Source organism: Cetorhinus maximus, chromosome 5, assembly GCF_964194155.1.
Source record: "Cetorhinus maximus chromosome 5, sCetMax3.hap1.1, whole genome shotgun sequence".
NCBI lineage: Eukaryota > Metazoa > Chordata > Chondrichthyes > Lamniformes > Cetorhinidae > Cetorhinus > Cetorhinus maximus.
In genome coordinates, this window is record NC_135883.1 from 140,612,673 (window position 1) to 141,189,388 (window position 576,716).

General features: G+C 44.2%; 6 protein-coding genes and 1 non-coding gene across 19 annotated transcripts; 4 read left to right on the top strand and 3 right to left on the bottom strand.

Annotated features, from left to right (window-relative positions):
* Positions 1-79,157: 79,157 nt before the first annotated feature.
* On the top strand, positions 79,158-143,526 carry cep57l1 (centrosomal protein 57, like 1). 5 transcript variants are annotated; one of them, XM_078542560.1, is made up of 11 exons: positions 79,158-79,740; positions 84,272-84,446; positions 91,074-91,244; positions 98,132-98,253; positions 100,630-100,746; positions 106,621-106,698; positions 120,780-120,872; positions 128,998-129,075; positions 131,811-132,076; positions 138,382-138,526; positions 142,918-143,526. In XM_078542560.1, the coding sequence occupies exons 2-11, from the start codon at positions 84,275-84,277 to the stop codon at positions 143,152-143,154; spliced, it is 1,479 nt and encodes a 492-aa protein (XP_078398686.1). In that variant the 5' UTR covers positions 79,158-79,740; positions 84,272-84,274; the 3' UTR covers positions 143,155-143,526. The 5 variants fall into 5 exon arrangements, with proteins under 5 accessions (XP_078398686.1, XP_078398685.1, XP_078398688.1 ...); XM_078542559.1 differs by having other exon boundaries at positions 79,444-79,853; positions 84,253-84,446; XM_078542558.1 differs by having other exon boundaries at positions 79,445-79,853.
* Positions 143,527-147,360: 3,834 nt separating this feature from the next.
* On the top strand, positions 147,361-419,062 carry ccdc162 (coiled-coil domain containing 162). Its single transcript, XM_078542866.1, has 49 exons — positions 147,361-147,480; positions 151,596-151,742; positions 152,613-152,685; positions 160,845-160,955; positions 170,143-170,256; positions 175,174-175,368; positions 179,185-179,350; positions 186,990-187,073; positions 187,615-187,772; positions 191,460-191,612; positions 198,930-199,031; positions 211,576-211,734; positions 222,990-223,108; positions 225,282-225,417; positions 225,873-226,076; positions 235,953-236,159; positions 237,038-237,145; positions 243,232-243,432; positions 246,251-246,375; positions 246,777-247,005; positions 250,101-250,303; positions 265,197-265,352; positions 268,777-268,870; positions 279,802-279,939; positions 280,883-281,034; positions 289,915-290,026; positions 295,648-295,712; positions 297,199-297,375; positions 304,100-304,217; positions 310,965-311,124; positions 313,686-313,824; positions 316,113-316,266; positions 321,413-321,508; positions 321,907-322,071; positions 327,801-328,021; positions 329,261-329,399; positions 332,808-332,928; positions 349,484-349,593; positions 350,723-350,872; positions 354,298-354,351; positions 359,638-359,805; positions 366,951-367,103; positions 377,241-377,375; positions 379,349-379,501; positions 380,528-380,737; positions 391,644-391,764; positions 407,072-407,131; positions 414,620-414,768; positions 418,793-419,062. Exons 1-49 carry the CDS (start codon positions 147,461-147,463, stop codon positions 418,904-418,906), a joined length of 6,798 nt encoding a protein of 2,265 aa, XP_078398992.1. The 5' UTR covers positions 147,361-147,460; the 3' UTR covers positions 418,907-419,062.
* LOC144681210 (5S ribosomal RNA) lies at positions 262,055-262,173 on the top strand. The gene has a single exon (XR_013576739.1). It is a non-coding gene; the product is annotated as a 5S ribosomal RNA (ribosomal RNA).
* Positions 396,816-397,112, top strand: LOC144680369 (large ribosomal subunit protein eL29-like). The gene is given in 2 exon segments (XM_078541337.1): positions 396,816-396,867; positions 396,870-397,112. Coding segments are annotated over 2 exon segments (183 nt in total). The 3' UTR covers positions 397,001-397,112.
* Positions 419,063-419,789: 727 nt separating the features above from the next.
* cd164 (CD164 molecule, sialomucin) lies at positions 419,790-443,412 on the bottom strand. Of its 3 annotated transcripts, XM_078542577.1 has the most exons (7): positions 443,228-443,412; positions 440,232-440,315; positions 430,832-430,906; positions 427,990-428,049; positions 427,737-427,805; positions 426,629-426,694; positions 419,790-422,326 (listed from the first exon to the last, which is right to left on the bottom strand). In XM_078542577.1, the coding sequence occupies exons 1-7, from the start codon at positions 443,307-443,309 to the stop codon at positions 422,160-422,162; spliced, it is 603 nt and encodes a 200-aa protein (XP_078398703.1). In that variant the 5' UTR covers positions 443,310-443,412; the 3' UTR covers positions 419,790-422,159. The 3 variants fall into 3 exon arrangements, with proteins under 3 accessions (XP_078398703.1, XP_078398705.1, XP_078398704.1); XM_078542579.1 differs by lacking the exon at positions 427,737-427,805; XM_078542578.1 differs by lacking the exon at positions 426,629-426,694.
* A 51,991-nt stretch (positions 443,413-495,403) lies between these two features.
* On the bottom strand, positions 495,404-527,957 carry ppil6 (peptidylprolyl isomerase (cyclophilin)-like 6). Of its 3 annotated transcripts, none has more exons than XM_078542569.1 (8): positions 527,780-527,957; positions 509,993-510,088; positions 506,450-506,638; positions 503,870-503,932; positions 502,804-502,951; positions 501,901-501,957; positions 500,073-500,208; positions 495,404-495,604 (listed from the first exon to the last, which is right to left on the bottom strand). In XM_078542569.1, exons 1-8 carry the CDS (start codon positions 527,900-527,902, stop codon positions 495,493-495,495), a joined length of 924 nt encoding a protein of 307 aa, XP_078398695.1. In that variant the 5' UTR covers positions 527,903-527,957; the 3' UTR covers positions 495,404-495,492. The 3 variants fall into 3 exon arrangements, with proteins under 3 accessions (XP_078398695.1, XP_078398697.1, XP_078398696.1); XM_078542571.1 differs by lacking the exon at positions 527,780-527,957 and adding an exon at positions 515,490-515,657; XM_078542570.1 differs by lacking the exon at positions 501,901-501,957.
* Positions 527,958-530,420: 2,463 nt separating this feature from the next.
* zbtb24 (zinc finger and BTB domain containing 24) lies at positions 530,421-564,122 on the bottom strand. 5 transcript variants are annotated; one of them, XM_078542566.1, is made up of 7 exons: positions 563,982-564,122; positions 551,890-552,884; positions 544,639-544,806; positions 541,608-541,691; positions 537,956-538,039; positions 536,574-536,655; positions 530,421-533,164 (listed from the first exon to the last, which is right to left on the bottom strand). In XM_078542566.1, the coding sequence occupies exons 2-7, from the start codon at positions 552,845-552,847 to the stop codon at positions 532,315-532,317; spliced, it is 2,226 nt and encodes a 741-aa protein (XP_078398692.1). In that variant the 5' UTR covers positions 552,848-552,884; positions 563,982-564,122; the 3' UTR covers positions 530,421-532,314. The 5 variants fall into 5 exon arrangements, with proteins under 5 accessions (XP_078398692.1, XP_078398689.1, XP_078398690.1 ...); XM_078542563.1 differs by having other exon boundaries at positions 551,890-552,887; positions 563,982-564,119; XM_078542564.1 differs by lacking the exon at positions 563,982-564,122 and adding an exon at positions 562,997-563,049.
* Between the last annotated feature and the right edge of the window lie 12,594 nt (positions 564,123-576,716).

The window sequence follows — 576,716 nt, forward strand, 5'->3', positions numbered from 1 at the left end:
AGTACTCCAGCCTGGCTGGATGGATGACTGCTGGGTGACAAGGGCTATCCCCTCAGAAGGTGGCTCATGATGCCTCTCCGCCGTCCAAGAACAGAAGCTGAGCAGCGGTACAATAGGAGCCAGGGCACCACAAGGGCTGTGATGGAGAGAACCATCGGTCTTCTCAAAATGCACTTCAGATGCCTGGACCATTCCGGCGACGCACTCCAGTACCCCCCAGATCATGTGTCGGTGATAGTGGTCGCATGCTGCGCTCTCCACAATCTTGCGCTGGAAAGTGGGGACGCTGAGGACGAAGAAGATGTAGACACAGTGGCTGCGGCTGAACACGATGAGTCCAGCAGTGAGTCCGAGGATGAGAATGCACAGGGAAATGATGAGGAGGCACACGCTGACCCGGGCATACTCCAGGGAGGCAGAGGCACCTGGGATGCTCTAATCCAAGCACAGCACAGATGGATCTCCAACAGAAGCCTGGCCTGTAGCCTCCATACTGGAGACATTAGTGCAAAATCTGTCTGGATAGGAGCATTGACAAATGGGCCCAGTCAATAATGTAAATGACACACAAATCACTCATCAAATCTCAGGAATCCATGCACCTGCCCAAGAAAAGAGGTACCCCCAGCCATTTTAGACAACATAAATTTAATGTTGTAACAAGTCTCTTGACATAATAGAAATAAAATGGTGTTGCACTTCATAAACAGTCAGAAGGAACTCATGACGGGGCCAACAAAAAACCACCAGTGATGAGCCCGGGGTGTGCCTAAGATGCCTTCATTTTAAAAAGTTTTCGGGTGCTACGTCTTTGTGGTGCCCCCTCGCTAGCACTGGCATCTGAGGCAGCCTGCTCTCTCTGATGTCCTGTTGGCCTCGATGACCTTGGCGGATGTCCTCTGGCCCGTCGAGCCTTTGCTGGCCCCGCCTGGCAGAGGGGCGGAGGAGCTGCTGCCCTCATCCGGAGCACCCTGAGAGGAGCCCGCAGAGAAGACAGGCAGCTGCTCTGCTGCGTGAGGTCCGTTTGGCCCTCCCTGCTCACCGTGGATGGATGGGCACCGAGGTGAGATACCTGGTGCCCAAACCACCACCCACACAGGCACTGATCACATGAGGTTAATGCCCCTGTGAGGGGTTGCAGGTCCGAGCGCAACCCAATGAACCCCTGATCCTATCCCTGGAGCTGCCTCTCCATGAGAGTCGCCACTCTCTCCATGGAGGAAGCTTGGCGCTCAGACATGAGACTCAATGCATTGGCTACGGTCCGCGTAGACGCCTTCACCACTAACACCAAGCCAAGCAGAGCCTCGTGTATCTCCACCAGATGGTCCTGCGCACCCGGCTGCATCGCCAATGACCCCAGAGGCTCATCCTCCGACTACGGGCTCCAATGGCACTCTCTGTCTCCACCAGCTCCTCCAGTGACTGTGAAGTGCCCTCACCGCTGTGAGCCGGGACACTAGCCGAAGATATTATGCCCACCAAGGTGCCAGTATCTGCGCTGGTGCCCGCCTGGCAGAGATGGTATGATGCTTCTGATGGTGCAACTTCATGCACCTCAGGTGTCAGTGGTCTCGGGTCCCAGCCCTGTACCGCTGATGCTGAAAGGAAGAGTAAGGAATTCGATCAGTTAGCCTGTGGGCAATGTCAATGTACATGCCTGTCCCCCAGATCATCATGCACTCGTCATTCCATACGCAATGGGCAAGCCATGTTGGTAACGTCACTCACTCAACAATCAGCACTGCCATGGATGTTGGGAGACTACTGGTGACGTGAGTGCTGGCCATAGATACCTGCCCATGGAACCCCAGCCTCTCCAGCCCAGTTGCCCATTGCGTGGATGCAGTGCATCCTTCCCCTGCTGCTGGCCAGCACTCACATAAATATGCTAGGTGTGTCCTTCCCCCCCACAGCCCCTTGGCCTCATCTGCCTTTATCACAGTTGGGAGCACACAGTTGTACCTGCCGTTGGAAGGAAGCACAGTGACATGGAGCGCAGAGGGCAGCAGATCCATCTGTACCACGCCACCTTGAACATCCTCTCCCACCATGTCATCACCCTGACTTCGACATGTCCTGGAGTACGAGCAGTGTGCCTGGGTGCAGATCCTCTAGGTTGCCCCCACCACAGTCATGTGGGTGTAAGTCCACCACATACTGTGGGTGCAGAACCCATCTCATCACAACCCTCTCAGGCTGACGAAAGTGTGGGGAATATCTGCTGGGCCGCCCAGTTAAGGGCACATGCTGTCAATGACTCATTGCACTCAGGCCAGTCAGACATGGGTGGGACGCTAGCGGGGGAGAAGCTTACATGATGGGTGAACTGAACGATGCCAACGTGCTACTCACCATTCCCGTGCACAGCAGGTTGTTGAAGCGCTTGCGGCACTGGGTCCATGAGCGCCACACCACGTCGTGGGAGCTCACGACCTCCGCTACCTCCTCCCATGCACGTTTGGTCAAGTGGGGTGGCCTCCTCCTCCTCCTGTCCTGGGGGACGAGCACCTCCCGCCATGCTGCCACCTCCTCGAGGAGGGCAGCGAGGCACTCGTCTGAAAAGCTGGGCGCACAGTGTCCACCCGCCCTACCCTCCTGCTTGGCTATAGCCTCGATGTGCCTTGGCCCCGACCTCTGTGCAGCAGTCTTGGAGCGGCTGCAGCTTGGCCTTTAAACAGGCCACCGGGTCGCCATTCGACCTGGGGGTGATTGCTGAACTGCCTCTGCCCGCCCGCTCCCGCCATCCCTGGGAGTCGCCAAACACACTGGGCGGGCCTTAATTGGCCCGCCCGCGTAAAATGGCGGCACGGTCCCGATCGCTGGCGGCGATCAGGTCCGCGACTGCCTGCGCCTGCTCCCGCACGCCCCGCCTGACATGGGGAAAATTCTCCCCTATGAATGCATTAGAAGCACCCCTTTCCCAAGATGCAATACTAAAGGCAATTAAATCCATGCAAAGTAATAAGGCACCAGGGCCTGATGGATTTCCAAAAGAATTTTATAAAAAATTCTCATCACAACTTTCTCCATTATTATTGTCTCTGTTTTCGGAATGCTTTTTCTCTAAAATGCTCCCTCCCACGCTGCACAAGGCATCTTTGTCTATTCTTTTCAAGAGGGTTAAGAATCCTCTGCATTGCAGTTCATACTGGCCTATTTCCCTTCCAAGTGCGAATGTTAAGATACTCGCTAAAGTCTTAGCCCACCGTCTTGAACCTGTCCTTCCATCTATTATCTCTCCTGACCAAACAGGTTTTATACAGGGCAGGCAAACCTTCTCTAATTTAAGGCACCTTTTCAATATTATTTATAATGCATTCAGCTACTCCTCTCTCTGAGGTTCTTATAACTATGGATGCAGAAATGGCTTTTGATAGAGTGAGATGGGACTACCTTTCCTTCATGCTTCAAAAATGTGGATTTGGATCCATTTTTATAAAATGGATAAAACTATTTTATTCCCCACTGGTTACTTCAGCACGTACAAATAATGTCCACTCTAAACTCTTTGATCTCCATCGAGGTACCAGACAGAGCTGCCCCCTTTCCCTCCCCCCAACTTTTCGCTATTGCTATTGAGCCCCTGGCAATTTCACTGTGGACCTGTGGAGATATGCAGGGTGTTATACAGGGTGGAGTCGAACAGAACCTCTCTCTAACCTCCTTCTTTACATCTCTGATCCAGCCTCATCTCTCCCACATATTTTCTCTATTCTTAAGCAATTTGGTCATATTTCAGGTTTTAAAATTAATTTGCAAAAGAGTGAATTTTTTCTATTAACTCTATTGCGAAGAGTTACCCTCTTTCTCCCCTCCCCTTCAAGGTCTCAGTAAACAGTTTTAAATATTTAGGAATTTTAATTACTCAGTCCCTTGGAGACCTTTTTGAGTTCAATTTTGACCCTTTGTTGGAACGTACGAAGAAGGACTTAGCACGTTGGTATTGCTTACCCCTTTCTTTAATTGGTCCTATAAATTCTGTAAAGACTAATATTTTGCCAAAACTTCTAAACTTATTTCAGTGCATTCCATTATTTATCCCTAAGTGTTTTTTTCTGTTGCAATAGACCAGTTAATCCCCTCCATTCGTAAAGTTTTTCAACAAAGACCCAAGCATTTAGGTGCTTTGGCACTGCCAAATTTTCAGTCTCATTATTGGCCTGCTAATACACGTAATATTTCTTGTTGGCTTCATTTGGACTCGGCTAGTTTAGAGTGGGTGCAATTGGATGCAGCCTCCTGTCAATCCACACCTCTGCCTGTTCTGTTTTGCTCCTCCATTCCTTTCTCAAACAGTCACTTTTCTTCAAACCTTATTGCTAGACAGTCACTTAAGGTTTAGACCCAGTTCAGAACACACTTTGGGTGACAATCTCTCTCTTTATGCAGACCTATTGATGCAAAACCCTTGCTAACTTATACATTGATAATATTTTTGCTTCTTTTGGCTCTCTCTCTCTCGGAAATATGGGGCAGAATTTAGCCCATGTCAGGTGGGCTCAGCGGGGGTGGGGAAGCCAACCACCACCCACAATCGAGGTCCAATTAAGGCCCGCCCAGTGTGAAATGCGAGTGGCAGTGACCAGCGCCTCAGGGAGCTTTTCCAGCGCGCATTCGCGTCCATGCACGAACTTGCTCTCTTGCCCTCCTCCCCCCTCCCCACACAGGCAGCGCTGAGCACTGCCATGCATGTTTCACGCTGTGCGGCCCTAATTGGGCCGCCAGCATGAGATCGCGGTCTGGCCCTGATCCGGCTTCCTGACCACTCCCACCTGCCCCCCCCCCCCCCCCCCCACCCCGAGCCCACCCAACGAGGAAAAATCTTGCCTTAAACTTGAGAAAATATATAAGAGGCTCCACTGATGGATCTTATGTAGCTTGGCAACCTTTCTTAGATTATTTTGAGGAACTACATCTCCCTGCTTTCATATAACTGACCCTAATTAGGATGCATGTATTATATCATGTAAAACTATATCTGACCTATGAAAGTTGTTGATTTTCTTCTTATTTATTTTTGGGGGGGGCTGGGGCGGGTTTTTTCATTTTCTTTTCTTTCCTTTTTCTTCTGCTTCTTCCTATTTCTCTTTTCCTTTCCCTTCCAACTATAAGTGTATTAAATTATTGCTGTACTGTAAGCTTTTTTTGTACTGTTACTCATTATGATTGTTGTTAAAACTTAATAAACAGAAATAAAACATTTACTTAACTAACTTTTCCCCGAGAAACAATCCAACATTGCCCCTTTGTCTTGAAAAAATTGGAAATAATAATTGGTGGATATTTTCATTAAATTGAGAAATCACACAGCAAGCTATTCCACTCAGAGAGCTGCAAATATTTTGTGTTCATCAACAAACCACAAAGGCATCATTGCACCAGACAGGAAATAGGCTCACAAAGCTGAGATGATCAAAGGGATAATTTTCTGCCATTTCAACCTCACTTTTCAAGTGAACAGAAAGAAAACGCCAAGTTTTTGCAAGCTCATGATCCATAAGTTATGGGTTATTCATATTAAATAAAATTGTCTGACAATCTTGTTTTACACTGTTGTAAAATGGTAGAATAAACAATGCTCTGGCTGAAGCCAGTAACTGCTCACTGACCACCTCAACCCACCCAGCCCCAACTAATGTAGGCAGTGTATTAAAGTTGGCCCAATACCTATAGCAAATCTAGCAGTGAAACTTGAAGTTTCTCATCTTTATAAGAACATAAGAAATAGGAACAGGAGTAGATCATATAGCCCCTCGAGTCTGCTATGCCATTCAATATGATTGCAGCTGATCTTCTGGCTCAACTCCACTTACCCATCCCCTCCCCATATTCCTTTATTCCCTGAGAGATCAAAAATCTGTCTACTTCAGCCTTGGATAAACTCAACAATAGAGCATCCATAATCTTCTGGGTAGAGAATTCCAAAGATTCACAACCTTGTGAATGAAGAAATTTCTGCTCATCAGCTCAGACTTAAATTATCAGCCCCTTATCTTGAGCTTGTGCCCCCGTATAGATTCCCCAGTTTCTCTCTCTGCAGCTCCCCTCTTTGCTGCCCTCATTTCTATTGGTCCTCTTTTTGCTGCCCCCTCTCTGATGTACAGCTACAGATCTGGCAGCAGCAGGCTGCTGTTGCTGCTGTTGGTCATGTTACTCCTTAACTGATGTCCAATTTGAAGCAACATAAACCATCCTGATATGATAGAATGTTTTAAAATCTAAAATGTAGAAAGTCAATTTTAAGCAAAAGCACAGCAAGCACACTTTCCCACTAACAAGTAAGAAATCAGCTGTGAGTATTGCGTATTTGTTGTCATATTTTCATGAGAATGATTGAACACCTCAATTGCTGCTGTTTCAGGAACCTCAGGAAACCCATGGAGCCGACGTTAAACTCAAAAGTGAATCGAAATATTGGCCTAATTGAGGGATTAACATATGTAAATTGACAACCCACCTCTCAACAATGGGATTGCACACATGCAGCCTAATCCACTCAATTTAAATGTGAAAATTTTAGGGTTGGAGCCAGCTTTATGACGTTCTGTCAATTTTCTCAGCTTCCATCTAATTCATCTATTTGTTGCTGCCCTTTCCCCTCATTGTCTTCTATTTGTCTCCTCCCCTCAGTCCTACTCCATTATAAATTCAGTTGTTAATGGATCAGGTCAGCATCCCACTTACTTCAATTCTTGGTACTAATGACAGTGATTCCAGTCTCTGTGTATGCTGTAGGCAGGTATTTGTGACAATTCTTGCCCACAGCATAATGAAGGCAGAATCCATTCCATTAGTACAAGGAATGGTAGAGTGGGTCTGAAAGGAATGGGAAACAAAAACAGAATTACCTGGAAAAACTCAGCAGGTCTGGCAGCATCGGCGGAGAAGAAAAGAGTTGATGTTTCACTTGTTTAGCTAAACAGGTGCAATGGACAATGCCTTTGAAGATGCAGCGTTACCTCATTCTGAAGCCAGTTGTTGTAGTAGGAAACCAGACACCAATCTTTTACTTAATACTAGATTTATCACAGAATGCAACATTACAAATTTCTGTCTCCTTCCAAACCAGCACTCAGTGACCTAGAAGTCTCTCTTCATATGTGCTCAAGGTACTTTAATCAATTACTGCCCTTCACCTGGATAACCTTAACATTAATAAGACAATTAGCAAATCATTAACAGATTCCCATGTTTTCTTTAAATCAAAACTTTGCACCACACAAACAATATTTCAAAACAAATCAAAGGAAAGAGAAAGAGAAAAAATGATTTTCCATATTCTGTACATCAAACCATAATACAAAATGTCTTCTCAGACCTCCAATATTCTCTTTGCGCAAGCATTTCCTTTTGTGAAGCAATTAGACTAAATTGATGACTTTCATCAAACCATTTGATCTTGGCGATTTCTTTTCTTTCTAGCATCTGTTTTACATTAGCAAGGTCAATCCTTAACACTTTCTCATCAACCATTTTGTTGAATAAACATTATCCTGCAGGGAACAATTACCTATGAAATATTCAATAGCCAAGCTATTAGCAGAATGCCCCTTGTATAGAATTTCCCCTAAAATATTTGACAAGTAAAGCCCTCATACCCAATGCTTTTACAAGAGCAACTATTTCTGCAGCTGAAATACATTTAACCACCTTTTTTATTTTCTCAGCTTCCCAGTCGAAGGGACAACATTTTCCATTTTCACCCACCAAGAATATTATAAAACTAGCTGCGTTCGAAGACCCATCTGGAAGATGGTATAAAGGCTGAAAACTTGAGTACGCATTTCTCCATATTTCATTTTTAAAATGTTTTATTTGCCCTTAAAACATCCTTGACTGTACCATGTTTCATCATAGTACTTAAGTTCAATACATCAAAACTAGCATCTGGTCTTGCTTGAGTGCATAATCAATTTAACTGTACAATCAAGCTCTTAACTGCTCTGTTCCTTCTTTCGATGTGAATCGGGCCGTAACTTGTGACTGCCGTCAGAAAGACGGCCCACCGCAAGTACAACAAAAAAATAGATACTTACCTGCCCTGCAAATTAACGCCTGCCTCTCCAAACCCGGAAAGTGCTTGTGGCCTGCATTGAAGGCCTCAGGCCCCTTGCAGGCCCCAGCGAAATGCAACTCTATCAAAGCCATGACCTCAATGACACAACCTGGCCAGGGAACACCCCGTGAGAGCAGCTTTTGACAGGAGAGTTTTAGAGAAACAAACTGAAGACCCAAGGATTCCCCATAATTTTAAAGGAGTTTTCCAGCATTTTAAAAAATGTCTTTTGTTATTTCTTTTAAACGCTGTTGTTATTGACTCATTCTAAGTGTAATTATTTAATTTCTGTTAATGATTGAACATAATTTTTAAATTTATAAGCGAACTTAGTTTTTCTTATTTATTTTAAATCTGTAATGTTATTAAATGACTTCAAGTGTGGCGTGCTTAAAAGTATTCATATTTTTGCATTTAGAAGATGGCAACTCATGATAATGTGGTGAAGAAGAGGAGTCAAACCTTCACAGATGAGGAATTGAATATTCTTTTAAACGAGGTGGAAGAAAGGCCCGTGTACATCCTACGGCGTGGAAAATCTAAACCTCCAAAGAAACTTCAGAGCATGGCTTGGAAGCAGGTTGCAGCAGTTCTTAATGCCAACAGTATTGTGCCGAGGACAGTGGATCAGTGCCATAAGAAACTGAATGATTTAATGCATTCAGCCAGAGTATGTTTATATCTGAATACAGGAAATAATTCCTGAAACTTAAAATCCTAGTTCATGACTTTTAAAATTAAGAAAGGTCAGAAATATTTGTTCTGTCTTATATGTTTCAGAGGCGTCAAAGATACAGTTGCCTTAGAGATACTATGAAGTAGTTATTATCCAATCTTTATAAAACAATACAGTTTCTTTGTTAACTTTGTAAGCTGTAAAGAATGTAGTTGCCTCGGAGATGGCCCTGAATTAGTTTAAGCAAATATCCTGATTAGACGATGAAGAAAATGACAATGTTAAGTTTCCCAGGTGTCGTAAAATGCAATTGCCTTGGAGGTGGCTCTGACTTTGTCATAAGTGTTATAATGGAACAAGAAGTCACCCAGGGTACAAGCTTTCAGCTGTCTCCAGAAGTCAGAAAATGTGTCACAGGACAGGACAGCCAGATTTTTTTTATAAATTCCATTTCTTTCTTTAGACGAAGCTGGCCCATAATGTCGGAGCACTCACTGACTGGAGGGGGGTGGGAGTGGGGTACATTAAAGACCTAACTGAACAGGAGGAGCACATATGGAGGCTGATGGGTCTCTCCAACCCCATGATAAACAGTGGTGTATCAAATGTGGGGATAAGCGAAGATGAAAAAAGCTGAGTGATCACACCATCAAATGATAGCTAATTTGTTACAAAAAACAATTGTGCTTTTTTTTCCCCCTCACAGATGCCACGGTCACATCAGATGCCAATGTAGGTGAGTTTGCTGCAGCAGCAGAGAAACTTTGAAGGGCTCAGGATGTAACAGAGGCAAGTACATTGCGCGGCAGTGCAGCATTGTAGCCGCAGCGGAGGAGGAAGAGGCCTTGCAGGAGGGTGAAATCTCAGACTTTGAAATTGATGCTGAGGAAAATCTTTATGAGAACACTAAATTTAATTGTGGTTGGGGAGGTGGAGGCCTGTGATGATGTCACCGCTGTGTTGGGGGAGGGCATTCAGAACCTTCAGGAGGTGAGCAGCCTGTGGTATTGGCAGCAGAAGCTCCCCCACCTCCACAACCACACAGGCAACTTGCGGCCTGTGCAGTTGATGATGGGTTTATCCTTGACTGCCTGAAGCAGGATCTGTCACAGAGGAGTGAAAGTTGTGAGGCCAATTCACAACTGCAGTACAGGTCTTAACAGATGTTTGCCAACATCTGCACAGATTAACTGAGGTCAATACCCAGCATGTGCAGATTTCTCAGGAGCAGAATAAGCTTATGAGACAGCACAATGAGTCTCTGTGAGATTCTAACCAAAATTGTAACACCTGCAGCTGCACCCTCTGGCCAGGTGCCTCGCAGTTCACAGACAGTTGCTGCTGGTCATGTAGCAGCGCCTGCACCTTCTGTCCAGCAGCCACTCAGTTTAGATCAACCTCCTGCTGGGCAGGCATCTGGGACACAGGAGGTTACTTCACAGGGATGAAACGGATGACATTAGGGCCCCTCCCCTCTCCCTCCATCACTGGCTCCTCTACCTCATCCGCCCCCATCTTTTCATGATGGATATTTTCTTTATTTTTTCATTGCTTTGTGTTCCTTATTTATTGCACTTTTGACACTGATTTGACTGTAAACTGTGTTTTGTTACATTTGACCTATTTTTGGTTTGTGTTGTTTATTTGTATATTTATGCCTTCATTTAAAATGTTCCAGTTCAGATTTGCTGTTTATTTGAATTATGTTATTCAGTTTTAGTTATCTTCTATTTAAGAGTTCAGTGTTTTTGATGTTGTAATTACACATTTGTAGCAATCTGGAAAGTGTTATGAAAAGCATTTATTCACAAATATAATGAAACAGATACAAAATCTTACATTTTTGACAATACAGTAACCTTTAACTTAAGCAGCTGCACTATGACATTTTGAACAATAACTACCTCATGTTTTTACATTTGTACAAATAAAATGAAACTTTTTCTTAACTTTACAACAGTTCTCTTGTCTTATTTTGGAATGGAGGGAGGGAGGGAAGGAGGAAGGGAGGGAGGGACACATGGTGAATTTTCAAAATTCAATGTCCAAAAGGAGAAGTGACCAGGCGATCTCGAGCTGCCCTGGCTGCAGCTGGAGCCTGGGCCTTCTCACGTGTTCCAGGAGGCATGTGTGCATCAGGCTCCACATTGCCCTCCTCCAACTCATCCACTTCTGGTGCCAAGTCAACTTCAGGGTGAAGGTTCAGTCCTTGCTGGAGGGCAAAATTATGCAATGCACAATATACTGTAACATACTACATCTTTGAGACTATTGCAGGTGCATACTGGAACCTGCTCCCTGACCTGTTCAGACATCGAAAATGTGGCTTTAAAAGTCCAATTGTCCTCTCCACCACCTGACACGTTGCTACATGTGCACGGTCATATCGCTCCTGTGCTTCATTGGTGATCCTCCGAAATGGTGTCATAAGCCACGTTCTCAGTGGATATCCCTTATCACCCAGTAGCCATCCCGTAATTCCTGGTGATGTTGTCGTGGTCTGGTGCAACATTGAGTTTGCCAGGATGAATGCTTCATGGGCACTTCCCCAGTTGATTGCATTCACATTGAGGATCCTCATTTGGTCATCACACATGATCATCACATTCAGTGAATGGAACTCCTTCCTGTTGATGAATGAAACAACCTCATCTATTGGCACCTTCAATGGAATATGCGTTCCATCGACAGCCCCAATCACTTTCGGGAAACTAGCAATTTTGTGGAATACAAGGGATCTCTCCTTCATCCTCATAGTGGATATGTCAAAAATAATAAACTCTGAAGCCCTACAAAAAATTGCCTCATATACTCGGTAAATACCATGTTGAAAAGACCCAGACACAAAAAAGTTAAATACTGTCGTGAGTTTCATCTCCACTGTTAAGGCAGTGCGGCATTTTGAGTTTGGCTTCAGGTCTTCCTTCAGCATTTCACAGGGGCATCCCATCGCTTCCTTGCTGAAGCATAGTCTCCTGACACACATCTCCTCTGACATCATTTCATATGACGTCCTTTGCCTGTACACTCTCTGGGGTGGGTAATTTATGTTGCCAGACTCTACTCTCATAGTCCCTGTGCCTACGTCAAGGCCTCAGCATAAGTAGACTGGTTCCAATAGGCAGAGCGAAAATTGTGATGTGCCAGATCAAGTTTGCAATCTGCACTGGATTCTGGAATACCTGTCAGAGAGATAGTTCACATTAGCCTACAGAAGGCTTGCATATGTCCTTTTAAGCATTACACTTTTCTAAAGCATTTGAAATAGCCAAATTACATACTTATAACAGTGAAAGCTGAACTCCTTTTCACATATGTCAACTATTTAAGAGGTTTCAAAGGATCAGCATTGCATTAAAGGGACTCTTAAAACTGAAATACACCACACTGCAATAAAATGCATCGTAAACACATATTTTACAAAATAACTTCAGTTGAAAATTATTATAGACACTTCTATGAGTCAAACCCATTTTGTTTTGTTATTCATTCTTGGGATGTGGGTGTTGCTGGCTAGACCAGCTTTTATTGCTCATCCCTAGTTGCCCTTGAGAAGGTGGTGGTGAGTTGTCTTCTTGAACCGCTGCAGTCCACGTGGTGTAGGCACACCCACAGTGCTGTTAGGAAGGGAGTTCCAGGAATTTGACCCACTGACAGTGAAAGAACAGCGATACATTTCCAAGTCACAATGATGAGTGACTTGGAGAGGAACTCCCAGGTGGTGGTGTTCCCATGTGTCTGCTGCCCTTGCCCTTCTAGATGGTAGTGGTTGTGGATTTGGAAGGTGCTGTCGAAGGAACCTTGGTGAGTTCCTGCAGTGCATCTTGTAGATGGTACTCACTGTTGCCACTGTGCATCGGTGGTGGAGGGAGTGAATGTTTGTGGATGGGATGCCAATCAAGCGGGCTGCTTTGTCCTGGATGGTGTCAAGCTTCTTGAATGTTGTTGGAGCTGCACCCATCTAGGCAAGGGGAGAGTATTCTGTCACACTCCTGACCTGTGCCTTGTAGATGGTGGACAGACACTTTTTAATGGACTAAACAGTAGAATTGCCTGACAAAGTTGTAAAAAGATTACACTTTCTGCACATTTCATACACTTTCAACATCTTTTAAACTTATATTAAAAAAACTCACCCACCTGAAGAATCCCTCCAAAATGTCTGCTGCCTCTCTTCACTGCAGTAAGACCAAGAATAAATGTGTGTCAAGAAATCCATGTAAATATTTGCCTACCATCGGGCCATCTAGGTGAAGCTGGTGCTGTCACATCAATTTAAATAGAAGCTCTTCAGTGTAGCACGCTCAGCTGTGCAGTTAAAGATCCCGAGTTGGAAGTTTGAATGGAGCAGAAGTCCTGACACGTAACTCTCAGGCTATGCTGCCAGAGTGCCATTAAATGATGAAGAAGTTAAAGCCCATCATCTTTCTGTGATGACTGAGCACGATTTATCAGGATATGAGTAACACTTTCTGGGTAAAATTGTTGATTCAAGGTTACTCTAGACCTATTCTGCTTAATCTCTAAGCCTGTATACTTAAAGGCATCTGAGGCCTGACTTCCAATCTTAAAGTTCCCCATTAACCTTATTTATAACAAATTGCTCAAATTCCACTGAGCCTTCCCATAGAAAATCATCGACATGCATCATAAAGATGCCTGAAAGTTTTCCTTTGTGGTACCAGTTGAACATTTCTGGATTTTCTTTCAGTTGTGTCATAACCATATAAAAGACATTTCCTCAAAAAGGTCTGTGAACTAAGAATTTATGTGCATGAGTATGTAGCCTCCTTTTTAATTTGAATGATTCAATTTAAAAAATAACCTTCGGCAAAGCTTTAGTCTTAAAAAAGATAAAGGTCAGTTTATTACAAAAAAAACACTGCTGTAAGTTACTTAAGTAAAAGTGATGAAGTTAAAAACAAAACAAAAACAGAATTACCTGGAAAAACTCAGCAGGTCTGGCAGCATCGGCGCAGAAGAAAAGAGTTGATGTTTCGAGTCCTCATGACCCTTCAACAGAACTGAGTAAAGTTAGGAGAGGGGTGAAATATAAGCTGGTTTAAGGTGGGGGGGCTGGTGGGGGGAGAGAAGTTGGGCGGGGGTGGAGGGGGGGTGGTTGTAGGGACAAGTAAGCAGTGATAGGAGCAGATAATCAAAAGATGTCACAGACAAAGGAACAAAGACGTGTTAAACGTGGTGATATTATCTAAGAGAATGTGCTAATTAAGAATGGATGGCAGGACACTCAAGGTACAGCTCTAGTGGGGGTGGGGTGGAAAGACTGACAGGGCATTACAGGTATAGATTTAAAATAATGGAAATAGGTGGGAAAAGAAAAATCTATATAAATTATTGGAAAAAACAAAAGGGAGGGGGAAGAAACGGAAAGGGGGTGAGGTCGGAGGAGGGAGTTCAAGATCTAAAGTTGTTGAATTCAATATTCAGTCCGGAAGGCTGTAAAGTGCCTAGTCGGAAGATGAGGTGCTGTTCCTCCAGTTTGCGTTGGGCTTCACTGGAACAATGCAGCAAGCCAAGGACAGACATGTGGGCAAGAGAGCAGGGTGGAGTGTTAAAATGGCAAGCGACAGGGAGGTTTGGGTCTTTCTTGCGGACAGACCGCAGGTGTTCTGCAAAGCGGTCGCCCAGTTTACGTTTGGTCTCTCCAATGTAAAGGAGACCGCGATGAAGTTATTGACTAAAATACAGATACATAGACTAAAATGCAGATAAAGGGAAAAATGCTTAAAGGTAAGATTTCAAATCAGTCTCTGTGAGATATTATTGCAGGCCCATTGCTTGAATTCCTTCTTTCCAAAGTGAAGGGCTGAAACTTGAGGTTCAGTCTAGCAGCTATGATGGCTCCTGTACTTGATTGTGCAGAGATTTGCCTTTTCAGGTGGACTCAGCTGGTCAGCAAGCTTTTGGGAAAGAGGGAACGTTTCCTATTCCTCACTAATTCTATGGTTATGGCACTTGCAGATTGCCTGGACTATTTCGACAGAACAGCAGTTGATTTCTTAATACCTTCCTCTGTGCCCTCCCTTGGCCAAGAACCCTCTCAGATGTTGTCTCTCGGAGTCCTTCCCAAGTTCTGCACCCTGTGTCCCAAGATGGCTTCTTATGGCCTCCTTTATACAGTTCAAGAAACACAAAAATGGCTGCTATATTAATTTTCTAGTAGTCATTGTTTCACCAGGCAAAGGAGCTAATTACATTGAGGTCCTTTGAAGCCCCATCCTGTCTCCTGTTCCTTCAGAAGTAAAAGGGTTTTTCACACCTTTTAGAAGATTCAATGGACAACCCTGGAGGAATCTTCACATGTTAATAACTCTTTGTAGCCAGCTGTAGAGGCATGAGTCTGACAAGGTTTGAACAAACACAGAAAGGTGCCATGTTGTCTGTCCATACTTCCATGTTGAAAAAAGGCTTCTAAACTCAATGTAAAAGTGTACCTTTAAAACTGTTGTCTGTAAAATCTGTAATATCATCATTTTTAAAAATTCATTCACGGGATGTGGGCTTCGCTGGCTGGGCCAGCATTTATTGCTCATCCCTAGTTGCCCTTGAGAAGGTGGTGTTGAGCTGCCTTCTTGAACCTCTGCAGTCCATGTGGTGTAGGTACACCTGCTGTTAGGGAGGGAGTTCCAGGTTTTTGACCCAGTGACAGTGAAGGAACAATGATATATTTCCAAGTCAGGATGGTGAGTGACTTGGAAGGGAACTTCCAGGTGGTGGTGTTCCCATCTATCTGCTGCCCTTGTCCTTCTAGATGGTAGTGGTTGTGGGTTTGGAAGATGCTGTCGGAGGAGCCTTGGTGAATTCCTGCAGTGCATCTTGTAAATGGTACACACTGCTGCTACTGTGCGTCAGTGGTGGAGGGAGTGAATGTTTGTGGATGTGGTGCCAATCAAGCAGGCTGCTTTGTCCTGGACGGCGTCCAGCTTCTTGAGTGTTGTGGGAGCTGCACTCATCCAGGCAAGTGGGGAATATTCCATCACACTCCTGACTTGTGCCTTGTAGATGGTGGACAGGCTTTGGGGAGTCAGGAGGTGAGTTACTCTTTGCAATATTCCTAGCCTCTGGACTGCTCTTTCAGCCACAGTATTTATATGGCTAGTTCAGTTCAGTTTCTGGTCAGTGGTAACCCTAAGGATGTTGATAGTGGGGGGGCGGGGTTCAGTGATGGTAATGCCATTGAAAATCAAGGGTCGATGATTGGATTCTCTCCTTTTGGAGATGGTCTTTGTCTGGCACTTGTGTGGCGCGAATGTTACTTGCCACTTCTCAGCCCAAGCCTGGATGTTGTCCAGGTCTTGCTGCATTTGGACATGGACTGCTTCAGTATCTGAGGAGTTGCAAATGGTGCTGAACATTGTGCAATCATCTTGGAACATCCCCCTTCTGACCTTATGATGGAAGGAAGATCATTGATGAAGCAGATGAAGATCGTTGGGCCGAGGACACTACCCTGAGGAACTCCTGCAGTGATGTCCTCAAGCTGAGATGACTAACCTCCAACAACCACAACCATCTTCCTTTGTGCTAGGTATGACTCCAACCAGTGGAGAGTTTTCCCCCTGATTCCCATTGATTCCAGTTTTGTTAGGGCTCCTTGATTTCACAATCAGTCAAATGCTGCCTTGATGTCAAGGGCAGTCACTCTCACTCGGGAGTTCAGCTCTTTTGTCCATGTCTGAACCAAAGCTGTAATGAGGTCAAGAGCTGAGTCGCCCTGGCGGAACCCAAACTGGGCATCAATAAGCAGGTTATTGGTAAGCAAATACTGCTTGATAGCACTGTTGATGACCCCTTCCATTATTCTACTGATGATCAAGAATAGACTGGTGGGGCAATAATTGGCCGGGTTGGATTTGTCCTGCTTTTTGTCCAGGACACACCCAGGACATACCTGGGCAATTTTCCACACAGCTGGTTAGGTGTCAGTGTTGTAGCTGTACTGGAACAGCTTGGCTAGGGGTGCAGCAAGTTCTGGAGCACAAGTCTTCAGTATTATTGCCGAAATATTGTCAGGGCCCATAGTCTTTGCAGTATTCAGTGCCTTCAACCGTTTCTTGATATCACGTGGAGTGAATCGAAATAGCTGAGGACTGTGATTCTGGGGACTTCTGGAGGAGACCAAGATGGATCATCCACTCGGCACTTCTGGCTGAAGGTTGTAGCAAATGCTTCAGCCTTATCTTTTGCACTGATGTGCTGGGCTCCTCCATCATTGAGGATGGGGATATTTGTGGAGCCTCCTCCTCCAGTGAGTTGTTTAATTGTCCACCACCATTCACGACTGGATGTGGCAGGACTGCAGAGCTTAGATCTGATCCGTTGGTTGTGGGATCGCTTAGCCCTGTCTATCACTTGCTGCTAATGCTGTTTGGCACGCAAGTTGTCCTGTGTTATAGCTTCACTAGGTTGACACCTCATTTTTAGGTATTCCTGGTGCTGCTTCTGGCATGCCCTCCTGCACCCTTCATTGAACCAGGGTTGATCCCCTGGCTTGATGGTAATGGTAGAGTGGGTGATATGCCAGGCCATGAGGTTACAGATTGTGTTCGAGTACAATTCTGCTGCTGCTGATGGCCCACAGTGCCTCATGGATGCCCAGACTTGAGTTGCTAGATCTATTAGAAATCTATCCGATTTAGCACAGTGGTGTGCCACACAACACAATGGAGGTTTTCCTCAATGTGAAGGTGGGACTTCGTCTCCACAATGACTGTGCGGTGGTCACTGCTACCAATACTGTCCTGGACAGATGCATCTGTGGCAGGCAGGTTGGTGAGGATAAGGTAAAGTATCTTTTGCCCTCTTGTTGGTTCCCTCACCACTCGCCGCAGACCCAGTCTAACAGCTATGTCCTTTAAGACTCATCTAGTTCGGTCAGTAATGGTGCTACCAAGCCATTCTTAGTGATGGACATTGAAGATCCCCCACCCAGAGTACATTCTGCACCCTTGCCACCCTCAGTGCTTCCTCCAAGTAGTGTTCAAGAGGAGCACTGATTCATCAGTTGAGGGAGGAATTTATATGGTAATCAGCAGGTGATTTCCTTACCCATGTTTGAACTGATGCCATGAGACTTCATGGGGTCTGGAGTCGATGTTGAGGACTCCCAGAGCAACTCCCTCCCGACTGTATACCACTGTACTGCCACCTCTGCTGGGCCTTTCCTGCCGGTGGGACAGGGCATACCCAGGGTTGGTGATGGGGTGGAGTCTGGGATATGATGTGTAAGGTATGATTTCGTGAGGATGAGTTGAGCTGTACTCAACTGTCACCTTCACGACAGTTGAATACAGCTTACTTTCAGCAAGGCAGATCTAACTGAGAAATACTGTACCCTCCATGTATCATTCAATCTGTGAAGCATTTGTTCAATTTCCACAGCTTCCCTTCTACATCACTTGCATCTTTAGACAGTTTCAAAAACACTCCTCTCTCAAATTTTTCTCCCTGCAAAAATGCAACTTTTATATCGATCAACACACATTTGCAAGAATTTTCAGGATTACTTTTCCCATTGTGGGCATGTCCACTCTAACATCTTGATCTCCCCAGTCTCTCATTGAAATTCCGAGCCACTAGTCTCACTTTAGCCTTATAAGACCCATCTAGGAGGATTTTCTCCTGTGAGGGACTAGGACCTCACCCTGTATCTTTTTTTTAATAAAATATACAGAGGTATGCTCATTGCTATCTCTAAAAATTTCAAACTGGACAAGGATCTAAAATGGCCGAATCTATGTCTGTCTGTAACCCCGAACAAAAGAAGCTACCTGGCAGTACTGGGGAAACTGGCACGTCGTTATCCCTGAAGAGCCACTAATGACCCCCTGTGGGCTGCACAGACCAAATTCATAGAGAGCTACACAAAAGCCATCTGTATTTCATAACCCAGACTGGCCAACAGGAGTCTGCACGTCCGCTAAGACAAAAGGACCCACAACATTCCTTTCAATTCTTAATGGTTGAGACAGTGTGGGGAGGTGGGAGTCATGTGACATGGGTCTCTGGCTTGTGGACCCAGTACTATTGCCTTGCTGAACTGCAAAGTCTCAGTTTGCCTTTTTATCATCTGACTAGCAGCTTCACAGACAAGGAATTCTGGCCCAGGTTGGACACCTGGCCTCATCTACACTACTTCTGCTGGAAATTCTGCACCATTGCCTGATTCATCTCTGTCTGTCTATCTCATTGTGTGAAGTCAACACCACCAGAAAAGTGAATTATCTAACATCAGTTTTCAGCTTACCAACTTCCAAGAAGGAATACCTCATTGGACTTTGATTCTGGACTTTGAACCCAATGTGAAACAATATTTATTTTCTCTGTGGTCTCTGCGCAGTGAATCTATCTTTTATCTATCCCTCTTTTAATGTATGAATGCAAAGGGTCGGCGTTGCAAACCCTCTTCCCATGTTTTGAGTGTGTGCAAGTAAACTAACCCTTTGAGTTCATCCTATCTCAAGTTTGCTGTGGGGTTATTAATAGAAAATTGGATTGCACCAAAACCGAAAGGTTGGGGAATAAACCACCGCTTATCTAGAAGAAAAAAAGTCAAGAAACTTTTCTGTTTACAGATGGGTGGTGAGAGGAGAAATTAGTGCTGTTTTAATTAACCTCCCCTCCTGTCCGTAACACTCCATACTTATCTATCTGGCACTTCAGAGTAGACACCAAATTCCTTCCAACTATCCAACACTTGTTGTTTTGTCAGTCATTAATTTATCTTCTAATTTGTTGACAGCCACCAAAATCTCCTGATTATAAGGTCTTCTACTTTTCATAACCTTCCTAAGTTGTTCTGTAGTCTTTATTATATTGTGTAATCTAGTCAAGCTACAGCCTCTACATGCACTTCTACAGACTACTGTTATAGGATCTCTCCCTCCCACAATCAGCGATTCTATTGCCAGTACATTTCTAGGCGCAAGATTCATTCCCAGATCCACTATGAGGATTTGCACTGCATTTTCTTGCTTCGCTCCATTCTGCCAATCCATAGTTCTTACTTCTTGTCCATCATCTTGGACATTTAGCCAATATTTGAACTTGCAGGTAGCTTTCCCCATTCCCTACAATAGTCACATCCCTCCTTTCCTGGACCCTTCTGATATGTACGTCACCTGAGTACCCACAGGCAGTTGTCCTTTGGTTACGATAGCCCTGTCCTGCGCATCAGTATCATTCTGCCAACCACTATCCGGTCCCTAATCTACCATATTCTGTTCTTCATAACCATCACATATGTGAGTATGTGAGATACAGGATTCCTCATCACCTTCTATTAACTGCTCAGATTCTGAAAGTTTGTAATCAATCCCAATTAACTGTGATGAACTGCCTTAATAGTTTGACTATCATGCTGAATAACCACTGTCTTACAATAACACTCGATTACCTTAACCAGACCTTTCCATTCTTTCTTACCCTCCCTTTTATATTAAAATAAATCCCCAGGATTAAAGTTTACACGATGCCTTTGAGTCCTCCATATTTTCTCCAAAACTTCATCCTTGATGAATGCCCTTCTCCCTGCATATAAAGCATTCAAGTGTACACAAAAATAAAGTGAATCTAATCCCACCTAGGGCAAGGCGACTATCACACAGCACAGAAGGTAATTTGGGATTCCTCCCATAGACTAATTGATAAGGATTATACCACCCCACAACCATGTGAAGCAAATTCTTTGCATGGAATGCTCATGCCAGGGCAGTTTGGTTGATCAGCTAAGATTTTATGGAACACTTTGTTGATCACCGCACGATTCCTTTCACAGGACCCATTTTCTGGCGTTTATGACCACAAAGCTCATATTTTTACACATGTCTATAAACTCGTCATTAGCAAATTCCCCTCTATTGTCAGTCAGAAATTTAGCAGGTGCTCCAAGTCTGGTCCCTACCCATTTCTCCATTTATTTATAATCACCTTTTTGTCCTTACCATATATTATGTAGAAATACTAAATCTGGTTGCCATGTCTATAAAGTGTAAAATGAATATGTTTCTTTCTTTGTCCCACACCTTTAAATCCATTACTACTTCATTAAAGTCTCATGCCAATGGAATATTTACAGTGGAAAGTGGCAGTACCCTCAGGTACTTTTTACATATGTGACATAAATTTCACTAATCTCTTTGTTGAGCTTTGTATATTCGTCATTAACCACATCTGCATCCTTGAGTAGGAGTTTTAATCTGTGACAATAAGGGTGAGCGAATTGTCTGCATAATTTTGAGACAATTTGCTTTTATTCCTCTCCGATTCTTATCACCTGATGCCATTAACACTTCTCTAATGTTCTGATTGGAAATGTCATGTTTTGTCAAGTGTCTTACTCCAGCAATTTTGCATGGAATCACCTCTCTTTTCAGTGACCTTAATGTGTTGTCTTCCCTGAACCTGAAACAAGTAGAACTTTTATGCTCCCTGACCTTACTTCGATCCTTACTACTGTGTGAATCTAACTAACATTTTAACCAATCTGTTCCACACACTGTTGGGGCGCAACCACTATTGTACATGTCACAATTACATGAATCCATGACTAATACACTCATTACCGGACGAAAGCTTCTTGTGACTAGTACAATTCCCTCAGACTAATCGTTATCATCATCTTTTAAGTTCTCTGTGCCATGAGTCACTTCAAAAATCCTGCTGCGCTGCTTGGTACAGTTCAATACATAATGAGATTTTGTGTCAGATCTGAAGCATTGTTTTTCAAGCATTCCTGGGGTTCATTCGTTTATATTTGGCTACTTTAATCTTGCTGTCTGCTCTCATATCCAGATCTGCTAAAAGTGCCTTCATTCTCATCCCTTCTGTCTATAACTCTGCCTACACCTCGTATCTAAACGATCTCAAAAGGCTGCAATCAATGAGTCCTCCATCCCTTGCAACATTGCAGAATGTCCCATTTGTGCCATCATGCCTGCTGGAAAGGGTTGCTTCCCCTGGAATTTTTTTAACAGCATCAGACATTTGACCCAAAAGGGTGTCTCTTCCTGAAAATCTAATGCCAGTTAAGGCCCAGGAGTCTATCCAAATGCGACACCTTAGTGCAATCCAGCAATTTTCATTTGAATTTCTGCAATCTTTTATATAGTCTGTTAAAGTCCATAATATATTCCTCTATGGAATGACCATCTGTCTTTCAAAATGATCAAAGCCTGACCATGCCTTGAATAATTTAATAGATGATCCTTCTTATAATTTTTATCCATGAATATCCCAACTAATGGGAATCCAGCTCACATAATATGTTGCTGCTGATTTTACTTCTGTCAGGAAGCAGCAATGCCAACGCCATACCTTGTGTTCTCTTTGGTAATGCCGTGACCTGTGTTTACATATCCACTCTATTAACAGCCCCTTAAAGGGGCAAGTCTTTCTTTATAAAATATTTATACTCTCTTTTAAAAGAACAAATGATCAAATAATAATAATCAAAGGGGGTGACAGCCCCTGGTGGGGCACTGTAACTAAAACAAAAATGTAAAAGGAAACTTAACTAACTAAATCAAAATATCATTCTTGGGGGTGATAATGCACCCCAGCCCCTGCAGTGCCCACCGATCGTGAAAGGCCTCTAACATATTGGTGGGCACCGTGTGCTCCCTCTCCAGGGCCACGGTAGAGGGGCAGAGAGTCGGGTCAGATGACCCCCTCAACTGCCCGCTGCCTGGGCCTGTTGATGGCCATCTTGGCCAGGCCCAGCAGCAGACTTATGAGGGGGTCCTCCTCCCTCCCCGCTTCCCCCCCCCCCCCCCCCCCCCCACCCACATAGGGCGACCAAAGATCAGGAGCGTGGGGCTGAATTGCAACCAAAAATTGAGGAGCAGCCCCTTCAAATAATGAAAAAGGGGCTGCAACCTCAGGAAATTTATGTAAGTCTTTCTTTGTGCTCTTTTTAGAAACAAAATCAATAAATTAAACTAAAAATCAATAAATCAGAGGGGTTAACACCCCCTAGTGGGGCACTGTAACTAAAACAAAAACATGAAAGGAAGTTTGCAAAATTAAATCAAAATGTCATTTCCGGGGGTGATGATGCACCCCAGTCCCAACCGATCGAGGAAGGCCCCTAGTGTATCAGTGGACATAGGGACATACAAATAAGGAGCAGGAGTAGGCTATTCAGCCCCTCAAGACTGCTCCGTCATTTAATAAGATCATGGCTGATCTGATAGTAAGCTGAAATCTGCATCCCACCTATCGCCAAAAGCCTATCACCCCCTTGCTTACCAAGAATCTATCCACCTCTGCCTTAAAAAAATTCAAAGGCTCTGCTTCCACCACCTTTTCAGGAAGAGAGTTCTAAAGACTCACGACGCTCTGAGTGAAAAAATTTCTCCTCATCTCTGTTTTAAATGGGTGACCCCTTATTTTTAAACAGTGACCCCTAGTTCTAGATTCTCCCACAAGAGGAAAAATCCTCTCCCCATCCACCCTGTCAAGACCCTTCAGGATCTTATATGTTTCAATCAAGTCACTTCTTACTCTTCTAGACTCCAGCAGATACAAGCCTAGCCTGTCCAACCTTTCCTCATAAGACAACCCACCCATTCCAGATATTAATCTGGTAAAACTTCTCTGAACTGCTTCCAATGCATTTACATCTTTCCTTAAAAAAGATGACCAATACTGTACACAGTACTTCAAATGTGGTCTCACTAGTGCTCTGTATAACTGAAGCATAACCTCCCTACTTTTGTAATCAATTTCCTTCGCAATAAATGATAACATTCTATTAGCTTTCCTAATTACTTCCTGTATCTGCATTATAGCCTTTAGTGATTCATGCACTAGGACATCCAGATCTCTCTGCACCGCAGAGCTCTGCAATCTCTCAGCATTTAGATAATAAACTTCTCTTTTATTCTTCCTGCCAAAATGGACAATTTCACATTTCCCACATTATACTCCATCTACCAGATCTTTGCCCACCCACTTAACCTATCTATATCTTTTTGTAGCCTCCTTATGTCCTCTTCACAACTTACTTTCCTACCTATCTTTGTGTCATCAGTAAATTTGGCAACAATCCCTTCAATCCCTTCATCCAAGTCATTTATATAAATTGCAAATGGTTGAGGTCCCAGCACTGATCCTTGTGGCACACCACTCGTTACATCTTGTGAACCTGAAAAAGACCCCTTTATGTCTGCTCTCTGCTTCCTGTTAGCCAGCCAACCTTCTATCCATGCCAATATGTTACCCTCATAGATAGAAACATAGAAACTAGGAGCAGAAGCAGACCATTTGGCCCTTTGAGCCTGCTCTGCCATTCAACATGATCATGGCTGATCCTCTATCATAATGCCATATTCCTGCTTTCTCTCTATACCCCTTGACGCCCCTAATATCCAAAAAATTATCAATTTCTTTCTCGAATATATTAACTGACCCAGCCTCCACAGCCTCCTGCGGTAGAGAATTGCACAGGTTGACCGCCCTCTGAGTGAAGAAATTTTTCCTCACCTCAGTCCTAAATGGTCTGCCCCATATCCTGAGACTGTGGCCCCTGGTTCTAGACTCCCCAACCAGGGGAAACATCCTCTTTGCATCCAGTCTGTCTAGCCCTGTTAGAATTTTATACATTTCAAACAGATCCCCTCTCATTCTTCTAAACTCTAGTGAATACAGGCCCAATCAAACCAATCTCTCCTCATACGACTGTCCTGCCATCCCCGGTATCAGCCTAGTGAACCTCCGTTGCACTCCCTCTATGGCAAGTATATCCTTTCTTAGGTAGCAAGACCAAAACTGCATGCAATACTCCAGGTGTGGTCTCACCAAGGCCTTGTATAACTGCAGTAAGACATCCTTACTCCTAAACTCAAATCCTCTTGCAATGAAGGGCAACATACCATTTGCCTTCCTAATTGCTTGCTGACCGGCCTGTTTAGTTTCATTGACTGATGTACAAGAACTCCCAGATCCCTTTGCACATCTACATTTCCCAATATATCACCATTTAAATAACACTCTGCCTTTCTGTTTTTCACACCGAAGTGCATAACCTCACATTTATCCACGTTATACTGCATCTGCTGTGTGTTTGCCCACACACACAACTTGTTTAAATCGCCCTGAAGCCTCCTTGCATCCACCTCACAAATCACAACCCCGCTCAGTTGTGTGTCGTCAGCAAACTTGGAAATATTGCATTTGGTTTCTTCATCCAAGTCATTTATATATATTGTGAATAGCTGGGGCCCAAGCACTGATCCCTGCAATACACCACTAGTCACTGCCTGTCATCCTGAAAAAGACCCATTTATTCCTGCTCTCTGTTTCCAGTCTGTCAACTAATTCTCAATCCATGCCAGTGTATTACCCCTGGTCCCATATGCTTTAATATTGCCCACTACCCTCTTATGTGGGACCTTATCAAAAGGCCTCTTGATATCCAAATACACCACATCCACTGGTTCTCCCTTATCTATTCTACTAGTTACATCCTCAAAAAACTCCAGTAGACTAGTTAAGCAACATTTCCCTTTCATAAGGCTTTCATAAGCATGAGCTTTTATTTTTCACGTGCTTACTCTCCAGGACCACACAGCTGCGAACATAGCCGCAGTAGAGGGGCAGACAGTTGGGTCAACCTCCCGCCTACCAAGACCCCCCTTGACTGCCCGCTGCCTGGGCCTGTTGTTGGCCACCTTGGCCAGGCCCAGCGCAGGCTTATGAGGAGGTCCCCCTTCCCCTCACCCCGCAACCCCCCAGCAGCACCCCCCCTCCACACCGGGTTACCAAAGATCAGGAGCGTGGGGCTGAAGTGCAACCAAAAATTGAGGAACAGCCCCTTGAAAAAAATGAAAGAGGGTCTGCAACCTTTGGTAATTTACGTAAGTCTTTCTTTATAGACTCTTGTTGAAAAACAAAATCAATAAATTAAACTAAAAACCAAAAGGATGTGGAGGGGGTTGGCGGGCGGTGGTGGTGACAGCCCCTGGTGGGCACTGTAACTAAAAAGTCTTTCTTTATAAAAATAGCATCTAATCCAGAAATGAAAGTGCTTCAGACTTAATAGTGTCAGCTAAATTAATATCACGGTGCTATTAGTAGGTTTTAGTGCAATCCTGCATATACTAGCTATCATTCTAGTTTTACAAAACCAAATATCTACACTGAAACTAATTTTCACTTCCAACACCCATCTTTCTCCCCTTAGTTTTATTTTTTTGAAGGCATTGACTTATGCTGGGATAATCCTATGGGCAAAAGCAGTAATCTACAATTTACCCTCGAGCCATTTTAAATTTGTGAGCCTGAATAATGGAGCATTAGTGAACTATTCAACCACAGGTACCATCATAGCCAAGCTTGATCTTGTTGTCAAATGACATCCGAACACATGGATTGGTAAATAGCAATCATAAGCAAAGGCCCCCAGTAACTTTTCTCCCCCTCAAAATCCAATGCCATGGCGGTCAAAATGTTTTAATGTCAATAAAAATCCTGTTAGATGAGTTAAGCAGTTGCTAAGTGTTAATCGCTTTTGAATGGGAAGCATCCCATGGGGCTCATTAAGAATCATACAATGTAAGCTAATTGCATGTGAATATAATTGTTTATGTGGCACTGATGTATTTGTGCACATGATTAAATACCGCAGAGTTCCTCTCCCCCAGGCTATATAAATCATTGTTTAATCACCTTAGGATAAGTTGGTACCAATTAAAGTTATTGAAATCTTAAGGCTACGTGTGATGAACTTTGGCACAGAAACAGTACAGTATGGAGGGGATAGCACTAATAATACCAAAACACACTTTAACAAGAAATCAATGATTTGAAGTTGCAGCTCCTCCACCCTTAAAAAATGTTCCAAGGGCCAGTTGGGGTGTTGAAATGACTATGTTCAAAGGTTGAAAGTCACAAAGCTAAAAATTCTGAAGTGGGACTAATTGAGCCAACAGGCGAGAAGGGTTTACAGGTAATTAGCAGTCAAAGTTATTTTCTCTTCTCCATTTTACTTTACAAAGTAATACAAAGTATTTACAGCACAGAAGCAGGCCATTCGGTCCAACAGCTCATACCAGTGTTTGTGCTCCACACAGGTCTCCTTCAATTTCTTTTCATTTGGTCAGCCCCAGCTGGAGTATTGTGTCCAATTCTGGGCACCACATTTTAGGAAGCAACGTGAAGGTTTTGGGAAGGGTACAGAAGAGATTTACTAGAATGGTTCCAGGACTGAGGGATTACAGTTACACTGGATAGGCTGGAGAAGCTGGTGTTGTTCATCTTGGCAGAGATGAGATTTGAAAAAGATGTTTCAAATCAATTAGGTAAATAAAGAGAAACAGTTTACAATGGCCGAAGGGCTGATAATCAGAGGGTACAGATTTAAGGTGATTGGCGAAAGAATCAGTGACATGAAAAAAAAATAGGGATTAACTGGTTTGCTCTTTGAAAGAGTTCCTTTTGTGCTGTACTATTCTATGAGTCTATGACTTCCAGGAGTTCTGATTTTTGGGACAATGTAACAATCATAACAGATTCAAAAAAGCAACATTTATGACACCATTGCCTTACCTATAAGCATTGCCTGACTATTGCATCATAAATTTAACAAAATACATCACAATGGCGCTTTAATGATCCAACACAAAATTGTTAAATAACAACATTTGTATTTAAGTGTATGACAGTTACTTAAGAGCATATGATATATGTGGCCTTTAGTTTAGCTTCTTCTCCCGAATAGGTTATGCCTCCCACGAGCGATCACCTGGAGTCTCTTTCTTGTGATACAACAATGCACACGGCACCAAAACGTATCAGAAACATTGGCGCGGATGTCAATCATGTAGGTACCATCGTGTATATATATATATATCACTGCATACCAAAGCAGTAAGTGCTGCTAAAAATGATAGGCTAACAAAAGAAAAATCTGAGATACTTATCTAATAAACACTGTATAAATAGAATCCATGTCAGAGACTGGTGGTTACAGAAGTGGGATTAGGGAGTGGAGGAAGAGGAAGAAAGGGCAAGGTTTGAAACTGCCTTTGTGGGGATTTTGAAACTGCCAATGTAGGGAAGAGTGGGAAACTACCTCACTGCGTGGGGGTTTGGGGTGGGGTGTGGGGGTGGCAGTCAGCAAATTACCCCAATAGGGTTATCATAAAATGACCTTAGCAGGGATAGGAGGCAATGGGAAGGGGAAGACTGGGAAAAGCACCTTATTGTAGGGCTGGAAGGGGTTGCAGTGGCCTGAAATTTTTTATACCTTTTGATGGTCTCTAAAATGTGCACTTTTTTAATGTCGCAATTTTTGGTTTCAAAACTTTATTGGCTCAATTATTTTCTAATTTTATTAGTACTAATTTCTTAACATGAATAATGCTCTCAATCATTTGGGGTCCTTGCTTCTCCTGAAAGGAATAAATATATGCTCTGGACAATTATAAGCAGGTTTGTTGTCACATAACATTAGCTGAATGCTTAAACAGCACAGCATCATATAAAGGCACAGCAGGTGTTACATTTAAATATGGACACATATAATTAAAAATACTTACTAACAGAAATCGACATAAGGGTTTTCAATGCATTTTGAAATAGAATGTGGTGACTCAGTGATTGACGCTGCTGGACAATAATATAATGACTGTGAATGCTTTAGAGGAGATTTTAAATTCCTCCAGAAATTAAAATGAAGTATCTCTTTTCCCACGCCGATGCCAAGTCATAATTATTTTAAAATTGGGAGTTGAGGCTTCTACCTGAGTCATTTGGATATGTGATTATTATATGCTAATTGGGTTCCTATAGCTCAGATAGGATCCAAAGGCAATTATAACAGCCTATTGGTGAACCCTGCTGAAAATTCTGGAGAGTGGTAGAGATAAGAACTTTACATTCTATTTACAGTCCAGTTAGATGATGTAATGACTAGGGGACCTGTCCATATTTTTCCCTTGATGGATGAGCTAAAATAGCCTCCCATAACTTAGTTACCTTGAACAGAAAGTTGTAAAATATTGTATTTTTCTCCCTGTAGTGATATAGCAGAGTCCAAAATATATGTCTGATCCAGGGATACAATCACAGTACAGTATATTTATTACTGTTATACTTCTTGCATGTTTTGTTATGCTACTCAGGATTCAGCTGAAAAAAACGTCACTGATATAACTGTTAGGATTAAAAGGAAACAGCCTTGAGATCATTTTTTATTGACCAGAGATTTATTTTTTAAATTTTAAATTAGGTTTAATTTTAATAGTTTTCCTCAGTACTCCTTGGGATTTTACTCTACTGGAATAATGAGCATAATGAGCGTAATGAAACATTCAAATTTATGTAATAAAAACAGAAAGTGCTGGAAGGACTCAACAGGTCTGGCAGCATCTGTGGAGAGAGAAAAACAGAGTTAATGTTTTGAGTCTCTCTTCTTCAGAACTTCATTCAAGTTTATGCATTAGAAAGAACAGTCTTTACTTAATTTTTGACTATAGATATAAGGGAGAACTAGCTCTCCTGAAGGAAATACCTTAATCTGTGGAAGCCTTTTGGGATTATATGTTTAAGGATTTCAGTGCCGTTCCTACAGAGATTCTGAATAGTTGGGTTAGATATGTTTAATCTTGTATGGTTTGCAACTAGCTATAATGCTAGAGGTCTCTGTTGCTTGCCCTTCCAAGGCATTTGTTTTAGATTACTTCTCCTCCACGCTACCCATCACCCCCCATCTCTTTTTCCAAACTTCTTTTGTGCACATTCTATTCTCTCACTTCATCCACCACTAATAATCATTCAGCTTGATGTGTTCACTCTACGATTCATACCTATCATACTTATGTTTTGATATATTTGTTTAGAGTAACCGCTTTATTACTATTAACTTGTGTATCCATTTGTAATGTATGAAATGCCATGCATCTTGCATCATGTGCAGACACACTTGTCACACTTACCTCGCGCTTAACAATTTTGTCAAGTTTGTTAATTTAGGGTGAAACCAGGGTATTTTTTAAAAATTCGTTCACAGGATATGGGGGCCGCTGGCTAGGTCAGCATTTATTGCTCATCCCTAATTGCACTTGAGAAGGGCAATTCTATGGGAGAGATCATAAGGAATTGCTTGGAAGCCGGAGTGGAATCTGAGACACCTGAGTGAGTGCCAGAGGACGATGCACAGGCCTGAATTTCATGCTTGGCATGTGCACCAAGCTGGTGGGACTGGAAACAGATGTGGAATCCGCTCCCAGCCACATTCATGTTTAGATCCCACCACAGCATCTGTGGAGAGAAAAACAGAGTTAATGTTTTGAGTCTCCCTTCTTCAGAACTTTATGCAAGTTTATGCATTAGAAAGAACAAATTTGAATTCAATAAAAATCTGGAACTGAAAGAGTAATGATGACCATGAAACCATTGTCAAACTTTGAAACTATTGCTGATTATTGTAAAAACCCATCTGGTTCACTAATGTCCTTCAGGGAAGGAAATCTTACCTGGTCCGGCCTACATGCGACTTCAGACCCACAGCAATATGCTCGTCAACAAACTGAATTTGAAATTCTACCATGTTGTGATCGATACCCCCTACAGGTTCCTTAACTACAATATCTCTTATTAATCCCACCTCATTACACATTACTAGATCTAAAATAGCCTGTTTCCGGGTAGGTTCTGCAAAGTATTGCTCTAAGAAACAATCCCTGACACACTCTAAAAATTCGTCTTCCATCTTACCCCTGCCAATCCGGTTTTTCTAGTCAATATGCAGATTAAAATCACCCATGACAATTGTAGCACCCTTCTTACATGCCTCCATTATTTCCTGATTTATACTTTGTCCTACAGTGGGGCAACTCTTCAGGGGCCGATAGACCACTCGTGACTTCTTCCCCTTGCTATTCCTTATTTCCACCCAAGCTGATTCCACATCACTATCGTTTGCACCTATATTGCTACTCACCACCACACTGATACCTTCCTTTATTAACAAAGCTACCCCACCTCCTTTTGCTTTTTGCCTATTTTTCCAGAATGTCGAATACCCTTGAGTATTGAGTTCCCAGCCTTGATCACCCTGCAACCACATCTCTGTAATTGCTATCAAGTCATATTTATTTATTCCTATTTGTGCTGTCAACTCATCTATCTTGTTACAAATGCTGCATGCATTCAGATAAAGAGCCTTAAGCTTTGACTTTTTACCATTATTACTCATTCTAGTTCTAATTTCTGCTGCACTCTTCTGCTTATATTTTCTGCCCCTTCCTATCACACTTTGATTATCGTTTGCCTCTTCACTACCCTGTACCTCTGCTTTCTCATTTCCTTTTGAATTTTTAAATTTCCCTTCAATTGAACCCTCCCCCCCACTAATTAGTTTAAAATCTATCTACAACCCTAGTTATACGATTTGCCAGGACTCTGGTCCCAGCATGGTTCAAATGAAGCCCGTCCCAATGGAACAGTTCTCTCCTTCCCCAGTACTGGTGCCAGTGCCCCATGAATCAGAACCCATTTCTTCTACAGCAATCTTTGAGCCACACATTTACTGCTCTAATCTTATTTACCCTATGCCAATTTGCATGTGGCTCAGATACTAATCCGGAGATTATTACCTTTGTGGTTCTGCTTTTTAATTTAGCCCCGAGCTGCTCGTAGTCCCTCAGCAGAACCTCTTTCCTAGTCCTACCTATGTCGTTGGTACCTGCGTGCACCACGACAACTGAATCCTTCCCCTTCCACTCCAATTCCCTCTCCAGATCAGAAGAGATGTCCTTAACCTTGGCACCAAGTAGGCAACACAGCCTTCGGGACTCTGTCTTTGCTGCAGAGATCAGTATCTACTCCCTTAATTATACTATCTCCTATTACTATTACATTTCTATTTTCTCCCCTCAATTGAATGCCACTCTGTACCAAGGTGCTTTGGTCAGTTTGCTCATCCTCCCTGCAGTCTGTGCCCTCGTCCACACCACGAGCAAGAACCTCGTACCTACTGGACAAGGGCACTGGCTGAGGCTCCTCCAAAACTAAATTCTGGATCTCCATACCTGCCTCACTCGCAGTCACACCCTCCTGTCCCTGACCATGATCCAGATTTGATGTAGTTAATTTAAAGAGTGTGACTGTCTCCTGAAAAACAGTGGGCAGAATTTTACATTTGGCGTGCGGGAGTGTGCCCGGAACATACAATGACACACGAAGACATCGGGTGTGCGTCCCGATGTCATTGTGAATTCACGCGATATTTCGTTCGGCGGCATGCCTTCCAATAATTGAAAGGCCTATTAAGGCCATTAACAAGCTACTTAAAATCAAATTTATGCCGGGCAGGCAAAAAGGCCAAGCTGCCTTTATGAATTTTAGGAAGCCTCAACCATGAACATGATAAAGGTTGCTAAAGATAATACTGATTAAATAAAAACTTCATTCTGAAAATAAAAACATGTCCCATCTCATGTGACACAGTCACATGTGAGGGGACATGTTTCATTAAATTTTTAATGTCCTTATCTATTTTTTTAAAAAGCGCTCCAATCTCAGAGATTGAAGTGCTCTTTCGCGCACATGCACAAACTGCGCACTAGGCCCTCCTCCCCCCACCTGCACAGGTAGCGCTCTACCGCTTGCGATCCACGCAGGGTGGGCCTTAATTGGCCCATTGCCTGAAGTCGTGGTGCCGAGCCGATCACGGTCGGCAGTCAGGTCTGCGACCGCCCCCGCCCACTCCCGCCGAGCCCACTCGACAACTGGAAAATCCTAGCCAGTGTCCAGGCAACTCTCCCCCTCCCTGATGTGTCACAGTGTCCACAGCTCAGGCTCCAGCTCACCAACTCTGAGCCGAAGCTCCTCTAGCAGCCAACACTTGTTGCAGATGTGGTCAATGTGGACTGCACCGGTGCCCACCAGCTCCCACATACTCCAGCTGCAACACATCGCCTGCCCAACCATTTCTGTTCTATTTAATTAATTAATATATGTGCTAAATATTTTAAAAGTGAATTTCTTAACTGTACTCTTTAGCTGTAACAACGTCTCCTGATTTAAACCACTTGGCCAATCAAAAAAGACACAGAAGAGATACCCATCAATAACCTACCTGTTTTCCTTTGACGTCACACTTCAACTCTGACAGGTAGAAACAGGTAGAAGGGGCTCTCTGCCGCCAGGTTTTATCTCCTGCCGCTGCTGAATTTCTCACGCAGGTCTGCTCTCCTTATGGGCTCTCTCTCTCCAATCTCCCGCTGCTTTATGGGCTCTCCTTCTCTGAACTCCGCCCTGCTTTATGGGCTCGCTCTCTCCCACCAAACTCCGCACTGATGACTCTCATGGAGGGGCAACTCCAGGGACAGAATCAGTGGTTCCTGGATTGCGCTCAGACCTGCAGCCCTCACACAGGCAATGACCTCAGGAGGGTAGTGCTAGTGTGGGAGATGGATAAGGCACCCAGTATCCCAGCTAGGTGCCCGTCCATCAATGGAGAGCATGGAGGTCCAGGGCTGCCTCATGTTGGTATGCGAGCTGCTTGTTGTCTCTGTGGGCTCCTCTCTTGGCACTGTGAATGATGGCAGCAGCTCCTCCACCCCTCTGCCAGTGACTGTGGTATCTGATGAGGCTGTGATGACTGGGGAGATGCCAGCCATGGCATTGGCCACTCCTTCCCATGCGGGGCCAGCACGGGCTCCACTGGCCAGAGGACGACCGCCAAGTCATCAAGGCCAACGAGACAGCAAAGTAAGCAGGCTGTCTCCAGCGCCGCTGCCAGTGAGGGGGCGGGGAGGGAGGGGGATGGGGGTGGTGTTGAGGGGGCAACAAGACACAGCATTTGCAAATGTAAGTTTACGGCACCATGAGCACTGAGCACAAGAGGGACTGTTCATGGGTGATCTTCTATTCGGTCATGTTTAGTTAATCTGTTTACTGGTGTGACCATTAGCACCATATATAGTTATGTTAATTTGATGTGAGTGCCAACATGATATAAATTTTGCTTTTGTCTTAATAGCCTGAGTATGCTTCACTTGTTTTGTAGGCACAGGGCACACCAGTATCTCATGCTGGACGTGAGTGGCTCTAAACTTTATTGCACAGGCACTGAGTGGACTTTGGGCTCAAAGGAAAGGGTCATTTCAAACATCCGGGATGGAGGCGGCACCACTGGCACGAGGTGGAAGCAGATATTTGGCAGCCTAGCCGAAGGAGCGTTGGATCACGGCATCCCTGATGTCCCTGCCTCGCTGAAGGATCCAGAGGTCCGCCTCCACATCCTCATCGTGCTTCTCACCGGGCTTCTCTTCTGACTCACCTTTGGATTCACACTCTGTGGCCTGTGGAGCTGCCTTAAGATCCTCTTCCTCCAGTGGGTTCCCCCTTTGCCAGAGCCAGATTCTGGAGAGCGCAGCATGTAACCACTATCAGTGACACCTGCTCTGGAGGGTATTGTAGTGCTCCCCCTGAAATGTCCAGGCATCGGAAGCGCATCTTCGGAAAATCTATGATCCTCTCTACCGCCGCCCTTGCGGAGGCTTGACTCCTATTATAACGCTGCTCAGCCTCTGTTCTTGGGTAGCGGAGAGGGGTCATAAGCCACCTTTTCAATGGATAGCCCTTGTCACCCAGCAGCCATCCATCCAGTTGGGCTGGAGCACTGAACAGACTTGGCACCTGTGAGTGTCTGAAGATATAAGCACCATGGGAGCTGCCTTCTGGTCACAAGCTATCTGGGCATTCGTTGAGTGAAATCCCTTCCTGTTGACGAAGGCGCCTGGCTGACCCCCTGGCACCTTGATGGTCACGTGTGTGCAGTCGATGGTACCCTGGATGCAGGGGAACCCAGCAATTGCTGCAAACCCTTTAGCCTGCTCAGCCTGGCTGACCTCGTCCATATGGAAATGAAGAAATGTCATTGCCCACCTGAACAGAGCATCAATCACCAGCTTGACGCAATTGTGGACAGCGGATTGGGATACTCCACAAAGATCCCTCACTGAGCCCTGGAAAGAGCCGGAGGCATAGAAGTTGAGGGCCGCTGTGAACTTCAGAGCCACTGGCATGGGGTGTCCACCCGCACAATTGGAGCTGATCTCAGACCCAATCATCTGACAAATGGAGGTCACAGTCTCCCTGGAGAGGTGGAGCCTCCTTCGGCATTGCACCTCAGGCATGTAGAGGTAGTGGCATTGCTGCCTGTAAACCCTGGCAGCAGGATAGTGGTGTCTTCTGCAGCCCCTTCTAACTTGGACTGCCTGCTGGCCTTGCACCTGCGCCTCTCCTCCCACAGGTTCCTCCCCTGGAAGCTGCAACGGGACACCTGGCCTCCTCTCCCTTCTACCCCTCTCTTCCTCCTCAGAGGAGGTGTCACCAGCGGAGAGCACAATCCCCATTACCAGGGTAAGAGAAGATTGTCTGGTGCCTGGAAGGGTGCACACGGTCAAAATCCTCCGAGGGCCTTGGAGACACCAACAAGTCCTGAAATGAAGCCTAGAAATGCTAAGAATGAAGCTCAGAACAGAGATGAAGCTGTCAAGTTCAAATAAGGAACCAGCAGCAAACTATCTCCTAAACTCCTCACTATTCACAATGACAATGCTGCAGACCCTTTTTGGATGAGGTTTCGTTAAAAGTGGGCTGCCCGCTTGCTTGTTTTGCCCATGCGTGAGCACGAAATCATAGGGGCAATGTAAAATCGGGATCAATTGCCTTTTTAATGGCCTTAAGTGGCCCTTTAATTGTTGGCGGGCATGACCTGAAGATTGCTTGCGTGCGGGATGATGTTGGGACGCCCGACATCATCTTGTGCTATTTCACATCGTTAGGGTCGGGCGGGCGTCCAACCGCGGGACGCAAAATTCTAGCCACAGATTCGACAGACGGGTCTGGGTTATGGATTGTCAATGGGAGCAATGTGGCAGTAGTAAGTAGAGTTGGTAGTGGAGGGGAGGGGAGGAAGGGCTTCGAGATGCAACAACAGTTAAGGGATAAGAGGGAGCAAGAGCACTGGGGAAAGGGAATGAGAAGGAAATCACCAAAACTTAGAGGCCGTATTTTCCCTCTTACTGCTGCTGAAAAATGATGCTTGCAGCCTTTGCTGTTTCTCCTTCCCTCCCCACCACATCACACCTCATTTAAAGCTGAAAAGAAGAGATAAGGATAAAGTCAATCAAAAGAGGAACGATAAGAGAGAAGCAAAAAGTGATGTGCATAGAAGCAGGAGCAAGCGAAAGAAGTGGAAGTAAAGAAAAGCAAACAGCAACAACATGAAGAAGAGAGACAAAGGTTAAGAGACACACCATATCCTCTGACCTACTCTGTTCAACCCCACAGGAAATCCAATGGTTCAATGTATAAATAACTATGCTTGCACATTTCATTTTGCATTCTCCTGTACATTCTTTTGTTAATTTGATGTATTTACTGTAAAAACAAATTGAAGTAGTAAAATTAAGACAAAAGATATGCACAGAACTGCTCTGTTCACATTGCAATGCATTTTGTTTTTAGGATTGTATAACTTATCATATTTTTCCCTTTTCCCCACTTTGATCTTCCTGCGGGTCACAACTGAGACAGCAAGAATGTGATCTACTCCCAGCTTTCCTCTGAATCAACTTCGGCCAGGAGTTTAGAAACAAAATGAATTTGCTTTCAGGGTGTGGATGAAGCCAAGTTTATTGATCATCTCTAGTCACTCTGAGGAATGGTCAGCGCTTGAGAGCATAGTGGCGTTCCTCAGGATATTTTTGTCCCTTTTCTTGACAGAAATAAGTTGTCAAACAAATTTCTAAAACATAAAATACAATTTTTGAACGAAATTTATCCTATATGATTCAAAATACAATGTATAGATTTTTAAAAAATCCTCTCAATACAAAATTATTCAGTGGTTGTGTGATTTGGGCTAATAATCCAGAGAATGTGAGCTTAACTCACACAGCAGTTAGAGAATTAAAGTCAGTTTATAAAAAAAATCTGGAAATAAAAATCTGGGGCAGAATTTTTCACTGAGCGGATGGGCGCACGCCCGACCTGCTCAAGTGTAAAATAGCGTTTAATGGAGTCGGGCGAGCGTCCCGACATCATCGTGCACTCATGCGATATTTCGGTCGGCGGACGCGCACTAAACTCGGCAGCATGCCCACCGACAATTAATAGGGCAATTAAGCCCATTAATGATGCAATTAACAGAGACTTTTCATTGCCTGTCCACCATTACAGTTGGCGGGTGGGCAAATCGGCCAGTGGCCTTTGCATTTTTCAGGAAATCTCATCCACGGTTTCCATGGCAAAGTAAAATAAAAATAAATTTCTATGGACAGTATTTTCATTACCTACATTTTCAGGTGACTGATTATGAACCTTTGACACTTTTTTCCGGTTTCTGTGACCTTTACTTTAGGTTGTTCAGGTCTTCAGCAACCTGAGGCAGCTCTCTGCCTGCAGGAGCTTTCTGTGAGCGCTTGCCCGCGCTGATTTCAGTGCTTGCCCTCCTCCTGACCCCACCCCGGCAGGGCTGAGCCTTTCAGCGTGCACTTCATGTTGGCTGGTTGTTAATTGGCCAGCAGCATGAATTCACAGTCGGCGGTCCGTTCTCCGGCCGAACCTGGACCTGCCGATTGCGCCCGCCCACTGACCTAATAATCCTGCCCCTGGTGTTAATAAACGTTGTTGCATTCCTTGTTAAAAAAAGATCCAGCTGGTTCACTAATGTCCTTTAGAGAAAGAAACCTGCCTTCCGCACCTACTCTGGCCTACTTGTGATTCCATCTCCCCACCAGTGTGGCTGACTCTGAAGTGATCCAACAAGTCACTCTACTACAACTGCAGCAGTATATCACCACTTTCTCAAGGGCACTTAGGGTTGGGCATAAACATTAAGGGACTGTAAATCCTAGAGCTATGCTGGGATTATGCCTGCTGATACCTTCAGTGCTGATGCTGCCAGAATATACAGGGGGCAGTGTCTTCCTCTGGAGTGTAGGTTTGATGGTGGGAGCGGAAAGAGGATTGATTTCTACTGTTGGGGAGGGTGCAGGACGACTGGCCACATGTAATCTCGCGCTGTTCAGCTCATTATATATGCATGCGTGAGGAGCATGGCGAATCTCATAGCGGGCGGGCAGGAAGCCACCGTCTCCGCCATTACAACATTGGGACGAAGATCCTGGCACCATATGTTAAGGGTACCCAGACAGCCAATCACTCACTGCAAGCATCAGTCTGGCTGTCGTGCAAGATTCTGCATCAACCAGAATGTTCCACAGATGACAACGTGTGGGCCACCCCCCTACAGTTCAGCGAAGACTCCCTACAGGTTATCCACCAGGCCGTCCAGGAAAGGCAGGAGGTGCTGTTTCCCAGGGATGGCAGCAGGAGGCGCTCCTGCCTGAGCACGGTGGCCTGGACGGAGGTCGCAGTGGAGGTTAGCGTCTGTGGGGTCCACACGAGAACAGCCCAGCCGTGTCAGAGAAGATGAATGGTCGGCTGTGCTTCACCAGGGTAAGTGGCACAGTCCACTCACTGCAAAGTGAGAGTCATAAGGGCATCAGGCAGTGTAAGTATGCAAGCGAACAGTGATGTCAGACAGGAGTTTGGGTTGCGGGACTCAGCAGCAGATGCGACATGTGCACACAATGTGTGGCAGCCACTTCATGCTCCCAATGTTCTAGCAGTTGCAGGATATTGTGCTTGTTAATCACTTGCTGGGCAGGGCTCAGGAGCTGGCATAGGCATGCATGCTCCTAAACTGTTCATGCAACCATATTGGGATGACAGTCAATCCTTCTGTCTGTCTGCAGGACAAGAACACACACAATAAGAGGGAGTGGACAAAGACGGCAAGGCCTGCCGGATATTCCATTCCTTACCCCATTTGAGGGGGAGGCCGCAGAACCAGCCAGGGAGGAGCAGGACTCTCCCAGGAAGCCAGTGAGGATGCCTCCAGTCTGCAGTTGTCAGAAGCACCCACAGAGTGAGACCTTGTTTTAGTAAGGGAAACTGCTTCGACATCCACTAAATCTTTCTTTTCTCCATTCCACGTACCAGCAAGAAAAGGGGGAGGCCCACACGGGAGACCACCCACACACCCAGCTCCAACTCCACCTCTAAGGATGATGCCTCAGAATATTCAGAGGATGTACCATCACAGCGATCACCTGTACCCTCCACCAACACAAAGACATTCACCTTGGTAGGTATACTATCTAGAGTAGCCTCAGGATCACAGTCTGGTAAGTGTATCACAGATACAGTTGGCGAAGGAAGTGACAGCTGAAGTCTCTGACACTCGGAGGACTGCTAGAGACCAGGCTCCTGCTGAGCCTTATGCAGATGATGAGCATTTGGACTCGGCCATAGGGACCTGACGGAGATGCAGAAACATTTTTTAAATTCATTCACGGGAGGTGGGTGTCGCTGGGTAACATTTATTTCCTATCCCTAATTGCCCTTGAGAAGATGGTGGTGAGCTGCCTTCTTGAACCGCTGCAGTCCCCGTTATGTAGGTACATCCACAGTGCTGTTAAGGAGGGAATTCCAGGATTTTGACCCAGCGACAGTGAAGGAACGGCAATATATTTCCAAGTCAGGATGGTGAGTGACTTGGAGGGGAACTTTCAGGTGGTGATGTTCCCATGTGTCTGCTGCCCTTGTCCTTCTAGATGGTAGTGGTCATAGGTTTGGAATGTGCTGTCTAAGGAACCTTGGTGAATTCCTGCAGTGTATCTTGTAGATGGTACACACTGCTGCTACTGTTCATCGTGATGGAGGGAGTGAATGTTTATGGATGTGGTGCCAATCAAGTGGGCTGCTTTGACCTGGATGGTGTCAAACTTCTCGAGTGTTGTTGGAGCTACACTCACCCAGGCAAGTGGGGAGTATTCCATCACACTCCTGACTTGTGCCTTGTAGATGGTGGACAGGCCTTGGGGAGTCAGGAGGTGAGTTACTTGCCAAAGAATTCCTAGCCCCTGACCTGCTCTTGTGGCTGGTCCAGTTCCGTTTCTGGTCACTGGTAATCCCAGGATGTTGATAGTGGGGGATTCAGTGATGCTAATGCCATTGAATGTCAAGGGGCGATGGTTAGATCATCAGGCAGAGGTGCCAGGAGCCATATGCAGACTAGACCTAAAGGTGGAGGAGTCTGTTCACATTTATCTGTTGTTGAAGTTCTGGCATGTGAACACATGGCTACCTCTACAGGAAGGATGACGGCCACCTTGGAAACCCAGGTCCAGCAGTACACACAGTGGCTGCCGGATATGCGCTCAGACATGTACTCTGTCGCTCTAGGCATGGGTTCAGTGCAGCTGTGACTAGACAAGAGGGAGATGAGGCATCTCAACCTCCCTCCAGGTGCCCTTTCTCTTCAAGGAGTCAGTGAGGTGCCATTGCGCACCCACATGGAGAAGGAGCGCCAGCAAGGCACCCCGGGGGCTTCATCCCAGGACACTTTAAGGGTGCCCTGCCAGTCAAACTCCCCTCTGCCAGTGACCCCATCACCTCCAGCAGGTCAGGCTGAGGAGGGTGCATGTGCACCTATGCAGGAGACTCTTAGCAGGCCAGGCTGTCTAGACTTTGGGTCACCAGAGGATACCCACCAAAGTCATCACGGTAAACAGGGCATAGCACTGAGCAGGCTGCCTCCACCTCAGCTGTGAATGTCGGGGCTGCACCCAAATGTTGTAATAGGAAAAGAAAGATTACAAAGTTTTGAAAGCACGTAGGTGGCATGGGTGTACAAGCATACTATTTAGTTTTGGCACTCATAAATATATGTTCGCTTGCACTGTTTGGAAGTGTCATGGATTCTCATCTTCTTGTTAGTTGCTTCAATGGTGGTGGGCATTTAAGAGTGTGGGATTTTGTTCCCATCAGGCCCTGATAATGAACCCCTATAGAGCCGCTTCTCTCACATTATCAACATTGTGATTACTTAGTAATCCCACATATGCGTCCTTAAGCACTGGCCATCATTTGTGAGTGTGCAGCCTGGGCACACTTCATGCTTCATTACTTGCAGCTCACCATGTTCGGAGCTCTGAAAGCAATGTCTGTGTGGAATATTCAGTGAGATCATTGCATCTCCTGTTACTGTTGCCCTGATGTGAGATGTGGATAGATGTAAAGAGTACTCAAGACTGTGAGGCTTTTGATGTGAAGCACCAAGAGCTCTTTCAGGGCTCTGCAGGGCCCATGTAAAAGAGATATTTAACTTTGCTGGGGTGTCCAGAATGACAGATCACAGTGTAACAGGGCTAAGACCTCGCACTATATTTGGGGCAGTATCACAGAGACTTGCACCTTATTATCTCTGAAGAGATGCTAATAACCCCTGTGGACTGCAGAGACCAAATTCAAAGGGAGTTATACAAAGGCCATCTCCATTTCATAAGCCAAGTCTGGCCAACTGGAGCCGAGTCATCTGTTAGGATAAAGAGCCCTGCAGCCTCCCTTTCAAATTCCAAATGGTTGGAACATTAACCATCTCAGGAACCCAGACAAAGGAATATATACCCTCCTAGCTGGGAGAACCAGTTGTGCTGTCTTGCTATATTGCAAATCAGTCTGCCACTTTCCATCTATCAAGCAGAAGCATAGAAAAAGGGCTCTGTCTAAGTTTGAATACCTGGCCTCCATCAACACTATTTCTACCGGAGCTTCTGAACTTGTTTATGTATGAATGCACAGGGGTCTACGTCGCGATGCCCCCTCCCGTGTTTTGAGTGTGTGCAAATAAACTCACCCTCTGAGTTCACCCTATCTTGAGTTTGCTGTGGGATTATTAGTAGAAATTGGATTACACCAAAACCGAGGGGTTGGGAATAGGCTACCGCTTATAAAGGGGGAAATCAAAATCAAACTACCTTTCTGTTTATGGCTGAGTGGAGAGAAATCAGGGCTGTTTAAATTAAACCCTCCTCTTGTCCATAACAACAGTCTCACAGTAATATTAAGGCCATCTAGGATTGGGATTTGTAGATGTCTCCGCAATTGGAGGGTCCGGAATGGCTGCTACTTAACAAGCCATAGTGCAGGTGAGGCATTGTCATCAAATGGACTCCAAAGTAACTTCGAAATTTTTTGGAATGATGAAAGCTGTCAAGGGATATGGGGTTACTGTGGGTGAGTGGCAATCAGGGACCAGTAACACGAATTTCCCTAATCAATCTGTATGGAGGAGCGAACTTGAGATGTTCTCATGATGTCCTTCCCTGTGCACCCATATACCTGGTTCTGCCTGAAAGAGTTCTTCGTAAGGTCTGCTCCCCATTGGGAGCAGGTGTGAGGGTGACATGAGTGCACCCCTGCCAAGGTCAGATTTCAAGTTGCTGTCAATGTGCCAAGCATGCAGGCCTTGTGAGGGCATGGGGAAAATCTAATTTCTGCTAACAGTTGCCCGAGGTTGCGGGAGAATGGAGTGCTATGCAGGTTCTAATGCATGCATTTAGCATCAGGGCTCGGTATGTTAGCACAGTTTGGCGCATGCAAAGGGTCAATCCACCAGCAGGGCAGACATTAAGCAGTGCAATATAATTCAGCTATCATAAATCAAGGTACATGAGAGTAAAGTATACTGTGTGTTACCAAAAAAGAGCTGCGGCCTGCCAACCAGCAGAGGATAGAAAACCAAGTAGTAAAGAAAGTGTCTCAGCAGCTTACTCTGCCTAGAACCTGTTGGCTATCAGATTGTCACGCACCTGTCGTACCATTGCAATGGCCTCTGCATGTGCCTCTGTGACAGCCTGGCCCAAATCAGCACCATCTCCTTCACCATCCTTATCATTGGAGGAGACATCTCGGCCCTCCATGTCGCTCTCAGCCAAGACACCCTCCCTTTGTAGCATGAGGTTGTGCAGGGCACAGCAGATAACAATGATCTGGGATACTCTCTGTGGGGAGTATTGGAGTGCCCTGCCTGAGCAGTCCAAACACCTAAACCTCACCTTTAGGAGGTCTATCGTCTGCTCAATTGTGGCCTTGTGGAGGCATGTGTGGCATTATAGCTCACCTCAGCAGCACTATGGGTGCCGAACTGATGCCATCAGCCAGGTCTTCTGGGGGTATCCCCTGTTCCCAAGGAGCCAGCTCTGCAATTACTGAGGTACTTTGAAAACTGGTGGCACCTAGGAGTGGTTCAGAGTGTAGACATCATGAGATCTCCCTGGGAACCGAGTACAAACATACAGGACTTGCCTTCTGTAATCACATATCAGCCACACGTTCAATGTTGAATGTTATTGGCTGATACCAGGGTGCTCTCAAGGTCATGTACGTGCAGTCAATAGCCCCTTGTGCTTGCGGGAAGCCTGTGATTGCTGCAAAACCCAACGTTCTGGCAGACTGGCTTTTGGAATCCATGTGGAATTTGACAAATTGACAACTCTCCTGGAAAGGCACTTGTCATCTCATGGATGCACTTGAGTGTCATTGACTGGAATTGTGCACTGCAGGACTGTAGAGGCAAATTTTGAAGCGCTGGAGCTTTAGGAAAATGTGTTGGCCATATCATTTCTAAATCTAATACTACATTGTTTTCCTATGTATTAAGCATAATTTTACTGACTTTTGGGGACTCAAATGATTAATGCATGATGAGATACATAATACATGATCAAAATAAAATGCCTACCTCCTACCGGCACTAATATTTTTTACTTTAAAAGCATAGTTTTACTGACTTTTGGGGATTGAAATGATTTTTAAGTGAAAGTAAGGAGGTAGGCATTTTATTTTGAACCATGTGGCATTTTGAATCATTAGTCTTTAGGATAGCTAGAATTTCATTATACAACAGTTTAATTATTTAATTCAAGCCTCTTAGAAACATGAATTACAGAAAACTTTACTTAGCAAAATGACACTTACCTAGAAAACCTTTGACTATACCATTGACCTGCTGGTTACTGGCAGTGAAAAGATGCTCTGCAAGTGAGGAGGTCAGCATATAGAATGCAAACCAAAGGAGAGAGGGACTCTCATATTAATGTGGTCTTAGATACAATGGCAGTGACATATGTGCTCATGGGGGCTCTTCCACTGCAAAGTGGCTTAGCTCCCAAGTCATAACATTGGAGAACTGGTCCACAACAAGCAATGACTTAAAATATGGCAGCTCTGTTCCTGCGTACGCTCGGCCATTTACTTATAACATCTGCATTCAAAGCCAGGAAGGCCGAAGGATCAATGTCAGGTCTGTTAGTCAACCTCAGCCAGGTGGAGAAGAGAGGCGTCACAACTAGCCTCACAGCCCTGGTTTCGGAGGGAGGAATTGACCTCTCTTGAAGGTCTTTGGTGGCTTGAATGTCCTAGCCAGATTAAGTTGGAGCAACCTCAACCCTGGGATCAGGAATCCATCCGCAGCGCTCAACCACTTCTAATATGGGATTAAATTTAGTAACCCCACTGGGAGAGGCCAAAAGAGTTTAGAACGGGGGGAAGGGCCCTACAACTGCAATTTAAAGGCAACCTTCTGTAATTGGGGTTGAACTGAAGCACATTGTTAAAGATGCTGTGTCTATGGCGGAGTGGGTGCTTGATTCTGAAATTGGCTTCCTTTTTTGGTCTCCAGTGCAGCTTTATCCCAAGTAAAACCCCCACTAAAGCAAAAATTATTTAGGAGATGTCCTCCCATTCTTTAATCCAGAAATCTTCCAAGCATTCCAGAGAAGCCTGCAATAGTGTCATGAGGAAATGGTCATTTATTTCTTCAGTGTCTGGCCTGCCTTGTGTCATGGCATAGCTCCTGATTAAGTGAGCAGGAAGATTATGGTGCTTCAGTCATTGTCACAGTCGAGGTTACTGATTTTGTCATTCTCATGAGAAAAATCACAGAATATCATGTCCATAACAATGGGAGCATTCCTGGAATCCCTTGTAATAGTAGCCTAGTTTGATGAAATCACTGTAAACCCAGGGGATAGTCAGGGTTAAAGCAACTTAAACAGGAGGTGCTGCAGCAGCGCTCTAGTGTGCTCTGGTAGCACTATACCCCTGCCACACAGGTCCCCAGTGGAGCCTGGAAGGAGCCACTGGCAAAGAAATTTTGGGCAGCAGTGACCTTTAATGCCATTGGCATGGGATTGACTCTAAGTCCTTTCAGCCGCAGGTCCTCATGGAGAAGCTGGCGGATGCGAGCAACCACATTCCAAGACATCCTAAGGTTCCTCTGGCATTGCCTTTCACTCATCTGCAGGTAGCTGCACCACCTGCAGTATACCTGAGTTCGGGCCAATGGTCGCCATCACACTGATTCCTGGTCACCAGTAGCCTGACCTTCTTGAGGCCCCGCTGCATCTTGCTGCTCAGTCCATTGCTCCTCCTGGCTCTGGGCTAACCTGTGCTTGTTCCTCCTCATATGAACAAGAGCCAGTAGAAAGGCAAGGTTCCCTGGAAATTGCATCATCTAGGCCTCAGTGGACCTGTGAACGAATTGCAGTAATCCATCTTTCGAGCATATTCTTTGTAGATTAGCCTCCATCTCTGAGCCACAAAGCTTGGCTTCTGTCTAGACATGGCATTCCCATCCCACTCTTTCCATGTGAAGGACACCATGGAGGACCTCCTGTTCATATATGACTGTGCATGGACACATTGCATATTGACCAGGATGATGGCAGCCATGTGTGAAAGCCTTCCATCAGACACTATTCAGCTTGCCTCCATTACCCTCGAGACTCTGTAGAGAGACCATTGCCTTTGCATCATAAAAAGTCTTATGATAAGACAATTGAGCCCTTGTTAGCCACGGTCATTTACCAGGGAGGATGGAGGTTTGGAGTTGGAAATTTGTAGCCATCTATCACGTGTGCCCCTTGGAGGCTTCCACCATCATCCTTCCCTTCATCCCTGCCTCTGACAACAGCAGATATCAAATCGCACAAATGAAGTTTCATGATGTGTGCTCGCTGGAATGCAACTCATGAGTCATGGAGCAATACTGGTTTATTGGGCATTGGAACATTGAGAGATGAACGCAGCTGAGCCTGGTCCTCCATGAAGTGAACTTCGGCCCAAACATAGAGGCATTAATTCCTCCCAACCAAAAAGAGACCCCTCCTATATCGAATTCTTGAGAAGTTTTACGAACTGCACAACTATCTTGACAGCTTCAGCATGGTGCATGTGAGGTATTCCAGCATATCAAGCATCTTCTATCCTCCCCCTGTTACCCACCAAGATCCCCCCATCCTCCTACATTTTCACAGCCTTGTCATTCCTCTCCTTCCTGCAACCATTCAGCCTCCTCCCGTTACCCTGGAACCAATTATGATTTTTGTGGACTTTCCGGTCCCCCTCTCCATTCCCATCACTATCAATGTGCCCATGTCCCTCCTGACCCTGACCACTCCTGCTCTTGAGGCAAGATATACTCTGACTTCCCATGACCCCCACCTTGAGACCATCCACTATACCCCACCCATGAGCCTAGCACTTCCACCCTTCCAGATCCAACTCCCTCCTCTGACTGTGACTGTACCCTCTGTCTCCAGTACATTCATTCAAACCCCTAGGACTAAATTATTGAACTCACGGACCATGCCCTTTAGATAACATATGTCTACGATTCTCACTGCCCAGAGAGGGCTCCCACTGTTCTACAGTGGGACCAAGTAATGCATGACATGCTTACCCTTCCAAACAGGTCCTGGACAGTCTGGCTTCCTTCCCAAAACAGTCTCCTAACAAGCCCTGGACAGTCTGTCCTGCTTCCCTGGACAGACTGCCTTCCTTCCTGATGCTCCTCCCTCCCCTGTCCAGCCATCTACTCCACCCTTCTTTGCTGGTCCAGCTTGCCTTACCGGCGCCTAATCTTAGTTAAGAGGCAGACATTTTTGAACAATCCCAGGAAGGCCAAAGAAGCGGCTACTCAATTCAAAGTCCTGGAAGAAGTCAACCTTGCCGGGTGCACACCACTTATAAGCAGTTATAAATGTGAACGTGCTAATTTCTGCCTGGTGAGGAACTTAATTTGGAGGGGGGAGCTTAATTCTGATGAGCTGGCCTTTAAATGAGCATGCATGACATGCTAATGCATGCAAAAGGGCTTCTCAACATTATTTGTTGGGAAGCCTGACCAATCTTTAAAATCCCGAGAACTTAATTGCATAATGTCATCTCACTGTCAAGAAACCGATTTTTTGGCTTCCTGCCAAATTAAGTTTCCATGCCCACCAAGCTTCCTGCTGTAGGCGGGACCAGAAGATTCCAACCAGGATCTCAGCCACTGAGATGCACCTTTTAAAAATTCTTCCATGGGATGTGGGTGTTGCTGGCTAGGCCAGCATTTATTTATTGCCCTTCCCTAATTGCCCTTGAGAAGGTGGTGCTGAGATGCCTTCTTGAACTGCAGCAGTCCACGTGGTATCCATGTACACCCACGGTGCTGTTATGAAGGGAGTTCCAGAATTTTGATCCAGCGACAGTGAAAGAATGGTTCCAGGGCAGGTTGGTATGTGGCTTGGAGGAGAATTTGCAGGAGGTGCTGTTCCCATGCATCTGCTACCTTTGTCCTTCTAGATGGCAGAGATCACAGGTTTGGAAGGTGCTGTTGAAGGAGCCTTGGTGAATTGCTGCAGTGCATCTTGTATATAATGCACACTGTTGCCTCTGTGCATCAGTGGTGGAGGGAGTAAATGTTTGAGTTGGTGGATGGGGTGCTGACCAAATGGACTGCTTTGTTCTGGATTGTGTCAAGCTCCTTGACTGTTGTTGGAGCTCATTCATCCAGGCAAGTGAAGAGTATTCCATCACAATCCGGACTTGTGCCTTGTAGATGGTCGACAGTCTTTGGAGACTCAGGAGGTGAGTTAACCACCTCAGGATCCCCAGTTTCTGACCTATTGGAGCCATGCTATTTATATGGCTGGTTCAGTTCAGTTTCTGGTCAATGGATTCCATAGGATGTTAATAGCGATTGTAATGCCATTGAATTTCAAGGAGGGATGCTTAGATTCTTTCTTGTTGGAGATGGTCATTGCCAGACACTCATGTTGCCTGAATGTTACTTACCATATTTCAACTCAAACCTGAATATTGTCCAGGTCTTGCTGCATTTGGATACGGGCTGCTTCAGTATCTGAGAAGTTGCAAATGGCACTGAACAATAAACAATAGCAAACATCCCCACTGCTGATGTTATGATGGAGGGAAGGTCATTGAAGAGGCAGCTGAAATGGTTGGGCCTAGGGCACTACCCTGAGGAACTCCCACTGCGACGTCCTGGGACCTCAGGTCACTTTTACAGGTGTACAGTACAATTGGGGCATAGAAGATAGGGCTAACAGGAATCCTGGGGCTGACACTATCCCGCCCATCCTGTCACTATTTTTGATGAAAGGCTGCATCAATCACCAGCCCCTGCTTCACATAGGAAAGCCGAGCCCAATATCAAACCGCAAAACCAGGTCGTGCCCCAGTTTCCACCGTCTGCCCTGAATGTTCCTCGAATCCATTGAAAACTTTAACCTGTAGAGGAATAACTTCATGTTGGAATGTGACTAATATTATTTTTCCTCTGGAAGACTTAGATGTTTGACTAATGCAAATACATAATGGTATTCTATTACTGTTAGACCATTTATTTCACATGTATCAGCTGTGGCTCAATTGGTAGCACACTCACCTCTGACAAGGTTCTGGGTTCAAGTCTCACTCCAGGGCCTGAGGACAAAAAAGCAAGGCTGACACACCAGTGCAGTACTAAGAAAGCATTGTAGTATTGGAGATGCTGTCTTTCATGTGAGACAATAAACCAGGACCCCATCTGCCTGCTTTGTTGGATGCAAAGGATCCTATGGTGCTATTTTGTGCACGTGGTTTAGAGCCACTATTTATCCTTCAATCAACATCACAAAAAACAGATTATCTGGTCATTATCATGTTGCTGTTTGTGGGAATTTGCTGACTGTATATTAGCTGCTGTGCTTCCTACATTACAACACTGAAGTATGTCAAAAAGAAGCACTTAATACGCTGTGGGGTGCTTTGAGACGTTTGGTGGTCGTGAAAAAGTGCAAAATGAATGCAAGTCTATTTTCTTTCTTGTTTGTTTAATTAAATTGGTTAATATTTGAACGAGGTCTGATGAGAACATGATCAACCACATTTGGGCTGGAGAGAGACCTTGTGGAGGTACAGAATAAATTCTAGTTGTTCAAAATCAAATACCAGAGAAGGTTTATTGTTTGTGATTCTGAGCATGTTATTGAGAGTTCACTTACACTTCAAGGCTATATACTCTTAAAGGTATAGGGAGCTGGACCATCCCCAAGAGGTTGGTGTAAGATATAAGAGCTAAAAGTGTTGAGTATGCTCTCAAAATGTAACACTCGCATGCCTCAGAAATCAATACAGCTTTGATCTGAAGTCTCATGGGTGACATGAATGAATTTAAGTAATTTATACAAAATGTCATTACAAATTACGGCTCATAATGGCTGGGTAATTTTAAATACCTTCATTTTATCTCTTTAGCGAGTGGACACTTCAAAACATGTCTCCTCAGGAGATTTCTATCAGCGTACAAATTTGGAGAAAGTTTCAATACCGACAGATCGTGTTGTGCAAAGATCAGCCTCTCGTCATGTGTATTTCGCTGACTCCACACCCGTTGTGATGGATCCAATTGGCAACAATAAAGGTATTTTAGCCATTCTCCTTAGAACAGAGAAGGCTATGAGGTGTTTAAAATCATGAATGGTTTAGATACAATAAATAAAGAGAAACCAGTCCCAATGGCTGTATGATCAATAACCAGAGAGCACAGGTTTGAGATGATGAGAAATGATAAAGGCAAAAAGTCACCTGTGGCAGTGGTGTACAGGCCCTCTAATTGCATAAAAGAAGAGATAATTGGAGCTTGCCAGAAAGATACAGCGATAATCGTGGGAGGTTTTAATCTACAGATAGATGGAAAAATCAGATGGGCAAAGGTACCCTAGATGAATAGTTCATAGAATATTTTTGGGAAAATTTCTTAGAACAGCACCTCCTGGAACCAACCACAGAGCAGGCTATTCTAGACCTGGTACTGTGCAACAAGATGGGATTAATTGATAACCTCCTAGTGAAGGCATCCCTAGTTAGCAGCGATCATAATATGATTGAATTTTACATTCAGTTTGAGGGAGGGACGAGTGGGTCCAAGATTAGTATTTTAAACGTATATAAGTGCAATTATGAGGGCATGAAAGCAGAGCTAGCTAGAGTGAACTGTCAAAGGAGGTTAAGGAAATGTCCGTAGAGATGCAGTGGCAGACTTTGAAGGGGTATTTCAGAATACACAGAATATATACATTCCAGTGAAAAAGAAAAATTCCAAGGGGAGAACATACTATCCTTGGTTAACTAAAAAAGTTAAAGACAGTGCCAAACTTTAAGAAAAAGCATATAATTGCACAAAGATGGGTGGCAGGTCAGAAGATTGGACAGAATATAAAGAACAGCAAATAATGAATAAAAGGTTAATAAGGAGGGAAAAATTAGAGTATGAGAGAAATTTAGATGGTAATATAAAGATTGATAGTAAGAATTCCTATAAATATTTTAAAATGAAAAGAGTTAACGAAGTAAGCATTGGTGCGATAGAAAGTGAGTCTGGAGAATTAATAGTGTAAAGTAAGGAGATGGCAGATGAATTAAACATGTACTTTGCATTGGTTTCCACTATAGAGGATACAAGTAACACCCAGAAAAATACTGTAAATCAGGAAAATTATAATCACCAGAGAAGTGGTATTGAGCAAATTGTTGGAGCTGCAGGCTGACAAACCCCTGGGTCCTGATGGACTTCATCCTAGGGTGTTGAAAGAAGTTGCTAGTGAAATAGTTGATGCGGTGGTTTTAATTTTCCTGGACGAGTATTCCAGAGACCCAGGGTAATGCTCTGGGGACTGGGGTTTGAATCCCACCATGGCAGATGGTGAAATTTAAATTCAATAAAAATCTGATGACCACGAAACCTTTTCCGATTGTTGTAAAAACCCATCTGGTTCACTAATGCCCTTTAGGGAAGGAAATCTGCCTTCCTCACCTGGTCTGGCCTACATGTGACTCCAGACCCACAGCAAAGTGGTTGACTCTTAAATGCCCTCTGAACAAGGGCAATTAGGGACGGGCAAAAAGTGCTGACCTAGCCAGCAACACCCACATCCCATGAAAAAGAAACAAGTGACCCCAAACAAATGCTATGAGTCAACCCACCACTGCCCCCCCACCCCAGATGCCTGTCACACCGTGAGCCAACTGGTCTCACTGAACTCTATCTTTCACACAAGGGTTTTCAATCTCCATTATCAAAGAACCCACTTTGGAATCTTCTCCCGAACGACATTTTCCATCGGACACATTCCACAAGGGTTTTGAACTCTTCTTCAGATGTTCCTATCCCCTGGGTCACATTCAAACTTTGCCTTCCATGTTCTCTCTCTCAGATACTTAGCCATGCCAACAGAACACCACTGCTTCGCATGGCCATAGTAAAGAGTTGCAGACTTTCGGCTGTCTCCTTGAATCTTCTGGCTTCCCGCAACCCTATTTTGCTTTAGGTTCGCATCCTGCAGCATTTTCCCTTTGAGCTTGGAGCCTTCCTCTCTGCTTTTTACTTTCACTTTCACTGAGAAGGACCACCAGACTCCTGTTCTTCCTCTGACTAGAAGGTCTTCTTGGACCCCTCCTTTTTGTCTCACTCATTGGTTTTGGACCTTTTGGTTCTTTTGGGAAATCTGGTCTCTCTGCAGTTCGTTCTGCTGTGTCCAGCCTCTTCTAGCTCCTGGCTTCAACTGAACTAAAACACTGCTGTTCTGTTTCTCCCTGTCTCTCTGCATAGGTCTCCTGTTCCTAAGCAACAGCTAAGTTTTCTACCTTGTATTTGTTTTTTAACTTCCCTTCAAGAGTCATAAAACCTCACTAAAATGCAGGTGTCTTTTAAAGTGAAACCAAAACTCAAGTTAGAGTCATAGAGTCATAGAGTTTTACAGGACAGAAACAGGCCCTTTGGCCCATCGTGTCCATGCCGGTCAAGTACCTATCAAGTACCAGCACTTGGCTTGTAGCCCCATATGCTATGGTGTTTCAAGTGTTCATCGAAATATTTCTTAAATATTGTGAGGGTTCCTGCCACTATCACCCCTCAGACAGTGCGTTCCAGATTCCAACCACCCTCTGGATTTCCTCAAATCCCCATTAAACCTCCTACCTCTTACTTTAAATTTATGCCCCCTGGTTATTCACACCTCCGCTAAGGGGAAAAGTTTCTTCCTATCTACCCTATATATGCCCCTCATAATTTTGTAAACCTCTATCAGGTCCCCCCTCAGCCTTCTCTGCTCTAGGGAAAACAAACCTTGCCTATCCAGTCTCTCTTCATAGCTGAAACCATCCAGCCCAGGCAACATCCTGGTGAATCTCCTCTGCACCCTCCCGAGTGCAATCACATCCTTCCTATTTTACGGCAACCAAAACTGCACATAGTACTCCAGCTGTGGCCTAACTAGCATTTTATACAGCTCCAACATAACCTCCCTGCTCTTATATTCTGTGCCTTGACTAATAAAAGCAAGTATCCCATATGCCTTCTTAACCACCTTATCTACCTGTGCTGCTGCCTTCAGGGATCTATGGACATGTACACCAAGGTCTCTCTGATCCTCTATACTTCCTAGGATCCTACCATTCATTGTGTATTCCCTTGCCGTGTTAGTCCTCCCAAAATGCATCACCTTACACTTCTCAGGATTAAATTCCATTTGCCATTGTTCTGTCCATTTTACCAGCCCATCTATATCGTCCTGTAATCTAAGGCTTTCCTCCACACTATTTACGACCAATTTCCATGTCATCTGCGAACTTACTGATCATACCTCCTATATTCACGTCTAAATCATTAATATACACTACAAACAGCAAGGGTCCCAGCACCGATCCCTGCGGTACACCACTCATGACAGGCTTCCAATTGCAAAAACAACCTTCGACCATCACCCTCTGCCTCCTGCCACTAAGCCAATTTTGGATCCAATTTGCCAAATTGCCCTGGATCCCATGGGCTCTTACCTTCCTGACCATTCTCCCATGTGGGACCTTGTCAAAAGCCTTACTGAAGTCCATGCAGACTACATCAACTGCACTACCCTCATCTACACAACTAGTCACCTCCTCGAAAAAGTCAATCAAATTTGTTACACATGATCTCCCCCTGACAAAGACATGCTGGCTATCCTTGATTAATCCCTGTCTCTCCAAGAGGAGATTAATCCTGTCCCTCGGAATTTTTTCCAATAGTTTCCCTACCACTGATGTTAGACTCACTGGCCTGTAATTATCTGGTTTGTCATTACTATCCTTCTTGAATAACAGTACCATATTCGCTGTCCTCCAGTCCTCTGGCACCTCTCCTGCGGCCAGAGAAGATTTGAAAATTTGTGTCAGAGCCCCTGCAATCTCCTCCTTTGCCTCACATAGCAGCCTGGGACACATCTCATCTGGGCCTGGGGATTTATCCACTTTTAATCCTGCTAAAATTGCTATTACCTTTCTCTTTCAATGCTAATTTGTTCAAGTATATCGTAGACCCCTCCCTGATTCCTACACCTACATCGTCCTTCTCCACAGTGAACACAGATGAAAAGTAATCATTTAAAACCTCACTTACGTCCTCTGGCTCCATGCACAGATTGCCACTTTTGGTCCCTAATGGGCCCTACTCTTTCCCTGGTTATCCTCTTGCCCTTAATATATTTATAAAATGCTTTGAGATTTTCCTTTATCTTGCCCGTCAGTGTATTTTCATGCCCCTCTTCTCCCTCCTAATTACTTTTTTAATTACCCCCCTACACTTTCTATACTCCTCCAGGGCTTCCGCTGTTTTCAGCCCTCTGTATCTGCCATAAGCCTCTTTTTTTTCCTTATCCAATCCTCTGTAACCCTTGACATCCAAGGCTCCCTGGACTTATTGGTCCTACCCTTCACCTTTACGGGAACATGTTGGCCCTGAACCCTCACTATTTCCTTTTTAAATGACTCCCAGTGGTCTGATGTAGACTTTCCTACAAGTAGCTGCTCCAAGTCCACTTTGGCCAAATCCTGGCTTGTCATTTGAAATTGGCCTTCCCCCAATTCAGGACCTTTATTTCTGGTCCATCTTTGTCCTTTTCCATAACTATCTTAAATCTTACAGAGTTAAGGCCATTATCCCCGAAATGCTCCCCCACTGACACTTCTACCACTTGCCTGGCTTCATTCCCTAAGATTAGGTCCAGTACCGCCCCTTATCTTGCAGGGCTTTCTACGTGCTGACTCAAAAAGTTCTCCTGGATGTACTTTAAGAATTCTGCCCCCTCTAAGCCTTTCACACTAAGACTACCCTAGTTAATATTGGGGAAGTTGAAATCCCCTACTATTATTACTCTATTATTTTTATATTTCTCTCAGATTTGCCTACATATCTGCTCCTCTATCTCCCCCTGACTGTTCAGACGCCTACAGTACACTCCCAGCAAAGTGATTGCCCCCTTTTAATTTTTAAGTTCTATCCATAAGGCCTCAATTTGAGCAATCTTCTAAGGTACCATCCCTCCTTACTGCAGTAATTGACTCCATGATCAATAGTGCAATGCCACCTCCTCTTTTACACTCTCCCACCCCCTGAAGATTCTATACCCTGGAATATTGAGCTGCCAGTCCTGCCCTTCCCTCAACCATGTCTCTGTGGTAGCAACAAAATCATATTCCCATGTGTTAATCAACACCCTCAACTCATCTGCCTTACTTGTAAGACTCCTTGCGTTAAAATAGATGCAATCCAGCCTTGCATTATTCTCTTGTGCCTTAACAGGTCTATATTTGCTTTGCCTTCCAAACTGACTTAGTTTCTCTTCTATATTTGGCTGTGCATCACCCCTACTGTATCTCCACCCTGTATCCCATTCCCCTGCCAAATTAGTTTAACCCACCCAACAACTTTAACAAACCTCCCTGCAAGGATGTTGGTCCCGTTCTGGTTCAGGTGCAACCTGTCCGACTTGTATAGGCCTCACCTTCGCTAGAAACAGACTCAATGATCCAAGAAACTAAAGCTCTCCCTCCTGCACCATCTCTTCAGCCATGCAATCATCCTCTCTATCCTCCTACTCTTATAATCATGAGCATGTGGTACAGGGAGCAATCCAGAGATTACAAACTTTGAGGTTCTGCTTTTTAATCTGCTACCTAGTTCCCCTTTTCTTAACGCACAAATACAAAGGAAGGTGGCTGTGGGTGTTGGAGGTCAATCATCTCAGGTCCAGGGCAACACTACAGGAGTTCCTCAGGATAGTGTTCTAGGCCCAAGCATCTTCAGTTGCTTCATCAATGACCTTTCTTCCATCATAAGGTCAGACATGGGGATGTTCGCTGATGATTGCACAATGTTCAGCACCATTTACGACTCCTCAGATACTGAAGCAGTCCATGTCCAAATGCAGCAAGACCTGAACAAAATCCAGGCTTGGGCTGACAAGTGGCAGTAACATTCACGCTACTCAAGTGCCGGGCCATGACCAACAAGAGAGAATCTAACCATTGCCCCATGACATTCAATGGCATTACCATCACTGAATCGCCACTATCAACATCCTGGGGTGTTATCATTGACCAGAAACTGAACTGGGTTAGCCATATAAATGCTGTGGCTACAAGAGCAAGTCAGGGGCTAGGAATCCTGTGATGAGTAACTCACCTCCTGGCTTCCCAAAGCCTGTCCACCATCTGCAAGACACGAGTCATGAGTGTGATGGAATACACTCCACATGCCTGGATGAGTGCAGCTCCAATAACACTCAAGAAGCTTGATACCATCCAGGCCAAAACAGTCTGCTTGATTGGCACCCCATCCACCAACATTCACTCCCTCCACCACCGACACACAATGGTAGCAATGTGTACCATCTACAAGATGCACTGCAGCAACTCACCAAGGCTCCTTAGACAGCACCTTCCAAACCCACGACTGCTACCATCTAGAAGGACAAGGGCAGCAGATAGATGGGAACACCACCACCTGGAAGTTCCCCTCCAAGCCATTCACCATCCTGAGTTGGAAATATATCACTTTTCCTTCACTGTTGCTGAGTCAAAATCCTGGATCTCTCTTCCTAACAGCATTATGGGTGTACCTACACCAGATGGACTGCAGCGGTTCAAGCAGGCAGCTCATCACCACCTTCTCAAGGGCAATTAGGGATGGGCAATAAATGCAGGTGTAGCCAGCATTGCCCACATCCCATGAATGAATGAAAATATATAAAGGGCACTCTGATTACTTAATTTTAGTTCTTATTGTAATTGCTATGCTAAAAATAAACATTAAAAAAAACGTAGAATTGTTCTGACCTTACTGAGCGTGTATAAATCCAACATTTTCCTTTCCACATGTGGGATTTTCAGCGTGGATCCCTGCAGTTTCCAGAATTTTGCTATGTGATTTAGAAAATTCAACTTCACTCGCGTTTGTGCCTTGGGCGGGCATATATATGTTTTGATGTTTTATATGTGAGCATTTGTGTGTCATATTTCTAAACATCGTCCAGCTTTCGTCTATGTTATTTTCCCTGTGAATTTGCTGTCCAATGCAGATCTCAAAATTTCATGGTCCCATTCTCTCCTCTTGACTTGGTGATGTGAAAGGAGAAGCCCCTTCCCAAATGTGTCATCTCTCCTCAGGGTTTCCAATCCATTTGCACCTATCTCATATAAAAGTCTAGATCCTCTCCGTTTGTCTTTTTAATCTTTATGTTTACTCAACCTATGCCAGTGTTGAACCAGGTCTCTATGATGCCTATGATCCAGCTTTTAGAACCATAGAACCATAGAAAAGTTACAGCGCAGAAGGAGGCCATTCGGTCCATCTTGTCCATGCTAGCCCGAGGACACCCAGGTGCCCTTTCTAATTCCACCTTCCTGCACCTGGCCCATAGCCCTGCAGCTTACAGCACTTAAGGTGCAGATCCAGGTACTTTTTAAAAGAGTTTAGAGTTTCTGCCTCTACCACCAACTCTGCGTAAAAAAGTTCTTCCTCTTGACCCCCATACACCTTCTGCCACCTATCTTGAATCTATGTCCCCTGGTTCTAGAATTCTCCACCAAGGGAAACAATTTTATCCTGTCCACTCTATCTATTCCTCATATAATTTTGTGTACCTCAATCAAGTCACCTCTCAGCCTTCTTTGTTCTAAGGAAAATAACCCCAACCTATCCAGTCTCTCCTCGTAGCTACACTTTTCTAACTCTGGCAACATTCTTGTAAACCTCCTCTGCACTCTCTCCAGAGCTATTACATCCTTCCTGTAATGTGGTGACCAGAACTGCACACAATACTCCAGTTGTGGCCACACCAGTGTTTTATACAATTCCAACATTATATCCTTACTTTTATATTCTATACCACTGCCAGTGAAGGAGAGCATTCCATTTGCCTTCTTTACAACCTTGTCTACTTGAACTGCTGCCTTCAGAGATCTGTGTACTTGTACGCCAAGATCTCTCACTTCATCTACCCCTCTTAGTATATTCCCATTTATTGTGTAACCCCTGTAACTGGTTGACCTTCCTAAATGTATGACCTCACACTTCTCTACGTTAAAATCCATCTGCCACTTTACTGCCCACTCCAGCAACCCATCTATATAGTTTTGGAGATTATGGCTATCCTTTACATTATCCACTACTCGGCCAATCTTTGTATCATCTGCAAGTTTCCCAATTGTGCCCCCCACGTTCACGTCCAAATCGTTAATAAATAACACAAACAGGAAGGATATATAACACAAACAGCAATAATTTGCAGATCTCCAATTTTATTCTTAACATTCTTAGCATTCATTTATAGAACTTTAAAATATCCACTCACTTACTTCTTGGGCTGCTGTGTTTATTTATTTGTTATTATTTCCTCATGCAGTTATATCCTTTACTTCACATACTTTCTTGCCATGTCAGTACTCTGCACCATAACACCCAGGGGGACAGCCGAGATTCTCCAGAATGATACAAGGGCTGAAAATGTAAAATTAGGAGGAAAGGCTGCATATACTTTTCTTGCCTGTAGAATATTGAAGTTAGATTTAATCAAAGTGTTTAAAATGATAAAAGGATTTGATAAGGTAGATAGGGGAAAAACTATTTGCTCTTGTAAGGTACTGCAGAATTCTCTCTCTCTTCAAGTGCCATATCCTGTGAGGGTGTTGGTAACCATGAACTTCCATGTGTTGGTCGATGGTTATGCTTGGCAAGGCACTGCAGTGGTTTGCCTTCACTGCAGAACTGGAGGAAATAATTTTAATATTTGAACTAGGCCATTTAGGTGTGCAACCAGGAGAGAGGGAGGTGATGGCATAGTGATATTGCTGCTGGATTAGTAATCCAGAGAGCTAGGATAATGCTCCAGCTATATGGGCTTGAATCCTGCCATGGCAGATGGCAGGATTTGAATTCATTAAAAAAAAATATGGAATTCAAAGTCTAATAATGACCATGAAACTATTGCTAATTGTCATAAAAACCCATCTGTCCTTTAGGGAAGGAAATCTGCTGTCCTTACCTGGTCTGGCCTAAAGGTGACTCCAGACCCACAGCAATGTGGTTGACTCTTGAATGCCCTCTGAACAAGGGCAATAGATGCTGGCCTAGCCAGTGCTGCCCACACCCCACAAAAAAAAAATTACCTTTTCATACAAAGGGTAGTGGAAATCTGGAACTTGCTCTCCTAAAACCCTATGAATGCCGGGATGGTTGAAATTTTCAAGACTGGGTTTGATAGATATTTTTGTGTAGGGTTACCAAAGGGTATAGAATAAAGGTGGGTAAATTGAGTTGAGGTATTTATCAGCAATGAACAAGCTCACAGGCTGCATGGCCTACTCCTGTTCCTATATTCCCACGGTTCATCTGTTCACTTGGTCTCCCTTTATCTGTGTGGGGATGACTTTCTAATCTAAGATGTGTCTGCCAATAGTCTTTCCTTCCTAAATATGCTGTGAAGTTAGTCCTAGCGATCAATCTGCATCGCTCTTCTCAAGCAACACAACTCCCTCGCGCTTTGTTTGTTTATGTACTCTGCAAAGTCACAAAAAAGGAATGAAACCAATGGACCATCCGACCGACTTAGGCACTGGAAACGACAATGGCAATCGCAGCCCTGTCGACCCTGCGAAGTCCTCCTTACTAACATCTGGGGGCTAGTGCCAACATTGGGAGAGCTGTCTCACAGACTAGTCAAGCAACAGCCTGACAGTCATCCTCACAGAATCATACCTTACCGGTACTGTCCCAGACACCACCATCACCATCCCTGAGTATGTTCTGTCCCACTGGCAGGACAGACCCAGCAGAGGTGGCGGGACAGTGGTATACAGTTGGGAGGGAGTTGCCCTGGGAGTCCTCAACATCGACTCCGGACCCCATGAAGTCTCATGGCATCAGGTCAAACATGGGCAAGGAAACCTCCTGCTGATTGCCACCATGTACTGCCCTCCCTCAGCTGATGAATCAATGCTCCTCCATATTGAACACCACTTGGAGGAAGCACTGAGAATGGCAAGGGCGCAGAATGTACCCTGGGTGGGGGACTTCAATATCCAAGGGTGGCTTGATAGCACCACTATAGACCGAGCTGGCCGAGACCTAAATGACATAGCTGCTAGCCTGGGTCTGCGGCAGGTGGTGAGGGAACCAACAAGAGGGAGAGCCGTACTTGACCTCATCCTCACCAACCTGCCTGCCGCAGATGCATCTGCCTACAACAGTATCAGTAGGAGTGATCACCGCACAATGCTTGTGGAAACGAAGTCCCGCATTCACATTGAGGATACCCTCCATCGTGTTGAGTAGCACTACCACCGTGCTAAATGGGATAGATTTAGAACAGATCTAGCAACTCAAGGTTGGGCATCCATGAGGCACTGTGGGCCATCAGCAGTAGCAGAACTGTACTCGAACACAATCTGTAATCTCATGGCCCGGCATATCCCCACTCTACCATTACCATCAAGCCAGGGGATCAACCCTGGTTCAATGAAGAGCGCAGGAGGGCATGCTAGGAGCAGCACCAGGCCTACCTAAAAATGAGGTGACAACTTGGTGAAGCTATAACACAGGACTACATGTGTGCCTAACAGCATAAGCAGTAAGTGATAGACAGAGCTAAGCAATCCCACAACCAAAGGATCAAATCTAAGCTCTGCAGTCCTGCCACATCCAGTCATGAATGGTGGTGGACAATTAAACAGCTCACTGGAGGAGAAGGCTCCACAAATATCCCCACCTTCAATGGTGGAGGAGCCCAGCATAGCAGTGCAAAAGATAAGACTGAAGCATTTTCAAAAATCTTCAGTTAGAAGTGCCAAGTGGATGATCCATCGTGGCTTTCTCCAGAGATCCCCAGCATCACAGATGCCAGTCTTCAGCCAATTCGATTCACTCCATGTGATATCAAGAAATGGCTGAAGGCACTGGATACTGCAAAGGCTATGGGCCCTGACAATATTTTGGCAATAGTACTGAAGACTTGTGCTCCAGAACTTGCTGCGCCCTCTTCCAAGCAAAAAGCAGAACAAATCCAACAGCCAATTACTGTTCCATCAGTCTACTCTCGATCATCAGTAAAGTAATGGAAGGGGCCATCAACAGTGCTATCTAGCGGCACTTGCTTAGCAATAACCTGCTCACTGATGCCCAGTTTGGGTTCCGCCAGGGCCACTCAGCTCCTGACCTCCCAAGGTGAGGTGAGAGTGACTGTCCTTGATATCAAAGCAGCATTTGACCGAGTATGAAATCAAGGAGCCCTAGCAAAACTGAAGTCAATGGGAATCAGGGGAAAACTCTCCACTGGTTGGATTCATACCTAGCACAAAGGAAAATGGTTGTGGTTGTTGGAGGTCAGTCATCTCAGCTCCAGGACGTCACTGCAGGAGTTCCTGAGGTTAGTGTCATCGGCCCAACCATCTTCAGCTGCTTCACCAATGACCTTCCTTCCATCATGAGGTCAGAAGTTGGGATGTTCGCTGATGATTGCACAATGTTCAGCACCAATCATGACTCCTCAAATACTGAAGCAGCCCATGTCCAAATGCAGCAAGGCCTGGACAATATCCAGGCTTGTGCTGATAAGTGGCAAGTAACATTCACGCCACTTGATCATCCCTTGATGTTCAATGGCATTACCATCACTGAATCACCCACTATCAACATCCTGGGGTTATCATTGACCAGAAACGGAACTGGACTGGATAAATACTGTGGCTACAAGAGCAGGTCAGAGGTTAGGAATCGTGCGATGAGTAACTCACCTCCTGATTCCCCAAAGCCTGTCCACCATCTACAAGGCTCAAGTCAGGAGTGTGATGGAATACTCCCCACTTGCCTGGATGAGTGCAGCTCCAACACCACTGAAGAAGCTGGACACTGTCCAGGACAAAGCAGCCCGCTTGATTGGCACCACATCCACAAACATTCGCTCCCTCCACCACCGTCGCACAGTAGCAGCAGTGTGTACCATCTACAAGATGCACTGCAGGAATTCATCAAGCCTCCTTAGACAGCACCTTCCAAACTCACAACCACTACCACCTAGAAGGACAAGGGCAGCAGATAGATGGGAACACCACCACCTGGAAGTTCCCCTCCAAGTCACTCACCATCCTGACTTGGAAATATATCACCGTTCCTTTACTGTCGCTGAGCCAAAATCCTGGAACTCCCTTCCTAACAGCAGTGTGGGTGTACCTACACCACATGGACTGCAGCGGTTCAAGAAGGCAGCTCACCACCACCTTTTCAAGGGCAACCAGGGATGGGCAATAAATACTGGCCCAGCCAGCGAAGTCTATATCCCGTGGATGAATTTTTAAAAAGATCCAGAATACCTGCTTCATAAGTGCCAAATACACCACATGCTTAGCTCCTGATCCCATCTTTTGGTGCTATTGGGGCTTAATTAGATCTTATTTTAAGATAATATCTTTTTCCGATCATATTTCTTTCCCACCCTCTGCTCATTAAAACCATAAGCTGCCATGCCTTACTCTGTCTTGCCTGCACTGGTTAAAGAAGACTATTTTTAGAACCACAGAACCATAGAAAGGAGGCCATTCAACCCATCTTGTCCATGCCAGCCCGAGGACACCCAGGTGCCCTTTCTAATCCCACTTTCCTGCACCCGGCCCATAGCCCTGCAGCTTACAACACTTAAGGTGCAGATCCAGGTATTTTTTAAAAGAGTTTCAAGTTTCTGCCTCTACCACCAACTTGGGGAGCGAATTCCAGACACCCACTACCCCCTGTGTAAAAAAGTTCTTCCTCATGTACTCCCTACACCTTCTGCCACTTATCATGAATCTATGTCCCCTGGTTCTAGAATTCTCCATCAAGGGAAACAAATTTATCCTGTCCACTCTATCTATTCCCCTCATAATTTTATACACCTCAATCAAGTCACCTCTCAGTCTTCTTTGTTCTAAGGAAAATAACCCCAACCTATCCAATCTCTCCTTGTAGCTACTCTTTTCTAACCCTGGCTCAATTGAAGATTGCACTTTAAAAATATATAATTTTGTCCAAAAGCATGTTGTAGCTTTGAAAGATTAATGGCCCATAACTTTGCAAAGGAGGATTCAAATCCCCATGTTCAGAATTGTTTTTGCTTAAAAAGTACATTATTGGTAATATTGTCCTTGCTAACATAAAAAGTAAGTCAAGTTTTTTGAAAAAAGACATCACGCTTCTCAGGCCTTTCGCTTAGCCAAAGAACACCTTTGATTCTAAGCATGGAAGAAGCTATGATCTGTGGTTAAAGTAAATAGAAAGATAGCCCAGGGGTTATGGTGGGAGGAGAAGGCGGTAAAAGAGTAGCTGGTTCTGTTTTATCAGTCCTGCCTGAAGATTAAACTTTTGAAGCATTATGTAACATTCCTTTGGCACAAACAGATTTTACAACAAATTATTGGGTGAGAGCCAGTCAAGCTGCCATGTGGAATTCATCTATCCTTTGCTTATATCCAGCAGCTTGGCAAAGTCTTCAAGAGAAGATTCAACAACTGGAGGTGGATCGAAAGCAAGCTGAGCAGCACATAAAACATCTGTACAATGAATGTGTTCAATACATTAAGTTTTCGGAGCAAGAAACTGGTAAGGAAGATACTGGCAGCATCGATAATGAAGGTGTTAACGGTGAGTATATCTGAATCTATGGGCAGGATTTTTAGGTCAGTGTGCGGGCGTGATCGGCGGACCCGGGAGTGGCCGGGGAACGGACTGCCGCCTGCAATCGGCCCCCAACTGTGGTTTCACACTGGCTGGCCAATTAGCGACTAGCCAGTGTGAAATGAGCGCTGAAACGCTCAGCGCTGCCGGGGTAGGGGCAGGAGGAGGGCAGGCACTGACATAAGCGCGGGCACAGGGGGAGCACGGACTGAAAGCTCCCTTAAGGCAGAGAGCTGCCTCAGGGAGCTGAAGAATTTAAAACCAATAAACAGAGATTTTAAAATCTGAAAAATGTCCACGCATCAGAATCAGTCACATGAACACATACATGATGATAATTCTGTCCATACATTTTTATTTTTTTACATTTAAGAACGGAAACTTCATCTCGCCTTGGATGAGGTTAAATCAAAAATGCAACGTCCGCCTGGCAGATTCACCCTTCCGCCAACTATAAGGTTGGATGGACCATGAAAAATCGGGGACAATTGGAACTTTAATGGGCTTAATTGCCCTCTTAATTGTTGGCGGGCACGCTTCCAACACTTGTGCGCCATCGCTGACCAAAATATCGTGCGAGCGCAGGATGACATCAGGACACTCGCCCGATGTCATCACGCGCTATTTTATGCTCGAGTGGGTCGGGCGGGTCCCGCATGCCAAGCTAAAAATTCTGCCCAAGTTACTGGATATGTTTTGTTCTTATATTTTACTTTACTTCAAAATGCAAGCTTACTGCTGTTCTATTTTAACTACTTTATTAAAGTAAAATATGTCTATCTAATGCTCTGATTTATATGGGTGAACTTTAAGCACGCCTACCTGCAGGAATAGGGTTGTAGAGAAGTTAAAATTATATTCTAGACTTACTGCCCTGATCTTGCTCATTTCTTGCCCATTGCCATAACTGTGCATGTTTCTTTTTAGGCATCTGAGGTCCCTGTTGGAAGGAGGCAGGCAGCGCATGAATATATGCAGACTGGGATCCTATGAAATCATTACAACCCTGATACTGTTTTAACACCTAGAATAAAGTCCCGCTCAGTGTTACATCCACTAAGTAAAACTTAGTGGCATTGGTGTCCAATGAAAGCAGTATTTAAAGGGACACTCACCTGCAAAACTCAGGTCAATGTGTATTTTTGGATTTCCACATGGCGATTTTTTTTTTCTTCGGCCTACAAAGCCTCAATGAAAACACAACTTAGGATAGGGGGCCATTCTTGCTACTTTAATCTGGTTGCAGGAACAGCAGGCTGCCCTGCCACAAGGAGCTGAACTTTTAGGAGACAACAGGTGAGAGGGGCGGCTGGACAAAGGTTTTAACTGGCCCATTGGATTTACAGATCCAGAGTGAGTTTCTGGGCTCTAGAGTTTATGAAGAGGCTGCACTTCTTGAGGCAAACTCTCATAGACTTCAGATCTCTGCAACTTTCAGCAACAAGACCTGCTGCCTGCTGGACCAGATGGCTATATTTGGCCAGTGGCAGCTAAAGTAACCTTAGGCCAGAATTTTGCAGCCCCATTGGTGTTGAGTGTCAGAGCACGTGGTGGTGGATGGGGGGTGTGGGGAACCCTATGGCAAGAAGGCCAAAAATTGGTTTTACACCATCGTCAAACCAGTTGGTGATTGTCCACTCCAACCATCAACTGCGGGCCGCGTTTCCTGCCGCCAGACATTGGGAATGTCTTTTTAATATATTTGCATATAATTATAAGCCCCGCTCGCTGGAATCATTCCCTCAAGTCAAATTTGCTGCCCAAATCATGACTGCCTTTAAAAGGCGTGCACCTGGCGACCTGAACTTCAAGAGGAACTCTTGAAGCTGCCACCAATTGATCAAGTGGAGTGGGGCAGAGGTGAGTGAGGTTTCGGACAGCCAATGAGCGCACTACACACTGGCCATCCAAGGTGGCCAGCGCTCTCTGGGATGCGCGAAGGGGCCTTGAGACTTAACCAAGAGAGGTTCTTAGGACACACATGCTAACCCACGCGTGTCTCTCTTTGTTCCTGCAGGAGAAGAATATCAGGATCATGGAGCCTGGTGATTCATGTTTTACCGGGACCAGAGAAGAAAAAGAGAGTGGTGCAGGCACCTAGCTTGGCAAAAGGAGAAGTACCTCCCTCAAGATGAAGGGGCGGCAGGTCTTGCTGTGCACGCAGCTGAAGATCCACAGCAAGCTGCCAAATGTAGGTGCCTCGCTAGACCGAGGGTCTATAGACGATGCCTATCATTCCTGCAGATGGCTGAGAACAAGTGTCGCCGTAGACTGCGCATGTCTAGGGAACTGGTTGGTCACATATGCCACCTACTGCAGGATTTGGCACCACAGGGACGTGGAGGGCATTCACTACCAATGACCATGAAAGTGAGCAAGGTGCTCAATTTTTATGCCAGTGGCTCCTTACAGGGCTCCACAGGTGACCTGTTTGGGATTTCGCAAGCCTCCACCCACACCTGTATTCAGGAGGTCATAGAGACTATCTTCGCAAAGGCACAGAACTTTGTGCATTTCGACCGGGATCAGGAAAGCCGGAAAGTAAGAGCTCTGGGGTTTGTGCAGATCTCAGGTTTCCCACAGGTGCAGGGCACCATCGACTGCACTCATGTGGTGCTTAAATCCCCGTGGCAACAAGCAGTCAACTACGTCAAGGGCTTCCACTCGCTGAATGTTCAGCTGATGTGCAACCACCACAAACGCAGCCTGCAGGTCTGCGCATGATTCCCAGGGAGCATCCCAGGTCTCAGATCCCTAACATCTTTCAGAGTCCAGAGAGGCTGAAGAGTTGGCTGTTCGGGGTCAAGGGCTACCCACAGTGGGCATGGCTGATGATGCCCGTGCGGTGGCCTCCGACTGCAGTAGAGTGACGGTATAACGAGGCTCATGCCACAACCCAGATTCTGGTGGAGCAAACTATAGGCATTTTGAAAATGATGCTCCCATGCCTCAACAGGTCTGGTGGAGCACTGCAATACAATCCCCAGAGGGTGTCACACATCATTGTTGCTTGCTGCATGCTCCACAACCTGGGGCTGCAAAGTGGGGAGGACCTGGCCAAGGAGGAGATGGAAGAGCTGCATTTATTCTCCAATGAAGAGGACATCGAAGGGGATGACAGTGGGAAGGTCCTCGAAGGCGAGAATGCCAGCGATGAGGCCATTGCACCGGGAGGCCCTCACAGCTGCTAGTTTCATGGAGATTAATGATGAGATGAGTGAGGACAGTCCTGACATCTTCATCTTGCATCTGTGAACATTTGACTCCTGTGTGGCTGATGGCAGCACATATATTCTCAGTGCTTATATCATGGAAGCGTAGCGGAGGCCCTAATAGTTCCACGATTTCAGGAGGATGATGATGACATGCAGTGAGGACACTCTATAGATCTTCACATAGCCTCTGTGAAAGCTGAGGGAAGCTTGCTTGCGCTCTGTGATCAGTGTCATATCATGGTAAGAGAGAATGACAGAACTCTGTGACGCCTGCCCATGACATTCTGGCAGCAATGACAAGCACCATTGAGGTGCAGGCATCACTAATGTGTATTAAGCTGGACCATCACTTTGGTCTGAAGGCTACACACGGAACAGGGAAGGGGCCCTGGACTGAGACATCTGCCTTTGCCTTGTGCAGGAACCAAGGTTTCACATCTGAGTGACAGGAACACTGCTCATCAGAACAAGGAGCCATAGGCAAGGAAACATTCTTGGGAGTTTATTTACAATAGTGAACATTAAGAACAAGTGATTAGCACCCGTGCCCAGGCTGTGCAATTACATCTTCTTAATCTTCCTAACTCTGCCGCTATGTCTTGGTGCTCCCCCAACATCCACAGCAGAGGTGGAGGCAGCCTACTGACTGCTACGCCTTGTCCGTGATGATCTTGATGGGCGTCCTCTGGGGGGACAAGACCTGGAGGACATTGGCCTGCTTTCAGTGTCCTGCTGTGTGGCAGTGACACCCTCCTTAGCCTGTGGAGCTGGAGATTCTGGGGTCACAGGAAGAGGGCATTCAGATGGTTTGGACACTCCAGGATGGCCCCAGGTGTGCACCTGCTGATCCTCCTCCCTATGGGTGCCCGAGGGCCCCTGACTGACTCCTTTAGGAGAAGGGGAAGCTGGAATGAGATCAAGCTGCCCCACACCCCTCTCATGTTGACACTGTCGGAGGGTAACTATGGCGTGAGGGATGGATTTCAGCCCATGCAACAATGCAGGACCGATGTCCTGGATCAAGGTCTCTGTGGTGGCTGCCATCCTACCAGTGTTGACCTCGGTGCGTTAGCATGCTGGTGCTATCACCTCAAACTGAAGGCAGATGGACTCCTCCATCGTGCCTTTCAATCTGAGGAGTGCACCAGGCAGCCCTTCCTGATGTTCCCAAGTTTGCCTTTGCAGTTCCAGCTACTGTGACATGACCGAGTCCAGGGGCTCTCCATCTGACCCAGCCTCAGCAGATTTCTGGCCTCCAGCAGTCCTCTGAGTGCCGGAAACCTGGGAAGTCCCTGCTGCCACCTGCTGTGGATCAGACAGTGTGATGTGCTCATAGATTGTGACCCCGAGGCTACTCTAGAACTAGGTCCCACTAGGTGTGTCTCTGCGCTGGTGGAGGTTGTGGGTGAGCACTGTGACGGGTCTTCAATTAGGGTGTCATCAGATTGTCCTTCCGAGGTGCCTTCAGGGTTTGAGTTAAGGACTAGGGTCATGAACCCCCTTGGCTGCTTCCCAGATATGCCTGCGAAAGCAAGGAGAGAAAAAGCGTACATGGCAAGGGACTGCGGAAAGTGGGAGCTGACTCACAGCATAGTTGACTGATGGATGTTGCACTGCTGGATCCTCACTTGGTTGAGCACCGCTGGCCTCGCCGTCAGCAGAGGAATAGTCCAGATCCTCACTGGCCAGCTGGATGACTCTATTTTCAAAGTCTGTGAGGACCTTAATGTCAGGCATTCCTCCATCTATCTGTGACCTTTGCCTGCTGTTTTGTGCCAGCTTATCCTGCATGAAGACAGATGGAGAAGCAAGACGCCTGCCAGGCCAGGTGATAAGGATGCATGACATGTGTGGGTGGTGAGTGGTGCCATGGACGGGATGAGGACACGATCTGCAGGGCAGACAAAAGTGTGTGTGAGGGAGTGAATGATGATATCCCTTGAACTGGCGGTGAGTGAGATCCCTGTGGATGTGTGAAGGGTTTGTGAGTGTGTCAGTTGAGAGTGATGAGATGAATGACTTACCCTGGCAGAACGGTAGAGATCATTCATCCTCTTTCGGCACTGGGTGGCTGTCCTCTTTTGCAGGGCATTGGTGCTGACACCGCCCCCCATGCTGGATTGGTGGCCTCGCTTGCTGGTCTTCACCCAGAGTGGGGGTAGAGGACTTCACATTGGGCCTTCACTGCATCTACTAGGCGCCTGTATTAAATTTGGAGTACCAGGCAGGTTTCTTGTAAGAAACAGTAAACTTTATTTACAGAGCTCCTGATGAAGCTACATGCTTGTACCGAGACCAAGGCTAGGAATCTTTGCCCCTATGATTACCCACACTTACAGCTGGGTCGTCTATACAGTCACATGATCTCCATAACAGTATGAAAGGTTTAACTTACAATTACTATATTCCTCCCTCTTTAATTTTGTTTTACCACTCCTATTAACATAAATATCTTAACCCAAATCATATACAATTATATACATTTCATGCAATTATATATTTAGTCTTTGAGGTGGTTTTCTGATTCGGGTAGAATGATGCAACTCTACAATATGAGACTCTTCCACTGGATCGACTTGACCAGGAACTGCAGCATTAGGGACATCCTTAGACAATGGCAGTACAGAGACATCAGGTTCTTTGTCGATCTGGCACTTCAGGGATCAAAGTTTCGACTTCAATTTCAGGTGGAGTAACTGGTTGTTGAAGTGTATCTCAACTTATGAGATGATCCATGTGTTTCCTAACAACCCTGGTTTCCACTTCCGCTTGATATGATAAAGGTCCTGTTTCAGAGACGATTGTGCCAAGAACCAATCTCGGTCCAGTTGGAAAATTTCACACAAAAACTGTCGCTCCCACAGTAAATTTCCGATCATTACTGTGAACATCATGATTCACTTTCTGACTACCCGGTTCTTCTCCACCTTCCCCTCTAGGTTAGGGGATACTGAACTCAAACATGTACAAAGTTGGCGCTTCTTTAGCAATTCAGATGGTGTTGAACCCATGGTTGCAGGAGGAGTCGTGCGATAATTGAAAAGAAATCTTGAAATTCATGTTTCTAACGTTCCCTGGGATAATTTCTTCATGCCCGTTTTAAAGGTTTGTACTGCTCTTTCTGCTAACCCACTGGATGGTGGATGATAGGGTGCTGTTCTGACATGTTTAATCACGCTTAGGTTCATGAATCTCTGGAATTCAGTACTAGCGAAAGCAGCACCATTATCCAACATAATGACTTCTGGTAGGCCATATACACTAAAACATTGGCACAGCTTTTCAACAGTTGTACACAATGCAGGTGATCTCACTTCATACACATCCGTCCACTTTGAATGTGCGTCGATGATCACGAGAAACATGGTATCTAAAAATGGACCCACATAGTCTATATGTAGTTTAACCCAGGGTCAACCAGGCCACTTCAATGGATGCAGTGGAGCTGAAACAGGCAATTTCTGCTGTTGCTGACATTGGAGACAATGTTTAATCTTTTTTTTATATCACTGTCTATACCTGGCCACCAGACATAGCTTCGCACAAGCATCTTCACTTTCGAAATACCGGGAAGCACACTATGAAGCTCTGTCAATAGTTGGTTCTCATCCTTGTAAAGGGATGACAAGTCATAACAAGATACTATCTTGACAACTCAATTCAGATTTACAGGCATAGAATGGTTTTAATTCTTCAGAGACTTGTGCTTTTGACTATCCTTGTAATACATGTTCTTGGATTTTTGATAAAACTGGATCCCAGCTTGTCCAATTCTTTCTCTGTTTCACACAGACTGGTGACGAGTCCAGGAAATTCAACACAAGTACAACTTCTTGAGGTACTGGAGCATGTGTGATGCTATCTGGCAGAGGAAGTCGATTGAGGGCATCTGCATTTGTTATATGAACACCGGGATGGTGCATAAAAATGTGTTTGCATGCCGACAAAATTAAAGCCCATCTCTGAATTCTAGCAGAGGCTATCGGTGGGATTGCTTTATCTTCACTAAACGAACCAAACAGTGGCTTGTGACCTGACACTATAGTGAAATGTCGACCATGCAAATATTGATGGAACTTCTTTACTCCAAATATGATGGATAAGCCTTTTTTTTTCAATTTGTGAGTAACCTTTCTCAACTGCAGAAAGGGTTCTGGATACATATCCAATTGGTCATACAGATCCATCCTCCACCTTGTGTGAAAATACTGCTCCCACTCCACAGGGACATGCATTACAAGTGAGTATTAACTCCTTAGATGGGTCATAATGTAGTAGCAGACATAACGTGTCTAAAAGCTTCTTGACTTTTATGAAGGCTTCTTCTTGCTGTGGCTTCCAGGAACACCCGTGGTTCTTCTTCAGTAATAAGTGTAAAGGGACTAACACTGTAGATAGATTAGGCAAGAAGTGACTGTAATAATTCACCTTGCCAAAGAAGACTTGAGTTCAGTGTCATCGGTAGGAGAGGGCGCTGCCTTGATTGCCCTGACTTTCTCCTGTAGTGGATGCAACCCTTGGGCATCCAATCGATGACCCAAATACATGACTTCAGTTGCTTGGAAAGTGCACTTCTCTCTTTTCAAAAGTACGCCAGCCTCCAAAAATCTCTTCAGAACCTCTTCTAGGTTGGCCAAATGTTCTGCTTCTGTATAGGTGATCAGGACATCATCCAGGTGCACTATAACTCGGGGAAGTCTTGTGGTAGGCTTTCCATGGTTCTTTGGAAAATTGCACGGGCAGATGACACACCAAAGAGCAGGCATGTATATTGGTACAGGCCCTTGTGCATGTTAACGGTGTCATGCCCTCTTGATGTGGTGCCCAGTTTTAGCTGTTGATATGTATGGCTCATGTCCAGTTTAATTTCACAGCCTTGCTCACAGTTAATTTGTAATCTTCGCAGATGCAAATGGTTTGGTCTGGTTTCATCCCAGGGACTATGGGTACTGCCCATTCTGAAAATTTGACTGGCTGGATTATTCCTAACTTTCTCCAAATGGTACAATTCTGCATCCACCTTCTCCTTTGGGGCGTGAGGCACAGGTCTTGCCTTAAAAAGTTGGGTGTTCCTTCAGAATCCACATATATTTTAGTTTGTAGACCTTTTATTTTTCCCAAACTTATCTCAGAATACTCTGTCATGCTTTTTTAACAACTCAGGAATTCCTCCTGTTCTGACTTGAAAAATTTCTGACCAGTTGAGTTTAATTTCTTTTAACCAATCATGGCCCAGAAGGCTAGGTTCTTCACCTGTGCCGAGTGGATGATCCATCTCGGCCTCCTCCTGAGGTCCCCAGCATCACAAATGCAAGTCTTCAGCCAATTAAATTCACTCCACATGATATCAAGAAATGGCTGAAGGCACTGGATGTTGCAAAGGCTATGGACCCTGACAACATTCTGGCAATAGTACTGAGACTTGTGCTCCAGAACTTGCCAAGCCCATAGCGAAGCTGTTCCAGTACAGTTATAGCATTGGCATCTACACGGTAATGTGGAAAATTGCTCAGGTATGTCCTGTACACAAAAAACAGGACAAATCCAACCCAGCCAATTATCACCCCATCAGTCTACTCTTGATCATCAGTAAAGTGATGGAAGGGAGTCATCAACAGTGCTATCAAGTGGCACTTATTCAGCAATAATCTGTTCATTGGTGCTCAGTTTGGGTTCCACTACGGCCGCTCAGCTCCTGACATCATTATAGCCTTGGTCCAAACATGAACAAAAGAGCTGAACTCAAGAGGTGAGGTCAGAGTGACTGCCCTTGGCATTAGGTCAGTATTTGACTGAGTGTGGCATCAAGGAGCCCTAGCAAAACTGGAATCAGGGGGATGTTCGCTGAGGATTGCACAATGTTCAGTACCAGCCGCAATTCCTCAGATACTGAAGCAGTCCATGTCAATAAACAGCAAGACCTGGACAACATTCAGGCTTGGGTTGATAAGTGGCAAGTAACTTTCATGCCATACAAGTGCCAGACAATGATCATCTCCAACAAGAGAGAGAATCTAACCATCTCCCCTTGACATGCAGTGGCATTACCATCGTTGAATCCCCCACTATCAAGATCCTGGGGGTCACCATTGATTAGCAACTGAACTGGACTAGCCATATAAATATTGTGGCTATAATAACTGGTCAGAGGCTGGGAATTCTGCAGAGAGTAACTCACCTCCTGTCTCCCCAAAGTCTGTCCACCACTTACCAGGCACAAGTCAGGAGTGTGATGGAATATTCTGCACTTGTCTGGATGAGTGAAACGCTAACAACACTCAAGGAGCTCAATACCATCCAGGACAAAGCAGCCCACTTGATCGGCACCCCATCCACTACCTTAAACACTCTTCAAGCACCATCGCACAGCAGCAGTGTGTACCACCTAAAAAATGCACTTCGGCAACTCACCAAGTCTCCTTTGACAGCACTTCCAAACCCGTGACCTCTACGACCTAGAAGGACAAGGGCAGCAGACGCATGCTAACACCACCATAGGGTCATAATAAACAGGAGCTGGAGTAGGCCATTCAGCCCCTTGAAACTACTCCACCACCCAATGTTCATGGCTGATCTAATTGTGACCTTAGCTTCACTTTCTTGTCTGCTCCCACAACTCATAAGACCAAAAGAAATAGGACACCTTGGAGCAAATTTCCCTCTAAGCCACACATCATCCTGACTTGGAATTATATCGCCTGTTCCTTCACTGTTGTTGGATCAAATGCCTGGAACTCCCTTCCTAACAGCACTGTGGATGTGCCTGCACCAGATGGACTGCAATGGTTCAAAAAGATGGCTCACCACCTTTTCAGGGGCTAATAGGGGTGGGCAACAAATGCTCGGTGTCTGCTCAGCAGTAGTTGGAGTCTAGTTTGCACTCAAACAAGCATCTTCCGGGCTCCCTTTTCCACAATCCCTGCTAATGCTCACGCGCTGGGTCTTTCACCAAGTGTTGACCCTTCTAACTAACTCCCTACTAACTCAGGTGGTCTGAGGTGTCAATCACTGTGCTGGTGCTTGGAAGGGTTGGAGTGCACAATGAATGGTGCATCCTCCAGAGTGCATTCCTCCTCTGAATTCTTCTCACCAAAGTCCAGGTGCTGAGAAGGGCCTAAAGAAAGGAGAAAGGCCCTGCAGTTAAAATCGATGTGGTGTGACAGTTATGATGTATGGTAGGCTTGCCGCTCCCTGCTACCTCTTCAATTACTTGCATAAACCCTATGCCAGTTAAAATTCCCCCTATAATGTTTAATGCTTGGATTTTGGAATTGTGACATGGAGAGTAAAAATATGCACTTTAGAAATAATTTTAATTTGTAATAATATTAGCCTAAATATTATAATCGCTGACTTTTTTTATTCGTTCATGGGATATAAGCATTGCTGGCAAGACTGGCATTTGTTTCCCCTCCCTCATTGTCCTTGAGATAATAATGGATAATAAAGCAGTTAATGATGGATAACTGCTTATCATATTCATATGACATATGGTTGCTATTTTAATGCAGCCATTAACCTATTTTGCTTTAAATGGGTTACATTTTACTTAAAATTGTCAAACGCATCGGGAATGTGGTAGAAATGCCAGACCTCCATTTCAATCACTAAGCCGCCCCTAAAGGGATATCGGGTGAAATCAACAATGCAGCCACTTAAAGCTAATTATCACAAAAGGGGACAAAATGCCATCTCTTTGCTCTATTATTTCTCTAAAAAATATAAAAGGTGGATTCCCGTCAGCAAACTATTGCGTTAATATTGTCAACATATCAAATCACTGGGCTGCCCAAAACCTTTATCTTCTGTGCAACAAAGCGTTCACAGAGAACAAGAAGAAAGAAAACAAAATGCTGAGAAAACAAAATTGAAGCAGAATCTGTTTATAGCCCATTAAATTTTCCAGTTTGAATTTCAAACAATCATATGACATAATTTCATAAATTGGGGTATCTGTCTAATCAGGGTTGATAACAATAAAGTTAAGATAGTTATTCAGTCTCAGCACTCAGATGATGAATGATAAGAGAAAAATTAAAAATAGAATCCTCTGGTAGGCCATGGTACAAATCAAATAATGAGGATTAATAGAGTATTTCTGAAGCCTTAATTCTCATGGTTTCTTTAGGTCTATCTGTTCATGTGTCAACTACTGTAAACAACTGTTCAATCCTGCAAATACAGTTAGAATATATAATGGATGCATTGAGGAATGAAGAAACTGAAACAAACATGTTAGAGAAAGAGGTGAGGAGTATGAAATTTATATGAAATTTCCTTATTTGGAAAGATTTAATAACTTTATGAACAGCAATAATTTTTTTTTCGGTAATTCAGATGGTGTTGAACCCATAGTTGCATGGTAGTTAAGAAGAAAACGTGAAATTCTAGTTTCTAACAACTGAGAGCGTTTGCATTTGCTATATGCACACCCGGATGGTGCATAAAGGTGCACTCATTGGCCGACAATTAAAGCTCATTTAATTTTTTTAAATTTAAAGTTACTTAATTGTTATCTGCTGACAAAATTTCCACAACTCATGATTAAATCTTGCACTCATTCATAATATGCAATTGTTTACAGTCTATATGTAATAAACTTGGTGTACCGAACAGGTTTCTTACTTGAAACAGATAACTTTATTTACAGAGCTCTTGAAAAAGCTATATACTTGAACCAGGTCCACGACTAGAAAGCTCCGCCCCTAAGATTACCTGCGCTGATTCGTCAGTACAATCATTTGACACCTAAAACAGTAGGAAAGGTTTTACACACATTCCTCTCCCTTTAATTCTTTTTACATTTCTTAATTACAAGAATATCTTAATCCACAACACATGCGTATATACTCAAGTCATGCAATTATGGATTAAGTCTCCGAGGTGGTTTTCTGATTCGGTTAGAGCAACATAGTTCTATGACTTGAGATTATTCTACTGGATTGACATGATCAGGAATTGTAGCATCAGGGACATCCTTAGACAATGGCAGTTCAGAATTATTTATTTCAACAGAGACATCAGGTATGTCTATTCTAGGTCAATCTGTCGCCTTGCGTATTAAAGGTTCGACATCAATTACAGGTGGAATAACTGGTTGTTGGAATGGCTCACTACTCCTTAGATGATCCACATGTTTTCGAACAATCTAGTCGTCCACTTCCACTTGGTATGGCAAAGGTCCAGTTTCAGAAACAATTTTTCCAGGAACGCAGTTAGGAGCATTTCCAAAAGCTTACACGAAAACTGTCTCTCCTACAGTAAATTTTTGGGCTTTGCTATGAATGTCATGATTCACTTTCTGACTGGTTCTTCTCCATCTTCCCCTCCAAGTTTGGAAACACCAGACTTTACCTTGTACGAAGGAGGGTTTTTTTCGGTAATTCAGATGGTGTTGAACCCATAGTTGCATGGTAGTTGAGAAGAAAACGTGAAATTCTAGTTTCTAACAACTGAGAGCGTTTGCATTTGCTATATGCACACCCGGATGGTGCATAAAGGTGCACTCATTGGCTGACCGTCGGCGGACCATAAAGCCCATCGTTGGATTCTGGCAGAGGCTATCGGCAGAATTGCTTTATCTTCACTAAATAAACCCAGGAGTGGCTTACAATCTGACACTACTGTGAAATGTTGACCATGCTGATATTGATGGAATTTCTTTACTCCAAATATTACTGATAAACCTTCTTTTTCAAGTTGTGAATAATCCTTCTTGGCTGCAGAGAGGGTTCTGAAGACATAGCCTATTGTCCTTTCAAAACCATCTTCCATCCTGTGTGACAACACCACTCCCACACCGTAGGGTGATGCATCACATGTTAATATTAATTCTTTTGATGGGTCATAATGCACTAATAAACATGATGAGTGTAAAAGCTTCTTGACTTTTACGAAGGCTTCTTCTTGTTGCACCTTCCATTACCATTGATGGTTCTTTTTCAATAATAAGTGCAAAGGGGCTAACACTGTTGACAAGTTTGGCAAGAAGTGACTGTAATAATTTAACATGCCCAAAAAAGACATAAGTTCAGTGACACTGGTACGAAAGGGTGCTTCCTTGATCACCCCGATTTCTCCTCTACTGGATGCAACCCTCAGGCATCCACTCGATGACCCAAATAAATGACTTCAGTTGCTTGGAAAGTACACGTCTCTTTCTTCAACTGGACACCAGCTTCCAAAAATCTCCTTAAAACCCCTTCTAAGTTGGTCAAATGTTCGGCTTCCGTTGATCCTGTGATCAGGACATCATTCAGGTACACTATTACTTGCGGAAGTCCTTGCAATAGTCCTTCCATGGTCCTTTGGAAGATTGCACAGGCAGATGATACACCAAAGGGTAGGCGTGTATATTGGTACAGGCCCCTGTGCGTGTTGATTGTTACATACCCTCTAGATGTGCTGTCTAGCTCTAGCTGTTTGTATGCATGGCTCATGTCCAGTTTGGCATAGGATTTTCCTCCAGCTAGTTTAGTGTACAAATCTTCAGTCCTCAGGATAGGATATTTATCTAATTTAGCAGCCTTGTTCAGTTAATTTGTAGACTCTGCAAATACAAGTAGTTTGATCTGTTTTCATCACAGGGACAATGGGCACTGCCCATTCTGAAAATTGGACTGGCTGGATTATGCCTAGCATCTCTAAGCGGCACAGTTCTGCATCCACCTTCTCCTCTCGGGTGTAAGGCACAGGTCTGGCCTTAAAGAACCAGTCGCCTCCAAGCCTATATATATTTTTGTCTGTAGGCCTTTAATATTTCCCAATTCATCACAAAATATGCTGTCGGACTTCCTTAACAGTTCAGGAATTCCTCCTGTTTTAACTTGAAACATTTATGTCCAGTTGAGCTTAATTTTTTATAACCAATCGTGGCCCAGAACAGGTCCTGCACCAGTTAGAATGATCACTGGAAGCTGGGCTGTCCGTTGCCTACAGTGCACAGGTACAGTGGCAATGCCTTTTACTTGTATTGCCTCTCCAGTGTACCTCTTCAGCTGAGCCGTGCTTTGCTCCAGATTCAGTGGCTGGGAACCTTCACTTAGGTATTTAAATGTGTGTTCTCACACCACTGTGGACGATGTTCTTGTGTCTATCTCCATGACTAGAGGCTTCCCATTCACTTGAAAGGCGACGGTAATTGGTTCAGTTTTTACTGCTTTGACATTGTATAGGGAATAGATATCAATATCAGCAGCTTCCGGTTCAGTTATATTGTGCAGTTCAATCATCTTGGTCTGCCGTTTTATTGGCTGTCTGGGTTTCACCCTGCATTGTTTTATTACGTGCTCTTTTTTGTGACAGTAGTGGCATTCTGCCTCTTTAAATCTGCAGGTTTCCGGTATACGGTTACCCCCACATCGGTAACAAATTAATTTCTGAATCGCTGGTGAGATGCTTCCAGTATGCCTTTTCATTTTTCGAGCAGTCCAGACTGTCTCCTGCTTCATGGCTGCCTCTCTGGTTTTCGTGCCACGCCCGATGGTAAGTTTCCGCCCTAACTTAAGAATGGCGCCATGTTGCATTCTCTGCAAAGCCTGCGAGTCTCTCAGCACTCTCCATTGCTAGTGCTATTTCCATGGCGCGCTTCAGGTCAATATTATCTCCTGCAAATAAACGGTGCTGAATTGCGTCGTCATGTATGCCATAAACCAAACGATCTCACGTGTCATCGAGTGTATCTCTGAAGACACAGTGGTCAGTCAACTGTTTTAATTTTGTGATACAAGTTGCGATTGACTCACCTGGGGCCCTTATTCTGGAGTTGAACTTAAATCTCTGCATAATTACCGATGGCTTCTGATGAAAATGTGTCTCCATGAGGCCTACCAGCAGGTTTAGAATTGGGCGTGTTCTGGACCGTCAGACTACGGATGAAGTTATATGTCTTGGTCCCACAGATACTTAATGGTGCCTCCTTATGCAGAAAAATGTCCTTAAGTGGCTTCCTCACAGAACTTTAAAAATTGATGTTGCGACAGAGGAACCTATGTTAGGAGAGATGACAACATTGGGGGGAGGGAACTCAATAGTTATGCTGCTTTCTGCTTCTCCTCCGCTGTTATTTTATTCGCCGTGAAATAAAAATCTAGACGCTCTATCTACTGGCTCCAGTCTTCCGTGGACGAGTCATAAATGATTCTGCTGAAGAGAGGCATGACTGGTGAGTATACTTTTCTTTCTTTCCTTAAGAATTGATGTACTCACATTCACGAGGTGAGATGCAACTTCGGAGCTAAATATCCTCGTCCCCAATTGTAATAAACTTAGCACACAGATAACCTTATTTACAGAGCGCTTGAAAAAGCTACATGCTTGGGCCAGGCCCATGACTAGAAAGCTCCGCCCCTAAGATTACCCACGCTTAGGGCTGATTGGTCAGTACAATCATGTGACCCCTAAAACAGTAGGGAAGATTTTTTATCCACAATCACTACACCATAGCACAGTCTGAAATACACTACACAGCGGCATAAATTATGGCATGGAACTTAAACCCATGACTTCTGGCAGCACAACGACTGAGTGCCCCAACCCCGATGATGTCATCCCTCCTAACATAGGCTCCTCTGTCACAACATCAATTGTTAAAGTTCTGTGAGGAGGCCACTTAGGACATTTTTCCGCGCAAGAAGGAACCATGATAAATGTGGGTTGCAATCGCAAAACCACCTCTAAATTCTTCACACCAGAATCTTTAAATACATGTGATTAATAATTAAACACAGCATCGAACCATTCGCTAAATTAAACGATGTCAAAAGAGTTAACGAAAAGTAAAAGGAAAACGAGTTCAGAGTGCAGCAAAAATATTCCGGCATCAGCAGCAAGAATTGCTGTGAGTCTGCAAGTAGCGGCCAGCAGTGGCGCTGTGCTCGGAGAAGTGGGGGCATTTGAAATGTCCGGCAGGGAGCGGACCATCTTGTGCTTTCTCGGCTGCTCTTTGTTAAACGCTGCACAGTTCGGTGCGGTAGTGGGGGCGGGGCGGGTAGGAGATGGCGGTTGCTAGGACACCAGCCGGGGGGGAGGAGATGGCGGTTGCTAGGACACCAGCTGGGGGGGAGGAGATGGCGGTTGCTAAGACACCAGCTTTTGGGGGGGGGGGGGAGGAGATGGCGGTTGCTAAGACACCAGCTGGGGGGGGAGGAGAAGGCGGTTGCTAGGACACCAGCTGGGGGGGGGTCGGAGATGGCAGTTGCTAGGACACCTGCTGGGGGCGGAGATGGCGGTTGCTAGGACACCTGCTGGGGGGGTCGGAGATGGCGGTTGCTGGGACACGGGGGGCGGGGGCAGCTGGAGCCTAAAGTTGGCTTTTAGAGATTTGCACCATCTGCTTCTGTCTCTGTAAGAGGAGAAATACTTCATGGCGAAAATATTTACAAAGCCTCCCCCTGCACTTTGACTGTGGCGATGAACCGTCGTTTCAGCGAATGCTGAAGCTGGGAGGAGGAGGAGGAGGAGCAACAACAACCGGAGGGACTTTTGAAACCCTCAACAGCCCTTCATCCCAGTGCGTCCGTGGAAACCAAACACAGGAGCAGCAGCCAAGGCAGTCGGGGTTGCTGTGACATTTTATTTGATTCAAGATTACATATGTTTTTCTGTCTAATTATTTGTTTCCCTACGGGTCTTGTGTTTTTTTTTAAAGCAGAAATTTAATTCCGAAACCAGGTTTGTGTAGGTATATATTGTTCACTTGGTGAATGTATAAACTGAAGTTGAATTACAACCAGTTCTGCTGGTTTTGGTTATTTCTCTCTCTCTCTCTAGTTTGGTTGTGATTTCCAGGCCCCAGTTTAAAAATTTAAAGGGTTTTCATTTGTAGATGTCACCAAATAGGTCGCGGAAGCTGTTGTGTGAGCATTTGCTGAAATTGGGATGATTTTGATTTTTTTTAATGTTCTTGTTGACATGTCATTGCTTGACTCCAGTATTTGACAACAGTTATGATACAGGATGGCGAGCCTAGTAGCTGAACTCTGCACAAATTTAGGTTTTTCACCGGTATACTGTACTAAAATAAGATTGAAGTTACCCTAGTAAAGTACCAAGCCCTGAACCTTTTACACTCATTAACTTGATGCGATGGAGGATAATTGTAACACTGTGTAAAATAATTATTTTAAGACCGCATTCCTTTTGCAGAAATATCATGGGAATACTCTGCTATCCCAGCATAATGAAATAGCCCAGGTCAAGAAGTTTGAAATGTATTTAAAGATTACATGACCATGTTTCTACCATGATGGCCAAACTGTTGAATTGGTGGACTAACAGGCCAGACACCCTGTTGGGGGGCGGGGGGGGGGGGGATGGAAGTAATATTTTTAACTTTAATGGCTAGAGAAATTCAGAAAATGCTGAAAACTGCAGCAGGTTTGGTAGCATCTGTGGAGCGAGAAACAAAGTTAATGTTTCGAATCGGTATGCCTCTTCTTCAGAGCAATTGTTGAGTACTGATTTTTCTCCCACTCCACCTGCAGCCTGTTCCATTCTCCCAGGTAATGTATGGTGCTGTCACTGCAATGGATCAGATCCAAGTCAGTAGAAGTGAGACTGCCAAATGTTGCTAAAAATGATTGCATTTGGATTAGGACTGTATCAGCACCTTCTTCCTTTGGTCACTGTTTTTTCCCTTTACTGCTTCATAGCAGCATGGTCTCTTTTTTTCAATTGATGCTGATTTCAACTGTACACAATTTGACCCTTTCACATGTGGATATTTCTTAAACCCAGCACTTTCTGTCTGTATTTAAATATCACAATTGCTTCAACCTTATTCAAAGGACCATTGTTCACATGTGAGCAGAAGCAATAAGTATTGGCAGGTCATTGTAATTTGGGTGCATATCACAAACATATCTCATTCTGCCCAGATTTGCACAATTTCCATCTGACACATTTGGATTGTGATCAGCAGTAGGAATTGTAACCGTGCTAAATATTTGTTTCAGTTCTCTAACCAAATTGCAGTGCTATCTGCAACAGCTCACTTAGTAGAAGCCAGGGACCAAACCTGGGACCTTACTGGCCTATATGTCTCAGTGCCATATTTAATTGAGTTTAGTGTGTTTAGCAGTCACCTATGTAGACACTGGAACCCTAACAAGCATCACAGATGATAAAAGCAAAATACTGTGGATGCTGGAAAAATGAAACAAAAACAGAAAATGCTGGAAAAACTCAGCAAGTCTAACAGCATCTGTGGAGAGAAAGACAGAGTTAACGTTTCGACTCCATATGACTCTTCTTCATCACAGATGATGAATTTGGTCACCATCACCTTGAAGGATGAACAAGAGATGTGAGTTTAGAATGGTATGTAAATGTGAGTGTGCACATGTACGCACACATACATGTGGACCCATGCATTGCTTCGGAATCTGGTGTAGGTGGATGGGAATTATATGTTTGTTACTACTGTCTAAATTGCTGTTCTTAATCATCTTGCTGGTCTCATTCCCTAGGGATTAACTTCCCTAACACCCCTCTTGCTTCCCATTCTTACTTTCTCCAAGTTCCTCTTTTCTGTGAGACTCGTTCCTTACCCCTTGGTCCCCTCCTTTTTTAACTCCTGCCCTTTCAGCTATCTTTGGCCCCAGTGTTTGTTGATTTTAATAATGGCTCAGACGCAGTCCCTCTTTTCAAAATTGTCATTGTCACCCCATCCTCAAATCTCTGACCCATTTGTTTGCTTCAACTAACATCCAGTGACCAATCTCCCTTTACCTAACTTTACTTTCCAGCTACATGCTTGAATCTTCCTCAATTCAGTGAATCCCTATAATCCTGTTTCCAAACTGCCTAAAACACCAAAACAGTTGGTCTCTACTGATATTCTCTGTGACTCCTTCAACATTTGCTTGCCAAACTCCATATGCTCCAAATCACCAAACTCTGCTGTACAAATCCAAACGAACTAAGCCCTGCACAACAATTGCTTGCTGACCTATGCTGACTCCTAGTTCTCTTTTCCCTGCCCTTAGCCTCCCAGTTATTTATTTGATTTGTGCATTAATCGACCGTTACACTCACCATAGGCAGTTAGAGCTGGAACCTAACAGCGCAAGTTTTTACTAATGTCATTATTGACAAATTCAATCAACCTCTAGTTCAGAAAGGAACAATTTAAACTGTTCAATCTCATTCTTGCAAATGGTAAATTGTTGTTAGAGATTTTAAAAATGTCAAATTTCACATTTTGCATTCTTACTTTTCCTTTTTGTTTTTTTTTAAATCCAGTCTTTGTTTCTCCTTTTATACCTGATTTTACTCTAACTCGCCCACAGCAATGCATCCATCCTCCTTTTAAGTAGGAACAAAAATAGGCTATTCAACCTCTGTTGCATGTTCTGTCATTCAATGAGATCATGATTGATCTGCGCTCTAACTCCATTTACCTGCCTTACTCCATATTCTTTCGGCTGGCAAAAATCTATCTAGCTCAGATTTGCACTTAATTGAGCTAGCATCTATTGCTTTTTGTGGGCGAGAATTCCACACCAGTGGAATTCCACACTGTACTTAGATTTCCAGAAGGCATTTTGTGAGGTGTCACATCAAAGGTTATTGCAGAAAATAAAAGCTCATGGTGTATGGGGTAACATATTGGCATGGATAGAAGATTGGCAAGCTAACAGGAAACAGAGGGTAGGCATAAATGGATCATTTTCTGGTTGGCAAGATGTAATGAGTGGTGTGCCACAGGGATCAGTGCTGGGGCCTCAACTTTTTACAATTTATATAAATGACTTGGATGAAGGGACCAAAGGTATAGTTGCTAAATTTGCTGATGACACAAAGATAGGTAGGAAAGTAAGATATGAAGAGGACATAAGGAGCCTAAAAAAGAATGTAGATAGGTTGAGTGACAAAGATCTAGCAAATGGTGTATAATGTGGGAAAATGTGAAATTGTCCATTTGGTAGGAAGAATGGAAAAGAAGCATATTATCTAAATGGTGAGAGATTGCAAAGGGATCTGGCTGTCCTAGTGCATGAATCGCAAATGGTTAGCATGCAGGTTTAGCAAGTGATAATAGAATGTTAGCTTTTATTGTGAGGGGAATTGAATATAAAAGTAAAGAGGCTAAGCTTCAGTTATACAGGGCATTGGTGAGACCACATCTGGAGTACTGGGTACAGTATTGGTCTCCTTATTTAAGGAAGGATGTAAATGTGTTAGAAGTAGTTCAGAGAAATTTACCAGACTGATACCTGTAATGGGTGGGTTGTCTTATGAGGAAAGGTTAGACAGGCTAGGCTTGTATCTTCTGGAGTTTAGAAGATTAAGAAGTGACTTGATTGAAACCTTTAAGACCCTGTGGGTTTTTGACAAGGTGGATGTGGAAAGGATGTTTCCTTTTGTGGGAGAATCTAGAACTAAGGGTCACAGTTTAAAAATAAGGGATTACCCATTTAAGACCGATGAGAATCTTTTTTTTCTCTCTGGGCCGTGAGTCTTTGGAACTCTCTTCCTCAAAGGCAGTGGAAGTAGAGTCTTTGAATGTTTTTCTTGGGTTTTTTTCTACATTCAAGGTACAATAAAATGCAATTTGCTGAAGGTTTAAAAGCCACTCCAAAAATCAGAGCAATACACAGACCTACAAGAAGAATATTATTCGGTTCTGAGGAGTTGATCCGCATCAGATGTACTTTTATCATTCACTCTGGGGGAAAAATACACAACTTTGTGGATTTTGATTGGAATTGAAATAGTTATTAAGTGTCTCACTTAACATATTCCTCTGGATAAGATTAGTGAGTTGTGAAAGAGAACATTCTCTCTCTTCCCTCATCTGCCCATTTACCACTACAATTAAGTATTTATTTTTAAAAGGATGGCAAACTTGGTTCTTCTGTTCGAGTCCGTATGAGAGAGAGTCATATGGACTCGAAACATTAACTCTGTTTCTCTCTTCACAGATGCTGCCAGGCCTGCTGAGTTTTTCCAGCATTTTCTGTTTTTATTTAAGATTTCCAGTGTCCACAATATTTTGCGTTTAACTTTTCTATTAGCATTTAACAACAAAATTATTGACAAATGTTTTGTTTATGACTTGATTTTAAAGAGATTTTTCATATCTATAGAGTATGGAATCTATATCCAAACATGTCCATGTAGGAAGTCCGCTGCTGAGCTTGGAGAACATTGAACGTCATGAGAAGTCAGTTCAACAAAAGCGAGTCCCTCACCATGTGACTATCACTGGATTAAGAAACCGCAATGAAGCTGATGTGATTAGCCAGGCTGCCAACAGCAAAGGTATAATTGTATTTGGGCAAAATAATTTTTTATTTTTTTGATATTGGTCAAACAACAATATGTCGAAGACTGTGTTTTATGAGTGTTTATTATATTGCTTCAATAGTGTCAAGTAATGGGACAATGCTGTGTGGTTCTAGTTTTTTTTTTGGACCTGTGTTGTCATCTGTGGGTATCGGCAGGGTTGATTTGATGTGCAGTATAATGTTAAATTAATTGACACTTTGGGTTAGTCTTTCAGCAAATGGAATGTATCCCTTCAGGGCTATGCATTCTATTCATCTTAAGAATATGCAGAGATTCTTCTTTATGCTCTCTTCAATTTTGGAGTCATGAAGGAGGAATTCTTGTATTAGGGAATGGAACATTTATCTCTTTTAGGTAATGCATTCCAGCATCAAGCATAGAACCATACAGAACAGAAAGATAAAAACAAAAAGCTAAAAGCTACTGCGGATGCTGGAAATCCAAAACAAAATAAAAACAGAATTACCTGGAAAAACTCAGCAAGTCTGGCAGCATCGGCGGAGAAGAAATCAGTCAACGTTTCGAGCCCTCATGGCCCTTCAGCAGAACTGAAGCATAGTTTCAACAAGGGAGAAATATAAATTGGTTTAAGGTGGGTGGGGGGGAAGAGACACATTGAGGGTGTGGTGTGAGCAGATAATCAAAAGATGTCAGAGACAAAAGGGTCAAAGAGGTGTTGAAGGTGGTGGTCTTTGTCTGAGAAAAGTGCTAATTAAGAATGCAAGACAGGATATTCAAAGTACAGCTCTAGTGGGGGTGGGGTGGAAAGACTAAAGGTTTTAGTTTTAGATTTAAAAATAATGGAAATAGGTGGGGAAAGAAGAATCTATATAAATTATTGAAAAAAAAGGCGGGTGGGGGGGGAAAAGAAACGGGGTGGGGATGGGGGGAGGGGGGTTTAAGATCTAAAGTTGTTGAATTCAATATTCAGCCCAGAAGGCTGTAAAGTGCCTAGTCGGAAGATGAGGTGCTGTTCCTCCAGTTTGCGTTGGGCTTCACTGGAACAATGCAGCAAGCCAAGGACAGACATGTGAGCAAGAGAACAGGGTGGAGTGTTAAAATGGCAAGCGACAGGGAGGTTTGGGTCTTTCTTGCGGACAGACCGCAGGTGTTCTGCAAAACGGTCGCCCAGTTTGCGTTTGGTCTCTCCAATGTAGAGGAGACCGCATTGGGAGCAACGAATGCAGTAGACTAAGTTAGGGGAAATGCAAGTGAAATGCTGCTTCACTTGAAAGGAGTGTTTGGGCCCTTGGACGGTGAGGAGAGAGGAAGTGAAGGGGCAGGTGTTGCATCTTCTGCGTGGGCATGGGGAGGTGCCATAAGTGGGGGTTGAGGAGTAGGGGGTGATGGAGGAGTGGACCAGGGTGTCCCGGAGGGAACGATCCCTACGGAATGCCGTCAAGGGGGGTGAAGGGAAGATGTGTTTGGTGGTGGCATCATGCTGGAGTTGGCGGAAATGGCGGAGGATGATCCTTTGAATGCGGAGGCTGGTGGGGTGATAAGTGAGGACAAGGGGGACCCTATCATGTTTCTGGGAAGGAGGAGAAGGCGTGAGGGAGGATGCGCGGGATATGGGCCGGACACGGTTGAGGGCCCTGTCAACGACCGTGGATGGAAAACCTCGGTTAAGGAAGAAGGAGGACATGTCAGAGGAGCTGTTTTTGAAGGTAGCGTCATCAGAACAGATGCGACGGAGGCGAAGGAACTGAGAGAATGGGATGGAGTCTTTACAGGAAGCGGGGTGTGAGGAGCTGTAGTCGAGGTAGCTGTGGGAGTCGGTAGGCTTGTAATGGATATTGGTGGACAGTCTATCATCAGAAATTGAGACAGAGAGGTCAAGGAAGGGAAGAGAAGTGTCAGAGATGGACCATGTGAAGATGATGGAGGGGTGGAGATTGGAAGCAAAATTAATAAATTTTTCCAGGTCCCGACGAGACTCGACTTAACACTCCATCCTGTTCTCTTGCTCACATGTCTGTCCTTGGCTTGCTGCATTGTTCCAGTGAAGCCCAACGCAAACTGGAGGAACAGCACCTCATCTTCCGACTAGGCACTTTACAGCCTTCTGGGCTGAATATTGAATTCAACAACTTTAGATCTTAAACCCCCCTCCCCCCATCCCCACCCCGTTTCTTTTCCCCCCCCACCCGCCTTTTTTTTCAATAATTTATATAGATTCTTCTTTCCCCACCTATTTCCATTATTTTTAAATCTAAAACTAAAACCTTTAGTCTTTCCACCCCACCCCCACTAGAGCTGTACTTTGAATATCCTGTCTTGCATTCTTAATTAGCACTTTTCTCAGACAAAGACCACCACCTTCAACACCTCTTTGACCCTTTTGTCTCTGACATCTTTTGATTATCTGCTCACACCACACCCTCAATGTGTCTCTTCCCCCCCACCCACCTTAAACCAATTTATATTTCTCCCTTGTTGAAACTATGCTTCAGTTCTGCTGAAGGGCCATGAGGGCTCGAAACGTTGACTGATTTCTTCTCCGCCGATGCTGCCAGACTTGCTGAGTTTTTCCAGAACAGAAAGAGGCCAGTCAGCCCAACATGCCTGTGCTGGCTCTTGGTAAAAGCTATCCAATTACTCCCACTCCCTTGCACTTGCCCCATAGTCGCATAAGTATATAATAGAATCATTACGGCACAGAAGGAGGCAAGTCAGCCCACGGAGTTTCTGCTCGCTTTCTGTAAAGCAAACAATCGGTCTCATTTTCATGCTCTATCCCCAATGCCCTGCAAGTTTATTTCCCTCAAATGCCCATCCAGTTTTCTTCTGAAATCATTCATTGTCTCCACTTCCACCACCTTCATAGGCAACATGTTCCAGGCCGCTACCACTGAGTGCGATTTTTAAAAAGTAATTCTTCCTCACATCACTCCTCTTTGTTTTTGTCCAAATTCTAACATTTTTAAAGTTATTATTAAATCTTCCACCACCCTTTCAGGCCTGCATTCTAGATCATCACAATGCACTGCCTGAAAAAATTCCCATGTTCCTCTGATTCATTTTGAAAAAAATTAATCACGGGATGTGGGCTTCGCTGGCTGGGCCAGCATTTATTGCCCATCCCTAGTTGCCCTTGAGAAGGTGGTGGTGAGCTTCCTTCTTGAATCGCTGCAGTCCATGTGGTGTAAGTACACCCACAGTGCTGTTAGGTAGGGAGACCAGGATTTTGACCCAGCGACAGTGAAGGAATGGTGTTATATTTTCAAGTCAGGATGGTGAGTGACTTGGAGGGGAACTTTCAGGTAATGATGTTCCCATCTATCTGCTGCCCTTGTCCTTCTAGATGGTAGTGGTTGTGGGTTTGGAAGGTGCTGTCTAAGGAGCCTTGGTGAATTCCTGCAGTGCATCTTGTAGATGGTACACACTGCTGCTACTGTGTGTCGGTGGTGGAGGGAGTGAATGTTTGTGAATGTGGTGCCAGTCAAGTGGGCTGCTTGTCCTGGACATTGTCAAGCTTCTTGAGTGTTGCTGGAGCTGTACTCATCCAGGCAAGTGGGGAGTGTTCCATCACACTCCTGACCTGCGCCTTGTAGATGGTGGACAGGCTTTGGGGAGTCACAAGGCGAGTTACTCGTCACAGGATTCCTAGCCTCTGACCTGCTCTTGTAGCCACAGTATTTATATGGCTAGTCCAGTTCCGTTTCTGGTCAATGGTAACCCCAGGATGTTGATAGTGGGGGATTCAGTGATTGTAATGCCATTGAATGTCAAGGGACCATGGTTAGATTCACTCTTGTTGGAGATGGTCATTGCCTGATACTTGTGTGGTGCGAATGTTACTTGTCACGTGTGAGCCCAAGCTTGGATATTGTCCAGGCCTTGCTGCATATGGACATGGACTGCTTCAGCGTCTGAGGAGTGGCGAATGACGCTGAACATTGTGCAATCATCAGCGAACATCCCCACTTCTGACCTCATGATGGAAGGAAGGCCATTGATGAAGCAACTGAAGATGGTTGGACCTAGGACACTACCCTCAGGAACTCCTGCACAGATGTCCTGGAGCTGAGGTGATTGACCTCCAACAACCACAACCATCTTCCTTTGTGCTAAGTATGACTCCAACCAGTGGAGAGCTTTCCCCCTGATTCCCATTGACTCCAGTTTTGCTAGGGCTCTTTGATGCCACACTCAGTCAAATGCGGCCTTGATGTCAAGGGCAGTCACTCTCACCTAACCTCAGGAGTTCAGCTCTTTTGTCCACGTTTGAACCAAGGCTGTAATGAGGTCAAGAGCTGAGTGGCCCTGGCAGAATCCAAACTGGGCATCAGTGAGCAGGTTATTGCTAAGCAAGTGCCACTTGATAGCACTGTTGATGACCCCTTCCATTACTCTACTGATGATGGAGAGTAGACTGATGAGATGGTAATTGACCGGGTTGGATTTGTCCTGATTTTTGTGTACAGGGCATATCTGGGAAATTTTCCACAAAGCTGGGTGGATGACAGTGTTGTAGCTGTACTGGAATAACTGGGCTAGGGACGTGGCAAGTGCTGGAGCACAAGAACTCAGTACTATTGCCAGAATATTGTCAGGGCCCATAGCCTTTGCACTATCCAGTGCCTTTTGCTGTTTCTTGATATCATGTGGTGTGAATCGAATTGGCTAAAGGCTGACATTTGTGTTGCTGGGGACCTCCGGAGGTGGAAGAGATGGATCATCCACTTGGTACTTCTGACTGAAGATTGTCGCAAATGCTTCAGCCTTACCTTTTGCACTGATGAGCTGGGCTCCCCCATCATTGAGAATGGGATATTTGTGGAGCCGCCGTCTCCAGTGAGTTGTTTAATTGTCCACCACCATTCACGACTGGATGTGGCAGGACTGCAGAGCTTAGATCTGATCCGTTGGTTGTGGGATCGCTTAGCACTGTCCATCACTTGCTGCTTATGCTGTTTGGTACGCAAGTAGTCCTGTGTTATAGCTTCACCAGGTTGACACCTCATTTTTAGGTAGGCCTGGTGTTGCTCCTGGCATACCCTCCTGCGCTCTTCATTGAACCTGGATTGATCCCCTGGCTTGATGGTAATGGTAGAGTGGTGGATACGCCGGGGCATGAGGTTACACATTGTGTTCGAGTACAATTCTGCTGCTGCTGATGGTCCATAGTGCCTCATGGGTGCCAAGTCTTGAGTTGCTAGATCTGTGCAACACCTATCCAATTTAGCACAGTGGTAGTGCCACACAACACAATGGAGGGTATCCTTAGTGTGAAGGCGGGACTTCGACTCCACAACTGTTTGGTGGTCACTCCTACCGATACTGTCATGGAGCAGATGCATCTGTGGCAGGCAGGTTGGTGAGGATGAGGTCAAGTATATTTTTCCCTCTTGTTGGTTCCCTCACCACCTGCCGCAGACCAGTCTAGCAGCTATGTCATTTAGGACTCGGCCAGCTCGGTCTGTAGTGGTGCTGCCGAGCCACTCTTGGTGATAGACATTGAAGTCCCCCACCCAGAGTATATTCTGAACCTGCACCCTCAGTGCTTCCTCTGAATGGTGTTCAACATGGAAAAGCACTGACTCATCAGCTGAAGGAGGGCGGTATGTTGTAATCAACAGGAGGCTTCCTTGCTCATGATTGACCTGATGCTATGAGACTTCTGCAGTCGATGTTGAAGACTCCCAGGGCAACTCCCTCCCGACTGTATACCACTGTGCTACCACCTCTGCTGGTGGGACAGGACATACCCGAGGATGGTGGCGGGATTCGAACCCAGGTCTGGGACGTTGGACTATGTCAGACTGTTGCTTGACCAGCCTGTGAGACAGCTCTCCCAATTTTGACACTGTTAGTAAGGAGGACTTTGTAGGTTGAGATCAGTGCCTAGATGGTCCATCCGGTTTCATTCCTTTTTTGTGATTCAACTGAGTGGGCATTTAACAGTCAAACACATTGTTGTGTGTCTGGAGCTGGAGTCACATGTCGGACAACAGATTTCCTTCCCTAAAGGGCATTAGTGAACCAAATGAGTTTTATAACAATCGACAATGGTTTCACAGGCATCATTAGACTTTTAGTCCCAGGTTTTTATTGAATTCAAATTCCACCATCTACCGATTCAAACCCAGGTCCCCTGCATTTACCCTGGGTCTCAGGATTACTTGTCCAGCGAAAATACCACTACGCCATCGCCTCTCCCCAATTGTCTTAAACTTGTAGTCTCTGGTTACTGATCTTAATGCCACAGTTTCTCAATATAAACAGTTTCTCTTTATTTACTCTAAAAATCTCTCATAATTTTGAGCAGCTCCATTAAATCTCCGCTTACTGATCTTACTGGTCTGATCTAAGGTGATTTATTGTGGCTGTTCTCGTCTATGTTCTCAGCTAATACAGGACATCAGATCCCTCTACTCTACCCCAACTTCAGAAGGTCACCCTTATTTTACCAACCATCCTGTGACTTCTGTAAGTGAAATTAATTCTAAATTAGGACTAGTGTGAAACTTTCCGCGTTGGGAATTTAGTTGAGAACTAAAGTAATTTCTTCCCCTAAAGCCTAGCCTAGATTCAAATTCCAGACACACTGACACCTTTGTTTTTATCACCATTAATTATATTTTTTTCTCTGTTCAGCTATAGTTTCCGCTTTGAAAAGTCTTCAGGAAAAGATTCGGTGTTTAGAGGTGGAGCGGGCAGAAGCTGAAAAGAAAATGCAAAGACTAAGCTATGAATCAGTTCACTACAAAAATATTGTGGAGCAAGAAAAGAAAAAGAACACCAACGTTAAGACAGAAGTACCTAATGGTGAATGTGATTAGATTTGCTTCATGCAATTGTTTTGGACTATAAAATGTTGTCACCAGCTTTCGCATTAACCCAAGCAGCTCCTTTCTCAGGAATGCAACCAATTTTTAAAAAAATTATTCATTCAAGAAATTTGGTTGTCACTAGCAAGATCAGCACTTATTGTTTATCCCTAATTGCCTTTGAGAAGGTGCTAATGAGCCACCTTTTTGATCTCCTGCAGTCATGTGGTGAAGATGCTTCCACGATGCAGTTAGATACGACAGAATGGAGGTGGGTCCGTGCCTGTAGTTCTCCACATGATGAGCGCTGATTTCAACTTTAAAGGTGTGGACGTTTGCTGAATGGAGCTCAGGAAAGAAGGGTGAAAAGAAAAACTGTGACAGTCAGTTTTTATACACTACTGGTACTATGGTTTTAATAGATCCCTTTCCCTAGCCCTGTGAATGCTGGGATAGTCCCTCTCTTTAGCATTCCCCTTCTTTCTCTCACTGAAGCAGGATGGGGAGATGGAACAGCTCTGAAGCTCCCTTATCTTTTGTCCTTGTTCAGAAGGCAGACAAGATGATCTGCTCCTCAGCCCCTACCAATTCTACCCTTCAGATGAGGTGTCAGGTGCTGACAGTGCTAATTACTTTCCTTTTCTCCATTTGTGTGATTTGTCAGTTCCCTTTATGCACTTATGTAGTGTTTTGTGGGTAAATAGTGACTGATTTCTAAGGTGATTGAAGCGGAGAGATATTGAAGAACAGGAGTATTATTCATTGTTACATTTTGTAAATGCTACTTTTCAGCCAGCTGCTTTTTATTTATTTTGGTTATTTTTATGAATACCATTTTCTGTGCTGAAGAAGCATGCAGGCAAACTACTGCTGGTTCCCTGTTGCTGGCAATCGGTAACCAGCGACTACTAGTAAATATTTGACAGCAGCCATGGTAATATTGTAAGATCATAAGAAATAGGATGATCCATCTCGGCCTCCTCCAGAGGCCCCAACAAATATCCCCATTCTCAATGATGGAAGAAGCAGCACATCAGTGTAAAAAATAAGGCTGAAGCATTCACAACAATCTTCAGCCAGAAGTGCCGAGTGGATGATCCATCTCGGCCTCCTTCGGAGGTTCCCAGATGCCAGTCTTCAGCTAATTCAATTCACTCAACGTGATATCTAGAAATGGCTGAAGGCACCGGATACTGCAAAGGCTATGTGCCCTGACAATGTTCCGGCAATAGTACTGAAAACTTGTGCTCCAGAACTAGTCGTGCCCCTAGCCAAGCTGTTCCAGTACAGCTACAGTACTGACATCTACCCGGCTATGTTGAAAATTGCCCAGGTATGTCCTGTACACAAAAAGCAAGGCAAATCCGACCTAGCCAATCACTGCCCCATCAGTCTACTCTACAGTAAAGTAATGGAAGGGGTCATCAACGGTGCTATCAAGCGGCACTTGCTTAGCAATAACCTGCTCACTGATGTCCAGTTTGGGTTCCGTCAGGCCCACTCAGCTCCTGACCTCATTACAGCCTTGGTTCAAACATGGACAAAAGAGCTGAACTCCCAAGGTGAGGTGAGAGTGACTGCCCTTGACATCAAGGCAGCGTTTGACAGAGTGTGGCATCAAGGAGTCCGAACAAAACTGAAGTCAATGGGAATCGTGGAAACCTCTCTGCTGGTTGGAGTCATACCTATCACAAAGGAAGATGGTTGCGGTTGTTGGAGGTCAGTCATCTCAGCTCCAGGACACCACTGCTGGAGTTCCTGAGGGTAGTGTCCTAGGTCCAAACATCTTCAGCTGCTCCATCAATGATCTTCCTTCCATCATGAGGTCAGAAATGGGGATGTTCGCTGATTGCACAATGTTCAGCACCATTCGCGACTCCTCAGATATTATCATCAATCCATGTCCAAATGCAGCAAGACCTAGACAACATCCAGGCTTGGGCTGACAAATGGCAAGTAACATTCATGCCACACAAGTGTCAGGCAATGACCATCTCCAACAAGAGTGAATCTAACCATCACCCCGCAGATGTTCAATGGCATTACCAGCACTGAATCACCCACTATCAACATCCTGGGGGGTTACCATTGACCAGAAACTGAACTGAACTAGCCATATAAATACTGTGGCTACAAAAGCAGGTCAGAGGCTAGGAATCCTGCGACGAGTAACTCACCTCCTGACTCCCCAAAGCCTGTCCACCATCTACAAGGCGCAAGTCAGGAGTGTGATGGAATACTTCCCACTTGCCTGGATGAGTGCAGCTCCAACAACACTGAAGAAGCTGGACACCATCTAGGACAAAGCAGTCTGCTTGATTGGCACCAGATCCACAAACATTCACTCCCTCCACCACCGACGCACAGTAGCAGCAGTGTGTACCATCTACAAGATTCAGTGCAGGAATTCACCAAGGCTCCTTAGACAGCACCTTTCAAATCCACGACCACTGCCACCTAGAAGGACAAGGGCAGCAGATAGATGGGAACACCACCACCTGGAAGTTCCCTTCCAAGTCACTCACCATCCTGACTTGGAAATATATCTCTGTTCGTTCACTGTCGCTGGGTTAAAATCCTGGAACTCCCTTCCTAACAGCACTGTGGGTGTACCTACACCACATGGACTGCAGCGGTTCAAGAAGGCAGCTCAACACCACCTTCTCAAGGGCAACTAGGGATTGGCAATAAATGCTGGCCCAGCCAGTGAAGCCCATTTCCCATGAATGAATAAAAAAAAATGGTGTAGGACATTTGTCCCATTGGACCTGTTCTGCCATTCAACAAGATCATGGCTGATCTGATTGTGGCCTTAACAGCACTTTCCTGCCTGTCTCCCATAACCCTTGACTCCCTTGTCAATCAAAAACCTGTCCATTTCAGCCTTGAATATATTAAATGATGCAGTCTCAGTTGCTCTCGCTTTGCTGAGGGAAGAAATTCTTCCTCATCTCCATCTTAAATGGGAGACCCCTTACTTTGAAACTGTAGCCCCTTGTTCTAGATTTATCCCATGTTGGACTACATGCACTCAGCATCTGCCCTATCAATCCGTCTCAGAATCTTATGTTTCAATAAGACCATCTCTCATTCTACTAAACCCCAATGACTTTTGGCTCAACCTTTCCTCATAAGGCGACCCCTTCATCCCAGGAATCAGCCTCGTGTGCCTTCTCTGAACTGCTTCCAGTGCAAGTATATCCCTCCGTAATTAAGGAGACAAAACTGTACACTGTACTCTAGGTGCAGTCTCACCAATGCTATAGTAAGATTTCCATTCTTTATACTGCATCCCCCTTGCAATAAATTACTTGCTCTACCTGAGTGCTAATTTTATGTGATCCATGTGGCAAGTGGCAAGTAACATTCGCACCGCACAGGTATCAGGCAATGACCATCTCCAACAAGAAGAATCTAACCATCGTCCCTTGATGTTCAATGGCATTACCATCACTGAATCCCCCACTATCAACATCCTGGGGGTTACCATTGACCAGAAACTGAACTGGACTAGCCATATAAATACTGTGGCTACAAAAGCAGGTCAGAGGCTAGGAATCGTGCGACGTGTAACCCAGCTTTTGACTTCCTAAAGCCTGTCCACCATCCACAAGGCACAAGTCAGGAGTGTGATGGAATACTCCCCACTTGCCTGGATGAGTGCAGCTCCCATAACACTCAAGATGCTTGACATTGTCCAGAACAAAGCAGCCCATTTGTTTGGCACCAGATCCACAAACATTCACTCTCTCCACCACTGACGCACAGTAGCAACAGTGTGTACCATCTACAAGCTGCACTGCAGGAATCCACCAAGGCTCTTTAGACAGCACCTTCCAAACCCACAACCACTACCATCTAGAAGGACAAGGGCAGCAGATGGATAGGAACACCACCACATGGAAGTTCCCCTCCAAATCACCCACCATCCTGACTTGGAAATATATCACCATTCCTTCACTGTCGCCTGGTCAAAATCCTGGAACTCCCTTCCTAACAGCACTGTGGGTGTACCTACACCACATGGACTGCAGCGGTTCAAGAAGACAGCTCACCACCACCTTCTCAAGGGCAACTAGGGATAGGCAATAAATACTGGCCCAGCCAGCGAATCCCACATCCTGTGAATGAATTTTTAAAAATGTACAGACACCCAGATTCCTCTGTATCACAGCATTCTGCAGCCTCTCTTCTTCATTTATTATTTCATGGGATGTGGGCATTGCAGGCTAGGCCAGTATTTATTTCCTATCCCTAATTGCCCTTGAGAAGGTGGTGGTGAGCTGCCTTCTTGAACTGCTACAGTCCATGTGGTGTAGGAACACCCACAGTGCTGTTAGGGAGGGAGTTCTGGATTTTGACCCAGCGACAGTGAAGGAACGGCAATATAGTTCCAAGTCAGAATGTTGTGCGTCTTCGAGGGGAACTTTCAGGTGGTGGTGTTCCCATGCATCTGCTGCCTTTGTCCTCCCAGTGGTAGAGGTCATGGGTTTGGAAGGTGTTGTCAAAGGAGCCTTGCCGAGTTGCTACAATGCATCTTGTAGATGGTACACACTGCTGCACTGTGCACAGTCGGTGGAGGGAATGGATGTTGAAGGTGGTGGATGGGTGCTAATCAAGTGGGCTGCTTTGTCCTGGATGGTGTTGAGCTTCTTGAGTGTTATTGGAGCTACACTCATCCAGACATGTGGAGAGTATTCTATCTCTGCAGAATTCCCAGCCTCTGACCTGCTCTGGTAGCCACAGGATTTATATGGCTGGTCCAGTTCATTTTCTGGTCAATGATAACCCTCAGGATGTTGATGGTGGCAGATTCAGTGATAGTAATACCATTGAACGTTAAGGGGGGGTGGTTGAATTCTCTCTTGTTGGAGATGGTCATTGCCTGGCACTTGTGTGGCTCGAAATGTTGCTTTACACTTATCAGCCCAAGCCTGAATGTTGTTAAGATCTTGCTGCATATGGGCACAGACTGCTTCAGTATCTGAGTAGTCATAAATGGTGTTGAACATTGTGCAATCATCAGTGAACATCCCCACTGCTGACCTTATGGTGGAAGGAAGGTCATTGATGAAGCAGCTGAAAATGGTTGGGCTGAGGACACTATGCTGAAGAATTCCTGCAGTGATGTTCTTGAACTGAGATGGCTGACCTCCAACAACCACAACCATCTTCCATTGTGCTAGGTATAATTCCAACCACTGGAGAGTTTTCCCCTCATTCCCATTGACTCCAGTTTTGCTAGGGCTCCTTGATGCCACACTCTGTCAAATGCTGCCTTGGTGTCAAGGTCAGTCACTCTCACCTCATCTCTGGAGTTCAGCTCTTTTGTCCATGTTTGCACTAAGGCTATTGTTATGCTCTTTGGCTAGCCCCCCAAGTTGTTGGTGAGATCCGGTTAGAGAACATTAACGTTTTGTTTAAAGTTGACAAACTTTGAGTATTAAGATACCTGCTAATAGAATAAAGCCACAAGATTCCACAGGTTCTGAACAAACAAAAGTAAACTTCACTGTACAAGGTCAGAAAGGTAAAACAATTTACAATATTTATCATATAATCTAGCATTTGGGATAAGGAAGAGGTACATGCGAATTAACGGGCAAACTGTGGTCCAACACACCACATTACACTATAAATGATGGATGTGACTAAAACAGATTCCATGGATTTCTCAACAACCCACCCAAACATTAGTAACACTGTGAGTCAACCAATCTCACGAGGGTTTGTAATCTTCACCTTGAAAGATCTCACTTTGGAATTCTCTCCAAAAGTCACTTCAACTTGGATGGGTTCAATGATGACCTACCTCACAGGGTTTCAGTCTTACCCTCCGAGATTCCATTCCCGTGGGTTCCTAAGTACGCTTGGGCATCAACTTACAAGCACAATTTCAGATCTTCGGCCATGCCAAGCAGAACAATACTGCTCCAAAGGGGTGTCTTTACCCTAGTGGCCTGCAGCACGGAGTCAAAGCTGCTGATCACCATAAATCAATGATTTTGATCCAAGGCTATTGGAGATGATACTAAAATCAAAGGTATAGTAAATAATTGAGGATCAAAGGAAGCTGCAAGTGATATTGATAACATAACACAGTGGATTGAGGGACTATGACATGTCAGTAACTAGGAGCACGTTTGGTTTTTTTAAAGAAAAACAGTAGTAATTGCATTTTTGTGGGAGGTTAAATGATGTGGAAAGACAGAGCGGTTTGGGTTCTCAAGGTCTTTGAAAGCAGCACCTCGTGAATAAGGACATGATAAAAGTTAATGGAATACTGGGTTTTTGACAAGTGGCATAGAATATGAAAATCAAAATTTATTAACATTATGGAGGGATTGAACAGAGGAAACAGAAGCAGACTGTTTTCAGCGGTTGAAGGGTCTAGACCAACACGGAGAAGATTGAAAGATTTCGAGCAGAGGCCAGGAGCAACATTTTCTACAGGAGGTTGTGAGGCTGTGCAATGTATTACTGGAGTTGGTCATTGAAGCAGAGACCATGTCAACTTTTAAGAATTGGTTAGATATGTGGTTGAATGATGGGGGAAATAAAGTGATATGGGATCAGTACCACTGCTCATATGGAGGATAAACCTCAAACCTACTGGTTATGTTGGGTGACCTGATTCTGTGTTGTAATTCTATGTTCCATAAAAGCATACCTCCTGCTTGATAACTGTGGTGACATAATATCCCTGCTGAGATTTTGATGAGACTCGGTCACCCACCAGGCATAAGGAAGGTAGAGTTGAAATGTTGAAGACTTAAAGGAGGAATTTGGGAAGCTCAGTAGCATATTAAAACAGCAGGAAGGAAACAAATAACTTAATTATTGAACTAAGTTCTAGACAAGGCCTGATTGTTGTTCTTTATACAGAACTTGCTGTTCAGTTGGCAGCTGTTGAAGGCCGCTGTTCACTTTTGGAGAAACAGTTAGAATATATGAGGACGATGGTGGACCATACAGTAACGGAGAAGAACATTTTATTGGAGAAACAGGTGAATATGTCAAATTACTATTCTCCCTTGTGTTTAGGTTATGCAATGGATCTGTTCTGGTTCACAGTTGGTAAAAATAAAAAATAGCTAATGATGAGACCGTCTAGGTGAGTCCACTACCTATACCAGAAGCATGTGAATTCACTTCTGCAACTAATTGCACCCAACTTAATAGATGCTGAGTGGCTTCCAGGCTCTCTACCGGGAATAATGTGCACCTCTTAGCACTTGGTCATTGATCATCAACAGCCAGGATGCATATTGCCTGCTCAAATGTTTGCAGAGATTTACTTGGGGAGGGAAGGAATATCAAAGAAGTAACTTTAATTGCATTTATATAGCACCTTCAATATGGTAAAATGCCCCAAAGCATTTCAAAAGCATTATCAAACAAAATTTGACATCGAGCCACATGAGGAGATATTGGGACAGGTGACCAAAAGCTTGGTCGATTTACTGCATATCTTGTAGAAAGCTCAACTAAGCGTACTCTGATGGGTTAGAAGACTTTGCATTAATTGAAAAAAGTTTTCTGAAGAGGTCTGTTGACAATTCCAAATTCTCAATGTAAGGAGCTAGCTGAATCCAAGGTGCAAAAAGTGCATTTAAAGTTAAATATTCAAGTGGACGGGTTTCCAAAGTTAGGGGTCACAGAGTAAAATGAGATGAATTTTCACCTTGGGTTCTCATTGCTTTAACTGAACAGAGAAGTGTTTAAGTTTCTACCTTGTTCTTTAGTAAATAAGCTCCATTTATAGGATATAGCATCTTAGGCTTTATTAATAAGGGCATTGAGTACAAGATTAAGGAGATCATGTTGAACTTGTATAAGACACTAGTTAGGCGTCATCTGGAGTACTGTGTCTAGTTCTGGGTGCCATACTTGAGGAAGCATGTGAAGGCATTGGAGAGAGTACAGAGGAGATTCACAAGAATGATTCCAGGGATAAAGAACTGTAGCTATGACGATAGATTGGAGAGGTTGGGACTGTTTTTCTTGGAGAAAAGAATGCTGAGAGGAGATTTAATAGAGGTATTCAAGATCCTGAGGGTTTAAACAGGGTAAATAGTGAAAAACCGTTCCCACTCGAGAGCATCAAGAACTAGAGGCCACAGATTCAAAATAATTGGCGTAAGGAGTAAAAGTGAGGTGAGGAAAATTTTTTTTCACCAGAGGGTGGCTGGAATCTGGAATGAGCTTCCTGAGAGGTTCAATCGAAGTATACAAAAGGGAACTGCATTGCTAAATGAAAAGAGAATGTGCAAGGTTATGGGGATAAGGCAGGGGAGTGGGAGTAGGTAGAATGCTCTTTCAGGGAGGCAGTGCAGACTCGATGAGCTGAATAGCCTCCTTCTGTACTGTACAGATTCTGGATTCTGTGGTACTTGCCCCCTTTCATATTAGAATTACCCTAATAATACTGAACTAACACTTTGAATGCTGCCTTTGAATACATATTGATACCTAGTCAGCATTGAATTTTCCAGTGTGCTGTATGGCTCTGAGAAGGATTTTGATTATTGTCGGTCTTTTTTTTGAGTTCTCTAATCTTTGGCATGTATTGGAGGGATGGTGGTGCTTCCCGACAGGGAGTGAAAATTAAAGACTGTATTATCCCAGGTTGTTCTGCAGTGTCCAATTACCGAAATACCTTGCTGGTTCCCTAGGGAAAAGAAAATGAGAGATCATACCAACATTTGGGCATTTTCATGGTATGGAAATTCGTTCTTGCTTGTCTTGCTTTGGGTGGATTCCTGCAGCACAAAATAAGGCCATTATGCCCATCATATCTATGGCAGCTCTTTGCTAGAGCAATCTAAACCTAATTCAGCTCTCTGCTCTCAGCTATAGCCTTATTTCTCCCTACATCAGATAATTATACGCAATTTACTTAAGACATGAAATGGTCTTTGCCTTAACCAGTTGTGCCAAAGTATTCCATGATCTAACAACTCCCTGCATGAAAACATTTCTCCTGACATCTTTCCTGGCCTTTGGTGACTCATCTAAATTGATGAAGCTTTATTACTGACTCTAACCAGAGGAAAGTCTTTTTCTGTTCACTCCATCGAAACACTTCATAATTTTTGAGACTTCTGTTGAATCTCATACAATTCTTTTAGAATAACTTACATTTGCCTTTCATCAGGGCAATCTTTGACTGAGATTGGCCTCCAATTTGGCTTACATTAAGTTACTATATACTGCAAAATGGGTTACTGCATCTCAAGCTGATTTTACTTGTCTCCTCTTACAGGTATCTGTTAAAAATTATCTCCCCATCAGTATGAGGTGGAAGAACAATATTTGAACATAATCTTTTTATTACCTAGTCTTCCATAAATATTTATCTTGTAGTATATTTTGATCTGTAGGCCTCGCTGCAGATAGATAGGCAGTGGAACCATGCAGAGCTGCAATCAAAGCTTGAAAAGCTGGAAATCCTAGAACAAGAGTGTCTAAAAGTCAATGCAACACAGACCAGAGCTGAAGTAAGTAAGGCTTTTTATTTGAAGTGCAATAGGAACAAAATTGATAAACTTGTTTGTATTTCTTTTCATCTTTCATCCCCCAACCAAAAAATGATCCACTTGTGCCTACTCTCTGTTTCCTGTTCGCTAGCCAATCTCCTATCTAATAAGTTACCACCTAAACCATGAGCTCTTATTTTGCATAATAACCTTTGCTGTAGTACTTTGTCAAACGCCTTCTGGAAATCTAAGTACAGCACATCCACAGGTTCCCCTTTATCCATGTTGCTTGTTACTTTCTTAAAGAACTCCGATAAATTAGTCAAACATGACTTCCCTTTCACAAAACCTTTTTGACTCTGCCTGATTGCATTGAGATTTTCTAAGTGTCCCACTATAACTTTCTTAATAATAGATTCTAGAAATTTCCCTAAGACAGATGTTAAGCTAACTGGCCTGTAGTTTCCTGCTTTCTGTCTCCCTCCCATCTTAAATAGAATTTGCTATTTTCCAATCTGATGGGACCTTTACAGAATATAGGGAATTTTGGAAAATTAAAATTAATGCATCTTCCATTTTAGCAACCACTTTTAAGACTCACAGATTAAGTCCATCAGGACCTGAGGACTTGTCAATTTTTAGTTCTAATAATTTTTAAAGTACATTTTCCCTGGTGATTGTAATTGTTTTAAGTTCCTCCTGCCCTGATTCACAATTATTTCTGGGATGTTCATTATATCCTCTACAGGTGAAGACTTGCAAATTATCTGTTCAATTCATCCATGATTTCCATCATTAATCCCTTATTCTCACTCTAGAGGACCAATGCTCACTTGGCTTTCTCTTTTCCTTTTTAGACACCTGTAGAAATTCTTACTGTTTTTATATTTCTAGTTAGCTTTCTCTTGTACTCTAATTTCTCCTTTCTTTTAGTCAATTTTTTGCTTTATTTATATTCTGTCCAATCTTCTAACCTGCTACTCATCTTTGTGGAATTATACATTATTTCTTTCAATTTTATACTATCTTTAATTTTCTTAGTTAGCCACAGATAATGTTTCCTTCCCCTAGAGTTTGTCTTTCTCATGGAAAGTATCTTTTCTGAAATATCTCCTTAAATATCCGCCACTGCATCTCCACTGATTTACCCCTTAATCTAATTTCTCAGATCACTTTAGCCAGTTCTGTCTTCATGCCCTCATAATTGCCTTGATTTAAATTTAAAACACTGGTCTTTGATCCATTCCTCTATTCCTCAAGCTGAATGTGAAGTTTAATCATATTATGATCACTACTACCTAGGATGCCTTCATTATGAGGTCAGTAATTAATCCTGTCTCATTGCATATACCAGACCAAGTATAGCTTGCTCCCTGGTTGGTGCTAGAAATTGCTGCTCTAAGAAACTGCCCCAAAACACACTATGAACTCATCACCCAGACTACCTTTGCCAATCTGATTTGCCCAATCTATATGTAGATTAAAATCACCCATGATTATCGCTGTACCTTTCTCACAAGCCCCCATCCTGTATACCCTATCCTACAGTGGTTACTATTCGGGGACCAATAATCCACTACCACTGTGATTTTGTTTTTTGGCCTTTACTATTTCACATCTCTACCCAAACTCATTCTACATCTTGATCTCCAGAACTAAAGTCATCTCTCTCTATTGTACCAATGTCATCCTTAATTAACAGAGCTACCCCTCCACCTATTCCTAGCTTCCTCTCCTTCCTAAATGTCATGTACCCTTGAATATTCAGGCCCCAGTCTTTATCATCCTGCAGCAATGTCTCTGTGATGGCTATCAGATCATATATATTTATTTCTATTTGTATTGTCAATTCATCAGTTTTGTCACGAATGCTACATGCATTGAGATACAGGGCCTTTAGTTCTGCCTTTTTACTATTTTTGTGAACTCTAACCTTATTTGCTGGTGCACTGCTAGGTTTGTACACTGTCCCTTCCTGCCATGTTCTGATCATTATTTCTCTCATTCCTACCTCTTTCTTCCTCCCTTCCTCCCCCCCCTTCCCTTCCCTTTTCCCTTTTCCCTTCCCTTCCCTTTTCCCTTTTCCCTTCCCTTTTCCTTTCCTGGTTTCTAAAATTCTTAGTTAACTATGGATGGTGCATTCTTCTTATATCGTCTTTCTTTCTCTATATTTTGTTGAGAGTTATGAAATATCTCCTTACATGTCTACCACTGCTCTACTATCTTGCCTTTTAACCTATTTTCTCCGTCCACTTTAGCCTACTCGGTCTTCATACTCTTGCCTTCATTTAAGCTTAAGACACTATATTTCAGACCCAAATTTCCTCACCCTCAAATGAATGTGTAATTCAGCATGTCATGATCACTCTTCCCTAGAGAATTCTTTACGGTGAGATCACTTATTAATCCTGTCTCATTCCACATTACCAGGTCTAAAATAGTCTGTTCTCTGGTTAGCTCCAGAATGTATTGTTCTAAAAAACTCTACTAATTACACTGTCTGAACACATCCTGCAGACTAGTTTTGCCAATTTGACTTGTCATTCTTTATGACATTTTAAAATCTCCCACGTTTATTGCAGTATATTTCTTACAAGTTTTCCAATATTTCTTGATTTTAAACTCTGATATACAACGTAGACATTGTCAGGGGGCCTATAAATCATATCCACCCATGACTTCTTTCCTTTGTTATTTTTTTTATCTCTACCCAAACTGTTTCTACATTTTGATCCACTGGACTGAGACCATTTCTTGTTATTGTAGTGATCTCATCCTTTATTAGCAGAGCCAATACACCTCCTTTTCCTTTCTTCCTCTTGTTCCAAAATGTCAAAGCCCTTGAATCTTCAGGTTACAGCTTTGGTCACTTTGCAACCGTGTCTCTGTAACAGCTACAATATCATAATCATTTATTTCTATTTGTGCTATCAATTCATCCATTTGTTATGAATGCTGTGTGCATTCGGATTAAGAGCCTTTAATTCTGTCTTCTTAATATTTTTCCCAACTCTGATTTTATTTGCTGGTGCGCTCTTATGTTTGTATGCTTTCTCCCTTCTATCTCACACTGACTTATCATTACCTGCACTATTATAAGGTACTATTGCCTGTCCTCTCCCTTTAACTTTCCAAATCTTTCCCCTCCCCTACCACCCCACCATTTAGTTTAAAGAGCTCTCTATAGCCCTAATTCTACAATCCACCAGTACTCTGGTCCCAGTGCAGTTCAGGTGAAGGCCATCCCATGAGTACATCTCCCCTTTCTCCATCACCATTTGTTCATCCTCCCTGCAGTCCCTGCTGTCATCCACACAAGTTGCAAGAACCTCCAACCTGTTGGACAATTGCAAGTATTTAAAAAAGGAGGGAGGGAGAAAACAGGCAATTACAGACTGGTTAGCCTAACATCAGTAGTAGGGAAAATGCTAGAGTCTATTATAAAGGATGTGATAACAGGACACTTAGAAAATATCAATTGGATTAGACAAAGTCAACATGGGTTTTATGAAAGGCAAATAATGTTTGACAAACCTACTGGAGTTTTTTGAGGACGCAGCTAGCAGAATAGATAAGGGAGAACCAGTGGATGTGGTGTATTTGGATTTTCAGAGTGCTTTTGGTAAAGCCCCAAATAAGAGGTTAGTGTGTAAAATTAAAGCACATGGGATTGGGGGTAATATATTGGCTGGATTGAGAATTGCTTAGCAGACAGGAAACAGAGAGTAGGAATAATTGGGTCTTTTTTCATAGTGGCAGGCAATGATTATGGGGTACCACAGGGTTCAGTGCTTGGGTTCCAGCTATTCACAATATATATCAATGATTTGGATAAGGGAACCAAATGTAATATTTTCAAGTTTGCTGACGACACAAAACTTGGTGGGAATGTGAGAGGTGAGGAGGACGTAAAGAGGTTTGAAGGTGATTTAGACAAGTTGAGTGAGTGGGCAAATACACAGCAGATACAGTATAACATGGATAAGTGTGAAGTTATCCACTTTGGTAGGATAAACAGAATGGCAGAGTATTATTTAAATGGTGATAGATTGGGAAATGTTGGTGTACAAAGGGACCTGGGTATCCTTGTACACCAATCACTGAAAGCAAGTGTGCAGATGCAGCAAGCAATTAGGAAGGCAAATGGTATGCTGGCCATCATTGCGAGAGGACTTGAGTACAGGTGCAAGGATATCTTAGTACAGCTGTACAGGGCCATGGTGAGGTCACACCTGCAGTAGTGTGCAGTTTTGGTCTACTTACCTAAGAGAGGATATACTTGCCATAGAGGAAGTGCAGCAAAGGATCACCAGACTGATTCCTGGGATAGCAGGATTGTCATATGAGGAAAGATCGGATTAACTAGGCCTGTATTCACTGGAGTTTAGAAGAATGAGAGGGGGTCTCATTGAAACGTATAAAATTCTGACAGGGCTAAACAGACTGAATGCAGGGATGATGTTTCCCCGGCTGGGTGGTCTCGAACAAGGGGTCACAGTCTCAGGATACAGGGTAGGCCATTTAGGACTGAGATGAAGAGAAATTTCTTCAAGCAGAGGGTGGTGAACCTGTGGAATTCTCACCACAGAAGGCTGTGGAGGCCAAGTCACTGAATATATGTAAGAAGGAAATAGATTTCTAGACTCTAAAGGTGTCAAGGGGTATGGGGAGAGAGCGGGCATATGGCGTCAAGATAGAGGATCAAATAGTTATACCAAATAGTTTAACTAGTTAAGCTATAAATTTAATGCAATACATATTATCAGTAAGGGGAGGCGATCGTGTACTGGTATTGTGGCTAGATTAATAATCCAGAGACCCAGGGTAATGCTCTGGGGACCTGGGTTAGAATCCTGCCACGGCAGATGGTGGAATTTGAATCTAATATAAATCTGGAAATAAAAGTCTAATGATGTCCAAGAAACCATTGTCGATTGTTGTAAAAACCCATCTGGTTCACTAATGTCCTTTAGAGAAGGAAATCTGTCATCCTTACCTGGTCTGGCCTACATGTGACTCCAGACTCACAGCAATGTAGTTGATTCTTAACTGTCCTCTGAACAAGCAATTAGGGATGGACGATAAATGCTGGTCTAGCCAAATGGATGAATTTTTTAAAAACCCTATAAACCATGCGTTTACAGGGATAGAGTCTTGAAAACTCACCAAACAGACACCTACCTGCTCACCTAATAAAAGCCTTGAGCACTCACTAGCTTCTGGAGGCTGAAAATATAAAAAGCTGCATCTTCTTCTCCTTCTGCAGCAAATTCCGAGTTAGCACTTGTACCTCATCATACTCAGGCCTCCCACACTAACATTGTGCCTGAAGATTTGAAAAAGGTCCGGAATATTTGATGCATATTCAACAAAGCACTTGTTTGGTAGTAATAGAAGTTATTATAACATTTAAGAAACTGATAAGCATTTACTGATCTACTACTAGTGCTCACCTGATGTGATGTTGGCAGCATCCAACTGAAGGAGGCGATCTCCCTTTTCAGCAATAATTTTGATGCTAAGAGATGTCATCAAAGATCATGCAAAATCTCCATCTTTGGTTTTCCAACAGGCCTCATGATTTTCTGCATTTGCCAGGCCCCATTTGAGCCCTGTTCTCCTAGCATCCCAACTGCCAACATAGAAATAACAATGGCAATGTGGGACTTGAGTTTGTTGTTGAGACTTGAGTACTATACTACGTGAACCAACAGGCTGCCAAAATATATAGCTTTTTGTTTGTTTGGTTCTGTTCACTGCCAAAGAAGCATGATACATGAAGATAACTACATTTTAGAAGGACTTTTTCTTTTCCCCAATGTAATTTTCTGAAGTGATGTGCTCGGTTTTAAATGCTATTGCTTTATGATTAATGTAAATATCTTTTGATTCTAGAGTAAAATTTATGAACTAGAACAGAAGCTTCAGGAAGAAGAACATCAGCGTAAACTGATCCAAGATAAAGCAGCTCAGGTGAGTGGAACAGCCCGATGCTTCGTACTAGTTTTGAAGGGCAGTGTAACCCCATCAATGGGGAATGTTGTACTAGGCTCACTGTCCCATTTGTGATGTCACTGTAGTGGAATGTTACAACGTTGTGTTTGGGAGCAAGAAAGTGGAAAGTCTGTACAAAATGTTTGCTCCCAGACCACACGTAGCTGCAAACTATTTCTATCTATTAATAAATTCTTTGAAGAGGGAGAACTAGGACATACCAAAGACAATAAAGATAATTCCATTTAACATTTATGGAAATCCAGTAGAATATAATTCTTATTTCAGTAATTAAGATGAGTTGGAGCAGAAGTGTGTTATTTTTTCAAAAGAAAGTCTGAACTATGAATGACACCAGCAGTATTCCAGTGTTGATAAACTGGCTAATATATTTATTTTAAAAATAAAATGCCTGTATTTCAGAACAGCAGTTGGCTTGGAATGCGGTATAGAACTGTAATGTGAGTGAGTGGAGCAGATTGAAATGTTCAAATTTTACTCTTGTGGGTTAAGACTTTGAACATCATCTTAATCAAGAACAGCTGTTACTAGATATTACAATATGTATGATCTAGAGAGTCTAGTGCATTTTGTCTATCATAGTTTGGGCATGACACTTGCCTAAATGTGAATGACTATCATTTGATTTGTTGCAGTGCATACCTGGTATTTGCCAATTGGAAGCAGACAAACTGGTTCAATGAAAACTAAGACTGTATTAAAACAACTAAATGATGATTAGTGGCCACCAAACTTTAGCAATAAAAGGAAAAAAAAAGGAATGAAATTGCTTCTCATTTTCTGAAAATTCTTTCAGCTGCCATTTTTTTCTTCCTCCACTAAATTGAGAAGTCACTACTGGGAATAAGTTTGCATCATCATAAAGTTATGAATTATTACAAAATTTACAAAGAAATTAAACTTACTTGTACAATAGTAATTTTGGTGTTAGCAATGCCCTACTCAATGTTTTGCAAAAAAGAATGTGTCTTTATTTCCTGTGTCAAAACCACTAAGTGAAGGATGGCCTGAGTAGGATGTAGGCAGGACTTGCAATGCAGTGGGCAAGTTTCCAAGCTAACATTCTTGTGTATGAGAACTTGCTTATTGGCTACCACAGCCAACATCACCTTCTGTTTTGCAAGCTGCTCCTATTTTACTTACTGATTGTTTCACTGTGCCGAGGAGCCTTCTTCCTCTATGATGGTGACTGTTAGTATGCATCAGATGATGAACCTTGAAACTTGTATTGCAGGTCATCGTTTGATGCATTCAGGCACCTGAAACTGCTTAAATGTGCAGTGTGGTTGATGAATACTTGGTAGATGCACCTTGCTATGTGTTCATCTGGTATCCTTCAATGCAACAGAGGTGGCGTGGGACATATCTGTAGAGGACAGCCTTGAGACTAGTAGTCTCCTTGAGGGTTTTATGCATAAAATATTACTGGCACAGTAATATAGTGAAGCATGCATTGATATTCAGAGAGTGCTATTATTAGGCTAGTATTTCAGAAGCCCAGGTTAATGCTCTGATAGTTGGGGGGGATAGAGGTTGGAAAAAGAGAGGCAGGTTCACATCTCGCCATGGCAGCTGGTGCAATTTAAGTTCAATTAATAAATCTGAAAATCTGAAATTAAAAGCTAGTTTTAATAATGGTGACCACAAAACTATCAGATTGCTGTAAAACCCCATCTGGATCACTAATGTTCTTTTGGGTCTGGCTCCAAATCCACACAATGTGGTTGCTTCTTCACTGCCCTCTGAAATGGCCTATCAAGCCAAGTTGTATCAAACCACTACAGAAAAGTTGAAAAGGTAATAACTGGATGGACCACCTGGCATTGACCAGGTACATTGGCACTGTAAATGACAACAGCACTTCCTGTCCAGTCAATCCTGCAGAGACCTACTTGTTAATATCTGGGTGCTTGTGCCTAAATTGGGAAAGCTGTCCCGCAAACTAGTCAAGCAACAGCTTGATGTAGTTGTACTTACAAACTCTCACCTGAGACCTCCATCACTATTCCTGGGTTAGCCCTTCCCCACTGGCAGAGGTGGTGGCACAGTGATATACAGTCAGGAGGGAGTTGCCCTGAATGTTGAAGACTCTGGATCCCATGAAACCTCATGGCATCAGGTCAAACATGGGCAAGGAAACCTCCTGTTCACCAGCACCTACTGCCCTCCCTCAACTGATCAATCAGTATTCCTCCAATTTGAACACCACTTGGAAGAAGCACTTGAGGACAACAAGGTCACAGAATGTACTCCATTTGCAGGGATGGCTCAGTATCATCACTAGAGTCCTGAAGGACATGTATACCAGACTGGGCAGGTGGTGAGTGATGAGAGAGCCAACGAAAAGGAAAAACCTATTTGACCTTGTGCTCACCAATCTACCAGTCACCAATGGGTCTGCCATGATAGTATTGGTAGGAATGACCACTGCACAGTCCTCGTGGAGATGAAGTCCCGTCTTCACACTGAGTACACCCTCCATTATGTTGTGTGGCACTATCACTGTTCTAAATGGGATAGATTCAGAACAAACCTAGCAGCTCAAAACTTGGCATCCAGGAAGCACTCTGAGCTATCAGAATTGTATTCAACCACAATCTGTAACCTCATGATCCAGCGTATCCCTCACTCTAGCCTTACTATCAAGCCGGGGATCACCTCTGGCTCAATGAAGAGTGCAGGCAGGCATGCCAGGAGCTTCACCAGGCATACATGAAAATGAGGTGCCAACCTGGTGAAGCTACAACACAGGATTACATGCATTCCAAACAGTGGAAGCAGCATGCAATAGACAGAGCTAAATGATCCCACAAGTAACGGACCAGATTAAAGCTCTGCAGTTCTGCCATATCCAGTCGAGAATGGTGGTGGACAATTAAACAACTACAGTAAGTCCCTGTTTTAAGTTGCCTCATTCAGCGTCATTCCACTTTAGTATCTTGAATATAATGGGGCTGGTATGTGCACTAGGATTCTGGATTTCTGCTTTTAGTGTTCACGCTAGGACTGCTGTTGGGCTGTCTGGCCTTATTATGCCATTTTGGTGTGGCCTCTTCTGCTCACCCACCCTCTTCCACTCGCTGCTTCCCTCTCCAACTCTCCTGCTCACAGCTCCCCCTGTTCCAATGCTCCCTCTCACTGCCCCTCTCCCGAGGCCTCGTTCATTGTGGTAGAAAGTCAGGGAGCGGGAGAGTTGGGGAAGGAAATGTCGAGTAGTAGAGTTAGCAAGTGGGAGGTAAGTAGAAAGAATTAGCATACTTCTTTTAATTTTGTGACGGTCATGTCATGTCTGCGAGGATTTCATATTCCCAACTTTCAAGATATAGACTTCAGTCAATGCAGACTTTTGAAATTTGACTTTAAAAAGTGGTCAAAATGCTGCCTAGATGGCTGCCAAGGGTCAGGTGACCTTCTATGATTTCTGCACAAAGGATTAACTCGTGTCTCAACATGTTTCTGGGAAGGTCTTAAAGTGTAAATGACCAAGGGTGGAATACCCTTCCTTGAATAGACATTCACAATGTGAAACTACTTGTGAATTTACACCTCATATTGACTGAATATTTACTGAAACTCTTAGCCTTCCCATACATAGTGTCTGTGAGCTTAAACCTTGACAAAGAAAGGTGTAGAGAAACAAGGTGGTGGGGTGGGGAGTCACATGATCAAAACTGACTTCAGATCACAAATTTTTTTACTCCAAGAGCCAGGAGGGACAGGTCAGTCTGCAAGCCAACAGGACAAGAAGGACCATCCTCCAGTGAGAAGGACGTAACCCTATCTAATAGCCAGTCAATCCAGGCAGTGAGAGAAGGACTAGTTCATTTTCACCTACAATGCTTTGCAAAACCTTACAAAACTTGGCCACAATTTTGTCTGGAGACCCAGAGGCTTCCAACTTCCATTCATCCAAAGAACCATGAGACAGAACCAATCCAGGCCTGCTACATTTGCATTTTTAAAGGACTGATATTTGGACTCATGATTTACTTTTTGTATTTTCCTTTGCTAATAACCTAAATGTAAATCCATCTTTACTTGTGTATATGACTGTGTGCATGTGGAAGTGAGTGTGTTTCTCTGCTTTTTCGTTTGAGTGTGTGAATAAACATTATCCTTTCTTTTGATTTAAACTTACCCAAAAGCTTGCTTTGTGTTTGTTATTGAAAATCACAATGCAAAAAGATTTAAAATGCTCCCTCTAAAACACATCTTGTTGCGGATAACCAAGACGTTGAGAAGGGGAAATGTAATCCCACCACCTCTCCTTGTCCATAACAACTTTTAAAATAAATGAAATATTTTTAAAATTTATTTTATGGATATAGTATTTCATATCAGGGTATAATGTTTTAATGTTTTTTTTTCTTATGGGAAAGGTTTTACAGCACCTAATGCAGGTTTTATATTGCTTATAATGGAAAAATCTGATCTGCTTAAAGTTGTTGCATTTAAAGTTTCACTTTTCATTGAATGCAACTACAACGTTAAACAAAGAATTGCTGTAATTGGAGGAGGAGGCTCCGCAAATCTCCTCATCCTCAATGATAGGGGAGCCCAGCACATCATTGCAGAAGACGAGGCTGAAGCATTTGCAACTATTTTCAGCCAGAAGTGCTGAGGAGATGATCTTGGCCTCCTGAGGCCCCCAGCATCTCAGATGCTTGTCTTCAGCCAATTTGATTCACTCCACATGATAACAAGAAATGGCTGAAGGCACTTTGAGCCCTGACAACATTCTGGCAACAATACTGAAGACTTGTGCTCCAGAACTAGCCACGCCCCTAGCAAAGCTGGTCCAGTACAGCTACAACATTGGCATCTACCCAGCAATGTGGAAAATTGCCCAGCTATGCCCTGTCCACAAAAAGCAGGACAAATCCAATCCAGCCAATGACCTCTCCATCAGTCTACTCTTGATCATCAGCAAAATGATGGAATTTGTTGTCACCAGCGCTATTAAGTGGCGCTTACACAGCAATAACCTGCTCACTGACACTCAATTTTGGTTCTGCCAGGCTGTGTTCCTGTCCTCATTACAGCCTTGGTCCAAACATGGACAAAATAGCTGAGGTGAGAGTGATTGTCCCTGACATCAAGGCAACATTTGAGTGGGTGGGGCATCTACAAGTGCTGTCAAAACAGAAGTTATTGGGAATCAGGGAAAAGTCTCCATTGGTTAGAATCATAAAAGAAAATGGCTGGTTTTGGAGCCAATCATCTCAGCCCTAGGACATCGCTGCAGGTGTTCCTCAGAATAGTGTCCTAGGACCAACTATGAGAATGATCACCTCCAACAAGAGAGAATCTAGCCATATCCCTTTGATATTCAACAGCATTACCATCAGTGAATCCCCCTCAACATCAACATCCTGGGAGTTACCATTGACCAACCATATAAATACTGTGGCTACAAGATGAAGGCAGAGGCTGGGAATTTGGTGCTGAGTAACTCACCTCCTGACTCCCCAAGGCCTGTCCACCAATTAGAAGGCTCAAGTCAAAAGTGTCATGAGTACGACCCCAGTAACACTCGAGAAACTCGACACCATCCAGGATGATCACTAGGTCGGTCCCCAACACCACCTTAAAAATTCAATCACTTCACCACCTACACAGTGGCAGCAGTGTGTACCATATTCAAGATGCACTGCAGCAACTTGCTAAACTTGGTACTCTCCAAACCCACAACCTCTGCCACCTAAAAGGGCAAAGGCAGCAAACGCTTGGGAAAACTACCCCTTTTAAGTTCCCCTCCAAACCACATCCTGATTTGGAACTATACTGTCGTTCCTTCAGTGTTTGCTGGCTCAAAATCCTGGAACCCCCTCCCTAATAGCACTGTGCGTATACCTAAACCAGGTGAATGCGGCAGTTCAAGATGGTGGCTCATCACCTTTTGGAGGTCAATTAGGGCTGTGCAACAAATGTTGGCCTTGCCAGTGACGTTCATATCCCATGAAAGAATTTTTTTAAGAAACTTGACAATTGTGTTTGTTTTTTCAACAGGACAATGCAGATCAAAGAATGATAAGGAATGTTCAAAAAGATTAAAGATAGGACTATTTCCAGCAATTGGGTGTCTGGAATACACTCGGGGCCATAAATGAGATTTAGAACAGGAGCAAGAGAAATGTCTCTATATGGAATTGTGACGTTGGCCAATTGATTTCCAGTGCTTGAGGCAGAAATGGTCAACATTTATGATTAGATTGGATGAAGGGATAGGGGAACTGATTGATAATTGTAATTAAAACTATTTGTTCACCTGAAGAATAAATGCTAATGTGGATTAAATTACCTGTTCCCTATTGTAACTTCTATATTTCTATGGTCAGTGAAGTGTCATCATTGTTAAGTAGAACAATGCAGTGACCATAAGACATACAATATGCCAACGACTGCACAGTTGTGGCCCACACTACAAACGACATTCAGACTACCTTCAGCCCCTTCAACTCTGCATACAAAAGGGTTGGTCTCTCACTGAACATCAGCAAGACCAAAATGCCCCCCCAGCCATCCTACAGTCAAGCACCTCCAGTTATTGTCATTGATGGGGATACTTTATGTAATTGAGCACTTCTCATATCTTGCCAGCTGGAAGGAGAGAAGGGGAGCGGAACCTTGGCTTGAGAACCTCCCACCCCCTTCCTTAGGGCAACTCTTATCCTCCGTGTGGCTCCAGGATTGGCCTGCTGGGTCACCTGAGGACATATAAATCATGAAGCCTGACAGACGTCATCCTCCTTGCGAAGGACTGACTATGAGAAATGTGTGCATAGCAAGATTCTATGAACTGCAAAGAATAATGACAAATTTATCTGTTAATACTGATAATACTCGAGGGAAAAGTGTTGGCCAGGATACCAATGAACTTCACGCAGCACCCTTGGATCTATAACATACACCTGAATAGATGATCATGGATTCAGTTTAATAGAAGCCGATAATATCATATAAGGCAACTCTCTTTCCTGGAACTGTCATGTTTTTTTATTGTGCTCTACTCTGAGAATGACTAGTTTATTTTATGTTCTGTGACCTTCCTTTGTGGGGTGAAAGTTATGTTTTGCATTAGTCCACTCTGTATTTTCTGATGAAAGGATTCTCAAGCTGATCATGCTTAAGATCCATAAAATAATGAAGCAATTGTTCCGTGGCATTTAAGGGCCACAAGACTGATAAATACAATATGCACAAGCTCAGTCAAATGTTTAAGAAGCATTCATGACCTTTTTCTAGGCATACAGCAGTACTCCCTCTGAGGAAAACTCAATTCCATTGGTTTGGACAACAAAATGACTGCTTTTCATATTTGATTTAATAATAGGCCTAATAAAAACAAAGCATTACATTACATATGAGTGATTTAAAACATATGGATTTTTAATGAAACAACTTCAGTATCTAGGCAAACAGGCCTTTGAAGGTTCTGAAGGACATCCGTTTTTACCAAGGAAGATGTTGCACAAGTCTTTGTGAAAGAGTTAGTTCAGACACTTGATGCAATTAAAAATTGATGAAGAGGAGGTATTAGATAAGCTAGCCTTGCTTAAAGTTGTTAAATGCTGGCCTAGCCAGCAACACCCACATCCCGTAAATGAATTCAAAAAACAAAGTCACAAGGACCGGATGAGAGGCATCCAAGGATACTTGAGGGAAGTACAGGTAGAAATTGCAGAGGCACTGATCATAATTTTCCAATCCTCTTTAAATACAGGGAAAATTGTAATTGTTACACCCTTGTTCAAAAAAGGTGAAATGATACCAGGTAATTACAAGCCAGTCAGTTTTACTTTGATGGTGGGGCAGCTTTTAGATACGATAATCCGGGACAAAATTAACAATCACTTGTGCAAATGCAGATTAACTAAGGAAAGCCAGCATGAATTTGTTAAGGGCAAAGGGAAAACTTGAGCAGCTTGAGAGGTGATTTGATAGAGGTGTTCAAAATAAAGAGGGGCCTGAACAGAGTAGATAGGGAGAAACTGTTCTCATTGATTGAAGGGTCAAGAATTGGAGGATACCGGTTTTAAAGTTTTTTTTTCTTTTATTCTTTTTGACGGGATCTGGACATCACTGACAAATTTGTTGCCCATCCTTAATTGCCCTTTGAGGGCAGTTTTGTATCAACCTCATTGCTGTGGATCTATGGAGTCAGACAGCAGATTTCCTACCCTAACAAACATTAGTGAACCAGATGGGTTTTATAATAGTTAATGATGGTTTCATGGTCATTACCGAAACTAGCTATCATTTCAGATTTTTTTGATTAATTCACTGTATTTAAAGTTCACCAGCTGCATGTTGGGATTTGAACCTATGTCCCCAAAGCATTAGCCCTAGGCCTCTGGATTACTAGTTCAGTGACATTGCCACCACATCACCATTTCCTCTTGGTAAAAGAAGCAACAACAGCATGAGGAGAAAAGCCTTTGTACACAGCGAGTGGTTAGGATTTGGAATGCATTTCCTCCACCATATTCTCAGGCGGATCAGTGACAGCTTTCAGAAGAGAATTGGATAATTATCTGAAGAAAAGAAAATTGCAGGAGAAAACATGGGCTAATGGGACTAGATGAGTTGCTCTCGCAAAGAGCTGGCACAGACACAACGGGCTCAATGGCCGCCTTCTGTGCTCTATCTATGATTCTATCTCTTCCCTCAACCATTACCACCAAAAACATATTGATAATTTTTCATTGCTGTTTTTGAAATCAACTTGTGCACAAAATGTTTGCTACGTTTCTAGATGCGTCGGCAGTACTTAAAAATAACGCGTGAAAGGTCTATAAATACTTCTTTCAAAAATTTTTCAAAAGTTTTCCCTTTCAGTCACAAGATTTGGATGATTTTTTTTTGTAAGTTTATAATGCTGCATTCTGTGGTAGAATTACTGAAACACGAAGAATGAGAAAGTACTTGATAATGACAGGACAAGGGAAATCGTAATCCAATTGTGTGTTTTTACTTCAGCTGAGTACAAAAATGTTTCTGGAATCTAAAAGAAAGAAGCTTACACTTATATACACCTTTTTCACATTAATGAATTATTCAGTAAGGGGTTAACTTGGGTTTTCTGCATTCAACTAGTTAGTGGCATATATCTTGCTGGGTTAACGTACAAAGTTTGTCTGGCAGACTGAGTTTTGAGAACCAAAGCTGTGGCAACGTAAGCTGTCTTCTATCAGAGCAGTCCTTTCCTCATATTGCAGGGTGGAGACCCATACATTTTCTTGTTTCAGAATGACTTTTTTTAATGTTTGATTTTTAAATCTAATTTTATTATTGCTGATACTGGGTGTTTCTCAATCATGTCTGTCTTCGCCATTTGGGGATTGTTCATGTGTTATTTTTTCATTCTAGTTTGCATGGCTTATACTCTATTTTGATTTTGTTACAAAAATCCTTTTTTAAAGAAGAGAATTCACCATTATTAAGCAATAAATTAAATTATTTTACAAATCATTAAATAACCCCATGCTCTAAATAAAACTGGCTTTGCATGGGATGTTTTGTGGTTACATATGCTTAGTTATATATTTTTTAAAAATATGAGTTCTCTATTGAGAACACTGTATCATGCTTAGGCTTGCCAACTGTGATTAAATGTATTTCCGGAGGTTTCATCACATGACTTGCCCCACACTCCAGCCATTAGTTGGCCAACACATCTATCCTTGTGACACAATGCCTTCCTTTGCCAACTGGGAAGCAAAAAGACTCATTACTCGAGTGGACGATGCTTGACTGTCAGCCAAACAGCCTTTTTCCCCCCCAACATTTTCAATATTCTTATACCAGGTAAAGAGAAATGTTCAAAGAAAATGACAAAAAAATATGATTTTTCTTCAGGGTTGTACACAGCAGTGTCCTGGAGATTGATCATCCAATTCCTGGAGACTCCAGACCAGTTCTGGAGAGTTGGCAACCCTATGCTACAGATCCATTTTTGACGTGCTATTTAGTGTGTGATGGGTAAAACCATTTACAAAATATATAATGAAAACTTCTGCATACAATTCCATTGTGTTTATTTAACAGTTAAGTTAAATAAAAGCAAAATACTGCGATGCTGGAGATCTGAAATAAAACTGTTCCGAAGAAGAGTCATATTGGACTCGACATGTTAACTCTGTTTCTCTCTCCACAGATGCTGCCAGACCTGCTGAGTATTTCCAGCAATTTCTATTTTTATGATAGTTAAGTTATGATAGCTAGTGCCAACCTAGAACTAAACAGCATTGTTTAGCAATATCGCAAAATCTGTAGGGATTGTGCAATGTTTCAATATTTAAGGATATCTCAACTGGGCTGCAGAGGAACTTGGAGTGGGAGGGGAGAGATCCAGTTGTCGTGGTCCACGTAGGTACCTACCATATAGGTAGAATGAGGAAAGAGTTTCTGCTGAGGGAATACGAGCAGCTAGGGGCTAAATTAAAAAGCAGAACCAAAAAGGTAATAATCTCCGGATTACTACCTGAGCCACAAGCTAATTGGCACAGGGTCAATAAGATTGAAGAGGTAAATGCATGGCTCAAAGATTGGTGTGGGAGAAATGGGTTTGAATTCATGGGACATTGGCACCTGTACTGGGGAAAGAGGGAGCTATTCCATTCGGATGGGCTCCACTTGAATCAGGCTGGGACAAGTGTCCTGGCGAATTGCATAACTAGGGTTGTAGGTAGGGCTTTAAACTAAATAGTCGGGGGGAGGGTTCAGTTGCATGGAAATATAAAAAATCAAAGTTTAAGGAGAGGGTAAGAGTGCAGGTTATTGATGAGGCTGATTGTTACCATAAAGTGAAAGGAAGGGACAGAGTGTGTGAATGCCATATTGCACCAAAGAATCATATAAGAGTAGGGAAAATTGACAATAGGGCAAACTTAAACACTTTGTATCTGAATGCTCGTAGCATTCGGAATAAAGCTGAGTTAACAGCGCAAATAGAGATAAATAGATATGATTTGGTGGCGATTACAGAGACGTGGTTACAGGGGGAACAGGTTTGGGAGTTGAGTATCCAAGGGTACTCAGTGTTCCAGAAGGATAGGCAGGAAGGAAAAGGAGGTGGTGTAGGTTTGTTAGTAAAGGAAGAGATCAGTGCTATGGTGAGGAATGATATAGGCACTGGAGAGCAAGACGTAGAGTCAGTCTGCGTAGAAATAAGAAATAGCAAGGGAAAGAAGTCCCTGGTGGGAGTAATCTATAGTTCCTCAAACAGTAGTTCAGCAGTAGGGCACAGCAAAAACCAGGAAATACTAGGAGCATGTAAGAAAGGTACGGCAATAATCACGGGTGATTTTAATATGCATATAGACTGGACTAATCAAATTGGCAAGGGTAGCCTCGAGGGAGAGTTCATAGAGTATATTGGAGATTGTTTCTTGGAGCAATATGTTGTGGAACCAACCAGGGCCTGGTCCCTATTCTGGATTTGGTTTTGTGTAATGAGATGGGATTAATTAATGATCTCATAGTAAAGGATCCTCTAGGGAAGAGTGATCATAGCATGCTAGAATTTCAAGTTCAGTTTAAGAGCGAGAAACTTTGAGTCCCACACTACTGTACTGGAGTTATACAAAGGTAACTACATAGGCATGAGGGCAGATTTGGCCCTAGTGGACTGGGCAGGAAGACTACAAGGTAGGACAGTTGATGAACAGTGACAGATATTTAAGGAGACATTCAATTCCTCCCAAGTAAAATATATTCCAAAGAGGAAGAAAGATGGTAAGAGGGGGGAAAAGCATCTATGGCTAAGCAAGGAAGTTAAAGATAACATAAAGGCAAAAACTAAGGCATACCAAATTGCAAAGGTCAGTGGCAGGCTGGAAGATTGGGAAACTTTTAAAGATCAACAAAGGGTTACTAAAAATATAATAAAAAGAGCAAAGGTAAGTTATGAAAGAAAACTAGCGCAAAATGTAAAAACTGATAGCAAAAGCTTCTACAAGTGTATAAAAGGAAAGAGAGTAGCTAAAGTGAATGTTGGTCCCTTGGAGGATGAGACTGGGGAATTAATAGTGGGGAATGCAGAAATGGCAGAGACGCTTAATCAACATTTTGCCTCAGTTTTCACGGTGGAGGACACTAGTGCCACCCCGATAGTAACAGGTAGTGCAGAGGGTATAGAGAAGGAGGAACTTAGAACAATCACCATCACAAGAGAAAAAGTACTGAGCAAACTATTGGGATTAAAGGGTGACAAGTCCCCAGGACCTGATGGCCTACATCCCAGGGTCTTAAAGGAAGTGGCAGCGGAGATAGTGGACGCATTGGCTATAAATTCCAAAATTCCCTGGATTCTGGAAAGGTTCCAGTGGATTGGAAAAAATGCTAATATTCAAAATGGGAGGGAAGGCAGAAAGTAGGAAACTATAGACCAGTTAGTTTAACGTCTGTCGTTGGGAAATTGTTGGAATCCTTTATTAAGGAAGTAGTAATGGGGCATTTGGAAAGTCAAAATGCAATCCATCAGAGTCAGCATGGTTTTATGAAGAGTAAATAGTGTTTGACTAATTTGCTAGAGTTCTTTGAAGATGTGACAAGCAAAATGGATAATGGGGATCCTTTGATGTAGCATATCTGGACTTCCAGAAGGCCTTTGATAAGGTGCCGCACAAAAGATTAATACACAAGATAAGATCACATGGAGTTAGGGATAATATATTAGCTTGGATAGAGGTTTGGCTAACCAACAGAAAGCAGAGAGTCAGGATAAATGGGCCTTTTTCTGGATGGCAAACTGTAACTAGTGGGGTGCCACAGGGTTCAGTCCTTGGGCCCCAAATATTTACAATCTATATTAATGAATTGGATTCAGGGGTAGAAGGTACTTTAGCTAAATTTGGAGATGACACCAAAATAGGTGGGAAAGTAAATTGCAATGAAGAAATAAGAAATTTACAAATGGATATGGGCAGGTTAGGTGAATGGGCCAAAATTTGACAGATGGAGTTTAACATGGGTAAGTGTAAGGTTATCCATTTTGGTTGGAAAAATAAAAAGGTGACTTATTATTTAAATGGAGAGAAACTTCAGAATGCTTCAATGCAGAGGGATCTGGGTGTCCTCGTGCATGAATCGCTGAACTGGGTGTCCTCATGCATGAATCGCTGAAATTTAGTATGTAGGTACAGCAGGTAATAAGGAAGGCAAATGGAATTTTGGCATTTATTGCTAAAGGAATAGTGTATAAAAATAGGGAAGTGTTATTGCGACTGTACAAGGCATTGGTGAGACCGCACCTGGAGTACTGTGCGCAGTTTTGGTCCCCTTACTTGAGGAAGGATGTAGTTGCATTGGAGGAGGTTCAGAGGAGGTTCAATAGATTGATTCCAGAGACGCGGGGCTTGTCTTATGAGGAAAGATTTAGCAGTTTAGGCCTATACTCGCTGGAGTTTAGAAGGATGAGAGGAGATCTAATTGAGATATATAAGATGCTAAAGGGGATAGACAAAGTAAACATGGAGCGGATGTTTCCCCTTGTGGGGCATTCTAGAATGAGGGGCCATTGTTTTAGGCTAAGGGGTGGTAAATTTAAATCAGAGATTAGGAGGAATTACTTTTCTCTAAGGGTCGTGAATCTGGAATTCACTACCTCAGAGTGCAGTGGATGCCGGGATGCTGAATAAATTTAAGGAGGAGATAGACAGATTTTTAATTAGTAACGGGTTGAAAGGTTATGGGGAGAGTGTGGGAAATTGGAGTTGAGGCCGAAATGAGATCAGCCATGATCGTATTGAATGGTGGGGCCGGCTCGAGGGGCTGAATTGCCTATTCCTGTTCCTAGTTCTTACGTTCTATTGTTTAGGTAGAAAACACACTGTGAATCATATTGTTCTTACCTTTGCAAAAACGTAATATCGCTGCAGGTAATTTCTGGAAATTCCCCATGGGACAAACATGTCTCTCTGCAATGTCCGAGTAATAATACCTACCTTAAATCTTGGCAGCCAAGAGTATTGTGTAAGATTTGAGCATTTTAGGAATGTTTGTGTTTTTTTTAATGAACTTTTTCTGTTTCTTTCCAGCTTCAGACTGGACTTGAAATGAACAGAATACTTATAGGATCCTGTTCTACAAAAAAGAAAAAGAAAACCAAGAAAAAGAAAGACATTGTGAAGGTGCGGGGGGAAAATGACTGAAATTATTTGTAAATTGTTATAATGGCAACTGTTACTGCATTTTCATGAATTTAATTTCAACAAAGCTCTTCTAAATTCTGTTCATCTTTTTAGATGTTCTCTAAAAGTCCTATACAAGGACAGGTTACACAGTTCCTTGTTTTATTTCTGGCTGTAAAGCTCATTAGTGTTTTTAGTATGACTTTCTCAAGCTGAGGTAGAATTATGCCCCAGTATTGGGGCAGGAACAGAGGTGTGCAGGCACATAATTCGGTACTGCCAACCAGTTTGCTGCTGCCATTTTGACTGTCTGTGATTTTGCTGAGGAGGGGGAAGGCGGGACCCAGCAACCTCCACCAATTCGGTTCGGTGCCCAATTAACCTTTTTAATTAGCTTGAAAGCTCATTAAGGGATAGTTTGTTATTTTTGTGGCGAGGTGCAGGTTTCATAATGGATCTGAAACAGTCCAAGTAGAAGGAGGTGGCAACACAGTGGGGAGCCAGTCATGGCCACACCATTTAATTAGGTCGGCTCATAAATAGGTTGCATGGCTCAGTGGGGCATAACCATTGGCATACTGCTGCCATTGGGTGAGCAGAGTTAGCGGAGCAAGTGGTCTGTACACGCTAGTCAGTGGCGGGATTGTGACCCTCCAGGGATTGTGAGGCCATGGTGGGGGGTTGGGGTTCATTAATCATTTGTGAGTGCAACTGACCACAAGCAAGGCAACAGCTGGACGTGGGATTAAAAAGCAATGAGTATCATCATCCTCAGGAGCAGATGCAGAGACCAGGCATGAGAAAGGAGAGGAACAAGGGGCTGGAAGGCAACGAAGACCATACGCTCAGCAGACAGTGTGCCGAAAAAGATGCTACCTGGACATGTCCGAGAATCGGTGCTGGAAGAGACTGTGCCTATCTTGCAAGTGACAGCACAACATTGCATCTTGAAGATCACTGTTGCTCTATTTGCAATTTCAAACAAATGGTGCTTCGCAGGCACAAAGGTCATGGATTCGTCTCCATCTGTAGATCCCCATCGGAAGAGAGCATCATCAATTGCAACCATGTGGCCATCAAGGTATTGAGTGAGTAGCAGGTGAGATTCATCAACAGGGAGACCTTCCGCTCTCTAAATGTTCAACTGGTATGTGACCACAACAAGACCTTTATACCTGTGTGTGCTCATTATCCTGGAAATTTGGTAGTAGCTCTTCATGCCATCACTTAAACTCTCTGGATGGATTCCAGAGGACAAGACATATCCCTTGAAGAGATTGCCCCTTTTCATGACCCTGAGACAGAGCCGCAGACATGCTATAACCGAAGCCACCTGCTCACAAGGACCAACATCAAGCAGGTCATCAGGCTTCTGAAGATATGGTTCCGGTGCCTGGACCTGTCGGATCCTGCCCTTCAATACCCTTCTGCAAGGGTCTTGTCCATTGTGGTGGATTGCTGTGCTGCCCATAACACCATCCTCCAAAGCAGTGTGGACTTTGAAGAGGGTGAAGTGCCAGATCGGCACAGTTCATTGGAGGTGGAAGAGAAGGGAGTTGCAGAACTCATGCTATGCATGGGAAGTAGCTGGGGTAGGACTGAATCTGGAGTGAAAGCTCACACCAGGATGGCCTGAACCACAGGGTACATCTGATCCAGGCATGTTTCACCTGAGTACTCCTCATCCAGCAGCACTATGCTCTGGCACTTGCTCTGATCTGCTTGTGAGAACACAGCCATCAAACACACAACCTTGAATAGATCAATTCTTACGGGCAATACATAGTACACTTCTCTACAGCGATCCTGGTGTCTCCATTCAAAGATCACTGCTTCCCTTCACTGCTTCCCTATTTTCTAGTCTTGACATTAAATAAAGTAAGTTCACACATCTGGGATCATGGGTCAATATTTCCATTGTGCACATTGTAATTTATTACTAACAATCTCAAACAAAATTAACCCAGTGAACCACTTAGTCCGACCACTTCTACATGGTTCTGCTCTTGTGGCCTCTGACGAGGTGGAGGCATCCTGCTAGCATATGCCTGCTTGCAGCTGAGATGCATGTGGTGGTTGTCCTTGTCATGGTGTCAGTGGCATCTCCAGAGGCAGCTGCATCACCGTCGATGCAGGGTTAGTCTCCATAACAAGAGCCCTGCTGCGTAGTTCAGAGGAGCCAAAGAGGAGGATGATGATAGCATCCCATGAACGGTGGCACCCTCATCCTCTGTTGTGACTGCCTCAGCTCTTTGGCACTCTGAATCACCAGAGGTGACCGCCAACTGGGGCACAACTGGCATCTACTCCATGTATCTTTGCGCCATCTGGTCCACTGACATGTCAATGCTACACAGCATTGCATGCATTCTGTGCATGTCACTGTGCTGTTCTTGCATCCATTCAGAGTGCTGTGCATTGGTTCTCCATGAGGTTGGCCATTCTCTCAGTGGAGGAGCTAAAGGCACTGAACCATGATGGTACATATGTGTTGAATGGACTCATCCATTCTCAGCCCAAGACTCTGTACTGCCTCCGGGAACTTCAATATGTGGGCACACATCTTGGGCTGCTGGTCAAAATACAGCAGCCTTGCTAGTGATTTCTGAAGCTCTGCATCTACACCCAGCTGAGCATGACTGTGTCAGTCTTCCATCCTCCAAGGGTGACTGCAACAGCTGCCTCCACCTCTGCCTCTGTCACCCCTGCCTGCTCATTCGTGACCTGCTCCTCACCCAGTGCCATCCTTTCTAATCATGCACAAGGACCCACCAACATGGGTGCATCTGCACTGATGGAAGATGTGCTTAAGTGATGTGACAGTGCCTTGTGTTTGTTCTGTCTTGTCCGAGATCCCTGGTGCTGCTGCAACAGTATGGGCATGCTCACACAATCCACCACCTTGTGAGAAACATGGAAAGACTGAGTATTTACCTGTGATAGTAGATGCCTCTGCAGAACTGAGGCTTCCAATGCAGCTGAAGCTTTGAACTGCAGTCAGGTGGGGAGGACTGCACTCCATCCCTTTCATCTCAGTATCTATTCACCCTCTTCTCCAGGTGTTCCTATCTCTCCACCACTCATTTCTACATGTGGCGACAGTCTCGCAATGTCCATTGCTGCTGCCTCCTGTGCGCACCCTGTCCTTTGCATTTTGCATTTTCTCCTGCAAGGACAAAAACGAGGGAGCTAAGGCAGTACTGGCCTCTTTCACCAATATCAGTGGCTCATTTATATGAGAAGTTTCATCTAACAGTGCTGCCAGGTCCTCAGCAGGGATAGGGCTATGAGCTACGGTGACAGGTTAGTAATTACCCAGTGCACACATCTCTTCCATGTCCAGGTGTATCATGAACCCACAAGCTACTCAGCTGGTATTTCTGCTAGTGGCTATATAGCTGGAGCATGCCATATTTGGGTGTTACTTTGCATTCCCCTTGACAGTACAATGAAGGTCATTAAACCTTTTGTGGCACTGGACCCAGGTCCTCAGGATGACATTGCGGCTGCTGACATGTTCTGCCACTTCTAGTTAGGCCTGCTTAGTTTGGATGGGTGGCCACCCTCCAGGAACAAGACTTCTAACCTCTCACGTACTGTGTCTAACATCACCTCAGGAGCTGCATCAGTAAACCATGGGGCAGCCCTGTCATAGGTGCCAAGAATCTGCCACTCCTGCTGATTTCTGCCTTCCATTTGATGTGCAAGATGGCTGTCATCACGTCTTTAAATTAGGCCCACACTTTAAGTCTTGCTTCTGTTCCATGTCCGCCACTGCTATTTGACTGCCATGCCCACTTCAGCCAATTAGTTGCTGACTCCGGGGAAAATTTTGGCTGTGACTACATTCCCCACCCCCCCACCTCCAGAAATGGTTCCAATGACTGCCTCCTGGGGAGAGAACTCAGAATGAGTGTGCTAGGATGGAATGGTGAATGTGAGAGGGACAAAGGGACCAGGTAGGGTGGGAGGGTGAGTGTATGTCGGTACTGGTAGAAGGGGCAGAGAGTGGTTGGCGGGGACACAGAGGCAAACACAGACCTGAGGGTGGGAAGGAGGAGGTCGGTAGGTCAGTATGGATGGGGGTGGGATTTTCAGGAAATTAGGGAACGTGCAGGTTCACCTGGACATTCGTGACATTCGGGCTGTAGGGTAACGAGGTGGAGGTTGAAGGTGATGCCGGGGGGGTCGACTGTGATGGGGGAAAGGACATGGATGACTGGGGCAGGGGAAAGGGTAGAGGAGCTTACAAGAAACTTGACTACGACCATGTGTTTTGAATCGAAAGTGAGCAGAATCTTGTGTTGGACAGGCATAGGTGCTGCATGGGAGTACGATGAGTGGGTGGGCAGAGATGCAGGTCAGCTCAGATGGACAACTGAAAGAGAATCCCAGCAGGCAGCACTGAAATGCTCAGGACAGTGAGATGACTGTGATGAATGAAGGCTCCTCGTGTATGGGAGAGTGCTTGCACGAGGCCCTGCCACACACACGCTTCTCCCTCCAGAATCACTCGTGGTCCGGTTTCTTGCAGCTGAAATGCTAGTGAGGGGTGGGGGGCTGCTGCAGGGGGAGGACTCGCAAAGCCTGTAAATGAAGCTGGAAGACAACATTACAGTTATTCAGTGAAAGTGAATATATTTTCAGATCATGAAGTGACTCGTGTTTACCCATGCAACCGCTTGTGATCAGAATTTCTTAACTTTTCTAGGTATATCACTTCTTCTAGGTGCTGCCCTGACATCCGCAGAAGGGGTGGAGACAGCCTGTGCAATTGGCCCTGTTGCCTTTGATGACTTCTGCATGTGTCTTCTGGAGAGCCGAGGTCTTGAGGGCCCAAGCTTACTTTGGCTGTCCTCTGTAGGCCAGTTGCTCCCTTTGCAGTGATAAAGGCCAAGGCTGAGGGGGGTAACAGGCAAAAGGGGACTTGAGAGCGGACAGCCTCTGAGATTTCTGACTGGATGACCCAGGAGTGCCCAGCTGCTGTTGCTCCTCCCTTCGGGTGCCCGAGGGCTCCAGCCTGACTCCTTGGGGGATGGAGCACCTGAGAGACGTCGAGATGCCCTGTTCCCCCCTCGCTTTGCCACTACAGGAACTCACCCAGGCCTATTGCAATGGAATGCAGGTCTGCGCACATCTCCGCGATCTGCTGGACCAGGGTCTCCATGACATCCGCCATCCTTCCCTTGGAGACCTCCATGCGCGCTCATGTTGGGCACCACTTCATCGGAGAGCAGGTGAACGCACTCCTCCGATTTGCGTGCCACTCTGATCGGGGCTCCCTACAGCTCTGTGTGATGCTCCCCCTGCCTTCCGCTGACTCTTGACGATGACTTGGAAGGCTGAATCCAGAGGCTCATCATCTGACTCGGATCTCACAGATGCCTTTTCCCCAGCAGCACTCCAAGTGCCGGGGAGCTTGGCTGAACCCGTCTCCTCCTGCTGTGGACACGTGTCCATGCGGTGACCACCAGATTGTGAACCCGAGCCTGCTCTAGATCTAGGTCCCACTGCAGTGTGTGTCTCTGAGCCGGTGGAGGGTGTGGGGAAGCACTGTGATGGGTCTCCCAGGCTGCTTATTTCAATGGAGGAAGTGTCCTCTTCGCTGGAGATGAGGACCTGGATGGAGCTGAGGGACTTGCTGGCCGAGGGCATTGGTTGCTTGGCAGAGCTCCCTGTGAACCAAAGTAGAGATAATTAGTGCATGGCAGCAGAGTCAAAAACAGGAGAGAGAACACTAACAGTTGCGTTGAGAGAGTGATGATCTGGTGCAGGACCCTCAGGTGGGTGTTCACCACCGATCTCGCCGTTGCTGCAGGTGCTGTCCATGTCCTCACCAGTCAGCGCGATGGCACGCTCCTCGAAGTGAATGAGGGGCCTAATGTTGGTCACTGCACCCCGGTCTGGGACCTCTCCCTCCTGTTGTGAGCCAGCTTCTCCTGAACATGGACAGGGAGCGTGAGCAGGGTGCATGCCACTGCATGGAATGTTTATGCGGTGAGCGGAGTCATGGACAGGATGAGGACACGAGCTCCAGAGGATACGAGCCTGATGGAGATGTGAAGGTGTGTGTGAGAGTTAGTGGTGTTGTCCCTTGAGGTCTGAGATACACGTGTGATAGATTTGGGAGTGTGTGTTGAGAACGATGAGGTTGTTGACTTATCTTGGTGGAACGGGTAAGAGCATTCATCCTCTTCCTGCACTGGATGACTGACCTCCTCTGTGTTCCGTTGGCACTGACTACTGTTGCCACTGCCTTCCAGGCCTGATTGGTGACTTTGGACCTCCTGCAGCCAGAGTGGGGGTAGAGGAGTTTGCATCAGCCTTCTATTACGTCCAGCAGGCGCCCCAAAGAGAGGGCTGCCATCATCTTTGCTTTTGGGGCCATCTGGCCTGGAGTAGTCCTGACGTGTAGACATGAAGTAGGCTGCGCTCTAGTGCACTTTAAATATGACGCCTAGAGTGAGGGAGCACTGAGGTCACGGTGTGGCGGACAAATCCGAGGCCACACGCCAACAATCTGGTGTGTTTCCTGTGAATGCATTATTAATGAGATGGAAGAGGACGATATGGCCCGAAAATCCACTATTACGGCTGGCGGGTAAAACGTTGTTTTTCACGCCTGCTACCGCACTTAGTGCAAATCTGGGTGATTCCGCCCTATATGCCAGTTAGCCTAACTTTACCATTGAGAAAATGCAGGAAATTGTCGCTAAGGAAGTAATAGCAGGAAATTTAGAGAATCATAATACAATCAAGCAGAGTCAACATGGTTTTGTGAAAGGGAAATTGTTTGACACATTTATTAAAAGTTCTTTGAAGATGCAACAAACAGGGTGAATAAAGGGGAAACAATAGATGTAGTGTAGTTGGATTTGCAAAAGGCATTCGATAAAATGGGACATAAAAGGTTACTGCACAAGATTAGAGTTCATGGTGTTGGGGGTAATATATTAGCATGGATAGAGGATTAGCTAACCAACAGGAAACAAAGTTGGGATAAATGTGTCATTTTCAGATTGGCAAATGTAATTAGTCAGATGCCACAGGGATCTGTGCAGGGGTGTCAACTATTTATGATCTGTATTAATGATTTGGATGAAGGGACAGAATAGCCAAATTTGATGATAACATATATAGGTAGGAAAGCAAGTTGTGAGGACACAAACAGTCTACAAAGGGATATAGATGGATTAAGTGAGTGCTCAAAAATTTTGCAGATAGAGTATAATGTGGGAAAATGTGAGGTTGTCCACTTTGGCGGGAAGAATAGAAAAGCCGATCATTATTTAAATGGGGAGAGAATGCTGCGGTACAGAGGTTCTAAGTGTTCTTGTACATGACTCGCAAAAAGTTAGCATGCAGATACAGCATGTAATTAGGAAGGCAAATAGAATGTTGGCCTTCATTCCCCTTGCGATAGAGTATAAAAGTCTTGTTGCAACTATACAGGCATTGGTGAGACCACCCTGGTGTACTGTGTAGTTTTCGTCTCTTTTTAAAAATTATTCGTTCATGGGATGTGGGTGTTGCTGGCTGGGCCAGCAATTAATACCCATCCCTAATTGCCCTTGTTCAGAGAGCATTTAAGAGTCAACCACATTATTGTGGGTCTGGAGTCACATGTAGGCCAAACCAAGTAAGGACAGCAGATTTCCTTCCCTAAAGGGCATTAGTGAACCAAGTGGGTTTTTACGACAATCGACATGGTCATCATTAGACTTTTAATTCCAGATTTTTAAAAAAAATTTAATTCAAATTCCACCATCTGGGAGTCAAACCTGGGTTCCCAGAGATTTACTCTGGTTTACCAGTCCAGTGACAATACCACTACGTCACCACCGCCCTCTGTTAAAGGAGGGATATAGTTGGGTTGGAGGCAGTTCAGAGAAGGTTCACTAGATTGATTCCTAGGGATAGGAGTAGTAATAGAAATGGTACATACATCTGCTTCCCACTTACTGTTTCTTATTTTTATTTATTTGAATGATTAAAACTGATAATGTCAAACTGAATAGGTTTCCAGCATCCTCAGTATTTTGCTCTTATATGTTTTAAAGAAGTTCTTCAAAATTTAGCCTTTAGCTCTCCTAATTGTTTTTAAACAAGGAATCTCTTTTTACAGAATGAGGTGAGAGGAAAAAACTCTTGTTCACTTCGTGTTTGGCCAGGCCTTGCTGAATTTCCGTTTGTCGCTGGCACAGTAAGTTTAGAAAGTGAAGTTTTAGGTCAGTCTATTCTTGCGCAAAGAGAAGACAGATGAAAGTCATCATAATTTCAAGCACCACTGGTGTTCTTGGGAGGGTGATGATGTTAAGAGAGATATGATACTGCACCAAGTTGTGCAAAATTATTTTTCAGCCTATTATTTCCAAATAAAAGGGTATGACGATAGAGCTGGCTAAAGTTAACTGGGAAATTAGATTAAGGGATAGTTCAGTTGGGATGCAGTGGTAGACATTTAAGGAGTTACTTTATAACACTTGGCAAATGTAAATTTCAGTGAGAAATAAGACTGTAGGAGAAGGATGCATCACTTGTGGCTAACTAAGGAAGTTAAAGATGGTATCAAATTGAAAGAAAAAGTGTACAATTCTGTGAAGATTAGTGGCAGGTCAGAAGATTGGACTGAATTTAAAAAATCAGCAAAGAATGAGTAAAAATGTAATGAGGAAGAAATTGGAGTACGAGAGAAAGCTAGCTAGAAATATAAAACTGCTAGTAGGAGTTTCTACAGGTATTTAAAAAGGAAAAGAGTAACTAAAGTGAGAATTGGTTCTCTAAAGTGAGACTGGGAAATTAATAATGGGAAATAAGGAAATGGCGGAAGTGTTGGACAGATATTTTGAGTCTGTCTTCACTGTAGAAGATACAAATAACACCCCAGAAATACTTGAAAATCAGAAGGTGAAAGGGAGGGAGGAATTTAAAACAATTACAGTCACCAGGAAAAAGGATATTGAGAAAATTATTAGAACTAAAAGCTGACAAGTCCCCAGGTCCTGATGGACTGCATCCTAGGCTCTTAAAAGAAGTAGTTGCAGATATAGTAGATGCATTGATGCACTAGATTCTAGAAAGGTCCCATCGGATTGGAATATAGCAAATGTGACCCCTCTACTCAAGAAAGGAGAGAGACAGAAAGCAGGAAACTACAGGCCAGTTAGCCTAACATCTGTCATGGGGAAATTACTAGAATCTATTATTAAGGGCACTTAGAAATTCTCAGTGCAGTCAGGCAGAGTCAACATGATTTTGTGAAAAGGATATCCTGTTTGACTCATTTATCGAGTTCTTTGAGGAAGTAACAAGTAATGAGGATAAAAGGGAACCTGTAGGTGTGGTGTACTTGGATTTCCAAAAGGCGCTTGATAAGGCACCACATCAAAGGTTACTACACAAAGTAAGAGCTCGCGGTGTAGGGAGTAACATATTATCATATAGAGAGGGTTGGCTAGCTAATGGGAAGCAGAGAGTAGGATAAATAGGTCATTCTCAGGTTGGCAAGCTCTAACTAGTGGAGTGTTACAGGGATCAGTGCTGGGGCCTCAACTATTTATAGCCTATATAACTGACTAGGATGAAGGGACTGATTGTATGGTTGCTAAATTTGCTGATGACACAAAGATAGATAGGAAAGTAAGTTGTGAAGAGTCTGGAATCTGCAAAGGGATATAGACAGGTTAAGTGAATGAGCAAATATTTGGCAGATGGAGTATTCTGTGGGAAAGAAGAATTGAAAAGCAGAATATTATTTAAATGAAGAGAGATTGCAGAACACTGAGGTACAGAGGGACCTGGGTGTCTTGTACATGAATCATAGAAAAGTAGTATGCAGGTACAGCAAGTAATTAGGAAAGCAAATGGAATGATGTTGTTTATTGCAAGAGGAATGGAATATAAAAGTAGGGAAGTTTTGCTACAGTTGTAGGGCATTTCTGAGACCATCTCTGGAAATCTGAAAAAAAATCAGAAAATGCTGGAAAAACTCAGCAGGTCTGGCAGCATTTGTGGAGAGAGAAACAGATGCTGCCAGTCCTGCATTTCGAGTCTGTATGAACCTTCTTCAGAGCTCTGTTAGTCTGTGGAATTCTCTTCTACAGAGAGCAGTGGAGGCAGGGTCATTAAATATTTTTAAGGCCGAGTTAGATTTTTGACTGACAAGGGAGTCAAAGGGTCTAGGATGTAGACAGGAAAGTGGAGTTGAGGCCCCAATCTGATCAGCCATGATCTTATCAAATGGCCGAGCAGGCCCGAGGGGCAGAATGGCCTACTCCTGCTCCTAATTCATCAGTTTTTATGTACTGGAATGGATTTTCTATTTATGCATGTCAAATGCAGATGTAATGGTAATTGCTTACCCACAAGGAAGCACATAACCACAATTGGATTTTGTACATTCCCTAGCAGGCAATTAATAGAGTGATCATGGAGGAGCCTTAGGGGCTGGTGCGCAGGTTCTTTCCTCTTGTAAAAATATGTGAAGGAGGAAAGTAAGAAACTTTAAGATTCTGTGCTCCGTCATTAGGAGATTTGGTTAGTGGTCAACGACTGTCTTCCACAGTGGATGCTCGGGGATGCAGTGATCAACCCTATGTTCCCTCATTATTGCACATTACATTGGTGCTGCTGTATTCCACTGGTATCCTTTTGTTTTCCTTCTATTAAGATTATGTAATCAAATAATTTTGCCAATGTTTATTTGATAACTAAATTGATCATATTCTGCTATCTAAAACTACAGCATGCAGCAGGAGTGTCCCATGTGAACATTAAAGCCGTTCTGCATTTGGAGTCTTTAATTGAATATCCTCAATATTTTGAGCAGCTTATTAAAACATATTCAGTTCCATGAAAGCTAAATTTATTGAGTTCTTGGTGTGAAGGAATGTGCTATTTTTTTAATCCATCCTTAAATTGTGCTGTTTTGTGTTCAAGTCCATTAGTTCCAGTCATTCTGTCACAGCAAATGTACAGAATGTTTTCCATCTGATGAAGCATTATAACACAATGATGTCTGATGGAAGACAAAAGCTCCCTGTGCAAAGGACTCTTAAGAATTCACGAAAAACAACTTATGACAATGGCAAAGTGAAGAATGAGGATCTACGTCTTGTATCGTGCTATTCCTCCTCCTCTTCACCAACTGAGGGGCTCTCGGAGATCCTCTTAGCATTGCAGGATGAGCTGGGCCAAATGAGCTTGTAAGTATGGAAATCTAATTCTAGTCCATTGGTTGGTTCAGCAAGTTACCGAGCAAAGTACACAACTGAGGGAATAAAACTATCCATTTCTACCTTAAATTGTTTCAACACTATTTGTCTTCATTGCCTCCTGGACAATCTGTTCCCTACGTTCATTATCTTCTCCATACAGTAATTGAATTTAAACTGTCTGTATCTTCTCTCTTCTAATGTTGAAACAAGGAGCAGGAGTAGGCCATTCAGCCCCTCGAGCCTGCTGATCTGATAGTAACCTGAAATCTGCATCCCACCTAACGCTGATAACCTTTCACCGCCTTGCTTACCAAGAATCTAATAGTGTGTTCATGTTTTAGCGGGGCTTGTAAATAATGGAATTTGACTGAATAGGGATGCTTCACTTTTTTAGCGCGGTTACGGCTTGGTCTTTTTTTTAAACAAACACCACTCTGAGTCGTTTGGCAGTACGGAACTTGAGTATTGCAGAAAAAAAGATTTTTTGTCGAAGCTTTTTGTCTTGCAAATCGCAAGAATATACCAATGTCAGGGGAAGCAACATATTTATACCGTATGAGAGAGAGTGCTGATTGGTTGGCAAGCGGACTCTGATTGGTAGAGGCGTTGCCATGGAGAATGCACCAGTGATGGTGACTGACAGTTAACTGGTAAGCATTGTTTGAAATTTAGAGCAGGCAACTTGACTCTGGTTAAGACATTGCCTGGGGAATGAACCAGTGAATAGATGTCACTTATTTTGCTTAACTGAAACCGGTGGAATGTGCGTACATGAAAAGGCCCTGTGTATTAATATATGTAGCTTCCAGCACATAGAAATAAATATTTACCATTTGATAGCCATTAAGGAGACATTGCTGCAGGAGGACTTGGATTGGGACCTGAATATTGAAGGGTACAGGATATTTAGGAAGGACAGGAAGTGAGGAAAAGGCAGAGGGGTGGCTCTGTTAGTTAGTTAGTTAATGATAGTATTAGCACATTAGAGAGGGATGACCTAAGTTTAGGAAACCAGGATGTGGAAATGGTTTGGGCACAGCACTGCAAGCCCAACTGATAATCTTAAATTGGTTGTCAGTGTAATTCTTAGCACACTGAGGATTATTTAGCAAATGTTGTCCAGTCATGGAATCACATCTAACATTGGACACTGTGTTTTGAGTTTTGCAAGCATGGGCTTGGTTGGGTACAGTCCATACCTTGCCTGTTGCGAACAGCGAAAGAGTCATTCTGTTTGATATGATCTGCCAGTCTGCATCACACTGGCACTGAATTCATACACCACAATATTCATTTGTGTTATAGGCAGAATGTCTTTTTGGCTTGTCGGCAGTATCCTATTAGTGGCAAATACCATGTTGCTTCTGCACTCATGTTGCTACTGGATAGTCGCTGCATGAAACAGCTAGCTTTACCTGTTGCTCAAACTTTTGAGATACCTTGCCCTTCCAGGGTAATCTGAGGTAGACTGGGCACTTTTTAGGGTTGAAAGTGATGGCATTGGGCCCGTTCATGAGTTTGTGCGATATACAGTGTGAAGTGATGTGATCAGGGTAGCAGGATGGCTTTGATGCACCCTGTTTCAGCATCAAGCTTGCATGGTGAGCAAATAGCTTGGGCCCTATTTACAAGGATGCCAATAAGGCCAATTTTATATCATGTGGAACTGTAAAAGTCTGCCATTGGGTTCTCTACCACGGTCTATCGCAAGCCAACCTTCACTGGTCAATGCGCACGTTGGATCCCTTATAGTGAGTAGTGTCCCAAACAAAATGGGACAGATTGGGAACCAACTCCTCCCCAAGGTAACAAGTCAGGGAAAGACAGTAACCACAAGGGGAGTTCAAGTGCAGTTAGAACCAAATTGAACCCAGAGCCCAGTCGGCCGATGAGTGTCTGCCAGAGGGTGGACACATCCGAGGCTTAGCCAGGAGGGGTCAAGTGAGAAGGAGGGACAGCAAGCTTCCCCAGTTGAACCCCCGTTTGCCAGGCTGGCAGACCTCAAAATCTCAAATGCCCAATCAGCACCCCTGACCCAAGAGCAGTGGGAGGATATGGCCACCCTGCTCGGGAAACTTAAAGGAATTCACAAAGATTCGCTGGAGGGGTATCCCGTTGGCAATCCATGACGTGAATGTGGGAGAATCCCCAGCAATAAATCAAAAGCCCCACCAGCTGAGTCCCAACCAGCTAGCCCAGGTCAGGCAGGAAAGCAGCACATGCTGGACTCCAAAGTAGCTGGAGATGCCCCATGCCCTACAGTTGGATCTTGCAGCCTTTTAACTGACAAAAGCAATTACTCACATTGGCTGACACCCTGTTCTGTGTGTAAACCCTGAGAATGCAGCAGGGAACTGACATTTCTCCCTGATAGATGTGTGTTTTTTTTTTCTGGAGTGATTGAGAGAATGAATGTATACCTCCTTACCTTTTTCTCTTCTCCTTGAACATGTTTTTTAAAAAAAGATGAAATAGAATTCAGTTTTTCTCCCAAAGGTGCAGGTGTGTCATGTCGAGAAGGCGTGAAGAAAAAATCTTAAAAATTTGTTTCCTTCCATATTTTCTTGGTTAAATTCTGTTTGTAAAAATGGCCAAAGGCTAACTCATCAAACTCCTGGAATGTAACACCCCTTGCATTGTATGAACATTCCAGTCAAGCCAACACAAAGGACTAGTAGTCTGCATCAGACAGCTCTGGACAAAGGCAGGGCTATTGTGACTCCTCATCTCCGACATTGTGCTAATGGTTCCACGGTTATCTGCTCAAAATACAATGGATAGAGTACATCATTAGCTGAATGGCTCGACCGGAAATCACCCTGTCACGTGAGCAAGACTTGGGCTGTTTGAATTGCTTAAATTATACAGCTTTTGGATTTTGTCATCAGTTGTGGTTTAACCTCAAGAGAAAACCGGACTCCAAGCTAGCAGCCTGCCTCTGACCCTCATCTCCCTCAAAGTCTTGATCTCCAGAAGGAACACTGTATTTCGCCTACAAAGTGAACCAATTCCCAGAAGACAATACATTGCTGCATCTTCAATTGCCTCAACCTGCAACCGAGTTCCTCGGACAAAGACCATGAATTCTGCCAGACAAAGCCACCTGAAAGAACCTTCACTGGACATGGACTTACTGGAGTCTATTCACATGAATTAATACCTTTTGATTTCTTTAAAAATAACTCACGATTTGTAACTTCTTTCCCTTTCTTTATTTGCCTTTCTACCTCGTATGCTTGAGTGTGAATGTGTGCCATGATCTATTCCTCAGGTTTTGAATGTGTTAATAAATCATAGTTTTGTTTCACCCTAAAGAATTTGCTGTGGGGTTATTTTTAACACTGGACTTCATAAACCGGGGCTTAGGAAACACATCATGACCCATTTCAACATAGGAAAGGATACGAATTTGATATAGTGCCACATGACAGACTTGTGAAACAAGTTGTTGCTCATGGAATAAACAATAGCAACGTGGATATAAAATTGGCTGAAAAGTAAAATGCAGAGAGTAATTGTCAATGGATATTTTTCAGGCTGGAGGAAGGTTTTAGTGAGGTTCCCCAGGGGTCAGTATTGGGACCCTTGCTTTTCCTGATATATATTAATGATCTAGATCTTGGTGTGCAGGGGATAATTTCAAAGTTTGCAGATGATACAAAGCTTGAGGAGTGTTGTAAATTTCAAAAGGGCATAGCCAAGATGGTGGAGTGGGCAAATAGGTGGCAGATGAAGTACAATGCGGAGAAGTGTGTGGTGATGCATTTTAGTAGGAAGAACAATATAAAATAAGGGGATGCAGGAGCAGAAAGTCCTGGGTGTATGTGTGCATAGACCATTGAAGGTGGCAGGGCATGTGGAGAGAGCAGTTAATAAAGCATATAGCATCCTGGGCTTTATTAATAGGGGCATAGAGTACCAGAGCAAGGAGGTTATGCTGAATTTATATAAGACACTCATTAGACCACAGCTGGAGTGTTGTTTACACTTCTGCATGCCGCATTATAGGAAGGATGTGAACACACTAGAGAGAGTGCAGAAGAGGTTTACAAGAATGGTTCCAGGGATGAGAAACTTCAGCCATGAGGATAGATTGGAGAGGTTGGGACTGTTCTCCTTGGAGAGAAGAAAGCTAGGAGGACATTTGATAGAGATGTTCAAAATCATGAGGGGGCTGGACAGAGTAGATAGGGAGAAGCTGTTCCCGCTCGTAAAAGGATCAGGAACGAGAGGGCACAGATTTTAAATGATTTGCAAAAGAAGCAAATGTGACGTGAGAAAAAACTTTTTCACACAACGAGTGGTTCGGGTCTGGAATGCACTGCCTGGAAGTGTGGTGGAGGCAGGTTCAATTGAGGCATTCAAGAGGGCATTAGATGATTATTTGAATAGACAATATGCAGGGGTATGGGGAAAATGCAGGGCAATAGCGCTAGGTCATAACGCTGATTTGGAGAGCCGGTGCAGACGTGATGGGCTGAATTACCTCCTCTTATGCTGTTAAAATTCTGTGATTCTATGAAATCAAATTAGAAATTAAAACTACTGCTATCACAGGCAGAAGAGGGGAGCATTAATAATAATTCAGTTCACCTCGCCCTCGTGTCCATAGCAATCTTGTGACATCAACGCCACCTGAAAAGCAAACCTTACTACACTGGTCTCCAACCAACCATCGATTACGTACGTGAAGGAATTCCTCATTGGACATTGACTTTGGGACTCTGGAACTCACATGAACCGATATTTAGTTTTTCTGTGGTCTTTGTACTGTGAACCTCCTTTTCTCTACCCCTCCCTTTACTGTGTGAATCCTAAGTGGGAAGTTGCGAACACTCCTTTCCATGGGTTTTGAATGTGTAAAACAAGCTAACCTTCTGTGTTAAATCTAACTCAAGTTTGCTGTGGGATTAGTAGTAAAATTGTATCTCTCAAAAACAGAGGGATAGGGAAAATACACCACCACTTAGTCAAAAAGCAACCTAATTCAAAATGCTTTCTGTTTATGGACGGGTGGTAAGAGGAAAACAGTGCTGTTTGAACTGACTGCACTCCTGTCTGTAACACAAGGTACAAGTCAGGATTGTGATGGAATACTTTCCACTTGCTTGGATGAGTGTAGCTTCAACAACACTCAAGAAGCTGGACACATCCAGGACAAAGCAGCCCACTTCATTGGCACTCCTTCCACAAACATTCACTCGCTCCACCAGTGTGTACCGTCTACAAGATGCACTGCAGCAACTCACCAAGGCTCCTTTGACTGCACCTTCCAAACCCGTGCCCTCTACCACCTAGAAGGACAAGGGCAGCAGATGTATGGGAACACCACCACCTTCAAGTTCCCCTCCAAGCCACACACCATCCTGAATTGGAAACGTATCACTGTTTCAGCACTGTCACGGTCAAAATCCTGGATCTTCCTTCCCAACAGCACCGTGGGTGTACCTATACTTATACTGCAGCAGTTCAAACGGCGGCTCACCATCATCTTTTCAAGGGCAATTATGGATGGGCAATAAATGCTGGTCTAAGCAGCGACGCTTGCATTCCATGAATGAATAAAAAAGTGTAAACAACATCCATTTGAAGGATGGAATGAATTTATTGTCTGTGGGCAAGCAATAATAGACACCCAGGTCCCTTCTATAAAGGGTTATGTTATGGCCATAAATATCAATCATTCTCTATTGCTCCCCAGCAAAAAGTGAACTACAACCTGCTTACCAAGAACAATTTAAGACCTTTGCTTCTAAGTGTAAGAGCTTCTATTCTCATCTACATGCAGCAACTCAGCAAGACCATTGAAAAACATGTCAGATTCCATGTGAATGTTTTTAACATCCAATCCTACCTCAGCAACACCTCTTGATTCTGCCACTGCTCTGATTTGGCACAATGTTTATTTGACATCCAGTACTGGATGAGCAGAACTTTCCTCCACTTATATATTGAGAAGACAGAAGCTATTGTCTTCAATCCCTGCCACAAACTCTGTTCTCCAAAGCAATTGACACCTGTCCTAATATCTCCTTATTTGGTTCAGTGTCAAATTTTGTTTGATAATGCTCCTGTGAAGCATCTTGGGATGTTTCACTAGATTATAGGTGCTATATAAATGCATTTTCATAATATTCTTTCTTAACTAGGGAAAGTGGGAAGACAAGTTTTGGAAGCTTGGAAAAGGGGAGATGAAGATAGGTGATGTGGTGGTGGAGATTTAAGTCGTGTAGATGATTGTTTTTTGCAAGTAACTTCAGTTATGTAAATGTTGCCAAATTCTAATTTCCCAGTGAGCATCAAGACCTGCTAAAACAAATACAAGGTACTAAAAATACTGATGTCCGTGAAGATTTAGAACGTGAACTTGACTGTCTCGTAAAACGGATGGAGAAAAAAGGGGATCAGATTTCTAAACTCAAGAAACACCAGGACAATGTAAGTGTCTGATTAATAAAAAAGAATTCTCCATATTCTCGATTGACATGCAGACAATGATCTCATTGAGTAGCTCGGAACCCTGTTACGTTACAACCACCTGGGCTTTAGGATGTTATTTGAAACCCTCAGATTACAATGTTGAAATCATGCCAATATAGCTATTTAATTTGTAAAAATTACCAAGGGTAACTTCTGTGGAGCTTTTTTTCAGTTCTTCCCCCTCCAGCAGCAGCTGAGACCAGCAATAATGGTCCATTTTAATGAATGCATGATGTGTATAATTACAGAAATTTAACCTGAACAAGAGATTCCTGATATACATGTCACTAATATATATTTAGAAATTTTGCATTTCATACGCAACAATAAAGTGGGGGAAATTGCCCTTCCCTCCACAAACATTTGTCTGAATTGGTTTAGTGCCCATGACGGTAGTATGTTCTGATGGGCTAAAATGTGCTATTGATTTTCAAAAACTGGATCACACCATATCTCAAAGCGAATCATGCTGATTTGGTTCAAATGTCCCATCAATCAACAATTGAAAAGCCTTTTCATTTGTTAATTAACTTTGGGAAATGAAACAAAAATGACCCCCCACACCTCCAACTAATAAAAAAAAATTCAATCTCCTTGGCTTGCCTTGATTTCATATCCTTATAACCTTGGCAAGCAAAAATTGATCTCAAATTAAAAATTATTAATTGAACCGGCATCTACTACTTTTGGTGGGTTAGAGTTGCACACTTCTACCACCCTTTACATGAATAAGTGTTTTCTAACTTCTCTCCTGAAAGACCTGGTTCTGATTTTAAGGTATAGCCCCCTTGTTCTAAACTCTCCCAACAATGGGAAAAGTTTGGCTCTACCTTAAAAAAATCCTTTCTAAATCCCAACATATATTAAGGAATGTCTGTAGCTGTTTTCTGCAGCTGAAAATACAGAATCCAATAATTGTTGGACCAGAGATTACCACTTCCGGTGCTCTTTCACAGACTAACATTGGTCTACTTGAACTATTCAGTTAGTTCACAGTTACTTTGCAAGTATCATCCTCATATTTAGCCTGAAGCTGCTGACAGCATTCAGTACTTACCATTTTGAAAAGTATTATACTTTTGGTTCCACTTGAGCTTTATGTTTTCTATTGGAGCCAGCCCAAATTTATGTAAATACGAATAAAATTTCTGTTTATGATGGAACTTTAATAAAAACCACTTGCATTTATATAGCACCTTTAATGTAGTAATATGTCCCAAAGCGCTTTTACTTTTTTTTAAAAAAGTAAAAACTTGCTTTGGTAGAAGTAGCTTTGAGTAATCCATTGTAACCATGATGATAGTGTGACACCTAGAGGGCAAATGAAGAGCATTGATTTAATCAAAACTTCAAAAGCAAAATACCATTATGGTTTAGTTTCCATTTATTCACTTTTTCTGTGGTAAGGAGGTTGATGTTAAAATATCATATCCATCAAATTTGTTGCAGGGCAAGGAGGTAGTCAGATTTTTAGAAACCTGTAAGGTAGGGTAACACTGTAATCGACATTAGAACCTGATTTTGTTCATGCTTCTGGAAAAGAGGTTAGAGAAATATCCCTAGTAAATGATGTAAGCGAATAAAGAGAGATTGCATTTATATTACATTTTTCACATTTAACATTCCAAAGGGCCTCATAGCCAGTGAAGAATGTAGTCACACCTGCAGCCTATTGGTGTACAGCAAGGGTCCCAGAAAGTACAATGAGACAAACAAATAGATAATCTTTGTTAATGTTATTGGTTAAGAAATAAATGTAGGCCAGGACAGCATTCAAATCGTGCCACTGGATCTTATGCCCATCTCTGCAGGCAGTTGGAGCCTTGTCTTAAAATCTCAACTGAAAGGCTAAGAATCCTGGGGCAAGTAATCCTGACTCCCCGAAGCCTGTCCACCATCTACAAGGCATAAGTCAGGAGTGTAATGGAATGCTCTCCACTTGCCTGGATGAGTGCAGCTCCAACAACACTCGAGAAGCTTGGCACCATCCAGGACAAAACAGCCCGCTTGATTGGCACAAAATCTACAAACATTCACTCCCTCCACCACCGACGTACAGTGGCAGCAGTGTGTACCATCTACAAAATGCACTGCAAGGCTCCTTAGACAGCACCTTTCAAACCCACGACTACTACCATCTAGAAGGACAAGGGCAGCAGACACATGGGAACATCGCCACCTGTAAGTTCCTCTCCAAGCCACTCATCATCCTGATTTGGAAATATATTGCCGTTCCTTCACTGTCGCTGTGTCAAAATCCTGGAACTCCCTTCCTAACAGCACTGCGGGTGTACCTACACCACAGGGACTGCAGTGGTTCAAGATGGCAGCTCACCACCACCTTCTCAAGGGCAATTAGGGGTGACACCAACATTCCATGAATGAATAAAAAAAAACTGTACAGCACCCCCTCTATTCTGCATTGAAACATCAACCTACTTTATGTGCTGAAGTCCCTGCAATGGAGCTTGAACCTGCAATCTTCTGACTTAGGCTAATGTACTACCTCTGAGCAAATATTATTACAGAAGTAGAAAGTTGTTAAGACTTGCCTTATTTTCTACTCGTAAAGCATAAGACATAATGAAAACCAGCCATATGACCCATTTGGGTTCTTTGGAAATGCCTTGACTATTTTGGTTTCCCTACCCCTCAAAAGACAAATGGAGGAGAAACAATGATGGATGTTGAGATGGACTGACTGGTGTGGTAGCTGGAAACCTTCACTGAAAAAGTAAAAATAATCTTACCTGAGAAATTGTTTGGTCTTGTGATTTGTAAGAGTGGTAAATCTTGCTTAATTCTTGCTCGTTGAAATGTAGGCACGAGAAAAGTTATATTTTTAAAATCTGGAGAGCCCCAGTTCAAATCCCACCATGGTGGTCTGAGAACTTGATTTCAGTTTTAAAAATCTGAAAATAAAAAGCTGTAATCAAAATGACCTTAAATTTTTTTGCATTGTTATAAAAATGCAATTGATTCACTAATGATCTTTCTTTGGGAAGGAAACCTGCCCTCCTTATCCTGTCCAGACTATGCGACTCCAGTCCCACACCAAAAGGGTTGACTCCTAACTGCGCTTTGAAGCGATGGTGCAAGTCACTCCATTTTATCAAAACTGCAGTGGTTCCAAAAGATGGTTGGCCATCAACTTCTCAGTGACTAGGGATGGACAATAATTGTCAGCCTTGCCAGCGATGCCCACATCCTGAAAAAGAAAGTTACATTGGTTGCAGCATAGAACCATAGAACACGACAGCACAGAAAACAGGCCATTCGGCCCTTCTAGTCTGTGCCAAAATATTATTCCGCTAGTCCCATTGACCTGCACCTAGTCCATAACCCTCCAGACCTCTCCCATCCATGTATCTATCTAATTTATTCTTAAAACTTAAGAGTGAGCCCGTATTTAGCACGTCAGATGGTAGCTCGTTCCACACTCTCACCACTCTCTGAGTGAAGAAGTTCCCCCTAATGTTCCCACTAAACCTTTCCCCTTTCACCCTAAAGCCATGTCCTCTCGTATTTATTTCTCCTAATCTAAGTGGAAAGAGCCTACTCGCATTTACTCTGTCTATGCCCCTCACAATTTTGTAAACTTCTATCAAATCTCCCCTCATTCTTCTACGCTCCAAGGAATAAAGTCCTAACCTGTTTAATCTTTCCCTGTAACTCAACTCCTTAAGACCTGGCAACATCTTAGTAAATCTTCTCTGCACTCTCTCAATCTTACTGATATCCTTCCTGTAGTTAGGCGACCAGAACTGCACACAATACTCCAAAGTTGGCCTCACCAATGTCTTATACAACCTCACCATAACATCCCAACTCCTATACTCAATACTTTGATTTATGAAGGCCAGTATGCCAAAAGCTTTCTTTACAACCTTGTCTACCTGTGACGCCACTTTCAGGGAATTATGTATCTGAACTCCCAGATCCCTTTGTTCCTCCACATTCCTCAGTGCCCTACCATTTACTGTGTATGTCGTGCCCTACCATTTGGTTAGCAGATTTGGCAGCAGATGTGAAGTTAGTTCTGAGACTATCCAACATGGAAACCAGAACTGGGCCTAATTTGGCTTCAGTAACATTGCACATTTTAAATCACTACAAGGCCAAATCCAATTTGCAGCAATTAAAAGTATGCTGCATAAGTGTGCTTTCCTTTGTATTTAAACTCTGTGAAATGCAGTCTTCAAGATGTTTGTCACTAATCTTGTGTCAATTTTTAAATTAGTATTAATCAGACTTCCACACTGGTAGTAAATGTCTCTGATAAAATGTCTACGCGTGTAAAAAGGAAAATTAAAGTGAAATTACTTTGGCAATGATTTTTATTGTTTTAGGTTGAGAAATTGAAGGTGAAAGCAAAAAAACTGACGAGGGAGATGGCTGACACTAAGAAGCGAGCAAAAGCTTTAGATGAAATGAAGGAAGTGCCAGTTACCCCCAGGGGAACAGAATTTTCAGTCAAAACAACTTCTGCTCCTGGCCAGAAAGGAAAGGAGAGCCTTCAGCTGCTCAGGAATGCACAGAAACTGCAGCTGACCCTCAGGCAAAATGACATCACATGGGAGCAGTGATTACTGTGGTTCAGAAGACAATGTCTGTAAATTCGATTCTGATATATGTAATTAATAGATTACCACAGAGTAGCTTTATGAATCTGTACACTTTTTACTGTGTTTTTTGACCTGATTCTTGTTGCTTTGAAATGGACTTGAAATATTGCAGATAATCATATGGGGGTAATGTACTTGAAATGTAAGTGTTTTTTACATTCTCAAATGTTTACTCTATTAAAATGATTTACAGTATGCATTTGGTGCAACCTATCTGTAGCAATATTCTTGTTGGAAATAGGTTGCTGACCATCTTCAATGCTTTGTCCATGTATAACTTGTGTATATAAATTAATAAAAACTCTTGAGGATCTGCTGTGTCCCTTATCTGCCTATTTTCTATTTTTCATTTTGTTACCATGAGCTACTGCAAATAATTTTTTCGATAGGCACAGCCTTGAAGAAAAAGCGTGTGGTCTATGATGCTGTTAAATTTGCTACTAATAAGATTGAACTCAAAGAACAGTGGACTATAGAATGCTGCTTATAACCGGTTATCTAAGTCTTCAGGCCATATTTACAGATATATGTATATGTTTACTGTCAGTATATTTAATTAGCTAATCTAGAGAGGGGAAAGGGATACACATCTATGCTAGATTCCCTGCTCTCTCATATTAAGTGGGTGGAACATTTAGCACAACTCAGAGGCTTAATGACAGCGCTGTTGTATCAGAAGGTCCCGGGTTCAGTTTCCACTTAATGTCTAAGATGCTGTCTTTTGGATGAAATGTTAAACCAAGGCTCCATCTACTTGCCAGTTCCAAAGAAGAGTAATATTGGAAGAGTAGTATCGAAACATTGACTCTGTTTATCTCTCCACAAATGGTGTCAGACCTGCTGAGTTTTTTCAGCATTTTCTGTTTTTATTACCCATCTACTTATTCAGGTGGATATAACAAATCCATGGCATTATTTGAAAAACAAAGTGCATTGACTGACATTCATTCCTCAATCAACACCAAAACAGATGTACCGATTATTTATTTAGTTTTTTTGTGGGACTTGGCTGAACTCAAATTAACAGTTGCTACAAAACAACAGTAATGATATTTCGAAGTTAATTAATCTGCAATGAAGTGCTTAGAGATGTCCCGAGGACCTGAAAAGCACTCCAAACGAGGTTGAAAAAGATTAGCTCTTTTATTTTATATCCTACATTTATCATAGTTATTGCTTTCAGACTGCTTTTCTCCTTCCCACCAAACACACTCAATTTATCCTGGGGGAAAGTCCATACTTTAGCTTGCTCATCACTCACTGGCTCCATCTACTAAATTTCACGCACCCTCGATGCTTAAAATAGGATGCTGCTGCTCTCAGATGAAACTAGTTCAAAAGCTCTGCTTAAAATTACACTTTGGATTGCCAGTGGAGAATGGAGTAAGTTCTCAGATGCCTTCTTGTTTTCATCTAATCAGTTGATGTGCTAAAGTGTGGCAAGAAAAATCTCAGTTGAAGTAGTGGAATCCAGGTTCAGTTCTCTTCATTGACCTCACCCTCCTTCAATTGGGTTCTTGAGCTGTCCAATAGGGAAGAGAGAAAATAGTTTACTGCAAGGCTTCAGTTGCCTCAAGAACAGCATTATTGAAAGCTTGGATATGGTTGCCTCTCTAATCTCCTAATCACAGGAAGTACCTAGAGGAAAATAGATTTCATACCCTAGTCAGTAATTTAATGTGCTGCAGATCATGGTAATACTTTGATGAAAATGTGTTGATATTTAAAGAACCAGACACACGAAAATGTTGAAACACCAAATCAGTCATCACTTTTATGCATCAGACTTAACAGGTCTGAGTGAGACCACATCCTCTCCAAAACACAATGTAAGACATTGCTGTCAATAAAACCACACAACATGTAATTGGATCAAAAGTGTAAATATTTTAGAAGCTAGTCAAGCAGTTATTTAAATACAAGATTTTCCCTATGTGTTATTACTTTGCATAAACTTTGGTGCAAAGCCCATTATTTGCATGCAATCTGAAGGTATGCAAATCTCAGTTGTGTGCAGATGATTTGTTCTTTAACTCAGATAAAAATGAAATTCTTTGAGAAATATCCTTATTACAAAGCAGAATTCAATATTATACACATTATACTATGCCCACACATACTTCATGAAGAACTGCTGCAGGGGCAACAAAAAATACACTGCTGTAGGTGTTCTGGTCGGACTTCCACGTTTAAGCATTTTGGACACCACGTTGAGTGACTGCAAAGATAACGGTTACCTTGGACCCTGCTGTGCTCACATATCAAGCGGAGAGTCCTTCTTTCCCCTACGGACTGCCACACAAGCTAGCACAGCTCTCACTTCAACATAGTAACATAACTCTGACTCTTGACTACAAGTAACCATCTCCCTATTTACATAATAAACATGCAGGTAAAACACCTAGAAGGCAGGTATTCGGAAGGTGTTCATCCTCTGGACCTTGGATAACATTACAGAGTCTTGGGGCCCCTTCCAGCAGGCTTCTATGACCTGTCTACCATAAACATCCATACCATTTCATGACCGTCCAAATTTCTGAAAGTTGATGACCTCGCTTTATAATTAGATAGAATGTCATTTTGGATCCTTGCCCTACTGAAATCCAGGAACCATGACAAAATTATCTCAGCCACTAAAAATATACTGACAACAGCAGATTCAGAGCCAAGATATTCTCTCAAAACAACTAATTGATAGTTAAATATCTGTAATTGTAGTGATAGATGTAATTAATTTTCAGGGTAAAATAACTTAAGCTTCCTCACAAAAACCTGCACTCTTAAAATTCACCAAAACTGGAAGTTTTTCAAGAAATTAGAGAACACACCAGGGGATTTGGTGGGTGTGTTATGGTTTGTCAGAAGACGATTAATAAGATGCTGCATAAGAGACCTGTTATTAAAATTAAGGCAGGTGGTAACTAGAGGAAGGTTACAGGGAAAGTGGAACGAGGCCATGGAAGGATTTGAAAATAAAGGTAATTTTAAAATCAAGGTGTTACTCGTCAATGTAAGTCAGCAAGCACAGGGTTGATGGGTGAAAGGGACTTGGTGCATATTAAGATACTGACCCCAGAGCTTTAGATGAGCTCAAGTTTATGCAGGGTGGTAGATGGACAATCACCCAGGAGAGCAGTGGAATGGTCAAGAGTGGAAGTAGCAAAAATTGGAAAAGGGTTTCACGCAGGCAATGTTACAGAGGTGAAAGTAAGTGGTCTTGGCGATGGTGAGGAGATGGAATCAGTAGCTCAGCTCAGTGTTAAATAGGAGTGGATTGATAAAAGAATTATTTCGAAGAAGTCACATTGGACTCGAAACTTTAACCCCGTTTCTCTCCCCACAGATGCTGCCAGACCTGCTGAGTATTCCAGCATTTTCTGTTTTTATTTCAGATTTCCAGCATCCATGCTTTTGATATATATTAAAAGGAGTGGAGTGTGTCAACAGTCTGGTTGGGCCTCAGACCGTGAACAGGAAAAGGGATAGAGTTGGTAGCTATGGAGCAGAGTTTGTGGCCGAACGGTGGACAACGGCTTCCAATTTCCCAAAATTTCTAGTCATCTAGTACTGGTGTTGAACAAGCGGTTAAACACAGCACGGACTGAGGTCTCGGATCTTCCAGCATCCGCGGTTTTTTGCTTTTGATCTCCTGTCTGCCTGGAACAGGGTTACAGTGCTAGGAAGTTTCGTGAAGGAAAAAGGGAGATGGATCACGTAAATTATTACATTTTCACCCAACCAATGTAGCAGTGCTCCCAGTAAAGCAAAGGCATTGAGGATGCTGGAAATCTGAAATAGCAGCGCTTCTATTTTCTTTTTGTTGCACGGTTGATTTTCATCTGAACTTTTGGAATCTAAAACCAGCCATTGTTAATACCTAATTAATAAAAAAAATAATAATTTGAATGGAGGCTACTTATGTCTCTGATGGATCCATCTGCAGTTAACAGTAGCCACGAACCCACGCCGGAAATCGCCTTCCCTGGCTTGTGTAGCGTATCTATAGTTACAAATGGGCGAGTTTGAGCACTGAGCAGGGGGCGGGGGGTGAAGTCCATAATAAACATATAGGCGTTGCAAGGGCGTTAAAAGATAATTAGATATTGCAAAGAAATGGTTTAGAAATGAATGTTCCGAACGCGTAAAGTGAGAGGGAAGATTATGAATGTTGACATTGTTGTCCCTGGTGATTCCGCGCTCACCCTGTCCCTCTGCGGGTGACTGACACTCTCTGGCCAGATTTTGCTGCTTGAATTTTCACACCGGGATGATTCAGCGTTCGTCCAGGTTTGAGAAATGTTTTAGAAACGCTTGTGGATATCTCCTGATAAAGTAAAACAAATGAAAATGCTGCTTTGCAGCCGCGTTATTGGTGTGGAAAAAAGCCAATCCCACGTTACTGTTCAGTAAAGGCTTTTTCATCTTAAACTTCAATATTAAGTTTTGGTTTTTGAAACTGTTTTGCTTCATTTGTTTTGCAGGAACTCGGACCCACTCTTGTTCTACAGGTAGACTGTGGGGCTTAAAAAACAAACAAAAAATTGGAGGTTGCTGACTTCGCCTGGTCATTTGAACCACCGATTTTAACTGTTTACATGCATGAAGCCGTCTAATTGCTTTTTAAAACAATTAGAATAAAAAGGTTTTGAGGATTTCAGTGTTTCAAGTTCCATTACGGAAGTACCTGGTTTACCCTTTTCCCTCTCGTTGCTGTGCAGCGCTTAATCGGTTATATTTTGGATAGGGAGGTACAGAAATGTTCCCATCCCGTTCAAGATGACACCCTTGACTCAGTGGCAACACTTGCCTCTGAACCTCTGGATTCTGGGTTCAAATCCCACTCCAGTGCTTTGAGCAGCTAGTTTAGGCTTACATTAGAACTTTATGTACCTATTTGCAAAATATTGTTGAGCTTTTTATGAATGATTTAAGGACATGTGCCCAACTCTTTATACCTTCCTGCCAGCCTTGGCTCAGTGCCAGCTCTCTTGCCTCTGAATCCATATGCTGTGTAAAATGGTTACTGCCTTAAAGCCTTTAATTACATATCATGACAACAGAGCTCACATGAACATGGCAAGCCGCAGTGTAGAAAGGTAAAAGCAAAATACTGCAGATGCTGGAAATCTGAAATAAAAACAGAAAACGCTGGAAAAACTCAGCAGGTCTGACAGCGTCTGTGGAGAGAGAAACAGAGTTAACGTTTTGAGTCTGATTCGTCCGAGTACCGCGACCCACTGCTGGGCCTACAAGTAGTTCCTGATGCTGACGAGACTGAACGGATAGGTTGGTTGGAGGTTGCAGTGAGTGGGGATGAGGGAGTGAGTGGTGGGGTTGGGGGATAAGTGGGGAGCTGTGTTCTAGTGCCAGGGGCAAGGTTAAAGGGGGTGATGTCCTGGGGGTTGGGGTGGGGGCACCTGGCCTGACTCCAGTCCGCAGAGCTAAAGCTGCTGGGCTTTCCACATGGCATTGGGCCTCAACCCCGCCACAGAGGAAATTCCAGCAGGGGTGGGATGAAGCCTCAAGTGGCCATTAATTGACTACTTAAGGGGCCCAATAGTTTCAGGGGTGGACGGGCCATCAGTTGCCTCCCCCGCCTCCTGTAAACTTTCAAACATGCCAGCAGGGGAGCACAAAATCCAGCACTTTAGTGCAGTACCAAGGGAGTGCTGCACTTTCAGAGGTGCCATTTTTAGGATGAGATTACTGCTCTCCCTCAGCAGGTGAATCAATGCTCCTCCATGCTGAACATCACTTGGAAGAAGCACTGAGGGTAGCACGATCACCAAGAGTAGCTCAGTACCACCACTGACTAAGCTGGCCACCTGAAGGATGTATCTGCAAGACTGGGCCTGTGGCAGGTGGTGAAAGAACCAGCAAGTGGGAAAGACCTACCTGACCTGCCCTCATCTATCTACTTATCTGCCCATTAGGAGAAGTGACCACTGCACAGACCTTGTCTTCACACTGAGGATACTGTTCATTGTGCTGTTTGGCACCACCACTGTACTAAATGGGATAGATTCAGAGCAGATATAGCAGTTCAAAACTAGGCATCCATGATGAACAATGGGCCATCAGCTGCAGCAGAATAATATTCCATCATAATCTGGAATCTGATTGCCCTGCATATCCCTTCGACAGCACCTTCCAAATCCACGACCACTACCATCTAGAAGGACAAGGGCAGCAGATACATGGGAACATCACCACCTGGAAGTTCCCCTCCAAGCTGCTCGCCATCCTGATTTGGAAATATATCGCCGTTCTTTCATTGCCACTGGGTCAAAATCCTGGAACTCACTCCTTAACAGGACTGTGGGTGTACCTACAATGGTTCAAGCTCACCACCACCTTCTCAAGGCAATTAGGGATGGGCAATAAATGCTGGCCTAGCCAGCGAATCCCACATCCCATGAATGAATAAAAAAAAACTATTCCATTACCATTAAGCCAAGGGACCAATGCTGGTTCAATGAAGAGAGCAGGAGGGCATGCTAGGAGTAGTACCAGGCATTCATGTGAGGCGCCAACCTGATGAAGCCACAACACAGGACTACATGCATGCAAAACCATGGAAGCAGCATGCTAAGCACTGAGCAAAGTGAGTCAACAAACAACGGATCAAATTAAAATGCTACCGCCCTGCCACATCCAGTCATGAATGGTGGTGGACAATTACACAACTAACTGGAGGAGAAGGTTCCATAAATATCCCCATCCTCAATGGCGGAGGAAGTCCAGCACATCAGTGCAAAAGACAAAGATGAAGCATCTTCAACCAGAAGTGCCAAGTGGATGATCGATCTTGGCCTCCTCCTGATGACCTCCAGCTTTACAGATGCCAGTCTTTAGTCACTTTGATTCACGTCATGTGATATCAAGAAACAGCTGGGTGCACTGATACTGCAAAGGCTATGAGACCTGAAAACATTCATTACCAAAGGCTTGTGCTCTAGAACTAGCTGATCATAAGATCATAAGAAATAGGGGCAAGAGTAGGCCATTTGGCCCATCGAGCTGCTCCACCATTCAATAAGATCATGGAAGATCCGATTGCAACCTTAACTCCACTCTCCTGCCTGTCCATCATTAACTCTTGACTCCCTTGTAGATCAAAAATCTGTCTAATTCAGCCTTGAATATATTCAATGATCCAATCTCCACAGCTCTCTGAGAAGAAAATTCCAAAGCCTAAGAAGAAAGAAGAAGAAATCCCTCCTCATCTCCATCTTAAATGGGAGACTCCTTATTTTTAAACTGTGTCCCCTAGTTCTAGATTCCTCCATGAGAGGAAACATCCTCTCAACATCTACCCTTTAAAGCCCATCAGAATCCTGCACCCCCAGCCAGTACAGCAACAACACTGCCGTCTACCTGACAATGTGGAAAATTGTCTATGTATGCCCTGTTCATAAATAGCAGGACAAATTCAATCTTGCCAAGCACCGACACCCACCCTCCCGCCCCATTAGTCTACTTTCAATCATCAGCAAAGTGATAGTGCCATCAAGTGGCACTGACTCAACAATAACCTGTTCACTAATGTTCATTTAAGTTCCTGCAGGGCTACTTGGCTCCAAACAGGCTTAGTCAAAACATGAGCAGGAGAGCTGAATTCCAGATATGAAGTGAGAGTGGCTGCCCTTGTCGTCAAGGCAGCATTTGACCGAGTGTGCCAACAAGGAGCCCCACCAAGTCAATGGGTATCCGGGGGAAAATCTCTTCTTGAGTTGGAATCATAACTAGCACAAAGGAAGATGGTTGTGCTTATTGGAAGCAAATCATCTCAGCCCCTGGACATTGTTGCAGGAGCTCTTCAGCGTAGTGCCCTAGGCCCAACCATCTTCAGCTGTTTCATCAATAATCTTTCCACTAACATAGTTGCGCATAAATAACAGGGAGTGCCATCAACCGCACCACTATTTAAACAGCAAATTATGACCCATTTTATTTCAACAGTTTGAGATGGGGGCCTCCTTATTTCTTTGGAGCCTGATGGTCCTCCATCATTGAGTCTGGAGTTCCAGCTGATCCATGAATGGCTTGGGGGTATAGTGGTGTTGGATCACTCAGTGCCTGTTGGTTTAGGACAACCTTCTACCAGTTTATGGAAGGACACGTTAACTTTGATTCACATCATCAGATTTCTGGACCAGATCCTAATCAATATTCAAAAACAAAACTTATTGGCATGTTTATCTCTAATGAATATGCTATGGTTTTGCATCACATTTAGTGCATATTTTGAGTTCTTGATAAATGCCTGATATTTCAGGTTAAACACGTGAATGATGAGTGAAGCAATTGGTGCTTAGTAATGAAAAGAAAATATTAGTAACTCAATCAAAATATATTCTAACACTTATTTGACGGCACATTTGTCTTCTGCTGATAAATAGCTGTGGAGCAATGGGTGAAACGTACAAAGTTTCTGCTACTGCAAGAATCCAGGCAATGGAAAATGAGCTGGCTGGAGAGCTGGCGGAACTGAAGCAAGAGATTGAAGAAAATGGAATATTACAGGGTGCGCCTACACAATCTTTCAGGTAACATTTAGCAATAAACATTGGCCCAGTGTTCTTTTGTTATATTTAAAGATATGTAATACATCTATTTTTTAAGAAATGTACAATAAAACACTACTTGTATGCTATTGTAAAGGAAGCAAAAAGCCATGTTGAAGTTGTAAATGCCTGGAAGCATTACACCGTGAAGTGATAGGATGTGGCGTAGATATCTAGTCATTTGTGCAATGCTAAGGGCACATTTACACCACAAGTTTAGCATCATTGCAAAATGATTTCAACTTTTGACCAATGGTAAATTGGAAGCATAAATCTCAAGTTAGAGTTAAACTTGACTCTGAAGCAAAGTGGAATGATAGTGATAGTGTCATATTATTTTGGTTAATTTGACACTGCATGGAATGTAAATGCATTGTCAAGCCTAGTATGGTTGTAAATGTAACTGGCCATTACCTTTTCTTACATCTAAATATTTAATGTTCTAACTTTTGGTGGTCAGAACTCAGCATGTATCAAGCAACTGCAGGATGCTCCCCTGAACAAACTAGTTAAAGTTCTAGCCAGGCAGGAGACAGGCAACTTAAACAGACCTCTTCCTGGGTGGAACCTGAACTACAGCTATTGCATGGTCTGAAACTGGTAGCTTCAGTGAAAATACATTCTAATGTTGAAACTGTACAATATTCTGCAGGAGTTAACAGACTTCTGGGCTATTATTAGATGGAACTCACTGTAAATCTGAAGGAAGGAACTGAACAATAGTTATATATTTTTAAATACAGTAAACAGCAAAGATAACCAATTGATATTAAACACTTACTAATGTCCTTTGCATCTCATAATGTGATATCATTTCTACTTTTACTTTAATGTGCTTCCATTATTTTTCAGCTCTGTTTGCATACCGAAGGACATTTCCTATTTCAAAAAGGAACGTGAACTGCTCTTGAAGAAAGGTTTACAGGTAAAATATCAGAAATGTTAAAAAAGTGAATATAGCACGACATTATTGGATGTTGCTGGGATTGGAGGAAGCAGCGTGTAGCAGCCTTTTGTGGGAAGCAGGCCCAAGAAAATGGTGCCCAAACTGTCACTGGCCATTTTCAAAGTGCCTGGCTGCAACCTTGCATGTATTTCTGCCCACAAACCCCCTCTTCTGGACTCAGCCCTTTTGCACATGCAGGTGCCCTGACTCCCAGTATCCCCATTACCATTCAGTTCCAGTCTTCATGTTCCTTAAAGCATTCTGGAATAACTTTTCTATCTCTTAAAATTAACAGACCTCACTAGCTGAGGGTAAACAATGCTGTGATGTGTACCCGAAACACGTGCCAGGATCACGGGGCAAGACATTTCGGGAATAATTGAATGCTTGGCCAACTTCCACTGTGTCCATAAATAAGCAAAGGTTACCAATGGCAAGGACACACAGCAGGGATATTTAAATTTGGTCTCCCCTGATTTCCCTCCTGACCCCATCCCATGATAGAAGTTCCTGCCGCACAGATCCCAACACCAGAACCCAACACCCAGTTCCTTCACTGTCACTGGGTCAACATCCTGGAATTCCCTCCCTAACAGCACTGCGGGTGTATCTACACCACATGGACTGCAGCAGTTCAAGAAGGCAGCTCACCACCACCTTCTCAAGGGCAACTAGGGATGGGCAATAAATGCTGGCCCAGCCAGTGAAGCCCACATCCTGTGAATGAATAAAAAAAAAGGATCACAGCCATGCGCATTTTCAGCACCAGATTTTTTTAACTGAATGCATAGTCATTGAATCATTTACGGTACAGATAGAAGCCATTCGGCCCATCGAGTCTATGCTGACTCTCTATGGAGCAATCCAGTCAGTGCCCATCTAATTTCCTTTTGAAATCATTAATCTCCCTGCCTCCTCCATCCTTGTGGGCAGCGAGTTCCATAGGTCATTACCACTCACTGCATAAAAAAAGTTTTCCCTCTCATTCCCCCCCTGCATCTTTTGCTCGAAACCTTAAATCTGTGTCCGCTTAGCCCTTGTACCATGAGCTAATGGGAACAGCTTTTCCTTGTCTATCTTATCCCAACCTATTATAATCTTGTACACCTCTATCAAATCTCCTCTCAATCTCCTTTGCTTCAAGCAGAACAACCACAGCCTCTTCAGCCTAACCTTGTAGTTAAAATTTCCCATCCCCATCCTGGTAAATCTCCTCTGCGCCCTCTCATGGACCCTCATATCCTTCCAGAAGTGTGGTGGCCAGAAGTGGATGCAATACTCTAGTTGAGGCCCAGCCAGAGCTTTATAAAGGTTCAATATAACTTCCCTGCTTTAGTATGCAATGATTCTCTATATGGAGACCAAGATCCCATTTGTTTTATAAACCATCCTCTCAATATGTCTTGCCACCTTCAAAGATCTATGCACATCTATGCATCTGTTAGGAAATAGAAAGTTTAAGTAAGTTGCATCTGTATGTGGCTGTGTTAGGAATAAGGTATAGCTTTAAGTTAAGTTTGATTTGTGTTTCTGTATTTTTATATTAAGAAAAGGGGAAGGTGAGTTTTAGTTTCACTTTAAAAGATGCCTGCATTTTAATAAAGGTTTTACATTGCTTGGAGGGAAGGTAAAACAAACACAATGTCGAAAAAAATTGTGCTGTTGCCTAGCAACAGGAGGCCCCACAGAGACAGAAAAGTAGTTTCAGTTCAGTTTGAGTGCAGTTGGTCAGTGGGCTCCATGGTTGAAAGGATTTGCCAGCAGAAGCAGCATAAGAGAGACTGATAGCAAGTCCCAAACTAAAGTTGGAAACAGTAGCCAGCAGAAGCAGGACAGGAGAGAGGACTGCACAGGAAGCAGGTTTCCCCAAAGAACAGAAGAAAGAGGAAAGTTCCCAAAACCAGGGATTGGAACAGGGAAGGACCCAAGATGACAGTCTAGTCAAAGGACAAGGACAGGAATCTGGAAAAGGTCCTGTTAAGTGAAGTTAAGAGTGAGGAGCAGAAAAAGACACCAAGCTTAAAGGGAGAAAGCTGCAGGAAGCAGACTTAAAGCAAAAATAGGCTTGCGAGAAGCCAGATGAAGGTCTCTAACTCTTTACTATGGGCATGTGAAGCAGTGGAGTTCTGTTGACATGGCTGAGTCAGTGAGAGAGAGTGTGAGTGGAAGAAAGCTTGAATGAACATGGCTCATGGTGTGACAAGTGCCTAGGGTGAGTTGATGAGGGATCCATAGCATGTGTTTGGGTGGCATCTGTCACTTGGTCTCAGAATGTGGTGTGTCTGACCCCAGGGTGCCTATTGGTTTACATGGACTGTGCTTACTGTGGACATTAGAGTATAAAATAGCTTTTGTAACTTGTGTTATTCTTAGAAATTGGTATATATCTGTAAAGGTATAGTTGTGGGTGAAGGAGTATTGTAATGTAGTTCATCTTTTCTTGTTTAATAAATGTTTTATTCTTTTGTTAAAAGTTCATCAGCTGACCCCTGGACTCTGTTCAGTAGCCACTCTCCACGTGTCTAAACAAAAAATAAAAGTTAGGATCTATCAAGCCGGGTTCCACCCTGGGATCTGGATTGTCCAGTGGTAACATCAGCTGGGATCATAACAACCCCCAGGTCCCTCTGTCCCTGCACACTCTTCAGAACTAAGTCATAAAATCTGTATTGTCTCTCCCTATCCCTTATGCCAAAGTGCATCACCTCACATTTCTCTGTATTAAATTCCATTTGCCCCAGTCTCCCACATGGGCATAGGGATGGGCAATAAATGGTGGCCTAGCCAGTGACACCCACATCCCATGAACAATTAAAACCAAAATGACAGGCTGGGATGTTAACTACTACACAGCCAATATTCAACCAGTAGAGGTGATTGGCTCCATAAAAAAAAAACTAATGCTTGATAATCAATCTCTTTGTAGCAGATTAGAAAAGGAAACAGTAAAAGAATGATACTGCCTCTCGGAGCTATTATTTTTCTGTGAGGAGATAATAACATAAAAGTTTGGTTGTAATATGTCATTATAGAAATCCATAATTGGCCTGAAATAAAAGCTTTGAGAATTCAATCTCCAGTTGTTCTCCAGTTTTTTTGAAAGAAAAAGTGAAGGAACCCTCAAATCCTCACAAACTGAGGGTCATACCCTTCGACCCTTACTGTTCCACAGATTGCACACGGGGAAATTCTGCAAGCTGAACATCCTCAGGATGCATAGGTGGGAAATACTGCAGACTGATTGGGATGCAGAAGTGTGATTTGAAGCTTCTTCTAACTTTTGTGAGATAAAAATATTCTGTCTATACCTAGGCTTTTGAGACAGGCTGAGACCTTGAAAGAGAAACTCTAATGAGGTGTTATGATCCCTGTAGAGACTGTTAACATTTAAAGAGAAATTCGAACTCCCAGGCCAGGATTATTGGAATGGCGAGGTTTATCCAGCCTGCCACCCAAAGAGTCGGCGGTGAACATATCCCTGAAGGCTCCACAGCCATTTAACGCTCCAGCGAGTGTTAATTCCCTGCAGACAGGACTTCCACCGCTCACTCGGGAGGATGTCCCGCCTCAGAGAGCTGCTGCCCAGTCTGATGGGCTGACAACAACCTAGTCCCAGCAGCGACAGAAGCTGCAGTGTACAGGACTGGGACTATAAGCAGCCCCTAGAGTCTAAGTCCTGCGAGTCCAGGGCCAGGTAACTGTGGGGGTCTCGGGGTGGGGAGGTGAGACGAGACCTGGGAGGGGGAATGGGCAGAGAGGGGGTAGAGGTGGGCGTGTTGGTGCAGAGGCCAGGGGAGTGGGGAGCACTCGCAGGGGCCAGGCCATCTAGGTGGGGCACCCAATGTTGAAAGGAGGCCGTTGATGGAGGGCCTTCATGCCCGAGGCCTGAGCATGGCCACTTTCCAGACTTCCCCTTGCCCTTGAACTTCTCCCACTGGCCTGAAAAGTCAGGTGGTCGGGGGTGGGGGGGGTGGGGGGGGGGGGTGAGGGGGTAGAAAACAGCCTTTGAGTGGTCATTAATTGGTTACTTAAGGGCTTCAATTGGGGCAAGGGTGGGCCTAGGCCTCGTCTGTTCCGCCCTCAAATTGCAGAGAGGTCAGGGTGGGTGGGAGCCCCAAGCGGGAGCCATCCAAGAAATTTTATGGCCCGCCCTCCGCCTGAAAATCTGCCAGTGGAGGAATTCTGTCCCCAGTGATGTACTGAAATAATTAAACCACAAGATTCCACGGTTTAAAACAAATAAATTTTACTGTGTAAGAATGAAGTAAAGCAAACGCTACTAAATAAACACTGTCTTAGGTAGCTACTTATACTTTACATCGAAAAGCACGATAAAATGCAACTCCTCCTGATACCATGCCCTAAGAAGGTGTTGGCAATGATGGACTTCCATTGGATTAGTCCATGATTTTGCTTGGCCAAGAACTGCAGTAGTTTGCTGTTTGCCATGGCCTTCTGCAGTGTGGCTGACCAGGAAACTCTCCTGCTCTTACTGCCTGTCATCACGCATATAGGAAGGATTTATGTGCTGATAATCAGCCTGTTTGGCCATATTACGAATACGCCTTCCTTGGCCATCAGGTCATGAGTTCGACTTGAACCCTGAGTTTCTGGCCCAGAGGCAGGGATGCACCACAAGACCTCCACCAAAACCCACTGACAGATACTTTAGACTAAATCCCCAACTCAACCTTCTCTTTTCTACTATGACTCCTCTGCACTACACTTGTAATTCCTGCACAGTGACTTCAACTGAAAATTAGAAACACCCGAGGTTTCCAATGGCTCTAATCTCCCGGTCCACAGCTGTTCCATGGCTCCTGGCAGATTTCTTTCTCTCTGCCTGATTCCAAGCTGAACTGTGTGTTTTCAGTATGAGGGTTACTATAGATTTCTTCCTGTAGCTCCAAGCTTGGCAAATCTTCCAGCCTCTTTTTCCATCACGAGCTGTGTCTCCAAACTAAACCTGAGCTCCAACCCACATTCTGCACAGCGAAGAATAAAGTTAGTATTTTCTCTGCTTAAGGTGCAGGCCTGGATAATATTTATTTCTTTTGCTCCCTGGACTCAAGTAAGCTGCAACTGTCTCTGTCGGTTCCTAAACCGAACCGCTGATTGTTAAATAGGTGGGATGTCCATTTACCAAATCAGGCAGCAGAAGACATTCTGTGAATCACAACTGTTTTATTGTTAAACTATACTTCAGTACAAATACCAGTTTCCACTCTTCCCCTCTGGATCCTCTCCCTGTCCAGAAGCAAAATACCCCGACTGGTGAAAAACCCAGCTCTTAAGTACAGGCTTCAAAGAGCATCATCTGCTCTCAATTCACTCTCAAGCTAATCTTGGTTTACTCTTAAAAGGACTTGCATTTCTAACATTGTCACTGACTGCCTGCTTCTGCAAGCAAAAAGATACACACATGGATAATTAAGAAAGAAACCTACCTGACCCCCACAGCCCATCTCCATGACGACGTGGCATACATGGGATTTCCAAACAGATATGTAGATGAATTGTCCTTTACCTTCAAAACAACCCCTTTGATTCTGTGACCCAAATGACTAATTTATATTTTTAATGGAATTGATGGCCCTTTTCTCCAAACTTGCTGGTCCCACCAAGAAACTCCCTTGTTTCCAAAGCTGCTTTTAGCTTCGTTGATCTGGGAACTGCATGAATAATTCAAAACCCTTATCGATGTAACTGTATACCTCCTGTCCTAACCAAAAACTCAAAGATGGATCATCCATTGTTTAAGTTTCCTCACCACCAAACATAACCTCATTATACAAACATTGAACTGCAATCGGCCCAGAAGACATTTCAACGATCACGCTCAAATTGTTTAATCCTTATATTGGACAGCAGAAATATCTGTTACTAATCAAAATATATTGAAAAAGCATTTGCACTATTCAATTGTTATATCAAAAAAAGGAACTAAAATGAAGAAAGTTGCCAGGGCATGATTGAATGGGAAATGTGATAGTTACAATGAAAAGGGACACAAATGTGATGATAAGAGCTTTTTAAATGTATTCTTTCACAGGATGTGTGCGTTGCTGACTGGGCCAGCATTTATCGCCCATCCGTAATTGCTCTCGAGAAGGTGGTGGTGAGCTGCCTTCTTGAATCGCTACAGTCCATATGGTGTAGGTACACCCACAGTGCTGTTAGGGAGGGAGTTCAAGGATTTTAATCCAGTGACAGTGAAGGAACAGTGAGATATTTCCAAGTCAGGATGGTGTGTGGGTTGGGGGGGAACCTGCAGGTGGTGGTGTCCCCATGTATCTGCTGCCCTTGTCCTTCTAGGTGGCAGAGGTTGCTGGTTTGGAACATTCTGTCGAAGGAGACTTGGTGAGTTGCTGAGGTTTGCAAATAGGATAGATGCATCCTGCATAAGATATTTAATAAGGTACAGATGTCTCCAAATCCTCTGACCTGGTGACAGGACAGATTGGAGAGTGGGACATGGAGGTCTGTGAACCTTAGTCACGATGCTCCTGATTTTCTGTCCACTAAAATCGATTCAGTTTTCTGCTGTGATTATATATAGACTTGGGTTCTTTTGTTTTGGCAGTGCAGTACCTGTAATGGATGGTGACAGGCAGCATTCAGTACCATGGATTCAATCAGGCTGATACCCCTACTGAAGGATTAGTGATGCCAATGCAAATTTGCTGAGTGATAATGAACAGTTGATTATCAGGGAAATGTAAAATCATCTTACATATTATGCAGAAATGTACTGTTGAAATGCTATTTTGCATTTTAAAAATTGACAAAAACATAAATCTCACAAGGGATGGCTTGAATCAATTTTAGACACCTGTTGGGAATGAGCACGATACAATCCACCATTTCCTTGCAAATGTGTATTAGCCTTTGAAATGCAAATAGTTCTTTGCGCCTAATGTTTTCTGCTTCAAAACAAAAAACAAAGAAAATAAGAAATAATTAACTGAGACAGGTGGCACAACATGTTGGTGGTTCAACAGGCTGCGCCAATGAATGGTGGGATGTGGGCTTGTGCCAGTAGTTTCTCACACAGCAAGTCCTCAACCTCCACTGAGCTGTCAGGGGGAGGGAGGGGGTTGAAACAGAAGGCAAACACTTTTCCACAAGGCACGGGAAAACAGAAAGCTTTATTAAGACTTCAAAAATGTAAAACATATCTACAAGGAGCTGGTGTGTTGTGTATAATGGGTCTGCCAGCCATCAGGAAGCAATTGTCCCATCTTTCTACTCAGGTAGGCCTGCATGAACCTAAAGAAGAAAAAAAAAGGCAGAAATAAAACAAAGTCTACTTAATACTAATTGCAATATAAGTGTAGATAGTTCTTTAAATAAGGCCTTAGATCTTTAAAGAGGCAAAGGATTTCCTTTCAGTGCCTGTCAGAACATTGATTGATAAGTTCGGTCCATTGCAATACAGAACTGATTAATGTTAGTTGCAGACTCTGGTTGTAGTACCAACACTTCAGTGATTCTATCACTGGGTCAAAATCCTGGAATTCCCTTCCTAACAGCACTGTGGGTGTACCGACACCACAAGGACTGCAGCGGTTCAAGAAGGCAGCTCACCACCACTGTCTGAAGGGCAACTAGGGACGGGCAATAAATGCTGGCCTAGCCAGCGACGCCCTCATCTCATGAATGAATAAAAAATAATACAGCACAGATACCTCCGTGGATAAATTTAATATGTTAATGTGAAATATGTAACTTTTTGTTTAACTCTTTTTTTGGATATTAGAGATAACCAGATTATGTAATTACAGGGTGATGAGTTTAAATGGTCAAAACTTGCTATAAGGTTGGATGTAGGAATTTATAATCAGGGAAAATGTTGACAAAAAAGCTGAGAAACAGAAAGTCATGTGGTGCAGACAGGAAGTTGTGTGTTGATATCAGATTTTTATGATACAGATAGATAGTTAAATTGTTAAATAATCCTGACAGCACTGGGATTGACGGGAACCAACATGATCTGATCTGACTCAGCAATAAAGATTAAATATGTGCGTTGCAGTGAACAATTATAAAAGTTCTCTACACTCTTCAACAGTCTTGAAGTGACCTTTCTAATTGACGGTTTCTGATTTAAACTACAATTATTTTGTTTCCTTTTGTAGGTGGCTGAAGCAAAACCACTTTTGATTCAAGCAGACGTAATGCAGAGAGAGTTGGAGAGCTGCCTAACACAGGAGTACACGGCTGAAAGTTTACCTCTTCTCCTCCACCAGGTTACATGGCATTTTCAATATGTAAATGATGCAAAGTGCTTCCCCCGCCCAATCCTCACCCTTTGTCTGCTGAAGGCACTGATTGTGTCTGTGTTGCAATCAGTGGGCACCAGTAACCCTCCAACATTTTGCTCAACTAGCCATGCTTTGTATATGGAGATAATGGCATAGTGGTATTGTCATTGGACTAGTTATCCAGAGACCCAGGGTACTGCTCCGGGGACTTGGATTTGAATCCCACCACGGCAGATGGTGGAATTTGAATTCAATAAAAATCTGGAATTAAAAGTCTAATGATGACCATAAAACCATTGCCGATTGTCATAAAAACCCATCTGGTTCACTGATGTCCTTTAGGGAAGGAAATCTGTCATCCTTACCTGGTCTGGCCTACATGTGACTCCAGAACAAGGATGGGTAATGAATGCTGGTGAGCAGTAGTATCTAAACTGCTGCTTCATCTGGGACAAGCTAACTTGGCTGATGTCACATCACAACACACATTCTATTTGCCTATTGGAGGAAACAAACAGCATAGTCAAAACTGCATAGCTTATTTTTGACTGTTTCTGTTAGTATGAGCGAAACTTAATGCCCCCACCCCTGAGAAGCGGGCTGGGAGACGGGGGCCTGCTGTATAATGAGAGGGAAAGGCTTGGGTTGCAGAGTTGGTTGCCTCCCTGACTGCCCCCAGTTAAGCTGGGGCTGGAGGTGTCATAGGAGCTTTTTCTTTATTCATTCATGCCCTTGAGAAGGTGTTAGTGAGCTGCCTTCTTGAACCACTGGAGTCCATGTGGTGTAGGTACACCCACAGTGCTGTTAGGAAGGGAGTTCCAGGATATTGACCCAGCGACAGTGAAGGAACAGCAATATATTTCCAAATCAGGATGGTGTGTGGCTTGGAGAGGAAATTGCAGGTGGTGGTGTTCCCATGTGTTTGCTGCCCTTGTTCTTCTAAATGGTAGTGGTTGTGGGTTTGGAAGGTGTTGTCTAAGGAGCCTTGGTGAGATCCTGTGGTGCATCTTGTAGGTGGTACACACTGCTGCCACTGTGCGTCGGTGGTGGAGGGAGTGAATGTTTGTGGAAGGGGTGCCAATCAAGTGGGCTGCTTTGTCCTGGATGGTGTTGAACTTCTTGAGTTTTGTTGGAAAGTGGAGAGTATTCTATCACAATCCTGACTTGTGCCTTGTAGATGGCGGACAGGAGGTCAGTTACTCGCTGCAGGATTCCTAGTGTCTGACCTGCTCTTGTAGCCACAGTATTTATAAGGCTGGTCCAGTTCAGTTTCTGGTCAATGGTAACCCCCAGGATGTTGATAGTGGTGGATTCAGTGACGGTAATGCCTTTGAATGTCAAGGGGCGATGATTGGATTCTCTCTTGTTGGAGATGATCATTAACTGGCACTTGGCAGCCCAAGCCTGGATATTGTCCAGGTCTTGCTGCATTTGGACATGGACTGCTTCAGTATCTGAGGAGTCGCGAATGGTGCTGAACATTGTGCAATCATCAGTGAACATCTCCACTTCTGACCTTATGATGGAAGAAAGGTCACTGATGAAGCAGATGGTTGGGCATAAGAGCATACATATTAGGAGCTGGAGTAGGCCATTCAGCCCCTCGAGCCTGCTGCGCCATTCAATAATATCATGGCTGATCTGATTGAGGCATCAACTCTACATTTCTGGCTATCCCCCATAACCTTTGACTCCCATGTTAGTCAAAAATCTCTCTACCTCTGTGTTAAAGATATTCATTGACCCTGCCTCCACTGCTCTATGGTGAAGAGAGTTCCAAAGACATGCAACCCCCTGAGAGAAAACATTTCCCCTCAGCTCCGCCTTAAATGGGAGACCCCGTATTTTTAAACTGTGTCCCCCAGTTCTAGTCTCTGCCTCAAGGGGGAAACATCCTTTCAGCATCCACCCTGTCAAGTCTCTTCAGGATCTTGTGTTTCAATAAGATCACCTCTCAATCGTCTAAACTGCAATGGACACAGACCCAGTCTGTCCAACCGTTCCTCATAAGATAATCCCCACATCTCAGGTATCAGTCAAGTGAACCTTCTCTGAACTGCTTCTAAAGCATTTATATCCTTTCTTAAATAAGAAGACCAAAACTGTACACTGTACTCTGGATGTGGCCTCACCAACTCACTGTACAACTATAGTAAAACTCCTCTACTTCTATATTCCATTCTCCTTGCAATAAATGACAACATTCCATTTGCCTTCCTAATCACTTGCTGTACCTGCACACTAACATTTTGTGATTCATGTACTCGGACAGCCAGGTCCCTCTGCAATCTCCCTCCATTTAAATAATATGCTGCCTTTCTATGCTTCTTGCCAAAGTGGACGAGTTCACATTTCCCTTCTTGCCCAATGACCAATTGAAGCCCTTAAGTGGCCACTTAAGGACCTCAGCCCACCACTGCTGGTATTCAACCAGCAACATGTCAGGGGCCAGGTGAGCCCTGGCGGGCATGCCTGCTTAGTGGAGAGGTGGGGGCTCTTACTTGAGCACCCTATCCCCTTTGGAAGGATCCATTAGCAGCAAGGGCTGCCTTCACAGGAAGACGCATCCCTGCCCTTTACACAGATCCCCCTCCCCACACCCTCAAGCGTCTGCCTGACTCCCGCGGCGATCCCACTCCACTTACCTGTGTCCTGGGGCTCCAGCAGCCAACATCCCCCTCAGGCCTACTGCAGTACCAGCAGTGACCACTGCTCCTGATAAAGCTGCAGGTACTGGAGAGCTGCTGGCCTCTGATTGGAGGTAGGAAATTTCACTTGCAAGTCCAGGGAACCCTGACAGCTACCAGCAGATTGACTGATTGGGATTAAATCCCGATGGGGCTCTTGGAAATAACTGCAGCAGGGGATTGCCACAGGTTCTCCAGTCAGTGGACTAGCCCATCACTCAGCAGGGGTGTGGAAGTCAGTAATACCAGGGTGCATGGAATGCTGGGAGAGGCAGATAGCACTAAAATAGAGAAAAGTAAGTTAATAGATGGTGTCAGAGTAAGGGAGCAAGTAATGAAGTCTAAATCAGGGTTACGCTGCATGTACGTGAATGCACGGAGTATAGTTAATAAAATAGGGGAGTTACAGACACAGATTGCCTTGTGGGATTATGATGTTGTGGCGATAACGGAGACCTGGCTTAAGGAAGGACGGATCTGGATGTTAAATATTCCTGGTTACAAGGTGTTCAGAAGAGATAGGAAAGAGAAAAAAGGAAGATGGGTGGATTTTTTGGCTAAGGAGAGTATTGCAATACTGGAGAAAGAGGATGTGTCAGAGTATTCAAGGACAGAATTGATTTGGCTAGAGCTAAGGAATAAGAAGGGTGCAATTACATTGCTTGGTGTAATGTAAAGACGACCAGCTAGTGGAAAGGATATAGAGGAACAAATCTGCAAGGAAGATTACAGAGAGGCGTAAACATTGTAGAGCAGTTATAATGGGGGACTTTAATTCCCCATATATAGACTGGGATAGTGGTAGTGTAAGAGGCAGTGAGGGATAAGCGTTCCTTAATTGTGTTTCCTACAGCAGTATGTGTCTAGTCCAACAAGAAAGGAAGCATTGCTAGACCTGGTTCTTGGGAATGAGGTGGGCCAAGTAGATCAAGTGACAGTGGGAGAACATTTTATGATCATTGTATCATAAGGTTTAGGATGACAGTGGAAAATGACGTTGGTCAATCCAGAGTAAGAATAATCACTGGCAGAGAGTGGACTTCAATGGGGCAAGAACAGAGCTGGGCCAGATAGACTGGAACCAAAGGTTGGCGGGAAAAACAGTAGCTGAACAATGGGCTACTTTCAAAGGGGAGATAGTTTGGGCACAGTCAAGGTATGTTCCCTCAAAAAGGGAAGGGTAGGACAGGCAAATCCAGAGCTCCCTGGGTGACAAAGGAGATAGAAATTAAGTTAAAGAAGAATAAGTGTGCTTATGACAGGTGTCAGGTAGCAAATACAATTGAGAACCAAGCTGAATACAGAAGGTTCAGAAGGGATGTGAAAATGCAAATACGAGAAGCAAAGAGGGATTATGAAAAAAGACTGGCAGCTAACATAAAAGGAAATCCCAAAGTATTCTATAAGCACGTCAATAGTAAAAGGGTGGTAAAAGGAGTAGGGCCAATCAGAGACCAAAAAGGGGATTTACACACAGGAGGCAAGAGGCATGGCTGAGGTGTTAAATGAAAACTCTGCATCTGTCTTTATCTACAAGGCAGATGCTGCCCAGGCCATGGCGATAGAGGAGGAAACTCAGTCAGTAGAAATGGTTAATTGGATAAGCTGTCTCTACTTAAAGTTGATAAGGCACTGGGACCAGATGAGATACATCCAAGAATATTGAAGGAAGTGAGAGTGGAAATTGCAGAGGCACTGGCAATAATCTTTCAATGTTCCCTGGATTTGGGGGAGGTGCTGGAGGGCTGGATAATTGCAAACATTACGCCCTTGTTTAAAAAGGTTGTACAGATCTGCCCTGCAAGTACAGACCAGCCAGTTTAACTTCAGTGGTGGGGAAACTTCTAGAAATAATTATTCGGGATAGACTTAATAGTCACACGGAAAAATGTGGATTGATTCGGAAGAGTCAGCATGGATTTGTTAAAGAAAAATCGTGTTTAACTAATTTGCTGGAGTTTTTTGAAGAGGTAACAGAGATGGCTGATGAGGGCAAGGCCGTTGATGTGTTGTGTATGGACTTCCAAGAGGTGTTCGATACAGTGACACACAACAGACTTGTGAGGAAAATTATAGGTTGGAATAAATGGGACAGTAGCAACATGGATACAAAATTGACTGAGGGATAGGAAACAGAGAGTAGGTTATTGGGTATTTTTCGGGCTGGAAGAAGGTTTGTAGTGGAGTTCCCCAGGGGTCGGTATTGGGACCCTTGCTTTTCCTGATATATATAAATGATCTAGATCTTGGTGTGCAGGGCACAATTTCAAAGTTTGCAGATGACACAAAACTTGGGAGAATTTTAAACTGTGAGGAGGACAGTGTAGAACTTCAAAAGGACATTGACACATTGGTGGAGTGGGCAGATAGGTGGCAGTTCAATGCGGAGAAGTGTGAGGTGAAACACTTTGGTACAAAGAACATGGAGAGACAGTATAAAATAAAGGCTATTATTCTAAAGGGTGTGCAGGAGCAGAGAGACCTGTGTGTATATGTACATAGACATAGAGCACATAGGGCATAGAGCTCACGAGCAGGGAGGTTATGATGAACTTATATAGGACACTGGTTAGGCCTCAGCTGGAGTATTGTGTACAATTCTGGGCGCCACACTATAGGAAGGATGTGAACGCATAGGAGAGAGTGCAGAAGAGGTTCATGAGAATGGTTCCAGGGATAAGACACTTATGAGGAAGGATTGGAGAAGTTGGGATTGTTTTCTTTGGAGAGGAGAAGGCTAAGAAGAGACTTAATAGAAGTTTTCAAAATCATGAGGGGTCTGGACAGAGTAGATAGGGAAAAACTGTTCCTGCTCGTAAATGGATCGAAAACCAGAGGGCACAGTTTTAAAATGTTTTGCAAAAGAAGCAAATGTGAAGTGAGTAAAAACTTTTTCACACAGCGAGTAGTTAGGGTTTGGAATGCACTGCCTGGAAGTGTGATGGAGGCAAGTTCAACTGAGACATTTAAGAGGGCATTAGATGATTATTTAAATAGAAACAATGTGCAGGGTTACAGGAGATTGGCACTAAGTTAAAATGCTCAGAAAGCCAGTGCAGACACAATGGGCTGAATGGCCTCCTTCTACACCGTAATAATTCTGTGATTCTGTGATCACCACAACATTAAATTCTGCCCTATGTTTCAATTTTTATAAGTTTATTCACGGGATGTGGGCTTCTCTGGCTGGGCCAGCATTTATTGCCCGTTCGTTGTTGCCCTTGAGAAGGTGGTGGTGAGCTGCCTTCCTGAACCATTGCAGTCCCTGTGGTGTAGGTACACCCACAGTGCTGTTAGGAAGGGAGTTCCAGGATGTTGACCCAGCGACAGTGAAGGAACGACAATATATTTCCGGCCAGGATTTTCCTGTCGGCGAGTAGGGAAGCGGGGCCCACTCGCTGACACGTAAAATAACGCCCCATTTAAATTTTCAGGTAGGCGGGGGGCTCAGAAAAATCAGCTGTGCACCTGCCGACCTGTCAATGGCCAATTGAGGCCATTGACAGAGTCACTTAAGTAATTAATGGAGCTGCCCGTCCAACCTTAAGGTTGGCGGGCAGGCCGGGAGCCCTGGCAGGCTTCAGAAAAAGCATGAAACCTCATCCACGGGTGGGATGAGGTTTCATGTAGGTTTTTAAAATTTTAATTAAAGTTGTTTTTAGAAGTTATAAACATGTCCCAATTCATGTGACAGTGTCACATGAGGGGACATGTCAGGGATTTTTTTTTCTATTTCCAATATTTTTTACAGTAGAGACGATCTCCCCGAAGCAGCACTTAGCCTCAGGGAGATGAGTGCGCTCTTTCGTGCGCATGTGTGAAAGAGCGCACTCTCGGGTTTAGGGATTCCCCCCTCCCCCGCCCGCACAGGGAGCGCTTCCGTGCGGATGTCATGCTGGGCGGGCCTTAATTGGCCCGCCCACGTAAAATGGCGGCGTGCCCCCGATCGGGAATGCCGATCGGAAGCACGCCTATGCGCGCCCGCTCTTCAACTTCCCCCCCGACAGGCGGAAAACCCTGGCCCTGAAGTCAGGATGGTGAGTGACTTGGAGGGGAACTTCCAGGTGGTGGTGTTCCCATCTACCTGTTGCCCTTGTCCTCTGGATGGTAGTGGTGGTGGGTTTGGAAGGTGCTGTCTGAGGAGCCTTGGTGAATTATGTTTTAATAAAAAAATGTTTAGCAATATGCTAGTTTTGGAAGCGTAATACTGGATATGAATTGCTGGACTGTTTGTTTTTATTAAGTGAACTATCTGCTATCCACAACAGACATTCATATTAATTTGTAAGCAATAAATTTTAATGCATATACTTCCAATTACAGCAGGCGATTATGTTTCCAACTCTGGCCTGTTGTGTATGACCACTTTTCTTTGCCCCATTATTTTTGTCTGACCTTTAGTTGCTAGTGCCCCAGATGCTGGAACTCCTATCAAAACCCATCTTTCTCTGCAGGCTCCTCTCTCCCAATAAAGCCCTCTTTAAAATCCATCTCTTTGACTCCGTTTTTGGCCACACCTCCTAAAATCTTCTTCGTTGACTTGGCACCCATTTTTGTCAGATTACACCTCTGTGAGTCATTTTAGGATATTTATCTCCATTAACACCACCATGTAAGTTTGTTGTTGTGGAGCAGTGGTCTATCTAAGGGAATGGAAAGGCTCTTCCAGGCATCCCAGGTTCCTAACTAGCATCTCCTGTGGAACAAGTACGGACTGGCTACTTTTTTTTATTCCTTTTTGGGATGTGGGTGTCACTATAAGGCCAACATGGATTGTCCATCCCTAATTTCCCTGGAATGCAACTAAGTAGCTTGCTAGGCTATTTCAGAGGGTAGTTAAGAACCAACCACATTGCTAAGGTTCTGGAATCATGTGTAGACCAGAACGGGCTGATTTCCTTACCCGGAAGGAATTCCGTGGACTGGATGGGTTTTTATGACAATCCAGTAGTTTCATCCAGTAGCAGCTTTTAATTGATTGACTTTAAATGCCCTAGTTGCCATGGTGGGATTTGAACTCATGTCTCTGGATCATTAGCCCAGGCCTTGTCCAGTAGTGTAACCCCAAGCTACCACACCCGGAACATTAACATTAACAGCCTCTCAAAACTTGTTACATATTTCACTAAAGAGGGGTCAAGGCAGATAAACAATGGGCTTGCACTTCCTCGGAGTAGCAATCAGCACCGGATTGCCACTCTGTGCCCAATTTCTTAGCTTAATTTTCTCTTGATCATACCTCGCCTGACCTTCCGACTTAGGTCAGGCAAGATACAGGTAGTGCAGCACATCCCCAGGGCCTAGCTTCGAAGTGCAGCTGAGTCAAAGGGAAAGAGGCCAGGCCCCCCTTTTTTACTGCACTAGCTGCCATAAACCAGGAAAGTTCAAGGTCCATTGTAACTTAAAGACCTTTGAGGAGGTAAGTGTCTAAGGTAAGTGGATTGGGTGCGGGGTGCGGGGGGTGGGGGGGGCGGAATTGGAGGTCGGCGGGAGGGACCGGAGCTGGGCAGGGATTTGGAGTTGGGGGTGATCGGACCCCGCCCCGGTGGTTGGAGATCCGGGGGGGCGGGGGCGTGGTTGGAGGTCGAAGGGTTGGTCGGAGGTCTGGGGCGAACGGAGGTGGGGGTGGGGAGGTTGGGGGTTTGGAAAGGGGATGTTGGGGGGGACGGTCAGAGATGGGGTGGTCAGAGGTGGGGCGGACAGCGGTCGGATCAGGCCTGGGGAATGGTCAGAGATCGGGGAGGGGTGGGGGGATGGGAGACTGGGGCGAGGTCAGGGGGGGGTCAGGGGTCATATCGTGCCTTGGGTGGTGGGGGGGGGGGGGTGCTGGGGGTGAGAGTTGGGCCTGGCACGGAGGGTGGAAGAGTCCCTCGGGGGTGGGCGGGAGTTCTGTGGAGGTGGGCTAGTTAGTGGGGTGTGGGGGCAAGGGGGACCTGGGGGATTGGGGGAGTGGAAGGGACCCGTGGGGGTGCTGGTCGGGGGTATGGGGGAAGTCCCCTGTACAATAGTTAGCCAGGAGTTAGAAGATGTTTTAGTCCTTCTAACTTTTTCTGGGTAGCTATTGATGTAACCCGGTCGGAACCACCCAAAGTTTGCAATTTAAGTAGCATTCTCGGATGGTTCCCGGTGCAGGGGAATTGCCCAGGGGAAGCTTGTGCTGCTGGATAATTGCCGTACTCCGAAGGGGATTCCCTAGTGTATCTTTGGGGCACCCTCACCCCAACATGAAGCTGGGAAACTCAGAAGTTACAGCCATTGCTTTCCCAATGTGGTCAGAGTTTCTTGTTCTGATAGTGAAATCTTGATCTATCACAAGTGAAGTATGATTGGTTGACCCTCCCTTCCTAATTCTGTCGAGTATGCATCAAATTAACCGCACTAACACTGAGATGAAAAGCATGATAAATATAGGTGCCTTCATCCCTTTTCAATAGCTTGTTTAAATCAGTTGCTGTTGTTTTCATTGAATATCATTCTTATCACAGTTTTTCACAGATCGGATGCACCAGTTAGTGCAATGCAAATATCTGCACATGCTCCGATGGAAAAGATTTTGTCAGCACACAAACATCATTGAGCAGGTTTATCCACTGTATAAGGTAGGCCACAAATTACAACCTTTGAACTTGTTCAATGGCAGCGCATGCCAGTCATCACAAACTAGGTCGTTGTAGCTTGAATACATATGGCATATTCCAAGGGACAGAAGTTGCTTAGGAAAGAACATCAAACAATGACTCTGGAAATTAATGATTTTATTGGGGAAGATTTTAATTCTATTGCCATCGCTAGTAAAAATTGACATTGCAGTGACAGTGCTTCAAAAGTAATTCTTTGGATTTGAAGCACTTTAGGATGTCTCTAATACGTGACAAATATTCTAATATTCTTTTGTTCTAAAAGGTGCAAATGCTGCTCATTGGTATGAAAACCTCATGATGATCTTATTAATCTCCCCCATTGGCAATAATATAAACTATTCAGGACGCTTCACAAGAATACCAATATAAGAGGAAAACAACTATTTATACTGTATGTGAAGGGAGTGCTGATTGGTTGGCAAGTGGCGTTGCCATGGAGAATGCACTAATGATGGTGACTAAGTTAACTGCCAAGTATTGTTTGAAATTTAATCCAGGCAGCTTGATCCTGACTGGACAAGGCATTGCCTTGAGTAATAAATCAGCGAATGGCTGTCACTTATTTTGTTTAGCTGAAACAGGAGCAATGTGTGTACATGTTCCTTCTGTCTGCAAAGAACAGGGCCCTGTGAATTAATATATGTAGCCTCCAGCACACGCAAATGTGCCACACTGTGAATCCGACTGACAATCTTAAATTGGTTGTCAGCGAAATTCTTAGCACACTGATTAAATCTAAGCTCTGCAATCCTGCCACATCCTATTTTGAATGGTGGTGGACAATTAAACAATTCACTGGAGGAGGAGGCTCCACAAATAACCCCATCCTCAATGATGGGGGAGCCCAGCACATCAGTGCAAAAGATAAGGCTGAAGCATTTGCTACAGCCTTCAGCCAGAAGTGCCGCGTGGATGATCCATCTCGGCCTCCTCCGGAAGTCTCCAGCATCACAAATGCCAGTCTTCAGCCAATTCAATTCACCCTACGTGATATCTAGAAACAGCTGAAGGCACTGCATACTGCAAATGCTATGGACCCTGACAATATTCTGGCAATAGTACTGATGAGTTGTGCTCCAGAACTTTCTGCTCCCCTAGCCAAGCTGTTCCAGTACAGCTACAACACTGGCATCTACCTGGCAATGTGGAAAATTGCCCAGGTCTGTCCTGTACACAAAAAGCAGGACAAATCCAACCTGGCCAATTACCACCCAATCACTCTACTCTCGATCATCTGTAAAGTGTTGGAAAGGGTCATTAACAATGCTATCAAGCGGCACTTGCTCTGCAATAACCTGCTCACTGATGCACAGTTTGAGTTCTGCCAGGGTCACTCAGCTTCTGATGTCATTACAGCCTTGGTTCAAACATGGACAAAAGAGCTGAACTCCTGAGGTGAGGTGAAAGTGACCGTCTTTGACATCAAGGCAGCATTTGACTGAGTGTGGCATCAAGGAGCCCTAGCAAAACTGGAGTCAATGGGAATCAGGGGGGAACACTCTTCACTGGTTGAAGTCATACCTATTACAAAGGAAGATGGTTGTGGCTGTTGGAGGTCAATCACCTCAGCTCTAGGACATCACTGAAGGATTTCCTTAGGCTAGTATCCTAAGCCCAACCATCTTCAGCTGCTTCATCAATGACCTTCTTTCCATCATAAGATAAGAAGTGAGGAGGTTCGCTGATAATTGCACTATGTTCAGCACCATTTGCGACTCCTCAGATACTGAAGCAGTCCATGTGCAAACACAGTAAGACCTGGACAATACCCAGGCACACAAGTGCCAGGCAATGACCATCTCGAACAAAAGAGAATCTAAGCATTGCCCCTTGACATTCAATGGCATTACCATTGGTGGGGATGGACTACCGCAAGCCTACCATCACTGGTCAATATACACCTTGGGATTCTTGTAGTTCCACATGCTATAAGATTGGTCTTACTGGCAACCTTGTAAATAAGGCCCAAGTGATTTGCTCACCATGCAAGCTGGCTGCTGAAATAGGGCGCATCAAAATCATCAGGCAGGATAATGGCTACCCTGATCAGATCATTTCGCACCGTTTGTCACGCAAACTCACAAACGGGCCTATGGCTGTCACTTTTGGCTCTGAAAAGTGCCCAGTCCACCTCAGATTACCCTGGAAGGGCAAGGTATCTCAAAAATTTGAGCAACAGGTGAAGCTAGTTGTTTCACGCTGCTACTATGTAGTAGCAGCACGAATGGTATTCGACACTAACAAGATGCTGCTGTCAAGCCAAAAAGATGTTCTGCCTATCACACAAATGAGTAATGAGGTATATGAATTTCAGTGTCAGTGCGATGCTAGATTTGTAGGTCATGCATCCCAAAGGCTGGCGGATTGTATCAAACAGCTTGTCTCAGCAGCTGTTTGTAATGAGCAGGGTACAGATCGTACCCAACCAGCCCGTGCTTGCAAAACTCAAAACACAGTGTCCAACACAGTGTCCACAGCGATTCCACGATTGGACAACATTTGCTAAATAATATTTAAAATGTTATAAGAATTATGCTGACAACTAATTTATGATTGTCATTCGGGTTTTGCATTGTGGCGCATTTCTGTGTACTGGAAGCTGCATATATTAATACACAGGACCCTGTTCTTTGCAGATGGAAAGAACATGCACACACATTATGCCTGTTTCGGCTAAACAGAATAAATGACAGCCATTCGCTGACTCATTCCTCAGAGCAATGCCTTGACTAATCAGGGTCAATCTGCCTGGTTTAAAGTTCAAACAATGTTTGCAGTTAACTGTCAGTCACTATCACTGGTGCATTCTCCATGGCAATGCCGCTTGCCAACCAATCAGCACTCTCTTCACATACAGTATAAATTGTTGTTTTCGCCTTTTTGGTATCCTTGTGAAGTGTCCTGATGAATACAAGACGAAAAGCTTAGACATGCCTCTTTTTGCAGCTATACTCAAGTTCTGTACTATCAAATTACTATTTATCAACTATTCATATCACATCGGTAGAGAGGGAAGAGGGACATAGCAACCTTCCTTTTCAGATTTTAAAGTCCTACTTACCAGGTACACATACCCCAGTTACCTCTGCCTACCTCTGTCTAAAATATGAGGACAGCAGCAGGGCCCCTGGCTGTGTTTGAATGGGGGTCACCTTTGTTTTGTTCAGCAGCTAGTTTCTTCTCAGGATGGCAAGAAACTTTGTCAGATGAGAAAGGTCATTTGACCAACTTAATTCATCCAACTAGAACAGCTCTCTGCTGCCCTCATATTGCTGCATCTATTTATTTTTGAAGTAAGTCCAGAGGTTTTGCTTCCACCACTCTGTCTAAAACTTAATTCCAAGTGTTGACCTCTCTTCATGGGCTGAATCTTCCGCTCGGCGTGTGGAGGCGGGCCCAACACACCGACGCGTGAAATGATGCACGATGATGTCCGGCATGCATCCCGACATCATCGTGATATTTCGTTCGGCGGGCGCGCGTCAGAGTTGGCTACGTGCCCGCCGAAATGTTAAAGGCCTATTAAGGCCAATAAGGAGTCAATTGAAGTACTTTCGAACACTGCCTGTCCAACCATAAGGTTGGTGGGCAGGCGAAAAGCCCGAGCAGCCTTCGCGTTTTTCAGGAAACTTCATCCACATGTGGGATAATAAATAAATACATTTTCCCAACTTCACAAACATGTCCCAACTCATGTGACACTGTCACATGAGGGGACATGTTTGAATAAATTTTTACTTCGTTCATTAAAATGTTTTATAATCTATTCAATCTCCCTGAGGCAGCTCCGTGACTCAGGGAGATTGCTGTGCTCTTTCGTGAGCATGCGCGAAAGAGTGCAGGCCCCAACTCCCCCTCCTCTCCCCCGTCCGCACAGGTAGTGCTGAGCGCTAGCGGCCGTGCGTTACACTGGGCGGGCCTTAATTAGCCCGCCTGTGTAAAATGGCAGCACGCAGCTGATCACGGGCAGTGACCAGCTCTGCACCCGCCCCCGCCCAGCCTGCCCGCCATGTGAAAAATCCAGGCCAAATGTGAAGAAGAACCTCTTGACACCAGTCCTAAAGTTACCTCTCTCTAGTGTCTTTTTGTTCTACTCCCACTGTTTAATTTAAAATAATATTCTGGATTAACCTTTTCCATAAGATTGGCTCTCTTGCACATCTCTAAGATACCTTCTTTCTGGAATGAGAAGCCCAAGATTCTCCTGCCTTTCCTCATAACTAGCATCCCTGTCAATAGAGATCACCTTTTCTTCAATTTTTGCTTTGTTTCTTGCCCTCCAGAATTAGACATATCAATCAATGCCTGACCTTGGCCAAAGCACCAAATAAATTTGAATGTGATACGGCCTGGATTTAGCTGGAAAAACCAGCACAACTTCTGTCAAGGTCCTCAAGAAATTAACTTCTTCACAAATCTGGACTGAACCTTGAGATTCCTACTATATTATGTGGTGATCTAGTCAGCTTAAGGCAGTTCCAAACATAAGATGTTGGTTGTCTAGTTTATCTGTGACTTATTAATGGTTAGCAGCAGATGTAAATGTCTTAGAAGAGACAGAATTCTAGACAACGATGGTATCAAGGAAAGGGATCCACAGGCAGGAGAAGCAGTGGACAGAACTTCATCGTTAGTATCCTATGCAGAGTTTTTAGATTGGTACAAATCGTTGAGATGCAACAGTTCTCATTTTCTTGAAAGCAACATGGAAGTTCAACCTTGGAGCTTGTGTGAAGATCACGTGGACTTTGGGCTGACCTTCGAGCTTGCACTTCTGGTGCTTGTATTTCTGGTGGTATGACGTAGGCTTCCTTGACCCCAACTGCTGCAGTCGTTGTGGAGGCTCATTTAACTTTCCTTTTCTCCACATTGCAGAAACAAATTTCTCGTATTATGAAGGAGTATGATGACGCTGTTCAGAGGGCTCGGAGGCTTTCAGCAGCCAGAGAATGTCTTTTAACAGAAACAGGGAATGCCAGTAAATTTGTGACCCAGGAAGACGTGGTCATCTACCTTCAATGGTTGGTGTGCCATTTACACTCCCTGACAACTATCCATGGCTACTTGAGGGTAAGAAAATAAATTAAGATGTAATAACTAATCTGCTTGACTGTAATTCTGTTACACACGTACTTTGCTTAGGTGTATTTTTAAAAAGTGTAGCCATTCCATTTATTTTTATGTGGAAGTCTGATGGTTCATTTTAATTATTCATATTTCGGGGTTTTGTACTAAACGAATCTCTGTTAACAATAAAATTGCAAGAATATAGGTTAAAGTTTTCAGGCAATTCAATGAACTATCTAGAAACTTTTATAATGATTTTATAATGACAGTTTGGTGTAAAGCTAAAGTCTTTAAACTAACTCCTGAGGTATGCATCTGAATTTCATTACATAATGTGGCCCAGAATTTCCTTGAGCTAAGTGCAATATCCTGAAAAATATACAGAGAATATATAGTATCTGAATAATATGGATGCGTTTAAAGTGAAGTTAGACAAGCATTTGAGGGAGAAGAGAATAGAAGGTAATTTTGCTGGAAGAATGGGGAGAGGCAATATAAATAAAGAGTACAATTCTAAAGGTGCAGGAGCAGAGGGACCTGGGATTATATGTGCACAAATCATTGACGATGGTAGGGCAGGTTGAGAGAACGCTTAAAAAAGTATAGGACATCCATAACTTTGAATAGGGGCATAGAGTCCAAAAGCAAGGAAGTTATGACAAACCTGTATGAAACATTGGTTCAGACTCAACTGAAGTTTTGCACCCAGTTCTGGACACCACATTTTTGGAAGGAGGTGAAGGCATTAGAGAGAGTGCAGGAAATATTTACGAGAATGGTTCCAGGGATCCTTATCTTCAGTTACTTTGATAGGTTGGAGAAGCTGGGTTTGTACTCCTTTGAGGAGAAGGTTGAGAATAGATTTGATAGAGTATCCAAAATCATGATGGGTCTGGACAGATTAGAAAGGGAAAAACTGTTCCCACTTGTGGAAGAATTGAGAACCGGAAAACACTACTTTCAGGTGTTTGCCAAAAGAAGCAATGGCGACATGAGGAAAAGCTTTTTTCTGCAGTGGGTGGTTAGGTTCTGGAATGTGTTGCCTTAGGAGTGTGGTAGAGGCAGATTCAATCATGGCTTTCAAATGAGAATTGGATCATTATTTGAAGAGGAAATGGTTGCAGGGCTACGGAGAAAAGGCAGAGAAGTGGCACTAGGAAATTTCTCTTGTGGAGAGCCGACGCAGACTCAACAGTGTTACGATCCGGTTAGGAACCAATAACTTTTTGTTTAAAGTAGACAAAGTTTAAAATTCCAGTCACCCTCTAGGAGAATAAAGTCACAAGATTCCACAATTTTAAACAAACAAAATAAACTTTACTATTCAAAATCAAAAAGGTAAAACAATCTACAAAACTCTAACATTCAGAATTAACATGAGATAAATATGAATTAACAGACAAACTGTGGTTGAACACCCACACTGCACATTAAATGGCAGATGTGATCAAGACAGATCCTATGGATTTTTCAGCAACCCATCTAGATGTCAGTTACCACTGTGAGTCACAATATTTCGTTAAAATTCTGACTCCCTCAGGAGGGATTTCAATTCTTCGTTTTCAAAGATATAGCTTCTGAATTCCCTCAAAAGCAACTCTGGCTCAGACAGCTTCAATGACTGCTCACTGCTCACCTCCCAATGGTTCAACCTCTTCTCCTGAAACAGCATTCCACTAAATCAGAGTCAAGCTGCCTGTTTTTAAATTTCAAACAATGCTTGGCAGTTAACTGTCAGTCACCATCAACTGGTGCATTCTCTATGGCAACACCTCTACCAATCAGACTCCATTTGCCAACCAATCGGCGCCCTCTTCTTCTGCAGTCTAAATTGTTGTTCCCTTTACATTTGGCATTCTTGCGAATTGTCCTGATGAGTGCAAGATGAAAAGCCTTGACAAAAATGTCTTTTTTTCAACAATACTCAAGCTATAAATGGCTCCCAGATTGTCCCTGAATCCTAAATGTCTCCAGCACAGAACCAGTGACCTTCTGCCACCTTCTAAGCTCCCCAGGACTTCACTGTGCTCTAACTGCCTAGAGCCTGCTAACAGCAGCACTCTTAGTAAAACCTTTTGCTCTGCTGCAGAATTCTCAGATAAATTGAAATCAGAGAACTTCCTTAAACTCTACCCATCTCCATGACGATGCAGCCTTTTGGGATCCATTGAATGCTTTTCAACCAACCCAGCTCTAACTCCCAAACCAAAACATCTCTCTAGACTGCACTTCTTTGCAATCAGTGGATCTTTGCAATCACATCTCCAGTTCTCCAGCTAAATAAGCACACCTGCTGTTTTAGGATCTTGCCTTTCTAGCTGTTAACTCCCTAAGTCAACATGGTCCCAACCTTTGAAGTGTAATAGTCTTCAAGCTGTGCTATTTGCATTTATCCCATTTTCTACAGTTAGACTTTAATGTTACCACAACTAAACATTACCTCTAAAATATTAACAGGAACAATGAACTAGATATTTGTCACAACAGGCCGAATAACTTTCTTTTGTGTTATAACCGTTCTACAATTTTATGATCCTACAATGATAAATTTAGATGAGGAAAGATGGGAAGAGAGTTGAGTGGAGCATAAAGCCGGCATGATCTTGTGGGGCTGAATGGCCTGGTTCTGTGTTGTATATCCTATGTAATCCTATGAACTGGATGCGCTAGATCCAAGGAAACTCCAAGAGTTTCTGGTTGTCGTTGTGAGGAGTGGAAACTCTGTCTGCCTCTTACAAAGACCAGTGATACCAAGGGAGATTTGGCATGGGAACTCCCTACACTGGGACATCCTACTTTCCTTGGCCAGCAGGGACTGATGAAAGGTTGCTGACCAGTACATGGAAAACAATAAGGCTCAGCAGCCTCCAGAAGGGCATGTGGGGATTCACTGGCCCTGCAGGAGAGACAGGTGGTTGTGGATGAGTGGGGATGGGGTTGGGGGAGACACAGTATGGTGGAGATTGGCTGACTGCCTCCCACCAATTCCACCCAATGTTGTATTAGATTGGTTAGGTGTGTCTTGTTTAGGTATGCCTCTCAGCGCAGGTACTTCCATATACAGAGAGTGTGAGAGAGAGAGAGGAAACAAAAAAAAAAATCAGGCAATGTGACTGAGCAATGATGAGAGACCTTTCAAATTGCCAGAATGCTTGAAGGCAGCAAACACTGAATCCAACAAACAATCCATCTCGTTACAAACCTGAGCCTGATGGCTTGTCTCCAAGTTCTCCATCACTTACTGCCTCCCCACCAGTCTGTACAGCTGTTATGTCTACATCATGTCTGCTCAGGATCCTGATAGTTCTCCCCTGATCCTTCACCCCCAACACCCCTTGGCCTTTTCATTGTTTGCGTGCTGCCCCTTTGCAAAGAACGCAAAGATCGTAAACTAACCTGCAGTTTCATGACCCCCCCACTCCCGTCCAATCCAATATTGCCAATTTACTTCTGTGCAGTTGTCCTTAATGGCCACATACCAGGCTGCTCCCCAGTGGAAAGAGGCTTCCAGGTCAGTTACCGACAATTCTCATTTGCCTCAGCGGTGCCTGCCTCTCACAGTGGGGTTGCTCCGGCTCTAGAGCCCTCTGCTCCGGGAAAGATTGCTCTAATGGCCTCGCTCCCAGCATGTGCAGTCTCAGAACCCACACTGGTTCCAATGTCGGAGTCCCAAAACTGGCAAGAAAAACCAGTTCATGGATTTTGGAGATGGAAAATGTGAAAATGTGATTCCTAATCTCTAAGTATATTTTTCAGAAATGATGGGACTCTTTGTCATGAACAGACAGCTCAATTTCTGTAATTCCCATTACGTTGCAGGTGTTACAGTACCTGCCCATGTCCCACAATGTTGAGGTGACACCTGAGAAGCTTTCTGACGCCTTAGCAGACGATGAAGACAAAGGCAGCACCATCACCTTGCTTTCCTCTTTACCTGCTCCTACCCGTCCCAGCACAGCTTTCTCTAGTGTTTCTGGATCAGCCGGTAAGGAATCAAATGTCATGAAGAAGGCTTCACAAAGACTGCAAAAGTCTGCAAGAGTCACATTCCAACAGCCATTATTCAGTGAAACTCACTGTGAAATTATATATAGAAGTTGTACCCTTAAGAGAAAGATTGGTTGTAGTTTCAATTAGGTTGTGAAATCAACACTTCTTACCTCCGACTGGGAAGGTGTGGTGAGTAGCATTCTGTGAGGGTCGGTATTGGGGCCACTCTTGTTAATTACACCAAACTTGGGGGGCGGTGGTGGGGGATGTTGGTCGAGGGGATGGGGTGGGGTGTCACAACAAATTGTGCCAAATATTTTGAAAAAAAGGCAGAGGGACAAAGATCCATTAGCAGGAAATATGGGTGGATAGGTACAATAATAATAAAAACAGAAAATGCTGGAAAAACTCAGCAGGTCTGGCAGCATCTGTGGAGAGAGAAACAGAGTTAACGTTTCGAGTCCGTATGACTCTTCTTCAGAGCTGTAGGTAGGTACAGTTCAGCATTGACAGATGTGAAATACTATGTTTTAAAAGTAAGAACAAGGAAAGGATGTGCACTAAGATAAAAGCAAAATACTGCAGATGCTGGAAATCTGAAGCTCTTCAGAGCTCTGAAGAAGAGTCATACAGACTTGAAATGTTAACCCTGTTTCTCTCCCTATAGATGCTGTCAGACCTGCTGAGTCTTTTCTGCATTTTCTGTTTTTATTTATATATACTATCTGGAGCAGGGAGATGTTGGTGTGGATCCACAAACATTAAAAGGGGAGAGCAAGGCCATTTAAAAAGGTTAAATTTAATTTTGATTTTATATCTGGAGACAATAGAATGTGCAAGCAGGGAGGTGAGATAACGGTGGACTTGTACAAGAGCTTAGTTAGATCATAGAGTGCTATTTGCAGTACTAAAGATGTTATTATCTGATGACCTTCATCCCAGAGTGTTGAAAGAGGTGGCTGTTGAGATAGTGGAGGCGTTGGTGATCATCTTCCAAAATTCACTTTTGAGATGGAGCATTCCCTTTCCTCGATGTGCTAGTTGCGAAATCAGCAAATGGTTCCCCACTACTGTCTACTGCCAGCCTACCTTCACCAGTCAATATACATGTTGGGATTTGTTTAGCTCCATGCACTATAAGATTGGCCTTGAGCACGTTAGACTGTTCCATCTCAAAAGTGAATTTGACTGTGGGATGGAGTATATGAAGGAGCATGGCTGCAGATTTAAAGCTTGTGAATGTATCATCTACGTATTGGAAATATGCACAGGGTAGACAGTTAGGGTTCATTCCACCAAAAACACATTTCTCAAGGAAACCGATGGAAATGTTAGTGAGCACCGGAACTAGAGGATATCTCATGGCTACACCATTTATTTGGGCATACATGATGTCATTACAACGAACTTGACTGCGTGAGTTGCTAATTTAATAAGTTCAATGAATACAGATTCAGAAAATGGCGGTGCGGCTATGGTGCCATGATATTACGACATGGCACAAATGTTGATGGCTTCCTTCAATGGCACGTTCATAAGTAAACTTGCAATGTTGAAGGAGTACAGAGACAAAGCATTGCCATCAATATATAGGTTGCACATAGACTTTGTGAAGATGGAGGAATCCTTCACCATGTCCGTGGAAAGTCCACTATGATCTGGCTGTAGTAATTCATTCAACCATTTTGCCGATTCATGCGGCACAGAACCGGTTATTTATAAAATAGGATGTAATGGGACATCACTTTTGTGTGTCCTCGGCAGCCCATATATGCTAGGAGGTGGGGAGTCATGAGGAAAGACCCTATCATATACATTGCAAGGCAGCTTGTTATGCTTACACAAGTCTAACAAATAGTTTGTAGCTTGCTTTCATGCAAGGCTGCGTGGTCATGCTTGGCAGCAGATCCAATAGATATGAATTTTGAACCATCGCTAAGAATGGTGTGTATTTTGTCAACATAATTGTGCTTGTTTAGAATGACCACTCCGGTCCCTTTGTCGTCATTGCATTCTTATTTACAAACATGAGTGGGCAAGAGCATGGCAGATGGAGTATAACGTGGAAAAATGTGAAAGTTATCCACTTTGGTAAGAAAAAGTACTTCTTAAATGGTGAGAGATTGGAAAGTGTTGATGTACAAAGGGGCCTGGGTGTCCTTATCATTAAGGTCACTGAAAGCTAATGTGCAGGTGCAGCAAGCAATTAGAAAGGCAAATGATATATTGGCCAATTGGTATGTTAGCCTTTATTGCAAGAGGGTTTGAGTACAGGAGTAAAGGTGTCTTGCTGCAGTTGTATAGAGGCTTGGTGAGACCTCACCTGGAGTATTGTGTGCAGTTTTGGTCCCTTTACCGAAGGATACCTATGCCATGGAGGTAGTGCCATGCAGGTTCACTGGACTGATTCCCAGGGTGGCAGGATTGTTTTATGAGGAAAGAATGAGGATACTAGGCCTATATTTTCTCTAGAGTTTAGGAGAATGAGATATGATCTGATTGAAGCATACAAAATTCTTACACAGCTCAACAGGATGGGTGTAGGGAGGATGTTTCCCCTGGCTGGGGAGCCTAGAACTGGGGACATAGTCCCAGAATAAAGGTGGGCCATTTAAGACTGAGACGGAGAGGAATTACTTCACTCAGAGGTTGGTGAATCTTTGAAATTCTCTATCCCAAAAAGCTGTGGAGGCTCAGTCATTAAGTATATTCAGACAAGGATTGATAGATTTCAAAGCTATCAAGAGATAATGGTGTTGAGGTAGAGGATCAGCCATGATCTAGCTGAATGGCAGAGCAGCTCAAGGGGCTGAATGATCTGTTCCTATGATAGTTGTCATGGTCACCATTACTGAGACTAGCTTTATATTCCAGATTTATTAATTGAATTTAAATTCCACCAGCTGCCATGGTGGGATTTGAACCTGTGTCCTCAGTGTATTAGCCTGGGCCTCAGGATTACTAGTCCAGTGACCTTACCATTTACTCCCACCGTCTCCACCTGCAATGACTTCCTTTTCTGCTCCCTCACCGTTACCTCTGGTATTCCGCAGGGACTTATCCTGGGTCCCCTCCTATTTCTCATCCACATGTTGCCCCTCAGCAAAAATTCAGCATTTGTTTCTCCATGTATGAAGACGCTTAGCTCTACCACACCACCAACTCTCTCGATTCCTCCATTGTCTATAAATGATCAGAATGCTTGTCCGACATCTAGTACTGGATGAACCAAAATTTTCTCTATTTAAATATTGGAAATATTGAAACCATTGTCTTTGGCCCTCATTACAAATTCCATTCTCGAGCCACCAACTCCATTTCTCTCCTTGGCAGCTGTCTGAGACTAAACCAGTCTGTTCACAACCTTGGTGTTATATTTGACTCCAGGATGAACATCTGACCACCTAACCATACCAACACCAAGACCACCTATTCCCACCTCCAAATCATCACCTGATTCTGCCCTGCCTTAACTCATCTGCTGCTGGAACTCTCATTCATTACCTCTAAACTTGAACTTACAACATTCCAATGCACTCCTGCTCAGCCTCCTACATTCTACCCTCCACAAATCTGAGCCAATCCTTCCAAACCCTTCCGACCACTACCATCTAGAAGGACAAGGGCAGCAGATAGATGGGAACACCACCACCTGGAAGTTCCCCCTCCAAGCCACTCACCATCCTGACTTGGAAATATATTACCGTTCTTTCACTGTCGCTGGGTCAAAATCCTGGAACTTCCTTCCTAACAGCACTGTGTGTGTACCAACACCACATGAACTGCAGCGGTTCAAGAAGGCAGCTCACCACCACCATCTCAAAGGCAATAGGGATGGGCAGTAAATGCTGACCCAGCCAGCGAACCCCACATCCCATGAATGAATTTTTAAAAACCCCAGAATTCTGCTTCCCATGTTTTAAGTCATGAAGTCCCATTCACCCACTTGCCCCTGTGCTTGCTGACCAAATTGATACCTGGGTGTAGCAATGCCTTAATTTTAAAATTTCCATCCTTTTTCCCAATTCCCCCAAGGCCTCCCCTTCTTGCCCATGTAATCTCCTCCAGCCCCAGAACCCTCCAAGTTATTAGCTCATCTAATTCTTTCCTCTTGAGCATCCCTGATTTTGACCCTTCCATCATTGGTGGTCTTGCCTTCAGCTGCCAAAACCCAAGCTCTGGAATCCCCTCCCCGAATCTCCCTGCTCTCTAGCTCTCTCTCTTCCCTTAAGGTGTTCCTTAAAAGCTACCTCTTTGACCAAGCTTGGCAATCTGCTATAGTGTCTCCTTATGTGGCTCGCTGTTAGTTTTTCTTTCTAATACTTCTGTGAAATGTCTTTATCTTGGTAAAGGTGTTTATTTGTTACTAGATTCATTCTTGTGATCTTTTACCTGGTGACCTCACCATATCAGGAGGCCATTTGTGCTCACCTTTTGCTGAAATCTACAAAATTCACATCACAGTATCCATTATTTTTTCCTCTTCCAAGTACTTGTTAAGATATGAATCAACTATTCTTTTATACCTAGTCCCTTTGGTCTGCTTAATGCTGCAGTCAAGAAAACTGTGATTGAACACTTCACTTGCAGGCCTCTAACCCAGCTACTCTGAAGTATTCAGCCGCCATCTGGAAATGCCTCTCCTTCCAGTTCCAAAACCTTCCCAGTACCCCCGCAGTCCCCCCGCCCCCTCCCGGTGATGTCTCCCTCTCAATTGCTGGTTCAACCTTCTCCACTTCAGCCTCATGGTCTTTTCCAGTTGATGCAGCCCATATCCCTGGACTCCACGGGTGCAGCCTTCTACCACTGACTTTCCCACCCCAGCGGCTATAAACCTGGTTGGCTGCAGACCAGGAAACTGAACTTAAAAATGATAATGAGGTCCAGCCGTTAAATTCAGCGGGACATCCTTGTTCCTGGGTTTTCCCATGCAATGTCCCTGTTCTTTCCCATCTCCCCATAAACATCGGGAGCCTAGTCTCTGCTCCTCATTTCAGGTAGCTGAGTAGCTGAGTCTGGATTCTCAGCAGAGTTGGGAGAATGATACACAGAATCTTGCTCCTGGGAAACCGTGCGTCAAATCTCCAACGCTAGGAACCAATGAATGATGCAGCAATTTTCATTCAAATCATAGCTGATGTTTTGTGTTCTGTGTGAATTTCTGCTCATGGTCAGATTTTTCAGTGATTTCAGAGTAGCCAGAAAATTGACAAAGCGTGAGCATTGCTAAAAAAGAAACATGCCTAAAGTTTTCCGTCTTGCACTCATCAGGACACTTCGCAAGAATACCAATAAAAGGGGAAGACAACAATTTGTACTGCATGTAAAGAGAATGCTGATTGGTTGGCAAGTGTCTTTGCCATGGAGAATGCACCAGTGATGGTAACTGACAGTTAACTGTCAAGCATTGTTGGAAATCTAAACCGGGCAGCTTGACCCTGATTGGTCAAAGCATTACCCTGAGGAATGAGTCAGCGAATGGCTGTCACTTATTTTGTTTATCTGAAAGAGGCGCAATGTGTGTACATGTTCTTTCTGCTGCAAAGAACAGGGGCCTGTACGTTACTCTATGTAGCTACCAGTACATGTAAATGCATTACACTGCGAACCTGACTCACTCATTTTAAATTGGCTGTCAGCGTAATTCTCAGAACAGAGTATTATTTAGCAAATGTTGTCCAATCGTGGAGTTGCATCTAATGTTGGGCACCGTGTTTTAAGTTTTGCAAGCACTGGCTGGTTGGGTACGATCTGTACCCTGCCCATTGCGAAGAGCGTTTGGGACATGCTGTTTGATACAATCTGCCAGTCTTTGGGATATATGGGCCTACAAATCTAGCATCATACTGGCACTGAAATTCATGTATCAAATTACGCGTTTGTATGATAGGCAGAACATCTTTTTGGCCTGACGGCAACGTCCTGTTAGTGGCGAATACCATTCGTGCTGCTACTGCATAGTAACAGCGTGAAACAGCTGGCCTCACCTGTTGCTCAAATTTTTGAGATGCCTTGCCCTTCCAGGGTAATCAGGGCCTAAAGTGATGGCCTTAGGCCTGTTCGTGAGTTTGTGTGATATACAGTGTGAAATGACCTGATCAGGATATCCATTATCCTGCGGGATACCTTTCATGCACTCTATTTCAGTATCAAGCTTTCATGGTGACCAAATGGCTCGGGCCCTATTTACAACATTGCTGATAAGACCAATCTTATAGTGTGTGGAACTGTAAGAATCCCAACGCGTATATTGACCAGTGAAGGCAGACTTGCAGTAGACCGTGGTAGAGAACCCCCTGGCAGGTTTCTCAGCTAGTACGTCGAGGGAGGAGAGTTCATATGACTACTCCATTCCAAAGGTGAATTTGAGCGCAGGATGGAGCCCATTAGGACATCTAAGGAAATTGTTACATGCAGCTATGGATTAAAATATAGCAAACATATAATCCACTTATCAGAAATATGCGAGGAGTAGGAGGTTAGGTGTCATTCCATCAAAGTCACGTTTCTCATTGAACCCACCAAAGATGTTTGCGAGAGCGGGACCTAGAGGGGATCCCATGACAACACCATCTATTTGGGCATACATGGTGTCGTTAAAGCGGAACTCAACCGTGTGAGTTGCCAAGTTCATAAGTTCAATGAGCACTAATTCACGCAATGGTGGCGGGTCTAGATCACCATGATATAGTGCTGCAGCACAAATATCCATGGCTTCCTTAAGTGGAACATTGGTGAATAGGCTAGCAATGTCAAATCAGCACATGGACACAACATTGCTATCGATATGCAAGTCCTGTATCGCCTTTGCATTTGCATATTACTCTGACAACCAATTTAAGATTGTTAGTTGGATTCGCAGTGTGGCGCATTTGCATGCACTGGAAGCTACATATATTAATACACAAAAAAGACAGAAAGATCATGTACACACATTGTGCCTGTTTCAGCTAAACAAAATAAGTGACAGCCAGTTGCTGACTCATTCCTCAGGGCAATGCCTTGACCAATCAGGGTCAAGCTGCCTGGTTTAAATTTCAATCAATGCTTGGCAGTTAACTGTTAGTCACCATCACTGGTGCAATGCCACTTGCTAACCAATCAGCACTCTCTTCACATACAGTATGGTAGTTGTTTTTGCCTTATATTGGTATTCTTGTGGTGTCCTGAGTGTAAGACAAAAAGCTTAGATATGTCTTTTTTCAACAATACTCAAGCTCTGTACTACCAAACGACTAAAGCGTGAGTAGTAGTTTCATAAATGTTGGTTAGTTATTAGATATTAGTGAATTATTAAGAATTAATGGCCTTATTCAGAAATAATTAACCATTTTCAGCAAATTCTATAATTATTTTGTTCTATTTTAATGCTGCAGACTTTGTAATTCTGTATACTGCAATTTTATCATTGTAATACACATGATGTAATTTGAAATAAGCAGCTTGCAGTCATTTGGTAGCTGTAATGTATAGTGCACTTCAATTTGTTGATTGTAGATAAGCAATTTACTGTTATTTTGTGGCGTTAATTCATAGTTTACTGTCATTTGGTAGTCATAATGTGTAGTGTACCATTCTTTGGTGATTGTAATGTGTAGTGTGCTGTACCTGATCATTTACATGATTCACATCAGGAAAAACCTCCGCACTCCTGTCATCAGCCGGAACCCACACCATCTCGATCTTCAACAAATACTCCAGTGTCATGGGCTTTGAAGGTAAAGATGAAGCAGAATATAAACACGTGTTGTGAATCTGTCATGTTGAGTGGATTGTCCTGATTAGAGATCTTCTGCTGTGACAATTGAGCAATGCTTATACCTAATTTCCCCATTGCTTTCAGAAGGCTCTCCATTGCCATTCATGAATGACGGGTCTCTATCCCAGCTGCTGGGAAGTATTCAGAGATCTTAGTCAGGCAGAGAATGAGGAATTGTGCTTCTAAACCAGTGTCCGTCAACAGTTGGATGCTGGTTCAGTACCTTTCAACACTCTTCACTCAAAGAGTTGTTGGGATTGGGAACACTGTGCCTGAAAAGTTGGTGGAAGCTGACTCCATAGCACATAGGACAGATAGCATGGGTTATGGGACTAAACACAACTGCTTTTTCGAAGAGTCAACTCAGGCACAATGGGCCAAATTCTGTGCTGTACGTTTCTGTGATTTTACTGTTGACAGACCTTAAAGAGTAAAACCTGCTGCCAAATACATCACCTGAAAAATTACAAACTGTTGCAATGACTTCTCTTTTGTTGCAGATGGGTTTGATTTTGAAGTTAGCCTTTGTCTTCCTGTACACAAGCTGAACACTGAGGAGTTTAAACCTCAGCTTCAGTATCTTCTTTCTCACTTCAGCATTGAATATGACGTGGATGATCTCAGAGACACTGCTAATGAGATGGAGCTATTCACACTGGTAATTGCATCCTTACATACTTGAGTTCCTAGAACCTCTGCTCTCCTTTATTATTTCAGTGATGCTGCCTCTTTCCGCTCCAGGAGTTTGGGAAACAGAAGAGGATGAGAAAAGACTTCAGGAGGATGTAGGCAGGTTAACAGAATGGGCAGACAGCCAGCAGCTACAATTTAATAATTTAAAGCAGAGACGGCAATGCATATTAGGAAAAAAAAAGTTAATAGGAGCATGCATTAATATAAAGAAACTGGAGGTGGTGGGGCCGAAAAGGTAGAACAGAATGACTTAATTCTGGCTGTAAATATAGGATTCCTTGAAAGTGCGTGTACAGGTGGTTTAAAGTCATAATCAGTTTGGGTTTTATAAATGCTAAACATCATATGGAAGTGAAGCTATTATGATAAATGTGTACGTGGTTAGATCACATATGGAATACTTTGTGCAGTTTTGGGTGCCCTCTTATAGAAGAGACATTAAAGTCTTCGTACAGCATAAATTCTAAGTGCTGGCCCCATTGGTGCATATGTTTCTAGGTGGAATTTTTAATTTCAATTGCTGCAACCTCGTTCCTTTTGAACACCCATTTTACTTCAGAATGAACAGAATTTTAATCATAAAAACATCTTTTTAATTTATCTATCCTTAACAGAGCATCCCTTTCTTAAAGGTTTCCGTAACAATAATCCTTTTTATCTCCTTCGTAGGAGCTCTTTCATCCATCAGCATCCACCCCCCCCACCCCTTTGCCACTTTATAGGAATGCTTCTCCCCATTCAGTGACAGTCGCCCTCTCCAAAGCTCCCATCACTGTCAATTCACAGATATACTCTGCCTCCTTGATGTGCTCCTTACGGTCTGCTGGTTGCTGAACCTATTTGACAATTTTGCCCAATTCCTGGATCAAGCCGTTCTTCAGATGGGAGCTCCTTCCCTGTAGAAACATTTCTAAGCACTTCAAGCAATGAATTACTTTGAAGCACAGTAACTATTCCTGTGTAGACAGAGGAGTCAATGATGCAGTTTCCTGAGGCATTATTAGTAGGCTTGTAAGTGTCGTAGCACATAGTATTAATTGTGCTAATGACAATTTGAGGAATCTTCCCTCTTTTTTTTGACAAAGCATTTAGTCTTGGTCTGGCACCTCCATGAACCAGTATAACAGAGATTAAAAATTCTTCATGTTGGTCTTTGAATGCACAGTACCACTTTGCTCCTTGAACTCAGTTTTCTTCATAGGCCAACTTCCCCTGAAAGTACCTAGAAGTTCTTTGGTGCTTTCAGTGGATGGTACAGTTAAGATAGGACATACTTCTTAAGGAATTACAACTTTTTTTCATTCTTTCATGGGGTGTGTGCATCACTGGCTAGGCCAGCATTTATTTCCCATCCCTAGTTGCCCTTGAGAAGGTGGTGGTGAACTACCTTCTTTAACTGCTGCAGTCCATGTGATGAAGGTACACCCACAGTGCTGTTAGGGAGGGAGCTCCAGGATTTTGACCAGTGACAGTGAAGGAACAGTGATATATTTCCATGTCAGGATGGTGAGTGACTTGGAAGGGAACTTCCAGGCTATGGCGTTTCCATCTATCTGCTGCCTTTGCCCTTCTAGATGGTAGCAGTCGTGGGTTTGGAAAGTGCTGCCTAAGGAGCCTTGGTGAATTCCCGCAGTGCATCTTGTAGATGGTACACACTGCTGCCACTGTGCATCGGTTTGTGGATGGGGTGCAAATCAAGCTGGCTGCTTTGTCCTGGATGTCAAGCTTCTTGAGTGTTGTGGGAGCTGCACTCATCCAGGTAAGTGGGGAGTATTCCATCACACTCCTGACTTGTGCCTTGTAGATGGTGGAGTCTTTGGGGAGTCAGGAGATGACTTACTTGCCACAGGATTCCCAGCCTTTGGCCTGCTCTTGTAGCCATGGTATTTATATGGCTAATCCAGTTCAGTTTCTGGTCAATGGTAACCCCCAGCATTTTGATAGTGGGGGATTCAGCGATGGTAATGCCATTGGATGTCAAGGGGTGATGGTTAGACTCTCTCTTGTTGGAGATGGTCATTGCCTGGCACTTGTGTGGTGCGAATGTTACTTGCCACTTGTCAGCCCAAGCCTGGATATTGTCCAGGTCTTGCTGCATTTGGACATGGACTGCTTCAGTATCTGAGGAGCCACAAATGGTGCTGAACATTATGTAATCATCAGCGAACATCCCCACTTCTGACCTTATGATCGAAGGAAGGTCATTGATGAGGGAGCTGATGATGGCTGGGCCTTGAACACTATGCTGAGGAACTCCTGCAGTGATGTCCTTGAACTGAGATGACTGACCTCTAACAACCGCAACCATCTTCCTTTGTGCTAGGTATGACTCCAACCAGTGGAGAGTTTTCCCCCTGATTCCCATTGACTCCAATTATGCCTGGGCTCCTTGATGCCACACTCAGTCAAATGCAGCCTTAATGTCAAGGGCAGTCACTCTCACCTCACCTCAGGAGTTCAGCTCTTTTGTCCATGCTCGGACCAAGGCTGTTGTGAGATCAAGAGCTGAGCGACGCTGGCGGAACCCAATCTGTGCGTCAGTGAGCAGGATATTGCTAAGCAAATGCTGCTTGATAGCACTGTTGTTGACCCCTTCCATCATTTTACTGATATATTTACATTTATATAGCACCTTTAATGTACATCCCAAGGTGTTTCACAGCAGTGATTATCAAACAGAATTTGACGCTGAGCCATATGAAGAGATATTAGTATGGGAACTTGATCAAATAATTTGATTTCAAGGAGTGGTTTAAAAGAGGAAAGAGAGGTAGAGAAGTCAGAAGGTTCAGGGAGGGAATTCCAGAGCTTGGGGCCTAGGCAGCTGAAGAATGGCCGCCAATTGTGGATCAAAAAAAATAGGGATGTGCAAGAGGGCTAAGTTGGTGGAATGCAGATATTTTGGAGGGTTGTAAGGCTGGTGAAGATTACAGAGATAGGGAAGGGGTGAGGCCATGGTAAGATTCGAAAATAAGGATGGCAGTCCATGACCAGGAGCCAATATAGATCAGCCAACAAAGTGTTTAGTGAATTTGACCTGGTGCAAGTTAGGATATGGACAGCAGAATTTTGGATGATCTGTAGTTTACAGAAGGTAGGATGTGGGAGGCCAGCTAGAACAGCATTGGAATAGTTGGGTCTAAAGGTAACAAAGGCATAGATGAGGGTTTCAGTGTCAATAGTTGGAGCATGGTGGAGATGGGCAATATTATGGAGGTGGAAGCAGGGCTGTCTTGGTGGTGAGATGGGAGCAGAAGTTCTGCTCAGGGTCAAGTAGGACACCAAGGCTGAGGACAGTCTGGTTCAGTATCAGACAGGAGCCAGGGAAGGGACAAAGCTGGTGGCAAGGCAGGGACAGTCACAAAGACATGTCCTATAATTCTATGACACTGTGTTGTGGCCTTCATATGCTTAATGCTGCCTCTATTATTTTCTGTTTTTCTTATAATTAAGCTCTATCCAAAATCAAATAGTTGTTGTAAAATAAAAGCAAAATACTGCGGATGCTGGAAATCTGAAACAAAAATAAAAATAGCTGGAAAAACTCAGCAGATCTGACAGCATCTGCGGAGAGGAACACAGTTAACGTTTCGAGTCCGTATGACTCTTCATCAGTTGTTGTAAAATGTTTGATACAACATTAATATTTCAGGTGATTTGGAAATTCAGAAGCATTTTTAGCAAGGAAGAAACAATGAAGACCTTTCCGATTTATGATGCCTTTGAGCCTGGAACCAAACACTGGGGAATGAAAGGCCCAAATATGGCCCTGAGAAAAGAAGCAAATTGGATTCCATTCTTAAAGGTACAAGAAACTGTGTCCACAGGGCTTCTGTTTAAGTTCACTATGTTGATTCCACAGGGATGAAGGGGTTGTCTTATGAGAAAATGTTAAACAGGTTGGCTCAAACTCATTGGAGTTTAGGGAAATGAGAAGTGATCTCATTGAAACATAAAAGATTTGGAGAAGGCTTGACAGAGTAGATGCTGAGAGAATGGAGAGAAACTGCTTAAAAATAATGGATCTCCCATTTAAGATGGAAATGAGGAGGAATTTATTCTCGCAGAGTGTTGTTAACCTTTGGAACTCTCTGCTCCAGGGAGCAATGGAGGCTGGATCATTGAATATATTCAAGGCTGAGTTAGACGGATATTTGCTCTACAAGAGAATCAAAGATTATTGGGGGGGCGAGGTGGCGGGGGGGAGATGATGGGGGGCGGGGATGGATGCAGGGGGAAAGTGGAGTTAAGACCAAAAATCAGATCAGCCATGATCTTATTGAATGGCCGAGCAGGCTCAAGGGACCAAATGGCCGACTTCTGCTCCTATTTCCCATTGTTTTATGCTATGTTACCGGACTAATAATCCAGAAAATAGGATGAAATGCCACCACAAGAAGCTTGAAAATTTGCATTTAGATAAAAAAACCTGGAATTAAAAGGCTGGTGTCAGTGAAAGTTTCCTCTTGGTTCACTGATATCCTTCAGGGAAGGAAACTAGATCTGTATGTGACTCTAGTCCCTCAGCAATGTGGTTGGTTCTTAGCTGCCCTTTGAAATGGCCGAGCATCAAACTTTTTTTTTCAGGGCAACAAGAGATGGGCAATTAATGTTGGACTTGTCAGTGATGGAAACATAATGAAGAACGCTGATATCACAAGATCACAAGATATTTACACATGAGGAAGCACATTCTGTCAATTTTGCTTCACTTATGCAAAGAGTTCCTAATACTCCCCCTATTGTAGCATGCTACAAGAGCGGGTCAGAGGCTAGGAATCCTGTAACTCACCTCCTGACTCCCCAAAGCCTGTCTACCATCTACAAGGCACATGCTAGTAGTATGATGGAATACTCCCTACTTGCCTGGATGAGTGCAGTTCCCACAACACTCATGAAGCTTGACACCATCCAGGACAAAGCAACCCGCTTGATTGGCACCACATCCACAAACATTCACTCCCTCCACCACCGAAGCACAGTAGCAGCAGTGTGTACCATCTACAAGATGCACTGCAGGAATTCACCAAGGCTCCTTCAACAGCACCTTCCAAACCCACGACCACTACCACCTAGAAGGACAAGGGCAGCAGATAGCTGGGAACACCACCACCTGGAAGTTCCCCTCCAAGCCACTCACCATCCTGACTTGGAAATATATCACCATTCCTTAACTGTCATTGGGTCAAAATCCTGGAACTCCCTTCCTAACAGCACTGTGGGGAGCACCTACAGCACATGGACTGCAGCGGTTCAGGAAGACAGCTCACCACCACTTTCTCAAGGGCAACTAGGGATGGGCAATAAATGCTGGCCCAGCCAGCGAAGCCCACATCCCATGAATGAATTTTTAAAAATTATTTCTTAAACTGTTTTAGGACTTTTGTTTCTGCTATTCCACATGTTGATCATTCTTTGTATGGAGAAGAATTTCATATCAGTCCTAAAATTACCGATTGCTAATGTGAATGCATCCAAAGGGCGGAATCATCCCAGATTTGCACTGTGTGGTAGCGGGCGGGTAGAATGACGTTTTACCCGTTGGCCGCAATGGTGGTTTTTCATGCCACATTGTCCCAAACTCGCCATGTTAATTATGCATTCCCGGGAAATAGCCATTTCGATGGCGGGCAGGCTCCGATTCGCCTGCCATGCCGTCACCTCGCTGCTACATCACAGAATCACAGAATCACACAGTGCAGAAAAGGTCCTTCGGCCCATCAAGTCTGCACCGACACGTGAGAAACACCTGACCTACCTACTAATCCCATTTACCAGCACTTGGCCCATAGCCTTGAATGTTATGATGTGCCAAGTGCTCATCCAGGTACTTTTTAAAGGATGTGAGGCAACCTGCCTCCACCACCCACCCAGGCAGCGCATTCCAGACCATCACCACCCTCTGGGTAAAAAAAGTTTTTCCTCACATCCCCCCTAAACCTCCTGCCCCTCACCTTGAACTTATGTCCGCTCGTGACTGACCCTTCAACTAAAGGGAACAGCTGCTCCCGATCCACCCTGTCCATGATCAGGTCGCCCTCAGTCTTCTATGCTCCAACGAAAACAACCCAAGTCTATCCAACCTTTCTTCATAACTTAAATGTTTCATCCCAGGCAACATCCTGGTGAATCTCCTCTGCACCACCTCCAGTGCAATCACATCCTTCCTATAATGTGGCAACCAGGACTGCACACAGTACTCCAGCTGTGGCCTCACCAAGGTTCTATACAACTCCAGCATGACCTCCCTACTTTTGTAATCTATGCCTCGATTGATAAAGACAAGTGTCCCATATGCCTTTTTCACCACCCCACTAACATGCCCCTCCGCCTTCAGAGATCTATGGACACCCATACACGCCAAGGTCCCTTTGTTCCTCAGAACTTCCTAGTGTCATGCCGTTCATTGAATACTTCCTTGTCAAATTACTCCTTCCAAAGTGTAACACCTCTCACTTTTCAGGGTTAAATTCCAACTGCCACTTATCTCCCCATTTGATCATCCCGTCTATATCTTCCTGTAGCCCAAGACACTCAACCTCACTGTTAACCACTCGGCCAATCTTTGTGTCATCCGCAAACTTGATAATCCTCCCCCCGATATAGTCATCTATGTTGTTTATATAAATGATGAATAATAGGGGACCCAGCACAGATCCCTGTGGTACGCCACTGGACACTGGCTTCCAGTCACTAAAGCATCCTTCTGTCATCACCCTCTGTCACCTACAACTGAGCCAATTTTGAATCTACCTTATCAAATTAACTGTATCCCATGTGCATTTGCCTTCTTTATAAGTCTCCCTTGTGGGACCTTGTCAAAGGCTTTGCTGAAATCCATATAAACTACTGCATTACCCTCATCTACAATTCAATCAAATTTGTTAGGCATGACCTCCCTCTGACAAAGCCATGCTGACTATCCCTGATCAAACCTTGCCTCTCCAAGTGGAGATAGATTCTCTCCTTCAGAATTTTCTCCAATAGTTTCGCTACCACTGACGTGAGACTCACTGGCCTGCAGTTCCCTGGCTTATCTCTACAACCCTTCTTAAATAGCAGAACCACATTACACTGGGCGCCACATTTTAAATACAGCCATGCACACCTCTCAGTGCTTCTAGCCCAGGACTGCTGCAGTTAAGACATGGCCCCAAAAGGCAAGAAGACTGCAGCCCCCAGGTTTAGTGATATGTCCCTTGAGCACCTTTTGGATGCTGTGATGTCCTCTACCCCTGCTCTAGATGCAGGAAGGGCAGCAACATTAACACTCTGGCTTGGTAGACGATGGCAGTGGTGATCAGTGCAAATGCTGCAGAGAAAAGAGGTTGGCCATCCAATGCAGATAGAGGATGAATGATCTCATCCTTGCTGCCAGAGTAAGGCAACCATCTCAGCACTCTAAACTCACACACTCAAGCCCATCACACATTCCCTGGCATCTCACTCACTGCCAGCTCAAGGGACATTACTACTCACTCTTTCACACACATACCCTGATATGTCCATCTGGCCTCATCTCCTCTGCCTCCTCAGCCCTCACCACTTGCACAGATCAACTTGTGCCCCCATACACTGGGATACCAACCGCCCCCCCACGTTGTCCACACTCTGCCACCTCTTCCCTTGCCTGAGGCCACTTCTCTCCCTTCCCCAAGCAAGCCCTAGCCCTGCAGCTGTATGAAGCCACCCCTGCCTTATGGCTGGTCTGGTAGGTAGAGACCTGCCCGTGAGCCCCCATAAAAGTGATGTGGTGCTGTCTGTGAAGCCTGGCGCTGATGACTGCGAGTGCTGACTGAAGCAAGATAGGCAAACAAACCTCGAAGTCCCGAGTGAAGTGCAGCCCGCCAGGTGCATGTCACTTTTTTGCAGTTGTGAAACACGTTGGTATGATGGGTGGACGATCCAGCATGGTGGGGGATGAGTCTGGCAGGCTAGCTTTATAATGATTTGCTGATATATTACAATGAGGTTCCTGACATCCGATTGTGGGAAACACGGCCCACCATTGAGGGGCTGAGCGGACAATCGCAAACTGGTTTCATGGCGTCATGAAACCGATTTTTGGCCTTCTCACCATATTGTCCGCACACGTTGCCAAGCACGCCCAACGCCAGCGGGCACAGAAAATTCCACCCAAAGTCAAATTTAAAATAATACTTCTATACCTTTAACAGCTTTCTACATACATCCATTACAAGCTGCAAAGTCCCAACCTCTCCAGGTTTTCCTTATAACTCAGATTCCTGACTCTGTGGCCTCAGCCTTGAAGCTCCCTGCACTGCCTCCGCTACTTCATGTCATTCTTGTTTGCTGGTGCCTGGATCTGGACACTGTATGCAAGGTGCGAACTGACCAGACAATCATACAGTTAGCTTATTGCCTCCCCAAGTCTGCTACTATATTCACACCCGTCTGCAGTAAATGTAATTTACCATTGAACTGCCCACTTGAACATTTTATCAAACTCATTCTCCATCAATTCCACAGCCACTTCTAGTTTAGCATAACTTGTAAATCTAACTAGTTGGCATTGAGTTTCTGAATCTAAGTCATTTATATGAATACATTAAAAATCTCTATTGTTACCATGAATGTTACAAGGGTACTTAACTTAAATGTTGAAAATAAACAGCCTGTTTCTCTGCAAGTTTAATTTGTTTCTTATTCTAGCTGTGCATCCAGTATAGAGATGAGGAGAGGGTTAAAATTTGTCTGCTAGACAACAATGTGGCCAATAATCTTAGTGATTATGTCCTGTCCCACTGGCAGGACAGACTCCGCAAAGGTGGTGGCACAGTGGTATACAGTCGGGAGGGAGTTGCCCTTGGAGTCCTCAACGTCAACTCCGAACCCCAGGAAGTCTCATGACATCAGGTCAAACATGGGCAAGGAAACCTCCTGCTGATTACCACGTACCACGACCCCACTCCCCCCCACCCCACCTCAACTGTTGGAGGAAGTACTGAGGGTGGCAAGAGCACAGACTTTAATGTCCATCACCAAGAGTGGCTCGGTAGCACCACTACAGACCGAGCTGGCCAAGTCCTAAAGGACATAGCTGCTAGACTGGATCTGTAGCAGGTGGTGAGGGAGCCAACAGGAGGGAAAAACATACTTGACCTCATCCTCACCAACCTGCCTGCCGCAGATGCATCTGTCCATGACAGTATCGGTAGGAGTGACCACTGCACAGTCCTTGTGGAGACGAAGTCGCATTTTCACGTTGAGGATAACCTCCCATTGTGTTGTGTGGCACTATCACCATGCAAAACGGGATAGATTTCAAACAGATCTAGCAATTCAAGGCTGGCATCCATGAGACGTGGCCCATCAGCTGTGGGCCAAGTGGGGTTGGTGGTACAGTGGTATTGTCACTGGACTGGTAATCCAGGGTAATGCTCTGGGGGCAATAAAATTCAATAAAAAATCTGGAGTTAAAAGTCTGATGATGACCATGAAACCATTGCCAATTGTAAAAACCCATCTGGTTCACTAATGTCCTTTAGGGGAGGAAATCTGCTGTCCTTACCTGGTCTGGCCTACATATGACTCCAGACCCACAGCAATGTGGTTGACTCTTAAATGCCGCCTGAACAAGGGCAATTAGGAATGGCCAATAAATGTTGGCCCAGCCAGCGACACCCATATCCCATGAACGAATAAAAAGAAAGATTTCAAACAGATCTAGCAACTCAAGACTGGGCATCCATGAGGCACTGTGCAGCGGCACAATAGTACTCAGCCACAATCTGTAACCCTCTTGGCCCAGCATATTCCCCTCTCTACTATTACCATCAAGCCAGGGGATCAATCCTGGTACAATGAAGAGTGCAGGAGGGAATGCCACAGCCAAGTAATTCCACAGCCAAGGGATCAGATCTAAGCTCCTGCCACATCCAGTCGGGAATGGTGGTGGATAATTAAACAACTCACTGGAGGAGGAGGCTCCACAAACATCCCCAACCTCAATGATGGGGGAGCCCAGCACATTAGTGCAAAAGATAAGACTGAGGCATTCGCAACAATCTTCAGCAAGATGTGTCGAGTGGATGATCCATCTTGGCCAAGCTGTCCCCGTGTAGCTACAACATAGGCATCTATTCGGCTATGTGGAAAGTTGCCCAGGTATGTCCTATATAAGTAACATTCGCAATGACCATCTCCAACAAGAGAAAATCTAACCATCGCCCCTTGATGTTCAATGGCATTACCATCACTGAATCCCCCACTATCAACATCCTGGGGGTTACCATTGACCAGAAACTGAAGTGGACTAGCCATAAAAATGCTGTGGCTACAAGAGCAGGTCAGAGGATATGAATCTTGTGGCGAGTAACTCACTTCCTGACTCCCCAAAGCCTGTCCACCATCTACAAGGCACAAGTCAGGAGTGTGATGGAATACTCCCCACTTGCCTTGATGAGTGCAGCTCCAACAACACTCAAGAAGCTCGATACCATCCAGGACAAAGCAATCTGCTTGATTGGCACCACATCCACAAACATTCACTCCCTCCATGCACAGTAGCAGCAGTGTATACCATCTACAAGATGCACTGCAGCAACTCACCAAGGCTCCTTCAACAGCCCCTTCCAAACCCATGATCACTACCATCTAGAAGGACAAGGGCAGCAGACACATGGGAACACCATCGCCTGGAAGTTCCCCTCCAAGCCATTCACCATCCTGACTTGTAAATATTTCACCGTTTCTTCACTGTCGCTGGGTCAAAATCTTGGAGCTCCCTCCCTAACAGCACTGTGGCTGTACCTACACCACATGGACTGTAGTGTTGAAGAAGGCAGCTCACCACCACCTTCTCAAGGGCACTTAGGGATGGGCGAGGCCAGTGAGCAGTGGGCAGTTTTTCTCCTCTCCCCTACCCCCTGCTCCTCCACATTATCACCCCCATCTCACAGACAGAATGAGTTACTTTTTTGTGGGGTTTTTGCTCAGAATGTTCAGTGCCAGTGGTAGCTTAAGTGAACCGTTGTTTATATCTGTGTATCATAACATTGTTTTGTAGCTCCTATTTACTATGGATCAGATAAACCAGAATCACTGCTTTTGTTTTGTACGGCTTATTATCTGGATCACACAGTTATGTTTTGTTGATTAGATCAAACCGAAACAAGACCCTTGGCAGCAAAAAATCATGACTAAACTGAATGAGCAGAAGAACATGGATGAAATTTTGAGATTGCAGTCGCAGTTTTTCCAGGTAAGCACACATATTAATCAGGGTGATGGATTATAGCAAAAACTTGTGCTCGCGTAGCATCCTTAACATAAAAATGTCCCGAGGCTCGAGATGACATAGCAACTATTTTAGATAGAATCTCACATATTGGGGAGTTGAAACCATTACCTCATTTGCCAGGGTTGTGCTCAGTCACAGCATCACCTTGTGTCAAACTGAGATCAGTTCAAGTGATCTCATGCTTGTATGGAGCACAGACCAGTTGGACCAGGTAAGGAATTCCAGGATTTTGACCCAGTGATAATGAAAAAGTGATGATATATGTTCAATTCAGGTGTTGTGAGACTTGGAGGGGAACTTGCAAATGGTGGTGTTCCCATGCGCCTGCTGCCTATGTCCTTCTGGGTGGTGGAGATCATAGATTTGGGAGGTGCTGCAGTGGTGAGTTACTGCAGTGCATCCTGTAGATACTACACACTGCAGTCATAGTATGCGGGTGGTGGAGAAAGTGGATGTCTTCCAGGTTTTTCTGCCTGTGGGCCTGGGCTACTTCAATATCGGAAGAATTGTGAATAGAACTGAAAACATCTATTATCAGTAAACATCTCCACTTGATGGAGGAAAGATCATTGATGACATAGCTAATGATAGTTAGGCCTGTGATTCCACTTTGAAGAACTCCTTCAGCCATGTTCTGGATCTAGGATTGGCCTTTAAAAGCCGCAGCCATTTTTCTTCGTGCGAGGTATAACTCAACCCGCTGGAGAACTTTCCATCTGATTCCCATTCATTTCAATTTTACTAGGGCCCCTTGACACCACAGTCAAATGCTGCCTGCATATCAAAGATAGTCACTCCAGCCTCACCTCTGGATTTCAGCTCTTGTGCCCATAATTGGATGAAATCAGTAATGAGGGTCTGGTGGACCCCAAATGGAACATCAGTGAAGGAAACCGCATGTGGTTAAAGTTTCCATTTTATTTTGAGTATTATTAATTTGTGTGTCATTGATAGTGCTGTTAACAATACCTTCCACCAGTTTGCTGATGATTGAGAGTTGACGGGGTAGTAATTGGATTTGTCCTGCTTTTAGTGGACAGGGCATACCTGTGTATTTTTAAACATGCAGTATTCTAGCTGTACTAGAACCGTTTGGTTAAAGGTGCAGCTAGATCTGGAGCACAAGTCTTCAACACTGCTGCTGGGATGTTATCCAGACCCATACCCTTTGCTGTAGCCATTGCAATAAACCGATTCTTGATGTCACGTGGCGTGTATCAAATTGGCTGAAGGCTGCCTTCTATGATCGTGTGGACCTCAGGAGGAGGCCTAGATGGATCATCCATTTAAAACTTCTGGCTAAACTGCATATGCTTCAGCCTTGTCTCTTGCACTCATGATGTGCTCTGCCATCGATGAAGATGGGGATGTCTATGGGGCGTTCTATGAGCTAAAGGAGGCCATTGTGCCTGTGCTGACTCATTGAAAGAACTATCCAATTAGTCCCATTTCACTGCTTGTTTCGTCATAGCCCTGGATATTTTTCTTTCAAGTATTTATCCACTTCCTCTTTGGAAGTTATTATTGAAACTGCTTCCACCGCCCTTTAGGCGCTGTGTTCCTGATCATTTCCTTTTTTTTATTCATTCACATGAGGTGGGCTTCATTGGCTGGGCCAGCATTTATTACCTGTCCCTAATTGCCCTTGAGAAGGTGGTGATGAGCTGCCTTGTTGAACTGCTGCAGTCCATGTGGTGTAGGTACAGCCACAGTGCTGTTAGGGAGGGAACTCCAAGATTTTGACTCAGTGACAGTGAAGAAACGGCGATATATTTACAAGTCAGGAGGTGGGCCACTTGGAAAGGAACTTCCAGGTGGTGGTGTTCCCATCCAACTGCTGCCCTTGTCCTTCTAGATGGTGGAGGTTGTGGGTTTGAAAGGTGCTGTTGAAAGAGGCTTGGTGAGTTTCTGCAGTGCACCTTGTAGATGGTACACACTGCTGTCAATGTGCATTGGTGGTGGAGGGACTGAATATTTAAGGTGGTGGGTAGGTTGCCAATCAAGCGTGCTGCTTTGTCCCGGATGGTGTCAAGCTTCTTGAGTGTTGTGGGAGCTGCACTCATCCAGGCAAGTGGGGAGTATTCCATCACACTCCTGACTTGTGCCTTGTAGATGGTGGACAGGCTTTGGGGAGTCAGGAGGTGGGTTACTCACTGCAAAATTCCCAGCCTCTGACCTGTTCTTGCAGCAACTTGCTGTGTAAAAAGTAAGACTACAGTGCTTTAACCTGATCCACTGATTGTTGCATTGTTTAGCTCCCTATATAACATCCTGTTTTTGCTGTTTAGCTGGCGTGCAGTCGTTTACACACAACATAAGAGAAAGAACCAAATGTCATTATATATCTTAAAGCAAAAATGTGTACCTTTGTCACACAGCCATTTCTGTTTTTCCTTAATTCATATAAAACAATTCCAGGTGATTGTTATAGTTGAATATACCTGTCAGCTCATTGTCGTTGACTCCAATGAAAGCTATACTAAATACCTTATTGAAAGCTGTTTCAGTCCAGTGGTGACTTGCCCCACCTTGTGGCCCAAATGAGAACTGATGTAATGCACATTACAATTGACAACAGAGAATCACACCTAAATTTGTTGCAGGTGCAAAATTTCCAACATCTTATGAGAAATTACTCAACATCAGAAAATAAATCCTACATGTCCGGAAATATTTGTGAACGATTGTATGAGCATTTAAACAGCTCATATGAAATCCCTCATACTGCTGCTACCACTCCTGCAGGTAACAGGTACAGTAGCATCATGGTTATGTTACTGTATTAGTAACCCAGAGGCCTTGACTACTAATCTGATGACATGAGTTCAAGTCCCACCCCAACAAATGACTGGAATTGTTGTTAAAAAAAAAAAGGCTCACTAATGTCCTTTAGGGAAGGGAATTTGCCCTCCTTACCTGATCTGGCCTAAATTAAACTTTAGACCCACAGCAATTTGGTTGACTCTAAACTGCTCTCTGAAAATACCTAGCAAGCCATTAAGTTGTATCAAGAGCTGCTACAATGGACCGTAGAAGGCATCTCATCACCAACCTGTCAAAGGGCAATTAGAGATGGAAATTAAATGCCAGCCTAGCGTTAATCGCTGTGTTGCTGTGCACTTAATTCTTTGCGCCATTCTGTTTTTGACTGTAATTATAATACATAGCCAGCGGAAGTAACAGGTTTGCCAATTTTCTCGACAAAACCAGGTTTTTGCTCAATTATTTCTTCGAATTCAAAACAGGCCCTGTCTAAGTGGTCTCTGTCTCTCATCCCATGTTAGCAACAGAGCAGTTCTATGTGGGAAGAGCGCATTAGCATCACACTCGTGTGGCAGCCAAAGTGTGAAGACCTGTCACAATCTAATCGCTTTTTCAACACTATCTTTTAATAATTTAAGAGCTATTCTGTCACGCACCACTGCCCAATTGAGTCTGTGGACAGGTTCCTGGGTCGTTGCTTAAGATGCCAGTAGGTAGGTTCGTGACAGTGGCGCAGGGTGAATCTGTCTAAATTTCCCTCCTGTGTTTGGGGCTATTTGTTTCCTCCCCTTTGAGCTCAATCAAGAACATAAGCTTGCTGTATAGAGAATCCTGGATTTATACCTGTACCTCAACATTACATGGTGCAGTGCATTAGTTTACCAACGAAGATGCCACTTTCTTGCTGTAGTAGCTTTCTAATAAACATGAGCCTCAGCCTAACTGGGCTAACAACCTATTTTGCATTTTGTGCTAATCCACACTTTTATTGCCCTTATCCAGATTTTTCAAAGTATCCTTGGTCATTTGCACAAAACGTCCTGAGTTCACTCTAGATTTATTAATTAGGCAAGTCCAGGAGAGATAAATCATATCTCCTGTTCTTTGTAAATTATCTTTCATGCTTCACTCACCCCATTCCCTCTGCTGAGTCCCCTCATTTGAAAAAAGGGCTGCAGGAACTTGCATTTATGCAGCACTTTATAGTGAGCAAAGTAATTTTGAAGTGTAGTCACTTCAGACACCCAGCAAAGTCCCCAAAAACAGCAATGTGACAATGACCAGATAATCTGTATGTTTTTAGTAACATTACCTGATAGGGCAGTCTAGGCTTCAGTTTAATAATCTCATTCGAAAGATGGCACCTACAGCAGTGTAGCAGCCCCTCAGCACTGCACCAAAATATAATATTGGGGGCTCTAGTTTCTGGCATAGGACTTGAACCCACATCTTTCTGATTCAGAACCTAGAGTATAATCAACTGAGCCAATGCTGACACCTAGCTATTTCTGTTAACTCTGCAGTGGAGACAAGGGATTGATTATTGATCCCTGTTCTCGGAATACAGGTTATCTGCTTTGTTAAACTGTCAGCTGCACTTTAATCCAATGAAACAGATTATTATCCGCTCAAATACTGTGGTTCATTTGGCATGGTGAGTGGTTGCCACAGCTTAGAGAGAAGCCAACACGAGCAAGGATGATTGATCTAATGGCTGCTTCTAGCACAGTTATTTCCTCGGCTCTATGATGAGACAAGAGCTGGAACAATATGCCCCAATCTGTCTGTACATAATCATCGATAGGAGTAATTCAGGAAATATTGTATCATGACGGAAATTATGTTAGAATTATAGTGCACTCTCTGTAAACTCCCTCTGAGCTCCCTGTGAACTCTGTGTGAACCCAGACCAGGGTCAGGTGGCTTTCTGGCGACCTTCTCATGCCTCATGGTTTTAGTGGGCCCCAAACTAGTGTACCCTGTGCTTTATGGCCACTTGTGTGTCATTGTTTACCCCAAACACTGCTTTGGCTCAATGAAAAGTCTGGTGAGTGCTGGAGTTTGCTGAAGGAGGGGTGGGGGGGAAGGAGGTATCTGTTTCCTTTTCCTGTCTTTCTCACCCTATAGGAATTGGTTCTTGCTTTACTACAGGGAAAGGAGCTGTTTGGTGAGTATCTGGTAAGTGGGTCAGTTCTACTGTATCCCTAAGGTTTAAAATAGTACACAAATTGGTGGTCAAGTTAATAAAATATATTTTTAAATGATTAATATAATTAAGTAATTATTTAAAACACATTAAGGGTGGCAGGACAGGTGATGTGTCAAGGCTGCAGCATGTGGGAGCTCCTGGATAACATTGTGACCCAGGGCAAACACGCCTGGAGCAAGTGTTTGCAGCTTGAGGAACGTCGGCTCAGAGTCATTGAGCTGGAGGCTGAGCTGCAGACACTGCAACACATCGGGGAAGGGGAAAGTTACCTGGATGTTTTAAACCAGATGGCAGTCACGTCACTTAGGATAGGGTCTTCTGATTTGATTAGTGGTCAGGGACAGGAGGGTGTGGCTGCGAGTGAGGCAGGTAAGGGGACCCAGAGGGCAGGAGTGCAGGAGTGTGAGCCTCTGCAATTGTCCAATAGGCTTGAGGTTCTCTCAGCTTGTTTGGATGAGAGTGGGGGCTGTAGGGTGAATGAACAAACTGACCATGGCACCGTGGTACAGGAAGCCATTCAAGTGGGGGGACCAAAAAGAAATGTAGTGACAGTAGGGACAGTATAGTGAGAGGGAGTGACATGGTTCTCTGCAGCAAAGAGCGAGAGACTAGTCAACTGTGTTTCCTGCCCAGTGCCAGGGTTCGGGACATCTGCCCAGGGCTGGAGAGGAACTTACAGTGGGAGGCCGAGGATCCAGTTGTCGTGGTCCAAGTAGGTACCAACGATATAGGTAGAACTAGGAAAGAGCTTCTGCATAGACAGTATGAAGTGCTAGGTACTAAATTGAAAAGCAGAATCTCAAAGGTTATACTTTCTGGATTATTACCTGAGCCGCATGCAAATTGGCATAGGGTACATAAAATTAAAGAGATGAACACGCAGCTCAAAGACTGGCGTGGGAGAAGTGGGTTCTCGTTTATGGGGCACTGGCACCAGTGCTGGGTAAAGTGGGGGCTGCACTGTTGGAATGGTCTACACCTGAACTGTGCTGGGACCGGTGTTCTTGGGAACCACATAACAAGTGAAGTAGAGAGAGTTTTAAACTAAATAGTTGGGGCAAGGGATCCCCTTGACCCCACTATTTAGATGTGGTATATCAAAGTGTAGAGAAAAGGTAAGAGAGGAAAATAGTAATATGGGAAATGAGGGTTGGAGAATGACAAGAAGGGACAGAGAGAAAAAACCAAGAATGCACCAACAATCAAGATTAGATGTTACAAAGATAACAAAAAGACAAAACTAAAGGCTTTGTATCTGAATGCGCGTAGCATGCATAACAAAGTAAATGAATTGATGGCACACATTGAAGTAAAGAAATATGATCTGATATTACAGAGCCATTACAGAGACGAGGTTGCAGGATGACAAGGATTGGGTCCTGAATATTGAGGGGTATATGACATTCTAGAAGAACAGGAAGCTAGGTAAAGATGGAGGGGTAGCACTGTTAACCAAGGATGGCATTGGTGCAATAGTTAGAGATGACTTTGGCTCAGGAGATCAGGATGTAGAATCGGTTTGGGTGGAAATGAGGAATAGTAGGGGAAAGTTGTCACTAGTGGGAGTAGTATATAGGCCCCCTAACAGTAACCACAAAGTATACAAGAAGAAATATTGGGTGCTTGTGATAAATGGACAGCAATAATTGTGGGTGATTTTAATCTACATATAAACTGGAAAAATCAGATTGGCAGTAGTAGCCTGGGCAGTAGAATGCTTTTGAGATAGTTTCTTTAAGCAGCACGTTCTGGAACCAACCAGAGAGTAAGTTATATTAGATTTGGTATTGTGTAATGTGCCAGGATTAATTAATGACCTCAGGGTAAAGGCACCCCTAGGTAGCAGAGACCACAATATGATTGAATTTTACATCCATTTTGAAAGGGAGAAAAGTGGGTCTAAGGCTAGTATTTTAAACTTAAATAAGGACAACTATGTGGGGATGAAAGCTGAGCTAGCTGAAGTGAACTGGGAAACTAGGCCAGGGGATAGATCAATATAGAAGCAGTGGCAGACATTTAAGGGGATATTTCAGAATACTCAGAATAAATATATTCATACTATAAAGAAAAATTCTAAAGGGGGGACCCACTGTCCATGGTTAACGAAAGTAGTTAAGGAAAGCATCAAACTTAAGGAAAAATTATAGGACACCGCAAAGATGAGTGGCAGGTCAGATGATTGGTCAGAATATAAAGAACGGCAGAGAATGATGAGAAGGTTAATCAGGAGAAAGAAATTAGAGTATGAGAGGAAGCGAGCTAAAAATGTGAAAATGGATAGCAAGAGTTTCTGCAGGTATTTAAACAGGAAAAGAATAGGTAAAGTTGGTCCTCTAGAGAGTGAGAATGGGGAGTCAATAGTAAATAGTAAGGAAATGGCAGATAAAATGAACAAATATTTACCTTCTGTCTTCACTCAACGTTCCAGTAATAGCTGTAAATCAGGAGATGGAGGGGAGAGAGGAACTTGGTGAAATTACAATCACTAAGGAGGTGGTACTCAGCAAACTGATAGAGCTTCAGTTTGACAAGTCTCTGGGTCCAGATGGACTTCATCCTAGGGTCTTAAAATAGGTGGTTAACGAGATAGTGTATACGTTGGTGTTAATTTTCCAAAATTCCCTAGATCCTGGAAATGTTCCATCAGACTGGAAAGTAGCACATATAACCCCTCTATTCAAGAAGGGAGGGAGGGAGAAAACAGGAAACTATAGGCCAATTAGTTGACATCTGTCATAGGGAAGGTGTTAGAATCGATCATTAAGGAGGTTATAGCTGGGCACTTAGAGAAACTCAGTGTAATCGGGGAGAGTCGGCATGGATTTGTGAAAGGGAAATCACGGGCAGAATTTTGCCCTCGTCAGGCGGGCTCGGCGGGGGCAAGTGGGAGTGGTCGGGAAGCAATGAAAACTCCCTGAGACGCAGAGCTGCCTCAGGGAGCTGAAGGTTTAAAAAATTAGAGAATTAAAAATAAAAATAAAGAATTTTGAAATGGTAAAAAAACATGTCCCCTCGTGTGACTCTGTCACATGAGAAGGGACACGTTATGAATGAAATTTAAACATTTTTATTTAATTTTTATTTGCTGTTGGAAACCTCATCCTGCTCGTTGATAAGGTTTCCTAAAAAATCCAAAGGCCACTTGGCCTATTCGCCTGCTCGCCAACCGTAAGGTTGGATGGGCAGTGAAAAATTGAACTTAATTATTACCTTAATGGCCTTATTAGGCCTATTAATTGTTGGCGGGTGTGCTGCTGTCTCCTGCATGCGCCCACTGACCAAAATATCGTGCGAGTGCGCGATGACATCTGGATGCTCGCCCGAAATCATTGTGCGTCACTTTATGCTCATTCGGGTCGGGCACGTGGCCGCCCAACGAGTGAAAAATTCTGACCTATGTTTATTAGAGCCCCAGAGTGTTGAAAGAGGTTGCTATAGACATAGTGGACACATTGGTGATCATTTTCCAAAATTCTATAGATTCTGGAATGGTTTTTGAAGATTGGAAGGTAGCAAATGTCACCCCAATATTTAAGAAGGGAGGGAGAGAGAAAACAGGGAACTACAGACCTGTTTGCCTTACATCAGTAGTCAGTAAAATGCTGGAATCTATTAGAAAGGTTGTGATAAATGGACAGTTGGGGAATCATGATCCGATTGGGCATAGTCAGCATGGATTTGCGAATAGAAAATCATGTTTGACGAACTTATTGGAGTTTTTTGAGGATGTTACTAACAAATCGATAAAGGAGAGTCAATGGATGTAATATACTTGGATTTTCATAAGGCTTTTGATAAACTCCCCCACAGGAGGTTTATTAGCAAAATAAAAGCACATGGGATAGGAGTCAATATATGGGCATGGATTAAGGATTGGCTAACAGGCAGAAAACAGAGAGAAGGAATAAACAGGTCATTCTCACGTTGGCAGGCTGTGACTAGTGGGGTACCGAAAGGATCAGTATTTGGGCTCCAGCTGTTCACAGTATATATCAATGATTTGGATGTGGGGACCAAATGTAATATTTCCAAGTTTGCAGATGATACAAAGCTAGGCGGGAATGTGTGCTGTGAGGAAGATGTAAAGTGGCTACAGGAGGATTTGGACAGACTTAGTGAGTGGGCAAGAACATGGCAGATGGAATATAATGTGGATAAATGTGAGGTTATCCACTTTGGTAGAAGGAACAAATGTGCAGAATATTTCCTAAATGAGAGATTAGAAAGTATAGATGTACAATGGGACCTGAGTGTCCTCGTCTATAAGTCACTGAACGTTAATTGCCTGCTGCACCTGCATAAGGCTAATGAAATGTTAGCCTTTATCGCAAGAGGATTTGAGTACAAGAGTAGTGAAGTCTTGCTCCAATTATATAGAAGTTTGGTTAGACTGCACCTGGAGTGCTGTGTGCAATTTGGTCCCCTTACCTCAGAAAGGGTATTATTGCCATAGAGGGAGTGCAATGTTCCAGGGATGGCGGGACTGTCTTATGAAGAGAGATTGGGGAAACTGGGCCTGTATTCTCTAGAGTTTTGAAGAATGAGAGGTGATCTCAGTGAAACCCACAAAATACTTAAAGGAATAGACAGGGTAGATGCAAGTAAGATGTTTCCCCTGGTTGGGAAGTCTCGAACCAGGGGACACAATTTCAAAATAAGGGGGAGCCACTTAGGACCGAGATGGAGAGAAATTTCTTTACTCAGATGGTTGTGAATCTTTGGAATTCTCTAACTCAGAGCGCCGTGGAAGCTCAGACATTGAGTATGTTTAAGGTAGAGATTGATAGATTTCTGATTAACAATAATGTAAAGGGTTATGGGGATAGTGTAGATAAAAGGCTTGAAGTGTTCAAATCAGCCATGATCATATTGAATGGTGGAGCAGGCTCGATGGGCTGAATGGCCTTCTCGTGTTCCAATGTTCCTATGTTCTTTGAAGATGTAACATGTGCTGTGGATAATGGGGAGCTTGTAGACGTACTGCACTTGGATTTCCAGAAGGCATTTGATAAGGTGCCACATCAAAGGTTATTGCGGAAAATGGAAGCTCTTGGTGTAGGGAGTAACATATTAGCATGGATTGACTAGCTAGCAGAAAACAGAGAGTATGCATAAATGGGTCTTTTTCTGATAGACAGGATGTGACTAGTGGAGTCCCACAGGGGTCTGTGCTGGGGCCTCAACTTTTTACAATTTATATCAATGACTTAGATGAGGGGAGCGAAGGCATGGTAATTAAATTTGCAGACAACTCAAAGATAGGTAGGAAAGTATGTTGTGAAGAAGACATAAGGAGTTTGCGGATGGATGTAAATAAATTGAGTGAGGGGGCAAAAATCTGGCAGATGGAGCATAATGTGGGAAAGTGAAGTTGTTCACTTTGGCAGGAAGAATAAAAAAGCAGAGTATTACTTAAACGGAGAACGACTGCAGAACTCCGAGGAAACTAGGTATTCTCGTGCATGAATCACAAAGTTAGTATGCGGGTATGGCAAGTAATTAAGAAGGCTAACGGAATGCTATCCTTTATTATGAGAGGAATGGAACATAAAAGTAAGGATGTTATGCTTCCCTTCTCCAAGGCATTGGTGAAACTGCATCTTGAGCATCGTGTGCAGTTTTGGTCTCCTTATTTAAGGAAAAATGTAAATGCGTTGGAGGCGGTTCAGAGGAGGTTTACTAGACTGATAGCTGGAATGAGCAGGTTGTCTAATGAGGATAGGTTGGACAAGTTGGGCTTGTTTCCACTGGAGTTTAGAAGAGTGACAGGTGACTTGATTGAAGTATATAAGACCCTGAACGGTATTGACAAAGTGGACGTGGAAAGGATGTTCCCCCTTGTGGGTGAGTCCAGAAATAGGGGGCACTGTTTTAAAATTAGGGGTCACCCTTATAGGACAGAGATGAGGAGAATTTTTTTTTCTCTCAGATGGTTATGCGACTTTTGAACTCCCTCCCTCAGAAGGCGGTGGAGATGGAGGTCACTGAATATTTTTAAGGCAGAGGTAGATAGATTCTTGTTAGGCAAGGGAATCAAAGTTATTGGGGGTAGATGGGAATGTAGAATTAGAAACACAAACAGACCAGCCATGACCTTATTGAATAGCGGAACAGACTTGAGGGGCTGAATGGCCTACTCCTGCACCTATTTCATATGTTCGTATTGCAGGGCTTCCCCTTTTCCCTCAGAGACCCTTCCCACACTCAATTTCGTGACAACAGATTCACAAGTGTATGGCTTGAACAGAACGACCAGCGAGACAAGTTTCTCCTGATAATTCACAATTGCTTTATTGAATCACCAACAACCTCACAGCACAAAACCCAAAATTTGAAACAACCTATTCTTAGTACCCGACACCAAGTCACCACGACTCGGTTAAAACTTACCAAAACACAGGCAAAACACCACGTCCTGTTCTGAAACCTTAAGAAACAAAACCCTCAGACCAATATCACCAAGATATGGCTGAAACAAGTTACAAGGCACCGGTAAAAAACATCAAGTTTTTGCCCCAAAACCCTCAGACCAATATCACTTTGATTTAGCTGAAACTTATAATTGTCCACATGGCTGGTCTTTCAGGTGAGAACTGTAGGTCCGCAAGCCAGGTTGACCCTTCCTGATCCTCCTTCTTGACTGCAGCCCAAAACCCTCAGGCCAGTATTACCATGATATGGCTGAAAGCACTTACAATCCCCAACACAGCTGGCCTGCCTGATGTTAACTGTAGGCCTGAGTCAAGGTGACCAAACTCAACCCTTCTCCCAACTGCAGCCCAGGTGCTCTGACCTGCTGTGCTTTAATAATAATTTAACTCAGACATGCCAAAACATATCTCCCGTTGTTCCAATGTCCATTTAGTTGATTCCACGCAAAGACCAGACAAATGTCATCAGTTCCTGCTGGTTGAAACAATACAGGGTTTTCCATGGAAGATGTATCCAGACGAATATTACCAGTTCTCATTGTGTGAGCAATTCTCCTGCTGTTGAGGTGGCACAGTAACAGCACAGTAACAGCACCTGGCTCCAAAGTTAATGAGGGTTTGAGTGACCCTATTCCAGTTCTATTGTCTGTGGTGGTTGAATAATTCCTTGGGTGTATTGTATTGATGATATGCCCTTTGTGCCATTGCATTGGGTAATTGGGTACATTGGGAAAATTGGGAAAGACTTCTTGATCGCGTTAGTCAATGTCCAAACCCTTTTGATGAGTTACTGTGTTTTCACTAAATGTCCGAATTAACCCCTTGCTGCCCAGCCCTGTACTGCTGACTGCAGCTTATCTTTTTGAAATTTATAGTTCCAATCATGAGGTCAAAACATGTCCGTGGGTTTGAAATTATCTTCCATAAATTTTCCAGTTGGAGCGGATTTCGTTCCTGCAGTATATTTGAAAAAGTGACAGCGCAAATGCACTTTCGCTTATTGTGACACTTAATCATCTGCATTTTGAGGTTCAATAGAAGAAATATTTCTTGGACTAACTTTCTGCCTGATGTTTTATTCCTGTGCACTCGAAACTAGATTTCTGACCCAAACCAAGTGATGGACGCACTTCGTCAGCATGCGGTGGCAACACATGAGCCATACACTGTGCAACCTTTGGCTGTTACTTCACATCGTGTGGGTCAACACACAAGTTATATTTGGAACAGAATCTATGGAAATGCCAAGCCCTATCAAGTGAGTGTGGAACTTTGATATTATGTCTCTGATTTTACACACCTCTCCTTGGTGTCAAGACCAAGTGTAGTCTTCGGATGAAGCAGGATAGAGAACGGGGAGATACTTGGACGTAATTCAGTCTCCTTTGAGTGTCAGACATTCTCTCCTCATTTTTATAAATCTCTTACAAACTCCTGTGTCAAAATTTATAATTGCCTTGTATACATATACCATTGCTGTATTTACTATAATGATGTGTCTTTGCATGGAATTACATAGTATTTACAGAACAGACCATTCAACCTAACAGGTGCATGCTGCTGTTTATATTCCACGCAAGCCTCATCCCACCTTACTTCATCTAGCCCCATCAGCATAACCTTCTGGTCCTTTCTCCCTCACGTACTTATCAAGCTTCCCCTGAAATACATCCATCCTATTTACCTCAGCTACTCCATATGGTAGCAAGTTCCACATTCTAACCAGTGTCTGGGTAGAGAAGGTTACGCAGTGGCACTGTGAGCAGAATGACATTGGGGGCAGTGAGAAAGAGAGATGTAATCGTCATAATTTCCCGTCGGCAGCTTCTATGCGAAATGTGGACATGGGAATTTATAATGGAAAGCTTTCTAGCAAATGCATCCAGAGGTAAGATTTTTTAATGTATATTAAGGTATATTTGGTAATTGCATTAAGCCCAGAATTCTGCATGGTCCAAACCCTCTGACCTTGCTAACACTTGCTGGTGAGATCTTGTAATTAATTTGGCCAAGTGGATAGCTGTAGCTATCCTCTGAGGCTGTAAATTGTGACCTTGGGTCTTGGGGGAGAGTGCCAGGTTTTGCCCCCTCTCCCTACAACTAGAATTACGTCTTTAATGTCCCCTTGGCCCCCTTTGTAATGGAGGTGACTTTCAACAAAAGGTTTGTTTTTAAACTTTCAGAGCTTCGGGTCACAGGCTAGGCCTCGAGCCCTGAGCAGGGCCCATATCAGTCAGTGTGGCTGGTGCATTTGGTTTCATTTGGATTGCCAGCTATAAATGACTCCCCTGGCTACTGGGAGACTGGTATGAAGAGGCCATTCCCCCACTACACTGCTAGCCTTGTTTGGGTTAGGCAGATGCTCTTCCCCTCAACAAGGGTCTGTGGCTCCCCAGTGTAAAGTTGGGGTCAAGTTTGTCAGGATTCCTGCCTAATTTGAAGCCCTTTTGGGGCATTCCCACTGGAGTAATAGTGTGAGCGCACCAGGAAGACTATGGAATTTCCCCCAATTGTTTGGTATTTTTAAAATAACATTTTTTTTCTTTAAAATTCCCAAATGGAGGGCTCATCCAATGGTAAGTGTTCTTTCAATTTTGAGCTAACCCACAGAGCCTGAGAAAATCCAAATTCCTACCGGAACCCAGCCGGGGTCTACGATTGGCATCAATGGTCCATACTAAAGTAGAAAATATCAGCATCTGCCCCTGTTCACTATCCGGTGACTCCCCCCTCCTTGCCCCCACCGGGAAGATAACGTGTGTGGCTGGTGAATAAGAGTAAAAGATCAGGCTCTGTTGGAATGCCGTAGTTTGTTGGATGATCACTGGGATGAGTAACCAGAGGGTGATCACCCCCTCACCTGTGGAACTTTACCTCGGGAATGACTCACTGGGCTTGAATTTCTGCAGGAGTTTCTCTTGCTCATCTGCCGCAACTTTGGAGGAATATCCATGGAAACACGGAATAAATGCATGTACATGAAATAAATGGATGGATGATCATGGACTGCACAGACGTGGCTTCCTGATGTATGCTCCCACGTGGGCAACATTCCATACCGGGAGTACACAAGCAAATAATTTACCCTCATATTCTGCCTCAATCATATTTTATCTGAGACACAGTATAATTCTATTTGAGTTGTTACTTATTATGACTACTTACTGGTCCAGCCATTAGAAACAATAATCATATGTTGACCTGTTAGATTATTATCCGACTTTTAAAAATTCATTCATGGGATGTGGGCATCACTGGCTAGGCCAGTTTTTATTGTCCACCACTAATTGCCCTTGAGAAGCTGGTGGTGAGCTGCCTTCTTGAACCGCTGTAGTCCATGTGGTGTAGGTACACCCACAGTGCTGTTAGGAAGAGAGTTCTACAATTTTGACACAGCAACAGTGAAGAAACGGCGATATATTTCCAAGTCAGGATGGTGAGTGGCTTGGAGGAGAACTTGCAGGTGGTGGTGTTCCCATCTATCTGCTGCCCTTCTCCTTCCAGGTGGTGGAGATTGTGGGTTTGGAAGGGGATGTTGAAGGAACTTTGACGAGTTGCTGTAGCGCATCTTGTAGATGGTACACAAGGGTGCACTTTCCAGCAGGATCACTCGGCTCCAAACCTCATTACAGTCCTGGTCCAAACGTAGGCAAAAGATCTGAATTGTAGAGGTGAGGCGAGAGTGACTGCCTTTGTAATCAAGGCAGCATTTGGCTAACTGTGGCATCAAGTAGCCCTGGTAAAATTGAAGCGAATGGGAATCAGGGGAAGACTCTCCACTGTGTCATACCTAGCACAAAGGAAGATGATTGTGGTTGTTGGAGGCCAATCATCTCAGCCCCAGGACATTGTTGCAGGAGTTCCTCAAGGTAGTGTCCCAGAGCCAACCTTATTCCTCAATGCATCCTCAATGACCTTCCCTCCATCATGTGGGGATGTTTGCTTAAGGTTACACAGTGTTTAATGCCATTCACAACTCCTCAGAAGCAAAGGCAGTCCATGCTCACATGCAGCAAGGCCTGAACAACATTTCAGACTTGGGCTGATAAGTCATGAGTAGCATTCAGGCAAACAAATGCCTGGGAATGACTTTCTCCCCATGACATTTTATGGCATTATCATCATTGAATCCCCCACCATCAACATCCTGGGAGTTACCATTGACTAGAAACTTAGCTGAACCAGCCACATAAATACTGTGGCTACAGGAGCAGGTCAGACAGTGGGAATTTTGTGATGAGTAGCTTACCTCCTGACTCCCCAAAGCCTGTTCACCATCTACAAGGCACAAGTCAAGAGTGTGATGGAATACTCTCCACTTGCCTGGATGAGTGCAGCTCCAACAGCACTCAAGAAGCTCAGCACCATTCAGGAGAAAGCAGCCCACTTGATTGGCACTCCATCCAACACTGTAAATATTCACTCCTTCTAACACCACCACAAAGTGGCGCCCATGTATACCACCTACAAGATTAACCCAAACCGAATAACTGCTGCTTCATGGCACTATCAATCTCACCTCCATCATTTTACTGATGACTGAGAGTAGACTGATGGGGTGGTAATTGACCAGATTGGAAATATCCTGCTTTTTGTGGATACGACAAACCTGGGCAATTTTCTACACTCTTGTGTAGATGCCAGTTTTGTAGCTGTACTGGAACAGCTTGGCTAGGGGCGCAGCAAGTTCTGGAGCACAAGTCTTTAGTACTATTACTGGAATATTGTCAGGGCCCATAGCCTTTGCAGTATCCAGTGCCTTCAGCCGTTTCTTGATATCACGTGGAGTGAATTGAATTGGCTGAAGACTGACATCTGTGACCCTGGGGACCTCAGAAAGAAGCCAAGATGGATCATTCACTTGGCATTTCTGCTTGAAGATGGTTGCAAATGCTTATCTTTTTCCCTCATGCTGGGCTCCCCTATCATTGAGGATGGGGATATTTGTGGAACCTCCTCCTCTGGCTAGCTGTTTTACTGTCCATCAGTACTATTCTGATGTAGAGTTTTCAATTGATCATTGATTGTGGGATTGCTTTTGCTCTATCTATAACATGCTGCTTCTATTGTTTAGCATTTATGTAGTCCTGTTCTACAGCTCCCTGTGCTACCAGGTTGGCATTTCATTTTTAGGCACATCTGCTGCTGCTCCTGGCATGTTCTTCTATGCTGCTTATTGAAACAAGATTGGTCCCTTGGCATGATGACAATGGTAGAGTGAGGGATATGCCAGGCCATGAGGTGGTTGAATACAATTCTGCTGAACTGATGGCCTAAAGCACCTCATGGACACCTAACGTTGAAAAGCAAGGTGGCACAGAGCACAATGGAGAGCATCCTCAATGTGAAGACTGGATTTTGTCTCCACAAGGACTGTGCAGTGGCCATTCCTAATTATACTGTCATGACCATATGCATCTGTGACAGGTAGATTAATGGGGGTGAGGTCAAGTAGGTTTTTCGCTTCTGATAGTTCCCTCATCATCTGTCACAGGTCAAGTCTGGCAGATATGTCGTTCATAACTCAGCCAGCTTGGCCAGCGGTATTACTGTGCCAATCTTGGTGATGGACGTTGAAATCCCTGACACAGATTTCATTCTTTCTACCTTGAGTGCTTCTTCCGAGTGGTGTGCAACAGGGAGAAGTACTGATCCATCAGCTGAGGGAGAGCGGTAGGTGATTATTAGCCGGAGGTTTCCTTGTCCATGTTTGACCCGAAGCTGGAGCCAACGTGGAGGAATTCCAGGGTCGCTCCTTCCCTACTGTAGACCACCTGGCGCTGCCGCCTCTGGCTGGTCTGTCCTGTCTATGGGATAGAATTTGAGTGCCTTGTTCGGCCTTTTTCAGAGGGGGAGTTCAGAGTCAACCACATTGCTCTGCGCCTGGAGCCAAATGTAGGAGTCGCCTGAAGGGCATTCGTGGGTTTTTATGACAATCCGGTAATTCCATGATCATCATTACTGTGACTAGCTTTTTATTCCGGATTTTACTAATCATATTTAAACTTACCCAGCTGTTGTGGTGGGATTTAAACTCATGGTCTGAATTTTACCCTTAGCGGGCACGCGCGATTGGCGGGCCCGGGAGTGGTTGGGAAACAGGCCCCCGGCTGCGATTGGCCCACGACCAGCAGGTTTCATGCTGGCTGGCCAATTAAGGCCCTCCCAGCGTGAAACCCGCCTTCCCAATGGTCAGGAAGGGCTGGGTGGGGGCGGGGCCTGTCGAGCGCTGGGTCCAATGGCAGCCCAGCGGGCGGTTTAAATATGACAGAGGCAGCTCCCTGAAGGCTGCCAGGGGAGAGTCATATTCAGCGGCCTGGAGACTGGAGCTATGGCCTCAACAGTGGCTGGAGACGGCAGGCAGGACGGCAGGTCGGGTGGGCACTTGGCCCCCCCCCGTTTTTCTGACGAGTCCCTCACAGTCCTCCTGGACGAGGCGGGGCACCCTCATTCCCAAGGATGGCAGGAAGAGGCCACCACACCAGACAAAAAAAGCCTGGGAGGAGGTGGCAGCCAAGGTCAGCAGCCACAATGTTGTGCGGTGCACATGGGTTCAGTGCTGCAAAAGGTTTAATGACCTGCTGCGCTCGGCAAGGGTGAGTTCCGTGTAAATATGGATCAGTGTGGAGAAGTGTTATGGGCTGGCCATTCCCCCATGGAGCTCAGGGGTGTTAGAGTCCGAGTGCCAACCGGCAATGATACTGGAGCTGGCAAAGGAGGTGAGCCCTTGGACTGCTTGGACTGAGTGCCTTGCGGTTCGAGGGCCATGACTTGGATGTGCCCTGCAAGGTGTTCCTCAGGTGGGCTTGGCCAGGCTGCAGTGACGCTGGAGGTAGAGAGTGGACTAATCAATACTCCTCTGACCTTTCAGGAGAAGATGAGCCATAACAACATAGAGAGGTCAAGGACAGGCCTCCTAATATTGACAAGGTTTGAACTGGACGTCTTGTAGCTGGAGAGCCGCCACCCACCTTGTTCAGCCAGTCGTGGAGAGGGAGGAGTCTCTGATGAAGATAAGACAGTGCAGAGGTGAGAGTGTCGGATTATGCAAACATTCTTGTATAGTCTCTTCATTGATGGGAACCTCAAAACTTGAGTTCCCATTGATCATTGAAAGACGATGGCAGCATGATGCAGATCTTTGTGGCCTCACCAGGGTAACCGGAATGTACAGTGACAGTGTGATAACTTAAACTAATGACATGTCGTTGTTCTCCCTTAGATTCACCAGCAGGCACTCGTTCGCAGGACCCCAAAGAGCCACCCCTGATGCCAGAGGACCGCCAGGCTTCAGATGCACCAATGTCATGCCCGCTCTCTGAACCAGGCACCAGCACAGATACCAGCACCTTGGTGGGCAATAGAACGGTGGCTAGAATCTCGATGCACAGCGGTGAGGGCACTTCACACTCGCTTGAGGAACAGGCAGAGGCAGAGAGTGCCCAGGGCGCTGGCAGTCGGAGGACTGCTGGAGACCAGGGTGATGCTGAGTTGAAGGCTGATGATGAGCCTCTGGAGTCGTCCATTAGGCGGCAGATGCTGGATGTCCAGCGGGATCCAACTGAACTGAATAGGTACTTTGACTCAGTCTTCACAGAGGAAGACACGAGTAACAGCCCCAAAATTCAAGAGAGTCGGGGGGCAGAGATGAGTATGGTGGCCATTACCAAGGAGAAGGTGCTAGGAAAACTGAAAGGTCTGAAGAGGATAAATCACCTGGACCAGATGGATTACACCCCAGAGTTCTGAAGGAGATAGCTGAAGAGATAGTGGAGGTGTTAGTGGTGATCTTTCAGGAATCACTGGAGTCAGGGAGGGTCCCAGAGGACTGGAAAATCGCTAACGTAACCCCCCTGTTTAAGAAGGGAGTGAGGCAAAAGGCGGGAATTACGGGTCGATTAGCCTGACCTCGGACGTTGGTAAGATTTTAGAGTCCATTATTAAAGATGAGATTTCAGAATACTTGGAAGTGCATGGTAAAATAGGGCAAAGTCAGCATGGTTTCATCAAGGGGGGGTCATGCCTGACAAATCTGTTAGAATTCTTTGAGGAGGTAACGAGTAGGTTAGACAAAGGAGAGCCAATGGTTGTTATCTACTTGGACTTGCAGAAGACCTTTGACAAGGTGCCGCACAGGAGGCTGCTCAGTAAGATAAGAGCCCATGGTGTTAGAGGCAAGGTACTAGCATGGATAGAAGATTGGCTGTCTGGCAGGAGGCAGAGAGTGGGGATAAGGGGGTCCTTCTCAGGTTGGCGGCCGGTGACTAGTGGAGTTCCGCAGGGGTCAGTGTTGGGACCACAACTTTTCACTTTATACATTAATGATCTAGATGAAGGAACTGAGGGCATCCTGGCTAAGTTTGCAGATGATACAAAGATAGGTGGAGGGACAGGTAGTATTGAGGAGGCAGGGAGGCTGCAGAAGGATTTAGACAGGTTAGACAAATGGGCATAGAAGTGGCAGATGGAATACAACGTGGGGAAGTGTGAGGTCATGCACTTTGGTAGGAAGAATAGAGGCATAGACTATTTTCTAAATGGGGAGGGAATTCAGAAATCTGGAGTGCAAAGGGACTTGGGAGTCCTAGTCCAGGATTCTCCTAAGGTTAACTTGCAGGTTGAGTCGGTAGTTAGGAAGGCAAATGCAATGTTGGCATTTATTTTGAGAGGACTAGAATATAAAAGCAGGGATGTGCTGCTGAGGCTTTATAAGGCTCTGGTCAGACCACATTTAGAATATTGTGAGCAATTTTGGGCCCTGTATCTCAAGAAGGATGTGCTGGCCCTGGAGAGGGTCCAGAGGAGGTACACGAGCATGATCCCAGGAATGAAAGGCTTAACATATGAGGAACGTTTGAGGACTCTGGGTCTATACTCGATGGAGTTTAGAAGGATGAGGTGGGATCTGATTGAAACTTACAGAATACTGAAAGGCCTGGATAGAGTGGACATGGGGAAGATGTTTCCATTAGTAGGAGAGACTAGGACCCGAGGGCACAGCCTCAGAGTAAAGGGAAGATCTTTTAGAACAGAGATGAGGAGAAACTTCTTTAGTCAGAGAGTGGTGAATCTATGGAATTCATTGCCACAGAAGGCTGTGGAGGCCAGGTCATTGAGTGTATTTAAGACCGAGATAGATAGGTTCTTGATTGGTAAGGGGATCAAAGGTTATGGGGAGAAGGTGGGAGAATGGGGTTGGAACTTATCAGCCATGATTGAATGGCGGAGCAGACTCGATGGGCCGAATGGCCTAATTTTTGCTCCTATGTTTTATGGTCTTATTATGGTCTTATGGGATGTGTGGGAGGATCTAGCGGAGATCCAGGAGGGTATTTGTGCCATGGTCCCTGTTGTGGAGGGGTCCATGTGGAGCTAAACACTGCGTTGACCCTCATGGCCGAGCGCACTGCCTCCTCAATTGAGAGAATGGCAACTCTCATGGAGAGGCAGCTCCAGGGACAGAATGAGGGGTTCCTGGGGTTGCGCTCGGACCTGCAAACCCTCACACAGGCAATGACCTCAGGAGGTCAGTGCCAGTGTGGGAGATGGATGAGGCACCCAGTATCCCAGCTAGATATCCTGTCCATCAATGGTGAGCAGGGAGGTCCAGAGTGGCCTCACGTTGGCACACGACCTGCTTGTCGTCTCTGCGGGCTCCTCTCAGGGCATCCTGGGTGAAGACAGCAGCTCCTCCGCTCCTCTGCCGTTGACCGTGGCATCTGATGAAGTTGCGATGACCGGGGAGATGCCAGCTGTGGCACTGGCCGCTACCTCCCAGGCGGGGCCAGCACAGGCTCCACGGGCCAGAAGACGACCGCCAAGGTCGTCAAGGCCAACAAGACAGCAGAGTCAGCAGCTGTCTCCAATGCCGGTGCCAGCGAGGGGGGCGGGGTGGGGGTCCAATGCATAGCGCTCGTAAACGGAAGTTTAAGGCACCGTGAGCACAAGAGGGACTGTTCACAGGTGACCTTCTGTTCTGTAATGTTTTGTTTATATGTTTACTGGTGTGGGTATTAACACCAGAGATTGTAATGTTCATTTGTTTTGACTGTGAAAATTATATAAATTTTGCTTTTGTCATAATGGCCTGAGTGTGCTTCACCTTTATTTTTGGTGCAGGCTATGCTAGTATCTAACGCTGAACGTGAGTGGCTCTAAACTTTATTGCACAGGCACTGAGTGCACTTTGAGTTCAAAGGAAAGGGTCATTTCAAACATCCAAGATGGAGGCGGCACCCCTGGCACGGGGTGGAAGCAGATCTTTAGTAACCTAGCTGAAGGAGCGTTGGATCAAGGCATCCCTGATGTCTCTGCCTCCCTGAAGGACACAGAGGTCTGCCTCCACGCCCTCAACATTCTCCTCACGAGGCTCCTCTTCTGACTCACTACTAGATTCATCCTTTGTGGTTTGTGGAGCGATGTCAAGATTCTCTTCCTCCAGTGGGTCCCCCCTTGCCAGAGCCAGATTATGGAGAGCACAGCATGCAACCACTATCAGTGACACCCACTCTAACGGGTATTGTAGTGCCCCCCCTGAACGGTCCAGGCATCGGAAACGCATCTTCAGAAAACCGCCCTTGTGGAGGCATGGCTCATATTATAACGCTGCTCCGCCTCTGTTCTTGGGTTGTGGAGAGGCCTCAGAAGCCACCTTTTCAACAGATAGCCCTTGTCACCCAACAGCCATCCATCCAGTCGGGCTGGAGAAGTGAACAGCCTTGGCACCTGGGAGTGTCTGATGATATAGGGTCATGGGAGCTGCCAGGGTACCTTGCACAGACTTTCAGAATCTGTGTCTTGTGGTCACACATTCTCTGGACGTTCATCGAGTGGGCCTGAGATCACCTCCAACTGTGTGGGTGGACATCCCATGCCAGTGACTCTGAAGGTCTCAGCGGCCTTCAAAGATACAGATCTGCCTCCATGCCCTCAGCATTCTCCTCACGAGGTTCCTCTTCTGACTCACTACTGGATTCATCCTCTGTGGCCTGTGGAGCTGTGTCAAGATCCTCTTCCTCCAGTGGCTCCCCCCTTGCCAGAGTCAGATTGTGGAGAACGTATTATGCAACCACTATCAGTGACACCCACTCTGGAGGGTATTGTAGTGCTCCCCCTGAATGGTCCAGACATTGGAAGCACAAGTTCAGAAGATCTGTGGTCCTCTCTAACCCTGCCCTTGTGGAGGCATGGCTCCTGTTGACGAAGGCACCCGGGTGACCCACTGGTGCCTTGATGGCCACATGTGTGCAGTCGATTGCACCCTGGACACGGGGGAACCCAGCAATCACTGCGAAGCCTCTGGCTCACTCAACCTGGCTGGCCTCGTCCGTATGGTAAAGAATTAAGGCCAGTACCCGCCTGAACAGAGCTTCTGTCACCAGCTTGACGCAACTGTGGACAGCTGATTGGGAGACTCCAAAAAGATCTCCCACTGAGCCCTGGAAAGAGCTGGAGGCATAGAAATTGAGGGTTGCTGTGACCTTCAGAGCCACTGGCATGGGCACAGTTGGAGCTGATCTCAGGCCCAATCATCTGGCAAATGGATGTCATGGTCTCCCTGGATAGGCGGAATCTTCTTTGGTTTTGCACCTTGGACATATTGAGGTAGCTGCATCGCCGCCTGTAAACCCTGGTAGCGGGATAGTGACATCTTCTGCAGCCCCTGCTGGACTACCTGCTGGCCCTGCGCCTCTTGTGCCTGCGCCTCTCCTCCCACAGGTCCCTCCCCTCGAAGCTGCATTGGGACACCTGGCCTCCTCTCCCTTCTGCCCCTCTCTTCCTCCTCAGAGGAGGTGCCACCAGCACAATCCCCATTACCAGGGTAAGGGAAGGCTGCCTGATACCTGGAAGAGTCCACACGGTCAAAATTCTCCGGGGACCTTGGAGACACCAGTGAGTCCTGAAATGAAGCCTGGAAATGCTAAGAATGAAGCTCAGAACTGAGATGAAGCTGCCAAGTTCAAATAAGCAACCAGCAGCAAACTATCTCCTAAACTGCTCACAACTCACACTGGCAATACTGCTGACCCTTTTTATCCCGCCCTTGGAGGAGATTTTGCAAAAAATGGGCTGCCCACCTGCCCGTTTTGCCCGTGCAACAAATGCAAAATGGCATGGGGAACGTAAAATCGGGATCAATTGGCTTTTTAATGGCCTTAAGTGACCCTTTAATTGTTGGTGGGTGCGGCTCCGACACCCGTGTGCGCCCACAAGCCTGTAGGTTGTGCACATGCAGGATGACACGGGACGCTCGCCTAACATCATCACACGCTATTTTACACCCGATCGGGTCGGGCGTGTGCCCACGAGGTATAAAATTCTGCCCCATGTCTCTGCAGCATTAATCCAGACCTCAGGATTACTGGTCCAGTAACATTACCACCATACTCCAGTTCCCTATATATCAGGTCAGTGGTCAATATTCTTCTGGCTGAAGATCCTGAAAACCATGCGTAGATAGATGCAATTGGAAGGAATTGAATGCTTGGTGTTTATTTGCTTGTATTGTGTCAGGAGCCAAGATGTAAAGAGAGTGGTTCGTCTGTCGAGATCAACGACTGGGAGGTGGAGGATGTCAATCAAAATAAACGCACTGCCAGAGTATTTTCTTCAAAAATGAGCAGGGATCAAGGGTGAGAAATATTCTCAACGCTAACGGTTTTATTTCCTATAATTATTTGTGAACATGGGCTGTATTGAAATCTGTGGGTTGAAAGGGATAGGGGTGAAAGTATCTTTGTTACCGCATTTTCTCCAGTGCTCCTCCTCTTGGATCTTACTGTGCTGCATGGCCATCGCCAGCAGAATTTAAATGAGCTCTCGCTGGTCTTTGCTGATGGTGGATAGCAACTGCCAGTACTCCAGCTGTGGCCAAACCGCTTTCTTATTCAAGTTCAACATCGCTTCCCCTTTTTCATATTCACACCTCTCCCTATAAAACCCAGAATCCCATTTGCACCTTTACTTCTAACGATAGAGATCTGTATCCCTGGGGTCCCAAATTCCTGACTAAAACTGCTACGTGTGAAATCCTTCAGATGGATTGGAGTTTGGGTGGAGGACACTGTGGATGGATTTTGGGTCTCTGAAGCTCCTACTGCTTCCAAGTTTCACCCCCCCACCCCCCATCTCCCCGCTGCCCTAGAAGTCCCAAGATAAGGATTTGCAAGGCAATTGCCCTAAAATCGGAATCATCCGAAAGTATGCTTTAAGTTGCAAACTTCGGATAGTTCTGACAGCGTGACAGTAATAGTTACCCAGGAAACGTTAGAAGAATTGAAACCACTTATAATTCCTGGGTAACTAAAGTACTGAACACCCCAACCCCCACCTCCACCTCCCACCAATCACCCACAGGGCTCCCCTCACCCCCCCAACATTCCATGGGACACTGCATGACCACCTGACCCCCTTTCCCACCCACCTGACCACCCCCCCACTGAGCACCCAAACCCCCTGACCGACTTCCACCTACTGACCACACCTCCACTGACCGCCTGATATCCCCCCCGAACTGAACCCACCGCCCCCCACTTACCACATGCCCCCAGCCACCCAATGGTCTGCAACACTCCAAGTCCCCCACCCACTTACCTTACAAACTGACCTTCTCCATGTCTCCTGAAAGTGGCTGGACTGTTAAACGTACCTGCTTTACAGCAGCTAGTGCCATAAAAAAGGGGGTGTGGCTTCCTTACCTCTGACTCTGCAGCCGTGGACTGAAGGCCTCAGGAGCGCCCTGCCCTTCACAGCCTGAGTCAGAAGGTCAGGCAAGAAAGGATCGGCTGGATTTCCAGGTCGGAAACTAGGGGCAGAAATTTCCCCCCATTGGGGGGATTGTGCGGGGGCAGGGGCGGGCGCGAACCCGATCGGTGTCCCCGATCAGTGCTACACCGCCATTTTACATGGACGGGCCAGTTAAGGCCCACCCAGTGTGACACTCACCCCGTGGATGAGGTTCCATGAAAAATGCAAAGGCCGCCTGGGCTCTTTGCCTGCCCGCCAGCCTCAAGCTCATTTGATTATTTCAATTAGCTTTTAACAGGCCTTAATAGGCCTTTGACAGTTTGGCGGGCGTGCAGCCGAGTTGGCTTTCCTCCCGCTGAACTGAAAATCTAAATGATGTGCGGTGATGTCGGGACGCCCGCCCAGCGTCATTATACCCGTCGGCGAGGGGGCCCTGCCCCCGTCCGCCGACTCGAAAATTCTACCCGAGGACTGGAGTGGCAATCCGACGCTGATTGCCACTGTGTGGATACTCAGGCCCTATAATTCTTTCCTTGCTGGTGCCACATTGAATCTACTCTAACTTAATCACCCTCCATTTGCAATGCACTGGCCTTGTCCTCAGAAAAGTGCTTCACCAAACTGAAATGACAAAACACGGCCAACTGAGATTTGTGACATGGAATCTTGGCTCTTACGTCCATGGCTGATTAAGAAGCAAGCTGCCCTGCACTCATGAACAAGATTTTAATTGAATTTAAGTGCGCTTTACAGAACACTCTTTAATTTTCATTTAAATATAACGGAATGTGACAATCCTGTGTTCATTGCTCCTGGTGTTGTCAAGATAAAGAGTCCCTACACCTTCATTAAAATGCCTGCAGTCTTGGCATGGAACTACTAAAGTGCCAATCATTGTCCCGTACACACTTTGGAAAGATGAAAAACCTTGAATTGCATTGATCTGAGTTTTCAACCTGGATAGGCACCCAGCAGGTTTAAAGAGTTGCAGCGGAGTTACCGCGGAGAGTTACTGCCATTCACGCTTTCTCATCCACTCTGTTTCTCTGTCTTGCACAGCTATAGTTACACAAGTACCATGCAGCTGCTGGGATTGGATGAAGGAAACGAGGAGAATGCAAAAGACCCTGTCATGACACAGGGGGCTTATTTGTCTCTCCTCTTCTTGCGCCACCTGAGGATTCGAGAGCTTCAGGTAACAGCTCGCCTTACATGGACCTGCGGGACCTTCCTCCCTTCTTGTGTCACCTTGCTCCACATTTCAGATTGCGCTGAATCACCAGTAAAATAAATCTAATCTTCACAAGAATTAATTTGCTGGCTGCACTTCGCATAGAAATTGATGTGATGCTCCTGATAATTATAGCAAAATACAGTAAATGTAAAACAGACTGGTCAGCATATGAAAAAGAATGAAGGATTAACATTTTGGGGTCTCTTAGTTCAGATGCTGAATGAATTGAACTGTTGTGGGATTTTAAGTATTTTCTGGTTTTTTTTCATTCAGATTCCCGACTTTTTCCTTTTGATCACTCATGTTGTGTCTTAGAATAAGACCTCAAGTATTAGTTGGCTAACACTCTTGTTTGCCTGCTAGGTGTTAAAATGCCGATGATAACAGTTTTGTGTATTATGGTTCTTGCTCCGCAGCGGATCTGTTTAGGAATACTGAACTACTTCAGGTCCATTGAACGAACTCTCACCATCAGCATCTGCGGCTTGACCCTGAATGGGGGCAAGTTAGTCCCTACAGCAGCAGACACGTGCTGGATCAGTGCAGAGAAAGGTGGCTTGGGTGTTGCAGATGGCATGGGCTCACATTATTATTTACATAAAACGCCAGCAGATTACAAGGTACTGTATCAGCAGTTGCTGCAATGTTGCTTCCAGCAAGCAGTATTTAAGTTAACTCGGGGCAGAATTTTGCGTGGGTTTGCAGGCAGGGAGAGGGGGGGTGTCCTGTAACACACCTTGGATGACCTCCCCACCGGACTCCTGCCCGCCCCCACCTCTCTGCACTTTAAAAAAAACAAAACCGGCCCACCCTCCCTTGCCCCAGTTGGGGCCCTTAAGTGGACGCCCAGCCTCAGTTTTTAGGCTGGTGGGAGAAGTTCAGGGGCAGGGAGGGAAGCCTGAAAATTTAGTCTGCTCTGGCCTTAGGCGGGAAGTAGGGGGCAGCATCTCCTTCAACAGCCTTCTTTCAACTTCAGGCACCCCCACACAAGGCCTGGCTCCTGACAGTGCTCACTCCCCACCTGGTCTCTCCACCAACACCACCATCCCCTTCTGCCCATCTGCCGGGGCCTCAGCTCCTCTCCCTGCCTTGAGACAACACCCCCCACCCTTACCTGGTTCTGAATTAATAATGGAAAATAAGGAGATGGCAGATTAACTGAATAGGTATTTTTGCATCATTCTTCACTATAGAGGATACCAGTAACATCCCAGAAATAGCTGTAGATCAGGAGTTGGAAAGGAGGAAGGAACTCTGGAAAATTGCAATCACCAGAGAAGTGGTACTGAGCAAATTGTTGGATCTGCAGCTGACAAGTCCCCGGGTCCTGATGGACTTCATCCTAGGGTCTTAAAAGAAGCGGCTAGTGAGAAAGTTGATTTGTTGATTTTAATATTCCAAAATTCACTAGATTCAGGGAAGGTTCCATTAGGTTGGAAAATAATGAATGTAACTCCTTTATTCAAAACATGGGGGAGACAAAAAGCGGAAAACTACAGGCCAGTTAGCTTAACATCTGTCATAAGGAAAATGTTACAGGATATTATTAAAGATGTTATAGCAGGGCACTTAGATAAATTCATGGTAATCAGGCAGAGTCAACGTGGTTTTGTGAAAGGGAAATCATGTTTAATAAATTTATCAGAGTTCTTTGAAGAAGCAACATGTGCTGTGGATAAAGGGGAACTGGTGGATGTACTGTACTTAGATTTCCAGAAGACATTTGATAAAGTGCCACATCGAAGGCTATTGCGAAAATAAAAGCTCATAGTGCACGGGCTAACATATTGGCATGGATAGAAGATTAGCTAGCTAACAGGAAACAGAGAGTAGGCAAAAATGGGTAATTTTCTGGTTGTCAGGATGTAACAAGTAGTGTGCCACAAGGATCAGTGCTGGGGCCTCAATTTTTTACAATTTATATAAATGACTTGGATGAAGGGACAGATACTATGGTTGCTAAATTTGCTGATGACACAAATATAGGTAGGAAGGTAAGTTGTGAAGAGGACGTAAGGAGCTACAAAGGGATTTAGATAGGTTAAGTGAGTGGGCAAAAATCTGGCAAGTGGAGTATAATGTGGGAAAATGTGAAATTGTCTATTTTTGCAGGAAGAATAATAAAAAAACATATTATCTAAATGGCAAGGGTTTGCAGAGCTCTGAGATGCAGTGGCACCTGTGTGACCTCATGCATGAATGCAAAAGATTAGAATGCAGGTACAATGCATAATTGGGAAAGCTAATAGAATGCCATTGTTTATTGTGAGGGGAATTGAATACAAAATTAGGGAGCAGGGTTACCACATCTGGAGTACTGAGTGCAGTATTGGTCTCCTTATTTAAGGAAGGATGTAAATGTGTTGGAAGCAGTTCAGAGAAGGTTTACTAGACTAATACCTGGAATGGGCAGGTTGACTTATGAGGAAAGGTTGGACAGGCTAGGCTTGTATCCACTGGAGTTTAGAAGAGTAAGAGGTGACTTGATTGAAACATATTAGACCCTGAGGGATCTTGACAGGGTGGATGTGGAAAGGACATTTCCTCTCGTGGGATAATCTAGAACTAGGCGTCACTGTTTAAAAATAAGGGGTCACCCATTTAAGACAGAGATGAGACTTTTTTCTCTCAGAGGGCCGTAAGCCTTTGGAATCCTCTTCCTCAAAAGGCAGTGGAAGCAGAATCTTTGAATATCTTTAAGGCAGTGGTAGGTAGATTCTTGATAAGCAAGGGAGCAAAAGGGTGAAAGATTATTGGGGTTAGGCGGGAATGTGGAATTTAGGTTAAAATCAGATCAGCCATGGCCTTATTGAATGGTGGAGCGAGCTTGAGGGGCCGAGTGGCCTACTCCTCCTAATTCATATGTTCATATGTTTGTATGACTTTGGACTTAAACTCTGGAGACTGCTTATATTCCCAGTCCTGTCCACTACAGCTTCTGGCATTGATGGAACCAGAGAGCTGTCAGCCAATCAGATTGGGTGGCAGCTCCCTGAGGCAGGATTTCTTTCCGAGTGAGGGATGTTTGTCCCATCTCCAGTCAGTTAACACTCATTGGAGTGTTAAATGGTTGTAGGACAGCCATTATTGGTGGGGATGCATTGGCTGCTGACTCTTCGGATGCCAGAAAGGGAAACCCTGCCATCCTAAAAACCCTGGCCTTGGGATGGTGGGGGGGTCTTTTCCATGGTGGAAGAATGAACTGCGATAATGCTAAGATCATTGGATCACAGAACCTACAGCAGAGAGGAAACCATTCAGCTCACTGTGCCTCTTTGAAAGAGCTGGCAAATTTAGCCCAACACCCCAATTTTATTCCCACGGCCCCGCAAATTATAGGAACATAGGACATAGGAGCAGGATTCGGCCATTCGGCCTTCAAGCCTGCTCCACCATTCGATTAGATCATGGCTGATCTGATTATGGCTTCAACTTCATTTTCTTGTCTGTCCCCTATAACCCTTGACTCTCTTGTCTGTCAAAAATCTATCTAACTGAGCCTTAAATAAATTCAGTGACCCATCCTACACTGCTTTCTGGAAAGGGGATTCCATAGACTCACGACCATCTGAGAAAAAAAATTCTCCTCATCTCCATCTGTGGTAATTATAGCATATAATATACAGTACACCTTTAAGAAAGATGTTATAAAGGAAGATCACATGATCTTATGTAACCAATAGAGGAGTAGCATGGGCTACCTCTGTAGTCAGTAGTCTGTAATGAGTAGTCAGAAGTTCGGAGACAGGGTTTGAGTTGAAAGCACACAAGTGTAGCTGCTGAGTACCTTTGTAAATAAACAGAATGTGTTCCACCTAAGAAGTGTCTGCTGATCAACTCTGTCTATTGTACCAACTTGGCTATCCCTCAACAAGCATGTGACCAGGATCCATAAGTCCCAATAAACTGGTGACTAGGATGCAACCAGCTGGCAACAAGGAAAAGGCTAAAATACAGTGAAAATACAATAAACTGACTTCGGGAATAAAACAAGTTAGCAGAAGAAACCAAGAGAAATGAAATTGGGCTGTACCTCGCACGGTAATTGTAAGTAGAATTTCTGTCCTAATCGTCGAAGAAATCCCCTCACAGAATGCCGCAATTTAAAAGAGTTGATCCTTTCGATCCAGAGACGGACAATTGGTCTCATTATATTGAATGCCTCGCGTTCTTTTTCCAAGTGGACAATGTTATGGGGGAAGAGAAGAGGCGAGCGATCCTCTTATCTATGTGTGGGAATAAAGCCTGCGGCTTGATTCGAAGTTTGAGGGCACCCAGTGCCCCAGATTTGAAAGGTTTTGATGAATTGATGGACCCCTTGAAGGGCCATTACCAGCCAAAGCCCTCGGTAATGATGCAATTGTTCAAATTTAGCTCAAGAACTAGAGCCCCAGGAGAGACAGTTGCTTGTTATGTGGTGAGTTTGAAACAGTTAACAGAAAATTGCAAGTTTGGTGCATCTTTAAGTGACATGCTCAGAGATCGTTTAGTGTGTAGTGTGAATGAGGATACGATTCAGAAGAGATTACTGTCTGAAACAAATTTAGATTTTAAGAAGGCGCTAGAGATAGCACTGGCCAGGGAAAGTGCAGCAAGGGATTCAAAAGCCATACAAGGAGCACAAAATGGCACCGTCCTCCATGTTGGGTTGGAAGTCCCAGCCAAAAAGGGCGTGAAAATGCAAGACTCTGCTGAGAAGCGGGAAACAGCCACCGCTAGCAGAAAAATAAAAAAAAAATGACTTAGCAGCAAAAACAAGGAATAATTGCAACAGAGGTAGAAACAAACAACCTTATAACGATTGGCAGTTTTAAAAAATCGAATGTTTTTATTGTCATCGAAATGAACACAATGAGACAGTGCAAGGAAAGAATCAGGCAGCCTTTCAAACAAAAGAAGAAACCCCATGAGATCTACAATGTAGAAGAGCCTGAATCAACAAATTCAGATATTTATTCGTTATTTAATTTGAAGGTTGGAAAGACAGAACCAATACATGTAACAGTGAATGTAAATGGCAGACCAATTAGAATGGAAGTGGACACAGGAGCTTCCACTACAGTAATTGGTGAACACACCTTCAAATATCTAAATTATGATGAACATAAATTTGGAAGAAACTGATGCCAAATTATAAACTTATACAGGTGAAAACATCCAAGTCAAAGGCATAAGCAGAGTTACTGTCCATTACGGAAGCCAATTGGTAAAACCACCATTGATGGTGGTAGCAGGTGAGGGGCCAAGGATCCTTGGATGAAACTGGCTAAAGGAGATTAAGTTAGAATGGACTGAAATTTTCATGCTGAGAGCAAGTGGATTACCAGAGCTACTACAAAAATATGCCTCAGTCTTCAAGGACGAACTTGGGAAGATCCAGGGGCTGCAAGCAAAAATTCATGTGGATCCAGAGGCGACCCCCCCAATTCATGAAGGCAAGACCAGTACCTTATGCACTGTGGGAAAAGGTCGAACCGAAGTGGACAGATTAGAGAATCTGGGCGTTATACAACCTGTGCAGTTCTCAGAATGGTCAGCAGCAATAGTCCCCGTCCTTCAACCTGACCAGAGCGTTCGAATTTGTGGAGACCACAAATTGATAGTTAATAAAGTGGCTGAGCTGGACAGACACCCCCTACCAAAAATTGAAGGCCTGATTGCTAAGTTGGCAGGTGGAACCGCCTACACGAAGCTTGATATGAGTCATGCTTATCAACAATTAGAGTTAGAGAAGGCCTCCCGGGAATTTGTCACAATTAATACAGATAAAGGGTTATACCAGTATACCCATTTGCCTTTCGGCGTCTCCTCAGCTTACGCCATATTCCAGAGAACAATGGAAAGTTTACTGCAGGGACTGCTCCACATTGTAGTTTATTTAGATGATGTTCTGCTGACAGGACTCAATGAAAAGGAGCATTTGGCAAACTTAGAAGAAGCCTTAAAACGTTTCTTGCAGGCTGGACTGCGTTTAAAAGAAGATAAGTGCACATTCCAAGCAAGGGAGGTAATCTATTTGATCACCAGGTAGATTCATAGGGCCTGCACCCGGTTGAGGAAAAAGTGAGAGACATAAGAGCGCCAAAGAACACCTCAGAGCTCAAATCATTCCGAGGAATGGGCAATTATTATGGGCGGTTCTTACCCAATTTGTTTACAGAACTGGCGCCCCTGCATTATCAAGAAGAACCAACATTGGTCTTGGCACCACAGAAAGACGCTTTCATAAAGGCAAAACAATTGTTGCACTCGTCCAACTTATTAGTACATTATGACCAGAGGAAAGAATTGGTGTTGACATGTGGCGCATCTTCCTACAGAGTGGGAGCAGTGCTCTCCCATTGAATGGACGATGGCATGGAACAACCTATAGGATAGGATATGTATCAAGAATGCTCATCACAGCAGAAAAGGGACACTCGCAGATAGAAAAAGAAGGCCTGTCAATCATCTTTGGTGTCAAGAAATTTCACCAGTATGTACACAGCCATCATTTTACTATCATTTCAGACCACAAACCATTGCTCAGATTGTTCAGCGAGGACAAGGCTATACCACCCATAGCCTCAGCAAGAATACAATGATGAGTGTTGATCCTGGAAGCATACGAGTATACTTTCGTCCATTGGCCTGGAAATCAAATTGCAAACGCTGATGCAGAGTCGTTTGCCCTTACAAGAAAAAGATGAGGATGTCCCAGTTCCACAAGATCTAGTTTTATTGTTAAATTTCTTAGATTCACCTCCAGTAAGTGCTAGACAGGTCAGAGACTGGACAAGTCGAGTCCCAGTCTTATCCAAAGTATGAGAACAAGTGCTTCATGGTTGGTCACAAGAGCAGGTATCTGACGAAATGAAACCGTACTTTAACAGAAGACATGAAATAACCAGCCAGATGGTATCTTATTGTGGGGAGCACGAGTGATTGTTCCTCCAAAAGGAAGAAAGCCATTGTTAACTGAATTACATAGTGCACATCCAGGAATTTCCCAAATGAAGACCATAGCATGCATCTATCTGTGGTGGCCTGGAATGGATGGAGAAATAGAGAGCTTAGTGAAGAATTGTGTGCAGTGTCAGCAATTGCAAAAGTTACCTTCAACAACTCCGTTACACCCTTGGGAGCGGCCAGCAAGGTCATGGGTGCGGTTACATGTTGACTATGTGGGACCTTTCATGGAAACAATGTTTCTGCTCATTGTTGATGCCCAGTCAAAATGGATGGACATATATGTGGTGAAGTTACCAACGTCTTCTGCTACAATTGAGAAGCTACATCAAAGTTTTGCCATTAATGGACTACCAGAAATGGCCATATCTGATAACGGCATGGCATTTACGAGTCCTGAGTTTCAATGGTTTATCGGACTCAATGGTATCACTTGTAGAAAACTTCACAGTACCACCCTTCCTCAAATGGACTGGCTGAAAGAGCGGTTCAAACGTTCAAGTCAGGCATGAAAATGTTGACTGAAGATTCCTTAGCAATCAAGCTAGCACGCTTTCTTTCCCATTATAGGACCACCCCTCACACAACAGCAGGTGTCACAACTGTGGAGTTATTGTTGAAACGCCATCTCAGGACGAGATTGAGCTTAATAATGCCGAATTTAGGGGGATGATGGAAAGGAGTCAGGGAAGTCAGAAAACTAGACACGACTGGCATAGTCGTGACAGAAAGTTTACTGTGGGAGAACTTTGGAGAAGGACCAAAGTTGTTACCGGGTGAAATAAGTGGTGACTGGACCTCTATCTTACCACGTGGAGGTGGAAGGCCAAGTCATACAGAGACATGTGGATCATCTAAGGAAGAGAGAAGCAAATCACCAAGAAATGATTCCGCCAGTGTTCACGACCGGGTTGTTTTCTGTGGAGAGAACTCAACCTAGTATAGGTGTGTCTGATGTGTCTGTTATACCTGCAAGAGTTGGGGAAACAGATTTACAGGTGCCTGCCAAAGAACCTGATGTTCAGACAATTGCAGAAAAGGAGGTTCCTGACAAAGCATCAGAAGTTGTAGAGCTGAGATGTTCCACACGCCTAAGGAAACCCCCAGAAAGACTGAATTTGTAAATTACTTATCTGCGTAAATAATTTGCTATGTTGAGAAAATTGTACTTGTAAATGTAAAATGTATTTCCGAGGAAAGGGGAAGGGATGTGGTAATTATGGTTTTATGTAATGTGTAGTATACCTTTAAGAAGGATGTTATAAAGGGAGGTCACATGATGTTATCTAACCAATAGAGGAGTAGTGCAAGCAACCTCCGTAGTCAGTAGTCTGCAGTGAGTAATCAGAAGTTCGGAGACAGGGTTTGAGTTGAAAGCACACAAGTGTAGCCGCTGAGTACCTTTGTAAATAAACAGAATGTGTTCCACCTAAGAAGTGTCTGCTGATCAACTCTGTCTATTGTACCAACTCAGCCATCCCACAACAGGTGTGAAACAAGGATCTGTAAGTCCCAATAAACTAGTGACTAGGATCCAACCCTGTCTTAAAAGGCAAGAGGCAACATCTTTCCAGTAACCGCCCTCTCAACTCCCCTCAGGATCTTATATGTTTCAATAAGATCGCCTCTTACTCCAGTGGGCCCAACTTGTTCGAGCATTCTTCAGAAGATAAGCCCTTCGTCCCAGGAATGAGTCGAGTAAACCTCCTCTGAACTGCTTCTAATGTAATTATATCATTTTCAAATAATTTTCAAATAAGGAGACCAAAACTATACCCAGTACTCCAGATATGGTCTCACCAAGGTCCTGTACAGCTACAGTAAAACTTCCCTACTTTTATATTCCATTCCCCTGGCAATAAATGCCAACATTCTATTTGCCTCCCTAATCACCGACTGAACCTGCATACTAACTTATAGTGATTTAAGTGATTCTGTGATATGTACCAGGACACCCAGATCCCTCTGTACCTCCAAGTTTTGCAATCTCTCTCCATTGAAATTGTATACTGCTTCACTATTGTTCCTGCCAAAGTGGACAAGTTCACATTTTCCCACATTCCCAAATTGGCATTCTTCAACTACATTCATGGATGTCAGCAATGGGTGTGTGGTAACCTTGTGCATGGGGATTGCTGGATGAAGTTTTATTGGTAGTTGAGAGGAGTCAAAAGGCAGCAGGAGAGAGCAGAAAAGGGAAGGAAGCTATGAACATTCACAGCAGAAGTGAAGCAGCCCAGTTCTTGTGGGGGTTTGGAGGGGAAGCCGGGGTGGTGGGGGTGGGGAGGGCTGGGGGTGGGGGGGTGGGGGGGGGGGGCAACTTTTTAAAAGAGTTTACAACATAGCAACTTGGAAATTTTGTAAATTTGCAGTTTATTAAACCCTTTTAATATGGGAAGCCCCTCTCCTGCCGTGACTGGACTTCCCCCCACCCCTGCTGTGGCCAGAGCTTGAGGTCTGGTTATGAGAAGGAGGGATATCTTTAAAATAATGAATACTTTCAAGAATTCCCCCAGTCAAACCGAACTCTCCCCCACCCCTTCACCCTCCCACTACCTATTGTGACCCTGCTGGACATGAGCCTGCCGGGACCCGACTCTTTGGTTCCACTCTGTGTGTGCCAGCCTGCTGCCTGATTAGGGTGCAGGGGTGGCAAGACAGCTGCTGTGAAGGGCAGCGGTTTGAAAGAAATATGCAGCATCAAGCATGGGGACAGATGTTGGCATCACCAGCATGTGGCGCAGCAGAGGGCAGTGCTGCAGCTTGGAGATCTCTTTGGTAAATGCACAACAGTGCTGGCTAGCCTGAAGGACTCACCCAGAGGTTGATAAAATAAATAGGTTTACTCATGATGGTAACTGGCGTGACAGGAAGTGACCTTTACTTGTTGAGAATTGTACATGTAAGAAAGAGGTGTAATATATTATGGAAAACGCATTGCACGTTACAAGTCACAGCATTCTGCCATTATGAATGAGCATGTTCTCCAGCTCACCTCTTCCTCATCTCTTTTCCATTCTTTATACACATAACATGCATCTCATTTTATTGGTTCCCAATTTATTTTTTAAGTACATTGTGTCCTGATGCCTTAGAATGTGCATCCATTAGAATGAAATATTGTTAACTTTTTTTTTATGGTGTCAGCTCTGCTTCTCAAATCCAGCTGGTCGTGGTTCCCTGTGATGTGCAAGTTATCTGGAGTAGCAGGCAGCCAAGTGAGCTTGTTACTTGTGTAACTGCCCCACGAGCAGCTTGTTTCCACACACGGTGCTACATTCTGCTCACATTTTAAAACGCTGGCTCTGATAGATTTGGGGAGCTGTTTTGTTTATTTGCAAATCCTCATCAGTGATTTGAAAATGTCAATAACAACTCCACTGCGAGCAATGCTAACACTCTCAAAGAACATTTTCAGAACGCTAAATTTATCCACAAAAGGCCACTGTTCCTTTAAAATGAAGGTACAAATTGGATTTACTTTCTTGTAGAAAGAAACGGTCACATGATTGTAATTTATTGACCAACATTTATAATTGCGCTTATAGAAGTATCTCACTGAATTTATGGAGTTCTCAGAGATTGAGAACCATGATGATTTCTACACGACTGAGGACGGTTTCATTCACACCCAGGACCAGCGAGGGATTTATATAATCTATGATGTGGCAATAAAGGATCTAACAGAGTTAGAAAACCAGCTGTTGCTTCTTGCAACCCAATATATTGAGAAAGGTAAGGTGATAAATAGTCTTGCACTTCCTCACACTGTAATGTGCGCTTCTCTCTTTTAAAGGGCCGTGGTCTCTCCTGAGCAAAGCTTTTCTCATGCTTGAGGAGGAAGCCCTTTTTTTTAATCACTTCACACTTCACTCACAAGTCAAGCGGCACACTTCCAAGTGTCATAGAATTACAGGAAGATTACAACACAGAAAGAGACCATTTGGTCCGTTCTGTCAGTGCTGATTGCCTGGAAGAACAACTCACCAAGTCCCACTCCCTCTCCTTTCCCCAGTAGCCCAGCAATTTTTTTTTTCACTTCAGATAATTATCCCATCCTCCTTTGAAGGCCGCGAAAGAGAATCGGATAATTATGGGTTTTGAAGCTGGTGCCAAAAATGAAACCACTTAAACACTTGGTTATGGATTGGAATTAAATAATCAAGTTTTTGTAAATTGAGCGAATGGACAGCTTTCTCTCGGTTTATGAATCATCTTTGTTCCTGACGTGTTACATCACACGAGACCTCGCAAATTGTCCACTGTTGGCTCCCATTTCTCACTTTCACATTGAGAACTTATGTAGCTCGTTGTTGCGTGGAGTAAGTTTATTATCCTGGTGCTGGGATCATATTGAAATGAGTGTCAGAGCAAATTAAGACAGACATCTTGTGTGCATAACCTGGCATGACCTGGAAGTGCTTGAGGATTTTGGTGCATACAAAATAGAGGAAATTTATGTTGTATCCTCTCTTTTACTTAATTGGTGCTTTGTTAAGCACTTTTGAGATGTAGTTGCATTTACACAGTGTATTGTAAGTTACTGTGATACAACTGAGCTAAAACTTCCATCGACGTGTCACTTTTTAAAGGTCAGAGAACAAACAAAGCTTCCCCTGCTGGAGGATCACAGTGTGGGGAGATCGATCTTCCAGCCTGGGCCCACCTCTCAGTAGACCGATTTGCTGTTTTGCTTGACCTGTGGAGGTGTGAAACGGCTTTTCTGGAGAACAAACAACAGGTAACAAGGTGCATAGTGTTCTGGGAGCAGAATGAACAGATTTCACCTATAGTAGGACAAAAAAAAGGGACCATTAGGTAAAATAACAAAAAAAACCGCCCTTTGTGGTTTTTGCCCATTATTTGAGTAATTGACATCATTATTAAAGTAAGCAAAATAAATGCAGAGATTGAGGGGTATGTGGCATGTAATTTATGGCCTGCATGATATATTACAGCGGAGAGGGGAGGTAATGACGTAACAGCATTGTCGCTGGACTAGTAATCCAGAGACTCAGGGTAATGCTCTGGGGACCTGGATCCCACCACAGCAGATGGTGGAATTTAAATTCAATAAAAATCTGGACTCTTAAATGCCCTCTGAAATAGCCTAGCAACACTCAGTTGTATCAAACTGCTAGAAAGCCTCAAAAAAGGAATGAAACCGGACGGAGCACCCGTCATCGACCTAGGCACTGGAAATGACATCGGCAATCTCAGCCCTGTCGACCCTGCAAAGTCCTCCTTACTTACATCTGGGGGCTAGTGCCAAACTTGGGAGAGCTGTCTCACAGACCAGTCAAGCAACAGCCCGACATCGTCATCCTCACGGAATCATATCTTACAGATAATGTCCCAGACTCCACCATCACCATCCCTGGGTATGTCCTGTCCCACCGGCAGCACTGGCCCAGCAAAGGTGGTGGCACAGTGGTATACAGTCGGGAGGGAGTTGCCCTGGGAGTCCACAAAATCGACTTCGGACCCCACGAAGTCTCATGGCATCAGGTTGAACATGGGCAAGGAAACCTCCTTCTGATTACCATGTACCGTCCTTCCTCAGCTGATGAATCAGTGCTCCTCCATGTTGAACAACACTTGGAGGAAGCACTGAGGATGGCAAGGGCAAAAAATGTACTCTGGGTGGGGGACTTCACTGTCCATCATCAAGAGTGGCTCGGTAGCACCATTGCTGACTAAGCTGGCCAAGTCCTGAAGGACGTAACTACTAGACTGGGTCTGCGGCAGGTGCTGAGGGAACCAACAAGAGGGAAAAACATACTTGACCTCATCCTCACCAACCTGCATGCCGCAGATGCATCTGTCCATGAGAGTATCAGTAGGTAACCGCACAGTCATTATGGAGACGAAGTCTCGCCTTCACTTTGAGGATACCCTCCATTGTGTATTGTGGCACTATCACCGTGCTAAATGGGATAGATTGCGAACAGATCTAGCAACTCAATACTGGGCATCCATGAGGTGCTGTGGGGCATCAGCAGCAGCAGAATTGTACTCGAACACAATCAGTAATCTCATGGCCCGGCATATCCCCCACCCTACCATTACCACCAAGCCAGGGGATCAACCCTGGTTCAATGAAGAGTACAGGAGGGAATGCCAGGAGCAGCACCAGGCATACATAAAAATGAAGTGTCAACCTGGTGAAGCTATAACAGAGGACTACTTGCATGCCAAACAGCAGAAGCAGAAAATGATAGACAAGGCTAAGCGATCACACAACCAACGGATCAGATCTAAGCTCTGCAGTCCTGCCACATCCAGTCATGGTGGACAATGTAACAGCTCACTGGAGGAGGAGGCTCCACAAATATCCCCATCCTCAATGATGGCAGAGCCTAGCACATTAGTGCAAAAGATAAGGCTTCAGCCAGAAGTGCCAAGTGGATGATCCATCTCAGCTTCCTCCGGAGGTCCCCAGCATCACAGATGCCAGTCTTCACCCAATTGAATTCACTCCATGTGATATCAAGAAACGGCTGGAGGCACTGGATACTGCAAAGGCTATGGGCCCTGACAATATTCCAGCAATAGGACTGAAGACTTGTGCTCCAGAACTAGCTGCGCCCCTAGCCAAGCTGTTCCAGTACAGCTACAACACTGGCATTTACCCAGCTATGTGGAAAATTGCCCAGATATGTTCTGTACACAAAAAGCAGGACAAATCCAATCTGGCCAATTACCACCCCATCTGTCTACCCCCGATCATCAGTAAAGTAATGGAAGGGGTCATCAACAGTACTATCAAGCGGCACTTGCTTAGCAATAACCTGCTCACTGATGCCCAGTTTGGGTTCTGTCAGGGCCACTCAGCTCCTGACCTCATTACAGCCTTGGTTTAAACATGGACAAAAGAGCTGAACTCCCGAGGTGAGGTGAGAGTGACTGCCCTTGATATCAAGGCAGCATTTGACCGAGTGTGGCATCAAGGAACCCTAGGAAAACTGGAGTCAATGGGAATCAGGGGGAAAACTCTCCACTGGTTGGAGTCATACGTAACACAAAAGAAGATAGTTATGGTTGTTGGAGGTCAGTCATCTCAGCTCCAGGTCATCACTGCAGAAGTTCCTCAGCGTATTGTCCTCAGCCCAACCATCTTCAGCTGCTTCATCAATGACCTTCCTTCCATCATAAGGTCAGAAGTGGGGATGTTCACTGATGATTGCACAATGTTCATCATCATTTGCAGATCCTCAGATACTGAAGCAGTCCATGTTCAAATGCAGCAAGACCTAGACAATATCCAGGCTTGGGCTGACAAGTGGCAATTAACATTCATGCCACACAAGTGTCAGGCAATGACCATTTCCAACAATAGGGAATCCAACCATCGCCCCTTGATGTTCAATGGCATTACCATCACTGAATCCCCCATTATCAACATCCTGGGTGTTACCATTGACCAGAAACTGAACTGGACTGGCCATATGAACACTTTGGCTACAAGAGCAGGTCAGAGGCTAGGAATCTTGCGATGAGTAACTCACCTCCTGACTCCCCAGTGCCTCTCCACCATCTACAAGGCACAAGTAAGGAGTGTGAGGAATACTCTCTACTTGCCTGGATGAGTGCAGTTCCCACAGCACTTAAGAAGCTTTACAACGTCCAGGACAAAGCAGCCTGCTTGATTGGCACCACATCCACAAACATTTACTCCCTCCACCGATGCACAATGGCAGCAGTGTGTACCATCAATAAGATGCACTGCAGGGATTTACCAAGACTCCTTAAACAGCACCTTCCAAACCCCCGACCACTATGATCTAGAAGGACAAGGGCAGCGGATACACGGAAACACCACCACCTGGAAGTTTCCCTCCAAGTCACTCACCATCCTGACTTGGAAATATATCACTGTTCCTTCACTGTCGCTGGGCCAAAATCCTGGAACTCCCTCCCTAACAGCACTGTGGGTGTACCTACACCACATGGACAGCAGCGGTTCAAGAAGGCAGCTCACCACCACCTTCTCAAGGGCAACTAGGGTGGCCTAGCTAGCGAAGCCCACATCCCATGAATTAATAAAAATAATAGACATTATGGGTAAAATTTTTAGCTCGGTGGATGGGCACGCGCCCAATCCGACCGAGCGTAAAATGACAAGCGATGATGTCGGGCTTGCATCCAGACATCATCGCGCACTTGCGTGATGTTTCAGTCAGCGGGGGTGCGCCGGAGTCAGCAGTGCGCCCACTGACAATTAAAAAGCTTATTAAGGTCAATAAACAGTTAATTAAAAGAAATTTTTCGCTGCCTGTCCAACCTTACGGTTGACGGGCAGACGAAAAGGCCAAACGATCTTTGCACTTTTTTGGAAAGCTCATCCACGGACGGGATTAGGTTTCCAAAACCAAATAAAAGCTTTATTTTCTCATTAGTAACATGACAGAGTCACATGGGGGGACCTGTTTGATAACATTTATTAAATCTTGAATTTTTTTTTTAAACCAGTTCATCTCCTTGAGGCAGAGAGCTGCCTCAGGGAGATTATGTAGCGCACATGTGCGAAGGACTCGCTCGCCCGGTTTGCTCTCCCTGCCCCGCCCACACAGGCAACGGGGAGCGCTGCCACTCACGTTTCATGCTGGGTGGGCCTTAATTGCCCCACCAGCGTGAAATTGCCTTCTGGGCCCGATCGCGGGCAGCGGCCGGCTTCCCGCCTGCCCCCGCCCTCCCCCTGCCAAGCCCACACGCCAAGGGCAAAGTCCTGCCCTATGTACAGTACGTGACCTTGTTCTTCAAAGAGATTTTTGCTGATGTATTTGTGATGCACCCACTTAGTCCCTCAATGTCCAAATGAACAATGGAAGAATGTCAATCATATCGCAAGGCAGATTAACACATACACATCAGGCCAGCACTCCATTTTATATTTCCTGGTTTGCTTTGTCCACTTTTGGGGGAGGCAAAAGTGAATGGAATGTGTAGAACTGCAGCTGCAACCCCTCCACCCCGCCTTGCCCCGTGCAAGAGGGATGGGCAGGCAGCTGAAAATGGCAGTAGTCCTGACGTTTTCCCACCCGCCAGTACGTTAACCAGGATATTTCTGGCACATCAGGGTCATCCGCCCTGGCAGCCTACTTGATATGCTGAAGTCGGGGCCCGGTGATGTGGTTGGTGCCACAATAGAATTTTCACTTGAAATGTTGGGAGGCCAGCATGGTGCCACACCTGCCAGAGAAACCTGGCCGGGGTCAGAAGAGTGGTCAGAAGAGGCCAAGGTGAGTAGTTACTTTAAAAAAAAACATTGTGAGGGTTCCTTGTGGGATAGGAGGAGCAGGGGTTGCCACTCCAAGCCACGCAAGAAATCCTTGAGCCTGCCCAGCCAGGGCGTTCCCTCTCCTTCCCACCAATGGCAGCTCTTTGGAGACCCCTTGCTCAGTACAGTCCCCTGAGCCCTATTCTCCTGCCAAGTTTCCCACACCCGACTTAAACGATTTAGACTTGAATGTAGAAGGGTTGATCAGTAAGTTCGCGGATGACACGAAAATTGGTGGGGTGGTAAATAGTGAGGAGGATAGCCTCAGATTACAGGAGGATTATAGTCGGGCTGGTCAGATGGACTGATCAGTGGCAAATGGAATTTAATCCGCATAAGTGTGAGGTGATGCACTGGAGCAGGACAAACAAGGGCACGGGAACGCACGATGAATGGTAGGACCCTGGGAAGTACCGAGGATCAGAGGGACCTTGGTGTGCATGTCTACTGGTCCCTTAAGGTAGCGGGTCAGGTAGATAAGGTGGTTAAGACGGCATATGGGATACTTGCCTTTATTAGCCGAGGCATAGCATATAAGAGCAGGGAGGTTATGCTGTAACTGTATAAAATACTGGTTAGGCCACAGCTAGAGTATTGTGTGCAGTTCTTGAATCCGCATTATAGGAAGGATGTGATTGCACTAGAGACAGTGCAGAGAAGATTTACCAGGATATTGCCTGAGCAGTGAGGAGAGATTGGATAGATTGTAGTTATTTTCTCTGGAGCAGAGGAGATTGAGGGGGGACAAGATTGAGGTGTATAAAATTCTGAGGGGCATAGATAGGGTAGACAGGATGGAACTTTTCCCCTTGGTGGAGGGATCAGTAACCAGGGGGCATAGATTTAAGGTAAGGGACAGGAGGTTTAGAGGGGATTTGGGGAAGACTTTTTTCACGCAGAGGGTGGTGGGAATCTGGAACTCACGGCCTGAAAGGGTGGTAGAGGCAGAAACCCTCATAACATTTAAGAAGTATTTGGATGTACACTTGCGATGCCATGGCATACAAGGCTATGAGCCTAGTGCTGAAAAATGGGATTAGAATGGTTAGGTACTTGTTTGACTGGCGCAGACTCGATGGGCCGAAGGGCCTTTTTCTGTGCTGTAGCCCTCTATGACTCTATGACTACTGTGACATCATTCCCGGTGGATGCGACATTGTTCCCCCGGCTGCGACATCGTTCCCGGAGGATACAACATTGTTCCCAGAGGATGTGACATCGTTCCCGGAGGATGTGACATCGTTCCCGGAGGATGTGATTTCATTTCCATCAGCATTGGGTGAAGCACACTTACTCAACAGGGCCCAGGAGTTAAAATGGCCTGAGCCTCATGCTGAAAACTCCGCCCTGATTTAAATTTGGGGCTATGGCTCCATACAAGAAGAATGACTAAATATTTGATAGTTGACAGTGTTGGCATATTCATAGCTGAGAGTAAGCCACTATGCTCAGGCAAGAGGAGAAGTTGGGTTGTGGTGGGTGGGGGAGGGAAAGAATATAGCAAATGTGCATTTTTGCCTGAGTGATTTCTACTTGTTTTTACTCAGCTCCTGGACAGTTATTTTGAAGCCTATCAGCATGTTTTCGATGTGGAGGAGCGATTTGCATTGGGCCAAGTTATTACAGACATCATGCACAAACGCCCACGGTTTAATTTGAGCAGCGAGTACTTTGTGAAGACCTATCAGGCTGAATGTGCATGTCTGAAACTTCACTTACAACTTATAAGAGATATTTTGAACAAACAGGTAAGTGCAAGGAAACTGTTAAGCTCGAGTATTGCAGTGTGAATAATAAACATATGTTATACTGCGGATAATAAAATCCACTTTAAAGTGACTGAGTGTAACTGCTTGAGATATGAAATGTGCTGATGCATTGTCACATTGCACTGTGAGGTAGTTGATTCTAGATCCTTACTCTATCATACCTTTCACACTGATAGTGTTTATAACCATGTCCAGGACTTGACTTTCCACAGGTCCCAAGGACAGTGTAAAGAAAGCGAGGGTTGGATTTTCATGGTAGACTCGGGAATTGCGAGTCGGGCCATCTCCTAATGTCACGTTCCCAAGTCCTGAATGAGCCTGTGCACACATGTTATTTCCCCTCCCCAGGGAATCAGGACGGGCTGGAGTCGGGGCCACTGCCTCCTGGAGCTGGCCCAAGATGCCAAGGCCAGCAGGTTAGAAGACAGACCTCTGTTCACTGGGACATCGGGCCAGTTCTGTGGATGACTGTTAGGGCCTCCAGCCTTCACCCCTTACACTGCTTCACCCACCACCCAATGCCATCTCCATACCCACCATGTATCCTCCATGCCCCTCCACATCCCATGCATTCTGCATATCCCACACCCCTCCATACCTCATGCATCTTGCATACCCCCATACCCCCTCCATACACAACTTGCCTCCTCCACATCACCCCATGTATCCTCCATATCCACTGACCCAGTATCCACTATGGACAGAACTCATGACCTCTCCAATAACATTGGGAAATCTTTGAAATGCTTATAAAATAAATACATGATCATCAATATCCATTTGAGAAAAGGTCTTTCCTCTTAGGAGCTCATAAAACTGTCAATAAAACATACAGCCATTCAAACTCCACTTGAAAAATATTCCTCTTAAGTGCTCACAAACCTGTCAAAATAAGAAACCATTACAAATCTCTTCAAAACACTTTAATCCTATTAACTGATCATAAAACTGTCAATTAAATGAAGCTCACAGTCCCCTTCACAGCTGTGTAAACAATTATTGCTGAGCTGAATCCTATGGTGGGATTTGGAACTCAGCAAAGCATTCTTAATGATATTCCTTTGCATAACTGAGCTCAATAAGATGGTGCATTTGAAGTTGACTAAACAGAGGGCTAGCTATCTATTCCATTTTTTCAAAGGCTCAACAGATTAACTTTCAATCAAAGAAATCAGGAATCTGTTCAGTTATTTTGAAGGCTCAACAGATGCCTGGACTTTAAATCAACATAAAAATCAAAGCACAGGGTATGGATGACACATTAACATCTGATTTTTAATACTGTTGAATGCCTAAGAGCCTTTAGTCACTGGAGAAAGTACTCTAAGGTATCTGAAAGCTCACACAATGCTGGTCAATTTAATGGTTCACATATGCTATAAGGACAGAACCCCATGATCAATTACTGCATTAGAAATGTACTTAACTTATCATTCAGCACCTATTTATGACGTTGGCAACACCTTTTTACCTTGCCTGTCAAAAGGTTCCTGACTCCTGAACAGGCTTCCCCCCAGGGCTTATGAACTGACTGACCAGACATGGTTTCAGGAACCCACCTGCCTCATTGATGATATCAAATTGGAAATTCAAAATTAAGGCAGGTGTTTGAAAGACTGAAGCCGATGTCACTTTGCGTGAGCATCAGGTTGCCACCTGTCATGTTTCATGGCCAGTCAAAATGGCAGCTTTTGTGAAATGGGTGGGAAATTTAAATTTATGGTCACCCTGCTTCTATTTTCAGCCATTCTATGTGGGTTTGCCCAGTTTCGGGATGGCAAAATGCAGCCCCAAGTGTCTTTTCCATTGGTTCACTTGGAGTAGTAGTGTGCAACTACACTGAATAGGGGAGACTGATCTTCAGAAGGGGAGATGGACACTCCCAGAGTGGGGGATTGATGATTGGAAGGGGACACTATTGAGTAGATAGGGAGAGAGGCATTCAGGTGGGGAGACTGGGGTTTGGACGGACTCTGACAGGGAGACGGGGGCTCAGACAGAGAGACTGGAGCTCGGACAAGGAGACTGGAGCTCAGACAGGGAGACTGGAGCTCGGACAGGGAGACTGGAACTCGGACAGGGAGACGGGGGCTCGGACAGGGAGACAGGGGCTTGGACGGGGAGACGGGGGCTCGGGTGGGGAGACGGAGGCTCGGGTGGGGAGACAGGGCTCGGACAGGGACCCTGGGGCTTGGACAGGGAGGCAGATGGTTGGGCGTCAGACAGGCCAGAGGAACTTACTATTGTGCAAGTCACTAAACCTGACTTGTGGGAACTACCGTGTGTTAATTCACCCACAGAAGTGAGATGAGTTGCCTTAAAAAAACGTAACTTACCTTTTAAAAAATGATAAAAGATTTAATGCACTGTGTCATGTGACCCTGAATTCAGCAGATCAACCTACTTTGGGCTTCTGCTAGTGCTGCTTTTCAGCCACATCCTGACTTTGACAGCAGCCCTGATATTACCTGGTCTGTGGTTTTTACTTCCCCTGTGGGTAGGTGCCAGACCAGAACCTGGCATTTGCCCCTGAGGAACTCTTTGAACTAGCAGGAGGTTGAGAGGTTGCTTTCCTTCACTGTTTCACATGTTGGTAATTTGATGTGTCATCACACCACCCTAGCTATTCCACCTTCTCTACAATCGATATAAGCTGAAAGTTTGAAAGGGGTAGAAGGAGGCTCATGTGGAACACAAATACTAGTAGGGACCAGTTGGGCTGAATGGCCTATTTCTCACTTGTAAATTCTATTTAATATATCAACACTGAAACATTATCCCTTAACAACATTTACAGATAGATGACCAGCGGGAATACGTACAGAGGATTTGGAGGGATGACAGAGGGGCGGAGATGGGTATGGAATTTGGCCTGCCCCTTAATATCATTACTAAGCAACCAATTGCCATTAACAACAGTTGGTAAGCAAATAAACACTCCCAATATATCATGTTTTAATGATTGTGATAAGTGATGTGTCTTTTCTGTCTGTTAACTTCTGACTGTGTGTAAGAATTGTATTAGATGATCCATCCTGTCTATTTTAACTAGTCTTTCCTGCTTTAGCTAGACTTTAAGTTCATTGCTATGTACATTGCAAGTACAAATTCACATTTGATGAATGTTTGACTAAGTTCTGTGTAATATTTGAAAACACCACAAAACACAGGACACAATTACACCTTCACAAAGGTAACACTATGCTAGGGATTATTTGGTGTTAGAATAGTAAGTTCAACCTATATATCATATTGTTACAGTATTTTCAATAAAATATGGCAAGGTAATGAAAGACTATAACGATCTTTTGCTGTGCTTTCAGTCCTGCCTTGAAAAAGATCTACTTGTTGGAGTTCCATCCATCATTGGGACTGGCCTCACGTGTTCTGAAGACACTAGAACATGCCTACTGGGAACTGCATCACATTCACAGACCAAAGACGGCTGACGAGTGCATCAGCCTAGAGAAGCAAGTCCTCAATCTGGCGCTAGAAAAGTGGGCAGCCCTGGAAAAGCCCGAGTCATCCTACAGCCTCCAGGTTCAGAAGGACGTACGTATACCTAGGCGGGTAAATGAAGTTGAGGTACAGATCCACCTTTATTAGTTTGTAAATCTAGAGGGCGAGAATATAACTGGGAGGCAGCTATTGCTGCAGCCAGACAAAGCCCTGGTTAGACCATTTCTGAAGTACTGTGTATATTTCTGGGCACCACATCATAGAAAGGACAGAGGGAATTTTCTCAGGCAAGGGGTGCATATGGGGAGCCTCCTACGAGTGACATCAAGTTAGAAGCCCCACATCATGGGGGGGTGGGAGGGGGGCTCTCACCCTTGGCCTCTGCCTTTCCCTGAAGTTGTGCGCTGCCTTCTCCTGCAGAGAATTATGAGTGTTGGAAATGGGTTATGTGCAGAGGAGGAAAGGACAACATTTGGAGGGTGACTGTGAGGATGGGTGTGAGAGGACAATAGGATGAGAGTGAGTGTTGGCTGTTCAGATGGGGATGTGAGGAAGGGCCTGGAGATGGAGGGCTGGGTGGAGCTTTAAGGTGTGTTCTGAGGACTGCTGTGCAAGTGAATGCTGGGGAAGTCAGAGTGTTCCACCACTCAGCTTTCCTGTCCTCCTGAGGCCCTGGATCCTTGGTGCACTTTCTCATAATTGGAGGAATCAAACTTCTGCTGCTGACTCCCTCAGCCATTTCCATCTACACCTGCTTGGTTGGACAGGTTGTCAGAATACTGAAAGGCCTGGATAGAGTGGACGTGGGGAAGATGTTTCCATTAGTAGGAGAGACTAGAACCCGAGGGCACAGCCTCAGAGTAAAGGGAAGACCTTTTAGAACAGAGATGAGGAGAAACTTCTTTAGCCAGAGAGTGGTGAATCTATGGAATTCATTGCCACAGAAGGCTGTGGAGGCCAGGTCATTGAATGTATTTAAGACCGAGATAGATAGGTTCTTGATTGGTAAGGTGATCAAAGGTTACGGGGAGAAGGCGGGAGAATGGGATTGAGAAACTTATCAGCCATGATTGAATGGCGGAGCAGACTCAATGGGCCGAATGGCCTAATTTCTGCTCCTATGTCTTATGGTCCTCCCATCCTTGGGAGAGCTCGCCTCTCTGCAGCCGGACCTCCAGGTAAGAGATACGGGGATCAGCCTTCCCAGGTCTCTCCACGTTGTCGTTGCCGCTGGCTTGAGAATCCGTTTCCTGTCGATGTCCATTCCACCCCATGCTGGGGGTTTAATTAGAAATCCAGTGCATAATCCCGCCCACCCTCCGATTGGTCGGGGAACCTGAAAGCAGGATGCTCATACTGTAGCTCAGTTAAGGAGCCCCTGCAAAGCCCACTCTAGCTGTGCTGGGGTTCCCGGCCCATGAATAGTCCCACCTTTTTGGCAGGGACTAAGGTATGAAAATTTCACCCGATGGAGGGAGTGCAGCACAGCTTCACCGGAATGTTACCAGGGCTCCAAGGATTAAGTTATGTGGAGAGATTACGTAAACTAGGCCTGTACTTCCTCGAAACAGAAGGTGATTTGAATGAGGCTTTAGGATTTTGAAAGGAATTGATAAAGTAGGTGGAGAGAAATGTTTCCACTGGTGCGGTAAGGGGACACAATCTTACCCGAGGAAAAAAGTTAGGGAGCAATTCTTCACACAAAGGGTGGTAGAAGAATGAAATCCTCTCCTACAAAAAGCAGCAGCTGCTAACTAAATGCTGATTTTGAATCTGAACTGGATAGATTTTTAGCCAAAGGTGTAAGGAACATGAAGGCAAGGCAGGTAAATGCAATAAAGCTGTGGATCAGCCATGATCTAATTGAATGACGGAGCTGCTTGAGGGGCTGAATGGCCTAGTGTTGTTCTCATGTTCTCTTTGAATCTGTTTTGGCAAGCAGGATATAAACTTCAAAGCCTTTTGCCTAACCATACTACTGCTTTTACTAAATGGAGTGAGTGGGGCTTATCCAGTTACATAGCAGAAAGTGACAGCTGGCACTGGGTAACCAGGCATTGGCATACACAAGGGTGTTGGATAATATTACAAATAGTGAGAGCAAAGACCTGAGAGTGCGTTATTGCCTTGAGCAACCTCCCAAATGCTCTCTTTTGTATTATGTGCAGTATGGTTTTGTTCATTTTCTTTGGAATTACTTTGTTGGAGTTCACATTTTACAGTTAAGCCATTGTGTCTTCATGTTGCTAGAAAAACAGTGTTTTAGTTTACACCTTTATGACATGAACTAGACCAGAGTATGTAATGAACAGGAAAATTCAGCACCGCAGGGATATCTTTCATACCATGTCACCACTTAATAAAGTTGCTCTGTAGTGCAGTCTGTACATTATCTATTTTACCATGGGGAGAAAAGCTATTCTATACGGTAGCAACTTTACTCAAGTAGGACACTCGAGAATAATGGTGACCTGGAGAGGTGGAGGACTGTTACCATATTCAGTCTTACTTGGAAAAAGACATAATCCTAATTACTTGCTTGATATTTTGTGAACAAGTGTGAGACAGAGGGATCCATTTTAATCCTATCCGCCCAGTGAAAAAAAAACAGATTACTTACCCCCTCTGAACCTGACCATTGTTAACCATTTGCTATGTTGATCTGCAGGGTTTTGCAGGAGGATGAGGCCCACAGCCTAAAACAGGAGTCTCATAAAGTTATGAAAATTAGGGTCCGATTACATCAACGCCGTTCAAACAGGGACTGAGTGGAGAATTTACCCTGGCTTCTCAAGCTGGGTAGAAGCAGGTTGACAGCTGGTCCGGAGAGAGAAGAGGCCCCTCTGGAAAGTCTGAACCTGTCCTGAGTAGTACCAAGAGAAGCAGGATTACTTCTCCAGGTCCTACAAGGAAAACCGTGACATCTCCTCTCCTTGAAAACTGGACATGCAGCCTTTAAATGATGCCCAGAAGTTAAAATAGCTGGAGCTGAAAGCAAGGCCAGGGAGTGCATTTCACCCTCGCCCTGCATCCCCACCCCCATCTCAAAACCTCATTAGCTTCAGGTTAAAATCAACCCTGGAATGTAAATAAAACTAACTGATTTGGTTGCATTTGAGGAGATGGCAGCCAATTTGACTTTGATCAGATCTTCTGCCCTCATTCCATTGTACTTCTTGTTGTTGCAGTTGTTTTCGGGTGTGTTCATCGAAGATCCGCTGTTTGTCAGAGACATTGGGTTTTCCTTTATGGAAGATTCAGAAGAAGTTGAAAATAGACCAGGAGCAGAAAAACAAGCTTTTATGCTGCATACTTTCTCCAGGCTTCTGGAGATCATTACATTGCGCCATCGATTGATAGAGGCCGCATCTGAAACTGCCCTGTTAGCTCGGTAAGTACATCCCATCATGATATAGCGTTCTTTATTTGGAGTGGGTCTTTTAATTCCATGTTTTTTCCTTCCTGTTGGGTCCCCTGTCCATGAAATCGAGGCAGTAAGCTTCATGCTTCCAGCTTTATATCAGTGCCGCTCTCAATCTAGTTAGTGTGAAACTGCGAACAGCAATGTGGGACTGGCCCACTGTGTCACGCCCACACAGTTATACCCGTGGACTTATGGAAAATGGATGCTTTACTTTTAAAAGCAAAATGCAAAATGGGCAATCTGTTTTGAAATAAGATGGAATTGAGAGGACAGGTGACCTCCATTCTTGCCTGCCAATCTGCATGAAACTGCAGGAAGGCTGGAAGTTAGTCTATTTGACTGGACAGGACTTTAAAATGCAAATGACCTTTGGGACATTCCATTAGGAAGACATTAAAATGCAGCAGATCTTTTCCTGTAGATTTAGTTGCTGCCAAATATTTGGAGGAATTAGTTTATAATGGCAGACCTCTTGGCTGAAGAATGGAATTTCACAGAATAGTGGCAAGCAGAACCCATTTAATCATAAGGAGATCAAATGGCTAAAATTCAAACGCTATCGTGTGTCAATGCTCAAGTCATCAGGGACCATTTGTGTGGACAATGGAAAAACAGATACTCTGGTCACTTGACAGAAACTAGATTACGATAAGGAACATTTATTAGCGCACGCTTTTCAGAACAGCCTCAGTCAGCTGGTCCGGGAGACAGAGGGAAGAGATCCAGCCCAGAAAAGCCTAGAATTCATTAACAGGCAGAGGAGTGGGGCTAACCTTTTATCTACTGATTGAAGAACCAAGCCAGATCTTTGCTACGGGGCTCGACTGCACCTTGACTCGAGCAAAGCCAGAAGTCTGCTGCTGCAAACAGTAAGCCACTGTGAATTAGTTGCCAAAAACCCCTAACCTCCATTTCGTCAGTGAACCAAAAGGGAATCATCAGGCCTGCAACGTTTCAGGCTTCATTCTTGAAAGATTCAAGTGTAACAATGAATCTTTTGGACTTCTTAAAAACCTAAGGGCGAGATTTTCCAGCCCCGCCCGGCACGGGATCATCCAGTCCTGCCAAAAGCCAATGGACTTTTGGCTGGGCCACTGAATCTCCCACGGCGGGTCCCACCACAACAGGGCCGGAAAACCCCGGCCCACCCCTTTTGTAATCGTCTTTTCTTGTGTGTATGCATGTCTGTGAACATGTGTGGGTGGGTGCTGCTGCAAATACATTTGGGTATTGAGAAATAAACAGTTATTCTCTTTTTTTAAACTTACGAGAAAATCTATTGTTATGACCGCAGCTGGTGTTAATTGCTGTAAAGACCAAATCCAAGAGGGAAACTTGGCTTATGGGCCATACCCTTTTTTTTGTATTCTAAAAATGAGAAGAAGACATACTGATCTCAGCAGCTAGAGGTCCAGTAACACTTTTTGGATTTTAAAAATTATAAGTAAAAGTTTTATTAACAAGAATACGTGAAAACTTAAGCACGCAAGATTACAGTTACACAATTAAGGTTAGTCTTACAAAACATTCCTCAAAAAACTCTCAAGTTGGTCAAACCTAGAAGTAAACACCTCCAGGCAACACTCCCTTTTAGATGTTAACTATAAAAGAAATCCAGTAATATTTCACAAGGCAAACTGCTGTAGCTTCAATAAAGGCATATCACATGACCTCTACTCTCATCCATTCTGTGTTGGAATCCACTTCACAATAAGACTGCTTGTTGCAGTCCAAGACTTTTCTGGCTTGACTGGATGGTTGATTTTTTTTATTCATTCATGGGATGTGGGCTTCTCTGGCTGGGCCAGCATTTATTGCCCGACCCTAGTTGGTTTTGAGGAGATCGTGGTGAGCTGCCTTCTTGAACTGCTACAGTCCATGTGGTGAAGGTACACCCACAGTGCTGTTAGGAAGGGAGTTCCAGGACTTTGACCCAGCCACAGTGAAGGAACAGCTATATATTTCTAAGTCAGGATGGTGAGTGACTTGGGGGGGTAAATTGCAGGCGGTGGTGTTCCATCTATCTGCTGCCCTTGTCCTTCTAGATGGTATGATCGTGGGTTTGGAAGGTGGTGTCGAAGGAGCCTTGGTGAATTCCTGCAGTGCATCTTGTAGATGATACACACTGCTGCTACAGTGTGTCGGCGGTAGAGGAATTGAATGTTTGTGGATGTGGTGCCAATCAAGCAAGCTTGAGTGTTGTGGGAGCTGCACTCATCCAGGCAAGTGGGGAGTATTCCATCACACTCCTGACTTGTGCCTTGTAGATGGTGGACAGGCTTTGGGGAGTCAGGAGATGAGTTACTCATCATGCGATTCCTACCCCCTGACCTGCTCTTGTAGCCACTGTATTTATATGGCTAGTCCAGTTTAGTTTCTGGTTAATGGTAGCCCCCAGGATGTTGATAATGGGGGATTCAGTGATGGTAATGCCATTTAACATCAAGAGGTGAGGTTAGATTCTCTCTTGTTGTAGATGGTTATTGCCTGGCACTTGTGTGGCATGAATGTTACTTGCCACTTGTCAGCCCAAGCCTGGATATTGTCCAGGTCTTGCTGTATTTGGATATGGGCTGCTTCAGTATCTGAGGAATCGCAAATGGTGTTGAAAGTTGTGCAATCATCAGCGAACATCCCCGCTTCTGACCTTATGATGGAAGGAAGGTCATTGATGAAGCAGCTGAAGATGGTTGGGCCAAGGACACTACCCTGAGGAACTCCTGCAGTGATGTCCTGGAGCTGAGATGACTGACCTCCAACAACCACCAGGTTGTTGTGCCAGGTATGACTCCAACATATGGAGTTTTCCCCTTGATTTCCATTGACTCCAATTTTGCTAGGGCTCCTTGATGCCACACTCAGTCAATTGCGGCCTTGATGTCAAGGGCTGTCACTCTCACATCACCTTGGGAGTTCAGCTCTTTTGTCCATGCTTGAACCAAGGCTGTAATGAGGTCAGGTGCTGAGTGGCCTTGGTGGAACCCAAACTGGGCTTCAGTGAGCAGGTGAGCAGTATTGCTAAGCAAGTGCTGCTTGATAGCGCTGTTGATGATACCTTTCAGTACTTAACTAATGACCGAGAGTAGACTGATGGGGCAGTAATTGGCCAGGTTAGATTTGTCCTGTTTTTTGTGTATAGGACAAACCTGGGCAATTTCCATATAGCTGGGTAGATTCCAGTGTTGCAGCTGTGCTGGAACAGCTTGGCTAGGGGCGCGGCAAGCACAAGTCTTCAGTTCTATATTCAGACTGCACCTTCTTTTGAGTAAACATGAATGCTGGCTTAGCATGTAAGGTGTGAAGGGAATTTGGATTTTTATATAAATGAAGGGATATTTGGATTTCAAAGGGATCTTAGTCTGTTTACAACTGGCCAGATAAGCAGGGCTAAGTAATGTGTTTATTTTTCTCAAAGGTTGCTGACAATATATAGTGGCAACATGTAAGTTTTTATATTATGAGGAAGATACAGTTTCAAAGACATATGGAACAATAGAATTTACATATTAGAATGAGAAACATATGTAAAGGAGAATGAAAGGTTATGTGTCAGAAGGCCATGTAAGATCTAACAGGAGTGTGTGAAATAGTCTTAATGAAACCTCCGGCGTTTGTGCAAACCCTACTTCCTAATGAAACTGAAGCTGGAGAAAAGCCATTTGGAATTCCACTATCCAGGGTAATGTGTTAACTTACTGAGTTTGTTTTAAACCTAAAACCTATTGTGGACTGTTGCCTTAAAGGGAGTGAAACTGGGAGTCAGGCTAATTAGGAATGTTAAGAGTTATTGTAGTAGTATTTGTAGTCTTATGTATGTGCTTGACATCTTTTAATAAATATTTTAATTTAACTTTTTGAAATCTCTAAAGATCTTGGTGGACTTCTTACTTCTGAATTCAGTGCACACATCTCATAATAAATACAAATTGCAAAACCATTGTGATAGCGTGACCAAGTTTCCCTCGTGGATTTGGTCTGCCTGGCACACATCATCTGCCTCATCATAACAGGGATGTGAAGTGGAGCAAAAAGGAAAGTCAGTAATAGGGTTAGAGGGCAGGGGAAATTAAATTACAAAAATGTCATGGATCAAGAGGCAGAGAGTGGTAATGGTAGTAGTAAAGAAACAAAGCATTGGCCCAGAGTAGGTGATAAGAGCAGAATAAAGGTCAGATCTGTCTCAAAGCAAAACATGAAAACAGGATACAGACTAGCAGTTGTGAAAAACAATTCAAAATGGAGGACAGAGTTCGTGGTCTGAAGTTGTTGAACTCAATGTTGAGTCCTCAAAGACTCTTTGAAATACCAGAAAGCATATTGAAAATGACTGCAGCCTTCTGGGTCCTTAGCTTCGAGTGCTGTAGAGTGCCTAATCGGAAGATCAGGTACTGGGCGGAATTTTCTGTGGCCACTGGCATCGGGCCTTTTCGGCAGCGTGTGCAGACAATATGGCGAGAGGTCCAAAAATTGTTTTCCCGACGTCGTGAAAGCAGATTGCGATCGTCCGCTCAGCCCGTCAATGGTGGGCTGCGTTTCCCACTGTCGGGCATCAGTAACCTCATTGTAATACATCTGCATATCATTATAAGGCCAGCCAGCCAGCCAACCAAAATCATCCCCTCAAGGAATCACGCCGACGTGTTTCACAACAGCATATATAAGGCATTCACTTGGTGAGCTGCATTTTGAGGGGAACTCAGAGGTGAGTGCACAGTAATGTTGCGCAGCGCTCATGAGGGTTGCCTGTTGAACTTCAGGGTTGAGGCAATTTGGAGAGCGGGGGGGGGGGGGGGGCAAGGGCAGCCCTGTGGTTGAGGCTGGGGTGGTGCCAAGAGCACAGCAGCAGTCCTGTGGGTAAAGCTGCTGCCAATCGGTCAGATGGAGTGGGGTGGAGGAGGGTGGGGTTTTGGGCAGCCATGCAGTGCACTAAACTCTGGCTAAGTGGTGGCTAGCACTCTCTGGAATGCATAAAGGGGTCTTCAGACCTAACCAAGCTAACCCATGTGTCTGTCATTCGTCCTGCAGGAGGAGCACATCAGGAGCATGGAGCTTAGTGAACTAGCTATATGCCTTATGGCATACAGAGAGTGAAGACAATGGAGAAGAGAGTGACGGTGACATGCATCGTCGTCACCTGCTACGCCCTTTACAACCTGGCACTGCAACAGGGAGAGGAGCTGTCTGAGGAGGAGATGGAGGAGCTGGAGGTCTCCTCTGAAGAGGAGGACGTCGACTGAGATGAGGGTGAGGAGGTCCTCGAAGGAGACGATAACAGTGATGTGGCCCTCCCACTGGTCAGAAGAGGCAGGCGCTCGGGAGGCCCTCATAGCTGCTAGATTTGTGGAGGATGATGATGACATGCAGTGAGGACACTCCATAGATCCTCACATTGCATCCGTGAATGTTTATCTCCAGTCTGACTTATGGCAGCGCACATACCCTCTGTGAGAGTGCCCCTGTCATGGAAACGCAGTTTCTCGATTGCAGGAGGATGATGACAACATGCAGTAAGGACACTCCATAGATCTTCACACAGCCTCTGAGAATGTCTAACTCCTGTCTGGCTGAGGGTAGCTTGCTTGCGCTCTGTGATCAGGGTCATATCATAGAGACGCAGCCAAGAAACTTTAGAAGCACCAGATCCTTTGTCAACCTTCAACATCTGAGCCCTTCAGGAGCACAGCATCATTGGTCACAGATATTGACGAGTTGGGGGCCAGCCCCACCTTAAAGGCCTTGAGAGCACACAGAGAGAATGATAGAACTCTGTAACACCTGCCCACTACATTCTGGCTGCAATGACAAGCACCATCGAGGTGCAGGCATCAGTAATGTGTCCAGGGAGTGTGAGGACGGACCATCACTTTGGTCTGAAGGCTGCACAAAGCACAGGGAAGAGGCCCTGGACTGAGACACCTGCCTTTACCTTGTGTAGAAAGGTTTCACATCTGAGTGACACAAACACTGCTCATTAGAACAAGGAGCCATAGGCAGGGAGACATTCTTGGGAGTTTATTTACAATAGTGAACAGTATGTACAAGTGATTAACACCCGTGCCCAGGCTGTGCAACTATGTCTTCTTAACCTTCCTAACCCTGTCACTACATCTACTACATCTTGCTGCTCCTTGGATATCCACAGCGGAGGTGGAGGCAGCCTGCTGACTGCTACGCCCTGTCTGTGATGACCTTGACGGGCGTCCTCTGGAGGGCCAAGACCTGGAAGGCCCCGGTCTGCTTTTGGGGTCCTGCTGTGTGGCAGTGCACCCTCCACGGCCTGTGGAGCTGGAGCTGCTGGAGTCACCTGGATGGATGGCCCCAGGGTGTGCACCTGCTTATCCTCTTCTCTATGGGCGCCTGAAGGCCTCTGGCTGACTCCTTGAGGAGAAGGGGGAGCTGGAGTGAGATTGAGCTGCCCAGCACCCCTCTCACATATGCACTGTTGGAGACCAACTATAGTGTTAGTGATGGAGTTCAATCTACACAGCAATGCAGGAACGAAGTCCTGTATCAAGTTCTGTATGGTGGCCACCATCCTACCAGTGTTGACCACGGTCCATTGGCATGCCAGTGCTATCACCTCAGCCAGTCGGACAGACTCCTCCATTGTGCTTTGCAATCTGAGGAGCGGACATCCCTTCCTGATGTTCCCAAGCTTGCCTTTGCAGCTTCAGCAACTGAGATATGACCGAGTGCAGAGGCTCATCATCTGACTCGGAGTGAGCACATTTCTGGCCTCCAGTGGTCCTCCGCATGCTGGACACCTGGGAAGTCCCTGTCGCTGCCTGCCGTGGATCAGAAAGTGTGATGCGCTCACCAGACTGTAATCCCAAGGCTACTCTAAAGCTAGGTCCCACCGAACTGTGTGTCCCCGCACTGCTGGAGGGTGTGGATGAGCGCTGTGACAGGTCTTCAGGGAGGGTGCCTCTAGATTCCTCTTCAGAGGTGTCTTCGGGGCTTGATTGGAGGCCCTGGGTCATGGACTCTGTTGACTGTTTCCCAGATGTGCCTGCGGAAGCAAGGAGAGATAATTAGTGCATGGCAATAGCCTGTGAAACAGGACACATCACTCACAGCATGGTTGTCTGATGGATGTTGCACTGCTGGATCCTTACTTGGTAGAGCACCGCCGACCTCACCATCAGCACAGGACCGGTCCAGATCCTCGCTGGCCAGCTGGATGGCTCTGTTTTCAAAGTCCTTGGGGACCTTGATTTCAGGCATTCCTCCACCAGTCTGCAACCTCTCCTTGTGTGCCAGCTTGTCCTGCATGAATAGAGATGGAGAAAGTGTAAGCAGGACGCCTGCCAGGCCAGAAGATAGGTATAACTGGCCTGTGTGGGTGGTGAGTGGTCCCATGGACAGGATGAGGACAATGACGGTGTGTGTGAGAGAGTGAATGGTGATGTCCCTTGAACTGACAGTGAGTGAGAACCCTGTGGATGTGTGATGGGTTTGTGAGTGTGTGAGTTGAGAGTGATGAGAAGAGGGACTTACCCTGGCGGAACGGAGGAGATCATTCATCCTCTTGTGGTACTAGGTGGCTGTTCTCTTTTGCAGACCGTTGGCACTGACCACTGCAGCCACTGCCTCCCAAGCCAGGTTGGTGATGTTGCTGCCCATCCTACGGCCAGAGCAGGGGTAGAGGACATCACAGCGTCCAAAAGGCGCTCGAGGGAAGCGTCATTAAACCGGGGGGGAGGGGGGGGGGGCTTCAATCTTTTTGCCTTTCGAGGCCATGTCTTCTGTGCAGCAGTCCTGGGCTGAAAGCACTGAGAGGTGTGCGCGCGGCTGCACTTTAAATATGGCGCCCAGTGTGATGAAACGGTGAGGTGATGGTGTGGCGGGCGAATGAGAGCCTGCCCGCCATGGAAACAGTGTGCTTCCCGGGAATGCATAATTAATCCGGTGGGATTGGGATGATACAGCATGAAGAGCCGCCATTCCAGTCAGTGGGTGAACTGTTGCTTTTCCTGCCCGCTACCACACTTAGTAAAAATCTGGGATGATTCCGCCCATGGTGTCTCCAGTTTGCGTTGGGCTTCACTGGAACATTGCAGCAGGCCGAGGACAGGTATCTGGGCATGAGGGCAGGATGGTGTGTTGAAATGGCAAGTTGCAGGAAGGTCTGGGTTGTGCTTGCGGACTGACTGAAGATGTTCCACAAAGCGGTCACCCAGTCCGCGTTTAGTCTCCCCGGTGTTCAGAGACTGTATTGGGAGCAGTAAATACAGCAGACTAAATTGAAAGAAGCACAAGTAATTCGCTGCTTCACCTGGAAGGAGTGGTTGGGACCTTGGACAGTGAGGGGAGAGGAGGTAAAAGGGCAGGTGTTACACTTCCTGTGGTTGGAGGTGATAGAGGAGTCGACCAGGGTATCGTAGAGGGAACGGTCCCTTCAGAATGCTGACAGGGGAGGGGAGGGGAAGATGCGTTTGGTGGTGGCATCGTGCTGGAGTTGGCGGGGATGGTGGAAGATGATCCTTTGAACACGGAGGCTGGTGGGGTGGAAAGTGAGGACAAGGAGAACCCTATCATTGCTGTAGGAGGGAGGGGAAGAGATGAGGGCAGAAGTGCAGGAAACGGGTCAGACACGGTTAAGGGCCCTGGGTCAGGAAAAAGGAAGATAGGTCGGAGGTGCCATTGTGGAAGGTAGCATCATCAGAACAGATATGACGGAGATGGAAAAACTGGGAAAACAGAATGGAGTCCTTACAGGAAGCAAGGTGTGAGAATGTGCAGTTGAGGTAGCTGTGGGAGCCAGTGGGCTTGTAATGATTATTAACAGGCAGGCTATCCCCAGGGGACAGGAAAACCAAGGAAGTGTAGGGAAATGTCGGTGATGGACATGTGAAGGTGAGATAAGGGTGGGAATTGCAAGCAAAATTGATTAATTTTTCCAGTTCCGAACAAGAGCAGGAAGTGGCTCCGATACAGTCATCGATATACTGGAAAAAGAGTTGTGGGAAGGGGTCTTAGAAGGACTCGGAACAAGGAATGTTCCTCGTACCCTACCAAAAGACATGCATAACTAGGTCCTATTTGGCTACCCATAACTACACCTTTTATTTGGAGGAAGTGAGAGGAAGTGGGGAGATGGTGGCATAGTGATAACGTTGCTGGACCAGTAATCCAGAGACTAGGCTAATGCTGTGGGGACATGGGTTCAAATCCCACCATGGCAGCTGGTGGAATTTGAATTGTTAATAAACCTGGAATATAAATCTAGTCTCAGTGACTATGAAACTGTCATTGATTGTCACGAAAACCCATCTGGTTCACTAATGTCCTTTAAGGAAGGAAATCTGCCATCCTTACATGTAACTCTAGACCTACAGGAATGTGGTCAGCTCAAGGGCAATTAGCAATGGGCAACAAATGCTGGCCTTGCCAGTGATGCCCACAACCCATAAAAGAAGTTAAAGGAGAAATTGGTCAATGAGAGAGCAAGTTGAGCCAGATGGAGGAGGTTGGTGGTAGCTGGAAACTGTTTAAGGGACATGCTGTTGCTGTCTGGTATACTGACTGCTACATCACAGAGGCTGTGTGCCAACTCTCAGACACTTCTTTCTACCCTCCCCTGGACCGTGGCTCCACCAATGAACATCAAGCCATTGTTTCCAGGACTGTCACTGACCTCATCTCCTCTGGAGATCCTCCCCCAGCCTCCCCCAACCCTGAACAGCCTGCTTCTACCTCCTTCCCAAAATCCACAAACGGAACTGCCCTGGTAGACCCATCATTTCAGCCCACTGAACTTATTTCTTCCTATCTTGACTGCAATTTTTCTCCCCTTGTCCTGCTTCTTCCCACCTAGGGTAGCCAAGGGTTATGGGGGGGAAGGGCAGAAGGGGAAGTGGAGTTAAGACCACAACCAGATCAGCAATGATCTTATTGAGTGGTAAAGGCTCGAAGGACTGAAAGGGCTACTCCTGGTCCTGAGTCCTATGTTCCAATGTTCCACCAACATTTGTGATTCTCCTGACTCCCTATGTCATTTCAATAATTTCCAGCTTTTTGGCCCTAACCGCCGCCTCCTCACTATGGACATCCAATCCCTCTACCCCTCCATCCCCCCTCCAGGATGGGCTGAGGGCTCTCCGCATCTTTCTTGAATGGAGGCCTGAACAGCCCCCATCCACCATCACTCTCCTCTGCCTAGTTGAACTTGTTCTCTCACTGAACAATTTCCCCTTTAACTTGTCTCATTTCCTCCAAATAAAAGGTGTAGCAATGGATGCCTGCATGGGACCTAGTGATGCTTGTCTTTTTGTGGGGTACGTGAAACATTTCCTGTTCCACTCCTACTCAGGCCCCCTCCTTCAACTCTTTTTCCGGTACATCGATGACTGTATTGGTGCTGCTCCCTGCTCTCATCCGAAACTGGAAAAAATTAATCAATTTTGGGTCCAATTCCTACCCTTCTCTCATCTTCCCATGGTCCATCTCCGACACCTCCCTTCCCTTCCTTGACTTTTCTGTCTCCATTTCTGGTGATAGACTGTCCTCAAATATTCATTACAAGCCGCCAACCCCCAGAGCTACCTTGACCACAGCTCCTCACACCCTGCTTCCTGTAATGTCTCCATTTCATTCTCCCGGTTTCTCCATCTCAGTTGTATATATTCCAATGGTTGCTGCCTTCCACAATGGTGCTTCCGATACGTCTTCCTTTTTCCTGAGCCGAGGATTCCCCCTCATTGTGGTTGACAGGGCCTTCAACCATGTCTGACCCATTTCCCGCACTCCTGCCCTCACCTCTTCCCTTCCCCCCTACAGCCATGAGATAGGGTTCCCCTTGTCCTCACTTTCCACCCCACCAGCCTCTTGTTCCGTGACATCTTTGCTATTTAATCTCCCCTGCCCTCGAACCTTTGCCTGAATTTCCCTTTTGTCCCATCTGACTCATTTCTCACCAGCATAAAACCCATCACATTTCTACCTCTCTTCAGATCCGAAGAGGAGTCGTAATGGACTCGAAATGTTAACTCTGTTTCTCTCTTCTCAGATGCTGCCAGACCTGCTGGTTTTTTCCGGCACTTTCTGTCCATATGTTGAAACCATGCTTTATTACTGAATGTTGTAAGTGCGCATCAGCACACTTGTCCTCAAGTTGCTCAGCCAAGTTTTTTTTAAAGATGAATATAAATTGGCATACAACAGTATTAGAAGCTAGTGAGAGAGCCACATATTTATCCTTATTATGTACCAAGTTTATGTATCAATTAACAACAGATCGGATTCTCTCCCACTTGCTTTTTCTTCCTCGTATTCAGATTATGAGGAAAAACGTTTTCACACAACGGGCGGTTGAGGTCTGGAAGGCCGTGACTGCCTGCAAGCGTGGCGGAGGCAGGTTGAATCGAGGCATTCGAGAGGGCGTTGGATGATTATTTGGATAGAAACAAGGTGCAGGGGTACGGGGACAAAGGCACAAGAGGCGGATGGTAGTGCGTGCCTGACGCTTCCCCCAGTGCGGAGAGGACGAATGTTGAACGGGAGCAAGGGTGCAGGCTGGAGGCTGGTGAGGCGTAAGTAGGGCTTGCAGTTTGCCCGTGGGGGGAGGCTGAGAAGGAAGGGAGCCAGGTGGGGAAGGGAGGAAAGGGAGTAGGAGGGAAAGAAGAAGAAGAAGAAGAAGAGAGAGAAAAAAAAAACTGCGGTAAAGAAGAAGGGGCTGGACTGAGAGGCTTGAATTAGCCAGAAAGGCAGGCTGCAAGTGCCTACGGCCATACTAGTCTGAAAACGCCCGATCTCGTCTGATCTCGGAAGCTAAGCAGATTCAGGCCTGGTTAGTACTTGGATGGGAGACCGCCTGGGAATACCAGGTGCAGTAGGCTTTTGCTGCCAGCAGAGGCTGCTCACGTCACCACTCTCCACATTCACTCTGCCACACAACGGAGGCGCAATCTTTTTGCTGCTGCTGCTGCTGCTGCTGCTGCTGTCCGCGTGGTCCGCATGCCCCGGCTCGTTTGCGGGCAGGGAGAAGGTAGCCAGGCCGGTCGGCCAGCACATTCAGCTACCCCGGCGTTGCTGGGCCAATCGAGTGGAGCCTGCTCGGGAAGCTGGGCTCGGCGGCCTGTGATCGGCGCGGACGCATGCACGTCGGGCCGCCCTTGTGCCTCGGGGCGAGCTTTCCCTAAGTTGAAGGCAGGGCAGAGTAGAGAGGGAAGAAGCTCTGTGCCCGCTGGTAAAAGGATCAAGAGCGAGAGGGCCCCACAGATTCAAAGTGAGTTGCAAAAGAAGCAAATGTGAGGTGAGAAAAAGCTTGTGGACGCAACGGGCGGTTGAGGTGCGGAAGGCCGTGACTGCCTGCAAGCGTGGCGGAGGCAGGTAGAATCGAGGCATTCGAGAGGGCGTTGGATGATTACTTGGATAGAAACAATGTGCAGGGGTACGGGGGGAAAAGGCAGGGCAATGGCACTAGGTCATAATGCTCATTTGGAGAGCCGGTGCAGACAGGATGGGCCGAATGGCCTCCTTCTGTGCCGTTAAAATTCTGTGACTCTGTGATTATCTGATATACAGACCTATGCTTTTGTTGACACAGACAGCGTGATTTTTGATCTTGGTAACTGAAGCTGCGAGGATTTATTTTTACATCTTGAATTACATCAGGATCTGACACCTGCAGAGGGAGACATGTTTCACCTGCTGTGTACTTCAGTAATGGAGGAGGCTGCTTTCATATTATTAGTATCATGTTCGAAGCTTCTAATATCAATACTAAGATATTGTTGTGGCTAATGAGCGCTAGGATATTCTTTTACTGCTCGTGTGTGTCTGAGTATAAGATGTGTTTCAGGAGAGTTTAAGTCACGCACAATAGTAAGTACATATGTGTCCATAGCAAGTAAGCCCTGTTGAGATGCCTGTCCGGTTGGGCACCATTGAGGCTCACCCATGAATAGTGAATGAGGGACTGGAGGGCAACTGGCAATCTTGGAACTTTAGCCCAGCAAGTTTACTTAGCTTATTTACACAAGTTTATTTACACACGTTCAGGCCAATAACATCAGAAAAATCAGTGAGGAAACTATACTTGGTCTGCTGAAGTTTACCATGAGTTTAATATCTTTTAGATATCAGTTTAAAATACTGCATGGGCAGAATTTTGCCCTTGTCGGTCGGGCCCGGGGGTGGTCGCAAAGCTGACCAGCGCCCGTGATCGGGCTCCGACGTGGATTTCCCGCTGGCTGGCCAATTAACGGCCAGCCAGCGTGAAACGCGTGCTGCAACGCTCAGAGCTGCCAGGGTGGGGGCAGGAGGAGCGCGAGCGCAGGTTTGCGCACAGTAAAAGCTCCCCAAGGCACAGAGCTACCTCAAGGAGATGAAGATTTTTAAAAATGAAGATAAAGATATTAAAAATAATGAAAACATGTCCCCTCATGTGACTCTGTCACACGAGCATGGACATGTTAAATATGGGTGTCAAAGGTTTAAAAAATTTTTTAATCACTGGTTGAAACCCCATCCTGCCAACCGAATGGTTGGATGGGCACCAAAGAATTTGAGTCAATTAATTGACTAAGGGCCTTCATAGGCTGCTTAATTGTTGGCGGATGCACTTCTGACTCTCGCATGCGCCCACCGACCGAAATATCGCTTGAGTGTGCGATGACATTAGGATACTCGCCCGACATCATCGTGCATCATTTTACACTCGTTCAGGGCTGAATTTTTCTCTCGCTGTGTGTCCGCCCAGCGAGAGAAAAATTCAGCCCCTTTGTGTCGAACTTGCATATCTATTACTCCGCTATAATAAAACTGAAATACTGCAGATACTGGAAATCTGAAATAAAAACAGGAAATGCTGTAAAAATTCAGCAAGCCTGACAGCATCTGTGGAGAGAGAAACAGAGTTAACATTTCGAAACCGTATGACTCTTCTTCAGAGCTGAAGAGAGAAATGTGATGGGTTTTATGTTGGTGAACAGAGAGGGTGGCGTGGATGGAGCAAAATAGGAGGCCAGAGATCAGTTGGTACTCAGGAGAGTTAAATGACAAAGATGTCGTGGACACAAAACAAAGGGAGTGGTAATGATAGTGCGAAAGACTAAGGCAGGTGTTAATAGTGGCATAAAGGTCAGATATCAGAACAAGGGTCAGCGCTTTCTGAAAGCAAAACACAAGAACAAGTTACAGACTGGCCCTTGGGGGGGGGTAATGGGGGAAGGGGGTGAGATGGAAAAAAATCAAAATGGAGGACAGAGTTCATGTTCTGAAGTTGTTGAACTCAATGTTAAGTCAAGAAGGCTGGAAAGTGCCTAATTGGAAGATGAGGTGCTGTTCCTCCAGTTTGCATTGGGCTTCACTGCAAGGACAGAAATATGAGAACGAGAGCCAGATTGAAATGGCAAGCGACAGGAAAGCTGGGGTCATGCTTGCAGACTGAGCAAAGATGTTCTGCAAAGCTGTCACCCAATCTGTGTTTAGTCTCCCCAGTGTAGAGGAGACTGTATTGTGAGCAGTGAATATAGTAGACTAAATTGAAAGAAGTGCAAGTGAATTGCTGCTTCACTTGGAAGGGGTGTTTGGGACATTGGACAGTGAGGAGGGAAGAGGTAAAGAGGGATCACCTCCTGTGATTGCATGGGAAGGTGCCTTGGGAGGGGAATGGTGTCCTTACAGGAAGCAAGGTGTGAGGAGGTGTAGTCAAGGTAGCTTTGGGAGTCAGTGTAATGAATATTGGTAGATAGATTCCGCTTTAATAGTTCAAATATGGGACTGTTGTGACTTAATGTTTAAAACTTGTCATGTACTGCTTGTTGCAACTTTCCTCCTATCTCTCTCTTTGAATTTGAAAGATTCTAAACATATTAGAATGTATTACCCTCTAGTAACATTGCTGCTTTATTCCCAGATTATACAAGTCTGCGGCAGCACAAATGGGTTTCGATGAATTCCATCTCTACCTGCGGCCTGTACAATTTGAATTTGCGGCTTATAAGGAGAAAGCTGATCAGCCCCCTCTGGTGTTCATCACCACTCTGCTGGAAGACAACAGTAACGTTGACAGGTATCGCAGTCAAAGTTTTGCTTAGAATCTAAGGGACGAAAGATCCCTATTGGTCTTTCCGTCTCCCTTATATCTGTTGTCAAAGTGCTTGCATTTTTTTAATTGTATATTTTCATCCCCCTTGTTTCTTCAACACTTGCTCCTCCATTCTGCAGTCAATGGGGAACATGCTGGTGATCTCATCCCAGACCTGTTCCAGCACTGCTTCATAATTGCCCTTCAGAAGATGTGCAGGAGTGACTTGGGCTGAACCTTCTCCCTGGTTTCTGTTTTCATGGGAAAGCCATGTCTGCTGAACCCAGCCAAGATCAAGAACTTAATGGCCAGAATTGTTCCATTGGCCCGTTCGCCAACGCGAAAATGATGCGGGAGGAACCCCCGACGTAATCCTGCCCCATTTAAATATTCAGGAAGGCGGGCGGACAGCGAGATCAGCTGTCCGCCCGCTGACCTGTCAATGGCCAATTGATGCCATTGACAGGATAATTAAGCCAATTAAAGGCCCTGCCCGTCCAACCTTAAGGCTGGTGGGCAGGCCAGAATGAAACCTCATCCACCGGCGGGATGAGGTTTCATGTCTGTTTTAAAAAACTTTAATAAACTTTATGTGATATTTATTAACATGTCCCATCTCATGTGACATTGTCATATGAGGGGGACATGTTAATAATTTTTTTATTTTTCTATTTTTTCAGTTTATAAAACTTTCGGCGATCTCCCTGAGGCAGCACCGAGTCTCAGGGTGCTGTGCGCTCTTTCGTGCGCATGTGCGAAAGAGTGCACTTTGACAGTTGGGGAATCGCCAACTTAATTGGCCCGCCCACTCAAAGTGGCGGCAGGGCCCGTTTCGGCAGCAGTGATCGGCTGCCCGCCCGCCCATCAAGGGCAAAATTCTACCCAATGTGTTAGAAAGAGCTGAGTGAGCATTCTACTGCTCAAAAGTCCCACATTGCAGCCATATTAGGACGTTGCAGCAGAGCTTGTAGTAATTTTTAAAATATTCTCTCACATATATGTGGACGTCACTGGCTAGGCCAGCATTTATTATCCATCCCTAGTTGCCCGTGAGAAGTTGGCGGTGAGCTATCTTCTTGAACCGCTGCAGTCCGTGTGGTGTAGGTACACTCACAGCGCTGTTAGGAAGGGAGTTCCAGGATTTTGACCCAGTGACAGTGAAGGAATGGTGATATATTTCCAAGTCAGAATGGCGTGTGGCTTGAAGAGGAACTTGCAGTGGTGGTGTTTCCATGTGTCTGCTGCTCTTGTCCTTCTGGGTGATAGAGGTCATGGTTTGGAAGGTGTTGTTGAAGGAGCCATGATGAGTTGCTGCAGTGTATCTTGTAGATGGTACACACTGCTGCTACTGTGCGTCGGTGGTGGAGTGAGTGATGTTAAAGATGTTGGACTGGGCGGTGCCAGTCAAGTGGGCTGCTTTATCCTGGATGGTGTAAAGCTTCTTGAGTGTTGTTGGGCCTGCACTCATCCAGGCAAGTGGGGAGTATTCCATCACACTCCTGCCTTTAGATGGTGGACAGCCTTTGGGGGGCCAGGAGGTGAGTTACTCGCCGCAGAATTCCTAGCCACTGACCTGCTGGAGGAAGTGGCTCCTGATGAGCCATCCCAATGGTGTAGATTTGCTACAGATGTCTTTGCGGTGGATGGCATAGATCTACAACTGATGCTGTGCCGATCCAAGGACTATGGAGGCAATTATTCTTGGTCATACATTATCAAGTAGCTGTGCCAGGGCCTGCACAGATGTTAGTAGTAAATTGATGTCTACTGGCAGTTCAGCTTTGGCACTTGCTGATCTTCCTTGTGTGCTTTGTATTACCTTGTACTGAGACATACAATTTTGCGATTGGGGCAATCCAAAGCCAACTCCCATTGTTAATCTGAACTTGATTGCTGACTGCCCCCTGAGCTCCCATGTATATTTGTTGATAATGTAAGAGCTTCCTTGCGTGTTCTATTTTCAGCTCCTCCTGGTCCACTGTAGTCTTGCAAATATGTCAGTTGCAATGGGCTTCACGTTAATTCACATACAATATTCAATTAGTTCGGGTGCCATATTACCAGGCCGTTGGGGGAAAGAAATTTTTTTTTAGTTTTCCTTTAATAAGGTATTTATTTATAAGTGTAAAAATGCCCCCAAAATCTGTAGAAGCCTAAAGTAAAGTTGCACTGCAAATGATTAAAATGAGTTAAAAAGATGCGGATCCTTTAAGAGTACCAGTTTATGGAGCTTCCATGAAACCTATTCCAGTCTGATGCTTTGATCACAAAGTTCAGTGCCAGTCTAAACCACAGATGGAAAATCACACTAGACTTCATCTCTTAGCTTTATATTAAATCAAGCTCAAGGGTAATTTTTAGCGGCTGTAAAGTGCCAGCCAGGAAATTATGCTTGGTTTCATGCATTCTTTTATTAATGTGGCCAACAATCATTTCTAGCTGTATATGTTTAGGATTTAATGATTGAATAGCTTGGCTTAAAAATAAATCACTGGGGAAGATTTTAATTCTGATTAATGGCATAAAAACTGGAGGTAGTGGGTGGAAGTCGATAGAAAAGATTGAAGTTAAATGGAAAGGGTAATTGTCCACCTGGCACATGTCTGCCCAGTCTGCTCTTGCCAATTTTCCATCACCCCCAAGAGTGAAAGTCTAGTCCATTCATTCTCAACAGTATGGGTTAGTATCAGTTTTATTGTGCTCTGTCTCTAAAGGCTTCCGTTTATTTGTCCCCCTTTTATGCCCCCCTCCAGGGCAGGATTTTCAGATGGTGGGCTTCCCTCCCCTGCCAACCGATGGGTCAGTGGGGAATGCATCCCTGCAGTTCCCCTACAGCAGCTCCACTATCTTGGAGCCACTCTCCAAGGAGCATTAATTGGCTGGATACTTCGGCGCCCCCACTGGGGTGGGAGTCCCGCCTCAGAGAGGTGCCAGCCAATGCCAACTGCACCTGTGGCAGCAGTGGCCAGGACTGGAACTGCAAGCAGCCCCCAGATTCTAAGCCCCGGTCCAGGTAATTGCATGGGATCTCACGATCGGAAGGGAAGATGAGGCCTGGGGTTTGTGGGGAGGGGAGTGGGAGTCTTGATGGAAAGGCCAGGGTGAGAGGGAGCACTTGCAGGGTGCAAACCTTGGTGGGGTGGTGCCCAATGTGGAAAGGGAGCCCTTGAGGGAGGCCCCCTTTCCTGCCTAAGGCCAGACCTGCTGGGTCCTTCCTCCCACCCCCCAACCCCTGAACTCCTCCAACCAGCCTCAAAAGCCAGATGGGAAACGGACCTTAAGTGACCAATATGATGTGAGTTCCTTATTATTCTTATCAAAATGTAATACGTATCTTTGTTGAAATCCATTTGCCAATTGTGTGTCCATTCTGCAAGTTTATTAACCTTTCACAATTTTTTGTTCACAGATATGTTCCCTCAAGTTTACCATTGGCGATCAAGGAAGTTGATGAAACCCACATAGGAAAGTTCAGTTTTCGTACCAAGGAAGCGGTTCTTCAGGTGAGATATTTGCTTATTGGGGAATGCCAGCTAAGTAAAGAGTAAATCTCTATGTTTAACCAGTAGATTGGAAGAAAGGGAGGAGACTGGGTCCAGTTTTGAGATTCGCTAACTGGAAGTGACCTGTTTCATCACAGTAGAAACAAAATCAGACAATTATGCAGATCTCATTAAGATCCTCAGTCTTAGTTCATACTCATTGGAGATTTCACCCTGTCCAAGCAGGAAAATAGCATTTATGATTTCTTCAAGATGTTTGTATGTATTTCTTTGGATCAACACCATGTGGGGCTGTTTAATAAAAAGAAATGATGCAGAAGTTGCTTAAAGGGAATTTTCTTGTTATCCCCTATTTGATGATTCTTCAACATCACAAAAAGGAATTAGGAATAGAATTCTATGATGGAAAGAGGAACACGGTGGTGAAGTGGAACACGGTGGTGAAGTGGAACGCGGTGGTGAAGTGGAACGCGGTGGTGAAGTGGAACACGGTGGTGAAGTGGAATACGGTGGTGAAGTGGAACACGGTGATGAAGTGGAACGCGGTGATGAAGTGGAACACGGTGGTGAAGTGGAACGCGGTGATGAAGTGGAACACGGTGGTAAAGTGGAACACGGTGGTAAAGTGGAACACGGTGGAAAGATGAACAGGGTGATCAAGTGGAACACAGTGGTGAAGTGGAACACGGTGGTAAAGAGGAACACGGTGATCAAGTGGAACACGGTGGTGAAGTGGAACACGGTGGTAAAGAGGAACACGGTGATCAAGTGGAACACGGTGGTGGAGTGGAACACGGTGGTAAAGAGGAACACGGTGATCAAGTGGAACACGGTGGTGAGGTGGAACACAGTGGTGAAGTGGAACACGGTGGTAAAGAGGAACACGTTGATCAAGTGGAACACTGTGGTGAAGTGGAACACGGTGGTAAAGAGGAACACGGTGATCAAGTGGAACACGGTGGTGAAGTGGAACACGGTGGTAAAGAGGAACATGGTGATAAAGTGAAACACGGTGGTGAAGAAGAACACGGTGATAAAGATAACATGGTAGTAAAGAAAAACATGGTGGTACAGCTTCAGCAGTTGTGACACTGTGGGTGTACCTATACCACAGGGACTGCAGTGGTTCAAGAAGGCACCACCACCACCACCTTCTCAAGGGCAGTTAGGGATGGGCAATAAATGTTGGCCTAGCCAGCAAAGCCCACATCCCATAAGTGAATTAAAAAAATACAAATACAGCTTCTTCGTACTGTCAGTGGAGGAAATGAAATGAAAGAAGTGTTGAATCTAATACTATCAAAATGAGCTATTCTAATTAAAAAAAATTGAAACTGAAATGGGGAGAAACCAGAAGCTTGTTGTCTGATGCTAATTTCACAGTTAATGAATTTTTGCTGGCAAAGCAACTAATTAGCAATTGTTAATGGATCCCTGGTGCAGCCTGAGCCCTCCTCTGGGTGACACTTTAACTCATGAAAGGAATCACAACAAAGTTGGCACAGATTTGTGGCCAAATAAAAAGCAGTGTAGGTGCTAAATGTACTTATGAAAAGAATAAAGATATAAAAGTGCCTTTCACAACATCACAGCCAATAAAGTACTTTTGACGTGTTAGCCTCAACACCGCCATTCCCCTGCTTCTCCTCAAATAGTGTATGGGATCTTTTATATCCACCTGAAAGGCTCTCTCTCTCTCTGTATTGCATTGAAGGACCAGCCTTGATTTTGCACTCATGTCTCTAGAGTGGGATTTGAACACACCACTTTCCTGACTGAGAGGGAAGAGTTTTACCACTGAGCTAAGATGACACCTAGATGGACTTAGCTCTCGTTTTTCTCTAGAAATTCCTATTTTCCATGCCACAACAACCACCACCCTCCCCGCCGCCAGTAATGGTTTCCAACTCCTTGCTTTCGTCACCTCACCATACTGTTACGCATGCAGGCACATGCATACATACGCCTTAGAGCCTGCTTTGCCATTCACTAAGATCATGGCTGATTTTTCTACTATCCCGCTTTCCATCTTCCTGCAGGACCCCCGTAGCCCTTAATTCCCTCAGCACCCAAAAATCTATTGACCTCTGTTTGAATAGATTCAATAACTGAGCGCCCAAGGCTCCCTGGGGTAGAGAATTCCAAATTTTCACAACCCTTTGCATGAAGAAAATTCTCCTCATCTCAGTCCTAAATGGCCGTCCCCTTAGACTCTTCTGAGACTGTGGCCCCCATGTTCTAGATTCCTCAGCCAGGGAAAACATTTTCTCAGCCTCTTTGTGAGTTTTATGTTTTAGTTTGGTCACCCCCACAAACAGCAGAATGCCTAGTCTTTTACAAGTCAGCGGGAAGTTATGAGATCAGTGCAATTCTGTAGAACGTTGCTTTTGATTGTCGGGGAGCATCTGGCAGCTGCCAACTCGCATGGCAGCCATTCCTGCATCTCGCAAGATAGTTTCAGCATTGAAGAGGATCAGGAGAAGGTACAGTTATCATAAAATTTTAACAGTGACAATAATGGAGCTCAGCTAAAGGATGTGGCTGCCCAGCAGTAATAGCTATCCTTGTCAATCTCACCGTCAACTCCCTCGGGAAATCTGTGCGCTGGCTGTTAAAGTCAGAATGCTTGGTTGAAATTGTACTTAATTACCTGTCAGAACATTTAAATGACTCGCCAGTAGCTCGAAGGGGATTCCTTGCTCACCTGCAAACCCATCTGAGTGAAACCTGGAAGAGGTCGGGATGATACTGGGCTCCCAACCTGACATCGCTTTTTGGGGATTTAACTCCCCACGTGCACCAAACCCATCTCCCCTTGCCCGTTAAGATTCCCCCATTTTTTCAAGACCCGAAATACTGTTCAGGGAGCATCCTGGTGATCGGGTGAAAATTGGGCTATCTGTGACTCCAGACCCACCGTAACGTGGTTGACTCTTAACCTCCCTCTGACATGACCTAGCAAGCTATTTAATTGTATTTAAGAAGGCTCGCCACCACCTTCTCAATGGCAGGTAGGGATGGGCAAACAATGTCAGCCTTGCCTGCGACACCCACATCCCACGGATGAATTAAAAAACTGAAGTCTCTGGGAGGCCACCTATCCAGCCTGTTATCTCTTTGAGGAAATCTTGAATGTTGGACTGTTGCAGGAGGCAAGAGCCTTAGTATTCCCCTGAGAATACTCAGTTTGACATCATACACTCTCTGTTCATTGACTGAATAATATCCCTTCCTATTTTTCGTTGGCAAAAGCCTAAGTGGCCTCAGATGTACAATTAGTGTCATCCAGCACCCTTGGGAAACTGTCTAACAAATGAACCTTGGCTGGCTGGATCTTTTTGCAGTTCAATGCACACAACTGGATGCGTGCTTGAGCAGTCTGAATGACATTTTGGACAAACTGGTGCAGAGGGAAATGGTTGACCCTCCCTCCCGTTCATGGAATAGTAGAATTATACAACAACAACAACTAGTATTTATATAGCACCAGGAGCATGATAAAGCAACATTTGACACTGAGCCACCTAAGGAGATATTAGGGAAAATGACCGAAAGCTTCATCAAAGAGTAAGGTTTTAAGGGTTGTCTTAAAAGAGGAAAGCAAAGTGGAGAGGCGGAGAGGTGTATTCCAGAGGTTGGGGACTAGGCAATTGAAGGAACAGCCACCAATAGTGGATTCTCAAGAAGGCAGAATTAGAAAAATGAGAATATCTCGGAGGAGATTACAGAAATGCCGCATCCTTCAGGAACTTCACTTGTCACATCCTGAAAATCAGGGAACCTTGATTTTTTTTTATTCATGGGATCTGGGCGTCCCTGGGTAGGCCAATATCCCTATTCTCGGGCTTTTACTTTCCAAACTATTACCAGCCCATGTCACATTGGTTATCTTCACTTTCATTTTTGATAATCTCTATAGGTATGAGGACCTTACACATGATTTCACAGTGAACCTGAATCCATCCAGACAGATTGAAACCTTGCATGCTGCAACCTAGACTCTGGTCCTGCCAGCCCTATTTCTATATTTAATCTGATGGGAATTATATTTGTTACTTTTTTAAAATATCTTTCATTCACTCTATTTATTATTTTTTATATAATTTGAAAGTCTCTTTCTCTCCTCCCACCTGAAGATCTTGCATATTGAACCACACTGGGGGAACTTTTCAACCCATCCAATCTGCTGGAAAGGAATGTGGCTACAGCTAAAACAAAGCGCTTCCATTTTCTACTTCATTCCTGCGATTTCCCATTTAGATGCCTCAGATGCCACTGATGCCCCTGCCACACGCCCCAGTGGCAAAACCTCTCAATACCTGCTCCAGTCACCTACAGAATATCTTGCTGCAGGCTGCTTTCTCTGGGTGCCAGCTGGTCACCTTGTTAAGAGCAATTAGGGATGGGCAATAAATGTTGGCCTAGCCAGCGACGCCCAGATCCCATGAATAAATAAAAAAAACTTTGTCCCAACATCGCCCTCTACCCTCCAGCCTGCTAGCTACAGCTTTGTGCCCAAAACTATGGCATTAAAATGAAGCCCTGGCAGTTAAAATTGGCCAAGCTTCTGACAGTGACAAACGGAGGGGATTGCTGTCCATTCCTGCCAGGAGTTAAAATCATCTCTTTATAAATTGGAGTTAGGATGGATAGTTACTGAAATAAATACCATTCTGTTCCTAGGACTAACCATTCACACATTTAGTAAGCCTCCTCCTCCTTCAGGTACGATGTCCTAAGAGGGCGTTGGCAACCATGGACTTCCATTGGATTGGTCCATGATTATGCTTGGCAAAGTACCATAGCAGTTTGACATTGCCTTCTGCAGCATGGCTGACCAGGAAACTCTCCTGCTCTTACCACCTGACATCAGGCATATTGGAAGGATTTACAGACTGGTAATCCGCTAGTTTGGCTGCATTATGCAAACACCTCCCATGGCCATCAAGTCCTGAAGTAGGACTTGAACCTGGAGCTTCTGGCCCAGAGGTAGGAATGTTACCCACTGTTCCACAAGGACCGGCTTTAATAAGCACAAAAACGAAAACTAAAATCACGGCTGTGGTGATTTTAAAAGCCATTTGCCTTATGGTGGATTTTCCCCCACTCCGACTCTGGTTAAAGTGGGGTTCTAACCAGATAGTCACAGTGGGTCTGTTTGCTGTTGCCAGGAACTGTAAGGATCTGTGATGTGTTCTCTTTCAGTCTTTGTACTAAATACCAGCAATGCTCCTCATCAATCTGTGTGGCATTTATGGCACTTCTGTTATTTTTGCTCTAGTTCTGTGGGATGAGCCAACAACTGGAGTATTTAAGTGGAACTTGGCAGAGGGATAATGCTGGTGAAATTAATAATGACAAGCAGGCCATAACAAGTTTTAAATTAGCAAAAGTAACACTCTGCTGCAGATTGTAACTCCAAAGTGGAGCCAATGCAGAAATTGAGCTTTTGTTTGCAGTAGCAATTGGCATTACTACTTCAGTCTTTGTTCTGCTGATTTGGCTGTTAGCATTTGGTCAAAACTCAGTGGCGAAATAATCCCTGACCTCAGCTGTGGTGATGGTGGTGATAGGGTATTACATCTGGGGTGCTGCTTTGGGCTGCATTAGAGTGCTTCAGTTAGTGTTTGGTGAGAGAGGGAGTTCGGTGAAGAGACAAAGAAGGATCCTTTCATTTTCTACCTTTCCTTGTAAGAAGAGCAGTGGCCTTGGTAAGTAGGACCTGGTAAGTATTTATTCTGTCCTTAATATTCTCTAAACTTGAGGAATTAAAAGTAAAGAGGGTAATTTAAGGGTAAGTCATGCCAGGGCAGCTTGGCCAAGTGGAATGCCCGCCTGTGCGATGTGGGAATTCAGGGACATTTCCAGTGTCCGGGGCGACCACATATGCAGGAAGTGTCTCCAGCTGCAGCTACTTGAAACTTGCGTTTTGGAGCTGGAGCTACAGCTGGAGTCACCGTGGGGCATCCGCAAGGATGAGATCTTTGTGGATAGCGCATACAGTGAGGTGGACACACTGCAGTTAAGAGTGCACGGGCAGAATGGAAATGGCTGGCCTCCAGACAGTGTAATAGCACTAGGCAGGTAGTGCAAGAGTCCCCTGGATGCATCTCTGTCTCCAGCAGATTTTCCGTTTTGGATACTGCTGGGGGAGATGATTTCTTGGGAGATGCAGCAAGAGCCAAGTCTGTGGCACCACAAGTGACTCAGCTGTACAGAGGTGGGGGGAGGTGATGGGAAGAGTGGGAGAGCAATAGTGGTAGGGGATTCTATCGTAAGGGGAACAGATAGACATTTTTGTGGCCAAAGACGTGACACCAAGATGGTATGTTGCCTCCCTGGTGTCAGGGTCAAGGATGTCACTGAGCATTTGCAAGACATTCTGAAGGGGGAGGGTTAAAACCACAGATTGTGATCCATATCGGTACCAATGACATAGGTAAAAAGAGGGATGAGGTCCTAAAAGCAGAATATAGGGAGCTAGGAAGTAAATTAGAAAGCAGGACCTCAAAGGTAATATAATCTCAGGATTACTCCCAGTGCCATGTGCCAGCGAGATCAGGAATAGGAGAATAGATCAGGTTAATGCGTGGCTGGAGCAATAGTGTAGGAGGGAGGGATTTAGATTCCTGAGGCATTGGGACCGACCCTGGGGAAGATGGGACCTGTACAAGCTGGACAGGTTGCGTATAACAGTTGTAATGCATACATAAATGTATAACTGTTGCGATGCATACATTCATTCCTTAAATATTAGCCATTGCTTTATCTACCATCATGCCTTTTAATGGAGTTCCCCAATCTATCTTAGCCAACTCACTCCTCACACCTTCATAGTTTTCTGTGTTAAGATTTAAGACCCTAGTTTCAGATCAGGCTACTTCATTCTCCACCCTAATGAAGAATTCTATCGTGTTAAAGTCACTGTTCCCTAAAGGACCAATGCACAATTGGTTTGCCCAGTCTATATGTAGATTAAAGTCACCCATGATTACTGTAGCACCCTTGTTACATGCATCTCTAATTTCCTGTTTAATGCTGTTTAATGCTGACAGGACCAGGCCCAAAATCCTCACAGGGGTATTCGCTAGTACTGTGGGGGAGGGTTTAAACTAGATTGACAGGGGGATGAGTGAGGAGACACAAGAGAGGGAAACAAAGGTAGGAATGAAAGACAGAAAAGTAGAGGAAACAAGGGCTAGCAGCAAATAGGGCCATAGTACAAAAAAAATGTAGAAACGTTAAAAAGGCTAGTCTAAAGGCACTGTATCTGAATGCACGGAGCATTCGCAATAAGGTAAATGAATTGACAGTAGATGTAAGCGGGTACCATATGATTACAATTACGGAGACTTGGCTGCAAGGTGACCAAGGCTGGGAACTGAATATCCTAGGGTACTCTATACTTAGGATGGACAGGCCAAAAGGAAAAGGAGGTGGCGTAGCATTGTTAGTTAAGGATGAAATCAGTGCAATAGTGAAAGAGGATATTGGCTCAAAAATTCTAGATGTTGAATCAGTCTGGGTGGAGCTAAGAAACAACAAGGGGCGGAAAACATAAGTGGGAGTTGTTGAGAGGCCTCCACACAGTAGTGATAAGGTATTACAGCATTAAACAGGAAATTAGAGATGCATGTAACAAGGATGCTACAGTACTCATGGGTGACTTTAATCTACATATAGACTGGACAAACCAATTGTGCAGGGTCCTGTAAAGAACAGTGACCATAACACGATAGAATTCTTCATTAGGATGGAGAGTGAAGTAGTCTGATCTGAAACTAGGGTCCTAATCCTTAACAAAGGAAACTATGAAGGGATAAGGCGTGAGTTGGCTAAAGTAGATTGGGGAACTTCATTAAAAGGCTTGACAGTGGATAAGCAATGGCTAAAATGTAAGGAACGAATGTATGCACTGCAACAATTATACGTTCCTTTCTGGCACAAAAACACAACAGGAGATGCAGGCCAACCATAGCAAACAAAATAAATTAAGGATAGTATTAGATCCAAAGAGGAGTCATATAAAGTTGCTAGAAAAAGTAGCAAGCCTGAGGACTGGGAGAAGTTTAGAATTCAGCAAAGAAGGACTAAGAGATTGACTAAGAGGGGAAAAATAGAGTATGAGAGTAAACTTGCAAGGAACATAAAAGCGGACTGTAAAAGCTTCCATAAATATGTAAAAGGAAAACGATTAGTGAAGACAAATGTAGGTCCCTTACAGTCCAAAACAGGACAATTAATAATAGAGAATAAGGAAACAGCAGAGCAATTAAACAACTACTTTGGTCTGTCTTTATGGAGAAAGACACAAATAGCTTCCCAGAAATACTAGGAAACCAAAGGTCTAGTGAGAAATAAAACAATTAATTACTAAAACAATAGTGCTGGAGAAATTAATGGGACTGAAAGCCAATAAATCCCCAGGGTCCAATCTACACCCGCACAATCTACATCCCAGGGTACTAAAGGAGGTGGCCATGGAAATAGTGGATGTGTTGGTTGTCATCTTCCAAAATTCTGTAGATCTGGAACAGCCCTGGCAGATTGGAGGGTGGCAAATGTAACCCCACTATTTAAAAAAGGAGGGAGGGAGAAAATAGCAAAATACAGACCTGTTAGCCAAACATCAGTAGTAGGGAAAATGCTAGAGTTTATTATAAAGGATGTAATGACAGGACAGTTAGAAAATATCAACGGGATTAGACAAAGTCAACATGGATTTATGAAAGGGAAATCATGTTTGACAAACCTACCGGAATTTTTTGAGGATGTAACTAGCAGAATAGATAAGGGAGAACCAGTGGATGTGGTGTATTTGGATTTTCACAAAGCTTTTGATGAAGCCCCACATAAGAAGTTAGTGTGTAAAATTAAAGTACATGGGATTAGGGGTAATATATTGGCATGGATTGAGAATTGGCTAGCAGACAGAAAACAGGGAGCAGGAATAAACGGGTCTTTTTCAGAGTGGCAGGCGGTGACTAGTGGGGTACCACAGGGATCAGTGCTTGGGCCCCAGCTATTCACAATATGTGTCAATGATTTAGATGAGGGAACCAAATGTAGTATTTCCAAGTTTGCTGACGACACAAAACTTGATGGGAATGTGAGCGATCAGGAGGTTGTTAAAAGGCTTCAAGGTGATTTAGACAGGTTGAGTGATTGGGCAAATACTTGGCATATGCAGTATAATGTGGATAAGTGTGAAGTTATCCACTTCAGTAGGAAAAACAGAATGGCAGGGTATTATTTAAATGGTGATAGATTGGGAAATGTTGATGTACAAAGGGACCTTGTACACCAATCACTGAAAGCAAGCATTCAGATGCAGCAAACAGTTAGGAAGGCAAATGGTATGTTGACCTTCATTGCAGGAGCAAGGATGTATTACTGCAACTGTTCAGGGCCTTGGTGAGACCACACTTGGAGTATTGTGTGCAGTTTTGGTCTCTGTACCTAAGAAAGGACATGCTTGCCATAGACGGAGTGCAGCGAAGGTTCACCAGACTGATTCCTGGGATGGCAGGATTGTCGTACGTGGAGAGATTGGGCCGACTGGGCCTGTATTCACTGGAGTTTAGAAGAATGAGAGGGGATCTCATTGAAACGTATAAAATTCTGACAGGGATGGACAACAGACTCGGTGCAGGGATCATGTTTCCCCTGGCTGAGGTGGGGGGTGGTTGGGGGGGGCAGTCCAGAACAAGGGCTCACAACCTCAGGATATGGGGTAAACCATTTAGAATGAAGAGAAACTTCAGATAGTGGAGAACCTGTGGAATTCCCTACCACAAAAGCCTGTGGAAGCCAATTCACTAATTATATTTAAGAAGGAAATAGATAGATTTCTGGATTCTAAAAGCATCAAGGGGTATGGGGAGAGAGCGGGAGTATGGCATTGAGATAGAGGATCAGCCATGATCATATTGAATGGCCGAGCAGGCTCGAAGAGCCGAATGACCTACTGCTGCTCCTATTATCTATGTTTCTATGGTCTTTGTGTCACTGAAATTAGTGAAATACTGAGCCAGGCTTCCCACTCCCAATCTCCATCCATTGACCCACGCAGGAGAAGTGTGCATGGTCGGATGCTGAGCAAGGCTGGGCGACACTTGACAAATGTTGAATAACTTGGCAGCATTCAATGTCTCAACCAAAGCTTGAAATAGCAGCAAGGTGCAGTGTTCAGGGGCAAAGTACTGCCAGAAACACCTGGCGTTACTGATTCCAGAGGCATTCAGGCATGTCTGTGTTAAGAGCCGGGCTGGTATTGTCAAGAAAAGATTTTTCTTTGGCCTTTTGAATGAATAAAAAGTGACTTTGCCACCTCTGTATATTTTACAAAATTCTATTGGTCCTTTACACAGAAATGAGGGCAGTGTCCAGTAGTATATTATCTCCATTCCCCCCTCTCCCTCTCCCACCCCTTCCTGTCTTTGTGATATGGCTTATTTCAAGGCAGACAAAGGGAAACAACCACAGATCCCTTGACAGGCTGCAAAAGAAATTTGTCAGCTCTCTGTTGAGCCGCCGACACTTGTTTCTTTACTATAGAACAAGAATGCTTCTCCCCCCAGCCATGCGGCATCTGTTGACGACATAATCAGCTCAGTCGTGATGCCATGCACAGTTTGATAGCCTGCAGACACTCACTCGCATGAGGAATGGTTATTTCAGCAAGGCACTGGACAGGGACATGTCCACAGAGCTGTACAGCTGTGAGGGAGTCAGTTAATTTAAGAGAGGAAGGGTGTGGATAGAAGATGGAGATTCATTGGTTTCTAGTATGGCGCTCAACCAACCGACCCAACTACTGCTTATCATTTCACAACGTTCAGAAATAAGTGTCCCTTTTCACATAAGTAAACTTTATTTAGAGATGTTTCGAAACTGTTTGTGTTGTAACCTTCCTTTTCCACCCCCTGTAGTTGATGGCGAGGCATGGAGTGGATAACATGCAGGTAGCCTTGGCTTGTCAAACAGTGCAGAAAAATTCCCTGATTGCAGCAGTGCAACAGGCTCTGTTCTGTCCCAAGGAGAAAGCTGCTCATTCCATGGATTCGAAGGTATGAGATTCTCTTTTTATGGATCTATCTTTCCCTTTGTTGTTGGAACCATGCTCCATCTCTCACTCTAGCCATTTTGCAGGAAGAACTGTTGCGTTCCCCCATGATCCGTACAGCACTCTTTCCCACATGGCTTCGGGTTGCCAAGAGCTCATAATGCACACGTGGCAGGCAAAGGATTTCCTCAACTCGCGCAAACGTTTCTGAACTACACTGAGTTTACTTCTACTGAATGGTCCTCATGTTTTGTGCCTGCTGTACCTGGTCCCCCACAAGTGCATTTAAGGCAAACCTCTTGGCGAACCCCCTTTACCTGAATGAGTTGAGTCTTACTTGGTTCCTGGTAGATCTCTGTTAAGCAGTGCGACGGTGCACTGATTCACAGACCAGCAGCGCACGTATTTACACCCCATTGTACCTCCCTTCTACAAACATTCCCTGTTTCATTCATGCCAAGGGGTGGGAGGAGGAGGCGGAAATGATTTGAGCAGAGTTTTGTTGTCGCCCTTGATGGTGGGAAATCCAAATGTCTGGAACCATCCACATTAACCTCCAAGTAAAGTGTTCATTGACGGGGTGAGGCTCAAGAGCAGGCTGCTTGTCTCCGCATACTCGGGGAACAACCAAAAGGAAAAATACTGTGAATGCTGGAAATCTGAAACAAAAATCAGAAAATGCTAGAAATACTCAGGAGGCCTGGCAGCATCTGTGGAGAGAGAAACAGAGTTAACGTTTCAGGTCGATGACTTTTGATCAGAGTTTCTGTTGATAGGTCATTGACCTGGAAAGATAACTCTGTTTCTCTTGCCACAGATGCTGCCAGGCCTGTTGGTACTTCCATGCATTTTATACTGTTAATTCAGGGATATATATATATTTAAATTACTCTTAGGCTACCGTGTGTTTGACATGGATGCTGATTCTTGTTTAATCAACTTTTAAGGATGCAATGTCAAGTTACCGAAGTCAGGACACTTTAATCGGGACAAGCCATTGTGGTACTGCCAGAGAATCGGAAAGCCAACAGCTTGCCTTGTCGCTGGGAATTTCCCGCTCCCCTGGAAGTCGGAAGCAACTGCCTTCTACCAGGAAAAGGTATGACTTGGTCACATTTCAGTCGGTACTTGCTTCTTGTTTCCTGGAAGTAAAGGTGCAGCGACTGCATTAAAGAATCTATATAAGGCAACTGATGTGTGAAATGCCCCAGTGAAGGGTTGCAGAGATTGGAAAAGGTGAAATGCCACCCGTACAGATTATCGCTACAGATCCTGTAGAGCTTCCACCTAGGACTTGTCTCCTTTGGTAAGAAGTTGGCATGTCCGGCCTACTCTGCTTGAATTTTCTGTGTTCAGGAAAAGGGAGGGGTAAGTGCAAGTTGGAGGCTGGGAATCCTGCGGCGAGTATCTCATCTCCTGACTCCCCACAGCCTGTCCACTATCTACAAGGCACAAGTCAGGAGTGTGATGGAATACTCTTCACTTGCCTGAATGAGTGCAGCTCTAACAACGCTCAAGAAGTTTGACACTATCCAGGACAATGCAGTCCGCTTGATTGCCACTCCATCCACCACCTTAAACATTCACTCCCTCCACCACTGACACATAATATGTACCATGTACAAGATGCACCACAACAACGCATCTAGGCTCCTTCGACAGAACCTTCAAACCCATGACCTCTACCACATAGAAGAGCAAGGGCCAATGTAACACCATCACTTCTAAGTCACACATCTTCCTGACTTGGAACTAATTTGTATTTCTTTCACTGTCGCTGAGTCAAAATCTTGGAACTCCCTTCATAACAGCACTGTGGATGTACCTAAACCTCATGGACTGCAGTTGTTCAAGAACATGGCTCATCACCACCTTCTCAAGGGCAATTGCTAGTGATACCCACATCCTAAAAAGGAATAACTGCTGCAGAGCCTGAGCCCCTGCATCAGAGGAGAGGGGCTGAATCCTCTGAAGAGAAGTCAAAGGGCTGAACCTGGAGGTGGGTTCAGAGGAGGGCGTACCTGCAATTTTGGTAAGAGGATGATGTGCCTGTTGCCCGACGTGCTGCTGCCTCCGCTTAATATTTTCCGGTGACAGCTTGTCGGAGATGATGGCCACCCGCTCGGTAGCAATGGACAGGCAATTAGGGCAACGAAGCAGACACTTGAGAGATCATTTGACACAGCATTGCAATTTATCAGTGGTGGATTGAATGCACATTGTATCAGCACCTTGTCTAAGCAGTGGGGTGCCCTTGACTAAGACAGCAGCTATTAAGTGCTTTGTATAAAAGGGAGCATTAGCATTGTCACTGACTTACCCGAGTGGAAGCAGATCTTTCAGATTGGGAATCATAGAATCGCCAAAACTTTACAGTGCAGAAGGAGGCCATTCAGCCCACCGAGTCTGGATTGGCTCTCTGAAAGCATTTCACCTAGTTCCACCCTCCTGCCTTATCCCTGTAACCTTGCACATTTTTTCTTTTCAGATAGCCATCCAATTCCCTTATATTTCGATGGACCCTGCCTCCACCACCCTTTCAGGAAGTTCATATCCAGATCCCAACCACCCTCTGGTGAAAAGATTTTTCCTCACCTCACCTTTACTCCTTTTGTCAATTGTTTTGAATCTATACCCTCTAGTCCTTGATGCTCCCTTAAGTGGGAACAGTTTCTGACTATTTACCCTGTCCATACCCCTCAGGATCTTGAATACTCCTATCAAGTCTCTTCTCAGCCTTCTTTTCTCCAAGGAAAACAGTCCCAACCTCTCCTATCTATCCTCATAACTACAGTTCTTCATCCCTGGAAACGTTCTTGTAAATCTCCTCTGTACTCTCTCCAACGCCTTCAGATACTTCCTCAAGTATGGTGCCCAGAACTGGATGCAGTAAGGCCTAACTAGTGTCTTACAGAAGTTCAACATGACCTCCTTACTCTTGTATTCAATGTCCCTATTAACAAAGCCTAAGATACTATATGCCTGCTCCCTCAACATGTCCTGCCACCTTCAATGGCCTATGTCAAATGGCAATCAGGAAAGCGAATGGGAATACTGAATGAGAGGATGGGTTTTGGAGTAAGGCTCATCCTACGTCACTGTAAACTGCAAGGGAAATTTGAAACTGACATTCTAGTAATTGAGGCTGTCTATGGACCTGGGACCGGCTACGCAGAGGGTAGGCTGGAGAAGCCGGGAGGAGCAGTGACCCCAACAACAAAGGCAGAAGGTGCAACACCTGCCCCTTTACCTCCTCTCTCCTCACCGTTCAAGGGCCCAAACATTCCTTTCAGATGAAGTAGCACTTCACTTGTACCTCCTTCAATTTAGTCTACTGCATCTGCTGCTCCCAGTGCGGTCTCCTCTACATTGGGGAGACCAAACACAGACTGGGTGACCACTTTGCAGAACACCTCCGGTCTGTCCGCAGGCATGACCCAGACCTTCCTGTCACTTGCCATTTCAACACACCACCCTGCTGTCATGCCCACATGTCCATCCTTGGCCTGCTGCAATGTTCCAGTGAAGCCCAACGCAAACTGGAGGAACAGCACCTCAGCTTCCGACTAGGCACTTTACAGCGTTCTGGACTGAATATTGAGTTCAACAACTTCAGACCATGAACACTCTCCTCCATCCTCACCCCCTTTTTTTGTCCCCTTTCTTCTGCATTCATTTTTATTTTTTATCCACTTGCTTTATTTTTATTTTTATTCATTTATCTGTAGTTTCATCCCCTTTTTATTCCACTTTCTATCCTTTTTTTGCCCCCACCACCCCATCCCCTACAGGGCCATCTGTCACTTGCTCCACGTTCTTTCACACAATGCTATCCTTGTTCTACTATAATCACATTCTACTTTCTTACCTTTACGCCACTATTAGCACCTTTTTGAGCACTAACCACTATCATTAACAATCCCTTTGTCCTTTAGTTCATGACATCTTTGTCAATCCCTCCTTTTTCCCACCTCTCGTTGGCCTTCAATCCAGCTCCACCTGCCCCACCTGCCTTAAACAGTATAAATCTCATCACATTTCCACTTCTCCAGCTCTGAAGAAGGGTCATATGGACTTGAAGCGTTAACTCTGTTTCTCTCTCCACAAATGCTGTCAGATCTGCTGAGTTTTTCCAGCATTTTCTGTTTTTGTTTCAGTTATGGAGGCAGTTACTCGAGAGTGTGTCCCTGTGGCTGAGATGCCCATGGTTCCCATCTTGGAGGTCGTGGTGCCCTTGAGGATACCACCACAGTCTACCAGCTGTAGGGGGCAGCCTTGGTCATGGGTGGTTGAGGCATCAACTGTGTTCTTTTTCAGAGGAGCCAAGAGCATTAGAAATAGGGCCCCTTCAGAAGTGGCACCACCTACACCGTCCCTGACTTCTTCAGCACTTCCATGCACCACCTGCATGTCTACACTGACCGTGAGCGGGAGAGCTCAGCCAATACATCCATGGATCATCATTCCAGAGTGCTTCCTACAGTCAGTTCATGCCATTCCACTGCCACTGCATCCATTTGGTGGATTGCCACATGTGATTTTCCATGATGTTGGCCAGTGGAGGAGCTCATGTGCCTGAGACGTTGTGGTGCGTGACACCTCCATTCTCTGCCCAAGGCCTCTCACTGCCTCAGGGAATGGGGGAAGCGGTGGCATTCGTGGTATTGCCACTGGACTAGTATTTCACAGCAGATGGTGAAAATTGAATTCAATAAAAATCTGGAATGAAAAGCCTGGTGACCATGAAACCATTGCCAATTGTCTCAAAAACCCATCTGGTTCACTAATGCTCTTTAGGGAAGGGAATCTGCCTCCCTTACCTGGTCTGACCTACATGTGACTCTAGACCCACAGCAATGTGGTTGACTCTTAAATGCCCTCTAAACAAGGGCAATTAGGGATGGGCAATAAATGCTGACCTAGCCAGCAACACCCACATCCCATGAACGAGTAAAAGAAAACTTGAGAAGAATTTGAATGAAATGTCAAACTGTAGGAATGTCAAAGAGTAGGAATAAGCAGATCGTTTTCAGGATGGAAGGCTGTTACTAGTGAGGTACTGCAAGGATCAATGTAGGTCCTCGGTTGTTCACAATCTATATAAATGATTTCAATGTGGGGACCAACCGTAATATTTCCAAATTTGCTGATGACACCAAACTGGGTGGGAATTAAGTTCTGAGGAGGATGTAAGGAGGCTTCAAGAGGATTTGGACAGGCTAAGTGAATGGGCTAGAATATGGCTGATAAAATATAAAGTGAATAATAGTGAAGTTATTCACTTTGGTAGGAAAAAACAGAAAGACAGAATATTTCTTAAATGGTGAGGGGATAGAAAGTGTTGGCATCCAAAGGGACCTGGGTGTCGTTGTTCATGAGTCACTAAAAGCTAGCATGCAGGTGCAGCAAGCAATTAGGAAGACAAATGGCATGTTGGCCTTCATCGTGAGGGGATTTGAGTATAGGAGTAAAGATGTCTTGCTGCAATTGTATAGAGCCTTGGTGAGACCTCACCTGGAGTATTGTGTACGGTTTTGGTCCCCTTACCAAAGGAGGGATATACTTTCCATAGAGGGAGTGCAATGGAGGTTCACCAGATTAATCCCTGGGATGATGGGATGTTTTATGAAAAGAAATTGGGGAGACTGGGTCTGTATTCCCAAAGTTTCCAAGAATGAGGGGTGACCTCAATGAAACTTACAAAATTCTTACAGGGTGTGCGACAGGGTGGATGTAGATGAGATGTTTCCCCTGGCTGGTGAGTCTAAAACCAGGGGACATAATCTCAGGATAAGGGCTAGGCCATTTAAGAGTGAGATGAGGAGGAGTTTATTCACTCAGAGAGTAGTTAATCTTTAGAATTCTCTACCCCAGAGACTGTGGAAGCTCAATCATTGAGCATGTTCAAGACAGAAATTGATAGATTTCTGAAGACCAATGACATCAAGGGATATGGAGATAGCACAGGAAAGTGGCTTGAGGTAGATGATCAGCCATGATCTAATTGAATGGCGGAGCAGGCTCGATGGGCTGAATGGCCTATTCCTGTTCCTATGTTCCTATATTAACTTTTTAGTTCTAGCCTGTAAGCCTTTAGAGGTTTAGTTTCTCTTTAAACACTGTAGAAATTGTAGACAAAATCAATCTTAAAAACCTTTTGTTAGAGGAGAGGTCTGAAATTCTCACAGCATCAGTGTATATAAATAGAAAGTGACTTCCAGCAGCCCTCTGTGCAATATTTGGTTTGCCATTTTATAATGGGAAATAAATAACATCAAAGCTGTTTATAACATTCAAAGCCAACAATAAGAAGCCTTTGACTCCAATTGTTTACTTTGACGTTGGACGTGACCTTTGGAGGCCAAACACATGCATGCACTACATTGATACACAGACCAATAAACCCAGTTTGTGTGTGTGTGTGTGTCTGTGAGTGAGATAGGGAGAGGGAGAAAATGGTAAAACATTAAAAAATGAAAGCGGGAAATGAAGAATAAGTAAGTAAAGCCTACCTTGTCCAAAGAAACAACAAAGTTGTTATAACGAAATGAGAAGATTTTGGTGGCTCCTGCTTTGCCGAACCCTGTACTGGACAGTGTCTGGGCTTTACGTGTGCTGTAATTTCCTGCTTTGCCTTGTTAACATGGCCTGATCGAGTGAAATTCTGGTGCATCCCACCCTCTTTTTCACACCCCCCACCTCACTGCCACACCTCCCCTGCCTTATTCAGATTGATGGGCAAAAATAGAAAGAAACTTGGAGATCGGCAGCCAAAAGGCCTCATTTGCTCCTGGATATCTTGCCAGGGGAGAGGGAAGGAGAGAATTAAAATGAAACCTTCCTTTCCGGTTTTTGACTTATCCCTGAAAGACTGAGGGGGTTGGTCATGGGGGCATGTTTCATTGACGAGCAACTGCTTTCCCCAAAAAAAACGGCAGAAGACCAGACACAGCTCTCCTGACCTTATTAGCATGCCTATGATGGACCAGCATCTATTGGTAATGGAGACAGAAACCCTAGAAATATTTAAGAGGCAACTTAAAGGTAGAATATGTTTCTCAAGAAGGTCTCTGTTACCTGTACCTGCACAATCTTTTTTTTAAATTATAGCTTGGCATTAAACTAATGTTCAGATTTTGCTTTGTTGCCAACATTGATCCTTTGACTTTGCTGACTATTTCTAGGCTTGTCAATAATTTACAGCACAAAACTGGAAAGGTGATTCTGTAATCCGGTGCCCCAGCCAGTGGCCTCAATCACTGGAAGCTCAGGGTTGCAGAATCATCCTTTAGACAACAACACTTCATCCGTCTGTAAACAAACTTCAGAATAATGATTTACCTCGTGTCCCTAACCAGTTTGAAACTAACGGCTGAATCTTCGGGTCGGCGAGCGGGGGCGGGGCCCACTCGCCGAGGCGTAAAATGACACATGGCGACATCGGGCATGCACCCCAACGTCACCGCGCGTCATTCGGACTTTCTGTTCGGCAGGCGTGCACCCACTGAACTGTCAAAGGCCTATAAAGGCCATTTAACTCTCAATTAAAGTAATTAACAGCCTTAAGGTCGGCGGGCAGGCGAAGAGCCCAGGCGGCCTTCGCATTTTCCATGGAACCTCATCCACGGGCGGGATGAGGTTTCATGAATGATTTTAAATTTTGACATAAGTTTTTATTGAAATTAATGCACATGTCCCAGCTCATGTGACAGTTTCACACAAGGGGACATGTCATAAAAATTTTCTCGCCACTTTATTAAACTTTTTGGACTTAAAGCTAATCTCCCTGAGGCAGCTCTGTGCCTCAGGGAGATTTCTGAGCTTTTTCGTGGGCATGCGCGTATGAGCGCAGGCCCTGACTCAGGCAATGCCCCCCCCCTGCCCGCAGAGCGAGCGCTCAGCGCTTCCGGGTGCGCGTTGCGCTGGGCGGGCCTTAATTGGCCCGCCACATAAAATGGCGGCACAGACCCGATCGGGGGCGCCAATCGGGTCCGCACTCACCCCCATCCAGTCCACCCGACAGGCAGAAAATTTCTGCCCTAACTGATGACAGAGAAACTGCAGCAACTTGATTTTGCATTGTATATAGGGCCAGTGAGGAGGAAGAGTAGCAGTTTGTGGATTAAAGTTGATGTGAGGCAGAACTTTCTGTCGAATAGCACATTCTATGTTTTAGCTCGTCTGGAGTGTAACATTGGGCTGAATTTTCCGTGCCCACTGGCATCGGGCGTGTTCGGTGGCGTGAGCCGACACTATAGCAAAAAGGCCAAAACTCGGTTTCATGGTGTCGTGAAACCAGTTTGCAATCACCTGCTCTGTCCGTCAATGGTGGGCTACATTTCCCGCTGTCGGGCGTTGGGAACCTCATTGTAATACATCTGCCTATCATTATAAGCCCAGCTCACTGGAATCATCCCCCCCACGCTGGATCACCTGAGCACGCCAACATATTTCACAACCGTGCATGAATGACGTGCACCTGGTGAGCTGCACTTCACTCAGGACTTTGAGGTTTGTTTGCCCACCTTGCTTCGGGCAGCACTCGCGGTCATCAGCACCAGGCTTTGCAGGCAGCACCACATCACTTTTAGGGGGTGCTCCAGGGCTGGTCTCTACCTACCAGACAACCATAAGGCAGGAGTGGTTTCTCAACGGCTGCAGGGCGAGGGTTTGCTTGGGGAAGGGGGAGAAGTGGCCCTAAGGCAAGGGAAGAGGCTGCAGGGTGAGGGTTGTACTGGGGAAGGGGGTTATCCCAGGCTATGCTTGGGGGTAAAGGTTGATTTGTGCAAGTGGCCTCAAGATGGTGAGGGCTGAGAAGGCAGTCTCCACAGGAGATATGGCCAGATGGAGATGTGAGGGTGTGTGTGAGAGAGTAAACTGGCAGTGAGTGAGATGCCAGGGAATGTGTCATGGGCTTGAGTGTGTGAGTTTAGAGTGATGAGATGGTTGCCGTACCCTGGCTGCACGGATGAGATCATTCATCCTCCATCTGCATTGGATGGCCAGCCTCTTCTGTGCAGCATTGGCACTGATCACTGTTGCCATCGCCTATCAAGCTGGAGTGGTATTGTTGCTGCCCCCCCTGCAGCCAGAGCGAGGTAGAGGACATCACGGCGGAAATCCACGGTGTTCAAAAGGCACTTGAGGGACGCGTCACTAAACCAGGGCGGGAGGCGGTGGGCAGTCCTCTTGCCTTCGGGAGCCATATCTTCTTTGCATCAGTCCTGGGCTGGAAGCACTGAGGGGTGTGCATGCGGCTGCACTTTAAATGTGGCGCCCTGCGTGATGAAAGGACGAGGTGATGGCATGCCGGGCGAGTCAGAGCCTGCCCTCCATCGAAATGCATGATTAATGAGGCAGGATTGGAACGATACAGCGTGAAAAGTCACCATGCGGCCGGCCGGTAAGATGTCCTTTACCCCGCCCACTACCACACTGAGTGCAAGTCTGGGACGATGCTGCACATTGATCCATTGCCACAGAATTGACCCAAATGCTGTAGAATTAATTTATAGCCAGAAAATGATCTGTTGCCACAGGATTGATCCCTTGCCATAGAATTGATTTATCGTCACAGAATTGACCCAATTTTTGCAGAATGAAAGCTTTGCCTCTCGTGTGTCTCCTGGACCCGGGATGGATGATGACAACTTGTTCCATTGATGACTTTTTAATTGAGTGTTGATTGATGAGGAGGGATAGGTTTACATCGAATGAGTTGGACAGGTCACCTAGGAAATTTAAGCTAGCCATCGCTTTCAGATCCAGACGGGCTGCCTGCAGATTCCAGGGTTTTGTGTATTTTCCCTTTCAAGTTTACACAATCGTAGTTTCCCACTATATCTTTCTTTATTTTTACTTATTTTCCTCCTTTTTTATTATTTCTGGACTGAAAAATACATTAACAAACACCCAGTTTGTGTATATTTTGTTATAGAGATGTTCCCAGGAATTTACTTCTGCTGTTTTGTCTTTGCAGGCCTCCAGAGTCATTTGTTTCAATCCAACTGGAGAAACTAGGCCCCCGTGACATGATGCTGAATCACTTCATTAGGAAGAAGAGCACCGCGGGGCCAATCATGAAAAACCCTGTGAGTATTAACATTTCCTGTAAAGGATGCAGGTCTGGTGAGAATAAGGGGCAGAAAGCTGAAGACCGGGGGTTAAAGCTGCCTTGCCCCCATTTCAACCTTGTACTAATGAACTCCGTGCATCATCCAGGATTTAATGTGGGAGAGTACGGAGAGAGCAACAGATGGCCAGCTGGGAAGCACTAGCGTTTACGTATTCCCAAGATGGTGCAGGTTTCCATTTGTCTCCATGGTAGAGCTACTTATGAAGATATCAAGCTGCAAGCCAATAAGGAGCCTACATCTGTCGAACCATCTGTTATCTTGTTCAATGTGCGCAGATTAGTTTTTGATTATATTTCACTTTGTGAGAATTTTCCCTCCGATCTCAGCACAGCTAGCTAGAATCATAGGAGTTTTACACTTCAGCAGGAAACCATTTGGCCGCTTGTGCCTTTGCTACCTTTTCGCTAGAGCAATCCAAACCCAATCCCACTGCTTCACGTTGCCTTGCATGGTCCTTTGGCTTCAAATATTTCTCCAACTTTCCCTTAAAAAGGTTCAATATTCCCTGCATCAACCACTCCCTGTGACAAAGCGCTCCATTCTCCAACAATCTGTGTGCGTGTGTCAACAAAACTTTTCCCAGCTTCCTGCTTCGCCCTCTTTATGACCACTTTGAATCGATCACTTCTTGTCACTGACTCACCTAGCAGATATTTACTCTCTCAAAACGTGGTTATAACTTTAAAAGGCCCCAATAAATCTCCTCTTAGCCTTTAAATGCAGCTGGTTAGGTTTGACCAGCTTTCCCGCTCCAGTTTCTCCAAAGTTCAACCTGAAGCAAAGCTGCCGTAAAATAAGCGATGCTATGAGCAATGCAGTAGCACCTCTAGTCTAATGCTGCATTGGGGAGGCTAGTTTGTTTGCTGGAGCTGAGTGTTGATGTTAATTTGCCTGTACATCAGTTTCTGATGGTGTGGAAGTTCTGTCACCACTTCTATCTAGTCAGCTCTGCAGAATGTTCAGTTTTGGACTGACCTGGATTTCGTAATCGGAATGCCTTTATTCCTATATTTTGAAGATTGGGAAGGTGGGGATATGGAAGAGGATAGATTGGAAATACTTAGAGTGAGGCATTGCAGATGTTTGTTTCCTACACAAGGTAATCATTCCATAGGATTTAGGGACTTGGAAGACTTGGATCTCTCTGCACATTTCGAGCTCAGAAGGCTGTGTTTCCCTGCGGAGGCAATTAGGGATACATGTCAGCTGATGGATGAAGATCTGTAGCCCAGGAGAGCTGCATTGTCTCATATCAGTTAAAATCACAAGTGCCATGAAATTCTTTGCAACTGAATGCTTCCAAGCAACACCTCATAAATTCCTTTAGTCAAGCAGCAGCTCATCATTGTATGAAGAAGATCAACAATGCTGTCTTCAGGTGGATCATCCAGTTCATTTCCTTCTAAACAGAACCATCTAACAGTTATCCAAGTCAACACACTGACAGGATTCCCACAGTCACATTGAGCAATTGACACAGTGCATGCCACTCAAGACCCATATGTGAGTTATGCATAGTTTCATGAACAGGATTGGTGGCTACAGAAGTGGCCGACCATTTCCTCCAAGGCATTGTCTATTGATGTATTGATATCAGAAAAAGAAGAGCTTGTTTAGCTATCTGAAAAATGACATTTCCCCTTGAAGATATAGCAGCTGAGTGTAAAAGAAATGCAAAAAAATCACCTTTAGATGATGCCACCTAAAATGAGCCTCGCCCAACCTTTACCACCCATCTCTTGCCACCTCATTTCTAACCTTTTTTATTCATTCATGGGATCTAGGCTTCACTGGCTGGGCCAGCATTTATTGCCCATCCCTAATTGCCCATGAGAAAGTGGTGCTGAGCTGCCTTCTACCGCTACAGTCCCTGTGATGTAGGTATACCCACAGTGCTGTTAGGAAGGGAGTTCCAGGATTTTGACCCAGCGGCAGTGAAGGATTGGTGATATATTTCCAAATCAGGATGATGAGTGACTTAGAGGGGAACTTCCAGGTGGTGGCGTTCCCATCTATCTGCTGCCCTTGTCCTTCTAGAGGGTGGTGGTCATGGTTTGGAAGGTGCTGTCAAAGGAGCCTTGGTGAATTCCTGCATTTTGTAGCTGGTACACACTGCTGCGACTGTGCATCGGTGGTGGAGGGAGTGAATGTTTGTGGATGTGGTGCCAATCAAGCAGACTGCTTTGTCCTGGACGGTGACAAGCTTCTTGAAGGTTTTGGGAACTGCACTCATCCGGGCAAGTGGGGAGTATTCCATCCCACTCCTGACTTGTGCCTTGTAGATGGTGGAGAGGCTTTGGGGAGTCAGGAGCTAAGTTACTCGTCACACAATTCCTAGCCTCTGACCTGCTCTTGTAGCCACAGTATTTATATGGCTAGTTCAGTTCAGTTTCTGGCCATTGAACATCAAGGGCGATGGTTAGATTCTTTCTTGTTGGAGATGGTCATTGCCTGGCATTTGTGTAGCACGAATGTTACTTGCCACTTGTCAGCCCAAGCCTGGATATTGTCCAGGTCTTGCTGTATTTGGACATGGGCTGCTTCAGTATCTGAGGAGTCGTAAATGGTGCTGAGCATTGTGCAATCATCAGCGAACATCCCCACTTCTGACCTTATGATGGAAGGAAGGTCATTGATGAAGCAGCTGAAGGCGGTTGGGCCCAGGACACTACCCTGAGGAACTCATGCAGTGATGCCCTGGAGCTGAGATGACTGACCTCCAACAGTCACTACCATCTTCCTTTGTGCTAGGTATGACTCCAACCAGCCGAGTGCTTTCCCCCTGATTCCCATTGACTCCAGTTTTGCTAGGGCTCCTTGATGCCACACTCGGTCAAATGCTGCCTTGATGTCAAGGGCAGTCACTCGCACCTCACTTCGGAAGTCCAGCTCTTTTGTCCATGTTTGAACCAAGACTGTAATGAGGTCAGGAGCTGAGTGGCCCTGGCGGAGCCCAAACTGTGCGCCAGTGAGCAGGATATTGCTAAGCAAGTGCCGCTTGATAGCACTGTTGATGACTCCTTCCACTACCTTACTGATGATCGAGAGTAGACTGATGGGTGGTAATTGGTCGTGTTGGATTTGTCCTGCTTTTTGTGTACAGGACATACCTGGACAAAATTGTCCACATTGCTGGGTAGATGCCAGCATTGTAGCTGTACTGGAACAGCTTGACTAGGGGCGTGGCAAGTTCTGGAGCACAAATCTTTAGCACTATTGCCGGAATGTTGTCAGGGCCCATAGCCTTTTCAGTATCCAGAGCCTTCAGCCATTTCTTGATATCATGTGGAGTGAATCGAATTGGCTGAAGATTGGCATCTGTGATGCTGGAGACCTCCAGAGGGGGCTGAGATGGATCATCCACTTGGCACTTCTGGCTGAAGATTGTGGCAAATGCTTCAGCCTTATCTTTTGCACTGATGTGCTGGATTCCTCCATCATTGTGGATGGGAATATTTGTGGCGCCTCCTCCTCCAGTGAGTTGTTTAATTGTCCACCACTATTACTGACTGGATGTGGCAGGACTGCAGAGCTTAGGTCTGATCCGTCAGTTGTGGGATCGCTTAGCTCTGTCTATCACTTGCTGCTTCTGCTGTTTGGTATGCAAGTAGTCCTGTGTTCTAGCTTCATTAGGTTGACACCTCATTTTTAGGTATACCTGGTGCTGCTCCTGGCATGGCCTCCTGCACTCTTCATTGAACCAGGATTGATCTCCTGGCTAATGGTAATGGTAGAGTGGGGGATATGCCGGGTTATGAGGTTACAGATTGTTTTTGAGTACAATTCTGCTGCTGCTGATGGCCCACAGTGCCTCATGGATGCACAATCTTGAGTTGCTAGATCTGTTCAAAATCTATCCCATTTAGCACGGTGGTAGTGCCACACAACACGATGGAGAGTATCCTCAATGTGAAGGCGGGACTTCATCTCCACACCGACTGTGGGCTGGTGACTTCCACTGATACTGTCGTGGACAGATGCATCTGTGTCAGGCAGGTTGGTGAGGATGAGGTCAAGTATGTTTTTCCCTCTTGTTAGTTCCCTCAACACCTGCTGCAGACCCAGTCCAGCAGCTATGTCATTTAGGACTCGGCCAGTTCAGACAGTAGTGGTGCTATCGAGCCACTCTTGGTGATGGACATTTAAGTCCGCCACCCAGAGTACATTCTGCACCCTTGCCACCCTCAGTACTTCCTCCAAGTGGTGTTCAACATGGAGGAGCACTGATTCATCAGCTGAGGGAGGGCGGTACGTGGTAATCAGCAGGAGGTTTCCTTGCCCATGTTTGACCTGATGCCATGAGACTTCATGGGGCCCGGAGTCGATGTTGAGGACTCACAGGGCAACTCCCTCCCGACTTTATACCACTGTACCGTCACCTCCGCTGGGCCTGACCTCTCCACCTCCGACTACCTCTCCTTATCGGCAGGCCTAACACCCGTAGAGATTGCTTTTTACATGACCTCAGGTTTATCCGCAGTGAAATTCCTCGCACCTCCTCCCTCCCATTCTCTGGTGCTGGAAATTTACCACATTTTCCATTATAGGGAGAGGTCATAATGCTAAAGGAATGTGATGGGATCAAGCATTTCTTGCCCCCATATGAGTTATAATGATAGATGTGATACTGAATTGTCTCCTTAGCTCAACTGTCCTTCAAGGACAGCAGAACCCTTGAGGCAGACATTTTGAGTTGCGAGTGGTTTAGTAAGGTGGCACTTGACTGTTTTCAGATGTTATTCAGGGAAACAGGCTTATGTACAGAGGCCTAGATAATAATACAGAAGCAACCTAAAAATGAAGTTGCTGAGTGTAAAGTCCATCATGGTGCAGGATGCGTATTGGAAACTGTGCTTTGATGTACCTTGGTCGCCCTTGTGAGGTCATTGAATCTCTTTCCACACTGTATAGCATTTCTTTGTCCTTAGGCTCATTGAATAGTACAACATGGAATAGTACACCATTCAGCCCATTGAGTTTGTGCTGGCTCTTTTGAAGAGCTAACCCACTATAGCCCGTTTATGCAACCTCCTGCCCTGCAAGGTGTTTCCTTCTAGCCTGTATTTCAACCAGTAAAACATTCATGTCTTAGAATTTGGGAGACCTTCCTGCTGCTGCTCAACCTCCCCGCCTTCCGCCACATCCCAACCCCAAAGTAGCACTTGATTTCTCTCTCTCCAGCAGTGGTAAGCAAAGGAGGAGTAAAATTACCACTCCTACCGTGCATATATAATCACAGTCCCTGGAGAAATGACAGTGGGTTAGCAGCAGAGTCAAATGGATGGGTAGAAGCTTCTGCCAATCAGTTGGTCCAGTTGCCACAGCGGTCATTCCAGAACTGCATAAAAATACGCTCAATAGGGAAATAAAGGGACAAGTCTTACCCCCATTCTCCATCTGACACCCCTGGTCAGAAAAGCCTATTGTTTGATAGTGTACTGACTGGGAAACCTAGGAGGAAGGAGATGTGACAAGGCCCATGAAGCAAGACACCTCGAAAAGCATATTAAAAAAATATGGCATAGATAAGGATGAGAAGAACATGACTGAACTTTATATGGTTGTCACTCAAAAAGAGTTTGTTTTTACAGGAGGAAGTGGAGAAAATCAAAAGACAGCTAATTGTTGCCTACTGCCGCAAGTATACTTACCTCCTTTAAGCCTGTTTACTGTAGCAAGCATATTGCTAATCTTCCTGATCCTCTGTGGTTCAGTAGCTTTGATAAGTTAAAGCTGTTTATTATTTTGAAAGAATGCATGTTTCCAATCCTTATTTGGATTGATATTTTCAAATGCTCTCATGTTGTGCTGCACACTAAACTGTATTCAGCAGTACATCACAGAATGTTCAATGGAAATGTTCCTGTTCGACAACTTAGTTCAACGCTACCTAATGGAAACCAATTTTCACACCTTCTCACAACCCAAGTTTAAAACCACATCATTTGAGATTGCCCAATGCGCAATGTTCTTGGTGTCTTTTTTATTTTCTTCATTCTCCCAGGTTTATGTCCATCCATCTTACTATCTTTAAAACACACAACAAAGCCTTTTTTTCCCCTGTTTCTTCCCTTTCCAGGCAACAACACTCCTGCTGCCAAGCGTTTGACTAGGTGATCTGTCCCCAGACTGAAAGTACATCTGCTTTTTAGCTGATTGAGGTTTAGCAGAGCAGCCTGAAGTGCAACATCACACCTGGTTCCGCCCCTCCCACTGCGACTTTGCTATTCAAATGCCTAACTCCCACTCAGTCACTCACCCGCCGTGTGGTGGGCTTGAAAACTGAGTGCGTCCGTTTGCTTTAGTTGGCAGCATTGTTGTCTCTATCAAGTGGATCTGGGTTGGCCTCCTCATTCGGATGGCTGTGGTAAACCACAATGCAGTACTGAGGGAGTGCTGCATTGTGGCGTCAGATGTGCTGTCCTTCGGAAGGGATGGTAAATTAAAATCCCATCTGCCTGTTCCAGTAGATTATCTTGATGTTAAATACCTCACAACACAAAGCAAAGAAGAACAGGAAGCGCTTCTGATACTTAGGTTAAAGTTCCTCCTTTGTCCAAACAATTCTCATTGGTCATTGATCTCAATAGCCCTACCAGAAACTCCCCACTCTAATCGCTGATCCTATTTCCTCTCCCCAGCTCCTTACTTAAAACCAAATCTGATGGTGATGATCCTTGACTTGCCATTTGACCATGACAATTGAGCTACCAACCCTTTCCCCACTATCACTAAGATGCTGTATTTTCACTCCATGGCGTCACCTGCCTGCATTGCTACCTCACCCCATCAGTGTTAAAACTCCCACCCACACCTTGAAAAACTCCAGGCTTCATTCCTCTCATAAAAAAGCTCTGGTTCTCAACATTGAATTTGTTTTATTTTTAAAGCTTGTTGCACACACAGAGCGGGCAGGTCTTTTTGCCCATGCGGCCTGGTTTTAGACTGGGGGACAAATGGCCACCCAAGTAATTGATGGAGTAAACAATAGTTTAACCAGATGAATTGTTTAAAAGTTTAGCTTTCTCTAAAATATTTCACTGTAAGTCCTTTCCCTGCTGTTATAAAGACATTTACCACAGGCAACAGTGACCAATAGAACAAAATCTTTGGTTTTGTTACCTCAGGTTTAATGAGCGCATGTCAGGGTGCTCTCTACGAGGCCAGATCATCGCACACTACAATAGCCTGTTGTGTTTACTGCAAGACTTTCCCACAGCCAAGAAAACATATTTTGTGTTGGGCCAACCTCAAGAAAGGAAGGGAGAGCGGGACTCTGAGCTGGGTCTGATTTCTGATCCGAGGTCAGTGCCTCTTTAAAGCTGTGTGTTCCTTTTGCATCTTATGTGAAAAACTGGTATTGAAACACTGATGAATATTTGTGAACAATTGGCTTATTTTGCCATCCCTCCTCTCCTGAAGGCTGGGGGCCTGTTCCACAAGTGGACACTTTTCACTTGTGGGATGAGGCAATGAGGTTCACTGGGCTATCCGACTAAGGGAGAATCACAGAACCCTAACACTTATGCACACGCAACTTATGGTAATGTCAGAGGGACCTTAAATAGGTTAGCACTTCTTTAAAATAGTAGAAAGAGAATAGCCATATGAACCAGTTAACAATAATTTCTAGGCTCAATTGTCAATGCTTTATTCTCAACTTAAATAGTGACTTAAACTGCACCTCATTATTTTCATTCATTGTTTTTACTCAGGTACTTGAGTTTATATTCCCCTCCCTAGGTTTTTCCTACTGCACACCATATCTTGATTGAGCCTTTGTGATATGACCACAATCCTTTGTTTATTATAACATTGTAACATACACACCTTGTAATTCATATGGAGTAGTTCCAGAAATGAACCTTTTTGCCAACAGTTTTGCTTCAGATGCATAGCACATGGAGAGATTGTACTCAAAATGAGAAACCGGCACTCCGATGGTTCATCAGATAAATGTTCTGCTCAGCAGTCATCCCCAGACCAGGACCTGACCTTTGACCCCTGGTCTGTGCTGAGGTAGCTGATCTTGGTTGGGGCTAGGTTTTGGGCCCTACAGTTGGCCTACATAAAAACATAAGAACTAGGAACAGGAGTAGGCCATTCGGCCCCTTGAGCATGCTCCTCCTTTCAAGAAGATGATCTGATTGTGTCCTTAACGCCACTTTTCAGTCTGCCTCCCCATAACCCTTAACTTCCTTGAAGATCAAAAATCTAATTCAGCCATGAATATTTTCAATGACCCAGCCTCCACTACTCTCTGTGGTAGACAATTCCAAAGATAAATGACCCTCTGAGAGATGAAATTCCTCTTCATCTTAATCTTAAATGGGCGAACCCTTATTTTGAAACTGTGTCCCCTAGTTCTAGATTTCCCTCACGAGGGGAAACATCCTCTCAGCATCCACCCTGTCAAACCCCCTCAGAATCTTTTTCTGTAAGACCACCTCTTACTCTTCTAAACTCTAATGAGTATAGGCCCAACCTGCTCAACCTTTCCTCATAAGACAACCTAATGAATCTTCTCTGAACTACCTCCAGTGCAAGTATATCCTTCCTTAAGTAAGGAGACCAAAATTGTACACAGCCACTTCTTTTAAAACCCTCGGATGCAGGCCATCAGGCCCAGGGGACTTGTCAGTCTTCGGTCCCATTAGTCTTCCCCAGCGATAGCGATTGTTTTAAGCTCCTCCATCCCTTTTGCCACTTGATTTTCTCCTATTATTATTGGGATCTTTTTGTGTCTTCTACCATGATGGCAAACACAAAATACTTGTTCAAGTCTTCTGACATTTACATGTTTTCCATTATTAATTTCCTAGTTCCATCCTCTAAGGGACCAATGCTCACCTTAGCTACTCTCTTCCTTATAGAAGCTCTTGGTACAATTATGAGGGGTAGATGGTGGCGTGGTTGTAATGTCACTGGACTAATAAACCAGAGGCCCAAGATAATGCCACCCATGGCAGCTGGTGGAATTTAAATTCAATCAATAAATCTGAAATTGAGAGCTTGTCTCAATGATGGTGACCATGAACTATCGTCAATTATTGTAAAAACCCATCTGGTTCACTAATGTCCTCTAAGGAAGGAACTCTCTTATCTTTATCTGGTTTGGCCTACATGTGACTCCAGACTCACAGCAGTATCCTCGGCCCAACCATTTTAGCTGCTTCATCAATGATCTTCCTTCCAGCATAAGGTCAGAAGTGGGGATGTTCGCTGATGATTGCACAATGTTCAGCGCCATTCGCAACTCCTCAGATACTGAAGCAGTCCATGTCCAAATGCAGCAAGACCTGGACAATATCCAGGCTTGGGCTGACAAGTAGCAAGTAACATTTGCACCACAAAAGTGCCAGGCAATGACCATCTCCAATAAGAGAAAATCTAACAATTGGCTCTTTACATTCATGGCATTACCATCACTGAATCCCCCACTATCAAATCCTGGGGGTTACCATTGACCAGAAATTGAACTGGACTAGCCATATAAATGCTGTGGCTACAAAAGCAGGTCAGAAGCTAGGAGTCCAGCAGCGAGTAACCCACCTCCTGACTCCCCAGCAGATAGATGGGAACACCACCACCTGGAAGTTCTCCTCCAAGCCACTCACCATCTTGGAAATATATCATCGTTCCTTCACTGTCGCTGGATCAAAACCCTGGAACTCCCTCCTTAACAGCAGTGTGGGTGTACCTACACCACATGGACTGCAGTAGTTCAAGAAAGCTCACCACCACCTTCTCAAGGGAAACTAGGGATGGGCAATAAATGCTGGCCTAGCCAGTGACACCCGTATCCCATGAAAGAATAAAAAAAATGTGGTTGACTCTGAAATGACATTGCAGGCCACTCAGTTCAATGGAACATAGGGATGGAGAACAAATGCTGGCCCTGTGATGCCTACATCCTATGAAAGATTTAAAAAATGAAGTTTATAAGATATTTTGGGACTATGGCTTTAAACTTAGAAGAAATGAAGTTGGGGGTGGGGTGTTCATGTGACCTGTTCTAAAGTCTGTCTGACAGTCAACTGGTGTGGTTTGATTGTTAGAGAAGAAGGGTTAGATTGTTTTACTGAGAATAAGGTGCAAGGTATTTACACTTGGAGACAATGGAGTGGAGGGTCTGTGTTTACAATGAGTAGGCTCTGAGTCTCCCAAAGTCCCAGAAAGGTGCTGCAGGTATCAGATTGTAAATAGATGTGCTGTAAACTAACCATTTACTTCAAGATGCAAGGACATTGGGGGGGGGGGGTGGGGCGGTGTCAAGAATAGCTAATTATCATTACTACCTGAATGCAAGGTTAATGTGCTTCATGTTTCCATGGGGAGAGGGCAGAGGAAGCCATCTTTGAGATCAAATTACAGGCTTCCCTCCAAAACAGTGAATATCTCAGACAGACAGAGGTTTAGTGTGGTCAGCAGAGAGAAACAGCTGCTTGTCTTTATGAGCTACCAAAGATTGATGTGGGAGGGAAACCGTTTCTAGTCAAAGAGATGCATCCGACAGGCCTCTCAGGATTCCGGGAGATAGGTCCAGGCATGACCAGGGGAATAAGAGTCATTGGAACAGGCTTTACCACTAATGGTGGATTTAAGGAGCTCTCCAAAAACTGAGGAAAATATCTGGAGACGATCACTCGAAGCTACTACTCGGTGAATCAGGAATGTGGGCAGCTGGGAGTAACTGTGAACTGTTTGCTAAAAGGACTGTAATTCCGTGGATAGTGAGATATGTGATAAATATAAAAGGGGAATATTTCTCTCTGTAGTTTAAAGTATAAGATGCCTACAAAAAGAAAATGATGTTTAGTCAATAGTGCTTTTAGTCATTTGTTACAGCAACTGATTTAAAATGTGAAATCTTGCCATGTCATTCTTGTAGCTGGTAATTGGAAGTTTGAATCTCTTTTTAAAAAGTATCAGTCTCCACAGAGATTGTAACACTCTTACTATCTGTTTTTATATTTCCTGCTAGTCTACTCTCCTATTCTAATTTTTCCTGCTATTATTTTTTTTGTCATCATTTGCTGGTTTCTAAAGTTTTCCCAATCTCCTGACTTACCACTATTCTTTGCAGCATTGTACATTTTGTTTCAATTTGATACCATACTTAATTTCCTTAGTTAGCCACAGATGGTGTATCCTTCTCAGAGGGCTGGATTATATACTGCGGTTGGGGTCCCCCCACCCCTGTGCAAATGTCAGGGGCGAATCTGCTTCCATTTAGCTGGCTTGCCCCACTTTAATTTTTTTGGATGGCAGCCCTTTAATTAGCATGCAAAGGGACTTCTGCCCATCTCCAGGAGGATGGCCCACCTCATGAAGCTGCCAGCCAAGAAGGTGGCATTCAGCGATGGACCCAGGCATTCAGGTACATCCGGGATCTTGCTGGGGCCAGGCTGGCAGGCTCCGGCGAAGGGAGGTGGGAGGAGGCAAAACTGTAGGAAGGGCCTCCGATTGGTGCCCGGTAATTGGGAAACCCTTCCTTTAACCGACCAGCAGGGTTAAACCTGTCATGCTGCATGTGGAATGTCAGCCTCTCCTGCCCACTGTAATTTAGCGGCATTGGGATGAGACCCTTAATAAGGCATTAATTTCCCACTTATGGACCTCAACTGGGCCACGAGCCTTACGCCTCCCCCGTCACTTGTAAAACCATGGGGGAGTTAGTGGGTGTACCTTCAGCAGGTATGCCAACGATAATACAGTGCACTAATTTACTATTCCACCCATCTGCTTTAGCACCTGTGGTTGACCATAAAATTCAGCCCACAAAGTCATTTTTTCTCAATGGATTATATCTTTGTTGGGAGTTATGAAATATCTCTTTAAATGTCTGCCACTGCTTCTCTACCAGCTTACCTTTTAACCTATTTTCCCATTCCATTTTAACCAACCCTGTCTTCATAACTTTGCAGTTGCCTTTATTTAAATTTGAGACTTTCAGAGCCATGTTTCTCATTTTCAAACTGAATGTGAAATTCCATCATGTTATGATCACTCTTACCTAGAGGAGATTTTATTATGAGATCTTTCATTAATCCTGTCTCATTATACATTACCAGGCCTAAAAGATTATGTTCCCTGCTTGGTTCCAGAAGGTATTATTCTAAGAAACAGTCCCGAATATATGCTATGATCTCATCTTAAAGCTATCTTTGCCAATTTGATTTGTCCAATCAATGTGAAGATTAAAATCACCCATGATTATTTCAGTACTTTTCTTACAAGCCCTCATTATTTCTTGATTTATACTCTGTCCTACAGTATAACTATTCAATTCTCCTGTGTTAGGAAGGCTAAAATCCTATTTGGTTTCACACTTTCCTGCTGCCATTGGGTCAGGACAGGTTCAGGTACGATGTCCCCCAGCTTTGAACAACCAGTTACCATTCTCGGCTCTGACCTCTTGAGCATCTCCAGTTTCCTTTGCTGCACCATTGGTGGGCTGTGCCTGCAATTTGGAATTGCCTCCTTAAACCTCTCTGCCTCGCTACCTGTCCTCCTTTAAGATGCTCCTTAAAACCTACCTTTTGGCCAAGCTTGTGGTCACCTATCCTAATATCCCCTTATGTTGCTCATGGGCCAATTTTGTTTGACAATGCTCCTGTGAAGCACCTTGGGATATTCTGCCACGTCAAAGGCATTATATAAATGTAAGTTGTTGCTGTCTAGCTTGGTGTACGAAGAGTGCCATTTCATGAAGGGATATCTAGCATGCTGTGCAGTGCCAATCAATAGGCTATGTCAAATGGGGCAATATCAGTTTAAGTGCAGGGGTTTCCATTTTCCAATTACAGTTGTATGAAGCACATTTCCTATGGAACATCAAATAACAACCGAAGCCCATTAAAAACTGTCAAGTTTCGCTGAGAATGCTGTTGAAATTCCCAATTCTATATTTTCCTTTGCCCATTCGGATGAACAAGTAGTTTTTGAAAATGACATACGTTGAATGTTTCATGTTGATTAGTGTCCTAAATTGATAAATCTAAGTGATAACGCAATGTGGTTGCAACCTCACCCCTCCTTCGGGATCACCACTGACAGCATCTGTGGAGAGAGAAATGGAGTTAATGTTTCGAGCCCGTAAGACCCTTCTTCAGAGCTCTGAAGAAGAGTCATATGGACTCAACGTTAACTCTGTTTCTCTCTCTGCAAATGCTGTCAGACCTGCTGAGTTTTTCCAGCATTTTCTGTTTTTATTTCAGATTTCCAGCATCTGCAGTATTTTGCTTTTATCCTCGACTTCTCTGTTGCTTTTCATACAGTCAAACACATCTATCCCCTCCAGCACTTCAAAGGTTCCATTCTTAGCTATCTGACTGTAGCCAGAGTATTTCCAGCAGCAGCTTCATTTCACACCTTCATTATCAAAAGCTATAATGGAAATATATCCAATATTCAAATTAGGGTAACTTCCTAAATTATACCTCACTTTTTCCAGTTGCACACAGCTCCCTGCTGGACAAATGGAGCGGGAAAACTGTTCCCAGCTTCTGCAACTGTTGAATTGCCATTGTGGTGCACCATACTGGCCGATAGTTACTGTCCCTGTGACTTCTCACCTTCTTGTCATCCTGCATCCCTGCAACATCGAGAAATCCATCATCACTTGGATGAAAGCAAGAGCTCATTGTGCAGAGACTTGCATCGTTTCCTCCCTCTGTCCTTAGCATCTTGAGTTTCAATATAATGTTTGTTTTATCCTGAGCAAAGCTGAACAATTAACGGATGTAACGATTGCTGAAAAAGGAGACATGCTGCCAAAGCTTTTCATCTTGGACTCATCAGAACAGATGCAAGGATACTAAATCTCACAGAAATTTTCAATTCTTGCATCTGTCCTGTTGAGTGCAAGATGAAATATAACAATGTGGATAACCTAACACGAAGGCCAAATTTGCTCAATGCCAGCAGCTGTTAGAGAACAGAGACATCAAATAGTACAATACAGTGTATGCATTTGACATGACTTTACCATGATTTAGCATCAACAACTGTTTATTTTTAATTCAGGAAACTCCATCAACGTCCTCGCAGTTTATTGTCTGCAGATGGAAGAACATTCCTTAATCTGTGGTTCATTCCTCACTATTCTGAAGTGCTTATTATGTTTAAAACCCTGGAGGAAAAGGTTTGCTGTTGTTTTCTTTTAAATAATATATTTTTCTTTGGAGTTGGGAATCATATTTTCATAAATACAGTTATGGCAGTATATTCTTTTGTCATCCTTCCATAGGTCCTAGGTTTCTGGTTGTTTTAAATAATGTACTGTAGAATTCATAGCCTTTATCTTTTACTCTTTATTCTGCTTCCACTTTATTAACTTTTAGAAGGGCCGTAACTTCCAATCTCCAGGGTAGTGTAAGTGTAGGGTACCCCAAAGATGTTCTGGGAAACAGCGCTGCCAATCTGTCCCCACCCCAGAAGTTCCCAGGTAAAGGATTGCAAGGCAATTGCCGAAGTGCAAACTTGCAAACTCCCCATGAACTCCCCCTACCCCCAACTGCCCCCACAAGGCCCCACCCGACCCTGCCACCACCCCCGCCCCCCCCCCTTACCCAGACTGCCCCAACTCCCCCGCCACCGGCTGTCCGACCCACTGTCCCCAACTGACCAACCTTCACCACCCCCCACCAACCATGACTGTCTGTCTCTTTTAATTCATTTACAGGTGTAGACGTCACTGCCTAGGTCAGCATTTATTGCCCACCCCTAATTGCCCTTGAAAAGGTGGTGGTGAGCTGCCTTTTTGAACCGCTGCAGTCCCTGTGCTGTAGACCCACAGTGCTGTTAGGAAGGGAGTTCCAGGAGTTTGAACCAGCGACAGTGAAGGAACGGCGATATATTTCCAAGTCAGGATGGTGAGCGACTTGGAGGGGAACTTCCAGGTGGTGGTGTTTCCATGCATCTGCTGCCCTTGTCCTTCTAGATGGTAGCAGTCGTGGATTTGGAACGTGCTACCTAAAGAGCCTTGGTGAGTTTCTGCACTGCATCTTGCAGATGGTACACACTACATCCACTGTTCACCGGTGTTGGAGGGAGTGAATGTTTGTGGATGTGGTGCCAATCAAGTGGGCTGCTTTGTCCTGGAATGTGTCAAGCTTCTTGAGTGTTGCTGGAGCTGCACTCATCCAGGCAAGTGGGAAGTATTCCATCACACTCCTGACTTGAGCCTTGTAGATGGTGGACAGGCTTTGGGGAATCAGGAGCTGAGTTATTCGCCGCAGGATTCCTAGCCTCTGACCTGCTCTGGTAGCCACAGTATTTATATGGCTAGTCCAGTTCTATTTCTGGTCAATGGTAAACCCCAGGATGTTGATAGTGAGAGATGCAATGATGGTAATGCCATTGAATATGAAGGGGGGATGGTTAGATTATCTCTTTTTTTTGTTCATTAATCAGTACACATTTTAACATTTGCCACCTGAAGAACTGTTCAATTTGTGCATTGGGAGACGGTCTTTGTCTGGCACTTGTGTGGCGCAAATGTTACTTGCCATTTGTCAGCCCAAGCCTGGATGTTGTCCAGGTCTTGCTGCATTTGGATATGGACTGCTTAGTATCTGAGCAGTTGCAAATGGTGTTGAACATTGTGCAATCATCAGCAAACATCCCCACTTCTGATGGAAGGAAGGTCGTTGATGAAGCAGCTGAAGATGGCTGGGCCTAGGACACTACCCTGGGGAACTCCTGCAGTGATGTCCTGGAGCTGAGATGATCGATTCCCAACAACCACAACCATCTTCCTTTGTGCTAGGTATGACTCCAGCCAGCGAAGAGTTTTCCCCCTGATTCCCATTGGCTCCAGTTTTGCTAGGGTTTCTTGATGCCACACTCGGTCAAATGCTCCCTTGATGTCAAGGGCAGTCACTATCACTTCACCTCTAGAGTTCAGCTCTTTTGTCCATATTTGAAGCAAGTCTGAAATGAGGTCAGAGGCTGAGTGACCCTGGCGGAACCCAAACTGGGCTTCAGTGAGCAGGTCATTACTAAGCAAATGCCGCTTGATAGCACTGTCGATCACCCCTTCCATCACTTTACTGATGATCAAGAGTAGCCTGATGGGGCGAAATTAGCTGGGTTGGATTTGTCCTGCTTTTTGTGTACAGGACATACCTGGACAATATTCCCAATAGCCGAGAAGAAGCCAGTGTTGTAGCTGTACTGGAACAGCTTGGCTAGGAGTGTGGCAAGTCCTGGAGCACAAGTCTTCAGTACTATTGCCGGAATATTGTCAGGGCCCGTAGCCTTTGCAGTATCCTGTGTCTTCAGCCATTTCTTGATATCACGTGGAGTGAATTGAATTGTCTGAAGACTGGCAGCTGTGATGCTGGGGACCTCTGAAGGAGGCTGAGATGGATTATCCACTCGACACTTCTGGCTGAAGATTGTAGCAAATGCTTCAGCCTTATCTTTTGCACCGTAGTGCTGGATTCCTCCATCATTGAGGATGGGGATATTTGTGGAGACTCCTCCTCCAGTGAGTTGTTTAATTGTCCAGCACCATTCACAACTGGATGTGGCAGGACTGCAGAGCTTAGATCTGATCCGTTGTTTGTGGGATCGCTTAACCCTGTCTATCACTTGCTGCTTATGTTGTTTGGCACACAAGTAGTCCTGTGTTATAGCTTCACCAGGTTGACACCTCATTTTTAGGTATGCTTGGTGCTGCTTCTGCCATGCCCTCCTGCACTCTTCATTGAACCAGGGTTGATACCCTGGCTCGATGGTAATGGTAGAGTGGGGGATATGCCAGGCCACGAGGTTACAGATTCTGTTTGAGTACAGTTCTGCTGCTGCTGCTGATGGTCCACAGTGCCTCATGGATGCCCAGTCTTGAGTTGCTGGATCTGTTCGAAATCTATCCCATTTAGCACGGCGGTAGTGCCACTCAACATGATGGAAGGTATCCTCAATGTGAAGGCACATTGAGGACGACTGTGAGATGGTTACTCCTACCGATGCTGTCATGGACAGATGCATCTGCGGAAGGTAGGTTGGTGAGGATGAGGTCAAGAGTTTTCCCTCTTGTCGATTCCTTCACCACCTGCTGCAGACCCAGTCTAGCAGCTATGTCATTTAGGGTTTGGCAAGCGGTCAGTAGTGGTGCTATCGAGCCACTCTTGGTGACGGACATTGAAGCCCCCCACCCAGAGTACATTCTGCACCCTTGCCACCCTCAGTGCTTCCTCCAAATGGTGTTCAACATGGAGGAATACTGGTTCATCAGCTGAGGGAGGGCAGTTCGTGGTAATCAGCAGGAGGTTTCCTTACCCATGTTTGGCCTGATGCCATGATACTTCATGGAGTCCGGAGTTGATGTCGAGGACTCCTAGTGCAACTCCCTCTCGACTGTATACCACTGTGCTGCCACCTCTGCTGGGCAGTGGGACAGGACATAACTAGGGATAGGGATTGTGGTGTTTTCTGGGACATTATCTGTAAGCATGACTTTGTCAGGCTGTTGCTTAACTAGTTTGTGAGACAGCTCTCCCAATTTTGGTACTAGTCTCCAGATGTTAGTAAGGAGGACTTTGCAGGGTCGACAGGGTTGAGATTGCCGTTGTCAGTTCCAGTGCCTCGGTACTGGGTGGTACGTGTTGTGGCTTTGTTAAAACTGAATGGCTTGCTAGGCCATTTAAGAGTCAACCACATTGCTGTGGGTTAGGAGCCAACAGATTTCCCTGAACCAGATGGCATTTTACCAACAATCAATAGTGATTTTGTGGTCATCATTAGACTTTAATTCCAGATTTTTATTGAATTCAAATTCCACCATCTGCCGTGGTAGGATTTGAACCTAGGTCCCCAGAGCACTACCCTGGGTCTCTGGATTGCTAGTCCAGTGACAATACCACTACACCATCACCTCCCCCTACACCAACTAGTGCCATAAAAAAGGGGGTGTGGTCTCCTTCCATCCGATTCTGCAGCCCTCGACTGAAGGCCTCAGTGGTGCGCTGCCCTGTACAGTTCTCACCTGGCCTGAGTTGGAAGGTCGGGAGAGACAGGATCGAGAAGATTTCCAAGTAAGAAAGTAGGAGCGGAGTGGCAATCCCACTTTGATTCCATCCGCGGAAGTTCAGTGCCTTAACACATAATGCTTTGGAATCTTACTAAAAAGCGAAGACAGAAAGCATTCATTTACATATAGTGAACAATTATTACAGAAATATAGAATTCAAACTAAGCCATAAGAGGTTACATAGCAAAGTGATTGTAGCACTGGACTAGCAACCCAGAGGTTGTGAATTCAAATTGGAATCTAATAAATCTTGTACTATGTGAACTGGCACCAGAAGAATGATCATGAAAGTTGTCAGATTGTTGTGAAAACCCCAATTAGTTCACTAATGTTCTTTAGGGGGGAATCCTGCCCAGACCCCAGCTGCCTCTCCTCATCACCTGGCCTGACTTGCATGTAACCCCACCCTTGTTCTTTGCCATCCTCATGGTAGAGATTGGGGGACTGGGAGACGCAGTTGAATTAAAATTGGTGAGTTAATACACTTGTCAGGACTTTTCAGATGATGGGATTTCCCACCCCACAACCCAAATAGTTAGTGGGAAGTACATCTCCGCTGCTACTGGCTGCACTGCAGCCATTTAATATTGTTAATTGGCTAAGGGTGAAACCTCTGCCCCCATCTGGGGAGGTAGCCTTGTCTTACATTGCTGCCAGCTAATCGGATGGCCAGCAGCCCTGTAGTCCAGGCAGCGCCAAGTGTGAGCAGACACTGCTGCTACTCCCTGAAGAAGAGGCGCAAATGGAGGCCAGACTGAAAGATAAGTCTGGGGTGTTGGTGGGGCCTCACTAGCAGGCCCCAGTGAGGGGATTGGGAGGGAGCTAACGGCTGAGGGGAGGAGGGTTAAAGGAGGGTATGAATTTGTGGAGGTGGTGGATGCTTCTGATGGGTGCAGGGGACCCCCAAAGGATGTAGCCCCCTCCCTTGCCCAACACCAGCCTGAACAGCTGTAGCTGCTGGGCTACCCGCTTGGTGAAACGTGGGTAAAGTAGTGGCAGGGGTGGGATGAGGCACTCAAGTGGCCTGTAATTGCCTCCGCGCCCCGCCCCCATAAAAAGGGAGATAGGTCCTGGGCGGATGGGTAGGTGGCGAGCAGGCCACATGCTGCATATTGCGAGTGCCTCCTCCTTCAAACCCACTGGAGCGGGACCGTAAAATTCTGCTCACCCACGAGGGAGAGGGTGGGATTGAGTTCATTGGGAGAGATGCCAATCAAACAAACTGCTTTGTGCTGGATGGTGTTGAGCTTCCTGTCTGTCGTTGTAACTGCATCCATCCAGGCAAATGGTGAGCATTCCGTTGCTGTTGAGCCCTGTGGAGGCTTTGATGGGCTAGGAAGTGAACCACATGCCACAGAGTACTCAACCTCTGCAGTGCTCTTGTAGCTATAATTCCCTTGCAGCTATGATTCCCTTGTATCTATGGTGTTGATGCTGGTCTCATTAAGCTTCAGCAGTGACCACCATGATATTAATGTTGGAGGACCTGATGATGGTGGTACTGTTGAAGGTGAGGAACAGGTCCTTGGGATTTTCTTAGAGATGATCATAACCTGACATTGAGAGGTGCAAATGTTAGTTGCTATTCATCAGCCCAAGCTGAGATGTTGTCCAGGGCCTGTTGTAGAGTTGGAAAGGCTGCTTCATTACTGGAGGAGCAGTGAATAGAGTCCAACACCTTAGAAATTACACCTAACAGCCCCAGTCCTGCCCTTATGATGGAGGGAAGATCATTAATGTTTGGACTGTAAAAACATCTTTCTGTGTCAGGTACTAAAGAGATTTGACCTTGATTTGCCCATTGACTTCCTCTAGCTTGTAACCTGTAAATCTGCTCTACAATTGGTGCATGCATATTTGACTCCATCTGTCCCAACAAGACCCTGATTGGTTCCCCATTCCCTATTCCTTTTCCTTCACGAATCCCACGCACTCATTGACCTCACTCTTCTCAGGCTCCACTAGCTGCCTGTGCACCAACAAACAGATATCAAGGTCTTTTTAAACCCCTTCAGACAAACTGGGCGATCCCCAGCTGTGTGACCTTGCATTCATCCTCCACTCCTCTGGCATTGAAATATTGTCCTTCTCTGCTGCAGCATCAGTGGCTATTTCTCCACTTAGTTTGTCCTTGGCTCTCTTTTTTAACCTCTCGTAATGAGGTATAAAACGCCTGAAGTGTCTTCTCTACTTCTCATTTGTGCTGCACCTCACGGACGTTACTAGATAAATTCAGGTTACGAAGCCTCTTTCCCAAAATTCGTCAGGCAAATATGGTACCTGCAATCTCCTTGGATAAGTAATTGTAGCAATGTAAGATAATCACCAGTTATATCTATATATAGTGATACGAGATAATTAACAACTGTATCTAAATATAGCAATCTAAGACAATTGAGGGTCATCCTCATCGCATTGATTTCGGGAAGTTGGCAAGGTAAGCAATCACTGCATGTTCTTCCATAGATGGATGTATCACATTCATTCACTGCATGCTGATGGTTTGGCCCTCTTTTTTTAGTGATTCCACTTCTGGCCTGTAGAGGACATTTTATCATGTTTTCACACCATTCACAATAATCCAAGAACTACTTCAGTGAACTGTGCTTTTCAAGATACATTGCCTCTTTCTTTTGATAGTTTATTTTTTAAAATAGGTCATTAAGAATATTTTTTGCCTGCATGGTATGTTTAAAATATAATTGAATTGTCCTTTTACATCAAGGATCGTTGAATGAACATCACTGAGGTGAAATATTAGGATAATTGAATTGTGTGTGCTGTTTGTGGTGTTTGAAGATTGTCTGCTAAAAGTTTGAAAACTGACCTGTTTTGATTCTTTCTTCCCCCAAGGTTTGTCAGAAAGCTTTGTACCAGACTCTGGAGATTGTGGCAGCACTTCATGACATTTTCTCATACTTGTGCTGTTTTGCACGACTTGGAAACTCTCCTCTGATTGGTTCTCAGAAAGTGCAGCCGCTGGCAGCAGAGTGGGGAGGACTCAATGGCATTGGTAAGCCACAAAAAGAGAGAAATCAAAAGACCTGCTGAGTGCTGAGCCTTTGTTAAGTGTTACTCAGAAGGCGGTCGCTCAGAATGTCTGGTTTGTCAGTATTATGAGAAGAAAGCATTCATAAAGCACCTTTATAGTAGCAAAACACTCCAAGCTGCTTCAAAAAGGAACAATGAAAATAAAATATGACGCCAAGCCATATCAAGAAAGATGACTAATATAGCTTGGCTAAAATGGTAGGTTTCAAGGTAGGAGAAGGGGTTGGAAGAGTTTAGAGAGGCAAGTCCACTGTTTTGGGCCTGGACAGTTGAAGGAACAGCTACCAGTGGTAGAGGGAAAGGAATGAGGATGCACAAGAAGCCATAGTCAAAGGAACTGGAAGTTCAGGAGGAAAGCGCTGGAGGCCTGGAGGATCTTACAGAGGGAGGGAGGAGCAAGGCCATGAAGGAATTTAACCACAAAGGGCAGGATTTTCAAAGTGGAGTTGGGAACCTGACACCTGGATAAACAACCCTGCGCGTGAACTGCGTCACTCTCAAGATGCTATTTTTAAATGTAAATGGGTGATTGGGCAGGAGGCAAGCATGCCACCCAATTACAGACACTGAGTGCCTGTAGGAGGCGGGAGCTGCCTGCCTGACACCAACGGAAAAGGCAAGCAGCCGCCATGTTGGGAGCTACCACTGCCTTTCTGAGAAGAGCTGGTAACTCGTGAAACGACCAAGAGGATAAACATGGTGCAAAGTGGGCATGAATGCCAAATTGAGGTAGAGAACTTGACTCTGCGCCAGCTGACTGCTCAAGTTTCACAAAACATCACAGATGGAAATGAACTTCCTTTTGTCCTGCAGCGATCCTGACAGCTGTGCACTAACATGCATCAGACCTGTTTGGCCTCGCCCAGAGAAAAGATTGAAAAGTCCATTCATTCCCTTTGATTAACAGCAAGTAGGTTTCCCATTGCCTATCCCCTGCAGGCCCTTTGAAAATTGCAAACAGTCCCGGACGCGGGGGTTTCTGGTGACCCCAGTCGATCACTATTTGACAGTGATTGGGAATGATGGCCGAGGACAATCCTGTCCTTCCCCCACTGCCCAGAAACACCCACATTTCAGACAATGTTCAGAAGTGGCAGCCCAGGCTCAATTACCTCTCCCTGACTGAGCAATGCTGCTGCCTATCCCAGCAATCCTACCGGTCTGTTTGCTGAGATACTGATAAAACATGGATCAAATCTGGGACTTTCATGGTCTTTATGGCTCAGTACTACACCAGTCATAACTGGGACACCAGCACAGGTTTATAAGTAGTTTTGATGGGTACCACATAACACCAGCAAAACCTGTGACTGACTTGAAATAATGATTATACGAAATGGAGAGCATACAGTACATAAGGGTGGCTTGATTGGCGCAGTATTTAGCTGCTGCATCACAGATTGATAGAGGCGGACTCATGTAGATGGAATAAAAATTTCCTCCCTTGACTTTGGTGTCCTAGGCTAAATAATTTTGCAGCCCCATTCCAGTTCCTGACAAGCATCAGCTCATAGCGTAAAACCACCTGCAAATGGCCCTGGTATGCATTTAATTGGCAGTTCCACTCAGAGAAGGGAAAAATGTGGAGAAGGGAAAGATGCTGCTCTAGTGCAGAGCAAGGGGTGCTCTTCTGAGATCTATGCTGAAGCGCATTATGGGCCAAGATTTTACAGCCCCCCCCCTGCCCAGCGGGATATTACGGTCCCGCCGAACTGAATGGAGATTTAAATGGCTCAGCTGCATCCGCCGGGAGGGAGGCATGCCGCAGCGGGGCTGTAAAATTCCGCCCATGGAGTTTATAGCTTCGGTCTGCTTGATCTGGGAGTGCTTAATTTGATGGAGTTTTCCTGAGATGCAAAGTGTTTCATTTTCCCCCCCACAAAATCATCCCTCGCATGATGAACACAAATAAACATTCACCGCGAAAGACAGTCAATTCATGCTTGTGGTTCCACCGAGATTTAATTTGTGATCCTTCACTGTCGCTGGGTCAAAATCCTGGAACCCCCCCCACCACCACCCCCTTAACAGCACTTTGGGTGTACCTACACCACGGGACTGCAGTGGTTCGTGAAGGCAGCTCACCACCACCACCACCTTCTATGGGAGGAGGGCAATAAATGCTGGTCTAGCCAGTGACACCCACATCCCATGAATGAATGAAAAGAACCTCAGCCTGTGGAAAAGTGGTGAACTGAGGCATGTGTGATTTACACAGACCTCAGAAGTACACCGCTTGCTTTGTGCTAGAATCACATCTTCGGCAGAAAGCTCTGATCAGGCTGGTTGGCAACTATGCTTCTCAAAGGAGAATACTCTGAAACTTGGGAGTAAAGAGGGGAAAATAAAATGAAGAATAGATCGATAAGCAAAATGAATAATGGACATCATTATCTATGAATGATAAACACGTGGCCTTTATGACCTACATGTCCAAGTATCATTCTGTGCTATATTTCCTAATGAGTTATTGATCTTCATGTATTGTCTATTTACATATTTTGCTGCTTCGTATTGGGACAGGTTCCGAGCTTCAGGAGATTCAGGCTCAGATAGACAACCTTCAAAATCCACGGGATCCTGCGAAAGTAGCTCAGCTTCTCGTTCTCAAAAGAGAAGTCATGTTCTTGCAGTTTGATGCTGCTGTTCGCCATTTAATCAGGTAAAGAACTATTCTACAAAGTGCTCTTTTGAATCGGAATGTTACTGCCGGCTTGTTACTACAAATTATGGAGTTCTGGCTAGGTGATTGGAAATATAATTCTCTTTTTAAAGGAAGATTTCCCATTAGGTAGCACCTTTCACAACTTCAGAAAGCCCCCAAGTGTTTAACAGCCAACGAAGTACTTTGGAAGTGTCGTCACCACTGTAGTGTAGCTAATTCAATTTAATTTAATTTAAATTGAATGTAATTTAAGTCTCAGTTCCCCCGCTAGGGTGAGTTCCCTTGATTATTCACGGACAGGTAGTTGGATGAAGCACAATGACGTTCAACTGTGTGTGTTTGTGATGGGATGAGAACACTGCACTGAGAATGATATCTCTTCAACTGTCCAGCCTGTTTAACAAGGACAATGCACAGGAACAAATGACTCTGAGGCTGTCTAGTTCTGTCCCACTGGCCTAGAGAAGCTTCAAGCGGGTGATTGATACATAGAACACCTTCTTGCCAAGGAAAGAGAAAATCCTGGACTAATCCACTCGTAATGAATGCTGATTGAACATTTTTTACATTTAACTACTCTCTCTCTCACATGCACATAATGCATGCATTTATACTTACACACTCAAACCTACTCACACTCAAACCTACTCACATACATCTATTCACACACTCAAACCTACTCACACTCAAACCTATTCACATACTCACATCTACTCACACTCAAACCTACTCATACTCACATCTACTCACACTCAAACCTACTCACATACTCACATCTACTCACACTCAAACCTACTCACATACTCACATCTACTCACACTCAAACCTACTCACATACATCTATTCACACATTCAAACCTACTCACACTCAAACCTACTCACATACTCACATCTACTCACACTCAAACCTACTCACATATTCACATCTACTCATACTCAAACCTACTCACATACATCTATTCACACATTCAAACCTACTCAAATACTCACATCTACTCACACTCAAACCTACTCACACTCAAACCTACTCACATACTCACATCTACTCACACTCAAACCACTCACATTCTCATGTCTACTCGCACTCAAACCACTCACATTCTCACATCTACTCACATTCAAATCTACTCACACACTTACGTCTACTCATACAATTACAGATATGCTTGCGTCTATGTAAGTAATTCTAAATTGAATTTATTATTCAATGAATATTGCTATCGCAATTAACATGATTCCCCTGAAATTAATGGTCACAGTGACATGAGACTTAATCAAAAAGACTGGAAGGGATATTATCCTGATCTAAAAATAGATATAACTTGTCTTCATCTCTCCCTCATTTCTGTCTTTGAATCAGGTCCAGTGATGTGTGTGATAGTAAACTGATCCTTTTCTGTTTCTGCACAATTTATTATTTAGGAAAGAGAGCCAAATTAGAACATGATCTGTTTCATGATAGGGGGAAAGCCAACATTCAACTAAACCATCCTTAGAAGAAACAGAGAGGCTGCTGTAGAGATTTAATTGTTTTTTTATCAATGATAGGACCATTTTATTAGTGAATCACCACCAGAATATTAATATACATCTGTCCATTTGATCAATGATACCTGATTGTTCATCAGTTAGGAACATAATGAGAGAGTTAATACCATGAATCACAAGAATGAACCTCAGCCAGCTTGTATATGCCACCTTAGCCCAGAAATTAGATTCTGGCCTTGAGATCACTTTTGATATCTATTATTAGTTTTGTATTATATATCATTCTTCTAAATTACTTTTTTGGGGGTAAATTTTTCTGCTGACAGCAACTTTTTGTTCTGTAACAGCTTCTCGTGTGCTCCACAGACTTTGATATTTATGAGGTTCATTGTAAAGGAATTAATGCATGTTTACTGAGAAATAATTTACAATACAGTAGCAGGCAACTATGTGTCCTGCATACTTTTTCTTAAATTTAAATTCTCTCTCTCTCTCTCTATCTGTCACACACATATGTGGATAATTCTTCATTCCGCCTACTAATCTCATGAATATTGCCAGGAAATGGAATCACCTGGTATGAATGGTCAGTCATATGGCCTGCAATATGGATGTTTAACCTGGTCTAATTTGAATGTGATTTGATTGTCAAGCACACACTGTTGCAGAATAGTAAGCTGTACATTAAACCTTCATATTCACCAATTGTCCTGTCTCAAAGAAGGCAACCGATGTGAAAGCAGTTATTGTATGTTCTGTGCTGATAATTCACATTTTAATTTTTTATCTTTTTACAGGGAAACTTTTTTGTCTGCTGGGAATGTGACGGCATTCCAAACAGTGACAGACAGTATGCGCCAGGCACTGCCGGCCATGAGTAACTCTGTTGTCAGCAGCCTGTATGGGTCGTTGCTTCCTCTGCCACAGCCTCTAGATGCATGGAACACCAGGGTTAGTATAAGATGGGGATCAACCATGTCTAACCTGAGCTGACCAATATCAAGTAAGAATATTATTTTCAACAAACCCATGTTTCTAACAGCCATCGTTAGGGATTGTATCAGTTATGCTTTAGTCCCCTCTTTTGATATAAGACACTCCTACCTCATATAGAATTATATCAAGTGTAAAGCTTGGTATCAGACTGTTCGGTCAACTGGTCAATGCCAGTGTTAATACTCCACACAAGTCTCCTCCTGCCCCTTTTCATCTCTCCCCTCAGTCGCAGGTTTCTGGGTTCAAGTCCCAATCCAGGGCTTGAGCACAAAAATCACGGCTGACACTCCCAGTACAGTACAGAGGGAGCACTGCATTGTTGGAGGTGTTGTCTTTCAGATGAGATGTTAAACCGAGGCCCCATCTGCCTTCTCTGGTGGATGTTAAAGATCACACTACACCATTTTGAAGAAGATCAGAGGTATTATGGAGAGGCGGTGGTATTGTCACTGGACTAGTAATCCCACCACAACAGATGGTGAAATTTGAATTCAATAAAAGTCTGGAATTAAAAGTGGAATGTTGACCATAAAACTACTGACGTAAAAATCCATCTGCATCACTAATGCCCTTTAGGGAAGGAAATCTGCTGTCCTTACCTGATCTGGCCTACATGTGACTCCAGACCCAACCAACAACAACACAATCTTGCCACAGATGCATCAAAAGATGCATCGAGCAGAACTTGCTTAGAAATAACCTGCTCACTGAGGCTCAGTTTGAGTTTTGCCAGGGTCACTCAGCTCTAGACCTCATTGCAGCCTTGGCTCAAACATGGACAAAAGAGCTGAATTCCAAAATTGAGGTAAGAGTGTCTGCCCATGACATCAAGACCACATTTGTCCGAGTGTGGCATCAAAGAGCTCTAGCAAAACTGGGGTCAATGGGAATCAGGGGAAAACTCTCAGCTGGTTGGAGACATATCTAGCACAAAGGAAAATGGTTGTGGCTGTTGGAGGTCAATCATCTCAGTTCCAGGACATCACTGCAGGAGTTCCTCAGGGAAGTGTCCTTGGCCCAACCATCTTCAGCTGCTTCATCAATGACCTTCCTTCCAGCACAAGGTCAGAAGTGGGGGTGTTTGCTGATGATTGCACAATGTTCAGCACCATTCGCGACTCCTCAGATACTGAAACAGTCCATGTCCAAATGTAGCAAGACCTGGACAATATCCAGGCTTGGGCTGACAAATGGCAAGTAACATTTGTGCCACACAAGTGCCAGGCAATGACCATCTCCAACAAGTGAGAAACTAATCATTGGCCCTTGACATTCAATGGCATTCCCATCACTGAGTTCCCCGCTATCAACATCCTGGGGGTTTTACCATTGACCAGAAAGTGAGCTGGACTGGTCAAATAAATACTGTGGCTACAAGAGCAGGTCAAAGGCTAGGAATCCTGCAGTGAGTAACTCACCTCCTGACTCCCCAAAGCTTGTCCTCCATCTACAAGGCACAAGTCAGGAGTGTGATGGAATACCCTCCACTTGCCTGGATGAGTGCAGCTCCCACAACACTCAAGAGGCTTGACACCATCCAGGACAAAGCAGCCCACTTGATTGGCACCCCTTCCACAAACATTCACTCCCTCCAACACCGACGCACAGTAGCAGCAATGTGCACCATCTACAAGATGCACTGCAAGAACTCACCAAGGCTCCTTCGACAGCACCTTCCAAACCCACGGCCGCTACCACCTAGAAGGACAAGGGCAGCAGACACATGGAAACACCACCACCTGGAAGTTCCTCTCCAAGCCACTCACCATCCTGACTTGGAAATATATCACCGTTCCTTCACTGTCGCTGAGTCAAAATCCTGGAACTCCCTTCCTAACAGCACTGTGGGTGTACCTACACCACACGGACTGCAGCGGTTCAAGAAAGCAGCTCACCACCACCTTGTCAAGGGCAATTAGGGATGTGCAATAAATGCTGGCCTAGTCCATGATGCACACATCACATGAATGAATTTTTAAAAATCATCCCTGGTGTCCCAACTAACATTTACCTGTCAAGCAATGTCACAAAAAACAGATTATCTGCTCTTTATCACATTGCTGTTTGTGGAATATTGTTGTATGCAACATTGACTGCTGCATTTCTTACATTACAACAATGACTTCACTTCACAAGTACTTCATTGGCTGTAACGCGCTGTGAGACATCCAGTAGTTGTGAAAAGTGCTGCATAAATGCAAATCTGTCTGTCTGTAACCTTATCAGCATATCCTTCTGTTCCTTTCTCCCTCATGTGCTTATCTAACTTCCCCTAATTAGCATGGTGAATTGTAAAATTCCATAAGATACCTTCACAGAATCACGGAATTGCTACAGCACAGAAGGACACCACTCAGCCCATCATGTCTGCACTGACTCTCCAGAGGAACAACTTACCCCCTGCTACCCCTCTACCATCTCCCCATACCCCTGCACATTCTTCTTATGCAGATAATCCAATTCACAGAATCACAGAAATGTTATGGCGCAGAAGGAGGCCATTTGGCCCATCGTGTCTGCACCGGCTCTCCGAATGAGCAACTCGCCTAGTTCCATTCTCCTGCCTTCCCCTTTCCTTTTCAGGTCAATAATATTCTTCCTTTTCAGATAACAGTCTAATTCCCTTTTGAATGCTTCAATTGAACCTGCCTCCACCACACTGCCAGGCAGTGCATTCCAAACCCTAACTATTTGCTGCGTAACAATGTTTCTCCTCATGTCACTTTTTTGCTTCTTTTATTAATTACTTTAAATCTGAGCTCTCTCATTCTCAATCCTCTTACGTGTGAAAACAATTTCTCCCTATCTACTCAGTCCAGGCCCCTCCATAATTTTAACTACCTCTATCAAATCTCCTCTCAGCCTTCTTTTTTCACAGGGAAACAGTCCTAACTTCTCCAATCTGCCTTAAAAGCTGAAGTTTCTCATCCCTGGAACCATTCTCATGAATCTTTTCTGCACTCTCTCTAAAGCCAACACATCCTTCCTGCAGTGCACAGAATGAACACAATACTCCAGCTGAGACCAGTGTTCTATATAGGCTTAATATAAGATGAAGCAATGATTAACTTGTACTTCTTTCAATTTAGTCTACTGAATTTGCTGCTGACAGTGTGGTCTTCTCTACATTGGGGAGACCAAGCACAGACTGGGTGACCACTTTACAGAACATCTCCACTCAGTCTGCAAGCATGATCCTGACATTCCAGCTTCTTGCCATTTTAATTCAGTGCCTTGCTCTCATGTCCCTCTTCCTATCATCAGCCTACTGCAGCGTTCCAGGAAGCTCAATGCAAGCTTGAGGAACAGCACCTCAACTTCCAATTCGGCACTTTACAGCCTTCTGGATTCAACACTGACTTCAACAGCTTCAGACCATGATCTCTGTGCTCCATTTTGATTTTTGTTTTGCCAAAGGCCAGCCTGCATGTTGTTTTCATGTCTTTGCTTTCAGACAGAGCCGTCCTTTATTCTGCCATTAACATCAACTCTGGACCAATGTTTTGGGCTGAATTTTCCCCCCGTCGGGGGGGAAGTTGATGGGCTGGCGCGTGCAGGTGCGCTTCTGATCGGCACCCCCGATCGGAGGCGCGGCGCCATTTTACGTGTGCGGGCCAATTAAGGCCCGCCCAGCGTGACATCTGCAAGGAACCACTCCCTGTGCGGGCGGGGGGGATTCCCTAAAATCGAGAGTGCGCTCTTTCACACATGCGCACAAAAGAGCGCACTCATCTCCCTGAGGATGCCTCAGGAAGATCGCCTCTACTCTCAAAAATATTAAAAATTAGAAAAAAAATTTCCCTTACATGTCCCCTCATGTGACAAAGTCACATGAGCTGGTACATGTCCATAATTTTTACACAATCTTTATTAAAGTTTTTTAAAGCCTACATGAAACCTTATCCCCTGTGGATGAGGTTTCATGTTTTTTCTATTTGCCGCCGGGGCTCCTGGCCTGCCCGCCAACCTTAAGGTTGGACGGGCGGGTCCTTTAATTACTTAATTGACCCTGTCAATGGCCTCAATTGGCCATTGACAGGTCAGCGGGCCCGCAGCTGATTTTACTGCACTCCCGCCTTCCTGAAAATTTAAATGGGGCGGGGTGACGTCGGGAGTTCCGCCTGATGTCATCCCGTGTCATTTTATGCGTCAGCGAGCGGGCCCCGCCCGTGCTCGCCGACTTGTAAAATTCTGCCCTTTGTTTCTTTACTACAACCATTAACACTGCCTTTGCCTTTTGTCCCATGACATCTTTGTTATTTAATCTTTCCTGCCTTTCAACCTATCCCAGAAATTTCCATTTGTTCTATCACCCCCTCCCCCTTTCAACAGTATAAAATCCATCACATTTGTACCTCCCTTCAGTTCTGAAAAAGAGCCATATTTGACTCAAAACATTAACTCTGTGTCTCTCTCCACAGATGTTGCCAGACCTGCTGAGTAGTTCCAGCACATTCTGTTTTTAATTCAACATAGACTCTTTGCTTTTGTACTTTATGCCTTTATTAATAAAGCCTAGGATACTGTATGTTTTAATAACCACTTTTTCAACCTATACTGATTTATGCACCTATATCCCCAGGTCCCTCTGCTTCTGTACCCTCTTTAGAATTTATCTTATATCTTCTATTTTCTCTGTGTACTTCCTACCAAAATGAATCACTTCACACTTTGCATTAAATTTCATTGGCCACTTGTCTGCCCATTTCACCAATTTGTCTACGTCCTTTTGAAGTTCTACACAATCCTCACTCTTCACAATGCTTCCAAGTTTTCTGTCATCCACAAAGGCCACCTTGGAGGACTCTGTCATGGTGTTTGGCAAACATGCAGAGAGAATTTTTAATGAGGGGTGCCTCATAATTGTAATAAAACCAGAAAAAGACAGAAACACCCCAGGTCCTAACAAAGGGTCATTGACCTGAAATGTTAACGCTGCCTTCTTCTCTCTAAGATGCTGCCTGATCTGCTAAGCGTTTCTGGCATTTTCTGGTTTTAGTTCAGAGTTCCAGCATCTGCAGCATTTTACTTTTTATACTTCATAACTGAGCTTGTTCACAGCTCCTTTCTTCCTTTGTTGACCCAATATTTTCTGTTCCAGGCCCCTGTACTGTTTCCCTGGAGAACTTTCTTAGCAAGAGAGGGATTTGTCCCAGTGATGCTCGGCAACTTTCAAACCATCGAGTATAGTATGCAGGTAAAAGCATTAATTTGGCTGCACCTCCCATGCTAACACGGAAAGTACATTAGCTGCCGGGTTAGTTTTTGTGTTGTATCTTGGAATGGTACGTTATTGGGTATTTTGAAAAACGTGTCTTAAGATAAAAGCCTGTGCACTGAGTATCACTGATGTGTGAAGACATTGATGCTGATAGGTTATTGCCTTTGCAAATGTGTCAAGAAATAAACTGCAGCCGATCATCAAAAAAGCCTATGGCTCAGTTGCGGGGTGGGGGCGGTGGGGTTGTGGGGGTGGGGTGGGGGGGTGGGGGGAGGGGGTGGGAGAGTTGGGAGGTTGTTGTGGGGGGGGTTGGTGTGACGCCTTAAACTATAGAACCCATTTATCAGAATTGCTGCCACTTCTCTTTGATCCAGATGTGCCTGTGCAAACTGAACGATCGTGACCGTAATGTTGCTAATGCTGAACTACTTAGTGTCTCCCTTTTGATGGAAGACATGATGCAGAATGGGAGTGAAGCTGTCCTGTTTACCGGAAAGGATGAGGAGCCATGCGATGAGTCAGTGACCAAAGCTGAGCAGGTGAAATCTTCAGCAATTACATTCTGTAAAATTACATTCTTATCCCTGGATGACATGGTTGGCCACTTGTTTGGGACTAATATTAACCTAAGCTGCCCAGCAGGAAGCTGACGGGTTTGGGGTGGCTTTTTGATTTACATCCTGCCTGGTTTTACTTCCTATTGACCTTTTTGACCCTGCCAGACTGGGGAAAGGAAATAGACAGCTGCCTGAAAGATGAGCCAGAATTATTTCAACAGAAGTTCTAGGAACTGCCTGTGGGGCCTGTGCACCATAGTACTCTGAGAGAGAGATTGCACAGACCCTTCTTCCTGAGACCCCTTCTGCCAACTTTATAACTCTGGGCATTGGGAGTTAACAAGTGCCCTCAGCATCCAATTTTCAAATGGGACATTTAGCAAGCAATATGGCCCAGGTTGTACTTCCTCATTAAGAGTGGCTGGTGAGAGGAGGGGAATCAGAAAATCTAGGCCAGCGTTTCCTTGCTCACAGTACCCATGGATAATTAGGGGAAATAGGAGTGCGAGAGGAGTTGGGAGTTGAAACAGAGCTGGGAGAGCAGAGGTGACTGAGGGAGGTCGGTGAGGAGGGAACGAGGTGGTCCTTTGAGTATTGTGAGTATGGTCGGGTAAGTATTTACTACTTTTATCACTTATAGTTTTTAAGGTCTTATTTTGTGGTTCATCGTTTGTAAGGGCTATATTCTGTAACAAGGAGGAGCAGGGAAGAAGGGCCCTAGAGTAATTGATATTATTTGATATTAAGTATCTTCCAAAAGGCTTAATTTAATTTAAAGGGATAAGTCTTGGCAGAAGAGCTCAAAACCATGGTGTGCTCATCCTGCTCTATACGGGAAGCCAGGAACATTTCCAGTGCCTGGGGCCAGCTTGTGTGCAGGAAGTGTCTCCAGGTGCAGCTCCTGTAAACCCGGGTTTCGGAGCTGGAGCGGCGGCTGGGGACACTGTGGAGCATCCGTGAGGCAGAGAGTATCATGGATAGCACGTATAGAGAGGTGGTCACTCCGCAGGCTAAGAGTCCACAGGCAGGAAGGGAATGGGTGGTCACTAGGTAGAGCAAGAGGACTAGGCAGGCAGTGCAGGAACCTCCTGTGGCTATTCCCCTGCAAAACAGATATATCGCTTTGGATACTGTTGGGCGGAATGGCCTCTCAGGGGAAAGCAGCAACAGCCAAATTCGTTACACCACGGTTGAGTCTGCTGCACAGGGGGAGACTAAAAAGTATGGGAATGCAATAGTTATAGGGGCTTCAGTTGTAAGGGGAATAGATAGGCATTCCTGTGGCCGCAAACGAGACTCCAGGATGGTATGTTGCCTCCCTGGTGCTAGGGTCAAGGATGTCTCAGAGCAGCTACAGGACATTCTGAAGGGGGAGGGTGAACAGCCAGTGGTCATGGTACACATTGGTACAAACAACATAGGTAAAAAAAGGGTTGAGGTCCTAAAAGCAGAATATAGGGAGTTAGGAAGTAAGTTGAAAAGTAGGACCTCAAAGGTAGTGATCTCAGGATTACTACCATTGCCATGTGCTAGTCAGAGTAGAAAAAGCAGGATACATTGGATGAATACATGGCTGAAGAGATGGTGTGAGGGGTAGGGTTCAGATTCCTGGGACATTGGGACTGGCTCTGGGGTAGGTGGGACCAGTACAAACTGGATGGGTTACATCTGGGCAGGACCGGGACTAATGTCCTAGGGGGAATATTTGCTAGAGTGGTTGGGGAGGGTTTAACCTAAAATGGCAGGGGGATGGGAACCTATGCAAGGAGTCAGAGGAGGGGGAATCAAGGACAAGAACAAAAGACAGAAAGGGGAATAGGAAAAGTGATAGGCAGAGAAATCAAGAGCAAGAATCAAACGGCCTCAGTGAAAAATAGTGGGAACGGGACAATGTTAAAAAGACAAGCCTTAAGGCTTTGTGTCTTAACACGAGGGGCATTCGCAATAAAGTGGGTGAATTAACCGCGCAAATAGATGTAAACAGGTTTGATATAGTCGGGATTACAGAGACATGGCTGCAGGGTGACAAGAGATGGGAGCTGAACATCCAGGGATATTCAATATTTAGGAAGACAGACAAAAAGGAAAAGGTGATGGAGTTGCATTGCTGGTTAAAGAGGAAATTAACGCAATAGTGAGGAAAGATATTAGTTCCCACGATGTGGAATCTGTATGGGTAGAGCTGAGAAACACTAAGGGGCAAAAAACATTAGTGGGGGTTTTATATAGACTCCCAAACTGTAGTGGTGATGTTGGGAATGGCATTAAACAGGAAATTAGACGCATGCAATAAAGGAACATCTGTAATTATAGGTGACTTTAATTTGCATATAGATTGGGCAAATTAAATTAGTAACAATACTGTAGGGGAGGAATTCCTGGCGCGTATATGAGATGGTTTTCTGGACCAATATGTTGAGCAATCAACTAGAGAACAGGCCATCCTAGACTGGGTATTGGGTAATGGCAAAGGAATAATTGGCAATCTAGTTGTGTGAGGCCCCTTGGGGATGAGCGACCATAATATGATAGAATTCTTCATCAAGATGGAGAGTGACGTAGTTGATACTGAGGCTTGGGTCCTGAATCTTAATAAAGGAAACTACGATCGTATGAGTCGTGAGTTGACTATGATGGATTGGGAAACGTTACTTAAAGGGATGATGGTGGATAGGCAATGGCAAACGTTCAAAGAGCACATGGGTGAACTGCAACAATTGTTTATTCCTGTCTGGCACAAAAGTAAAACAGGAAAGGTGGCCAAACCATGGCATACAAGGGAAATTAGAGATAGTATTAGATCCAAGGAAGAGGCATACTCATTGGCCAGAAAAAACAACAGATCTGAGGATTGGGAGCAGTTTAGCATTCAGCAAAGGAGGACCAAGGGATTGATTAAGAAGGGGAAAATAGAGCACGAGTGTAAGCTTGTGGGGAACATAAAAACTGATTGTGAAAGATTCTATAGGTATGTGAAGAGAATAAGATTGATGATGACAAATGTAGGTCCCTTACAGTCAGAAACAGGGCAATTTATAATGGGGAACAAAGAAATGGCTGACCAACTAAATGCATGCTTTGGTTCTGTCTTCACAAAGGAGGACACAAATAACATACCAGAAATGTTGGGGAACACAGGGTTTAGTGAGAGGGAGGAACTGAAATAAATCAGTATTAGTAGGGAAATGCTGTTGGGGAAATTGATGGGACTGAAGGCCGATAAATCCCCAGTGCCTGATAATCTACATCCCAGAGTGCTTAAGGAAGCGGCGCTAGAAATAGTGGATGCATTGGTGGTCATCTTCTGAGATTCTATAGACTCTGGAACAGTTCCTACAGATTGGAGGGTAGCTAATGTAACCCCACTATTAAAAAGGGAGGTAGAGAGACAACAGGGAATTATAGACCAGTCAGCCTGAAGTTGGTAGTGGGGAAAAGTCTAGAATTCATTATAAAAGATTTACTAGCTGAGCACTTGGAAAACAGTGGCAGAATCGGACAGAGTCAACATGGATTTATGAAAGGGAAATCATGCTTGACAAATCTACTGGAATTTTTCGAGGATGTAACTAGTAGAGTTGATGAGGGAGATCCAGTGGATGTGGTTTATTTGGACTTTCAGAAGGCTTTCGACAATGTCCCACATAAGAGGTTAGCGTGTAAAATTAAAGCGTATGGGATTGGGGGTAGTGTATTGAGATGATAGAAAACTGTTGGCAGACAGGAAACAAAGAGTAGGAATAAACGGGTCTTTTTCCGGATGGCAGGCAGTGACTAGTGGGATACTGCAGGGATCGGTGCTGGGACCCCAGCTATTCACAATAAATATTAATGATTTAGATGAGGAAACTAAATGTAATATCTCCAAATTTGCAGATGACACAAAGCTGGGTGGGAGGGTGAGCTGTGAAGAGGATGCAGAGATGCTTCAGAGTGATTTGGACAAGCTGAGTGAGTGGGCAAATGCATGGCAGATGCAGTATAACGTGGATAAATGTGAGGTTATTCACTTTGGTAGCAAAAACAGGAAGGCAGATTATTATCTGAATGGCTATAAATTGAGAGAAGGGAATATGCAACGAGACCTGGGTGTCCTTGTACACCAATCGCTGAAGGTATGCATGCAGGTGCAGCAGGCGGTAGAGAAGGCAGATGGCACGTTGGACTTCATGGCGAGAGGATTCGAGTACAGGAGCAGGGATGTCTTGTTGCAATTATACAGGGCCTTGGTGAGACCACACCTGGAATATTGCGTGCAGTTTTGGTCTCCTCATCTGAGGAAGGATGTTCTTGCTTTAGAGGAAGTGCAGTGAAGGTTTACCCGACTGATTCCTGGAATGGTGGGACTGACAAATGAGGAGAGATTGAGTCGGTTAGGATTATATTCAGTGGAGTTCAGGAGAATGAGGGGGGATCTCATAGAAACCTATAAAATTCTAACAAGATTAGACAGGGTAGATGCAAGAAGGATGTTCCCAATGCTGGGGGAGTCCAAAACCAGGGGTCACAGTCTGAGGATATGGGGTAGACCATTTGGGACTGAAATGAGGAGAAATTTCTTCAGCCAGAGAGTGGTGAGCCTGTGGAATTTGCTAGCACAGAAAGTAGTTGAGGCCAAAACATTGTATGTTTTCAAGAAGGAGTTAGATATAGCTCTTGGGGCGAAAGGGATCAAAGGATATGGGGAGAAAGCGGGAGCAGGCTATTGAGTTGGATGATCAGCCACAATCATGATGAATGGCGGAGCAGTCTCGAAGGGCTGAATGGCCTACTCCTGTTCCTATTTTCTATGTATGTTTCTATGTATAGTGCACAGTACAGATGTGCACATGTAAGTTTTACAGTTTGCTTTGCTTATGCTCTGCTAGACTGAAAGTGTACCTAAAAATATGCTGATATGAGGGCAAAAAAAAACTTGTTTGCAGACAAATTATGAATGACCTTAGGAGCATTCTCATTCCAAAGTACCGGTGCACTATTTTCATTCGTTTGTATTTGTTTGAGAATGATTAAAAACTAGGTTGACATGGAGGCATTGTTTGTTAGTGTTACTTCAACATATTCTGCCTCGGAAGTGGTCGACTGACCACCCTACATGAGCATATCCTGTTCTCAACTATTCTATCATGGGGAAGTATTGTTTAGACTTCTTAGCTAAACAGCTCCAGTGTAGGTTCCTGGGAATCTACCTGGGCTCTGAAGAAGGGTCATACAGACTCAAAACATTAATTCTGCTTCTCTCGCCACAGATGTTATCAGACCTGCTGAGTTTTTGCAGCATTTTCTGTTTTTATTCCTGGGAGCAGTTAAACCTGCCTGTCTTCTCAATCATGGAGAAGGCGGGCTGAGGGAAAGTGAAATAAAGAAATGGGAATGGTTGTGGACCTTTGCCTTCTCCATGCAGCATTGCGATCCTTGTTGGTAATCTCTACCTTAGATTTGTACAATCGCAAACAAATATGCAGAGCTACAAAGGACAGAGGGCCACTGGCTCAGCTAACATTTACAACAGCGTAACCTCATTTTTTTTTCTATGTTATGTTATAGGGAAGCAAACCATCTAGTTTGTAGCTAACTGCGCCCACCCCATGAGAACTCTCGGTCCAGCTGAAGTTGCCTATTATAGCATGTAATTTATTCATCTACACGTGGCTTTCCTTGGCTGAAGCTTGATTTCTCTACACTTTATGATTTTTGGGTGTTTACCGCAGGAAGATGCAGTTGAAAAGAAAGATGGAGAACAGTCCCCAGTCAGCAAAATAGCACCCTCTTTGAAAGCAAAGGAGCCCATATCAGTGTACGTGGCGCTTAAATCCTTCTTGATATTATGGAAACAACTTGAGGTGTTTAAGGAGGAATGGGGCAGGTTAAAGCTTAGTGTGGAGCAGATCAACTCTGTGACCCTCTACAAACAATTCTGCAAAGTTTACAGGTGAGAAAGATAAATGTGGACAAAGAGAATGTTGTAATACATCATTCTATCCTTCTTTAGTATGCACTGGTTATACTATTCTGCAATGCAAATTATCTTCTATTCCCTGATAAACTGTACTGAGTTTGCTGCATGCAATTATGTGCCAGCAGAATGAATATTTAACATGCAATTCTTTACCACTGAGGTTGCAATTATAGTCAAATATTTGCCAGGTTTTTCGACAGTCACCTGTGAGTTCATGAGTTTGAGGTCATTCCCAAAGTAATGTGATTGGGAAAGAGGGAAGGTTTTAGGGAATGCAGCATCAAAAAATTGATGTAGCCTGTGTAAGAGAACTTGAGCGTCTCCACATAAATTTTCAACTGTCTTCAACTGAGGGTAGATGCCGATGCAGATCACCGTGCACACATTGAATTAATACTGCTTTGCAGATACATGACTGTAAGTAGAGACCCAAGACTCCCTACCAACACTCCATTGCCCAGTTTACCATTCATGTATCCTCAGAGGAGGCCAACGTGAGTGCAGAAACACCCTGTTGTCACTCCAGCATGATTAGACTGAATCCCTCTCTGGTCAATCAGCCCTGCTGTCAATCTGCTGCAATGAGAAGGTCCTAGAGGGACTTACCTCAAGTGAATTTAGAGCTTAGCATGAGAAAGGGTCCATTTGATCATTCAAGCTCCTCCATATTGGCCAGATTGAATATTTCCATTAATTATTTGGTAAATTTCACCTTTCTCATTGTGGCAGTCCCTAGTACCTGCAGATACTGTACTTTGCAGATTCCAGTATAAACCAATCCCGCTTGAACTCTTCCTCCATTCCCTAATGGTTTCCTATCTACGCTATGCTCGGGTCCCTGAAAATAGGTAGTGGAAAAAAACTGAAAAGAGCTTTGGAACAAGTTCTAGACCATCAATTACTGGAGGAGGGGTTGATGAGACGAATGGAGACAAAATGTTATTGTAATAACTAACTTCTAGCCTTAGTGTTTGGAAATTCCACATTCATGCAGCTGGGTACAGTGGAATATCTATAACTACCTGGTTGCTTAGCGGTATATTTGTTTTTATCAATGATCAGATCTTAAGAACAACCTGTGCTTCAATGAAACAGAGCAGATGAACGTTTTTGAGTATCAAATGTCTTTTGAAAGTTGAACATTTGTTAACTGCTAAAAAATTGATTTTTCAAGAAAATCAGTGAAACTGAGGACTTTGCCCTTCATTCTAGATTAGAAATCATGTACCCAGCTATGAATGTAATAGCCTGTCAGTTAGGCATGGAAGATAAGTATGAAAGAATGATGATGGACAACGAGCCACTACTCCCACCAAAGGGGACATCAGAAGCGGAAGCAAAAGTTCAACAGGTATGTTGAACACACCTCAGTGAAGGCTGAACTTGGCTTAAGTCCTTTTCAATAGGCATGCTTTTTCAAAGTGTTTCCCCCATGAACAGTTAAGCATTTCATGTAGCTCTCATAGCTGCCTATTTAATTCAATGACAGTTGCCAGAATGTTTATTAATGTTTGCACTGCTGACAGGAAGCATGGTTCTCTCCACATTTTATTGCCACCATACAGCTGGCAGTACAGGCCCACGCAGCTCCACCGTTATCATTTAGTTCCTGGTCTTTTATTATTTATTTAATTCCTGGCCTCAGTGTTATTTATTTCATCGGAGACAATGGGGATCAGGGGGAAAACTCTTCACTGGTTGGAGTCATACCTAGCACAAAGGAAGATGGTTGTGGTTGTTGGAGGTCAGTCATCTCACCTCCAGGACATCACTGCAGGAGTTCCTTAGGGTAGTGTCCTCGGCCCAACCATGTTCAGCTGCTTCATCAATGACCTTCCTTCCATCATAAGGTCGGAAGTGGGGATGTTCACTGATGATTGCACAATGTTCAGCACCATTTACGACTCCTCAGATACTGAAGCAGTCCATGTCCAAGTGCAGCAAGACCTGGACAATATTCAGGCTTGGGCTCACAAGTGGCAAGTAACATTCGCGCCACACAAGTGCCTGGCATTGACCATCTCCAATAAGAGAGAATCCAACCATCGCCCCTTGATGTTCAATGGCATTACCATCACTGAATCCCACTATCAACATCCTGGGCATTACCATTGACCAGAAACTGAACTGGACTAGCCATATAAATACTATGGCTACAAGTCAGAGGTCAGAGGCTCAGAATCGTGCGACACGTAACTCACCTCCTGACTCCCCAAAGCCTGTCCACCAACTACAAGGCACAAGTCAGGAGTGTGATGGAATACTCCCCAAGTGGCTGGATGAGTGCAGCTCCCACAACACTCAAGAAGTTTGACACCATCCAAGACAAAGCAGCCCACTTGATTGGCACCCCATCCACAAACATTCACTCCCTCCACCACTGACACGCAATAGCAGCAGTGTGTACCATCTACAAGATGCACTGCAGGAATTCACCAAGGCTCCTTAGACAGCATCTTCCAAACCCATGACCACTACCATCTAGAAGGACAAGGGCAGCAGATGATGGGAACACCATCACCTGGAAGTTCCTCTCCAAGTCACTCACCATCCTGACTTGGAAATATATCACCGTTCCTTCACTGCCACTGAGTCAAAATCCTGGAGTTCCCTTCCTAACAGCACTGAGGGTGTACCCATACCACATGGACTGCAGCGGTTCAAGAAGGCAGCCCACTACCACCTTCTCAAGGGCAATTAGGGATGGACAATAAATGCTAGCCTAGCCAATGAAGTCCACATCCCATGAATGAATTTTTTAAAAATTCCATGGCTTTGATGCCTACTGATAAGTTCAATCAACTGCAGGAAGACAAAGGTTGCATTATTTTTGAACAGAGTTCTTTAGTTAAATAAAGAGGGCAGGATTTTTCAGATGGCATGCTGCCCTGACACTGACAAAGTCGGTGGGGATGATGTTGGCAACACCACAGCCACTTAACCACACCTTGGAGCTATAATTGGCTGGAGGCAAAACTTCCACCCCTCACTCGTGAGGAAGCCCCAACTCAGGGAGCTACTGGCTGCTCTGATTGGCCGATAGCTCTGTCGGTCCACCAGCGCCACTGGGAGTGATAGCCACTGCTGTGACCACAGACAGTGTCCAGGCTCTAAGTACTGAAAGCCCAGGACACAGGTATTTGTAGGGGTCTTGTGGCGATGAAATGGAGTGGAGGCCAAGGCAGGATGGGGGATTGCATTGGGAAGGCTGGGGTGGGAGGGAGCAGTGGGGAGGGGGGAAAGACCTTGGAGAGCTGGGTGGGGATTGAGAAAGGGGGCCCATGACGGAGGGAGGGCCAGTCACCCCTCCTTTCTGCCTGAGGCTCGCGCAGGCTAACCTGCCGGGTTTACCCCCTGTCCCTGACCTCCTCCCGCCAACTTATAAAAATGCAGTCAAATGGGAAGCAATCCTTAAGCAGCCATTAATTGGCCTCTCAAATGCCTCGATTGGTTTGAGGACAGTTGGGTGGCCCTAGGCCTCGCCCACGCCCCGTAAAATTTCAGACAGGTCAGGGAGGACTGGTAGGCAGCGGGACAGCCACTCAAGAGTATTTTATGCCCCCCCATCAACTCCAAACCCACTATTAGGGGTCCATAAAATTCTGCGCATAAACTCAAATTGAGCAAGTAGGCCAGCAGGAGTTCATAAGTAAGTAAATGAAGTTGGCCTCAATTCAACAATTAATATCATAGGCAACAAATTGAGCAAATAAAACAGGTGTGAACCTTGAACACAGAAAATGAGAATGTTCTGAGTCTACTGGGGTGACAGAAATGGACTGGATGAAAAGAAACAACTTGCATTCATACAGCACCTTACATGGCGTCAGGATGTCCCGAAGCACTTTACAGTGAATCAAGCACTTTTGAAGTAGAATCGCTGTTTTATGATCGGAAATGTGGCATTCAGTTGCCCCAAAGAAGTTCCCATAAACAGCAGTGTAGAATGTAAATAACCAGATAAGTGTTGGTTAAGGGAGGAATGTTGCCCAGGATTCTGGGAGAACCCCCTCACATTCTTCTTCGAGTAGGGCCGTGGAATATTTTAGGTCCACCTGAGAAGGAAGACAGGGCCGTAGTTTAGCATCTCAATTGGAAGACAGCACCTCCGACAGTGGCCAATACTGCACCTAGATTATGTGCTCAAGTGTCCAGAGTTAGATCTGAATCCACCACCTACTGATTGAATGGCAAGAGTGCTGGCACTGATCCGAAGCTGACACCCAAGATGAGCCTTGATCTTTTTTCTTCTTGCAGTTCCCATGTTCCATGTTCCAGCCTCAGTCATGGTCTCCCACGCCCTCCTTTCATTAGATTTTCACACCAGTGCCCAGAAGCAGTTTCCTGAGATAGAAATTCGGTAGTTTAGTAAATGTGAGGACCTTCCAGTGATTTGGAGATGGGGGGCAGGTAGTTGAAGAGAAGAGGTGTACACAAAGTTTAATAGTCCCAAAAGAGTTAGACATGCATTGAGAGATTGAAAGATTATAATGAGAAAAGTGACACCTGTACAGACAGTGACAGAAGGAGAGACACAGAAAATAATACAGAATAGAAAAGAGACAGAGAAGCAGCCTGAGGCATAAAGATCCAATTTTGTTGCTGTCTGTGAGCAGCAGCACCATGGGAAATCACCATGAGGTAAACACTGCATTATAATGAGGTTTCTTTCTACCATCATCGGCTCCCACAAGAATCTGAAACACAAAGTTAAATGAAAGTTGAAATAAATGACTGCCTTGTCTGCTTTTGTTCACAGCTACATAAAATTCTTGAAAGCATGGAATGTTACATGATCCATGAGCTTCAGAAGAAAATTGCAAAGGAGATGACGCTTGTTATGTCAGAAAGAGCAAGAGGAGAAGCAACTCTACCAATAGGTAAAGAGTGACACATTCTTCAAAAGGCTGATAGTTCCTGAGGATTGGGAGCAGTTCATAATTCAGCAAAAGAAGACCAAGGGACTGATTAAGAAGGGGAAAATAGAGTACGAGAGTAAGCTTGCAGGGAACATAAAAACTGACTGTAAAAATTCTATAGGTATGTGAAGAGAAAAAGATTGGTGAAGACAAATGTAGGTCCCTTACAGTCAGAAACAGGGGAATTTATAATGGGCAACAAAGAAATGGCTGACCAACTAAATACATACTTTGGTTCTGTCTTCACAAAGGAGGACACAAATAACATACCAGAAATGTTGGGGAACACAGGGTTTAATGAGAGGGAGGAACTGAAAGAAATCAACATTAGTAGGGAAATGGTGTTGGGGAAATTGATGGGATTGAAGGCCGATAAATCCCCGGGGCCTGATAATCTACATCCCAGAATACTTAAGGAAGCGGCCCTAGAAATAGTGAATGCATTGGTGGTCATCTTCTGAGATTCTATAGACTCTGGAACAGTTCCTACAGATTGGAGGGTAGCTAATGTAACCCCACTATTGAAAAGAAAGGCAGAGAGAAAACAGGGAATTATAGACTAATCAGCCTGACGTCGGTAGTGGGGAAAATTCTAGAATCCATTATAAAAGATTTAATAGCTGAGCACTTGGAAAACAGTGGCAGAATCGGACGGAGTCAACGTAGATTTACAAAAGGGAAATCAGGCTTGACAAATCTACTGGAATTTTTCGAGAATGTAACTAGTAGAGTTGATGAGGGAGAGCCAGTGGATGTGGTTTATTTGGACTTTCAGAAGGCTTTCGACAATGTCCCACATAAGAGATTAGCGCGTAAAATTAAAGCGTATGGGATTGGGGGTAGTGTATTGAGATGATAGAAAACTGTTGGCAGACAGGAAACAAAGAATAGGAATAAACGGGTCTTTTTCCGAATGGCAAGCAGTAACTAGTGGGATACCACAGGGATCGGTACCGGGACCCCAGCCATTCGCAATGTATATTAATGATTTGGATGAGGAAACTAAATGTAATATCTCCAAATTTGCAGATGACACAAAGCTGGGTGGGAGGGTGAGCTGTGAGGAGGATGCAGAGACTCTTCAGTGTGATTTGGACAAGCTGAGTGAGTGGGCAAATGCATGGCAGATGCAGTATAATGTGGATAAATGTGAGGTTATCCACTTTGGTAGCAAAAACAGGAAGGCAGATTATTATCTGAATGGCTATAAATTGAGAGAGGTGAATGTGCAATGAGACCTGGGTTTCCTCGTACACCAGTCGCTGAAGGTAAGCATACAGGTGCAGCTTATAGGGAGAGGTCGCAGACCAGTGAGGAATGGTAAAGAAGGCAAATGGTATGATGGCCTTCATAGCGAGAGGATTTAAGTACAGGAGCAGGGATGTCTTGCTGCAATTATACAGGGCCTTGGTGAGACCACACCTGGAAGATTGTGTGCGTTTTTGGTCTCCTTATCTGAGGAAGGATGTTCTTGCTATAAAGGGAGTGCAGCGAAGGTTTACCAGACTGATTCCTGGGATGGCGAGACTGACATATGAGGAGAGATTGAGTTGGTTAGAGTTATATTCAGTGGAGTTCAGAAGAATGAGGGGGATCTCATAGAAACCTATAAAATTCTAACAGGACTAGACAGGGTAGATGCAGGAAGAATGTTCCAATGGTGGGGGATTCCAGAACCAGGGTCACAGTCTGAGGATATGGGGTAGACCATTTAGGACTGAGATGAGGAGAAATTTCTTCACCCAGAGAGTGTTGAGCCTGTGGAATTCGCTACCACAGAAAGTAGTTGAGGCCAAAACATTGTATGTTTTCAAGAAGGAGTTAGATATAGCTCTTGGGGCGAAAGGGATCAAAGGATATGGGGAGAAAGCGGGAGCAGGCTATTGAGTTGGATGATCAGTCATAATCATGATGAATGGTGGAGCAGGCTCGAAGGGCTGAATGGCCTACTCCTGCTCCTATTTTCTATGTTTCTATGTTTCCTCACCTGTACAGGTTACTGTTTTGTCAAGAGGGTAAGATGAAGCCCTCATAAAATAAACTGTACTTTGCAAATAATTGGGTTTAAGCTTTTGATATCAACTAGTTCTAGGAGATATGTTACTGTGATATTGAAAATGGAGGAAAAGCTGTAAAACTTCAAAATCTGCTAGAGACATCAGCTTACTGGTACCACATTAATAACGTTCCTTTCTAACCTACTGGCCTGAATTAAAACCGCCCGAGCAACATCAGATACTAATAACGGCAAAGATTATTGGCATCTGGTAATAAGGACCTTAAATTTTAAATCCATCCCCTCAGGAATAGAAACAATCATAAGGCAATCTCATGACAATGAGACAGAAGGTGCTCCTTAGACAGCACCTTCAAATCCCACCACCACTACCACCTAGAAGGACAAGGGCAGCAGATAGATGGGAACACCACGGTTCCCCTCCAAGTAACTCATCATCCTGACTTGGAAATATATCGCTGTTCCTTCACTGTCGCTGGGTCAAAATCCTGGAACTCCCTTCCTAACAGCTCTGTGTGTGTACCTACATCAGATGGACTGCAGCAGTTCAAGAAGACGGCTCACCACCACCTTCTCAAGGGCAACTAGGGATGGGCAATAAATGCTGGCCCAGCCAGCGAAGCCCACATCCCGTGAATGATGAATGAAAAAAAAATTGTTTTGCTGCTTCCACCTTCAGATTTTACTTACAAAGGGATTCGACCCGTGTAATGCCCAAGAGGACGCCTGCTCTGCTTTGCTCTTACAGACATCTGAGTCTTTTGATAGCTGTAACCTCCTGTCACCACTCACCCCGTGCCCCTTTGCTGGAAGTCCATCTGCAAACTACAAGCACAACTGGAATTTTCCCTCCTTGGCACCATGTTGGTCAGGCTGACACTGTTCTGGAGGAAAATCCACCGCTAAAATAAATTGAAGCCATTTCATCCGATTTTAATTTTGTAAAGTACCGGTGTGGAGTCCGATAGAATGCAAAAGTGCGGTGTTTCATGTCCAATCCAAACAGATGTAGGTCTGTGTGACACAACCTGAGCTGCAGTTATGTAAAGAGACAATCCAAATGTTGAAGGAGTTTGAAGTTGGGTTGAAAAGATAAGTAAGTGGCAGAATGGATTCCGAGCTGGCAAAGGGTGTGCCTCATTTCGGTGATGCCTCCCTGGATGTGCTGCTGGGGGTTGGGAGGGGGCTGGAGAGAGATTGTGTCCTTAACAGCAAGAGGAAAAGCCTGCAGTGGAAACCATGGTTGGAGATAGTTGAGGAGGACAGCAGCAGGAGTGGGGGTGGGGGTTGAGGGGTGGTGTGGGGAGGGAGGGTGCTGTGCTCCTGAATTCAGTGCAGAAAGCGCTTTGATGACCTCAGCAGGTCAGGAAATTTTTTTTGAAAAATATACTTTATTCATAAAATATCTGGAAGAACATTACAAAACATTTCTAAATCGCCATCACAAAAAGTACAGTCAGATTCAGCTTTTACACATGGATCAGGAGGTGCTTCAGTACAATCAATGAATATTACAATCATTTCAATATGGTCATTACAGACAGTCAGACAGTAGTATTGGAGTTATCAACATACATCATGTTGCACTCTGAGGTGCTTCAATACAATTATAATACAATTAGTATTCAATGCATACATTCATTGTGAGCCCTACAGCCTGAGGGGTCTATACAATCCCCAGCCCCTCGGTGCACTATGGCAGAAAGGTCTTAGACAGCACCCTTCAGGAAATGGTCAAGTGCAGTGGCATATTCACCTAAATCCTGCAGTGCACATCATCTCACCTTCTCAACCCTATTCCAGCACAGCACTCCTCACACTTACCTACATTGCAGGTGCACCCATTCTTCTCTATCTATGCACTCCATATCCCCACCTATCCATCCGTCATTTCCACTAACTCCCATCCTTACACAATTTCACGTCTCTCCCTCAAAGTCACCCTCACCAAAAACGTTCCATCTGTCAGCTGAACAAATGCCATTACGCTGTTAGAATCATGGACCAGACCCTCAAATTTTGGTACGATCTGGTTAGAACCAGATCGCTGGGATTTTCCGCATCTACGATTTCCCGTGGTGGGCGGGGCAAAAAATTTGATGGACCAGCCAAACATCTGTTGACTTTTGGCGGGAATTTCCAAGGAACCGGAAAATCCTAGCCCTTTTGTTTACAGTGTACAAAGTTTGAAACCCCAGGTATTTGCTAAGAGAATAATGCCACAAGAGTCCATGGTATTTGAACAAACAAATAAACTTTACGAAGTCAGAAAAGTAAAACAATTTACAATATCTTTCTTATACTCTACATTAAGAATTAACATGAGGTAAACATGAAATAACAGGCAAACTGTGGTCGAACACGTTGCACTGCACAATAAATGGCAGATGCAACCAAGACCAATCCCAAGGATTTCTCAGCAATCCACCCAGACGTCAGTATTTACCGTGAGTAACAGAATCTTGTTAAAGCTCAGTCTGCAATTTTCCATCCACGTTGGCATCAGGTATCATGCTGGGTGGGTGGGGGGGGGGAAACAGTGTGGCAAGAAGGCCAGGAATCGGTTTTACGCTGTCGTGAAACGGGTTTGCGATCGTCCACTTCACCCATAAATGGCGGGCCGCAATTCCCGCTGTCCAATGTCGGGAGCATCATTTTAAAACATTTGCATCTAATTATAAGCCCTTCTCACCAGAATAATCCCCCACGCTGGATTACCCGGCATGTCAGCCTGTTTCACAAGTGTACATAAGCGACGTGAACCTGGCGAGCTGCACTTCGCTCGGGACTTCGAGGTTTGTTTACTTACTTTGCTTCGGTCAGCGCTCGCAGTCATCAGCGCCACGGGCAGGTCTCTACCTACCAGGCCAGCCATAAGGCAGGTGTGGCTTTTCAACAGCTGCAGTGCTAGGGCTTGCTTGGGGAAGGGGGAGAATTGGCCTCGGGCAAGGGAAGAGGCTGCAGGGCGAGGGCTGTACTGGGGAAGGAGGTTATCCCAGCGTGTGTATGGGGGCATATGTTGATCTATGCAAGTAGCCTCAAGATGGTGAGGGCTGACGAGGCAGCCTCCAGAGGAGATGAGGCCGGATGGAGATGTGAGGGTTTGAGTGAGAGGGCGAGTGGTGATGTCCCTTGAGTTGGCAGTGAGTGAGGTGCCAGTGAATGTGTGATGGCCTTGCGAGTGTGAGTTTAGAGTGATGAGATGGTTGCCTTACCCTGGTGGCACGGATGAGATCATTCATCCGTTTTCTGCACTAGATGGCTGACCTCTTGTGTGCAGCTTTGGCATTGACCACCTCTGCCACCACCTCCCAAGCCCGTAGTGATGAGACTGATGGGCCTCCTGCGGCCAGAGTGGGGGGTAGAGGACATCGTGGTGGGCCTGCACGGTGTCCAGAAGGCGTTCCCAGGGATATGTCACTGAATCGGGGGGGGGCTGAACTTTTCTTGGCTTTTGGGGCCATGTCTTCACCGGTGCCCTCCTGGGCTGCAAGCATTAAGAAGTGTGTGCGCTGCTGCAATTTAAATATGGCGCCCTGCGTGAGGAAGCGGTGAGGTAACGGCATGCTGGGTAAATCGGCGGCCGCCCGCCAGGGACACGGCATGTTTCCTGTGGATGCATAATTAACGAGGCAGGAACGGGACGATACAGCTCGAAAACCCACCATTGCGGCTGGTGGGTAAAACGTTCTGTTTCCCGCCCGCTGCCACACTTAGTGCACACCTGGGTGATTCCGCCCTCTGTCTCCCTTATGACAGGATTTTCAGTCTTCACCTTTGAAGATCTAGCCTCTGAATTCCCTCCAAAAGTTGCTCCAACTCGGACTGCCTCAACGACTGCTCATCTCCCAGGGTTTCAACCTGGTCTCCCAAAACCACATTCCCCTGTGTTCCTGAGTTTGCCCTCAACACCTGCTCATGGACGCAACTCCAGCTGTTCAGAGCAGAACACCAAAGGGTTACCTTCGCACTAACAGCCCACAGCACCGAGTGATAGAGCAAACCTCCAAAGTGCAGAAAGTAACCTCTAAATTGTACAAGTAACATCTCAGCAGAAGTGCTGTAGGAATACATAGGAGCAGGAGCAGCTCCTCGAGTCTGTTCCACCATTCGATGAGATCGGGGTTAATCGGTGACCTAACTCTACATTCGTGCCTGTGCCTCATATCCCTTAATAGCTTTTGGTTAACAAAAATCTATCAATCTCAGTTTCAAAATTAAATATTGACCTAGCATCAGTTGCTGTTTGCTGAAGAGAGCTGCAAACTTCTAATATACTTTGCGTGTACAAGTTTTTTCCTAATTTCACTCCCGCAAGGTTTGTCTAGATCTTTCCTGATAGACTTGCTGTGAGCAAACCCTTTCCCACCAGCAGGTAAGAAAGCTGCTGTGAGGACTGAGAATTTATTGGTACCTTTGCTTCGTTTTGCTTCTGCCCCCGAAATTGCCATTGAGTACTCGCCTTGGGTTCACTGGTGACTTTCGGGAAGCCCAGGAATTTTCTGGTTGGCAGGGGGTGGGGGCGGAGCATGAGCAGGCGCGGACCCCATCGCTGCCCGCGATCGGGTCCACGCCGCCATTTTACGCGGGTGGGCCAATTAAGGCCTGTCCAACGCATTTCTGGACTCCCGAGGATAGCGGGAGTGGGCGGGCAGCAGTGGGCGTGGATAGACCACCGGGTCCAATGGCGACCTGGCAGCCTGTTTAAATGAAGGCCTGGCAGCCTTTTCTAGGCTGCTCACAATGGCAAATGCAAGGCCACAGCAGAGGGTTCTGGTGAGCAGGCCAGCCCGGAGGGTAGGCCAGTGGGACATGCCAGGCCGGAGGGTAGGCCAGTGGGACATGCCAGGCCGGAGGGTAGGGCGGGTGGACATGCCAGGCCGGAGGGTACGGCGGGTGGACATGCCAGGCCAGAGGGTAGGGCGGGTGGACATGCCAGGCCAGAGGGTAGGGCAGGTGGACATGCCAGACTGGAGGGTAGGCCAGTGGGACATGCCAGGCCGGAGGGTAGGGCGAGTGGACATGCCAGGCCAGAGGGTAGGGTGGGTGGACATGCCAGGCTGGAGGGTAGGGCAGGGGGCCAATGTGCCCCTTGTTTCTCAAGATGACTGCCTTGCTGCCCTCCTCGAGGAGGTGGCAGCACGGCGGGAGGTGCTGGTTCCCGAGGATGGGAGGAGGAGTCCCCCCCACATGAAGAAATGTGCCTGGGAGGAGGTGGCAGAGGCGGTGAGCTCCCGCGACGTGGTGCGGCGCACCTGGATCCAGTGTCGCGAGCGCTTCAACAATTTGTTGAGCTCTGGCAGGGTGAGTACCATGTTGGCATTGGTCACTTAACCCAGCAGGTCGGCTTACCCCCTGCTGCTCCCCCACCAAGTCCGAGTGTCGTGACTGCATTGAATCATTGGCGGCATGTGTCCTTTGCTGGGTGGGCCAGCAGATATTGCCCATGCTGAGGTCAGCCTGAAAGGGTGGTGAGGAGATGTGTTTTGCCCCTGCAGCACATGTTACACTGAGTCCCACATGACTGGTGTGGGGGCAACCTGCACCTAGGCGCAGTGCTGGAACTCCAGGACGTGCCCTAGTCAGGGTGATGAGATGCTGGGAGGGGAGCTTCAAGTTGGCGTGGCAATGAACCACCTGCTTGCGCCTCCTTGATATGGACGGATATACCGTGTGGTGCCTAATGTGATGTAGGCAGCATGTGTCTAAGGGGGGAGTGTGGAGCAAGCCAAGCATCTTTATGGGAGTGATCGGCAGCAGCAGAGTGAGGAGGCACTGGAGCCCTGATATGTCCCACTCTGGTTGGGGTGGGCCGTGTGCGAAGAGACTCCATGTGCAATTTGCACTAATCAATGCTCTTCTCTTATTTTCAGGAGAAGAATGCACATAACGTGGCAGAACATGCGAGGACTGGCGGCGGCCAGGCGCAGATCGCCATTCTAAGCCATTTCGAGCAAGAGGCCCTGAATCTGGAGAAGCGCCACGCAGCAAGGTCCACCGGTGTCGGTGAGGCTGGGGTGCCACGGCCAGGTATTTATGCCCAACAGTGAGGTCACCATTGTCCTCCCAACAGCCATAGCACTGCTGCATGTTAAATGATTTAATTGTGCAACATGGCTTGACCATCGCTTATGGAAGGATGAGCGCATAATAATCCGGGGGACAGGGATGAACATTGTCATTGTCTCCACGTTAACTGATCCAATGTCCTTGTTCTTCCTTTCAGCATCATCGGAGCAGGGCCAGGAGGAGCAGCAGAGGCCCCTCTCTCACACCTGAAGGGCCTGAAGCCTCACCAGCGTCACACCATTTCTGCGAGGCAGGCACCAGCGCAGATACGAGCACCTCGGTGGGAATTAGAGCATTGGCTAGTGTCACGAGGCACAGCGGTGAGGGCACTTCACAGGCGCTGGAGGAGCTGGCAGAGACAGAGAGTGCCCGTGGCACCAGCAGTCGGAGAACTGCAGGGAACCAGGCACATGCTCAGTCGGTGCCTCATGATGTGCCTCTGGAGTCTCCGCGACGCAGCAAGCGCAGGAAATGCGGTCGGGTGCACAGGAGAATCTGGGGGAGATACATTGGTTTGGTCTCTGTGGTGGAGGAGTCTACGCGGACGATCGCTGAAGCAATGAGCCACATGTCTGGGCGCCATGCGTCCTCCATGGTGAGAGTGATGACTCTCGTGGAGAGGCTTCTCCAGCAGACCCATCAGCAAGCCCTCACATCGACATTGACCTCAGCTGCTCACTGCCAGTGTGGGAGATGGTCTGGGCACTAAGTTTCCCAGCTCGGTGCCCATCCATCCACAGTGAGCAGGGTGGTCCGAGGTGACTTCACGTCGATGCAGCAGCTGCCTGTCGTCTCTGCGGGCTCCTCTCAGGGCGCTCTGGATGAGGGCGGCAGCTCCTCCACTCCTCTGCCAGTGACCGTATCATCCGGTGAGGCTGCGATGACTGGGGAGATGCCAGCTGTGGAACTGGCAGTTCCCTCCCAGGCGGGGCCAGCACAGGCTCCATGGGCCAGAGGACGACCGCCAAGGTCATTGAGGCCAACAGGACGGCAGAGTCAGCAGGCTGGCTCAGATGCCACTTCGAGCAATGGGGCAGCACCAAGATGTAGCACCCGGAAATGTAAACATAAAGCACCTTAGGCACACCACGGGTTTCTCACTGGTGCTTTTGTGTTGGCCCGAGATGAGGCCCTTATGATTTTAGTTGATTTTTAACACTATTGTTTTTTTTTGTAATAAGTTGCTTTGCTTGACCCATTACATTCAGATATGTCACCATGGCTGAGGGTGCCTCTTTTCTCCTGCATGGCTTCCAAAGCTGTATTGAGTGTTTTTTTAGACAGCTTTATTAATCTGCTAACCTGGCAGATTTTGCACTTAGATGTCGAGTATCGAGCCAACAGCCCAGACTTGTCCTGATGGACCATCCGTGGTGTACTAGCTGAAGTTTCGTTGGATTAGAGCCTCCCGGGTGTCCCTGTCTCCCTGGAGTATGCCCAGGTCAGCATCTACCCCCTCAGCATTTCCCTGTGCATGCTCATCCTCGGACTCACTGCTGGACTCATCGTGTGCAGCCGCAGCCACTGCGTCTACGTCTTCATCGTCCACTGTGTCGCCCCTTTCCAGCTCAAGATTGTGGAGAGCGCAGCATGTAACCACTATCACCGAGACACGATCCGGGGGGTACTGGAATGCACCCCCTGAGCGATCCAGGCATCAGAAGCGCATCTTGAGAAGGCCGATGGTTCTCTCCACCACAGCCCTTGGGGTGCCCTGGCTCCTATTGTACCGCTGCTCAGCTTCTGTTCTTGGATGCCAGAGAGGCATCATGAGCCACCTTCTGAGGGGATAGCCCTTGTCACCCAGCAGCCATCCATCAAGCCAGGCTGGAGCACTGAAGAGCCCTGGCGCCTGGGAGTGTCTGAGTATGTAAGCATCATGGGAGCTGTCTGGGTACCTTGCACAGACTTGCAGAATCAGCATCCTGTGATCACACACTATCTGCACGTTCATGGAGTGGAAGCCCTTCCTGTTGACGAAGGCACCGGGCTCACCCGCTGGCACCTTGATGGCCACATGTGTACAGTGTATTGCACCCTGGACACGGGGGAAGCCAGCAATGGCCGCGAAGCCTCTGGCTCGCTTTGTCTGGCTTGCCTGGTCCCTGTAAGTGGATGAAAGTCAGTTAACACCTGAACAGAGCGTCTGTGACCTGCTTGTCACAAGTGTGGACAGCTGATTGGGAGACACCACAAAGATCATCCACCGAGCCCTGGAAGGAGCCAGAGACATAGAAGTTGAGAGCAACTGTGACCTTTACAGCCGCTGGCATGGGGTGTCCACCCGCATAGTTCGCGGAGATCTCAGGCCCAATCACCTGACAGATATAGTTGACTGTCTCCCTTGAGAGACGGAGCCTCCTTCGGGGCTGCACCTCAGTCATATTGAGGTAGCTGCTTTGCCGCCTGTATATCCTGGCAGCAGGAGAGTGGCATCTTCTGCGGCCCCCTCCGCCTTGGACTCCCTGTTGGCCCTGCGCCCCTTGTGCCTGCGCCTGCTGTCCCAAAGTTGGCTCCCCTGGAGGCTGAATGTGCACTCCTGGCCTCCTCCCCCTTCTAGCCCTCCCTTCCTCCTCAGAGGGGCTGCCTCCAGTGGACAGTTCAATTCCTATTCCCAGGCTCAGGGAAGGCTTCCTGAAACCTGCAGGCCCAGAAAGGATTCCTCACTGCAGAGTGCTGACCTGAAGGTTAAGAGTCCAGACAAAGCAGCTGGTATATGTTTTGAAGTACTGCAGATCACACAGGCAAGTTTGTAAAACTTTCACAAATAAATACTTGACTGTGAACATTCACAACCCCAGTGAGCCCTCTTATCCTGCCCGTGGATAAGGTTAATACAAATGTGTCCTACCTACCTGCCCATTGTGCCCATGCGTCGAACCAGAGATTGCACAGACACCAAAAAATTGGCATCGATTGAACACTCAAGGGCCTTAAGTGGCCCGTTAATTAATAGCTGGCGCGCGTCGGACATCATCACGTGCCCGCCCAGTGAAATATCACGTCACCATGTGTCATTTTACGCGCAGACGTGTGGAACCCGCCTCCACATGATAACGGAAAAATTCTGACCAGTGTGTCAGTATTACTCTAACTGAATGATTTACCCTCCTCTCCTGGAAGTGGGGTTGGTGGGGAGGCTGGGTTGGTGGAGAAGGGGGGTTTGTGGGGAGGTGGGGGTAGTGCAATGCTGTTGTGCACATGGAGCCAAACATGGTCTAGTCAAATATAAAAGCAAAATACTGCGGATGCTGGAAATCTGAAACAAAAACAGAAAATGCTGGAAAAACTCAGCAGGTCTAACAGCATCTGTGGAGAGAAAGACAGAGTTAACATTTCGAGTCCATATGACTCTTCTTCAGAGCTGAAAACTCTCGGTTGGTTGGAGATATAACTAGCACAAAGGAAGGTGGTTGTGGTTGTTGGAGGTCAGTTATCTCAGCTCCAGGACATCACCACAGGAGTTCCTCAGGGTAATGTCCTAGGCCCAACAATCTTCAGCTGCTTCATCTATGACCTTCCTTCCATCATAAGGTCAGAAGTGGGGATGTTTGCTGATGATTGCACAATGTTCAGCACCATTCACGACTCCTCAGATACTGAAGCAGTCCATGTACAAATGCAGCAAGACCTGGACAATATCCAGGCTTGGGCTGACAAGTGGAAAGTAATATTCACATCAGTCACTCAATTGCAGGCAATTACCTCCAAAATGAGAGAATCTAACCATCGCCCCTTGACATTCAATGCCATTACCATCACTGAATCCCCCACGAGCAACACCCTGGGGGTTATCATTGACCAGAAACTGAACTGGACTAACCATATAAATACTGTGGCTACAACAGCAGGTCAGAGGCTAGGAATCGTGTGATGAGTAACTCAACTCCTGACTCCCCAACGCCTGTCCACCATCTACAAGGCATAAGTCAGGAGTGTGATGGAATACTCCTTACTTGCCTGGATGAGTGCAGTTTCCATAACACTCGAGAAGCTTGATGCAATCCAGGACAAAGCAGCCCGCTAGATTGGTACCACATCCACAAACATTCTCTCCCTCCACCACCGATGGACAGTAGCAGCAGTGTGAACCATCTACAAGATGCACTGCAGGAGTTAACCAAGGCTCCTTAGACAGCACCTTCGAAATCCACGACCACTACCATCTAGAAGGACAAGGGCAGCAGATACATGGGAACACCACCACCTGGAAGTTCCCCTCCACATCACTCACCATCCTAACTTGGAAAGATATTGCAGTTCCATCACTGTCACTGAGTCAAAATCCTGCCCAATCACTTAACTTATCTTTGTCTGTTTGTAGCCTCCTTATGTCCTGTTCACAACTTACTTTTCTACGTACCTTTATGTCATCAGCAAATTTGGTAACCATCCCTTAAATCCCTTCATCCAAGTCATTTATACAAATTGTACAAAGTTGAAGTCCCAACACTGATCCCTGTGGGACGCCGCTCGTTGCATCTTGCAAACCTGAAAAAGACCCATTTATGCCTACTCTCTGCTTCCTGTTAGCCAGCCAATCTTCTATCCATGCCAATATGTTACCCCCTACACCATGAGCTTCTATTTTCCGCAGCATTGTTCTAAGAAGATCAGGGGAGTTCACCTTGGTGCCCTTGCTAATATTTATCCATTAACCAACATTGCTAAAAATAGATTATTTGGTCACATTGCCTGTTTGTAGGATCTTGCTGTTTTAAAATTGGCTGCTACTTTTTCTCCATTACAACAATTCAAAAAGCACTTCATCAGCTGTAAAATGCCAGGATGTCCTGAGCCATACAAGGCAGTATGTTAATACAAGCATTTCATTTACAGTGTAGAGGTGGTGGTGTACTGGTATTGTTGCTGTGCTGGTAATCCTGAGACCCAGGATAATGCCCTCGGGACCTGGGTTTGAATCCCACCTCGGCAGATGGTGGAATTTGAATTCAATAAAAATCTGGAAGTAAAAAGTCTAATGATGGCCATTGTTGATTGCAGGAAACACCCACCTGGTTCACTAATGCCCTTTAGGAGTCTTCAACATCAACCTGGACCACATGAAGTCTCATGGCATCAGGTCAAACATACCGCTGATTATCATGTACCGTTCCCCCTCAGCTAATAAATCATTAGGGCATTGGTGCCCTTCCCCTTAGTTTCCTTACCTGGTCTGGTCTACATGTGACTCCAGACCCACAGTAATGTGGTTGATTCTTAAATGCCCTCTGAAATGGCCTAACAAGCCAATCAGTTGTATCAAATTGCTGAAAAGCTGAAAAAGAATGAAACCGGACAGAACACCCGGCATCGACCTAGGCAGCAGAAATGACAACGGCAAAATCAGCCCTGTCGATCCTGCAAAGTCCTCCTTACTAACATATGGGGGCTTGTGCCAAAATTGGGAGAGCTGTCTCACAGACTAGTCAAGCAACAGCCTGACATAGTTATATCCACGGAATCAGACCTTACGGGTAATGTCCCAGACACCACCATCACCATCCCTGGGTATGTCCTGTCCCACCGGCAGGACAGGCCCAGCAGAGGTGGCAGCACAGTGGTATACAGTTGGGAAGGAGTTTTCCTGGGAGTCCACATTGACTCTGGACCTCATGAAGTCTCATGACATCAGGTCAAACATGAGCAAGAAAACCTCCTGCTGATTACCACCTACCATTCCCCTCAGCTGATGAATCAGTACTCCACCATGTTGAACACAACTTGGAGGAAGCACTGAGGGTGGCAAGGGTGCAGAATGTACTTTGGTTGGGTGACTTCAAAGTCCATCACCAAGAGTGGCTCAGTAGCACTACTACTGACCGAGCTGGCTGAGTCCTGCTGCTAAACTGCGTCTGCGGCAGGTGGTGAGGGAACCAACAAGAGGGAAAAACATACTTGACCTCATCCTCACCAACCTGCCTGCCACAGATGCATCTGTCCATGAGAGTATCAGTAGGAATGACCACCGCACAGTCGTTGTGGTGTCCCGCCTTCACATTGAGGATACCCTCCATCGTGTTGAGTGGCACTACCACTGTGCTAAATGGGAAAGATTTTGAACAGATCTAGCAACTCAAGACTGGGTATCCATGAGGTGCTGTGGACCAATGGCAGCAGCAGAATTGTACTCGAACACAATCTGTAACCTCATGGCCTGGCATACCCCCACTCTACCATTACTGCCAAACCAGGGGATCAACCCTGGTTCAATGAAGAGTGCAGGAGGGCATGCCAGGAGCAGCACCAGGCATACCTATAAATGAGATGTCGGCCTAGTGAAGCTACAACACAGGACTACTTGCACGCCAAACAGCCTAAGCAGCAAGTGATCGACAGAGCTAAGCGATTCCACCACCAACGGATCAGATCTAAGCACTGCAGTCCTGCCACATCTAGTCCTAAATGGTGGTGGACAATTAAACAACCAATTATAGCAGGAGGCTCCACAAATATCTCCATCCTCAATGATGGGGGAAACCAGCACAAGAAATGGCAGAAGGAATTGGATACTGCAAAGGTTATGGCCCTGACCATAATCCAGCAATAGTGCGAAAACTTGTGCTCCAGAACTTGCTGCGCCCCTGGTCAAGCTGCTCCAGTACAGCTACAACACTGGCATTTACCCAGCAATGTGGAAAATTGCCCAGGTATATCCTGTACTCAAAAATCAGGACAAACCCAACCTGGCCAATTGCCACCTCAACAGTCTACTCTCCATCATCAGTAAAGTAATGGAAGGGGTCATCAACAGTGTTATCAAGTGGCACTTGCTTAGTAATAACCGGCTCACTGACGCACAGTTTGGGTTCTGCCAGGATCACTCAGCTCCTGACCTCATTAAAGCTTTGGTCTAAACACGGGCAAAAGAGCTGACCATCAGAGGCGAGGTCAGAGTGACTGCCCTTGATATCAAGGCAGCATTTGACTGAGTGTGGCATCAAGGAGCCCTAGCAAAACTGGAGTCAATGGGAATCAGGGGGAAACCTCTCCGCTGGTTGGAGTCAAACCTAGCACAAAGGAAGATGGTTGTGGTTGTTGGAGGTCAATCATCTCAGTTCCAGGACTTCACTGCAGGAGTTCCTCAGGGTAGTGTCCTTGGCCCAACCATCTTCAGCTGCTTCAACAACGGCCTTCATTCCATCATAAGGTCAAAAGTGGGGATGTTCGCTGATGATTGCACAATGTTCAGCACCGTTTGTGACTCCTCAGATACTGAAGCAGTCCACGTCCAAATGCAGCAAGACCTGGACAATATCCAGGCTTGGGCTGACAAGTGGCAAGTAATATTCGTGCCACACAAGGCAATGACCATCTCCCAGTGTTGTACAAATTGAAGTTTTTCAGGTGGCAAATGTTAAGATGGGTACTGATTAATGAACAAAAATAAGAGATAATCTAACCATCGCCCCTCCATATTCAGTGGCATTACCGTCACTGCATCCCTCACTATCAACATCCTGGGGTTTACCATTGACCAGAAACTGAACAGGACTAGCCATATAAATACTGTGGTTACAAGAACAGGTCAGGACTAGGAATCCTGTGGTAAGTAATTCACCTCCTGACTCCCCAAAGCCTGTCCGCCATCTATAAGGCACAAGTGTGGAGTGTGATGGGATGCTCCCCACGTGCCTGGATGAGTGCAGCTCCCACAACACTCAAGAAGCTTGACACCATCCAGGACAAAGCAACGTGCTTGATTGGCACAACATCCACAAACATTCACTCCCTCCACCATGCACAGTTGCAGCAGTGTGTACCATCTACAAGATGTACTGCAGGAATTCACCAAGGCTCCTTTGACAACACCTTCCAAACTCACGACCACTAGCACCTAGAAGGACAAGGGCAGCAGAAAGATGGGAACACCACCACCTAGAAGTTCCCCACCAAGCCACTCACCATCCTGACTTGGGAATATATCGCCGTTCCTTCACTGTCGCTGAGTCAAAACCCTGGAACTCCCTCCCTAACAGCACTGTGAGTGTACCTACACCACATGGACTGTGGCAGTTCAAGAAGGCAGCTCACCACCACCTTCTCAAAGGCAATTAGGGATGGGCAATAAATGCTGGATGCTGGCCCAGCCAGCGAAGCCCACAAACCTTGAATGAATAAAAAAAAACTTGAATGGCTTTTTCTGATAATGAATCCCACAACTCTGTTGCCAGTTCTGCTTGACTTTCTACCACACAAGGAACTTGTGCCCCCAGTACCTGGACCCTTTGCCACAGGAAACCAGATGGTTATTATTCATTTTCACTGATTTAAAAATAGAGAAGACCTTTATTTATTGTATGACTCTGTGTTGGAACTGAAGGAAAATAGCATTAGAAAAGCTCATTTGCAGCAACAAAAATATTTTAAACACCGTGATGAAAAAGGGGAAACAACGTTACTTACACTTGTAATTCCCCTTTTCTCTAGACGTTTGGAAACATTCAGTTATGACAGAAAACATCTTGATAGTGAGGCCTCAAATTGTTGAAAACTTTGTTCAAAAATTGAAGGAACATTCACAAGAGACCGACAAAGAGGTAGGGAACCAGTTCAACTTGCTAGCAGTTAAAAAGTACTTAAAATAAACGTGTGAATTTGTTACAGAATGTTTGACATTTGATAATTGATTCAAATGTCAATAGTAGGACTCAGTTAAAAAGGCTGTTTCTTGAATAATGGAGCTATTGTGTCAAAATGGAAATGCTTGATCTTTTAAATTTATGCCTTTTATTTAGTTCTGTTCGTTAGAGACAATCATTTTGTAATTCTGTAAATACCGTCTATGCCCCATTGCCATTTCACATTTTAAATTTGTGGAGTATTCCAAAGGAAAATAAATTTGCATCAGTTTTCTTTTCATTGGGTTTTTAATCCCACTTCAATGGACTTTGGGAGAGTTCTCGTCCATAAAGTGTAGACACTGGGCTGGGGTGGGGGGGGGGGAGGGGGGGGGGGTAATTTTAACCTAGGGAGGGAAACTCATGGGATCAGATGAGTGTCAGCATTATACCCACCCTATGGACTTCAGTGAAGAGTAAAACCAAGCAGTACATAAAACCAGCATTGCACCCGATTCCCATTAATTTCCCAACGGGCGGCTTAGAATAAAGTTTCCACCGCTGTCTGCAGTTACATAAAACTAGAAGAGGCATTGATGAAAGAAACAAGAGATACCAAACGCAGTGTAAGATACAATGAGATACCAGCATGTCCCAACCTTCAGTGTTGCTCTGGTGGGCAGGAGGGTACTTTATATTTTGGAAGGTAACCTCTGTCAACCCATTTTTAAAAATCCTCTCCTGCTGCCTCACAGCCAGTCTGCTCTGCTCCCCTGTGGTAGCTGGCTGAGGTTGGCAGCAGCAATATTCCATCTAGCCATGCCCATCGCAAACAGAAATCCCACTGGGAGTTTAGCAAAGGTATTTAAATTAGGCAGAACATAGGAAATTTGTTAGGGATTAGTGACGGCTGAAGGAAAGCAGATTAACATTAGTAGAATTGTGACCTTATTTCCTATCTGGGGATTAGGTTGGGGGCGGGGGCAATGGGGTGAGCATGGTGGTAATCAGAAGTGAAAAATCTTGTACCAGAAAGGAAGATTTGCAATGATACATATATATAAAGCATGGCTCTGATGTGTATATAATGATTGAGTAATTTTGACAGATTATCTTCAGCAAAGATCGTTTAAAAGACTGCCTTATGACTCTAGCCTGTGATGTAATGGAAAGGGAGCGCAGTAACTTTGAGACTTATTCCATGTGTTACGAAAACATACTCTGTAGGGAGCACCAGCTGCTTTACCAGAAGGAACAGGTATGGAACAGCGTGAAAAGTGGCCATTTAACAAAATAAGGTTTATATTTAGCTGCCACCAGTGCTTTCTTTAAAAAAAAATCTGACATTATGTCTATTGTTATTTTTTATTTATTCTTTCATGGGATGAGGGCATTGCTGGCTGGGCCAGCATTTATTGCCCATTCCTAATTGCCCTTGAGGAGGTGGTGGAGAACCACCTTCTTGAACCGCTGCAGTTCCCTGTGATGTAGTTACACCCATAGTGCTGTTAGGGAGAGAGTTCCAGGATTTTGACCCGGCGACAGTGAAGGAACAGTGATATATTTCCAAGTCAGGATGGTGTGTGGCTTAGAGGGGAACTTACGGGTGGTGGTGTTCCCACCTACCTCCTGCCCTTGTCCTTCTAGGTGGTAGAAGTCGTGGGTTTGGAAGGCACGTTCGAGGAGGCATGGTGAATTCCTGCAGTGGATCTTGTAGATGGTACACACTGCTGCTACTGTGTGTTGGTGGCGGAGGGAGTGGTTGAGTGTAGAAGGTGGTGGATGGGGTGCCAGTCAAGCGGGCTGCTTTGTCCTGGATGGTGTCGAGCTTCTTCAATGTAAGAATGTCAGATTGATCTCTCTTCCCTTCTGAAAGGATATTTTAATAGTAGCAAACAGAAATCATGTAATAGATTCATCAGATGGGTGTATGTCAGGTGCATAGAACCATAGAACACTACAGCACAGAAAACAGGCTATTCGGCCCTTCTAGTCTGTGCCGAAATATTATTCCGCTAGTCCCATTGACCTGCACCTAGTCCATAACCCTCCAGACCTCTCCCATCCATGTATCTATCTAATTTATTCTTAAAACTTAAGAGTGAGCCCGCATTTACCACGTCAGATGGTAGCTCGTTCCACACTCCCACCACTCTCTGAGTGAAGAAGTTCCCCCTAATGTTCCCCCTAAACCATTCACCTTTCACCCTAAAGCCATATCCTCTCGTGTTTATTTCTCCTAATCTAAGTGGAAAGAGCCTACTCGCATTTACTCTGTCTATACCCCTCACAATTTTGTAAACTTCTATCAAATCTCCCCTCATTCTTCTACGCTCCAAGGAATAAAGTCCTAACCTGTTTAATCTTTCCCTGTAACTCAACTCCTTAAGACCCGGCAACATCCTAGTAAATCTTCTCTGCACTCTCTCAATCTTACTGATATCCTTCCTGTAGTTAGGCGACCAGAACTGCACATAATACTCCAAAGTTGGCCTCACCAATGTCTTATAAAACCTCACCATAACATCCCAACTCCTATACTCAATACTTTGATTTATGAAGGCCAGTATGCCAAAAGCTTTCTTTACAACCTTGTCTAGCTGTGACGCCACTTTCAGGGAATTATGTATCTGAACTCCCAGATCCCTTTGTTCCTCCGCACTCCTCAGTGCCCTACCATTTACTGTGTATGTCCTACCTTGGTTTGACCTTCCAAAATGCAACACCTCACACTTTTCCGCATTAAATTCCATCTGCCATTTTCTGGCCCATTTTTCCAGTTGGTCCAGATCTCTCTGCAAGCTTTGAATGCCTTCCTCACTGTCCACAACGCCTCCAATCTTAGTGTCATCAGCAAACTTGCTGATCCAATTCACCACATTATCATCCAAATCATTTATATAGACAACAAACAACAATGGTCCCAGTACAGATCCCTGAGGCACACCACTAGTCACAGACCTCCAGTCTGAGAAGCAATCATCCACTATGCATATATGCACTATGCATGTGCATATGTTTCTCTGTTTATGTGTGTGGAGTACTGTGTGTGTGTTTGTGTAAGCTTAATAGCTTTGGACAGACACTGACTCAGTGACATGATGGCATTAACATACTGATATTTTCTCTGGCGATAGTGTTGTGTCTGTTTTCTCTGGTGCTGTGGGGGAACAGGTGATTTTTCACTGTCTTGATACACTGCGAGGTGTATTCATTATCATCTCCGACCTTTTTTTTATTCGTTCATGGGACGTAGGCATCACCAGCTGGGCCAGCATTTACTGAGAACTGAATGACTTGCTAGGGTATATAAGAGTCAACTACATTATTGTGGGTCTGAAGTCACATGTAGACCAGGACAGCAGATTAGTGAACCAGATTGGTTTTTACAACAATCGACAATGGTTTCATGGTCATCATTAGACTTTTAATTCCAGATTTTTATTGAATTCAAATTTCACCATCTGTCCTGGTGGGATTTGAACCCAGGTACCCAGAAAATTACCCTGGGTATCTGGAGTACTAGTCCAGTGATAATACCTCAAAGCCCACCGCCTCCCCTAAAACCATAGATGTTTACAGCACAGAAGAATGCTTGTCGTGTCTGTATTCTTTTGCTATATTCAATATGCTGCATGACTGGTCAATATAAAACAGCACTGTTAAATCTGCACTAGCTGTAAAAACACAATCAGATCATAAAGCTAAATGCAGCATTCTGATGTGACCCGATTTTAAATAGCATGTGCAATGATGTGGAGGTGGTGAAGTTCCTGTTTTGAACTTGTTTCAGGGCCTTTTGTAATCCAAGATTGAATGGAAACAACTTAGATTTAAAATTTTTCATCTTGTATTTGCAAGACTCCAACATGCAATCCAATGTTTGACTGCATGTCTCAACCAGGTTTGTCTCTGGTCCCTAGTTGTGAAGGACAAGCACATTGAAGGACTTCAGAGTTGTGCCTTGTTTATGGACTTACCACAGGGACTGCAGCGGTCCAAGAAGGCAGCTCACCACCACCAAGGGCAACTAGGGATGGGCAATAAATGCTGGCCCAGCCAGCGAAGCCCACATCCTGTGAATGAATAAATAAAAAAATCCTGGCTGCAGCAGTCTGATTCAATCCAGTTGTCCAACTGATGCACCTTGTGATATTGACTGTTAAGGGAATGTCCCTAAATTGCACACTCAAACTGATAGGAACCAAAAATGACCACTTCATAGATATGTTTGCCACATCTGCAGCCAAGACAAAATCATCTTCCTTTGTTGACTTACAGTGGTTGCTGCCTCTGTCTAACTACTTTCTGGTCTGCTGTTCAATGTTTGACTGCATGTCTCAACCATGTTTGTCTTTAGTCCCTTGCTGTGAAGGACAAGCAGGTTGAAGGACTTAAGAGTTGTGGCGTGTTTATGGACTTAGCAGAATCTACTGAACACAGATCCAGGGCATAGAAAATCGTCCTGGAGAGTGGCAGTTCACACACATTCTGCAAACTAGTCTTCAGTCCTTAGTCAAATATATTACCATGTGAATATGGGAGAGAAAGGGTTTTTTTTACAAAATGGAGGAAGAATTTCTGGTTTAAAAAAAAGCTAATTACATAGTATTGCATAGAATTCATAATATAGTGCCGAGGAAATTAATATTCTGAGCATTATTTCGTTATGACCTTTTTCAGGAAATGAAGGGAATGCAGAGATTCCGAACGCCATCTACAACACCTGACTGCCAGGTGAACAAACCTCTTTTTACAACTGTACAAAAGTAAAATACTGCGGATGCTGGGGATCTGAAATAAAACAAAAAGTGCTGGAAGTACTCAACAGGTCAGGCAGCGTCTATGGAGAGAAACAGAGTTAATATTTCAGGCCAAGATGGTCTTTACAATTGTTCATTCAGCATGGCGTATGAATTAACCCTTTATACTACTCGCCAACACCTATTTCCAGAGGTGATGAGAAATTGCAGGAGCTGTTGCTGCCACTACTTTTTTCTAGCCACAGGCAGATTAAACTTAGGCCTGTAATGAGGGCCTAAATATTTCCGGTCCCCCCCATTGTGGGAATAGGCGCTGGCAGGACTGAAATTTTGACGGACCAGCAAAAGGTCCGTTGACTTCAGTCGGGAATTTTGCAGGACTGGAAAATCCCACCTGTGGCTTTGAGGCAAATCTGCAAACAGGATCAAAAGTACACACATGAAATATGTTCTGCAATAAAAATGAAGTGGGCTGTACACCACTGAGATCTCCAGTATGTTGTAGTTCTGCTGGTTTCTGCACTAGACATTAAAACGGATGTCAAACCAGAGGAATGAAATAAAATACAAGTTGGGTGAATTGTGGAAGTCAGCATAAGTTATTTGGAGAAAGCTGCAGAATAGCTGCTAGGAAAACTTTGAAACAGCTGAGCAATTTGTTAAGAGTTCAGCACTGTTTTCTAGCAAGCAGACCACTTTACTTGGTCTTTATATTGGCATAAAGCAGATGAATTCTATAGAAAGTTACAAAGTCATTTAATAAGGGGAGCATCATGGTCTAATGTAAATAAAATAACTGGGTTTCTGCATTGTTCGTTTAAACACACACGATGGGTGGAATTTAATGTAAGCGATGCCAGCAATGTAATGGCCTGCGGGCTGGAGAGCCAACGAGAGCCCCGTGTTGCCTACTTTTGAAAAAGCCTGCCACATTAAATGCCAGTCAGGCTCTTAACTGGGTAGTAATGGGCCTTCCCCAGGATCCAAGACCCTGTGGGTGGCAATGTCACGGCCTGAGAGTTGTCAACCAGTCAGAGGCCAGTGGCTGTGCATTTCTCAGCAGCGCCCCCGCCACTGGGGAGACAGTAGCTGCTTCTGGTAATGCACACAGCCAGGCATCCAGGATTGCCGAGGGCCCCAGGCCACTGGTCAGCGATGGTGGGAGGGGGTCACGGGGTGGGGATGGTGCGATGAGTGGTGGGAGCAGAATTGGCAGCAAGGGCAGGGGGTTAGCTCTGAACAGACCCCCTTTTCTGCCAGGTCCCTCAATTAGGCACTGAGTGCCTGACAATGAGGAATTCCACCCTCCCCCCCCACCCCCACACTCCCTGGAAGCCCGCAATCGGCCAGGCCAGCAAATTTGCCTCGGGGAGGGCGTTAAATCTGGCTGGTGGGTGGGCTGGGGGTGAGATATTCGCATGTGGAATTCTTAAACAGTCAGTCATTCAGTTCTCACTTGAAGAACAGGATATCAACAGAGAAAGATCTGTGGAGACCTTAGACAACTGTTTGCTCATGATTCAATCTCTTGAACCAAATCAGGTGGGAGATTGTATAACTATGAGAAACAGAGTTCCATGCCACTTGTAGGATCCCGAGGACAATTTTGATGGCATAGAGTACAAAAGCAAGGAAGTTATGCCGATCCTGTATAAAACACTGGTTCAACCTCAACTAGAGTATTGTGCCATTGATGTTGGGCTGCACGATTCATTCCACGTGATATCAAGAAACGGCTGAAGGCACTGGATACTGCAAAGGCTATGGGCCCTGACAATATTCCAACAATAGCACTGAAGACTTGTGCACCAGAACTTGCTGCGCCCCTAGCCAAGCTGTTCCAGTACAGTTACAACACTGGCATTTACCTGGCTATGTGGAAAATTGCCAAGGTATGTCCCATACACAAAAAGCAAAACAAATCCAACCAGGCCAATTACCGCCCCATTACCGCCCTATCAGTCTACTCTTGATCATCAATAAAGTAGTGGAAGGGGTCATCAACAGTGCTATCAAGTGGCACTTGCTTAACAATAACCTGCTCACTGAAGCCCAGTTTGGGTCCCGCCAGGGCCTCTCAACTCCTGACCTCATTACAGCCTTGGTTCAAACATGGACAAAAGAGCTGAACTCCTGAGGTGAGGTGAGAGTGACTGCCTTTGACATCAAGGCAGCATTTGACTGAGTGTGACATCAAGGAGCCCTAGCAAAACTGGAGTCAATGGGAATCGGGGGAAAAACTCTTCGCTGGTTGGAGTCATACCTAGCACAAAGGAAGATATTTATGGTTGTTGGAGGTCAGTCATCTCAGCTCCAGGACATCACTGCAGAAGTTCCTCAGGGTAGTGTCCTCAGCCCAACCATCTTCAGCTGCTTCATCAATGACCTTCCTTCATCATAAGGTCAGACGTGGGGATGTTCGCTGATGATTGCACAATGCTCAGTACCATTCGCAACTCTTCAGATACTGAAGCAGTCCAAGGGGAGGCAATGGTGTAGTGGTAATAATCCAGTTACCCAGGATAATGCTCTGGAGACCTGTGTTCGAATCCTGCCACAGCAGATAGTGGAATTTGAATTTAATAAAAATCTGGAGTTAAAAGTCTAATGATGCCCATGAAACCATTGTCAATTGTTGTAAAAACCCATCTGGTTCACTAATGTCCTTTAGGGAAGAAATCTGCTGTCCTTCCCTGGTCTGGCCTACATGTGACTCCAGACCCATGGCAATGTGGTTGGCTCTTAAATGCCCTCTAAACAAGGGCAGTTAGGGATGGGCAATAAATGCTGGCCTAGCCAGTGATGTCTACATCCAATGAATGAATATTAAAAAAAATGTCCAAATGCAGCAAGACCTGGACAATACCCAGGCTTGGGCTGACTAGTGGCAAGTAACATACACGCCACACAAGTGTCAGGCAATGGCCACCTCCAACAAGAGAAAATCCAACCATCGCCCTTGATGTTCAATGGTATTACCATCACTGAATCCCCCACTATCAACATCCTGGGAGTTACCATTGGTCAGAAACTGAACTGGACTAGCCATATAAATACTGTGGCTACAAAAGCAGGTCAGAGGCTAGGAATCGTGTGACGAGTAACTCACCCCCTGACTCCCCAAAGCCTGTCCACCATTGACAAGGCACAAGTCAGGAGTGTGATGGAATACTCCCCACTTGCCTGGATGAGTGCAGCTCCCACAACACTCAAGAAGCTTGACACCATCCAGGACAAAGCAGCTGGCTTGATTGGCACCCCTTCCACAAACATTCACTCCCCCCACCACCGAAGCACAGTAGCAGCAGTGTTTACCATCTATAAGATGCACAGCAGGAATTCACCAAGGCTCCTTCATCAGCACCTTCCAAACCTATGACAACTACCATCTAGCAGGACAAGGGCAGCAGATAGATGGGAACACCACCACCTGGAAGTTCCCCTTCCAAGTCACTCACCATCCTGACTTGGAAACATATCACTGTTCTTTCACTGTCACTGGGTCAAAATCCTGGAACTCCCTTCCTAACAGCACTGTGGGTGTACCTACACTACATGGACTGCAGTGGTTCAAGAAGGCAGCTCACCACCACCTTCTCAAGGACAACTAGGGATGGGTAATTAATGCTGGCCCAGCCAGCGAATTTAATAAATTTAAAAAAGGCAATTTGGGGGAGGGGAAATCCCATGAAAATCTATCTATCCATTATTGGAAAGATTGAGCTCGCTCTCTTACTTTCTTCCAGCACATTTGTTTGATGCTAACGGAAAAAACATGGTAAAGTACCCATGAACCAAAACCTGTACTGTTATGTATACTATGATTGGTTAGTTCATTAATTGTTCAGATGTTAGAGAGTATATAGAATGCCCATCATGTTTACTCTTCATTGACTTCACTCACCTTTAGTGGTGGTTCATTCATCCATTGTACTCTTGCTCTTTAGAATGTCCCCCTAGAATCATACTTCTACATCATACTTTCAGCAATCTACTAAAGAATTTATTTACCGTTATTCATTTCTTCCTGCCCATTCACTCCATTCTACCTACTCCTTTTCAATGTCCATTTGGTTCCTCTCTGTAGTACCCTCTGGAACATCTTTCTTTGTGAATTATTCAAAAGGAAGTGTTGTCATGATCATAAACCCAGAGTATTACTTCATGATAAAAGAAAGCAAAGAAATATTTGTATTAAATAGCACCTTTCATGACTTCAGGACTTTTCAGCTAATGAAGTACCATTAAAGTGTGGACACTATTGTAACGTGGGATAGGCCAGGAAAGGAAGACATGAGGACATTAGTGAAATAAGTGCCTTTAAGACAGACTTCATTTGGTGCCTTTTTATTTTCCCAGGAATTCTCAAAGGACTTCATGGCCAATTAAGTGTGGTCACTCTTATATTATTATTGGAAGCAAAAGCAGAAGCGAATTTGCACACAGCAAGGACCAACAGACTGCAGTGTCTTAAATCACCAGATAATCTGTTTTGGTGCCATTGATTGAGAGAAAAATGTTGGCCTGGAGAACACCTCTGCTATTCTATAATTAGTGTGGCTTTTAGTCCACTTGAATGGGCTTCATCTGAAAGGCACTTCAGGCCCTCAGTCTGGGCTGTAACCTCAGCTTAAATTGTCTGCTGAAGTTCAGAATGATGCCAGGGCAATAAGCGTGTAATTATGAGGGCAGGTTGCACGCAGGAGCCTTGTATTCCCCGAGTATAGAAGATTAAGGGGTGATCTTACTGAAAGATGATTATAGGAGTTGATAGGGTAGGTAGAAAGAAACTATTTTCTCTAGCTGGGGAGTCTAAATAGGGAAATATAACCTTAAATTAGAGCTGGGTCAATCAGGGGTCATGTCACTTCCTGTCTTGTTAGACAAGGCTGTTAAATGTCACAGACTCAAGGCAGGTCGATGGAGTTACAGATCATCCATGATCTAATTGAATGATGGTCCCTAGGTTTTGCAGTGGGGCTTGAATCCAATCTTCTCACTCAAATTACTACCACTGAGCCAAGGTGACACATGGTATTACTCACTGTCATCGGAGTGAGGAATATTTTCCCAACAAGGAATACAGCTACAAGAACTGCCCTTGTACAAAATACATCTAGATGTCATGATGGGAGAGTTGGGAGAGGGAAGAACTTTAATGAGTTGAATGATCTTTTTTCATCCCTGATACTTTTGTCTTTGATGGATGTAAATATGCAGAATGTATAACGTTACCAAATTTCTGTTTCTTTTCTCTCAGTTAGCTGACCTCAGTCATGAGATAATTATAGAAATCACAGCTCTCCGAGCAAAGCTGACCAACATGGAAGAAGAGAGTTTGAGGCTGAAAGAAGAGATCAGGAAAGAAGTGAGACAGGAATATGATGCTTTGGTCAGACATTTGTTTGCGTCCTGTTTTGCATTCAAGGTGTGTATGTAGATATGCAGCAGTATTAAAATATTCATCTATCTGCATCTTCTTATCTCAAAAGATAAGACATCCAAAAAGATATTGGCCAGAATTTTACACTGATCGGGCAGGCGCACACCCAACCTGAACGCACGTGAAATTGCGCAAAACGATATTGAAGTCGGCAGGCGTGGCTCCGACTCCCGCGCGCGCTCGCCGACAATTAAAGGGCCAATTAAGGCCATTAAAAACCCTATTGTCCATGATTTTACGTTGCCCGTGCGATTTTGCATTCGTCGCAAGGGCAGGCGGGCAGCCGTTGTTAACGAAACCTCATCCAAGGGCGGGATGAAATGCCCAGGGTGATTTATAATAAAAAAACATATCTGGGGACTGATGTTTTTGGAGTTCTTCTGTCAGGTGCTTGAATGTGTTGCATAGACACAGTTTGGTGTATTTTTTCCATGTCATTTAATCTGTACAGGTCTGCAGCTCCCTCTGAGGCAACTCCGCAGCAGCTGTCTGCCTTCAGGGAGCTCACTAGAAGCGCCCGCCTGCACCCTCACTTTTGTTGGTGCCTGCCCGCTTCCCAACCCCCTCGGCAGCGCTGAGGCTTTCTACTCAGGCCCCCTCCCACAACTCTTCTTTCGGTACATCAATGACTGTTTCGGTCAGATGGTGCCGCTTCATGCTCTTGTCTGGACCTGGAAAAATGTATCCATTTTGCTACCAATTTCCACCCCTCTCTCACCTTCACATGGTCCATCTCTGACACTTCCCTTCCATTCCTTGAGCTCTCTGTCTCCATTTCTGGTGATAGACTGTCCACTAATATTGATTACAAGCCCACCGACTCCCACAGCTACCTCAGCTACAGCTCTTCACAACCTGTTTCCTGTAAGGAGTCCATCCCATTCTCTCATATACAGGAAGAAATAAATGGGGCTTGTAAGAAAGGTACTGCAGTAATCATGGGTGACTTTAATCTTCATGTAGATTAGATGAATCAGATTGGCAAAGGTAGCTGAGAAAATGAGTTCATAGAGTGTTTTCGGGACAATAGGCAAGGAAATCAAAGGTTATCGGGGATAGATGGGAATGTGGAATTAGTAATACAAACAGATCAGCCATGATCTTATTGAATGGCGGAGCAGGCTCGATGGGCCCAATGGCCTACCTCTGCCCCTATTTCATATGTTCGTATATATGTAATTTCTTAGAGCAGTATGTTCTAGAGCCAACCAGGGGATAGGCTATTCTGGGCTTGGTAAAGTGCAATGAGACGGGTTTAATTAATAACCACTTAGTATAGGAGCCTCTAGGCGACAGCAATCATAATATGATAGAATTTCATGCTCAGTTTGAAGAGGTGAAGTGTGGGTCAAAGACTACTGTTTTAAACCTAAATAAAGGATATGAAGGGAGAGTTGACTAAAGTGAACTAGAAAACTAGAAGGACAGTAGAGATTCAGTGCCAGACTTTCAAGAAGATATTTAATAACCCTGAGCGATTTATCCTCGTGAGAAAGAAAGGCTCTTTGAGAAGGATGCATCATCTGTGGCTAAATAAGGAAGTTAAAGATAGTATCAAATAGAAAGAAACACTGAACAAGCTGTGAAGGATAGTGGTAAATCAGAAGATTGGACTGAATTTAAGAACCAGCAAAGAAAGACTAAAAAAAAGAGGAAGAAATTAGAGTATGAGAGAAAGCTAGCTAAAAATATAAAAACAGATAGTAAGAGTTTCTATATTAAGAGTATTTAAAAAGGGAAAGAGTAACTAAAGCTGGTGTTGGACCTTTAGAGAGTGGGTCTGGAGGAGAATTAATAATGGAAAACAAGGAAATGGCAGGAGCATTGAATAGATATTTTGTCTTCACTGTAGTAGATTTAGAAAACTTCCCAAAGATACTTGAAAATCAAGAGGTGAAAGGGAGGGAGGAACTTAAAACAATCACCATCATCAGAGAACAGGTACTGGAAAAACTATTAGACCTAAAGGCTGACAAGTCCCCAGGGCATGATGGCCTGCATCCTAGGGTCTTAAAAGAAGTGGCAGCAGAGATAGTAGATGCATTGGTTATAATCTTCCAAAATTCCTTAGATTCTGATAGGTCCCAGCGGATTGGAAAATAGCAAATGAGGATAAAGAGGAACCTGTAGATGTGGTGTAAATGGATTTCCAAAAGGCATTTAATAAAGTGCCGCATCAAAGGTTGCTGCACAAAATAAGAGCTCATGGTGTAGGGGGTAATATATTAGCACAGAAAGAGGATTGGTTAGTAAACAGGAAGCAGACAGTAGGGATAAATGGGTCATTTTCAGGTTGGCAAGCTGTAATTAGAGGAGTGCCACAGGTATCAGTGCTAGGGTCTCAACGATTTACAATCTATATCAATGACTTGGATGATGAGACTGTATGTGTGGTAGCTAAATTTGCTGATGACACCAAGATAGATAGGAAAGTAAGTTGACAAGAGGAGACAAGAGTCTACAAAATATACATAGATTAAATGAGTGGGCAAAGGTCTGGCAGATGGAGTATAATGTGGGAAAATGTAAACTTGTCCACTTTTGCAGGAACAATAGGAAAACAGTAGACTATTTCAATGGGGGGAGATTGCAGAACTCTGTGGGACAGAGGGATCTGGGTGTCCTGGGACATCAATCATAAAAAGTTAGTATGCAGATACAGCAGGTGATTAGGAAGCCAAATGGAATGTTGGCATTTATTGCATGAGGAATGGAATATAAAAGTAGATAAGTTTTACTGTGCTGTTCAGGGCCTTGGTGAGACCACATCTGGAGTACTGTGTACAGTGTTGGTCTCCTTATTTGAAAAAGATATAATTGTGTTAGAATCAATTCGGAGAAGGTTCACACGACTCATTCCTGGGATGAGGGGCTTAACTTATGAAGAAAGGTTGAACAGGGTTGGCCTATACCCACTGGAGTTTAGAAGAATAAGAGGTGATCTTTTTGAAACATATAAGATCCTGTGGATGCTGGGAGGATATTTCCTCTTGTGTGGGAGACTAGAACTAGGGGACACAGTTTAAGAATAAGACGACTCCTTTTTTAGATGAAAAGAGGGGATTTTTTTCTCTCAGAGGGTCGTTATGTGGAATTCTCTTCCCCAGAAACCAGTGGAGGCTGTGTCATTGAATTTATTCAAGGCTGATTTAGATAGGTTTTTGATAGACAAGGGAGTCAAGGGTTTTGTTGCGGGGGGGGGGTGGTGGGTGGGGGGCAGACAGGAAGGTGAAGTTGATACCTCAACCAGATCAGCCATGATCCTATTGAATGACAGATCAGGCATGAAAGCCCTACTCCTGCTCCCAAGCCCTATGTTCCTATTAGTCAGAACAAGAGCAAAATAGATGCTGATTCCTGCTTACCCAGCTGGGAGGGGAACTCCTGGATACATCACCATTTCGAACCCACTTGAAAAGGTAATTTGAAATTTCCTCTTCACAGCTCCGGGGGATGGGATATGGAGCAGGAATGCATATTAGATTTTATACAAAAACAGAATTACCTGGAAAAACTCAGCAGGTCTGGCAGCATCGGCGGAGAAGAAATCAGTTAACGTTTCGAGCCTTCATGGCCCTTCGGCAGAACTGAAGCATAGTTAGAAGAAGGGAGAAATATAAATTGGTTTAAGTTGGGTGGTGGGGGGGGAGAGAGAGACATTGAGGGTGTGGTGATTGTGGAGATGAGCAGATAATCAAAAGATGTCACAGACAAAAGGGTCAAAGAGGTGTTGAAGGTGGTGGTATTTGTCTGAGAAAAGTGCTAATTAAGAATGGAAGACAGGATATTCAAAGTACAGCTCTAGTGGGGGTGGGGTGGAAAGACTAAAGGTTTTAGTTTTAGATTTAAAAATAATGGAAATAGGTGGGGAAAGAAGAATCTATATAAATTATTGAAAAAAAGGCAGGGGGGGGGTGGGCGGGAGAAGAAACGGGGTGGGGATGGGGGGAGGGGGAGTTTAAGATCAAAAGTTGTTGAATTCAATATTCAGCCCGGAAGGCTGAAAGTGCCTAGTCGGAAGATGAGGTGCTGTTCCTCCAGTTTGCGTTGGGCTTCACTGGAACAATGCAGCAAGCCAAGGACAGACATGTGGGCAAGAGAACAGGGTGGAGTGTTAAAATGGCAAGCGACAGGGAGGTTTGGGTCTTTCTTGCGGACAGACCGCAGGTGTTCCGCAAAACGGTCGCCCAGTTTGCGTTTGGTCTCTCCAATGTAGAGGAGACCGCATTGGGAGCAACGAATGCAGTAGACTAAGTTAGGGGAAATGCAAGTGAAATGCTGCTTCACTTGAAAGGAGTGTTTGGGCCCTTGGACGGTGAGGAGAGAGGAAGTGAAGGGGCAGGTGTTGCATCTTCTGCGTGGGCATGGGGAGGTGCCATAAGTGGGGGTTGAGGAGTAGGGGGTGATGGAGGAGTGGACCAGGGTGTCCCGGAGGGAACGATCCCTACGGAATGCCGTCAGGAGGGGTGAAGGGAAGATGTGTTTGGTGGTGGCATCATGCTGGAGTTGGCGGAAATGGCGGAGGATGATCCTTTGAATGCGGAGGCTGGTGGGGTGATAAGTGAGGACAAGGGGGACCCTATCATGTTTCTGGGAAGGAGGAGAAGGCGTGAGGGAGGATGCGCGGGATATGGGCCGGACACGGTTGAGGGCCCTGTCAACGACCGTGGATGGAAAACCTCGGTTAAGGAAGAAGGAGGACATGTCAGAGGAGCTGTTTTTGAAGGTAGCGTCATCAGAACAAATGCGACGGAGGCGAAGGAACTGAGAGAATGGGATGGAGTCTTTACAGGAAGCGGGGTGTGAGGAGCTGTAGTCGAGGTAGCTGTGGGAGTCGGTAGGCTTGTAATGGATATTGGTGGACAGTCTATCATCAGAAATTGAGACAGAGAGGTCAAGGAAGGGAAGAGAAGTGTCAGAGATGGACCATGTGAAGATGATGGAGGGGTGGAGATTGGAAGCAAAATTAATAAATTTTTCCAGGTCCCGACGAGAGCATGAAGCAGCACCGAAGTAATCATCGATGTACCGGAGAAAGAGTTGTGGGAGGGGGCCGGAGTAGGACTGGAACAAGGAATGTTCCACATACCCCATAAAGAGACAGGCATAGCTGGGGCCCATGCGGGTACCCATAGCCACACCTTTTATTTGGAGGAAGTGAGAGGAGTTAAAGGAGAAATTGTTCAGTGTGAAAACAAGTTCAGCCAGACGGAGGAGAGTAGTGGTGGATGGGGATTGTTGGGGCCTCTGTTCAAGGAAGAAGCTAAGGGCCCTCAGACCATCCTGGTGGGGGATGGAGGTGTAGAGGGATTGGACATCCATGGTGAAGAGGAAGCGGTTGGGGCCAGGGAACTGGAAATTGTTGATGTGACGTAAGGTGTCAGAGGAATCACGGATGTAGGTGGGAAGGGACTGGACAAGGGGAGAGAGAAGGGAGTCAAGATAACGAGAAATGAGTTCCGTGGGGCAGGAACAGGCTGACACGATCGGTCTGCCAGGACAGTTCTGTTTGTGGATTTTGGGTAGGAGGTAGAAGCGGGCCGTCCGAGGTTGGGTGACTATCAAGTTGGAAGCTGTGGGAGGAAGATCTCCAGAGGAGATGAGGTCAGTGACAGTCCTGGAAACAATGGCTTGATGTTCTGTGGTGGGGTCATGGTCCAGGGAGAGGTAGGAGGAAACGTCTGCGAGTTGACGCTCAGCCTCCGCGAGGTAGAGGTCAATGCGCCAGACAACAACAGTACCACCCTTGTCAGCGGGTTTGATGACAATGTTGGGGTTGGACCTGAGAGAACGGAGTGCAGTGAGTTCAGAGAGAGACAGATTAGAATGGGTGAGAGGAGCAGAGAAATTGAGACGGCTAATGTCACGCCGACAGTTCTCAATGAAAAGATCAAGAGAAGGTAAGAATCCAGAGGGAGGGGTCCAAGTGGAGGGAGAATATTGGAGGTGGGTAAAAGGATCCGTTGAACGGGGAGAGGACTCCTGCCCAAAGAAGTGAGCACGGAGACGAAGACGGCGGAAGAAGAGTTCAGCATCATGCCGAGCCCGAAATTCATTGAGATGAGGGCGTAAGGGTATGAAACTAAGTCCTTTGCTGAGCACTGTCCGCAAGAAAGACCCAAACCTCCCTGTCGCTTGCCATTTTAACACTCCACCCTGTTCTCTTGCCCACATGTCTGTCCTTGGCTTGCTGCATTGTTCCAGTGAAGCCCAACGCAAACTGGAGGAACAGCACCTCATCTTCCGACTAGGCACTTTCAGCCTTCCGGGCTGAATATTGAATTCAACAACTTTAGATCTTAAACTCCCCCTCCCCCCATCCCCACCCCGTTTCTTCTCCCCCCCCCCCCCCCCACCCCCGCCTTTTTTTCAATAATTTATATAGATTCTTCTTTCCCTACCTATTTCCATTATTTTTAAATCTAAAACTAAAACCTTTAGTCTTTCCACCCCACCCCCACTAGAGCTGTACTTTGAATATCCTGTCTTCCATTCTTAATTAGCACTTTTCTCAGACAAATACCACCACCTTCAACACCTCTTTGACCCTTTTGTCTGTGACATCTTTTGATTATCTGCTCATCTCCACAATCACCACACCCTCAATGTCTCTCTCTCCCCCCCCACCACCCAACTTAAACCAATTTATATTTCTCCCTTCTTCTAACTATGCTTCAGTTCTGCCGAAGGGCCATGAAGGCTCGAAACGTTAACTGATTTCTTCTCCGCCGATGCTGCCAGACCTGCTGAGTTTTTCCAGGTAATTCTGTTTTTGTTTTGGATTTCCAGCATCCGCAGTAGCTTTTAGCTTTTTGTTTTTATATTAGATTTTATATTTTGGATCCTGAACCATATTTTAACCAGCCCAGTTTTTAAGCTGTTTAATATAATATTATCTGTTGGATATCACAAATCCTGCCATGTCATATTAGTAACAAATGCTACACGAATTGCTAAATGAAGTGGTACAAATCCGCTTATTTTGAAAAGATGATGTATTTGTTGCCAGTAAATCAATTGTCTGTTAATACCAATGGGAGAGTCCATCTACAGCGACTGGTGTGATGTTACATGGCTAAATGTTTTCACTGTTGCTGTAATTGCCACTCTCGGCACATTCATGACAACAGGGAAAGCTGGATGAATACCACATCAACATGAACAAAACGGTCAGTGAACTGATCAGTGAAGTGAGAAGAAAAGGTGTGGAAAACATGATTATCCTCAAGAGGAAGATCGGCTCCACAAAGAAAGATGACACTTTAAAAGAGAACCTGGCACGGGTAAGCAAGTCTGTTAACTCTCGACTTTTATCAGAGGAAAAGCTCTTTGAAGTGTTTCTCGGTCCAGAGGTTACTCCAACCCTTGATCTTGGGTCAGCTTCAATTGGTTGAAAACTTGTGAAACTACCGACTGGTTTCATTCCATCTCTGTTGTTTTGAATCTGAGTTCCTGTCATAAGGTCACGAGAATCTAAGAGAACAAATAGAAATAAATGCAAAAATATTCAAACCAAGGAAATGTTCAAGCAGTAAAGAGCTCCAAAGTTTAAGTGTAAGTATCTTTATCTATGAACTAGCCTTGTACCAATGCACTAAAACCCACAGTAACTGAACAGCCGTAACTTCATTATTGCCTAAGTAATCACATTGTAGATTTTGATTTCGGAGGGCAGAATATCCTTTTGTTAAATTAGTGAAGAACTGTTTCCAAAGTATGTAAAAAATTTACCAAGTTTAATGTTTTTCAAAAAAAAACTTCTAAAGAGATCCTCCAGCTTTTGAAAAGTCACTTGATTTATAGAATTGCCATTTTCACTAATCTGATTTAGCACATTGCTTTTACATAATAATTTTGTGGTCAATGATTATAATAGACAGAACTCCAGGTCCATTAAGGATTTAATAAATTAATAATTTAAAGATTAAGATTTATAAACTTTTGACATTTTGTTTTTCAGCTAAAAAATTACGACAAAATCAGACCAGTTGACAAAAACTTGAAAGTTTGACAAGACATTTTAGGGATTGGCATTTTTAACACTTGCACACATTTCCTTTGGAGCTTTTTTGTGCACGAACCTTAACCTTTCTGCAATCTACATTTCCAGCGCAACTCTTTGATCTCACATTCTGCTACTTGGCAGTGTTATTTTTAAATGCATACTTTAGTTTTGTAGAGGTTATGCCATATTAGCTAAACTGCACTTAGATTGCCAACAGCAAAAACTTAATTGGATCATCTCTGCAGCAATGAAGGTCGCTCTTAATCCAAGAAAGTTAAATTATGCTTCCCATTGCATTCCTGTGCACTTGTAAAGTTAATAAAGGAAAACAGTACCCATGGGAGGTGGATGCTTCATCAGTCTGATTGTTTATTTTATTTTATTTTCTATTTTCCTATTGAGGGAGAAAATTAATATAAACCTCACAATTGCTGAGCCTTGTGAGAGCAAACTCCCAACTGAGTGAGATATTCAGGGGTCCATTTCATTCTCCTATGATTAAGTCACAAAGCCTTCTTGCCCCTACGATCCCAAAAGCCATCTATAATTAAAAGTTACTGGGTGGAATTTTCCGGTCCTGCCAGCAGCGAGAATCATGGTGGGCGGGGCACTAAATTTGGCATGCTGGAAAAAGTCAGTTTCCCGCCTTCAGAATATTAGTTTGGAATTTTGTCCTCCCGATTTTGATGGCAGGTCAAAGGTGGCTCGAGTTTCCCGCTGAACTGTCAGGAACCACCTTTGCATTCATTTGTATCCCATGAATGCTCATTAAAAGGCCAACTCATCAGAATTACATGCCCCCTCCAAATTAAGTGCCCCGCTAGAGGATAATTAAAATGGTCCGTTTCATGGCTGTATATAAGGGGCGTGCACCCGGTGAGCTTCACTTCATCAACAACTTCGAGGTACGTAGACATTGTTTTCACCAACCTTTAAAATCATTGCTGCGAGATTTTGGGTGCCTGCATCTCAAGCAGCACCATGTCTGGGCACGGGAGGCAATACCAGCGGGGAAGGTGGGAGACGGTGGCAGGACTGGGGGGTGAAGGGGGGTTGTTGGTGGAACACGGGAGGAAAGGGGAAAGACGGAGGCAGGACAAGGGGGGTTGCTGTGATGGAACACGAGGGGGGAGGGCGAAAATAGAGGCAGGACAAAGTGGGAGGTGGAACACAGGAGGGAAGGGGGAAGACAGAGGCAGGACTAAGGGCGGGGGGATGCTGTGGTGGAACATGGGAGGGAAGGGGGAAGACAGAGGCAGGGCTAGGGTACGGTTAAGGAACAGATTGGAATAGTGAAAGACTGAAAGAGTTATTAGAATTTCAAAGAAGTCAGAGACTGTCTTGGGGTGGAGGCCACACTTTCGGGGGCATATTGAAGAAACTGTCTTGGGTCTGTGCGGGCCATGTTAGAGAGCTCTGCATGGCACACATGTCTGCTTGGTCCCAGTCTTGGGTGGAGGAAGACCTCTCTGGGCAGTGACAGTCATGCACAGTATGGTACGAATGTCAATCACCTAAGGAATTTAGTCCTGGGGGTTAGAGGCACGGTACTGTGAGGCAGATGGCACAGTCATGGTCAGGGCAACTGCATCATAATTGTAAGTCAGTAGCTGAAAAGTCATGGGGGTGTATGGATGGTCTCATGTGGGGGTCCTGGAAAGCCATTGTTCATGTGGCCTCGGGAAGGGGAGGGTCAGGTCAACAAAGGGCATGGGGACATCAACATTAAAGGGTTCGGGGGGAAGGACAGGAATATCAACAAGGATAACGATGGGGTCAAGGGTAATGGGGAGGCTGGACAGTGACAGAAGAAATGGGGATTAGGAGGCAGTGAGAATGGAGAAGGATGAGACCAACTCGATGGGTAATAGGAGAGGTTGGAAGCTGGTCTCCCAGACGAAGGTCAGCAGCACCATTTTTGATCTCACCTTACAATGAGGCAGACTGAAAGTCAAGCTAGAAGAAAATCCATCTGGGAGGGGTCTCAGGGCATGTGGGAGATGTTCAGCACAGCAAATTTTTGCCGATTGAAGGGGTACCCTACAACTGTCCTGCTCCAGCCATGGACAGCCTGGCTCAACTGAGTGCTGGGCTTGGAGTACAATGCACAATGAATGAGCTTGGCTCCTTTACTAATGGTGCGCATTCAGGTGACAATCCATTAAGTTTAGGTGCTGCAGTGCATATGATCTTAATTGGCATCTGAAACTTACAGAGACATGTCAGAATGGATGCAGGGTCCAACAATCGATGGCCACATCTGCTGCACAGAGGCAACATGGGCCCTACAAGCCTCTATGTTCCCAGTGCACTGGCCATGACAATCAAGGCACCATGTTTGCAGTCAGGACATAAACGTAAGGATTGAGTGTCAATAGTTATTGTCAAGGCCACTGGAGGACAACCAACACAAGGCTGATTGTGGATCTTAGGACTTGGCTATTTTGACCCTAATGAAGACCCTCATTGCGAATGTGCAGTCACGTCTGAAGGAAAAGCTCAGCCACCTGTCGTTCTCCAGGATGATACCTGCCTGCAAGGGGTGACCTCGGTATGCGATTTGCAGACTTAGGGAAAGTCAAGAGCTGGAGATTGCATCCCTGTCTTGTATATAGATCGAGACCATTCCACAGGAACAACCATTGATTGCTCAATTGTACCTGTTCACAGATGCAAGGAGGAGTGGAAAATGCATGCTGCAGGCAATGCTGTCTTCTTGATAGCTTTGATTAGGATGAGGAGAAGGACCCTTTGCCAATTGGCACAGCTCAAGGAAGACCATCACCCTGAGGAATAAGAGCCAGCAAGGCCCCATGAAGACCCAGATGCCAACCAGGAGGGGCCAAATCCACAAAGACATTCGGCATGACCAAGGGTCTACAGAAGATGCAGCTCATACCTGGAGATGAGCGAAAGACAGTACCATAGACACCTTTACTTGTCTAGGATGTGGTGGCTCATATTTGCCACATTCTCCGTGAGGGACGTACACCGCATGGACTTGGAGGGCATCCAATGCCAGTTTGATTGAAGGTTTTCGCTGCACTGAATTTTTTTGCCTGCAGACCCATCCTGGGCTCCACTGGGGATCTTTGTTGAATCTCACAATCAGTGACGCACAAATGCATAAGAGCGTGACCAATGCCCTTTTTAATAAAGCTCACCATTAGGTGCAGCTCCGCATGGATGAAGCAAACCAGGCTGCCAGAGCTGTGGGCTTTGCTTTTATCTCAGGCAATCCATAAATTCAGGACACTATCGACTGCACTCATGTAGCCTTGGGAGCTCCCTGGCAGCAGCCTGTGAGATTCAATAATAAAAAGAAATTTCACTCTCTGAATGTCGAGCTAATTTGTGATCACAGAAAATAGATCCAGCATGTTTATGTTAGATATCCAGGGAGCTTACACGACTCGTACATTTTGAGTCACTCCCAACTGCCAGAAATATTTAATATTTAACTGCCAGTGCTTAGAGGGTTGGCTCCTTGGTAATAAGGGTAGCCCCAGAAAACCTTGTTCAATGACACTTGTTCATTGTCCACAGAGTGCATCTGAGGAGAGATACTATGCTGCACATTCAGCCACAAGGTCCTTAATAGAGCAAACTATTGGCCTTTTAAAGATGTTTGAACTGATCAGATGGGGCTCCCCAATATTTGCCAAAGAGGGTGTCCTGCAGCATTGTTGTTTGCTGCGCCCTGCACAACCATGCGCTGCTAAGGGGTTTTTTTTGGCCACAGAGAGACATGGAGGAGTTAGACATCTCCTTGGATGAGAAGGAAGAGGGCAAGGATTCTGATGAGCCACATGAGAATGCCATTGTATGGGCATGACGCAGAAGACATGCCCATGACAACCTCATAGCTACAAGATTCCAGGAGGAATAAGGTGAAGACAAGTTGTTACAAGTGCAATTCTCTTCATGCTCTGATGCAGGGTACACTACACCTTCGTTGCCACCTTCAACATGTCACAAAAAGTCAACAATCTCACAATGATCACTGAAGAAGTCACCTTCAACCCTAACAATGGGGTCATCCTTGGAAGGTGCAGTGGCCATTGTGGAATGTGCTTTGCACTACACAAGCATACATCCTCAAGCAACTGCACACAATGTAGTCCTTTCAACCATGGTGCCATGGCATCCTTCAGGAGGTTGAAATGCTATTGGACATACAGATGCATTCAGGCAGCAGCTTAGCAAGGCAACTCTAAGAGGAAAAGCATTTGTTAATGATTTGTCAGATCTGAAGAAGAGTCATGCGGACTCAAAACGTTAACCCTGTTTCTCTCTCCACAGATGCTGTCAGACCTGCTGTGTTTTCCAGCATTTTCTGTTTTTATGTCAATAATTAGCACTGGACCATCTCAAGAGGGAGCTACATCTGGACTGCACCATCTCTCCCCCATCTCTCCAAACACCAGCTCTCCAGCATGATTAATGCAGAGGCCACATCTCGATACTGAGCCCCAAGATGCCATCGAGCATCAGGATGCAGTGATCAGTAACACAACAGCATGCACCAAAAGCGAGAAGTTCAGTTAGGATTGTCCTCACAGAGAGTAGTTCAGCAGGACATCGTTGGCAAGCACTCATAACCCTAAATTCATCAGAAACATGCCAAGCTTACGCCCTGCATTGTCTTCGCATTTGGGAGGTATGTGGCCTAGACAGTTTTAATACAGCTGTCAATGATAACTTAGTCATCAGGAGATGTGCCGGAACAATGCCTTCACACCATGACAGTCCTCGACATTGTGCATCTCACAAAGGCCAATCATTTGTAAGATCCCGAAGTCAATGAGCGCACAGTGATGCTATGCTTTACATATCAATTTACATTCCGTGACCTCCCTGGGATTCCTTGAAGCACCGCTAGGCAACCATTCAGGAGCAAATTATGATCATCAGAGTTCATCATGATGAGCACGCACCTCTGACATCACACACCCCTAATCACACACCCCTGACATCACACACCCCTGACATCACACAACCCTGACATCACACGCCTCTGACATCACACACCCCTGACATCACACACCCCTGACACCACACACCCCTGACACCGCACACCTCTGACATCACACACCTCTGACATCACACACCTCTGACATCATACACTCATTCCCTTCTCGCAGATGTTTCAACTTCCATTGCTCAGCATCATACATGGGGAGAGTGGGGAGTATTAGCATTAAAGGAATAATGTTCAGCCTTAAAAGCGGCAAAGGAATTACGCTGCATGGAGGCATGAAAGGCAGTGGTGCTCAATGATTTTTTTTCTTCATTCTTCCATGGGATGTTGGTGTCGCTGGCAAAGCCAGCATTTGTTGTCCATCCCTAATTGCCATGGGTCTGGAGTCACATGTAGGCCAGACCAGGTAATGGTGGCAGATTTCCTTCCCTAAAGGGCATTAGTGAACCAGATAGGTTTTTACAACAATCGATGGTTGTTCTCATGGCCACTATTACTGAGATTAGCTTTATATACCAGATTTATTAATTGAATTTAATTTCCACCAGCTGCCCTGGTGGGATTTGAACCTGTGTCCCCAGAGTATTAAGCAGCACAAAGCAGGACAAAGCAGCACGCTTATTTGGCACCCCTTCCACAAACATTCACTCCCTCCAGCACTGATGAACAGTGGCAACAGTGTGTACCATCTACAAGATGTTCTGCAGGAACTCACCAAACCTCCTTCGGCAGCACCTTCCAAACCCATGACCGCTACCATCTAGAAGGACAAGGACAGCAGACACATGGGAGCACCACCACCTGGAAGTTCCCCTCCAAGCCACTCACCATCCTGACTTGGAAATATATCATCGTTCCTTCACTGTCGCTGGGTCAAAATCCTGGAACTCCCTCCTTAACAGCACTGTGGATGTACTTACGGACCAAGGACTGCAGCGGTTCAAGGAGGCAGCTCACCACCACCTTCTCAGGGGCAATTAGGGATGGACAATGAATGCTGGCCTGGTCAGCGATCCCACATCCTGCAAATGAATTTTTAAAAATTAGCCTGGGCCTGTGGATTACTAGTCCAATGTCATTACCACTACACCACCATCTCCTCCAAATGAATACTACTTTAACCAAAACCTCACAATAATAAAATAAAGGCCATTGCAAAATGCGCTTGGGTGAAAAAGCTCCAATGTTGGTTGCGACAAAAACTTATTATATCCACATACTAGAGATTTCAGTGCGATAGCATCAGAATAATCACTAACCTTGATAAACAATTCTCAGGAGGCTACATAATGTCTACCTAAAATGCAAGGATTACACGTGTATTATCCATGCTTCATTTTGATACAGAAAGTGCCTTTGTTCATGTAGCTGATGTGGAACTAAAGGCAAATATGATGAGATTGAGTGAGACTAAATAAAATGAAGGAATAAGATGGGGGAAAATTGGGGTGTGGGAGGCTTCATTTTGTATACGAATAAATTTGCGGGGTCTTGCATCACATCGATTAGCCATTCAGTACCTGAGACTTGGAGAGGGTTAAGAATGATATACATTTACAATAGCGCAGATTATGTACAGTGAACGAAGACCTCTGCCACCATTATGTATTCAAAGTTTCTTAATTTTCCTAACTCTCCCGCTACGCCTAGGTGCAGCCCTCATATCCGCTGCAGAGGTGGAGGCAGCCTCCTTACTGCTATGTCCTGTTGTCTGAGGTGATTTTGGCAGGCATCCTCTGGAGGCCCGAGACATGGATGGCCCCTGCTTGCTAAGGGTCTCCTGCTCCAGGGCAGGTGCACCCTCCTCAGCCTGACCTGCTGGAGCTGATGGAGTCACAGGCAGAGAGGACTTGGAGTGGTCGGACACTCACAGGCAGAGAGGGTTTGTAGTGTTTGGATACTCACAGGCAGAGAGGGTTTGGAGTGGTAGGACACTCGCAGGCAGAGAGGGTTTGGAGTGGTAGGACACTCACAGGCAGAGAGGGTTTGGAGTGGTAGGACACTCACAGGCAGAGAGGGTTTGGAGTGGTAGGACACTCACAGGCAGAGAGGGTTTGGAGTGGTAGGACACCCTTGGAGTGTCCTGGGTGGATGCTCCTGGGGTGTCTGGCAGGCGGCAGGTGCTCCTCCTTCTTTTGGGTGCCCTGACTCCTTGAGGAGTTCCACTGCTGGAACGCATCCATGGCTGGAGCGATGGTGTGCAGGTCCAAGTGCAAATCCAACAGAAACTGCTGGACAAGGGTCTCCAAGGTCTCCAACCACCACTCTTCCCATGGTGACTTTGATGCGCTCACATGCTGGAGCCACAGCTTCAGACAGAACATGGTGGACTCCTCCATCCTTCATTCCAGTCTGGTGACGGCCTCTGACAACTCTGCCTGATGTCCTTTGCATCTCCAGCATTTCTCTCAGGGCCGATTCCAAGGCTCGTCATCAGACTCGGACTCAGCAGGAACCTGGTCTCCAGCAGTACTCCGAGTGTCAGAGATCTCGGCTGTCACTGCTTCTGCCTGTTGTGGACATGTGTCTGTGAGGTGATCACCAGATTGTGAACCCAGGCCTACTCTAGAACTAGGTCCCACCAAGATACATGTATCTGCGCTGGTGGAGGGTGCAGGTGATGCAGTGACGGGACTTCATCAGATGCTTCCTCACCCTCATCATTTGAGGTGTTGTGGGGGCTGGGGCTGAGGCATTAGCTTCTCCTCCATCTTTTCTTGCTGGTGGCTGGAATAGAGAGGAGATAATTAGTGATTGACTAGGCAAACACCTACACTATAGGTTACTGACAGTCATTGTCTGCATGTTGTCGACATATACTGCATGAAGCCTCGCAGGCTTGTTGGAGATGCCAACCTCGCCTTCCGCACAGGAACAATCTCTGTCCACACCAGCCAGCTCTACAGCCCGCTCTTCATGGGACGAGAGTGCCCTCAGCTTTGGGACACCCCTTCCGGTCTTGACTCTCTCCCGCAGATTATGGGTGATCTTGTCCTGCATAAAGACAGATGGATTGACATTGACCAGTATGGATGGAAGAGCATTTTAGAAGAATGAATGCCTATTGTGTGTGTGCTGAGCCCCCCAGTAAGGGATTAAGATGCCGTTTGTGCAAAATCTAGCTTGAGTTGGTGAGCTTAAAGTGGCTGGCAGACATATAGTGTTGATATCCCATCTGCTGGTAGAGTGTGACATCCCTGTGGACTCTAACCCTTAGACCGCCTGATGCCCTTATGAGAGTGTGAGTTTGGAGTGAGTAGAAGTTTCACTTACCTTGGCGGGGCGCATCAGATCATCCCTTTGCTTCCTGCAGAGTGGTCCTTTTATGTTTCCCACAGGCACTAGCCTCCCACGTGACCCCCTCCCAGGCCGGCATGATCAGGTGGGCGGGCCTCCTGCTCCCATCCCTCGGAAGGAGGACCTCCCACCTTTCCTGAACGGCCCGGGGGAGAATCCCCAGGGAGGCCTCGCTAAGCCGTGGGGGCAGAGGGTTTCATTCAGTAGGTCGGCATTGCAGTGAATACCTTCAGCATACACCTGGCCTGAGGTGAGTGAATTTGTATGCAGGTTCCACTTAAACATGGCGCTGGGACCTACGACCTCATGAGGTAAGGGTAGGGCCGGATTAATCGCCGCTTGCCCTGCCACAAGATTCGACAAGCTCCTCGCTGATGCATAATTAACGGGCTGGAAAGCGGAAAATTGGGAGTGAAAATCCGCCCCGCCACTCAGCGGGAATCAGGCCAATTTTCCTGCCTGCCACTGCACTTAGTCTGCAGCTTGGAAAGATTTGCCCATTGACTGGCGTTGCACTTTTCCATTCTGTATCAATTAAAAGAAGTTCCAAGCAAATGTTTCAGAGAGTTTATGGGGGAGTACTTTATTTTTAACTTTGTTACAGTCAATGTCTTTTACAGATCAATCGAATTTTACAGTCACATAATTAGGAGATTTATCGGCACTTTGGTGAGTGAGATGAAATTGTTGTCGCTTTTCCAGATTTAAAAGGATGGGGTGGAATGGGTGGAACTGTGGGTGGGGAAGAAAGAGTATGCTTACATGAAAATATCCTTGCTGTTTGTTATATATGTGCAGGCACTTACATTTTGCCACCTGGAGTGTTTACATTTTATAGGCTGCCAGTTTGGTCCTTTCACTAGAGAAGTGAATGGACAGAGGATAGCCTGGGTGGTTCCATTCTAATATCATGGGGACACTGAAGTTGCAGATGACAATTATGAGTCCTGCATTAAAATGAGAGGAGAATGGTCGCTGTGGTGGGGTGAGAGTAAAATCTTATATCTGTGATGTTGCTGAAATGGAACCTGTTTGGGGAGCAGCAAAAAGGGGCTGGAGACCTCTGTGGAGAACAGAGTGAAAGATGGAACAATTCTTCTGAAGTGCAAGACCAACCCTTTCCTTTTGCTTTCCCAGCAAGATCAGCTGCAGTCCTTACGAGAAGAGAACAGTGAACTGCAGAGGTTGGTGTGTAAGCTGAAAACTCTGAGCTGCTGGCGACAAACTGTAAAGCAGAAGCAATTCCAAAGATCCTGCACTGCCTTGGAGCAGGTGAGAGACGATGCATAGGCAGAGCACAATCCATATAAATCTAGAAGGAACCTTGACAACAACCAGCACCTAATAAAGGATGGTGATGGTCTGACACAGATAAGGAACATAATTTTGCTCCGAGCATTTCATTAACCTTCAGTCACCTGCAAGTGGCCATGCAAAACCTGAAAACTCCTTTACTGAATGTGCTTTGTAACTTCTTTAAAAGTGACTATATTTGTTGTTTGTGATCTGGAATGTGCTGCCTGAAAGGTTAGTGGAAGCAAATTCAAAAAGAAAATAATCGCAGGGGCCATTGGGACAGAGCAGGGGAGTGGCGCTAATTGGATAACTCTTTCAAAGAGCTAGCACAGGCAGAATGGGACGAATAACCTCTTTCCAGATCACAAACAACAAATATAGTCACTTTAAAAAGTTACAAGGCATATTCAGTAAAGGAGTTTTCAGGTTTTGAATGGCTACTTGACTGAAGATTAATGAAATGCTAGGAGCAATATTATAAAGCATCACCATGCTTTATTAGGTGCTGTGCTATATTATTCTATGATTTAAGGCGTTTTATTTCTATTGATTTTGATTACAACATGTGAATAATAACTTTTAAGACCTCATAGATCATTTTAATTAGGTGTGTAATGATATGAATCTAATCACGCCTGCATTTATAACTTAGGGTTTAATTTTATGTTCCCCCACTGGTGGGTTTGCAGGTGGAGAACCTGTAAAATTCCTAGGACGGCCTTCCAACTGGCCGCCTGCCCGCTCCAAACTCTCCACAATTTTACAGCGGGACAGGCGAGGCTTAGGCCACCCCACCCTTGCCCCAGTTGAGGCCCTTGAGGGCCGTTTCCCGCCCAATCTCAATTTTCAGGCTGATGGGAGGAGTTCAAGAGCAGGGGCGGGGGAAAGCCCATTAAGTGACCCAGCTCGGGCCTCGGGAGGGGGTGCACATCCATCAACAACCTCCTGTCAACAGGCTCTTTTTGACATCAGGCACCACCCCACCCCACGCCCCACCATGAGGTGTGCCCTCACAGATGCTCCCTTCCCCCCTGGCCTCTCTACCAACACCCCGACCCCCTTTGCCCAACCCCTTCCTGGCACCCCCACTCCCTTATTAATAGAAGATTTATTTTTCAAAGCATTCATCAGGATGCAGCGTGTGTCCTTGTTCCAATCACTCAACAGCATGTGAACTGATGGTTGAGGTAATGTTTTCTAAAAATAAACATTGAAAGCAAAGTTCATCTTTGGAGAGCGCATACATGTGCATATATTTAGCTGTTGAGCTGTGCTGCGCTCGAGAGCATTTGAAAGGTAACTGGGGCTCCGGTGAGAACCCCTTCATAAGAGATTGCACTCTGACTTTGGTCGCACGCATGCTTCACCCAGTGGCCAGCTCAAGCCTGCCATAGGCTTGGCCTGTGATTAGAGCTCTGCCAATTTTATATTTTTGCAGCTTTAGGGGCAAGTGGGGGAAGTTTCACCCCCATTCAGCGAGACTGTCTGGGGTCACGCCTCCAACGTTCAAATGACCTCAAAGCTCCCTAGGTTAAGCTGCACGAGGAAACGCACTTCTACGGCAGATGGGAAGTTAACCATGTAAAGAGTTGCTCCCTGATTATGTGGAAGCAGTTTTACTTTTTTCTTTTTCCTCAAGACCTTGGACCTGGCCCCCCGATTGGCCGCTGAATCGAAAATTAATCCAAGTGAGGAGAGGGAGATCAAACAAGGAATGAGAAAAGTGGGCAAGAATTGGGCAATAAATTTAAAAATCCCTGTTTCTGATCACTGTAAACCCACAAACTTTTAAGCTTCTTGCTCACCTGTCACCTAGAAAAGAAGACATTTGAACAGTTAAAGCACTTCTCTCTTCCTCCTTTTAAAACAATTTAAAAAAAAACGAATGATAGCCATTAGAGGGAATTGGTTTCTTGTTTTTAGACCCTTTAACCTCTGTGTGTCAACAGGAAGTCATTAAAGTCAAGAAGGATTATCTCAAAATTAAAATGGTGGCAGAGGAAGAGGTGGTTTTACTGCGTCAGCAGCTCACAGCTCTGAGGAAAGCTCTGAGAAGATCCCAGTCCGAGAATGAGAAAATGAAGAAAGAGCTGGAGAGAGAGGTATTCACTGAATCTCCATCCCCCAGTCATTACAAATCTCCCAGCATCTAAAAAACAACCACCATTCTACATCACATACAACCCAGTACCCCAGACTGCCTACCATCCCTACCAGTTACCGCTACATCAAACAATCCATCGCCATTGCTAATAATGAACTGAATGCTGCAGCGGGTCAGGATATTGCTGGTGAGATGAAAGCCTTTGCCAGTGGCAGAGTAAAGGCAGGCCTTGCTATGTGCAATTTGGCTGCCATGTTTTCTTGGGTACACTTCAAAAGTACTTAATTGGCTGTAAAGTACTTTGGGAGATTTGTGAAAGGCACTTTACAAATGAAAATCCTTTCCTTTATATAAGTTGCATGTGAGGGTGACAAAACATTACAAATGTCTGAACAGACAAATTAAAAGCAGGAGTAGGCCACTCGGCCCCTCGAGCCTGCTCCGCCATTCAATAAGATCGTGGCTGATCTGATTGTAACTTCAGCCCCACGTTCCCACCTACCCCGATCACCTTTCACCCTCATGCTTATCAAGAATCTATCAACCTCTGCCTTAAAAATATTCAAGGACTCTACTTCAAATGTCTTTTGAGGATGAGAGTTCCAAAGACTCACGACCCCCTGAGAGAAAAAATTTTCTTCATCTCCGCTTTAAATGGGCGACCCCTTATTTTTAAACTTTGACCCCTAGTTCTAGATTCTTCCACAAGAGGAAACATCGTCTCCACATCCACCCTGTCAAGACCTTTCAGGATCTTATATGTTCCAATCAAGTTGCTTCTTACTCTTCTCAACTCCAGCAGATACAAGCCTAGTCTGCCCAACCTTTCATCATAAGACAACCCGCCCATTCCATGTATTAGTCTAGTAAACCTTCTCTGAACTGCTTTCAACATACTTACATCCTTCCTTAAATAGGGAGGCCAATACTGTAAAGAGTAAATGTCGTGATAAGTAGGTAACACCCACAAAATTGTCACTCGCAATGCCATGTGCCTGATGCACTGAGTTTTTATTGACTACAGAAATGGCTGCTGAAGGAGTACGAGCACCGGGCTTCTCAAGAGTTGAAGAGCAGACAACAACTGGACAGTATGAAGGCAACTGACATGGAGCGAATGCTAAATGACATGGAGGAGAAGGAGCAGAGGTTCCATATTCTAAGCAATGAGTTTGAGAGATCTTCCAAAATGGCTCAAATACATCACCATAAGATCGATAAGGAGATCAAACAGGTGAAATATGGTGGAAAATTTGCTTCTCCACTCCATTGTGCTTTACAGAAAGTGATACTAGGCCCATATAAAGCTGCAATACTAATATGTTTTAGTTTGATATTCTTCTGGAGTGAGTGAAAATGCCCTCCTCCGGGCATTAGAATTGACTGGAAAACGAGAGGTTGGACTGGTGAACTTTTGTGGACCACATGCACTACACTACAGTGCATACTGTCATACTCGAGTCAAATATTAACTTTTTTATGTTGCGAGAAAAAGCATGCTTTGAATGTTCAGTGACTGGCAGAGGATTGGATTCTGAAAGGGCCTAAGTATGATTGTAAAGCACAATTGACATAATGACTCTGCTTTTGACCATCTCTCCTAATTCGTCCCTCTCCCTGTCCGTCTCCTTGAAACTCTCTATAAAGTGCCTTGGGGTACTTGAACTGTGCCAGATGCTATAACAATGCAAGTTATTTTAATAATAATGAACCAGTTCCATTAGGATATTACTATTCTTGTGAGCCAGTGACCAGATCGCATAACACAATTGGATCACTGAAAACTTGCACAGCTGCGCTCACCTGTTATTCTGCTTGAGGCCGGAAATTTCTTTTAAATATAAATATTTTCATGTTTAACTTAAAAGGGTTTATGACAATACAGTGCAAGTCACTTATAGCAGCAACTTGGGGCTAGCTCAAGGAAACCTCTGTCAGCAGTTGGTCCCATAACAAGGGTTCAGATTTAACGTGAATATAAATACAGGTCTGTCATTAGATGGTCAGTACAGACAGCTGGTCTTCCTCTATAAATGATCTTTGATGTGAGTTTCAAGTATTCAAAGGGGAACAGGTAGCCATGTGATTCGAACAGTGGTTAACAGAGGAGCTTTGGTGACGCTAGATTCTCACTATGCCTACTGCTACAGGTCTTTGTGACCTTAATACACACAGTACCTACCATTCATGATGTAACTGGAGATCCTTCACGTGCTGCTTCCCAAACCAGGCGCATGAAGCAGACTGGGAGGCAGGAGCAAATGTGCAAATGACCTTTGCAGTATTTTTGTTTCGTTGTTTATTCATTCATGGGATGTGAGTATCGCTCACAAGCTCCTAATTGTCCTTGAGAATTGGTGGTAAGCCACATTCTTAAACCGCTGCAGTCCATGTGATGCATGTCCACTTACAGTGCTGTTAGGGAGAGAATTCCATGAGCCAGTGACAATGAAGGAATGATAATACAGTTCCAAGTCAGGATGGTATGTGGCTTGAGAAGATCTTGCAGGTGGTTCCCAAGTGCCTGCTGCCCTCGTTCTTCTAGGCGGTAGAGGTCACAGGTTTGGAAGATGCTGCCAAAGGAGCCTTGCCGAGTTGCTGCAGTGCATCTTGCAGATCGTACATGTTGCTGCCACTGTGCGTCAGTGTTGGGGGGAGTGAATGTTAAAGATGGTGGATGGGGTGCTAATAAAATTAGCTACTTTTTGTCCTGGAAGGTGGCACGCATCTTGAGTGTTGTTGGAGCTGCACTCATCCAGGCAAGTGGAGAGTGTTCCGTCACGCTCTTGACTTGTGTAAGGTCTAGGTACTATTTGAACTTAAATTCTAATTTTGTTCATTTGAGACTTTAACTTTTCAGGCAATAGGAGACGATTTAGTGATGTAACTCAGGAAACTTTAATAAGTTATAAATTAATACTATTCACAGCAGGGCAGCACTTTACAGGCATACAACGGTTCTTGCTTCCTGGTTCAGCTTTAGGCACAGGGCGGCACTCAATCTTCTCTCTCTCTCTCTGGCATCTTCTGATCTTCTGGTCTTCTGCTTTCAGCTGACAAGCTGTCTTTAGTTTCAAATTCAGCGCGCGTTGGTCAGTGAAAGCTGCTGCTTATTAACTCTTTCCAAGCCACAACCCATAGCGTGATCAGTGATGTAATTGCATTCTGATTGGTGAGATGAACCAAACGAGGTGAGGCTATTTTCTAATTGGCTTAAGGGGTGCGTAATCAGTCTGTGATTGGTCCTCAAGAGTGATGGTCGATTGATGTCACATCCCACTATCCTCTGACTGGTTTCTTAAAATGCCAATTACCTGTAGGACCATACTCCTCATTAAAGTTTGTTTCTGTCACATTTATGATTTCTTGCTAAGGTAAAGGGATGTTTTATGATATCTTCCTTGATCATTTGTTTAGGGTGGGGGAAGTATGTTGTCGTGTCCTCATGAATGATACCTTGAGCTCATCGTCTCAAACTTTGTTTAATTGGTGCAGGTTCCTCATTAAATCAGAACTTTTATCAATTACTGTTAGTTTTAGAGGTCATTTGGTAGGTGATGTTTTTCTCTGTGGTTTTGGTAATTTGAATGAGTTACTTTACTTTTAAAACAAAAGATAGAATGGAAAAGTTGTTTTAACCTCAAACCTATGTGGGCTTAATACAGAAGATTACAAAGTACTAATACAAAATATTACAAAATAGGTAGTACTTAAAAGTTATGCAGAGTTTGTATAAAATATAAAATATTCATTCAGTTAACACATAGTCATGAGTGATAAAGGCTAAAAGGATTATACAGTTACAAATCTAGTCACACACTATTACAGATGTCAACTCTAATACAAAGGCTACATTGAGCCAAATCTAATTGGTTTCTTCTAAAACATTACGAATTAAAACTAACTTAATGTTGAACACAGCTGTTGTTATTTTTTCCCACTTCTCTATACATTAATCCCTCCTAACTTTCTTTTGCTGATAACACCAGGTTTTGATAAGGTTTTATGATCTGGGGGGAATGTAAGCTTGCCTCTTCAACCTTCAAGGCAGCAAGTCAATGTGGCTCTGTGATATGGGGCAGAATTTTCTCATCAGCGTGCGGACCCCACCAATGCATAAAATGACGCACGGTGACGTCAGGCGAGCATCCCGACATCACTGTGCAACATCGTGATATCTCGGTGAGCAGGCGCGCGATGATCTCCAATGCGCGCCCGCCATTAATTAATGGACCAGTTAAGGCCCTTGAGCCACTAATTGACGGCAATTTTTTGGGTCCTGTGCAATCTTCAGATCGTTGCACAGGTGCAACAGGCAAGGCGGGTAGGCCACATTTTTATAAACCTCATCCACGGGCAGGATAAGAAGGGTGAGTGGGCTTGCGAGTGGCCTTTGGTAGACATTTAATGTTTAAACTTACTGCTACTTGCCTGTGTGAGCAGGAAAACTTCAAATCTCTTCACAGCTGCTTGCACAGGAATAACATCCTTCGGGTCAGGACTCTGGAGTAAACATCATTCTTGGGGCCTGCAGCTTTCAGGAAGTCTTCCCTTAGCTTAGGAATGGGAGTTGTGCTCTCCACTGGAGGCACCTCCTCTGAGGAGGAAGGGAGGGCTAGAAGGGGGAGGAGGCCAAGAGTTCATACTCAGCTTCCAGAAGAGCCTCCATTGGGAGGACAGGCACAGGCACAAGGGGCGCAGGGCCAACAAGAAGTGCAAGGCGGAAGGGGCCGCAGAAGACGCCAATATCCTGCTGCCAGGACTTACAGGCGGCGAAGCAGCTACCTAAATATGCCTGAGGCGCAGTGCCGATGGAGGCTCCGTCTCTCAAGGGAAACAGTGACCTCCAACTGTCAGATGATTGGCCCTGAGATCTACACGTGGGTGGGCACCCCATGCCAGTGGCGCTGAAGGTCACGTCTGCCCTCAACTTCTATGCTTCCAGATCTTTCCAGGGCTCGGTGGGTGATCCTTGCGGTGTCTCCCAGTCAGCTGTCCACACTTGTGTCAAGCAGGTGACAGACGCTCTGTTCAGGCGTGCATTGACTTTCATTCACTACCGCTGGGACGAGGCCTGACAGGCAGAGCGAGTCAGAGGCTTTGCAGCGATTGCTGGCTCCCCCCGCATCCAGGGTGCAATAGACTGTACACATGTGGCCATCAAGGCACCAGCAGGTGAGCCGGGTGCCTTCATCAACAGGAAGGGCTTCCAATCCATGAACGTGCAGATAGTGTGTGACCACAGGATGTTGATTTTACAAGTCTATGCAAAGTACCCAGGCAGCTCCCATGACGTTTACATCCTGAGGCAATCCCAGGTGCCGGGGCTCTTCAGTGCTCCAGCCCGGAGTGGTTGAATGCTACGCTCTCCACAATCTGGCGCTGGAAAGGGAGGACGCGTTGGAGGAAGAAGAAGTAGGCACAGATGCTCCGGCTGCACACGATGAGTCCAGTGGTGAGTCCGAGGATGAGCACGCACAGGAGAACGCTGAGGGTGTAGACGCTGACCTGGGTAACCCCCAGGGAGGCAGGGACACCCGGGAGGCTTTAATCCAATCAACCTTCAGCTAGCCCACCACAGATGGACCTCCAACACAAGCCAAGGCTGCAGACTCAATACTCGATGCCTGAGAGCAACATCTGCCTGGTTAGGAACATTAACTATGTGCCTTGTCAATAAAGCTCAATGACAAACAAGTCACACATAACATCATGGGTTCCTGTACACCTGCAGAAGTAACAAAACCTGAGCCTTGTTCACATTTGAAGCATTTAATGAATTTACAAAATAAAACAGAAAAGACACTTAATTTAAAGGTGTTCAGCATCACACAAATTATAATCAGCTAATAGTGGGGCAACATAAAACCACCAGTGAGAAATCCGTGGTGTGTCTAAGGTGCCTTAAGTTTACATTTTCGGGTGCTACGTCTAGATGCTCCCCCCTCGCTGGCACTGGCATCTGAGACAACCTGCTCACTCTGCTGTCCTGTTGGCCTTGATGACCTTGGTGGGTGTCCTCTGGCCCGTGGAGGCTTTGATGGCCCTGCCTGGGAGGGAGCGGCCAGTGGCATGGCTGGCATCTCCCCAGTCACCTCATTGGACCCCACGGTCACTGGCAGAGGGGCGGAGGAGCAGCTACCCTCAACCAGAGCGCCCTGAGAGGAGTCCGCAGAGACGACAGGCAGCTCGTGCGCCAACACGAGGTCGCTTCAGACCTCCCTGCTCACCATTGATGGATGGGCACCAAGCTGGGATACTTGCTGCCCAATCCATTTCCCACACTGGCACTGACCAGCTGAGGTCAATGCCGCTGTGAGGGCTTCCAGGTCAGAGCGCAACCCCAGGAAGCCCTGATTGTTCTACTGGAGGAGCCTCTCCACGAGAGTCGCCACTCTCTCCATGGGGGAAGCATTGTGCTCGGCCATGAGTGTTAATGCATTGCTGATGCGCCGCATGGACTCCTCCATCACGGGGACCATGGCACACATTGCCTCATGTATCTCCGCCAGATCCTCCCGCACACCCTGCTGGACTTCCAGCGTCTGCTGCCTCAGGGACAACTCCAGAGGCTCATCATCAACCACTGACTGAGCATGTTCCTGGTCCCCTGCAGTCCTCCGACTGCCGGCACCATGGGCACTCTCTGTCTCTGCCACACCTCAAGCGAGTGTGAAGTGCCTTCACCGTTGTGCCCCGGGACACTAGCCGACGATCTAATTCCCATCGAGGTGCTAGTATCTGCCCTGGTGCCTGCCTGGCAGAGATGGTGTGACGCTGGTGAGTGGATTTCCTCTGGGCCCTCGGGGGTGAGAGGTGGCCCCTCTGCCTCCTCCTCCCGGCCCTGCTCCGATGATGCTGAAAGGAAAAACAAGGACATTTGACTAGTTCAAGTCGAGACAATGTCAATGTGTATGCCTGGCCCCCGGATCAGTAAGCGCTCATTCTTCCATAATCAGTGGGAAACCCAAGTGGAAGCTTAAATCACTAAACATTCAACAGTGGCATGGTTGCAGGGACAAACATGGTGACCTCAGTGCACGGCACTCTTACCCTGGCACCCCAGCCTCACCGCCAACGGTTGACCTTGGCGCATGGTGCCTCTCTGGCTCCATCACCTCCTGCTTGTATCTGGTTATAATGGCCAACTGGGCCTGGCCTCCGCCAGTCCACATCCACTGAGAGTTATTGTGTGCAGTCTTCTGCTGAAAATGAGAGAAGAGCATTGATTAGTCCACCCTGTACCTGGATTCCCATCGCATCCCTGCCACCCTCACCTGCAGCTGCCGCACATTCACACCAAGAAGCCAGGGCTGATCCTGCTTGCCCACATGCTGTCTCCACCACATTTGCCACCCACACGGTTTCACCTTGCAAAGCAAGGACACACAAACACGTGGAACGCCAAGGCAGCGGATGGATGGGTGCCCCGCCACCTGGAGGTTCCTCTCCCAGCATGTCAGCATCCTGACTTTGACATGTTTCAGAGTTCCAGCACTGCGCCTAGCTGCAGAACCTTGAGGTAGCTCCCAAAAAAGTACAGTGGGTGTCCGTCTACCATATGCAGCAGGGTACAGAACCCAGCTCAGCACAACCCTCTGAGGATGAATTAGGCATGGACAGTATCTGCTGGCCCACCCAGCAAAGGACACATGCCGTGAATGATTCAATGCAGTAACTACATTCAGAGCTGATGGGTGGGCAGGGAGAGGGGTTGGTGGGGGGCCAGGGTGGGAAGTCTAACTGCTGTACTCACCCTTCCCGAGCGCAAGAGGTCGTTGAAACGCTTGCAGCACTGAACCCATGTGCGTCGCACCCCATCGTGTGAACTCACTATCTCCACGACCACCTCCCAGGCACGTTTCATCATGTGGGGGAGCCTCCTCCTCCCGTCCCTGGGAACGAGGATCTCACGCCATGCTGGCGCCTCCTCGAGGAGGGCAGCAAGGCACTCGTCTGAAAAGCGAGGGGCACGGTGCCCCATGGTGCCCTCCTGCCTGGCCTGCTCACCAGCAGCGCTCTGGGGAGCCCTTCTGCTGGCCATGGTTCACAGCCTTTGCAAGGCTGCAGGAGTGCTCTTTAAACAGGCCACCGCATCACCATTGAACCCGACGTCAATGCAGTCCCACCATTGCCCCCCGCCCCCACTCCCGCTGACCTTGGGAGCCGCATTTCACGCCAGGTGGGCCTTAATTGGCACCCACATAGGCCAATCGCGGAAGACGATTGGCTCTGCACCCGCTCCCGACCAGCCTGCCCAACAGGGAGAAAATTCTCCCCATGGATTTAAGTACAACAGGGGCCTCTTCATCAGTTGTTCAGTAATTAACTCACCGGTATGTTACCTCATTGTGTCTAAAATCCTGTGTCAAATGAGGCTAAGTAGAGTCACATGATATTAAACAAAAAGTGCTGGAAAAACTCAACAGGTCTGACAGCACCTGTGGAGAGAGAAACGTTAACGTTTCGAATCCATATGACTCTTCTTCAGAGCTAAAGGGAAGTAGAAATGTGGTGAAATATATACTGTTTAAAGGGGCTGGAATAGATGAAGTTGGATAGAAGGCCAGTGATAGGTGGAGGCAAAGCAGAGATTGCGAAAAGTATCATAAACAAAAGGTCAAAGGGTTGTTAATAGTGGTGATACTGGCTGAAGGAGGTGCTAATGGTGACATTAAGAGTGGAAAGCAGAATGTGATAATAGCCGGACCAGGGTAAGCACTCTGGAAAGAACAACATGAACAAGTGACACATGGCCCTAGTGGGGGTGGGGTGGGGGGAGGGGACAGTGGTGGGAAAAAAGATCAAAAAGGCTAAAAGCTGGGGATAAAACAATGAATAAAAATGGAAAATAAATTTAAGAAATATTAATAATGAAAGTAAGTGGGGAAAAAATAAATATGTAAATAAAAATTTAAAAATAACAACGAATGTTGAAAAAAGGGGGGATCAGAAAGGGGGTGGGGATGGAGGAGAGAGCTCATGGTCTGAAGTTGTTGAACTCAATGTTAAGTCCGGAAGGCTGTAAAGTGCCTAATCGGAAGATGAGGTGCTGTTCCTCTAGTTTGCGTTGAGCTTTACTGGAACATTGCAGCAGACCAAGGACGGACATGTGGGCATGAGAGCAGGGTGGAGTGTTGAATTGGCAAGCGACAGGGAGGTCTGGATAATGCTTGAGGACAGACCAAAGGTGTTCCACAAAGCAGTCACCCAGTCTGCGTTTGGTCTCTCCAATGTAGAGGAAACCGCATTGGGAGCAGTGAATGCAGTAGACTAAGTTGAGGGAAGTACAAATGAAGTGCTGCTTCACCTGAAAGGAGTGTTTAGGGCCTTGGATGGTGAGGAGGGGGGAAGTAAAGGAGCAGGTGTTGTACCTTATGCGATTGCATGGGAAGGTGCCATGAGAGGGAATTGAGATGTTGGGGGTGATGGAGGAGTGGACCAGGGTATCCCGGAGGGAATGATCCCTGCGGAATGCTGACAGGGGGGCTGAAGGGAAGATGTGTTTAGTGGTGGCATGATGCTGAAGTTGGTGGAAATGGCGGAGGATGATCCTTTGAATGCGGAGGCTGGTGGGGTGAAAATTAGGGACAAGGGAAACCCTATCATGGTTCTGGGAGGGAGAGGAAGGTGTGAGGGCAGAGGCGTGGGAGATAGGTCAGACATGGTTGAGGGCCCTGTCAACCACAGTGTGTGGGAAACCTCAGTTAAGGAAGAAGGAAGACATGTCAGAGGAACTGTTTTGGAAAGTGGCATCATCGGAACAGATGCAACAGAGGCGAAGGAACTGAGAGAATGGGATGGAGTCCTTACAGGAAGCGGGGCGTGAGGAGCTGTAGTCGAGGTAGCTGTGGGAGTCGGGAGGCTTGTAATGGATATTGGTGGACAGTCTATCACCAGAAATGGAGAAAGCGAGGCCGAGGAAGGGAAGGGAAGTGTCAGAGGTGGACCATGTGAAAGTGATGGAGGGGTGGAGATTGGAAGCAAAATTAATAATTTTTTCCGGGTCCAGACGAGAGCATGAAGCAGCACCGAAGTAATCATCGATGTACCGGAGAAAGAGTTGTGGGAGGGGGCCGGAGTAGGACTGGAACAAGGAATGTTTCGCATATCCCATAAAGAGACAGGCATAGCTGGGGCCCATGCAGGTACCAATAGCCACACCTTTTATTTGGAGGAAGTGAGACAAGTTTAAGGAGAAATTGTTCAACGGGAGAACAAGTTCAGCCAGACGGAGGAGAGTAGTGGTGGATGGGGATTGTTCAGGCCTCTGTTCAAGGAAGAAGTGGAGAGCTCTCAGACCATGGTGAGGTATGGAGATGTAGAGGGATTGGACATCCATGGTGCAGAGGAGGTGGTTAAGGCCAGGAAACTGGAAACTGTTGATATGATGTAAGGCATCAGAGGAGTTGCAGATGTAGGTGGGAAAAGACTGGACAAGGGGAGAGAGAATGGAGTCAAGATAGGAAGAAATGAGTTCCGTGGGGCAGGAACAGGCTAACACGATCGATCTACCGGCTTAGTCCTGTTTGTGGGTTTTTGGGGAGGAGGTAGAAGCGGGCTGTCCGTGGTTGGGAGACTACGAGGTTGGAAGCTGTGGAGGGAAGATCTCCAGAGGAGATGAGATCAGTGACAGTCCGATAACACGCCGGTAACTCCCCGATAACACGCCGGTAACTCCCCGATAACTCTTCAAATCTGATGATACAGGTGCAACTGCTCTGATTTTCCCACATTTTGTACACACATTTTCGTAAACTAAGGCCAGAATTTTTAGCTTGACGGGCGGGCACACACTGAGCGTGCTGACGTCAACATGAAGTCGCATAATAGTTCAGTAGTCGGGCGCCTGCCGACAATTAAAAGGCCTATTAAGGCCATTAAATTATCAATTGTCATTCATTTTTCACTTCACGGGCGGGATGAGGTTTCCAATAGCAAGTGCAAATAAAATGAAAAGTTTATTTTTTAATTAAAAACATGTCCCTGCTCATGTGACAGAGTCACTTGGGGGGGACCTGCTTTATTACAGTTTTCTGTTTATTAATTATTTCAATATCTTCTTCACGGAGCTGTCTCAGGGAGGTTATTCAGCGCTCTCTTGCACGCACGCGCAAAGTTCGCGCTAGGCCTGCTTTCCCTCCTTCCCCCTGCCCGCACAGGCAGCGCTCAGTGCTGCTGCTTGCGTATTATGCTGGGCGGGCCTTAATTGGCCTTCCAGCGTGAAATCGCGGAGCGGTGTCGATCGCAGGCGACAGTCGGCTTCCCAACTGCCCCCGCCAATCCCACACACCAAGGGCAAAATTCTGCCCTAAGTTTCTGGCTCGTGATGCGTAGCTTACTCCAATCTTTAAAAATCAGGAAATGAGTTTTTATTGTTGGTTTGAATTTGTCAACGTAGACATCAGAAACAGGATTTGAAATTGAGTCTGTGCACAATAGTAGCTGGTATTGCTTTAAAAAAAAGTCTTGCTTCCGTAATGGGAAAGTGTGTTCTAACCTCGCTCCAGCAATTGAATACGTAATCTAGGTTAACACCTCAGGCCAACATTGAGAGTGCTGTGGCCCTCTCTCAGGTGGGAGTATTCTGGCAGCATTCAGCCCTCAACCAAAACCTTCCAAACAGATTAATTTATCACTAAGATAAAAGCAAAATACTGCGGATGCTGGAAATCTGAAACAAAAACAAAAATAGCTGGAAAAACTCAACAGTGATGTTGGTCAAGCGATAAATGTTGACCCGGAATCCAGGGAGAATCCCTTGCTCCTTGTCAAGTAATGCCAGGGATCTTTTGGATCCAACCAAGAGGACAGACGTCTCATCCAAACGACACCACCTCTAACTGTGCGGCACTTAGCTGTCAGCCTCGAGCTTGTGCTCAGGACCTTGGAGCGACATCTGCAATGATCAATTTTCTCATCCTTGCTCCGTGTACTAGTGGGCTTGCCCTTCATCTTGGTTACTCAGTAATCACGTCACATTGCCTCTGCCTATTGCTCAAGGCATTGATCTAAAGTTAGCAAAGCCGTGTTAGTTTGAAGCCTTGCTTCCTTGAATATCTTTTGCACAAGATACTGGTTGAGAACCTTTCTGTCAGTAGCATTCTCTGCAACGTAACCTGTTTTCTGTCCCTGGTTAGGTACGCTGTCAGTTGGTCCATGAGCGCAACTTGAAACTGGATGCCTTCCAGCGGGTCAGTGGATTGCAGAACCAGATGTATGACTTTGAGGCTGCTTTGTCTCAAAGAGGAAGTGCTGCAGGTAAAGCAAATATATTGATATATTGTCTAATTTTATTTTCACTTATAGAATGTTGTATTTCCATGCTCTTTGCATTTATCAATAAGTTTCATATTTGCATGTCAGATACTTTTGCCTGTAAATTTATATGGCTAATGTCACTGTACCTGTGCTATCTGTATTGTAGGCATACTCCCCATACAAATAATTACATGCATAAATAAGTCACAGGCAGCATTGTAACACGGCATGCAACAACTACAACATGAAGTGCCATGGATTAATTAGATTCGGGCTTTCCCTATAGCCAGCTGTATTGGCTTCTCTACCTGCTCCACACCGTTACGTCTGAAGTCAAGGATCTGGCTTCTGTTTCTCATCTGCCTGCTGCCCTGTGATGGCATTATCTGAAAACACATCAGGTTCTGTAAACTGACAATGTCCAGCGCTACCTCAACCTCTCTACTGACTCTGATTTGCCATGCTGCTTGTCCATATTGAATGAGCAGAAATTTCCTCCAACTAAATATTGAAAAGGGAAAAAGAAAGACTTGAATTTATATAGTGCTTTTCACAACCACCAGATGCCCCGAAGCACTTTAGTCACTTTTGTAATGTAGGAAATAGTGCGGCCAACATGCATTCAGCAAACTCCCACCAACAGCAATATAATAATGACCAGATCATCTGTTTTTTTGTGATGTTAATTGAAGGATAAATATCAGTCAGGACATTGGGGTAATTCCACTAATTGTCTTTAAAATAGTGCTATGGAATCTTTGAGCAGGCAGATGGGACCTCAGTTTAACATCTCATCCAAAAGACAGTGCCATGCTCCCTGTTACTGTACTAGAGTGTAAGCATTGATTTTTGTGCTCAAATCCTGCAATGGGATTTGAACCTGGAGATTCACAGGTGAGAGTGTACCAACTGAGCCTCAACTGACGCTCGGGAAGAGTGAAGTTATTGCCTTCAATTCCCACCACAAACTCCGTTCCCCAGACACAGACACTCACGCCAAGTCCTGTTCGTTCATTACCCCTGTGCTCACTGAAATATGTTGGCTCCCAATCCAGCAACACCTCAATTTTAAAGTTCTCATTATTGTTTTAAATAATTCCATATAATTGCCGTCCCGATCTCTATCTATCGAGATGCCTTCCCTATCTCTGTAACCTCATCCTGTCCCACAAAAATACATACATATGACATAAGGACAGAAGTAGGCCATTCGGCCTCTTGAGCCGGCTCTGCCATTCAATAAGATCGTTGCTGATCTATTTGTGTTTCGAATTCACATTCCCAAATACCCTCAATAACCTTTGATTCCCTTGCCTAACAAGAATCTATCTACTTCTGCCTTAAAAATATTCAGTGACCCCGCCTCCACCGCCATCACACAACCCTCTGAGAGAAAAAAAAATTCTCCCAATCTCTGTCCTAAAAAAGCGACCCCTAATTTTGAAAAAGTGGCCCCTAGTTCTGGACTCAACCACAAGAGGAAACATCCTTTCCACATCCACCTTGTCAAGATCATTCAGGATCTTATATACTTCAATTAAATCATGCCTCACTCTTCTAAACTTCAGTGGAAACACACCCAGCCTGTCCAACCTTTCCTCATAAGACAACCTGCTCATTCCAGGTATCAACCTAGTAAACCTACTCTGAACTGCCTCCAACGCATTTACACACTTACTTAAATAAGGAGACCAAAACTGCACACAGTAGTTGGGATGTGGTCTCACCAATGCCCTGTATAACTGAAGCATAACATCCTTACTTTTACATTCAATTCCTCTCTTAATAAAGGATAGCATTCCATTTGCCTTCTTGATTACATGCTTTACCTGCATACTAACTTTTTGTGACTCATGCATGAGAACAACTTTGCACCTCGGAATTCTGCAGCCGTTCTCTATTTAAGTAATACTCTGCTCTTTTATTCTTCCTGTCAAAGTGAACAACTTCACATTTTCCCACATTATACTCTATCTGCCAGATTTTTGCCCCCTCACTCACCTCATCTATATCCGTCTGCAAGAAATGCCACAGCTTCTCCAAACTATCTACATAACTGAAGTTCCTCATCCCCACAACCACTCCTGTGAATCTTTAGAGAGGGTGCAGAATGTCAAATAACTGATCTAACTAATCTTTTGACCCACTGAATACTTCTGTTCATCAGTGTTGTTCTGATTGATTGAGATTTGTGATATATCCAACCGTTGGTAGTTTATCTCTTCTGTAAAATTTAGATTATTATATACTTTATCTTGTGGAAGTCTGCATTTAGAGGACATAACATATACAAAAAGGTGCAACTTGTAGACCATAGTTTACAGTTTGTAAGAATTAATGTTTCCAGGCTGTGCAGGGAGGGTTGTACAGCTGCAGAGGTAGGTTGAGAATGCTTGTATCATTATCTTATTCAGGAAGCTGAGGTAGGAGTGTCTGCCCTGCATTTAACTGTGGGTAGCACAAAGGTGTCTTAGTAAGATTTAAGTCAATAGGAATCGGGAAGAAAACTCTTCACTGCCTGGAGTCATAACTAGCACAGAGAAAAATGGTTGTAGCTGTTGGAGGACAATCATCTCAAACTCAGGACCCACTGTAGGAGTTCCTCGGGGCAGTGTCCTAGGCCCAACCATCTTCAGCTGCTTCATCAATGACCTTCCCTCCACCACAAAATAAGAAGTGGGAATGTTCGCTGATGTTTGCTCTGTTTAGTTCCAGCCACACCTTCTCGGACAATGATGCAGTCTGTGCCTATATGAAGCAAGACCTGGACAATATTCAGGCTTGGGTTGAGAGGTTGCAAGTAATATTAAGGATGCACAAGTGCCAGGCAATGACTATCTCCAACAAGAGAAGTTTTGACAAAGTCCCCTTGACATTCAGAAGAGCTGAGGCAGTGGCAGAGTCCAATCATGTTACACAGACCGAAATAGGCAGGTCTTAGTGACGGCATGGATATGTGGTTGAAAGCCCATCCTTGTGACAAGGGAGCAGAGTTTTTGACAGGATTGAAGACAATATGGCTTCAGTCTGCCCGATATTTAGTCGGAGGAAACTTCTGTTCGTCCAGCACTGGATTTTGGATTAGCAGTCTGATCATTTAGAGACAGTGGAGAAGTCGAGAGGTGGTGGTGAGGTAGAACTGGGTGTCGTCTGCGTACATGGGAAAAACTAATATCGTGATTTTGGATGGTGTTGCCGGGGGGCAGTATGTAGAGAAATCAGAGGGGCCAAGGATAAATCCTTGGGGTATACCAGAGGTAACAGTGGGAATGGGAAGAGAAGCTGGAAAGGGGGTGGTGCAGTGGTATTGTCACTGGACTGGTAATCCAGAGACCCAGGGTAATGCTCAGGGGTCCTGGGTTTGAATCCCACCACGGCAGATGGTGGAATTTGAATTCAATAAAAAATCTGGAATTAAAAGTCTAAAAGCCCATCTGGTTCACTAATGTCGTTTAGGGAACAAATCTGCCATCCTCGCCTGGCCTGGTCTACATGTGACTCCAGATCTTCAGTAACGTGGTGGATTCTTAAATGGCCTCTGAAATGGCCTAGCAAGCCACTCAGTTGTATCAAACTGCTAAAAAGTCAATAAGAAGGAATGAAACCGGACAGACCACCCGCATCAACCTAGGCACCGGAAACAACAATGGCAATTTCAGCCCTGTCGACCCTGCAAAGTCCTCCTTACTAACACCTGGGGGCTAGTGCCAAAATTGGCAGAAGTATGTCACAGACTAGTCAAGCAACAGCCTGACATAGTCATCCTCACGGAATCATACCTTACAGATCATGTCCCAGACACCACCATCACCATCCCAGAGGTGGTGGCACATTGGTATACAGTCGGGAGGGAGTTGCCCTTGGAGTCCTCAATATCGACTCTGGCCTCCCATGAATTCTCATGGCATCAGGTCAAACATGGGCAAGGAAACCTCCTGCTGATTACCACGTACCACAACCTCCATACCCCCCGGCTCCTCAGCTAATGAATCAGTGCTGCTCCATGTTGAACACCACTTGGAGGAACCACTGAGGGTGGCAAGGGCACAGAATGTACTCTGGGTGGCAGAGTTCACTGTCCATCACTAAGAGTGGCTCAGCAGCACTGGCTGAGCTGGCTGAGTCCTTAAGGACATAGCTACTGGACTGGGTCCTTGGCAGGTGGTGAGGTAACCAACAAGAGGGAAAAACATACCTGACCTCATCCTCACCAACCTGCCTGCCGGAGATGCATCTGTCCATGACAGTATCGGTAGGAGTGACCACCGCAAAATCATTGTAGAGACAAAGTCCCGCCTTCACACTGAGGATACCCTCCATTGTGTTGTGTGGCACTACCACTGTGCTAAATGCGAAAGATTTCAAACAGATCCAGCAACTCAATACTGGGCATCCACGAGGCGCTGTGCGGCATCAGCAGCAGCGGAATTGTACTCAATCTCATGGCCTGGCATATCCCCCACTCTACCATTACCACCAGGCCAGGGGATCAACCCTGGTTCAATGAAGAGTGCAGGAGGGCATGCCAGGAGCAGCACTAGGCATACCTAAAAATGAGGTGTCATTTGAAGCTACAACACAAGACTACTTGCATGCCAAACAGGATAAGCAGCAAGTGATTGACAAAGCTAACCAACGAATCAGATCTAAGCTCTGCAGTCCTGCCACATCCAGTCGTGAATGATGGTGGACAATTAAACAACTCACTGGAGGAGGAGGATCCACAAATATTCCCATCCTCAATGATGCAAGAGCTCAGCACATCAGTGCAAAAGGTAATGCTGAAGCATTCACAACAGTCTTCAGCCAGAAGTGCCGAGCGGATGATCCATCTCGGCCTCCTCCGGAGGTCCCCAGCATAACAAACGCTAGTCTTCAACCAATTCAATTCACTCCACGTGATATCAAGAAATGGCTGAAGGCACTAAATACTCCAAAGGCAATAGTACTGAAGACTTGTGCTCCAGAACTTGCCACACCCCTAGCCAAGCTGTTCCAGTACGATGGCTGCTGGTGGTGGAGGACGAGGCTCAGGAGATCAGCTGAGAGTCATGGCCAAGTCCAAGAATCACACCAACCACAATCAGCCCAGCAAGTTGCACAGACAGGGATCAAAAAGCCCAACTCTTATTGATTTGAACCCCTGAAAGGAGTTGATCCCAAGTTCCTGAGGAACATGTGGTTTGCCAGGAATCACAACAAAAAAAGAGCAGGGAAGGTTGAACGCAAAAAATAAAATGGCAATCACTAAGAAAAGGACCAATAGTCTTCACGATTTAACATCTTCTATCCTTGATGATGGCAGCTATGTGATATATTGTATTCCAAATTGTTTATTTTGAATAAAACCCAAGTTAGGACTACAAAAGAAATCACTGGCATCTACCTGGCAATGTGCAAAATTGCCCAGGTATGTCCTGTACACAAAAAGCAGGACAAATCCACCCCAGCCAATTATCACCCCATCAATCTACTCTCGATCATAAGTAAAGTGATGTCATCAACAGTGCTATCAGGTAGTACTTGCTTAGCAATAACCTGCTCACTAACGCTCAGTTTGGGTTCCGCCAGAGTCACTTATCTTGTGACCTCATTATGGCCTTGATTCAAACATGGAGGAAAGAGCTAAACTCCAGAGGTGAGGTGAGAGTGACTGCCCTTGACATCAAGCCAGCATTTGACCGAGTGTGGCATCAAGGAGCCCTGGCAAAACTGGAGTCAGTGGGAATCAGAGGGAAAACTCTCCACTGGTTGGAGATGACAGGGGAGAGGAGATTTTGAAGATGGCTCACAGTAGAGAAAAGGATCTGAAAGTTATCTTTACTAACAAAAGAAAAACAAACTCCCTGAGAGGGAGGTAGAGGCGGGTTCAAAATAGAGTTGGATGGCTTTCCGAAAAGAAAGTATGTGCAAGGTTACATGGATAAGGCAGGGGAGTGGGACTAGGTAGAATGCTGTGTCAGAGAGCCAGTGCAGACTCGATTGGCCAAATGGCCTCCTGCACTGTAAAGATTCTGTGATTTATATTCTAGGAAAATGCAGGATAGTGGGCAGTTTTTGCAGAGGAGGGCAGGACGCGATATTGTGTCCAGGAAGATGTGGCCATGAATGACTGAACTAATTATGATTATTTGCTGTTGCTGAGAGTTTTGCATCCCAGCTATCTCATTGTGGTGGGTTAAGCTAAAGTTCCCAATGAGGAGAAAGAAGAAAATGAGAAGGGAAACCATCTCAGGCTGCTCTCATCCACATCTAAATCCTGACCGGCCCTATCTCAGGGAGGAGAACAGCTATTAACACATTCTGCTATCTTACCTCTATGCCACTATTACCACCTTCTTTAGTCTTTCACACACCATTAACACTCCCTTTGTCTTGTGTCCATGACATCTTTGTCAATCTCTCCTGAGCTCCCACCTATCCCTGACCTTCTATCTTGCTCCACCTGCTCCACCATCGCCCCCTACCAAACAGGACAAAATCCATCACATTTCTACCTCTCTTTAGCTCTGAAGAAGTCATACAGACTTGAAACGTTAACTCTGTTTCACTCTCCACAGATACTGCCAGATCTGCTGAGTTTTTCCAGCATTTTTTGTTTTTACTTCAGATTTCCAGCATCTGCAGTATTTTACTTTTATATTATATTAGAGGAGAACAGCTATGCTATTCCTTCGGGCAAGAGAGGTTTAAACAGCGAGACTTCGGGAGAGAGAGGTCAAAACAACAAGACTTCGGGAGAGAGAGTTTAAAACAGTGAGACTTTGGGACACAGAGGTTAAAACAGCGAGACTTCAGGAGAGAGAGGTTAAAACAGTGAGTCTTCAGGATAGAGAGGTTAAAACAGTGAGATTTTGGGAGCAAGAGGTTAAAACAGTGAGACTTTGGGACAGAGAGGTTAAAACAGCGAGAAGTCAGGAGAGAGAGGTTAAAATAGTGACATTTCAGGATAGAGAGGTTAAAACAGCGAGACTTCAGGAGAAAGAGGTTAAAACAGCAAGACTTCAGTAGAAAGAGGTTAAAACAGCGAGACTTCAGGAGAAAGAGGTTAAAACAGCGAGACTGCAGGAGAAAGAGGTTAAAACAGCGAGACTTTGGGAGTGACAGTTTGGGAGATAAAACAGCGAGAGTTCGGGAGATAAAACAGCGAGAGTTCGGGAGATAAAACAGCGAGAGTTCGGGAGATAAAACAGCGAGAGTTCAGGAGATATAGCAGCGAGAGTTCAGGAGATATAGCAGCGAGAGTTCGGGAGATAAAACAGCGAGAGTTCGGGAGATAAAACAGCGAGAGTTCAGGAGATAAAACAGTGAGAGTTCAGGAGATATAGCAGCGAGAGTTCGGGAGATAAAACAGCGAGAATTTGGGAGATAAAACAGTGAGAGTTAAGGAGATAAAACAGCAAAAGTTCAGGAGATAAAACAGCGAGAGTTTAGGAGATAAAACAGCGAGAGTTTAGGAGATAAAACAGCGAGAGTTCGGGAGATAAAACAGCAAGAGTTCAGGAGATAAAACAGCGAGATTTCAGGAGATAAAACAGCGAGAGTTCAGGAGATAAAACAGCGAGAGTTCGGGAGATAAAACAGCGAGAGCTCGGGAGATAAAACAGCGAGAGTTCGGGAGATAAAACAGCGAGAGTTCAGGAGATAAAACAGCGAGAGTTCGGGAGATAAAACAGCGAGAATTTGGGAGATAAAACAGTGAGAGTTAAGGAGATAAAACAGCAAAAGTTCAGGAGATAAAACAGCGAGAGTTTAGGAGATAAAACAGCAAGAGTTTAGGAGATAAAACAGCGAGAGTTTAGGAGATAAAACAGCGAAAGTTTAGGAGATAAAACAGCGAGAGTTTAGGAGATAAAACAGCTATCGTTCGGGAGATGAAACAGCAGGAGCTTGGAAAATAAAACAGCGGGAGTTTGGAAAATAAAACAGCGGGAGTGGAGAGACAGTCAGGAGATTGAAAACAGCGCGAGTACAGAAACGTAAATTTCCAACAAGCAGAGGGAGAAAGTAAGAATTTATAGGCACAGGGGAGGGAGCTGATTTGTGAGTAAGGGCAAAGAATTTCCACTTTCTATTAATCGCAAGTTTATAGTTTAATAGTACAAGAGTAAGGTTAAAGTAAGTTAAAGTAAGTAAAAATAACTAAAGTTTGAGTAAAATGGCGATTTAAAAGTTTAATGTTAAGGCATGGCAGGACAGCTCAGTCAAGCAGAATGCTTGTCCTGTGGCATGTGGGGAGTTCTCACGACCCCAGACGAGCCCGTGTGCAGGAAGTGTCACCAGCTGCATAAGCTTGAGCTCCACGTTTCAGAGCTTGATCAGTGGCTGGAGTCACTGAGGTGCATCTGTGAGGCAGAGAACTACTTGGATAACACATTCAGAGAGGTAGTCACACCGCAAATTAGGGGCAAGCAGGCAGCTAGGGAATGGGTGACCACCAGGCAGTCCAAGAGAAACAGGCAGGTAGTGCAGGAGTCCCCAGTGGTCCTGCCCACTAAATGGTTTTCCATTCTGGATATCATTGAGGACGATGGATCCTTGGAGGAGTACAGCAAGAGCTAAGCCCGTGGCACCATGGATGACCCAGCTGTACAGGAGGGGAGGAAGAAGAGCGGAAGGGCAATACTGATAGGGGATCCTTTAGTTAGGGGAGCAGACAGGTGTTTCTGTGGCTGTCAACGTAACTCCAGGATGGTTTGTTGCCTCCCTGGTGTTAGGGTCCAGGATGTCACAGAACAGCTCCAGGACATTCTTGTGGGGGAGGGTGAACAGCCAGAGGTTGTGGTCCAATTAGTACTAATGACAGGTGAGAAGGGGGATGTGGTCCTGCAATTGGAATTTATGGAGCTAGATAGAAAATTAGCAAGCAGGGCCTCTAATGTAGTAATCTCCGGATTACTCCCAGTGCCACGTGCGAGTGAGTACAGAACTAAGAAGATAAGACAGATGAATGTGTGGCTAGAAAGATGGTGCAAGAGGGAGGGCTTTAGATTCCTGGAACACTGGGACTGGATCTGGGGGAGATGGTACCTATACAAGCCGGACGGGTTGTACCTGAACAGAGCTGGGACTCAGTGCCTTGTGGGTCATTTTGCTAATGCTGTTGGGAGGGCAGGGGTGTGGGAACCAGGAGAGAATATTGGAAAGTAATACCAGGGTGCACAGAATGTTGGGAGTGGCAGATAGCACTAAAATAGAGAATAGTAAGGAATAAGGGACCAAATAATGACGTCTAAATAAGGGTTACGCTGTATGTGAACGGATGGAGTATAATTAATAAAATAGTGGAGTTACAGACACAGATTGCCTTGTGGGATTATGATGTTGTGGTGATAATGGAGACCTGGCTTAAGGAAGGGCAGATCTGAGTGTTAAATATTCCTGGTTACAAGGTGTTCAGAAAAGATAGGAAAGGGAAAAACGGAGGAGGGGTGGCTTTTTTGTTTAAGGAGAATATTGCAATGCTGGAGAAAGAGGATGTGTCAGAGGATTCAAGGACAGAATTAATTTGGCTATAGCTAAGGAATAATAAGGGTGCAATTACATTGCTCGGTGTAATGTATAGACCACTAGCTAGTGGGAAGGATATAGAGTAACAAGTCTGCAAGGAAATTACAGAGAGGCGTAAACATTGTAGAGTAGTTATAATGGGCGACTTTAATTACCTGTATATAGACTGGGATGGTGGCAGTGTAAGGGGCAGTGAGGGACAAGCGTTCCTAGATTGTGTTCAGGAGAATTCCCTACAGCAGTATGTGTCCAGTCCAACAAGAAAGGAGGCACTGCTAGATCGGTTCTTGGGAATGAGGTGGGCCAAGTAGATCAAGTGACAGTGGGGGATCATTTAGGAGACAGTGATCATTGTATCATAAGGTTTAGGATGACAGTGGAAAATTACATTGATCAATCCAGAGTAAGAATAATCAACTGGCAGAGAGCGGACTTCAATGGGGCAAGAACAGAGCTGGGCCAGATAGACTGGAACCAAAGGTTGACGGGAAAAACAGTAGCTGAACAATGGGCTACCTTCAAAGGGGAGATAGTTTGGGCGCAGTCAAGGTATGTTGCCTCAAAAAGGAAGGGTAGGACAAACAAATCCAGAGCTCCCTGGATGACAAAGGGGAAAAAAATTAAGTTAAAGAAGAAAAAGTGTACTTACGACAGGTGTCAGGTAGCAAATATTATTGAGAACCACGCTAAATACAGAAGGTTCAGAAGGGATGTGAAAAAGCAAATATGAGAAGCAAAGAGGGATTATGAAAAAAAGACTGGCAGCTAACAGAAAAGGAAATCCCAAAGTATTCTATAAGCACGTCAATAGTAAAAGGGTGGTAAAAGGAGGAATCGGGCCTATTAGGGACCAAAAAGGAGATTTACACGTAGAGGCAAGAGGCATGGCTGAGGTGTTAAATGAATACTTTGCATCTGTCTTTACCTACGAGGCAGATGCTGCCCAGGCAATGGTGACAGACACAAAAACTCAGTCAGTAGAAGGGGTTAAAATTGATAAGGAGGAGATATTGGATAAGCTGTCGGGACTTGAAGTTGATAAGGCACTGGAACTAGATGAGATACATCCAAGAATATTGAAGGAACTGAGAGTGGAAATTGCAGAGGCACTGGCAATAATCTTTCAATGTTCCCTGGATTTGGGGGAGGTGCCGGAGGACTGGAGAATTGCAAAGTCAGACAAGGTTGTAAAGACGTGCCCTGCAATTACAGACCAGTCAGTTTAACTTCGGTGGTAGGGAAACTTCTAGAAACAATTATTTGGGATAGACTTAATAGTCACAAGGAAAAATGTGGATTTATTTGGAAGAGTCAGCATGGATTTGTTAAAGAAAAATTGTGTCTAACTAATTTGCTGGAGTTTTTGGAAGAGGTAACAGAGATGGTTGATGAGGGCAAGGTCGTTGATGTGGTGTATATGGACTTCCAAAAGATGTCCGATACAGTGCCACACAACAGACTTGTGAGGAAAGTTATTGCTCATGGAATAAAAGGGACAGTAGCAACATGGATACAAAATTGGCTGAGGGATAGGAAACAGAGAGTAATGGTTAATGGGTATTTTTCGGGCTGGAAGAAGGTTTGTAGTAGAGTTCCCCAGGGGTTGATATTGGGGCCTTTGCTTTACCCGATATATATAAATGATCTAGATCTTGGTGTACAGGGGACAATTTCAAAGTTTACAGACGACACAAAACTTGTATTGTAAACTGTGAGGAGGACAGTGTAGAACTTCAAAAGGACATTGACACATTGGTGGAGTGGGCAGATAGGTGGCAGAGGAAGTTCAATGTGGAGAAGTGTGAGGTGATACACTTTGGTACAAAGAACATGGAGAGACAGTATAAAATAAAGGATATTATTCTAAAGGGTGTGCAGGAGCAGAGAGACCTGGTGTATATGTACATAAGTCATGAAAGGTGGCAGGACAGGTAGAGAGAGCTGTTTCTAAACTATACAGTATCCTAGACTTCATTAATAGGGGCATTGAACACAAGAGCAGGGAGGTTATGATGGACTTATTTAAGATACTGGTTATACCTAAGCTGGAGTATTGTGTACAATACTGGGCGCCAGACTATAGGAAGGATGTGAATGCATTGGAGAGAGTGTAGAAGAGGTTTACGAGAATGGTTCCAGGGATGAGACACATCAGTTACGAGGAAAGATTGGAGAAGTTGGGACTGTTTTCCTTGGAGAGGAGAAGACTAGGAGGAGAAAACTTAATTTTAGGGAATGAAGCCGGGCAAGTGGGTAGAGGTATCAGTGGGGGAGCATTTTGCAGATAGTGATCATAACTCCGTTAGATTCAAGGTTGTTATGGAAAAGGACAAGGATGGCCCAGAAATCAGAGTTCTAAATTGGGGGAAGGCCGATTTTAATAAAATCAGATATGATTTGGCCAGAGCGGACTGGGAGCAGCGACTTTTAGGTAAATCTGCGTCAGAGCAGTGGGACTCATTCAAGATGGAAATAGGGAGAGTACAGGGCCAACATATTCCAGTAAAGACAAAGGGTGGGACCAACAAATCCAGGGAACCCTGGCTGTCGAAGGATACACAGGATTGGATAAAGAGAAGGGAGACTTATGGCAGATACCGGGGGCTCAAAACAGCAGAAGCCCTAGAGGAGTATAGAATGTGTAGGGGGAAACTTAAAAAGGAAATTAGGAGAGCAAAAAGGGGGCATGAAAAAACATTGGTAAAATAAAGGAAATTCCAAAGTTATTTTACAAGTACATTAAGAGTAAAAGGATAACTAGGGAAAGAGTAGGGCCCATTAAGGACCATAGTGGTAATTTGTGTGTGGAGCCGAAAGACATAGTTGGGTTCTAAATGAGTACTTTGTGTCGGTGTTCACAAGAGAGAGGGATGACGTGGGGGCAGAAGGACTGTGATATAATTAAAGAAATTAGCATAGAAAGGGAGGAGGTTCTAAGTGGTCTAGCAGGCTTAAAAGTAGATAAATCTCTAGGCCCAGATGAAATGTATCCCAGGCTGTTGAGTGAGGCAAGGGAGGAGATAGCAGGGGTGCAGGCAATAATTTTCAATATTTCTCTGGCCACAGGAGAGGTGCCAGAGGACTGGAGGACAGCCAATGTGGTACCGTTATTCAAAAAGGGAGGAAGGGATAAACCAAGGAACTACAGGCCAGTCAGTCTAACCTCAGTGGTGGGGAAATTATTGGAAGCAATTCTGAGGGACAGAATTAATCTACACTTGGAGAGGCAGGGATTAATCAAGGACAGTCAGCATGGTTTTGTTAAGGGGAAGTCATGTCTGACCAATTTGATTGAATTTTTCGAAGAGGTGACCAGGTGTGTAGATGAGGACAATGCATTTGACGTAGTCTGCTTGGACTTCAGCAAGGCTTTTGATAAGGTCCCGCATGGGAGACTGATAACGAAGATAAGAGCCCATGGGATCCAAGGCAATTTGGCAAATTGGATCCAGAATTGGCTGAGTGGCAGGAAGCAGAGGATGATGGTCGAGGGGTGTTTTTGTGACTGGATGCCTGTGTCCAGTGGGGTTCCACAGGGACTGGTGTTGGGTCCCTTGCTGTTTGTGGTATATATAAATGATTTAGACTTGAATGTAGGAGGGTTGATCAGTAAGTTCGCGGATAACATGAAAATTGGTGGAGTGGTAAATAGTGAGGAGGATAGCCTTAGAGGATATCTCTAAGGTGGCTCCCCTTATATAGGATATAAGGGAGGATATAAACGGGCTGATCAGATGGGCTGATCAGTGGCAAATGGAATTTAATCCGGATAAGTGTGAGGTGATGCACTTGGGCAGGACAAACAAGGCATGGTAATACATGATGAATGGTAGGACCCTGGGAAGTACTGAGGATCAGAGGGACCTTGGTGTGCATGTCCACCGGTCCCTTAAGGTAGCGGGGCAGGTAGATAAAGTGGTTAAGAAGGCATATGGGATACTTGCCTTTATTAGCTGAGACATAGAATATAAGAGCAGGGAGGTTATGCTGGAACTGTATAAAACGCTGGTTAGGCCACAGCTAGAGTATTGCATGCAGTTCTGGAATCTGCATTATAGGAAGGATGTGATTGCACAGAGAGACTGCAGAGGAGATTTACCAGGATGTTGCCTGGGCTGGAGAGTTTTAGTTATGAGGAGAGATTGGATAGACTGTGGTTATTTTCCCTGGAGCAGAGGAGATTGAAGGGGGACACAATTGAGGTGTATAAAATTATGAGGGGCATAGATGGGGTAGACAGGAAGGAACTGTTCCTCTTGGTGGCAGGATCAATAACCAGGGGGCATAGATTTAAGGTAAGGGGTAGGAGGTTTAGAGGGGATATGAGGAAGAGTTTTTTCACCCAGACAGTGGTGGGAATCTGGAACTCACTGCCTGAAAGAGTGGTAGAGGCAGAAACCCTCATAACATTTCAGAAGTATTTGGATGTGCACTTGTGATGCCATGGCATACAAGGGCCTAGTGCTGGAAAATGGGATTAGAATAGTTAGGTTCTTGTTTGACCGTCGCAGACTCAATGGGCTGAAGGGCCTTTTTCCGTGCTGTAGACCTCTATGACTCTATGAGGCTTGATAGAAGTTTTCAAAATCATGAGGGGCCTGGACAGAGTAGATGGGGAGAAACTGTTTGCTCGTAAACGGATCGAGAACCAGAGGGCACAGTTTTAAAGTGTCTTGCAAAAGAAGCAAATGTGAGGTGAGAAAAAACTTTTTCACACGAGTATTTAGGGTTTGGAATGCACTGCCTGGAATTGTGGTGGAGGCAGATTCAATTGAGGCATTCAAGTGGGTATTGGATGATTATATAAATAGAAACAACGTGCAGGGTTACAGGGAAAATACAGGAGATTGGCACTAAGTTAAAATGCTCAGAGAGCTGGTGCAACCATAACAATTCTGTGATTCTCCCTCGGTTAACTGCCTTTCATTTCTTAACTGGACAGGAAATCAATGGCTTGACCTCTGCCTCTCTCCCAGAACCTTGAGGCTGGATATTAGCCAGAACATGGGTAGTTAATTTGCTGCCCCTGGGTGGGGGAGCAGGAGTCCCTAGGAAACTCCCACCTGCTAAACACTCAGAAAAGGTGCCATATCCTAATGAAATGGGTAAGACTGGCTCAAAATTACGTGATCACCCTGAATGCTCTGTCTCAGTTTTCTAATTCATTCTCTGGATATGGCGTCACTACCATTTATTGCCCATCTCTGGTTACCCAGGATTAATGCAACTAAATGGGTATTTGGTAACTTCAGAGGGCAGTTAAAAGTCAACTATATTGATGGGACACTGGAATCTTATATACCTCAAACCAAATAGAAATGGCAGACTTTTACGACGTTAGAACTGCTTTTATTTTCACTTGCACCGTGGTACAAGTTTTCTTATTGCCAGAATTTAATTTTTCATTGAATTCAAATCCTCAAACTGACACAGTGGGATTTGAACTCTAGCGTATTGCTTCAGGCCTCTACATTACTCAGCTGGTAACACAGCCACTACACTACCACATCAATTGACCTCTTTGCAAAGCTCAAAAACCATTACTTTTGCTTTTCTTTATTTCCTTTTTGGATCTCAATGAAATCAATATATAAACCATTGGGTAAATGACTTAAAACGTGCAAGTGGATTTAAAAACCTGAGAACAATAGCTGGTGCAACTTAGCCAATCATGGAAGCAGAAATTTGCCAAGCTCATGTTCCTCCTCCCAAAATAATGAGGAACATGAATACACAGCACAACTTCATCACTTGGATTTCTAATATTTTATTTTTTTCTTTTGAAAAACCTATACAGATACCTTGAAGAAATCATCTCTGTGTCGCAGTGCAAGCAGCTTCAGAAGTGTGTTACCAGGTATCGACATTTGTAAATAAATCTTTGCCTGAAATCTTTTAGTCAAGTATATTCCCCATTAAGTGGTGATGTATACTTTATCTGTTTTGCTATCCATTTGGTAACCTGCTTTCCTCTCCCCCTCCTGCACCAGAGCTGACATGAAGATGAATGTTCATTTTTTCTTGGTTGATGAGCAGATTTTTTTCTGACTACAATAACAACTTGTATCTATAAAGCGCCTTTAATGTAGTAAAACATCCCAAGGCACTTCACAGAAGTTGAACCAAACACAACTTTGCACTTGTTCAGAGGTAGGTTTGAAGTCATAAAGTCACACAGAGTCATAGGGCAGAATTTTCCCCTTGGCGTGCAGGGATGGGCCCCGCACACCTACGCGTAAAATGACACGCGGTGATGTCAGGCGAGTGTCCCGACGTCACCGCGCACCATTGCAATATTTGGTAAGGCAGGCACGCTATAAGTTCGGATGCGCGCCCACCATCAATTAACGGGCCAGTTAAGGCCCTTGAGGCAGCAATTGGATTCGATTTTTCACAACCCGTGCGATCTTCAGGTCATCGCACGGGCACAATGGGCAGGCGGGCAGGAGACATTTGTATAAACCTCACCCAAGGGCGGGATAAGAGGGGTGAGTGGGGTCGCACATGTGATCTTTCAGGTATTTAAGTGTGAAAGTAACTTTTACTTGCCTGAGTGAGCAGGAAGACTTCAAAACTCATACCAGCTGCTTGGACAGGAGTAAAAGCCTTGGTCAGGACTCGACAATAAAGATCATTTTTGGGGCTTGCAGCTTTCAGGAAGCCTTCCCTTAGCCTGGATATGGGAGTTGTGCTCTCCGCTGGAGGCACCTTCTTTGAGGAGGAAGGGAGGGCCAGAAGGGGGTGAAGGCCAGGAGTCCACATTCAGCCTCCAGGGGAGCCACCTTTGGGAGGAGAGGCGCAGGCACAAGGGGCACAGGGCCAAGAGGAAGTCCAAGGTGGAGGGGCCGCAGAAGATGCCACTATCCTGCTGCCAGGGTATACAGGCAGCGAAGCAGCTACCTCAATATGTCTGAGGTGCAGCGCCAAAGGAGGCTTCGTCTCTCAAGGGAGACAGTCACCTCCATCTGTCAGATGATTGGCCCTGAGATCTGCGCGAACTGTGTGGGTGGACACCCCATGCCAGTGGCTCTAAAGGTCACAGCTGCCCTCAACTTCTATGCCTCTGGCTCCTTCCAGGGGTCGGCGCGTGATCTTTACGGAGTCTCCCAATCAGCTGTCCACATTTGTGTCAAGCAGGTGACAGACGCTCTGTTCAAGTGTTCATGACCTTCATCCACTACCGCTGGGACGATGCCAGCCAGACAGAGCGAGCCAGAGGCTTCGTGGCCATTGCTGGCTTCCCCCGTGTCCAGGGTGCAATAGACTGTACACATGTGGCATCAAGACGCCAGCAGGTGAGCCCGGTACCTTCATCAACAGGAAGGGATTCCACTCCATGAACGTGCAGATAATGTGTGATCACAGGATGCTGATTCTACAAGTCTGTGCAAGGTACCCAGGCAGCTCCCATGACGCCTACATCCTCAGACACTCCCAGGTGCCGGGGCTCTTCAGTGCTCTGGCTCAGCTGGATGGTTGGCTGCTGGGTGACAAGGGCTATCCCCTCAGAAGGTGCCTCATGACGCCTCTCCACCATCCAAGAACAGAAGCTGAGCAGCGGTACAATAGGAGCCACGGCACCACAAGGGCTGTGGTGGAGAGAGCCATCGGTCTTCTCAAGATGCACTTCCGATGCCTGGACTGCTCAGGGGGCGCACTCCAGTACCCCCCAGATCATGTCTCGGTGATAATGGTTGCATGCTGCGCTCTGCACAATCCTGTGCTGGAAAGGGGGGATGCTGTGGACGAGGAAGATGTCGACGCAGTTGCTCCGGATGCAGACGATGAGTCCAGCAGTGAATCTGAGGTTGAGCATGCCATGGAGAACGACTTTAAACGGAGAATGACTGCAGAATTCCGAGGTGCAGAGGGATCTAGGTGTTCTCGTGCATGAGTCACAAAAGGTTAGTATGCAGGTACAGCAAGTAATCGAGAAGGCTAATGGAATGCTATCCTTTATTATGAGAGGAATTGAACATAAAAATAAGGATGTTATGCTTCAGTTATACGGGGCATTGGTGAGACTGCATCTTGAATACTGCATGCAGTGTTGACCTCCTTACTTAAGGAAGGATGTAAATGCATCAGAGGCGGTTCAGAGGAGACTTACTAGATTGAGTTGTTTTATGAGGATAGATTGGGCAGATGGGCTTTTCTTTACTGACTTTAAAAGAGTGAGGGGTGACTTGATTGAAGTATATAGGATCCTGAATGGTTTTGGGAAGGTGGATGTGGAAAGGATGTTTCCTCTTGTGAGTGAGTCCAGAACTAGGGGGCACTGTTTTAAAATTAGGGTTCGCCCTTTTAGGACAGAGATGAGGAGAATTTTTTTCTCTCAGAAGGTTGTGCGACTTTAGAATTCTCTGCCTCAGAAGGTGGTGGAGAGGGGGGGTCATTGAATATTTTTAAGGCAGAGGTAGATAGATTCTTGTTAGGCATGGGAATCAAAGGTTATCGGGAGTAGGTGGGAATTCGAACAGTGGGAAAACAGATCAGTTGTGATCTTATTGAGCAGCGGAGCTGGCTTGAGGGGTCGAATGGCCTAACGTCTGCTCCTATTTCATATGTTCATATACATCATCCTCACTGTCACACCTCAAAGTTTGGTATCAGCAGCAAATTTTGAAATTTTACTCTACATTTCAATATCCTAGCCTTTATTTATATGAAGAAAGCAGTGGTCTTCACAGTGAACTTGGGGAACACCATTGTCTACCACCCTCCAGTCTGAAAAACTGCCATTTACCACCACTTACTGTTTTCTGCCCTTAAGAAAATTTCTTATCCAAGCTGACACTGACTGTTCTATTCCATGAGCCTCAATTTTGTTAACCAGTCTTTTATTTGAAACATTGCCAAACACTTTCTTAAAATCCATATAGACAATATCCATTGCTGTCCCCTCATCAACCTATCGAGTCTTAAAGGAAGAAAGATAGGTGGAGAGGTTTTGGGAGGGAATTCCAGAGCTTAGATCCTCAGCAGCTGAAGGCACAGCTGCCAATGATGTAATAGCTAAAAACTGTATAAAGTTCCTGTTCCCCCCACTTTGCTCCCCATTACTTTCCTGAAAGAGGTGATTCAGAATGACCACAGCACAATGTTAAAATTCTCATGTTTATGATCAAATCTCTCCAAGGCCCTGTTCCTCTCTATCTCTGTAATCTCATCCAGCCATCGCCCCTCCGAAATATCTGTGCTCCTCCAATTCTGGCCTCCTGACCATCCCTGAATTCCTTCACTCCACCATTGGCAGTCATACCTTCAGCTGCCTGGGCCCAGAGCTCTGGAATTCCCTCAATAAACATCTCAGTGTCACTACCTCTCTCTCCTCCTTTAAGGCACTCCCTAAACATACCTTATTGACCAAGCTTTTGGTCACTTGTACTAATATCTCCTTTTGGCATTTTGTTTGATAATGCCCCTGTAAAGCGCTTTGGGATGTTTTACTACAGTATAAACGCTATAGTAATGCAAGTTGCTGTTATGGTATAGCTCGAGAAGCATTGATACCCCACTGGTACTTTGGCCAAATTACTGTCATCATGTACAGCTTAAACCCTGCCCTCACCCATGGCCACCTACATACTTAGCATTGGAACAGCCTGGATAGCGAACAGCAGCAGCCTTGGAGATTACCACCCCCCACCTCAAATCTCTGCACCACCCTGCTGAGCCCAGCCCCATTGTTTTAAGCTGCTGAGTTCAACTGTGGTGCTTCCACTGATTGAATGTAGACCAGGCAAACTCCTAGTTTAGCTGTATAGCTTAGTGTCCCACTTGCTGTCTTTATTCACAATATAGACTGTGGGCATATTGTAATATGTTCACATAGGAGATTGAGATGATCAGAATAACTGGAGTGCAGGCAGGGATGCTGCTAGAAACTGGTCATAAGTAATGAAACAGGTCAGGTCAGCTAAATGTGGGGGCACCTTGGTAGTAAGTGACGAAAATATGAGCAGGGTTAATACCCAACTGGAAAGGGAAAAGGTCAGTACAAAAAAAAAACTAAAACACCAGATTGGATTGGCACAGGTTTTAGAAAGATGGGGAGTGAACTGGGTGAGGTAGAATGAGAAATTTGGCATTCAGCACTATGTCATTAAAAAATGCCACTGTTGCTAATGTGCAAAAGGCACAGGATAAAAATAAGAAAAAGGCAACTATGAGTAGCCTTAGAATGTCACCGATAAGCAGTAAGAAATCAATTAAAATTAAGATGGACTTTTAGAACAAAAATGTAAAAAAAAAAGGAGAATATGAGAAAATAAGAGGTTGGGGCAGAATAAGAAAAGCAAAGAGGGAACAAAAGACCAAAATCAAAAGGAACGGTGAAGTATTTTAGAAGTATGTCAATTTATAAAGAGAATTATTACAGTGGAGCTGGGACCAGAGAGGAAAGGATTGTCACCTTATAGATGATCAAAAAGTTTCAGGGGGATTTAGGAAGTATTTTACAGCAATCTTTACTAAAGAGGATAGCAACGATGAGGTGAATCCTGAAGTGATGAGATCTAGGTGCGTGCTATAATGATGGCTTAGAGGCATTTAGCTAACTTTGTTAGTTAGGTTAAAGGAAGACAAAATATCAGGATTCAACTGAATATATCCTAGGATCCAGAGAGAAAATTGCCAACGTCCTAGAAATTATCTTTCAGGAATTTAATGAGCAGTCAATGTAGTACCCACTTTTTAGAAAAAGGAAAACCTAGCTAATCCTAATAATTATAAGTCTAATTAGTTTATAGTCTGTGGTACAGAAAATTTTAAGAGTTTCTAATTATGGATGAAATTATCATGGGCAGAATTTTTCAGTCAGCATGCGGGGATCGGGCCTGACACGCTGACATGTAAAATGATGCACGATGGCGTCGGGCGTGCGTCCTGGCGTCATCGTGTAGTCCCGCAATATTTTGTTCGGCGGGCGTACGCTGGAGTCAGCTGCGTGCCCGCCGATATGTAAACGGCCTATTAAGGCCATTAAAAATTTAATTGAAGTACTTGTTAACACTTGGCAAAAAGGCCAAGTGGCCTTCGCGGTTTTTAGGAAACTTCATCCACGAGCGGGATGAGGTTTCTTAAGGCTTTTATTCAATAAACAAAATTTTTCTCATAAATATGAAAACATGTCCCATCTCGTGATGTGACACTGTCACATGAGGGGACATGTTTAAATAAATTTATAAAACTTTTATTTAATAATTTTAATATCGATTCAATCTCCCTGAGGCAGCTCCGTGCCTCAGGGAGATTGAAGCGCACTTTCGTGCGCATGCGCGAAAAAGCGCAGGCCCCGACTCTCCCCCCTCCCCCTCCCCCTCCCCGCGCAGGTAGCACTGAGCACTACCAGCCGCGTATTACGCTGGGCGGTCCTTAATTGGCCGGCCCGCATAAAATGGCGGTGTGGAGCCGATCGCGGGCGGCACTGCCAGAGCCCGCCGAGCCCGTCCACCATATGAAAAATTCTGCCCCATGTGTGTAGGTTTAAAAAAATTTGAAGGAGTAAATGTGGATTTCAAACGGGTTAATCGTGCTTGACAAACTTTTTCAAGTTCTTCAAGGAAGTAACAGACCTGGTAGATGGGAACTCATGTATGCAGCTTGCATGGTCTTTAAGAACGCCTTTAACGAGGTATTACAGCGGAGATTACTCGGCAAAATGAAATCGGGATTGCAAATTGAATTTTAAAATTGGTTACAAGGGAATAAACACTAAGGGAAACAATCCACCCCCCCCCGCCCCCCCGGGGGTGGGGAAATGCAGGAGTGGGCGCGCCTCCGATCAGCGCCCCCAATTGGGGGCGCGCCGCCATTTGACATGAGTGGGCCAATTAAGCCCACCCAGCGTGACGTCTGCCAGGAAGCGCTATGCGTTCTCTGTGCGGATGGGTGGGGGGGTTGGTGTTTCCCTCAGCTGGGAGTGCGCTCTTTCACGCATGCGCACGAAAGAGTGCATTCATCTCCCTGAGGCTAAGTGTTGCCTCAGGGAGATCGACTCCAAATTTAAAAATGTTAAAGAGACAAAAACAAAATTTCCCTGACATGCCCCCTCATGTGAGACACTGTCACATGAGTTGGGACATGTCCATCACTTTTAGTGAAACCTTTATTAAATATATAAAAACCCTCATGAAACCTCACCCTGCCCATGGATGAGGTTTGATCTTTTTCTGATCTTTTTCAGAGGGTGATGTGTTGGAAGTGCCATGAAGGTTTCAGTTCTTAGGCCACTTCTGTTCACTCCACAGCAATGTTTTGGGTATAGGCCTAAAAGGAGTGGAATTGAAATTTGCAAATGATACTAAAATAGGTGGAAAGTTAATTCTTTAGAAAACCAAAGGAAGCTGCAAAGTGATATTTATCAGATAGGGGAATTGAGTTAAAAGTGGCAAATAGAATGCAATTAATTCTGATCAAATATGAATCGGTGGCTTGGCGCTGGGAACAGCAGATGAATTTGGTTCTCAGGACATTATGGGCAGCACCTCAAATCATTAAGGTCTTAAAAAGGTTATGAAATTCTAGTTTTTATTTGGAGTATTGAATGCAAAAGGAGTAATGGTAACTCTATATAAAACATTAATTAGGCCTCAGTTAGAATACTATGCGCAGAATTGGGCATCCCACTAGAGACTGTTTAACACCGATTCATTGAGGGGTCTAGAATGACAAGGCTATTTGCAAGGTAGGAAGAAGAGAAACTTCTTTACACAGAGAGCTGAAGCTGTGCAATTCCCTTCCAGGGTTAGGGATTGGGGCAAACTGCATCAACATTCAGGATTAGACTTTTTCTTTCTTGCATGGGATGTGAGCATCACTGGCAAAGCCAGCATTTGTTGTTCATCCCAAATTGCCCTGGAGAACTGGTGAAGCCACCTTCTTGAACTGCTGCAAGTTCCTGTTGTGTAGGTACATCCACAGTGCTGTTAGGGAGTTCCAAGATTTTGACCCAGCAACACTGAAGAAATAATGATATAGTTTGGTCAGGGTGGTGTGTGGCTTGGAGGGGAACTTGCAGAAGGTTGTGTTCCCATGTGTCTGTCCCTCTAGATAGTAGACGTCACCAAAGGACGCTTGGTGAGTTACTGCAGTGCGTGGCCTGTTACTATGTTGTGACTTTCTTGTATTTTAAGAGTGCCATTCATTGGCATTTAGGGTTTCTGTATTGATCTGCTTAGTATTGTATTGCTTGTAATACTTTTTCACAATACGATTTATAATTATTACTATATTACAAGTGTGATGGTACAACTGGAAAGAGTTTGCTAACCTTGGGTCCAACTCTATTTGGTAAATTCTGGATATAATCACTATGTAAAATACTTGTCTACTACTTATATAGGTACTGGATCACTGACTCCCTTTCGAACCCATTCCTCAATGATGATTTCCAGAGACCATTATCGGCGCTGGTTGACCACTGACTCAAAGACTATTGATTCTAGTGGAACCATTACAGGTGAAGGAAGAAAGGTGCAAAGGCCAAAAACAGTGAGTAGCAGTTTAGTAACAAACACTTATCCTTCCATTTTTGGTTGAGATTATAGGCTGCGTCCTGCCCCTCATTCTAGCTGGCAGTTTGTTCCTTCAATGTTGAGTTATCTTTATAAAGTAAATTTTGTCATGGGGAAGACGTTAGAATCAATCATTAAGGAGGTCTTAACTGCACACTTAGAGAAACTCAAGGTAATCGGGAAGAGTCACCATGGTTTTGTGAAAGGGAAATCATGTTCAATCAATTTATTGGAGTTCCTTGAAGGAGTAACATGCACTGTGGATAAAGGGGATCCTGTAGATATGCCGTACTTAGATTTCCAGAAGGCATCTGATAAGGTGCCACATCAAAGGTTATTGCGGAAAATAAATGCTCATTGTGTAGGGGGTAACGTATTAGCATGGAAAGAAGATTGGCTGGCTGGCAGAAGACCGTGACATAAATGGGTCTTTTTCTGATAAGCAGGATGTGACAAGTGGAGTCCCACAGGGGTCTGTACTGGGGCCTCAACTTTTTACTATTTATAACAATTAATTAGATGAGCGGAGTGAAGGCTTGATAGCTAAATTTGCAGATGACACAGAGATAGGTAGGAAAGTATGCTGTGAAGAAGACATAAGGAAGTTGCAGACGGAGCATAATGTGGGGAAATATGAAGTTGTTCACTTTGATGGGAAGAATAAAAAAAGTATTACTTAAACAGAAAACGGCTGCAGAATTCTGAGGTGCAGAGTGATCTAGTTGTTCTAGTGCATGAATTACAAAAAGTTAATATGCAGGGACAACAAGTAATTAAAAGGCAAATGGAATGCTATCCTTTATTAAGAGGAATTGAACATAAAAGTAAGAACGTTATGCTTCAGTTATAGGCAAAATACTGCGGATGCTGGAAATCTGAAACAAAAATAAAAATAGCTGGAAAAACTCAGCAGGTCTGACAGCATCTGCGGAGAGGAATACAGTTAACGTTTCGAATCCATATGACTTTTCATCAGAACTGAGGAAAACTAGAAATGAGATGAAATATTAGCTGGCTGAGGGGGTGGGACAGGTAGAGCTGGATAGAGGACCAGTGATAGGTGGAGGCAAAGAAGAGATTGCCAAAGATGTCATAGCCAGAAGGACAAAGGGGTGTTGACGGTGGTGATATTAGCTAATAAATGTGCTAATGGTGACATTAAGGTGATATTGGCACCATTAGCACATTTCTTAGCTAATATCACCACTGTCAACACCCCTTTGCCAAAAATGTCATAGACAAAAGGACAATCTCTTCTTCGCCTCCACCTATCACTGGCCCTCTATCCAGCTCTACCTGTCCCACCCCTCAACCAGCTTATATTTCACCTTATTTCTAATTTTCCTCAGTTCTGATGAAGAGTCAGACGAACTCGAAACGTTAACTGTGTTCCTCTCCGCAGATGCTGTCAGACCTGCTGAGTTTTTCCAGCTATTTTTACTTATGCTTCAGTTATACATTGGAGACCACATCTCAAATATGGTGTGTAGTTTTGGTCTCCTTATTTCCTTTACGTGCGTTGGAGGCAGTTCAGAGGTTTACTTGATTGATATGAAATGAGCAGCTTGTCTTATGAGGAAAGGTTAGACAGACTGGGCTTGAAGATTGGAGTTTAGAAGAGGGAGGGGTGACTTGTTTGAAGTATACAAGATCCTGAACGGTATTGACAAGTTGGATGTGGAAAGGATGTTTCCTCTTGTGGGTGAGTCTGGGGGGTGGGGGCGGGGGGTGCGGGAGAGAAACTGCTTTAAAATTAGGTGTTGCCCTTCTGAATCAGAGATGGAGAGAATTTTTTTCTCTGAGGGCTGAGAGACTTTGGAACTCTGCCTCAGAAGATGGTAGAGGCAGGGTCACTGAATATTTTTGAGGTAGATAGATAAGATTCTTGTTAGGCAAGGGAACTAAAGGTCATCAGGGGTAGATGGGAATGTGGAATTCAAAACTCAAACAGATCAGCCATGATCTTATCGAATGGTGGCACAGACGAGAAGCCAAATGGCGTACTCCTGCCTCTATTTTGTATGTTCGTAATTTGAATTAAGCACTCTAATGTAAATGACACTACACAATGGAAATTTAGAGCCAAAACATGAGACTTGAATTAAGCAACCTATTAAGTAAGACTGAAGCTGAAGATGAACAATAAACTAATTTTAAAATGTTCCATTGTTCCACAAAAATATTTTGACTTAACTTTAAGATGTATACATACAAAACTTATACATTTATTTAACATATTTAACAGTGAATTGTCTGAATTGCATTTGGGGAAGGGGGAGCAACGTCATGCATTAAGACTATGGAGAAAGGCCAGACAGGCAGAGAATAACTTACAATAAGCCTCATCCCAATATGACTTGATCCTTTAGCCCTCCTTGTAGCAGAGCACACTGACCCAGTTAGTGGACCAGACACTATTTTGCTCAGACCAGCTGAATCAGACTCCAGCTTGCTAGGGGCCTGGTGTCAGTGCCATAACAGAACAAGACCAAAACTAAAGCAATTTAAACGAGGAGTGGTCAGAGAGGCAGATATGGAGCTGGGCCACTAAGGGACATTAAACTCCCATTTCTCTTAAGATTAAAGAGGGTGATAACGCAGTAAGATCCACTTCACCTGAATTTCCTGAACAGACTGTCCAATAATTTGCTCATATAAATGTCTTCATACTCGACACAGCTTACCCTGTATTTGGGCACTCTGAATGCAAGAAAACTATTAAAGCTGCAGGAAATGTACAAGTCTTACTGAATTAAATATTAGTTTAGTATATCAAGCAATGTAAATTCAACCCGAGATTTATCACAAACTTGGTTTGAAATTCAGACCAAAATTGGAATTTGGTTGTACAAGCTTCAACTCTCAATCACACCCCCTCAAGTCCATAGCTGCTCCCTCACCTGCCTGCTTTCACTGGTAACTCTAATATTTATTGTGGCTGCTACTTTAGAATTATAAATGGTACATTTATAAAAATACACACACACACAATCACTTACCACCTCTCAGGAGATCTAAAATTCTGCTGAAAGTTTAGCATACTATTTTTACATTTCATTTTTTCTTTCATGTAACAATGTCTAGTATTAAAAACTGAGACATGAAACAACCTTCATGACTGAAATAAACATTTCTATCTTTCGACAAGAGATTCAATAAGTCAACCTCCTGACCAAAAGGTGACTGCCATTCATTCTTAGAGTCCACTTCAACTTGGTAATTGGTCAAAGCTACTGAAGGTGTGATTTACTGCACACTGCAGTCTTCAGACATGCAGGTCAACTTTTACCAGTGTAATTCATGTAGGGCCAATCTATTTATAACACTTAAAATCAAATCAATATGTAAAAAGCTTTAGGTTCAAGTTGAAACATGTAGTCATCATCCAAACAAACGGCAAGGTGTGCAGCTGGACATTTGCCATGTTTGAGACATAATAGCCGAAACAAAAAATGCATAGAAGCTTAATTATAACACATCCAATGGATATGCATCTTCATGTTGGTGTGTGAACTAAATGTTCAAATATGAAGCTCAATTTAAACTACAAATTTAATATTTAATTCAAGATCAGGTGACCTAAAATGGATCCAATTTGAAATCAGCCAACCAGGTCATAACCTTTCCTGCAGTGCGTATACATTACTTACTGAAATTATACACAATGATGTTGTTAACCTTTATGTGGATTTGTAAGAATTATAGGTGTGGTTTACACAAGCAGGAAGATTCACTGCAACTAGTTTTTCTGTACATAGGGTGAAGATATTTTAAAATAGCATGATTAACGAGCAGTCACTTCAGGTAGTTATTCCTACGCCACATAGGCAACACTTAAATAAATAAATGGCTCTAGGGCAACAAAAGCTCATCCACATCAAGGGCAAGTAAGTGGATATCAAGGCATATGAACCTGTGTATTGTCATTTTATACCTACTGGTCTTTGCGAATGTTACAGATGTTTTAGCACAGTCTGACAAACTTGTATTTATTAAAAAAGGTTCCAAGCAGACTCCGTAACAAGGTGGTGGAAGCACTATTGCCAGAATTGGAAGAACCAAGTCATCACAATCTTCTCAGAGAGCTGCAAGACTTCAGATTAAATCAGAAATAATTGGGAGACTTGCCAGGGAATCAAGTTGCACAGACGATCCAAAAATGAAAGCAGTTTCATCTTTATGTCAAGTTTTTCTATGTTCACTGCAGGCTAGTTTCAGTCCTTTATTAAGGAATACTTGAACACATAAATCACATGATTAAGTTTGGCTAATTCCAGACATGTTTTTATTATAGTAAACATTCACAATTATTTATTTGGAGGATTATGGGAGCTGCCGTTTCCTCACTATTTTCTTGTCAAGCCAGGCTTGTTTTTTTTTAGTGTAGAGTCCAGTCTATGCAGTGGACACCAATTAATCTCTCTCAAATCTGTGGAAATTAGTATTGAAATTATGGGTCCAATAAAAATGTGCCGATGCGACTTGGACCATAGAGCAGAGATTGGCACAGATAAGCCATTATCAGCTGAATTGCTGACTCCCAACTTGAATGGAATTTGTTATTTTCCTGAGACTAACAGGAGTTGTAACAGTTTACACCTAATTAGCTAAATGTGAGGGAAAAACCTTCCCTCGTGATATTTATAACCATCCAATGTTTTCCTATTCACCTTCCAATCCCAATATCCTGAAAACACCAGCACTAGAATTTGGCTCCATTAGACAATGAGTGTTAGCAGGTTATGGAACTATGGGGACATCATTTAAGCAAAATCTCATTCTTACCCACACTTCCATTAAAAGCAGCAACTTAATTCATTCTGCCACAATGACCAAAAACAGGATATTTTTAGTCCCAGCACGATCAGCAAAATCAACAGAATTGGGATCTTGTTATGCAGGTCATTGTACACACACTGCAATTAACCACTGAACCAGTTTCTACTTCTATAACAGTGACTAAGCTAGTGTTAAAATAAGTAACTCCAGAAACACACAAACAAGTAAAACATGAAATTTATTGATTGGTATGATTACACATTGTTCTCGATGAGATACTGTGGGGTGTAAAAACACTTCACAATGTTACAGGTAAAGCAGGCATCCAAAAAAGCTTCAGCTTTTACATATTACATCACACTTTGGCAAGTGAAGGCAGCAGAGTTCTGAACAAAGCACTTCCAAAACATAAAATTAACATCCTCTCCTTCTCATCTCCCCCTGCCCTCCAATTACATTTTTGGCCATACTTCAAGTCAATGGCTTGCAAGGTATCCTTTAAGGCACTTTAACCTGAATTCAATTCTCAATTGCACAGCCAAGGTGTAGTGCAAATCTAGAGTACCTGAAACTAGAGGACACTAATACAATCTGCAGCTACAACTATAAATAACCGTGTGGGTGCAGTGAACAATTCAGTGCAATAAATTAAAGCAGCTGAAAAACAGATCGCCAACAAGGCCCCTCACAGCTGAATGCAATTTAGTCTTGTTATATCCAAGTACATTGCCCAAGTACACATATACACTGCAGTTAAACTAAAGCTTTGTCAATTTAATGCAAAGGCATGCAAAGATTGCATGCACCAAGAACAAATTGACAGACAGTCCCTTTGGTTTCAGATGACAAAGCAGATGCAAATGGAGTAATGAGACAAAGGTAATGCATTACAAACAAGTTAGAACACTTGGGAAGGGCATTAGCTTGGATATTACAAGATCATTTTTTTTTAAAGCAGATTTTAATATTCCATAAGTCACAGAAACAAACTGCCATTTAAAAGCATAATTTGGCTACCGCTGCTTGTCTGAAGCATTCAAGTAGTACTCTGGTTACTCAAATATTGGTGGCCAATTGAGCAGCACGCCAGCTACATTAAACAGGCAGCAAGTGTCATTTCTATGAAGTTTATCATCAGCAACAGGGAGGTTTGGGGGGAGTAGAATTTGTGGTGTTCTCAGAACGTCAGATTGTCAATTTTTGATTCCAGGAACCAGTCACTATGCACCCACTTCAAAGTGATGCAGGTGGGGCATGATTTTCTGGTACCTTTTGACGCTGCTTTGTAAATTTATGAAAAGTTACCTTTGTGTATACAAAGGAGGAGAGGAGGGGAGGGTCAGATGGACCAGAATTTCAGAAAGAAAATTCTCACGGGTCACCAAATGAAAAATCTGGGTAATCAGTTTGCCCATATTCAAATCATCTGTCTCAGGCCAATAATTTTGTACACCACCAATTTTACCCCAAATGCAGCAAGTTTTCCTGGTTACTATTCACATTTCAATTGCTTTCATTTTCAAGATGTACAAGAGCACACTGCTCCAACCTGATAGTAATTACTGTGAAGTTATTGTACATAACTGATCAAATCATTTACAAGGTATCAAAGCACTTAACCAACCCCAGAATTAAACAGCAATATCATACTCCACTTCAAGATTTAGAAATTTAATCTGAAATGATTGTCTTCCAATCTTCACACACCAACAGAACAATTTCAAGCTAAGATGTTAAATTCTTCACATTAAGGTCACTGCAAGAGCTACCAACTTCAGCGACAACTGCTCAAGGGAAAATAAAATTCTTCTGTATATAATCTGCCATTTTCTTCCACTTTACACAAACCAATAGAACGTAGATACTATCAAAACAGCAGAAACCATCTAAGTACTATAGCATGCAGTATTTCACACAAGCCAATGGCCAGGCAGAATACTGGAACCAAATGAAAGCGCCAAATCACCAATAGAGAGTTTCAAATAAAAAAATGGATAACATGCTTTCTAATTTACAACCCATTCGTGCATGGCATACAACCACAATCACATACACTGTATCGAAAGTGGAGTGTGTTATTTTGGACAATGTAAACTAAAAATGGCCATAATCTGGATCCAACAACATACGCAAATTCAATTTGGAACATTCACTAAAAACCATTTACATACTGTACTACAGCTATCAGCCCAGTTGGCAGCTCTAGATTGCAAATTAACCTTTTTAACACTGAAAAATCTAAAGAGAAAATACTTGTGAATACAGAACTCTAGTTTGTTTGAAGTACACCCATGTTCCAAGGACAAAACATTAGCAGGAATAAGGCCACATTTATTTAAGGCATGGCTGTTTTCCCTCCCCCAAATAAATCCATGTGCCCAGTACTAAATGAAGTTTGGATCAATTAAAGGTTACAGGCGTGTTGAACAAATAATGGCAAGTCAAAACCAAATTTAAAAAAGTTATACCATATACACCATTAAGATATGGCTAATTCTAAACAGTGGTGTGTTATCTCCTGAAACTTAACATACAGTAGACCAGCAATGCAAGCATTAGCTGAGACAGTGTGGTCCAACAGTGAGGTGCTTAGAGCGTGTGGTAGTTCCTATCCTTGGTTTTGCAGAACTTCACAGCGAAAAAGATTACAGCTTGCAATCCAAGCACAAGTACAATTCCTCCAATGAAACTTGCTGCATCAAAAGTAGATTTCTTATGTGGCAGGGGTGGCACTGGAGTCGTCCCATTAGTTGTACCTGTAGAAAATAGAATATACACAGTAAGGTAAAACCGAATTCTGCATACTAGTAGTAAAATTAAACATAACTAAAGCACAAGTCTATTCTGGACATAGTCATTATGCAGTTTCCTTGACATGGTCAAAGAGGAGAGGACCCACAGATGGCCTCATGCATGCCCTAACAACCAAAGAAGCAAGTGGCCAGTTACCTAGAGGCCAAATAGCTGAAAGCAGATACAGGAGCAAGATTCCACTACAGCACAAAGAATATAGAGATCAATGTGAAAGATGATTTTAGTTAGATTTCAGTAATAAGGGAACCATTTACCTATCATGGAAAGAAAAAATTTGCCAAATATCTAGAAATAAATACGACCATTGTTCTAACTTATGTAAAGACAGACTAGGGTAATGTAGAAAACCCACTCTCTCTTGCATGTCCATGTTTTGCTTTAACAAGAGGCGTTGCCAACTCTGCTTTAAGAAAATGAAATGGGGAAGTAGATAAAGGGAATGGAACAGAACAGGGTTACAAATTGCATTTATACTGTATCTTTACTGTAGAAATAAATATCCCAAGATCCTTCAGATATTAATGATAAAATGAATGTCAAGTCAAAGGCAGGGGATATTAAGACATTGGGCAGTTTGCTCAAACAGGCGGTTTTAAAAAGGAGTTTAAGGAGGAAACTTGAGAGCATGGGGCCAAGGCAGTTGAAAACAACCACCATAGTGGGGTGCTGCACAAGAAGCCAGAGTCAGAGGAACAGAATTATGGAGGGCATTGAAACACTGGATTTAAGTTGGAGCCAAGGAGGGGATAGGCCATGAAGAGATTTAAAAACAAGGATGAAACTTTTAAGTTCAGCTTTGGGTGTCCAGAAAACCATGAAGGTCAGTACGGACAGAAGCGATTGATGCAGGTATAGGAACTGGATGAGCTCATGTTTATGGAAAGACGACAACTGAAGGTTGGCTAGGTCAGCCTAGGAGTAGTCAAGTCTATGAGACCCTCATAGATGAGGGTTTTAGTGGCACATGAACTGAGGCTAGTTTAAAATCAAGCTTGAAAAGGGAAGGCAGTCAAAATAAAGATTTTTTTTTAAAAATCTGCAAAGTAAAAATAATGGTTATAAAAGCTAATATTTCACCCCCAGCTGTCCCCACCCACCCATCTCTACCACCCTTTCAGGTAGCAAGTTCTAGACCCCCACTACCCACTGGATGAAAAAATTACTCCACCTCCCCCAGTCCTTCTGACAATTACTTTAGATCTCGGCCTCTGGTTATTGACCTGTCTACTAATGGAAATCAGTCCTTTCTATCCACTCTGTCTAGGCCCCTCAATTAAACCTCCACTTCACCTCCCTTTTGCTCCAAAGGACCCAAGCCTATCCCAATCCTTCCTCTCGCATCTAAAATTTTCCATTCCTGGCAACATCCTAGAAAACCTGTGCCCTCTCCAGTGCAATCACATCCTTTCCATAATGCAGTGACCACAACTATATGCAGCACTCCAGCTGTGGCCTAGTGTTTTGTATAATTCTAATATAACCCCCCCTGCTCTATTCTTGTATGCCTTAGCTAATAAAGGAAAATATTTGCAAGCCTTCTAAATCACTTATCTACCTGTCCACCAACTTTCAGGAATCTGTGGACACGTACTCTGTCCCTCTACATTTGTGGTGTAGTCCCTCGCATGGTTTGTCCTCCCACCTCACTTATCCATTTGCCATTTTGCTGCCTACCTGAGCAGTCCATTCTTATCTTCCTGCAGTCTGCAGCATTCTTCCACACCATCAACCATACAGCCAATTTTCATATAATCTGAAAACTTTTAATTCGAACGCCAAGGAACTGAGTAATAAGCCCAGCAGAACCCCAAAAGAAACAGTCTTCCAGTCATTAAAACACCAATTATTACCTTTTGCTTCCAGCCAGTCAATTTTGGATCCAACTTGCCACTTCCTTCAAATATCATGAGCTTTTTATTTTCTAACCAATCTATCATGTGGGACCTGTCAAAAGCCCTGCTAAAAATGCATGTAAACTACAAACATGGTACCCTTCAATCGCCATTGCTACCTCCTCCAAAAGTTCCATCGAGTCAGTCAGATTTCAATTTTCCTTAAAAAAAAATCCATGATGACTGCCCTTAATTAATCTGCCTCTCTAAATGAAGATATATACCGTTTTAATTTTTCTCAATAATTTGCCCAACACCAAGGTTAGGCTAACTGGCCTGTAATTACTCAGGTAACATACCATTGTTTTTAAAAAGGGAAGGGATTATCAGCCCTCCACGTATTGGTCGTGGACCATCAGCAACAATCTGTACAAGTCAGGACCAAAATGTAATTACTTTTTGATGAAATAATGAAGTCTATGGATAAAGAAAACACAATAACATTGTGCCCAGATTTGGACACCTGTATTTCTCCCTTTGACTGCCAATTTTTGTCTTGATTATTCACCAAGGATTCTGCAAGATTCTCACCATTCCCTCAGATTCATCGAGTTACACCATTAGATCTGTAATTTAAACAGGTACTGTGTGTCTGCCTCCACGGTAGAGAACTTAGAAAACTTCCCAAAGGTTCTTGGAAATCAAGATGATAGGGGAGGATGAACTTAATACAATCACCAGGGAAAGGATTCTAGGAAAACTATTAGGCCTAAAGGCTGACAAGTCCCCAGGACCAGATGGCCTGCATACTAAGGTCTTAAAAGAAGCCACGGCACAAATAGCAGATGCATTGGCTATAATCTTCCAAAATTCTTTATATTCTGGAAAGGTTCCAGCAGATTGGAAAATAGTAAATGTAACACCTTTATTCAAGAGAGGGAAGCAGGAAGCTATAGGCCAGTTAGCCTAATATTTGTCACAGGGAAAGTGCTAGAATCCATTAAGGACATTATAGCAAAACTTAGATAATCATGATTTGAGCAAGCAGAGCCAATATGACTGTGAAAGGGAAATAGTGTTTAACTAATCTGCAAAAGTTTTTTGATGAAGGGGAGAACATTCAAGGCGGATAAAGGGAATCGGTCGATGTGGTGTACTTGGATTTCCAAAAGGTATTTGATAAGGTTCTAATCAAGGGTTACTACACAAAGTAAGAGCATATGGTGTAGGGAGTAACATATTAGCATGGATAAAAGGATTGGTTGGTTAACAGGAAGCAGAGAGCAGGGATAAATGGGTCTTTTTTTTGGATTGGCAAGTTGTAACTATTGGAGTGCCACAGGGATCACAGCTGGGTCCTCAACTATTTACAATCTATATCAATGACTTGGATAAAGGGACCAAATGTATGGTAGCTAAACTTACTGATGACACCAAGATAGGTTGGAAAGTAAGTTGTCAAGAGGAAGTAGAGTCTGCAAAGGGATATAGACAGGTTAAGTGAGTGGGCAAAAATTTGACAGATGGAGTACGATGTGGGAAAATGTGAACTTGTTCGCTTGGCAGGAAGAACAAAAGCAACATACTATTTAAATGGAGAAAAACTGCGGAACTCAAGTGATATAGGGATCTAGGTGTACTGGAACACGAATCAAAGTTAGTATGCAGGGGAATATAAAAGTAGGGAAATTTTACTACAGCTGTACAGGGCTTTGGTGAGACCACATCTGGAGTACTCTGTGCAGTTTTGGTTTCCTTACTTACAAAACTTTGCGATTGCTTTAGAAACAGTTCGGAGAACGCTCACTGGACTCATCCCTGGGATGAAGGTGCTGTTTTGTGAAGAAAGCTTGAACAGGTTAGGTCTATATCTGTTGGAGTTTAGAAGAATGAGAGGTGATCTTATTGAAATATATAAGATCCTGAAAGGATTTTAAAGGGTTGATATCCAGAGGATGCTTCCTCTTGTGGGGGAGGAAAACTATAGGTCAAAAATAACAGGTCTCTCCTTAAAGACAGATGAAGGGAAACTTTTTCACCCAAAGGGTTGTCGGTGTGTGAAATTCCCTTCCCTAGAAAGTAGTGGAGATTGGGTCTTTGAATTTAGTTAAGGCAGAGGCAGAGTTAGACAGATTTCTATTAGGCAAGGGAGTCAAGGGTTATGGGGGGCAGACAGTAAACTGGAGTTGAGACCATAACCAGATCAGCCACGATCTTACTGAATAGTGGAGCAGGCTCAAATGGCCTCCTCCTGCTCTTTTGTTCCTATTTTCATATGCAATAATCTTTTCAAATGAGTTCCCTGTGCTACTAGTTGCTCCAGTATAAACATACAGGGAACATTACTGGAAATATTCTTTCACCTCCAAACAAATGTTAATCTGAGAACATGCAACGTTGTTGAACATTTACCTGCTGTAGTAAGGCTGCTTGTATTGGGTGCCATAGTAGCCATAGTGCTAAGCGGAGCGAAAGTAGCTGTGCAGGCAAGTAAAAACAGAAGGTTATTACGGAATAAACATGATGAATATACACCATTTCATGGTCAAAATAGTCAGGTTAAAATTTCTAAATGCGTCGCAGTGGGACCAGGTATCAACAGCTGGCCGGTTTTCTTCTTATGACTATGTATTGTAGCAAGCTGCTCACGGCAACACCTGTTATCTTTTTTTGGTGGGGGGTGGGGGAAAAAAAAAGATCTGAAGCTGTAATGGGCAACATTCAGAACAAAAACAAAGCAACTTGAACCCATCATATTACTGTCCCCATGCATCAATGCCTAGCAACTTAACATACAACAAATGAGGTGGCTAATTAACCAACATACTGGCTCTTTGAACAAAGAATGCAATATTCCACTCTCCAGCTCTTTACCCACTAACTAGAAAATGAGAGATGAACAGCATTTCAGAAAACAGGGATGGGATTTTATAATGATGCCAAGTATACGAACACCATCACAGGCTGGTAAAATGACTTTTTGCACAGTGGTACTTTTTTTGCTAGATAGTTCTGAGTAAAGATATTACCGCTTACCAAAGGTGCCCAATTGTGTTTTTATATTCCATTGGTTTAGCAGAATTACTAGTTTGTGTTTGGTCAATCAGATATATTACGATTTAAGTTAAAATATGAATCTGATAAATTCACAAAGACAGCTTTGATTTGTTCAACATGGCATTCTTACTCTCTCCAGCCATCTTACCAGTCAAGAAACTGTTCGCATCATCATTATAATCTGAGTGAGAAGAATCCCAGATCCAGAATACAGGCCTTTCCTCAACAAAATGCAAATTACTGCAGATGCGAGAAATCAAACATAAACAGAAAATGCTAGAAATACTCAGCAGTACCTGTTCTGAATGCTCACTGTTTCCATCTCCAAAGATGCTGCCAGAGCTGAGTATTTTCAGTGTGTGTTTTTATTACAGGTCTGCCCTTCAAGGTCCCAAATCAACACTTTTAAAAACGACAAAGGATCATAGTTAACCCACAGAAACCCATCAGATTCTCCCATTACCTGAAGTAGAAGAGTTTGAAGAATTGGTAGATGAAGCAGGAGTTGGAACTGCAGTTGTATTTGCAGGGGCTGAAGGACAAGAACAGCATGCAAAGCATTTAAAGTCACCGTTAAAACCTGCACCAGAATTAAATCCTCAACACATTACATCATACTGCACAAGTCAATGTTACGCAGAATTTAAAGTTGCAGTATCCTAGTATTGATGTTGGATCACAGTTACACACAGAAACCCATCAGGTTCGCCCATTACCTGTAGCGGAAGTGTGTGAAGAACTGGTCGTTGAAGGCGTTGTAGTTGTATTTCCAGAGGCTGAAGGATAAGAACAGCATGACACCCATTTAAAGTCACAAATGCAACTTGTATCAGGTAACTCAACAGATCATATTATACTGTATCAGTCACATTTACTTAAAATTTAAAGCTACAGTATCCTGGGATTTTCATGGATAAAAAAACAACCATTTTCCACTCTGAAGACAAAAGTACATCAGCCATTCTCCACTCAGCTCAACGAGATGAGGTTAACAGACTTGTACCGTTACCTAGCAAACTATCCAAAAAGGTCAAAAATGTAATTTTAAATGTTGCTCATTTTTGATCTCAAGGATAAGTTTTGTGGTAAAAGTTAAGTAGCAAGTTGGATAGAGGAAGGGCAAAGAAAAGAGAGTCAGAAAAAATGAATCTTATTTGGGAATACAGTAAATTTTCAGAATGTTGGGAAAGGCAATGATCATTAGGTTAGGGAAGTGGGTGGGCGTATGGCAAATGCAATTCAACATAGGTAAATGGGAATGGGAAATATTTTTTTTTGGAGTAGGGGAAGAGAGAGAGAGAGAGAGAATGGAAATACAGTCTACACAATAAATGTCAAATATAGATGCCCAAAAGCATACAGCACTCCCAACTAAGGCCTAATATTTTTCAATATGTAACAAGTTTTTAAAAAAAAAAAGGACTGCACATGAAAAAAGGCATTTAAAAAGCAACTGTATTGGAATAGGGACATTGAATACAAAATGCTCAATTAATCTAAAAACATTATTTGGGCCACAACTGAAGTATTGTATGGAGTTATGAACATTCCACTATAAAAATACTGGAGTCATGAAAAGAGTATACAATTAATTTAATTCAAAGGATATAAATAGAATATTGGTACAAATATTAGTCTAGCATGGTATGCACTAAAGCACAGGAGGTGTGAAAGAGGAGGGAAACCATCAGGAAGATTCCATATCATGAAAAGGATAAATAGAGGAAAAGGATTTTCAGAGGTCAATGAATCAGTACCAGGGAGGCAAAAAGTCAGGATTAAGACTACACTCAAACGGGGGCTAGATAAATATAAAACTCCAAGGAGATGGACAGAAGTAAATAGCTCCAGCGGAAGGCAAGGGAGGGACAGGAGTGAAAAGGAGGAGGAAATTACAGTGGGCTAAGGTCTGATAATATTTTGACAACTTGGGAAAACTGACAGTTGCAATCTTCTATTGAACTAAAAGACAGACTTGCATTTATAAAGTCTTTCCTCAACCACCATGCTTCAGAGAAACACCCTTGAGTGCCAATTCAATGTGCCAGATGTGCCCCCACTGCATTGCCATTGGATCTAACCTGTGTCAAACAAGTTTAAATTCCATTATAACTGTAATTGGCAAATAAATGACTAAGCGATAGGGAGATTACACGAGCATAACTCAGAGTTTAACATTTTGCGTTTTAAATGATTTAAAATTAAAAAACACACTGGAGGCAACCAGTTTTGTTAACTCATTCATACAGCAACCAAATGGCTTGATATTCTGTGCAAGAAATCTTTCTAGTATCAGGTAGCAACCCCCAGGTTATCAAACAGTCTCATGATAGTATGTAAAAATACCTGCCCTCCAAGCAGGCTTGTGTTCCAAAGCTACATACTACTACTACTACTACTTTGTGCAGCTGTGACAGTGCCCAATTTACATCTCAAGGTCAAATAGCTCTTTCTGGACCCAGTTGAAAATTCAGGCCCAAAGTTTAAAAGAGAGGGGGGAAAAAAAAAAAATCAGACAGCAGAGCCATAAAATATTAGTTGCCATACTTCAACTGGAATTGGGTTACTGGATTTAACTACTGAATAAAGTTTACCCATTTTAGGGAAAATGCCAAGTTTTCCAGATCGGAAACATAAAGAGTTTTTGCATAAGAAAATGACAGACTTAGATAAGGTAGACAAGGAACACCACTTCCCATCAGCCGATGGTACAAGGACTCAAAGTCAAGCTTTAAGGCTTTGGGCAAGAGATGCAGGGGAAATGAGAGGGTGAATGTGTTTTTGACACAGCAAGTGGTAATGACCTGGAACTTGCTGCCCATGAAAGTGGTAGAAGCAGAAACAATGACTTCAAAAAGGAAATTGGATTGGACAGTTGAAGGAAATAAACTTGCAGGGCAGGGCTACAGGGATCGAGGAGAGTGGAACTGACTGGATTACTCTGCAGGAAGCCAGCAGGCTCAATGGGCCAAATGGGCTCCTCCTATGCTATTAATGACTGACTATAAAGCAAACAATCCTCCATCTACTATTTAAGCAACCTTTGCTTAGTTAATACTGCACATTAAATATCTACAATAGAACTGACTGAAGAACTACACCTAGTAATCAACATATGCAGGCAGAGCGGCATCAACTTAGGAGAACTCAGCTTGGAAAGTCTCAACACAACTCTTGTGGATACTACAGTGCTCCATCTTGGTAATCTATTCATGACAACACTAGAATAAACTTAACAAACACATTAATTTTCTTCCTTTTGCTAGATACCAATTATATATGCAGCTGCACAATGAAGCCATTTGAAACTTTGTCTTTAATTTTAATGTTGCATCAGTCTACATTTTGTTTCTAAACTTTCACTTCTCCTTTCTGTATTTCTATAAATCCATTTTTCAGTTTTATAAAATGAAAAATAATTAGAAAATTGGAAACAAGGGGAACCCAACCAGCATTGTGTTTTGGTAAAAAAAGTGCTACCAAAATTCTCTCAGAATTACAGCCATTAGAAAGTCTCACATTTCAATGCAAATTTACTGGATTAAATGTCTTTCTCACCTTCACACATAGTCTCATTCCACAACGTGCAATTTTTTGTTGTGGCCCCTGCTGAGTTGATACACTTTCCTTCATCTGGAACACATTAAAAGAGATTAGTTATCAACTATACGCAGAATCACAGATGTTTAAGCACAGGTTGTTTGTGTTAGCTTTGCGTTATGTAAAGCAATGCTAACTAATCCCCTGCTAGCTCCTTATAGACTCATTTTCACTGTTAAATCATCAACTTTTTCTTGAGTTGCAATTGATACTTCATCAGCAAGCATGTGGCTGGGTACTCAGTGGCAAATAACTCATCTCCTGACTCCCAAAAGCCATCCCATCAGAAACCAGACAAGTGTGATGAACACTCCTTAGATGAATGCACCTGCAACAGCACTGAAGCCTGACACCATCCTACTTGATTTGCACCCATCTAACACCTTAAATATTCCCTCCCTCCACCACCAGCAGGAATATGAAGTCTGCAAGATTAATTGCAGCAACTTGCCGAAGCTTCCTCCACATCTTCCAAACCTACAACTTTTACCACTAAGGACAAGGAAAGCATGTGCATAGCAGCACCACGTAACATGCGACCCAAACTTGGAAAATGATCACTATTCCTTCGTAGTCACTGCATCAAAAAGCTAGAACTCCCCATCTAACAGCACTGTGGACTGCCTTCACCTGGTTCAATAAGGCAGCTCACCACCAACTTCAAGGGTAATGAGGGATGGGCAATAAATACTAGCAACACCTACATGATGCAAATACCATTTTTTTCTTTTAAAAAAGGGTTTCGAGATGCATGGTGAACGGAGAGGAGAAAATAATCCTTATGATTCAATTGAAAACATTAGCAAAAACACACTAGGCAGAAAAGACAAAAACTAGATCCACTGCAACAGAATTGATAAAATTAATTTGGAGGGCAAAATAATTTGTTTCTATAAATGTTTAACTTTAGCAACTAAACTGTTATGACAGTAAGGAAAATGCAAAAAGGACCAGCTTCCAAATAACAGTAGTCCCTGCAAAGTCAGATGTGAACCAGAGGAAGTCAAGGATTATACATTTTGCTGCTGTCTCAGAAGAATTTTTTCTGAAGACAGCTTGAGATTTCGCTCCTCCAAAAAGATACACCTATAGTGACACGTCTCCACTCTCACCTCGTCCACTTTCATTCTTGTCAAAATGAAACTTAGTTGTTTCCCAGTAACCAGCACACATTGAATTCATAAACCTACAGAGAAACTCAACTGTCTGGTTGAAACAGCCACTGATTTCAAGCCAGCATTGCTTTATAAACAGAGCAAGCCTCCTCAATTAATGCAATTAGGCATTATGTAACCACCAGGAACCTGCACCATAACTACATCAGACATCAGTAAAAGACCAGCTAAAAGCAAAAGCAAAGAAAATGTCAAGAGCCCCTACCCACAACCAAATAATTTCAGAGTTATAAGCACATTCAGCCCTTCATCGCAGTGCCTGTTCTTTGAAAGAGCTATTCAATTAGTCCTGCTCCTCTGAATTGTGGTCAAAAGAGGCAAAGAGAGCAGACAACACAGCCAGAATGAGGACAAAATGTGTTTTGTACATTTGCATTAACTTTACATAAAGCAGCCAGCAAGTCTTGTCTGTCAAACACAAGGTTACACGACTTGTGACATTTTAATGAATTCCTGGAATGCAAGCCAACAGCTTAAGCAGGTTATTTCATATCGGCTACATTTTGTGATAGGCAGAATAGAACCACAGTTCAGAGGGGGAGCATTTGGCAAACATTATAAGTTATATTAGCACACTGTCAGGATCAGGCTGACCCCTCATTCATGATAAAGGCAATTATATTGTTGAGTACTCAGTTTGCATGCTCACCTTCAAAAGCTTCCTCAGCCATTACTCAAATTGTCAGCATTTTCTCTCCACAATTTAAATAAACTATGATCCGGTAGAAATTAAGTGTAAGGATGTTATAATGGGTCCTCTGGTGTTACTGCTTATGCTGAAGTTTAAAATCATGATTTACAGCATAGGATAAAGATGCAGGTCTATCCCGTCTGTGCCTGCTCTGCTCAAGTAATCCAAAATCAGTCCCATTGCCCTCATCGCCATGGTCCCATGTTGTAGATGTTTAAGAATATACTTCACATGTCCTGAAAGTTGCTTACATTCTAGAATTTAAAGTTTCAATTACAGTCTTGATATAGTTTTATTGTATCATCGTATCAGTGTTGTATTAAAGGCAGAGTATTCAGGAGCATTCTTGAACTGAGAAAATATGAAAGTCTAGTTTATTGCTTGCATTGATTTCACAAGAACATCCAAATCAAATCTTTAATCGTACCTGACTGTCAGCAAAAAAGATTCAGAAGCTTGTGCTTTGAGTAAGGGATGGCAAATGCACTTGCTTTAAATTCATCATTAATCTAACCAGTAAAACAGCCATCCTTTCACAGCTCACAATGCTCCTGTAATCTGATTTGATGACTACTTCCATTTCCTTCCTCCGCAGGTTCACATACAGATCATTTGGATGACCTGTACCTAGTCAGAAAATGTTCAGTTTGAATCAACATTACGTGACACAAATGTTTGTGTTATACATAAACACAAATAAAAACAGGGTGCATTGGCCATTAGCTACTACGAAAAGATAAAAATTGATTAAAGTCCAAAATGTTGAGGGAGAAACTACCAGAGGGACATAAAAACAACTGAATGTGATAATGAAGGCATGGCTTCCGACATCTGAACTCCCAATGCTAGAGCAATGAATTCCCAGAGGAACATGAGGTTGTTGAGCTATACTTCCAACAGATCAAACCTACCTTCTTGATGACTAAACATTACAAGATGAAGAATGTAAGATAGGGATGGTGAGGAATAATTATGGGGAAGGGGGAGTAGAAGAGTACAACACTAGAGAGTGAGTCTGGAAGCAGAGGAAACATAGGCTAGATAAGAAAGGAGTGCGTTTAGCAAGGCTAAATGGAATATATTTTAATCCAAGGAGCCCGAGGAATGAAACACACAGGTGCAGGGCACAGACAGGTACGTGGGAGTATGAAATCATAGCTGTGACCGAGACTTGGCTAAAAGGGCAGGATTGGCAGCTCAACATTCCTGGTTATAGCGTATTCAGACGAGATAGTGGGGGGGATAGAAGAGGAGGGGGGGAAGTTGCAATATTGATCAAGGATCAATTATAGCCGTGAGGAGGGATGATATCTTGGAAGGATTATCAAATGAAGCCATATGGGTAGAAGTAAAAAACACAAAATGGGCAAACATGCTGTTGGGTGTGTACTATAGGTACCCAAACAGTCAGGGAGAGATAGAGGATCAAATATGTAATCAAATTTTATAAAAGTGTAAGAATAATAGGGCAGTAATAGTAGGGGATTTTAACTACCCAAATATTAACTGGCATAGTTTTAGTGTGCAAGGTAGGGAGGGAGCAAAATTCTTAAGTTGCATCCAGGAGAACCTTTTTAGCCAGTACGTAGAAAGCCCAAGGGAGGGGGCAGTTCTGGTCCTAATATTCGGAAAAGAGCCCGGGCAGGTGGAAGGCGCATCAGTAGGGGAGCATTTTGGAGATAGTTGACCATAACTCAGTTAGATTTAGGATAGTTATGGAAAAAGATAAGGTTGGGCCAGGAATAAAAGTTCTAAACTGGGGAAAAGCTAATTTTACTAAGATGAGATGCGATTTGGCCCAAGAGGACCAGGAGCAGCAACTTGCAGATAAAACCGTGTCAGAGCAGTGGGAGGCATTCAAGGAGGAAAGAGAGTACAGGGCAAAATATGTTCCAGCAAAGAGAAGTGGTGGGGGGGGGCAAGTCCAAAGAACCCTGGATGTCAAAGTACATAAAGGTTAGGATTAAGAAAAAAAGAGAAACTTATGACAGATACCGAGGGCTATATACAGCAGAGTCTTTAGCGGAGTATAAAAAGTGCAGAGAGGAACATAAAAAGGAAATTAGGAAAGCTAAGAGAATGCATGAGAATGAATTGGTGAGTAGAATAAAGGAAAACCCAAAGGGGTTTTTTAAATATATAAAGAGCAAGAGAATAACTAGGGAAAGAGTAGGGCCAATTAAGGATCATAGAGCTAATGTGTGCGTGGACCCAGAAGACATGGGTACAGTCCTCAATGTCGGTCTTCAGAATGGAAAAGGACAATGTAGCTATAGACATCAGAGTGGGGGACTGTGAAATATTAGAGGAAATTAAGAGAGAGAGAGAAGGTACTTGCTGGTTTAGGTGCCTTAAAAGTGGATAAATCTGCAAGCTCGGATGAGATGTATCCCAGGCTGTTGAGGGAGGAGAGTGAAGAGATATCAGGGGCCCTGGCAGTAATTTTCAAATCCTCTCTGGCCACAGATGAGGTGCTAGAATACTGGAGGACTACTAACATTGTCCCATTATTTAAAAAAAAGAGGGGAAGGGATAGACCAGGAAATTACAAGCCAGTCAGTCTAACCTCGGTGGTGGGGAAGTTACTAGAAAGAATTCAGAGGGACCGAATATATCTGTACTTGGACAGGTACGGACTAATCAGGGATAGTCAGCATGGATTTGTTAAGGGAAGGTCATGTTTGACAAATTTGATCAAATTTTTTGAGGAGTGTTGATGAGGGTAATGCATTTGATGTGGTCTACATGGACTTTAGTAAGACTTTTGATGAAGTCCCTTATGGTAGACTGGTCAAGAAAGTAAGAGCCCATGGGATCCAAGGCAAAGTGGCACATCAGATCCAAAATTGGCTAAGAGGCAGGAAGCAGAGGGTGATAGTAGAGGGACGTTTCTGTGACTTGGAAGTCTGTTTCCAGTGGGGTTCCGCAGGGCTCGGTGCTGGGGCCCTTGCTGTTTGTGGAGTACTTAAATGATTTAGACTTAAATGTAGGGGGCATGATCAAGAAGTTCATAGATGACATGAACATTGCTAGAGTGGTAAATAGTGAGGATAGCCATAAACTGCAGGAGGGTATCAATGGACTGGTCAGGTAGGCAGAGCAGTAGCAAATGGAATTCAACCCGGAGAAGTGACAGGTAATGCACTTGAGGAGGGATAACAAGGTAAGGGATTACACTATGAATCACAGGGCCCTGGAAAGTACTGAAGATCAGAGGGACCTTGCTGTGCATTTCCATAGATCCCTGAAGGTAGCAGGGCAGGTGGATAAGGTGGTTAAGAAGGCATATGGGATACTTGCCTTTATTAGTCGAGGTGTAGAATATAAGAGCAGGGAGGTTGTGCTGGAACTGTATAAAACGCTGGTTAGGCCACAACTGGTATACTGCGCGCAATTCTAGTTGCCACATTATAGAAAGGATGTGATTGCACTGGAGCAGGTGTAGAGGAGACCAGGATGCTGCCTGGGCTGGAGGGTCTGAGCTATGAGGAAAGATTGGATAGGCTGCGGTTGTTTTCCTTGGGGCAACGAAGGTTGAGAAGGGACCTGATAGAGGGGTATAATATTATGAGGGGCATAGATAGGGTGGAAAGACACCTTTTCCATTAGTAGAGGGGTCAATAACCAGGGGGCATAGATGTAAGGTAAGAGGTAGAAGGCTAAGAGGGTAGTTGAGGAAAAAATGTTTCATCCAGAGGGTGGTGGGAGTCTGGAACTCACTGCTTGAAAGGGTGGTTGAGTTAGAAGCTCTCATAACATTTTAGTAGTATTTAGATATTCACTTGTGTTTCCATAGCCTCCAGGGCAATGGGCCAAGTGCTGGAAAATGGGATTAGTGTTGTCAGATCTTTGTTGACTGGTGTGGACACGATGGGCCGAATGGCCTCCTGTGCTGTAGACGTCTGAGCAAATATTCTAAAGGTAGGTAAACGAGCTTTGGCTTACATCCCACCCAGGAGTGGGAGAGTTACTGAAAGAAGTGTTTTCCAGACGTGAAAGCATTCAATTCTTGAATAAACTCAAGAGGGGAAAGATTTTGGCATGAAAAGAGTAAACAGGATAGTCATGAACAGTTTTAACAGGAGGCATAACAGGACTTGCAATGAATTGGAGGTCAGTAACATTAGATATACAAACAGATATATATTATTAAAAAGGTCCCATTTCAATTTAGTTTCTTTCTCCTCTTCCCCCAACCCAATTCTTGAGTGAACAAAAGACTGGTAACAATTTGTATTATGTCCAAAATGCCTTTGGTATTAGTTAGAATCTATTTGAAGACCAGAAACATCACTTATTCAGGTCACCACGATGAAGGATTGATTCGTATTCATTCTCTGAAGTTATTAAACCTCCCAAATTCACTATTTCATTCTCTCAAGGTATTCCAGTAACTACAACAATCAAGATACAAAATGGAAACAAATCCATACAGCATGCTAACTGCCAATGTACAGAGCTGTCTGTCAAAGCAAAATTGGTGAGTAGTTCTTTGGATAAGTAGTACTTTCAACACTAAAATCAAGACATCCCATGAACTCACGACTGTAATTAAATCTAGAATTAAATGAATGTCCCTCATATATCTTTTTTTATTCATTCATGGGAAGTGGACTTCATTGCCTGGGCCAGCATTTATTGCCCATCCCTAGTTGCCCTTAAGGTGGTGGTGAGCTGCCTTCTTGAACCGCTGCAGTCCATGTGGTGTTGGTACACCCACAGTGTTGTTAGGGAGGGAGTTCCAGGATTTTGACCTAGTGACAGTGAAGGAACAACAATATATTTCCAAGTCGGGATGGTGAGTGACTTAGAAGGAAAATTTCAGGTGGTGGCGTTCCCATCTATCTGCTGCCCTTATCCTTTTAGATGGTAGTGGTTGTGGGTTTGGAAGGTACCGAGGAGCCTTGGTGAATTCCTGCAGTGCATGTTATAATGGTACACATTGCTAACACAGTGCATCGGTAATGGAGGGAGCGAATGTGTGAATGTGGCGCTAATCAAGCGGGCTGCTTTGTCATGGACTGTGTCAAGCTTGAGTGTTGTGGGAGCTGCACTCATCCAGTTAAGTGAAGAGTATTCCATTACACTCCTGACTTGTGCCTTGTAGATGGAGGACAGGCTTTGGGGAATTACTTGTCACAGGATTCCGAGCTTCTGACCTGCTCTCATAGCCACAGTATTCATATGGCTAGTCCAGTTCTGTTTTTGGGCAATGGTAACCCCCAGGATATTGATAGCAGGGAATTCAGTGATGGTAATGCTATTGAACGCCAAGGGGGGGATGGTTAAATTCTCCCTTGTTGGAGCGAAGCTGTATAACCACTAACATGAACTCAACAGATCAGTGATTGAATTCAACACAATTATACTTTTTTTGGTCAATGATAAAATCACAGAATCACAGTGCAGAAGAGGCCCATCGAGTCTGCATCGACACGTGAGAAACACCTGACCTACCTACCTAATCCCATTTACCAGCACTTGGCCCATAGCCTTGAATGTTATGATGTGCTAAGTGCTCATCCAGGTACTTTTTAAAAGGATATGAGGCAATCCGCCTCCACCACCCTCCCAGGCAGCGCATTCCAGACCGACACCACCCTCCGGATAAAAAGGTTTTTCCTCGCATCCCCCCTAAACCTCCTGCTCCTCACCTTGAACTTACGTCCCCTCGTGACTGACCCTTCAACTAAGGGGAACAGCTGCTCCCTATCCACCCTGCCCATGCCCCTCAATCTTGTACACCTCGATCAAGTCACCCCTCAGTCTTCGCTGCTCCAACGAAAACAACCCAAGTCTATCCAACCTCTCTTCATAACTTAAATGTTTCATCCCAGGCAACATCCTGGTGAATCTCCTCTGCACCCGCTCCGGTGCAATCACATCCTTCGTATGATGTGGCGACCAGAACTGCACACAGTACTCCAGCTGTGGCCTCACCACAGAATCCACATTTTAAAAATTATTTCCCCACCAGACGACCCTCTGTGGTATTGCTCACTATCAGAAGGTACATTGTTGTACACAAGTGTTAGATCATGTAACACTATTATCCTACTGCTAATGCAGAACTGTGCTCAAGCTGCCTCACCCTTGGTAAATTTTGAATTTTAGTCTACTCTAACTTTACTATACATGATAGATTTTTATATTATGATCCACCTATTTGACAGTCAAAGAATGCAGTATCACTGAACATATATATATATATATATATATATATATATATATATATATATATATATATATACATATTTTATATATATTGACAATGCAAACAAGACAGAAACCAGCACCAAGATTGTTAAGTATGCAAAAATGAGGGCCCTAAACAGGAATGTGTTATTTTGGAACCCAAGAACAGTCAAATTTGAGCAAAGAACATTGGACCCATCAAACTACTTCCTCCTCATTCTCTGAACATTTCCAACGAAGTATTCTAACTTAATTTTGAGTACTTCTAAGTGTTTGTTCTGCAGAATGTTCTTCAATAGATTATATTCAAATAATTAAACATTTGGAAAATAAATTGTTTCTAATACCTCTTACATTTACTTCATACTCATTGAATCCTACGCTCTCAGGACCTACTAGCATTATCTTCATAAGAATTCTAGGATTGGAGGAAGCCATTCAGCCTCTCTGCACCAGCTCCATGTCAGTTTTCATTCACAAAGCACATTTAAACATGATAATTTTTTACTCCAATCTTGTTTCACTGCACTTCATTTCGTATTTTATTATTCATCTTTATGGCATCTGAATGAATTTTGAAATACTGCTGCAGAAAATACAGAATTGCTGGAAATCTGAAATAAAAGCAAAATGCTTGAAACCCTCAACAGGTCATGCAGCATCTGTAGGGAGAGAAACAGTTAATGTTTCACACCCATGACCTCTCAAGAGTTCCGATGAAGGGTCACACAACCTGAAACATTAGGTCCATTTCCACCTTCATGAAAACCCTCCTTTAACCATGTCTCTAGACTGGTAGTGTTAGAAATTCTTGAAATTTGAACATAGTCTGATACAGATGTGTGTTGCAAATTGTTCCTTAAGCTTAAATTTCTTAATATTTTCAACTCAAAGTATGCCAAGTTTTTTTAAAATCTATTTGATATCTTAATTGCAAGAGCATACTATTTATACGGTTTATATTGGACTGCAATGATGATCTGTTTCTATTAGAAGGATAGACACCAATGGAATAGTCCTAAATAGTCTCCAGTCTGCCTCAAATGCATTCGCTAGAAAATTATCAAGTTACTGTAACAGCTGTACTCCAAAGAATATAACTAGCCTTTTTAAAAAAATGTCTTGCCTATCATTTATTTAATTTAAAACACTAAAATTTGGAATGTAATTTATATAAAGCAAAAAATAAGGGACTTCATCTGGAACTGAGTTATCCAAATCCAAGAATTCACCTACTTATAAAAAGGGAGATGCTGGTGGTTCTTATACTATAATAGAACATAGCAAAATCTTTTACCTCCACAGACCACCCACACGCAGGTCAAGTTGGCATGGCTCGCATAAGTACAATTAGTACAGTCCTTAAAAGTGCTGCAATCCCCTAGAAAAAGTATTTAAAAAGTCAAATGTTGCACACAGTGGTTTCAGAAGTTGAGCGTAAAAAAAAAACAAATTTACTTGGAAAGTCATCTATTGTATTACTTCAGTGCTGGAATAATAAAAGTGTCAGCACTAAGTCAACAATATCAATATTGGAAATAGTTTTGAACAACTTTACGTAAGATTTTAAGTATTTGCAACTGAGGGAAAAAATACTTCTTAGGATTGTATTACTGGTACAAGAACTTCCTACAGGATGCCTGAAAGAATCTACACACAAACTCATGAGGAGTAATGTGAGCATAGCTGGTCAAAAAGAAAGCAAAATCAGGTCAAATGCAAAATAAAAAAAGTATTTGATCTGTAAGTTTACCTAATCAGTGCCAAAGTTAAATTTACTTAAATCGAAGACTATTCTGGCATAGAAACCTTAAAGAAAGTGAAATTAAAGTAACTACACATTTTATAGCACTCTAAATGTGTATATAAAATGTTGCCCTTGGCCCACAAGTTGTCCCCAAGCTCCAGGAATTGATACCACAACGTTCTGGAAACTTAGTCTGCTTGTTTGTCCAGAGGCTTGCAAAGGGCTGCTTTGATGTCATTACCTCAATGGTAGACAAATCCAAATCAGAACACCAAGATCTGCTAATATTCATAACTTGAGGCACAAACAAATTAATATAAACATTACACGTAGCTCCCAAGGTTTTGTATTACACACTTTGCAGTCTATGATGACAAAAAGCCTGGAATCCCTTACCACAGGTGGACATGTTTAGTTCTCCAATTAAAAATATTAAGAAGCCTCCCTTTCTGCTACTGACTCTGACTGATAACATCAGGTAGTTGTGGCATCTATTGCCTTTCACTTCTGGCACAGAAAAGCTATATGCTTTCCTTTGAGCCTCTACTTATATTAGATCATTTAAACACTGAAGAGAAATATTGCAGATACCCTTGATATTATTCCACGAGGTGAGGTGGGAAGCAAGAGAATTTTAACAGTTAAATTTCAGACGTTAAGGATTTCGACTGCAGATCTTGACTAAGCGACCAGTAGAATAAGGGATGCACGCTTTAGCAGGCGGCATCTCTTCCTTCAGCAGTGAAACTGTGCCAACTTAAAAAACGTAAGCAAGCGGTTTCCTGAGCAACAAGTCTCCACCCTCGTACACAAAGTAAATCTTTGCTGAAAGAAGTACTCCATTGATTTGGAGCTGTGCAACATATTAATATACTACTCTTTGCAATAATTAGGCATGAATATTCGACACTCCCAGGTTTCCTGCTCAGAGACTGGCCAGCAGAGGGAAAGAACATCAGACAGTTCAACAAGAGTTTTTCTGGAGACTGGGTTGGGTGAACTTACAGGAACCTATTCCATATTTTACACTTGGGTGTAACTGTCATCTAATAGCCTCTCAGTTGAATGGGCACAGTACTAAAAAGACAATTGCAGGTAGAGTGATGAGAAGAGGGAAATAAGATAAATAATAGTTAAACAGAAACTTTAAATAATGTTACATTTAGAGCATCACCAATGTGCAGGGGAGGTGGTGGCATTGTTGCTGGACTAGCGCCCAAAGTAATGGGGGCCTGGGTTCGAATCCCACCATGGTGGGGTTTGAATTCATTAAAAATCTAGAATGAAACCATCGTTTCAGATAGATTTGAACCCGGGTCCCCAGGGCATTACCCTGGGTCTTTGCCCACAGTAGATGGTGGAATTTGAATTCAATAAAAATGATGACCATTGTTGTAAAAACCCATCTGGCCTACTTATGACTCCAGACCCACATCAGTGGTTGACTCAGCCACTATTTGAGCAAGGACAATTAGAGATGGGCAATAAATGCTGGCCTAGCCAGCAACACCCCACACCCACAAATTTAAAAAAAATCTTAAAAATTACATATGGTTAACATCCATGGATTGAAACCAAGAGCTGAACTCATGCAAACTTTAATGAGCTTACCTTACCCCAGGAGGAGGGGAGGGGGGAAATGACCAAACTGATAATTTCAACCACTACCCAACACACCTTATTTTACAACTCAGGATATGGGCCTGGCATGTCACTGGGTATTTAAGGTTAAGGTACTCGCAAGTGTTGCTACAGGGAGTTTCAGAATTTTAACTTCCGTAAACAGGAAATCTCCCCATAACCACCTAAATGGTGCCCTGTACTATGGCTTTTAATCCCTCACCCTATTTTTACCAATTATATGAAAAAAAGGTTTAAATTAGTTTTTGTTTTGCCTAATCAGATTCAGCAATTCATTTTGTGGCGTTTGGGAAAAAAAAACACAACGAAAAATGTTAAATATTCAATCATATTGACATTGGAAAGCCAGGACTTGGGGACTGCACGGATTTCCCAATCACAGACAGATTAAGCACTTTTGACGTGTTAGTCGAGGCTGGGGAAGAGGGAGGGAGAGGGAGGGGGAGGGAGGGAAAAACACACACGAGGGAAAAATCAATTCTTCTTTTGCCATCTCCACCATTTTAGACACAAGTTGGACCTGGGGAGAGGAAGGGAACAAGGCTCAGCCCGGGGGGGAAGAAAGAGAGAGAGAGAGAGAGAGGTGTCCCATTGCAGGGGGTGGGGGGAGAGAGGAAATTCTGCCGCGCGCGGAGGGGGGGGGGGAAGGGGGGCAGAGGTCGGCAGCCGCTCACATCGGCGCTATAACCACCTCCCCCAACGCCCGGCGCTACACGGGACAAGATCAACCGCAGGGAAAATCTCAGGTGAGGCCGAGGCGCCAGGGCCTCGTTGTGAAGACGGAGAGGAGGATCGGCCGAGGCCCGCTAACCACCCCCCACCCCGAGCGAGGCCTGCGGCCGGTTGACCGGGCCCCGCTCTCGCTCTCTCCCCCACCCCTCGGGCAGGGAAGCGGATGAACGCACCTGTCTCTCCTGCCGCGCACAGCCTCCCGCTCCAGCCCAGCAGGACGACGGCGACCGCACCGCACAGCAGCGGCCAACGCATAATGAGAGCGACGGGAGCCAGACACAATCCGAAGCCGATGCGAAGCCGCTACTGCCACCGCTCCGGATCCACAAACAACTTCCTACTGCCTCTCATGTGACCGGGTCGGCACCCCCCCCCCGGGGGTGGGGAAGGTAGGAGTATCGGGATTGGCTGGTTCGAAAATCCCGTTCCTGCCCCAGGATTGGCTGACAACCAGTTCCTGCTGCGCCATTGGCTGAACCCCACGCGGATTCCGTCCGTCCGGGCCGGGTTGAGACCCGGTTCCTGCTCCGTGATAGGCTGAGTCCCACGCGGTTTCCTGCTCCGGGATTGGGTGTGAGCCAGTGCCTGCAGAGGGATTGGATGAGCCTTGTCCCGGTTCCCGTCCCAGGATTGGCTAAGACTCGCTTCCTGGCCCGGGATTGGCTGAGAGCCGCTTCTTGTCCCTTGATTCGGGCGAGTGGCGCAAGCTGCGCCTTTCGCTCCGTGAGGAAGTTGCGCAGGGTTTATGCGGTGACTTTCTTCACTGTTGCGTTAAAGGTTGCACGTGGAGACTTTTTTTGCGGGGTTTGTTTCCAATTACTAATGCTTCCTACGCGCACTGCCTTTAATCACAGGCTGATGTAACGGAGGGACACTGGGAGATGTAATTTAATGCAGAGAAGTGTGAAATGATTCAAAACAACAATAAAAATACCTGGGAAAACTCAGCAGGTCTGACAGCATCTGCGAAGAGGAACACACTTTAACGTTTCGAGCCCGTATGACTCTTCAACAGAACTGAGTTTTTCCAGTTATTGTTGTTCTTGTTTTGGATTTCCAGCATCCACAGGTTTTTTGCTTTTTTCCTAGTGTGAAATGATTCATTTTGGTGGGAAGAACCTGGAGAGAGACAATATAAAATACGCTGTAACTCCTGCCGCTGACCAGGAAGGTGTGAGGAACAACTGCCCGTGTGCGCTTGGCCCACTGCAGCCAGTGGTGCATGCGCGCATTTGTGCCTCACATCCTTTAGGAACTGTAAAGATAATGCACAATAGGCTTTGCACCCTGGCTTTTGGAGATAAATTGAGTTCAACTAATTCAGGTTCGCTTGCTGGACAGTTGCTGTTGATTATGTTACAGGAATTCTTGATATCGTGCCTCCCATACCAACGTTATTCTTGTGGTTATATATAAATAAAATGTAATTTGTAAATGCTCTCAATATACTGTGGCATATGTTCTTAATATTGGAGTAGATAAGATTACATTTTATCTGACTTAAGGCTGATATTTCTTGAACAGCCTGTGAACAAGTTGGAAACGCTTTGTGCAAGCAGATCCTATAGAACCTGACTAACTCGGTTGGTAGATAATAGGATTCTCCGGTCATGCTTTCAAGATCCAACATTGGGAGATTAATGTTTTTCAATATTTTAGTCAAATACACTTCCAATTTGCTTCTAATTTTGCTTCCAATTTCCAACCCTCCATCATTTTCACGTGGTCCATCACTGACACTTCCCTTCCCTTCCTTGACCTCTCTGTCTCAATTTCTGGTGACAGACTGTCCACCAATATTCATTACAAGCCTACCGACTCCCACAGCTACCTCAACTACAGCTCCTCACACCCTGCTTCCTGTAAGGACTCCATCCCATTCTCTCAGTTCCTTCGCCTCCATCGCACCTGTTCTGATGATGCCACTTTCCAAAACTGTTCCTCTGACATGTCTTCCTTCTTCCTTAACCGAGGTTTTCCACCCACAGTGGTTGACAGGGTCCTCAACCGTGTCCGGCCCATCTCCTGCACATCCGCCCTCACACCTTCCTCTCCCTCCCAGAACCATGATAGAGTCCCCCTTTTCCTCACTTAACACCCCTGCAGCCTCCGCGTTCAAAGGATCATCCTCTGCCATTTCCGCCAACTCCAGCATGATGCCACTACCAAACACATCTTCCCTTCACCCCCCCTGGTGGCTTTCCACAGGGATCATTCCCTCCGGGACACCCTGGTCCACTCCTCCATCACTCCCTACACCTCAACCCCCTCCCACGGCACCTTCCCATGCAACTGCAGAAGGTGCAACACCTGCCCCTTTACTTCCCCCCTCCTCATCGCCCAAGGGCCCAAACACTCCTTTCAAGTGAAGCAGCACTTCACTTGCACCTCCCTCAATTTAGCCTACTGCATTCGCTGCTCCCAATGCAGTCTCCTCTACATTGGAGAGACCAAACGCAGACTGGGGGATCGCTTTGCCGAACACCTTCGGTCTGTCCGCAAGCATGACCCAGACCTCCCTGTCGCTTGCCATTTCAACACCCCACCCTGCTCTCATGCCCACATGTCCGTCCTTAGCCTGCTTCAATGTTCCAGTGAAGCTCAACGCAAACTGGAGGAACAGCACCTCATCTTCCGACTAGGCACTTTACAGTCTTCCGGACTTAATATTGAGTTCAACAATTTCAAATCATGAACTCTCTCCTCTATCCCCACCCCCTTTCCGATCCTCCCTCTTCCAATAATTTATCATTTTTTTACAACTATATTTTTTTCTTTTCCCTCCTATTTTTAAATTTATTTCGATCTATTGTTTGATCTCCACCTTTTAGCCCATTTCGATCCCTTCCCCCTACCCCACCCACACTATGCCCATCTGCCACTAGCTTGCTTCCCTTAATGTCCCCATTAGCACATCCTTTAGATAATATCACCACCGTCAACACCCTTTTGTCCTTTTGTCTATGACATATTTGACAGTCTCTTCTTGGCCTCCACCTAAAGGAAAGGGCTAGGAATCTAACTTCAAGCACATCAGATAAAGGGACGACAATGAGAAAGGGGACGGGAAATACAGGACTGAAGGTGTTGTATCTGAATGCACGCTGTATACGAAATAAGGTAAATGAGATGGTGGCGCAGATTGAAATTGGCAAGTATGATGTGGTGGGCATCACGGAGACATGGCTGAAAGGGGATCAGGACTGGGAGCTAAATATCCAAGGATATACATCCTATCGAAAAGATAGGCAGGTTGGCAGAGGGGGTGGGGTTGCTTTGTTAGTAAGAAATGAACTTAAATCGATAGCAAGAAATGACGTAGGGTCAGATGACGTAGAATCTGTGTGGGTAGAGTTGAGGAACCGCAAAGGTAAAAAAGCCATAATGGGAGCTATGTACAGGCCTCCAAACACTAGTCAGGATGTGGGGCACAAGATACACCAGGAGATAAAAAAGGCGTGTAAGAAAGGCAAGGTTACAGTGATCATGGGGGATTTCAATATGCAGTTAGACTGGGAAAATCAGGTTGGTAGTGGATCCCAAGAAAAGGAATTTGTGAAATGTCTACGAGATGGCTTTTTGGAGCAGCTTGTGGTGGAGCCCACTAGGTAACAGGCAATTCTAGATTTAGTGATGTGTAATGAGTCAGATTTGATAAGGGAGCTTAAGGTGAAGGAACCCTTAGGAGAAAGTGACCATAATATGATAGAATTTACCCTGCAATTTGAGAGGAAAAAGCTGGAATTGGATGTAACAGTATTACAGTTGAATAAAGGCAACTACCGAGGCATGTGGGAGGAGCTGGCCAGAATTGACTGGGAGATGAGCCTAGCAGGAAAGACAGTGGAACAGCAATGGCAGGAGTTTCTGGGAGTAATTTGGGAGACACGGGAAAAATTCATCCCTAGGAAGAAGAAGCATACTAAAGGGAGGACGAGGCAACCATGGCTGACAAGGGAAGTCAGGGACAGCATAAAAGCTAAAGAGAAAGCATACAATGTGGCGAAGAGCAGTCGGAAGCCAGGGGATTGGGAAGCCTACAAAGACCAACAGAGAACAACTAAAAAAGAAATAAGGAGGGAGAAGATTAAATGTGAGGGTAAACTAGCCAGTAATATAAAAGAAGATTGCAAGAGATTTTTTTAGATATATAAAGGGTAAGAGAGAGGCAAAAGTGGACATTGGGCCACTAGAAGATGACGCTGGAGAAGTAGTAGTGGGGAAGAAAGAAATGGTGGAGGAACTAAATACGTACTTTGTGTCAGTCTTCACGGTGGAAGACACGAGTAACATCCCCAAAGTTCAAGAGAGTCGGGGGGCAGAGGTGAGTATGGTGGCCATTACCAAGGAGAAGGTGCTAGGAAAACTGAAAAGTCTGAAGGTGGATAAATCACCTGGACCAGATGGATTACACCCCAGAGTTCTGAAGGAGATAGCTGAAGAGATAGTGGAGGCGTTAGTGGTGATCTTTCAGGAATCACTGGAGTCAGGGAGGGTCCCAGAGGACTGGAAAATCGCTAATGTAACCCCCCTGTTTAAGAAGGTGGTGAGGCAAAAGACGGGAAATTACAGGCTGATTAGCCTGACCTCGGTCGTTGGTAAGATTTTAGAGTCCATTATTAAGGATGAGATTTCAGAATACTTGGAAGTGCATGGTAAAATAGGGCAAAGTCAGCATGGTTTCACCAAGGGGAGGTCATACCTGACAAATCTGTCAGAATTCTTTGAGGAGGTAACGAGTAGGTTAGACAAAGGAGAGCCAATGGATGTTATCTACTTGGACTTCCAGAAGGCTTTTGACAAGGTGCCGCACAGGAGGCTGCTCAGTAAGATAAGAGCCCATGGTGTTAGAGGCAAGGTACTAACGTGGATAGAAGATTGGCTGTCTGGCGGGAGGCAGAGAGTGGGGATAAGAGAGTCCTTCTCAGGATGGCGGCTGGTGATTAGTGGAGTTCCGCAGGGGTCAGTGTTGGGACCACAACTTTTCACTTTATACATTAATGATCTAGATGAAGGAACTGAGGGCATTCTGGCTAGGTTTGCAGATGATACAAAGATAGGTGGAGGGACAAGTAGTATTGAGGAGGCGGGGAGGCTGCAGAAGGATTTGGACAGGTTAGGAGAAAGGGCAAAGAAGTGGCAGATGGAATACAACGTGGGGAAGTGTGAGGTCATGCACTTTGGTAGGAAGAATAGAGGCATAGACTATTTTCTAAATGGGGAGAGATTTCATAAATCTGGAGTGCAAAGGGACTTGGGAGTCCTAGTCCAGGATTCTCTTAAGGTTAACTTGCAGGTTGAGTCGGTAGTTAGGGAGGCAAATGCAATGTTGGCATTTATTTCGAGAGGACTAGAATATAAAAGCAGGGATGTGCTGCTGAGGCTTTATACGGCTCTGGTCAGACCACAGTTATAATATTGTGAGCAATTTTGGGCCCCATATCTCAGGAAGGATGTTCTGGCCCTGGAGAAGGTCCAGAGGAGGTTCACGAGAACGATGCCAGGAATGAAAGGCTTAACATATGAGGAACGTTTGAGGACTCTGGGTCTATACTCGATGGAGTTTAGAAGGATGAGGGGGGATCTGATTGAAACTTACAGATTACTAAAAGGCCTGGATAGAGTGGACGTGGGGAAGGTGTTTCCATTAGTAGGAAAGACTAGGACCTGAGGGCACAGCCTCAGAGTAAAGGGAAGACCTTTTAGAACAGAGATGAGGAGAAACTTCTTTAGCCAGATAGTGGTGAATCTATGGAATTCATTGCCACAGAAGGTTGTGGAGGCCAGGTCATTGAGTGTATTTAAGACCGAGATAGATAGGTTCTTGATTGATAAGGGGATCACAGGTTAAGGGGAGAAGGCGGGAGAATGGGTTTGAGAAACTTATCAGCCATGATTGAATGGCGGAGCAGACTCGATGGGCCGAATGGCCAAATTTCTGCTCCTATGTCTTATGGTCTTATGGTCTATCACTGGCCCCCTATTGAACTCTCCTGTCCCACCCGCTTCTACCAGCTTATATTTCATCTCATTCCTATATGTCTTAGTTCTGATGAAGGGTCATACGGACTCGAAACGTCAACTGTATCCCTCTCTGCAGATGCTGTCAGACCTGCTGAGTTTTTCCGGGTGTTTTTGTTTTTGTTCTAGATTTCCAGCATCCATGGTATTTTGCTTTTACGTTTTTCTTATTGATTTTATTTATTAAAAAGTGACCTTAAACTATCAATTCTCCACATTGGAAGTTGGGAAATTTCCTGATTATATATCTTTATCATTTACTGAATCGTCAGAAGCATGTTTTACAGAGGGAACAGTTACTAAATAATAGGTGGACTAAATACAAGAATTTGTAATTGATTAGGGACTGCACAGATCTAAAAATGGGTAACTTGAACTTTATTATTAGTCTGTGTCAAGCCAACCTGCTGGTTTTTATGCAGATATCTGACATTGACAGACACAACTGTGTTCTGTTGAAGGGTCATGAGGACTCGAAACGTCAACTCTTTTCGTCTCCGCTGATGCTGCCAGACCTGCTGAGTTTTTCCAGGTAATTCTGTTTTTGTTTTGGATTTCCAGCATCCGAAGTAGATTTTTGTTTTTACCATATCTGTGCATGTGCAGGAAGTACTCCACCTAGTGTTCTGGCACAAAATAACAGACTATAAAAGAAAGGTACAATTCTAAAGGTAGTGCAGGACCACAAGGACCTGGGGGTCTCTGTGCATCATGGTGGCAGGACAGGTTGAGAGAGAGAGAGAGAGAGAGAGATGTTATTAAAGCATATGGCATCCTGGGCTTCATCAATGGGGACATGTAATACAAAATCAACAAAGTTATGTTAAATCTATATGAAACATTGGTTTGGCCTCAACTGGAGCATTACCTCCGGTTCTGGGCATCTGACTTTAGGAAGGATGTGAAGGCATGAGAGAGGTTGCAGAAAAGATTCCCAGGGATGAGGAATGTCAATCACATAGGTAGAGTGAAGAAGTTCTTCAGTTCTTCAGTAGGTAAATTATTGGAAGGTGTTCTGAGAGATCGGATATATAATTATTTGGACAGCCAAGGGCTGATTAAGGATAGTCAGCATGGTTTTGTGCGTGGTAGGTCGTGTTTAATGAACCTTGTAGAGTTTTTCGAGGAGGTTATCAAGAAAGTAGATGAAGGAAAGGCTGTGGATGTTGTCTACATGGACTTTAGTAAGGCCTTTGACAAGGTCCCACATGGGAGGTTAGTTCAGAAGGTTCAGACACTTGGTATCCATGGAGAGGTTGTAAACTGGATTCGAAATTGGCTGTGTGGGAGAAGACAGAGAGTGGTAGTGGATGATTGCTTCTCAGACTGGAGGTCTGTGACTAGTGGTGTGCCTCAGGGATCTGTACTGGGACCATTGTTGTTTGTTGTCTATATCAATGATTTGGATGATAATGTGGTGAATTGGATCAGCAAGTTTGCTGATGACACTAAGATTGGAGACGTTGTGGACAGCGAGGAAGGCTTTCAAAGCTTGCAGAGAGATCTGGACTAACTGGAAAAATGGGCCAGAAAATGGCAGATGGAATTTAATGCGGAAAAGTGTGAGGTGTTGCATTTTGGAAGGACAAACCAAGGTAGGACATACACAGTAAATGGTAGGGCACTGAGGAGTGCGGAGGAACAAAGGGATCTGGGAGTTCAGATACATAATTCCCTGAAAGTGGCGTCGCAGGTAGACAAGGTTGTGAAGAAAGCTTTTGGCATACTGGCCTTCATAAATCAAAGTATTGAGTATAGGAGTTGGGATGTTATGGTGAGGTTGTATAAGACATTGGTGATGCCAACTTTGGAGTATTGTGTGCAGTTCTGGTCGCCTAACTACAGGAAGGATATCAGTAAGATTGAGAGAGTGCAGAGAAGACTTACTAGGATGTTGCCGGGTCTTAAGGAGTTGAGTTACAGGGAAAGATTAAACAGGTTAGGACTTTATTCCTTGCAGCGTAGAAGAATGAGGGGAGATTTGATAGAAGTTTACAAAATTGTGAGGGGTATAGACAGAGTAAATGCGAGTAGGCTCTTTCCACTTAGATTAGGAGAAATAAATACGAGAGGACATGGCTTTAGGGTGAAAGGGGAAAGGTTTAGTGGGAACATTAGGGGGAACTTCTTCACTCAGAGAGTGGTGAGAGTGTGGAACGAGCTACCATCTGACGTAGTAAATGCAGGCTCACTCTTAAGTTTTAAGAATAAATTAGTTAGATACATGGATGGCAGAGGTCTGGAGGGTTATGGACTAGGTGCAGGTCAATGGGACTAGCGGAATAATATTTTGGCACAGACTAGAAAGGCCGAATGGCCTGTTTTCTGTGCTATAGTGTTCAATGGTTCTATGGTTCTAAAGAAGTCATATTTGACTCTAAACTGTTTCTATTTTCTGCTGAGTTTTTCCAGGTATTTTTGTTTTTGCTTTGGATTTCCAGTATCTGCAGTTTTTTGCTTTTATCTTAGTGTTTAATTGACTGCCACTTCTCTTCAAGAAATGCCTACCTTGAAGAAGTATTGCTCTTCTCTCCGACAGGATTTCCATCTCTCTCTTTTGCCTTGTATCACCTACATTGCTTTCCATTTCTCTCCTGGTGTTTGACAAGGTGTTTACTAAAACTCGCTTTCACAGATCTCCACCTATCACTGGCCCTCTATCCAGCTCTACTTGTCCCACCCCCCCCCCCCCCCCCCCACCTTAAACCAGCTTATATTTCACTTCTTTTCTATTTTTCCTTAGTTCTGTTGAAGAGTCATTCGGACTCAAAACGTTAACTGTGTTCCTCTCCGCAGATGCTGCCAGACCTGCTGAGTTTTTCCAGGTATTTTTGTTTTTGTTTTGGATTTCCAGCATCCGCAGTTTTTTGCTTTTATCTTAGTGTTTCTATTTTTTATTCGTTCATGTAGGTGTCACTGACTAGGCCAGCATTTAGTGCCCATCCCTAATTGCCCTTGTTCAGAGGACACTTAAGAGTCAACCACTTTGCTGTGGGTCTGGAGTTGCACGTAGGCCAGATCAGGTAAAGACAGCAGATTTCCTTCCCTAAAGGGAATTGATGAACCAGATGGGTTTTTCCAACAATGGTTTCATGGTCATCATTGGACTTTTAATTCCAGAGTTTTATTGAATTCAAATTTCACCATGCATTACCCTGCATCTCTGGAATACTAGTCCAGTGACAATACCACTACACCACAGCCTACCCCACAGATGCTGCCAGAGCTGCTGAGTATTTCTAGCAGTTTCTATTTTTATTTTGGACTTGCAGCATCTGCAGTATTTTGTTTTTATTATTGGGGAAGATGGGATTGTTCTCCTTGGAGAAGAGAAGGCTGAGAGGAGATTTGATGGAGGTATTCAAAATTATGAAGTGTCTGAACAGAGTAGATGGAGAGAAATGTTCCCATTGAAAGAAAGATCAAGAACAATAGGGCACAGTTTTAAGGTAATTGGCAAAAGAAACAATGGCGACATGAAAAACGTTTTCATGCAACACATGGTTAGGATTTGGAATGAACTGCTTGAGATTGTGGTGGAGGCAGGGTCAATTAAGGCTTTTAAATGGATCATTATCTGAAAAGGAAAAATTTGCAGGGCTATGGGATAAGTCTTGGGAGTGGCACTGAGCAAATTGCTCTTTCAGAGGACCAGCACAGGCATGACAAGCTGAATGGCTCCAGTCTGCCTTGTAACCATTCTATGATTGTGTGGCAGTGAGTGCCTATTTCAGTGGGATAGTGGCATCAGGTATTTTATAATGTGATATTCTGGTGAAATGTGACAGGACAGGTTCCTGATATTGTTACTTATCTAACTTCCTGCAATTGTGGTGCAAAGTAAAGACAACCACAAAAAAAAAAGTCAGGAAAGCCAGTGTGTGCCTCTTGTTAAGATCCATATAGAGACCGTTAATGTTCAAAGAGAAATTCGAACACCCACTGATCAATTAAAATAAATTATGCCACAGGATTCCGTGCTTTTAAATAAAAACAAACTTAATACAAAACAAAATTAAACAAAGTAAGTACCAGTAACTTAACATTGTCTTAAGGAATTATTTACACTTTACATCGAAAAGCACAATAACACACAAACCTTAGACTAAAATCTTTAACCCAATTTCCCTTTTCTTCTGTGACTCTCCAAGAAAGTCTTTGGCCCGTTATCAGGTTCTTGAAGGTTATCCATTTTCTTGAGATCGACTCCAAATTTTTCCACAGCTGCCTTGTAAGGTCTGGGACTTTTCAGCTCAAGCCTGAGCTTCACTCCCAATTCCTGCACAGTGACTTAAACAGAAAATTAGAAACAACCCTTGTTTCCAATAGCTCTATTCTTAGACCATAAGACCATAAGACATAGGAGCAGAAATTAGGCCATTCGGCCCATCGAGTCTGCTCCGCCATTCAATCATGGCTGATAAGTTTCTCAAACCCATTCTCCCGCCTTTGCCCTGTAACCTTTGATCCCCTTACCAATCAAGAACCTATCTATCTCGGTCTTAAATACACTCAATGACCTGGCCTCCACAGCCTTCTGTGGCAATGAATTCTATAGATTCACCACTCTCTGGCTAAAGAAGCTTCTCCTCATCTCTGTTCTAAAAGGTCTTCCCTTTACTCTGAGGCTGTGCCCTCGGGTCCTAGTCTCTCCTACTAATGGAAACACCTTCCACATGTCCACTCTATCCAGGCCTTTCAGTATTTTGTAAGTTTCAATCAAATCCCCCCTCATCCTTCTAAACTCCATCGAGTATAGACCCAGAGTCCTCAAACGTTCCTCATATGTTAAGCCTTTCATTCCTGGGATCGTTCTCGTGAACCTCCTCTGGACCCTCTCCAGGGCCAGAACATCCTTCCTGAGGTATGGGGCCCAAAATTGCTCACAATATTCTAAATGTGGTCTGACCAGAGCTTTATAAAGCCTCAGCAGCACATCCCTGCTTTTATAATGTAGTCCTCTTGAAATAAATGCCAACATTGCATTTGCCTTCCTAACTACCAACTCAACCTGCAAGTTAACCTTAAGAGAATCCTGGACTAGGACTCCCAAGTCCCTTTGCATCCAGATTTCTGAATTCTCTCCCCATTTAGAAAATAGCCTATGCCTCTATTCTTCCTACCAAAGTGCATGACCTCACATTTCCCCACGTTGTATTCCATCTGCCACTTCTTTGCCCATTCTCCTAACCTGTCCAAATCCTTCTGCAGCCTCCCCGCCTCCTCAATACTACCTGTCCCTCCACCTATCTTTGTATCATCTGCAAACTTAGCCAGAATGCCCTCAGTTCCTTCATCTAGATCGTTAATGTATAAAGTGAAAAGTTGTGGTCCCAACACTGTCCCCTGCGGAACTCCACTAGTCACCGGCCGCCATCCTGAGAAGGACCCCCTTATCCCCACTCTCTGCCTCCTGCCAGACAGCCAATCTTCTATCCATGCTAGTACCTTGCCTCTAACACCATGGGCTCTTATCTTACTGAGCAGCCTCCTGTGCGGCACCTTGTCAAAAGCCTTCTGGAAGTCCAAGTAGATAACATTCATTGGTTCTCCTTTGTCTAACCTACTCGTTACCTCCTCAAAGAATTCTAACAGATTTGTCAGACATGACCTCCCCTTGATGAAACCATGCTGACTTTGCCCTATTTTACCATGCACTTCCAAGTATTCTGAAATCTCATCCTTAATAATGGACTCTAAAATCTTACCAACGACCGAGGTCAGGCTAATCAGCTTGTAAGTTCCCGTCTTTTGCCTCATTCCCTTCTTAAACAGGGGGGTTACATTAGCGATTTTCCAGTCCTCTGGGACCCTCCCTGACTCAAGTGATTCCTGAAAGATCACCACTAACGCCTCCACTATCTCTTCAGCTATGTCCTTCAGAACTCTGGGGTATAATCCATCTGGTCCAGGTGATTTATCCACCTTCAGACCTTTCAGTTTTCCTAGCACCTTCTCCTTGGTAATGGCCACCATACTCACCTCTGCCCCCCGACTCTCTTGAATCATCTTCTTCTGGTCCACAGCTGTTTCACAGCTCCTGGCAGACTCTATTTCTCTCTGCCTGATTCCAAGCTAACTGCTTGTTATTTCTATGAGGGCTAATGTAGATTTGTTCCTCAAATTCCAAGCTAGGCAAATCTTCCAGCCTCTCTTCCCTCACAAACTGTCTCCAAACTGAATGCTGATTGCCTGCTTATCTAAGCAATAAACACAGTGATAAATTAAATGCAGGAACCTCCCCAAAGCCCCACAGCCCATCTCCTTGGCAGGATGGCATTCTTGGATTTTCCAAACAGAAACGTAAATTGACCATCCGAGCAACCCCTTTGATTTTGTGACCCACGTGACTAATTTATACCTTTAATGGATATAAGTGCTTTCTATGCAGACGCTATAGTTCCATCAAGGAACACCTTTATTTCCAAAGGTGCTCTTAAGCTCTTTGATCTGGGAACTACATCAATAATTTAAATCCCTTATGAAAACAACTGTAGATCCACTGTCCCTGCCAAAAGCTCAAAGATGGGTCATCCATTGTTTAAGTTTTCTCCCTCCAGATTTTGACCTTATTAAATATACACTTTGAACTGTAATTACCCCAGGTCTGTTTGAATTGCATTTCTTCAGGGTTGCTTATCAGTTTCTCAACAGATGTTTCCATTTATCTTACACTTAACAATTTAATCCCCAACCTAAAAGAGTTTATTCCAAACCTAGAAGTTATACCTCTAAAACCCACAAATTATGGAATCAGATGTTTGCAGCACTGCATTTGAAACGTACGGGTGAATGGATCCGAGGTACAGAGCAATCATGGTATAACATTAGAGACTTGAGTGGCTTAGTCCTATACTCTTAACTATTGTATATTACATTTCTGTAGAAAAAGTAATAATTGTACTTTGAATGTAGGGAAACTTGGTATATAGATTCACGAGACATTAAAAACAGCATTTCAAGTGTATAAGGCCATAAACAAACTAAATATGACATTGGGTTTTATGGCAAAAGGTTTAGAATATAAAAGTCGAGATGTAATGGCGCATCTATAAAAACATTTATTTGGTGCTTTTCACAGTCTCATGGGGCAGAATTTTATGTATGATGTGCGGGTGGCGGAGCCCGCACGTCAGTGCTTAAAATGTCGCGCGCTGATGTTGGGCGAGTGTCCCGATGTCAGCGCGAGCCATCGTGATATTTAGCTGGGCAGGCGCGCAATGAAGTGCAAAGTGCACCCACCATTAATTAAAGGCCTTGGTAAGGCCCTTAACTCAGCAATCGACAGCAATTTTGAGGCACCCATGCGATTTTCAGCTCGGCGCACGGGCACAACGGGCAGGCGGGTAAGCGATTTTTTAACAAACCTCATCCACAGGCGGGATATGTGGGTTCAGAGGGGTCGTTAATGTTTTATCTGAAGTATTTAATGCAGAAAGTGTTTTAAACTAGCCTGTGTGATCGTTAGCAGCTCAGATCGATTTCCAACAGCTTTCTCTGTACTTTGAAGCTTCAGCTCAGCAGTCTGCAGACAGTCATCTTTATCGGGCCTGCAGCTTTCCAGAGCTGGCTTCAATCCAATTAAGACACAAGCCACAGACCAAACCTCTATTTTAAAAGAAAAATATTTTCCAATAATATATACATTAATAGCTTCAGGGCAACATTCAAGTTGTACCGAATTACAGCAGAATTTTGCAATGCATAGCTGTTCATTTGTTATATTGGCATGGTTATATTTACTGTTCTGTTTGTATTGATTACTGTGCAGGACAGTCACGGACTGGAAAGGTCAGGTTGACAGTAATTTTATGTAGGCAGAATGGCTTCTGGTCAGCATTCTGAATGTAAAAGCTATCTATGGCTGTCAAAAAGAAACAAATTCATTCCCAAGGAAGCAATGGCACATGTGAAGCTGCCGTGCTGTATGTATTACCTTTTAACTGATGCATCATTTTGCCTAGAACAAGATTATGAAGGATTTCCTCTTACGAAAAATCTGATAACAAGAGATTCAGAAACATTCAAAGTTTGGGGGAATCCTGCGATACTCCTCACCCAATAGAGAGCTATGCTCCCAGGGAGAGCAGTTAGGAAATTGAAGCTACAAATTGCATCTTTATCTCTTATCCACATACCCTGTGAATGTAGCTCCCCTCTCTAAGTGCAAAATCTCTCAAAAAAAAATCAATGGTTCTTGTATATTTTGACACCTTAAAGTAGCTGCGACAGTGTCCCTTATAGCTAACTTAGGTTAAAGGAGCACTAAGTATCTGCCGTGGCTTGGCGATAGCACTTTCACCTTTGATACAAAAGGTTGCTGGTTCCAATCTGGACTGACACTTCAGTGCAATACTGTATCAAAGGTTAGAAGAGGGGTGTGTTGTTGAGCCTAGTCACAGATAATGAGGAAGGCCATTCAGCCCATCTTATTTCATCCAAATGTAACATTCAAGTGTTTTCCGAATAGCTCAAGTGTTTTTACCTCCATTACTTTGCATTACTGATTACAATGTGTGAAGAAGAATTTCCTGACACTAGTCCTAAAATTACCATTTAATAGATTAAATCTGTACTCTTTGTTCCCACAATTTGATATAATTTAATATTCTGTTTTACCTTTAGCATCGCATCAACGATCTCCTGTACATCTATAAAATCACCTCTCAGGTACCTTTTCCTCTAGGTTAAGACAACCAAGTTTCTGAAGACTTTCTTCCCTAGAGATCAACATTATGGATCTTTTCCACACTACTTGCTGTCCTTGAATGTCTCCCTTCTTCAAGATTACAAGAACTAGATGTTATTCAAGTTGTAGTCACCAAAGCACCATATATATCACCACCTCCTTGATTTATATTCTGCTCTTTAGGCTATTTAAATCAACATTTCATAATTTGCTGCTTTGCATTGACTGGAAATGTTTAGTGTAGAGTCTGATAAGACTCATCTGTCTCTTTCAGCTTCATCCTGTGTTGATAAGAGTAGATGAAGCAGCCAAGGAGTTATAGAGAATCTAGACATATTGACAAGTGAGTAAGTTAAAACCAGCACATATAAGTGCTAGGTCCTAAACTTTGCAGTTAAATGAAGGATGAGTAGTGTAAAATTGGCTGGGGAAAGGCTGATAGAGTTCTTGGAGTGATGATAAATTCGATACCAAGGCCAGATATTGCAGAGCAACAATTAACAAATTAAGCAGGATGATCAGCTAATATACAGTGGTTCAGTGAGACTGGAGCTTAAATAACACTTTCACTTCTTGTTACCCGAGGCATAAGGGCGCCAAGCTGTAGAAGTGTCCTGGAGACTCCCTGCACTTGAGGGAACTCTGCCAGCCACTGAGAGCAGTGTACTCTTGCGAGGAATCCGTTTTTGGAAAAATTTGAGGACATTGAATTTTGGACATTCTTCCTCCTGAGTTATTTTTAAAAGGTTGCTATATTAATTTGGGACTGTGACAACGCCATTCTTCAAGAAACCACTGGTCAAAATTGATATCCAGCGAGGAACACCTAGAGAGGAAAGAGATACTTTGTATATCTAAGTTAACAAAGAACTGCTGTTGCTGGGCTAAATATTCTTGCTGATTGGTTTAAAAACACCGGGCCTGGGAGAAGTATTCTTTGAATATCTTAGTCTTTAAAAAAACTCCTCAGTGTAGGTGTGCCTTAGAAGCAAGCTGTAAGAAAAAGACTCTCTCTTTTCCTCTCTCTGCCCCACCTTTGTGTTAAACCTTCCTCAGTAATGTCTCACCAGGATAACTTTATTTTGAAAATCTCTAAAGTTGTGATAAATAGGAGTCATCAAGGGCAGTTACACCAAAAAATATGCTTGAAGGAACTTCCAGACCTCTTGTGACCAGAATTCTATTAGGTCAACAGCTTCAAGATCTCTTTGAATTTTACCCTTTTAAAAGAAACTTCCCTATCCTCCAGCTTCTGCAGGGAATTGTTTGTTTTGTCCTGTTTTGTGTTTGTGTGTGAGAGTGTATGGGGGTTCGAATATCTGTTTTCTTGAAAAAGGAAAATCATTACACTTCTAAACTATAAATGGTATGTTAACCAGTTTATTAACTAGTGTTTTAAAAAGTAGCTTGTTTAATACTAAATCAATTTTTTTGTTGTGTTTACTGAAAGAAGCCTGGTTAGTCTTTTTATGCTGGGAATAATAGTACTAAAGGTAAACAATTGGCCAGTTTTGTGGGTGAATTAAACATTTAAACTATTGTTGCAACCTGTGGAGAAGTGGGGCTAGAATTAACTGCACACTCCTCCCCATCTCGGCCCGTAACACTCTGCTTGGGTGATACTTTCATTTCACAGGAAAAGTAATAAAGATGCTGTAAACAAAATGTTTATCACTTGCTTGATCCACGTGAGAACAGCTGACTGCCTGGTGTCACCTATTTAGATTGGAAGGATAACATAACCATCCCTTAAATGGGAATAGCCGTTCGTGTTCCAGATGTTGTCTGCAGGTTATCCTGCAGCAGATGGTCCAACTCTATGGTCACTGTTGTTGTGAAGTGTGGGCAGATAATCCTTTTGTGGGTAGTGTGGAAAATCTAGAAAATGAAACGCTCGCATAGGCATAAGCATTTGTTGGCCTCTCATAACTCTTCTTCGTCCTCAGTAGTAGCACTCTCCCCTCTGAGTCAGAAGATCATGCATTCAAGGCCTACCCCCGGGACTTGATTACATTATCTCGGCTAATGCTTCAGTGCAATGATGGAGTGCTGCACTGTCAGCGGTGTCATCTTTCAAAGCATTAAACCAAAGCCCCAACAGTCTGCCCAGTTAGGCATAAAGAGGTTCCTTTGCCCTATTTGAAGAAAAGCAAAGGAATGCACTAATGGCCTGGCCAATGTTTATCTCTGAACCAACACAAAAGACCATAAGACGCAGGAGCAGAAGTAGGCCATTCAGCCCATCAAGTCTGCTCTGCCATTCAATGAGATCATGGCTGATCTGATAACTCTGAACTCTACTTTCCTGTCTTGTCCCCATAACCCTTGATTTCCTTACTGATTAAAAATCTGTCTATCTCAGCCTTGAATATACTTAACGACCCAGTCTCTACAGTCCTCTGCGGTAAAGAATTCCACAGATTGACTACCCTCTGAGGGAAGAAATTCCTCCTCATTTCTGTTTTAAATGGGTGCCCCCTTACTCTGAGATTATACCCTCTGGTCCTGGACTTTCTCACAAGGGGAAACAACCTCTCAGCATCTATCCTGTCAAGCCCCTAAGAATCTTATATGTTTCAATAAGGTCACCTCTCATTCTTCTAAACTCCACTGAGTACAGGCCCAACCTACTCAACCTCTCCTCATAAGAAAATCCCTCCATATCCAGGATCAACCTAGTGAACCTTCCCTGGGCTGACTTCCCTATTTTTATACTCCATTCCCTTTGAAATAAAGGCCAACATTTCATTTGCCTTTCCTATTACCTGTTGAACTTGTATGTTAGCTTTTTGGGATTCATGCGTAAGGACTCCCAAATCTCTCTGTGCGGCAGCCTTCTTCAGTCTTTCTCCATTTAAATAATATTCAGCTCCTCTATTCTTCCTGCCAAAGTGCATAACCTCACATTTTCCCACATTATATTCCATCTGCCAAGTTTTTGCCCACTCACTTAACCTGTCTATATCCCCCTGTAGACCCCTTGTGTCATGCTGACTACTTGCCTTGCCACCTATTTTTGTGTCATCCGCAAACTTGGCAATAGTACTTTCACTTCCCTCATCTAAGTCATTTATATATATTGTGAATAATTGAGGCCCCAGCACTGATCACTGTGGCACTTCACCAGTTACAGGTTGCCAACCCCAAAAACGCTCCCATTATCCCAACTTTCTGTCTTCTATTAGTTAGCCAATCCTCTATCCATGCTAATATACTGCCCCCAACACCTTGGGCTCTTATCTTATTAAGTAGCCTTATGTGAGGTATCTTATCGAGCGCCTTTTGGAAATCCAAATATATTACATCTACTGGTTCCCTTTTATCTATCCTGCTTGTTATCTCCTCAAAGAATTCTAATAAATTTGTTAGGCATGATTTTCCCTTCATGAAGCCATGCTGTCTCTGTTTGATTAGATTATATATTTCTAAATGCTCTGCTGTTACATCCTTTATAATAGCCTCCAACATTTTCCCAATGACAGATGTTAAGCTAACTGGCCTAAAGTTACCTGTTTTTTTTGTCTCCCTCCCTTTTTGAATAAGGGTGCTACATTGGCTGTTCTCCAATCCTCTGGGACTTTTCCAGAATCTAAGGATTCTCGGAAGATTACTACCAGTGCATCCACTATCTCTGTAGCTACTTCCTTTAATATCCTAGGATGCAACCTATCAGGTCCAGGGGGCTTATCTGCCTTTAGCCCCATTAGTTTCTCTAGTACTTTTTCTCTGGTGATAGTTATTGTATTTATTTCCTCCCCACCTTTTGCCCCTTGATTATTTAGCATTTTTGGAAATCTATTAATATCTTCTATCATGAAGCAAAGTATTTATTCAACTCCTCTGCCATTTCCTGGTTCCCCATTATTACTTCCCCAGCCTCATTCTCTAAGGGGCCTCTGTTCACTTTGGCCTCTTTCTTCCCATTTACATATTTAAAGAAGCTCTTACTGTCTGTTTTTATAAACTGCCAAAACTGTCTCATTGCCATTAATGGGACATTGATGTGTGAAAATTAGCTACCGTACTTCCCAAACTAAGTGATTACATTTCCAAAATAATTCATTGGTTCCAAGGCACTTTGTGTCACCCCGAGGATGTGAAAGAGATTGTATAAATATAAGTTCCATCTTTTCTTTCAAAATTATACATCATGTTTGCAAGCCCTAAAGAATACATTCTCACCATACTTAAATATGACCAATGAAACTTCCAGCACCAAAACAACTTGCATTTATATAACAGCTTTATTGTAGATAATTGTCCCTAAGGAACTTCACTGCAGCTTATTCACAACTTGATGTTGAATATTGGTTTGACAACAAGGCAGTGGAGGGGTCGATCACTTCAGTTTTAACTCTGCTACCATGCCATTTGCACCAGTCATTGCTACTGATGAATTTCCCTTCTTCCTGTGATCTGGACGCTCACGTACATTAACACCATCTGAATACAGCTAAAAATATCAGGAGGTAAACTGTTGACATCTCACTGAAGTTGAGTAAGAAAGTTTTGCAAAGTGGTTACTTCAGTTACCTCCAATTCCCACCGTTACACATGCAACCCATTTTAAACAGATAGGATTTTACTCAGAATTGCCTGAGGAAGGTAAGAGATCAAGATCGATTATTTGAATTGTCTGTTTTTCAATTTTTCACTTATTTTTTCTCTTGACATATTTCATATTCAGTGAGTGATTTCGGCCTATTCAACTATATGGGGCACTGTGGATGATTACCACGCTGTCTTTGCTTGACATTTAAAAGGACTTAGAGACTCACTGGAGAGCACTTGGCATAAGCTTCTTAGTTATTAGCTATTAGTTACCAATATTTCCTTTCCATATGAACAAGGCTCTCTGCCACTGAAAAGAACTTAAGATGGCAATTTGATGAATATTTAGCTATAGATCAAATTAAATATTGCTTTAATTTCAAATCCTACAGACCCTACTTTAATCATGAGATTCTACATATTGGCCCAAGATTTGCTGTTAAAGTAACAGTGACGCTAATGGCACTTGCTGTTATCTGTGTCCAGATACATGCAACTTCAGGCAAGGACAGCTAAGCAGAAATACAATAGTTGCTGTCTCAGTTGCATTGTTCTGTTGCTAGCTTTGTGAAAACAACATCTCTCTGTCTGCCTCACCATTATAGAAACATAGAAACTAGGAGCAGGAGTAGGTCATTCAGCCCTTTGAGCCTGCTCCACCATTCAATATGATCATGACTGATTCTCTGTCTCAACAGCATACTCCTGGGCTCTCCCCATACCTCTTGACACCTTTAGAGTCTAGAAATCTATTTCCTTCTTAAATATATTCAGTGACTTGGCCTCCACAACCTTCTGTGGTAGAGAATTCCACAGGTTCACCATCCTCAGTGTAAAGAAATCTCTCCTCATCTCAGTCCCATTTTTTAAAAAATCATTCATGGGATGGAGGTGTCACTGGCTAGGCCAGCATTTATTGCCCATCCCTAACTGCCCTTGAGAACTGAGTGACTTGCTAGGCCGTTTCAGAGGACATTTAAGAATCAACCACATTGCTGTGGATCTGGAGTCACATGTAGGCCAGACCAGGTAAGGACAGTGGATTTCCTTCCCTAAAGGACATTAGTGAACCAGATGGGTTTTTAGAACAATCAACAATGGTCAACATTAGACTTTTAATTCCAGATGTTTTTTTATTGCATCCAAATTCCACCATCTGCCTAAGCAGGATTCAAACCTGGGTCCCCAGAGCATTACCCTGGGTCTCTGGATTACTAGTCCAGTGACAATACTGTTAGGAAATACAGACAGTTTAAGTAAGTTACATTGGTATTTGTAGGTGTTAGGAATGAGTTTTAGCTTTAAAGTTTAAGTTTGATTTGTATTTCTGTATTTGTGTGTTAAGAAAGGTCAAATTGAGTTTTAGTTTCACTTTAAAAGATGTCTACATTTCTAATGAGAGTTTTACAACTGTAAGCTAAGTTAAGCAAATGAGTGGGTAAAAAATGTGCTGTTGCCTAGCAACAGGGATTCAGAGAGGCTGGTCCCTTCCACAGACACACACGCAAGAAGAAAAGCAGTAGTTTGATTTTGGAAGCTATTGGAGTCCAGCTGGTTTTGAAGTTGCTGCCAGAGAGAGACTGGAACAAAGGGGACAGATAGCCAGTCCCAAGCTAAAGAAAGGACCCAGGGGAGTGGAACAGGAGGAAGTCCCAAGCAGACCTTCTAGTCAAAGGAAGGACTGGAACCTGGAAAAGGTCTTGTTAAGAGAAATTAAGAGTGAGGGGCAGAGAGAGAGGCTCCAAGCTTCAGATTTAAAGAGACAAAAGCTGCAAAAAGCAGATTTAAATTGAGAACAGCTTGTAAGAGGCAAGAAGGTCCAAAGAGACAGCTGAAGGCCTGTAACTCTTCACTATGGGCATGTGAAGCAGTGGTGTACTGTTGATGGCTGAGTTGGTGAGACTGCATGGAAGACAGCTTGAATGCCTATGGAGACCTGAGGAGAGGAACATCGGAAGGAGAGTTCGAAATCCTGGAGGTGAACCCTTGTGGAAGGCATCTGAGGGAAAGTGTCAGTTTGGGAGAAGATTCCAAGATGAGTTCTTGGAGAGTGGAGATTGGAAATCCTCGTGTGAAAGACGGAGTTTGGTGAGACCGGTTGGCTCACAGTGTGACAAGCATCTGGGGGGAGCTAAGGAGAGACCCACAGCATCTGTTTGAGGAGCCACCTGTCACTTGGTTTCAGAGTGTGGTGTGTCTGACCACAGGGTACCTATTGGTACATGGAATGTGTACTTACTATGGATGTTCGAGTATAAGATAATTTTCGTAATTTGTGTTATCCTTACAAATCTGTATATACCTGTAAAGATATAGCTGTGGGTAAAGGAGTATTGTAATATAGTTTATCTTTTCTTGTTTAACCAATGTTTTATTCTTTTGTTAAAAGTTCACCAGCTGCCACTCTGTTTGGTAGCTACTCTCCATGTATCTAAACAAACAAATAAAAGTTAGGATCTATCAAGTTGGGTTCCACTCTGGGATCAGGCTTGTCCAGGGGTAACTTCAGCTGGGATCATAACAATCCCATACCCTGCCACCTCTCCTAAATGGCTGATCCCAAATCCTGAGACTGTGACTCCTTGTTCTAGACCACCCCTAGCCAGACGAAATGTCATCCCTGCATCCAGTTTGTCCATCCCTATCAGAATTTTATACGTTTCAATGAGATCCCTTCTCATCTTCTAAACTCCAGTGAATTCAGGCCTGGGTAAACTTAATCTCTCCTGCCATCCCAGGAATCAATCTGGTGAACCTTCACTACACTCCCTCTATGGCAAGTATATCCTCTCTTAGGTAAGGAGACCATAACTGCACATAATACTCCAAGTGTGGTCTCATCAAGGCCCTGTACAGCTGCTGTAAGGCATCCTTGCACCTCTACTCAAATCCTCTTGCAATGAAGGCCAACAAACCATTTACCTTCCCAACTGCTTGCTGCACCTGCATGCTTGCTTTCAGTGATTGGTGTACAAGGACACCCAGATCCCTTTGAACATCAATATTTTCTAATCTATCATCATTTAAATAATACTTTGCCATTCTCCTTTTATGGATAACTTCACACTTATCCATGTCATACTGCCCACTCACTCAACTTGCCTAAATCACCTAGAAGCCTCTACATCCTCCTAAACACTCACATTCCCACCTAGTTTTGTGTCATCAGCAAACTTGGAAATATTACATTTGGTTCCCTCATCCAAATCATTGAGATATAATGTGATTGGCTGGGGCCCAATCACTGATCCCTGCAGTAACCCACTAGTCACCACCTGCCGCTCTGAAAAAGACATGTTTATTCCTACTCTCCCATGTACCCTCCTGAATAACGTGAAGTTGATGTACTTGTGCGGGGGTTACAAACTAAACCTGCCACAGAAAATTGTGTCCATTTCAGTCAAAGTGTGCTTTTAAATACGTTATATGTTAATTATTGCCAGCCAATTACCTTGCTGGCATTGAAAATTAACTATTCCAATTGTGGAGTCTCATTCCTTCAGATTTTAATTGTTGTTGGCGATTTTAATAATGTAAAATTACTTTTTTTTTACTTCTCCATTCTGTCTCTTTTTCTCTCTCTTTCAATCCAATCTTTCTTTCTCTTTCTGTAACAGTTGTACCATTGGATTCACACTTGCTTCTCAGGTGTTGCACTGTTAATTTCACAATCCTTCAACCTGATTAGTTAAAAACACAGTTTTTTGCCCTATTCACTCAGGTCTCAGATGCCCAATTTCTCTTGCTGTGGCTTTATCATCTCTCAGTTCAAAAACTTAGCATGCAAAAAATGTTAAAAGCCAAAAGTGCAAGAGCAAGCCTAACTGGGATCATAGAATGGTTACAGCACAGAAGGTCATTCAGCCTGTCGTGGCTGTACCTGTGAAGGAGCAATTCCAGTGCCACTCACCTCTTTCCTGCCACCACCCCTGCCAAGCCCTGCACACTCTTCCTTTTCAGATAATAATCCAATTGCCTCTTGAATGCCTCAGTTGAAATTCCATCCACCACACTCTGTCCATTCCAGATCCCAACCACTTGCTGTGTGAAAAAGGTTTTCATGTCGCTATTGCTTCTTTTGCCAATTACCTTAAATCTGTGCCCTTTGGTTCTTGGTCCTTCCGCCAACAAGAACAGCTTCTCCCCATCTACTTTGTCCAAACCCCTCATGATTTAAATACCTCCATCAACTCTCCTCTCAAACTTCTCCAAGGAGAACAGTTTTAACTATGCCAATCTATCTATGTAACTGAAGTTCCACATCCCTGCGACCATTCTCATGAATCTTTTCTGCACTCTCTATAATGCCAATACACCTTAAAGTGTGGTGACCAGAACTGGACGCAGTGCTTCAGTTGAGACCGAACCAGAATTTTATACAGGTTTAGCATAACTTCCTTGTTTTGTACTCTGTGCCCAATTTGATAAATCCCAGGTACCATATGCTTTATTAATCACTCACTCAAACTGTTTTTGCAGTGAAATCAAACACCTTGGAGACCCGGCTACGGTTTTCATTCATTTATTCAAGTGAGCACAGGGAGAGCCAGTCTTAGTCAATCCAATCCAAGTCAGCACTCTGCCCTCTTGTTACACTGTCTTTTATACATTTAGTCCCTGTCCTGCGAGTGTGTTCTTGGTCACATAGGTTCACAATCTATCACAATAGGTGCAAAGTGTTTACGATCAACTGCGCTGTTCTGCTGTTCCATTCATACTGCCAGCATGGATTTCTAAAGAGGAAATTGTGTTTAACTAACTGGCTGGAGCTTTTTGAAGAGTTAACAGAAAAGGTCGATGAGGGTAATGCTGTTGATGTGGTGTACATGGACTTTCAAAAGGCATTTAATACAGTGCCACACAACAGACTTATGAGAAAAATTATTGCTCATGGAATAAAAGGGACAGTAGCAACGGGGATACAAAATTGGCTGAAAAATAGGAAGGAGGGAGTAATGGTCAATGGATATTTTTTGGGCTGGAGTATTGCGTACAGTTGTGGGCACCATTTTATGGGAAGGGTGTGAACATATTGGAGAGAGTGCAGAAGAGGTTTACAAGAATGGTTCCAGGCATGAGAGACTTCAGCTATGAGGATAGATTGGAGAGATTGGGACTGTTCTCCTTGGATAGAGATGTTCAAAATCATGAGGGGGCTGGACAGATTAGATAGGGAGAAGCTGTTCCCAATCGTAAAAGGATCATGAATTAGAGGACACAGATTTAAAATGATTTGCAAAAAAAGCAAGTGTGACTAGAGAAAAAAACTTTTCACATGAATGGTTTGGGTCTGGAATGCACTGCCCGGAAGTGTGGTGGAGGCAGGTTCAATCGAGGCATTCAAGAAGGCATTAGATGACTATTTGAATAGAAACAATGTGCAGGGGTACGGGGGAAAAGGCAGGGCAATGGCACTAAGTCATAACGTTCATTTGGAGAGCCGGTGCAGACATGGTGGGCTGAATGGCCTCCTTCTATGTTGCTAAAATTCTGTGATAATGTACCTTGGCATTCCAGTGACTGACACCTCGTTACCTACAATTGCTGTCACAATAAGTGCTAAGTGTTGTAGATCTCCTGCCTCGTCTTACTTAGCATTCTAATGACTATCATCTGCCTCTAATCACTGGGTTCACACCCACTGTGGGCTATTCTGGATTAGTTTTTGCTGTGTCCTTTGTCTAGGCTAATATATGTCAAATATCCAGCAGCCTTTGCTTTTCAGGCTCCTACTTAATACCTTTACATGGTTAAAACTACTACAGCTGTCATGCTGCACTACGAAACACCCAGGTTACCTTTGCTAACAAATGAAATACACCTTGTGTACTCTAACAGTACCCCGTTTTGGCCTTCGGCCAGGCCCAAAATGGCTAATGATATTTCCCTGCCCCTGCTCCTCACCCTTCTTGTGCTGGCCAGGCACTGACTTGGATTTGCAGAGAGCTGGCTATACCATTTGAACTGAACTAAGCTCTATATATCTTTTCCCTACCGTAGTTCTCTCCTCTCAAGCAGTGGCTCCCCCTTTTCAGAAGTCCCTTCTGTTCCATATGTTCCAGAATCTTTGCCTGTGTTTGGGCCTTCGGTTGCCTTCTCAAGTTATATGTGAGACTGTCAAGTACAACAGTACTAACTGGGCTACTACCAAGACGTGGAGGATAATCCTGATCCACAGTGGATCTGTACATTGAGGCCCCAATTCCAGTGATCCTCCCACCAAGCAGTAACATCCATTTGCTCTATATCATTATCTATACCCTTACTCCTCTGTTGCAGTGTGTAGTAGGCCCTGTGCACACCCCCAAATTCCTTCCGTAGTAAGGTGTTCAGGCAGAGGTGGAATTGGGTAGGAGAGCTGGTCAATATATTGTGTTAGGTTATCCTTTATATGTTCTTCGATGTGTACCTTAACCATCTCCTGCTTGTGGATGTCCACCAGTTCCACCCTCCCCACCTGGGCTGGCACCTGTGGATGCAAACGCACTGTGTGACTGGTCAGTGGGCAAAGGCGATTCCCATAGAGGTATTCTCACTGTAACATGGTAATACAATATCTCCCTTTTTCCTGAGTATGCGAAATGAGTTGGTTCTACTGAAGCCCATATAGTTTCTATTGTACAATTGGCTGTTGCGATAAATTCACACCTGGCCTCTTCTGTCTCACATATCGGATGGGGGCACACTACTGAGGAGGATGCTACACTACATCTGTCTAAGGTAGTACCTATCATGTTCCCCTCTCTTTCTAGTGCATATGATGGCAAGTTGTGTTGACTCGCATAATAGTTCCCTCTAATCACCCCTATATTCTTCACCCTGTATAATGTTCTACCTGGTGTCAGTTCTGTTAACACAGGAAATGCCAGGACAATACCAAGCAAAATACCATTTTTCATAACACCTTCCGCATTAATTGGATACACTTGTACTAAATCTCTGAGCTAGAAACCAGTCACACTCACCCCTGTCTTTCTAGACAGGTTGGTCAGTTGTTCATTTGCGATCCACAGGGCTACCCCGTCCCCCACCATATATCTGCCTTAGGTTTTCTCACATCTGCTTGAGCACTGACGATCAATAGGTACTGCAGACATCATTTCTGGCCGCTTTCTGTGAGACATTATGTCCTTCATTAATAGTCCATGCGTGACTCTCCAATAGATACCAAGGCCTGTACTGCCTGGGTCAGATCTTGTTTCAAATCGAGTTGTCCGTCTTGGACTCCCTGTTCCTTCTCTAGCATTTCTTAAGTTGCACACTTAATTTGCAGCAAAAATAGAAAATTCTGGAGATACTCAGCATGTCTAACAGCGTCTGTGGAGAAAAAAAACAGAGTTAACGTTTCGAGTCCTTATGACTTTTCTTCAGAGCTTAATTTGCAGACTTTGTGATCCACTGAGGCCAAATCAATTGAGTTTACTACTGAGGTTCCTGTATTAAATATTATGGTGGTGTCGTTCACCAGGCTACACTTCCTCTGTCCTTTCCTAGGAGGGAGAGCCTCTGCAGTTATCCTGGACTGCCCGCTTTAAGACTCGCTTTAACAGTGCCGTGTACAGTGCCCAGGTTTTAGTCAAACACTACAGGGGTAAATCTATATATGATATATTTAGGACCACGGATACCAGCTCATGGTGTACATTATCATATAACACCTTTGTTTTCTCTTACTAACACTAATCTGTTCATCAGACCTGGTTCCAGTTCCAGGCAGGGCTGCACAGTTAATCTGTCAGGTCCCGTAGTGGGTTGTCTTTTGTTCCTTCCAGAACCATCTGGTGCACCATTGTGGTCAGTAGTCTAATGCATGTTGCAATCTATGTGTCAGGGCCCATGTTTCAACCTGTAATGGATATAGTTAGTTCCTGGGACCCGCCTTGATCTCCCTGTGGAGTAAACAAATCAGCCATTAAATGGTTTCACTTGTGACCAATGTTTCTAGCGCCCCTTCCCCTTCATGTCAATGCAGGCGCAGGTATCATTAGTCATTATTATCTTGCATGCCCCTACCCGCTTTGGTGCAAATCCTGGTTTCTCAGGGACTACTTTTACCATTACCCTCTCTACTACATCGGGCACTCTCACCCTCTCTATGCCTGCTTCATTTTCCATATCTCATAATCTGCTGGTCTTTGGCCTCCTGCCTTAACCCATGCAATTGCTTGCACAGTTCCTTCACAAATCGAATGACCCTTTCCCTCGCGGGTCTGGCCTCCTCATTCCCAGTCACAACGTCTCCTGGCAACCTCATAGCCCCTCCTGTCATTAGCTCATACGGGGTTAATCCGGTTGTCCTATTAGCTGTTGACCTAAGTCCCATGAGGATGATGGGGAACAGGTTGACTCTTGGATGGCTTTGGCTAAAGCTTTCTTCAGCGTCCTATTAATTCGCTCAACCAATCCTGAGCTTTGTGGGTGATACTGTATGGGGAATTCCTGTTTTATTCCCAGTAACCTGCATACTTCCTTTACTATCCTCCCTGTAAAGCACATCCCCTTGGTCGGAATCTATCTGTAATGATGTGTCCCACCTGGGAATTACCTCCTCTGCCATTATTCAGGTGACGGTTATAGCTGAGCAGTCCCCAGTGGGTTAGGCTTCTATCCACCTGGTAAACCGATCAATGGTGACCAAACAGTAAAAGTCTTCCCTCGACTAGGTGGTAGGTGTCCTGTAAAATCTAACTGCGCCTGCTCCCATGATCCCTTTGGTTGGGGTTGGTGCGACATGTGGATTTTAATAGGCCTCCCTGGGTTGTATTGGGCACATACTATGCATTGCTGCAATGTTTGGCTACTTCCCTCCCCATACCTTGCCACCACCAACACCTGCTTGTTCTTCCCATTATGGTTTCCCACCCATAGTGTGAGTTCCCACGGTATATTTCCATAAGGTTATGTTGGGTGCAGTTTGGTGCTACCACTCTTCCCTCTTTCCGCCAGACACCATCTGTGCTCCTAGCTGCTCCATGCTTCTCCCACTGTGCTTTCTACTCCCCAATATCCCAATGCAGCTTTACCATGTTTGCTTCCTCTGGCCTGACTGCGACCATAGCTATCTGATATTCTGGGCCATTTACAGCTGCCTCATTGGTGGCCTCATCTGCCTGCTGGTTACTTCGCTGAATGGGGCTTGTACCTTTCTGGTGTGCCTTAACTTTCACCACTGCAGCTCTATCAGGTCTCTAACCATCACTTCATGTTGTACCTGTCTTCCCCCTGAGGTGACATACCCTCTACGACTCCATGCAATCATGTAGTCATGCACTACTCCAAATGCATACCTACTCTCCGTGTATATGTTGTAACATTGGTATGAAAGTTTAGAACTGAAAAATGACTACAGCTTCATCCACAGTTGTGCCAATTCGTTTGAGCTTTAGAGTCACACTGAAAGTCACCCTTATCCATTATCTTGAATCTTTAAATTTAGTTAATTTCCCTCAGCCCTGTAGCTTCCAGGATTTTAGATTAATTGTCAAGTGTTTCCAGACTTCTCAGTTTCTCCTTTTTTTAAGTTTAGATCGCTCATTGTTTCAGACCTAAAATGTTGTTTCCAAGTTCCAATTAGCAACATCTGAAATTAAAAATAAATTCCCTTCCCTTGAGAACTGTGGCAGGAGCCAAAATCCTCCAATCCTTAAGCTTTACAGGAAGTTTTTAACCCAAGATCAATCCAACCCAACTCAGAATTAATTATAATTGCTCCAAACATTTCAAAATAAAGTACGCTTCCCCTTTAATCCAAGTCATAAAGTCACATTCAAACACACAAACGCCATGCACACACAAAATTAATCCACACACACAAACTCACACTCACACAAACTCTCAATCTCACATACACACACACATACAGACAGAAAAGAGTAGCACGTGCTTTTAAAGGAAGGAAAACAGAAATAAATTACGCTCTTGCTGTTCTTTCTTCAATTGAGTTTCCAACCACTACTTAACAAAAACTAAAGAGAAGTGAATTCTCACATGGCAACTTTAAGCATTCTTACTCCAAATTGCAAAGAAGCCTGTAAACTTCACTGGAACAATGCAGCAGGCCAAGGACGGACATGTGGGCATGAGAGCAGGGTGGTTTGTTGAAATGGCAAGCAACAGGGAGGTCTGGGTCGTGCTTGCTGACAGACCGAAGGTGTTCCGCAAAGTGGTCACCCAGTCTGCGTTTGGTCTGCCCAATGTAGAGGAGACCGCATTGGGAGCAGCGAATACAGTAAACCAAATTGAAGAGGTGCAAGTGAAGCGCTGCTTCACTTGAAAGGAGTGTTTAGGCCCTTGGAAGGTGAGGAATGAGGAGGTAAAGGGGCAGGTTTTCCTATGGCACCTTCCCATGCGATTGCATGGGAAGGTGCCATAGGAAGGGGATGAGGAGTTGGGTATGATGGAGGAGTGGACCAGGGTGTCAAGGAGGGAACAGTCTCTACGGAATGCTGACTGGGGGTGGGGGGTGAGTGGAAAATGTGTTTGGTGGTGGCATCATGCTGGAGTTGGTGGAAATGGAGAGGGTGATCCTTTAAATGCAGAGGCTGGTGTAACCCATCATATTCTACTTCTCTTTAGCTCTGAAGAAGAGTCATACGGACTCAAATATTATGATTTTATTTCAGGTTTCCAGTATCCGCAGTATTTTGCTTTTATTTTAACTCCTGATGTGATCTGTTTTACCTATCCTGTACTGATTCAAAATCTCAAACTCATTCTCACTCAAACACATTACCTCCTCTAAAAATCTCATTTTTATCTGGGGCAGATGTGATCACACAAAATCCCAACATTAATTCCACATCCCTTTAGACCGGGATGCTTATAATTCTCACATTTAACTGGTCATTGAGTTCCCACAAATCCACAATCAAACCTTATATTAAATTGACATAGGCACACTCAATAACTGCATTCAAACTTTAATATTTCCATATACCTCTAGAAATATGAACTCTTATATTGAGATGAACTCAAAGTGCCAAAAGTATCCCCAGATCTCAAGCTCCAGGGGGAGAGAAGAAACAAATTGGAGCTTAAATCAGTTTAAAGTCTGAACCTTAATACACATTAAACAACCATGAAAAAAACTTAAAACTTCACGCAAGACCCAGATCACAAAGGGTTAATAACCCTTCCATTGACTGACACAAAAACAGCACTCACAGACACACAAGGATATCACATTCCAACAAGAAAACAAAATATACCAAGATACTTACTCACACACGTTTGTTTCCCCTTTGTTTCTTTTCAACAGCTTTCCAAACTGCCTTGCTGCCTCCAATATAATTTTTACCAAACATTCCCTGACTCCTGTCCGAGTCCCACCCGTCGTTTTACATTTTACTTATCAAGTTCTTATGTTTACCTGCTATAAAACTAGTAATTAGTAATGGATACTCCAGGTCCCCAATTCAAAACCCTGTTCCCTTTAGGTGGCTCCGTGACAGCCAATCCCTATTCTGGGTTCTGACCTCTCTGCACAGTTTGCAATCCCCAGCAGCGCAGTTCTGACCGTTTCCCCGACGCATTTACCATCCTGAGTTCTCCAATTTGGTTCTTTTGATACTCGCCCTTGTCAGTCCAGTCAGGCTAATTGCCCCATCTATGGGTGGTAAATGCAAACGTACTCGCCTGTCTTGCAGTGCCGTTGCAGTGACCTGATGCGAGTATCCTGCCAACTACGCCAGTTGTTGGGGTGAAGTTGACATCTTGGAGACTTGGCTACGGTTTTCAATTGTTTATTCAAGAAAACGCAGAGAGAGCCAGTCTTAGTCAATCCAATTCAAGTCAGTACTCTGCCCTCTGAGTTGTTACATTGTCTTTTATACAGTTAGTTCCTTTCCTGCGAGTGTGTTCTTGGTCGCATAGGCTCACAATCTATCACAATAGGTGTAAAGTGTTTCCGATCAACTGTACCGTTCTGCTGTGTACCTTGGCATTCCAGTGACTGACATCTTGTTACTACAATTGCTATCAAAATAAGTGTTGTAGATCTCCTGTCTCGTCTTACTTTGCATTCTAATGACTGACACCGATCTACCTCTAATCACTGGGTTCACACCCATTGTGGGCTTTTCTGGATTAATTTTTGCTGTGCCCTTTGTCTAGACTAACATACGTCAAGTATCCCAACAATCTTTGCTTTACAGGCCCTTCCCTGATACCTTTTCATGGCTAAGACTACTACTGGCTAAAACTACTATGGCTGTCATACTGTGCTACCAAACACCTAATTACCCTTGCTGGCAAATGAAAAACACCTTGTACACTCTAACGCTGTCCTGCACCTTCAATGATTTATGCACAAATATCCGTAGGTCCCTCTGCTCCTGCACCTCCTTTGGAATTGTACCCTTTATTTTATGTTGTTCCTCTGTGTTCTTCCTATGAAAATTAACCACTTTACACTTCTCAGCATTAAATTTCATCTGCCACTTGTCCACCCATTCCACCAACCTGTCTATGTCCTTTTGAAGTTCTACACTATCCTCACCAAAGTTCACTGTATTTCCAAGTTTTATATTGTCTGCAAATTTTGAAATTGTGCTGTCTACACTGCGGCCTAGGTCATTAATCTAAATCAGGAAGAGGAAGGGTCCTAACACTGAGTCCTGGGGAACTCCACTATAAGCCTTCCTCCAGACTGAAAATCAGCCATAAACCACTACTCTCTGTTTCCTGTGACTCAACCATGTTGCTACTGTCCCTTTTATTCCATGAGCTCTAACTTTGCTCACAAGTTTGTGGTATGGCACTTTATCAAAGGCCTTTTAGTAGTCCACATCCACTTCAGCAACAACATTATCCTCATCCACCCTCTCCATTAGCTCATCAAAAACCTTATGACACAATGAACACTGTCCCCTGAATGTTCTCTGATATCTGACCTACTTGAGCCATTTCATTCCCAAGAGACAAGTCCAGCAGTGTCACCTTCTTGTTTGACTGGAAACTATGGCCAGGATTTTATGGCCCTGCTGTGACGTGTCTCCCCCTGGCAGATGCGGCAAGCCATTTAAATCTCCGTTCAGGTCGGCGGGACTATAATATTCTGCTGGGGGTGCATAAAATCCTGGCCTACTTCTCTAAAAAATTCTCCTGAACACACCCCAGGAAACCTTGCCTCTCTCTGCACTTTACACTACTACTGTCCCAGTCTATTCAGATAATTAGCTTCCCCCAATATAAGTACCTTTAATTCTCGCGCTTCTCTGTATTTTCCTTACAAATTCGATCCTCTACATCCTCCCCACCTAGTTACCACACAAGAAACACATAGTTGCTGGCCAGTAGACTACACCAAGCAATTTAATTACAACTTTTTTTTGTCCCTTAGCTCTAGGCAAATAGATTCTATCCTTGACCTCCTCTGGAACATCCTGTCCCTCCAGTACTGCAATGCTCCCCTTAATCAATACTGCCGCTCTCCCCTTTCTATTAGATTCCCTTCTTTAGCCATTCTTTGTGTGCTCAGGACAGCAACAACAACAACTTGCATTTATATAACAATTTCAAATGTTACAAAATGTTCCCAGGCCCTTCACAAAGGAATAAACAGAGAAACAGCAACAAGACCACCAACAGACCAGTTCTGACTGGGTTTGTATCTGTATCTGGGTCCAACAAGGGATGGCGCAGTGCTGGACCTAATTCTGGGGAATGAAGCCGGACAGGTGGCTGAGGTGGTGGTGGGGGAGCATTTTAGTGATAGCGACCACAACATGGCACAATTTAAGCTTGTTATGGACAAAGAAATAGACAAGTTGCAAAAAAATGTTTTGGATTGGGGGAGAGTGGATTTTAGTAAAATAAGGCAGGATCTAGCCAAGGTAGATTGGGAACAGCTACTGTGGGGAAATCTACAGAGGAGCAGTGGGGGACTTTCAAAAAGGAAATGGGGAGGGTACAGGCACAACATGTTCCCTCTAGGATGATAGGAAGGAGTAACAAGCCCAGAGAATCATGGATGACCAGAGATATTCAGGATATGATGAGAAGGAAAAGAGAGGCTTTTTGCAGGTACAAGTGGAGCAAATCAGCAGAGGCATTAGTGAAGTACAGAAAGTGCAGGGAGGAGCTTAAGAAAGCAATTAGGAGAGCAAAGAGGGGATATGAGAAAGCTCTGGCTGGTAAAAGTAGGGAAAATCCCAAGATATTCTATATGTATATCAATGGGAAGAGGATAACCAGGGAAAGAGTAGGGCCCATAAGGGACCAAGGGGACAATCTATGGGTGGAGCAAGAGGACATCGGTAGAGTGTTGAACGAATACTTCACATCTGTCTTCACCCAAAAGAATGAGGATGAAGGTATGGAACTCGGGGAGAGAGACTGCGAGGTTCTTGAGCAAATTGATATAGGGAGTGACAGGGTATTGGAGGTGTTGGCGGGCTTAAAAGTGGACAAATCTCCAGGTCTGGATGATTTGTGTCCCAGACTGCTGAGGGAGGCAAGGGAGGAGATCGCAGGGGTTTTTAATTCCTCTCTGGCCACGGGGGAGGTGCCAGAGGACTGAAGAACAGCTAATGTGGTTCCGCTATTTAAGAAGGGTTGTAGAGATAAGCCAGGGAACTACAGGCCAGTGAATCTCACGTCAGTGGTAGGGAAACTATTGGAGAAAATTCTGAAGGAAAGAATCTATCTCCACTTGGAGAGGCAAGGTTTGATCAGGGATAGTCAGCATGGCTTTGTCAGAGGGTGGTCATGCCTAACAAATTTGATTGAATTTTTTGAGGAGGTGACCAGGTGTGTAGATGAGGGTAGTGCAGTTGATGTAGTTTATATAAGTTTCAGCAAAGCCTTTGACAAGGTCCCACATGGGAGACTTATAAAGAAGGCAAATGCACATGGGATACAGGGTAATTTGATAAGGTGGATTCAAAATTGGCTTAGTTGTAGGAGACAGAGGGTGATGACAGAAGGATGCTTTAGTGACTGGAAGCCAGTGTCCAGTGGCGTACCACAGGGATCTGTGCTGGGTCCCTTATTATTCGTCATTTATATAAACGGCATAGATGACTATGTGGGGGGCTAAAATTATAAGTTTGCGGATGACGAAGATTGGCCGGGTGGTTAACAGTGAGATTGAGTGTCTTGGGCTACAGGAAGATATAGATGAGATGGTCAAATGGGCAGATAAGTGGCAGATGGAACTTAACCCTGAAAAGTGTGAGGTGATACACTTTGGAAGGAGTAATTTGACAAGGAAATATTCAATGAACGGCATGACACTAGGAAGTTCTGAGGAACAAAGGGACCTTGGCGTGTGTGTCCATAGATCTCTGAAGGTGGAGGGGGATGTTAGTGGGGTGGTGAAAAAGGCATATGGGACACTTGCCTTTATCAATCGAGGCATAGATTACAAAAGTAGGGAGGTCATGTTGGAGTTGTATAGAACCTTGGTGAGGCCACAGCTGGAGTGCTGTGTGCAGTTCTGGTCGCCACATTATAGGAAGGATGTGATTGCACTGGAGGGGGTGCAGAGGAGATTCACCAGGATGTTGCCTGGGATGAAACATTTAAGTTATGAAGAGAGGTTGGATAGACTTAGATTGTTTTCGTTGGAGCAGAGAAGACTGAGGGCCGACCTGACTGAGGTGTACAAGATTATGAGGGGCATGGACAGGGTGGATAGGGAGCAGCTGTTCCCCTTAGTTGAAGGGGTCAGTCATGAGGGGACATAATTTCTAGGTGAGGGGCAGGAGGTTTAGGGGGGATGTGAGGAAAAACCTTTTTACCCAGAGGGTGTTGACGGTCTGGAATGCACTGCCTGGGAGGGTGGTGGAGGCGGGTTGCCTCACATCCTTTAAAAAGTACCTGGATGAGCACTTGGCCCATCATAACATTCAAGGCTATGGGCCAAGTGCTGGTAAGTGGGATTAGGTAGGTAGGTCAGGTGTTTCTCACTTGTCGATGCAGACTCGTTGGGTCGAAGGGCCTCTTCTGCACTGTGATATTCTGTGATTCAGTGATCTCCATGCCTCTCCTTTCCATCCTGGGAGAATCTGATCCTCACCTAAAAATAATTGGAAACCAGTTAAACATCAAGTTACCATGGCACTAATGAGAAACACTATGTCTGTGGCAAGTGGGGTTTCCTTTCTGAACTGACCCACATATTCCAGCTTTGTTAGTTGAGCATTTTTAGAGGAGCCACAAGGAAACTAATTAATGCTACCAACCAACCTAATGATGACGGGCAAGGCTGATGAGATTATCAACTTAAAACAGATTTAATTCGAGATCCTGTACCATTGTCTGTGACTCTGACCAATCTTACAATTGACCAACGCAACAGGCAGCTTAGGTGATGGATCAATGCTGCAGGACTTTAGGTCATTGATTAAAGATTTTAATAAAGACCTGCCCAATCAATATTTAATTATGAAAGCTATTGAAGTGCGGCTTCAATGATTTGTGCTTTCTGTTCTTGCCTTTAGGGTTAATACAGGGGTAACTTAGTACTATGCAACAATAACATACAGTTCCAACAGTTGAGGGACACGATAATAAACTTCCTAATGGACAATCAATTTGGAAGCGTACCAGTGTATTAGCGCCTTATTGCAACCACACAGCAGTATTTGATTTACAAGTGAAACCGCCCAAGGCAGTTACAGCTTCTAATGCTTCTTGACAGTTCATTTGTAGAAATATTACATTTCATATGCTCAAATTTGTGTAGAATATAAAAGAAATGCACAAAGGTCTTTTTATTAAACTATATACCAATGCCATTTGGAAATTCTAATACAGAAGTAATGAGACTTTTCCAATTCATCAGGTTTGTTGAAACAATGGCCCTGATAACATGTCAATGTTTAACTCATCCATCTGAAATTCAGCTCTCTGCTACGTTATTGGAAGAATTAACCCACGGTACTGTTAGGGAGGGAGTTCTAGGATTTTGGGGTCAATGGTTCCTCCCTGGCAATTCCTCAAAGTCACTTTGGAAGAAGAAGGAAAATCAGTAATTAAACCAATCCTATCTTGTAAAATGCACTGATAGAGATTCTCCTTCCTCTCCTCTTGGGTCTAAATCATAGGCATAATCTTTGACAGAGGACTGGAAGGAAAGTAAGACAGGAGGGTATCGGGGCATTTGGACAACAAGTTCCACTGTGCAATTCTGAGCTTACCAAGGAGGATGATAACATGGCTAAAATTTAACCATTTTTGTGATTTTTTGCCTTGGATCAGTGAGTAAACTCTCCCACCTAAGTTAGAAAGCTGTGGGCTTGAGCCCCACCCCAGAACCAACATTCCAGACTAACTCTCCAGTGCAGCACCAAGGGTGTAATGCATTATCAGGAGTGCCATCCTTCAGGTGAAACCTCAAACCCAGGCTGCATCTCAATTTTTCAGCTGTAAAAGATACAACACAACTACTGGAGGAAGGACTGCTACCTTCTAAGGTGGCTCAGATGGCCAATTGCTTAAGGCATTGGACTTGAAATCTAATGGAGTTTCCCTGCACCGCAGTTCAAACCTGCTAGTAGTGGATCTGCTCAATATTTGCTTCAAATAGCTTATGCCCAATTATAACACATTCAAAACCCGTTCTCTTACAGAGTTAAAATCAGCACCCCCCCACTAGTGTCAATATTGAATGTCAAATATAACTATAGTTTAATAAATATAGTTCTCTGCATACTTCCTGGCCAATGTATGTGAATATATAAAACAGTAGTGGAATCCCTGGGGAACCACACACTGTCCTAGTCCTTCTGGGCTGAATCCAGGCAAGACTGAAGTTAAAAGCATAAGATTATAGAATGATACAGCACAGAAGGAGGCCTTTGACTCATTGTGCCTGTGCTGACTCTTTGAAAGAGCCTTGCAAATTTTTCCCCTTCAAGTATTTATCCAATTACCTTTTGAAAGGTTTTATTGAATCTGTTTCCACCACCCTTTCAGTAAATCCATTCCAGATCTGCAGTGAGTAACTCACCTCCTGTCTCCCCAAAGCATGTCCACCTTCTACAAGGCACAAGTCAGGAGTGTGATGGAATATTCTCCACTTACCTGGATCAGTTTTGCTCCAACAACACTCGAGAAGCTTGACACCATCCAGGGCAAAGCAACCCGCTTGATTGGCACCGCATCCACCACCTTCCACTCCATCCACCACCAACGCACAGTGACAGCAGTGTGTACCATCTACAAGATGCACTGCAGGAACTCACCAAGGCTCCTTCAGCAGCATCTTCCAAATCCATGACCCTTGCCACCAAGAAGGTGAAGGGCAGCAGGTACATGGGAACACCACCACCTGCACATTCACCTCCAAGACCCAAACCATCCTCACTTGGAAATATATCGCCGCTCCTTCACTGTCACTAGGTCAAAATCCTGGAACTCCCTCCCTAACAGCACTGTGGATGTACCTACACCACATGGGCTGCAGCGGTTCAAGAAGGCAGCTCACCACCACCTTCTCAAGGGCAATTAGGGATGGGCAATAAAAATACTGGCCCATCCAGAGACACCCACATCCAGTGAAAGAATATTTTAAAAGTCACAACTTGCTTTGTAAAAAGCAATCCTCATCTCAACTCTGGTTCTTTGCCTTTAATCTGTGCCCTCTGATTATCTACCCTTCTTCCCCTAGAAACAGTTTTTCCTTATTTAACTTACTAAAATCCTTCATGATTTTGAACATCTCTACTGAATCTCTCCTTAACTGCTGTACAGGGAATAACTCCAGCTTCTCTAGTTTCTCCACGTAACCTAAGTCCCTGGTGAATCTGGTAATTCTGGTAATACTTGTCTGCACCCTCTCCAAGGCCTTGACATCCTTCCTAAAGTGTGGTGCTCAGAATTGACACAGTACTTCATTCAAGGTCTTTCTGTTCCTGCAGCCTTTATAAAACGGTACTATTTAGCTTATATTGCCTCTTCTCATTCTTCCTACCAAAGTGAATCACTTCACACCTCCATGTGGAGATTTCATACGAACATACATTCCAACATACATACGAACATATGATTTAGGAGCAGGAGTAGGCCACTCGTTCCCTCGAGCCTGCTCCACCATTCAATAAGATCATGGCTGATTTGATTGTAACCTCAGCTTCACATTCCTGCCAACCCCTGATAACCTTTCACCGCCTCGTTAATCGAGAATCTGTCTAGCTCTGCCTTAAAAATATTCAAAGAATATTCTTCCACTGCCTTTTGAGGCCGAGAGTTCCAAAGACCCTCAACCCTCTGAGAGAAAAAATTTCTCCTCATCTCTGTCTTAAATGAGTGACCCCTTATTCTTAAGCCGTGACCCCCTAGTTCTTGATTCTCCCACAAGAGTAAACATCTTCTCCACATCCACCCTGTCAAGACCCCTCAGGATCTAAAGGTTTCAATCAAGTTGCCTATTATTCTTCTAAACTCCCTGGATACAAGCCTAACCTGCTCAGCCTTTCCTCAGAAGACAACCAGCCCATTCCTGGTATTAGTCCAGTAAACCTTTTATGAACTGCTTCAAACACATTTACATCTTTCCTTAAGTAAGGGGACCACTGTTGTGCACAGTGCTCCAGATGTGGTCTTACCAGTGCCCTGTAGAACTGAAGCCTAACCTCCCTACTTTTGTAAATCAATTCCCCTCACAATAAAAGATAACATTGTATTATATTTCCTAATTACTTGCTGTACCTGCATATTAGCCTTTTTATTCCTTTTTATTCTTCCTGCCAAAATAGACAATTTCACATTTGCCCACATTGTATTCCATTTGCCAGATCTTTGCCCACTCATTTAGCCTATCTATATCCCATTGTAGTCTCCTTATGTCCTCTTCGCAACTTACTTTCCTACCAGCCTTTGTGTTGTTAGCAAATTTAGCAACCATACCTTTGGTCCGTTACAATTCCAGCTGAGATTACCCCTGGACAAGCCTGATCCCAGGGTGGAACCCGGCTTGATAGATCCTAACTTTTATTTTTGTTTAGATACGTGGAGAGTGGCGACTGAGCAGAGTCACAGGAGTCAGTTGATGAACTTTTAACAAAAGAATAAAGCATTTATTTAACATGAAAAGATGAACTATAATATAATACACCTTCACCCACAACTACACCTTTACAGATATGTATAGATTTTTAAGGATAACACAAGTTACAAAAACTACCTCTAATGTCCACAGTAAGTTACACAGTCCATGTAAACCAATAGGCAACCTGTGGTCGGACACACCACACTCTGAAACCAAGTGACAGATGCCACCCCAAACAGATGCTATGGATCTCTCCTCAACTCACCCGCCCCGCCCCTCCCCCCCACCTAGATGCTTGTCACAATGTGAGCCAACTAGTCTTACTGCACTCTATCTTTCACACGAGGGTCTCCAATCTCCGCTTTCCAAGAACTCACTTTGGAATCATCTCCCAAACCGACGCTTTCTCTCATATGCCTTCCACAAGGGTCTACCTCCAGGGTTTTGAACTCTCCTTCTGATGTTCCTCTCCCCTGGGTCATCAGACACATTCAAGCTTTCTTCCATGTACTCTCGCTCACCGATTCAGCTGTCAACAGTACACCACTGCTTCACATGCCCATAGCATAGAGTTACAGTTCTTCAGCTGTCTCTTTGGAGCTTCTGGCCTCTCACTTTAAATCTGCTTTCTGCAGCATTCACCTCTTTAAGTGGAGCCTTCCTCTGCTCCTTACTCTTAATTTCACTTAACAGGACCTTTTCCAGGTTCCTGTCCTTCCTTTGACTAGAAGGTCTGCTTGGAATATTTCCTATTTCACTCCCCTGGATTTTGGGACTTTCTTCTTTAGCTTGGGACTTGCTATCTGTCCCTTTACTCCAGTCTCTCTCTGGCAGCTACTTTCAACTGCTCTGCCTGTGTGTGTGTGTGTGTGTGTGTGTGGGGATGGGGCTTGCCTCTCTGGAGCCCTGTTGCTAGGCAACAGCACAGTTTTTTTCTACTCTTGTGTTTGCTTTAACTTCTCCCCAAGAGTTGTAAAACTCATTAGAAATGCAGGTAAACAAATAGCTTTAGACCTGCTGTCTCCACTAAAAATGAAACTAGATCCCAGGTTTCACCTTTTAACCCACAATAGAAAAAAGCATAAATTAAACTTAAACTTAAAGATATGCCTTATTCTTAACACACCCAAATACACATATAACTTACTTAAACTGTCTCTATTTTCTAACACCTTCATTCAAGTCAACTATGTAAATCATAAAAAGTTGAGGCCCCAGCACTGATCCCTGTGGCACACCACTTGTAACATTCTGCCAACCAGAAAGACTCATTTATGGCAACTCACTGTTTCCTGTTAGCTGGCCAATCTTCTATCCATGCCAATATGTTACCACCTGCATCATGAGCTTTAATTTTCTGCAGTAACCTTTGATCTGGTCCCTTATCAAATGCCTTCTGGAAATCTAATCCACCAGTTCCTCTTTATCCACAGCACATGTGACTCCTTGAAAGAACTCCAATAAATTGGTTAAACATGATTTCCCATGTTGACTTTGCCTGATTGCCTTGATTTTTTCTAAGTGCCCTGCTGTAACATCTTTAATAATAGTTTCTAACATTTTCCCAGTGACAGATGTTAAGCTAACTGGCCTGTAGTTTCCTGCTTTCTTTTTGAATAAAGGAGTTACATTTGTTATTTTCCAGTCTAATGGAACCTTCTTGAATCTAGGGAATTTTGGAAAATTAAAACCAGTGCATCAACTAGCTTATCTGCCTGACTGCCCATTTCAACAGTCTCGTGTGTTGCTGAAATAAAAACAGAAAATGCTGAAATGCAGCAGATGCCAGACCTGTTGAGTTTTTCCAGCATTTTCTGTTTTTATTTCTGATTTCCAGCATCCACAGTATTTTGTGTTTATTTCTGTGTTGCTGTAGTCTGTTGTTATTCTTTTTATTGTTTACTACTTTCTCAGTTTTGGGTCATCTGCAAACTTTGGAATTATGCCTGTATACCCAAGTCCAATTTATTGATATATGTCAAAAAGATCAGTGGTTCTAATAGCAACTCCAACGGAACACCACAGTGCACTCCTTTCCAGTCTGAAAAACAACCATTCACCACTACTTTCTGTCTCTTGGCCAATTTTGTATCCATGTTGCTACTGGCCCTATGATCCTACAGATTTCAACTTTGCTAGCAAATCTATTGCACAGTAATTTATCAAGGGACTTTTGAATGCTATATACACAACATGACACACACTACCCCTATATGCCTTCTCCCTTTACTTCAACAATAACGCAATGAAGTTAGTCAAGTATGATCTACCTTCAACAAATCCTTGATGGCTGTCATTTATTAATTTATATTTCTGCAAAGCCACTTAGTTTTCTCCCAGATTATTGTCTCTAAAAGTTTCTTTATCACCAATGTTAAGTTAGTTGTTCTGGAGTTATGAAGTTTAATTCTATCTCCTCTTTTAAACAGTGAAGTGACACTGCTACCATGTCCAAGAAGGTTTGGAAGGTTGTGGTCAGAGCCTCTGCCAACTCTACCCTTACTTATCTTAGTGACTTTGGATGCATCCCATCTGGACCAGGGGCAGGATTTTTCAGTCGGCGTGTGGGGACGGGCCCCGACATGTAAGATGATGCACGATGACATCGGGCGTGTGTCCTGATGTCATCGCACTGTCTCACGATGTTTCGTTCACAGGCGCACTGGAGTCGGCTGCGCACTCGCCGATACGTAAACGGCCTATTAAGGCCTTTAAGGAATTAACGTCATTGTTAACGCTGCCCGGCCAACCTTAAGGTTGTCGGGCAGGTGAAAAGGCCGAGCAGCCTTCATGTTTTTTAGGAAACCTCATCCACGAGTGGGATGAGGTTTCCTTAAGCTTTTATTAGTGAAATAAAAAAAATTTCCTAAATATAAAAACAGGTCCCATCTCATGTGACACAGTGAAGCGCTCTTTCACGCGCATGCGGGAAAGAGTGCTGGCCCCGACTCTCCCTCCTCCCCCCTGCCCGCACAGGTGGTGCTGAGCAGCTCGGTGACTGCCCCTGCCCGCTCACGCCGAGCCCGTCCGCCGCCCGAGAAATCCGAGCCCAGGTGACTTTCCTACTTTGAGCTCTCTCGACCTTCTAAGTACCAACCTTTTATTTTTTTATCTTTTAATCCTTTCCAATGTCTCTATTACCTCCTCCTTCACTGCTACTTTGGCAGCATCCTTTTCTTTAGTGAATATAGATGTAAAGTACTCATTTGCAGATGTAACACTGCTGTTCAAGAACAGAGGGAGAGAGAAAACATAAAATTACAGACCAGTTAGCCTGACCTCAGTCTTCAGGAAAATGTTGGAACCCATCGGCCAGAATGTTACCACCGGTGTGCAGGGGCGAGCCTGACACGTCAACTCGTAAGATGACATGTGATGACATCGGGCGTGTGTCCCGATGTCACTGCGCGTCATTTAGATCTTTTGTTCAGCGGGTGCGTGCCGGAGATGGCTGCACACCCGCTGAACTATCAAAGGCCTATTAAGGCCATTAAAAAAACAATTAAAGTTGTTACCAATGCTGCCCGTCCAACCTTAAGGTTGATGGGCAGGCGAAGAGCTCAAGTGGCCTTCGCGTTTTTCAGGAAACCTCAATCATGGGCGGGATGAGGTTTCCTGAAGGTTTAATAAAATAAATAAATAAATTTTGCTCACTGTCACATGAGGGGGCATGTTTAAATAATTTTTCAGATCCTTTGTTCAAGATTTCCATTACCAACTTAATCTCCCTGAGGCAGCTCCGTGCCTCAGGGAGATTGCTGTGCTCTTTCACGCACATGCACGAAAGAGCACAGGCCCTGACTCCCCCTCCTTCCCTCGCCCACACAGATAGCACTGAGCACTACCGGCTCTGCGTCACGCTGGGCGGGTATTAATTGGCGTAAAATGGCGGTGCGCAGCTGATTGCGGGCGGCGATCGGCTCTGTGCCCGCTCCTGCCCGACATAGGAAGTTCCTGGCCATTATTAAGGAAGTGGTATTAGGGAACTTAGAAAACCATAATAGGGTTAGACAAAGTCAACATGGTTTTAGGAAAGGGAAATCTTATTTGATAAATCTATTAGATTTTTTTTAATGATGTAACTGGCAGGATAGATAAGGGAGAACCAGTGGAAGTAGTATATTTGGATTTTCAAAAAGCATTTAAGGTGCCTCACAAAAGGTGGTAGCATAAGATAAGGGCTCATGGGGTTGGGGGTAATACATTAACATGGATAGAGGATTGAGTAAAGGACATAAATCAGAGAAGGAATATGCAGGTCATTTTCAGATTGGCAAGTTGTTACTAGCTGGAACGCCGCAAGAATCAGTGCTCAGGCCTTAGCAATTTTTACATAGAATATACAGCACAGGAACAGATCATTCGGGCCAGCAATTCAAGCCAGTGTTTATGCTACACCAGAGCTTTCTCCCATCTTTCCTTGTCTAAATCTATCATCGACCTCCCCCTGTTCCCTTCTTATTCCCTGCTTATCTAGCTTCCCCTTAAATGCATCTATAGTCTACAATGTATTTGCAATGTCTTCAGGTTTGCTGATGATACAAAGTTAGGAGGGAAATTAAGTTGAGAGGAAAGCTCAGAGTCTTCAAGGGAATATAGCTAGAATAAGTGAGTGGACAAAAAGGTAACAGATAATATGGGGAAATGCAAGGTACTTTGGTACAAAGGATAGAAAAACAATATTTTTAAAAGGTGAGAAGTTGTTAAATTTTGGTGTTCAGAGGGATTTGGGTGTCTTAAAATCCAAGGTTAAAATGCAGGTATAATAAGCAATTAAGAAGACAAATTGAAGGCACATTATAGTTGTGCAGGGTTTTGGTGATGCCATTTCTGGAGAACTGTGCACAGTTTTCATATTTATAGCCTTCATATATAAGGAAGGATATACAATTGCCTTACAGGTGGTGCAACAAAGGTTCAGGAGATTGATTCCTGGGATGAGAATGTTATCCTATGAGGAGTAATTGAGTAGAATAGGCCTATTCTCTCTGGAATTTAGAAGAATGAGAGGTGATCTCCTTTAAACATATAAGATTCTGAAAGGGCTCATCAGGGTGGATGCTGAGAGTCTAGAACTAAGGGAGCATTGTTTCAGCATAAAGGATCAGCCATTTAGGACATACAAACATATGAACAAGGAGCAGGAGAAGGCCATTCAGCCCCTCGCGCCATTTAATAAGATCATGGCTGACCTGATCGTAACCTGAAATCTGCATCCCACCTACCACCGATAACCTATCGCCCCCTTGCTTACCAAGAATGTATCCACTTCTGCCTTAAAAATATTCAAAGACTCTGCTTCTACCGCCTTTTCAGGAAGAGAGTTCCAAAGACTCACGACCCTCTGAGTGAAAAAAATTCGCCTCATCTCTGTTTTAAATGGGCGACCCCTTATTTTTAAACAGTGACCCCTAATTCTAGATTATTCTACAAGAGGAAACATCCTCTCCACATCCATCCTGTCAAGACCCCTCAGGATCTAATATGTTTCAATCAAGTCACATCTTACACTTCTAAACTTCAGTGGATACAAGCCTAGCCTGTCCAACCTTTCCTCATAAGACAACCCACACATTCCAGGAATTAGTCTGGTAAACCTTCTCTGAACTGCTTCCAATGCATTTACATCCTTCCTTAAATAAAGTGACCAAAACTGTACACAGTACTCCAGATGTGGTCTCACTAGCGCCCTGTACGACTCTCTAGTTTTGTATTCAATTCCACCACAATAAATGATAACATTCTATTAGTTTTCCTAATTACTTGCTGTACTTGCTGTACTTGCTGTACTTGCTGTACTAGCCTTTTGTGATTCATGCACTGGGACACCCAGATTCCTCTGCGTTTCAGAGCTCTGCAATCTCTCACCATTTAGATAATAGAAGGGAAAACCACCACCTAGAAATTCCCCTCCAAGTCACTCACCATCCTGACTTGGAAATATATCGCCATTCCTTCACTGTCGCTGGGTCAAAATCCTGGAACTCCCTCCCTAACAGCACTGTGGGTGTACCCACACCACATGGACTGCAGCGGTTCAAGGAGGCAGCTCACCACCACCTTCTCAAGGGCAACTAGGGATGGGCAATAAATGCTGGCCCAGCCAGCGAAGCCCACATCCCGTGAATGAATTTTTTTTTAAAAATGCTTCCCTTTTATTCTAAACTCAAAGGGCTGCGAATGTTTGGAGTTCTCTATCCAAGAGGGCTCTGGATGCTCAGACATTGATTATATTCAAGGCCGATAGATTCTTAGACTCTAAGGTAATCAAAGGATATGGCGATCAGGTGGGAACATATTGAGGTTGTAATCAGGCATGATCTTATTAAATGGGCACGAGGAACTGGATGGCCCATTGCTGTTCCTATTTCTTATGTTCTTGTATTTAGTCCATGTTCTCTGCCCCCAAATGTGATCTCCCTTTTTTTGGTCCCTAATCAGCCCCACCCTTCCTGTGAATACCATTTTACAATTTGTGTTTATAAAAGTCTTACTTTTATGCTACCCATTAACCATAAGAAATAGGAGCAGGAGTAGGCCATACTGCACCTTGAACTGGCTACTCTCATACAGTTGCTGTGCCCCTCTTATTTTCTTTTTGGTTCTCTGTACTTTCTGTAGTCAGCTTGGTTCTGCACTGTATTGTGAACTTAACATACATTATAAGCCGAAAATAAAAGCGAAATACTGTGGATGCCGGAAATCTAGAACAAAAACAAAAATACCTGGAAAAACTCAGCAGGTCTGACAGCATCTGCGGAGAGGGATACAGTTGACGTTTCAAGTCCATATGACCCTTCATCAGAACTAAGACATATAGAAATGAGATGAAATATAAGCTGGTAGAGGGGTGTGGGTGGGACAGGTAGAGCTCAATAGGGGGCCAGTGATAGGTGGAGGCAAAGAAGAGATTGCCAAAGATGTCATAGGCAAAAGGGCAAAGGGGTGTTGACGGTGGTGATATTATCTAAAGGATGTGCTAATGGGGACATTAAGGGTAGAAAGCAGGATGAGCAAGTGACAGATAGCCCTAGTGGGGGTGGGGTGGGGGGAAGGGACCGAAATGGGCTAAAAGGTGGCGATGAAACAATAGATTGAAATAAATTTAAAAATAGGAGGGAAAAGAAAAATATATTTGTAAAAAAAATTATTAATTATTGGAAAAAGGGGGATCGGAAAGGGGGTGGGGATGGAGGAGAGAGTTCATGATCTGAAATTGTTGAACTCAATATTAAGCATTACCCAGACCTCCCTGTCACTTGCCATTTCAACACTCCACCCTGCTCTCATGCCCACATGTCCATCCTTGGCCTGCTGCAATGTTCCAGTGAAGCTCAGCACAAACTGGAGGAACAGCACCTCATCTTCTGACTAGGCACTTTACAGTCTTCCGGACTTAATATTGAGTTCAACAATTTCAGATCATGAACTCTCTCCTCCATCCCCACCCCCTTTCCGATCCCCCTTTTTTCCAATAATTTATTATCATTTTTTATAAATATATTTTTCTTTTCCCTCCTATTTTTAAATTTATTTCGATCTATTGTTTGATCTCCACCTTTTAGCCCATTTCGATCCCTTCCCCCCACCCCACCCCCACTAGAGTCATTTGTCACTTGCTCATCCTGCTTTCTACCCTTAATGTCCCCATTAGCACATTCCTTAGATAATATCACCACCGTCAACACCCCTTTGCCCTTTTGTCTATGACATCTTTGGCAATCTCTTCTTGGCCTCCAACTATCACTGGCCCCCTATCCAGCTCTATCTGTCCCACCCCCCACCCCCCTCCCTACCAGCTTATATTTCATCTCATTTCTATATGTCTTAGTTCTGATGAAGAGTCATACGGACTCGAAATGTCAACTGTATCCCTCTCCGCAGATGCTGTCAGACCTGCTGAGTTTTTCCAGGTATTTTTGTTTTTGTTATATATTATAAGCCTCCTTTTCCTGTTCCATTTTTAACCGCCATATCTTTACCCAGGGAGCTCTAGTCTTGGATTCCCTTCTTTTCCCTCTCGTGGGAATGTGTCTAGACTGGAAGGACTCTTTACAATGTTAGTGCATTGGTTTCCAAATTGCAGTGTCCCAGACCTTAATAGCTTGATAGGTCATCATATTTTTGTCCACTTGACGTCAGGCTTCTGAATGTTAACTTCTTAGAATGTTAATTTTATGCTGTAAACTAATGAAATGTAATATTTTGCAGTGACAGCACTGTATTCCTCTGGGCAGCTGACACTATATCTTTTAGATATTGAAAAAGAGGAATTCGCCCCCACCCACCTCAGGGGTATGTTAATATTTGCTTACATGGAAAAGTTTGAAAAGTAGTGTACTGGTGTGACATTTCCAGTTGCTGCATCAGTCATCCTTGGGGCATGCAATAATTAATAAATGTTAATTATAAATGCCAAATGCTGAGCAGATTTGTATTACAGCCTCATGACACATAATTGAGAATTGGGTCAAGCCTGGTCAAACTCATTTAATTCAACTCCTTTACAGTGAGCATAGGTTCCCTTCTTGAATTCAAAACCAGGAACCTGATAAAAGGGCAATATTTTAGTGCACTGTTCCTTGCCTCTCCAAAATAAAAATCATACAATGTGGAGAAAGAAGTGAATATGATTCCTGAAACCTTGGTCCTGGCCTTACAGGCACACACACACAGACATACACACACAGGCACACACACACAGGCACACACACACAGACATACACACACAGGCACACACACACAGACATACACACACAGGCACACACACACAGACATACACACACAGACATACACACACAGGCACACACACACAGACATACACACAGGCACACACACACAGGCACACACACACAGACACACACACACACAGACATACACACATAGGCACACACACCCTTACACACACACACAGACACACACACAGGCACACACACACACAGACACACACACACACAGACATACACACACAGGCACACACACCCTTACACACACACACAGACACACACACAGGCACACACACACAGACACACACACACAGACACACACACACAGACATACACAGACAGGCACACACACACAGGCACACACACACACAGGCACACACACACAGACACACACACACAGGCACACACACACAGACACACACACAGGCACACACACAGACACACGCACACGCACACACACACACATAAACACACACACATTTCCTGTTGTACTATGTTTAAAGTTCTTCAGGATTCGAAAAACATTGTGGCCTTAACTTCTGCGCTCCCCAGCGTTGGATTTGAGGGGGGTACCCCAAAGGTGCACTGGGGAATTCCTCTGGGAGGTTCCCAGGTAAGTGTTTGCACGGCAATTGCCCAGAAGTGCAAACTTCCTCTGGATAATTGTGCTGCGCTGGGAACCATCCGAAAATGCGATTTAAATTGCAAACTTCAGATTGTTCTGTCGGGGTTTTACCAATAGTTACCCAGGAAAATTTAGAAGAATTAAAACCTCTTCTAACTTCTGGGTAACTGTTGTAAAGGCCCAGGCCAATCTCACGGGATTCCCCCACACCCCCCACCAGCCACGGGAGCCCCCCACCATCCTGTCTCCCCCTGACCCTGGACCACCTCCCCCAACTGACCTCGGAACCTTGGACCCCTCCCGCCCCGACATCGGACCCCCCTGACCTTGGAACCTCCGACCCCTCGAACCCCCCCCACCCGACCTCAGAACCTTCAACCACCTCCCAACCTCGGAACCTTCGACCACTGCCCCTGACCCTGCACCCCTGGACACCGCCCCCCACCCCCCCGCCCCTCCACCATCCCACCCCCCAGTACATCCCCCCACCTGTACACCCCCAACCCACAAATCCTATCCATTTACCTTCTTACCTTACACTTACCTTCTCACTAGCCTGTCAATCTCCCTGGCCCTTTAAACTTACCTGCTTTACGGCAGATGGTGCTGTAAAAAGGGGGGGGTGGCCTCCTTGAACACGCTGGATCAAGACTTCGCTGGGGCCTGCAAGGAGTCTTTCAATGAAGGCCCCAACCAGCTGCAGCGATCAGAAGTGGCCGCGTCATTTTCAAGACCGGTTAAGTAGGTATTTATTTCTTGTTAGTTTTGCGGGCCAGCACTTTCCGACGCTAGTCGGGAGTTAGGGCCCATTGTAATCTGTTCATTACGCCAGTTGCAGGACCACACACCACTCCACAAAATAGATAGTATCACAAAAAAACATATTGGGCCAGAATTTGCTGGGAGCATAACGCTGAGTTTCCATGGCCTTGGCCATGACCTTAAAACGGTTGTGCTTGGCCCTGATGTCATATGTGGTCTCGAGGAGACGCAGGTGTGCGGTGGACTCCAGTCTGAGCACACCCCTGCTTGGACAGAATTTCGCATTGGCCCCCAAGCCCCAAGCCCTCCCTCGGGAGCAGGAGCCCCGCAACGTCAGCCGCCTCACGGAAATGCCCTCCGTGCCTTTAGCTCAGCGCCGAGGGGTTCCCTGTATGGGCTGCTGCTGCTGCTGCACACCCTTCACCTCCTTACCCTTGCGCGCCATCCAGACACGCCCTGGCCTGCCCTGTTGCCGTCCAACAGCGGAGGTCCCCAGTGGAGGGCTGTCTACATGGGAGTCCTCCCCCTTACCATGGAGGGCATGGGGTGGAGGGTGTTGCACGGGGAAGTCCCATACAACCGGAGGTTATGCTGATTCACGGGCTCCCAAGACACCTGCATTTCCTGTGCCCTTGTGGAGTCGTGGGCCACGTGTATATAGGTTGTTATCGGCTGCACCACCTTTTTAGTTTCTTAAAAAACCTTTTACCTGAGTTTTGTTTGAACTTCAGTCCCACCCTCCTGATCTTTGGGCACCCGGTGCGGAGATGGGCGGGGAAGGAGGAGGACCTCCTTGTGAGCCTGCTCCCGGGCCTGGCCAAGTTAGCCATTAACCGGTCCAGGCAGCGGGCGATCGAGGGGGTCTTCCGACCCGACTGTCTGGCCCTCTTCCGTGGCTACGTTCATGGCCGGGTGTCCCTGGAGAGGCAGCACGCAGTGCCCGCCGGCATGATCGAGGCCTTTCGTGCCCGGTGGGCACCGCTGGTACTGGGGTGTTTTATCGACCTCTTTGATCCTGTTTTAATTTGATGTTTATAAGTCTCCTTTAGGATATTGTCCTTCTTTTAGCAGCATCCTTTTAAGGGGCTGCCTTTTAATTTGCCCCCCATTTTGTTAATTTAGTTTAATTTGTTGCTCAAGAGTATAAGGAGCTCGCCATTATTAGTGTGTAAGTTGTCCATAATTACTGTTGAGGAAGAGGATAACCCATGCGTTATGAATGGTCACAAATTGCTGGAGAATTTGCAGTGCTCTGGTTAGTCTTGCAAAAATAGCAGCTTGCCCTTACCTCCCTACACGTTTCAAAACGTTTCTGCACTTGCGCATTAATTACCGATTAAATTTGATGCAGAAACTTAGGACTGGCACTCAGCAGCCTAAGGACGCTTTTAATGATGAGATTTATGTTCCTGCAAAATAACACTCAACCTCTCTGGCTCAGAAAAGGAACAATTGAAACTGTGGAATCTCATTCTTGCTGGTAGTCAATTGTTCTGAGATTTAAAAAATTTTACATTTTAAAATTTTTTCTCCCTTTTGTTTCTCTCTCTCAATAAAATCTATTTCACTTCCTGTACCTGACTGAATCTAATTCGTCCCATTTCCTTCTCTATCATTCCTGGTTCTTCCTTGATCCGTAAATCTCATTGGCTAAGGAGATGGACTGGTGGTCCCATCATTCAACAAGGTCCCAGATGTCCCATCGCCTTCGCAGTGCCTTTCAGCTCACACTTCCAGCAGTTTGCAACACAAAACCTTTTTGAGCTAAAGGATGAGGGAGAAAACCTTACTTCTGGGGCCATGCTATGAGATGCCCCACCCCAGTAAATTCTGGACCAATGACTTCAGGTCAAGTTAGTTTTACTCTCACTCTACTTCCACTCTATTTAATCCCCACAATATATATGTGCCTGCTTTGAATATGCTTCAAAAATACCTCAGTGGCTGTAAAGCATTTTAGGCTATCCTGAGATGAAAGGCAGAATATAAATGCAATCTCCTACTTTCATTATAGTCTAACATCTGAGTAATTCCAAGAATATCTTTCAATGTTAATACTTAGCAGTTGTCCTACAACATGAGCCAGTGCCAGTCTTGTTATCGAAATAACGTATCCATGAAATAAATCTTAAAATGAAAAAGAGGAACTTTTTATAAAACTTGTGCAATGTTTTTTTTTATTCATTCATGGTACATGGCATCGCTGGCTAGACCAGCATTTATTGCCCATCCCTAATTGGCCTTATTCAGAGGGCACTTAAGAGTTGACCACATTGCTGTGGGTCTGGAGGCCAGACCAGGTAAGGACTGCAGATTTCCTTCCCTAAAGGACATTAGTGAACCAGGTGGGTTTTTAAGACAATCGACAATGATTTCATTCTTTTAATCAGACTTTTAATTCCAGATTTTTTATTGAATTCAAATTCCACTATCTGCCGTGGTGGGATTTAAACCTGGGTCCCCAGGGCATTATCCTGGGTCTCAGGATTACTAATCTAGTGACGATACAGCTATGCCACCACCTCCCCACACCAACAGTCCTCTCTGAGTTTCCTCTCACCACATAACATCCCTCGGTCAGGGCAGTAAACTGCAGACCAGCTTTTGGGCCTCCGAATATGAACAGGGGATTGTCAGAGTGGCTCAGGCTGACTGTACCCCTGGCCTACCTTATCCTCTCTTTTGAGGAGCAGAACCTTAGTGTGAGGAAGTGTGGGTATAAGTTTAGATGTGGGATCATGCCTGTTAAACTAGCAGATAGAGGACTGTCATACTGCAAGCATTTGCCTGTGATTATCAGCAATAGTAAATTGCAGCCTATGATTGAGGCAATTAATTGCTTTTTGTCGATACAGCTTATGAAAGAGGGTCCCCCCTCCTCTAGTTTATGAATATTGACAGTTTTCACTTTCTTTAATATATAATTTATTATATTAGTGGAAGCATAAAAGTATAAAGTATTAAAAACTCCACACTGCTTATGTGGTGCAAGACAACATTTTATTATGGGGAGAATAAATAATGTGCATAAATAGAATGTTCTTTTAGCCAATCTGAAAGAGCAATGATGTTTAGGCAGAATAGATGCCGCAATCTTCAATTTTACATTCTACCATTGGTCTCTCATTATTTGCGGGAACCGTCTCCAATTCTTCAAGAACATCTGTACCTGCTACCAAGTGCCTGGCGAAAAACACAAAGAGCCAAGTCAGGAAAGATTTTATTCCGAAGAAAAAGAAACTACTTCAAGCAATACTTGAAAACTGCTTCCCTATCTGAGAAAATCTTCAATTTTCTTTCACACGCCCTTAGCGTAGGATACAGTGAAAAACTTGATGGTTGAGTACTTGTTCTTTCACCTTCAGTCACAATTGTTTTCAAACTGGTTTGCGGGGTGTGAGCGTTGCCTGTTGCCCATCCCTAATTGTCCTTGAGAAGGCGGTGGTGAGCCGCCTTCTTGAATCACTTGAAATCCATGTGGTGTTGGTACACCCACAATTCTGTTAAGGATTGTCCCAGGGATTTTGACCCAGGGCAGTGAAGGAACAGTGATATAGCTCCAAGTCAGATGGTGTGTGACTTGGGGGAAGCTTGCAGTTGGTGGTGTTCCCACATGTCTGCTGCCCTTATTCTTTGAGGTGATAGATGTTGTAGGTTGGGAAGGTGCTGTCGAAGGACATTCAGAAGACCTCCCTCCATCATAATCTCTCTTGCTTTTCCCTATTCTCTGTAGATTAATAAAGTGAATGCTCTTCTAAATTTTACTCTCATTATATCTAAAATCCCACATGTACCACATACCATTCCTTTCATGCACACTTGATATGGAACTATGATTCATCGTGCAACATCCTCGTCTAATTTTTTCCCAGGTCCTCAAAATTGTGGAGTTCTTAATATCTTCTCTGACAGTCTTTACTTTCTACTGCAACCTTTCGGCTTTTAAAACCCAGAATGGTGTCTGCTAATCATTTGCATCTTCATTTACCTCATCTTCTATTTCAGTCTTTTCAAGGTTGGAAGTGACCTGTATTAGGTCCTGAAGTGTCCTGAATTGTATTATTGAAGGCCTTAAACCTTTACCTTGGCTTCTCAATTAAAAGATAATCTTACCCCTTTCTGTGCGTGGACAGTCTTAACTATTTCATCTGTCTATCCATATGCATATAGATGCAACGTGCATGTACCTATGTTTATATATGTCTGTGCATGTGGGATACGAACAAGACTGCAGGTCAGCTTTTTGAAGGATGAATAGTTTCTAAACCTAATTTGAAATAAGAAACTAAACAGCAAAATTAAATTAATTAGATCTTTCACTAGAATAGAATTTATTTTTTCCCAGAAAATATTTCCTTAAGAATGGTAAAACTGAGATTACAAATCTCAGATTGAACAAATAAATTAACCATGATCTTACAAACATACTGGGGAAGAAGTTAAAAAGAGTGGTGGGGGACCAACCAGCATCTGTGGTCCACATTGGTACTAACAACATAAGTAGAAGTAGGATAGAGACTCTGCTCTGGAAGTATGAGCAACTTGGGGTGAAATTAAAAAGCAGAACCTAAAGGTGATAATCTCTGGATTATTACCTGAGCCATGAGTAAATTGGCAATAAGGTAAATAAGCTTAGAGAGATGAATATGTGGCTCAAAGACTGGTGTGGGAGAATGGGTTTTGATTCATGGGGCACTGGCACCAGCACTGGGGAAAGCGGGAGCTGTACCGTTGGGACAGTCTTCACCTGAACTGTGCTGGGATCAGGATTCTGGCGAGTCATATAATTTAGGGTGGTAGAGAGGGGGCTTTAAATTAAATAGTGGGGGTGAGGGATCAAGTATGGGAAGATGTGATAATAAAGGGGGAAGACAAAGCAAGAGAGCAAGGTAGCAATAAGAGAAATGATAATCAGAGCATGGCAGGAAGAGACAGAGCATACACACTTAAGAGTGAGCCAGAAGATAAGGCTAGAGGTTGCAAAAATACTAAAAGGACAGAACTAAAAGCTCTGTATCTAAATGCTCATGAATGAATTGAGAGTGCAAATAGAAATAAATATGTATGATCTGATAGCCAATACAGAGACATGGCTGCAGGATGACAATGGCTGGGACCTGAATATTCAAGGGTACATAATATTTCAGAAGGGCAGGAAGTTAGGAAAAAGTGTTGTTAACTGATGATGGCAATAGTACATTAGAGAAGGATGATATAGATAAAGAAGCAGTTTGGGTGGAGATAAGTAATAGGAAAGGTAGGAACTCAATTGTTTATAGTTTATAAGCCCCCTAACAGTAATCACACTGTAGGATGGAGTATGTAGGAAGAAATATTGGGGGTTTGTGAGAAAGGTGTGTTATATTCATGGGTGATTTTAATCTACATGTAGATTGGGTGAATCAGATTGGCAAGGGCAACTTGGAAGGTGGGTTCTTAGTGTTTTTGGGATGGTTTCTTAGAGAGACATGTTTTGCTGCCAATTCTAGATCTAGAGCAGGCTAATTCTAGATCTGGTAAGGTGCACCAAGACAGGATTAATTAATGATCTTATAGTAAAGGAGTGCCTAGGTAGCAGTGATCATAACATGATTGAATTTTGCATTCAGTTTGAGAGAGAGAAGAGTGGGTATAAGACTTGTGTTTTAAACTTAAATAGGGGTAATTATGAGGGCATGAAGACAGAGCTGGTGAAAGTGATCTGGGAAATTAGGTTAAGGGATAGGTCAGTGGAGATGCAGTGGCAGACATTTAAGGAGATATTTCATAACACTCATTCCAGTGAGAAAGAAAAACTCAAGGGAAAGCTGTAGGTAACTAAGGAAGTTAAAGATAGTACCAAATTGAAAGAAAAAGTATACAATTCTGTGAAGATTAGTGGCAGATTAAAAGAGTGGACAGAACATTAAAACATCAAAGAACGACTAAAAGGATAATAAGGGAGAAATTGGAGTATGAGAGAGAAAGCTAACTGGAAATATAAAAAAAAGATAATAAGAGTTTCTACAGGTATTTACAAAGGAAATTAGTAAATAAATCAGAGCACTGATCCTCTAGAGACTGAGTCTGGGGAATTAATAATGGAAGATAAGGAAATGGCAGATGAATGGAACAGATATTTTGCATCTATCTTCACTGTGGAGGATACAAATAACATCCCAGAAATATGTGTGAATCAAGAGGTGAAAGGGAGGGAGGAACTTAAAACAGCTACAATCACCAGGGGAAGGGTACTGAGAAAGTTATTAGAACTAAAAGCTGACAGGTCCTAAGGTCCTGATGGACTTCATCCTAGGGTCTTAAAAAAAGTGGCTGCTGAATTGGTAGATACATTCGTTTTAATTTCCCAAAATTCCCTAGGTTGTGGAAAGGTCCATCAGATTGGAAAATAGAAAATATAACTCCTCTATTCAAGATAGGAGAGACACAGAAAGCAGGAAACTACAGGCCAGTTAGCTTAACATCTGTCATAGGGAAAATGCTGGAATCTATTATTAAGGAGACCTGACAGCATATGTGGAGAGGAAGACAGTTAACGTTTTGAGTCCGAATGACTCTTCATCAGAACCATTCGAGTCATTCGAGTCATTTGTGCCATAGGAGTCATAGGAAGGTAAGTTGTAAAGAGGACATAAGGGGTCTGCAAAGGGCTATATATAGATTAAGTGAGTGGGCAAAAATTTGGCAGATATCGTATAATGTGGGAAAATGTGAACTTGTCCACTTTGGCAGAAAGAATAGAAAAACAGCACATTATCTAAATGGAGAGAGATTGCAGAACTCTGAGGTACAGAGGGATCTGGGTGTCCTGATGAATCACAAAGTTAGTATACAAGTACAACAAGTGATTAGGAAGGCAAATGGAATGTTATTGTTTATTGTAAGGGGAATGGAATACAAAAGTAGGGATATTTTGCTGCAGTTGTACAGGGTGTTGGTGAGACCACATCTAGAGTACTATGTGCAGTTTTGGTCTCCTTATTTAAGAAAAATCATAATTGCATTAGAAGCAGTTCAGAGAAGGTTCACTCGACTGATTCCTTGGATGAAGGGGTTTTATCTTATGAGGAAAGGTTGGGCCTGTATCCACTGGAGTTTAGACGAATGAGAGGTAGTCTTATTGAAACATATTAAATCCTGAAGGATCAAAACAGAGTGGATGCTGAAAGGATGTTTCCCCTTGGGGGACAGAGCAGAACTAGGAAACACAGTTTAAAAATAAGGGGTCTCTTATTTAAGACAGACAAAGAGAATTTTTTTCTGAGAGTCATGAGTCTGTGGGATGCTATTATCCAGAGAATGGCAAAGGCAGGGTCATTGAATATTTTTTTAAGGCAGAGGTAGATTCTTGGCTAACAAGGAGATTAAAGGGCATCAGGGATAGACATGAAAGTGGAGCTGAGGCCACAGTCAGATCAGCAATGATCTTATTGAACGGCGAAGCAGGCTCGAGGGGCCGAATGGCCTATTCCTGCTTCAAGTTCATATGTAAATTCATTCACATAGCGTGGCACAACACAGACTTAACTCCAGTCCCTGGGGAATAGGCGGATCTGCAGTTCGCTACCTGTGCAGCATTCTTCAATTATATCATCAAATTTCTCCTGCACTAAGTTAAACTAACAATATTCAGGAAACCTGAAATACCAACCCAAAAGCTACAAATCTGGTGTTCATCCAAAGACATGGCTGTAATGTGATGTAGAACTGGCTTCCATTAGTATGCCGCCCCTTGTTAGCCATTCCAAGAACTCCTCTCTTGCAGTGGGAGATAGCATAGGTCTCATCTAATAAAAGAAAGCACATTGCTGGTACTGGTGGTGATCAAAACATTCTCCATTTGTGACCTGGTGATTCCTAGATTAATCGGTGAGAGTCCCACTGCTCTATTTTAATTCTGACCTGAACACCTCATCACGCCATTATTTATTTCAAGGACCATTTCACTCCAGGCATATTTAAAACCTCAAGATAAATCACTCACGGAATAAATTGCACTCAAATCTTAAAGGGATATTTTTTCATGGAAATAACTTATGATGCCAACTGAACTACTTCATGAGATTGCTGCCTGGTCATCACGTCCACCTATTGATCTCCATGACAATTTGATAATACTGTTGGCTGACCTTCAGTAGGATTAATAATATTGAAGTTACGCACAGTGAATGTCATTGCCTTTTCTGCAACAACCTTTTCCCACAAGGTTGACGTTATACTTGTGAAATGTTAATCTGAAAAATTGATTGCTGTATTCAGTTACACCCTGAAAAGCCCCCATAGTTTGGTTGGAAAAAAAAGCGTATTGTTTTTAATAAACTTTTATGGTGAAACAAATATAACTGCCCATTTCTTGTTAAACCGCCAAATAGGATTCATGAGGAAATATTTTATATATTTTATTACATGGAGTCCTTCATTTTTAGTGAACGAGCATTGGAGAAAACCAAACCACATCCCCTTTTAACGGCACTGGCTGCTGTATACCGGTGAGTTTAAATGCCCCAAAGCCACTTTGACAAGATAAGTGTGTAAGGTAAGTGGGTGAGGGGGTAGGGTGTGTTGGGGGGTGGTGGGTGGGGCAGTAGATGGGGCTGGGGTGATAGTTGGGGAGATAGTCAGCGGGTGGGGGTTGTTGGGGGTGAGTGGGTCGGAGAGTAGTCGGGGGGTGGGGTGTCGGGAGGGTGCAGGCATAGTCGGTTGGACAGGGGGAGCAGTCGTGGGGTCCAGCGGGGAGTTGGCAGGTCACCCAGGGGTTAGCACTGGTTTTAATCCTTCTAACTTTTCCTTGGTAACTATTCGGTTAAATGAGTCTCTGACTTTAAATCAGACTTTTGGAGGGTTTCAGATGCAGATTATTGCCCAATCGATGTTAAAACTTCCCGGGCAATTCCCGTGTATTCAGCGTTGGGGACTTCAAAGGGGGTCCCCAGTGCATTTTCAGGGATATCTCCGGGGTATGACCACCCGGAGACAGAAAGATCTGGGCCCTGGGCTGACATCTAATGGGTTACTTGCAATCCTGGGTGACCACCTCTCTGTTGAAAGTCTCAGGTTCAAGCACCACTCCAGCAACACTGGCAAGCGGACACTGGGGAGCCAGTTCTGAATGTTGGGTTGACACCCAGTTACAGGAGGTGGGGGGAGGGGGAGAAGTGCGAAGAGTTTGGCGGGGGGAGGTGTGAAGAGTTGCGGGGGGAGAGGTGCCAAGTGTGGGGGGGAGGGAGAAGGCGCAAAGAGGGTAGGGTTTTCTCCCCAACAATTTTCTTGAACTCCAGAGGGCACTAGTTGATTGCACTACTTGTCCCCGAGTAACCAGAATCCACAACTCGCCACTGAGAGACTCCATGTTGTTTCAAGCACTGACATGGCACATCCTTATTAACAAGGTTAAGTGATATACAAACATTAGCGATGGAATCCTTGCTATCATGCCCTGTAAGGGTTCTCCCATGACAAAACTTGCTGTTTTTCTTTACCTTCAAATGTTTCTCCGTAAATGGATATTCCACCATCTCCTCTACCTTTTAAAATGTCTATGGTTTCAAGAAAAAAAATGCCAGAGTGAAAATCGGGATTAAAAAAAGGACAAAGTTTTGCCAATTTTACCTCAAAAAGCTGTAATAGTGATTAGTTTCTGTTACTATATATTGCTTTGGTATTTTTTTTAGTCCTGGAATTAATTTTACTCAAGCCTGTTGCATGAAATATAAAATTGCATACATATTTTTATATAGTTAACTATTTTCCATCTTCCCCAGACTCTCTCTTCATAATAGGCATCTTCATCATCTCATTCCTGAGTACGGCAGGCTACAGCCACTGGCTTATGAGTGGACTGCCTCCCCACTAGTGGAGCTGGTTAGGCCACTTCACAGCCCCACTCCCCCAAAACCAAATTCTTCTATTATCTTAGGGTCATTCAGGAGAATAAAGATAAGCCCAAATTCCTCTTTTCCACTCCAACCGCCTCATTCTTTCCCCTCCTCTAACAGCCCCTCCGTTCTCATCTCTGATCCTAGATGGGAGGAGATCACAGGCAGGTGTGGTACGTAACCAGACAACACACTGGCTGGGAAATTCCCTCGGAGCTGCTCCGATTCTGTTGGTGTAACTTCAGCAGAAGTAGAGTGAAATCCCCATTTCCATGGGGAAGCACGGTGCCTAACAGACTCCAGTGAAGGAATAGCAGAGTGGCTGCAGCCCTGTGGAATTCCGTGGATTTTCCAGACCCTTATGTGTGGTAAGAACCATAATAATTTGTGAAATGTGGTTTTAAACCTGGATAACGCTACTTACAGCCATTGTTACTTTAAAATGTACAGAATTCTGATCCATGTTAGGTGCTACAATCCTGTTATTAAATTAGCTTTCAGTCTCACCTCCTCCTTGAATCCAGGTATTCCTCACTAGTCTGTGAAATATGGTTCCTTTATAACAAAGCCATAGGTTTGTAGGTGAGAAGCCTGCCTCTCCTGTGCACAGTGCCTTAAAATTCTTGCAAGTCTTTGGACAAACATCTGTAAAAAGCTTTCAATGTATTATTGATTAGTATCGGTATTTTGTGAGCTGAATTTATAGCTCTGATCATAAATAAGCTTCCCCTTCTCCAAGAAAGAAAAATCTCAGGATGTCCTGAAACACTTCACAGCTGCTGAAGTACTTTCGAAGTGTAATCACTGTTGCAATGTAGGAAATGGAACAGCTAGTTTCTGTAAGTAAGGTCCCACAAACAGCATCGTGATGATGGCCAGATAAATTAGCCAGGACACCAGGCCGAAGTCTCCTGCTCTTCTTTGACATAGTGCCATGGGATCTTTATGCCCAGTTAAGAAGGCAGACAGGACCTGGCAGACGCAGTTTAGTGTCTCACCTGAAAGACGGAACCTCTGACAGTGCAGTGCTCCCTCAGTACTGCACTGATGTGTTAGACTAGATAATTTGCTTATGCCTTTGAAATGGGACTTAAACCCATGACTTTTTGACTCAGAGGTGAGAGTGCTACCACTGAACCACATCCAATGCCAAGGAATCCAGGATCTGAACCATGGAGACCAGGAAGATAGCTGGCCAATGCTGAGATAGGTGACCTTAGTTAGCATGAGGGCAATACATTTGGATCTAGCTTTTCTGCCATAGAGAAAGGAAATAAAAGCAGCCGGCAGTCCTGATACTGATTGTCATTCAGCGAACCTTACGGGAAAGGTGTTTATAATTTGGGTGAGGATAGGATCAGGCTCAGTAGCAGTGGTTCCAGGTTGAGCAGCCTAACAACATCCTATACAGTCTCGTGTATGAAGAGCGGATATTTGTTTGGAGTGTTGGGTGCCCTCATTCCCTGTGAGACTATATTCTAGTATGAATCAGGATCTTCACAAGAGAAGGGGTAATGAGAGAGAAACCAGATTGGGGAGAGGGCAGAAAACAACCTTTCACTGCATTCCTTACCTCAAATAACAACTTCCCAATAGGTTTCTGATCAATGGAGATGTCCATGTAAACAAACGTGTGCTGTAGAAAACAAAGACAACCTGTCAAAATGTCAAACTAGTCCAATTGTCCTTTTTTGAAGAAGACAACAACAAAGAATCTGGCAAAGAGCAAAAAGGCCTGCTAGAAAACCTAATGAGTTGTAGAAGGAACTATCAGTAATATGAAGGGTTAATCCAAAAGATGAGTCAAATTAGTTGCTGCCAGATCAAGACGTCTGCAATTTAGTGTTCAAGGTGTGTTGCAAACTGGACAGGAAGGCTATTTGCTTTAAGTAATTGTAACAGCAAGAGTAACTGCAATACGTGCAGCTAAAAATCAGTATAATACATTATAGACAGAACCATGGAAAGTTTTCCATACGATAGATTACACAGCTCTGAGGTAAAGGTTAGCCTACTGAGGTGGGCAATTGGTTTTTGACAAGAAAGAAACTTCAAAGACACAGGATTTGGAATAGACAGAACAACAAAAAATGCAAATGCTGGAACTCTGGTGGGGAAAAAACAAAACGTGTTGGAAGGACAAAACAGGTGGACAGCATCTGACTGGGAGCCAAGTTAATGATCCTGGTACGAAGGGTTATCTTTATCATTCAGATGTTGATTGACCCCATGTACATATCCAACAGTTTCAGCTTTTCCAGGACCTGGAAGGGAGCTCAGATTTTCTGCTGGAGTCAGGGAATATTAGGGAACAGATGTCATGACTCTCCTTTTGCCTCTCTATCTCCTAGTTTTTAAATGACCCCAACACTGATGCAATCGCTCATATTGTGTAGATTTTGGTCTTTATTTCCCCATTTATTCTGGCAGTATATATATTTTTAAAATCTCGTTGGCCACCTGTGGATGGTCAGTGGAACATTGCAGCTGCAGCAAGTTTCTGAGGCCCTTTCCGAGGACAGACCCCCTCAGTAGGTCTAGGGGAGGGAGGTGTAGTTGAGAGCCTGCAAAAATTACAAAAAATGCTCCAGATGTCTGAAAATTGGCCTTGGTCAGGGATTCTGTCCGGCAGAGGTCCCACCATCCCAAAGATACCCCAAATTCCACATGATCCACATGGGAGGCGGTGGTGCAGTGGTATTGTCAATGGACTAGTAATCCAGAGACCCAGCGTAATCCTCTGGGGACCTGGATTCTAATCCCACCATGGCAGATGTTGGAATTTGGGGGCGGGGAAATGGCATAGTGGTATTGTCAATGGACTAGTAATCCAGAAACCCAGGGTAAATGTGCTGGGGACCAGGGTTCGAATCCTGAAATGGGAGATGGTGGAATTTGAATTCAATTTTTTTAAAAAAAATCTGGTATTAAAAAGTCTAATGATGACCATGAAACCATTGTCAATTGTTGTAAAAACCCATCTGGTTCACTAATGCCCTTTAGGGAAGGAAATCTGTTGTCCTTACCTGGTCTGGCTTACATGTGACTCCAGAACCACAGCAATGTAGTTGACCCTGAAATGGCCTAGCAAGCTACTCAGTTGTATCAAACCGTTACAAAAAAGGGATAAAGCCGGACGGACCACCCGGCATCGAGCTAAGCACCAGAACCATCTAGGAAGGACAAGGGCAGCAGATAGGTGGGAACACCACCATCTGGAAGTTCCCCTCCAAGCCACTCACCATCCTGCCTTGGAAATATATCGCCGTTCCTTCACTGTCGCTGGGTCAAAATCCTGGAACTCCCTTCCTAACAGCACTGTGGGTGTACCTACACCACATGGACTGCAGTAGTTCAAGAAGCCAGCTCACCACCACCTTCTCAAGGGCAACTAGGGATGGGCAATAAATGCTGACCCAGACAGCAAAGCCCACATCCCATGAATGAATAAAAAAAAAATCTGGAAATGGCTGGAAACTTTGCTATAACTTGGCAAAATGACCAAGGACATGGATGGTTGGATTTGCAACTGTAGTTCAAACAGTTCTCTACGTTGTTCAGTGATTGCTTTTAAGGCAGTGACCTGAGTGTGAGAGGATGAATAACTTTATGATGTTCTACAAAATAAAGATCTATCAGTTTCACCAAATCTCTTAATCATCATTTCATAATGAACAGCAGGGGCACTAGATGATCTCCAGAGATCTGCAAAAATGAACTTTGTTTTACTTTGAGTTGACAAGATTCTGCTAAATAGAAAATTCACCAAAGCAGCTGTAAATGTGCATTTATTAAAGGCCTGTTGTACATGTGCTAATAATATTATTTAGGTAAAGGATTATTCTGATGACAATGATAGGGGACACAGGGAGCCCAAATTGATGAACAGGGAGAAAGCAACTTAAAAACTGGAGGTTGTCCCCAGCAAAGACTCAAATCTCAGTACCATTTACTGAATGGTTCCATCATGTGGTTGATTAAAATTTAGAGAATATTTCCAGTCATCATCCATGAAAGCATTATATATTTTAAACATTTTGTCTGCATTTATTTTGACCCTGGCTTATTCAATGCGTGGATGAGGGTAAAGTTATCATGAATATGAGTGACTTGGAAGTCTAGCTTTACATTGTAAGGAAATGCTGATACTTACCTGGATGCCCTTCAGATACTCAGAATAAAAATCTTCGGCTATTGCGTCATACAGAGCTTGAGGTCTGAAATCTGTGTAGCCAAACTCATCTTCTGCCCATTTCAGGAAATCTTTCTCATCACCAAGAAGCTGGCCATTGACAAAGCACATGACGTTGGAGGAGAAACCCCACACATTACCTTTGAATGCCTGTGGAGAAAAAAAAAAATACCTGGTGTCTTTAACTTTTGCAAATGTTATGAACTCTTTGATAAAGTGGCACCATCTTCATGAACAATTTTTGGTAAACTTTTAATTTGTTTACAGACACACAATGATGCAGTCATCCAAATTAAGCAAGTTATTGTTCATGTAGAGCATAGATTCATACAGCAGAGAAGGAGACCATTCAGCCTGTTGTACAGTCCCATTGTTCACAGAGTCACTCACCTGGATATCAACAAAGAAGATTCTGTTCTATTTTACCCACTTCTGCTCTCACTCCTTTCCCCGCCCTCCCATTATCACAATAGGGTTCTCCTTGTCCTTATTTTCCACCCCACTAGCCTCCGTATTTGCCATTTCTGTCACCTCCAGCGTGATGCCATCATTAAACACATCTTCCATTTCCAGTATTTTGAAGGAACCATTCTCTCTGCAACACCCTAGTCACTCCCAACACCATCTCCCTTTCTGACGACACATCTCGATGCAAGCACTGGAGAGCCAACTCCTGCCCTTTTATCTCTTCCCTTTTCACCATCCAAGGTCCAAGCATTCTTTCCAAGTGAAACAGCGATTTTCTCCTACTTCTTTCAAGTGAGTATACAGTATTAACTGTTCAGAATGTGGTCTCCTCTACGTTGGGGAAACCAAAAGCAGGTTGGGTGATCACTTTGCGGAATATTTCCATTCAGTCCGCAAGCCTGATCCTGAGCTCCCGGTCGTCTGCCCTTTTAATTATCCACCTTGTTCCCAATCTGACATTTCTGTCCTTGGCCTGCTACAGTGTACCAATGAAACCCAAGGCAGGCTTGAGGAACAGCACCTTATCTTTCAACTGGGCACTCTCCAACCATCTGAACTGAAATTGAGTTTAACAATTTTAGGTCATAACCTTGGTCCTCATTTTGTTTCATGTTTCTTTGCTAGTTTTGTTTTTTTTTCTCTTGTCACCCTCTTGTTCCCTTCACATTTGGACGGCAGCTAACCTGGCATTCACACCTCCTGTAAACATATCTTTCTTTACTTGTTCCAGTATCACTCCCTTTGGCCTTGCAACATGAAACCTTTTGTTATTTAATCTCTCCTGCCCTCCACCCTAACACTGTTCTCCCCTTTTGTTCTTGTTCTCACCCTCCCCACTCTAACTTGCTCAAAGCCTTTACTTCTCCCAGTTGATGAAAGGTCACAGACCTGAAATGTTAACTATGCTTTTCTCTTCACAGATGCTGCCTGATCTGCTGAGTATTTCCAGCATTTTCTGTTTTTATTTCAGGTTTCCATTTGTTGCTTTTGACCAAGAAACAGTCCCTTAGTGAGAAAGAAAAGGGGAATGCCAAGACCCTTTGCAGCAAAATCACAGAATCAAAGGATAAACCATAGCTGACAAGGGAGGTTCATGAATATCTCACTCTCGCCTGTCTCAGGAGTGGTATCTTCTTAGAGTTTTGTGAAACCACTTAACAGGATTAGCAATGATTAGCAAGGGTCAGTCTTGAACATCATTATCATGTTGATTGTTAACCAGTTAATTCTGTCTCTACTTACTTTAAAAAGAGAAAAATTGTTTTTGAAAACAAAGCAACAGTTGTTGAGGGGTGGAGCAGCATAGTGTTTATATTACTGGACTAATCATCGCGAGATTATAAATTCATATTCTACCATGGTAGCAGAGGAATTTAAATTCAGTTAATTAAATAAGTCTGCGGTTAAAAGATAGTATTCAGCAATGGGGATCATGAAGTGACTGCACTGTTGTAAAAACTCATCTGGTTCATTAATATCCTTTAAGAAGGAAACCTGTCATCCTTACTTGGTCTGGCCTATGTGTGACTCCAGGCCCACAGCAATGTGGCCGACTCTTAAATGCCATTCAGTAGGTGGCTCGCCATCACCTCCTCAAGGGCAATTAGGGATGGATAATAAATGCTGGCCTTGCCACTGACACACACATCCCCTAAAAGAATACAGGAATAGGAGTAGGCCATTCAGCACTTGAGCCTGTTCCACAATTCAATTAGAACATGTTTGATTTGTACACCAACTTCATTTATTCATTGTTCCACATTCCTTAATACCCTTATCTAACAAAATCCATCTCAGTTTTGACATTTTCAATTAACTCCCTAGCCTCAACAACTTTTTGAGGGAGCATGTTCCAGATTTCCACTTCCTTTTGTGTGAAGTAATAATTACTGATATCACCCCTGGATAGCTTAGCTCTAATTTTAAAGGTCATGCACCCTCGTTATGGACTCCCCCAGGGGAAATCATTTATTTCTTTGTTCTTTTTAAATTTTTTAGATCATCATAAACACCTCAATTAGGTCACCCCTCAATCTTCCAGACTTGAGGGAATATGAGCCTGGACCACGCAACCTGTCAACGTGCAGTCCAAACAGACCAATGCAAAGTTTAATCATGACCTCCCCTGGCTTCTATTCTACAGCTTTAGAATTTATCTTGGTCTATGTTGAGGATCTTATAAATGGCTTCAGCGTCCTTGGGTTTGGCTGGGAAGGTGAGGTCAGAACAGAGTTCCCACTAGTCTACTTGGTATATTGTGACTCCTGCTGGCAAGTCAATTGTTTTACATACTGACTCATAAGATCATCCAGATTCTTTGTAACATCAGTGTGAGCTTCAGGATATGCCCACCTAAGATCTCTTATGTTGACCTCAGCAAATTTTAGCAAGGCTGGGGGAAGACTCTTAAATTGAATAGGAATGGTGGGCAACACCTTCATTAAACCAGCAACTGGAGTGTTTTCCCATTAAAGAAATTGCAGATCGTATTGGATTAGCTGCTATTGCCCTCTCTCCCTCGGGAAACATCGTCAGGAACTTCCTTTTTAAGGAGCTCATATTTAAAAATGAAAAAAACCTCACTTACTTTTGGGGGCCCACAATCCAAGTGGATTCCCCGTGCCCACCTGGGTTCTTTGACAGTATGACTTCCCTGGTCTCATGTCAGATATGGCCCCTGATGATTTCCAACGCCCCAGGAATTTGTGCCTTTGTAAACCCAACCCGAGAAAAAGCTCCACTCCTTACAAGATCCATGGAAACCCTGGGATAATGGGGAGATCCAGTGTACCTGGCCTTTCAATGCATTCCTATTGAAGTCATGGAAGGAATTCACTGATGGGGCCATGTATTTTGGGACCCTGATTCGGTCGTAGTCTGCAAGGGAAGTCCATTGTTGAGATGGTTTAAGGGACCACCGCTGATAACCAAATGGTATTCCTGCTACCGAAACAAATTCTTAAAACAAATTCATTGTAGTCTGAAGTGTCCCCCTTTTAAATGAGCTCAGATTAATAATTAAAAAGACACAAATACCTTCTTCTTCTCATCTAAGTACGCATGCCAGGCAAATTCCATAAGTGGACGTATTACTGGGTCAGCCAGCTGGGAAGGATATGTCTGCTTCAGCACCTGCATAAAAAGGATTTTTTAAAAAAAACTTTATTGTTTCAGTCTTTCGTCCCACAACGAGGAGAGTGAGATATTCTCAGTTTTGATTGTTTCAATTGACCTAACCTCAAAGCTTTTAGAGGAAAGAGTTTCAGATTGACACTCCCCTTTGTGTGAAGTGTGCTTCTTGACATCACCCCCTAGCTCCAATTTTAAGGTATGCTCCTTATTCTGGACTCCCCCACCAGAGGAAATAGTTTCTTTGTGCCTTCTGTTGTTCTGGTCTTGTTGGTCTTCCAGTTCAAGAAGTTGTCCAAGACTGGGTGTTGCAGACTAGCACCTTCCAAGGTCCAGGGCCACGTGCTGAGGGGTGCACTAAAACATGGGGCAACCATTGCAAAGGTGCAATGGGGAAAGGGCACCATCTAAGGCCTTTCAGCTTTAGTACACCAAGGGACTGGAAACTGGGTAAAAGCCCTCGGCTTGAAAGTCTGGCATGTAATGTAGCTTGTAAATATTAACAGTAGTTGTAAATGTAGTGAGTGACATATGGTATTGGAAGAAACTGATTTGGTTTGCAACTTATGTCATGTCAGGTTAATCTAATTGATTCTAAGCAGGTGTTTTCAATTTATCTTGCATTTAAAACATTCAATCCCCATACTAAACATATTCCCAAAAAGTATGAATCATGAAATTAAATATTCGTAACATTAAACATGTCAAATAGATCATCCCTTATTTTTCTATGTTCAAGGGGACACAAGCTTAGTCTATAAAACCTGTTCTCATAATTTGCTCCTGTTAGCCCAGTATCATTCTGGTGAATTTAGCGCTGTACCCTCTCCAAGGCCAATATCTCCTGAGGTGTGGTGCCCTGAACTGAATGCTGTACACAAGTTGGGATCTGACCAGAGCTTTATAGAAAGAAAATAACTCATTAACCTTTGTGTTTCAGGTTTTTACAGATTAATATTTCATTAGCCTTTTTAGTTATTTTTTGTACCTATCCACTAATTTATAATGATTTTTATACACAGACCCCTAAATCTTTCTGTTTCTCCACTGTTCCTAGCTTCACACCATTTAAGAAATACTCTGCTCAATCCTTTTTAGGTCTAAAGTGGATGACCTTGCACTTCTCACATTGAACTCCATCTGCCACTTTTGCCCGCTCACTTAATCCATCAAAGTCCCTTTGCAACTTTCTGCTCCCAACTACACTATTTATTTTGCCACCTAGCTCAGCAAACTTGGTTACATGGATCATTATTCCTTTGTCTAAGTCACATGAGGAACAGCTTTTACACAGTGAGTGGTTAGGATCTGAACTGACTGCCTGAGAATGTGGTGGAGGCAGATTCAATCATGGCTTTCAGAAAATAAATGGATAATTATCTGAAGAGGAAAGAAATGCAAGACTATGGGGAAAAAGGTGAGGGAATGGGACATGGTGAGTTGCTCTTGCAGAGCCAGCACAGATATGATGGGCCAAATGGCCACTTTCTATGTCGTAATCATTCCATGATTATATGATTTATAAATATAGTGAAAAGCTGAGGCCTCTGTACAGATCCCTTAGGGACATCACTATTCACATCTTGCCAATTTGAGTACATATTCCTTGTCCCTACTCTGTCTTCTAAGTCCCAATCAATTCCCTATCTACATCAATAGGATATCTCCAATCCCATGTACTATCATCAATTGTTAACAGTCTCTAGTGTGGAATGTTATCTGATGCCTTCTGGAAGCCCATATAAATAACTCCCTTATCTAGTATTTTAATCACCTGCTCAAAAATTTAATTTTTTTTTTAGGCATGACTTGCCCTTTACAAATCCAAGTTAATTATGTCCAAATGCTCAGTCACTTTGTCCCAAATAAAACCTTCTAGTAACCATGCCAACGATAAATGCTAGAGTAATATATCTTCTTAGTTTATCTCTCCTACCCTTCTTAAATAATGGAGTGACATTGGCAATTTTCATTTCTGTATCGGCTGAGGTCATCCACGGAGGCCCTGCCTTCTCAACCTCGCCCTTCACCTGAGGTGTGGTGACCCTCAGGTTAAAATCACCATCAATCGCCTCTCTCTAACGAGAGAGCAGCCTATGGTCCTCTGAAACTACAGCCACTTTCTTCTTCTCCTCCTTCTAATCCAGAGGAACAATTCCTGAATCAAGAGACTTTTGGACGATCATAACTAGAGTATCTGCAATTTTTCACTTACTTCTTTTAATACTCTGGGGTGTAAATATAAGGCCCTGGAAACTTATCTATCTTTAGTCTCATTATTTTCTCAAGCTATATTTTTAAAATTTTTATTAAGACTAGTAAGTTCCTCCTCTTGATTTATTTATACTTTTTCTTGTATCCCGAGTACTTTAGTTTCTTCCTCTATTGTGAAGACTGATAGAAAGCAAATTTTTAGCAAATCTGCCATTTTGAATTTTCAATTACAATATTTGGATATGATTTTTCATAACATACCCCACTAATGAAGACTTCCACATCAGCACAGTCACTTTCATTTTATATTTGCAAGTTAGTCAAATAGCAAAATTTACAGCAACTTGGGAAGGACAGAGTGTGGTTGGCTTAAGCATAAATGCTTTGCTGCAATATAGGCTCATATGTTGAAAAACAGAGGTACAATATAATAATAGCACAACATTTTTTTCAGTAGTTTCTATTAGAATGTGGGCATTAGGATTTAGAATGGAAAAATGACATAACGTGACAAAGGCATGACAAGAGGAAGTAATATTTTGCAGACAACAAATAGAACTTAGTTAAAATTTCTTACCATTTTCAGGCGATTAAATTCCTGATTCGGTAGTAGTTTTAGTAACTGCTAAAATGTGATACATTGTCCATATACATTGGAATGAAGATATAGTTTTTGTGCAGCTGTTTCATTCTTCTCATGTTCTGGGCTTGTCATAGGACACAAATTGCAAATGCAATTTCCTTGGCCCACCATTAGATGCTGTGGCTTCAGCTGTCTAGGCCTTAAGCTTTGGAATTCCTTCCCAAACCTCTTCTTCTTTAAGACATTGCTTAAAACCCACACCTGCGAACAAGCTTTGGGTCACGTATCCTAATATCTCCTTATATGATTTGGTGTGAAATTTTTTGTATGGTAATGCAGTGAATTGCTGTGGGACATTTTACCATGTAATCCAAATTGCTGTGATATGAATATTCTATTGAAAATTTTGAGAATTCACTTGTCAAAAGTAGTAATTAAACAGTGTCTTCTACTGGTCATTGAGTTGTCTGCACTTAGCCCTTAAATGACTCAGATTGTGTCTAACAGCCAAATTATGCAAAAAAAGAAAACCCTCCAGGTTCAAAAGCTGATTGATATGGAGTTATCTGTTGGAATGGTGGTAGGGGCACTACAATTTTGCCTTAGTCCCTTAGACCAAGGGAGGAAAATAAGAACGGGTTCCTATCTAGTTGTTAATATTGAACATATAAAATACTTCTAATCTAAAACACAGATGAAGAAAACAAACCCTTCACAGTTTATGATGCCAATATTAACTCCTTGAATGTGCTTCTTCCTTGTAAGCTCCATATGACACTTTAAGAATAGAAAGTTGTCATGGAAGGTTATAGAAACAAAAATAGTTCAACTGGATGCATTTACAGTGACAATAGAGATAAGAGGATATGGTAAGATTGAGGTCACTCAATAAGGGGTGGATAGGTCAAACAGGTTAACTCTTATTGGGTGATTATACTACTATTTATTTCCCCTGGTTCTTTTTTCTCTGGAAATGCTCCTAGCTGAACCCGATTTTGTATTTAATGACCTCTGGTAATTTTATTTAATATGTCTATTACTGTTGCGTGAAATGATTATAACTCCAGGTTCCTGGTTTTTAAATTGTCTCCCCTAGTTTTTGAACTATTTATCAATCTGAACAATTTATGTGGGGCGACTTCATCAATTCCCTTCTTCATTTTGAACATTTTAAGAGATCGTTTTGAAAGTCCCCTAATTTTTCCTCATGGCTTAAGTTCTTGAGACCTAACAACATATTAGCTGCCCTATGCAGCTCTTGACTCTTTCAAGTCACTAATGTCCTCCCAATGGGATTGTCACTAGTATTGGGCAATCAATAAGAGGCCAAATAGATTCTAACCATAGGTATACAAACTGCACCTCTATTTTAATTTATATTTCCTCCCCCTACCACCCGCCTTACTAGCCCAACTAAGTAGTTTTAGTAATGAAGTAGTTGAACTGCAGCTCAATTCACATCAAATAAACCAGCAAAAAAAGACAAAAGTCAGTAAAACTCTCTTAAATCACCTTTGTGCTTAATACCACTGCATGAAATCTTGAGTCTTTGAGGAGCCCCACCACCTCTATGTAAAAGAGTGGGTCCATGCTGGGTCTATGAACAAGTATGCAGCTTTCTGGAAGGTGGTCAAAAATCAATGTAGGAGAACTTTGAATGAAGTTTATAAAAGGACAATTGAATAGCTAATATTTCAGAGAGGAGACCTCATGTGCTAGGGAGGATGCAACACAAATTTATCATGTCACCACCACAAAACATTCACAATTAATCATTTGTGATGTCAGAGCAAATACATCTTGAATCAGAGGCTTGGCCCAGTATCATTTTCCACCCATCAAAACATTGGATAGCTCAGCCAATGACACCAAATGTTTTTGTAACTCTGGCAGAGTCTTTAAACACAACATTAAGTACAAGGTAACAGAATACAAGGATGTGAAAATGTACAGTGCTAAACACTGGCTAGTCAAAAAGTGACCCAGAAATGTTTTTATTTTTAAGAACTGCTTTTCTCCTACAATACTGCTGGATGAAGCAATTGCTAAGCTATCTTATAATATGCCAAAACTATTGATAGCAGAATGTTATATAACGTTCATATGACATGATTAATTAAAGATCTTAGAAGCCACACTGTTGATCTCACAATTAACCCACTTTTTAACTTCTGACCACTGAGATCGATGGAAAGCTGCCCCGAGTTTTGACAACTTACACAAAGTAGGGGAGACTGAACATTGAAGCATTAATAGAGTTCTTGCTCATAATCTCAGAGGATGTTGCTGACCAAGGAGCAGATGTCAACAACAAAAAGGATGAGTCTGAGTAGCACAAACAAAACAGTGGAGGACAGCACAGCAAAGGTGGAACAGTCCGAAGCAGAAGTCCAGGAGTGGGAACTATAGTGGGGATGGGGTGGGGGTGCGGTGGTTGGAGCAAAGCAGGAAATAATTGAGTTCAAGCACAAAGGAGCCTCACTGGAACAGAAACATTAAAAACATAGCAAGATATCAAGATAAAGTGAGATGATTAGGGAGGAACTAATTGTAACAGTTCCAGAAAAGGGTAGCCAAATTAGATGGGAAGCTAATTAATCTGACTACCTCCAGTTTAGTTTCAATTTCGTCAGTTCGTCTCCATTCCAGTCCTAGCCCATCTGCTGTGGAAAATCTTATTTATGCCTTTGACACCTGCTGATTTGACTGCTATGATGCTCTCCTGACCAGTTTTCCATTCTCTGTAAACTTCAGCATTACCAAAACTCTGCTGTCAGCAAAATAAAAGCAGATGCGAGAGATCTGAAATAAAAACAGGAAGTGCTGGAAATACTCCACAGATTCAGTAGCGCTAGTGGAGTCAGAAACAGAGTTAACATTTCAAGTCGATATAACTCTTCAGAACATTCTCTCTGTTTCTCTCTGCCAGACCTGCTGAGTGTTTTCAGCACTTCATGTTTTTATTTCTGCTGTCGGTATCGTGTCCCACACCAAGTACTGCCCACCCATCACTTCTGTAGTTTAGCAGACTTTTAACCCCAATGCCCGAGGTTTAAAATTTGTATCGTGTTTAAATCTCTTCATTGTTTCGCTCCATTTCCTGTAATCCTCTCCAGACCGACAGCCCTCAGAACTCTGTATTCCTCCAACTCTGGCCTCTTGCATACTCCACTTCCTTTACTGCCTTCATGTCTAGATCTACAATTTGTAATTCCTTGCTATACCACTCTGTTTCCATCTCCCTCACTTCCTTTAAGAGCGTCCTTAAAACCTGTCTTTTTGATAAAGTTTTTAAGTCACCCTTCTGAGCCTTTTTGACTCTTGTCAGACTACATTTCTATGACACTCTTTGAGACCTTTCTCCTACATTAAAGACTCTAATTGCATGGAAGTTTTAGTCATTGTTCTCACCCCAACTTTTTCTGTTATAATGTCCTTCTGCCCTTAGTGTCTCAATGTTCCATCCTGGTTAATACTATGCTGCAAACTCTGCTTCACTTCGTTGTCCCTTGCACTTTGGATATATTTGGGGTCAAGATGTTGAATGGGGTTGATAATATATTTTGATAATTTAGCACTGTCCCCTATCCAAGGATGTCATTATATGGCAGTGCGCAAATATTAGCTTTGTTTTTGTTATATACTATTTATCAAGTATTGTGGTTCCTTTTCTGTTGATGTTGCTGCATTTCAGAAAAGATGCAATCATTTCATAAGTAATCATTCTGAAGAGGGATAATTGTCCCCAATAGATGGAACATTAGTGTTAGTAAATACTTTGCTTTGTATTCTTAGCCAATTGTCCATTTTCCTACTAAAAAGGTGACATTTCCTGGTTTCATAGGAGAAAATGGTATGTTTAAGAACTGCCACACTATACCTACCAGCCAATTACACCCTTCTGATGTCTATTGTTAAATCTTAGATTAGCTGTTAATTTATTGACTGAAGATTGGCCACATTCCTGAAGCTTGATGCCAAACTTAACTTTCCACTCTCATTGAAATGTTAATTGTTTTAGGGAGAGGTTCAGCTCCCGCAGTGTAAGCTATTTGCTTATGTTAAGAGTGCCAAGGTCAATATCCAGGACCACAATGCGGATTTCCATTCAACATCATGAAAGCAAGCAGAAGGTGGCCCTGCTGTCACCTGAATAGGTCTTTTCCAATCAGACTCTTTGATGTGGCTGGCCTCAAGTTGACCTCTATTTCATTAGGAACTCAATTCAGTTTGTCCTTGTAGGAAAGTTTGCTTTAATTGCTTATTCAAGGGAATATTTTCCATTGAAGTAGTTCTCTTTCTACATTCTGTCAGTCACTACAACATTACTGTCTCAACATTTTCAGCAGATCATAAAATAAATCTCTTGTAGTTTATTAATTTTTAATTATAATATCAGATGACAGCCGAGCAATACATAAAGCAAGAACAAACCTCAAGGTCGTTTGTGAACAGCAGGAGGGCCTGGATGTTGAATTAGTTTGAAACTCACTGCCATCTATTTACTATTCATTACAAACCATGCATTTTTTAAAAATCCTATGTGTTCACTTACCATAATATGTCAGGCAGGTCAAGCATTCAAAACATGACACTTCTGATGGCAGATAGATTGTACACTCAAATATTAGGGTGGGGCTTGAAAGCTTGGACTCAAAGGCAGGGGTGCTATCACTGAGTGAAGGGAGTCAGGGTGCTAATAATTTTTATTGTTCAAAGCTGCTCAAATTTGGCATCCATGAGGCATTGTGGGCCATCAGAAGCAGTAGGATTGTATTCAACCACAATCTGTAACTTCATGGTCTGGCGTATCCCTCACTCTACCATTACCATAAAGCCAGAGGACCAACCCTGATTCAATGAATGTAGGATAGTATGCCAAGAGCAGCATTAGGCTTACCTAAATATGAGATGCCAATCTGGTGAAGCTACAACACAGGACTACATATATGCTAAGGAGAAAACAGCATGGTATAGATAAAGACAACTGATCCCACAACCAACAGATCAGATCAAGCTCTACAGTCCTGTTACATCCAATCATGAATGGACAATTAGTCAACTAACATTCTCAATGATGGTGGAGTCCAGCTCTGTGAAAAAGCTGAAGTATTTGCAACCATCTTCAGACAGAAGTGCCAAGTGGATAATCCATCCCGACCTCCACCTCATGTTCCCACCATCATAGATGCCAGTCTTCAGACAGCTTGATTTTCTTAGTTAAGTTTTATTGCTACTAGTAAGGTATGATATGTGTTGGTAGGATTTATCAGTATTAGTAAGGTTTATTATTAGCAGTAAGGTTTATTAGTATTGGTAAGGTTTATTAGCAGTAGCAAGGTTAACTAATAACTAGAGAAAAGGCAGTGCTGCTTCAACTTCCAGAGTGTACATCTTGTGCTATGTGGGAACTCCAGGATGCTTTCCATGTCCTGGATAACCATTTGTGCATGAAATTTCATCAGTTGCAGCAACTTAAGTTCTGGGTTTTAGAAAGCAGCTGGTGTCACTGAGGCACATCTGTGAGTTTGAGAGCTTTGTGGGAGAGAAAAAATGAGTGACAGTCATAAAAGAACAGACAGGCAATGCAGGACTCCTCTGAGTACATCCAACTCTGCAACCAGTATCCAGGTCTGAATAGTGATGAAACTGATGATTCATCTGAGGAGTGCAGCCAGAGCAAAGTCCATGGCACCCCAGGTGGCTCAGCTGCACTGAGAGGCATAAGGAAGACAGGAAGAGCAATTGTAGTTGATGATTTGATGGTTAGGGGAATTGGTAGGTTTTTCTGTAACTGCAGACATGAATCCAGAATGATGTGTTGCCTCCCTGGTGCCAGGATCAAGGATGTCACTGAACGGCTGCAGAGTACTCTAAGGGGGGAAGGGTGAACAGCCAGCAGTTGTGGGTCTACATTGGTAAGAACGACATAGGCAGAAAGAGCGATGTGATTCTGCAGTCAGAATTTAGGGTGCTAGGTCGGAAATTAGTAATCAGGAGCTCTAAAGTAACAATCTCTGGATAACTCCTAGTACCATGCACAAGTGAGTATAGAAATAGGATGAAGCAGATGAATGTGTGGCTGCAAAGATGGTACATGAGGGAAGGCTTTTGATTCCTGGGACATTGGGACTGGCTCTGGGGGAAATGGGACCTGTACAATCCGAAAAGGTTGCACTTAAATTGAGCCAGGAATGAGTTTTTTTGAGGACGTAACTAGCAGAATAGAACCAGTGGATGTGGTGTATTTGGATTTTGTTAAAGCCCCTCATAAGAGGTTAATGTATAAAATTAAAGCACATAGGATTGGGGGTAATATATTGGCATGGATTGAGAATTGGTCAGCATACAGGAAACAGAGAGTAGGAATAAACAGGTCTTTTACAGAGTGGCAGGTGGTGATTAGTGGGGTACTGCAGGGATCAGTGCTTGGGCTCCAGCCATTCACACTATATATCAATGATTTGGCTGAGGGAACCAAATGTAGTATTTCCAAGTTTGCTTATGACATGAAGCTTGGTGGGAATGTGAGCAGTGAGGAGGGTGTTAAGAGGCTTCAAGGCGACTTAGACAGGTTGAGTGAGTGGGCAAATACACAGCAGATGCAGTATAATGTGGATAAGTGTGAAGTTGTCCACTTCAGTAGGAAAAACAGAATGGCAGGGTATTATTTAAATAGTGATAGATTGGGAAATGTTGATGTACAAAGGGACCTGGGTGTCCTTGTACACCAATCATTGAAAACAAGCATTCAGGTGCAGCAAGCAGTTAAGAAGGTGAATGGTACATTGGCCTTCGTTGCAGGGGCAAGGATGTATTACTACAACTGTGCAGGGCCTTGGTGAGACCACACCTGGAGCATTGTGTGCAGTTTTGGTCTCCTTACCTAAGGAAGGACATACTTGCCATAGAGGGAGTGCAGCGAAGGTTCACCAGACTGATTCCTGGGATGGCAGGATAGTCGTCTGAGGAGAGATTGGGCTGACTAGGCTTGTATTTTTTTAATATTCATTCACGGGATGTGAGCTTCGCTGGGCCCTTCAGCTGCCTTCTTGAACAGCTGCAGTCCATGTGGTGTAGGTACACCCACAGTGCTGTTAGGGAGGGAGTTCCAGGATTTTGACCCAGTGACAGTGAAGGAACAGCAATATATTTACAAGTCAGGATGGTGAGCAACTTGGAAGAGAATTTCCAGGAGGTGGTTTTCCCATCTATCTGCTGCCCTTGTCCTTCTAGATGGTAGTGGGTTTGTAAGGTGCTAAGGAGCCTTGGTGAATCCCTGCAGTGCATCTTGTAGATGGTACACACTGCTGCTTCTCCGCGTCAGTGGTAGAGGGAGTGAATGTTTGTGGATGTGGTGTCAGTCAAGTGGGCTGCTTTGTCCTGGATGGTGTCAAACTTCTTGAGTGTTGTGGGAGTTGCACTCATCCAGGAAGGGGGGAGTATTCCATCACATTCCTGACTTGTGCCTTGTAGATGGTGGACAGGTCTTGGGGAGTCAGGAGGTGAGTTACTTTCTGCAGGATTCCTAGCTTCTGACCTGCTCTTATAGCCACAGTATTTACATGGCTAGTCCAGTTTGGTATCTGGTCAATGGTAACCTCCAGGATGTTGATAGTGGGGGATTCAGTGATGGTCACATCAAGGGGCGATGGTTGGATTCTCTCTTGTTGGAGATGGTCATTGCCTGGCACTTGTGTGGCGCGAATAATATTTGCCACTTGTCAGCCCAAGCCTGGATATTATCCAGGTCTTACAGCTTTTGGACATGGACTGCTTCAGTAACTGAGGAGTCGCAAATGGGGCCGGACATTGTGCAATCATCAGCGAACATTCCCACTTCTGACCTTATGATGGAAGGAAGGTCATTGATGAAGCAGCTGAAGATAGTTGGGCTGAGGACACTACCCTGAGGAACTCCTGCAGTGATGCCCTAGAACTGAGATGCCTGACCTCCAACAACCACAACCATTTTCCTTTGTGCTAGGTATGACTCCAACCAGCAGAGATTTTTCTCCCTGATTCCCATTGACTCCAGTTTTGCTGGGGCTCCTAGATGCCACACTCGGTCAAATGCTGCCTTGATGTCAAGGACAGTCACTCTCACCTCATCTCGGGAGCTCAGCTCTTTTGCCCAAATTTGAACCAAGGCTGTAATGAAGTCAGGAGCTGAATGGCCCTGGCGGAACTTAAACTGAGTGTCAGTGAGCAGGTTATTGCTAAGCAAGTGCAGCTTGATAGCACTTTTGATGACTCCTTCCATTACTTTACTGATGATTGAGAGTAGACTGATGGGGCAGTAATTGGCTATGTTGGATTTGTCCTGCTTTTTGTGTACAGGACATAACTGGGCAATTTTCCCCATAGCCGAGTAGATGCCAGTGTTGTTGTTATACTGAAACAGCTTGGCAAGGAGCGCGGCAAGTTCTGGAGCACAAGTCTTCAGTACTATTGCTGGAATATTGTCAGGGCCCGTAGCCTTTGCACCATCCAATGCCTTCAGCCATTTTTTGATATCATGTGGAGTGAATTGAATTGACTGAAGACTGGCATCTGTGATGTTGGGGACACCCGGAGGAGGCTGAGATGGATCATCCGCTTGGCACTTCTGGCTGAAGATTGTAGCAAATGCTTCAGCCTTATCTTTTGCACTGATGTGCTGGTGTCCCCCATCATTGAAGATGGGGATATTTGTGGAGCCTCCTCCTCCAGTGAGTTGTTTAATTCTCCACCACCATTCACAACTGAATGTGGCAGGACTGCAGAACTTAGATATGATTTATTGGTTATGGGATTGCTTAGCTCCATCTATCACTTGCTGCTTATGCTGTTTGGCATGTAAGTAGTCGTGTGTTATAGCTTCAGCAGGTTGACACCACATTTTTAGGTATGCCTGGTGCTGCTTCTGGCATGATCTCCTGCACTCTTCATTGAACCAGGGTTGATCCCCTGGCTTTATGGTAATGGTACAGTGGGGGATATGCCAGGCCATGAGGTTACAGATTGTGTCTGAGTATAATTCTGGTGCTGCTGATAGCCCACAGTGCCTCATGGATGCCCAATCTTGAGTTGCTACATCTGTTCGAAATCTATCCTATTTAGCAGAGTGGTAGAGCCGCACAACACGATGGAGGGTATCCTCAATGTGAAGGTGGGACTTTGTCTCCACAACGACTGTGCGGTGGTCACTCTTTCCGATACTGTCATGGACAGATACATCTGCAACACCTTTGGTAAGGATGAGGTCAAGCATGTTTTTCCCTCTTGGTTCCCTCACCACCTGCTGCAGACCCAGTCTAGTAGCTATGTCCTTTAGGGCTCACCAGCTTGGTCAGTAGTGGTGCTACCGAGCCACTCTTGGTGGATGTTGAAGTTCCCCACCCAGAGTACATTCTGTGCCTTTGTGCAGTGCTTCCTCCAAGTGGTGGTCAACATGGAGGAGCACTGATTCATCAGCTGAGGGGGGGTTTCCTTGCCCATATTTGACCTGATGAGGAATCAATATTGAGGACTCCCAGGGCATCTCCCTCCCAGGTCCTGCCGGTGGGACAGGATAGGACAACACCGGGATGGTGATGGTGGTGTCTGGGACATTACCTGTAAGATATGATTCCATGAGGATGACTATGTCAGGCTGTTGCTTGACTAGTCTGTGAGACAGCTCTCCCAAGTTTGATGGGAGAAATGTTAGTAAGGAGGACTTTGCAGGGTCGACAGGTGAATATGCCAGGTGGTCCGTCCAGTTTCATTCCTTTTTTGAGTCTTTGTAACATTTTGATACACCTGAGTCAACCACATTGCTGTGGGTCTGGAGTCACATATAGGCCAGACCACATAAGGATGACAGATTTCCTTCCCTAAAGGGCATTAGTTTTTTTTTTAGAGTTTTTAACAACCTGTTTCATGGTTGTAATTTTAATTCCAGGTTTTTTATTGAATTCAAATTTCACCATCTGCAGTGGTGGGATTTGAACCCAGGTCCCCAGAGCATTACCCTGGGTCTCTAGATTACTAGTCCAGCGACAATACCATTACGCCATCACTTGCCATAGAGGGAGTGCAACGAAGGTTCACCAGACTAATTCCTGATGCCAGGATTGTCATATGAGGAGAGATTTGCTGACTAGGCCTGTCTTCACTGGAGTTTAGAAGAACGAGAGGGGTTTTCATTGTAATGTATCAAGTTCTGACAGGAATGAACAGACTGAATGCAAGGATGATGTTTCCTCTGGCTGGGGATCTAGAACAAGGGGTCACAGTCTCAGGATACGGGGTAGGCCATTTAGAACTGAGATGAGGAGAAACTGCTTCACTCAGAAGGTGGTGAACCTGTGGAATTCTGTGGAGGTCAAGTAACTGAGTATATTTAAGAAAGAAATAGATTTCTGGACTCTAAAGTTGTCAAGGAGTATGGGGAGAGAGCGGGAGTATGGTGTTGAGAGAGAGGATCAGCCATGATCACATTGAATGGCGGAGCAGGCTCGAAGGGCCGAATGACCTACTCCTGCTCCTATTTTCTATGCAAATTGATGGTCAGTCCAGAGAAGTGGAAAACAACCTCTACCCTTCCCGCCAATACGAATTCTCCCTGTTTTGGAAGGAAACTGCACTATCCAGGGTCCACATCAACAGGAATTCTGCCTCTCTTCCTGGGCCCAGTGCTACACTACCTGTTCTCACGCCAACAGGAATTCTACCTCTCCTCAGGGAAAACACAATACATGGTGCCTTTATTTGGTGTTATCAAACAAGGTGGTTCCCGGAATCCTATTTTATACCTAATTCTGGCATTTTAAAAATTCTTCCACAGGATGTGGGAGTCGCTGGATAGGCCAGCATTTTTATTGCCCATCCATAATTGCTCTTGAGAAGGTGAGCTACCTTCTTGAACTGCTGCAGTTGATGTGGTGTATGCACACCCACAGTGTTGTTAGGGAGGGAATTCCAGGATTTTGACCCAACCATCAACCCACCTTAATCCAAAGTTGTTATTAACAGCCAATTGGTCAATAATGTTGTAAGGGTTAAGTTCATTGGATCTATCCATCTGTGCACATTGCCTTAAACATGAAGACAATGGAGTACTTCATTATGTGTTCCTTTTCACAATACTGGACAGACTCCTCATTCATTAGGCCCAGGCTAGTTAAGGACAGTGTATTCCAATAGGGACCTTGCTGGAATAATGCAGATGCTTCCCCCAGGCACTCTCACAGCATGTTTAAAATATAGACAGGAATATTAGTACAAAAACAGAAATAAATAGAATCTGATAAAAGCAAAATACTGCAGATGCTGGAAATCTGAAACAAAACAACTCTGAAGAAGGGTCAAACGGATTCGAAACGTTAACTCTACTTCTCTCTCCACAGATGCTGCTAGACCTGAGTTTTTCCAGCATTTTCTGTTTTTGTAAATGGAATCCGACCCTTATTAACTGCCTGATTAATTGCTTACTCTTCAATTTCAGAGTAATTGAGGTACTTCTTCTAATCTGTTGCTGGTCAGTTGCTACTTCACAATACTAATGGTTAGGGTACGAAAATGTTGCATGGGTTGGCAACAGGTGTTCAAATCACAAAATGGCTTCTTTTAGATAAGGTGTTAATACAAAATGGTGGCTTGGCCTTGTTAGCCTGTTGCAGAATACAGCTTCTAAAAATGGTCAAGTTAAGCAGGAAAAATAAATCCTACTAAAACAAAATCTAAAATCTAGGCCAGCTCACAGTATATTCCCTCAAAAGGGAAATGGAGGGAGTATGAAAATGGATTGGCAGCCAACTTAAAAGGGAATCCTGTTTTCTATAGGCATATAAATAGCAGAAAGGTGGGAAAAGGAGTGGGGCTGAGTAGGGACCAAAAAGGGCATTTGTGCATGGAGGCAGGGATATAGCTAAGATATTAAATGAATACTTTGCATGTCTTTACCAAGGAAGATGATGCTATCCAGGCCATGGTGATATAGGAGGTAATTCAGACCCTAGAAGGATTTAAAATTGATAAGGAGGTGGTACTGCATAGGCTGTCTGTATTTAAAGTTGATAAGGGACCGGATGACATGCATCCAAGTTTACTGAGGGAAATGAGAGTGGAAATTGTGGAGGTACAGCCATAATCTTTCTGTCTTCCATAGACTCAGGGGTGGTGCCAGACAACAGGAGAATTGCAATCGTTACACCCTTGTTCAAAAAAGGGTGTAACGATAAGCCCAGCAATTAGGCCAGTCAGTTTGGTGGTGGGGAAACTACTAGAAACAATAATTCGGGACTAATTTAATAGTCACATGGACAAATGCGGGTTAATTAAGGAAAGCCAGCATAGATTACTTAAGGGAAAATCTGGAATTTTTTGAAGAGGTAACAGAGAGTTGATGAGGGCGATGCTGTTGATGTGATGTACATGGACTTCCAAAAGGCATTTGATATAGTGCCGCACAACAGACTTGTGAGCAAAGTTATAGCTCATGGAATAAAAGGGACAGGAGCAACATGGATACAAAATGGCTTAGAGACAGGAAACAGAGAGTAGTGATTAATGTATGTTTTTCAGGTTGGAGAAATGTTTGTAGCGGAGTTCCCCAGGGGTCAGCATTGGGACCCTTGCTTTTCCGGATATATTAACGACCTAGACCTTAGTGTACAGGGCACAATATCAAAGTCTGCAGATGATATGGTTCAGCCTCAGCTGGAGTATTGCGTCTAGTTCTGGGTGCCACACTTTAGTAAGGATGTAAAGGCATTAGGGAGATGCAGAGGAGATTCATGAGAATGGCTACAGGGATGAGGAATTTCAGTTATGAAGATAGATTGGTGAAGTTGGAGAAAAGAATGCTGAGAAGAGATTTGATAACGGTATTCAAAATCATGAGGATTCTGTACAGAGTAGATAGGGAGAAACTGTTCCAACTTGTGAAAGGATTGAGAACAAGAGTGCTCAGATCTAAAGTAATTGGCAAAAGAAGTAAAAGTGATATGAGAAAATACTTTTTCACACATCAAGTAGTTAAGGTTTGGAATGCACTGCCTGAGAGTGTGGTGGAGGCAGGTTCAATTGAAGTATCCAAAGGGGAATCAGACTGTTATCTGAAAATGAAGAACATGCAGAGTTATGGGGAGAAGGTGGGAGAATGGCACCAGGCGAATTGCTCATTCTGAGACCAGTGCAGACATGTTGAGCTGATTGGCCTCCTTCTGCGCTGTGACAATTTTGTAATTCAATTGAGATTCTCCACGTGATGAGGAAGTTGATGGCTATGGGCCCTAACAACACTTTGACTATAGTACTGAAGACTTGTGCTCCAGAACTAGTCGCGCCCTTAGCCAAGCTATTCCAGTACAGCTAAAACACTGGCATCTACCGACAATGTGAAAACTTCCGAGGTATAGCTTGTCCACAAAAAGGACAAATCCAATACAGCAAATTACCTCCCCATAAGTCTGTACTCAATTATCAGAAACCTGATGGAAGGTATTGATGACAGTGCTATCAAGCAGCACTTACACAGCAATAACCTACTCACTTATGCTCAGTTTGAGTTCTGTCAGGACCATTGAGCTCCTGACCTCATCACAGCCTAGGTCCAAATATGAACAAAAGAGTTGGATTCCAGAGATGAGGTGAGAGAGACTGTCCTTAGCATCAAGGTGGCATTTGATTGATTATGGCACCAAGGAGCCCGAGCAAAATTGAAGTCAATAGGAATCAGGCTGTCCACTAGTTGGAGTCAAACCTAGCACAAAGCAAGACGATTATGGTCGTTGAAGGCCAATCATCTCAGCTCCGGAAAATCCCTGCAGGAGTCCCTCTAGGCCCAATGATCTTCAAATGCCTCAACGATAAGCTTCCCTTCAACATAAGCTCAGAAGAGGGGATGTTCACTGATAATTGCACAGTGTTCAGTACCACTTGCTGCATATGGACTGCTTCAGCATCTGAGGAGTTGCAAGACCTGACAAAATTCAAGCTTCAGCTGGGGTAAGTGTCAAGTAACATTCATGCCACACAAGTGCCAGGCAATGAGCATCTCTAACAAGAGAGAATCTAACCACTTCCCCATTAACATTCAACAGCATTACCATTGCTGAATTCCCCACCATCACTCTGCTTGGGGGTTACCATTGACCAGAAACTGAACTGGAATAGCCATATAAAAATTATGGCCGCAAGAGCACGTCAGAGACTGGGGGTTCTGCAGCGAGTAATTCATCTCCTGACTCCCACAGCTTGTCTACCATTGACAAGGCACAAGTCAGGAAGTGTGATGGAATACTCTTCACTTGCCTGGATGTCAACAGCTCCAACAAAACTCATCACCATCCAAGACAAAGCAGCCCAATTGACTGACACCCCATCCACCACCTTAAACATTCACCCATTGCACCACTGGTGCACAGTGGCAGCAGTGTATATTGTCCACAAGATGTATTGCAGCAACTCACCAAGGCTTCTTCAACAGCAGCTTTCAAACCCACCTCTACCACTCAGAACGACAAGGGCAACATCTGCATGGAAATGCCAGCACCTACAAGTTCCACAATGCCCTGACTCAGAACTATATTGCCGTTCTTCGCTGTCGCTGGAATTCCTTTCCTAAAAGCACTGTGGGTGTACCTACACCATATGGACTGTAGTGATACAAAAAGGTAATTCACCATCATCTTCTCCAGGGCAATTAGGGATGGGCAATAAATGCTGCCTGTGCCAGCAATGCTCATATCCCAATAACTCAAAAAAAACTCCCTGCGTTTTTATATTAACAGTTTTAAAAAGTAAATTGCTTGACATTTTGCAACTGATTCACTCTGCTGTTAGGAATCTCTTTGCATTCAAAGGTTGCATGTCCTTTAAAACAAACCAATCTTTAAGTAACAGAGAGAAGGCAAAGACATTTTAATCACCTCTGCTGCACATTTTGCCTGGCAAAATGCTGGATCTGTAATGCAGCCGACCACTTCAAGCTGTAAACACTGAGACGGAGCCATGCTGAAGGGAGAAATTGTAAACAGACATGCAGTTTCCATGGAGAAGGTCAAAGTCCTGTACAGAGAAACTGAATAGGGGAGGCTATTTTCAAACTGACTACAGGAGAGCTAAAGTTTCAAGGCAGATTCGACACAAAAACCTGCCAGCATTTATGATTAGAGGAAAGACCATTACAAAAGAATCAACTCAAGGGTATCAACTGGGATGTTCATGGATGATACAGCTAGGTGTCATTTGTGATCAGATTCTGGGTTTTCCCTCCTTCCTTTCTTTCTATATAAAAGAAAAATGTCTGTTTGTTGGCAAACTCCTCCAAAGTCCTTGGGCCAACCTCAACAAAACTTGGTGGGATAATGCCTTGGACCAAGGGATATGTCTTAGAGAAGTTGACATCGAACCGCCCCAACTTTGGCCTCCTAGCAGAGGATCTGGCAGCCCTGCCTACACTGTCTTCCTGCTGACATTGTAACTCAGACGTGCTTTAACCAACCTCAAACATACATCCCAAGGAAGAATGTGATAAATCCCCAAATTTCTTTAATATTTCATTTGTTTTACAGCCAATTAAGTAAAAATCGGGCACTCTCCATTCCAGATGCTCCCTGCCGAAAAAACATAAATGTGGATGTTGGAGAAAGAAGAATCAGGCTTGCCTGGAATTACTTTCACAGTCAAACCTTCCGCACTTGTTGCCATGACTCATAAATGAATAGCAAAACTTTGAATTGCAGAATTTTACAGCACAGGAGATTGCTTAATCCATGAAGCACATGCCGTAATCTTGGTAATTTACTTAGCAGCTTTTCTCTGCCCTTTCTCATTTTGTCTAATAATTAATCACTTACCTTTCAAAGATTACTGATTTTTATTCCACTACTCCATTTTTTTATTCCATTCCATGTCAAAACAACACTAACTAAAGAATACTTTCCTTCCTCTTTTCAATAAGGTCCCAGAAGCAAATCGTTCTAGTGGAATTTACAAGAACTTATGGATGAATAAAGTCCCTGTAGTCCATCTTAATTCATCAATCTAGAAAGATCCTACAACTTCTCAGTTCTGTGTCTAATTGTTAAAGTATTTCAGGGATTTACTTCAATACTCCAATGAATTAGTGTCTCTGACCTACTCTCATGTTTTAATTTGAAGCAATTTTCTGGATTTTCATTTCTCAAACAATTTACTATCATATACCTGTATAATGTCACATCCCTTTTAAAGGCCAAAAAGCCCAAGGTTCTCCGGTTTTCCCAGACCTTTGATGTGAGAAAATCAGTCTTGTGGCTCTTCCCTGCATGACTTCAGTACTAGAAAGTCTTGCTTCTTAGCAAACAGAATGGGACACTACCCAAGGTGAAGCCTGACCAGCACATTGTACACTAGGTGTCCTTCACTGAAGTTTTGCTGAACAGACGGAATAATAGAAATAACTCTACTGCACAACATACCCCTCCAATCCATTTGCTTTAATTTTCCACACAATTCTTTGAATTTAGACAGGAAATACTGGAAAAACTCAGCAGGTCTGACAGCATCTGTGGAGAAAGAAAGAGTTAACATTTAGAGTCTGTATGACTCTTCTTCAGAGCAGGGTCATACAGACTTGAAACGTTAACTCTGTTTCTCTCTCCACAAGTGTTGTCAGATCTGCTAAGCTTTTCCAGCATTTTCAATTATTATTCCAGATTTCCAGCATCCAACAGCTCTGACTCCAAGCACTGAATCTCCACATTCTTCTCAAAGCTTGGCAGGGATCCTGTTTAGCAGTGTATTTTGCTGTTTTTCTCCCAATCTTGCTGCTATCCTGGTCCAAAATGGTTAGTTCATGATGGAGACTGTTAAACATCACTATACTTAGTAATTTAGTTGCACCCTGGCAAGCAGGCTACACCCATAGTACAGATGGATAGGACAAAAAGAGGATATACATCCATTAAAAAATACTGTTTGCAATAATTTGTACTTCAAATTTTAACTTTGTAAGATCTTTATTCTCAATAAATTGAGAAAGTTTACCTCAAAACTATTAGATATAATTAAATATAGATTGTCACAGAATACTGCCTTTTTAGCCTTTGGGACTGAACTTCAAATTTACTCTGCACTGATGGGGTGAAGAATAATTTATTCTTTAATCCCTTACAGTTGCGGTTCCGCTATTCCAAACAAAAACCTGTATGAGTATTCTGCAAATAGGTGCAGGAAACATTAAATAAATATAAAAGTCACTCACATTTTCCAGAGGTTGGCACTGACAATTTTTAAAAACCTATTTTTAAAATCTTAAGTAAAATAGCTTATTCCATTTTAATTATGGTGATCTTACAGAGAAAAAAATACCCATAGCTAATCTGTATTTTGGGTGGAACTGGCTGAAAGATGTAATCCTTGGCTCTTTTTGAACAGTGAAATGAGATGGTTAACTTCTACATGGAAACGGCAGAATGGAAACTCAGTTCAACAACTTGAGGTTAGAGGCACCTCAATAAAAATGGCACTCCTTCAGTGCATTGAATAAAATATTTCAGGAGGTGGAAAAATGACATAACATTTCGAGAAGAAAAATTTAAAGTACTGCATATGGGTACATACACTAACGAAGAGCAGCAATCAACAAAGCTAACAGAATGTTGGAATACATGGATAAAACAGTTGAATAAAAGGTAAGAAGGCACTCAGTACAACGCATACCTCTGCCACACTGTGTTAATTCAACATTATTACAATTACACAACTCTCCTTTGAAGCTTTTCCCTGCCTGGTTGATTCCCTGTAACTACAAAGCTGAAAAAAGGAAATATTTTATTAAGAGATTCCATATCGCTGAGGTTTCAATCCAATCCACATCCAGCAACCTGCTCTGAAAACTCTGCTCACGTTTTGACAGCTGTGACAAATTGCATTACAACAGCCGAGATAATCCACAACATTCTGAAACAATCAACAACATTCTAAACAAAATAACCCACAGAATTCTAAAAAAAATGTCAATTCGCCCTATCTCCTTAACAGATCCTTTAAAAGATTCCAAGATCCAAATCTGGATCTTCGCCAAAAACTATTCAGTTCTTCCTTGGGCCATACTCTGTGTACCAAGTTTAATGCTCAAAATAAAAGTGTAAAATTTAATCACATGTGACTTCCTTCAGACTCAGATGAAGCCAGGAGCCTATGTCTGTAAAGGAGGCTGGGCTTTCATCTATTGTACCACCCTTGCATTGTTCCATTACTACCTGTCACAGAAAATATGTCTCCTTCAAAGACACTTACTGGGAACTGAAAATGTGTACGAATAACAACACTATATAATTCTTACAAACATAAAATATTCTGCAAGTTTTGTGCTAATATAAAATATATATTTTACACTCTTGGGATGTGGCAATCAGAACTGTTAATTTTCCACATACTAACAAATTGAAGCCCATCATATGCTTAAGCAAAAAATCAAAAGTGTATGCAATGCTTAAAGCAAGAAGTGAATTTATTTGTAAAATATGAACTCTTTTTAAAAAGAGAAATAATAAAAAGTGTAATTTTAATTACCTCCACTACTACATCTGAAGCTTAAAAATAGAGGGAGGGAGAAGAAAGATTCAACTTGAGAGGTACTGTATCATAAAATATACCTTAAAGTTGCAAGGAAAATATTTTTAACTTAATGTTATTCCTGAGCTTGTAAAGGAGTCTTTTTTTTAATGTTCAGTTTCTAAAGCAGAAGTTAGGCACATTATTATACAACAGCTACCTTGCATTGTGATCTATGAATCATTTAGACATAATATGAGTTTCAAATATAAGCATAGATGAGCATTCTAATATTTAAAAAAACAGCAAAAACGTGCTGATATCGTCAATTCAAATTAAAATACTACAAAGCACAGCAGCAATTAGGAAGGGAACAGCAAAGAGTTAATTTTGCTGTAAAGCTTTCAAGTTTAAGCTCGGTTAAGAAAAGGCACAAGAGAACATGGACAGATTTAAACTGAGCGCCTTCAGAATTATCTGGGTGTTTGAACATTTGTGTTGATCTGACAAAAAGTGAAAGAGCATTTTTCAACAAAAACACTAACTTAAAAATGTTAAATGTGGGTACTAACCAATAATCTTCAACCTATAGCTCAAGTATATGCAAATCATTTCACTCCTCCCTCCCATTTCCTTTTGAGGTGAGGAGGTAGAGGGGAAAGAAAATCTAGCATAATATTTTGCAAGACTCAACAAAACCTCTGCAGAGAATGGAAAGCATCAAAGAAGTAAAAGCAAAGAGGAGAAAATAATCTGGAATAAATCAACCTTTAAATGTATTCTTAAAATAAACAAATTGAAATTTAAATATAATCTCTGAAGACTGTAAGAATCTCAGATTATGGGGTAACTTCTTTGTTACATAATCATTAAAAGGTATTTCATTTCCAGTAAAAAGTTTCAATTACATTTATTGATTTGCCTAGCTCTGCGTGACTAAATTAGTGGTATAGAGGTAAGAAACGCTGTCTGCTTGCAATTGGAATGTTTGATCTGCAATTTGCTCTTCTTGCATTTGCTGTGAAGCTCGGTTCACAGAGATTGTTTGAGTTGATGGTTCAGGAACATGTACAGATCGATTCCGTTGGAGATGTTGAGCTGCTTCTTGGTTCAAATGAACTGGCTGAGTGGACCCCTGTCCAAGACTAATAGGCTGTGGTCTTCCTTGTGCTATTTGCAGTTGCTGAGCTTGATCCTGGAGGTGCTCCATTGCCTCTTTTGTCAATGTGATCACATGCATCTGCTCCGGCTGTCCTGGACATTGCTGGTTTTCCACCATGCCTATGGCCTGGATGTGGTCTGTTTGGCCAGGCTGAGCTACCAGAGTCAAATTCTGCATGTGCTCTCCTTGCTGAGTCAACAGAGCCAAGTTTGAAGCCTGGTCCTCTGGGAGACTCTGTGACCCCTCTGCTGAAATAATGCTGATGCTCTGTCCGTGGTTAGGTATGAAATTAATGTTATGAACATCATTTGTCACCACTAGCTGTATCTGTTGTTCACCTGCAGCAGGAAGCTGGTACTGCTGCAGTTGCAAGATGGTTTTCACCTCCTCTGTACCCCCATCACCTGGAACATTAATAATCCCATGGGTTTTCCTCTCCTTGCTGTGAATCTTCATATGGGACCTAAGGTTGTCAGCACGAGTGAATCGCTGATTACAAGTTGGACATACAAAGGGCTTGTTTCCAGTGTGCATGGCATCATGACGTCTCTTTGCACTAGGATCAGCAAAGGATTTTCCACAGATTGTGCAGGTAAAGGGTTTTTCTCCCCTAAAATTAAATAAATATTATATGTTAATTTCCACATGTAAAATTTGAGAAATAACATTATTTCCTTTTAGGTAAGAATAACAATAAATTCCCAATTAAGTAGTAGATATTCAGACCTGAGAGAAGTATGCAATGGTAATGCCCCAAAGGTCGGTATTAGGGTCACTGTTCTTTTTGATATATATTAATATCCTCGACTTGGATATACAGGGTATAATTTTAAAGTTTGCAGATGACACAAAACTCAGAAAAGTAGTAAACACTGGGCTAAATTTTCCGCCCGTTGGGGGGGAAGTTGAAGTGCGGGCACGCACAGAAGAGCTATACGCTCCCGCTGTGCGAGCGGTGGGGGGGGGGATCCAAAAACAGAGAGTGCGCATGAAAGAGCGCACTCATCTCCCTGAGGCTAAGTGCTGCCTCAGGGAGATCGGCTCAAAATGTAAAAAACCTAAAAATAGAAAAGTAAAATTTCCCTAACATGTCCCCTCATGTGACAATGTCATATGAGCTGGGACATGTCCATAATTTTCACAAAAACTTTATTAAAATTGTTAAAAACCTACATGAAACCTCATCCTGCCCATGGATGAGGTTTCATGCTTTTTCTAGTTCGCACCGGGGCTCCTGGTCTGCCCGCCAACCTTAAGGTTGGATGGGCAAGTCCTTTAATTACTTAATTGACTTTGTCAATGGCCTCAATTGGCCATTGACAGGTCAGCGGGTGCGCAACTGATTTCGCTGCGCCGCCTTCCTGAAAATTTAAATGGGGCGCGGTGAAGTCGGGAGTTCCCCCCTGACGTCACCGCGCGTTATTTTACGTGTCGACGAGTGGGCCCCGCCCCTGCTCGCCAGCGCGTAAAATCCTGCCCACTGAGAACAATAGTAGCAAACTTCAAGAGGAAGCAGAATACTGAAATGGGCAGACACATGGCAGATGAAATGTAATGCAAGGAAGTGTAAAGTGATGCATCCTGGAAGGAAGGATGAGGAGAGGCAATATAAACTCCATGAGAACTCCATTAGAGAACAGAGAACTGTGAGTGAAAATACAGGAATGTTCTAAAGTGGCAGGACAAGTTAAGAAGATGGTTAAAAATACCATAAGGGCTCCTTGGCTTTATCAACAGAGGCATAGAGAAAAAAAGGAAGAAGTTAAGCTAAATTGATAAATCATTAATCACACCTCAGATAGGTCCAATAATGGGCACCACATACTAGGAGGGATGTCAAGGCCTTGCAGGAGTTGCAGAGGAGATTTACTAGAATGGTACCAGGAATAAAGGACTTCAATTACATGGACAGACTAGAGAAGTTATGATTGTTCCACTTAGAATAGGCAAAGTTAAAAAGAAATTCAGTGGAGGGGTTCAAAATCATGAAGGTTTCAATACAGTAAATAAAGTGTTTCAGTAGCTGAAGGGTCAGTTACTGGAGGATATCAATTTAATTGGCAAAATTGGCAAAAGAACCAGAGCAAAGATGAGAATTTTTTTTAAGCAGAGAATTATGACGATATGGAATGGACTGTCTGAGAGGATGGTGGCAGCAGAGTTAACAACAACTTATAGCTATATAGTACATTTAATGCAGATAAACACCCCTAGGTGCTTCACAGGAGTGTTATTTGACACCAAGTCACATAAGGAGTTACTGGAGAAGATAAGCAAAACCTGAGTTAAAGTGGTAGGTTTTAAGGAGAGCCTTAAAGCAGGAGAGGTAGAGAGGCAGAGGGGAAATTCTAGTGTTTATGGCTTTGACAGCTGAAGGCAGATGATTAAAATCAAGAATAATCAAGAGGGCAGGATTAGAGCAGTGCAGATATTGGAGTGTAATAGGGCTAGAGGAGATTACAAAGATAGAGGGGAACAAGAGAGTGGAGAGATTTAAAAATAAGGGTGAATTTTAAATTCAAGGTATTGCATAACCAGGAGCCTTAGGTCAGCAAGCCACAGGGGTGATGCATGAATGCGATTTGGTGTGAGTTAGGACATGGGCAGCAGAGTTTTGATGATTTCAAGTTTACAGAGGGTTGAATGTGGTTGAATGTGAATGAGTTTGACCAGGAGTGTCTTGAAATAGTCAAGTCTAGAGGTAACAAAGGCATGAATAAGGGTTTTCAGCAGCAGATGAGCTGAGGCAGAGGCAGAGTCAGGTGATTCAATAATAACATTCAGAAGTTAATTGGATAAATAGTTGAAATGGAAAAAAAATTGCAAGGCAATGGAAAAGGGCAGGAGAATGGAATTAATTTAATAGCTCTTTCAAAGAGCAGGCACAATGGGCCGAAATGCATCCTTCTGTTCCATATAATTCTATGAGATTCAAGTTTATTGATGAAACTAAGATAGAAAAGATGGTAAACAGTGTTTCTGAGAGCAGGAAGCTGTAAAGGGACATAGGCATATTAAGTGAGTGGGTAAAACTATGGCAAATAGAGTTCAATGTGGCCAGGTGTGAGTCAAACATTTTGGATCAAAGGAAAACAAACTGTGAATAACTAGGTACTGTAGAGAAGCAAAAAGATTTTGGAGTCTGGATGCACAAATCACTGAAAGCTAGTGCACAGGTATGAAAATAAAAAAAGGCTCACAGAATGTTGGACTTCATCTTAAAAGGGCTGGAAAACCACTGGGAGGAAATTATCATTCTGTTGTAAACAGAACAGATCCCATCTGACATACAGTGTTCCTTTTTGGGCACCACAACTCAGGAAAGATATTTTGGGTTTGGAACAGATGCAGAGCAGGTTCATCAATGAAACCAGGGCTTTCAGAGTTAAATAATGAGGGCAGGCACTTAAACTTGGCTTGTATCCCCTTAAATAGAATCTGATAGTGTAGAAACCAAGAAACTATGTCTTCAGTTGGGGAATCAAGAACAGAGGGACATAATCTTCAAGTCAGGGGAAGGTTATTCAAGAGTAAAATCAGGAAGAATTATTCCACACAAATGGGTAATAGAAATCTGGTGCTCTCGTCAAAAAGGCTGAACGTAGAACAATTGGGGCTTTCAAGATTGAGACAGATTTTCATTAGGTAAGGGTATCAAGATCTAGAACAAATCTCTCAACCAACACAACCAAAAGCAGATTACTTGTGCATTTGCTACCCTGCTGTTTGTGGAATCTTTCTGTTCACCGATTGTCTACCATTTTTCCCTACATTACAACAGTGACTAGGCTTCAAAGGGGCTTCATGGCTGTAAAGCAATTTGGAATGTCCCGAGATCATGAAAGGTGCTATAGAAATGAAAATTCTTTTTGTAAATAAAATTTCTCTTTCGTCAACAGATAAAGTCAAAAATACACTTCCAGTTATATGTAAATATAGACAACAGATTAGTCCACTACAATTATGCTATTTTATATTCAAATTAATATGTGCAATGTTACCACTGTGAAATCATATACCTGTGGATCCTTATGTGCGTCTGCAGGGTATTCTTTGCAGTAAAACATTTACCACAAATCTCACACGTAAATGGTTTCTCACCTGAAAAACCAAAGGTAAGTGAGCATTATTGCCACAGTCGGTTACCATGCCTATATATTTTTTCTGACAGACGTTGCACTGAAACGTTAACCCATGTTTAATGCTGAAGGGCTTTTGATGTATTTCCAGCATCTGTAGTTTGTTTCAGGAGTGCCTTTTGGTCTCAGCATTTTTAAAATAACATTTTTGTGCTCACCAAAACATTGGTGCTAGTAGCAGGAAATGGCATTTGTCCACCAGTGTTAGCATCAAGTACATCTGGTTTAGTGCAGCATGGGGTAAATATGGACTAAAGCCTCTGCTACAGTCACAATAAGAGGGTAAGAATTCTTATTTGACTTCTTGTTTAACTCGCTCACATCTTTGGTGGTTTGTTGTTCCTTGCTTGCCAAATCCTAAACGACTGTCTTTGCTCATATACTCATCCGTTTCCTTCCAAGTGCTATTGTCACCCCATTCTCAAGAAAAAACACCCTCGATACTCTTTCCTTGTCGGCTATCAATCCATATCTAACCTTATAATTTTTCTCCAAGGTTCTTAATTGTTCATTGGTCACTTCTCTCAAAAATACCTAGTTTACACTTTTCTTAGAGGACCAAAAAACAGCCCAAGTAAAAGTCAGTAATGTCATCTCTTGTGACTGCAGCCATGTTGTGCCTTTGCCCCTTGTTCTCCTTGATCTCCATGCCATTGTTTGATTCTCAACCACTCCTTCCACCTCTGTATCAATTGTACTTCTATTGTCCACCTCCTTTGGATCACTCTTGTTTTGTTCCATCTATTTGGTCCTAACAGAGCCAGCATATCTTTAGCAATAGTGTGCACTCGCACCTCGCCACAGTAATCTTCTAAGTACTCCAAGATTCCACTTTGGAGCCCTTCTTTTCATTACCTACCTGCTGCCTCAGAGAAATCATCCACAGGAACGTGCTCACTTTTCAAGCATACACTATCAACAACCAGAGCTATCTCTCTGACATCAGCCTGAATCCTGCAACCACCTCTATCTTTCCAAACTGTCTATATGACAAGTCATAGATCAGACAGAACAATCTCCAAACTGTGGTGAAACAAAAGCCAGCTATCTTGGCTCCAGACATAAACTCTGTACTATTTCACCCAACTCTGTCCCCATGCTTGGCTGCTTGTACAGGTAGAACTAGATGGTACCTAATCCTGTTGTCCTATTTTTTCAAGTTTCAAACTCCATATCCTATTCATCACTGGTTTCTCACATGTTCACCATATTTTATCTGAAAATGTGTTCCTGTGCCATACATCTTTCACATTGCAAGTTACCTGTGTGTGTTCTCAGATGTTTCTTCAGCTGAGCAGCATCCATGAATTTACGACGGCAATGCACACATTCAGGCATAGATTGACCTAGCAAAATATAGAATCATAGAATAGAATCATAGAAATTTTACGGCACAGAAAGAGGACACTTGGACCATTGTGTCTGCGCCGGCCAGAAAATGAGCCACCCAGCCTAATCCCACTTGACAGCGTTTGGTCCTTAGCCCTACAGATTATGGCACTTGGGGTGCATATCCAGACACGTTTCAAATGTGTTGAGGGTTTCTGCCTCTGCTACCCTTTCAGGCACTGAGTTCCAGATCCCCACAACTCTCTGGGCAAAAAAAATCTTCCCTGATCTCCCTTTCTACCAATCATTTTAAATCTATTCTCCCTAGTCACTGACCTCTCTGCAAAAGTAAATAGGCTCTTCTCATCCATTCTATCCAGGCCCCTCACAATTTTGTACATCTCAATCAAATCTCCCCTCAGCCTCCTCTGTTCCAAGGAGAACAACCCCAGTCTATCCAATCTTTCCTCATGGCTGTGATTTTCCGTCCAGGCAACATCCTCGTAAATCTCCTCTGTACTCTCTCTAGTGCAACTACATCCTTTCTGAGGTGTCAGCTGTGGCTCAGTTCATAGCACCCTCGCCTTTGAATCAGAAGGTTGTGGGTTCATGTCCCACTCCCGGAAACCAAGAACTGTGAATGTACTCGAAAGAGTTACAATCTGTGACTGTTGATAACTCGAAAGAGTTACATCCTTTCTGTAATGAGGTTATCAGAACCATACACAGTACTCAAGATGTGGCCTAATTAATGTTTTATATAACCTTCCTGCTCTCATGTTCTGTGCCTCAGCTAATAAAGGAAAGGATTCGGTATGCCTTCTTAACCACCTATCTATCTGTCCTGCTACCTTCAGAGATCTGTGGACATTCACTCCAAGATCCCTTACTTCCTCCACACCTCTTAATTTCCTCCCATTTATTGTGTAACCCTTTTCCTTGTCTGACCTCCCCAAATGCATCACCTCACATTTCTCCCATAACGTATTATGGGAAAACATTTAACACTATAACACCAAGGCATTTTGTGAAACTATTTCTGTGTATATGATTTGTTTTGAGGTCCAGCTGAAAATAACTGATTATCTTTACTAGTTTGTCAATCAGTATATAAAAAAAGGTAAGGTAGAAATAACTGTAGATACTGCTGCCTTATGAATGCCAGTGAAACTATATCAAATAATTCCCTGAGGATATATGTGCACAAATCATTGAAGGTGGCTGGGCAGGTTGAGAAAGCAGTTAATAAGGCATACAGGATCCTGAGCTTTATACATAAAGGTATGGAGTGCAAAAGTAAAGAAGTTATGTGAACCTTAGTAAAACATTGGTTTGGCCTCAACCGGAGTATTATGTCTGATTCTGGGCACAACACTTTTGGAAGGACGTGAAGACATTAAAGGATGCATAAAAGATCCACAAGAATGGTCCTAGGGATGAGGGACTTCAGTTATGTGGATAGACTGGAGAAGCTGGGGTTGTTTGCTTTAAAGAGAGGGTTGAGAGGAGGTTTGATAGAGGTGTCCAAAATCATAAGGGGTCTGGACAGAATATATAGGGGGAAACTATTCACGTTGGCAGAAGGATCTGTTAATTGTATAAATTATGGTTAAGGATATACAGGTGAGGGCATTCATTAGATGATTACTTGAGCACATATAAAGAGACACTTATTGACACTGGTGGTGGTTGTAGAGTTAGAGGTTATACATTTGTTATAAAGCTGAGTAAAGATTGACTTCTGATTTTGTCCTTGAGCTGGCTGTCAGGAGTTTAGCAGGGCTGAGAACAAGAGCACACTGATTTAAGGTGAATGGCAAAAGAGCTAATGGTGGGTGACATGAGGAAAAGCTTTTTTCTGCAGCGAGTGGTTAGTATCTGGAATGTGGTGTTTGAGACTGTGATGGAGGCAGTTTCAACTGTAGCTTTCAAAAGGCAATTGGGTAATTATCTGAAGAGAAAAAGTTTGCAGGGCTGCAAGGAAAAGGCAAGAAAAGGGACTAGCTGAGTTGCTCTTGCAGAAAGCTGGCACAGACACGACAGGCCTAATGGGCTCCTTCTGTCCTATAACCATTCCAAGATTCTATGAAATAACTTCCTTTACTAAACTTTAATGAAGGTATTAACTCAAATGGTTAAATGTATTGAGAATTCATACATTGATTCACCAACAGTAATTTCTACCCAATAAAGAGCATCTCATCAAGGGTTGTAATTATGGTTTATAACTACCTACAGCACAGCTGCTGAGATCTCTGTAATGACCTCAGGGTTTCTGGCAAAACCTGGGGTTATTCCAGGTCAGTAACCAGCATACGCATATTTAAGATAGCCAGGGAATGAGAAGAATTTTTCTTGATGACATTGCTTGATCTTATGATATGGGGAATGGCAAAGAAAAGGAAAACCAACTTGAAAAGTAAGCAAAACACCCAAACATAAGAATATTGCAGTATAGAATAACAAGTGTACTTAAAGGAAGTGAATGTACGAACCTACTAGGCTCAGAGCATAGCTCCTTTCTGAAGAGTAATAAGGGATCAAACTTAATTAATCAATTATATGGAGAGTCTTCACCTTTATTTTAAAATCTTACATGACCTCGCCATTCTCTATCTCTGTAACCTCCTCCAGTCCTTACAGCCCCCTGAGATCTCTGTACTTCTCCAATTCTGGCCACTTGCACATGTCCTATTTTCATTACTCCACTACTGGCGACCGTGTCTTCAGCTGCCTAGGCTTAAATTCTGAAATCCCTCCCTAAGTCTTTCTGGCTCTCTACTCTCGATCGTCCTTTAACATTTGCCTTAAAATCTGCCTCTTGTCCAAGCTTTTGGTCATCTACATTAATAGCTCTATGTGGCTCCTTTATCTGCTAAATTTTGTTTGATAAAGTTCCTGTGCCGTGGGAAATTTTGGAACACTTGCATTTATATAGCACCTTTCATGATCTCAGGACATCCCACAACGAATTTTTTTAAGTGTGGTGTAGGAAAAATGATAGTTATTTGCACACAGCAAGCTCCCACAAACAGCAATGTGATAATCACCAGTCTGAGGGATAAATACAGGCCAGAACCCTGGGTTAACAGTGCTCTTCAAAATACTGAATCTATGGAATCTTTTATGTCCACCTGAGAGGGCAAACGGGGACATGGATCAATGCCTCATCTGAATTACTCACCTCCAACAGCGTTGCACTCCCTCAGTACTGCACCACAGCATCATTCTAGATTTTGGTGCTCAAGTTTCTGGAGTGGGACTTGAATGTATGACCTTCTGACTCAAAGGTGAGTGTGCTACCAACTGGGCCTTAGCTGACACTGTATACTATGTTAAAGACACTACATAAATACAAGCTGCTGTTGTTGAGAAGAAAATACTTGGGATACTCCCAAGGCAGTTATCCAATTTAGAGGTTATCAAAACCATAAGAGCACTATTTCAGCCATTGATACTGGTTATATTGTGGTATTTTTGATAACAACAGTACTCAGCGCAGTTTTGTTTTGGAATTCTAACAAGCTGGGGTACATGTTATATTTCTGAGACTGATAATTAAAACAAATATGCAGTACATTATACCTGTATGCACTCTGTAATGGCTCTTCAGTTGTCTCCTCTGAGTAAAAAACTTTCCACACTGGTCACAGTTAAAAGCTTTCTTTCCTTAAAATGAAAATTCATTTTTAGCAAAGATTTTCTGGAGAGATATACATAAAAAACTGCCCGTTCAATAGATGCATAAATGCAGGAATTATACTGCATATTATTATACAGTACTATTATATATCGACAACATTTAAAAATAAATTAAAAGGTGCTGACTGTTTAGTCAATGGCAACACAAATGGAGAGCAGCGTTTGTTCCACACTGATGTGTGCCTAATGTTGATAATCACTTCAAATTGCAGAGGTCTGTGTCAGGAAACTTGTCTGACTTCATATTACCACAGATTATTGATATTTCTGAACATTGTAAACCATTAATCAACATTGTGGATGCAAGAATCTTGTCAAAACACCTTATTCTCAACAAAGGTTTTCTTCAAACATACACGTTAATAATTTATGTCATTCTCTTATTGAGAAGCAGGACAGGCAAACTTCTTTGACCAATGGTGATCTATAGCTGGTGCAATGTAAAGGGCCTGGGAGGAGGGGGAAAAATAGCATATGATAAAGGTGTGTCTTCATGTGAAGTTTTCCTCACCTCAAAGGAGCAAACATCTTCCACATGGATTATGTAGGGAACTTAATGTTGAAGCTGATGAAATGTCACAGAGCTGAAACGTTAACTCTGCTCCTGACTACGTTTCAAACTTCCTGCTTTTATTTTAGGTTTCTAGCATCCACAGTACCATACTTTTGTATCATTGTTTAATATTGTTCTGTACTCTACATTTTTCAAAGCTTTTATTTGAGATCACTCTCATAGATAGATTACAACATCTGTGCTTTGCAATGCATCTCCACTTGCATTACTATTTAGGTACATGCTTGTTAAGATTCCCAGAATTGATAAACAGATACACTGTCTATTAATTATCTTAAACTACTGGAATTATCCTTGGTCTTCCTTCAGTCTTTATTAAGTGAAAGCGAATCAAGACAGACCTTGTTCTAGATTTAAACTATGGAGCAACTTAACGGAGCAATGAATGAATGAAGTTGTACAGTACACATCCCATTAGCACTTTGATATAATTATCAAAATTGTAAGTTGTAATTGTAAGCAACCACATTCAAAAATAACTATATCTGTTATAAATATGAAAGCCAATCTCAAAGACTGCATATATTCAAACTTAATATCTCGGTGGGTGCTGATGCAGGCGGTGGGGAGAAGCGTCCGATTTTCCAGCACACATATCAATCTAACTGAGTTAGTAGAAGTGGATTTTTAAACTGTAGGCATTGTATTTGAATTCAAGAAATAGCCACCAGACCAGACAAGACAGAACTACTTCACTTTCCTCATACATGCAATATGTGAACCCACTGAGCATCAATACATCACACTACCTACTTAGCGCAATGATCAAAATGTAACATAAAGTTATAAAACATCACAAAATCTCAGGAGCAAATGATTCTGTGATCACATAAATTCTAAGATAAAAGCAAAAAACTGCAGGTGCTGGAAATCGAAAACAAAAACAAAAATACCTGGAAAAACTCAGCAGGTCTGGCAGCATCTGTGGAATGGAGCACAGTTAACGTTTCGAGTCCGCATGACTCTTCAGCAGAACTAAGGAAAAATAGAAAAGGGGTGAAATATAAGCTGGTTTAAGGGGGGGTTTGGGACAAGAGAGCTGGATAGAGGGCCAGTGATAGGTGGAGATAACCAAAAGATGTCACAGACAAAAGGACAAAGAGGTGTTGAAGGTGGTGATATCTAAAGGAATGTGCTAATTAAGGGTAGAAAGCAGGACAAGCAAGGTACAGATAGCCCTAGTGGGGGTGGGGTGAAGGAATCGAAAAAGGCTAAAAGGTAGAGATAAAACAATGGATGGAAATACATTTAAAAATAATGGAAATAGGTGGGAAAAGAAAAGTCTATATAAATTATTGGAAAAAAAAACAAAAAGGAGGGGGAAAAATCAGAAAGGGGGTGGGGATGGAGGAGAGAGTTCATGATCTAAAATTGTTGAACTCAATATTCAGTCCAAAAGGCTGTAAAGTGCCGAGTCGGAAGATGAGGTGCTGTTCCTCCAGTTTGCGTTGAATTGCCTCTTTCAACAATCAGAATTTGAACTTTTAGAAGTCAGTTTGTGAAGTTAAAGATGTTTTTGATCATTTGAAATAAATGAAGCTCCATGCACAATAAAAAAAACTATTAGGGATATCATAAACACATAATTTTCAACTGTTTCCCAAAGATCTCTGGCATAGAAAACCAATATTTTGGCCACAAGAAAAAGAAAAGGATCTGAAATTGGGACAAACAAAATGAAAAGGAGGATTGGAAGAAACAGAAATGTCTGGAATGGAATCTTACAGCTTTACAACAACTATAAAAGACAAAATGGGATATTCGCCAAACATCATGAAACACTAATTCATAATATGGGATATGGAATTCAAGTTTTGTAAGAAAATACATACACAATCAAGATGAAAAGCAACCTATAAGAAGATAATTATGGTTTAATAGAGAAGCATTCTGATAAAGTTGATACCTTGCTGGTCTGCCTGGCTCAGTATTATAACATAAGATACATTTACCTACCAAGCCATCAAAGCAGCATGAGTGGAATCGATTACCAAATAAAAATATTCTCCAGTCTCTCATGTCATTGAAACATGAATACAGGATAATTGAATAGGCACCTGAGGGAAATAACTTCCAGGCTTCTTGGGATAGAGTGGGGGAATAGAACTGGCTGGTTGCTCTACAGAGAGCCAGCATGAACTCAATGGGCTGAATGGCCTCCTTTCATTGTAAAGACGCTATGAGCACTTTGCTAGAACTTAATTCTGTCTCTTGTGAGGAATCACTGATATAAATCACTTCTATGCAGTGTACCATGTTGGTGTTTTAATTATTTATTATTGGTAATGATCCTTTTGTTATTCAAATTATGATTAAAAAAATAAGGTGCAGTGCAATTACCTGTGTGCAGACTCATATGCTCCAACAGGGAGTGCTTGGTGGTCAATGCCTTTCCACAGACTGTGCAGTTATAAGGACGCTCCCCAGTGTGCATTCGCTCGTGAACCTGCAGTGTGTGCTTCTGTGAAAATCCTTTACCACATTCAAAACACTTAAAAGGACGTTCGCCTGCCATGGAACAAAATTTTTAAAACTTAACATTTAAATGTCAAAATTTGCATCCAACCCTATGACAACAGAATTATATGAAACCTTTTTCCTCTTTCCTTAAAAGTGTTAACTTAGGTACATAGGAACAGGAATGGGCCATTCAGTCCCTCAAGCCCACTTGCCATTCAATTAAATCATAGCTGCTCTGTATCTCAACTCCATTCTCGGGCCTTTCTTTTGTATCTCTTAATATTAACTAACAAAAAACCGTCAATCTCAATTTTAACATTTTTAATTGACCTTCAGTATCAACAGCTTTTTGGGGGTGTGTTTTTCAGATTTCCACCACCCTTTTGTGTGAAGTGCTCCCTGACATCACCACTCAGGCCTAGTTCTAATTTTAAAGTGATGCCTCCTTGTTCTGGACTGCCACCAGAGAAAATGATTTTTTTGCTACCCTATCCCTTTCTTTAATTATCTTAAATGCCTCAATCAGATTATCCCATAGTCTTCTATACTCAAGGGCATATAAACCTAGTCTATGCAACAACCTTTATTGCGGTTCTGATGAAAGATCACAACCCAAAATATTAATTTCTGCTGCCAGACCCACTGAGTATTTTCTGTTTTTATAACCTATATTACAGTACAGTTCCACAAGTGATGGTGTCTCTTCAAATGCCTAAGGTTCATATTAGGCTTGCCAGCAAAATTGAAGTCCATGGAATGAAAATGACAGTGGCAGCATAGATATGAAGTTGGCTGCATGACAGGAAACAGCAGTGGTGAATGGCTGTCTTTCTGGACTGGAGAAAGGTATATGGTGGGGTTCCCAGGGGTCACTACTTTTCATTGTCTATATTACTGACCTCAACTTGGGTGTACAGAGCACAATTTCAACACTTGCGGATTGACACAAAACTTGGAAGTGTTGTGCACTGTGAGAAGGATAGTTTTAGACCAAGAGAACAGACAGGCTGGTCGAATGGATATGTGTAGCTGTGGTAGGTATGGCAGATAAAATTTAATGCAGAGAAGCATGAAGTGATACATTTCGGTAGGAAGAATGAGAAGTGGCAATATAAACTGAAGGGTACGATTCCAAAGAGGGTGCTGGAACAGAGGGACCTGGGGAAATGTATGCATGCAAATCATTGAAGGTAGCAGGGCAAGTTGACAAAGTGGTTAAAAGTACAAAAGCAAGGAAATTATGATGAACCTTTTAAACACTGGTTTGGCCTCAACAGCCAAAAGAACCATCGGTGACATGAGGAAAAACTTTTTTTATGCATCGAGTGGTTTGGATCTTGAATGCATTGCCTGAGAGTGTGGTGGAGGCAGATTCAATCATGGCTTTCAAAAGAGAATTGAATAAGCTACTAAAAGAAAAAAAATTGCCTGGCCACAGGAAAAGGGTAGGGTAGTGGGACTAGCTGGGTTGCTCTTACAGAGAGCTGACATGGACGGAGAGGGTAGAGAGAGATTGCTTGTGCACTGTTAGACCATGGAGCTAATTGTAGCTGAGCCCAATTTTTTCCTAAACTGACCAGCGGACATTACTAGTCATGTCTATTTTAATGATATCATCTTCCACCCCAGTGCTTTCCTTTATCCTCAATGAGGATTCTCCTCCCTCCCGAAGATGGTTGACAGTGCCCTCGACTATGTCTGTCCCATTTCCACACTACTGCCTTCACTCCTTTCCTCCCTCCCATGATGTAGTTCCCCTTGTCCTCACCTTCCATTCCACCAGCCTCCACATTCAATGGATCATCCTTCGCTATTTCCGCCACCTTCAGCATGATGCCACCACCAAACACATCTTCCACTTCCTTCCTCTTTTAGCACTTTGAAGGGACTATTCTCTACTCCAGGCCCACTCTTCTGTCCCCCCGGCACAACACTCGCACCACTTCCCATGGCAACTTCCTGCCCTTTCACCTCTTCCCTTTTCACCATCCAGGGCCCCAAACATTCTTCAAGGTCAATTAGTGATTTACTTGTGCTTCTTTCAATCTGTTTTTGCTGATCACAATGTACATGGGAGACCAAATGTAGACGGGATGATCGCTTTGCTACACATCCCCATTCAGACCGCAAGCTTCCAGTTGCTTGCCATTCACACTCTGACCTCTCTGTTTTCAGCCTCCACATAGCTCCAATGAAGCTCAAAGAACTAGGTTAGGCACTTGACAACTTTCCAGACTCAACACTGAATTCGATAATTTCAGATAATAACCAGACAGCAGTGATTGGTAATGATTCTGCTATTATCTATTTATAGCTCCACCAGCTTCATCTTCTGTTTCTTTACTTATTCCATTACCACTCCCATTTGCCTTGCACAAGAAATCCTCTTATTAGGCGTGGAATGGAATACTCTCCACTTGCCTGGATGAGTGCAGCTCCGAAAAGAAGCTCCATACCACCCAGGCCAGCTTGATCGGCACTCTATCCACGGCCTTAAAACACTCATTCACTCAACCACCAGTGCACAGTGGTAGCAGTGTGTACCAGCTACAGCGCGCACTGTAGTAACTCACCAAGGTTTCTTCAAAAGCTCCTTTCAAACCTGTGACCCCTACCACCTTGAAGGTCAAGGCAACAGACGCATGGCAACACCACCACCTGCATGCGCGCCTCCAAGCCATCCTGACATGGGACTATATCATCATTCCTTCACTGTCACTGGGTCAAAATCCTGGAACTCGCTTCCTAACAGCACTGTGGGTGTACCTACATCAGATGGACTGCAGAGGTTCAAGAAGACAGCTCACCACCACCTCCTCAAGGGCAATTGGGGATTGGCAATAAATGCTTACCTCGTCAGTAACACAGGAGTGAGGCTGTGAACAAGGGAGTAAGTGGGACAGGAATGAGGCAGTGGGCAGGGCGGGAGTGAGGCAGTGAGTGGGACAGCAGACAGGGCAGGAGCAAGGCAACAAGCGGAGTGCAAGCAGGGCAGGAGTGATGCAGCAAATGGGGCAGGATGAGGGAGTGAGCAGGACGGTAGCAAGGCAGTGAATAGGGCAGCAAGCTAGGGAAGGGGGAGCTAGCTTGAGCTAGAGGGAGAATCTAGTGAAAACCTTCACTGTGAAAGATAGTTCTGGAGTTAAAAGGCTACCAGGCTGGGAAATGAAAAGAACAGGAGTAAACCCTTGGGCGTGAAAAATCACTTTAGACTGGTCCTGGGAGAACTGAATGTCTGCTTAAGGGACACTGTAAAGTATAACCGTGGAGTGGAATTTTCGGTGTGTTAAAATAGAAAGGGAAAATTCTACTCTGTAGTTTAAAGTATAAGTGCCAACAAAGATAACAATTAGTCAATGTTACTTTTAGTTTGTGAGAATAAAAGTTGTAAAACTTGAAATCTTGTATGATCCTTTAAGTTGGTCACTGGGAATTCGAACTGCTTTTTAAAAGTTATTGGTCTTACACAGGTCGTAACAATTCAAAGAGACAACCTGAAAGGCAGACTATCATTCTTTCCTCTGTCCATGTTTCTCTTCTTTGGCAAGTCCAGCTTATTCAGACTCCACAGTAAGTCCTCACTTTAAGTCACCGCACTCAGCATTGTTTCATTTTAAAGTCATTTATTCCTTTGGGCCAGTTTTTCTGATTTGTGTTGCCATTTTCAATTTTATGTTGTTTGCACGCATCGTTGACTTCAAAGCTGCGCATCATTGCACTCATTACACATTGTCATCGCCAGAGCAATAGAACAGCACAGTTAGGAGGTTTGTCTGCAACCTCAGGAGTTGGCTTGGGAGATTCAGATCCCACCCTGCTCATTGCCTCACTCCCGCCCCGCTTGCTGGCCTGCTCGATGCTCTGCTCCTGCCCCACCTGCTGCCCTATTCACTGCCTTGCTACCGTCCTGCTCACTCCCTCATCCCGTCCCATTTGCTGCATCACTCCTGCCCTGTTTACACTCCGCTTGTTGCCTTGCTCCTGCCCTGCCTGCTTTCCCACTCACTGCCTCGCTCCCACCCTGCCCACTGCCTCATTCCTGTCCCACTTACTCCCTTGTTCACAGCCTCACTCCTGTCCTGCCTGCTTCCTCTTTCCAACCCCACTTGCTCCCCTGCTCGCTGCCTTACTTCTGTCCCACTTGCTGCCCTGCTCACTACCTCTTTTTTTATTCTTTTACGGGATGTGGGATTCGCTGGCCAGCATTTATTGCCCATCATTCCTGCCCTGCTCGCTGCACCATTCCTGCCCCACTCACTGCACCACTTCTATTCTGTTTGCTGCCTCATTCCCACCTGCTTACTACCTCACTCCCGCCCTGCTCGCTGCCTCACTCCAGCCCTGCTTGCTGCCTCACTCCTTGTCCTGCTTCTGTCCTTCTTGCTTCCTCACTCCTGCCCCACTTGCTGCCCTGCTGCTGCGCCATTTGTTGCCTCGCTCCAAATGGTCAAAAGTGCTATTGATTCGCTGTTTCCACATCCAGGTAACAGAGACTGGGGAGAGACTTGCTGGGGATTGAGAAGAGATTCGTTGGGGATTGGGAAGAGACTCACTGGGGATCAGGAAGAGACTCACTGGGGATCGGGAAGAGACGCTGGGGATCAGCGGAGGGACTTACTGGGGAATGTAACTCAGTTTATACATTAATTCTTATGGGAAAATCTGATTTGTTTAACACTGTTCAGCTTAAAGTCACACTTTTAAAGAACACAACTAGGACTAACACAAAGGGATACAGACAGATTAAATGAATGGGCAAAAATTTGGCAGAAGGAGTATAATGTGGGTAAGTATGAACTTGTCCACATTGCAGGAAGAATAGAAAAGCAATTTAAATGGAGAGGGATTGTTGACCTTGGTGGTACAGAGAGATCTGGATATCCTGGTACATAAATCACAAAGTTAGTATGCAGGTTCAGCACGTGATTAAGGTGGCAAATTAAATGTTAGCATTCATTACGAGGGGAATGGAATATAAAAGTAGGGAAGCTTTACTGCAGCTGTACAGGGCCTTGGTGAGACCACATCTGGAGTACTGTGTACAGTTTTGGTCTCCTTATTTGAAAAAAGATATAATTGGCGTTAGAAGCAGTTCAGAGACGATTCACTCAACTCATTCCTGCGATGAAGTTAGTCCTAGTTGTGTTCTTTAAAAGTGTGACTTTAAGCTAAACAGTGTTAAACAAATCAGATTTTCCTGCGATGAAGGGCTTATCTTTTGAACAAAGGTTGGACAGGTTGGATTCATATCCATTGGAGTTTAGAAGAATGAGAGGTGATCTTATTGAAACATATAAGATCCTGAGGGGACTTAATAGGGTAGATACCGGGAGGATGTTTCCAGTTGTGGGAGAGACGAAAACTAGAGGACACAGATTAGGAATAAGAGGTCTACCGTTTAAGACAACGATGAGGAGAATTTTTTTTCTCTCAGAGGGTTGTTAGTATGTGGAATTCTTTTCCGCAAAAAGCAGTGGAGGCTGGGTCATTGAATTTATCCAAGGCAGAGTTAGACAGATTTTTCATAGGCAAGAGAGTCAAGGGTTATGAGGGGCAGACAGGAAAGTGGAATTGAGACCACAACCAGATCAGTCACGACCTTATTGAATGGTGAAGCAGGTCGAAGGGCTGAACGGCCTATTCCTGCTCCAAGTCCTATGACAGTAAGTGAGGAATTACTGTAGTTTCCTCCCATATGTTGATCTCAACATTGTGTCAGCATTGTGTCAGGTCAGAATTCAAACCATCTTTATATCCCTTTCCCTGGCCGCCAACATTCCTTTGGCTGGAATAAAAGCAAAATACTGTGGATGCTGGAAATCTGAAATAAAAACAGAAAATACTGAAAAACTCAGCAGGTCTGGCTGCATCTATAGAGAGAAACAGAGTTAACATATTGAGTCCAATATGACTCTTCTTTGGGTTCCGAAGAAGAGACATATTGGATTCGCAACGTTAACTCTGTTTTTCTCTCCACAGATGTTACCAGACCTCCTGCGTTTTCCAGTTCCAGATCAGTTCCAAACAATGTATTGGTTTTGGGAGTTACACGTTTTACAACATAAAAATACTTCATTTATTCTTTCATGGGGTGTGGGCATCACTGGCAAGGTCAGCATTTGTTGCCCATCCCTGATTGTCCTTAAACTGAGTGGCTTATTAGGTCTTTGCAGAGAGCAGTTAAGAGTCATCCTCATTACTGTGGGCCTGGAGTCACATGTAGGCCAGATCGGGTAAGGATGGCAAATTCCCTTCCCTAAAGGGCATTAGTGAACCAGATGAGTTTTTACCAACAATTGGTGATAGTTTCGTGGTCACCATTACTGAGACTAGCGTTACAATTCCAGATTTATTAACTGAATTTAAATTCCAGCTGCCATGGTGGGATTTGATTATGAGGGCCATCCATTTAAAACTAAATTACATTTTTATAACCTTATATTCTGGGAAGTGTGCGCGTGTGTGTTTGACAGATTGAATCCTATGCTCCAGTTAATTTTTTCATGAAAACTTGATTATTATATGTTCATTTACCAATGTACTCAACTTTGTTTAAAGCCTCAAAATGCACAGCAATGTAGTAGACAATATATGGCAGGTTGGCATTTAGCAATAATATAAAGCGGGTTGGGGGGAGGGGCATAAGATTTACCACTCGTGGGGGACAATGGGGGGGCAGGACTTAGGCTTTACAGCATTAGAGGAGTCATGGAGATCAGTAACACAGGATAAGGGTAGACCCTGAGGTTTAATAGTACTGCTTAAATGGAGGGTTTCAAGGTCTAATGCTCCTAAACAGAGGAAAAAATTGGAAAAAGTTGGCAAAAATCTCCCCACAAATAGTGCTTTGTTTATTGAAGAAAAAATTTATGGTGTTACACACAGCAAAGAAATAGATGGGCATTTGAGTAAACAAAAACTGCATATATAAGCAATCACTAGTACATGCAAAGCTTGTATCAAAATGATTTTTATAAAATATTGAAAAGTTCATGATTCCCATGTGGGTTCTGAGTGTGGGAGTGGGAGTTTGTAGAAAGGAGTATTTTTCTATCACTGTGCTGACCTGTGAATTATCATTGTTTCAATGCTCTCCCAACCACAAAATATAAAAGGTTATTCACTGCTCACCTGTGTGTGTCCTTCGATGTATGGCCAAGAAGTGGTGATTTTTAAACACTTTGTCACAGTCTTCACATCTAGCCTCCACATCCGGATACTTTCTCTTCCTCCCTCGCTTCCTCACTTCCTCCTGCTCCTCATCCACCATGCCAAGCTTGTACCCCATTAACTTAATAGGTCTTTGAATTCTACGGTTGCTATAGCGGCTGCGACTCACCACTGCTAACTTATGTTCATAACCTTCTTCTGTCTGCGAAGCTGCATCACCGCCAGTATCAGAACAGGTTTCGGGTTCTGATGCCTTACAGCTTTGTCTCCCTTCACTGACAGCCTTACCGCTCATTTTACAGTTAACTTCCTCTGCAGGTTCTTCAAATGTGCTTTGACGTTTCTGTGGGCCAGTTGAAGTCCCACTGTCAACTTCATTCCTTTCCACTTGCGCCTGCTCACATTTCCGAGGCCTCCCCCTCTTGCGTTTTGGCTTTGAGGGCTGATCATCATCAGCATTGGGTTCCACAACTACTACTTTAATTCCATTAGAAGCCAATGATACCTTGACATGTAAATGGTTGTCCTGGTAGTCTGAGTATGCTTTGATCAAATCATTCACTTTCAGAACCTTGGCAGTGGTCACAATGTGCTCAATGGACTTTTCAGCGACATTCAGACGACCAGTGTATATGAATTCCAGCACAGCACTGAATGTGTCTGCAGCCATTCCATTGAGCACGTAGATAGCCTGGCCTTGCTGGTTCTCATCAGCAAACATCAGAGAGAAATACTCACTGCTGGCAGCAAGCAGTGCTTTGTGTGCTTTGAAATGAACATCCTCAGCAATTAAAGTGATGTCACACAAAAAATTTCTTTTTCTTTGTTCTTCAAATTTAGTTAGAACAGTATCTTTGTGAGTCTTAGATTGGATGATAAGAGAAGATGGAGGTGGGACACTAGGCAATGTCTCAGCCATCTTAATGGCATTCAATCAAACATACCCCCTGGCATACCTGCTAATGAAAAAAACAAATGTAAGTAATAAGCATTGACAATAGGGATTTTTTATATTAGATTTTGATTCAGCAATACAGATCTCAGGTCACATTTGTGTTTGTGATATAGGAACACTTTTTACATGTCAGCTAATACAAATCAGCATTGTGTATTGTGTGCAACTCTTAATTCATCACCTTCAATTGTTCTTTCCATCTGTAGCAGATCTACGATCACCAGTACTTCCATCTCAGTTTTTATTTTATAGCTTAACATGCTTCCTCCAGATGCAGTGTCAAATTTGGAAGAACAAAATCTGTAACTTTATGACTGGGTATTTTTCATAGTTGTTATGACGTGGCAGTTGATGTGTGCCAGGCGGACCAAATCCACAAGGGAAACTTGGCCACGCTATCACAACAGTTTTGTAATTTGTATTTATTATAAGATGTGTGCACTGAATTCAGGAGTTAATGAGTCCACCAAGACCTTTAGAGATTTTAAAAATTAAATTAAAATATTTATTAACAAAAAAGATTTCAAGCACATACATAAGACTACAATTACTTAATACTATAACAAATCCTAAAATTCCTAATTAACCTGACTCCCAGTTATACACCCTCTTTAAGGCAACAGTCCAAAATAGATTTTAGGTTTTAAAAAAACTCAGCAAGTTAACACAGTACCCACTTGACAGTGGAAATCCAAATGGCTTTCTCCAACTTTAGTTATTGGATACAACAGACTTATGCACACACACCTGTTAGATCTTACATGGCCCCCAACATAGCTTTTCATTCTCCTTTATATATGTTTCTCCCTCTTTAATATATAAATTCCATTGTTCCTTTTCTCTTTGGAACTGTACTTTACCCATAATATAAAAACTTTCATGTTGCCAATATTATCAGTAACCTTTGGGAAAAATAAACATATTGTTTATCTAGTTGTAAACATCGTAACATTCCTTTGAAATCCAAACAACACCTTCACTTACCTAACAGGCTAACACACCTTACAGGCTAAGACAGCATCCATGTTTACTCATTAGCATTTCAAGTACATTTCTACACCTAGCTTCTTTTAATAATTTCAAGCTTGCAGAGTACCTGACTCCAAATGTAATTAAATCACACATACAGAACCATCTACACTCACATCCATAAACCTACTTTACAACAAACCAGAAAAATATTATGAAAATTATTATACTTTCATAACATAGTTCAAAATTTCATATGTAGACATGGAAATTTCACTAAATATTATGCATTACTGAAATCCTGGTGATAATAAGCATTTGTAATTGTGTATGCGCTTGAACAAAATCATGTATCCTTCAGTAATCCATAGGATGACCAACTATAGTGTTAAACTCCAAACATAAATTTTGAAATAATCGAATAAGCCTCTCATTTAGTGTGCTATAATCTTATATCTACATTCCCTTGTTCAAAATCCCCCAGTCACTGGAACCTAGCAGTTTCTATCTGCTCTGTCCCAACAATTCATAATTTTAAACAGCTCTAACAAATTAACGCTTCATTCTGTGTTCTTAATGAAACAGGCCAATCTTTTATTTGCCTGTACCACACAACAGGCTCGTCGGTGAATCTGTGCCACCTCTATTGCCTCAACATCTTTCTAGTGTGCAGTCCAAAACATGTTACTCCAGTGGTGGTCTTCCTACAGTTTTACATTGATATACCATTACATCTTGAATTCTTTATTCTATACGTTATGCCATAAAATCAAGTATTCCATAATATTTTTTTTAAAGGCCTATTCACTTCAGGCACGGCTTTTAAAAAAGCAAGTATACCATCTCACATTTCCTCACTTTGAATTATATCTGCCTCTCTTTGTCCATTCCATATCTCATCACTACCTCCTTTGCAGTTTTTTATTGTTCATAGAATTATTACTGTATTTTCTATTTTAACATAGTTTGATATCTAGTTAAGTGATATTTAGATATCACTTTCTCTAGGCGTATTATCAAATCATTGACATATGCAATGAACAGAAACAGTCCTGTATTACCTAGTCAAAGGTTTTACAATAGCTAACCTAATATAAGTAACTATCAGTTTTGACAAATAATGTCCAAGATTAAAAATGCTTCCGCACTCTAACAGATTATTATACTTTCATAACATAGTTCAAAATTTCATATGTAGACATGGAAATTTCACTAAATATTATGCATTACTGAAATCCTGGTGATAATAAGCATTTGTAATTGTGTAATTTTTAAGAAGCTTTTTTTAATAGCTGAATTGTTGAATCAAAATTCTCAGGTCCAACAAATTGTTGACAGGAACATTTAAACATTAATTGTGTGGGACCTCCAAGCAACCAGTCAAGATCCTAGAAAACTTAAGTTGGATAAAAACAAACTCAAAATTTTAGATAGTGTAATTTTGAACCTAATCAAGTGTGAGACATTATCTTGACTTCTTTACTGTCAGCATCACCATATTGCATCAGTTCCAAAAAAGACACAATTTTCATAACAGGGTATACACCTCCATTAATTGCCCCTATCCCCCTGCTATAAAAGTTGAGCAGTCTTGCTTTAGACCATAAGACATAGGAACAGAAATTAGGCCATTCGGCCCATCAAGTCTGCTCCACCATTCAATCATGGCTGATAAGTTTCTCAACCCCATTCTCCCACCTTCTCCCCATGACCTTTGATCCCCTTACCAATCAAGAACCTATCTATCTCGGTCTTAAATACACTCAATGACCTGGCCTCCACAGCCTTCTGTGGCAATGAATTCCATATATTCACCACTCTCTGGCTAAAGAAGTTTCTCCTCATCTCTGTTCTAAAAGGTCTTCCCTTTACTCTGAGGCTGTGCCCTCGGGTCCTAGTCTCTCCTACTAATAGAAACATCTTCCCCACATCCACTCTATCCAGGCCTTTCAGTATTCTGTAAGTTTCAATCAGATCCCCCCTCATCCTTCTAAACTCCATCGAGTATAGACCCAGAGTCCTCAAACGTTCCTCATATGTTAAGCCTTTCATTCCTGGGATCATTCTCGTGAACCTCCTCTGGACCCTCTCCAGGGCCAGAACATCCTTCCTGAGGTACGGGGCCCAAAATTGCTCACAATATTCTAAATGTGGTCTGACCAGAGCCTTATAAAGCCTCAGCAGCACATCCCTGCTTTTATATTCTAGTCCTCTCTGCCTCCTGCCAGACAGCCAATCTTCTATCCATGCTAGTACCATGCCTCTAACACCATGGGCTCTTATCTTACTGAGCAGCCTCCTGTGCGGCACCTTGTCAAAGGCCTTCTGGAAGTCCAAGAAGATAACATCCATTGGCTCTCCTTTGTCTAACCTACTCGTTACCTCCTCAAAGAATTCTAACAGATTTGTCAGGCATGACCTCCCTTTGATGAAAGCATGCTGACTTTGCCTGATTTTACCATGCACTTCCAAGTATTCTGAAATCTCATCCTTAATAATGGACTCTAAAATCTTACCAACGACCGAGGTCAGGCTCATCGGCCTGTAATTTCCCGTCTTTTGCCTCACTCCCTTCTTAAACAGGGGGGTTACATTAGCGATTTTCCAGTCCTCTGGGACCCTCCCTGACTCCAGTGATTCCTGAAGATCACCACTAACGCCTCCACCATCTCTTCAGCTATCTCCTTCAGAACTCTGGGGTGTAATCCATCTGGTCCAGGTGATTTATCCACCTTCAGACCTTTCAGTTTTCCTAGTACCTTCTCCTTGGTAATGGCCACCATACTCACCTCTGCCCCCCGACTCTCTTGAACTTTGGGGATGTCACTCATGTCTTCCACTGTGAAGACTGATGCAAAGTACCTATTCAGTTCCTCCGCCATTTCTTTGTTCCCCACTACTACTTCTCCAGCGTCATTTTCCAGCGGCCCAATGTCCATTTTTGCCTCTCTCTTACCCTTTATATATCTAAAAAAACTCTTGCAATCTTCTTTTACATTACTGGCTAGTTTACCCTCATATTTAATTTTCTCCCTCCTTATTTCTTTTTTAGTTGTCCTCTGTTGGTCTTTGTAGGCTTCCCAATCCCCTGGTTTACTACTATAAAATGTGCTATTTGGGAGCTTCCAAGGTAATAGCGCATCAGAGACTGATCAATAGGCAAGAGAGGAATCATTGTTTTTCTTTCTGGCTACTACTGTCCGAGCACAGCATGTTTTGCAAAATTGGCCTGTACTGTCCAGGCACCGGGGAGGTTCATGGCCTGAAACGAAAGCTTCAATTACAACTTTTAAACAATTGCATAAGTGCAAAATTATACATGGTAGCTTTTTTCATTGTTGCTGTGAAATATAGCCCGCAATCTAAATTGGATTAAGAACACCAAAAACAAAATCACACATTTTTGAACTGCTTGGAATACAAATCATTCTGCAAAGTAAAGGGATGTTAAAATCCACTCCTCTGAATGTCCATCCAACACTTTACAAGTAGAACTTCGAAGACATAGGCATTCACAGATTTTCCTGTATAATGCAATCTTTCTTGTATTGCCATGATGACTTGCTTGTACACATGTGAGAACATAGAGAAAAGCATGGAAACAATTGATCTGCTTTGTAGGTGAAGAAAGTTAAGAGTAAAAAGTTTACAAAATATTGTTTCTCTGTACCTTGTCCGTCTTCATACATAAACATCCACACATATATATAATAAACACTACTCGCATTCATTTATAGTCATAGAGGTCTACAGCACAGAAAAAGGCCCTTCGGCCCATCAAGTCTGTGCCGGTCAAACAAGCACCTATTCTAATCCCATTTTCCAGCACTAGGCCCGTAACCTTGTATGGCATGGCATCGCAAGTGTACATCCAAATACTTCTTTCTGCCTCTACCACTCTTTCAGGCAGTGAGTTCCAGATTCCCAGCACCCTCTGGGTGAAAAAATTCTTCCTCACATCCCCTCTAAACCTCCTGCCCCTTACCTTAAATCTATGCCCCCTGGTTATTGATCCTTCCACCAAGGGGAAAAAGTTCCTTCCTGTCTACCCTATCTATGCCCCTCGAAATTTTATACACCTCAATCATGTCCCCCTCAATCTCCTCTGCTCCAGGGAAAATAACCCCAGTCTATCCAATCTCTCCTCATAACTAAAACTCTCCAGCCCAGGCAACACTCTGGTGAATCTCCTCTGCACTCTCTCCAGTGCAATCACATCCTTCCTATAATGCGGATTCCAGAACTGCACACAATCATTTACTTCACCTTAAGTTAGAAACCCTTCTCAGTGAGACAAGTCTCAAAAATATTTAAGTGAATTTTTTTAGAGCTTTGATAAACCTGATTCCCTGACAAAGCATGGCTTGCTAACTTACCATAACCCAGGCTACTTTTTTGACAATTAATATCTATTTAGGAGATGATCCCATTGGACCAGACAAAGTATTTGTTTCTGACCTTAATTTCACCTCCCTGTCACCCACTTACAGCAGACTTGTTCATACAATCAGCATCAGTTTGGAACAATAACAAAATCAACACAGAATGTACTCTAAACAGAGTAGGTTTCCTGCTTCAACATAAAAAACATGGTAACCATTTTGATTTACACCAATTGAAATTAAAAGCATGTCGTGTCTTTTTAAAAAAAATCTTTCTTGGGATGTGGGTGTCTCTGGCTAGGCCAGCATTGATTGTCCATCCCCAATTGCCCTTGAGAAGATGGTGGGGAGTCACTTTCTTGAACTGCTGCAGTCCACAGTGCTGTTAGGAAGGGACTTCCAGGATTTTGACCCAACAGTGAAGTAATGTCGATATACTTCCAAGTCAGGATAGTGAGTGACTTGGAGGGGAACTTGCTGTGTGTCTGCTGCCCGTGTCCTTCTAGATGGTAGCAGTCATGTGTTTGGAAGGTGCTGTCGAAGGAGCCTTGGTGAATTGCTGTAGTGCATCTTGTAAATGGTATACACTTGCAGCCACAGTGCATTGGTGGTTGAGGGACTGAATGTTGAAGGTGGTGGGTGGGATGCCAATCAAGCGGGCTGCTTTGTCCAGGATGGTGCCAAGCTTCTTGAGTGTTGTTGGAGCTGCACTCATCCAGGCAAGTGAACAGTATTCCATCACACTCCTGACTTGTGCCTTGTAGATGGTAGACAGGCTTTGGAGAGTCAGGTGGTGAGTTACTCATCACAGAATTCCCAGTGTCTGACCTGCTCTTGTAGCCACAGTATTTATATGGCTAGTCAAGTTCAGTTTTTGGTCAATGGTAGCCCCAAGGATGTTGATAGTGGCAGATTCAGCAGTTTCCCGCTTTCAGTCTCCCTCCCTTTTTGACTAATGTTATCTTCCAATCTAATGGGACCTTCTTGGAAACTATGGAGTTTAGGAAAATTAAAACCAATGCATCAGCTATCTCACTTTTAAGATCCTAGGATGAAGTTTGTCAGGACCCGGGCTCTTGTCAGCCCGCAGCTCCAACAATTTACTCAGTGCCACTTCTCTGGTAACTGTAATTTTGCTGACTTCTTTCCCCACTTCCACTTCCTGGTTTATTGCTGCTTCTGGGATGTTACTTGCATCTTCTATAGTGAAAACTGATGCAAAATATTTGTTCATCTGCCATCTCCTTGTTTTCCATTATCAATTCACCAGACTCACTTTCTATTGGACCAACGCTCACTTTGCTAACTCTTCTAAATATTTATAAAAACTCAAATATCTGTTTTTATCTTTCTGGCGAGCTTTCTCTCATACTCTAATTTTTCCCTCCTTATTAGTCTTTTAGTAATTTTTTGCTGTTCCTTGTATTCTGTCTAATCATCTGGCCTTCCACCTATCTTTACACAATTATGTTTGTTGTGGAATTGCTTAACTCTTACCACATGCTGCTTACACTGTTTGGCATGCAAGTAGTCCTGTGTTGTAGTTTCAACAGGTTGACACCTCATTTTTAGGTATGCCTGGTGTTGCTCCTGGCACACCCTCTTGCGCTCTTCATTGAACCAGGATTGATCAGCCGGCTTGATGGTAATGGTAGAGTGGGGGGTGTGCCAGTCCATGAGGTTACAGATTTTGGTTGAATACAATTCTGCTGCTGATGGTCCACAGCACCTCGTGGATGGCAAGCTTCAAGTTGCTAGATCTGTTCAAACAGAAGCATCTGCAACAGGCAGATTGGTGAGGATGAGGTCAAATAGATTTTTCCCTCTTGTTGGCTCCCTCACCAGCTGCCACAAACCTAGTCTAGCAGCTATGTCCTTTAGGACTCGGTCAGTAGTGGTGCTACCAAGCCATTCTTGGTGATGGACATTGAAATTCCCCCATTGTGTCCTTGCCACCCTCAGTGCTTCTTCCAAGTGGTGTTCAACATGGAGGAGTACTGTTTCATCAGCTGAGGGGCGTAATCGGTGGGGGGTTTGTGCGGTAAATGCTAATCAGCAGGATGTTTTTTTGCCCATGTTTGACCTGATGCCTGCTTTATGGAGTCTGTAGTCAATGTTGAGGATGGCCAGGACATACCCAGGAATGGTGATGTCTGGGACATTGTTTGTAAGGTATGATTCTGAGAGTGAGACTATGTCAGGCTTTTCCTTGATTAATCTGTAACCCAGCTCTCCCAATTTTGACACAAGCCCCCAGGTTTTAGTAAGGAGGACTTTGCAGGGTTGAAAGGCCTGGGTGTGCCATTGTCATTTTTAGTGCCTAGGTTGATGTCGGGTGGTCTGTCCAGTTTCATTCCATTTTTGATATTCTGTAGCAGCTTGCTAGGCCATTTCAGAGGGCATTTAACTACTTTGCTGTGGTTTGAGTCACATGTAGGCCAGACCAGATAAGGCCAGCAGATTTCCTTCCCTAAAAGACATTAGTGAACTAGATGAGTTTTAATGACAATTGGCAATGGTTTCATGGTCTCTGTTACTGAGACTAACTTTTAATTCCAGATTTATTAATTGAATTTAAGTTCCACCAGCTGCTGTGGTGAGATTTGAACCTGTGCCACAGAGCATTAACCTGGGCTCCTGGATTGCAAGATCAGTGAAATCACCACTACACTACTGCCTCCACATAAACGCCAAAAAGAGAACAATCCTGACACTTACAACAGCTCAAATGCATATCCAAGTTTTTTTTTTCAATGCGGATTTCTGTCTCTGCCATCCTTCAAGCAGAGAGTTCCAGGTCCCCATCTGTGCCCCTGTTCCTCTACACTTCTCACTATCCTACCATTTGCATATTCTCTCATAATCTTTGTCCTCCTCCAATGAATAATCCTACACTTCTCCAATTTAAATACCGTTTGCCACCTTTCTGCCCACCTTGCCAATCCATTGATATCTTCCTGCAGTTTACAGCTTTCTTCCGCACTAACAACCACACAACTAATTTTTTTTATCAACTGCAAATTGTTTTAAACCATTTCTCTCTACTTTATCCCAGTCTGTCTGTCACTCTCTACACTTCACCCCACATCAGGTTCTCTCTCTCCACTTTATTTGATATCTGTATCACTCTTTCCACTTTATCCCACCACATTTTTCCTTCATTTTATCCTGTATACAAAGTCTCTCTACCCTTGCCCATCCTTCTCCAATACCCTGTTCCCCCTCCCTTCCACATTCTCTCCCTCTGTTTCTCCCTCCCTCTCTTCTCTCTTGCCTGCCCCCTCCCTTCCTCCTTCCTCTGTCCCCCTCCATCTCTCTTTCTTCCATTTCCTTCCTCTCGCTCTCCCTCCCTGCCCTCCCCCTCCTCCCTAACCCTTTCCCTCCCTCCCCCTGCCCTCTCCTCCCTCCCCCTCCTCTCTCCACTTTCCCTCCCTCCCCTCCTCTCTCCACTTTCCCTCCCTCCCCCTCCTCTCTCCACTTTCCCTCCCTCCCCCTCCTCTCTCCCTCCCCCTCCTCTCTCCCTCCCCCTCCTCTCTCCCCCTCCTCCCTCCCTCCCCCTCCTCTCTCCACTTTCCCTCTCCCCCTCCTCTCTCCACTTTCCCTCCCTCCCCCTCCTCTCTCCACTTTCCCTCCCCCTCCTCTCTCCACTTTCCCTCCCTCCCCCTCCTCTCTCCACTTTCCCTCCCTCCCCCTCCTCTCTCCCTCCCTCCCCCTCCTCTCTCCCTCCCTCCCCCTCCTCTCTCCACTTTCCCTCCCTCCCCCTCCTCTCTCCCTCCCTCCCCCTCCTCTCTCCCTCCCTCCCCCTCCTCTCTCCACTTTCCCTCCCTCCCCCTCCTCTCTCCCTCCCTCCCCCTCCTCTCTCCCTCCCTCCCCTCTCCACTTTCCCTCCCTCCCCCTCCTCTCTCCCTCCCTCCCCTCTCCACTTTCCCTCCCTCCCCCTCCTCTCTCCCTCCCCTCCTCTCTCCACTTTCCCTCCCTCCCCCTCCCCCTCCTCTCTCCACTTTCCCTCCCTCCCCCTCCTCTCTCCACTTTCCCTCCCTCCCCCTCCTCTCTCCACTTTCCCTCCCTCCCCCTCCTCTCTCCACTTTCCCTCCCTCCCCCTCCTCTCTCCACTTTCCCTCTCCTCCCTTTCCCTCCCTGCCTCCCTGCCCCTCCCTCCCCCCCTCTCCGCCCTCCCTCCCCCTCTCTGCCCTCCCCCTCCCTGCCCTCCCCCTCCCTCTCTGCCCTCCCCCTCCCTCCCCCTCTCTGCCCTCCCCCTCCCTCCCCCTCTCTGCCCTCCCCCTCCCTCCCCCTCTCTGCCCTCTCCCTCCCTCCCCCTCCCCGCCCTCCCTCCCCCTCCCCGCCCTCCCTCTCTCTGCCCTCCCTCCCCCTCTCTGCCCTCTCCCTCCCCCCTCTCTGCCCTCTCCCTCCCCCCTCTCTGCCCTCCCCCTCCCTCTCTCCCTCTCTGCCCTCCCCCTCCCTCCCCCTCTCTGCCCTCCCCCTCCCTCTCTCCCTCTCTGCCCTCTCCCTCCCTCTCTCCCTCTGTCGGTGCCGCTGAGTTTTCAGGTTTGAACCTTACGCCAAGACCCCGCTCCAGCCACTAACTCGCAGGCAGGGAAGTAAAAAATAAATTTTCGAAGCCGGAGCGTTTCTTGAACTCGGGGCTGGTTAACGAATTACAATGTGAATTAAGCGGAAAGACCGGTCGAATTTGTGAGACAGAAGGAGCGCGGGCGCGGCGGTTTAAAGTGAAATATTAAACCTTCCGCTGCCAGGACCTTACCCTGCGGCAGCAGCAAGATGGCGGCGACCCCGGGCAGAGCTGCACCAACTCTCGCGAGATCGGGGCGCTAACACACTCTAACAAGAGGGGGCAGCAGAGAGCAGAGCCCGACCAGTGCCTTCACCTCATTGCATCTTCACAATTTGTATATTGGCATTTCATAGGAGGCTTACCAAGCAGAATCTGACACCAAATCACGTAAGAAATATGAGGCACGTGACCAAAAGTTTGGTCAAAGAGGTAGATGTATTGATTGATAATTGCTAGGGCTGATGCAAGAGTATAAGCCGCCCTAGGCGAACCTTCAGCCTTGCCACCCCTCCTTCCCCTCCTGTCCTGCTTTTTCGAAAATGCATACAGTAGCTTGGCACGAACATTTGTTCTCTGTCAGTCCCACTTTCACATAACCGCTAAAAATTGTCCAATTCACGGGTAGTTGTTACTCACTGCCCTCGCACCAGTCTCAGCCGACCACTATTCTGCAGCACCGTGTTCCCTTGGCACCCACTCACTAGATTTGCATGCTCCAATTTTCACCAGACCTCAACACTCACATCACCGTACGATCACCCAGGAGATTTCTGATTTGTTGAAAATGCAGAACTCTGAGGAAACCAGAGTGGCATCACCCATTCCCTGCGCATGTTGAAACCTGTTTGTTTACTCAGGTAGTTTCACAAATCGCAACTTTTAAACAACAAAAACAAAAACCCAAAAACTTTTACATTAAGGGCGGGAATTGTTGGAGATTTACACTAAGTGTGGTAGCCATATCGTCCCAAACCCGCTGCCCAGACATAAAGTCTGCTCTGAAGTAGAGTCATATGGACTCGAAATGTTAACTGTCTTTCTCTCCACAGATGCTGTTAGAACTGCTGAGCTTTTCCAGCATTTTGTATTTTTGCTCCGCCACATTATTTATGCGTTCCCGGGAAACACGCTGTTTCCATGGCGGGCGGGCTTTCGTTTGCCTGCCCACCATCACCTCTTCGCTTCAACATGCCAGGCACCATATTTAAAGTCCAGCCGTACACACACATCTCAGTGCTTCCAGGCCACGACTACTGCAGGGAAGATGTCCACGGAAGTCAAAAAGACTGCAGCCCCAGGTTTAATGATGCATCACTGGAACGTCATTTAGATGCTGTGGAGACCCACCGCAATGTCCTCTACCCCCGCTCTGCCGCAGGATGAGCAGTGGTGTTACCAACCAGGCTTGGGAGGCAGAGGTCAGCGCCAATGCCCTGCAAAAGAGGATAGCCACCCAGTGCTGCTACAAGATGAATGGTCTCATCTGTTCCACACTCTTCTCATCACTCTCAACTCACACACTCAAACCCATTACACATCCACAGGGAACTCACACCACTTTCACACACACCCTCACATTTCCATCAGGCTCATATCCTCTCGAACTCACATCCTCATTCCCGTCCTTGGCGCCGCTCACCACACTAACATTCCACACAGTGCCATGTGTCCTGCTCACACTCTCTCCGTCTGTTTTCATGCAGGAGAAGCCTGATCACATCAGCAGGGAGAGGTCCCAGACTGGGAATGGAGTTGCCCACATTAGGCCCACTCACTCACTTTGAGGAGCGTGCCATTGTGCTGACTGGTGAGGATGTGATGGTGAGGTTGACAGCGAACACCCACCTGAGGATACTGCACCACATTATCCCTCCCTCAACCCAACTGTGAGTGCTCCCTCTCCTGCTTTTGACTCTGCTGCCATGCACTACTTACCGCTCCTTTGGTTCACAGGGAGCTCTGCCAAGGGACCAACACCCTCAGCCAGCCAGTCCCACAGCTCCACCCACATCCCCATCCATCTGCAGTCAAGAGGACTCCTCCAGTGAAGAGGTGGAAACAAGCAGCCCGGAAGACCCGTCACCACAGAGGGAGTAGCCAAACCGCGAGTCATTCTGGAGGGAAAACTGTGTGTGTCGCAGGGTCTTTCGGAGTCTCATGCAAGCACTCTCCATGCACACGGACCCTTCACGTTTCACACTCACCTCAATGTCCTGAGCATTTTGAATGCTGCCTGCTGGGGTTCGCTTTCAGTCATCCATCAGAGCTGACCTGCTTTACCGTTCCCTCCAGCCTCACTTCTTCCTCCAGCCTTACTCCTACCTCCTTCCTAATTCCTTCTTCCACTCTTACTTCTTCCTCAACCCTTACTCCCTCCTCTCTTCACATCCCTTCCTCCGCCCAGACACCCTCCCCTCTCCACACTCCTTCCCTTGCACCTTCCACCCCCTTTCACCTGCCTCCCCAATTGCGGACTTCTCCCCCGTTACCCCTCCTCCCCCTGTTCTCCCTCCCCACTAACCTCCCCCCCTCCCCCAGGACACCTTCATTCCCCCCTCCCCCCATCCTGAAGCCTTCATTCCCCCCCACCAACCTCACACCCCCAACACCCCTTTGTCTCCCAGCTGATCCTAGCCCTTCCTCTCCCACCCCCTCGACCATCACCCATTGTGAGCATCAATGGTGACTATCCACCTTCTGTGAACCGCTTCACAGCAGAGCCATGTCCATGATAGTCAACCGAGCATGCCATGGATATTCCTCCAGTGTGCCGTTGCTGTCAGTCTTCACAATCTCCTGCTCCTCGGATGTCCACGATGGGAGCAAAGCTCTGGCTCTTTCTGCATGTCACACATGTCAAGACTTGTTCTACACTGGCGTGCTTTCCCATCCATGTGTGCGGACGATCCGGGGTTGGGGACAGGCCTAATAATGATGTGCTGATGTATCGCAATGAGGTTCCTGATGTCTGATGGCAGGGAATGCAGCCCGCCATCAGAGGGCTGAGCGAATGATCGCAAACTCGTTTCATGCCATCGTGAAACCACTCGCGCCATGTTGTCCGCTCACGCCACCAAACATGCGTGACGCTGGCGAACACAGAAAATCCCGGCCTTAGTCTCAGACCGACTCCTCTCTCCCTCAAACTGAATGTAAAATTCAATCATATTATGTCGTTGCTACCTAGGGGCACCTTCACTATGAGATCATGAATTAATCCCATCTTGTTGTACAGTACCAGTGTAGTCTGCTCTCTGGTTGGCTCCAGAACATGCTGGTCTAAGAAACTATCCTGGAAACATTCAACATACTCCTCATCTAGATTATCTTTGTCCATCTGACTTTTCCAGTCTATATGTAAATTGAAATCTCCCATGATTACCATTGTACCTTTCTGACAAGCTCCAATTATTCCTTCCTTTATACTCTGCCTTACTGTGTGGTTACTGTTAGGGGGCCTGTACACAACTCCTACAAGTGACTTCTTGCCTTTACCGTTTCTCATCTCGATCTAAACCATTTCCACATCCTGGTTTCCCGAACTCATCCTTCTCTATTTTTAAAAAATTTATTCATGGGATGTGGGCTTCGCTGGCTGGGCCAGCATTTATTGCCCATCCCTAGTTGCCCTTGAGAAGGTGGTGGTGAGCTGCCTTCTTGAACCATTGCAGTCCATTTGGTGTTGGTACACCCACAGTACTGTTAGGAAGGGAACTCCAGGATTTTGACCCAGTGACAGTGAAGGAACAGCGATATATTTCCAAATCAGGATGGTGAGTGACTGAGCAGGAACTTCCAGGTGGTGGTGTTCCCATCTATCTGCTGCTCTTGTCCTTCTAGATAGTAGTGGTCGTAGGTTTGGAAGGTGCTGTCTAAGGAGCCTTGGTTAATTCCTGCAGTGCATCGTGTAGATGGTACACACTGCTGCCACTGATTGTTGGTGGTGGAGAGAGTGAATGTTTGGGGATGTGGCCCCAATCAAGTGGGTTGCTTTGTCCTGGATGGTGTCAAGCTTCTTGAGTGTTGTGAGAGCTGCACTCACCCAGGCAAGTGGAGAGTATTCCACCACACTCCTGACTTGTGCCTTGTAGATGGTGGACAGCATTTGGGGAGTCAGGAGGTGAGATACTCGTCACAGACTTCCTAGCCTCTGACCTGCTCTTGTAGCCACAGTATTTATATGGCTAGTCCAGTTCAGTTTCTGGCCAATGATAATCCCTAGGATGTTGATAGTGGGGGATTCAGTAATGATAATGTCATTGAACATCAAGGGGCGATGGTTGGATTCTCTCTTGTTGAAGATGGTCATTGCCTGACATTAGTGTGGCGTGAATGTTACTTGTTAGCCCAAGCCTGGATATGGTCCAGGTCTTGCTGCATTTGGACATGGACTGCTTCAGTATCTGAGGAGTCACAAATGGTGCTGAACATTGTGCAATCATCAGTGAACATCCCCACTTCTGACCTTCTGATGGAAGGAAGGTCATTGATGAAGTAGCTGAAGATGGTTGGGCCTAGGACACTACCCTGAGGAACTCCTGCAGTGATATCCTGGAGCTGAGATGATTAACCTCCAACAACCACAACCATCTTCCTTTGTGATAGGTATGACTCCAACCAGTGGAGAGTTTCCCCCTGATTCCCATTGACTCCAGTTTTGCTCGGGCTCCTTGATGCCACACTTGGTCAAATGCTGCCTTGATGTCAAGGGCAGTCACTCTCACCTCACCTCGGGAGTTCAGCTCTTTTGTCCATGTTTGAACCAAGGCTGTAATGAGGTCAGGAGCTGAGTGGCCCTGGCGGAACCCAAACTGGGCATCAATGAGAAGGTTATTGCTAAGCAAGTGCCGCTTGATAGCACTGTCGATGACATGTTCCGTTACTTTACTAATGATTGAGAGTATACTGATGTGGCATAAATGGCCAGGTTGGATTTGTCCTGCATTTTGTGTACAGGACATACCTAGGCAAATTTCCACATAGCTATTGATCTCTATTGTGATAATACCATCATTAACTAACAGAACACCCATCCACCTTTACCTTGCTTCTTGTTGTTCCTAAATATCCTGTACCCATCAATATTCAGGTCCCAATTCATGTTCTCCCACAGCTCTGTCTCCGTAATGGCTGTCAAATCATAATTATTTATTTCCATGTGCACTCTTGGTTCATCTATTTTGCTTTGAATACCAAGTGCATTCAGATACAGATTCTTTTAGTTTTATCCTTTTATTCTTTTTATGGGTCTTTTTCTGGATGACAAGCTGTAACCAGTGGGGTGCCACAGGTTTCGGTCCTTGGGCCCCAACTATTTACAATCTATATTAATGACTTGGATTCAGGGATAGAAGGTACTATGGCTAAATTTGCAGATGACACCAAAATAGTTGGGAAAGTAAGCTGCAATGAAGAAATAAGAAATTTACAAATGGATATGGACAGCTTAGGTGAACGGGCCAAAATTTGGAAGATGGAGTTTAATAATCAATAAGTGTGAGGTTATCCATTTTGGTCGGAAGGATAAAAAGGTGACTTATTATTTAAATGGAGAGAAACTTCAGAATTCTTCAGTGCAGAGGGATCTGGGTGTCCTCGTGCATGAATCACTGAAAGCTAGTATGCAGGTACAGCAGGTAATAAGGAAGGCAAATGGAATTTTGGCATTTATTGCTAAAGGAATAGAGTATAAAAATAGGGAAGTGTTGTTGCAACTGTACAAAACATTGGTGAGACCGCACCTGGAATACTGTGCACAGTTTTGGTCCCCTTACTTGAGGAAGGATGTAGTTGCATTGGAGGCGGTTCAGAGGAGGTTCACTAGATTGATTCCAGAGATGCAGGGCTTGTCTTATGAGGAGAGATTGAACAGTTTAGGCCTATACTTGCTTGAGTTTAGAAGGATGAGAGGCGATCTAATTGAGGTATATAAGATGTAAAGGGGATAGACAAAGTAGACGTGGATTGGATGTTTCCCCTTGTGGGGCATTCTAGAATGAGAGGCCATAGTTTTAGGCTAAGGGGTGGTAGATTTAAATCAGAGATGAGGAGGAATTACTTTTCTCAAAGGATCGTGAATCTGTGGAATTCGCTACCTCAGAGTGCAGTGGATGCCGGGACGCTGAATAAATTTAAGGAGGAAATAGACAGATTTTAAATTAGTAACAGGTTAAAAGGTTATGGGAAGAGGGTGGGAAATTGGAGTTGAGGTCGAAATGAGATCAGTCATGATCGTATTGAATGGCGGGGCAGGCTCGAGGGGCTGAATTGCCTACTCCTGCTCCTAGTTCTTATATTCTTATAGCCTCTAGTTTCATCTGTTGATTTACTGTTTGATTTGTACTCTCTATCCCTTCCTGTCAAGGTCTGCTTTTCAATTCCCGTATTAATGCCGTTTTCTTTTGCCTTGCCTCTGCTCTTTGATTTACCACATCTTCCCAAATTTGATCCCTTTCTCCCTCTATTTAGTTTTAAACCCTCTCTACTTCCTTAGTTATGTGACTCACAGGAACACCGGTCCCAGCACGGTTTGAATGTAGACCGTACCAACGGTACAGATCCCTGTTTCCCCAGTACTGGTGCCAGTGCCCCACGAACCAGAACCCACTTCTCCCACACCAGTCTTTGAACCACACACTCATCTCCCTAGTCTGATTTGTCCTGTGCCAATTTTCACATGGCTCAGGTAATAATCCAAAGATTATGACCTTTGAGGTTCTGCTTCTTAATTTGGTATCTAGGTCCTCATACTAACTATGCAGAACCCTCTTCTTTGTCCTGCCTATGTCGTTAACACCTACATGGACCACGACAACTGGGTCCTACCCCTCACACTGCAAGTTCCTCCCCAGCCCTGAGCAGATGTCTCGAACCTTCGCGCCGGGCAGGCAACACGGCCGTCTGGACTCACGCTCTTTGCTGCAGAGAATGGTGTCAATCCTTCTGACTATACTATCCCCTACTACCACTACATTCCATTTTGCGCCCCCCACTTGAATGGCTTCCTATATCACAGTGCCATGGCCAGTTAGCTCATCCACCCTACAGCCCCCACTCTTATCCAAACAAGCTGAAAAAACCTCAAACCTGTTGAACAATTTCAGAGGCACACCTGCACTCCTGCCCTCTGAGTCCCCTTACCTGCCTCACTCGCAGTCACACTCTTCTGTCCTTGACCACTGATCAAATCAGAAGACCCTGTCCTCAGAGGTGTGACTGCCTCCTGGTACAAAGAATCCAGGTAACTTTCCCCCTCCCTGATATGTCACAGAGTCTGTAGTTCAGCCTCCAGCTCATAAACTCTGAGCTGAAGATGCTCAAATTTCAAACACTTACTGCAGACATGTTTGCCCTGGATCAAACTGGCATCCAGGAGCACCCACATGCTGCAGCTGTGACACATCACCTGTTCCTAACATCCTAAATGTGTTCTAATTAACTGTTTAATTATTTTATTCAATTATATATTTTACTTTAGTTTTTATATATTTTATTAACCTTACCACCTGTTGCTAGACTATTTTGAACCTTAGGAATAGAATAAACTTTAGTCACTTACCAAATACTCACCAAACAACTAGCTTCTTCTCCCATACCAGAGTATGACCACTTCCTAAAGGCTGAGAAAGTTAGAAAGCAGAAAGCAAAAGATCTCTTTCCCTAACTCCCTTAATTACGCAACTCTAAGCACGCAATCCTAAGTCGCACTTCTTGCAGTAAACCTTACCTACAGCACCTCTTTCCCCCTATGCACCGAATCTCCACTTCGAACCAAATTCCCAAATATACTCACTCGGTCTCTGTCTCACTCAGGCCGAAGTCTCCCCTCACTGATGGTGCTCCTCTTACTGGGCTCAGGACTCAGGACTTTGAAGAAGAGTCATACAGACTTGAAACGTTAACTCTGTTTCTCTCTCCACAAATGCTGCCAGATCTGCTGAGGTTTTCTAGCATTTTCTGCTTTTATTAACAGAGTAGTTGCTGAGCTGAATGAAAAGACTCAAAAGCATGAAAAACAACTGGGAAAAAAGAAAGTGCTCAAAAAGCCGCGCCAGCATCCGTGGAGAGAGAAACAGAGTTAATGTTTCGATTCCATATGACTCTTCTTCTGAGTCCTCAGTCCAGAGTCCAGAGTCATACGGACTCGAAACGTTCACTCTGTTTCTCTCTCTACAGATGCTGCCAGACCTGTTAAGTTTTTCTAGCGTTTTCTGTTTTTATTTCATATTTCCAGCATCCACAGTATTTTTCTTTTATTTTAGTGAACTACTCTATTAAATTGAGTTGTTTTTTGTTTCAAGATGGTTAAGAAGGCATATGGGATACTTGCCTTTATTAGCCGAGGCATAGATTATAAGAGCAGAGAGGTTATGCTGGAACTGTATAAAACGCTGGTTAGGTTAGAGTATTGCGTGTAGTTCTGGAAGGATGTGATTGCACTAGCGAGAGTGCAGAGGAGATTTACCAGGACGTTGCCTGGGCTGGAGAGTTTTAGTAATGAGGAGAGATTGGATAGACTGGGGTTATTTTCCCTGGAGCAGAGGAGATTGAGGGGGGACATGAGGTGTATAAAATTCCGAGGGGCAAAGGAAGGGTAGACAGGAAGGAACTTTTCCCTTTGGTGGAAGGATCAATAACCAGGGGGCATAGATTTAAGGTAAGGGGAAGGCGGTTTCGAGGGGATATGAGGAAGAATTTTTTCACCCAGAGGTTGGTGGGAATCTGGAACTCACTGCCTGAAAGGGTGGTAGAGGCAGAAACCCTCATAACATTTAAGAAGTATTTGGATGTACACTTGCGATGCCATGGCATACAAGGCTATGGGCCTAGTGCTGGAAAATGGGATTAGAATAGTTAGGTGCTTGTTTGACCGGCGCAGACTCGATGGGCCGAAGGGTCTTTTTCTGTGCAGTAGACCTCTATGACTCTATGACTCTATAAGCTGCCACCATTGGTTACAGTTCTGTAGGTCTGAAGAAGTCTTCGTAATCATACGTAGGTTAACTGTAAGTCTTTACTGACTCTTAGAACTTTATACAAATATACAGTAAAGGGTACAAGCTAGGAGTTGTCTTTATGCTTGCTTGTATACACGACTCTGTCCGACACTTGACTGACACTGGGTGCAGGCCATGTGCTCTCTTATATTACTGTGTGGGTGATACTGTACTCAGTCCCACAATAAACCTACATGTGCCAGACCCTTATACTACAGGCAGCAGGCTGTGTTATTCCACTGAGGTCCTCCACATGCAGCCTGAAAGGATCCAGTTGCAAAAAAATTCAGTGTCAGAGTGACCTTCATGACGACTGGCATTGGATGATTATCCAAGCAGTTGGCAGCGATGTGCCCAGCCAGCATCTCAGATAGAGAAGTTATTGAGGCTCTTGACAGCCTGAGTTTCCTCCAGCACTGTGTCTCAGACATTTGAAGATAACTCATTCTTACACTATATACCTGACTGGGAGCATAAGGCCTTGTTCTATGCCTTCACGGTTGCAGCATCCTGCCCTCAGCAGCTCCTTGCTTCTGTGCAGGTCTGTCACCCCCATGCACATCCAGTGCATCATGTCCTGACTATATGGCTTTCTCCCTCTCCTTGTCAATCTACCCATCCTCCTCCTTCTCTCCTCCTAACTGGAAGATGCATCTCCCACAGAGACCACTATCCCCATGTTGCTCAAACCACACAGGCTGAAGTGCAGATGAGGCACTAAGTGCACAAGTCTGCAGGCATCTTTCATGCTTAAAACACCTCTACATTACACTGAATACACACATTCAAAGAATAACTGCTCACACAACTCAGTCAAACACTGAACCCAACAGCTCTCTAAACCTGCCCTGATGTGCAACCATGGAAAAAAACAAATTCCTCACCTGGCGTCTTTCCCACTCTCTGAATGCATTAGTTCAGGAGAGACAGTAGCGTGGTGAGTGGTATTGTCACTGAATTAGTGTTCCAGAGACCCAGGGTAATGCTCTGGGGACACAGGTTTGAAATTCCACCATGACAGACGGTGAAATTTGAATTCAATAAAAATCTGGAAATTAAAAGTCTGATGATAACCACAAAATCTTTGCTGATTGTCATAAAAACCCATCTGGCTCACTAATGTCCTTTAGGGCAGGAAATCTGCCATCCTTACCTGGTCTGGCCTACATGTGACTTCAAAACCACAGAAATGTGGTTGACTCTTAAATGCCCTCTGAACAAGGGTAATTAGGGATGGACAATAAATGTTGGGCTAGTCAGTGATGTCCACATCCCATGAATGAATAGATTTAAAAAGAAGTATGAATATTTGACTACGGTGGGCAGGCTCCTGATTCCTAGGGTTGTTGCTTAATGACTTTGGGAATCCAACCCAACGTCAACGCCAACCTCGCCACGGGCATGGAACAGTCCCATTTTTGGACCGTATTATTCAGCCCATATTTTACCATTTTGGTCTTTTATGGGCTACTCTTTCCTTAGTTATCCTTTTATTCTTTATGTATTGATAAAACATATTTGGGTTCTCCTTGATTTTACTTGCCAATATGCTTTCCTAATTTCCTTTTTGATTTCACCCCTGCACTTTCTATATTCCTCTTGGCTTTTTGTAGTTCTCGGTGTCTGACATAAGTTTTCCTTTTCTGCCTTGCCGTATGCTCCTTGACAACCAGGGGCTCGGGATTTGGTCGTCAAACCCTTTATCTTTGTGGGAACATGTTTACTTTGAACCCCTTGAATCTCCACTTTGAATACCTCCCACTGCTCTAACAATGAATTACCTTCATGTAGCTGTTTCCAGTTAACATTTGCTAAATCAATCCTAGCTGAACTTAGTAAAATTGGCCTTTACCCAATTTCAAACTTTAATTCCTGCTCTAATTTTGTCCTTTTCCATAATTATGTTAGAATAACTGAATTATGATCCTCTTCACAACTTACTTTCCTACCCATCTTTTTGTCATCAGCAGATTTAGCAACAAAGTCATTTATAAAAAAGTTGAGGCCCCAGCATTAATCCCTGTGGCACACCACTCGTTACATCCTGCCAACCAGAAAATGTGTTACCACCTACACCATGAGCTTTTATTTTCCGCAATAACCTTTGATGTGGCATCTTATCAAATGCCTTCTGGAAATCTAAGTACAGTACATCCACTAGTTCCCCTTTATTCACAGAACATATGACTCCTTCAAAGAATTCCTCTAAATTGGTTAAACATGATTACCTTTTCACAAAACCATGTTGACCCTGCCTGATTGCCTTGAATTTTTCTAAGTGCCTGCAATAACATTTTAAATAATAGCTTCTAACATCTTCTCTGTGACAGGCGATAAGCTAACCGGCCTGTTGTTACCTTCTTTCTGTCTCCCTCCCTTTTTGAATAAAGGAGTTACATTCATTATTTTCCAAGCTAGTAGAATCTTCCCTGAATCTAGGGAAGTTTGGAAAGTTAAACCCAATCCACTAGCCACTTCTTTTAAGACCCTAGGATGAAGTTCACCAGGATCTGGGGATTAGTAAGCCCGCAGCTCCAACAATTTGCTAAGTACCACTTCCCTGGTGATTGTAATTTTCCTGTGTTCCTCCCCTTGGAACTTTTCTTTCTTGTTGGAATGTATCTATTCTGTGTATTTTTAAATATTCCTTTAAATTTCTGTTTTTAAATGTCTGCACCCCTATTGACCTATTCCTTCATTTGCCAGTTCACTTTAGCTAGCTCTGCTTTCATGCCCTCATAATTACCCTTAAAGTTTAAAATACTAGTCTTGGACCCACTATTCTCTCCTTTAAACTGAATGGAAAATTCAGTCATATTATGTTTGCTGCTACCTAGGAGTACCTTCACTGTGAGGTTATCAATTAATCCTATCTTGTTGCACAATACCAGATTTGATATGGCCTGCACCTTGGTTGGCTCTAGAACATGCTGTTCCAAGAAACTTTCCTGAAATCTGATTATTCAGTTTATATGTAGATTAAAATCCCCCATGATTATTGCCATATGTTGCTGACAAGCTCCCATCATCTCTTCCTTTATACTCTGTCCTACCATGTGGTTACAATTTGCGGGCCTGTACACCACTTCCACAAGTGACTTCTTGCCTTTACCATTTCTCATGTCTACCCAAACTGCTTCTACATCCTGGTTTCATGAATTTAGGTCATATCTCTCTAATGTGCTAATGCCTTCATTAATTAAGAGCCATCTTTTCTCTCTACCTTTTCCTAGCTCCCTGTCCTTCCTAAATATCATGTACCCTTCAATATTTAAGTCCCAATCTATGTCATCTTGTAGCCATGTCTCTGTAATGGCCATTAGATCATACTTATATATTTCTATTTGCGCTATCAGTTCATCTGTTTTGTTTCAAATGCCATGTGCACAGATACAATGCCTTTAGTTTTGTTCTTTTATTATTTTTGTAACTTCGAGCCTTATCTGCTGATTTACTCTTAGATTTGTACACTTCTGCCATGGTCTCTTTATCATTTCCCTATTAGTAACTTTCTCTTTTGCCTTGTCTCTACCTTTTGGTTTACCACATCTTCCCAAATTTGATCCCTTGTCCCCACTATTTAGTTTAAAACCCTCTCTACTTCCCTAGTTATGCGGCTTGCTAGAACACCAGCTCCCGCATGGTTCAGGTGTATAACATCCCAGCGGTACAGCCCCCACTTTCCCCAGTACTGGTGCCAATTCCCCCTGAACTGGAACCCACTTCTTCCATGCCAATCTTTGAGCCAGGCATTCATTTCTCTAATCTTATTTGCTTTATGCCAATTTGCACATGGCTCAGGTAATAATCCAGAGAATATTACCTTTGAGGTTCTGCTTCTTAATTTGGTGCCCAGCTCCTCATACTGACTATGCAGAACCTCCTTTCTCATTTTAGAGGACAGTTAAGAGTCAACCACATTGCTATGAGTCTGGAATCACACATAGGCCAGACCAGGTAAGGATGGCAGATTTCCTTTCCTAAAGGAGATTAGTGAACAAGACTGCCTATATCATTAGTACCTACATGGACCAAGACAACTGGATCCTCCCCATCCCACTGTACGTTCCTCTCCAGCCCTGAGAAGATATCCTGAACCCTGGCACCGGTCAAGCATCACAGCCTTTGGACTCTTGCTCTTTGCTACAGAGAACAGTGTCAATTCCTCTCACTATACTGTCCTCTACTACCACTACATCACTACCACCAGAAAGCTCTCTCATTACCACTCCTTCCATCTGCTCAGCTTCATTTCCTATACACCTCAAGAATTCTGTTCCCTCCATTCCTTTCATACTAAAAGTTTCCCTGTTAATATTGGGCTAGTTAAAATCTCTTATTATTACTAGCCTATTGTTTTTGTACTTCTCAGGGATTTGCCTACATATTTGCTCTTCTATCTTTCTCTGACTATTTGGGGGTCTTTTGTACTCTCCCAGTAGTGTGACTGCTCCTTTTTGTTCCATAGCTCAATCCATATGGCCTCATTTGATAATCTTTAGAACATATCAGATGAGGTAGGTAGATCAGGTGTTTCTCATGTGTCGGTGCAGACTCGATGGGCCGAAGGGCCTCTTCGGCACTCTGTAATTCTGTGATATCATCCCACCTCACAGCTGTAATTGTTTCTTCGACCAAAATTGCCATCCCCTCTCCTGTTTTATCCCCCTCTCTATCCCATCTTTTTTCTTTATTCTTCCATGGGATGTGGGCTTCGCTGCAAGGTCAGCATTTGTTGAACCATCCCTAATTGCTCTTGAACTGAGTGGCTTGCTAGGCCATTTTAGAGGGCAGTTAAGAGTCAACCACATTGCTGTGAGTCTGGAATCACACATAGGCCAGACCAGGTAAGGATGGCAGATTTCCTTTCCTAAAGGAGATTAGCGAACAAGATGGGTTTTCACAACAATCAA

What these genes read in the sequence shown, in the direction of transcription:
- cep57l1 (XM_078542560.1), top strand. Translation starts at nt 84,275, where the DNA reads ATGGAATCTATATCCAAACATGTCCATGTAGGAAGTCCGCTGCTGAGC. An exon ending in ACATTTTATTGGAGAAACAG is followed by an intron (nt 98,254 to 100,629) that starts GTGAATATGTCA and finishes TTTGATCTGTAG; the next exon opens with GCCTCGCTGCAGATAGATAG. An exon ending in AAAAGAAAGACATTGTGAAG is followed by an intron (nt 120,873 to 128,997) that starts GTGCGGGGGGAA and finishes CTCTTTTTACAG; the next exon opens with AATGAGGTGAGAGGAAAAAA.
- ccdc162 (XM_078542866.1), top strand. Translation starts at nt 147,461, where the DNA reads ATGATTCAGCGTTCGTCCAG. An exon ending in TAGTGTTTCTGGATCAGCCG is followed by an intron (nt 179,351 to 186,989) that starts GTAAGGAATCAA and finishes GATTCACATCAG; the next exon opens with GAAAAACCTCCGCACTCCTG. An exon ending in TAAAAGAGAACCTGGCACGG is followed by an intron (nt 367,104 to 377,240) that starts GTAAGCAAGTCT and finishes TTGCTTTCCCAG; the next exon opens with CAAGATCAGCTGCAGTCCTT.
- cd164 (XM_078542577.1), bottom strand. Translation starts at nt 443,309, where the DNA reads ATGCGTTGGCCGCTGCTGTGCGGTGCGGTCGCCGTCGTCCTGCTGGGC. An exon ending in GTGCGCGGCAGGAGAGACAG is followed by an intron (nt 440,316 to 443,227) that starts GTGCGTTCATCC and finishes TACTTTTTCTAG; the next exon opens with GGGATTGCAGCACTTTTAAG. An exon ending in GAATGAGACTATGTGTGAAG is followed by an intron (nt 428,050 to 430,831) that starts GTGAGAAAGACA and finishes CTTATCCTTCAG; the next exon opens with CCTCTGGAAATACAACTACA.
- ppil6 (XM_078542569.1), bottom strand. Translation starts at nt 527,902, where the DNA reads ATGGAAACTGCATGTCTGTTTACAATTTCTCCCTTCAGCATGGCTCCG. An exon ending in AGTATCTGAAGGGCATCCAG is followed by an intron (nt 503,933 to 506,449) that starts GTAAGTATCAGC and finishes TGTTTTCTACAG; the next exon opens with CACACGTTTGTTTACATGGA. An exon ending in TTACGGAGAAACATTTGAAG is followed by an intron (nt 500,209 to 501,900) that starts GTAAAGAAAAAC and finishes TTCTTTTATTAG; the next exon opens with ATGAGACCTATGCTATCTCC.
- zbtb24 (XM_078542566.1), bottom strand. Translation starts at nt 552,847, where the DNA reads ATGGCTGAGACATTGCCTAGTGTCCCACCTCCATCTTCTCTTATCATC. An exon ending in ACATCGAAGGACACACACAG is followed by an intron (nt 544,807 to 551,889) that starts GTGAGCAGTGAA and finishes GTTCCATGGCAG; the next exon opens with GCGAACGTCCTTTTAAGTGT. An exon ending in CCATTACAGAGTGCATACAG is followed by an intron (nt 538,040 to 541,607) that starts GTATAATGTACT and finishes ATATTTTGCTAG; the next exon opens with GTCAATCTATGCCTGAATGT.